The sequence below is a fragment of the Suncus etruscus genome, chromosome 2 (genome assembly GCF_024139225.1).
Source record: "Suncus etruscus isolate mSunEtr1 chromosome 2, mSunEtr1.pri.cur, whole genome shotgun sequence".
NCBI classification, from domain to species: Eukaryota; Metazoa; Chordata; class Mammalia; order Eulipotyphla; family Soricidae; genus Suncus; species Suncus etruscus.
In genome coordinates this window covers 137,604,647-138,121,299 of record NC_064849.1, presented here as the reverse complement: position 1 = coordinate 138,121,299, position 516,653 = coordinate 137,604,647, and the positions used below count along the sequence as shown (strand labels likewise).

The window sequence follows — 516,653 nt, the reverse complement described above, 5'->3', positions numbered from 1 at the left end:
AATTAGGACTCATAGGCCTGGACAGATGAAAGAGGCATGCAGAACTTTTATGAAGAGAGAGATGGCAGGACAGAGCAGAGTTCTTGTCCACATGCATGTAACTAGAAACAATGGAAGCTGAGATGTCAGAAGTCTAGTGACATATAGAGGACAGGATTGTTACCCAAATACATGTGGTCATGGCCAGAGATTTGAAAGTTGGGACAGACATCAGGAAATCACTGGAGTACAGTCTTAAATAAGCCCAGCAACAAGATTTCAGATTAGGAAAGTTTACACTGAATAGGAAAGAAATTACGGGCAACAACAAATCTTTGTACACTGAAGGTGACCAGATGGTGAGGACAAGACTTTGAACATGGGTCAGAGTGATATCACAGCAGGTAGGGCATTTGTCTGGCATGTGGCTGACCTGGGTTTAATCCCTGGCATCACATATGGTCCCCAAGCATTACCAGGAATAATTCCTGAGTGCAGATTTAGGGGTATCCCCTGAGCATCACTTCAGACACACACAAAAACAAAGGACTCAGGACAAGATACACCAAACCAGGCAGTGAGAAACTGAATAAATACTCTGTGAGTGAAAGAAGAGGCCTAAATATTGGGGAGGGGCCCAATTTACCTACAAGAACTGTACAATAAACTCTAACTTCTTAACCTTCTGGGTTTTATATGCAGATCTTTCATACAATTCTCAGTAATCCACTAGAGAAGAAAAATCCACTTTCAAATTATCAGTGGGAGTGCAGTTTTCATAAAGTTAGTGGAAGAGATTTTGAGTCTATAGGAGGTTGCAATTCCTTAGGAAAAAAAATTTCATTCAATGCAACATAAGCCTAACCAAATGAAAGCAAAACCAAACAAAGTATGCCTGTGATCATTGACTTGTGTCCAAAGCACTGTGAGCTGATTGTCATGGCTTTGTAGAGCATATATTCTAGAGATAACTCCTGAGCACTACCAGGTGTGCCACCTCCCCAAATATATCAAGTTATTTGGGAAGCGAGGGTCTTTCTTCAGTGCAAATACCCCATCACCTAAATATACTGCTCCTATTACAATAATTGTTTTTAAAGACAATGTTACACAACATCTTCTAAAGTTCCCATCCCATTTATTATTTATCTGAAGGCTCCTGTGGTGTTTTGACTGAGTAAGTTTGCAAATCTGAAAGAATTTCAGAGCCCAACTCAGATGATAATGTTCTTGAGTTGGTTATTATAAAAATCTTCATATTTGAGGAAAATTGTCAACTACAATAATGATGTTAAGAGCTTTAATTAAGATTTGAGATTATTTCATGAACAATCTATAAAATTCCTAAATTGTACAAAAATGTTGCAGATGTAGCTTGCATAAACATTATCTTTCTTTTTTTAATTAAAATATTTATTTAAGGACCATGATTACAAACAAGTTTGTAGTTGGGTTTCAGTCATTAAAAAAGACAATCCCCTTCACCAGTGAAACCTTCCCACCACCGATAATCCATCTCCTCTCCTTTGAGACAGACATTCTATTTCTCTCACTTACTGCCATTATCATGATAGTTGTTTTCTCTAGCTGTGCTCACCAATCTTTGTGGTAAGCTTCATATCATGGGCTGGTCCTTTCAAAACTCATCTCTATTGTCTATGGGTATTATCACCATACAATCTTTTATTTTTCTTAAATCCCACAGATGAGTGAAATTATTCTGTGACAATCTTTCTCCCTCTGACTCGTTACACTCAGCATAATAATTTCCATGTCCATCCATGTATAAAAAAATTCCAAGACTTTATTTTTCCTGACATCTGCATAGTATTCCATTGTATCAATGTACAAAAGTTTCTTTAACCACTCTTCTGTTGTTGGGCATCTGTATTATTTACAGATTCTGGCTGTTATAAATAGCACTGCAATGAACATAGGCATGCAGAGGGCATTTTTGTATTGTGTTTTTGTGTTCCTAGGGTATATCCTTAGGAGTGGTATTGCTGGTTCATATGGGAGCTCAATTTCCAGTTTTTTGAGGATTCGTCATATTGTTTTCCATAAAGGCTGGACTAGAGTGAATTCTCACGAGCATTGAATGAGAGTTTCTTTCTCCCCACATCCCCCCCCAGCACTAATTATTCTTGTTCTTTGTGATGTGTGCCAGTCTCTGTAGTGTGAGATGGTACCTCTTTGTTGTTTTGATTTGTATCTACCTGATGATTAGTGATGAATACAAAGGCCACCCACTGAATGGGAAAAACTATTCACCCAATACCCATCAGATAAAGGGCTAACATCTAAGATATACAAGGTACTGACAGAACTTAGCAGAAAAAAAGCATCTAACCCTATTAATAAATAGGGAGAAGAAATGAACAGACATTTCCTCAAAGAAGAAACACAGATGGCCAAAAGGCACATAGATATTATCTTTCTTAAGAAAAAGCATGCCCCTTTTTCTCTTTCTTTTTTGGGGGGTTGGGTAACAGCCAGTGGCACTCAGGGGTTACTACTGGCTCTGCACCCAGAAATCACTCCTGACAGGTTAGGGGGACCATTTGGGATACTGGGGATTGACCTGAGTCCATCCCTCTTGCAAAGCAAACACCCTACGCTGTGCTATAGCTCAGCCCCATAACCTTTCTTTTCTAATGAGGGAATATGTTTAAAATTGTCAACAAGGGCCAGAGCGATAACACAGTAGTAGGACATTTGCCTTGCACGTGGCCAACCCAGGATAAACCCAGGTTTGATTCCTGTCATTCCATATGGTCCTCAGAACCTGCCAGGAGGAATTTCTGAGCACAGAGCCATGAGTAACCCCTGAGCACCACCAGGTGTGATCCCAAAACCCAAAAGCTAGAATAGAATAAAATAGTCAACTAGTAAGAGGGATTCCAGGAATTAGATACAGTGTAGTGGGAGATAGAGCCTTTTAAGTTTATGGTCTTGGATTCAATTCTTAGCACTGCACTAAAAGAGAAAAAAGTGGGTGGGGGGGGATTGGGACATGTAGAATAAAAATATTTTATATGAATATTAAGAGGTCTGGGCAGGCAGGGTGTTAGTCTTGTGTGTGGCCAACTCATACTCAGCACCCCATTATGGTCCCCTGAGCCATTCAAGCCATTCAAGCCATTCAATTCCTAATAGCAGGGGCGGGAGAAATAGCATGGAGGTAAGGCGTTTGCCTCACATGCAGAGGTCAGCGGTTCAAATCCCAGCATCCCGAGCCTGCCAGGAGTGATTTCTGAGTGTAGACCCAGGAGTAACCACTGAGCGCTGCCAGGTGTGACCCAAAAACCAAAAAAAAAAAAAAAAAAAATCCTAATTGCAGAAACAAGGCTCACTCTGGAACACCACCCAATAGGTTCCCTCTTCTCCCCAAAAGAAATGGATGGCAAATTTTAATTTGCCAATAAAAAAACTGTAAAACTGTAAAAAAATAAGTTGGGGTCTTAGGATAACTCATAATGAAAGCTCCTGCTCTTTAGCATTGAAGTCAGAGAAGTCAAGAGTTTAATTCTTAGCATTGCTTCACATGACTGAATGTGATTCCCCAATTCTACAATTTGGGGACTCAGTATTTTTGAGTGTTGTGCTCAATACTCCCCAGCTAGCACCACAACCAAGAGGGCGATCAAAGAAACTCGTTGTGTACAACTTTCTTTCAATCTTTACAACAATACAACTAAAAGGAAAGGAAGTTTAAGAAAATTTAGTACTATTGAACATGCTATTAAATGACAAAGTGGGTTTTGTTTTAATATTCAAAATTATCCTACAAACTACCTATGAGCATTTTACTAACAAGAAAACAAAGACTCGGGCCTGAAGAGATAGCACAGCGGCGTTTGCCTTGCAAGCAGCCGATCCAGGACCAAAGGTGGTTGGTTCGAATCCCAGTGTCCCATATGGTCCCCCGTGCCTGCCAGGAGCTATTTCCTAGCAGACAGCCAGGAGTAACCCCTGAGCAGCGCTGGGTGTGACCCAAAAACCAAAAAAAAAAAAAAAAAAAAAGAAAAGAAAAGAAAACAAAGACTCATACAGGTTATGTAATTTGCATAAAGTTCTGTAATCACCGGATAGGAGAGCTAAGATTTAAAATGTTCTCCAGGGGCTGGAGCAATTGTACAGTGTGTAGGGTATTTGCCTTGCATGTGACCAACCCAAGTTTGGTCCTCAGAATCCTATATGATACTTTGAACACTGCCAGAAGTAATATCTGAGTGTAAATCCAGGAGCAGCCCCTAAGCATTGTCAGGTGCCACTCAAACCCCTCATCTTCCAACAAAAGTGTTTTCCAGGAGTTATTTCTTTTTTATAATTGATATAATTCCTCTTTGTTCTCTTGTAAAATTTAGCTTGCTCTTGCCTCCTATCCCTTCCCTCAACACTGGACACACACATTTTAAGCTAGATATTGGATTTTAGCTTTGGGGAAATGTAGGCTAGTATAAAAAATAACTTCTATTTAATTATTGTATCAACAACTCAATTTAACTTTGACCTTTACCTCTAAATCCTTCCTTTTTCTCCAACTCCCATCAACTTTATTGACACAGAGTAGTGTCCTAACTTATTTTTTCTAGTCTTGTACATTTCTGCCCTATTAGATTATGTTTCATTTCATCAATCTGTGGGTCATTTCATCAATCAATTGATTATGCAGCATTATCTACCTGTCTTTGACAGGAATTGTTTTCTGTTGTTGGGAGAGTAGTTTTGTAGTAGAAGCTCTAAAGCTTTAATGGTGAAGAGAAGTATTAACTTTCAATTCTGATTCTAGCATTTCTTAACAGCATAAGTTGTAGAAATTAAACTTCCCATAATCTCTATTTCTTTAAAGTAAAAAAAAATTCATACCTACCTTAAGTGTTCTGACAGATTTGACTAGTTGGCATCTCCAGGCACCTGTCAAGTGTTCAATAAAGAATAAATTTATTTAGGCAAATAGAGAGATAGTACAAAGGTTAAGGGTCTTGCCTAGCATGCAATGTAACCACAATTCCAGTTCAAAGTTCCCTGAGCACAGAGCCAGAAAAGGCCCCTGAGCATCACCAGGCATGCCTTCATTAAATAAAGCAACAACAATATAACAAGATTTATTTATAGTATAGTTGGTTTCCTCAAATATTACTTCATCTCAATATTGTGTAGTTAGATTCTCGGTGTATGCATAGTTTGCTCAAAAACATTTCCTCTTTCTGATATGCCACATAAGTGCAACTTTTATAAGTAAATGTCAGATTGGAAGGTAAAGACTTTATTCTATGGTAATGATTGGGGTGAACTGCCACCTATAAAATATGCTTGTAAGAATCAAATCCCCACTTGACTGTTTCTTACTCATAACCAGTTGGCTTTGTTTATTTTTCAACCCCATCCAATGATGCTCAAGTAGTATTCCCAGCTCTGTGCTTGGAGATCACTCCCAGCATTGCATAGGGGAGGGTGCACATGAAGCTGGGTGAAGTTTACAGATCTTCTTCATGTAAAGGACGTGTTCCAGTATGTTGGCCCTCTCTCTCTGACCCAAAAAACAGGTGGTTTCTATTCATACATTCTTTCCTAGAATCTTGAAGCTTTCCACCAGTATACTCCTCTGTTTGTAGGTAAGGATCCTGATTTAAATTGGTGCACAGACTCAAAGTCATATTTGCCTTTACGGGTAAGGAAATGAATTGAATTTTAGACAAAGTGCCAAGAACCTGAGTATAAAATGCACTGAACTAGGGGCCGGCGTGATAGCACAGCGGCAGGGCTTTTGGCTTGCATGTGGCTGATCCAGGATGGACCTTGGTTCCATCCCCAGTGTCCCATATAGTCCCTTAAGCCAGTTGCAATTTCTGAGTGCATAGCCAGGAGTAACCCTGAGTGTCACCCAGTGTGGCCCCAAAACAAAAACAAAAAAACACACACTGAACTCAGACAAATGACAAGTGTTTCCACATTGTTTGTTGGTAAATTGAGTTTTAGAACAGAAGACTTCTTTCAGGATCAGCCAGATTTTCTTCCCTAAAATCAGTGGACAAGACCAGTATCCTTGCCTATCACAGCTTGGTCATATACACTCATATATATGATATTATAATGACCAATAATGTGTGGTCCAATATTATATGTGTTGACATATAATTCACATCACATGAAACAACCATCTTAATATGTGCAATTTGATGTTTATTAATATATTCTCCAACTGATATAACCCTTATTATAACACTATTACTAATGTTTCCTTTTCTAAATACCTATACCTAATGGCAAAAAATGTCTGTGTGATTATCTACTTACCTGTACATAAATTGCTGGCACAAAATATTTCAGAATTCTGATTGCAGTATTTTTCTCTCCAAATAATTTCAGTTTGCATATTAAAGTGAACAATTCATATAAAATAGAAGCATATTTCTTTTTGTTTCAATGTTTTTAAACCTTCATCACTGTAAGAAATGACTGTGAAGTATGTAGATCATATATTTATTTCTTCCCTCATGACATACTATGTTTCTTCATGGGTATATATAGAATATATTACGAAAATATCTTTCCAAAGGTTAACACTGAAGTCCCCAAACTTTATTGTTTACTATCATCTTTTCTAATCGAATAGAGGTAGAAGTATTAATAGTCATATTTCTCCTTGTTTCAGTGATTCCACTCACAAGTGGGAAAAGCTAACTCCTTTTTACTTTGCCCATTTAACTTTTCAAATATGATGCTTTCTTCAGTGATAGGCCTGTGGCACTGTTTTATTTTATTTTTATATAGTCACAATGAAATTAGTAATTTATTCATGATTGGATTTCAGCCATGCAATATTTCAATACCAATCCCTTCATAGTGTACACTTCCCTTTACCATTACTTATATCCCCATTTGTGTGACACTATTTTTATTATTTTTAGAAAACATCAACAAATATATATCAACATTTGTACACATTTTCAGTACTGTGAACCAGTAGTATCCATGTAGAATTTTTTTCCACTCTTAATCAAAATTGATCTTATTAGTACAGTTTCAGATAGAGGAAACCATAAGCTGTTCAGATACAAAAAACACAGCCAGGTTAAGCAAATGCCATCATTTTGGCACCAAAATCTTTTCTGTATTATCAATATGAAGCTGGTTACACTTCTTGAAAATGTTATTAAACAAAAATGTCTAAAAGATTTTATAGAGTAATGTACAGCTTTATTACTAATTTCTTCAAACAATGACAAATATTGTGAAGAAGGATGAAAGCTATTGCAGTTGGACAGTTCTAGAGATACCATTGCTATCTATATTGGAGGAAATAAGACCCCGTTTTACATTCATTGTACATCCTTTGCTTCTTTAGGGTTTGTTGATCATCTATGATCTAATAAAACTTTCTGGTTAAGGACTTTTTGGTTAAGAAGTTCATAATATAATAGAAGATTCGATGCAGTTTCATAAGATATAGTAAGAGTCAAATTCCATTACAATGCAATTGAAGGAATATTGAGATTATCTTATTTAACTAGAATTTCATTGCATTGAATATACTTAAAAGCAGGTATTGACTAAGGCCAAGGCATTTTTGTTTAATAATAGTGAAGTTTTCTTTATGATGGTATTTATTATAAGGGGATCTGAACTGTAATATAATATAATTATAATCATAAATATAATTATGAGTATGTAAGTGCTGAGGGAATAGAGTAGAGGAGATTAATTAGAGACAGGTGGTTCTATGACTCCTCCAAGGGCTTCTGATGGATTCAGGAGGAGATAGTGGTTCTCTCTAGACTTCTTTTCTGTTCCCATGGCACTTTGAAGTGTAGGGTCTTCTTATTCTCATTCAAGTCAGAAGGGTCTGCTACCAGCTTGAAAACAATCTTGCTTTGTTACTAAATATTGCAAGAAAGTACTATATATTACTAAAAATACATTCTCCACTTCCTTGAGAAACTTATGTTCTGAGAACATTGATGATAGAAGTCTTGTTTTGTTCTGTTCCTTTCTTTTTGTATTTTGGGGCCACACCTGGCAGCACTCTCCTTTCAGGCTCCGGGAACCATGCAGGATACTGAAGATGGAACCTGGGTTGGCCCAGAGCCTGGGTTGGTCTCAATGTTGCCACGTGCAAGGCAAACAAATGCCCTACTCCTGTGCTATGGCTCTGACCCCTGATGATGGAAGTCTTTGAAAAAACAGTCTTAGTTCTAAAAAAAAAATAGTGCAGGAGATATGGTACTTGCTTTGAATGCAGTTGCTTTGACCAGACACTGGTTTGGGGGGGTTTGTTTTGTTTTGGGGCCACACCCAGTGGTGCTCAGGGGATTACTCCTGACTCTGTGCTCAGAAATCTCTCTTGACAAGCTCAGGGTACCATATGGGATGCTGGGAGTTGAACCGGGGTCTGTCTCAAGTTGGTCGCATGCAAGATCAAGGCAAATTCCCTACCACTGTGTTATCGTGTGTGTGTGTGTGTGTGTGTGTGTGTGTGTGTGTGTGTGTGTGTGTGTGTGTGTGTAGGGAGAGAGGGAAAGAGGGAGAGAGAAAGAGGGGATGCAGAGCGATAGAACAGCGATAAGGTGTTTGCTTTGCACACAACAGACCTCCTTCAGACCCAGGTTCGATCCCTAGTAGTATCTCATAATTTCCGGGAGCCTGCCAAGAACACCAAGTTTTTGAGCACAGAGCCAGGAGTAACCCCTGATCTCTGCCAGGTGTGGCCCCAAATGCCTCAAAAAAGAGGGGGAGAGGAGACAGATAGAGAAATGAAATGACATGTAGAGGAAGGGGTTCAACCCCCAAGTCCCATGCTACTGAGGTAAGCATGCTTCATGCTGGATCCCTTAGGTTATGAAAGTGCAGAGGTGCTGCCAGCAGTCATAGGACGGAGCACTATTGCCACTTGCCTCTGGCTGGTCATGCATGAGGTGACTTCCATTAGAGGAGGAATGTATCCGCTTCACATCTTTTTCCCTTCCCACACACCTACGCATTTCACAGCCTTGCCTGTTTGTTACAAGACTCCCCTAATATTGAGCAATGGGTGAAGTGCCGACTATACGATTTGTTTTATAGTAAGTTACTCCAATGGATATAAATATTTTGACCATCACCCACACTAAAAGCTATTTAACAAAATAACTTGGGAAAATAAAGGTAGCATTTAGATTTTTCTGGGTAGTCTTAGCACTCTAGCTTTAGGGTACTTATGGACGCAATGGCAATGAAAGTTTCTGCCTGACTTCACTAGACTTCTCTAAGTCTTGGGTTCATGTCAATGCAACCGTCTCTGCTGAATGGCCATTAGTAAGACATGCGTGCAAAATTAGTCAAAACCCAAGTTAAACCAAAGGAGAAATACATGATATTCTTACTCTAAAGAGGATATAACTGTGTCTTGTGCTGACTGTCAACAGTCTTTCCCATCTAAACTAAGTCATTACTAACTTACTCTGCAAACCCCAAACAGTCGCTGAATACTGGACCCTTCTGTATCCCTCATTTGTCCCCCTTTAAACATAAATGAAAAGACTAACTTTGCAGAAGACTTTTTTTTTTTAATGACTTGTTTTCAGCTGAGTGGGAAATAATTTTCCAGGAACAAAGAAAAAACTTTTTTTAAGGCCAACTTCTAGCCAGGGTTGATTTTTTTTTTTTACATCAATACCAAATTGTAGTCTGTTGCCATATAGGGTTAGAAATTAGCAGTCAAGCAAAAGTGAAGTTCCAAGAATCTGTGTTGTTAAAGTGCCAGCAGCAAAAGGTAGTTTGTCATGTTTCTAAACCACCGGCAAGCTGGGGGCAGGCTGAAGCAGGCAGCCGGGAAAACCTGAGGCAGGATGTAACAGAGCCCACAGTTCAAAGTAGGAGGGAAGGGTAACTTGCCTAGGATGTCTTAACACACTCTTTCTTAAACCTTTCTCAGACTGGGGTGGACCAAGGGCCACCCCATAACAGCAAATATTTCTTAAACTGTGGTGGACCAAGGGCTTCCCATAACAACATGCGAGGGAGAGAAAGGGGGAAAAAGAGTTAAAGAACCAGGTTGTGATTATTTGGATTATATAGAGTAATCAACAATCAGCTCTTTAAAGAACATTTCAGCCAGATCTTTCAGCCCTGGCTCTCAGCACGAACTCCATCTAGAAGGAGAGTCTTAGCAGCTCTGCTGTCTCTAGAGAAGGAAGTTGCTTGCTGTAGCTCCAGCTCCTTCAGGAAGACAGACAGTGTTTCACCCGAAGGTGTATGTGTGATTACACAAACCTTCATTTGGTCATTTTTTAGGTGTTTTAATAATGCTGATGCAAAATAAGAGTAAAATTACAGGTGCCAGTTCCCAGTGTAGAATGCTGATAAACAACTAACCATTTTGCAGTGGCTGGTCACATCTGGAGCCTTTTGGGATGCAAAAGTACTGGAAGGATTATTGCAAAACTTAAAGACACTTTTACTGCCATTACTTTGTTTTTAACCTAAATTAGTGAAGTTATTTTTTTTTTTTTGAGGGTTGAGGAGGGAGTGCTTTTTTAGAGTCATCATGCTCATATTATAATCGTACTTACTTAAATGCTTAATCAAATAGAAAAATAGAAAAAGGGGTTAAGTTTAGAGTACTTGCTTGACAACTTTTCTAAATTGACCTTAAATAGGCAGAGGCTGGTACAAAACTATGGCTTGGTGGATTGTGGTTTGTGAATTTTGGTATGCAATCAAGTTTCTCAATTCAAATAACCTGCTTAAACTTGATTTGTCATTGTTGGTACCTCTCTTACAATGTTGAATTGGCATGTAATACGCAAGGTATAAGAATAATAAGATACACAGAAGTGTATTGTTCTTATTCTTTTGAGAGTTTTGGTTTGCAGTAGCCATAAAAGAACATTAATATAAGACTCTAATGTATTAGAGTATGGCTCATAGTCTGGTCCATTTTAAATAAAGTTCTTTTTTTTAGAATAGAAATATCTCTCAGTATTTTATATTCACTTTAAGATTATTTGGGCCTGGCAACAATACAAGACATGGATGGATGGAGAGAGACTGGGTCCTACCATTTTTGAAAAGTATTCTGTGAATCTTGCATATTTTCCATCAAGCTATCTGAAGAATAATTATTCATTGAGGGAGCTAACTACTGATTCTCTTGTTCTCTCTCTCTCTCTCTCTCTCTCTCTCTCTCTCTCTCTCTCTCTCTCTCTCTCTCTCTCTCTCTCTCCCCCTTGAAAGCGTGTGTGCTGAATTTTAGGCTGACTTCTAGAAGATTATTTGCTCTGTCTGTCACGTAAGAGATGAGACAGTTAATGAATACACATGTTTTCCTTATAGTGTTTTGTGGACTAACAGGGCTGGAGATGTCTGAAATGATTTGGTTCATCCTCCAGAAATCATTTCCTGTGATATTATGTAGTCCATATCTCACAGGGTTTCCTTGTCAAGAATATTTCTTCTTTAAGTGAAATAATAACTTACGGTGCTTAATAGATTTTATTACTGAACACTGAAACAGTGTGCCCCGAATGTGAAGCATCTAGCTCTCCTCATACAAATGAGCAGATACCAGCTAGGACATGTATTATCATCAGATGTCATTGTGTTGAGAAAGTATTTGTTGACTAAACTACACGTATTAGAATTAAAGAAGGCCTGAATGGTATTCTCATCAATTCCAGAGTTTTGGTTTTGATTTTTTTGGGGGGGGGCCTAAAATCTGATTTTAAACCCTATATATGTTCCTTTTGATGGGGAGATAGAAGAGGTTGGGTCATGCCCAGAAATGCCCAGTGCATACACCTGGCTCTATGCTTAAGGATCAGTTAGCACTGATCAAGGAACTACATGTGATGTGGGGATGGAACTCAGGACTACCATGTAGGGACAAGAACCCAACTTGTCATAGTATCTTTCTAGCCCATATGTTCCTCATTTGATAATTTTGGGTTTTGTTGTCGCTGTTGTTGTTTTTTGTTTTTTGGGGGGCCACATCTGGTTATGCACAGGGGTTACTCCTGGCTATGCATTCAGAAATCACTCCTGGCTTTGGGGGACGATATGGGACACTGGGAATCAAATTGCGATCAGTCCTGGGTCATCCATGTACAAGGCAAATGCCCTACAGCTGTGGTATCGCTCTAGCTTCTTGGTGTTGTTTTTAATATTTATGAGCTTTTTCGAATTCTATTTGAAATTTTTTAAACCATTTTTATTGATTCCTATGCTGTTAAATATACTTTTCAGGCAAACAACATTCAAACTCCATACCTATCATCAGAGTGCCCATTTCTCTTCACCAGCATCCTGAGGGTCCCTCCCAGTTATCCCTCACCCCCAACCCATGGAGACACAGTTCTGAAGAAAACATCTCTAGTTCCTTTTGTATGGTTTAGGTTTTGGATCACATTCTGTGGTGCTCAAGGATTATTTTTAGCAGGCTGAGGACACCATATGGGATGCTGGAGAAAGAACCTGGATTGGCAGGGCAAGGCAAACTCTCTAAGAGTCCTATCCATTGTACTATCTCTCTAACCCACATTATCAGTTCTGATGCATATTTTTTTCTTATTTTGTTTTTCTGTTTTGTTTTCTGGGCCACACTAAATAATGCTCACAAGTTACTCGTGGCTTTGCACTCAGGAATTACTTTTGGTAGTGCTCAGGGACCATATGGAATACTGGGTCTCAAATCCAAATCACCAAGTGCAAGGCAAGTGCCCCAACCACTAAGCTAGCTCTCTAGTCCCTATATATATGTATACATTGATAATAATAATATAAAACCTTTCTGGTTGACTTGGTCAAGATGTCAAAATGTTTTTTTCTTTCAAGCTTCCATTCCTTGCTTATTAATCTGTAGTGGCATTGTGTGGCTTGCTGTAAAAAAAATAAATGGGATTCACATGGTGAGCAGGGGAAAGCAGGTAGCCCTCTTTCCATAAATTGTGTGGATAAATAAATTTATTCCTATAACATTCTGAAAGGGAAATATTATCATTTTCAATCTATAACTGAGAAAACAGTACAAGACAGGTTAAATAATGTCACCAAATTCACAACCTCATACTGAGTGAAGTCAGAATTTCCCTCTAGAGCTAAATCTAAATTTCTTGTTATTTAAAAAATACTGTGCTGCCTTCTTTAGAGTATGAATTCTCTCCTTCACTTGGTGAGGACCCAAGAGAGCAAGTTCAGTTGAGAAGAAATGCATAATATTGTTGAAGTACATTTTAGAAACAAATAAGTGGTATTTGTGCTTCAAAATATACTATTTTGAATATTCTATAGTTTAATTGCATTTCATAGTTGAAAAAACCTATCTAGAAAGAATTTCATCTTGATAGTTGTAAGAGATAGTTGCTTAACTTTTGCTTTTAGTACAATAAAATCTATAGTGTTTTACATAATGACAGCTTCAGTTGTAGTATTATGTTCTAACTTAAGTTTAACTCATTCCCAGGAAGAGAAATTCACCCAAGGGGAGTTCATTGTGAGAATAAAATGAGCCATCTTCTGGTCATTCTAGGAAAAAATTCAATGTACAGTTCATGGACTGGATGAAGAACGACTAGACTTATAAGGAACTGACTTATTTTTCCCCTTTACCATTCCTTCCAATTGCTATTGCTTTACTCTACATCAATTCCTTTCTGCATAATTCTCTGCCTACTTTAAGTGAAGCAAACATTTCAACTGCACCTTCAATAAAAATGTGTATATGACTATCACTTATAGTCTAGTTTATTTTCCTATAAGCTCCTTTAATGCATATATATTTATTTCCATTTACACTTAAATGAACTATAACAAACTGGTCAAATGAGTTAGTGAATGTCAGCCCAAGAACTAAAGAACAAAACTTAGATTTTTTTTTCATTATACTAGACTTCTTTGTCCATGCAAATAGACACAATTTATGGAAAATCTACAGTTTGATTTACATTTAGCATTCATAAATAAATTTTTTAATTTGAAACCACAGTGGATTTAAGCTTTCCTTCATAGTAGCACTCTTTTGTATTGTAACTAATAATCAGTACCACTCTCCACGAGAAAGTTGTGAATGCATTTTCTTACAAGGGTATAGCACAAATTTGTAGGAATTATGTTTATCATGAAAAGATTAAGGCAAATAGGTTGTTTTGACCGCAGGGTAATTGTATTTGCTTTGTACAATAATTGACTAGCCCTTTAAAATATCATGTGACAACTCTGTGCCCTGGAACATTTTGATTAAGGGAGGCATTAGCTCCATGAAAGGAGGAATGTTCAGAAGGACATTCTATAAATTGCATGGAGACAGAGCTGGAGTGATGGTACAGTGGTTTCTGTGTTTGCTTTGCATGTGGCTGACCTGTGTTCTCTCCTTGGCATCCAAATAGTTCCTGGAACACCATCAGGAGTAATTCCTTAATACAGAGCCAGAAGTGACCCCCTAAGCATCCCCGAGTATGCTTCAAAAACCCATAAATAAATAAAAGTAATAAAAATAAAGTGCATAGAGAAGGGCCCAGCGAGATAGTAGTGAGGTTAAGGTAATTGTCGAGCATTTGACCATTTTGGATTCAAATTCCTAGCACCCCATATGATCCCTTGAGCATGGCCAAGAATCACTTCTGAGCACACAGCAAAGACTAGTCCCTGTACACCTTTGGGTGCCCCCCTCAAAAGGGAAAAAAATGCACAGAGACAGAAGTCTTCGGTCAGGACTACTCCTGGACACATCATACTTGTGTGTGTGTGTGTGTGTGTGTGTGTGTGTGTGTGAGAGAGAGAGAGAGAGAGAGAGAGAGAGAGAGAGAGAGAGAGAGAGAGAGAAAGAGAGAGAGAGAGAGTTCTAAGACTAAAACCAAAATTTTAAAAGGAAAAAAGTAATGAAAATTCTTGGAGTAACCTTTTTGCCCAGAAATAAACCAATTTCTCTGTTTTAAATTGTTGTTTTTTTTCTTAAATTAAAAAGAAATGGAAACCTTTTGAAAATGTAAGAAATTCACTCCCATCTTCAAAGAAAAAACAGTCCAATATAATGGAGAAATTGAAGTGCATCAAAACAAAATTTTTCTTTATTTTATTCCTAAAGGATATATCTGCTGGCAATGACCACAACAGCAAGAAATGACTGGCAATTTTTCATGTAAGAACATTACAAATTCCTGCATTGCTTTGAATGTCTAGAAAAGTTTCCAGAAATGGACTTCAGTGCTTACACAGTTAACATTCAAATATCAAAGAATTCAGCAAAATAGAAACTGTTTAAATATTAAACATCAAATTTTCCTTCTTTCAAAGGACTAATAACTTAGTAATAAAAATTGTCTTTGAATCTTGCTACCCCAAGGTCTCAGTCAGGCAGTGGATTTTAAATAAAAATTAGCAAGCAGATCCTATTTAAGCAAAATTAACAGCTGAGTAAAAAGGAATGAATGAGTAGCCTGCCCCAAACTCACCTTGACAAGACAACAGTCCATATCCTTAACACCATCAACTCCTCTCTGTGGAAGCTGCCTACATAGAGAAACTACCCAATTCCAAGGCTGTTGGGAAACTGCTTTTGCACAGAAGGGAGGCACTAATCAGTCTCTCCTACAACTGCTGACCTAGCCCTTAGCTCTAAAAGAACAAACATGTAGCAGAGAACCAGATGGTGGTCAAGGAATTTAGGAGAAAAAAACAATGAAGGAGGAAGTTCTGAGTTCAAAAATAATGGACCACCCCAACAATCAAATTCCCTTCTTTTCTATAAGGATAAGAAACTGTTTCATTAATACATTCTTAAAATAACTCAACCCTGTGGAACAAAAGACAGAGAAGAAGGTGATTTGCTAAGGCTGTTCCTGGAGAGGAAGTTGAACTTGAGTATCAGGTCCCAAATGGTACTTCTTACTTGGCCAAAGAGAGAAGGTAGGTTTGAGACAAAATTAGCAGAAGGAATCATGATGTGGAAGGAGTGAAGATTTGGGGAACATCAACACGTTTTTCCTGTTCTTTTGTACCTTTGAAAAATAATGTTACTGCATAGTTCTTGAGAATACTCAGAAAGAATTATAGAATTTTGAAACTGAGGCTTTCTAGGCTAATCACATTACAAAGGAAAGGAAGAGTCAGGAAGATGTTACAGTATTCCCAAATTCCCAACTTATTCAAAAAATAGGAGCAGAGAGTTGAACAAATTAAAGTCAAATTCTCTGTCATCACAGATCAGTGCTTTTGGGGTTCCAACAAAATTTTCCATATTCCTAAAGCCACAACAGCTATAGGATTATATTGGAACACTTTTATTTCAATAAATAGGTTGATATGGGATCTTTTGAGAATGCTAAACAAAAATCTGGTTTTTATAAGTAATGACTTTATGGGAAATATGACTCCTAGCAATTAACCTATGAAGTACATTTTTGGCTTTGCAAATGATGAGACAGTTGGGTCCCTGCTGGATGTCAGGAATCTTTTTCCAGATATTGTCACCAATGGGTTAGATATTACACAGAATAAATTAACATTTGAACTGGTGCATTTCTAAAGTTAACACAAGAAATCCAGAAAAAATTTGTGCAGCATTTTAGACAGTGCCCTTGCTTCCAAAGCACTCACATCATTTCCTTCATTTATTTGATGCATGCATAAAAAACCATAATGACAAGGAATCAAGGAAGAAGTGGATTGACTGGAGCCATTTGCACATTAAAAACTGTCTTGAAAGCTTTGGACAGTGTCTCATGTTTTCTTCTCTAAAAGAATGAGTAAGTCACTGTAGAAGCAATCACTTCTTTTTTAAAAACATGTCAAATATTTATTTAATTCATAAGAGAGCAACTGATATGTTGCTTGGATTCAATGAAGAATTTACAATAGGGGCAAAGAAAATATGTTGAAACAAATTTTAAAACAAATACAAAACAAGAAAGATAAGCTTATGTTTACTGGCAAATAATTTCATTATCCAGACATTTTCTATTTTCAGCATATATCCATCAATTTTATCAATGTAGAATTAGAAAGTAGGTTAAAGGCAGTAAAAAGGAAGATCCCATGGAATCGCATTACCAAAGTGAGATCTCATGAAATCCTGTAATCTAGAATATGTCAAATGTGTATATGCATTATGTTCAACTAAAGATACCCCATAATTATCAGTTCCATTACGATTTTGTATTAAAAACTCTTTTCATAGTTTCCCAATAATTCACATTTTATAGATGATAAAACTGAATAGAAGGAGGTAATAACTTCACCTGGATATTTCTGGGATAGAACTTGACTGGGAAGCAGGTTCTAATTCCAGGAACATTTATTTGTTTTCACTTCTGGGGCAGTAGTTCTCACCTGGGGATGACTGAGTGAGTCTCAAAAGGTATTTGGTAATATGTGGAGAAATCTATGGTAGTCACAATTGTGGAATGCTTCTGGCTTCTTCTTCTGCCTGTTAAACCACATACGATATTTTGGACTTAGCCCACAACAACAAAATTCTTTTTTGAAAAACATCTGTTCTTAAAAGATAATATTTATTTTCTCTGGACATATGTAAGTTACAATGAACTGAGATCTACATACTCATATCACTTGGTGAAAAGCAAAATTTTTTTTCTGGTTCACCTATTTAATAATTTTCCATTAGCAAGTAAATCATTAAAGAATTGAAAGAGCAAGAGCAAATGGTAAAATACAGTAAGAATTTGTGGTAATTGGCACAGTCCAAACATTGACTAATAACATCACAGTAGTATTTATTCATCTTTCCCACAGGCAGTGATTAGTGGGTAGGGGGTCATGCCAGGCAAAGCATTCAATTGGCAATGCTATTATGAATCTTACCTGCATTTGGAAATAGTGGCAAATCAGAAGTATGTATTTCACTTTAATGTAAAATAGGTTTAGTTCTAGTGCATCCTTCACTGTTTTTTGTTAGTACTCACTTGGTGCTAGATGTAATTTTGAGTGTTAAGAATATATGGGGCCAGAGAGATAGCATGGAGGTAAGGCGTTTGCCTTTCATGCAGAAGGTCATTGGTTCGAATCCCAGCATCCTATATGGTCCCCTGTGCCTGCCAGGGGAGATTTCTGAGCCTAGGGCCAGGAGTAACCTCTGAGCGCTGCCGAGTGTGACCCAAAACCCAACCCCCCCAAAAAAAAGAATATATATAGCGAGGTCTGTGAGCGTGTATAGGAAATAAATTTATATATAGTTGATTATAATGCAAAATAGATCCATTCCTATCTAATTTATCTGGAACTTGGTGAGGGGGGAAACTTGGGCTTCACCTGATGATGCTCAATTGTTGCCTCTATTATGTTGCTCAAGGGTTTGCAGAACTCCCAGCAATGTTTGAAGAACTACATGGTGCCAGGAATCAAACCCAAAGCTCCTACATGTAATGTGTGCTTTGTGCTACTTGGACCATATGGTATGCTGGGGATCAAACCCAGATTAGCTGTGTGCAAGACAAGTGCTCTATTTACTGTACTATCACTTAAGCCCCCTGTGCACATATTTTTTTTAAATATTCCCTTAGATAACATTTATAACTGGAATTTATAAATCATAGAGTAAAACAACTATATGATTCTATGAGAGATAACATACCATTTTTCAGAATCATTGTAGCTATCACTAGTAATTGGTTAGAATTGCTGTTATTCTGGTTTTTTGTTTCTTTGGGGTTTTTTTTTGGCCACACCCAGTGATGCTCAGGTGTTACTCCTGGCTATGTACTCAGAAATCTCTCCTGGCTTGGCAGAACATATGGGACGTCAGGGGACTGAACTGCAGTCCATCCTAGGTCAGCGCGTGCAAGGCAGATGCCCTACCGCCTGCGCTACAGCTCTGGCCCCATGGGGTTGCTGTTATTCTATTGTGTTATCAATATTGGACATTGCCAGTCTTGAAAATTTTAAATAATTGTCCATAGTGGATGTGTGGTGGTACATAGATGATTTATATTTGATGGTTGATAACATACTTAATGTATACATATTGATTACATATTCTTTTGTGACATTTCCAGTCTTTTGTTCATATTTTAGTTTGTTTGTCTTCCTAAGTTGTATAAGTATCTTAAGTGTTTTAGATATTTTTGCCAAAGATATATGTTAATATTTTATCTCATAATCTATAGTGCTAATTTTTCCATAACAGTATCTTTGATGAGCAATGATTTATTAAGGTAAAAAAAAAAAACTCAATATCATCTCATATGATTAGTGCTTTTTTTCTGTACAGTCTAAGAAATCTTTGTTTATGTATAATCAGGATTTTCTACTACATATCTTAAGAGCTTTACACTTTTCACTTTTGCATTTAAGTCCCAAATGCGTCTTGAATTAAATTTAGTAATTTTTTTTTTTTTTTTAGTTTTTGGGCCACACCAGGTGATGCTCTGGGGTTGCTCCTGGCTTGAAGGATCATATGGGACGCTGAGGGATCGAACCATGGTCCATCCCAGATCAGCACGTTCAAAGCAGATGCCCTACCACTTGCACCCCAAGTTTTTTTTTTTTCCGTTTTTGGGCCACACCCAGCAGTGCTGGGCGGGGGTGGGGTGGGGTTACTCCTAGCTATCTGCTCAGAAATAGCTCCTGGCAGGCACAAGGGACCATATGGACGCTGGGATTCAAACCAACCACCTTAGGTCCTAGGTTGGCTGCTTGCAAGGCAAACGCTGCTGTGCTATCTCTCCGGCCCCAAGTTTGGTATTTTTGATAGAAGATATAAATAATTTCTTTCTTCCTTTATTTCACTTATGGATTTCCAATTGTCCTAGAATATTCCTAGACAAAACCATTCTTTCAATTCCATTGGATTTTTTGGAACCATTGTTGAAAATCATCTAACCCTATCCATTTGAATTTTTCTGGACATCTCTACTGTGTTTCTTTGATTTATCTGTCTATTATTTTATCAATACTACTCTGTTATGATTATCAGACTTTTAGATCATTTAGAACCAAACTATGTCTTCCAATATGTTTTTCCATCTTCAAATTGTTCTGAGTAATTTAAACCCTTGGCTTTGTTATTCAATATATTTCTTAGAAGCAGTTTATCAATTTTTACAAAAATGCTCCGACAGTATTTTGACTGGAGTTTCATTGAATCTATAGAACATTTGAGGATAATTGACACCTTGACAAAATTGAGTGTATGAGCCAGTTTTTCTTGATTTATGTGGCTTTTTTCCCCCTATCCAATCTTTCGGCAGTTCGGTGTTGTTGTTGTTGTTGTTGTTGTTGTTTTAGCACAGAAGCCTTGCACTTTTTAAAATTTTTTAATTTATTTAAACACCATGGTTACAAGTTTGTTCATAATACAGTTGGGTGTTTTTCTTTTCACAATTACAAAGTTGTTCATGATTGAATTTCAGTCATACAACACCTTTCCCCGGTTCACATTTCCTGTCATCAATGTTCCCAGTTTCCCTCCTGCTTCCTTTTGCCTGCCCCTGGGACAGACATTCTCTCTCTCTCTCTCTCTCTCTCTCTCTCTCTCTCTCTCTCTCTCTCTCTCTCTCTCTCTCTCTCTCTCTCTCTCTCTCTCTCTCTCTCTCCCTTTTCCTTTTAGATACTGTGATTTATACTATTGGGTTTTTTTTGGTTTTTTTTTTGGTTTTTGGGCCACACCCGGCGGTGCTCAGGGGTTACTCCTGGCTGTCTGCTCAGAAATAGCTCCTGGCAGGCAGGCACGGGGGACCATATGGGACATCGGGATTCGAACCAACCACCTTTGGTCCTGTAACGGTTGCTTGCAAGGCAAATACCGCTGTGCTGTCTCTCCGGGCCCAATTTATACTGTTGTTAATGAGAGGGTACCATGCCTATCACTTTATCTCCTTTTAATAACTATTTCTTGTCCAGAGTGATCATTTCCAACTATAATTGTCATAGTAGTCCCTTCTCTGCCCTAACTGCAACCTCCCACTCTTTGTGACAAGTTTTCTACCATGGACTGGTCCTTCTCTCTATCGTCTCTGGAAATTACACTCATACTATCTTTTTTTTTTTATATTCCACAAATGACTGAGATTATTTTATATCTAGCCCTTTCTTTCTGACTCATTCCACTCACCATAATACCCTCCTTACCCATCCATGTATAAACAAATTTCATGACTTAATTTTTCCTAATAGCTCTGTAGCAGTCCATGATGTAGATATACCACAGTTTCTTTATCAAGCCTTTATCTAGCTTTGCACTTTTAAAAATTATAACAGCACTAAATATTTACATTGTTTTGAGTAGTATTATAAATTTCCTTTTCTATTTTTAACTTTATTTAAACACCGTGGTTACAAGGTTGTTCATAACAGTCTTTCCACAGATAAAGTTGTGCATGATTGAGTTACAGTCATACAACACAGAACCTTCATCAATGCACCCTCCCTCCCTCCTTCCTTCCCTTCCTCCCTTCCTCCCTTCTTCCCTTCCTTTCTTCCTTCCTCCCTCCCTTCTTCCCTCCCTCCTTCCCTTCCTTCCTTAGCAGTGCCCAAAGTTTACTCACAACTCTGTGCTCAGAGGTCACTCCTCGTGGTGTTTTAGATTGAACTCTGAATAATTACATGCAAGACAAGCACTCTACCTGTTGTACTTTCTCTCTGACCCTTAAGTTCTGTATTTAATCTGTTTTCTCATGGTGAAAATGTAAAAATACATATTTTTCACCATGAGAAGATAGAGAGGAAACTCTTGGTTATAGTCCAGCAACACAGAGATAAATTATTATTAGCACATTAACATTAGTCATACATTCAATAATCTCGTTCAGGGGCTGGAGAAATAGAACAGCAGGTAGAGTGTTTGCCTTGCACACAGCCGACCTGGGTTCGACCTCCAGGATCCCATATGGTTCCCTGAGCTTGCCAGGAACAATTTCTGAGTGTAGAGCCAAGAGTATGCCCTGAAAGCCACCAGGTATGGCCACCCAAAAAATAACAAAAAATATTGTTATATGCATATTTAAAAATTACAATTGGCAAGTCTGACCTTTCAAAGCAAAAGTTAAACCAACACCAGTAAAACTCAAGAAGTATTGAACTGAAACCTGAGACCTAGGACTGTCTTTTTAAAAATCCATATATAGGGTTGGAGAAATAGCACAGTGGTGGGACGTTTGCCTTGCATGCAGACAGTCTGGGATGAAGCAGGATATGATCCCTTGCATCTCATATGGTCCCCTGAGCCTGCCAGGAGTGATTTCTGAGTGCAGAGCCAGGAGTAACCCCTGAGCACTGTTGTGTATACCCAAAACCAAAAACAAACAAAAAATCCTTATATATACATTCATAGTTTATACACCAGAACATTATTTAAACATCGTGTTTAAAATAACATATTTTAGGGCAGGAGAGAGAGCACAGTGGTAAGGCATGAGGCTGACCTAGGATGTGCGGGTTTGATTCCCAGCATTCCATATGGTCCCCTAGCCTGCCAGGAGCAATTTCTGAGTGCAGAGCCAAGAGTAACCCCTGAACACTGACGGGTGTGACCCAGACCCACCCCCCAAAAAAAAACCATTTTAAACACACAAATAAATGCAAATCAAATGAGTAACAAACATCACACCTACTTTTATGGTTCTGGAATTGACCCCAGCGCCTTACACATTTAAAGAATATTGTGCCCCTCTTCTGAGCCACATCCCTGTCCCAAAACTAAATCTACTTAACCTATAATGACTCTTAACGCTCTTATCTGATTTTATTTCTTGGGGGGAGCAAAGGATTATCTGGTGATTTTCAGAGGTTACTCCTGGCTTTGCACTCAGGGATCACTCCTGGGAAGCTGGGAATCAAACTCAGGTCAGCTGTGTGCAAACAATTGCTGTGCTATTGCTCCAGCCCTAAGCTTATTTCTAAACCCTCATATGTAAGAATTATCTCTACATATTTATTCCTGTAAACTTTGAGGTTCTTAAAACTTAAAGAGACACATATAATAAAGCAAGGATTCAAACCTGTAAAGAAGTCTTAACAGAAGGTTGGATAGGGGTTCCTATGTGTGACCCTCAGGTCAGATGGGCTCTGGCAGTAGAATTTAGTAGCAGCAACTTTGTATGCATATTCATCATTCCCAAAGTAATTCTCTAAGGTTCAATGTCAGGCACATGCTGTCCAAGAAATATGTCCCTGGGGCCGGAGAGATAGCATGGAGGTAAGGCATTTGCCTTTCATGCAGGAGGTCATCGGTTCGAATCCCGGTGTCCCATATGGTCCTTCAGGAGCAATTTCTGAGCCTGGAGCCAGGTTAACCCCTGAGCACTGCCGGGTGTGACCCCAAAAACAAAACAAAACAAAACACACACACACACACAAAAAGAAATATGTCCCTGTATCTAAAAGTAAATTTAAAAAATAATTTAAGTACTTACCTCTCAAACACTGTCCTGTCAATACATACATCACAGAACTGTTATATTTGCTCCCTTTTTCTTTTCCTTCGCTTCATTCCCTTCCCCAAATTATGTAAAACTTTTTTCCAACCATCATCCACACACATTCATTCTGCATTTCACACCTGCATCCCCCATGTTGTACATTTCCTGAGTCCAGACGAATATCTTGGCGACAGCAGACCTATCTGAGTGGACAGGCAAGAGGAAACGCAGGGAAGGCCTCTCAGTAACTTCTACCACTTTGCTGAAGCAGAAAGAAAGAAGTTTCCTAATTCAGAAAGAGCTTGAGTCTCAGAAGACCTTTGAGAAGTCCAGAAGGCTGGAGAAAGACAAACCATTGATAAGAATGGATTTTTTATTCTTTGAGTGTATAAAGATAATAGGTTCGTAATGAAAGCACTCTAGAGACAGGTCATTTTCAGGAAACTTCATGTTGGTATTTTTTGTGCCCTCATTATTAAGTTACCCTTCAGATTGCTCAGTTTTGTGCAGAAGGGACTTCTGTTGGTATTCTGAGTGGGGGAGGATGGGGGCAGGGAGCAACAGATGAGAGGAAGCAGCTCCAGAACAAAACAAGGAAGCCCACACCTTGGCCATCAACACTGTGTTGATCTCTTCATTTGATACTTGTTTTTAGTTTCGCTTTCTTTTAATTATGATCTTTTTCATGTCTGACCAGCACCAGTCTTCTGGTTTGTTAGTTAATTTGAAGGATAACAGCATATTGCTATTAGAGTGGCTCCTCAGGTCAGAGGGTATTGCAAAGAGCAGATTGTTAATTAAATAGTAATGTTTTATGAATTTGGAAGTGATTCTTAACGTTAAGAGTTATTAGTTACCTTGAAATTGTTTTTTTTTTCATCAGTATATAAAATCAGGACATAATTAGCAAGCTGCCCTCCAAAAAACAGCTAACATCATGCTCAGTCCAAAAGGAGCAGCTTTGCTGACGAGGCACTGACATAGTTAAGAGAAACCATGAATCACGGAAGGCCAGGGAAATGGTGCTGCCCAGCTCACATTCAGAAGCAGCATAATTTATGAAGCACTGAGGACAGTGGGAGGTAGGCTGTCAGAAATGCTAAGTTCTCTGTGGAATTATTACATTCCCTTTGAAAGATTCGATGTCATTGAAACGAGGTAATCTGGGGAAGCTTGGAGGTTCTATGCAATTGGGAAAAGTGCAAAGATACTTGAAAATGAAGCCAAATTTCTTCAGCCCTTTTCCCACTGGAAATCAGACCCAAGGTCTTAAGAAAACAGACTTTCTTTTCAAGTTCCAGGAGGAAATACTGCAAGAAAGATGCCCATGGCACTTGGAAACTTCCACCAAGACCAGGGGTTGTCTGAGTCACAGAAAATACACTGACTCTGCCTTTAAGATCTATGTTTTCACAGGGACTGCACTCAGAAGACTCCACATGCCAGGACTTCTGTGTGTCTTCCACTGGAATGCTGGGGGCTCTGGGCAGGACAGTTAGCCATAGGCCCCCTGGGCTGACCACTTAGCCCGGGGACTGAGATTCCCCCCCCCCCCCACGCCAGACTGGTCTTCAGGGTGAAGCCTGGTAAATCAGGCCCTGGGGGTGAGGATTGGGGAAACAAACTCCTGTCATATGCATACTGGACCCCATTCAGGGGTTCTTTTCTTACTAGTATTTATTTTCAAAAGCGCAGGGGCGCAAATGCACCCGCACGACATACATACTTTTTAACTTCACCCCCAAAATGTTCTTAATTCTTTATTGTTTCTAGGGGGAAAAAATTAAATGCCCTAGATTTGGAGGATAACATTCAAATAGGTCTCAAAAATCAGTGTATATGTAGACATGACTTCCTATACAGTGGTCCTCGCTGACTGCCAAGCCTAATCCATAAACAAGTCATCTGTACAATGTATATAGCCCCTCTGATATATTGCCACCTCCACACCAGAGCCCCTTCTACTCCCTCATCTCCCAATCCGGATTTGTTATCTTCCCCTTAATTAACCCGCTTTACCCTCAGTTCTTAACTTGTTAGGCACCAAGGCCGACCTCCTGCCCCAACAGATTTTGCCCTTTCGCACACCCCTACAAAGCTCATTTTTACTCCTTAACTCTCTCACCCCCAACCATCAGTACCCCACATTTACTCTTTTTAACTTCAGTACTGCACAGTCCTAATCACAGACCAAAGTCGTGCATTGGATTTAACAACCCCCAAACTATTTCGAAAGACATAAAATGGACACATATGTCTTTTGAATATTTTATGTGTATTTTCTTTGACAGCTATAACTCTTACTAAGTATTCTTTTACAGTGACTATTCTACCCACGTTTTATCTTTTCTTCTCTTTGTGAGCTGTTAAATAAGGAATTTTTGGTGAAAGAGTCCCTCAGTTTAATGCTTATGATTGAACCATGTCATGGGGATTGTTGGACTTGTTCTTATGGCCCCCATATGCACCAATAACGCCACGTGGCATTGTTCCTTGTTTGCATAGGCACATTAAAATGGGAAAATACTATACATACAAATAATTTCTTATCTAATAGAGATTGGAATACACCAATCCTGTAGTGCAATGGGACCTTACACCCTGAACATTGATATAATGACCAGGCACAGGCCTCAGAAGAATGGGCATCCTCCATTCACCCCTGAACCATGGAAGCTATCTACAAAATATCCAAGGTTTTTTTATAGCAACATCTGGAAGCAATCCTCTACCAGGGAAGACCCTACCACTGCTCTGACATCGACCTGCTCAAAAGAGACTCCCCTTAACACTAAGAAGATTTGACAACAACAAAGACCTGCTTACAGGACAAGGCTCTCTGCATTGCCCTTTAATTGTAAGGTGAAATGAGAGGATGCTCCACACCGTCCTGACTGCAATGTAGGATATGCAGATTCTAGGATCTTTAATACAGAAACATGATACCAACAACAGAGACTGTGTGAAAAATAAAAGTGCAATGGCACTACAGACAATGACTTGGATTGGACAAACTAGTTTGCCTGGAGCCTAGAGTTGGTCTTATGACAGGAAATTTCAGGGGTAGGGTCTCCTTGTATTTAGGCCAAGGCTTTTCCTTTCCATGTCCCTCATATTTTGGTGGGCCTATGCAAACAATAATTGCCACTCTAACACCGTTTTTACTGTGCTCCTTTGACTCTAATCCTTAATAAAAACAACCCACTTAAACTTTTGAGGTTAACTTAAACTAATATGCATGTGCATGGAAATGTAAAAAAGTACTTTGCCTTTAATGTTTAAGGAGTTAGATAAGTTTTATGGCTTTAGATTGCTTCGTGTGCTGCTAAGAAATATTATGTATTACAATCTGGGGACTTGTGGGACAAAGTAATTGTACATGGGTTCTGTTTTATTTTTCTTAATGTTCTTTGGCTGAAAGTTCTAAGTTCAGATATCAGCAAGAGAATTTCTTCGAATTCTGTTTATGGGTGATTGTCCTTCCACTGTAACTTCACCTTGTCCTCTTTCTTTGCATCTTTGTTCTCATAATTAAAAATAAAAAAATCTATGTTTTCTTTAGCCTTCAAATTTTTCAATTTTAAAAATCAGATATGATCTTTAGGTGTAAGGGAAAGAGCATCTAAACATAGCAATATGTACTAATGACAAGAAGGTATCAGTTATTACATTTATTTTTATAATAATTTCTAACATTTCTAAGTCATCTGATGCTTGCTAAATACTAAAGACAATGTTGTGTTTTTGCAAAGATTATTCTACTTATTCTTATCATCATTCAAGATGAATAAACTGAGGTTGGGTGAGGCCAAGCAACTTGCTAAGAGCATACAGTATCTCATATTCCAGTTTTGATCTAATAAAAGGATGGAAATGACTAAATCTACTTGACATTTTGAAATAGAATATGATTCACCTTGAAGAAGAACACCCTGAATTTTGGCATAGCAGACTTGCTATTTCTTTTTGTTAGAACATTTTTATATAATACTGATCTGGTCCATAATGGTTCCATGTCATGTGCTATCTGAGTATAAATTAAATTGCTTTGCCAATAATACTTCAGTAGGACTTGAAGTAGGACAGTACGGAGGGTAGGGCACTGGTTTTGCACACAGATGGCCCAGGTTGGATTCCTCATCCCACATGGTTTCCCAAGCACCATCAGTAACATTAGAGCATTGCTTGGTGTGGTCCAAAAAACAAACAAACAAACAAACAAACAAAATAATGATTCAGTAGAATATTCTCTCAATGAGAGAAAAACTTGATTTAATTTTCGAAAGTTGTAACTAGAAAATACTTTATATCTTTTTACCCCAAATTACTCAGACACTCAGCTTTTTTTGGGGGGGGGCACACATAATGACAGTCAGGGGTTATTCCTGTCTATGCACTCAGAAATTGCTTCTGGCTTGGGGGACTATATGGGATACCAGGGGATAGAACAGTGGTCCGTCCCAGGTTAGCTCATGCAAGGCAAACACCCTACCACTTGCACCACTGCTCCAGCCTCAACACTCAGCTTTTTTTTTAATTAATTTTTTTTTTTTTTGGTTTTTGGGCCACACCCGGCGGTACTCAGGGGTTACTCCTGGCTGTCTGCTCAGAAATAGCTCCTGGCAGGCACGGGGGACCATATGGGACACCAGGATTCGAACCAATAACCTTTGGTCCTGGATTGGCTGCTTGCAAGGCAAACGCTGCTGTGCTATCTCTCTGGGCCCTTAAATTAATTTTTATTTTTAATTATGAGAACAATGATGCAAAGAGGACAAGGTAAAGTTATAGTGAAAGGACAATCACCCATAAACAGAGTTCTCAGAAGAAATTCCCTTGCTGACGCCTAAATATTGAACTTACAGTAAAAGAACATTAGGAAAAATAAGGCAGAACCCATGTAAATTACTTTGTCCACAAGTCCCCAGATTGTAGTACATTATTACATTTCTTAGCAGTACACTCAGCTTTTAAAAAAATTTTTATTGAGACCATTGTGAATTACATACACATCCTTCATAGTTGTATTTCAGCATATAGTTGTATATAGTATATAATTGTATATAATATATAGTTGTATAGTGACAGTGAATTAAAGCCATTCCCACCATCAGTGTTGACCTGCCTCCAGCAGAGTTCCCAGCATGCATCCCATGCCTCTACCCTTAGTCCTTGGTCTACTGGTGTAACAGATCCATTTTGTTTTAGTTTTTCATAATTTGGGTCTTTTTATTCTATTGTTGTTGACATTGGCTTGGGTATTTAGTTCTGACCATTTTCCCCCACCCAATGCACCTGAGACCACTTGGCTTCTGGGCCCCATCCACTTTAAAAAATTTTTTTTTAAATTTTATTGAGACCAATGTAAATTAAAAGTCTATCACTGTTATATTTAAGGTACATAGTGACAGTGAATAAGGGCAATTCCCACCACCAGGGTTAACCTTCCTCCACCCCTGTTCCCAGCATGCTTCCCTTACCTCCACCCTTAGCCCCCTGCCAGCATAACAGGTCCCTTTTGTGTATAACTTGTTGTAGTTTAGTTCTCTTGATTCTATTATTGTTGACTTTGGGTTGGATATTTAGATCTGATCATTTTTTATTTCCACTCAATGTTCATGGGGCTGTTTGCCTCTGGTACCATCATCCACTTTTATTTTCTTAATTTATGAGGCAGAACAAGATTGCTGTGGACGGACTGCGTCCACAGGCAAGACCTAAGTGGGGTCCGTAAATCCTCCCTGGGAATAAACGGGAACACGAAACGGACGAATATGAAATATGAAATAATACCACATGCAGTATGTGTGGGGTCAATACATCTCTGGCAGGAGTGTGACAAATTTAATCTTCAGGAAAGGAAGTATATAAAGGGAGAAAGAGGCAGTCATATTGTGAAAGGAATGCAATGCACACTGTTTGATTTTAGAACAAATACACATAGCTTTAGGTGGTTTGTAACCTTAGAATAGAATAGGTTTCAGTTAGGAGTTAGAGTTTTATCCTCTAAATTCTTAAATATCAAAGAAGTTCCTGGCCCTAGGTGTCATTGCTGATGTAAATTAAGGGATAGCAGGAATCCTGGTTTATTCCTGATAACAAATATTCTTAACCTGAGGGAAATAGTATTCTAGCTGGGAGCTAAGACTCACTTCCTATGATCTGGTAATAGAAAAAGAATAACAGTAAAGAAAGGGGTATAGAATATACCTAGTAAAATAGCCTAATTCTACACTGACCAAACCTGTTTGTAAGCAGGTATTCAAAGTGACAGGGAGAGTCCCCAAGGCAGAAATCACATGCTTTGATGCTCAAAGGCAGGGAGAGAAGACCATTGTCTTGAAGATGCTATGTTTTGACTTGGCCTTTGGAAGCAAATAGGCTGACAGAAAGAGAGGTAGCTGGCTGGGCTTTGAGTTGCAAATATACTAAGCTAGCAGGGAACTTTTTGCAGCTTGCTTTGGTACTGAAATTCCTTTAATGACTGCAGGATAGCTAAGGCTGAATTTCTGTAGTAGCAAAAGAGACAAAATCAAATAAATAAAAGTAAAGAGATATATAATGTCACAGCCATGTCAGAAATATAGCCAGTAATCCACACAAGGGTCAATGACTTCTCCAACGGGCCTTCTGGCAGATAATTCTTGGAAGGAAAATTAGGCACTGCACCAAGAAAGCCAAAAGCCACGTCTGGTGCGTGCTTCCTTTTGCGGGTAGTGACACAAGATGATTCATGTTCTATGGTTCTGTTGAAGAAAAAAAAAAAAAAGAAAATAGAAAAGAAAGAGGAATTAAAGCAGGGAGGAGCCCCTGTCAAGAGGCCATGAATTTAATATAAGAAAAAAAAAGGGGGAGAGAAAGGGGGACTAGTGTGGCAAGTTTTTTTGTTTTTGTTTTCTTTTTTTTTTTTTTTTTTTTTGCATAGGTACAGTAAGTATTGGTAAAATTAGAAAGGAAATTCCTTTGACCTAAGAAATACATGGTTTCTCCACTCTTGAAGTGTACCATCATGGGATTGATTGTACATGGAATTGATAGAACAGGCTCTGGCCATGTTCATTATAAATACAGGGGTCTATTTATGTTGCCTGAGAATGTTCTGCTCAGTTGTGGTTGTCAAAGTCAGTCGTCTATAATTATAGATCTTGGTTTTTGCACAGGTCCTAGGATGAGGTCTAGGATAGAGTCATTAGAGTCCAGAAGTTCTGCTCAGTCACAGTTCATTCTTCTATATTTAGTGATTTTGGGTTTTGCACAGATCAAAGGATGGAGTGTCTTCTGATTTCATCTCACAGGTGATGGGGGGGGCAACGTACCTCAGGTCAAGTCGTTGCTGTTTCCTCGTCATCAGGATGTCATATGTACATATACTTGTACAAGTTGGTGCCAGAGCTATATTAGAGACTTCCCAGGGAAGAGTTTGATTTCTGGTGCTGTTTTGAGGAACTATGCTGGCTTTAAGGGATCTAGGTTTGGGGTTGGATATTGATGTCAGTCACGTGAGGTCTAAGTTGAGTTCCCATGACAAATGTTCAGGGTGGGAGGTGTTCCTGTATTATAAGCTTTATGGGTTCTTGTTTCTAGTAGATAAGAGCTTGATTCTTTACATACAATTTCCCCATTTTAGTGTGCCTATGCAAAAAGGTACAATGCCACAGTTGGTGCATTAGGGTATAAAAATGTCAGGTCATATAGTTTCTGTGTCCTGGTTTTGACCTGAGCTTTTATCCCAAGCAAGACTTTTCTTCAGGAATTTGTACTCAGCAGAACCAGACCAAACAAAATATAAAATAAAATAAATATATAAATAAATAAAAATTAAAAAAAGAATCAACTTAGACCTCAGGTGATTAGATACCATTCATCCAGCCTTGAACCCTGGATCCCAGACATAGAAACGGCACAGCTCTTCACAACAGCTGCAAGAAACAAACTCCATCTGGGACAGCCTTAATACTGCAGGGTCAACAACAAGGGCCTGCTCTAACATGATATCCCGACAATGAGGAAAATGTGAACAACTTGACCTTAGAGCAGTTTAGCCTACCTTACCAGCTAACGACAAGACAAAACCAGAAGACGTGGCACCCTTTGGTAGGTCCAAAAAGCCAAGATCGTGATTTACAGATGACTGGCTGCTAGAACCACGACCAGACTATATACATCTTGGGACCAATAAAAAAAGCCCTAGTCTAGGGCTTGAGCTAAGACCTGCACAATTAGCATGATCCCCAGTTCCAAAGGTCCGGCAGAGACAATTGTAACGGAAAGGGGATTCTGGAAGCACAAAGAAAGACGCTATTCTAGATGCCATCCTAGGTTCAGTGCAAAGACCAAGACCACCAACCATAGAAGATGGATTAAAATGGCACTGAGGTAACAGAACCTCTAGATTCACAAAGACTGACTTCACCATAAGTCCTACCTCAGGATCTGTACAGATACTGAGACCTCTAAACACAAAGCTCTGATTGTATCACCCTGGACAGAGCAGAAGTCTTCCACACACCAAAAAAAAAAAAAAAAAAAAAAAACACCACCGGGAGAGTAACGATCCTGAGCAAAGAGCTGATCCCATGACAATATACTCCAAGGACGGAGAAACCCCATATCGCATAGGGCAAGGGAATTCCTTTTCGAATAACCCCAATATTTACTGTGCCAGGGCAGGAGGGAAAAAAACAAAAATACAAAAAACACAAAACCTTGGACATTTTATATATATATCTTACCTTCATTTATTATCGTTATTATTATTTTTATTTACCTAGCTATTTTGGTCGATTTCTCTGTTTGGATGTGATTATTGAAATTGTTGTCCCCAATTATTCTTATTTTTTTTCTCTCTTCCTTTCTCTTCTTTCGTTTTGTGCTACGCCATGTTTCTTATTTCAAGACCACGGCGTGTTTTTTTTTTCTTATTTTTTTCTATTATTATTTTTAATCTGTTTTTTGTGGTGCCTATCGATATAACCGGAGTCCTCACTGGATATTTGACACTTCTTTTGGTACTGGTGGAGTGTTTCACCTTCTTGTTCTCATTCACTTCCCAAATTGATGATGAGAACCTCTAGAAGGATTCTACCCATTTTCGGGGTATTAGACCCTTACCCCAGTGTATTTACTTTCTCTTTTTCAGGCAAAACCACGTAACTTGAACTAGCTAGCCCTGCCCCCACTTACAGGGGGAAATAAGGGAGGCAGCAAGACCAAACTGATGCAAGACTACTAAGTAGTAGGTTAGATACAGAGGGGACCATATATTCTAGCCGCCCTGAGGGGGAGGGAAGAGGAAATGGGAGGTAGGACAAAAACGGAGGGTTAGGGAGGACAATTAGGGGATGGGAAGCCCCCCTGATTTTGTGTAAATATGTACCTAAAATATTGTCAACAATATGTAAGCCACTATGATCAAAATAAAAATTATATTAAAAAAAAAAAGAAAAGGGATGTTTGTCTACACATGTTTTTCTCTAATGTTTATTATAAGTGGGCATGAGTTTGTATGAAGTGGACTCCTGTATGCTTGCCTAATCTATTAAACAAGCCATGCCTGTATTGTATATAGCCCCTCTGATACATTATTCCTCCTATTATACATTGTCCTTCTATCCTCTCACGCCCTCAATCCTGATACGTTATCTCTCCCTATTTAACCCTCTTTACCCTCAGTTCTTAACTCACTAGGAACCAAGACTATCCTCCTGCACCAACAAGACGTCATTCATCTCCCATCTGAGTCCCACATCCCTCGCCCTGGCAAGAAGCTGCAACCACCACTCTAGCTGATTCATTGTATGCGACCCTTTTTCTCACACAACCCCCAACATGGACTAGAGCATGTTACTGTATTCACCCAGAAAGACCCACCAGATCGAGGCCACACCTGATCCCTTACTGCTGCAAACCATTTCTTAGACTCAATAAGACCATGGTGTGGGACGAAAATGTGCCCTGAATCTCATCCACCCCACACCCTCACACTATCTTTTTGTTTTGTTTTGTTTTGTTTTGGGGCCACACCCGGTGGTGCTCAGGGGTTGCCCCTGGCTCTGCACTCAGAAATCATTCCTGGCAGACCATATGGGGCACACAAGGAATTGAATCCGGGTCCATCCTGGGTCAGCCCCTTGCAAAGCAAATGCCTTACTGCTGTGCTATCTTTCTGGCCCCTATCTCAAAAAACTTAATGATGATATCTATATTTTCTTTGTATGTTTAATTTCTTAATAGTTATACCTCTTAGTGTGTCTATTTTTAAATGTAAAGGTAGCCTATCTCATCTACTTTTTTTCTTTTTTTCTCAATTTTTAAAAAATCGTAGAAATATGAGGTAAAACAAAGTGATTCATATTCCACAGTTTTATGAAAAGGCGGGTGCCCATATCTAGAAAGTAGAAATAAAATAAAAATGGGGGGGGGCAGAGAGATAGCATGGAGGTAGGGTGTTTTCCTTGCATGCAGAAAAATGATGGCTCGAATCCTGGCATCCGATATGGTCCCCTGAGCCTGCCAGGAGCAGTTTCTGAGCATAGATCAGGAGTAACCCCTGAGAGCTGCTAGGTGTGACCCCCCAAAAAAAATAAAGGGGGGGACAGATGTGGCAGGTTGTTTTTTTGGTTTGGGGGTTCTTTTTGTTTTTGTTTTGGGGTTTGTTTGTTTTGCATAGGCAGGTAAACATTGGGGACATTAGAAAGGAAATACTCATGGCCTAAAAAATAAAAAAGACATGGTATCTCTACCCATGAAACATGCTGTCATAAGACTGACTACAGGCTCCGAATGTGCTAATAGTCCAACTCTAACATCTTTCTTCATGGTCCCAAGAAAAATTCTATTCAGTTGTGGTTGTCTTAGTCAGACACTCAGCTTTAACACTTGGATCATGATGAGATCTATTTGAAAAGGTTCTATTATTTTCTGTCAGGCAGCCATTTTTTTTTTTGACTGTCCAATGTGCCCACTATCCATTTCCATGGGGATAGGTAGTCCTGATTCTAAGGTATCTGTAAGAAAACTTATAACATTTCCATAGTGATAACAGATGAGAACCTTTTCCCAAGTCCAATAGGGTGATAATTCACCAAAACAAGTGCATATAATTTGTTTTTCTAGATAGCAATCGAAAGGTCCAGAGTAACTTGATAGATTGAAGAAATCTTTCACTCCTTACTTCTTGCATCAGGTAGTGACCTGGTCAGAAAATGGATTTCCAGAAACACAAATGGCTGCAGAGTAATTTTAGCAACAGTTTAGTTGAACCTTTGAAGTAAACAATGTAATTTCCTGGGTGCAGAGTGATAGGACTTTAAAATGAACCATCAACCCCATAGGCAAGCTTAGTACAGCAAGCAGGCCTGCTTTCTAGGCTCCTATTTAAGCTGTTCTTTTCTGAATCAAATATCAGAAATAAGCCTTTCCCATTTATGTGTGATACCAGAATAAATAGAGGTCCCTCACAAGGGAAGCCTTGAGACTCAGCTCAATTCAACAGATGGTTATGGAGACGTGGTACAGCATTGTAGAAAGAGAGCAGGCTTTGGGTCCAGCAGAACTGGATTCAAATCCTAGCTTTAGTTGTGGAGTCCCCGAGAGAATTACTTATCTGCTTTAAAGCTCTTTCTTCACGTGGAAATTAAAGACAATAATGCCTCCATTGGCAGAGAGTCTTAAGGATTAGTAATAATATATATGTAATCTGGACCCTTATGCCCCTATCTTGGAAAAGAAACAGAAACTAGAAAGCAGGTAGAGGTAAATCATATCCTTTACTTGGATTTCTCAGGGCACAACAAAGGCAGTCCTGTTTGTGGTCTACAACAGCATTCCCTAAAATAACCCCCCTGCAAATCTCTCCCAAGCCTTGCCTTTCGAGGCCTATCTGTTCTTTCTCTCCTCATACTTCCTACCTCATTAGTTTTGTTTCTCTCTCGCCCATTCAGTTATAAGTCACAAATATACAGGGAGGGATGGAGCAAAAGCCTGATTCCCCTCAGAGGAACAGAAGCCAGGAAGGGTGTGGCCAGGGCTGTGAGCACATACTGGGATAAATTTGCTCTGTCATGTACGTATCACACTTCTGTGAGTGCCTGAAACTTAGTAGATACTCAATAAAATAGTTTGTGGTTAATAATGTGCCAGATACCTACCTTTTGAACATGGGAGTTACAATAAAGCAGTTAGATAGATCCTTTTCAAGGAGTTTGCAGTGCAGAAGTTATTCTTAAATTAAGGCATTTGTTTTAAGCAGCTGCATCATCACTAAAACAATGAGAGTGAGCTCAGTCATTTCCATCAGATATCTTAGGCACAGTAAAATCCTCTATATAGCACAAATGACCGATTAAAATGTTGGTTGCATTCCAGAGACTAATTTCAAAATGGCCATGCATTTCTTCAAATAAAAACCAACAAGAAAATGATGCACACAAAACCAACTTATTTTAGATATTTAGATATGCTTTCCTCATTTTATATTAAACAACAAAGGCTCTGTATAAGGCATATGATTATTGAACTTATATAAATTGATCCATGTACATAATTTATATACTTATATTTTGTCAATGATGTCATTCTTAGACATTCTTAATTAGAATGATTAACACAGGTATTTGCTTTCTTAAATTTGCTACTTTTCTCTTTTACAGGTACTATTTTATTCTAGCTCTAAATGGTTTTGGAGTCAGAAACCAACAACTTATTAACTGTATTGTGTAACAAATAATTAAACTGCTACTATGCCTACAGTTGTAGCATGGGTTAAATGAGGTTAAATTCAATAATATGTACCTACAAGATTATTGTTAAAAATTACATGAAATCATTCATCTTTAGTACCTACCAGAGTCTGGTACACTGTGCCAACATTAACAAATGGTTATTATTATTGCTGTTATTAGATTATTGTTTATTATTGCTAATATATCTATTTGTTATAGGAGCCCAACTGTATTAGGTGAAAACAGGAAATCACTTTATATTTAAGTTTCATAACCTTCAAACGCTTTCTGGCTTATCTTCCTTTCCTGCCCCTGAATAATGTCTCAGACAGATGTTATATACTTTTCTGTTCCTTTAGCATATTAGATAATATTGTTGGGTTTCTTTATTTTTTCAGAATTAAAAATATATATAGTCCAATCTAATTAAAAATTTTTTATTTCTTATTCAGTTTGTCTTCTCTCCACCAGTTCTGACCTATCCAGGAAGTCATCAGATGGGTAGAGGAAGTTAGGCCATGTCTGTTGATTGATGGTTTGTGCTCTGCTACTTTCTTTGTCAACTACTTCTGGCTCCCTCAGGTAGGAGCAATATCTGAGGTAACAAGGACTAGGGGTGATGGTAGCTGCAGCTCCTTCTATTTTACTCAATTTTCTCTTAATATTCATGTGTCCTTGGACCTAGCAACTGTCCAAAACTGGCCTTTTTTACATGGAGCACTATTGTGGGTTTTTCTGGGACTCTTGCCTCTCTAGCTCCTCTCTGTCAAGAAAGTCAACTATTTAACTATTTTCTTTGCTCTCTCAAGAAATTGCTGAGCTCTCTCTCTCTCTCTCTCTCTCTCTCTCTCTCTCTCTCTCTCTCTCATACACACACACACACACACACACACACACACACACACCTAGACTTATAGGAAATTCAGCACCCTTTTCCTGTCAGATTCTGGAAGGACAGGCTTTCGCCTTGATGTTCTCTTTGTCACTGCCCATCTTCTGAAGAGAGCCAGACATCAGCCTCCCTCTTTCCCTTTACTCCACAGAATAAGTACACTGAAAGGAGAGACAAACCATAGCATTTTGCTAAATCCACTCACATCCTAGTCTCTTCTCAGTGACTCACTAGCTTCTCTGACAAAGGATGGTAACCTCACAGAATGGACAAAGACCAGTCAGCAAGTCCTGCATAAATGTGTTTAGCAACTGTCTTTAGAATGTGTGGATTCCTACAGCCTATTGTCCTCAGCTCTGGTGTTTCGGAGGCGGAAACCCTGAGACAACAGGAAAAGTCTCATCTAGCATCCTGTTACATTTTTATTATGCCTAAACTTTTACAACGGTCTCTTAATTGGTTTTCCTGCTGCCTATTGCCCCCTATTTTATTCCACCCCAGACCTAATGTCAGATTAATCTTTCTTTAAAAACACGGATACTTGTCATATTTCTCTTTTGGTCTTTCCCTGTGACTTTCACAGTTTGGCAGTCGGCCCAACAGCCCTTTCAAAAAATTTTTTAAAAGACTCAAGGTCCCCAAATTGATTGTAATCTCCACAGATTAAGCCAAATATCACAGTAGTAGAATTTCTAAGAGTCCCCAAACCCCTGTGACACTGGTTTGCTTATTATATCAAGTAAACTTCCCAGACTACAAACATAAACTCCACTAATTCAATGAAGTATTTGCAGTGTTATCAGAAGTCCCTGAGGTACTAGGAAGTATGTCTTCAATATACAATTCAAGCTTCATCGTCTCATCAAAATCCTCTAAGTTTTTGGAGTGCTCCATGGATTGAACATTACCCAGCTCACTTTAGAACTGATATCTCCAAGTGCCTGTGCTGCCGATTAAGAAACTACAAAGTGTGGCTTCTAGAGAACTAGAATTTTATTGAGATATTTATGTTCATTTCGTTATAACATTGGTTTAGAGGAGTGTGAATATTTATGTTTGGGGAACATAATGTTACAAAACCATATCCACAACCTAGGTGTCTATGAGACCCTTCCAGTCCTCCCCTTCGATGACCCCATGGTAACCTTAGTTTTGTTGACAAAGTCTAAGAATTTGGTTTCATTGACCATTGTCTACTTCCTTGCTTATTTTGACTTACGTCACTTAGACTGACCCCCTCTAGTTGTATTCATATTGTAGCTAAGCAAGATTTCAACCTTTCTTACTTCTTTCTTGGGGGGGAGGGGTAGATGGATTGTACCCAATTTGGTGTTCAGGGACCCTGTGGTGCTGGAAAACCGACCCAGGAATGTCACATGCAAAACCTGTGCTCTATCCCTTTGAATTAGTTCCTTGACTAACTCTCTAAGGCCCCAAAGTTGCATTTTATCCTCACTAAATTTTTATCTTTTATTCAGCTCTAAGGAAAGATGACATTTACAGCTAGGGAACTACCTCATATGACTAGAGCACTTGTTTTGCATGTGAGAGGCCCAGGTTTGGTCCATGGTTCTCTAAAAGTATCACCAGGAGTAACCCTGACCACTTCCATTGCCCCCTCCTACAAAAGGGGAAAAAGACAATAAATTGACTTTCTTTTTTTTCTTTTTTTCTTTTTTTTTTTTGGTTTTTGGGTCACAACCGGCAGCGCTCAGGGGTTACTCCTGACTCTGCGCTCAGAAATTGCTCCTGGAAGGCTCGGGGACCATATGGGACGCCAGGATTAGAACCACTGTCCTTCTGCATGCAAAGCAAACACCCTACCTCCATGCTATCTCTCCAGCCCCTAACTTTCCTTTTTATTTTTTAAATTTTGGGGCCATACCTAAGCAGTGCTTAGTAGGGTTTATTACTGGCTCTGCACTGAGGAATTTCTTCTGATTTTGTTCGGGGACCATATGTGATAATGGGGAACAAACCTGAGTCAGATGTATGTAAGGCAATTGCCTACCTGCTGTGCTATCCTCCAGCTCCTGACTTTCTTTTTATATACCTAGTAAAAGAGTAGGGGAGAGAGAGGCTAAACCTTGCCCAAACCAGATTATTTGAGGCACAATAACCAATACCAAGGACCAGAGAGATAGCACAGCGATAGGGCATTTGCCTTGCATAAGGCCAACCCCAGGCAGACCTGGGTTTGATTCCCAGCATTTCATATGGTCCCCTGAGCCTGCCAGGAGTGATTTCTGAGCGAAGAGCCAGGAGTAATCCATGATCATTGCCAGGTGTGGCCCCAAAACAAACAAACACAAAAGAAAGAATCAACACCTAGATCTCCTGATTCCTACAGTTAGGCTGATTTTAACATCTCAGGTTAAAGTAAGCCTGTTAATTTAATTTCTTTGCAAATGGCTCTTCAGTTAGTCCCCGCATTACAAAAAAAGTTGCCCAACAGAATATTAGAACTTTAGACTATCCTTTCTAAAATTGGTATCAAAGTCTTCTCTAATATTACATAGAGAGAAGAAATTACTACTTTTATTCTTTTGTTTGTCTGTTTGTTTTTGGGCCACACCCAGTGACATTCAGGAGTTACTCCTGGCTATGCGCTCAGAAATCGCTCCTGGCTTGGGGGACCATATGGGACACTGGGTGATCAAACTACGGTCTGTCCTAGGTCAGCACGTGCAAGGCAAGTGCTCTACCACTTGCGCCACCACTCCAGCCCCAAATTATTACTTTTAAAAAAAACTGAAAAAAGACTGCTTATACAAAATTTGTCTGCAAAGATGCTGATGAATCTTTCTGGTAATGAAAGGAAAGGACTAGGACATATCCTGAATGGGAAAGACTCAGACAAAACAAGCCAAATTGCTTTAAATAATAAAGTAACAGGAATTTTCCATTTCCAGTGAGGATTGGGAGGGAGGTATTTTGGCAGGATCAGAGCTTGGAGTAGAGAGAAAAAAAGGAGTGGGGGTGGGGATGAAGGGAAGGTTCCTAGAGAATGGGCAAGTAAGCCAAGCCTGGAAGAAAAAAACTAAAAAGAAACTTTTTGTGACCCCAAATTTCAGAAACAAAATTTCATATTAAGTGCTTTTCTATACTGTATCTGTGTGATTACCCTCTGGTTTCAGAAATTTTTAATATATTCTTGTTAGACACAATAATAAATTTTGGAGTGTATAAAACTATCACCCCTAGGTAGCTGTGGAAAGCAGAATAATGTCCTGTCTGTGCCAAAATCTAGAGGGTCCTAGTTTCAGGACCCTATGAAGTGTTAAGAAGGTGGCTAACCTGTAGATAGGGAAAAAGTCGTTCTAGTGGTTCAGCTAGGCACAAATGTGGAGAAGAGACAGACAGACAGACAGACAGACAGACAGACAGGCAGGCAGGCAGGCAGGCAGGCAGGCAGGCAGGCAGGCAGGCAGACAAGAGGGCATAGAAATCAGGTGGGAAGTCCCTTAGAGATCACCACTGCCTTAGAAGCTGGAAGAGCCCAGAAGTAGGAGTGGGCTCTTGAAGCTGGTAAAAGAATGAAAGCATTTCCCCCCTCTCCTCAAGACTCTAGAATGCAGCGTCGCTTACTCTTACTTTTTGCACAAAGTGATTCCTTACTTTGAGCTTCTAACCTACAGATGTGCAAGATAACCCACTGCTGTTGTTTTAAGCCTCTAAGTCTAAAGCTTTAGCAGAGTTTTAGAGCAACAGTAGAAAACTAATATAGTTACTTAATTGAGTTATGATAAGACTCTTAACATGTATTTCATCCCACCTGTTTCCCAGTCCTGCTCTCCGGATTAACCCAGTGAATGTGCAGAGCTGGTCCTAGGATTTCAAAAGATTTCCAAAATGTTCAGGCCTGGACATCTACATGCTAGTTGTCACAAAGTGCTACAATAGGATCAAAACATTGGCTTATTTCCTGAATTATTTCCACCTGATTTCTGGTAGCATAAATCCATATGCAGGCTGCCCATCTTTGTGGCTCTTACTTTCTCTACTATCATTTCTCTTTCTTTTTTTTTTTTTTGGGGGGGGGTCCATACCCAGCAGTGCTCAGGGGTTACTCCTAGCTGTACGTTCAGAAGTCAATCCTGGCAGGCTCGGGGGACCATATATCATTTCTCTTTCTAAGTCCTGCTTTACTTACACTCTGTTGGGCTATTGGTACCCCAGGTCTACTCCTCTCTTTTAGTTGGTGCTGGTATGTCACTTGGAAAACACCAACTCTCCTTCCTGCTCTTCAGACTTGACAATAATCTCCTTGTTCTTTATATCCTAATTCAAACATCACCAAATTCCCGAAGTCTCGGCCCAGGTTTGCCCACTTCAGACTGTCATTCAAAACTCATTTGTGGCACTCTGTATTCATGGTCTTGCTTGACCATTTGAGAATCCCTAGAGCTTTCTTAAAATTATTATCACTAGAGGCTTCCCAAGGGCTTGAAAATGTGTTGTTCTCTGACATTCTTTACAATGCCAAGCCCAATGCTTCCCACATCACAGATTATTCGTACAAGTTTGTCAAATGGTGTCATGAAAACATTTTTTGTCTAAACAATTGATTTATATGCTTTTGATTTTGTTTTGTTTGAGGTGTACACTCAGTAACTCCCAGAGTTTACTCCTGGCTCTGTGGCTCAGGGTTTATTCCTAGAGGTATTCAGAGAACCTTATGTAGCACTGGGGATCGAATTGTGTCAATCACATGCAAAGCAATATCTCTTAACCTTGCACTATTTCTCCAGCCCTAAGAGATTTATTTAAAGTGAAGCCCATTGTAGTTAACACTTTAACTACATATATACCTCTTCTTTTCATTTTTATTTTTTCTAGTGCAACACTCTACATATATACCTCTTTTCATTTTTATTGTTTCTAGTGCTATGATTTATTGCTCAGAAAGGAATAAGTAGATAAGACAAATATACATATGCTAGTGTACCTTGTATCATTTTGGTATTTATTTGTTGTCTTTCCATGGTCTTGAATAGTGACCTTTTCATCCACAAAGTGTCCCAGTATAAATGATACATCGGATTGGCATCTGACTATTTGAGGACATATTTGAGGGTATAAAGGCGGTCTCTCACTTTCATCTTCTCCTGAGAAGACAACTAGAAACAAGTGGCTTCTTAAAGTCCATGCCAAAGCATTTGTTCTCTTTGTGTTCCTTTTTATAGCTGCCATTAATGCTTAGGCCCACCTCTCCTCTCAGCCACATCTCTACTTCCTACTGCTATTACAGTCTAAAGATATGTCTACATTAACAGGAATAATAATGAATAAATCAGGAAAAATCTTTACATTAGCTGTGTTCTCTTTCCTGTTACCCTCTTGTGCCCTCAGTGTCATCATACTGTTCTCATTTCAAGTGTTCTCAATTTCATTTCTGTTCTTTATTCTTCTGGACTTTATCCTTCAATGTCTGACTTCTCTTTGTATATCTCAATACCTATTGCCAGTGTTAACCCGAGACTGATGTCATCAGTGTCTATTTTACATTCAGAATAATCCCCCATCTCAAATTGTAACTTCACATATTTCCCTGTAGCAATCGTTTCCATAACATGTTTTGGCAAACTCAAGTTTTGGGTGTTAATATCTGTTATGGAGTAAAAGGGTTTCAAAGTCAAGGAAGGTTGATGAATTCTCAATGGAACAATTTTAAGCAGTTTTCTTTCCTGCAGAATTTCTTAAAGTCTTTAATATGCAAATGTACATTGTGAATCTCTGAGTGGGATATATGATATGTTGTTTTCCAAACTTATTTGACCTTGGGATTTTTTTTCCCTTGGAACTTTCTTTAGGGAATATTGTTATATGAAACACATTTTATCTTAAAGAAACATACTAAGCTTTTGTGGGATATGACTTGGTTCTTGTGAATTGATGGGAAACATAAGCATTAGGTTCTAATCAAACAGTGCATTGTCCCAATTCTGCCACTGTGTTATTGGAACACATCTGGCTGTGAAGTAGTAAACTACATGGAAGACCTTTTCAATAACCATGTGAGTGATCAGAGAGCCAGAGGCAAATGCTCAAAGGATCAAATAAATAGCTAGTCTCAAATAAGCTATCTAGTAATATATTCCTGAGCAACTTTCAGCATCTTTTGCCCTTAATTTCTTCTTATAAAATAGAGATTAATAATTTTAAAGTAAAAATAAATAATAGCTGCTTAATATACCTCCGGAGATTTTAAGGGATCTCTTAATGAGATGGTGGGACATGTTTAGAAAACATTAAAAATTTTTATATGTATAAAAAATTTTACTTTTCCAATTCATTTTTTTTCTTTTGCTTTTTGGGCCATACCTGGTGATGCCTTACCTCCATGCTATCTCTCCGGCCCTTGAACATTACTAGTAAATCAAAAGTTGACAGAATCTGATGGAATTTTCCACAATTGCATTGTTCCTAAACAAATCAGTCCACCTTTGACATGTATAATGATGACCTATCTTATCTTGATTAACCATGTTATTAAATGCCAGGTGCTTATTTCCCTCTTTGATTCCCTCTTCCTCTCGGTCATTGCACTATTCCTCCACCAGAGAAGAGAACTAAAAAGAGAAATAAGGGAAATAAAATTTATAAATTATCCCTTATTATTAGTGTTGGAGAAAACCGTTTTGGTGAGAGCACTTTTGAAACTCAAATATACTTCGAAGGTATTCTATGAATTTGCATCTTCATACCTATTTCAAAATAAAAAACACTTGGAAATGGAACCAGAGCGGTGGCGTATGCAGTAGGGTAGCATGCTTTGCAAGTGCTGACCTAGGATGGACTGCAGTTAGATCCCCTGGCATCCCATATGGTCCCCCCAGCCTGCCAGGAGTGATTTCTGAGCATAGAGCCAGGAGTAGCCCCTGGGCACTGCCGGGTGTGTCCCCCCCCCCAAAAAAAAAACAAAAAAAAAACAAAAAAAAGCCTAGTAATGTTCAGGCATTGAGAAAACCAAGGCAAAGGCCTTAATCTTTGCATTAGCATGATCCAAAGCATGCATGCCTCTTAGGATTTGTCAAAGCCCTATTTTATCAGCCGAGGTTACTCAGATGTTTCACTCCATATTAGAGAATACACATCTCTGTTATCCTTTCATATGATAGGACAGCATGTCATTGGGTCATGGGCAATAGCAACAAGGTTCTGCTTATTTGTCCTCTTTGTTCATCAGCTTCTTTGGTTGAGGATCTAACTTAGATGAGTAGATCTCTGAGTAATCAATTGGTGTCATTTTTCTGAAAGAGTTAGCTATGTTAAGCCTTAACTAGCTATTCAGCTCAATTTCTGGTGCTAATTAATTCTAAAACAGAACCTAGCAAAAGTAGATATGCTATGATGAAATTACATTTTAGGGGAGCCTGAGCAATAGCACAACAGTAGGGCATTTACCTTGCACGTGGCTGACCCAGGTTCAATCTCCAGCATCCTGTATGGACCCCCGAGCCTGCCAGAAGTGATTTTGAGTGCAGAGCCATGAGTAACCCCTGAGCGCCACCAGATGTGGTTCAAAAACAAAACAAAACTGAATTGCATTTTAAGAATATCTTCAAATCAAACACTAGTATCTTCATTGTTTCTTAACTTTCATGATAGAAGTCATGAACGATTCTAGGAAGGTGAATTACACATTTAGTGGCTACTTGGAGAAAGGGAATTTCTTTGCAGAAAAAAATAAAGAAAAAAATTGCATTTTAAGAATATCTTCAAATCAAACACTAGTATCTTCATTGTTTCTTAACTTTCATGATAGAAGTCATGAACGATTCTAGGAAGGTGAATTACACATAAGGTTTAGTGGCTACTTGGAGAAAGGGAATTTCTTTGCAGAAAAAAATAAATTAGTGTTTAATATAAAATATTGTCTTGTTTTGTTTTAAGGTTACACCTGACAAAACTCAGGAGCTACTTGTAGCTATGTGCTCACGGCTCACTCTGGGTGGTCTTTGAGCTCTTGGCTCTGCCATATCTAAGGCAAATATCTTATTCACTAGACTATCTCTCTGGTCCCCAATAATTGTTTTAATTCATCTACTTTTTTTCTTAACATAAGGTGTGTTTTGGACATTTCTTTAATTTTTTTCACTCTTACCATTGGATTCAAACAGTTTATGCGGGACGCTTTCCAAATTGTCCTATTTACGTAATCTTTGTGATCTTCCTCTTTAAACAAAGGATCTCAAAACATATTCTATAAATTCGTCAATTCATCTGAAAACATCATGAACCAATTGTTTGTCATTTTGTAGGCAGAGTGACTTGTTTTCCCCTCAGTGACTCAGTCTAAAAAATTATAACAGTTCCTTTCATTTCCCTCCTTCAGGTTCTACTTTTACCATTGAGAACATACCTCCAGTCCTAGGCATTAGACTCAATTTTTCAAAAGTTAATTAATTAACATTCCTTATTGTGATTGGAGGGGTGGGAGTAGGGGGGGAATGTAAATAAAACAGAAACAAGACAAAGAAGAGTTGAAGGGAACAGGTTCAAAGCTGAAGGGTGTGGAAGGGTGTGCCTCAGGAACGCACGCATCCCTACACGCAAGCACACGCAGGGAGGAGTGAGTAGTAAAAGGAATTTAAATGGCTTTTTCATGAAATCTGATCCGGAGTGGAACAAAGAGAACGCTAAAGCTTTTGCATATGCCACTTTCTGTTTAAAGGAGGAGACATCAATTCCACTCCTCCTTCCTCTGGTGTTGCTTGAACACAAAAAGAATGATTGAAATTGAACTTTATAAATCAAGATGTCAACAAATATACAAGCACCAGTCTAGTTACAAGAGACTGTAGTTTTTAGAGAATAAAACTAACCTTGTTTCTTTCTTCTTTATATATTCTTTGAAGCTTTACAAAGAACACATTGTTTATTCTTGTGTAAAAACATGGAAAGAAGCTTTCTGTCAGGTACTCTATTTTATTTATTTAGTTGTTTCATAATTTAATTATAATGTTCCCCTCTGTTTAATAATTAGCAATATGCTTAGTAATAAGCATCAAAGCCCTGTTCTTTTCCCCACCATGTGTCAATTCAGTTTCCAAACGGTTATGGAGCCAGGCTGTGCCTGTGTAGGTGAGCTGTCTTTCCTGGGCCCTGGCAATGTGCCCTATACATAGTTGAGGGTCAGCCCTGGAGAAAGGCCCAGTTAGAGGCCTAGGCAGGGACTTCCTGCCATCTGGAACAGTCTGGAGAGAAGAGACAGATGTCAGCAAGAAGAGCTCAAGTGATTCCTCTTCAAATCCACCTGGATTGCCACTATTTCCCCCCATTTTTCCAACTGGGCAATTGAACCGTCATTGCGGGTAATTGAGTGCACTATTTTTCAGCTCTGTCCTTGGCTGCATTTCAGGCTTAGCTTTTGTGGTCACTTAGCACCCCTTGAAAGACCCTTGATATGTTTGAGGAACTCCCCTGAGCCCGGATCCGGCATCCCTCAATACAAGTAACCTCCAGTGTATTTTCCCAGCGTCTCTAGAATTAGGACTGATTTCTGATTGAAGCTCAGCTAGCAGACATACTCATAGGAGAAATTGTTTTGGAAGAGAACAATAAGAGGAAGGAGTGCCTCACAGAATTCCTTTTCTGGCAAAAGTGGCAGTGGAGGTTGCTGGCTTTGGGGAAGGACAGTGGAGGTTCCGGGCTCCTGTGATGAAGGGTTGTGATGAAGGGGGAAGGGCTGTATGGTCTTCCTGTGGCAGTTACAACAGAAGCCAAGTCTAAAGTCAAAATTTCTTTACAGCAACACAAAACCTAAAGCTAGCCTAAGCAGTGGTTACTAATTAGGCACATCTATTTTGAAAACCAAATCATTAAACTTGATGTGTTGGAATATTTTTTTACATTATTAAGATGAAACTGATTTTTCTTTTTATTTTGGAGAGGTATACACCAGAGCTGCTCAGAGACTACTCTTTTTTTTTTTGTTTTGATTTTTTTATTCTACTTTTTTTAATTTTTTTATTTTGAATTATGAGAACAAAAGATGCAAAGAAAGAGTACAGGCTAAAGTTACAGTGGAAGGACAATCAGCCAATAACATAATTTCAGAAGAAGTCCCCTTGCTGATATCTTAACTCTTAAACTTTCAGCCAAAGAACGTTCAGATAAATAAAACATGAATCCATGTACAATTACTTTGTCCCCTCAAGTCCCCAGATTGTAGCACCATTGTAATATTTCTCTAACAGCACACAAGGCAATCTAAAGCCCATAAAACTTATGTAACTCCTTAAACATCTAGAGGCATAGTCATTTTTTAACAATTTCCACTGTACATGCATATTAGCTATAAGTTTTTTTTTTTTAGGTCTGTAAGAGGATTTATTCTAAATTGTAAGTTTCTTTTTTTTTTTCTTTATCCTTTATTTAAACACCGTGATTACAAACATGATTATAGTTGTATGATTACAGTCATGTAAAGAGCACCCCCCTTCACCCGGTTGCAAACATTCCCCACCACCCAATTTCCCCAGATCTCCCTCCCTCCCCACCCCCCCTACACCTGTACTCGAGACAGGCTTTCTACTTCCCTCATTCATTCAATTGTTATGATAGTTTTCAGTGTAGTCCATCTCAGAGACTACTCATTACCTCTGTGCTCAGGGTACTATGGGGTGTGGGATACTGGGCTTCAGGAGTCCAGCATGGAATCAACCTGTTGAATTTTCTGGTCCCAAGACTGATAATTGTTTCTTTTTCATAAAATAATATAGTTGATCACAAATGAGCTTAAAAAGCCAAGTGTGTGAGGGAGACATGCCATGACAGTGAACCTTCAGATATCTTGGGGGCTAAGTCTGGGATCTAACATTCTTACTCTGGATTTTTATTTGCTCATTTTTGAATTTTCTTTCTCCCTTTTTAGCCTCCCTTTATATGTCACTTTCCTCTCACATGAGAATTATTGCTTTAGTATAATTTTCTGTTGTTGTTGGCCACACCTAGTGGTACTCAGGAGATCTGTGCTCCTGGGTCTGTGCACAGAGGTTCACACCCTGGGATGCTTAGAGGACTATATCTGTGCTGGGATTTAAATCATTGCTATAGCTACCGCCAAATGCAAATAAGTGCCTTAACCTTTGTACTATCTCTTTAGTCCAAATCTGATTTTTCTTAGGACTGAATGGATCCAGGTGATTGGCACAGCATGACATCTCTAGGCAGGTAGGAATGCAGAATCTCCTAAGCTTGGGGAGGAGTTACAATAGAATTGTAATAAACCTTCTTGTGAAAGAGTAGAAAACTCTATTCAAATCAGTGAACAGTGACTTGTTGAAACAAATCCCATTTTGTTATTTTCCAACTTATTTGTACAATTTAAAACACATCTCTTTTTTTTTTTTTTTTTTTTTTTTTTTGGTTTTTGGGTCACACCCGGCAGTGCTCAGGGGTTACTCCTGGCTCTATGCTCAGAAATCGCTCCTGGCAGGCACGGGGGACCATATGGGACGCCGGGATTTGAACCACGGACCTTCTGCATGAAAGGCAAACACCTTACCTCCATGCTATCTCTCCGGCCCCTAAAACACATCTCTTAACAATAGTCATGGATTATTGACATTATGGAAGTAATTGCTTACCTAGATTTCAAGATAGGATTGGAGAATATTAGTCCTTTCTTAAGAAGATTTTATACTTTTCAGGGGAAAACATCCTTGTCAAATATTTTCTCAGCCAGAATAACAAACTACAATGACATTATTGTAATATTGTAAATTTATGGGCTCTAAATCAATGACTTTTAACCATAGAGATAAATCCTGGAGGATGAGGAATTTATGAATTCATGTGGGACACTAAGTTACAGAAATCACAATTAAAGGTCTTTCCTCTTTTTCTGTCCCTTGCTCTTCCATGATGTTAAAAAAGACTGATATCTGGGCCCAGAGAGATAGCACAGCGGCATTTGCCTTGCAAGCAGCCAATCCAGAACCAAAGGTGGTTGGTTCGAATCCCAGTGGTCCATATGATCCCCTGTGCCTGCCAGGAGCTATTTCTACGCAGACAGCCAGGAGTAACCCCTGAGTACCGCCGGGTGTGGCCCAAAAACCAAAAAAAAAAAAAAAAAAGACTGATATTCTAAATTTAGTGAGCTATTTTTTAGTCATTCTACTGGATTTTAAACTAATCTGCCTGTCATCCTGCCTTATTTCATAATTTCTACATTATGATAGTCCTAATGCAAGAATTGTTTGATTATTAGTGACTTAAGTAAAGAGAATTGAAATGTGGCTGTAAATGTCACTCAGGTGAGGATATAACTGACTAAATATAAAAGCAAGTCAAAGGATCTGGAGCAATCATACAGCTATTAGGGTACTTTCCTAGCACATGGCTGACCCAGGTTCAATCCTGGACATCCCATGATGTCCCATGAACACTGCCAGGAGTGACCCCTGAGTGTAGAGCTAGGAGTGAGCCCTAAACACTGCTGGATTAGCCCAATAACAAAAAGAGAGAGAGAGAGAGAGAGAGAGAGAGAGAGAGAGAGAGAGAGAGAGAGAGAGAGAGAGCCGAGAGAGCCTCAGTTTTCTCCTACATTATAAGATGGCTCCAGAGTAAGTTCTTTCTTTCTTTCTTTCTTTTTTTCTTTACCACATCTATCAGTGCTTAAGAGTTACTTCTGGCTCTTAACTCAGGAATTACTTCCAGTATGCTCAGGGGACCACATGGGATGCTAAGGATTGAACCAACTCTATAGCACTTTCTAGTCTTCTGTTTGTCTGAGACAATGTAATACTTCGAGTGGTTTATAAATTCTGTGATTTTTTTTATTTATTTATTTATTTTTAATTTATTTAAACACCTTAATTACATACATGATTGTGTTTGGGTTTCAGTCATGTAAAGAACACCACCCATCACCAGTGCAACATTCCCATCACCAATGTCCCAAGTCTCCCTCCTCCCTACCCGACCGCCGCCTGTACTCTAGACAGGCTCTCCATTTTCCTCATACATTCTCGTTATTAGGACAGTTCAAAATGTAGTTATTTCCCTAACTAAACTCATCACTATTTGTGGTGAGCTTCCTGAGGTGAGCTGGAACTTCCAGCTCTTTTCTCTTTTGTGTCTGAAAATTATTATTACAAGGGTGTCTTTCATTTTTCTTAAAACCCATAGATGAGTGAGACCATTCTGCGTTTTTCTCTCTCTCTCTGACTTATTTCACTCAGCATAATAGATTCCGTGTACATCCATGTATAGGAAAATTTCATGACTTCATCTCTCCTGACAGCTGCATAATATTCCATTGTGTATATGTACCACAGTTTCTTTAGCCATTCGTCTGTTGAAGGCATCTTGGTTGTTTCCAGAGTCTTGCTATGGTAAATAGTGCTGCAATGAATATAGGCTGTAAGGAAGGGGTTTTTGTATTGTATTTTTTGTGTTCCTAGGGTATAATTCCTAGGAGTGGTATAGCTGGATCGTATGGGAGCTCGATTTCCAGTTTTTGGAGGAATCTCCATATCGCTTTCCATAAAGGTTGAACTAGACGGCATTCCCACCAGCAGTGGATAAGAGTTCCTTTCTCTCCACATAAATTCTGTGATTTTCAACATGTGTATATAAGGGCAAGAAAGAAAAGTATTTGCATCAACGTTGATTTCTTCTGCTTTTTTTCAGTGCAAACTTTTTTTGTTTGTTTGTTTTTGGGGTCACACCTGGCAGCTATCAGGGGTTATTTCTGGCTCTATGCTCAGAAATGACTCCTGGTAGGCTTAGGGGACCATATAGGATGTGGGGATTTGAACCACCGTCTTGCTGCATGCAAGGCAAACACCCCTAACCTTCATGCTATTCTCCCAGCCCAGCAAACTGGTATCTTAAGAATAAACTATTTGAGTCCCAAAAACGAAGGCCAGACAGACGGACAGAACGGTCTTCTTTATGATTCAGAAGAGCCAATGTTAAGCCCAGATCAGTGTTCTGTGAGGGAAAGCCAAAGCAACAGGCAAAGGGCTGGGATCTTTCCAGCCATACCCAGTTGGGTTCTACCCAGCCCCCCACTCAAGTACCAAGAAACAGAGACAGACAGAAAGACTAGCAGTGGGGTCATCTTTGATTCAGAAGAGCCATTTTCATTCCAGGTCAGTGTACCCCAAGCAAAGCATGGCTGCTTCATTTTGCTCTGTGGCCACACATTTCTCTAGTCAATGAGTCAAACAACAGCACATAAAAACCACCACCAAACTGCAAAGGTCACAATGAGAAAGTAACACATGATTCCACCACATTTAAAGAACAAAGATAGTAGTTTGAAGACTCCAATAAATCTGTCATCTGTATACTCTCTCTGATAAATGTTTTAGACAGGAAGTGTTGAGGATGTTCAAGAAACTCAAATAAATCATGCAATGGAAAGCCAATTAGACTCAAGAGAATATAAAAGTAGAAATGAGAAAACTTTATTTATGTTTTCTTGGTTTTTGGGTCACACCCGTCTGTGCTCAGGGGTTACTCCTGGCTCTGCACTCAGAAATAGCTCCTGGCAGGCATCAGGGACCATATGGAATGCCAGAATTTGAACCACCATCTGTCCTGAATTAGCTGCGTGCAAGGCAAATGCCCTACCACCATGCTATCTCTTTGTCTTCAAGAATAGAATTGAGGGCCTGGAGGATAGCACAGCGGTGTTTGCCTTGCAAGCAACCGATCCAGGACCAAAGGTGGTTGGTTCGAATCTTGGTGCCCCATATGGTCCCCCGTGCCTGCCAGGAGCTATTTCTGAGCAGACAGCCAGGAGTAACCCCTGAGCACCGCTGGGTGTGCCCCCCCCAAAAAAAAATGAATAGAATTGAGAAAACTTTAAACAGAAATGAAAGAATCGAAAAACCTCAGTAGACAAAATGAAAAACTCACTGGAAGGTCTCACTAGCAGAGTAACAATTGCAGAGGATTGAATCAATGAGCTTAAAGATGAGTTGCGTAATAGCTCCAGACAACAGCAGAACATGAAAAAGAGATTAAGATAAGCAAACAAAAGATGGGGGAGAAATCCTCAAAGTAAGTGAGCTGACAACAATAGACATTTGTGATAAATTCAACAGAAACAATAGAAAAGTCATTGGGGTCACAGAGAGCTAGGAAGAAAATCCTTATGAAGAGTAACAAAGACATCATTGCTGAGAAGTTCCCAGAGCTAAAGAATGCATGCACCCTCAGTCTGCACACCCAAACAGATTCCAGCTAAAAGAGACCTAAATAAAAGTAAGCCAAGGCACATCCGAGTCACAATGATAAAAACCATAGATGTATATTGAATTCTGAAAGGAGTAAGATCAAAAATGAAAAATAAATACAAAAGCGCATCCTTAGGTTTATAGCAGATTTATCACAAAACTGATAACAGTGGTGGGATATAGTGAAAAAAATCAATGAAATGAATGCTTCACCAAGAATACTTCACCCAGGTAGATTCTCATTTAGATTTGATGGAAGAATACAGAGCTTCAAGGATAAACAAGAGCTTAGGCATGTTCCAGACTCAAAACCAACTTTTAAAAAGAACTGAAGGGTTATTTTAAAGGCAAGACAAATTCCACAAACGTACAAAACTTCTACAAAAGATGGCATAAAATTACATGACAAAACGTCTCAGTGTCAATAGACTAACTGCACCAATGAAGAAACACAAAGTAGCAAAATGGCTCAAAAAATTGAATCCAACATTTTGCTGCCCTACAAGAAACACATTTGTATTGTCAGAGAAAACACAAACTCAAAGTCTGAGGTTGGGAAAAATTCCTTCAAGCAAACAACTCTCTTAAAAAAAGTAGGGAGGCCATACTAATATCAGACAGCAGAATTCAGGTTTCAAAAGTTTAAAAGAGGAGGCCAGAGTGATAGCATAGTGGGTAGGGAATTTGTCTTGAACGTGGCCGACCTAGGTTTGATCTCTGGCATCCCATATCTCTTGGCATCTCCCAAGCACCACCAGGAGTAATTTCTGAGTTCAAAGCCAGGAGTAATCCCTGAGTGCTGCTAAGTGTGTCTCCCTCCTGACCCCCCAAAAAAACCCCACAAAAATGTTTTTAATAGAGATAGACAGTAATTTCTTAATATTCAATATATATATACATCAAGAAGAAATCATAATCCTAAACATATATGCACTAAATGAAGAACCAGCAAAATATTTAAAAAAAAAAAAACCACGAATAGGCTTGAAGATAAACATTAGTAGCAACACAGTAGCAGTTGGAGACTTTAGCACCACTCTATCACTTCTTGAGAAACCAGGTTAAAACTCAACAAGGATATACCAGCTTTCATGGAAGAAATGTAAGAGAAGGGCTTAGTATAGATATATAGATATAGATAGATATGATAGGTATAGATATAAGTATAGGTATATAAAATAGCTTTTAAACATGCAAAAGGTCTTGCACATGGGGCATTTTTCAAAATAAGCTACATGCTGTACACAAAAATACACCTTCATAAAATTAAGAGGATAGAAATTATATCAACTCAAATAATGATGCACTGAAAAGAAGTGAATTACAAACAGAAATGGAGAAACAACTTTAATACCTGGAAATTAAACAGCTCAATAATGAACAACCAGTGGGTCAGAGATGAAATCAAAAGATTCCTGAAAACAACTGAGAATGAAAACACAAATGATCAGAATTTGTGAGACACAGAAAAAGGATTATTATTAAAAGAAAAAGTTGTAGCTTTTCAAGCACTCATCAGGAAGGAAGGGTCTATGAAAATAACTTAATTACACAGATTTAAAAATTGGAAAATGAGGGCCGGAGAGACAGCATAGTGGTAGGGCATTGGCCTTGCCCGCAACTGATTCGAACAGAATATGGTTCAAATTCTGGCATCCCATATGGTCCCTCGTGCCTGCCAGGAGCAACTTCTGAACACAGAGTCAGGAGTTATCCCTGAGAGCTGCTGAATGTGACCCCAAAAAGAAGGAAGAGGAGGAGGAGGAGGAGAGGAGGAGGAGGAGAAGAAGGAGAAGGAGAAGGAGGAGAAGAAGAAGAAGAAGAAGAAGAGGAGGAGGAGGAGAAGAAGGAGAAGGAGGAGAAGAAGAAGAAGAAGAAGGAGGAGGAGGAGAAGAAGGAGAAGGAGAAGGAGGAGAAGAAGAAGAAGAAGAAGAAGAAGAAGAAGAAGAAGAAGAAGAAGAAGAAGAAGAAGAAAAAGAAGAAGAAGAAGAAAAAGAAGAAGAAGAAGAAGAAGAAGAAGAAGAAGAAGAAGAAGAAGAAGAAGAAGAAGAAGAAGAAGAAGAAGAAGAAATTGGAAAATGACCAACAAAATTAGCAGAAATCAGGCAGTAGGAAGGAAATAATAAAACCTATAATAGAAATTAATGAACTAGAGGGGCTGGACCTGAAGAGATAGCACAGTGGTATGGTGTTTGCCTTGCAAATGGCCGACTTAGGATTAATGGTGGTTCAAATCCTGGCATCCCATATGGTCCCCCATGCCTGTCAGGAGCGATTTCTGAGTAGAGATCCAGGTGTAACCCCTAAGTGCTGCCACTGGGTGTGGCTCCGAGAGAGAGAGAGAGAGAGAGAGAGAGAGAGAGAGAGAGAGAGAGAGAGAGAGAGAGAGAGAGAGAGAGAGAGAAAGAAAGAAATTAAAAAGATCAATGAAAGCAAGAGTTAATTCTTTGAAAAATACACAAAATTGATAAAGATTAGCAAGTCTGACAAAGAAAGAGAGCTAATACAACAAATTAGAAAGGAAAGGGGGGTGCCACTACAGATACTACAGAAATTCAAGGGTAATGAGAGATGAATTTGAAAGTTTTTATGCTACAAAGAGAGAGAACCTAGAATAAGTGGATAAATTCTTAAACTTCTATTACCTTCAAGATTGAACCAAGATGAACAGACCTATCACTATCAAAGAAATTAAAATAATAATCAAAGACTTCCCAAAAACAAAAGCCGAAGGCCAGACAGATTAGTGAATTCTTTCATAACTGTAAAAAGGGTCTACTGCCAATCCTTTCCAAGCTTTTCCAGAAAATTGAAAAACAAACACTTCCAGACAGTTTTTATGAAGCTAATATCACCCTTATACCAAAAGCAGAAAGAGACACCACAAAAAAGATAATTGCAAGCCAATATCCGTGAGGAACATAGGTGCAAAGGTTCTCAATGAAATACTTGCTAATAGAATCCAGCAATCCAACAAAAAGTTCATACACCATGACCAAGTAGGATTTACCTCAGAAATGCAAGGATGATTTAACATACACAAGGCAATCAATATAATATACTATATTGATAAAAGAAAAAATAAAAATCATATGATCATAACATTTATGCAGAGAAAGCATTTAAGCATTTGATAATATCTAGTACCCATTAATGCTGAAAACTCTCAAGAAGATGGGAATCGAAGGAACTTTTTTCAATCTATTCAAAACCACTTATATTCATTATAGTACTGGAAGTACTTGCCATAAAAATTAGGCAAGAAAAATATCAAGGGTATCCAGGAGGAAAGGCAGAATTTAAGATCTCACTGTTTGTGGTTGGCATGATACCATATTTAGAAAATCCTAAAGATTCTACAAAAAAGCTTCGAGAAACAATAGATTTGTAAAGTGCCAGACTACAAAATTAATATAATAATCCATCTTTTCTATATGTAATTAATGAGAGAAGGAAGAGATATTTTTTTAAAAATTCCCATTCACAATTGTGTCTAAGAAAATCAAATACCTTGGAATCAACTTAAATAAAGAGGTGCAAGATCTAAACAAAAAAAACTATAAAACATTGCTTCAAGAAATACTAGAGGACACAAGGAAATGGAAACACATCACCTACCCCTGAATTGGGAGGACTGACATAATTAAAATGGCATATATCTCAACACACTATAAAATGCAGGGGCCGGGGGAGCACAATTAGTAGAGCTTTTACCTTGCATTTGACTGGCCTGGGTTTGATCCTCAGCATCTCATATGGTCCTCTAAGACTGCCGGGAATGATTACCGAGATCAGAGCCAGGAGTAACCTCTGAGCACTGCCAATAGAAACAAATAAACAAAAGAATACCCATGCCATTTTACAAAGAAATAGATCAAACACTGCAGAAATTCATATACACAAATAGCTAAAGCAATCTTTGGGAAAAACAAGATGGGGTAGCATCACTTCCCCCAACTTCAAACTGTACTATAAAGCAGTAGTCATTAAAACAACATGTTATTAGAATAAAGATAGGCTCTCATATCAATGGAATAGTATTGAATGTCCTGAGACTGACCCTCAGGTATATATATGCATATATATGTATGTATGTGTATATATATATGTGTGTGTGTGATTAATTAATCTTTGGTACAGGGGCAAGAAATATAAAGTGGAGCAAGGATAGCCTCTTCAACAAATAATGTTGGGAAAAATGGTCAAGTAGATAAAAAATCATGAACTTAAGTCTCTCTTTAAAGCAATGCACAAAAGCCCAATCAAAATGGATTAAAGACCTTGATATCAGGCCTGAAACCATAAGATACTTAAAGGAAATAATAGATAGGATAGAATACTCCATGACTTTGAAGTTAAAGGCATGTTTAATGATGAGACATCACTAAACAAGCTAGTGGAAGCAAAGAGAAACAAATGGGACTACATTAAACAAAGAAGCTCATGTACCTCAAAGGAAAACAGTGACTAGAATACCAATACCGCCCATAAAATGGGAGAAACTATTCACCCAATACCCATCTGATAAGGGTTTAATATCTAAGACATATAAGGCACTGATAGAACTTAACAAGAAAAAAGCATCTAATCCTATCCAAAAACGGGAAGAAAAATATACAAATGGCCAAAGGGCACATAAAAAATGTTCCACATCATTAATCATCAGGGAGATGGAAATCAAAACTAAGTGAGATAGCATCTCACATCAGAAAGACTAGCACACATCACAAAGAAAGAAAAAAAAAACAGCCAGTGCTGGCACATATGTGGGGAGAAGGGACTGCTGGTGGGAATGACAACTGGTCCGACCATTTTGGGAAATAAAAAGCTCCAGTTTGCACTGGTGAAGGATGTTATATACTATGTAACTGATATTCAGTTACGAACAATTTTGTAACTGTGAAAAGGAAAAACAATTGTATTATGAACAAGTTTGTAAAAGAAATACGCCAGTATTTAAATAAACCCTAACCCTAACCTGGCAACACATATAGTCCCCCAAACTCCACTTGAAGTGATATTTGAGCCCAGAAATCCTGTGCACCACCAGATGTGATCTCTCCCCCATGATTCTCACATCAAATTCCATTTTGAAATATTTTTCATCACCATCCTAGAATTTCTATTTTTCCAGAAACAACACTTTTGAGGGGAGGAGTTTTATTCTTTGTTCTGCTTTAGGAGGCCACACCAGGGGTACCCAGGGGATACTCCTGGCTCTAAAGTAGATATATATATATATATATATATATATATATATATATATATATATATATATATATATATATATATATACCACAGCCCTAGCTTTTCATTTTCAGGCCACATCTTCTCTGTCCTCTCCTTTCCATTCCCTCATTGCACTGATCTGGAGTCCTTCTTTTATCAATATTCACTTCTATCCTTTATAATTCCACCAATTTCTTTTCTCTGTCTCTCTCTCTCTCATAGCTCATAGTACTTTTTTTTTCTAAATTGCACATCGATCAGGTCATTCTTTCCTTGAAATATTTCAGTGGCTTCCCAAAGCTATTCAAGGATTGAAACATCCAATCTTTTTCTTGATACTCGTACAACACTCTTCAGAAATAAACCTCTGTGTACTCTTCACTTTATTTCACCAACTGACTCCCAGATACCCAATTAATGCAAATTCCCTGTAGTTTCTAGAATGTGCATTATCTTTCTTTACCCCATTGCTTTTGTTCAGATTGCTTTTTTTGAAATGCTCTTGACTATTTTTCTAATAAAGATATTTACTTATTTAGGGATTTTTAATAGTTTTTTGGCTATACCTGTTGGTTACTCCCAGTTCTGTGTTTGAGGATCACTCTTGGCCATTGGGTGGCCAGGTGGTGCTGGGGATAGAACCCTGGCCTCCATAAACCAAACACACTGTAGATATATGCAGCCCATTAGCTCAATCATCCCATGAGCTCATTCAGTCCATAGAATTGAGTCCCCACAATGTTTTTGGCTTTTTTTTTTATCTTAAGGTAAGTCTTTTTTTGTCAAGGCTCCACTAAAGTACAAAAGAAGCTCTAGATAATGGCATTCATTTTTGCCCCCAGAGTGCTAGGTACCAACAACATCTTTCATAACACTTATAAGACTATATTAAACATACAAAACTTTTTTATGCCTTTCTAGATCATGAGCACCTCAAAGAAAGAAATTTTATTTCTACACATTCAAACTTTAGCATTGTGCCCACTTTATGATAAAGTCAGTATTGTTTTATACTTACTTTAAACTTCTTGATGAAAGCTACCACTTTTAACAAATTTCTTGTTTGCATTGCCTTAAATGCTTAGAAAAATACTGAATTTTGTACTCTTCAACAGTACACACTTTGTTGTTCAATAACTGTTTTCTGACTGGCCGGTGAGGTGGCGCTAGAGGTAAGGGTCTGCCTTGCAAGTGCTAGCCAAGGAAGGACCGTGGTTTGATCCCCTGGCATCCCATATGGTCCCCCCAAGCCAGGGCAATTTCTGAGCGCTTAGCAAGGAGTAAGCCCTGAGCATCAAACGGGTGTGGCCCAAAACACCAAAAAATGTTTTCTGAATGGATCGTTATATTATTTTTTAAAGACATCAGTTTTGCCTCCACAAATACTTAAAGATTCCAATTACCAAGAACAGTTTTGAAAAACATTTTATGTATTGATTGACCAGTAGAAGTGTCTGAAGATGTTTTTGCTTTACCCCAGAGCAGTAGCCTAAATCATGAGCTACAAGCTAATAGTAGTCACTGGAGAATGGCTCTGTTTGTTTGCTTAGACCGTTTGTGATATTAGCTATGCAAATACATATTTTGATTGTTCATTTGGGAAAAGAGTATTACTTGATGACTTCTTAAAGTATATGTAGGCTTATTATGAGGAGGAGGATAACTAATTTTTTCCCATTCTATTGCTGATTCAATGAGGGAAAGCACTTACTTATGTTGTATCAATACTTAAAGATAAGAGAGAATGTCTTCCCTAGAATTCAAGGACATTGGGAAACATCTTTGAAGTAGTGACTTGAAGATACCAGCATTCTCATATTCATCACAAATCTGTGAAACTGAAAATTATTCTGTCATATTGACCACATACCACCAATGAAGAAGCTGTTGGATTTGACATCTCTAGTTGCTACCAGAGAATAAGAGAAAACAGATGCATGTGATGAAGGCAAGACATCAGCTCATTGCTAAGCCATCACAGTGATGACATCTCTACCCTTGTATCTCATTGAGAGACAAGGCATGGGGAAAGTTCAGTTCAAGTAAAAGGCAATTTATAAGTTATATTGTTACACCAAACGTGCTGTGCACATGCTCAGCCTATTGGCTCAATCACCTAATAAACTATACTACTGTTTTTAAATACTTACATTTTTGCCTCCATACATACACAAGATTCCCAATTACTAAAAGCAGTTTTGAAAAACATTTTAAGTGGGGCCGGAGAGATAGCATGGAGGTAAGGCGTTTGCCTTTCATGCAGGAGGTCATCGGTTCGAATCCCGGCGCCCCATATGGTCCCCTGTGCCTGCCAGGAGCAATTTCTGAGCCTGGAGCCAGGAATAACCCCTGAGCACTGCCAGGTGTGACCCAAAAACCAAAAAAAAAAAAAAAAAAAAGAAAAACATTTTAAGTGCTGATTGACCAGTAGAAAAATCTGAAGATGTTTTTGCTTAAATAATTCTGATGCACTGAAGGATCTGGGTACCAATGGGTCAGATTGGATGAAAATCTGAGGAGAGAGAGAGAGAGAGAAAGTTATCCTATAAGCAGTGAGGAAAAGGTTTTTGAAACAAGAGAGTGACATGATGAAAGCTTATTACTAAATCTTAATCTGCTGACTGTGTGCTACTGTTTCCTTATTGTCAGCAAGATTAAGCTACTTGGAACTCGAAGCAAGTTAGATCTGTGATGATAGAAAAGAGAAGGATATATTCTCCCTCTCATGTCCTGTACACCAAATTTCTGCTAAATTGGTTTAGATGTCAAAACAATAAATTGGAATAAGAAGCACATTTTAAAAATTGAAGGTGTATTCTATCCAATTGTTCCTAAAAATACAAGCCTGGAGAGACTGTAGGGAGAGTACAGAAAGGAAGAGATTCTATGTTCAAAAATATACGAAAGTTGATTATTTATGGGTGATTACTTTAGAGACATCCATCAATTCATTCATCTATCCATCCATTCATCCATCAATCCATACATTCATCCATCTAGTGATTACTTGGTCATCTATAGTGCTATGTTTAAAAGTTTATAAAATGATTGTCATGCAGTATTTGGAATATTAATGGGTAACTGGTCATGTTACATTGGGATTAATGTAAAACCACTGTCCCTAAGAAGTATACAAGTCAACAGATAAACTCATACCAAAAACATTTTAGATAAAGGCATGTGATTATAAATAAAACAACACCAGAATGAACAGTGACTGAGAATGGAGGAGTAAGCTCTTGGGAAATTGCTCTCAGAGAAAACTTAGCTGTTGAAATGTCACTCCAGCAGACTTCAGAATGAGAAAAGGTTAGGTATACACAGAACAGAGAGAAGGATGGTCCAGGCAGAGGAAATAGTCAGGGCAAAGGCCTTGAGGATAGAAGTTGGAGAAAGAGGCAGTGAAAACTATGAGCCTTTGCCTCTTGCCATGTTCAGTATATATCTGAAATACTTCCTCTTCAACTTCTATGCAAGTGAAATATTTTAACAGTGAACAATTTAAGTACTTGGATTATCAACTTTGTTTTTAATAACCAATTAAGATTTTTCCATGTGAAAAAGTATATTGAAAATTCATTTGTGCATTAATTGTCAAAATAGAACCCCCTGTTAAGGTCAAAGATAACAAAGACAAAATCAAAGATGAAGTGTTTCAGATCACCTTGCAGGAAGAGAGCATAGGATGGGATGAAAGGCTAAAAATCATGTACTATTTATTAATTTAATAAATCTGTCTTGATGTCAATGTAATCGAATGTTGTCACAAAATAATGGTCTCATGCTGTACATTATTGGTGAGGCAAAGCTCTGATGTTTATTTTCAAGACACGAGACATTGATCCTTCACTAATAGAATATTACAAGTTTATTTCTATTATGCTAAGTAACCAAAGTTGATTTCATTGTTTGCTTTGATTGATGCTGATGCTGTCAGAGTTCAGAGTGGTCTGGGGCTTTTAGGCCAAAAAGATGAGATTATACATATATCTATATCTATATATGTATTTATTTTTCTTAATTGTGTATCCTTGGGTGTTATTTTAATATACAATCAAAGAAAAAAAGTTTCAGAATACTTAGTGTCTGGGTGATTTCTTCTGATACCTCGGGGATTGGGTCTCTTTGGCAGATGATTATGCTCCCCCGAGACCAAGACTCTAGAGCCAAACCATAAATGAGTGATCTAGGCCCCACCCAACTAGAAAGACAACAGGAAAAGGGAAGAGAGGAAAAACAGCTAAAACAATAGAAGGAGGAAGTGAAGCCAAAAAATAAGAGAAGGAAAAGTAGCAGTCAACTATAATGATCCAAGAGGAAAGGAAAGCCAAATGGGAAATGCAATGACTTAGATGCCAGGGGACAGTTTTAAGCCATTTCCAGAAGTGGAACAATAATTCACAATGATCCAGTGATGGAACGTGTTGCAGTATGTCAAATCCCCACTTGCTTTTCTTTCTTTCTTTCTGTCTTTCTTTCTGTCTTTCTCTCTCTCTTTCTTTCTTTCTTTCTTTCTTTCTTTCTTTCTTTCTTTCTTTCTTTCTTTCTTTCTTTCTTTCTTTCTTTCTTTCTTTCTTTCTTTCTTTCTTTCTTTCTTTCTTTCTTTCTTTCTTTCTTCTTTCTTTTTCTTTCTTTCTTTCTTTCTTTCTTTTCTTTCTTTCTTTCTTTCTTTCTTTCTTTCTTTCCTTTCTTTCTTTCTTTCTTTCTTTCTTTCTTTCTTTCTTTCTTTCTTTCTTTCTTTCTTTCTTTCTTTCTTTCCTTTCTTTCTTTCTTTCTTTCTTTCTTTCTTTCTTTCTTTCTTTCTTTCTTTTTTCTTTCTTCTTTCTTCTTTCTTTCTTTCTTTCTTTCTTTCTTTCTTTCTTTCTTTCTTTCTTTCTTTCTTTCTTTCTTTCTTTCTTTCTTTTTCTTTCTTCTTTCTTTCTTTCTTTCTTTCGTTCTTTCTTTCTTCCTTTCTCTCTTTCTCTCTTCCTTCCTTTCTTTCTCTCTTTCTTTCTTTCTTTCTTTCTTTCTTTCTTTCTTTCTTTCTTTCTTTCTTCTTTCTTTCTTTCTTTCTTTCTTCTTTCTTTCTTTCTTTTCTCTCTTTCTCTTTCTTTCTCTCTCGTTCTCTCTTTCTTTCTCTTCTTTCTTTCTCTCTCTCTTTCTCTCTCTCTCTTTCTCTCTTTCTCTCTCTCTTTCTTGCTTCTTTCTTCTTTCTTTCTTTTCTCTCTTTCTCTTTCTGTCTCTCTTTCTCTCTTTCTCTCTTTCTTTCTTTCTTTCTTTCTTTCTTTCTTTCTTTCTTTCTTTCTTTCTTTCTTTCTTTCTTTCTTTCTTTCTTTCTTTCCTTCCTTCCTTCCTTCCTTCCTTCCTTCCTTCCTTCCTTCTTTCTTTCTTTCTTTCTTTCTTTCTTTCTTTCTTTCTTTCTTTCTTTCCTCTTTCTTTCTTTCTTTTCTTTTTTTTTTGTTTGTTTTTTGGGCCACACCTGGTTCTGCACTAAGAAATTATTCCTGGTAGACTCAGGGGACTATGTGGGATTGAACCTGGGTCAACCATGATGTAGAAGGCAAATGTCCAACCCACTGTGCTCTTGCTCCGGCCTGAAATTCTCATTTTCTTAAGCAGAATGCTGAGAGAAAGGGTGAGAGGGAGAGAGAGAGAAAGGGTGAGAAGGAAAGAAGGAGAGAACTAAAATGCTTGCCCCAGACGTAGGAGGGGGTGGAAGTTGAAAGGAAAACTGGGGACTTTGGTGGTGGGAAATGTGCACTGGTGAAGGGGTGGTATACATTCTATGACTAAAATTTAATCATGAATTATTTTGTTAATAAATAAAATAAAATAATTTTAAGTAAGTTTTCTTTCTTTTTTTTTTTTTTTTTTTTTTTTTTTTTTTGGGTCACACTCAGCAGTGCTCAGAGGTTCCTCCTGGCTCTATGCTCAGAAATTGCCCCTGGCAGGCACGGGGGACCATACAGGATGCCGGGATTCAAACCACAGTCCTTCTGCATGAAAGGCAAATGCCTTACCTCCGTGCTATCTCTCCGGCCCCCAATAATTTTATTTTAAAATAAATAAAATAATTTAATAAATTATTAAATAAAATAATTTAAATAAAAACAAATAAATTAATTTTAAATTAAAAATTTAAATAAATTTTAACAATTAACTTGTTTTTGAGGTTTTCACACATATCTGTTAAATGTGACTGAAAGGGGAATGAGCAAGATAAAGATTGGCAACATAGGGACTGACCTATTTAAACCAGAATAAGGAGAATTTTATTTCTAAATATCAAAAGAGTAATTTTGATACCAAATCAAGTCTCTTTATAGCCTATGGGAAGACAAAGAATTCATTTGATAATAGTCAAAATGGAAGGAAATGAGTTATTTGATATAGGACAAGACTGAAGAAAAATAGGTGTGATTTGCTGTTTCTGCTTTAGCCTAATGGGGGTTTAGTTGTTCATTACTGTTTACAGTAGTGAAGCAAGATCCTATAAACTACGCTTGAGTGGACTCACCTGTATTTGATCTACTGGGATGCTTACCCTTCTAGCATCACAATACATAAAAGAAGGGATGATATGGGACAATGTTGGTTGGAAGATTTTGGGGAGGGGGGAGAAAAATTAGCCAATTGTTGCCAGCTAGTAAAATTGTATGCAAAATTCGTGAATAATAATATTAACTTTTATAATTGTGAAGAACAAACAGGGCTGAAACCAGAGCGATAGCACACCAATGAGGCAAAGTTTTCCTTGCATGCGGCCAACCCGGGACCAACCCTGGTTTGATTCCCAGCATCCCATAGGGTCCCCTGAACCTGCCAGGAGCAATTTTTGAGTACAGAGTCAGAAGTAACCCCTGAGCACCACCGGTGTGGCCCCAAAATAAACAAACAAAATAAATAGATGAACACTAAAAATTTGTGAAGAACACTATGATGCATTCTGTGTAGAACAGAGACAGGTTTAGCCCATAATAAGCAACTGATGAATGTAAGTGTTGCTAATACTTAAAAGTTTATGGCATGAGGTTGGAGTGAAAACACAGAAGGGAGGGTGTTAATATTGCATGAAACTGGGTATGGCCCTAAACAAAACAAACAAACAAAAGTCTATACTATAGACCAGGGGTCTCCAACTCGTGGCTCGTGGGCCATTTGCGGCCCTCCGTACAACATTTTGTGGCCCATGGCCAGCCTTCAAATATCGCAGTATTCATGATTATTCACTTACCAAATAATCGCAATAAAAATTGCATTAGTAAGAAAAAAATCGCATTAAACATTCACATATCCCGAGCAGTTCCGTTCGGGGTATGCAAATGTTTAATGCAAATTTTTGCGATTTTTTTTTACTAATGCGATTTTTTATTGCGAATATTCGGTAAGTGAATAATCGCGAATACTTTGTGCCTAGTGCAGATGTCATTTCCACTGCTCCTGCCCTCTGTCCCTTGCATTATCAGAGGCCTAAGGCCTTGCATTATCAGAGAAGGGAGAGAAGTTTATTACAGAACTAGATTTTGTCATACCTTTATCATGACTTCATCAAAGCCTGCGGTGAAGAGAAAGATTGATGACAAGCACAGACAATTTCAGGAATAGTGGGAGATGCAGTATTTTTTTTGTTGAGCACAGGGGCATCTCCACATGTCTTATTTGCTCAGAGAAAGTTCAAGTGCGCAAGGAATACAACTTGAAATGCCATTATTTAACTAAACATGCTGAGGAATGTGCAAAATATCAAGGAAATGAGAGAGCCAAGCGGGTTGCCAGTCTTAAAGCATGTCTAATGAAGCAACAAGATTTCTTCAAGAAAGCAACCAAAGAGAATGTTGCATCAGTTGAAGCTAGTTACATGGTTAGTGAGATGATTGCTAAGGCAGGGAAACCATTCACAGAAGGAGAGTTTGTTAAAAAATGCATGTTTCAGGCTGCAAATATTATCTGTCCGGAAAAGAAAGGTCAGTTTAGCAAAATCAGCCTTTCTGCCAACACTGTGGCAGAGTGCATTTCTGACATATCAAGTGACATTTATCATCAATTGTGTGAGAAAGCCAAATGTTTTGATGCATACTCAGTTGCTCTTGATGAGGGCACAGATATAACAGACACTGCACAGCTCACAATTAATGTCCGTGGTGTTGATTGCAATTTTGAATTGACAGAGGAGCTGCTCACAATAATTCCAATGCATGACCAGACCACCGCTAATGAGATATTTTGGCATCTGTGTGATGCCATTGAGAATGCAGGTTTGCCATGGAAGAGGTTTGTTGGAATAATAACTGATGGAGCGCCATCGATGACAGGGAGGAAAAATGGACTGGTGGCACTTGTTCAAAAAACACTTGAAGAGGATGATGTAGAGAAGGACATTGCTCTTCACTGCATTATTCATCAGCAGGCCCTTTGCAGTAAATGCCTGCCGTGTGACAATGTGATGTCTGTTGTTGTGAAATGCATCAACCAAATGAGATCGAGGGGCTTAAAGCACAGGAGGTTCTATGTTTTTTTAGAGGAAGTGGAGTCAGAATATGGAGATGTGCTCTATTTCACCGAGGTATGTTGGCTCAGCAGGGGAAATGTCCTGAAAAGATTTTTTGAGTTGAGAGAAGAAGTGAAAGCCTTCATGAAGAAGGATGGGATTGCTGTTTCTGAGTTGAGTGATCACAAATGGCTCATGGACTTAGCTTTTCTTGTTGACATCACACATAAGCTGAATGTACTAAACAAGATGCTATAAGGCCTGGGGCAGCTTATAAGTGCTGCCTATGACAACGTGAGAGCATTCTCCACAAAACTTGTATTATGGAAATCCCAGCTCTCTCAGACAAACCTTTGCCATTTCCCAGCATGCAAGGAACTTGTGGATGCAGGCATACCATTCAGTGGTGAGAAATATGTTGATGCTATTTTTAAGCTAGAGAAGGAATTTGATCACAGATTTGCAGACTTTAAAAAGCACAGAGCCACTTTCCAAATTTTTGTGGACCCCTTTTCCTTTGTTGTGCAAGATGCCCCTCCTGTGCTTCAAATGGAGCTCATTGACCTGCAATGCAACTTTGATCTCAAAGCCAAGTTCAGGGAGATTAGTGGAAAAGCAGACATGCATGGGCAATTTTTGAGAGAATTGCCCCCCAGCTTCCCTAAGCTTTCCCAAATGTTCAAGCACACCATGTGCCTTTTTGGGAGCACGTATTTGTGTGAAAAGTTATTCTCCACATTGAACTTCAATAAGTCAAAGTACAGGTCTAGACTTAATGATGACCATCTTCAAGCCATACTGAGGGTCTCAACTGCTTCCTCTCTAAAGTCAAATATTGTTCAGATTTGTGAGAAGAAGCATTGTCAAGTCTCTGGCTGCAAGGAATAGGCAAAAGATGCCATGTTCAGAAGAACAGTTCATGATCTGTACTCAATGTTTTATTCATGTTCAGAAGAAATAATTAAAACTGTTAACAATGACGTTTGAGGACTTTTTTTTTTTATGAAATCCCTTATGTGGCCCTGCCTCACCCCGACTTTGCCTCCTGTGGCCCCCAGGTAAATTGAGTTTAAGACCCCTGCTATAGACTATATAATCTATAGTCTATAGTATATATATATATGTATATATACATATATATATATAGTCTATATAGAGAGAGATTCTATAGCATAGTTATAAAAACTAAACTTCTTGCATATGTGAACTTTATAACATTGCCAATAGCCACATTTTATTGATGAAAATAGCAGTTTCATGTATGTCAATTTAAATGTCTTTGTTTCTCTCACATTTTTTTCTCTTTTTGCCATGGGCTAAGGGGATGGGATGAATGGGAGGGGTAAACTAGGAACACAAAGGATGGTATGGTGTGAGTGGCCATCTCTCTCTTTTGGGGAGATCTTTCAGAAATTGAACTCAGGGTCTTATTCATGGAAAAAATGCTCCCTGTGCCTTATATTGCACCTGACATTGATTGGGAACTGAGATGAGAGTCAATTTTGTTGTCCCAATTCTTCCCATACCACCTCACAGCCCTTTAGGGAACTCTAGATCTTTAGAAAATTTCTGAGATAGGCATACACCTTCTTGTTCCACAAAAGATAAATGGTCTGTTAAAAAACAGAAAACACCTGCAATTACAAAGCAGCACTTGTATCTCTGAAAAAGACCCAATAATCAAGGTAAGGAAGGCAGCAATATAGGAATGTTGGGATACAGGGACAACTCTTCTAAGACAGGAAGTGCTATAACTTGGCTCTTCCTTAACTACCCTTTCCCATGGACTATCTACATCTGTGGCTAGAGTGAGTTATGAGCCTGCCTCCCTTCTAGAGATCAATGACCTTAAAATCTCTAGAATGCCAGAATCAACTGACATAGGTCCTCTAAAGTCTCTAATTTTTGGACAACCTCAACACCAGACTTTGGAGATTTTTGTTTCTTTGTCTGTTTTTGGTTTAAAGGCCATACCTAGTGGTACTCAGGATTTATCCTTGGCTCTGGGCTCAGGTATTACTTCTGATGGTACTCACTCATGAGATCATATAGGATGCCTAGATTGTGCACAATCTGTCTGGACCTTTAGCACTAGACTTTGTACCAAAAAAGGAATATCTGAGAGGTCTGTATCCTTGATCTAAACTCTCCACTACACAGAGAAGGGTGTAATGTCTTAAATAGAGTCTTGTCTTAAACAGAGATTTAACAGAGTTTTAGGTTAAAAACATACTTTTAATCCCATGTTCTTTAACTACTTCCAGTAAGTAAGATATGAGAGCAGTATAATTTGCTGTATTCCCTTTTTAGCCCTTCTAGGTTGAGAGGCTCCATTTATGTTGGAAGATCATGGAAAGTCAAGTTAGTATGTGCTTTTTCTTTCTCTCTCTGTTTCCAGTCCCAACAGAAGGAAATTACATTGTTTGGAGCAGTGGTCCTCAAACTATGACCCGCGGGCCACATATTGTATTTGTATCTGTTTTGTTTCTTCATTGCAAAATAAGATGTATGCAGTGTGCATAAGAATTCGTTCATAAGTTTTGTTTTTACTATAGTCAGACCCTCCAATGGTCTGAGGGACAGTGAACTGGCCCCCTGTTTAAAAAGTTTGAGGACCCCTGGAACTTTAGAGTGTGGCACAACCTCCCCCTTGAGACTGTGGCCTTTGGCAACTGTAAGAGTAAAAAGACATGATACTGGCATAATGTTACTAGGTGAAGAACTATTGTAAGAATGTAGGAACGCACTAAAGAAAATATAGTAATAGTTTTGAATGAAGAACACTCTTTGGCACACTTCTGATTACATAACTTTCAACATTTAATGACAAAAACCCAGCCAGTGAACACTGCAACACTTGGAATTTGTTTTGCAAAATGTGCTAACATGTGCAAAATTGCCAGACACAGAAGCTCTGGTTTTTCATTTTTCTTTATCTTCAGCTTGCATGTACTTCTTTGGGGTATCAGAATTATTTTTATTTTTTTATGACAAATTACTAAATTCAGAATTATTGATGGTTCTAATCAGATGAGGCACTTTAAGAGATGGAACCAATTGACCTTTCAGTTGTGCAGTTTTCCCCTAATCTATGGTACGTTTTTTTTTATGAAGAAGTAAGTTGGGAATTAAAAAAACCTGTGGTAATAGGTTAAGAAAACAGATCAATAGTTGAGAGAACTGAAGGTCATGCCTGATATGCCCAAGACCTGGGGTATGATGCCTGGCATTGGATAACCCCCAGAAGAGATGGCTAGGGGACCCCAAAACCCGTTTTCCAAAAAGAAACAGCCTGAGATGAACTAATATTAAACCAGTAATATGATGTCAAACAATGTTAATTTGAGGTCTCATTTCATTTATTATTTAGTATAAGAGACCACATTGCTCTTGATTTCATTTTTAGGTAGGTTTGTGTGAACTCTTTATTAATCTGAGCATGCTGTGTGTTCTGTCTGGGAGTGAAATTTCTTGCAAAGTTTGAGTGACAAACATCTCAGAGCTTGCTCACATTCCTCTGTGGAATAGTCACTTCTGAGAGAAAGAGGTGCGGCTTCGTGGTCTGGGAACAGGACTGTCAGCCAGGAACACACAGTTCTCATCCTGGAACAAGTTCTATTTTCTTTATGGACTAACATTAATTAAAAATAATCTTTCTAGGACTCAGTTTACCCAGTTTAAAAAGCTGAGTAGAAAAGTCCAATTAATGAGGTGTATGTTGAGTATTAATGAATTAATTAATTTGAAGTGAAAAGTGAAAAACAAATAAGGAGACATTCTTTTTTTTCTTTTTTAAAAATAAACCACTTATATAAAAAATAAATACTAGAACAGTTTTGTTCTTTGGAGAAAATTATCTCAAAACGAGGAAAATCTTTTAATATTTCAATAGTTTATTGTAATTCTTCTAGAATAGTACTTCTCAAACTCATAATTATTGTCTAATTAACAAAAAGCTAGTCTTTTTGTGCTATGTCTTAAAAGAAATTCCATATGCTAAAATTCCATATGCTAAGATTATTAATCTTAATGCTTCAGAAAAAAATTAGGACCAATGAAAAGTAAAGTCAGTCTAGAGCAGGGACAGGGGCATAACTGCCTGTTCCAAAGTGATAAATATTTCCAAGAATAAGATGAAAGTTCCAGAAAGAGAAAATAGTGCATAGGTGTCCTAACAAAATGGGGAAGGGGCAAGTCCTAATGATCAGTTAATTATAACATATTATATCTGAATAAAGCTTTTTCTTTTTTTTTTTTTTCAAAGTCTAAATTCTGCATTCTGGTAGCTCAGCTGGCTACCTTTCTCCAAATTCAGTCCTTGAAATGAATCAGCATCAGAATGAGGTTAAAAAAATGTCTTAAAAATGTATATGTATTGTGATTCTTTATACTAGGAAGCTTGAAATATCCTATCTCTTCCCTCTTTTCTGAAATAAAAACAGACAAAACAATGGATCTTTAATTCTGTGTCTAGGATCTCAAATTTGGCTCTGAATATGTGTTTCAAATCTCATTAATTACAATATTGGCCCCATGAGAAATAGTTGCTGATGCAAAGAACACTCTTTGTACTCAAAATAATTTGAACAAGGGCAAAGAAACATTTTATTTACATGTGTAAACATTAAGAGGAAAGTAAAACAGAGATAGTTCAGGTAGTCGCTGAGATGCTTTAATGATACTTGACGTGCTTACTTAAGCTTTAAGGTTACCATGTATTGGATTAGTTAAATTTTTACTTTGTGTATTTGTTGGATGATAATATGCTTGAAAAGGTAACTCTGACATTAACTTGGCAAGTTCTGAACTAAGACCTTTTAGCATTTTATTTTTTCCCAAATACTAAGACTAAATTCCATACCCCACTGTGCAGATCTATAATTTATTTATGCTGCAAATATCAGAAAATATGGTATTATCCAAAGGTGACAAATCTGGGTAAAAACCAATAAAATAAATAACAGCAGTAGAGAGCAGAAAAAGACTCTTGATTTCTTTGTTCATTTTTCTCTCATTTTAGGAAACAGCAAATTAAACCATAGTTATTTGTAGTCTTGTAATTTAAGAAAACATGTGGTTATATATTTTCATCCTATTAACATATTCATTGGCTCAATAATAGAAAGTAAAGTCTCCTATGAAGGTGTCTTAGTGATTTACATAGAGACAGTCATGTACTATGACCATGAGTTAAAACTCTTGCTTTGAGAGATAAGAGTAATATTCATAGTTGACTTTAAAGGGATATTGACATTATGGATAGAAAGTACAAGGCTGGAGAGATAGCACAGCGGCGTTTGCCTTGCAGCCGACCCAGGACCTAAGGTGGTTGGTTCGAATCCAGGCGTCACATATGGTCCCCGGTGCCTGCCAGAAGCTATTTCTGAGCAGATAGCCAGGAGTAATTCCTGAGCACCGCTGGGTGTGGCCCAAAAAAACAAAACAAACAAACAAAAAAGTACAAGGGTATGGCTTGTAAGGATAAGCCTTGTACATAGCTTACCCTTGGTTTGATTCTTTGAACTGCATATGGTTTTCTGAGGAGTACTGCCAGGAGTGATTCCTGAGCACAGAGCCAATTGTGAGCCCTGAGTTCAGTAAGGTCTGCCTCCATCCTCCATCCCACAAGAAAGATATGGAAGAGAAAAGCAATTCTGGTTACATATAAGGATCACTTGGAATGTACTAAAATACAGATACAAGATTCCCTCTCCACAGTTTCTGCTTTAGTGGGGGGAGGGGTCCCAGCTACTGTATTTTAAAACAAACACACCAACCAAAAAAACTAACAAAAAGCAAATTCTCCTAAGGCAAGTTTAATAGGCTCATTTTGATTCACAGTTGATAGTCCAACATCAGTATCAGTTTGACTTTGATGTTTTAATTTTAATGGTTTGATTAACGAATTTTTTAATTTTAGAGAGTGGGAGAGCAATGTTCATTGAGTCAATGCTATAACATCAAGCTTAAATTTTAATCTTTTTTTTTTTTTCTGAGCTAATAAGTGACTCAGTATAAGAAGTAGTTGTTACCTCCAGTTGGCCGTGTGATCTCCTGGGTAAACAACTGATACTCTACAGACTGTTTTTCACTTTTAGTATGGTACTCAATAAATTGCATGGATTATACAATACTATATTATAAAAATATTTTTCACATTATTTTTATTAAACTGATAAGAACAGATACTACACTTAATCTTAACTAAGAGGCCGAGAAGCAATCTTTTTCAGGTTATTTTATTCATGTTTCATATTAGATGACTTTACCCAGCTGTAGGCAAATGTAGTGTTTAAGCACATATAGGCCAGGCTAAGTTTTGACATTCATTAGATTAAATACAACAAATTCATTTTGACTTAAGATATTTCCATGGGCCAGAGAAATAGCGAAGTGGTAGAGTGTTTGTTTGCCTTGCAAGCGGCTGACCCAGGACTGTCCTGGTTTCAATCTTGGGTGTCCCATATGGTCCTGAGCGAGGAGGGATTTCTGAGTGCATAGCCAGGAGTAACCCCTGAGTTTCACCGGGTGTGGCCCAAAAACCAAAAAAAAAAAAAAAATCCTACAATTAAAAAAATTCCAGTTGGGTCAGAGGGATCATAGCAGGGTTCAAACACTTGCCTTGCATGTGGCTTATTTTGGTTTGATCCCAGCACCATGCCAGAGTGACTTCCAAGCACTGAATCCAGAATAGATCCCTGGCCATCATGGAAGATGGCTTTAAATCCTGATCCCTTTAAATAAATATTAAACAAAAACTTAAAAGGAAAAATTATTTTTTTGACAAAAGAGACAAAGCCAATTCTTAGTTTTTTAATGAAATATTTTCTTTTTTTCTAGGTGTAGTCAAGGGAGAAGGACAAGTGGCTGGCAGAGTTGCCCCTTGACAAAGTTCTGAGAGCAGCATTTTATAAAGAGTGTTCTATGGATGGTAGTCTTGAGAAGCAGATGATTTTCTGGGCTAAAGCAATGGAAATACAGGTGAGTAAACAGCAGATACATAATATTAACCTTGAAAATAGGATCTGTAAACAAAGGCAGCCTTCAACGTATCTTGAACAGTTTGACTAAAAGTCCATGAAACAACCGCTCACCCTCACTCTTCCCAGTTCTTTACAGTAAAGAGCACCCTGTCCAGACACCAAATCTTTTTAAGTCATTAGAAGCAGAAAGAAGGATTTTAAGTTAGGAATGACAATGATGTCTCTTCTCAAAATTATTCAACTAAAAATGATGTGATTAGAAAAAAGTTCTTTAGACTCCTCTATTGATTGGATAACGGAAAGTACGTTTTTATCTTCTTATCATCATGTCAGGCCTCCATTGTTATCTTCATTTGCTACCATATACTGGCAGCTTTATTTAATCCTGTTTCTTTCTTTCTTCCCTGGACTTTTTTTTTTTTCACTTTCTTTTTCATTTTCCTCAACACCGCTATAGCAAGTCCTTCTTTTTATTTTTTTTTTTATTTCCCCAGGTTTTGATTTATGTATGGTTGCCAACCCCTTTTCTGATTCTCATTTTTGCTAAATGCCCTTCTTTAACCTTCTGTTGATGTTTTATTCCTATCACTTGCTGTCAATGCCCACACAGCCCATTTCTTTCCATGCCATCTAGCGCTCGTATCTCCATATGCATTTTTATGATCCTACTTCTAAAATCTTCAACCTCTGTATAGAGGAATAGAAAAGAGCTTTCCCTAGGTGAACCCCATTTCCTCTCCCTCCCCTAGGAGTTGCAAACCTATTCACTTTTTCCTGATAGAACCCAACAATGGATCCCCTACCTATCCTCCCTTTCTTTCCCTGTCATTCTCTCTTTGATCCCCATCTCTTCCTTCCCTCTAACCCCCTTAATCTCCACAAGAGCATGGATGGGAGTAGAAGGGCATAGGAGGATAATGTGTGTGTCTCCAAACTTTCCTGCGTGGACTGAGATGGTTTTCTCCACTTTGGACCAATTTTGACAAATTCTGGGCCAGTCCTCGAAGTCGGGCACAGAGCAGCCCATCTTAGGTGAGCGCCTGTGGCCTGTGGTAGTGAATGAAAGACAAGGACAGGGATGTCCTTCAAGGATGTCCTTTGAGGGGGGGGGGCCCTTCCACTCCAGAGGGCAACACGGTGGGGGGGGGAGGAGCCCTCAGTGACCCTGAAAGGCTGCAAACCAGGCCTGGTGCGGACGCCTGGGGCCCTTCTCCTCAGCCTATCTATGGATGGCACAGTGACAGGGCTGCGACAGGGGGTGGGAGTAAAAGGGCACAGGAGGAAAAAAAAATGTGTGTCCCCCCCAAACTTTCCTGCCTGGTCTGAGATGGTTTTGTCCACTTTGAGCCAATTTTGACAAATTCTGGGCCAATCCTCGAACCCGGGCACAGATCTGCCCACCTTAGGTGGGTGCCTGGGGCCTGTGGCAGTGAATGAGCGACAAGGACAGGACAGGGGTGTCCTTCCAGGATGTCCTCTGGGGGGCCCCTTCCATTCCCGAGGGCAAGGAGGGGCGCCCTCAGTGACCCTGAATGGCTGCAAACCAGGCCGGGTTGGACGCCTGGGGCCCTTCCTCGCAGCCTATCTATCCAGGGCCTGGCGCAGCGGGCTCGAGGGGTGACGGGGCTGCGACAGGGGGTGGTGGGCAGGCCCGGGCCCCAGGGCGTCCTTCCTCCTGAGGGGCATGCAGGCTGCGGCCTTGGGGGGCAAGCGGCGCCAGGGCCTGAGGCCCAGCCGGCCAGCCAGCCAGTGTCCTCAGGAGGGCCAGGCGGGCGCGTCGAGTCCTTCCCGGGCGCGCGGCCCCGGAGGTCGAGGCAACGGGCGCGAGTCCCTCGTCAGGCGGCCCTGAGGGAGCGGGAGCGGGAGCCGGGAGGAGGTCCCAGGCGGGGGTCCCAGGCGCGCGAGGGGGCGGCTGGGGGCGTCCTCCCTCCACCGAGGACGCCCGGGGGGCCGCGGGGTCCGGCCTGTCTGTGCGACTCAGCGGGCGGGCGCCCCGAAGTCTGGGGCACCGCCTGGGCCCGGGCTCCCGCTCCGGCTCCGGGCCGCGCGAGCGGAGTCCAGGCCGCGCTTTCCCGCCCTCCCGCCGCCTGCTCTCCAGTGAGGAGCCGAGCGCGGGCGGCGCGGGGGGCGGCGCGGCGGCTGGCGAGAAGAGCCAGTTGTTTAAAATCCTTCTAGAGCAGTTTCTAATTCCCCGCTTGCGCCGGGGTTCGGAGGGGGAGGGGGAGCGAGCGGGCGGACGCGGGAGGAGGGAGGAGAGAGGAGAGCCGCCGGTGAGGGACGAAGGGAGGGCGGGCGGGCGGGAGGGAGGGAGGAGGGAGGAGACTGCCTCTCCGGCTGGAGCCGCCGCCGCGCGCTTCGGCGGGCCGGAGGGGAGGGGTGAGGAGGCCCGTCGATCAAGCGCGTTGCCCGGGCGACGGGGGCGGGGCCCGCGCGCGCGGCGGCCAATGGCGGGGGTGGCTGCGTGGGTCGCCATGGGGACGGGGCTGTTCCCGGGGAGGCTGTGATGGGTTGACAGGTGCGTGACAGTGGGAGCTGCTCTCGGCACAAGCATGTACGGCAAAGGCAAGAGTAACAGCAGCGCCGTCCCGTCCGACAGCCAGGCCCGGGAGAAGTAAGTGTCTCTCTCTCTCTCTCGCTCGCTCGCTCGCTCGCTCTCTGCGCTGGCTCGCCCACCCTCCGCCTTCACACGCGCAAACACGCACGCACTCGGAGACACACACACACATACACACACACACACACACACGGACGGCGTGCACCCCGGGACAGAGAAGCACGCCCGGGGCGGGTGGGCTGCAGGGGAGTTGGGGTGCGCGAGGCGTGGTGTGTGTGTGTGTGTGTGTGTGTGTGTGTGTGCGTGTGTGTGTGGTGCGGGATGCGATGGTTGTTTTATTTTTTTCCTGGAGGTGCTCGCACGCTCCTGCGGGTGGTGGGCGGCTGTTGGGGGGCTGCAGCGGGTGCAAAGGGATCGAGAGTGTTTTTGGGGGGCTGGTGGCGGCGATGCAAACTTGTTTTGGGTCACGGAGGGAGAATGAACGGCGGGTTCAACTAAGTAACTTTCGCAGCCGCGGGTGCGGGGCTTTTTGGGGGGAGCCTTTTCCCGGGGGGTCGCGGGGAAGGTGCGAGGCGGCGGCTGCGCGGCTGCGGCGCAAACCAGGGGGCGTCTGGTTGGGGAGGATCGGGGGGTCGTGCTGGCCGCCGGGGCGCGCCCGCTCGGGGGGCGCTGCAGGCGGAGGAGGAGGGAGGCTCGGGCTTCGGGGTTCGGGGGCCCGATCGCGCCGGGCGAGGCGAGGCGAGGGCGGCGGGCGGGCGCGCGGCGGGCGGAAGGGCGCGGAGCGGCCGAGCGGGGCCCCGCGGGGCGCGGAGACGCGCGCCCGGGCGCGGAGGGTGTGTGTGTGTCTGTGTGTTTGTGTGTGTGTGTGCGGGCGTGGGCCGGGTGGGCGTCGGGGTTTGCCTGCCCGCCCTAGAGGAGGGGGTTCAGTGCTCCGAACCTCGGGGCTGGCGGGCGCCCCGGGCGTGCTGAAGTTTGGGGAGTCTGAGCCCCGAGTTCCCGGGGAGGAAAAGTGTCTGTGGAGCCGGCTGGCGTCTGTGCTGCGCGAGCAAGCCGCCCCAACTCGGAGGCTTGCGGCGGCTGGAGAACTTTTTTTGGGAGGAGGGGGAAGTTTTTTTGGGGGGTCGAGGTTGCAGGGGTGGCGGGGTGGGCGATCCCACCCGGTGCGGCGGTGGTCGCGGGGCGCGGGGTGGGGAGGGCACGGTGGTCCGCAGGGGGGGATCTGTGTGGACTGGGGGGCTGGGAGTTGTTTTGTCGGGGTGTGGGGTGGGAATACAGGGGATACAGGTGGGAACTTCGGTGGGAGCCTTCAAGGCGGCTTGGGGAGCAAAGCCAGCGCCTGGCACCCGGTGCCACCCTCAAGGCACTCTGCGAGGCAGGCAGCAGGGCTGTTCACAGGCTGTGCTGTTCTGGTTGGGTAAGGATTTTGGGGGTGACTCAAAATGCGGGGGGATAGTGGCTGATCCCCGAGGACGAGCCCCTCTTTCCCGTAGAGCAGCAGATCTCTGGGTCCCCAGTAGCCGCCGCTACTCCAAGGGCGCGGCGATTCCTTGTCATTGCCTGGCCCAGGGTTCAGACCCGGAGAAAGTCTCAGAGAGCATCTCTTGCAAAGCCACTTGGGCTTGCTTAGGTTACCTTGCTCCCAGAAATGGCTGTATTAATAATAATAAAGAAAACCTCGGTGCTGATGACCGATCTTTCCTTGCTTTAGGCGGTTCAGTCATCACCCCCAAAGTTTCTTATGCCCCAGGGATGGGAATGTTTCCTCATCTTCGCGTTGGCAGCAACGACTCAAGTCCCTTGGGATTTGGGGGATGGCAGGCCTTGATGGAGCAAAACAAAACAAAAAAATGAACGCAGACACTGTTTGTTTTTTGTTTCTCTTGTTTTCTTTTTTTTACCTCCCGAGGTATTTGGTTAAGGAGTTACTGCAGGCACCCCCTTGCTTTTGACCAGGAGTCTGTAGAAGACTAAAGCATTGGAGTCTGGTTAAAGGCATTGCAGTTACTGGAATGCAAGTTTAGAAATCAGTGTTAATGGTGTGCATTACTCATTTGGTTATATTATATCTGATAAAATAACATTCGAGGAAGGATGTTTTAATGATTATGGAATTTGCATTTTAGATGGGGAGTGACCGGATTAACATGTAATGTGGCATCAGTCTTAATGTATTTGAGGAGTGGTTACTTTTGGGAATTCAAGTAACTTTATTTTGGATTTTAGTAAAACTCATGAATGCCTGAAGCTAGCTAGTCTGCTAGTCTTGATAACTTTGTAAGAATTCTTTTTTTTTTTTTTTTTTTTTAGTAGTGAGGAAGTTGATTCTGCTGTGTCTGTGTTCCCTTCTAGTTTCAAATGTGAGATTCTGTCCTCTGAATAAATAAGCCCACTTTTCCCTGTCATTTCTCTCAAACTGGACACCAAATAATATCTACTCATGAAAGCAAAGTGGTGAGCGTTCTGCTAGATGGTGCTATTTGATTTAAATATATTTCTTCCATTCATTATAATTGGCATCAGGAATCCTGGATTGGCTTGCTTGCCTTAGGAACTAAATATAGGTGAAGTGGCCACTTTTGGAGAATTGACAATGACTGTTCTGGGTTAATTGTTATTGCCTCAATTTCTCGGTGAGTGGTGTTTCAACCTAAGACAAACATTGAGACAGGCTCTATTTTATAGACTAAATGTAGGATGGGAGAGTTGATTTTTTAGTTTTCTTCCCATTATGCTTCCTTGAGACTTTGATGGCTCTGTTTTATATTACTAGCTCCTGAAGACAGAAATTAAGAAGTTGTCTTTAAAAATAAGTGTTTTCATATTTAAAGAAAAATTAATGCTGACAGACTTTGAAAGGTACTTGGGTGAAGAATTATCTTTTTGTAATTAGAACTGGTCTTATGTTAAAAAACACAAAAATTATTTGGTTTTCAGTTAATGTATAAATGCTTAGTTTGAAGAATTGTGAAAATGAGTCATAATATGAACAATAGCATGATTTTATAATCAATAAAAATTGTTTCCTAATGTGCTCGTAGTCGATATCTGGCTGTATTGCTTTGCCTTTTTCTTTCACTAAAACGTTGTTGCTATATGGAACATTTAAAATTAATTTGCTAGTTTTATAGTTTCTATAATTTCAGTATTTTCAAACAACAAATTGGCCATTCAGATTATTTTTCTTGTTAGATAACTCAAGCAGAGCATATCTATACAAAGGGTTTGGTAAAGCTTTTATTATGGAGGGAGTGATTAATAATTATTGAAGAGAGGTAGATTATTTGTGTAAAAATTGGAATCATTCCTCTTGTAGCAGGGTTTTCTTTCTAACCTGGTTACAATTGTAATTAAGTAACTGTAATTGGTTGTTTATGTCTGGCTTCATCTAAAATGCAAGTTTCTTGAGCGTAAAGAAGATACTTTTAATTTCTTCTTTGTGGCATCCTTGACACAATGCATAGTGCCTCCAAGTGCCAAAGTACCAACTTGTTGAATAAATGGAAACGTTAGATTCAAAAGACATTTTTTTCTATGTGGGAAAACTTTTTCAGTGGCCTTAAAAAAATTAAGGAATTTAGGGCCCGGAGAGATAGCACAGCGGTGTTTGCCTTGCAAGCAGCTGATCCAGGACCAAAGGTGGTTGGTTCGAATCCCGGTGTCCCAAATGGTCCCCTGTGCCTGCCAGGAGCTATTTCTGAGCAGACAGCCAGGAGTAACCCCTGAGCACTGCCGGGTGTGGCCCAAAAAACAAACAAACAAACAAAAAATAAGGACTTTAGAAGAAGTTTGAATCACACGTTCTCTTAGTTGTATTTCAAAAATATCAAAATAGCAATAAACCTATTGATTATTCTCTGTGCCAGTCTCTGTGTGAACTTTATTTTTCGAAAATCTTCCAACATTTCTAAAAAAATGGTCATTTTTTTTATCATTCATTAAAGAAACAAGAAGATGAATATTGATTAGTTAAGTTACTCAAACAGGGATTACTCCTACTGTGTTCAAACACAGATTATTTTTAACGTTAGAGCCTAGGGTGTTGCTGAAGAACATTTTCTTTCAGTATACTGGATTGCCTTCTTGATCTAAAATAGATGCTACAGATTCAAGGAACATCATTGCATAATCAGATCAAATAGATTTGAATTTGAAGTTTATTCAGATATGCTATTATATCAATTGCTTATAATTCTGATGCTTTTTTACCCTGTGTTTTGAGAGACTATGGTATGGTGTGGGGGAAGGCATAGCATTTATAGGGTCGGAATTATAGTTTCATTACATTTTTTTCTCCCTGGAATTCTGATTACTTAATTTTTAAAACAATGTATTGTAGTTGTGAATAAATGTTATAACAAATTATGCAGGAGTATAATTCCTGTAAATATCTGATTAATTATTATTATTATTTGTTTGTTTTGGGGGGGGTCACACCCGATGTTGCTCAGGGGTTATTCCTGGCTCTGAGCTCAGAAATCGCTCCTAGAAAGTTCGGGAACCATATGTGATGCCAGGAATCGAAACGGGTGTGTCCTGGGTCAGCCACATGCAAGGCAAAAGCCCTATCGTTGTGCTATCTCTTCTGGCCCCTGATTAGTTAATTTTTATTCAACTATTTTATCTTTTAAAATTATGCAATAACAAAGATGAATATAATAAGGCACAGTAGAACATGATATATATATTATGTCATATATATAACATATGTATACAATATATTGTATATTACAGATATATATTGTATATATGTTATGTATATTAATTATATATTGTATATATGTTATATGTATTGTATATATGTATATATATATATATACATACACTAAATAGTGAAAAAATCGGTAAGGTAGGCAGGAACCACAGAAAACAAATCGTCTAATTTGAGATTCTGAAAAATAACGTTGCCTTTTAACTCATTGCTCCTTTAGCTGAAAATACTATGAAATAATGTTTAATCATCCTCCTCCCATTTTAAAAATTAATGTCACCATTCTGAAAAATGATTCAACAATCTCCTTTTCATTGCTCCCCTTTCTTTGGGTGATGGGGCCACCTCCTCATCTGGTGAATCTAACCACATACAAGTGTGACCCTTAACTCCTATGCTATTTCTCCAACTCCTCTTTTCTTGTATTTTGGAAGACAGAAGTTAAGACAGATGAAGTAATAGAATTCAGAAAGTAAATTGAAGAACAGTTACTATATCAGGTTTTCTGAAACTTTCTATAACATTGAATTATATTTGACGTTCCCCTTCTTAATCTCCTGAAATATTAAACAGCTTGCATCTGGTATGTTAGCTACTAGAAATTTTCTTTTGACTTTTCCAATAGAAGTATGAACAAAATGAATTTTTTTGTTTTTGTTTTTTGGGTCACACCAGGCAGTGGTCAGGGGTTACTCCTGGCTCTATGTTCAGAAATCTCTCCTGACAGGCTTGGGAAATCATATGGGATACCGGGATTCGATATAATGATTATCCAGAGTTTGTGTTGATTCTCAAAAATAGCTTTAATATTGTCATTATTTTTGAAGCTGTGAAAATAAAAGAAAAAAAGAAAAGGTTTGTTTTCACACTTTATAGTCAGTTTGTTATACAATATCACTTTAGTATGAGAAAATTACATTTCAGGGGTTGGTGTGATAAGTACAGTGGGTACCTTGCCTTGCACACAACTGATCTGGGTTTGATCCCTGGCATCTAATATGGTCCTCTGAGTACTACCAGGATTAATTAATTCCTGGGTGCAGAACTGGGAGTAATTCCTGAACATTATCACCAGGTATAACCCAAAAACAAAACAAAACAAAAAATTACATTTAAGTTGCTTTATAGTAGTGGACAAAATGTTTCTCACATCTTCAGTTACAAGCAGAAAATACTCTTGTTTATTTTTAATTTAAAACATCGCTTGGGGGAGGCAGTAATTCTGGCAGTCATTGGATAAGGTCCCCCAAAAAAGCACACTGCTGTTGTGAATATATAATTTTAAAGTAACTGTAGTTTTACTTTAGAATACACGGGAATATCCTCTGCTTTTGTGTATTGCTTTGACATTGGGTGAGAGTGATATAATATTTACGTTAGTAGTATGTTGTTAGTAGCATAAGACTTTATAAGCCTTCTAAGGTATAACTTTTATTAATAACTTTTTTTTTTTGGATTTTGGGCCATACCCGGCGGTGCTCAGGGGTTTCTCCTGGCTGTCTGCTCAGAAATAGCTCCTGGCAGGCATGGGGGACCATATGGGACACCGGGATTCGAACCAACCACCTTTGGTCCTGGATCAGCTGCTTGCAAGGCAAACGCCACTGTGCTCTCTGGGCCCTAATAACTTTTTCAAAGGAAAAACTTTACATGTGAGCAGTAAAATAAGACACATTATTTAACACCTAGGGAGTTCCTAGAATAAAATATTTAAACATTTTTTGATTTTTAGGTCTTGTTCTTTCAAGCTTATGTTCTCCCTTGAACATATACATTTCCCCCACCATTTCATGTTTCTCTAAAATATTTTCAATAAAAACTATTTTTACTTTATCAAAAATAATTTAGATTTTAACTGCTTGTTAATGGTACTGGAGATGCATTTAACAATAATTAAACCTTCATATATGAGCTCTTTTTTTTTTTTTGCCACATCTGACTATACTTGGGGTTTAGGTTTACTCTTGACTCTGGTTCCTGTCTGGGGATCATATGTGGTGCTGGAAATGAACTTGGGTTGACTGTATGTAAGGCAAAATGTCTTACTCTATATTTTCTCTCTAGCCTCATATGTTGGTGGTTGTGCCATTATTTACACATACAGAAATACAAAGCTATACTTCTGGAAATCTTAAAGTTTTGTAAACCATTGACAAATTAATAAAAATTTTTAAAATACTAAAATTTGCACCGTATTTTGTGTATTTCTATGTATATCACCAAGTCCTGTAAGATTTTGGTATCAAGGTGTATAACTTAACATGACTAAGGCTATAAGGGGTTTTGTTTGTTTTACTATGGCTCACATATATTATAGAGTGATTTAAAGGGTGTCTATCAAGGTTTAAGTTTTGACTCATGACATGTGAAAAGTAGTAGAGGTTATTCTTATCTTCCCCAAATTGTATTTTATACACTGTGAAAGGACATTAAGAAGTGGATAAAAAGTGATCCACTTAGGGAAGAATAGAGTTTTTCCAGGTAATATAATAGACCTGCAAAATAACCAAGTTTATGGTTGATACTAGTGGGAACTGGTCATTATTATTATCAAAGTAAGTAAGAGTTAAATTATTTCACAGAGTGGAACAAAGAATTTTTTTTTTAATATTGACAGAACCAAAGTTTATCTAGAACTCAGAAGAGCCTGGACAGTTCCAGGGCAGTGAAGGAATGAATCACTGTTCTTTGTTCTTTGAAAGAGAAACTTCAGTTGATGTCCCTTCTTAGTAACGACAAAACTATGGTCATATTTTACTTGAACAGTTTTGATTCTATTTTATCTAGAATACTAAACAGCTTTCCAACACTAATGAGCCATGATAATATTTTAAATCATAATCCACCTGGAGTGAACTTGAACCAGTGACCTGTCAGTATCCTGTTTTTGATCTTCTGTATTAATTTTCCTTTTCATGGCACATCAAACAATTCAACACAGAAAAAAATATAGAGGATGAAGTATATCACTTTATTCTTTTTATATACAGAATTTTTATAATTGTCACCATTATTATTTTAATGACTACTATATTTTTCATTATAATTAACATTATGTAGGTCATATAAAATACTGATGAAATATTTTTAAGGTAAGGATACTAAAAGAAACTTATGTGTGGCTTGATATGAGTGAAGAGAGAGGCTGATAACAAATACTCAGCTGAAATAGGTTTGATATCATTACTTTTCATTTCAGGTGATGGTTTGATATTTGCCTTGATTATCCTTTTATTTATCTACTTTCTATTTGGGGGAAAGAATCAAAAGATACTTTGTTGATGGAAGAAAGCCAGGTAAATGAATTACTCTATTTAGGTGATTTTATTCAAATAGAAATTAAATGAATTCTATAAAATGGCACAATCCTAATTACTATATACCCAGCCTGTGGAGTTTTGACATAGAAAGTGATCTAACAGCATTGTTATTATTAAAGTGTTTTATTGATGTTTGGGACTTTACTTGCATTGTCTTATTTAATCCCCTCAAGAATCTAGTGGACTGTAGGTACTATTTTCTGTTAATGTTATAGAAGGAACAAAAGCTTAACAATGTATCATGCTTTTGGCTGCAGGAATCAAAACAGGAGATAGAAAATGGCTTAATTGATCAGGGTTTAAAAATAAATCTCACATAACAGGATGTTTGAGAGAAGTAGTTTCAGAGTTGTTTTAGTGAATCAAGAATATCATGATTTCTGGAGGAGCCATTCTGCCATCCTAGTTTCCCTTCTTCTATGCAACTTCTCTGCATCAGGTTTTTAGTGTCTTTTTCTACACAACCACGAATAAAGACAAGAACATCAAGATTTTTTCAAGATTTTTTTTTTATCTCAGAAATCAGGAAGGAAAAAACTTTTTTTTTTTGTAAATTACTTAGAAGATATTTTCCTCCGCCATATAGGCAAGAACTGTAGTATGTCCCCTAAACCAATAACTAGCAAAGGAAATGGGTACCATAATTGAACCAAATCAGTCACCATTCATCTTCTAAGCTGCCGATGTTGTTCTCTGATGTCTGAACAATATTTAAATCCCCCGTCTTGACAGCTGGCATGTTTCATCCCCAATAAGTAAACAGAACTGGGGTTCTTGAGGCTGGAGGATAGTACAACAGAGAGGGTGTTTGTCTTGCACTCATCCAATCTGGGCTTAATCCCTGGCATTCCAAATGGTCCCCAAGCCTGCCAGTTGTATTTTCTGAGTGCAGAGCTGGGAGTACATCTTCTTTGCCAAAGAAGTGCCTCTGGGTGTAATTCCCAAAACCAAACAACAACAACAACAACAACAACAACAACAACAACAGAAGATGGGGTTCTTTGGCAAAGAAGATGTATCTTTAGGTTATAGAGACAGTAAAATGGGGCCCTGCTTTCAAGGAACTTACTTTCAAGTTTGGAGGAGGAATACATAATAATAAACAAAAAAATCAATAAAGTAAGCAATTTCAGGTAGTCATAAGTGCAATGGAAATAATAAAGTAGTGTAATGTAGCAGAGTGACAAGGAAGCTAGAGTAGATAAAGGTTAGTCTGAAAGGTTAGTTTTGAGAAGGTGACATTTAAGCAAAAACCTCTCCTGAGTAATACTGAAACAGTCACTGCTGGGTTGGGGTCAGAACATTTCAGATAGGTCTGAATGATCACTGAGGAAAACTCTCAGCATTAGCGCAGTTATTGAGGAATGTGTTAACTAAGTCAAATTTGGAATAAGAAACTGTTCTGGAGTCTTTTGTTCTTTACTGAGGAATTGGGTGTGATGGTTCTAATTTATCTGTTTTCTTTTTTAAGATAATAGGATTAGAGTCCCTTTATTCTCTCAGACCTCAGCGATATCGCTGAAGGACATTGACACATAGAACTTTTTTTTTTTTTTTTTTGGTTTTTTTTTGGGCCACACCCGGCGGTGCTCAGGGGTTACTCCTGGCTGTCTGCTCAGAAATAGCTCCTGGCAGGCAAGGGGGACCATATGGGACACCGGGATTCGAACCAACCACCTTTGGTCCTGGATCGGCTGCTTGCAAGGCAAACACCGCTATGCTATCTCTCCGAGCCCTATACATAGAACTTTTATACATAGAACTTTTATAATGTTGATGAGGGAAATAGAATTTATTGAATTCTTAAAGTTTGTTGGTTAACAAATTTCTTACAAACTTCTCCGATCTGATTAGACTATCTTACTCTCCCTTCTCGTAGTAACCTTTACTTTTTATTTTTTACATTTATCATATATTAGTCAACTGTGTGATAAGTTTACTGACTCATATGCCAATTAGATGGGAAGTTCTCTAAGGTTAAGAACTATCCTACTCATCAATGTATTCTTTAGTATAATCCTTGGAACTGTAATCAGCTATTTTTACACTAAATACATTGTGGCTGTAGTCTATTTTAAATCTATCCCTAAAATACTACAGCTCATTTCTCCAACCAATATTTTAAATATTTTATATGAGGATTAATATGTAATTTCTAAAGAACTTTTTGTAATAGTCAATAATAATTCTAATTTCAGGACTACAGAAGGCTTACCTTCTGGTATGACTGTGAAATATATGTATATTTTATTGAGAATTTTTATTAAAATAATATCCTTTTGTTTCAACAAATTTAATAATAGAATTGTATTTGATAATTTTGGAGCATTTAAAATATCATTTATTTATTTAAATGTCACCACAATTTTGTGAGGAAGATGATAATTTCCATGAATTATTAGGATTCATAAATGAAAATTAACTTATCAGCTAAGTCATATAGAAAATATGTGGCAGAATTGAGCTATATAGAGATTTTATTTTTTGGGTTCCATAGTTGGAATATTTTATTTTATTACACTAGAATTGCCTTTTTAAAAATGAGGGATTCACCTATCTTTTAAGAAGGTTTAGACATGGATTTGACTCAATAGAGAATTGTTGATTATATTTTATTATAAATTATATACTATAGATTATATAGACTCAAAAAAGAATTATAGATTATATTCTATTATAGATTATGGTTATGTTAGTACTTTCTTTAAATAAAATAAAATTTTATTATATTTATTTATTTTATTTATTGTCTTTATTTATTAAAGACAGTCTCATACAGAATCTAAATTTGAAAATATTCTACCATAAGTAAAATTTGGTTTCTGCTTAAAGTTCTTATGCTTTTGCTATATACTTTATTGGTTTAGGATTTGTGGGAGTTTGACTTAACCTAATTTTGGTCTCTTAACTCTTCTCTATGTCCTTTACCATTACCAATTAGCTTTATTTTTCAAAGTTAGATATGTTTGGAAAAGGGAAACATTATTTGTTTACTTATTTTTAGTTGTGCATTTTACTAAATAGGAAGGAAAAGTTATTTTTAAATTTTTTTGATTTTTTTTGGGTCACACCTGGTGTTACTTATTGCTTACTCCTGTTTCTGTATGTGCTAAGGGATCACTTCTGGAAGTGCTCAGAAGACCATTTGGGGTGCCAGAGATTGAACTCAGGTCAGCCATGTGCGAGGCAAATACCCCACCCACTATACTATTATTCTGGCCCTAGGAAAAGCTTTTTGATATAGACAATTGAACATTTTTGTTTACTTATTTATTTTTGTTTAGTGGGCACACCTGGCAGTATTCAGGGGTCATTCTTTGTGGTGCTTGGGGGACCATAAGCTGTGCCTGGGATTGAATCTTCCCTACTGTATTTACCTACTGATTTCTCCGACCTGGTTTATTTTATTGTATTTTATTTTTTGACATTGGGAGGATGTGTTGATTCAAGATGCAGTCATGCTCCTGGTTTATATTTTTACTGTAGTAATATGATAATATTATAAGTTATTATGATAACATATTAATGTAACATACAGTATAGTATAGATTATATACCTATTACACATATTATATAATTTATTATAGTATAATATAATATAAATATATCATTTTGTCCATTTTCAGATATTTGTTTCAGTGGAACTAATTCTGTTTGCATTGTCTGTGCAACCATCACCACCATCTATATTTTCATTTTCCAAATTGAAACTCTACTTAAAGTTGTTAAAAGCTCCCTACTTTGCCTACCCCCGCAATCACTGTTTTCTGTTTCAGTGAATTTGACAATTTAAGGTACCTTGTAAAAGTGAAATCATATAGTATTTGCCTTTCTGTTTTGGGCTTATTTTCTTTTTTCTATTTTGGTGTGGGTGCACACTCAGTGATACTCAGAGGCTACTCCTATCTTTGTACGTTTGGGGTGTGTGCGCGTGTGGAAGGGAAGGTCACTTCTGGTAGTGCTTGGAGAAATATGGGATTTGAATCCAGAGATTTAACTTAAGTCTGCTGATGTAAATGGTATATATGGCCTCCAAACTTGTTGAGCGATCTCTAACCCTTTCTGGCTTTTTACTCACTAATCTCTCCATCATATTCACAAAGTAGGTATAATCTCTGGTTTTTATAGGGAAACTGGGTTTCAGTCAAATTACATGCCTTGTTCAAGACCAAGTAAGTTATGTAGTGTGAATTCAAAGTCAAATTTTTAATGTTTAAATGTTTAATTACATTTACTTTAATGTATTTTACACATTAACATGGGAAGACTAATGGAAATTGTAGGGATGAAAAGAGGGAGAGAAATGCTTGCTGGTGATTTTCACATATATCCACCATTTTAAATTGGGGTGGTAAATAATAAGGAAAAGAGTGTTTAAGGAAATATTAGAAACTATTCACACCTGTCAAAATAAAGGTAGGCAGAATTGGAGATTGAGGGCTGGAAAGAGAGTAGAGAGCAAGGCAAGCTTCTCCATCAAGGCGGGAGCTTGCCTTGCATGTAGCGGACACCATTTAAATTCCTAGCATTGAGTGGGTGTGTTCTAGAATGCTACAAATGGCTATAAATTCTGTAATTATTATCTCAGATCTAATAACCTGGAAGATTCCAGTTATGAGTTTAGGTTAAATTTTCAGATAGAGCTGTTTTTCTGTCTTTGTCTATTTATAGCCAACATTATCTGGCCTGTTATTTTTCTAGGTAAATTTTGGAGTAAAAAACAAATAGAGTAAAAAAAAAAATGTAATCATTTGAATAAAGACTTCCCTAATTTCTTTATTTATTGTCTCGTCCAGCCTGGTTTGGCCTGTTATTTTTGTTTTTGAGCTATAATACCTAAAATGATCCAAGTGGTCCAGGAGCAATAGTACAAGCATATTGAATAATTAAATAGTCACCTCTGTAGTACAACTATCAAAAAGAAGAAACAATTACTTTGCTTCAGTTTTTTATAATATCAGGTATTATTTGTCATTTTTAATTGGATTATAATCAAGATGATTAAGCTTTTTCAGTTACTTAAACAATAGCTATTATTAGGAGGCTATTAAAGGCATTTCAAATAAGCATTAAAAATCCTGAATTAAACAGAATGACTGATATTGTTAGTCCTTCATTTAGAAACATTGTAATAAAGACATTTGAGTGAGGTTTTTTTTTTAATTCAAATAATACATTACACGCATAATTATGTATGTGTATATATATCAGGTGTAGTATTCAGTTAGGAATTTATCTTTGAAAATGACTTAATCATTTTGAATTCAAGGTGATACTCAGTCAATTATCAAGTAAGTTGTATTTTTAAATGTAGAGCCAAAAATTTAGGCTATAGGAAAGTTTTTACTGGAAGATGAAAGAGTGTTGATGCTTTTCTGTTAGATGAATGTATCATTAACAAGAGCATCCATAATATAGCATCATATAGCAAGCACTGGTAGGATTACTGCTGATAGTTGACAAAATATTTCTGTTTGTATTAGTCTGATCTCAAACAGGATGGTTCCTTTAGAAGGAAAAGTAAATAGAATTTAATGAAAATATGTACTGAATTTAAACCAAAAAGAGAGGTGCAAGAGTATTTAGTGATTAGCACTAAGAGGAAATTTATCTCCCTCTCCCTATCCATATCACCCAAACACATACCTCTAGGACTGAGGGGAAAAGGAGAGTCCATTAGATCTGGTTTTTGCAGAAAGACCAAGCAGCCACTCAAACCCCTGGGCATCAGAGGCTGGGGGCCCAGCACAGGAAATCTTTTTTATTTTCCTCTCAGCAGTAAAACTTTCTTTCTGTAGAACCCAGAGGGTAAGGGATGTGTCTTTTAGAGTTCAACCTCCCATGTCATAGCAAGCAGGAAGGATATAGAGTAAACCTGTCATGTTTACTATCCAAAGAGACTATGCAGGTCAATGTTTAAGCTTTAATTAAGCAAAAACCAGAAACATGTTTCTCAGTTCTTTGTAGAGTATAAGCTAAGAAAATAGAACTTCATAAAAGTTGAGAATTTTTTTTTTGTCAAAATAACTTTTAGAATTAGTTTTTTTTTTTTTTGATTTTTGGTTTTTGGGTCACACCCGGCAGTGCTCAGGGGTTACTCCTGGCTGTCTGCTCAGAAATAGCTCCTGGCAGGCACGGGGGACCATATGGGACACCGGGATTCGAACCAACCACCTTTGGTCCGGGATTGGCTGCTTGCAAGACAAACACCACTGTGCTATCTCTCCAGGCCCTTATAATTAGTTTTTAAGAACTATTGTGAGACTGGAAATATGTCACAATCAACTAAGAGTATGTTTTGCACGGTTCAATCCTTGACATCACATGGTCTCCACAATACCATGTGTTGGATGATGAAGCTCCAAGTGAGAATAGACTCTGAACATTGTTGGATATAGTCAAAAAACAAAAACACAAATAAGCAAACAAAAACCCCATTGAAACAGTATGAACATTTCTTGAACTAAAAATAGAACTACCATATGATACTGCAGTTCCACTCCTAGTTGTCTATTCAAAAAGCAGCAACATCAACAAAACACTAATTCAAATAGGTAAGTGCACATTCATGTTCATTTCAATGCTATTTATAGTAACCAGATGATCAGGAAACAACCCAAGTGCTCAGTATTAAATGAATAATCAAAGCTGAAGTTAAAGTGGCTGGAGCCATCATATAGTGGATAGGGTGCTTGTCTCTCATGCAGTTTATCTTGGTTCAATCCCTGGGATATGGTTCCAATATGGTCCCCCGAGCACCACCTGGAGTAATTTTTGAGCATTGTGGGAGCATTTGGCCTGTCCCAAAAAAGATGATGTTAAAGCATTTAACATAATAGAATTCTATTCTATATGAGCTATATGAAAAAAAAAATGAAGTCTTGTTATTTATAACAATTGGAATGGAGGGGATATGGTAAGCTTAATAAGTTAGAGGAGAAGACAAATATTGGGTTATCTGATTCCTTTATGAAATCTTACTCTATAGAAGTAAAGCTAGGAAACCAAGTTTAGTGAAAACAAATCCTTGGACTTAATTGCAGAACTGAGGTTACCAGAATTAGGGAGAGAGGGCTTTAACTATCCAGAGACTTATGGTGTAAGGATATTGATGCTTTGGGGATAGGTGTAGGATGAATATGTATTTTGAAGAGATGTGAAATTATACTCCTAAAACATGTTTTCCTATAAACTAATATTACCTCAATAAATAACGATAGCCTGTTAAATTATTTTATGGTCATACCCATTTATATACATCTTGTAAAGTGGGGATTGTATTCTATCGGCCTTTTGTTGTCTCCTCATTCCTTTATTCATTTGGAGAATGCATGTCATCCTCTGTTGAGACCTGATTCAAATCTGAATTACACAGCAGACTCTGTCACTATGCTATCCAATTCAGATGGGTCTGGTTCAGTGATTACAGCCTTGAAGAGGCACTCGAATGGGTAGACAGTATGTGCTATGAGAGTTCCTAAAAGGGCAACGTATCTAGCAAGCTTCTGGCTCTGAGAGTGTTAGACGAGAGAATTCTAAAAAAGATGTTTATTAAAAGACAAATAAATGTTAGCCAATTGGTGTAGGTGGCAAGTATATAGAGTATTCTAGGAGAAAGCATGTACAGAAATGCTGATGTTTCAGTATGGAATATTTGGTGAAGTGAAGAAAATCGTTGGTACTGGATGTGTTGATTGTAGCCAATTAGTCTGGCAAGTTAAACAGGAACTATTTCAAGAATGACAGTTTAACTTGGAAGATAAGCAGTTTTAAGCAGAAAAATGACATCATCTGAAGTGCATTTGTGAAGAATCCTAGAAGTGGTATGGAGGGTGGAGTAAAGAGATGGGTCCATAAATAGGAACTATTTAATAAGTAAGCAGCTATGACAGTGCATCATTTTCATACACTCCTGGGAATGCAATAGATGTCTTAGTATATAGAATAGACATGATCTGGTGGCTTAAATATAAAAATTTAACACTTTTTAGATGGTAATTGTGTGTAGGTATTTCAGTTATAGGCCTTGGAAGCATAGAAAGATCAGTTAGATGTAAAGAGGAAGATAGTGGCTTCAGTTTTTAGTGCCATTTAGTCTTAGAGACAATCACTTTGGGAGGAAATTGGATATGTTTTTGAGTTGGGGAAATGGAGAATTGAGAAAGAATTGGAATTATAAGTACTGAAAATATAAGTATCTTGTCAACTTGTTTTTAAATGCTTTTTTGAATCTTCAGGACTAGCATGAAGTGAACATTTCAATGATGAGTGAGAAATGACTGGAACAATAAAATATACTCAACTGTCTATTGTACTACCAATCAGCAGGCTATTAGTATTTAGAGCAAAAGTTTGATGGAAGTGTTTACAAATTTCATTGTGGGGGAGATAGGAGGAAGGGCATTGGTGGTGGGAATGTTGCACTGATGAAGGGGAGTGTTCTGTTTATGACTGAAAACTAACTATAATCATGCTTGTAATCATGGTGCTTAAAGATTTTATTTAAAAAATTCACTGTGCAGATATAAAATGCTAATACAGAAGTGGTTGTAAATTATATTACCTCAATAAAATAGGTTAAAAAAAACTCAAAGACATGGTAAAGGAGCAACAAATGGCCAACAGGCAGCAGAACTAGAGATTTCATCTACAAAACTGAATATATCTGGTGGCAGGGCGGAATAGGAGAGGTCTCTGAGACAGTAATGGAGGGAAGGCACTCTGGGTGGCAGGTGATGGGCTGAAAAGTTGTGTGTGAAAATCTTATTATGAACAGTACTGCAAATCACAGTACTGTAATAATAATGAGGGCTGGGAAACAATGCGTATGATTTATTTTTCTTTGAATTTAAATTGATCATCTTTTCAAACATCTCTACGTTGTTAGGGCATAAATAAATACATAAATTGTTACATTGCCTTAATATTATGGAACCTTTATGTATTTATTTTAATCTGAAGAAATAAAGAAGTTGAAATTTAGGAAAAAATGTCTTTCTTGGTTAACAAACTATATAAAAATTTCTATTTTTTAAATCAGAAGAGAAACAGGAAAACTGAGTAAAGTTGTATTCTTAGTGAACATGTGTATTCTCTTTTGGGGGTACTAGAGATAGCACATGTGTCAAGGGTACATGTGCAGAACCTTAGTTGAACCTGACACTGCAGAGACCCCTTCCACTGCTGGGTGTAGCCCTCAAGGTCCCTGTGGTGTTGGGCACCATAAGGCTTCCATATTGAACTGTGTTTGCTAGGAATTACTGAAGTTGCCCCCTTAGTTCCTTGAGCACTGTTATGGAAGGCCTTAAATAAATAAATAAATAAATAAATAAATAAATAAATAAATAAATAAATAAATAAATGACAACTGAAGAAAACGTGTACTTTTTTGGTTTCTATTTCTGAACTTTTTTGGTTTCTATTTCTGGGTAATACTGAGAATTGTTTGAGTTACTTTAAGCAGAATGCTAGGCCCACGTAGCTTCAGGCATTGAACATTGGGGCTACTGCATTGTAAAGAATGCACTGTAGCTCAGTGAGCCATCTCCCTGTCCCCAAAAATACTTTTTATTCTTTAATAACAGTAGAAAAAATTGGGGGGGGGAGTTTTTGGGTGCTCAGGAGTTACTCCTGGCTCCGTGCTCAGAAATCAATCCTGGTAGGCTTGGGGGACCACATGGGTTGCCGAGAATGGAACCGAGGTCTGTCAGGGTTGGCACGTGCAAGGCAAACACTCTACCGCTGTGCTATCCCTTCAGCCCTGAAGTAGAAAAAATTTTATATACATATAGGTAAAATGAAAGTAGCTCTATGACCTACCTATATTATACATGAATGTATATTTTTTATTATTATTAATAAGAAAATTGATATCAAAACATCTTGACTTTTAGATAGAAAAGGGACAAGGAATAAAACATTAATTACATTTGTAAGAAGTTATCATTTCTAAATTCCAAGGAAACCTGTCCTCAAAAGCAAAAGTTTAAACAAAAGGTTTAAAATAATTTGCTTCATTCCCTCATGGATTACCCTTAGGATATCCCGCTCTCTGCCCATTCCTTACTTGACAGTGAGGACCTGAGCATGAGCAAGTCTGGCCCACCATGACTACAGAGGAAAGAGGGGGCTGAGGGTGAAGGGAATGAGTCATTAATACTTTGGGAGGATTCTTGAAGTGAAAGAGACTAGAATCCTTTCTAGAAACTGAAGGTTGAATAATGTGTGTGTTTCGGGTTTGGGGGTGAGGGGTAGGAAGACTACAGAGATAAGCAATCACTAATTCTTGAAAGCCAGACTAAGAATGGAGGACAGTTTCAAGCAAGGAAGTAATTTCCTTTCAGAATTTACTTTCTACCATCTTGAAAATAGAAAATAAGTAATCTAGATGTCAAAAAATACTGATTTCATTTTACTTGGATATCATAAAGCACACAGATTGATATTTTAATTATTTGTAATAGGCAACATTTTAGCTCAGAGGAAAGCAAATGATATAAATAAATGATATCAAATATAGTTTTTTCAAAATGTGTTTTGTATAATGCAATAAAATATGCAGCATTTTTCTTTCATAGTATAGAGGACTAAACCCAAGAACTTATGAATGAGTCACAGGCCTGCCCCACAAATTATTTATTTTGTTTATTTTTATATTGTTTTGTTTTGGGGTCATATCATGTGCCTAGGACTAACCACTGACTCTGTGCTCAAATATTCTTGGCTGGGACCATATATACTGCAGGTATAAAATTCTCCTTACCTCTTTTACTATCTGTTTAGACCTCATTAATTTTTTGCAAGTGAGTATCTACTTTGTCCAGTACCATTCTTAACTCTTGCCCTTGTCGTGCTAGATAGTGCTCCAGGGATTCTGAAACGTTTTGGTTTGAACCCTGGCTCTCACATGAAAAGCGGAAGGCATCTCGCTGGTTACTCAGTACCATTTTCTAGAAACTTTTTTCTTCTGTGCTTTAACTTTAAGCAAAACATATTTGTGATACAGTGTAAACATTTTTTTTCTGGTCTCTATTAAGTATATTTCTGGATAACTGCAACATTTATGTATTAAAATATTTTGGCCTTTCCTTTGATAGGGCAGATAATAGCTTCAAATCTTTAATTGACATTAAATGAGCTTGATAAAATCTTTATGTATCATTAGAGGATTTGGGTCATTTTCATTTGCTGAAAAGACTATAATATCTAATAAGTCATTTAGAACATTTTAAAAATTTAAATCTTCTGGGGCTGGGCGGTGGCGCAAGAGGTAAGGTGCCTGCCTTGCCTGCGCTAGCCTTGGACGGACCGCGGTTCGATCCCCTGGCGTCCCATATGGTCCCCTAAGCCAGGAGCAACTTCTGAGCGCATAGCCAGGAGTAACCCCTGAGCGTTACCGGGTGTGGCCCAAAAACCAAAAAAAAAAAAAAAAAAAAAAAAAAAATTTTAAGGGGCCGGGAAGGTGGCGCTAGAGGTAAGGTGTCTGCCTTACAAGCGCTAGCCAAGGAACGGACCGTGGTTCCATCCCCCGGCGTCCCATATGGTCCCCCCAAGCCAGGGGCGATTTCTGAGCACATAGCCAGGAGTAACCCCTGAGCATCAAACGGGTGTGGCCCAAAAACAAACAAACAAAAAAAAAAACAAAAAAAAAAACAAAAAAACCCCAAAAATTTAAATCTTCTGAAGTTATTTAAGTTAGAATATCTTCTAATATAAAAGTATTTTCTAAAGGGCCTGAGTGAGAGCTACACAATGGGTAGGGCATTTGCCGTGCACATGGCTGGCCTGGGTTTTATCCCTGGCATCCCATAGGTCCCTGAGCATGCCAGGAGTGATTTCTGAGCACAGAGTGAGGAGAGTAAACTCTGAGCACTGGGTGTATCACCCAAAAAGTATTTTCTAAGAATTCTTTATTTATAATAGTGAGAGAATTGCTCATTTAACTTTTTGACAGGTAGAAATAAGATATTTATTGTTTATGTTTATGTTCTTTTATTTTTTGTCTAAAATGCCAAGTGGTCACTTATCCAGCAATAATGAATGCACTGACTACTTAAAGTAACTGAAGGAGTGAGGTCTCTTTATAAAATATATTTATTAGAAAGGGTGAAAAAGACCAGTGGAGCTATATCAAACTTAAGTCTTACCTTTAGTGATGATTTCTTATGTAGGAACTCAAAGTAAATAAGTTCCAAAGGACCATTAGCACCACATAAAAGTAAGAATGAGCATTGCTTACTTGACTTTTATTTATTTATTTGCATATGTAATTTATTGTACTTGTAAAAAGGGAAGTTCTTATAAAAAGCATCAAAACAGGAAAACAAGCAAATCACCATTTCTTCTGGTAGGTTATAATTCAGTTTAGTTTGAAGAATTAAATTTGAGAGATAGCAATTAATCTTGATGAAGAGTGATAAAAATTGATCATGTGAATGCAAAGCAGTTTGACTTAAAACATTAAAAACATATTTACTAAATGTTAAGAGTAAATTCACACTCCATTGGTTTTACTATTACTATATATGTTAGATTCCAGGCTGTCAATTATTGTTACAGTAAGTATTTATTTAACATGCCCCATGTCTTGAAATCTGAGACTTCAGCTTTCAAATAATGAAGCAAAATTAACTTGAGAATTAAAGTTTTTATGGTATATTTCTGATCACAAAAACATCAAATTTCTAAATTTTGACCTAGCTATTAAGCAACAGTTTGTATTCATTCATTCATTCATTCTCCAACACCCCTCTGCCTAATTTTAGCACAGGATCTGACATGGTGGGAATACATGTGAAACCAGTTTTGGACAAGATGTCTATGTGCAGTCACATGTGTACCCACACTCACTCAAATGGTGCCAATTTAAGCATACAGTGAACTTCAGCATTTTGGCTGTGATGGGGAGGAATTGCAGTAACTATATATGAAGAGAACATGCCAACTCTTCATTGACAGTAGCCTTAACCAATTTTTTCTTAACATTGTAATGAAATAACACTGAAATAAGACATTACACGAAGAGCTATTGTGCTTTTTGTCATAAAGACGATTTTTAATATAGACTTGTATTGAAGTTTTTGTCCATATTATGGATTATAAATTACTATCGCATGTTAAATAGAATCACACATTTAATATTTATATGTTTATTTATTTATTTTTGTCATACCTGGTAGTGCTCAGTAGCATCCCTTAGCTACCTCCTCAATGGCTACCCCCATGTTCAGGAATCATTCCTAGCAGTGCTTAGGGGTATCATAGGAAGTACCAGGAACCACACTTGAATCATGCAAGCAAATGCCTTAGCCTCTGTACCATCTCTTTGAGCAAATCAGTTTTTATATTTAGAAATTGAGAATAAGGGCCTGGAGAAATAGCACAGCGGTGTTTGCCTTGCAAGCAGCTGATCCAGAACCTAAGGTGGTTAGTTCGAATCCCGGTGTCCCATATGGTCCTCCGTGCCTACCAGGAGCTATTTCTGAGCAGACAGCCAGGAGTAACCCCTGAGCACCGCCGGGTGTGACCCAAAACCAAAAACCAAAAACCAAAAAACCAACAACAAAAAGAAATTGAAAATAAGGGGTGGGAAATTTGCCTTGCATGTAGCAGACCCAGGAGGGACCCAGTTTGATTCTTGGCATGCCATATGGTTCCCTAGCCTGCCAGGGGCTATTTCTGAGTGCAGAGCCTGGAGTAACCCCTGAGCAACACTGGGTGTGGCCCCCAAAACCAATAATAAATAACATAAAAAAAGAAATTGAGAATAAAAAATTAAGAAAAACGTTTGAGTCCAATTACTTAATGCCATGTGCCATTAATATTTTCATACTTTTGTTAATAAATATACATTATGGTTCTGTTGTTTTCTACTTTTGTTGTACCATTTTAAGGTACATCTTATCTATATAGTAGATGATATTAGAGATAATTTTGGGAACGAGTGATAGCATAGTGGTAGGGCATTTGCCTTGCATGCAGATGATCTGGGACGGAGTAGAGTTCGATCCATGGCATGCCATATGATCCCCTGAGCCTGCTGGAGCAATTTCTGATTGCAGAGCCAGGATTAACCCCTGAACAACATGTGGCATAAAAAACAACAAAAAAAGATAATTTTAATTTGACTTAAAGTAATCAAAGACTGTCCTTTGGAACCAGTTTTAATTCCAGTGTTTTAATGCCCTACATTATTAAAACTACTTTTATAACTATTTTTGATGGCAGTAATTCTACTTTGTGGGAAAAATAGTTATTATTTTGTGTATTTCTTGTCATCTGAAAAAACATGGAGTTAATATAATTTCTTAATAAAATATAGCATGCATAGTTTTTATATACACACATACATACGGACGGACTTTCTAGCTATGTTTGGGTCACTGGAGCCACTCTTATGTTTAGTGTATCAGGTTCAGGTTGGTGATACGGGGCTAGTCAGGTCCCCCAAAGTACTGGCTGTCACCAGAGCTATACCTTTGGCAGTTCTGGTGAGCCATGAGGTGCCTGGGATCAACCTTGGGTCTCACTCAGGCCTTACCCTTTGAACTATCTACCTGATCTTTATAATACTCCTCAGCTGACTTCACTCATTATCTTGTAGTCTGAGTAAGGTAGATGATGATATGTGTAGACAAAGAACCTAAAAGAAAAGCACAGGGCCATATATTTCTGAATTTTGGTCCATATCTGAACCCAGTTTTCTCATTGATTAGTTTCTAATGGGTATAAGTGTTTCTCTCTCTTCTCTCTCGGGTCTGGAACTATACCTGTCTTGCACCTGGGGACCCAGGTTTGGTCCCCAGCATCCCAGATGATCCCCTGAATACTGCCAGGAATAATTCCTGTGTTCGGAGCCAGAATTAACCCTGCATGTCACTGGATATGGCTCCAAAATCCTATCTCTCACCCCCCTCAAAAGTTCTAGAGATACTTCACAAAAATATAAATATACTTAATACTACTTGAACTGTATATTTAAAAATGATTGGTGGTTAATTTAAATTTTTCTTCAATAAGAAATTTTAGAAATGATCTTATTTTTCTTTAAAATATGAATTTTTGGTGAGGATAGTGGGATATAAATTATTTATTATTTTGGTTTATATCTATCCAAAATGAAACTACTGATATTTTACAACTTAGGAGGAAACTGGGTTTCTATTTAAATTTGGACTGAACTATTAAAATCATTTTCTTTCCCTACTTCAGATTGGAGTTTTTTTAAAATACTAGCAATGATGAAAAACTAAAAGAAAGAAAAATTATGGTAATAGGAAATAAATATTTAAGGTGCTTACTCTTTAGTAAGAATTACCTTTCAATAGAGAGAAAATTCATGTAAAATTGATTAATTTTAGAATTCTAAATATACTCTTGACTATGTAAAATTTCTTTAACTCTGGTAGTGGGATTGCTGTTGCAACATTATATGTCAAAAATTCAACTATGAATAATTTTGTAAATCATAATACCTAAATATTTAACAAAAATTAAAACAAAAATCTATAGTTACATTGTAGCTGGTTTTTCAGTAACGGTAGTAAAAAACACTTGTTTTAAAATAGTAAAATCTGTGTATATGATGAGTTCCTTTTTTTTTATGATATCTATTATTTGTGATGCCTTTTTGAGTAACCAGAATCGAAACATATCATCTCACCTAAAAAAAAAGCCACCAATCACTGGAAACAACTTCTGTGTTTCTATCATGTCTTTCTAGATTTACTTTTTGTATTTTTTGGGGGAATCACACCTGGCAGCACTCAGGGGTTACTCCTGACTCTAAGCTCAGAAATTGCTCCTGGCAGGCTTGGGGGACCATATGGGATGCTAGGATTTGAACCATAGTCCTTCTGCAATCAAGACAAATACCCGACCTCCATGCTATCTCTCAAGCACTACTTTTTGTATTTTTATGTACTAAACTTGTTATGCTTTATTTTTCTTAATAAAAAAGTGATTGATAGTATTGAATCATATCTTTAGAATTTAAATGAAAGATCGTCTCTTTTACCATTATTGTTGTCTATTTGTTTAAGAGTAAGTGTAGAGAGTCGTTAATAATATTCATTAGGGGCCGGAGAGATAGCATGGAGGTAAGGCGTTTGCCTTTCATGCAGGAAGTCATCGGTTCGAATCCCGGCGTACCATATGGTCCCCCGTGCCTGCCAGGAGCAATTTCTGAGCCTGGAGCCAGGAATAACCCTGAACACTGCCGGGTGTGACCCAAAAACCACACACACACACACACACACACACACACACACACAAATAATATTCATTAGTTCATCTTTGGACTGTATTTGGTCTTTTACTATCTAATTTATACTCATTCATTCTTTCATTATTTATGCCTACCTATTTCTATTCACTATTTATACAACTTCCTGCTCTACACAAAACTATTAAGTCTTTTTTGGTTATTTCTCTCTATCTTTATTTGATCTCTGTTTTTCACTGTTACCTTGAAGACTGTACAAATTTATATTGCCTTCTTGAGAACCCCTGTCTACAAAATAGTTTTAACTTTTGAAAGAGAACTTTAAGATAGGCTAGTTCCATCGGACTGTTTAAGGGCAGATATAATATAAATGTGTTAATTTATAAAATGTAATTTTTAGCAATTTGTATTAAGAAATCTAGGAGTGTAGATTTTTTTACTCTTTTAAAATCATCGACTTTTTTTATATTTATAAGCAACTAAACTATAAACTGTATTTTCCATTAAGCACCAAATTTAGAGAAAGAGAGATAGATAGAATCTAGGCCAATCCTAATTTCATGCCTGGACTTGCATGATCCCTTGAGCACAGTACGGTATGGCCCAGACCCCCCCACACACACACCACCATCAAAAGCACCAAATTTATTATTTTTTTTTCAGTTGGCTTTAGCATTGTATAAAATCCTAAATACAATAGGTATTGAGTGAGTGTGTTGAGTTTCTTTGATATGACATCTGCCAGTCGGCAAATTGGCCTGGCTATTTTCAAAAATTAATTATGCTTGAGTCTTTAATATTTCAATATGATTTGGACATCAGTCAAGCAACCAGAATTTATTATAAAAGATAAAAATGATGTAGCTTTGTTTTGCAATCTAGTTGATCCCCTTCCCATATTCACCACCTTTCTCTTATTCTACTAGTGTACATGGTACACATGTCAGGCATCATCTACATCTTAACAAAGCAGAGGTTGATACTGAAAAACTAGGACCAAAATGTTTAGATTTTAGGCTGCTGTTCTAGATCGATGTTTCATATTCTTTTTTAAAAAAGAACTGAAGAGATATAATAAGAAATGATTTCATTGTATTGTTGCTGCATTATTTATGTTTTTGCATACTGGAATACAAGAGGTGTTTTTTTAAGTGCCACCTACTCTTTTTAACAAAATTCTGAAAATTGTTATATTCTATAATGTTGCTGCTTTGATTTTGGTTTGTAAGCTTTAAGTCAACTTTGTCAATGTTTATAACACAAAACAATGAAAAGAGTTTACTTTATAAAATCCTTGTGTACTTATATTTTTATCTTTTTATGTTACTCCCTATTTAGAGTGAAATTCAAACTCCTTATTCCTTAGTTCTTGCTGTTGATCTGGATCCTTATCTAATTCTCTAGACTCATCCCTTGATATTTTCCTTCACTCATAGTCTCCACTGATTTCCTATAGATCTTGATATAATAGTTAAAAACTATATATATATATATATATATTTCAGGACTTTGTACATGTTTTCCCTCTATTAGAAGTCCTCTTCCAGTTATTTTCCATGACTGACTTTTTTTTTTAATCTAATTCATTTCTAAAAATTTTTTGTGCCACACCAATGATGCTCAGGGATTACTCCTGGCTATGTGCTCAGAAATTGCTACTGGCTTGGGGGACCATATGGGATGCCGGGGATGGAACCGCGGTTCATCCTAGGCGAGCGCTTGCAAGGCAGATGTCTTACCTCTAGCGCCATTGCCCTTGTCCCAAATCTAATATATTTCTGAGACCCTCTCTGACTCCCTATCTAAAGTAGATTCTCTATGACAGAAGGGATGGCCCAAATCTGAGTGCATATTTTATGGCCTGTAGTGGCTTCCCAGTTGTTTGTTTTGGGGCCACATCCAGCAGATGCTTAGGGGCTAAAAGTTCTTTTATTTATTCATGGCACTTAGATGGTTTTCCTAGTTTGACTACTTGTGCTAATGATACAGAGAATATGGATGGGGCTACAGATATTACGTTGAGCATTTGCTTTCATTTCCTTTGAATTTATGGATGATATGGTGTGGTCTGTTTTTAATTTTTCAAGGAACCACTAAACTAGTTTCCTAATGGCTGCTCCAATATACATTCCCATGAACAGAATATAGGGTTATCTTTTCTCTCCATCCTTGCTAAAACATTTACCTTTTTTGGCAAAAGAAATTCTATTAGTGGTTTGGAGTTACATTTCCCTAGTAGTCAATATTTGAACTCTATTTCATGTGCCTTTTGGCCATTTATTCTGTCCATTAAGTTATATGGGGAGGAGGGCACATCTAATGGTGCTACAGGTTTGCTCCTTGTAGGTAATGCTGGAATTGATGAGGAGTGTACTTCATAGTACTAGGAATCAAAACAGGACTTCCACATGCAAAGCATATATTCTAGTTTTTGAGCCATCTTCCCGAACCCCAGCCCATTTTAAGTTGAATTGTTTCTATTGAGCATATATGTTGTTTTGTATATTATTAACCCCTTATCATATATGACTTATAAATATTGTCTCCAGTATAGGAGATCACCTTTTCATTTTGTTGATTGTTTCTTTTGGTAAGAAGAAATTTCTAGTCTGATGGAATCCCACTTCTTTCTCCATGCTCAGAAATTGCTCCTGGCAGGCACAGGGGACCATATGGGATGCTGGGATTTGAACCGATGACCTCTTGCATGAAAGGCAAACGCTTTACCTCCATGCTATCTCTCCAGCCCCTTTATTTTTATTTTTAAGCCACTTTGGTACCCAGGGTTTACTCCTCGCTCTGTGTTTAGGGATGATTTTTGGCGGGAGTGTTTGAGAGACCATTTGCAGTGCTAGGAATTGAACTGAGGTCAGTCATAAGCAAAGCAAGTACCTAACCCCACCCTTGGACTATCTCTCTAGCCTTTACTCGCTAACTTTTGCTTTTCTAAGGCTTTGTATTAAATTTTGGGAAAAAATATATTGCTGTCAGTACTGATGTTAGAAGCCACATATTTTTTCTATGATAGTGTGCTTTTAAGTCTTACATACCAAATCTTCATTTTGAATTGAAATCTATATGTGGTATAAGATGGGGTCTAGTTTATTTTTTTGTCCTGTGTCTCCAGTTTTCCCAGTATTATTTATTGAGACTATCCTTTTTTCATAATATAATTTGGCCTCTTCATAAATTCATAAAGTAAACTATATGAATTTATTTCTGTGATGTGTTTTTAATAATTATACTGATCTGGGGGCCGGAGAGATAGCATGGAAGTAGGGCTTTTGTCTTTCATGCAGAAGGTCATTGGTTCAAATCCTGGCATCCCATAAGGTCTCCCGTGCCTGCCAGGAGTGATTTCTGAGCGTGGAGCCAGGAGTAACAACTGAGCACTACCGGGTGTGGACCCTCCCCCCCAATAATTATACTGATCTGGCCTCTGATTTTATGCCAACACCAAACAGTTTTGGTCACTATAGTTTGGTAATAGAGCTTGAAATTAAAAAGCATGAAATGTAACCAATTTTTTTCTTAAGAAAAAACCTGCTTTAGGGGCAGGTTTAAAAAAAAAGACTATTGCTTTGACTATCAAATCTTTATGGTTTTATGAAAATTTTAGTGGTTTTAAAAAGTTCTATGAAAAATGTTATTGAAATTTTGATAAGGATGCATTGATACTGTAAGTTGGTTTTTAAGCATGTTATGGGCATTTTAACAATATTATTTTACCCAATCTATGAATTTGGAATATCTTTCTATTTATTTATCTTCAGTTCTGTTCAACAATATCTTTTAGTTTTCAGAGTACCTATCTGTCACCTCCATGGTCAAGTTTACTCTGATGTACTTAGACTATTTGATGATATTATAATTGGGATTTTAAAATTCTTTGTAATTGTGTATGAATAATTTTTATATATTAGTTGTATATCTTTTAGCTTTACTGAATTGATGTTTACTGAATCAGTAAATGTTGAATGGATTATCAAGAGGTATTAAATTTACCATTATCTGAGAAAAATTGCTATGTCCATATATTTGATGAGTGTCACTATAAAAATGATTTTGCTTGAGGACATAAAAGTTGGCATGGTTAGATGCTTTTGAGACTAGTTGAAGGATAGTACAATGGGTAAGGTGTTTGCCTGGCTTGTGGCTAACCAAAATTTAATCCCCAGCATCCCAGTTGGTCCCCTGGCTACTACCAGGACTGATTTCTAGACACTACCAGGAGGAATCCGTGAGCAGTGCTGGATGTGACCCCCAAACCAAATCCCAAACCAAAACAAGAACAAAAAAATTGGTGCAGTTGGAGCCATGATTTAAAGAATGCTTTACCAGTTTCTTTACATGCAATTTTTTTGGGTCACACCTAGTGGTGCACAGGGGTTACTTCTGGGCTCTGCACTTAGACCATTCGAGGAGACAATCTGAGATGCTGGGGATTGGACTCAGATCATTCACATGCAAAGCAGATACCCTACTCATTGTACTATTGTCCTGTTTTTTTTTTTTTTAACATGTAATTTCTTTAATACCCATAACAACTTTGTGAAGTTAATTGACACATAAAGCTTCTTAGTGACAGAACTGAAATTTGAACCAAGGTTTATGTGTAACTAAAGTCACTATCACTCTATTTTGCTACTCTCTAAATTAGTTTCACTCTACTTTTCTGTTTCCTAAATTAATGCTTAAGTTGTCTGGAAAAATCGCTTCTGATGAACACTTTTATTTCCCAATGATGTTGGATAAATGAGGTGTTACTGTAATAGGTGCTAATTGAATGGTGTAGAGAGTAAGCGAAAAGAAATTAAAGAAAGAAAAGGTGTGTGCTGAAGTCATCAGGAAAGCTTCTTTAAGTAGCTATGGGACATGAGTTTAAAAGTGTTCTGAACACTGTACCTTCTAGGACATATAGGATACAAGTAAATATAAAAGAGAGGAGTCTAGGGCCCAAAGAGATAGCACAGCGGTGTTTGCCTTGCAAGCAGCTGATCCCGGACCAAAGGTGGTTGGTTCGAATCCCGGTGTCCCATATGGTCCCTCGTGCCTGCCAGGAGCTATTTCTGAGCTGATAGCCAGGAATAACCCCTGAGCACCGCCGGGTGTGGCCCAAAAACAAAAAAAAAAAAAAAAAGAGAGAGTAGTCTAGGAGATAATATGAAAAATTTGATGAGGATGATTGGGGAGGGTATAGAGGCATATAATCTAGAGAATTGCTTTATTTTGTCTTTGCTCTGTGGTTTTTAAGAGTAGTCTCATTATGGGACAAAGTAATATTTTATAAAGTCCATTACAGTAATAGTATTCACATTTTTAATTAGAATTGTGCAGCAGTAGTAGAATAGGGAATAAGAACAGTAGTTCTTACCTTGGGCTTGAATTATATTTCTTTTACAAGCTGATTTGTGAAATTTAGAATGTAGTAACTTCACATACTGTCCTCTACTCATTCTCCCTGTGAAATGGAAGTTGAATGATTGACCTTCCACCCAATCTTGGTGAACCAGATTCACTGGGTTTAATATGGCTGAGGTGGAGCAGGAATATCTCCTCCTCCCAGGTCAAATTTAAATACCTCTTCTGTAATCCCAAAACCCTTAATATTTGCTTATGTTTTCTTCCCTGATGTTAAGTGAAACATGTTTAATTAACTTGTATTTCTTATTTATATTTTATTTTATATTTATTTCTATATTTAATTAACTTTTATTTTTCTGTTTCCTATATCAATGCTTGAGTAGTCTGGAAATTTTGCTTAGATAATAGGTAATACCACGTTTGGCAAGTAAAAAGCTCTTCTCTTGCTTTATTTAATTTAAAATTGTTCATATTTATCTTCAATTATGATTTTTCTTAATTATATAGGTATTTGATATTTTGGGAAATGTTTAAGTTTAAATATATGTATAATGTATAATGTTTTATATATGTATTTATATTTTGCATAAACAGTATTCTGCAATACATCTTTTTTATTCAACACTTTTATGATAGAAGTTTTCAAGCGGATACAAATGAGGTGATAATTTTGTAGCAAAACCCTATGATGAGAATTGATGCTTTGTTACTAGGAGCAGTTACTAACCCATTACAAACCTTGCTAAATAAATATTTCTAACACCTCAGTCTTTGGAGTTAGAATCCCTACAGTCTTCCCTCAACAAATTATATCATTTCATAGCAAGTCTAACTTTTCTTTTATTGTTATACAAGAATGATTATTTTTTTTTGGGTCACACCCGGCAGTGCTCAGGGGTTATTCTGGCTCCAGGCTCAGAAATTGCTCCTGGCAGGCACTGGGGACCATATGGGACCCCGGGATTCAAACCGATGACCTCCTGCATGAAAGGCAAATGCCTTACCTCCATGCTATCTCTCCGGGCCCACAAGAAGATTTTTATTGAAACTTATTTAGAAAGATGTGAGGAAAGGGAGGAAATTGTATTCAAGAGAATACATGTTTTTCCAAGGAGGAAATAAGCAAACAAAGAAACAGAGAACCAGGAGAACAAGGGCTTAAAGAACAAGCCTAAAACATTTTTTTCTTTATTTCAATGCTCATTGCTTAAATATAGGGGCTATCTGTTTGAACCTGTGAATATATAAACTTGTAACTGCTTCAGGTTTTTTATAATTTGTGTGCCACATCTTATACCTCAGGTTTGATAATAGTCATCTGGATTGCCTGTATCTATCTGCCTATGACTGCAAACATCACTTAGATTTTCCTGATCATACACAAACTCTTAAGGACTTTTGAAGGAACTCTTAACTTCCAGAGTAAGAACTCTGGTTCATAGATTATAAACACACATAATTTCACCATGTGCTGTAAACTTGCTTTCCAGAATGCTAATATCACATTATACTCTTTCTAGTTATAAATAAGAGGATTAGTATTTTTCTCTCCAATATTATCATTTATCGGTCTTCTCTTACATTATTCTTGAGGTGGTCTGATGTTCATAAAACAATATATCATTACTTAAATGATTACTTCTCTATTTCAGAGCTTTTAAACAAAATATGTCCTGTTAGGCTTGCAGTTTTGTCTTTAGTTAATATTCAATTATCTTCTAATGTTTATTTTATTTACTCAAAAATTGAAAGACCATCTCATGCATTAGAAACAAGTTGATGTTTTGTTGTTGTTTTTGTTTTGGGCTACACCCATTGACACTCAGGGGTTGCTCCTGGCTATGCGCTCAGAAGTCGCTTCTGGCTTGGGGGGTACTATATGGGATGCTGGGGGATCGAACTGCAGTCTGTCCTAGGCTAGCGCTTTCAAGGAAGATGCCTTACCTCTAGCACCATCGCTCCAGCCCCAGGAACAAGTTAATGTTAAACAGATGAATATAGTTTCTAATTCTAAGGGTATCATTGTATAGTAGAGATACAAATAAAGAAACTACTACTGACTAACAATTTTTCATTTTTCTAATTATTTGTGAGGTTGGCTATCATTGTGTGTGCCTATTTATTATATTGAGCTTCCAATTTAAGCATAACTATTACTACTTACTATAGTAAGATAGCTATTGCTACAGCCCAACTGAATCTGTTATTTCCTTTGTCAGCTGACTCACTTTATTTAGGTCTTGCCTAATATCATACCCCCTCTTTTTCCTTGGTCATCCTATCTAAAAGAGTATAATCATCACATTCTTTGCTCTGCTTTTTTGATAGTATATGCCACAACAAACATGTATTAATTTATTATTTATTTCTTTTGCTCAGATATTTTATTTAAGGATCCGTTTTGTATATATCTGTCTCTAGCATTTAAATGTATATACTTAATATGATAATATTGACAGTCAAATAATCAATATTGATCATTGATAATATATAATCTATATTTAACATAGACTACATTATCATATATTAGTAATGTAACAATATGATAATATAATGTATTATATATAATAGAGTATATAGCTGTAATATGATAATTGATAATAATTTCTAATATAAGTAATAATATCAACAATTATATGGAAATAAGTATTTTCTTAGTGAATTAGTGTGAATTGACTGTTAGAGTAGTTTGTTAATTTTCCTATCTCAATAAGAGTTGATGAATATTTAGACATGAAGACTCCTTGATTTTAGGCATTGTCATATAATTTGTTACTTTTGTCTTTGGAGTCTTTCTGTGATAAGATATCCTTAGTGCTCAAATGATTAAATTGTTTCATTCTAACACATATGTCTACACATTTTATTTTGTGTTATTCTGGTCTAAAAACATCCTTTTCATTCTCTCATTACAAATCTTCCTATATTTACTTCCATTTGCTTTATAATTTTATATTTATATTTGGGTTTTGAACTTCTCAGGAATTTACCTCTCTCTAGATATGATGAGGTATGGAGTTTGATATATTTTTCCTCCTGTAGAACAGAAGCACTGTTTATTTTTCTTGCTGGTTTCTAGCCCAATCTTACCACATACAATTTTTAAAATTTTTTCATTGACCTGGTGTCTATTTTAATTTTTATTAATTTTTTCTCATGTCTGTATCATTACATATAGACACATATATTTCTATATATTGTTATCTATATATCGGACCTAAACTTATTTAGGTACTAAAGTCTAATGAGAAATGTACTCCCTATTTTTAAAAATGGACTTAGCATTCACCCTAGCAACAAATACAATCAAGTAGCTTATCTAAAAAACGTAAAGTAATGTAAAAACTGTATAAATAAATATAAAAAACTGTATAAATTACTATAATAAAACTGATCTCTTACTATATGAATGTGAGTAAAGTAATATTAATATCAGTATATGAGTTATTAGTAATATGAATTAATATTATAAAGGTACCAATTTTTCCTAATCTATATATTTAGTGCAACTAATAACAGTTGAGCAAGATTTTTGTAAAACTCAACAATTATTCAAAATTAGTTTTGATGATTTTTTCAAATATCTATCAATTATTTTAAATAAATATATACTTTCATTACCTTTTAGTCTGTTTTAATGACTGGTTTTTGCATTTGCATAGATAGGCAGTTGATCTGAGACAGCAGAGAAGAGGGAGAGAGTAACAGTGATAAGAGTTTTGTTTAGTGATGATAGCAGTTGTGTTAGAAGCAAGTAGTACTATCTTCAGAGGAGCATAGAGAAGATAGAAGAAATAAAAGTGTGGGATTGTTGGATAAATACTCTTTCAACTTGAGAAAAATGAATGTAGTAAGAACAGAAGATAAACAGCTACTTATAAAATTCCTCATATAGTGCCTTCTCTAAGTCATTCTAAAGACATGTACCGTGATGATGGTTGTAGTCTGTATAAAACTGTATAGAATAATTCACAGTTTATGATATGACATCTGAGGTATATATGCATGAAATGTTGCTCAGTTATTGTCATTTATAAGTATTGATGGCCCAAGTAGACAGGAAGATTTGTAAATATATTCCTGATATTATATTTAAGGTGTCTGGAAAATGCGTTTTAGACAGTTTAATTGAAAACTGGGAATTATGCCTATACTTGGGTTAATGCTTTATTTGAGAAAGAAAAACTTCTTGCTAACTCTGAATAACTTCTGGCATCCACTGTTATACATACCCTCAGTTTACAGAGTCTGTATCTCATGTAAACTCTAAACTGCTCTGTCTATACCTTGCATACCAATAATTGGGTATAATCATGATCTGAGCATAAAGTCCTCTGACTTTGAAAGGACTACAATTAGAAGATGTCATTATATACTGCTATATTTTTTTTTGGTTTTTTTTTTTTTTTTGGTCACATCCTGTGACCCTCAGGAGTTACTCCTGGCTATGCGCTCAGAAATCACTCTTGGCTTGGGGGACCATATGAAATGCCAGGGGATTGAACCGTGATCCATCCTAGGTTATCTGCATGCAAGGCAAATGTTCTACCACTGCGCCACTGCTCCAGCTCCATATACTGCAATTTTTGATAATTATTTTCTATGTTTATACCTAACTGATCATTATGAAATTTTCTCTTCCAGAAAACCAAAATATTTCTCAAGACAGATCACTATGTATATATGATAATATGCAACAATTTGAGAAATTCTATAATCTTAAACAAGGTTTTAACTCATTTGTAGCCAGTATAGAAACTTTCTGTTATTCAGGATAACCCCTTTTCTTTAAGTGACTGAACACTGAAAGATAAGTTTGTTTATTTTATTAAATTAGAAAAATTTAAAAATTCCCTATTTTTATACTATGTTTTATACACATAATTAAAAATGAATACACATAGTGTTATTAGAAAGATACTAAAAGAATGTCATGAATTTTTACAAAAAATTTGACCCTTGCTAGAAAACTCGGGAAAGTGATCATTCGACCTGAACATTTAAAAATATGTGAAATGCAGTTATCTTGATATTATAATGATGCATGTACACTGGAATACAGGTGTTCACAGTCCATTCTGTTATAGTGGGCTTTTATGTATATTTACAGTGTTGAAACCTACTTTGTAGATTTATCTTATTATATCACAGGTTGAGGGTACAAAAGTTTTTTTTTTTTTTTTAAATATGGAACGCTTCACGAATTTGCGTGTCATTCTTGCGCAGGGGCCATGCTAATCTTCTCTGTATCGTTCCAATTTTAGTATATGTGCTGCCGAAGCGAGCACGAGGGTACAAAAGTTTAAAGAAATGAGATTCTAGTTTAGAGCTGTAATTAGTGACTAGCATTGTTTCCTCATTGCTACAATCTTAAGATATATAGTTACTAACTTCTGATTGCTGCCATTAGAATTAAGATTACTTCTTCAAGAATAATGCCTATTCTGCTTCTATATCACAATTATTATTCAGTTTCTTCTAGTTTTTAATATTTAATTTCCAACATGAGTTAGGCCAGCTAATAAACGTAACTTGATTTGTTTTATTTTCTATCACTCTTTGGTAATATTAGAAAATTCTAGCTAATTACAAAAGAGTTGGCATTTAGTATTTGTGCAGTAAATATTTTGAATGTATGCTTTAATTTGTCAGCAGTGTAGAGAACTCAGGGCTAGAAAAGCTTTTTCCCTCTGTGTAGACCCTAGCTTTAAATCAGGGTAGACATGGATCTGGGTAGGATTAGAGCCTCAGGGAGTCTAAAAGCACTATTAAAGAAGTGATATTCATGGAATAAAATCATTTTGCTGCCCCAATTGTCCTTTATGTAGAGGAGTGGGCGGCACTGAGAATTGATTCCAGAGCACATGCAAGCCAAGTGCTTTTCTATTGAGACAGTCCTTGCCCACCACAACCTCCACTTTTTTTGTGTTTTATCAGTGAGTCTGGTAATGTTTTATTTTGTTTTCATTAAGGACTTTGATCCCTATAATGAAGTCAGACAAAATGTTTCAGGAAACAAAAATACCCTAACTATCTGTGATCTATTGAAGATTTTGATTCTTTGCCTTGCCTACTGATTGAGTTGGAAGGGTTCTCTGGATATTAAGAAAGATACTAGGGAATATTTTTAGTTCTGTGGTTCTCCAACTTTGTTCTAGTAGGATTAAATAGATGACATATTATGAAGCATAGGGATTAAATTACTGTGTTCTATTGCTGTGACTAACCCCATCGTGTGGAAATTTTAATATTTTTTGTGGTATCCATCCAAATCTGATTAGTAACTGGCAGAATATAGGTTTCCTACTGTGAGTTTTCATAAAATCCCTGAAAATGGTATTAAGCTGGTTGATAAATTCCACTTGAGGATGAAGAACTGAGCTTGCCCGTGCAGCTGTTTCATTTTTCACTCATTTAGTTTTTATTCATTCAGTCTAAGGAACCACCCCTGAGTAATTCTGGGCCCCCTAGGGGCCACTACTGGTCATGCTTAACTGGACAAGTGGGCCTGATAGTTCTAGTGCTGGAGCTAATGATATGTTACCACCAGGGTCCATGTTGGAAATTGAACTCAGGTCCTCATACATTCCTGTTATGTCTTCTAATCACTTGAGCTATCCCCTTGGCTCGTTAATTTGTTTTATATTTTGTTTTGGGGCCTCCCAGGTGGTCCTCAAGGGAACCTAGGATTCCATTAGTGATTAGTGAGTGACCAAGCCCTCAGTTTAATACAAGGGTCTCTGGATGTGATATTGCTCAGGCTCTGTGATGCAAGTGAAACTGTAAGTCTTCAGAGCTACCCCTACACCCCTACAGATGTTCTGGGGATCATTTGGTGCTGAGAATCAAACCTGGGTCATGAACATGTTGCTGTTCTGTCTCCTGTGCTTTTGAAAACAGTACAGCAAAGAGAAAACCTCTCGTCGTCACCAATTGTATTTGATGTGCATTTTAAACAGACATCATAGTTTTACTTTTATTTATACTTTGGTTTTTGGGCCATACCCAGTGATTCTTAGGGACTACACCCTGAAAAGATAGCATCAGTCCCTGAAGCTATCTCTCTAACCTCTAGTTTCACTGTTACATGGATTAAAAGGGCAATGTATAAATAATATAATAGGGCAGTACTTTGAATAGTTTGCCAGTGAATACGTCTTATTCGTTAAAAATTTTATTTAGAGATTTTATTTCTCTATAGCTAAATATTTTGTTTATTAGTGGCTAAACCCAAGTTGTGAATTCTAAGAGTGCATGGCTATAGAATCGAATTTTGTTCAGAAGTTTAGATGTGGGGTGGGGGTTGGTATTTATCACCTCAGCCACTCTTACTTTCTTCTAGATAAACACTAGTGCCTGTGGTCTTTGTAATCCTGAGGCATTGTGCCTTTGGTCCTTTTGCTGAAAATGTATGCAAATAACTGAGCAGTAGCTCACAGTCTAGCTTGAAAAGTTTTCATCTGCCTCTTACTACCTGAAGCTTTAGTGTTCTGACTGATTCGGTCAGTTGTGCTGCTTCGGAGGCTATGTCAGATTGACGCCATTTGAAAGGAGATGAATGAAACAGGAAGACCATTTGAGGTGACATAAGGCAGTAACCAATATTTGTGGTCTAGACCTTAGTGCTTCAAGGAGGCAGAAAGTTTAGGAAAATTCAGGAGTTGAAAAAGGACACTGTTGGCACAGTTGATGAAAGAACAGCAATCTAGATGTGCCCAGAAATGCAGTCTGAAGTGTATGAATCATATTAAAAAATTTTTCCATAGTATATGATAATCTGACTTCTTAAAGCCAAGCTGGTTGGATCTACTGCCCCTCCCAGGTCTGCTTAATTCCTAGAGTTAGCCAGATTCCTAGAGATTGCTCCTTCTGAATGTGCCTTTCATATGCAAACCAACCTTGTGGGATCTCTTACTCATCTTTATTGTTTCTTTCCCAGTTTCAGCCTAGAAGACTGGTGGAAATCCCTGCAGACAAGGTGGAAATTCCTAACCCCAGAGCCTTGCTGACATTATTTAGAATAATATAGTATTAGTATTGTCCTCCTGGCTGCTCTCTTTGCCTTTTTGAGAAAACCCGCCTCAGGGCCTGTGCTCATCCTTTCCCAGCTTCTTTGGCCTCCTGACTGGTCTGGTGCTTCTATCTGTGGCAGAGTCCTCCATCTTATCTGTCATCTTAGTGTACCCAAGATAAACAACTCCTGGGGAAATTTAAAACATTGTAGCAGGAGAGTTGCACTAGTGAAGGGTGTGTGTGTGTGTGCATTTTATGGCTGAAACCCAATTATGAACATGTTTGTAACCATGGTGCTAAAATAAATAAATTATTATTAAAAAAATCTCCCAAATTACAGACCCAGCTTCCTCCTGGAATTACCGTGACCAAATTTGGCTCAGTTGCCACCCCAGCCCTTGGTTAAAATGTGTAAAAAAGCTCTTGACACCTGTGGTGTCTACAATTATTATTGGTGACGATCTGTTTTAATTCTTTTCTTTGTACCTTTCCATCCCCTTGTGAGAGTTGAGGAGTAAGTGGAGGACATCACTTTGGAGAAAAGTAACTGACCCTGCTGGACAAAAATAGACATTTGCTCCTCCTTCTTTGGAATCAGCCTAAGTTCTTGGAAATGGGAGTTGGTGTGGTGGAAATGGAGGAGATTGTCAGCGATACCTCTTGAAGAAGAAGAGTTGGGTTTTACCCACTCAAGAGGGAGTCTACCAATAGCCCCTAAGTGCTGCAGAAGGTACTTCACTACCTCTGCTAAGGAGCCTGAAACAACCCCTGGACTTCAGCAGCAGTAATTTAACTTTGTATTCTGTTCTAAAACCTGTGGTGACCTGTGTGGTTAATATAAATAAGGATGTTTCACAAGATGCTGGAGGAATAAACAAGTACATATTTAATGAAAAGCAAAGTGAATGACACTGTTAAAAATATATTACTGCTTTGGGGGCTGGAGTGGTGGCACAGAGTGCTAAGGCATCTGCCTTGCCAGTGCGTGCCTTGGGTGGTCTGTGGTTTGATCCCCTGGCATCCCATATGGTCCCCCAAGCCAAGAGTGATTTCTGAGCGCCTAGCCAGGGGTAACCTGGGTGTGGCCCCCAAAACCAATATATATATGCATATATTCCTGCCTTTATTCATAATATACAATAGGAAAAATGGAGACGCATTAAATTAGCAATAGACTTATTTGCTATGGCATTGTTTGTAGTTACTTATTAGTGGAAAACCCAAGGCAGTGCATTTCTTACATACATTCCTCTAAGAATTTTATCTCATTGAACAATGACAGGTTGACATATTTTCCTTTTCTTACATGATACTTCTGAGAATATCTGAACATAAAATGTATATTATCAGTTGTTTTAATGAATTTAACTACTAAAGGGCATCAGCTCAAAGTTCCTCAGTGAATCCTTCTTCCTCCACTAGTTTCTAATTTCCAACAATTCAGTTATTTTTCTTTGAATATGGGGAATTTTTTTTCCTAAGATTTCTCACTAGAGAAACCTGCATTCAGCAGGAGAATAATATGTGAATGCTGCTTGAGGGCCAGACTGAGTTTCCTACACTGCTTTTCCTGTTTTCAAAATTTACCATGGTTATCTTTTTTCCTTTCAATTTATATGTAGGGTTTTTTTTTTTTTTTTTGCTTTTTACTGTCTTTTACTATTTATTTTAGTCAGCCCTTTCGAATTCTGTGCCATTCAATGGCTTATTATTCATACTTTGTCACTATGAAAAAACTGATAGTTGCACTATCCCCCACCCCCGTTTTATTTAAATTCCTCAAGATTTATTTCCTTGTTCATAATGTGCCACTATAAGCTTATCTTGTTTTCTTGCCTTTTTCAAAAATGTAATATTATTTACTTAATGTCTGTGGAAGGTGTGAAAGTATTATCAGAACCAAGTATTTACAAATGAATGATGGGAACCACATTCTCATCCAGAGCATCCAGAGGCTTATATAAAAGAGTTTACTCTTCAGTGATTGATTTAGATACTTTTAGGTAAACTTTGTGGATGGCTTGGTTGTGGGTTTATATCTTATGGTTGAAGAGACAATATACTTGAAGATGATTCTATTTTTGGTAATATGTAGAATAAATGCTAAATGAAGATTTAAGTAGGATCATGGAACATAGTTGGTTGGGTACCAAAAAATGGAGCAGTAAAAATAAAGTGAAAAGTCATGAAATGATAAGTTGAATTTGGTGAGGGAAATGGCTTTTCATATACTGTGCTTGATTAAAATGGTTATGAAAGAAGTGGGTGGTAATTTTCAGTAGCTGAGATACCATATATTTGATCCCAATGGTCTGTGAATTGCTAAGAGAAAACTTAGTAGGTCTGGGCTTTGGTTTTACTCAATTAAAAGTAGCAGTTTACCATTTTGTAGATGCTGTAGAAAACATCAGATTAGGAGCTTACATATTGTCTTTACTTTGTCAGGTGCTGAGCTACCAGCTTTGAACACTGTTTCCTGACAGCTTGTATTACCATGGGATCCCAACATAAAGCAGAAAATGACACATTCTTTTATTAAAATGCTGTCTGTCTTGTGTATATGTGCTGCCCATCTCCAAAGGGCATTGTTTTTAATAGAACAAAATGAGCACCTTGATGATTTCCTTTAGGATGAATAAGAGATAAGGAATTGAAGGTGGAGAAGAGGCAGAGGAAACAGTGTGTGTTCAGGCCCCAAGGCAAGAGCATCCACATATGTTCAAAAAACTGAAAGTCTGAGTGGTGGGAACTGACTGAACCAGAATGGTGTGAAATGAGGCTAAAGAAGTTGGCAAGGCCTATATTGTGTAGGGACATGCAGGCAGAAAACATTTTGAAATTTATTTTAAAACAACAGTGAGTTATATTAAAAGATTTTTAAGTAGAGTGCTATATGAGGTTAGATTTGATTATTAGAGAACCGTTTTGTTTTTTGCATGCAGAATGCTTTGCAAGAAACGTAAGTAGAAATTCGGAGCTCATTTGGAATTCTAGGCTGATTATAATGATAGCCTGGGTTAGATCATGGTGGAGATGTTGGAAATATTATATTTAAAATACAGAATTAAGGGGCTGGATTGATAGTACAGTGGTAGGGCAATGGCCTTGCACACAGATGGCCAGGATGGGTTCAATCCCTGGCATCCCATATGGTTCCCGAGCCTGTCAGGAGTGATTTCTGAGTGCAGAGGCAGGAGTAACCCCTGAGTGCCACTGGATGTGGCCCAAAAAACAAAACAAAAGACAGAATTAATAGGACTCTTTCAATTGTCATTTACCCCAGTATTGTGATTGAAGTCACTCTGAGTGATGAAAGAAAATGAAGGATGAAATCCTGAAAAATGCCAGTGCTGAAGGGTTGGGAAGAAGGTTTTCACATGGTAGAGATGGGAAGGAAATGAGGGAAAAAGGCATAAATAGAGGGTAAAAGATTGAGAGGAGAAATTTAAGTATCTATGCAAAGTAAATAGAAATATGGCTTCACATGTGAAGATGGAAGATAAGGTAGAGTATTATGATGTATTTAAACACTGTTTAAGGATATCTGGAAATGTTAATTGAAGTAAATTAGGAAATTTACATATTCAGCATGAGCTCATTTGATTAAAAATCTACATACAAGAATGTTTATTAAGTAAAATTATTCAAAGGCAGTTCAGTAAAATATTAACAATATCTGGCTGACAAATTTATCTGAGCATATACTTATTATAATTAGTATTTCTAAATATTATGACTCAACTTTACCAATCTTTTTTATGTATTTTATCAGAGAAGTAAGCATTGTTTAAGGAGTGCCTAATAGTTCTGTGAGGCTTGCAAAGGAAAACTGCATTGTCTACTATTTTTTTAATCCTATTTCCTGTTACGTAGGGATAGATACTTCAACTGCCATAGTCAGTCTTTTGCAGTTTACGATGAAATCTCCAATAAAATATGTAAAATATGTATTGCTGCTGATGGTGGTGGAGGTCTCCAGATGACTTATGTGAAGTGGGAAGGAGAAATCTGCAGCTTTGAGGACTGTAGGCCTCTCTCTGGCAAGAAAAACCAAGTCAATCCTAGACCATACCCAGCCAGGTCTTTTGGGTCCACAGCCTTCCCTCACTGAAAAAAATTTCAAGGGGTTGGGGCAAGATAAGTGAATTAAGAACAGGTTTTATTTGGAGGTACTAAGGAAGGGGAGGGAGAGGATAAGAAAGAGAGAGTAAGGAGTAAGGTGATCAGGAGGGAGGTGGAGAGCATTTCTAGGTTATGCTGCATTTCTACCGAATGCTGGCACCACCATCCAGCATTTGGAAAGTACATATCTCAAAAGGGGAGACGTGGGCAACGTGTGCTCAAGTACATGTACATAGGCAGCACAAGTGCTCTACTCCTTTGTTCCCAGTTGACTTTTATAGGGTTTCTCCCTATCTGTCCCACCTGGGGCTTTCTACCTGGTCTAGAGTCCAGTTGCTAGGATGGTTGCCAGGAGGAAGGGCTGAGGTAATGGATATTCCTTTGATATTCTTCTTTGATATTCCTATCCTGGCTTTTCTTCCTACTGGAGCTCCTCTCAGTGGGGGGTCCAGTCGTGTCTGCGTCTGCGGTGGCGCCAGGTAAAACACTTATCAATGAAAAAGTAATTCCTCCAAACCTTGGTGTCTCTTGGTTTTATTAGATCTCAAGAATTAATTGCCCTGGGGGATGGGGTCTCCCTACCTGCAGCTTCAAATCCCCCCCCCCAGGAGATCTCACCACCTTTAAAATCTTTTTTTTTGTTTGTTTTTTTGTTTTTTGGGGGCCACACCCGGCGATGCTCAGGGGTTACTCCAGGCTGTCTGCTCAGAAATAGCTCCTGGCAGGCACGGGGGACCATATGGGACACCGGGATTCGAACCAACCACCTTAGGTCCTGCTGCTTGCAAGGCAAACACCGCGGTGCTATCTCTCCTGGCCCACCACCTTTAAAATCTTTTAAGGGGAAAATGGGTAAAGGCCAGCCAGTCTTCTGTAATTTATTCATGCTGTGAAAGGACTGTGGACCCTGACTGCTTCATGCCTAAATTTTTAGATTCTATCTATTGTCTTACCATAATGCCAGATAAGAATTATCCACAGCGTGGCCACATTTCTTGCTTCTTTTGTCCTCCTATTGTAGTTACTATACTTTTTATTAAAAACAGTATTTATTGCTTACATTATAAATGTGCTTCATAGTTCCATCATATTGTATAATTTTAGGGTTTCTGATTAAAAGCTACTACTAACTTGTACAATTTTTTTGAAATACATTTATTTGTTAGAAATAAGTTTGATTTTTTACGTATTCATCATAAACTTAATCTCTTGACCTTATTGTTGTTTAGATATTCTTTTCATTATTTCATTTAATTTCATAGTCTTGACATTACAGCTTTTCAACTACTCTACTCTTATCTGTTCTAATCTAAACTGGTGACAGTCCTGTGGTCTGTTACATAGTTGTGCTAGGCCTCTTGTCTTCCTTATCCTAAAGTTTCCTGTTTCTTGCATGTGTTATACCTCGTAAACTAATTATACCCTCTTTGTTGGATCTTCCTTTTGCTGGAACACATTCTCTTGCAGAAATCTGGGCAGTTTTAGAGTTACTTCGTTGATTTCCTTCCCTCAATTCATTCTCATTCCCTCTTTCTCTCTCACTACTATCTCTATATATTTTTGGGTGGAAGATATAGGAACTTGGACTGGTCCTCTAATTATTGACAATCATTTTTCAAATCTTTCTTATTTTACTTTTATAAATAAATATTTTTATAAAATTCTACTATTACTGAACGTCTTGCTTTAAAAAAGATAACATTTTGTTCTTGTTTTATGGGTCTTCAAATTCTTTAATTCCTTGGAGGTTGTTGATGATAGTTTTTGGAAATTCTTTCTTTATATTTTATTCATTTCAACCAAGTTTCTCTTTTGTTTGTTTTGATTTCTGTTTTTTTTTTTGTTTATAGAATTTTCTCAAATGTGTGTGAGTCCTTGACTAATCTGTTTATTAAATATTCTAAACAGTTAATTAAATTTTCTAAAAGGGCCAGAAAAAGTGCTTGCTTTGCAATGCAGCTGATCTGGTTCATTTCTGGCATCCCCTATTATCCCTGGAACCCTACCTGGAATGGTCCCTGACCACAGAATCAGGAATAAGCCCTGGACACTGTTGTGTGTTACTCCCCGTCACCTCCCACCAAAATATCTCTAAAAAGTTGACCAGAAGTTTGAAAGTCTTGTGAAAATTTTAGATTTCTTTGGTTATCTCTCTCTCTTTCTCTTTTTCTCTCTCCCCCTTTTTCTCTCCCTCTCTTTTTCTCTCTCTCCCTCTCTCTTTCTCTCTCTTTCTCCCTCACTTTTCTCTCTGTCTCTGTCTTTTTCTCTCTCTCTCCCTCCCTCCCTTCCTCTCTTAGGTGTTTTTCCTAGGGCACACAAGACTGTAAGATATAAAGCTGAAACCAAACTGTGGAAGCAGCATATAAATGTTGTTAGTATCTTTATTTTATTTTAAAATGTGACATATGTGCTTTAAATTTTTCTTATGCCCTACTTAGTTATAATCAGATTATTAAAAAATATTTCTAGAGACTAAATCAGTTCCTGGATTCTGTAGAGATTCTGTATATTCACTTCAATGGAGTGAGAAAGAGAAGGGATTTGGGAACTTGATAGATTTCCAACAGATATTTGACCAATCCTCTTGTTTATAATCCTTCTTCCTGCTTATAGAGGTGCCTGGTACAATCACTTTTTCTTTGGGAGGTTCTGTCATACAAATTGAGTTGTTGTTCCTGTTTTCTTGCTTAGTATTTAGATTTCTAGGACATGAAAAAGTCATTTGTATATTTTTGTTATTGTCTAGTAGACTTACTTTAAACCTCTTTCACCTTTTAAATCCTCTTTCATCTTTATTTGAGGTCATTTTGGTGAAAAACTCTGTAAGTGTGAATTTAGCGTTCTACTTTTTTTTTGGGTGGGGGATACACCCGGTGATGCTCAAGGGTTACTCTTGGCTTTGCACTCAGAAATCACTCCTGGCTTGGGGGACCACATGAGATGCCAGGGGATCTAACTGTGGTCCATCCTAGGCTAGTGCAGGCAAGGCAGAGACACCTTACCACTCTGTGCCACTGCTCTGGCCCCTCTACTTTTTTTTTTTTTTTCAAATAATGAACCAGATTTATTGTCCTGTAGTAAAAATAAGGATAGCTGTGTACATACTAAGTATCAGGCACTAAAGTCTTTTTTGTGTTTTTTGTTTTTGAGCCACGCTTGGCGGCACTCAGGTTACTCCTGGCTCTGTGCTCAAAATCACTTCAAGCAGGCTCAGGGAAACCTATGGGATTCTGGGGATCGAACCTGGGCCTGTCCTGGGTTGGCTGCATGCATGGCAAATACCTTAATGCTATGCTATTGCTCTGACCCTAAAGTCTCCCTTTTTACATTGATACTTTTAAATTTCACATCAGTGTTATACTGAGGGAAGTGAGGCATAGGATGATTTTATAATGTGGACATAGTATAGGTAGAAGAGTTTAATTTGAACTAGATACTCTGGCTATAGAACTACCCTCTATTTTTGGTAATTGGGGTCTAGGGTTTACCTCTTTCTGCCTGCTGGAGCCACCCACACTTGTATTTACAGTGTTAGGGAGTGAACTGTGAGCCTCACACTGCATGGCTCAGTCTCCACCACTTTTCCTGGAATTAATTTTTTGTTTTTGGGTCACACTTCGTGGCGCTCAGGGGTTATTCCTGGCTCCACGCTCAGAAATCACTCCTGGCAGTCTTGGGGGACCATATGGGATGCTGGGATTCGAACCACCATTCATCCCGGATCTGCTGCATGCAAGGCAAACGCCCTACCGCTGTGCTAGCTGTCTGGCCCTGGAATGCACTTTATTAACTAGAGTACTGTACTACATGTGTCTTTTTGATGTTATTTCTTTTGTTAATATCAAAGATTTACATTTTTTTATTAGGCAGGATGATAAATTTAAGTTGTCTCCTATAATTTATATATTTCATCAGGCATTATTCATAACAGTTTCTGGATTTTAAAAAATGTTATTTTATGTTGATAATTTATTTGAAGATAAATTGCTTTTTATGTTTGATTTTTCAGGCATGAAAGCCTATCCTCTACTGGTTTTCTTATACAATGGTTTTATTTTTGATGACCTGACACAATAGTTTTGTTTCTGATTTATTGAATCATTGTTTCTGATGTCTCAATGTATATCTCCAGCATGATTATTGTTGCTGTTATTCAAGGATTTTGGGCACCATAGCAAACTACAGGAAAATGTCTCCTTTCAGATTTCAAATTTATTTCCAGGGATTGAACCCAGGTCTTCATTCATCGATGAATTTTAATGCAGGAGATCTACTTACCACTCTATCATTTGTAACTTGCTGGAGTCTTATAGATTATTTTAAAGGGCCTAACCCACACTTTGGTGTATTTTCAACTGACAATTTATTGAGCAGAATCGATAGAGTAGTTGACATTCATGCTTTAAAAACATTGAAAGGGTTTTTGTTTGTTTCTTTTGTTTTGGTAGTTGGAAGAAAAATACTCTTAAAGACATGAGCATTATTTAATCTTTTCCTGCACAAAGACATGAATGACCAACTACTTTTTACAATTAAACTTACATTGCTTTAGGTTTTCTATCCTCTTATCTATTTCAATTCATGCCTAAAATGTAGGAATCAATTTTGTTGTTTTTAATGCAATTAAGAGGACCTTAAGACAGACATAATCACATTGAAATCTACATACAATTTTAAAAATTATTGTTTTTAATTTATAAATTACTTTATTAAAAGTAAAAACATTATAAATTGTGTTGACATGTCTTATTGTTTCAGAACAATACAGGTTGGCATATAAATCAGTGTAGGATGACAGTCTTAAAAGAGTTGAGATTTTCATGACCTATTCCGGCGTATGGTCCAGGGACTCCAAACTCTATGGCTGATACTCTGGCTTTTGTAGGGTGTGGTCTTAGCTGCCAGACCTTCCAGAAGTACAAGAATGTGGAGGTGGGAAGGGTGGGGAGGAGGGTACCCCACTCACTTCTAAAAGTCCTTGTGATGTCAGCCCAAGTATCAGAATACCTGGAATTTTGGTCAGATTGGTGTTTGCAGAGAACCATAGATGAGTGGTGAAAGGTTGACTGTGGGTGATGAGTATGAGTGATGATGGATTTAGCAGTTAAGGGCCTTGGCTTACTCTCTCCTCCTGAGATTGCCAGCTTTCAGCTGCATGGCCAGTGTACCCAGAATTTTTCACAGCTTGTTTTACATCTCTTTCGAAAATAGATTGAGTTTATGAGTTGGCCAGATCCAGACATGGCAACCAAAATATACATATAATTTTTTTGCATGATGCTTTTAGAATACATTTATTTTGATGTGTTGAAGATGCTAAAAAATAATTATTTTTATTGAAGTCCTGAATTAGATATGTTTTTACTTGGTTTATGGAATGCATTCTTGTTACCATGACTCTAATGCCTTTCCTCCTGCCAACTTAACAGTTTCCTATGTTAAAACATAGCTCTCTCGATTTTCTAAAAGAATGTATTATTTATTTCTGTTCACTTTTATAAGAGTGATCTTTGGGATCCCTTTAGCATTTAATATATAATTGTGGCAAATGTTTTGTTTCTATGGAAATGTGTGTTTCAGTTTCCTGTTTGCATTTTTTCAGTTTAAAATGAGAGATTGTCTTTTAATTCAGGTATTCTTTGATTCTTGGGGTTTTTCTCTGTTTATTAGCTCCTTGTATTATACTTTGACTCTTTGAAATGATTTTCGGTGGAAATTATTCCATAGAAAATTTTGATTTTTATAATCATATAGTCTTTATCATATCATTAAAAATTCATCTTCTGGCCAGTTTAATCAAAAGTAATACTAGCCAATTCTGGTCTTTATCACTTGGTTCTTATTTGGGAATCATTTAGAAAGTAAAACTGATGTATGATGGAAAGGCCTATTCAAATTAGAGCACACCACCAAAGAAGTATTGCCTTTCTGAAGAAGCCATATTTTCTTTCCAATTATGAGCTGGACAGTTTTTATTCAGTATATAATTTGCCTTATGTTTTCTATTAGAGTTAAACCAAAGGTATCACTGCAAAATTCACATAACCTTGTCTATTTATAATAGTTGGAATCCAGTTGATTAAGCATTTTGGGGGGAACCTTGCAAGCAGTACTCTGAAGACCTGGGGTTTGTTCTTGACAGAGGTCACTAATCCAGATGATAGCCTAATGCAAGGACTCTGGGATGCAGTGGCTCTCTGACACTGTGGTGCCATGATTCTAGAGCTACTGGAGCCACTTCTGCCATACTAGTGGTACTTGAGTGACCATGTGGTGCTGGGGATAGAACTGGTTTCAGACAAATAAAATGTGGGCATCTTAATCTCTATTTTTGCAGTCCTCAAATAGATTAAAATTAAATTTTGTAGTTCTGAGGATCGAACCGAAGGCCTTACACATTGCAGGTATTGATCTACCATTGAGTCACATCTCTATTCCATTGATATTTATTGTTTTTTTTTTTTGTTTTGGGACACACCCTGAGTTCATTTAAGCTCATGGGACTTCTCATGACCATATCTTGAGGCTCACTCCTGACATTGCTGGGGTGACCATGTGGGGCTGGAAATTGAACTCTGGCCTCCTGCATTCAATGCATTCAAAGCATGTGCTCTAGCTCATTGAGTTATCTCTCTTTTTTTTAAACAATGGATCATATTGAAATTGAGTTTTTTGTTTTGTTTTGTTTTGTTTTGTTTTTTGGGCCACACCCGGCGGTGCTCAGGGGTTACTCCTGGCTGTCTGCTCAGAAATAGCTCCTGGCAGGCACGGGGGACCATATGGGAACACCGGGATTTGAACCAACCACCTTTGGTCCTGGATCGGCTGCTTACAAGGCAAATGACGCTGTGCTATCTCTCCGGGCCCGAAAAATTTTCTTTATTTTAGGTAATCTCTGGTGGTATTGTGGGTTACTCACATAACAGTGCTCAGGAGTTACTCCTAATGGTACTTGGCAGACCATGTAGTACTGGCATTTGAACTCAGATCTTGGTGTGCAATGTATGTTCTCTAGCCCTTTGAGCTATCTTCCTGGCTCTGAATTTATTTTATTTTATTTTTTTGTTTTGTTTTGTTTTGTTTTTTGGGACACACCCAGAGATGGTCAGGGGTTACTCCTTGCTGTGCACTCAGAAATTGCTCCTGGCTTGGGGGGCCATGTGGGATGCTGGGGCATCTAACTGTGGTCCTTCCTAGATTAGTGCACACACAAGGCAACACCCTACTGCTTGTGCCACTGCTCCGGCCAGTGGCTCTGAATTTTAAATAGAAATTCTTATATAGATATTGTTTAATATAATTTTAAGGGCAAAAATTTATGTCAAACAGTTAAAGATTACAGATTCTTTAGAAGAGCCCACTTTTTCCTTTCTAAATTTATGATTAAATTTTAAATTTTTAGAAAAGTATTAGACATAAATAAGCCAGGCTTCTAAGGTTTTTCTTACTGTCTCTTCAGCATTCTTTCATATATTTCTATTTCTTTTTTTCTGTTTTGTTTTTGGGCCACACCCAGTGATGCTCAGGTGTTACTCCTGGCTATGTGCTCAGAAATCGCTCCTGGCTTTGTGGACCATATGGGCTGCCAGGGGATTGAAACATGATCTAGACTAGTGTAAGCAAGGTAGAGATGCCTTACCGCTTGCACCACTGCTCCAGCCCATATTTCTATTTCTTATGAGAATTGTGCTTAGATTAAGATTTGCTACTTTATTATAATTTGTGATTAAGATGTTATTAAGGAATTTCTAGAAACACATGTCATTATGGAGAAAATGAAATATGCTAGACATTTGAAAGATAAATGATACTAGGTATTTATTTGCTTAACTGTTTTATAAAAGAGAAAGTAGTAAGTGGGAATGAGAAAAACTGAAACAAACACTGAAATGAAATCAGGAGACAAAAATGGGAACATTAACCTGCATAGCTACAGTTAATTATGTATTATTTGCTTCTCTTTTCATTAATTTATTTTACTTGTCCTTTTGTCATTCCCATCCAGAAAATAGGAACCATTACTTCTGCCTTTGTAGCTTTTAGACCTTAATAGTGTCAACTCAATTATCCATCAAGAGATTATCTGCTTTGTGTTTTAGCTTTTGCAAACAGAGCTTTCAAGTTCATATTGACATAAGTAAACAAAAAGAGCAATAAAGACTTTTTGAGTCATTTCACGATTTCATACTTACTTTACACTCCTGTGTCTCCTAGATTTTAGATCAAACTATTCATAGTCAACCTTTAACTGAGATTCAAAATGAATAAATTGTTTCACATATATTTTTCTTTTAAAAATACAATTTACAAGAAAAGTGTTTTTTTTTTCTTTTTTAAGTACATTAATTTGTCTTTAAGTTGACTTATTCCTTGTATCTACAAGTTATCTTTGATTGAAGTAAAGATGTGTTAGGGTATATGTGTGTATATATATATATATGTATATATATATATATATATATATATATAGACTATATCTGAATCACTGATACTTAGCTGACTATGGAAAATTCTTAGCTAGCAAAGAAATTTTACTTGGAATATACTGCCTTAAATGATCAATTTAGAAAAGAAGGGAATATTATTTTAGGACTTCATGAGTTTTTTTTTTGTTTGTTTGTTTGTTTGTTTTGTTTTTTGATTTTTGGGTCACACCTGGCAGCACTCTGGTTACTCCTGGCTCTGTGCTCAGAAGTTGCTCCTGTCAGGCTTGGGGGACCATACAGGATGCTGGTACTCGTACCACTGTCCTTCTGCATGCAAGGCAAATGCCCTGCCTCCATGCTCTCTCTCCAGCCCTGGGAATATTATTTTAGAAAGATGTTTTTAGTGTGATTGAAATGGGTTAGTTTCTGTAAATAAAAAAATTCAGGGAAAAAAAACCCTAACTTTAATTATAATTCTTTTTCTCAGCACAAAAGGATGATAAAATAAATGTAGCAAATATAAAGAAACAGTTTTAATTTAAACCTGACCAAGAGGACATCTGAGAGATGGAGTTCTCTCTCCAATCTGAAGCAATGATTAGTAGAATCAAGGAGGAATATTGAACAGTTTTTTAATTAATTCCTGCAAGTGTTGCTCTATGTTTTGTTTAAAATATTACCAACTCCAGAAAATTAACCATAAATCTATTTAAATGTAGGTAAATATGCTCTGTTGTACTTTATGTACAATTGTAATATCTAATATGAATACTCAACTTCTATTTCCTTTGTTATTGTAGAAGTTCCTTAAAATCAGGGTTGATGGTTTTGATCTGCATATCTTTGAGATTTAATCTAGTTTCTGGATAGTGGAGATAATGGATAGTAAACATATGTTATATGAATTAAGCATTAAAAAAACTATTAGTCTTCTGATTTGGGTGACTTTTTAGTTGCTTCATTTTTAAAAAGTTATTTCTATTCAGTATGATGTTCTTAACATTCTTAATGTATTTTATTTAGTTTTTGATTCAACACTGAAGTCATTTAGTCACATTTATGACTACATATGTCCCACATAAATGTGGGACTCACATACTTTTAGAGAAAGAAAATAACAAAGAAAATAGACAAAAAATCTTTGCAATTTTTTCTTAACTAAAGATCAGGAATAATAAATGAATTTTAAATGTTTGGTTATGTTTTTTATTTGCTTAATACTTGGAACTCTTCATTACTTTTTTTTCTTTGTTTTTTGGGTCACACCTGGCGGCGTCTCTCAGGGGTTACTTCTGGCTCTATGCTCAGAAATTGCTCCTGGCAGGCTCAGGGGACCTTATGGAATGCTGGGATTCGAACCACCATCCTTTTGCATGCAAGGCAAATGCCTTACCTCCATGCTATCTCTCTGACCCTTCTTCATTACTTTTATGGGGGAGGGTAGTGGTGTGAAGAGATAGTATAAGAATGGCATGTAGCTGACGTGAGTTTTGATTCAAAGTATCCCATATGGTCCCCCAATCACCACCAGGAGTGACACTTGAGTGCAAAGCCAATAGTTGTTAATCCAGAGCACCCCCACCACCAAGAGAAGGAACCTGATAACTTTCTTTGTTCTTTTTTGGTTTTGGATCACACCTAGTAGTGCTCAGGGCTTATTCCTAGTTCATCACTCAAGGATCACTCCTGACAGGCTCCAGGACCATATGGACTGTAGGAGATCAAATTTGAATCAGCCATATGCAAGGCAATCACTCTACCTTCAGCTCTATTGTTTAGAAACTTTTATGTACATTACTGAGTCCTGTTCCTTACAGTACAGTAAGAGCATTTTTTCCTTCTTTCCTTTCAAGGAAATTTCTACTTTCTTCCTAAGAAAATTGAGGCAGAGATTTGTGCCAAATATTACTAACTGAAGTCTAGAAAATTTGAATTTCTAGTCAAGTGCTAATTTGCATATATATATATATATATATATAAAACCTTGCAGAAAATTTTATTGTTTTTTTTTAATTGTTATGCATTCATTTTCTAGGCCTTCTCTACCAATGTCACAAAGCTTTGGTGGCAAACAACAGAAATTATCTCATAGTTCTTGAATCTTGAATCTCCATGCTGGGCAGGATTGGGTGATTTCTAAGGGCCGAGACTCTTGTTTTCTCTCAGAGTCTCTTCACATCATTGTCCTTTGCCCAAATCCTCTTTTCATAAGGACACCAGTCAGTGTGGATTAGGTATCCACACTACTCCACATGCCCTTATTTTATCTAATGACAATAAACTTGTTCTTCCAAAAGGTCACATTCTGAGGTTTTAGGGACTAGAATTTCAGTAAACATGTATTATTTTAGCATCGGGAGGGAAGGTCACTAATCCATAGAGTTTTTTTTTTTTAGTTAAAAAAATAACCCAGCAACCTCACTAGTGTTACAAATGTCCCCCCCCTCAATAAATTAGTTAAAACTCCTTTGATCCTTGCTCAGGTTGACCTTAGCTGAGATTATTTTAATAACAATGCAATGCAGTTTAGACAGAACCATCCTTGTTCTGGCTCTTAGGACCATGGTTACCTAATGATTGGTTTGTAAAAATGCCCATATTAACATTTTATTTCCCTGGAATTTTCTTAAGCTAGACTGCACAAAGTGAACTGAGATCTAAGATCTCTTGGGGCTAATTCCGTGACGAAATCCCTCTGTCACTTCATATTGCAGCTGTTCTCTTGCACAGCTAAATGGCTCTGCTTCCCTTGAGGACTTAGGCAGATGATAGAAGAGTCTTGGAAGGAAAGTTTAGGTTAATCAGATTATTAGCCTAACTAGTTTTTCTTTCCTTTTTATTTAGTTATTTATTTTAGTGTCAGGGCTACATCGGCAGTGTTTAGGGTTAGGGTTACTCCTAGTTTTGTGCTCAGGAATCTACTCCTTGAGGGCTTGGGGACCATCTGAGGAATCAAGGATCAAACCTGGGTCAACCACATGATAGGAAGCCCCCTACCCACTGTACTATTGCTCCAGCCCTAATTTTCTTCTCCAAAAGATTATTCAATATTAACAACTGGTGAAAAGACTTCTTATACAGTAAAATTTAATGGGGACAAGGAACTAATTACTGTTATTTAGATTTAATCTAGACTAACTAGAACTCAAGTAACTGGTCTATTCAGTTTCCCTCTGTATCATGCTGTCAAAGGAGAAATATATCACACACAAAAGAGTTAACTCCATTCTGGGTAAACATATATTTAATCATATCACAACTTATGTGTATTATCATCATCATTCTAAGGGCCAGTGATAATTATTGAAAATCTGTAATTTTGAGGTAATGCAGAGTTTTTTTTTTTTTTTTTTTTTTACAGATAGGCAGCTTTTTTGTTGTTGTTGGTTTTGTTTTGGGGTCACACCTGGTAATGGTCAGGGGTTACTCCTGGCTCTGCACTCAGGAATTACTCCTGGCAATGCTCAAAGGACCATATAAGATGCTGAAGATCGAATCCAGCTTGGATGTATACAAGGCAAGTGAAGCTGTACTAGTACTCTGGCCCCTACATATAGGCTGACTCTTTAAATACTACAACTAAAGTGAACAACTCTATTTTAGTTATTTTGTATATTGGGCCCCATCTGGTGGTGTATATTCAGCCCATTGAGCTCTGGCTCCAACAAGCATATTTTCAGCACATTGTCTTTTTTATTTTTTTTTAACATGGGCTCTAATACAATACAGGAGATTACCTTGGGTTCTTGTTTTAAAATAATTTGTACGCTTACTGAAGGCTTACTGCATGATTATAATAAACAGAAATAATAGCTTGCTTTCAGAAAGCAAGAAAGGTTAATGGAAAGTTGTCAGATGTGAAATGTTGAGTTTTGGTATAAGATAGAAAGTTGTTTCTAAAGAAATCGCTCCTGGCTTGGGGGACCATATGGGACACCGGGGGACCATATGGGACACCGGGAGACGTGGTCTGTCCTGGGTCAGCCACATGCAAGGCAAATGCCCTGCCGCTGCGCCATCTCTCTGGCCTGATCCTTTTGTCTTTTTTTTGTTTGAATTGGTTTTTATTGTAGGAGCCCCTCATAATGATATTTTTTGCTAGTTTTGAATTGGGTTTCATATGGTCTCAGAATAATTGGTTAGGGTCTTTCTTATAAAAGGCATTACCTCTTCTGAGGTTCTTATCTAAAATTTCATGTTTTATATGTACATTAATAAAAGAATGCTAGAAGCACCAAGCACAAGCTGTTCAGATACATTGGCACTTTGTATTCACATCTGTGGTATGGCTGGTGGGATGGATATGTAAATAAATGAAAGAAAAACATAATATTTTAAAATTTATATATATATACATTATAGAATGTATTATTTTATGTATATTATACTTCGATCTACATATCAAATAGTATAATGTTTTGGATGGTTTGGTTAAGAGCTTTGCAAGATGTGTGCCATGTGAATGCTCCATAAACAGGTTTCCATCAGAGGCCAGGGTTGTGGCTCAGTAGTTGAGTACTTGCCCAGAATTGTGAAGCCATTGGTTCTATCCCAGCATCCAAAAAAAGAAAAAAAAATTCTTGTTCTCAAGATTGTCACCGTGACCCTATCTGTATCATGACAGGCATTCTAGTTATTTCCCTAACCACTTCCATCACTCTTTGTGGTGGGAATGTTGCACTGGTGAAGGGTGGGGGAGTTATTCTGTTTATGACTGAAACCCAACTACGGAGATGCTTGTAATCATGGTGCTTAAATAAAGTTGCATGTTAAAAAAAAAAGATTGTCACCATGAATTCACTTTGGGTTGAACATTGTATAGGTCTTATTCCTTGTCAAGGTTTGATGTCTGTTATCATATGGTCCCTCAGCACAACAGGGAGAGCCCTTGAGAATAGACTATGAAAATAGCCTTAACCATCTCCAAGTGTGTGCCACAACCCCAGGTGAAAAACAACTGGGTGTAATCTCAAGCAAGAATAGCCTTTGAGCACTGTTAGATGTAGTCACAAACAAAAAGATTTCTATAACCATATAGATTTGGAAATGTAACATGTCATATTTATGTGAAAAATATGTTTTTTATCTTTTCTTTTTTTCTTTTTGGCTTTTGGGCTATAACTGGTAGTGCTTAGGAATTACTTTTGGCTCTGAGCTCAGGAATCATTCCTGGTGGGGCGTTAGGGGACTATATAGAATTCCAGGGAATCAAACCTGGGTCAGCCACCAGTAAGGCTGTACTATAACTCCATTCCATGTCAAGAAATTCTTAATATAGAATGACACACTAAAAGTTCTGAGTTGTCTAGCAGCAAAAAACCCAAAAAACCAAAAACCCCAAGAGCAACAAAAAACAACTCTTTAAATATTCCAGCATTTACAAAACAAAGGATACTTTGTAATTTTTAATTTAATTTTTTTTTGTTTTTGTTTTTGGGCCACATTCAGTAATCTCAGGTTTTACACTCAGGAATTAGACTTAGTGATGCTCAGGAGACCTTATGGGATACCAAAGGATCAAACCCAGTTAGCCCTGTGCAAAGCAAGTGACCTACCCATTGTACTATCACTTGAATGATTGGTCTATTTGTGAGCCGAAGCACATTATAAATTATACAGTAATTTCTTTGTGTTTATTTGATTTCTACTCAAGAGAATTACTTTATATATAGTCAACAAAGCACAGAGTTAAATTTTTTTTTAACATTTTCTGATGGTGATGTGCCTTGTGATTTTTTTTTTTTATGAAAAAAGTGTGCCTTTGCACAAAAAGGTTGAAAAACACTATTCTAGAATGCCTTTTTAACCCCTAAATTGTGTGTGTGATAAATATGGAATTGGTACTTATGGTTTTGGGTTTTATTTGGCAGAGGGGGCCTACTAAGACTGTGGGGTCCCCACTAGAAATTCTTAACCAACTGGACTTATGGTGTAATATAAGGATCTGATGATATGATGATGCTTTGGTCCTGCAGTGCCAGAAATACCCAGGCTATCCAGGTGATGCTGGAAGTTTTTAAGGCTACAGTCTATTGATCAGAGATCATTTTGTGCCAGGAATCAGTACCATAACATTTGTGCTATCAACCTTCTGGCTCCAAAATTGCATTTTATGTAATATAATTGATGGAACTGAACAGATAGTGGTGTGGAGGGGAAGTGGTAGCTGGTGGGGATCTTCATAAGACTTATAGGTAACTGGGAAAGCATTTGTATGGTTACAGTTTTTACATGAGTTGGTAATATGGAGTGTGAAAGCCTGTCATACCCTTAACAAATTGCATTCGCACCATCATTAATTAAATGCATATTTGAAGAACTGAGAACAGAAAACAAAGGGCACCAGATGATTAAGAAGGAGAACTCCCAACCTTCCACCTCATTGCTTAGGTAACACAAATGCTGGAGTTGCTCTGGGACAACACGAATCATATGACCATTCCACATGGCTCACCTGCTTGGCTTTTTGCCTGGCTTGGGTGTTCACTCACTGCCTTCGTTCCTAGTTTTCTTGTCACCCGTGGAAAGAATTAAAGCAGCAGAAAAGTGCCATATCCAGGAATTCTTGTCATATATTCATTTAAGATAGCAAATATTTTCAGCTTGTCTCAGTATAACTATTATATAAGAACACATCATCAATGTAATGAGAAAAAGATTGCACAGCTTCTCAGTGGGTACAAGGGAAAACTTGGTTCCAAATTCAGCATCTATGGATTAAGGATATTATTTAAGATAAAGTAAAAGATAATTTGAAAAAGATTTTATTAGCATCCTTTTAATTTTTTTTTTTTTTTTTTTTGGAGAGGACAATCAACTCAGTGTTTTCTATTACTAGGAAAGTAGGCACAAAGATTTAAACTAAAAACAATTAAGTGAAAGAGGAATTGAATTTAAGTAATTGAGCAATTGAATTAAAACAATTATGTTGACTTTTTCCCTGGAAATGTGTATCGTGTTTCCCTTTGGGCTTCCTCATATACCTCCTACAACACGGTCAATGTGGAATTTTCTGTATTCATTGGAGAGGTGCTGGGACTCTTGCTCCGATCCTGCTCTTTGGGGAGACCCTCCTTGTAGTTACATATGTGCTCTATCATGACTGGCACATATGTTTTGTCACGGCTTAATATCTTCAAAATGAGTGTTTTCAAAGCTCACTTTCAAATCTAATTTTGAAATTTCTATTGTTATTTAATTAATTTTAAAATGCTATGTAAACATTGAAGATTTTTATAATTTAATGGGCAAACTGCTTTACTGTTTAATCCTTAATTAAATATTGAACCACTTAAATAAAGTAGCCACCACACAAAGAACGCTGAATAAGATGAATTTGGAAATAAAAAGGCAGGGGGAGAAAAAAAATTCCTCATTAAAATGATCTGCCTTTCTATTGTAGTAAATAATGAGTACTGTAAATAAACACTGGTTTCCTCTCAGTTATTCAAGTTTGCTGCCTTAAGATTGTAACCATATATGGGAAATCAAGAGTTCTTTTATGTTAAGGCAGTTGAATTTGGAACTTTCATGGCAGTGTTGCACTGAACAGATGATCGCTTAGCTGATTCTTGATGAGTAAATAATCCTGTCCATCTGTATGTAGTAAAATGACTGAAAAATGTAGTGAACCTGTTGCATTGGCATTTACATTGCATGATACTGGTTGCCTCTATCCTGGGCTTTAGACAAAAAATAAAAAACAAACTTATGCTCAAACATCTGTGTGAAAGTGTAATGATTGGCATAGAGTACTGTAGCCATCCATGGTATTGTTGCACTCCAGAACTTTTTGGCATAGAGTTTCAAACACTTTGTTTTTAAAATTCCTATTTTGGATTTTTTATTTCTTTGCTTTTTATTGCTTTGCCTGAGATGGGATTGAGCAGTAGGAAGAATCTCTCCCTGTAGTTTTTGTCTTATTTTGAACACCATGCACCTATCTTTATTACTAAAACAATCAGTTGACATCTTTTAATGTATGTCTTATTAGTTGTTATGACTTTTTCTAAAACCATCTCTATTAATGTGATAGTGAAATTTCAGTCATCTGTGAAAACAATAATTACTATGTAATTTGATATTCTAGGATAAAAGGGCTCTGAGTTCAGATTAAGTTTAAGGAACGAGATCCACTTTATGTTTTTAAGGATGATGTACCTCTTTGATCAAAGACTGTGAAAAGTTACTGAAATGAATTATTAGGCCTACTCCTGAGTTTCTTCAAATCAGTTTACTATCTTAGTGATTTTGTAATCTAATGGGTTTGTTTAGGTAAGACTAAAATGAAAGAGCTCATGAAGTTATTTTTTTATTTGAGACATCTTTAGGGGAATAATTGCACATAATAGATGTTTAATAAAAAAAATGAACTTTTGTAGTTAAAGGATAGTGAAATCCAAGGTTTTGGGAATTAGGGTGGCCTCTGGTAGTGTTTAGTATATCCTTAGAATCTTTTTATTTTAATAGATTCAGGAAATATTTTCCCTAAATTGTCCCTGTGAGTTTCTCATGCATGGAGATGAGAAGAAGGAACTCAGGAAGCCTGGAATTCTGATGCCTTCTTTCCCAGCAAACTGTGACAGAACTTCAGAATGCTTTTCCCCTTGCATTCTTATATATAAGGGTATTTTTTCTTTGTCCTTATGGCTGTAGTTGCTGCTGGAATGGAAATACTAAGACAATTTACCACTAGGTTATTTTTCTATTTTACTTGATAGGTGTATTTGCCCCCTTAAGTACTTTTGGAACGGGAATCCATCATATCTTCTTTTTTTTTTTTTTTTTTTTTGGTTTTTCAGCCATACCCGGTGGTGCTCAGGGGTTACTCCTGGCTATCTGCTCAGAAATAGCTCCTGGCAGGCATGGGGAACCATATGGGACGCCGGGATTTGAACCAACCACCTTAGGTCCTGGGTTGGCTGCTTGCAAGCAAATACCGCTGTGCTATCTCTCCAGTCCCCATCATATCTTCTTAATGTGGACAAATATATTTATCAATATATACAAAATATTTACCACAATAGTAATGGGGTTAATGTTTCAACCATAATGTGGCAGACATTCTGCTGTACTTTGTGACCAGGAATTGTCTTTTCAAGTCCAAAAGGTATGTATTGAGTAGTTTAATTTTGCAAATAATGTCTTGTCTCTAATAAATTTATGTTGTTTTGTTGTAATTCTTTCTCTACATTGCTTGTAATTCATTTTCAAATATAGTTTTAAGGTCTTTGGGATTTAATAGAGTGAAGTAGAGAGAAATCCTACTTATTTCTCTTCTTAAATTTACTCTTGTAAGAACACGTGCACATTTTTATATTTTACTGAACCATTGGATTAATTTTTATAGATTTCTATTTTATATGGATCTTATTAGAAGTAACAGTGTTACAGAAAGATGTCCGCTGAAGACCAAGAAATTAATCTGCTTATTTCCATTTTTTTCATTGCTCTCATTTCTGGAAGTTAGTCAGGCATAGCCATGGCTGTGGCAGTTGTTGCTAGAATAGGATAATTGATGTGTTGGAAAGCTGGGGATACTGAGCTAATATTTAAGTTCCCTTTTAGGCTACCATCTTGGGAAAAACTATGACACCAGAGTGTGTCCCAGGAATTCTTAATACTTTTTAGTGGAGTTCTGTGTAATGAGAAATATAGATACCCAGAAATGTTGTGTTCATTTGAGTGTTCACTAGCAAATACTACATTTAACGGTGCACTTAGAAATTATTTGTCTAAACTGTTGCAATATTTTTCCTATTTTTATCTTGGAATTTGGCAGTTTTAAATGAATACTTTAAAATGTGTCACACTATAATGGGAATGATTAGTGGTTAGCTACTAAATAGATGCCAATGAATTGTCAAAGCATGTAAACCTATTAAAATAATTTCCTTTGACACATTTTAAGAAATTTAAATTATGTACTACTGTTTCTTTTGCTTTCCTAAACTTATTCTTGGAAAACTAAAGTTGAAAGTTTTATAACCTACCTATTGGTAGGTACCTAATGGGCTATTTCATTTTAATATAAATTACAGTATAGAATTTGGTCTGAATTTGACAAAAGTCAAATGAATGCCACTGTCTATTCTCTTTGCTATCTGTCCATTTTTTTTATTGTAGCAACTAATTATTTATGAAAAATGAGATTTTTTTTATAGTCACTATTTTACCTTTTTTGTTTGCTTGTGTCTGGGCCACACAGGCAATGCTCAAGAGTTACTCCTGGCTATACACTTAGGTATTACCCCTGATGGGCTTGGCAACCATGTAGGATGCTGGGGATCAACCCCAGGTTGGCCTTGTGTAAGACAAGGACTCTACTAGCTGAACTATGGTTCTACCCCATTACTTTTTGATTTGAGTTCAGTTTTGTCACTTTTGAAATTTGTCTGAATTGAGAAATGTAAAAATAAGTTGAATTTGGCGGGGGAGTACTTATCAAATACTTGTAGTGTACATAGTATTTCTACTGCATTAGGCCACCAACATTTTTGCTTATACCTAATATTAAGAAGTTTATATGTAAGAAGCGTATATGCTATATGTATTTCCTTATTCATATTATTTCTGATTGTTTTAAATATTTGCATAAATTTTAGTTATTAATATAAATATTTGCATGCATTTCCCATTATATTTAATTTTGTAGGATATTTTTTAAAAATAATAAATATGGATTAGCAAGGTTAGTACAATATATTAGCGGGATAGGACAAGTCATGTGCCTTGCATGCTACCTACCTGGGTTTGATCCCTGGCATTTGAGATGGTCCCCTGAGTTCTTTTAAGTATGCTTCCTGAAGACAAAATCAGAATCAAGCCCTGAGCACCACTGGTTATGCCCACAAGCAAACAAACAAAATGAAAAGAAATTGAATATAAAATTTGCTGGGGTATAAAAAGCAGTATGAAATATAATGCTTATTTTCTAAAAGATATAGTGGTTCCTCAGGCACCGAGCCCCTGAGCTAAGCCATATGTGGCCTAAAAATCAAAACCCAAAACTAACAAAACCAGAAACCATATGAAAGAAAATTTGCTACAAGAACAAAAGCTTATTTGAAAAATAAACTGTGTCCCTTCTAGTCAAAACAAAGGTAGAATTTCTACTAGTAAGAATTGCATCTAAAAGAAAATGTTATTTCTTTGTGGATTAAAAACATGGAATGTTGACATCATTTGTAACTACATTCTTAAATTTTATTTCCAATGTAGAAGGTAAACTAACAAACAAGGTGGTTCTTTGTTTATGTTTGTTTGTTTTTTTTTTGTTTTTGGGCCACACCCGATGATGCTCAGGGGTTACTCCTGGCTATGTGCTCAGAAATCACTTGTGGCTTGGGGGACCATACGGGATACTAGGGGATCGAATAGGGGTCTGTCCTAGGCTAGTGCAGGCAAGGCCACTGTGCCACTGCTCTGGCCCCTAAAAACCAAAGTTTTAAAGATTAAGCTAGAATAATTTCTCTTAATCAGTTTTTGTAGTTATCTATTTTATATTTCCTATGTGATTATTGGTTTTCTAATTTTGTCTGTACTGTAAAAATACAGCTCCAGAATAAGAACTATTTTCAAAAAACTCTTTAAGTATGTAGATTGTAGATCCATTTTTCTTAGATTTTGCAGTGGGTTTTAATTCTTAAAGTTGGTTTATATTTAATATGTTTAATAGTAAAAATTTGTTACAAGTAGTACATGCTTATCGCTGTTGATTATTTATAACATTTTCCTTTGATCATTACCTACAACTAAAGATAGATTGAAGATTGATTTAACTACAAATGTAAAACCTGCTGTTATGAACTTTGGATAAGGATAATCATTTTAGCTTGCTGGTATTGGTGACAATAAAGGCTCAAGAGAAGGAGTTTCCAGGGTGAGGGATAGGGATTTAAATAATCCAAATAATATAGAGTATTTAATTATAGATAGAAGAAAACCTTTTTTATTCTGAAGTTAGTTTAATGAATATAACTTAAGAAAGATTCAGCCCTTAAATTAATCACCTTTTAAATGTGGGTTATTTCATATTTCTAAGTAGTGGTTGGTTTTCTGATAGAGTATATTTTATGCAAGAACAATCTCAGAACAAGGAGATCTATATTATTAAAAATACTTTTCTGTGTACTTATAAATTGATTTTTTAAATTTTGTTTATAGGTGACAGCTGGCTGCATTCAGAACTTACTCTTGGCTCTGTGCTTGGGGTCACTTCTGGTGGTGTTAGGGATTAGACTAGAGCAGGGGTAGAGAACAGGATTTTTACTCTGACTCAAAATGGCAAAATGCAATATGTGTTTAATATATTGTTCAAATTATATACTTTTGTGTGAGTGTTTGTCTTTTTGACAGGTCACTGCGTGGTGTGGCTCTCTGACTCTCACAGTTTAAATTTTTGGCTCTTTGTGTCAAACTTGTTTGCCACCCCTGAACCAGAGGGAGTATCTGCCACCATAAAATATAGTAAGGCAAGCACCCTACTCGCTGTATTGTCTCTCTGGCTTTTGAAGTTGATTTTAAATGTTTAAGTACACTCTTTTCTATAGTTGGCTTATATTTATGAAGTGAGGAACCATACAAATATGAAAACAGCCTTAATTTCATATATATTTTATGTAGTATTTGCAATATTAATTTGGTTTACATTAAATATATTCAACAGATCTCCATTTGATTGAACTACAACTGGGATTTATTTTCATTTCATCTGTAATGCATACATATTTCAGCTTGATGATTGTTTTTGATGATGTTTAATGGGACTGACACTGAAAAATGTGGCTCTTTGTTTTAAAGCATTTACTGGTTGAGTGAAATAGTGAGATGTTCTGGATTCAATTAAAATAAGAAACTTGAATATATTAAGTTAACTACATAGTGTGTTTGCTTTGATTTCTGACTCTGGAACCCTCTAAACTTTTGAAAAAATTTTGGGAAAAATGACAGCCCTTCTCCAGTATGTTCTGAAGAGCACTAATAAAGGGATTTAAAAGAAGAATTAATATGGGATTGGCTTTTTGTTTTTGTTTGTTTGTTTTTGTTTTGGGTCACACCTGGCAGTGCTCAGGGGTTACTTCTGGCACTGTACTCAGAAGTTGCTCCTGGCAAGCATGGGGGACCATATTGGATGCCAGGATTCAAACCACCATCCATTTGAATCGGCTTCGAGCAAAGCAAACGCCCTACCACTGTGCTGTCTCTCTGGCCCGACTTTTTTCTTTCTTTCTTTCTTTCTTTTTTTTTTTTTTTTTGAAGGGGAGAGGAAAGTGGTGGTATCTGTGCACTGTTTCTAAACAAATAATTTGATTATGTTAGCTAGCAGGTTAAGGACAATCTGTACTTTGTAATGCACAGAGTAAGTAAAAGTAATCTAAAACTTGCAACAGAATTCTGTATTGCTTCTATACCTGTAATTGTGTTGACTATGCATGTGGAAACTTGTCTTTGCAGTAAAGTAGTATTCTCTTTCCACAAAGTGGTGAAACAATCTGTGTGTCTCATCTTAGAATTAGTCTACCTACAAATTCTCCAAAGAGTCACAGGTAAATCTTCCCTAGCTCTTTGGATAGACAGTTAAAAAATTACTAAACTTTGGGGTAATAGTATTCGTTTTACAGCAAAATTACAGAAATAGATTTATATGAAGTACAAAGAGTTCCTACATTATCCCAAAAGTGTACAACTTTACCAAAGTAGTACACCTGACACGGTGCAAGAGATTACATTGCCACATAATTCAGGCAAAGCCTGTAGTATATACATTAGGGCTTGCTGTTGGTCTCTTACAAATTTTTAACAAATGTGTAATGACATATATTTACTATAATTAGGTATCATATAGAGATTTACTGCCTTAAAAATCTTTCATATTCTGCCTTTTCATTTCTCTTAGCAATCACTGATCCATTCACTTTTTTTCACTATAGTGTTACATTTCCATGAGAGCTGGAATTATATGCTGTGTAACTTTTCTAGATTTTGTTTTCTTAGTAAGATGCATTGAAGATAATTTCATAGCTTTTGTTGTTGTTAGTTGTGGGAACCACAACTGATGGTACTCAGAGGCCACCAGGGCCATTCCAAATGATGGGTAGCATATATTTTCTTTCTTTGGAAGGGGTGCACCCCTGGACTTGCTCCTAGATGTTTACTGAGAGATCTACTCTTGGCTTAGGAGACTATAGGGGTGCCAGGAATTGAACCCAAGATGCATGCAAAGCACACACCCTACCTACCCTTATTCTATTGCTCTGATTTGGATTTTTTCTTTTTCTTATTACAGGCAGGCCACAGTTTAATCATTTGCTTACAAAGAACATATTCATTGCTTTCAATTATTGTCAATTATTGATAACATTTATTGTTAACATTTATTATTGTAACCTACATCCACATGTAGGTTATTATATAGATATAAACTTTTATGTACTTTATATAACTACCAAGGTATATAACTTCATGATTTAGTTATATTTAGCTTTTGTAAGATACTGACTTTTTTTTTAGTGGATGATTATTTTTAAGTTGGAAATATTATGTTCTTAATATAATTAATTTTTTGACATGAATCAGTGTTGGATTTTGTCAAATATATTTTCTCCATTAATTTATGTGACCCATATGATTTTCTCCTTTAGCTTGTTGATTAAATTGATTACATTAACTGATGGTTGAGTATTGAACTGGGCTTGTATATTGAGATAAATCTCACTTCATTATGGTATATAATTCATCAGATAGATTGTAGAGTTTAATTTGCTAATCTGTTGCATATCTTTGCATACATATTCATGAGAAACTGATTTTCCACTTTCTCCCTTGTAATATTTTGGTTTTTGTCTGTACCAGCGTAATACTGTCTTAATTAAGGAGTTAAAAGTATTTTTTTTTGTTTGTTTTTGGGCCACACCCGTTTTGACGCTTAGGGGTTACTCCTGGCTATGCGCTCAGAAATCGCCCCTGGCTTGGGGGGACCATATGGGACGCCGGGGGATCGAACCACGGTCGCGATCTTTCCTTGGCTAGCGCTTGCAAGGCAGACACCTTACCTCTAGCGCCACCTTCCCGGCCCCAAAAGTATTTTTATAGCTTCTATCTTCTAAGAATTGTGGACAATCAGTTTGGTTTCTTCCTTAAATGTTTGGTATTTTTAAACAGTGAGCCCATTTATTATTTTCTGATTGGTAAAATGATTAATTATTCACTTTTTAATGTAGCATTTTCTTTTTGTATGAATTTCAACTAATTGTATTTTTTTGAGGAATTGGTCCATTTCTTTAGGGCTATCATGTTGTAGCTTAGATTTGTTCATACATAGTATTCTTTTATCATTTTTTTTTTTGGTTTTTTTTTTTTTGGGCCACACCCTGTGACGCTCAGGGGTTACTCCTGGCTATGCGCTCAGAAGTTGCTCCTGGCTTCTTGGGGGACCATATGGGACGCCGGGGGATCGAACCGCGGTCCGTCCTAGGCTAGCGCAGGCAAGGCAGGCACCTTACCTCCAGCGCCACCGCCCGGCCCTCTTTTATCATTTTTTAAATATCTGCAGGATTGTAGTGATGCCAACCTCTTTTTTTTGTTAGTAATCTGTGTCTTTTTTATAGTTAACCTGGCTATAGATTTCTCAATTTTATTGATGGTTTTTTTTTTTTTTTTTTTTTTTTTTTGGTTTTTGGGCCACACCCGGTAATGCTCAGGGGTTACTCCTGGCTATGCGCTCAGAAGTTGCTCCTGGCTTGGGGGACCATATGGGACACCGGGGGATCGAACCGCGGTCCGTCCAAGGCTAGCGCTGGCAAGGCAGGCACCTTACCTTTAGCGCCACCACCCGGCCCCTTTATTGATGTTTTTATTAGTATCAATTTTGGTTTTGATTGAACTCAACTCAATTGGGGCATTGAGTTATCTTTCTAGTCTACTTTTAGTGGCTTTAACTGAATATTTTATATGACTATATTTTCTTTTATTTTTTTTTAGCATATCAGTGTTTCACTTTTTTTTTGGATAGTGTTTGGTCATTTTGCAAATGCAATATACGTTTACAGCTAAACCTATTTTCAAATAACACTAGACCACTTCATAGGAAGTATGGTTGCTGTTTAAAATAAAACATTACTAATTCATTTCTACCATATCTTAACATTCATTTCTTCCATTCATTTATCTGTATACAGGCTACATAAAACACATTGTTGCCATTATTATTTTGGACAATTTGTTTTATAGTAGATTAATAATGAATTAGGAAAATGAAAGTTTTATGTCCAGTGTTCTTCCTTTCATTAAGTTGATATAAGATTTTGATATTATTTTCTATCTCACTTAAGAACTCCTTTAAAGACATTTTTTTTTGCAAAGCAAGTCTTTTAATGACACATTTCCTTAATTTTTTTTTTTTTTGGTGAGAGTACATCTTTATTTCTTCTTCAGTTTTGAAGGATAATTTCATGAGATATAGAACTCGGGCATTTCTTGTTTTGCATTTTATGATTTTTTGATGAGAAGTCAGATGTTACTTATTCTCTCTCTGTTGTTAATGTGTTAATTTTTCTCCAACATCTTTATCACTGATGTGTTAATTTCCTCTGAAAACACTTTGATTTTTTTACCAAGTTTGAATGTGATATTTTGGTATATGCTACTCGGTGTTCTCTGAGCTTGCTGGATCAAAAGTTTGATGTCTAACATAATTTCAGGAAAATTTCAGTCTTCATTGCATTAGCTATTGCTTCTATTTCTTTTTCTTATTTCCTGATATTACCATTTGTATATGTTAACTTTTTATAGTTACCCCATAATCATTGAATGTTATATATATTTTTTCCCAATCTTTATTCTCTTTTCTCTTCACAGTTTGGGCTACTGTTGAGGTAGATATCCAGCTTACTTATTATAATATAAAAGACACCTCATTTCTGTTACAGTACATTTTTATCTTCTGTACTTCTTACTGCAGAATTTTCATGTTATGACCTTTTGCATATTGTCTTTTTTCATTAATGGCCTCATATAATTTCATAACTCTTGTTAAATCAGGTCTAGATCTGATGCTTGTTCAATCTCTTTAAATGATTTTTTTCTTTTTTGTATGCCATATGATTTCTTATTCAAAGGTGGAATGTGAATTTGCATAAGTAAAAAGAACTTTAGAAAAGAAGCCTTTAGTAATAGTAAGTAATAGTAAGATATAAGGCATGGGGAAATGTTCTATCCTCTTGTTAGGTCACAGTCTTTTAATGATCCTATACCTCTGGACTGTAAACTTCCTTAGTGCTTTCCATTAATTTTTTATACCCTTCAGCAGGACACTCCCCTCAGAGGAGGTTTGAGTTTTATATTTTCTTTCTCAAAGAAGACTGAAACTGCTTGGAGCTGGGTATATCACTTAGCAAAGTCAGTTAGACTTTGGTAAAACTTCAGCAGTTTAGGTTCTGTTTTCTTTTAAGGGAATGTACTTTTAAGAAGACTAGAATTTTTAATAATACTTCAAAATGGCTGTATTCCCCATGTATACATTAGGACAATTTTCTTTGATAAAAACCTCCTGTAAGAATCAATTTGGGACATTGGTGATGAGAATGTTGCACTGGTGAAGGAAGGTGTTCTTTGCATGACTGAAATCCAACTACAATCAAATTTGTAATCAAACTGTTTAAATAAAGATATACAAAATAAAAAAAAGAATCAATTTGGGGGCTGGAGCAGTGGCACTAGAGGTAAGGCATCTGCCTTGCAAGTGCTAGCCTAGGACGGACCTTGGTTTGATTCCCCTGCGTCCCATATAGTCCCCCCAAGCCAGGAGCGATTTCTGAGCTCATAGCCAGGAGTACCTCCTGAGCATTAACAGGTATGGCCCAAAAACAAACAAAAAACAAACAATAATAAAAAGTATTAATTTGGGCCCCTGGAGATAAACATCATGATAATTGAACCTAATGATAGGATTCTCCTGGAATTTTAATTTCTCATACTTGTATACATAGAGCCTCTAGCAGTTGTTGTTGATTATAGTTTGGGTTTTCCTACTGGTTGCTATGGTCCTCTTACCTGGGTTTCTGCCCCTGATAGTTGTTTCTTGGATTGATCTGTCTGCTTGTCCCTTTGGTTTGTGGGGGTGGGGACAGGACAGTGGTTGTTCTGTGGAATGATCTCCCTTATGGATCTAAGAACAGTGGTATGTTTTTTCAGTACATTCAGTTTTTATTTTATTTATTTTATTTATTTTTTAGTACATTCAGTTTTTAACTGGTTAGAATGGAGTAACTTCCAGATGGAAACCGGAAGTCAAATAGGCAACATTATATGCTTGTAGTCACCTTTATTTTATAAATAATTTCTAGTCATTGTTAGAGAAGTAAAGAGATTGGATTACTAGGTAAAAAGATAATAGACTTGAAGGTTTGTATACTCAGATTAAATCAAAATTAAGAGTCAGGTGACTCTTAAAAACTTATACTTTACCCTACTTATTAAATAAGTTTTAAAATATTCATGCATATTGAATTTTTGTAGAGTAGATAGATATAAGGATCAATATTTACTTTTTCCCTTTTCTATTTTATTCTTTCTATATCTTCTCCCTCCCTCCCTCTTCTTTCTTTCTTTCTTTTCTTTCTCTTTCTTTCTTTCTTTCTTTCTTTCTTTCTTTCTTTCTTTCTTTCTTTCTTTCTTTCTTTCTTTCTTTCTTTCTTTCTTTCTTTCTTTCTTTCTTTCTTTCTTTCTTTCTTTCTTTCTTTCTTTCTTCTCTTCCTCTTCTTCCTTTCTTCTTCTTCCTTCTTCTCTTCCTTCTTTCTTCCTTTCCTCCCTCCTTCCCTCCCTCCCTCCCTCCCTCCCTCCCTCCTTCCTTCCTTCCTTCCTTCCTTCCTTCCTTCCTTCCTTCCTCCTTCCTTCCTTCCTTCTTCCTTCCTTTCCTTCCTCCTTCCTTCCTTCCTTCCTTCCTTCCTTCCTTCCTTCCTTCCTTCCTCCCTTCCTCCCTTCCTCCCTCCCTCCCTCCCTTCCCTCCCTCCTCCTCCCCTCCCTCCTCCCTCCCTCCCTCCCTCCCTCCCTTCCTTCCTTCCTTTCCTTCCTTTCCTTCCTTTCCTTCCTTCCTTTCTTTTCTTCTTTCGATTTTGGGTTATACCCGGGAGCACTCAGGGGTTACTCCTGGCTCTGTGCTGAGAAATCACTCCTGGCATGCTCAGGGGATTTGAACCACCATCCGTCCTGGATCTGCTGCATGCAAGGTAAATGCCCTACCTCTGTGCTATCTTTCCAGCCCTCTTTTTATTTTTTCTTCTTTCTTTCAACTCCTACCAGGTATCATAGATGTGCTAAGGAAGCAGAGATGAAAATTTTTTCCAGTTTCACATTCTGAAAAATTAAAATATGTGAAACACTTAAATACTATACTCTCTGGTAATTATTTGCTTAGCTTCTTTAAAAAAAGGTGCAGTGACAGTGATGGTACAGAAAGAGGGAAAGGAAATTTAAGAGGAGGAGATGGTGGTGAGGAAAGGTTTTATAGTAAAGAAAAATTGGATTAGATGCTTAGAGGAGGAACTGGTTTCCAGTTCAACAGGAAGGAATAATTTCACATAGTGGCATTGTGCAAAGGTGAGTAGCTATGAAACAATACTACCCATTCATGGAACTGTTACGTTTCTTTTCCATATGAGTGTGCTAGTTGATCTGCTATTGGTAAAATTGTAGTAAAGGCAATTGCCAAAGCTGAGCAGGCCATCTTTCTCATGTTTTGGTTTCTGGTATTTACCCTACCTGTCAGAGGGTCAACTGAAGACTAGGGAAACAAGGAGATAAATGCTTTCTCCCGCTCACACCCCCCCCCCCAGATAAATGCTTTCTAATGATGTTTTTATTTAACTCTCTAGAGATAGGAGAATAGGAGAAAGGAAAGGTGAGCTATAACACTATTATAATAATTGGGAAGGTGACAGTGATGACATATGCTTGACTGGTATAGAGTATTTCATGAGTGACTTTATCAAGCAGAGGTAAAAGATTGAGGATAGTCATAGTTTTGCTTCAGGTAGCTGAATGAATATGTGATATTAATTAAAGAGGAAGTGAGGCAAATATTATATATCTAAGATATGTACACATATGTGCTATATATTTGGATATATATGATACATATATATGGTATATATATATATATTTTGGTATATATGTCCAATAAGTAGTAGAATAAATCTAGAGCTTTTATCAAATTGAGGTGGAGGTAGAGGTTTGTCAGTAGAAATACCTACAGTTTGCTGTTGACAGGTACAGGTTTGAGGAAAAAGTAATAATCAAGAAGAGGACCATGGAATAATCATAAGGAATGCCAATATTTTAGATTAGATGGAAGAAGAAAAGCTTGCAGAAGAAACAGGAACGAATTAAGATGAAACAGAATGATTAAAGAATAGTTTGATGTGTTAAATTGAGAGAATTATTATCAGAATCACTCTATAAAAACAAAGGCAGGGATTACACAATGACTACTTATTTTATTCTTTAGGACGAGCAGTTTGACAATGTAGAGTTGTATTATGGAAGGACTAGAGGGTAAGCCTGATTTAGTATGTATACTAGATCAGAATTAAGTTATATAAACAGGAGACCCTAAAAAATGTAGTAAAATGATCAACATTTGTTTTTATTACTATTTTTTGGAGAGTCATACCTGGGCATTGCTCAGGGGTTGCTCCTGGCTCTACGCTCAGAAATCACCCCTGGCAGGCTCGGGGGACCACATGGGATGCTGGGATTTGAACCTTACCTCCAAGCTATCTTTCTGGTCCCAACATTTGTTTTTAAATAAATGAAGTCTGCAGTTTGAGAACTTAAGTTTGAAACAATAGTTTTTTGAAGTTGGGAGGAGATATATGCTATTTTGGATTAAAATTTTAATATTTTATTTGGAGGGGAAACAGTTAACAATTCAAGGTGGTCTTATCCTCATCTCCAAGGTGGGCACGTTATTTTATTTTATTTTGGTTTTGAGAAACATTTGGCAGTGCTCAGGGGTTACTTTTTGGCTCTGCACTCCTAGTGGACTTGGGGAACCATTATGGGGTGGTAGGGATCAAGCCTAGGTCAGTCACATACAAGGCCCTAATCCACTGTGCTATCACTCTGACCCCTAAGATGGAAATTCTATTTTATCCACTATTATAGGCATATGCACTGTACAAAATGAAAGCATGATAAAGGAATATTGCATGTGTTAATTTTTAGTTGGGGAATAGTATGTCCAACTATTTTGTTTTTTAAAAAGGGGAGAGATCATGGAGACAACTAACAGTATTTGCTACAAAGAGTATTTGCTACAAAGAAATTTAAAATTTAGATGTGTGTGTGTGTTTGCATAAAATGTAAATAAAGGTCATTTAAGCTCTCTAATTTGGTAAATTTGCACTTTTGGAGTTTGCATGTAGTACTTTGTCGGAGGTGTGGGCATACCCAGAGATGCTCAGAGGTTACTCCTGGCTCTGCACTCAGAAATTGCTCCTGGCAGGCTTGGGGGAACTATATAGGATGCTAGGGATCAAACCTGGATCAGTCGCAGGCAAGGCAAATGCCCTACCCACTGTGCTATTACTATTAAATATTATGTATTTATTTTAGCCTTTACTGTGGATAATCAGAAGGGAAAACTTAAAACAGAACAAATTTTTCACCTGAATTGCTTCGATTTGTAAACCTTTCTGCTATCAGAAACATTTAATTTTACAGATATTTTTTTACAGTCAATTAAAGAAGGCAGACCTTTTCTAAGATATTTTACCTACATTCTATAAATTATATTTTGATATGCTAAGAAAACAATGAAATGGCATAGTAATCTGATTTAGCACCATGAACCTATTTTAACACATTTTATGTTTAGCTGACTTTATAATCGTCAATATTAGTGTAATTTATCCTCTTCAACAGTTTTGGAATAAAAAGCATGATTTCTAATTATAGGGTACATTAGGTTAAAAGGATTAATCTAATGCAAGATATAGCAATTGTCTACTATTTGAAAAGCTAACATGCAGGGGAGAATTTGGAGAGAGTAAATGTGTTTGGAAATGGCATATTCTTTAGATGGAAGTTTATGGTGATATCTCACTTTACATTTACTGATTGGGCATTCTGCTTGCACCGAATTAAGCATACTTAATATAAGTAGTTAAATGATCTTCGACTACTAGGGACAACATTTTTTTCAGTGGGTAAAAATAAATGTCTTATATTTTTAGTTTGAAACCTTAGAACATTAGTTTATATTGGAACCATATATACTTTAAAGAGTCTTCTTTTTCATTTACTCTTTAGTTTGGGTCATGCTTGGGTCCCACAGACCACTCCTGAAGACTCGTAGCTGGTAGTACAGACCTGATTGCGATGCGCCAACCAGTGATTCTTTGTTGTTTGGACATGATACTGGGAATCGCCATCCTAGCAGTGCTTAGGGGCTGATGCGTTGTGTCCACAGATCGCATTTGAGAGCTCCTGAATGTATATTTTAGGCTGTAGCCCTTTAAGCTATACCCCTGGGTCCTAATATTCTTTTTTATTTCTGCCCTAATATTTCTTCTTAATGTTTGATTATAGTGTTGAGATTGTGTTCATAGTTGCCTTTACTTGCTTTGACAGACAAGCGTGCTACTTCCCTGTCTTTCACTAGTTTTCACAATAGTAGTTTATGGATAATACATCTATGGAATATACGTAGTAATGATGTTTTGTAGTGTTTTTCTAGACACTGTGGACTGATCTGTAAGGATTATATGTCTAACTAGCTATTCTCAATTCTTCTATGATTGTTTTGAACACCAATAAATTACTCTAAGCCCTTTCTCGATAATAATTTTATGCCATGCGTTTGGGAAGTATTTTAAAGGTCATCTGTTTCAAACCTCTGTTTGGTGAGTGAAAGCTCCTATGGTATCTTCAACTTTTACCTCTTTAATTTTTCAGAGATTGAACACACATTTTTCCAACCACAAAATGATTACTTCCACAACATAATGTTTTTGTGTAGCTATAATGATTATTATAAAGGTCTTTGACATATTGATTTGTATTTTGTCTTACCACTTTAAGCCATTGGTATTAGTTCATTCTCTTTATCTGTATGGAGTGAAACAGACTTTCTAAGAACAGTCAACCTATTATTTGAGCCTTCTTTTCAGCTATATATTACTGACACTTCTAAACCTTGCTCATGATTTACCTTAAGAAAAACAATGGGGTTGGGAAGGCTAGCGTGATAGCACAATGAGTAGGGCATTTGCTTTGCATGTGGCCAACCTGGGGGTTTGATCCACAGCATGCCATATGGTCTCCTGGGCCTTCTAAAAGTAATTTTTTTTGTTTTGTTTTTGGTCACACCCGGCAGCGTTCAGGAGTTACTCCTGGATCTGCACTCAAAAGTCGCTCCTGGCAGGCTCAAGGGACCATATGGGATGTCAAAGATTGAACTGGAGTCCATCCTGTGTTGGCCACGTGCAAAGCAAATGCCTCCTGTTGTGCTATTACTCCGGCCCCCATCTGAGTGTAATGCCTGAGGCGTGGCCCCAAAACAAACAAAAACAAAACAAAAATAAAGCTCTTGCACTCACCTTTTTAGTACTATTACCTTTCCTTTTCTAGTTCTAAATTGCCTTTTAGGATAAAATTAACTCTTTGGCATGGTAGTAAAATACTACTGATATGTTTTAAATTTACATGAACTAGACCCTATTTTTAAGTGGGCTGTTGATTAATTATTCTTGTTTGTTCTGTCTACTTTTTTTGTATGTTTATTTTGTTTTGGGGTTTGGAGCCACGCCCACTGATGCTCAGTACTTACTCCTAGCTGTTTTCAGGGATTACTCCTAGCAGTGCTAAGAGGAATATATGTGATGCTGAGGTTTGATCCAGGGTTGATGGTGGATAAGCAAGCACATTACCTTCTGTATACTCTCCTTCCTGTTCCACGGTTTTTGTTTTAATTCAAAAACGGAATTTTACATTTATTTCTGTTAAGTTTATATTTTAATCCAATATTTAAGATTGCACATTCCTCTTGAATACTAATTTGAAATTCTAATATTAGTTATCACCTTAGCTTTATTTTCAAATTTGATGATATTCATTCTGTGGTTTCTTATCTAAAATTAAGTAATTACATTGATTGTTTCCATCTGGACTTAGACAATTAACTATCCCAGCTCACTTTCTTTTCACTATTTAAGCATCCATTGGCGCATAGCATTCCTAGTGCAAAGAATGGATATTTGAAGATTTACTTAGTAGATATTCGTGTTGTATTGGAACATGTTTATCTCCCCTCACCTGTTTTTAACTTTTTTTTCTTTTTTCTTATTTTTTGGTTTTTGGGTCACACCAGGCTGCACTCAGGGGTTACTTCTGCCTCTGTGCTCAGAAATTGCTCCTGGCAGGCTTGGGGGACCTTATGGGATGCCAGGATTCGAATCACCGTCCTTCTGCATGCAAGGCAAATGCCTTACCTCCATGCTATGTCTTCGGCCGCTGTTTTTAACTTTTATCTGATCACTTTGACTTGTTATGTAGGGGTGTATTTTAAAAAAGCTTTTTAGATTCAGATTAACCAATAACTCAGGATAATTTTAAATCAAGATTTAAAAATTATTGATTCTACTTTCTGATATTTAAAAGTGTCAACTTTCTATAGTTTTGGGGGTACAAAATAAATTTATGTATTCTAAAACTTTCCATGGTAATTTGAGTTTTAATTACAAAATGCCATTGGGAATGCCATCTATATGAACCTTTCTTTTCAATTATAAGTGCACACAATAGAGTTATTTTAATATATGTCAAAAGTTAATTAAAAGAGAACTATGTAAAGACAACCTTAATAAAATAAAAGGTCACTCACTTCAAGCTGATACTAAATAATCAGTGATTTCTCTCTCTCTGTCTCTCTCTCTGTCTCTCTCTCTCTCTTACTGTCTCTCTCTTTTGGTGGTATTGGTATTGGTATTGGTCATACCTGCCAGTATGGAGGGTGCTCCAGGCTTGATGTTCAGCATTATCTGGTTGTTCCCCAGCTAATGCTTAAGGTACCATGAAGTGCTCCCATGTCCAAAGCATGTGTTCCAATCCTTTGAAACATCTTTCTAGACTCAGTAATTTATTTTTATAAATGAAAGTATATTATAAGTATAAATATACTATGTAAGTTGCTATTTTTTCTGTTTCATATTGTGTAATAACAGCAAACTTTCTGTTGAATATTTTTTTTTGTTTTTGGGCCACACCCAGCGGTGCTCAGGGGTTGTTACTCTTGGCTGTCTGCTCAGAAATAGCTCCTGGCAGGCACGGGGGACCATATGGGATACCGGGATTCGAACCAATCACCTTCGGTCCTGGATTGGCTGCTTGCAAGGCAAACGCTGCTGTGCTATTTCTCCAGGCCCTCTGTTGAATATTGATATGTAAAAATCTATCTCAGTAATAGAGAATGCTATGAAACCATTTTATTACTTTCAGGTACACAGGCATGTGTGCAATCCTTGTCACTCCCAAGTCCTGCCAAGAGTGATCCTCTAAGCTCAGAGCCTGGAATAAAGCACTCTTTGGTGTAGCCCAACCTCCCAACCCAAAAACCACAAAAACAACCCTTTATTTCTGCTTATCCATATCTCTTAACATCTAGTTATAGTAGAATTTGTTTTCTTCTTTCCTTTTTCCTCCTTTCTTTTCTTTTCTTTTCCTTTTTTTTTTTTTGTTTTGTTTTGTTTTTGTTTGCTACTTGGACCATACCTGGCAGTGCTCAGGACTTGTCTACATACTATCTCTCAGTCCCAACCTACTGTCATTGCTTCTGTCAGATAAAGTCCTTTTGTAAGTCTTCCCTGGCCTCTTCCTATTTTGAATTGTTTGTTTTTATTACTCGCATGCCTAGCATAGTCTACTTTGTTTTCATATACTTCTTATTTTTATACTTTATTTTCAATGCTTTGTTTAATGCCACTAACAACTCTGAAAATTACTTGAGGGCAAGATTTGTATCTCCATGTTGTTTTTTCTTAGACTTAGAAATTTCCTTGTAGGAAATTGCTAATTGGATGGTGATCATCATGGATGAGCTACAAGTGTTTATAGTTTTTCAGGATGTTTGAAAATAGTTTTTGTTTCTGACATTAGATATCTTTATGCTACTAAGTTGTTAAATAAACATTTTCTGTGAACATACACTCTCTAGCCATCTTGTCCCAAGTTCTCTATCCTAAACTAATATCATAGTTGGTTTTCAGTCTTTTACATAAAATTGATGTGTAAGAGTTATTTAGTCAAAAAAAAAAAAAAAAAAAAAGAGTTAGTAGGTGGTGAAACAAGTGACCTGAAAGTCAAAAACTGTAAATGTCAAACTACTATAGATGAGTATTATGAAGTAGATTAAACTCGGGGAAAAACTGATTTTGAAGATTATATGGAACTTTAAATAAATATTTAAATAATATTAAACAATATAAACATGGGGCTGGAGCCATAGCATAGTGCATAGGCTTTTTGCCTTGCACACTTCCGACCTGGGTTTGATCCTCAGCAAGACTAATGGTCTCCCAGCACTTCCAGGAAGGATCTATGAGGACAGGGCCAAGAGTTAGTCCTGAGTATTGCCTAGTGTGGTCCCAAACCAACAAAAAAATTAGCACACACCAAAATCCTCAAAAATATAGAGGGAAATAATTACTCTATTTTGTCCTGAGTTTCCCCTCAATTACCTGCTCCTTTCTTACTTATAAATGTTTCTGGATTCTCGTGTTTCTATGTAGTTTTCTGGAGTTTTCTTTCCTATCTACTAGTGTTCTAAGGAGTACAGATTGTGGACATTTTAGGACTACGAGAAAACCTCTTTAAGAATTCTCCTAGGGATGGGGGGAACAGAGAGATAGCATGGAAGTAGGGTGTTTGCCTTGCATGCAGAAGGAAAGTGATTCGAATCCCGGCATCCCATATGGTCCCCCGAGCCTGCCAGGAGTGATTTCTGAGCGTGGATCCAGGAGTAACCCCTGCTGGGTGTGACCAAAAAACCAAAAAAAAAAAAAAAAAAAAAAAAAGAAATTCTTTTAGGAATAATAGAAAATAGATGACAAGTACCAGCCTCATTTAATGTTGCATCTAATTATAGATGCCTAAATTTGATAGGAATAACATGAGTTTAACTGAAGACATGGGTTTAATTATTCAAAATAAAGTCTTGTTGAATATGGGCTTTAACCCTGGAGAAATAAGAAATAGGTGGGAGGACCTGAAGCAAGAGTACAGCTGATAGGGTGCATGCTTTACATGCAGTCAACCCAAGTTTGATTTCCAGCACCTCATAATATCCCCTGAGCACCACCAGTAGAGATAGATTCCTTAGAACAGAGTCAGGAGTAAGTTCTGAGCACTGCTGTTTGTGGTCCAGAAATCTAATAAATAAACTTTTCACTTACTTTTCATGTGTTTTTGAGGAAAATTTTACATTTAGGTAATAATTGACAATATGCTTGGGGAAGTAGATACAAACATGACTTAGTTTTAAAGTATTTTTTCTTATAGCACATTTGCAAAACAGAGCAATATAGAAAGGAAGTTAGCTCGATTATGCATTGTTGTCACTTATATATTTTTTTTTTATTAAAGGGGTTCCCAAACAATGCTAGGACCATTCCCAGTGATAGTTGGTGAAACTGGCTTGAAAGTTCAAGTTCAAAGTTTGAAAGGTGATGCTGTTTGGATGTGGTGGTGTTGGAGGCCACCAGAGCCATGTATGACAGTGCTCAGTGAACCTAAGTTTTCAGGGATGAATTCAGTGGTTGGGAATGCAAGACTTACTCCCAGCCTTGTATTTACTGAAAACAAAACAAAACAAAACAAAAAAACAACAACTTAAAAATAGAAGAATGACTTTAGATTCATAGAAAATTGAACAGAAGTTAGAAATTTTCTATATGCCACCCAGCGTTAGCTCTCCTATTATTCATACATACTCCAGTGCGGTGTGAATAATGTTGTATTTGTTGTATCTAAATTTATTGCAACTAAAATTTATTATTACCCAAACATCACCATTCTGTTGTATAACTTTGGACTTGGATAAAAGTTTGCAGGTATTCACAATTTATAGCATCATATAAATTATTTTTAACCTCTAAACCTCTTCTATTCTGGTTTTTTTTTTTTTGCTGCTTATAAACATTTTTATTTTTCTACCTCTACCCATTAAATTTTTTAAAACTTTATTGATTGATTGATTGATTGATTAGTTTTTGGGCCACAGCTCATGGATTCACCCTGAGAAATCGCCCCTGGCAGACTCGGGAACCATGTGGGATGCTGGGAATCAAACCAGGTCCCTCATGTTGACTGCATGCATGGCAAATGCCCTACCACTGAGATAGATACTGGAGAGATAGCAGCCCCAAACTCATTAAATTTTTTTTGATTGAGATTCTGTGGTTTACAGGACCATTAATATTATTTTCTCCTGCACATAATTCCTATGCCACATCCATCACCTATAAATTATATTTATTATAATTAAACTTTATCATCCAAACATCACCAGTTACATTAGTATTACTCTTCTGTTGTACAGTCTATTAAATTGGATAAATGTATGCATGTACTCTTCATTTATAACATCATATAAAATACTTTGGGTCTGGAGCGATAGTATAGTGGGTAGGGCATTTGCCTTATACAAGTATGACCCTGGTTGGATTCTTGGCATCTCATATAGTCCCCACACACAAACAAAAGTAATTATTATTTTTTTTTTTTTGGCTTTTGGGTCATACCTGGCTGCGCTCAGGAGTTATTCCTGGTTCCATGCTCAGAAATTGATCCTGGCAGGCTCAGGGGACCATATGGAATGCTGGGATTCGAACCAATGACCTTCTTCATGAAAGGCAAATGCCTTACCTCCATGCTATCTCTCTGGCCCCAAAAGTAATTCTTGGTAGCAGAGACAGCAGTAACCCAAGAGCACTGCTGGGTTTCTCCTCCAAAGCAACCCCCAAAGTAATTATTAAATTTAGAACAATTTTTTAAAAAGGTTTTTAACCCTTAAATATTTTCTACTATCTTTTCTTTTCTTCCTTTATCAACCCATAACAGTTACTAATCTTTTATATCCTAGTTATGACCATTCTAGAATATCATGCAGTTAGAATCATGTCATTTGACATTGGTTTCTGTCATTCAATATGTATCTTTTTTTTCTTTTTCTTTTTTTTTAGTTTTTGGGTCTCACCCGGCAGTGCTCAGGGGTTACTCTTGGTTCTATTCTCAGAAATTGCCCCTGGTAGGCACAGGGGACCATATAGGATGCTGGGATTCAAACCACCGTCCTTCTGCATGAAAGGCAAACACCTTAACTCCATGTTAATCAATCTGGCCCCATTCAATATGTATTTAAGGGCATTTTTTGTCTTTTTATGGCTTTTTAAAAAATATATATATATATTGTGGTCTAGATTTACCACAGGTTATACATTCACCCATGGAAGAAATTTTTACCTTGCTTGCAATTTTGGCAACTATGGAAAGAGTTCCTATAAAAATCATACATGGGGGTTTTATGTGGACATAAGCTTTCAGTTCTTTTTGTTGGGAGGGGGTGGCCTGACTGTTCTTTGGGCTTACTCCTGATTCTGTTCAGAAATCACTCCTAATGATGCTCAAGCTGTCGGGAATTGAACAGGAATCAACTGAAGGCCTTACTCCCTATAGGGCCTATACCATATCTTCAGTCCTAAACTCTCAATTTCTTTAGGTGAAAACCAAGAATCAATAGGGCAAAATTACCATATTACCCGGTGTATAAGATGACTGGGCGTATAAGACTACCCCTTACTTTTCCTTTTAAAATATAGGGTTTGGGCTATATTAGCCATATAAGACTACCTCTCTTTTAACGCACACCAAATGGAAATTAAAAACCATAAGAGAAAAAGAGTAGAACCCTCAAAGGTTAACAGTAACAGTATATGTTTAATAAAGCTAGACTTTGGAGTGCCAACAATCATTTTTCATTTTTCATTTGTGTTATTTTTAATTGTGATCTACATTAAGAGCTGGGAGAGGTGGTTCCCCCAAAAGCAGCTTGCTGGGGTGCAGTGATTAAGAGGACAGCTAAAGGAAGACAGAATGCCTCCTCTGTATCCCATAAAAGCTGAACAGAGGACTGAGCACTGGAAAGTCGCATACCTGTTGGCTGGATGAGATGCGGCACTCAGTAACTCAGCTCCTTTGTGAGCCCTGAAAGATGAATCAGGACAAGCAGAGGACTGAGTAATGATGCCTGGCAGCTGGATGGGATGTGGTGGTAAGAGGTGTGCGAATCACTGGTCCCTGAAGCTGGAGTAAGTTTCAGCATGCTGTATACTGGTGTATAGGATGACCTCTGACGACTGTTTTTTGATTTTTGGGTCCCACCAGGCAGTGCTCAGGGGTTACTCCTGACTTCATGCTCAGAAATCGCTCCTGGCAGGTTCGGGGGACCATATAGGATGCCGGGATTCAAACCAATGGCCTTCTGCATGAAAGGCAAATGCCTTATCTCCATTCTATCTCTCCGGCCTGACCTCTGACTTTTAAGAAGTTTTTCATGGGTTAAAAAGGTGTCTTATATCCCAGAAAATATGGTGTGTTTGGCTTTTATGACACTGTCAAATTGTCTTCCAAAGTCACTATTTTGCTTTCCTACCAGAAAAGAAGACTGTTTAACAATCACTTCCTTGCCATAATTGAATGTTGCTGATTTTTATTGTAATTACATTTTAACATTCTATATACTTAGATTCTTGCATGGACACACCATATATACTTGAGTTATATACTTGGCCGACCCGAGTATAAGCCGATTCCCCTAATATTACCCTAAAAACTGGGAAAACTTAGTGACTCGAATATAAACCGAGGTAGAAACTGCAGCAGCCACTGGTAAACTTCAAAAATAAAATTATATACCCAAACAATTACAATAATTGAGGAATCAGTAGGTTAAATGTTTTTCAATATTTATTGCTAGAGAAAAACTATAAACTAGCAACAATAACTTTAAAACTTAAAAGTGCAGAAAACCGTAGCTTAACAGGTAATCAAGCTAAATCACAAAAGTTAAAATCCTTCAAAACTGGATTCCTCTTCCTCCTCATCTGTACATCCAAACAGAGCTTCAGCTGTATCTGATGTGAGGGTATCAGCATAGACATTGTCATCATCACTGAGTTCGCAGATGTTATCACTGCTGCCATTCTCATACAAAGCGCAGAATATTGCGGGTTAAATAGTTCCGTGGCATCTGGCTCAGTTGAGCCGCCTACCTCTTCAGCTCAGCCACGACTTGTGGACTGAGCTGAAGCACCGCCCCCTCCAGCAGACGGCAGAAGATGATGCATTTGGTGCACACACACTGAATCAAATAACCTGTATGACCTGAGTATTAGCTGAGTTCGGGCTTTTCGGCACAAAGTTTTTGCTGGAAGAACTTGGCTTATACTTCAGTATATAGATATTTAAGTAAATGTGATTTAGTAAGTTCCATAGTATTAAATACATAGCTCCTTTAAAAATATAATACTTTATAATTAAAATCCTCTATAAACCTCATATATTCCTTTTAGATTACATTCTAGGGTTAGAATTGTACTTTCAAAAGTGTATATGTACATTTGTTTAAAGTTTTAAACTTCTTATTAAGGTCACTTTTGATATAACTATTATAGCTTTGGGAAATAATTGACAAATATAGCATTTTGACTTTAAATAATATGTATAAATATTGAAAACCTTGAATCAATATAAAGTTTAATGAAACAAATTATTCATTAAAGGCACCAAATTTAAATAAACATTCTAAGACTACGATAAAAGATTTTTATGTCCTTTCACTGAGGTTAGTGAAGTTAGACCTTACTAGCTATTTTTCTAGTAGAAGTCTTTTTGTGATTGAGGAAAGGACATTTAAGTAATTCACATTGTTAAAAATAACTTCAGTTGAATAACAATTATGTACAATTAACTGTTCATGAGTTATAGTATAAATTTAGCAGTTCATTTTAAATGTAAGAACAAACTTTTTCCATTACATTTATGTTCTTTTTTTTTAAAAAAATGCCTTGGGTGAAGATAATTTAGTTGTATTCTGTGTTATAACTTAATCTCTCTAACATTGCTTAAGAATATTTGGTTAAAGTTATTGCACTTTTGATATTTGTACTTGAATGCATGGAGAAATATGAAATTTGTTGTAAAGTGGTAAACGAAAAGTTACTTTATCTTCTTCCTTTAGTGTGAATCTGTTTGATGCATTATTTGTTTATTTGTATTTAACTCTTAGGAAACTTCTATCAATGGTAGTTGTCTTGATACCTATCTGGTCTTCATAGAACAAAATAGTGCTTTTCTCAAACTGGAAAAAGTAACTCATTACCATTTATAGTATTATTCTTTCTGGTGGGGAAAGTTATGTCACATTGGCTCTAAATATAACTACAAGTTTCCTTTGATAAAATAACTGTTGGATATTTACTGTCAGTTACATTTTAATTTTAAATAACCACACCCATACCATTATTCATCTCATTTTAAAAATTAGAGATAAAACCTTTAAAAACTAAATTCTTCCAAAGCACAAAAATGCTTAGTTATGGTAACCAAATATATAATTTATTATTTATTATTGTTTAATTCTTAGTGCTCTCTGTACAGGATACTGATTAAAAGAATTCTAGTCATGTGGCCACATCATTAATCAACTTAAGTTACAACTTGATACCAAGTTGATATCAACTATTAACCTTATCAACCTGGTATCACCTTATTTTTGAAATTTATCTTTACTGAAAGCTAAATTTTCTAGCCCAGTTAAGCTGGAAACACATTGTTAAATGCTTGGTTTGGACTGTTATAGTTGTCCACTATTTTAGATTAATTGACCCTTCATCTAGAATTAATTTAGTCTTATCTCTCAGTGATTTCTGGGTCTCTATTGAATGTTCCTGGTGTTCATTGAGGTCTTCCTCTTCAGTGGATTTTCTAGTTTTATGTGACTGGTGGTTCTTTAGGCCTGGCCTAGTGGAGTTCACTTTCAGATGTGCAAAGGAACCCCTTTGTAGATTTTTGAAGCTTATTCTCTCTGTAGCTCCCTCTTTTCTGACACTTTGCCCATAAATTCCAGCTGTGTTAATCTCCCCCAAAATAGATCTCTTGATTTCCTCAACTAAAGAGACCACTGTCCTATATTTGGGTTTCCGGAACATGCCTTGAGGCAGAATAGTAGGGTGATGATAGGACTCAGTTAGTTCCCTTTTCTTATGTATTGTTTTACCTGCTCTGCTTGTTTGTTGTTCTTTAATGAAGCAATTTCATCTATTGTATCCAATTTTCTAGTTGTTAATAAGCAAGAAATCAAGTTCATAGTTATTTTTTTTCTTTTTGTCATGACATAAGTGCAAGTCTCGTGTCTTATGTTATTTTGTTGTTAAAACATTGGAATAATATATGGAAAGACTTCCAAAGTTAGTTAACAGGTATTAAAAATGGAACTACTGTTTTAAATATATATAAAGGAGAGTATACCCTATTATAGGATAACAGAGAAAATAAAAATTATAGGTTAATTTATGAAAATGAAGATTGTATGAGAAAATATGAAATGTAGTTTGCAAACTGGATTAAAGTAGATAGCTATATTTTTATTTAATATTGCTAAGAAGATTGAATGGAAAATTTTGCTAAATTATATGTATAATTACTCTTTTATAAATGGTTTATTTAGTTCTAAAATTTTATATATATATATATATAAACTTCCTAAAATTAATAGTACTCATTTTAATTATTTACCTGCCTTTCTGTGTAAGGTAAGTTGATCTTATTTTAAAAAATAATTATTGGGCCCAGAGAGACAGCACAGCGGAGTTTGCCTTGCAAGCAGCCGATCCAGGACCAAAGGTGGTTGGTTCGAATCCCAGTGTCCCATATGGTCCCCTGTGCCTGCCAGGAGCTATTTCTGAGCAGAGAGCCAGGAGTAACCCCTGAACACCGCCGGGTGTGCCCCCCCCCCCAAAAAATTAATAATTTGGGTGGGGGAGTTTGGGCCACATTCAGTTCTGTTCAAGGCTGACTTCTTGCTTTGGAATCAGGAAGCACTCCTGATATGGTTCAGGGAAACATGTGGTGCCTTACCACCGTACCATCTGTTACACCCTGTAGTTCTTATATTTAAGTACATATAATCACTTGATTCTAAATCTATAATCTTAGAATTTCTTATATAATAGCAACTATTCAATAAAATATCAAAATAACATTTTTATGCCCAACTGTCTATCTAATTGTTAAATCTTTTTTTTTTTTTTTTTGGTTTTTGGTTTTTGGGCCACACCCGTCGTTGCTCAGGGGTTACTCCTGGCTGTCTGCTCAAAAATAGCTCCTGGCAAACACGGGACCATATGGGACACCAGGATTTGAACCAACCACCTTTGGGTCCTGGATTGGCTGCTTGCAAGGCAAATGCCGCTGTGCTATCTCTCCGGGCCCTAATTGTTAAATCTTTCATTTCTGCTTCAGTCTCTCTTTTTAGTTTTGAAGAATAGCAAATCTAGCTATGCTTAGGCTTACTCTAGGTTCTGTGCTCTGAGCTCACTCCTGGGGCTGCTCAGGCTACCATAATGAAGTGCTAGGCTAGGGGAATGAACCTAGATTGGGGTACATGTAATTAAGTATCTTATTCACTGTACTATTTTTCCAATTCTGATCTGGTCTGTCTTAACTGATGCAGTTATCCGTGCAGTACAACATTTGATTTCCTGTTAGTACCTCATATATATATATATATGCATTCCAATTAAATTTCCAAAACTTATAGTGAGAATCATAAAAGAATAGATATTTTAAATCTGGTTACATAGACAGTTTTTGACACTAAATCTGTATTTAGCCTCACTGTTAATGAAGAACTTTAAGGAGACCATGTTAGAAACATTTCTAATTCTTTACACCCTTGTTAGCACAAGGTTGGTTGTAAGCTTGGCTGAAAATTTGATCAGGCTGATCAAGTTTCAGTGCTAACAACTACTTAGAGTCCCATGACATGTGTTTTCTCACTGGTTGCCAGGTACTCCTTGTTACTCATTAAGTAACTGTGATCCAGCTGACTATTGGCATTTTATCACAGAAGAGTCAAATTTGTATTGTACAGTGTTATATGTTCTTTTTTATCACTAGAATTCTATCATGGCTCTGGAAAAAGAGCTCTTTTTTTTAGATCCACCATGGCTTTAAAAGAACATTTGGAGAACTGAATCTATTAAAAAATATTCTGTATCTGAGGATTTTTTTTGGGCTTTGATATTGAAACTTAGGGATAAAAAGAAGGGGAATACATTTTGGGTGCATTGTTTGGAAACATATTATCAATGAAAAATTGTGGCAGATACATCTTTATTTACAATAGAGACCTCCTTTTTCTAACATCACTTGTTTGGATTTTGGATCACATCTGGTAGTGCTAGGGACTGGTGCAGTTTTTCAGTAGTTGTTCCCTGTGCACTGGAGACTATGTTGTGCTGGGAATTGAACCTGGGCCTCCTGCAAACAGAGGACATCCACGAGCCCCTGGAGCAGATTATCTCCTAGCCTGCTAACACCTTTTTATTGTTTAGTCCCAATTTTTGATTTACTTCTAAGAAACCTGAGGAGAAAGGGAGGTTATTTATTATCTTATGATGATTCATTTTATTAGGAATGATAAAAATTGAAACAAAAATATATCATCAATATACTGTGAAATAAACTTACATGTATTTATTTAAAACATTATTTGTAGAGAGAGATCAGGAATCAATGTGATGAAATAAACTTCTAATAACTATGCTTTCAAATGGTCTTTTATTGAGAGCTTGAGGCTTATATGAACTGAGAGGATGATAATATTTTAAAAGTAGCTGTCTAATGGAATTCCTTATGTATCTCCTTGGTATGCCTTAATAGAAAATATAAAATAATTTTATAAGTGCCTTGTTTTCTTTTCAAAGAGAGTCATTCATTCATAAAATATGTAATTAGTACTCACTATTTTGGTGCTGGATGTATAGAGATAAGCATGACACAGTGCATTATATTAATGTCAAGTGAAATTAGGAGCAGCTTTTAAATTAGTATCTTCTCATTTTTTCCTCTCCCTCCTTGTCCATATAGTAAATAAATCAACAGAATTTAAAAATTACATGTGGGAATTGGTTAATTCAAAGGATGTGTGCGTACTTGATTTTTCCCCTCCTTTTCCTTGCTAAATGTAAGAAAATGCTAGTTGAATTCATTTTCCTGATTGGCTATTAGGATTAAGGCTTCTTTTTCTTGTTACTCAATTTTAATATTACATTTTTTTGAATATCAAAGGAATATTTTGCAAAATATAGCTAACAGACAATAGGTAGATCTAAATGTGAAAAGAAGATCAAGAATATTATGGCCAGGTTGACATCATGAGCATTAATTAGGAGTTGTTTTTTACTATAGACACTCTTTCTAATGAATTCAAGCATAGTTTATTATTTTTTCTCACGTGAAAAAAGTGAGGCAAAATAAAATAGTATCACACTTGGCATACATTATAACACATCCCTGAAAATGTATAAAAATTAAATAATATAACCAGCATGTATAATGTGAAGGATCCTGTCGAAAAAAATTCAGAAGTCTTTTCTGTAATGTTTAATGTATAATGCCATATTTACTTTAAATGTTCTACAAATTTGGATTTTAAAAATTGGGCTAATTTTATTAATCGATCTGTGAAATAATGAGCTTTTTCATATTGATGAAACACATGTAGATATTAGCATAAGTTGGGATTTAACTGATCTATAGCCATTATCTCTTACTTAAGTGTAGTTTGGATAGTCATTCTTCATCTTTTACTTATGTATAGCTGGAAAATTTGTTTGCAAATTAACAGTGCTGTCCTACAAACCTTCTACTTGTGTGCCTTATTTGTCATTTTGAACCATTTCTTTTAAAGTGGTGCATTTAATCTGAAATTAGTTGCTTGAATATAACAATTGAGTGAAGTCAGGTCTTTACTCTTTTCCAAAATGTAAAGTTCATTGTTTGAAGAATTTGATATAATTAGACTATAATGACAGTATTTGTTCTAGAAACCTTATTAAATATGTGATTTAGTCTCATACTGTTTGTTAGTACCTGTTGGCTTTCATTCATGTGATGGTAAATATCTAAGTGCTTATTATGTTTGGCAATTCTCAAAGATAAATTGAAAATATTTTTGTTGACTTAATAGTGGCATCTTTTTAAATTATAAAGCTATAAATAAAAATCAGATGTTTATTTATATAGAATATTGAAATGATGAATCATAAACAATGACAAACCTTTGGTCTTGTGTTGTGTATATAAACATTTTATGGGATTATTATGTTACTGACCCTACCCTGATCGGTGATTGTGCCCTACCTTAGGGTGTGACCTGGCATTCTGCCCCCACCCCTAGGGTGGTACCTGATTCTGCTTCCACCATTGGGTGGTACCTGATCCCACCATTGGGTGGTACCTGATTCTGGGCGATAAAAACAAGGGTCTGTGGAAGGTGGGGGGGGCTTTTTGGCTGGAACGAATGTTGAGGTTTTGGGCTTCAGTCTTGTCCTCCGAATAAAGCTGATATTTTCACAAGCCTGACTGTCTGCTAGCCTTTTATCCGCCGTTTCATCTCAGAACCGCTGGCTAAACAGGGTGGCAGATGCGTGCTCCGAGTTGGAGGGGAAAGACCTCATCCTCCATCCCTTCATCAGTCAACCCTATCAAGGGCTGACTTGCAACAGTCTTGGATTACAAAACTGATTAATTGTGAGAAGAGAATTAGAAGAAAGAGGCAGACTAGAGATGACAAAAGGACAATGATAGAGGGTCATGGTCACTTTTGTGATGGTACATGACTTTGTATATTAATACATAATATACATATACTGTAACACTATTGTAACAGTGTCACTTACTATGTTTACATAGACTTTGGTTAAAAATCTTCGTGCATTAAACTTTTCTACATTAGGATAATTCCTTTAGATTAGATTCCCAGTAATATAATTTTGTATCAAAGTGTGTGAAATTTCTTTTGGAAAATTTTGATCTATACTTATTGCCAATTTCTTTCTTGAAGAAATATACTAATGTACTAATATTGGTATGTTTAAGTAACACTTTATTATGTACTTAAGTCAAACTTTTTATTCCATTATTATTTATATATCAAGTTTTTGATTCTTAGCAATTTATTTCACAGTTTAAAATTAGTTGTGAAGATTGTTATTGTATCTACCCATTTCTTTATTAATGACTTAGTGTTTTCCCCAAATTAGTTATTTCTGTATTTAAAAGGTAAAGCTTTCTAGAGCAGCAGAGTTAGCACAGTTGCGTTGCATGTGGCTAAATTCAGTAGGCCCTAGCACCCTATTTGGTTTCTCAGTCACTCTCAAGAATGATCTCTGAGTACAGAGCCAGGAGTAAATCCTGAATAATTCTGTGTGTAGACCTGCACACCTCCAGGATACCTCCACTACCTCCAAATAATGTAAGAAATAAAGATATCTAAACTGCCTCTCAAATTCTTCTTCCAACCCTCTCTCATCTTGTCCCTCTTCCTCCCCTACAATCAAAATTAAGGCCAAAAAGAAATTTGTGGAAAAAATATTGTTGGAAAATATATTAGAGGTTTAATATTTTTTGTGAAGTCAGTATAAACAGTGCAAAGTTTAGTCTTTTACTGAAGGCACAAAGCTCTACCATTATGGCTGTTAATTAGATGACATTGCTATAATAAGAATTGTCCTCAGGCCTTCTTTTGGAAGGAGGTAAGTGGATGCTTGGATCTACTCTAAGTAGGTCATACTGATTTTACTGCTTAATTTAGTTCTTCTGCCCCATGCTAGTTGGTCTTTATTTGTCACCTTGAGTTTCTACAAATAGCATTAATTATATTTTTTAATTATTTTCCCCATGTACACTATATTACTTTTTATTTTACCATTGAATGGTCAATATTTTGTTAAACATCTTCAAGATTTATTTTTCTATCTCATGCATATTATAACTTCTATTTTTTATTGTGATTATGCTTTTCTTGCTTTGTTTTACTTTTTAAATGTAAATGTAGACACTTAAGTTTCTCTCTCTCTTTTTTTTTTGATAATATATTTAAGCACCATGATTACAAACATGTTTGTAGTTGGGTTTCACAAAAAGAACACCCCTTTCACCAGTATAACATTCTCACCATCACTGCCCCCCATCTCACTCCTCCCCCACCCCCTGCCTCCTATACTCGAGACAGGCATTCTACTTCTCTCCCTCAATAACATTCTCATGATAGTTGTTAGTGTAGTTATTTCTTTAACTGCACTCACCACTGTTTGTGGTGAGCTTCATATCATGAACGAGTCCTTCAGGCCCTCATCTCTGTCTCTTAATATTATTACAATAATGCTTTTATTTTTATTAAAACCCATAGATGAGTGAGACTATTCTGTTTCTATCTCTCTCCCTGACTTATTTCACTCAACATAGTAGTTTCCACGTCCATCCATGTATAGGAGAATTTCACGACTTTATTTTTTCTGACAACTGCATAGTATTCCATTGTGTATATGTACCAGAGTTTCTTTAGCCATTCATCTGTTGAAGGGCATCTTAGTTGTTTCCAGATTCTGGCTATTGTAAATAGCTCTGCAATGAATATAGGTCTGCAGAAAGCATTTTTTTTATTGCTTTTATGTTCCTAGGACATATCCCTAGGAGTGGTATAGCTGGATCACATGGTTGCTCAATTTCCAGTTTTTTGAGGAATCTCTATATTGTTTTCCATAAAGGCTAGATTAGTTGGTATTCCCACCAGCAGCGAATGAGAGTTCCTTTCTCATTGCAAAGAAACTCCCACATCCTAGTCATACATCATATTTATTATTCATTCACCTTTCATTGGATCACTAGGTTGCTGTTTTGTGTGTTATAATTTTCAAGATCTAATTCTAAATAGTTTAGATTTATGATTGCTTCTATAGCAAAGTTTTAAATAATTTTACTATTTTCTTCTTTCCTTCATTTAATTCTGGGGGGCATGGTAGGGATCAAACTCAGACCTTCTTGCATGTGTGCCATGTCATTAACTACTAAGCTATATCTCTGGCTCCTCATTCCTTTTAAGAAGATGTTAGATTCACCTGGGAAATAATTTTAACAGGAAAAAGTAATGCAGTTAAGGTATGTTTTTCTTATCCTAAGCTCCCAATCCCTAGGTAAATAACTCTGCAGTAAAAGGAAATGTTTGAATACACATAATTCTTCCACGATGAGCTACCTATGGAGTGATGCATAATGCTTCTGAATGTGGAAAAATATGAACACTCTCTGTGTAGAGTTGTTGGGAATATAAATAGAAGCTAGTGCATACATTAGCTTTTTAATTTACTCATTTACCTTTACTTTGTCATATTATTTTCCTAAAAATTGTACCATTTATTCTTTCCTATTATACTCCTATAATCATGAAATGTTATAATGGTTTAGACCCTTTGGGAAATTCACTGATGAAATTCAGAATCAGAATACTTTTATGACTAGGAGTTTGAATATTTTTCCTTAGTATTTTCACTTTGACTTCTAATTTTCATATCCTGTTAGTTATTTAAGAGTTAACGTCTTCATATTCTGGCATATCATTTTATCAATGATAAAGAAAATACGTTGTATTTACAAATATATATTATGTATATTATTATTTTATTTTTCTGTTAACTGTGTTCCATACTTTCTGAATCCACTATTGCTTTTAAATTTCATTTAAATGTTTTAGAGGACAGTCAGAACTTTAAATTTTACTATAAATATTTGCTTTTATGGTTTTGAGTAACAGCTGGTGGTTCTCAGAGCTTACTCTGGCTCTTTACTCAGAGATTATTCCTGGTGAGGCTTAAGGGGCCATAATAGTGCCAAGGATTGAACTGGGTTTTCCCAGCAAATGTCCTATCCTACTATATCTCTGACCCTACTTTTCCAGTTTTATTTGTCTTTATGTTCTTGTAATTATGTACTTTTTAGATAATGAAAACTCATTGTTGTTAGATTCCTTTGTAAAATGAAGTATTAAGTGGTATATCCCCCTATTCTTTATTATTGTGTGTGAGACCTTCTAAGGTGGGTGATGCTTTTTGGGGTTAGCATGTAGTATCTGGGATCAAACTAGGGTTAGATAAATGCAGAGCATGTACCCAAACCCTGTAACATTCCCCTAATCCTTTTAAACTTTAAAAAAAATTTAGATCTTTTTTTAAAAAGGTCAGTAGACATTTTAAAAGGACTGTTGATCTCTCTACATGAATTCATATCTATAATAAATTAGAAGATTTATTATAGATTTTGGATTTATGAAGACTAGTTGAAAGAGACTTGACTGGGAACTGGAAACTGATAAATTTGGAAATGTAAATTTTTACCATTGTTCCATTATTGGTTAATTTTTCTATTTTACTTCGTGTGATACCTGAGTGCATCTTGAGTATTTTGTGAGCATTGCTGGTTAAGTTTTGGCTCTTCTGTTTTTCCCTTTTTTTTTTTTTGTTTTTTGGGCCACACCCAGCGTTGCTCAGGGGTTACTCCTGGCTGTCTGCTCAGAAATAGCTCCTCGCAGGCACAGGGGACCATATGGGACACCGGGATTCGAACCAATCACCTTTGGTCCTGGATCGGCTGCTTGCAAGGCAAACACCGCTGTGCTATCTCTCCGGGCCCCTGTTTTCCCCATTTTAACATCTACTGTGTTTACACTTGGAAACCTAAAGATGTTACCACATGTGGAATAAGTGTTGCAAATATATATACACACACATACACATATATATATACAGTTTGTATGGTTTTGTCTCCTCTGCAATTGTCATTCCTGACTTTGTCAGTTTAATCAATGATAATGAGTTGAAAATCAACATGAAATCAAAATAATTTAAATGTATTTAACATTTAATCATTGATTATTTTCCTGCCCACTCTCATTGCATATTATAGTTGGTAATGAAATGCTACTCAGCTTGCTTTTAAGAGTATAAGGAGAGGTGCTCCTTGTAAGATGCTTCAAAAGCTCCAGTTAAGCAATTTGAAACAGCTTTTTCCCATCTATTCAATGCTTCTTTCCATATTTTTAATTTTAGAATCATTGTCCTAAATACAGAGATTGGCAATTTTATTTTAAGTTATACTTATAAAAATGTGTCCTTTTCGTTCTTAAATTAATTCAGGCAAACATAGAGGAAATATATTATCCTCTTAATATTAGAAAGAAAACAAATAAGTGATTTGTTTACTTCTGGGGATTGGATGATGGTGAAATGACCAGGCTAGAATAACAGTTGTGCTTTGGCCTTAACTTTTCTGGATTTGTTCTAATTGCTACAGGTCCAATATGTAAAGCCTTAGCTTTACTCTGTACCTCTTACTTCTACTGCTAGCTCCATGGAACATATTTATTATTCAGCAATGGTCTAAGAGTGGATTTTTTGTCTAGCTTCTACTAGTCATTGGGTTCTAGATCCTCATATCTCTTAAATCTCAATGTATTCTCTGAGCTGATGTTTCTTCTCAGAAGAACTATATAGTAGGGCAGGAAATTTTGAAGCGTTATGGTATATCCAGGAAAACATATAAATATTCCTCTTTTCTAAGGTTTTGATAATCAGAGTGAGTCATCTTATAGGGTTGGAAAATGTGTAGGGTGTGTGGAATATATGTACTTACAGAATGTAATAAGAATCACCACAAAGATTGGTTGGTTGGTTTGCACTACAGAAATATTCCAAATTTTGTATCTAATATATTCATTTTGTAGATGAAATGCACATATTCAGGGAGAAACTTCTATACAAAGCAGAATGTTGTAACTCTTAAGTGTTAGGGTAAAAAATTAGTTGAGGGGCCAGAGAGATAGCATGAAAGTGTAGGGCATTTGCCTTGCATGCAGAAGGACGGTGGTTCAAATCTTAGTATCGTATATGGTCCCCCCAGCCTGCCAGTAGCGATTTCTGAGTGTAGAGCGAGGAGTAACCCCTGAGTGCTGCCGCTTGTTTTCCAAAAACCAAAAAAAAAAAAAAAAATTAGTTGAGAATCAACAATCTGGGAAGTGTCCTTCAATTTGAAGAGGTTGGGAGATGGTGATAAACTATATCTACAAGTGACTTTATAAACTGCCTACTTTGTCTTGATGCTTAGTAACTACAGAGTAATTCTCAGATTAAGTGTTTGGGAGTTTTTAAATGGGGAAAAATTGGACAGAATGACCAAATATGTACAAGTTTAGTCTTTTCATGAAAAATGCATGATACATTTATGTGAAAAAAAAATACTCATTTTTGCAAATGTCCTTAATCTGTAACAATCAAAATGTCCTTAATCTCTAACAATCAAAAATTCAGTTGGCAGGAGAAGTGATGTAGCTTTACAGAATTGTGGTTATTGTTACATTGTTTTGTTTACTATAAACCTGGCTCAATATTGGTAAATATAGTATAGCAGAAACTGAACTGTTGTGAGCCATCTGGGCAGCAGTCCAAGATATCATTAAAAATACTGCTTCAGACTAATTTGAGTTTATGAATAATATTTTGTTAACAGCTCAACTGAAATTTAACCACATGGTGCAACTTAAAAATTCTGAGCTCACAAAGTAATGAAAGTAATATAAGTGTACATGGAATACTTAATAGTCTGTTTTGAGTGATGCATTTCTTTTCTTAACATCTGTGTTAGTACCCAAATGCTTAATATGATCTGATAGCTTTACTATTTACTTAAATGCTACAGTTTGCTGTTAATGTGAATGTCTCATAAACTAAAATATTATAAATAAAGAAAGGGGAAAAACAAAACCAGAAACATAACAAATAAAGCCAGGCCAATCTCAACTCGGTCTGTGGTTTTGTGACACGAAGTTCCTCAGAATAAAAGCATTTGTAGTGCACAATGGACAGCCCTACTTGTCCTACTCCTGCTTGCTGATCCACATCTGCTGAAGGTGGATTTAGCATTGAAATATAAAGAATGGGAGGTTTCTAAAGTAATTAAGGTGGATGGACAGTCAACTTCTTTTGTCCTATGGAAGTACATATATCTAGAGTTTATGTTAACAGTTATCAGGAAAAAAATGAAGGATGTAGTTGTTTGAAACATCCAGTAAATAAATTGATCTTCCTGATAAAGGTAGTCAGAACTTCAATAAGCAATTATTAGTGTTAAGTTATAAATAATTGATTATATAGGCATAACATAGGTAATGAGGTTATGATTAATGAAACGACTGGAGACTGATTATTTATCTTGGTGTTTATTGCCAAATGCTTATTCATTTTTTTCTTTGTGTATAATTTTAACTAGTTTAAGTGGCTTCTGAACATATAGCTAAAAATTCTTTTAGGAGGGCTAGATTTTTTTGTCATTATGTAAAATATTTTTGTCATGAAAAGGTGAATGTGCTGTTAAAAGTGTGAATTTAATATACCTTGTCTTAATAAGTATTTTATTCATCTTCCAGGTTAGCACTCTACGTATATGAATATCTGCTCCATGTAGGAGCTCAGAAATCGGCCCAAACATTTTTATCAGAGGTATGTATTATATTTTCCGCTTTGTATTTTAGTACTTTATGTATTTAAAAAATAAACTAGTAATTATTATAAAAATGATTACATTTTATCTAGGAAGTGGCCAGTTACACATATAGTATTTGTAGACTTTACGAATATTTTTAGTATCCCCAATGTAATTTCTATGCCAGTTTCTTCCTACTCAGTTTTCTAGCCATTTTCCAGTTAGAAATGAAAACTAATGTTCTTGACAGAAGTAATTAAGAAAGTAAATTTTATTTTAAAATAAAATAAATAATGCCAGATCTCTAATTCTAATAGTATATTATTTTAGTATTATCACAGTTTTGGACAATGTGGAATTTTTGTTTTATTGCTAATGGTGAACTGGTGACTAAATTTTAATAAATTTATTTCAAATAATAGTTTTGCTTTTTCTCCTTCTACAGTTTTTGTACTTTGAGTTGGTGCTTTCATGTAATGTTTTTTTTTTCTTCTCTAATATACAATAATGAGGAAGTTGCCGTAAGAAGATAGTTTTCTGTTACATGCCAAGCATATATGTCAAGATGATTTGCATATATTACCTACAATTTTTATAAGAAAAATTTAAGGCACATTTATTGTTTTTATTTTTTTCATGGGAACAACAGATTTCAGAGTTTATATTACAAAACTGGCTATTAGTCACACCGTGTAGTTTCAGAACTAGAAAGGAAACATTCATTGCAAAGCCCCCAGTTTTCCCTTTATATCTGCTGGACAGTGTGGTATCCTCTAACTATATGTGATTTTGAGCTTTTGAAGTATAATCAGCTCATCTGAGAAGTGTTATAGTGATGTTCTCATTGGTGTTTGAAGATTTAGTGTGAACAACAAAAAATTTAAATTTTTTGTAATAAAATTTAAAACCATATTGAAATGATAATTTTATATATAATAAATATAATAGAATTTACTTTTAACATATATGGTTTCTAAAATTTCTTAAAATTATTTATCACCTCTCATGTGTGCCCTCTGTTCATATCTCTGTGGGACAGCATTGCTTGAAAGTTTGTAGTGTTCAGTGTTCTCGTTTCCTACCTCCTAATCTGGGACATAATAGGCAACCCCTTAATCTAAATGACCTACTTGAGAAATACCTTGGGATGCCAGGGATTGAACCAGGGCCAGGAACGTGCAAGTCAAGAACCTTTTCTACTGTACTATTTTTCTTTCTTTCTGGAAAATGGATATGCAACATTTTCTAGGACTGTTTGTTAGAAATAAAATAAAAGTTTTAGAAAATATGAACCCAGGTTTTGGTAAGAGTTTGTTATGATTTAACTTTTTTTGACTGCAATTAGGTATATAAACTGAATGCTTCATTGATTGACCAGTGTGATTTGTTCAATTTCATAAAGAATTAGTTTAGGGCTGGAAATAGTTGAATGATCCTAGCACATACTTTGCATGTGGGAAGCCTGGGTTTGATCCCTGGTATCACATGATCCCATTAGCACTGCCAAGAACTAGGAGTAGCATATAAGCAGTGTAGAGTGTAAATAACCAAGTAAATATATCCAAATAAAAATAAATAGAATGGAGAAAATAAACTATTTCTGACTTGAGAGATGAGTTTATATGATTTCCTAAATCTGCTTTCTAGCTAGCCAAAATCTCAGTGGCACTATAAGAAGACATTTTTATTATCAGAATGAATAATATAGGGTTAGTTAAAAAGGGGAATGGTTAAGTTCACTGAAGTTTAAGTTTACTATAATATGAAAGGTAAGTTAGATTTACTTGAACTTACATGGGTACATTTCCAAAGCACTTTATGGTGTAATAAGCTAGCAAGAATATTTTATTTATATGTAAGTTCTTGAACACAAAGTAATACTCTATGTTTTGTGGATGCATTTTTAAGAACTTAAAACTGCACTAAAAAAGTCGATAGGAATATTTATGTCAGACTAGTTGTTTCTAGGAGTGGGGATTTTATAGTTGTTGATTTTTCTTTTACTGTTTTGGAACCATACTTGGTAGCGCTCAGGGGCTACTTTTAGCTGTGTATTCAGGTGTCATCCCCTAGTGTGCTTGGGATACTATATATGGTGCTAGAAACTAGATTCAGTTGACTTCATATAAAGCAAGTAAGTGTCTTATTTCCTTGTGCAATCTCCTGGTCTGGGAATGGAGATTTTAAAGGGATTTTCATCTTAAAAAAATGAAAGCCTGTTGATTTATGGTTGGCCAATGCTGAGGACATTTGAAGTTCTACCAGGGGTCTTCAAACTATGGCCCACGGGCCACATATTGTATTTATTCCCATTTTGTTTCTTCACTTCTAAATAAGATATATGCAGTATGCATAGAAATTTGTTCATGGGCCCTGAGAGATAACACAGTGGCGTTTGCCTTGCAAGTAGCCCATCCAGGACCAAAGGTGGTTGGTTCGAATCCTGGTGTCCCATATGGTCCCCCCTGCCTGCCAGGAGCTATTACTGAGCAGACAGTCAGGAGTAATCCCTGAGCACTGCCGGGTGTGGCCCAAAAACCAAAAAAAAAAAATAAAAAAAGAAATTTGTTCATAATTTTTGTTTTTACTATAATCTGGCCCTCCAACTGTCTGAAGGACAGTGAACTGGCCCCCTGTTTGGACCCCTGTAATAATTTCAGCCATATTTCATTCGTTTGCTATTCCTCACTTACACAGTGATGTTTTACAGTATTAACTGGTTATGCTTTAATTTTCATAACCCATGGCTTCTTTTGCTTGGGTCATACTCTGTCTAAATTTTCACCCTTTCTATTTGACTAGCTTGTAATTAGACTTTTGTTACTATGATAGAAGCTTTGATTATTTTCTTGGCGAAGGAACTTTTGATGATTATTAAGTAAAAGAGTAATAATAGCTTATGATATGCTTTCTGGTGTTAACTAAGACAGTATGCCTTCTTCCTATGGCAGTAATGGAAGGAAAATATTACTTATTTTAGAACTTTGTTCCTTAGATATTTCACTTAGTTTCACAGGGTCATATGAAAATTTAATCTTGCTTATTCTAGAATGGACTTTTTTTGGGGGGAGGGTTGTGTTTTGGGTCACACTTGGCAGCACTCAGGGTTTATTCCTGGCTCTGTGCTCAGAAATCGCTCCTTGTAGGCACAGGGGACCATATGGGAGGCTGGGATTTGAACTAACTTCTGTCCTGGGTCAGTAGCTTGCAAGGCAAATGCTCTACTGCTCTGCTATCTCTCCAACCCTAGAATGGCTTAAGTATTTTAAGTAGTACAGTACCACCTTATTCAATTTCTTTTTTGTCTATTCCCAGATATATATTTTTGCTGATTCATGAATATTATACAAGGAACTTAAAAAGTCGAGGACATGTATATATTTGGGTTGGGTATTGTGGTGAAAATGAAGTGATTGAAGTAGCATCAGTTACTCAGATATTCATAAGCCTCTTCCTGTTTAATTGTAGTAGAATACTTCTAATGCTGGCTCTCCCTATTAGGATGTATAAAAACATAGATAACTGTGATGTTAATGATCTAGAATTTATTGTGCATCTTTTTCATCTGTATGGGTTTATTCTTCTGGGCAAAGTTGTAATAAGGTAGAAATGGAACTCAGAGCATTACCTGAACAAGTATGGCATGATTCAACAATCCTCTCAAGTATTTGCACTTAACATTTCTATTAATGTACTTGGCCTCAACCAGGACTACTCAGTAGCTCTTGTCAGAATAGTAGGACACTATTACCGAGTTAATTCCTGAGTTCAGAGTCAGGAGTGACAATGAACATAGCCAGGGGTGTTCCAAAAATGAGAGAAACAGAGAGAGACAGAGAGACCAAGAGAAACAAAGAGAGAGACAGGGACAGACAGAGCACATTGGACTAAGTAGAAATAGAAACAACATTTTTTTTGTTTAGTTGTGTTAAATAGCTCATTGTTTTTTCTTATTTGTAATAGATTTTTAAAATACTACGTACAACCTAAATATAGTTCATACGGCTTTTCATTTATTTTCCCAAAGGGGAAAATTAAATATTCTTTAAAAATAATTTCAATCTAGAGCTCTTTCTGTGCTTTATTTTATAGTATCATTCAGTATTTAACAATTGTAGGCAGAATGATAAGAAACTTGCAATTCTCTATTAATTTTTGTTACTTTACATTCAGTAGAAGCTGTTCTTTTCCTGTTTTTATTGTTTCATTATGCAAAGATAATTTCTGCTCATTCCTGAAATTTTGCTTGATATTCATGCCTCACAATGAAGCTTTGTGGTCTTAACAAATAAAATTGAGAATGAGAATGTGACAGTAATTTAGATTTTTTCCCTCACTAAAATTGTTACATTGTTTATACTATATTAGCTTCTCTTATTTGCCACAGATTAGGCAGAAATAGACGTTTATAGGGGCTGGAGAGCTAGCATGGAGGTAGGGCATTTGCCTTGCATGCAGAAGGACAGTGGTTCAAATCCCGACATCCCGTATGTTCCCCCGAGCCTGCCAAGAGCGATTTCTGAGTGTAGAGCCAGGAGGAACCCCTGAGCACTGCCGGTGTGACCCCAAAACAAATAAACAAAAACGTTTAGGAATATCTAACTGATTGCTATATGAGATATTATAGGAATGGGGACTGAAGAGATAGTACATATAGTAAGGTGCTTGTCTTGTATGTGGCTGGCCCTGGTATGATATCTGGCAGGCATATGGTCTCCTGAACACTATTAGTAATAATACCTGAGCACAGAGCCCTGAGCATAGCTTAGTGAGGCCCCAAACCTAAAAACAAACAGATTTTTTTTAGAAGTGTGAAGTTCTAGAATAACATAGCTTCCAAAATTCTGGATTGACTTTATAATTTATTTACATGATAGATAAAATTTAATAAAATTTATAACCTGTTTCTGAATTTTAGTTTTGAAAACTATACACAGTAATAGAACATTGGCTCTGGAGCCAAACTTTCTGGGTTCAACATGCATTCTATCTACATCTACTTTCCTATTGTTTTATTAAAACAAAAAATAATTTTAATAATATTTAAAATTGATAAATAGAAAAATTTAAATAATATCATAAGTCTTCATAAATATTATTTGAAAGATTCTCCATGAATTCATTATGTGTTTTTATCCTTTAGAGTACACATGAATGTTTCAAATGTATGCCACTTGGGTGATCCACAATTTTCCTATGTAGTGGGACTAGAATCTCTAATATTTAGGCTATCTTACATCCTCTGATATATTTAGCTTTATAATAAGTATCAGTAGGAGGCCTAGAATTTTCTTTGTTTCTTTTCTTTTCTTTTCTACTCTTATTTTCTCTTTTTATTCTTTTCTTTTTATTTTGGGGCCACAACCAGTGATGCACAGGGGTTACTTCTGGCTCAGAGCTCAGGAATTATGCCTGGCAATAGTGAGGGTGTGAGGATGAAGATCGGGACGTATGGGATGGCTGGTATTGAAGTTGGGTTGATCCCTTGCAAGGCTTTAACAAAACTTTTATTTAATGAATACTTTATATAATTTTAGAAATGATCCTCCCCTCTCCCCAATAGGTGGTTGCTACTGATGTAGCCTGTAGTTCCTTCACTTCTCTCCTTTACCTCCTTTTTGATATCCTAATAGTGTCTCCTGATAATAGCAGGACTTAATAGGAAACCAACAATTTAGACATCCAGAAAAGGCAATTTTCAATATCTCAGCACTAAGTATAGAACGGAGTGTCAAAGACAGTATAGGTAGGTGACAGAAAGACGGTAGCGTAAGAGTAACATGTCTTGCTAAAAGAAATAATCATTAAACATTAAATGTGTTGGGGCTGGAGCAATGATGCAGCGGTAGGGCATTTGCTTTGCACAAACCACAATTTGATCCCTGGCATTTCCATATGGTCCCCTAAGCCAGGAGTGATTTCTGAACGCATAGCCAGGAGTAATTCCTCAGCATTACTGAGTCTGCCCCCCCCAAATGTGTATATGTTTTATTATGTTCACAATATATGTATCAGTTTTATTTGTTCATACAAATGCTTTTATTTCTTATTAAACTAAAGCTGATGCATAGAAGTATTTAATGTTTAGGTATAATCATAATTTGATACTTTAAAAAATTCATTTTATTTTATTGAAACCACTGTGATTTACAAAGTCCTTCATAGTTGGGTTTCACATGTACAGTGAATCAGGGCCAATCCCACCACCAGTGTTGACCTCCCTCTACCATGTTCTCAGAGTGTATGCCAACCACCACCCTTTACCCCTACCCTGCCAGTATTACAGGCCCATTTATCATAATTTGATACTTTTATGCATTATAAGATTATCTGGAATTTATAGTATCTGTCCCCATAGTTAACAGTTTTGTTCAGTTGTGATGAGGAATTTTAAGATCTGTTTTCTCAATCACTTTCACATATTATACATCTTTTATATTGTATTATTGATGTGATTTCTGTTCTATGTTTTATAGCCCATGACTTAAAATAGGAAGTTGGTGCCTTTTGAGCTCCAAATCTATTTTTCCCTAATACAGTTTGTTTTAAGCACTCTTCTATTGTTTAAGTTTATTTTAGTTGTTTGATTGCAAAACTAATTTTATATTGGTTTATGAATATTAAAGTTAAATTTTAAGGTTGTAGGTTCATTTTTGGTTTTTGGGCCAGACCCGGTGACGCTTGGGGGTTACTCCTGGCTCTGCACTCAGAATACTCTCCTGGCTTGGGGGACCATATGGGAAACTGGGGGATTGAACCAAGGTCCTTCTTAGGCTAGTGGTGCAAGGCAGATACCTTACTGCTTGAGCTACTGCTCAAGCCCCAGGTTGTAGGATATTTTATATTACAAAATGTTCCGCAGTAAATTTCACTAATGCTCTATTGTTGAACAGCTAGTTTTCCAGTTTTCACAGTTACAATGCTTCAGTGAGAATTGTTTTACATAAATATACCTACAACATGAGCATTTGTGATTTAAAATTACTATTTATAAACTTAGCATGGTTACCACTCCAATATACCTTTTATACATGATTCAATGTTTGGTTTAAATTTATGTAGAAAGGATGAGAATTATTCCATGGCTTAAATCTTAAATGTGACATCTGACAGTAGAATTAGTCTAGGGACTTATATGTAGGGTAGTCAAGATAACTTTCAGCTGGTTAATAATGAAAAGAAGAAATAATTAAGCATCTAGAACTAGGGAATATGTATTAACACTGACCTGATGAAAGTAGGGAAAATAAAATAAAGAGAAAGAAATTGCATACATTCATCAAGTACTAAATAAGCCTGAAGTCCATGAAACTAGTAGAAAAAAATAGCCTCTTTAGAGGTAGCAGAGGAATTATTTCTATACAAATTTTGACTTTTAAAGGTATGTTCTGGCAATTCCTCAACCCCATCAATATTTTTGGTTTGCTTGTTTTTTTTTTGTTTTTTTTGTTTTTTTTTTTTTTTGTTTGTTTTTTGGTTTTTGGGCCACACCCGGCGGTGCTCAGGGGTTACTCCTGGCCGTCTGCTCAGAAATAGCTCCTGGCAGGCACGGGGGACCATATGGGACACCGGGATTCGAACCAACCACCTTTGGTCCTGGATCGGCTGCTTGCAAGGCAAACGCCGCTGTGCTATCCCTCCGGGCCCTTGCTTGTTTTTTGTATATTTTCTGTTTTGGGCCACACCAGGAGGTGCTTAGGTTTACTCCTGGCTCTGCTCAAGGCAACTCCTGGCAGGCTCAGGGGAACCATCAGGGGTGCCAGGGATTAAACTCAGGTCAACCAATTCCCCATCCGTATGCTATTGATCTGGTCCCAGCCCCTCACTTTTTAATACTTGTTTGCTATTAAAGAACACTGGGCCTTGCACACTGCAGACCCAGGTTTGATCTCTGGTACCCCTTTGTAGTACACCAATTCCATCAGTGATTTCTGAGTGCAGAGCTAGAAGTAAAACATGAGCACCTCTGGGTCTGGCCCAGAAGAAACCAGAAAATCCAAAATTGAGACATTAACTGCATAGATAATTATATTTTTAAAGAGAAAATATTCTTTTACTTATTTTCTGCAAGAAAAGTATTGGTGTGGTTCTTTATTTTGTATACACTTAAGTTAAACATGTATTTTTGCGCTTTTAAAACAAAAAATGCCTTATACTCTGTATAATTTAAACTTCTACTAAATTTCTGACTTAAAAACTATTCAACATGATCCTCTTTCTGTGTAGTTTTATCTCTAATTTTTAGTAATTGTACACTGTTCTAAGCTATTATATAGCTTAGAATATTGTGTTTTAAATATTGTGTACTCACTATTTATAATTTTTTTCATGTTTTTTTGTTTGTTTTTGTTTTGTTTTTGGGCTGCACCTGGCAGTGCTCAGGGGTTACTCCTAGCTCTGCGCTCAGAAATCGCTCCTTGTATGCTTGAGGGGACCTTATGGGATGCCGGAAATCGAACCCGGGTCTGTCCTGGATCGGCCACATACAAAGCAAATGCCCTACTGCTTTGCCATTTCTCCAGCCCTCTTTATCTTTGTTTTAACTGTGCTGCAATGAGTAAGCCTTACTTTTCTAAAATCTGAGCTCTATTTTTCCTAGTGATATCTTCTACTTTCTGTAAAAAAGTAATTCTTAGAGTAGAAATTAGATTGTGGAAAAAAACATGCACTATGTATTCATATATAGTGCCATTTTGGGGGGGCAATACTTAAAATATGTATTATTACTCATTTGGTAATAAGGATTAATTTTGTGTTAACTTCAGTATGACAGACGAAAGTGCTAGTGGCTTTGGCCACAAATTTGCAATTTCATAAAAGAAAGACAAATTCTAATCATTCTGTAATACAAAATATTATAAGAATGAAACAGATGATTGATGTGAAGCACTTTGAGTTTCTCTAAGAATAATAAGATATAATCCAATTTAAAATACAAATGCACTACTTTCAGACTTTATTTCATTAATGGCCCTATCAAATATAAACTATCTAGCTACTTCCTAAAGTACTCCCATCACCTGAAATAACTGAGGTCTGGTTATGGAAGTATAGGAAGGAGACTGCTTAGTAATTGCTGTGATAAAGTGGGATGCAATAGATAATGAATATAATTTACCTCTGATGTCTGGTATTGGGACTGATTCATGCCATCAGCTCTTCCCTAAGACCTCACACATTCCCAAAGACCTCATGCATTCCTCTTATTTTAATTCCTTTAAAATTATCTCCTTTATTTCACAACCATATCATGTAAAGTTAAGCTGAACTAAGTGAATTTTGGGATGCTACTTTAAATAAATTTGGTCACATTGTTAGGTCATATGGTCACATTGTTAAGATGATTTTAGAGATTAGGAATTTTAGTGTTTGGGGACACATTTGGGAAATTCCATTCTTATATCCTTTCAAGAAGAACAACTTTAACAACTTAAACACTTTAAATATAACAAATATAATGCTAATGTCAACACCAGTTTAAAACTCTTATTTTATGGAAGACATGTGACTTCTTATTCCTACCAAATAAGGAGCTTATTAAAAAATGAAATTCCTAAATCATAATTTAGAACCTGTGCATATTAAGTCCAATCTTTTAACAAACTTCTAAGTAATAACTGACTTATACTGTTTTTAATACTGGTATTTCAGTGTACCTTAAGATCCTAAAATATTGTTTTGAAATTCTGGCATATAAAAAGTAAATTCACGGGCCCGGAGAGATAGCACAGCGGCTTTTGCCTTGCAAACAGCCGATCCAGGACCAAAGGTGGTTGGTTCGAATCCTTTCTGAGCAGACAGCTAGGAGTAACCCCTAAGCACCGCTGAGTGTGGCCCAAAAAACAAAACAAAACAAAACAAAACAAAAAAAGTAAATTCAGAATAATAAAGTGGGCCCTTTCATAGAGTATGGAAAATAAGTAACTTGTAAAACTTGAATAAAGGAAAAAATAAGTAAAATTTGATATCTGATCTTATTTTTCACTGAGAAAATGTTGCTTTGTAATGTGTTAGAAAAATGAGCTATTATAAAGTAATTTTAATATCTCTTTTATTTGTTTTAGATAAGATGGGAAAAAAACATCACTTTGGGGGAACCACCAGGATTCTTACATTCTTGGTGGTGGTAAGTATTTTTTATTCCATTTTTACTAACTAAGGTGTTGCACTTCAGTAAGCCCACACTGTCTTTGTAATTTCATCTTTCTCTTTTATATATCTTCATTTTCTGAAATTACCTTTTTGTAAGTAGCATTTAAAAAATGATGATTCTCAAAACCAAATGTCATTTAACTTATACAAAATCCTATTCAGTCATGGTGGAATCCGGTCTGTTATATGACCTCTTGCTTCAGTTATAAAGTAATTCTGCTTAGTCAATTGGGGTATGTGACAAAATGCAACAGACTAGAGAGCTCAAAAAATGATTTGAACTGGAGAGATAGTATAGGGGGAAAGGCATTTGACTTTGAGCAGCTGAACTCCAGTTCCATCCTGGCACCATATATGAACCCCTAAGCACAGAATCAGGAGTAAGCCCTGAGCACCTTGGGTGTTCTCCACTCTTCCCAAGAACAGTTCATTTTTTCACCATTTTAGAAGTCTAATATAAGCAGTCAGTATTAATCTGTTTCTGGTGAGAGGTCTTTTTCTGGTCTCTTTTGTAGGTGACTAATTTCTGATTGTGTTCTCCATAGCAGTTTACACACTTCTTTCTAATATCTCTTCTTCTTGAGGCAATAATCTAAACATAGCAGCTCCATTCTCAAGACTTCTTTTAAATTTCAGACTAAAAATATGAATAGCTCAAGATAAGTAATTCTTAGGAGATTCAGAAGAGAGTTCATTAGGAACACACAAAAAAGCTTGTTTAAATGATGTTGAAGGATCTCTGAAACAATATTAAAGGTATACAAGCTTATAAATTTTACTGTGATGCAAGTATACCTCCCTTCCACTTCTTCCCCTTCCTTTCCCTTCTCTTGTCTTCCCTTCCCATCTTTTCCTCCCCTTCCATTCCCTCACCAACCCTCCCCTTCTATTCCTCCCCTTTTTTTCTTCCTTTCCCCTCCCCTTCCCTTACTCTTCTTTCCCTTTTCTCTTCCCTCTTTTCTTTTCCGTATTAGAGTTCCCAGTCATTGCCTCATCTCTTAACATTTTATTTAAAAGAAAAATCAGAATATTCCTTCTAGTGTGATATGCCTTATTTCTTTGGAACATTATTTAATGCTCATTATCTTTGAAATCTCTCTTGAAAACATGCATTTCTAGAAGTCCCATGATGAATGGAACCACACTCAGTCAGTTGTGGTTGTGGGTTTCCCTTGTTTGTCTCACACATGAAAGGCAGGAGCAGGTGCAGCCCCTGGATTCAGAGTTGTTCCTGTATTTGAAAAACGGTTCCTTTTAGTTCAGCTTCATCATTGGGCTGTCTTCCTAGTTGTGATAAGGCTGCTCTTTTAGAATATGGGACATTCTAAAAGTCAAGTTTTCTTTCACATAGTATACGTTTATATCTAGATATGAACTGTAAATATGTAGTCGATCACTGTCTGAAAAATGTCTCTTCACCTGTTGACAATCATTTTGGATGATTCCAAATAGCTTAACACAATGGCATAAAGAACTTTTTCAGAAGTCTAGAATTGCCTAATCACTGTTTGCACGGTAACTTGCTGGCACTTTTTATGGTAGTACATGGAATGCATGTGTGAAAAATGATTAGTAGAAAGTCTTGGAATGGTTGATCCTATGTTCACAGAATGACAAGAAGCTGGAGTCAGATAAATTGTGTGTGCAACATTAATAAGTGATAGAATTAAAGGTTAGAGACAAAAGCAATAGACAGGTTATGAAATCCTAATATATATATATATATATATATATATATATATATATATATATATATATATATATATATATATATATAAAGATTTTAGACTGCAACACAAGTTGTTTTTGTTTTTGTTTTGGGGTACACCCAGCAGTGCTCGGGTTGGTTACACCTGACTGCTTTCAGAAGTGACTCTTGGCAAGCTTCAGGGACCATATGGGCTGCATGGGATCAAACTAGGTCAACTGCATGCAAGGCAAATATCCTATCTGCTGTACTATCGCTCCAAATTCCCCCCCCCCTTTTTTTTACAAGGTGCATCATGATAAAGATTAAATGAAAGAGTTATTGGGGCTGGAGAGATAGCATGGAGGTAGGGCATTTGCCTTGCATGCAGAAGGATGGTGGTTCGAATCCTGGCATCCCCTATGGTCCCCTGAGCCTTTCAGGAGCAATTTCTGAGCATAGAGCCAGGAGTAACCCCTGAGTGCTGCCGGGTGTGACCCAAAACCAAAATAAAATAAAATAGTTATCATGGCATGATAGTATTGTCAGGATTAACAACTAAAGGGCCCTACTACTTGTATTTTTTAAACAGAATAGGTTTGAGCTTTTATATAATAAAGTTAGAAAGAGTAGAAACAGTTGAAGATGTATGAAAGAAAATATATGGGTAGACATACATGAATCCTGGAGAGAAAGTGATTATTTTTGTTTTGTTTTGTTTTGTTTTGTTTTAGGGCTATACCTAGCAGTACTTAGAACTACTTTGGGGTCTGCACTCAGGAATTACCGCTAGTGGTGCTTGGTGTTTGGAATTTATATGCTATGATGAGTGTCAAATGTGGGTTGGAGGTATGCAAGGCAAATACCCTGTCCTCCATATTATCTCTTTGGCTCCAGGCAGATTAATTTTATTTTAATATAGAAAAGAGAATAGTATTTGATTTTACTTTACTTAGGGCAACTCATTTATCTTTTAATTCTGATGTGACTTTCTATATAATTTCCTTTTCTTTACCCAGTTTACAGTATGCTCAGAGCTGTATTATTTTCATGCATCTCATATTAAACATCTTTACCTGGATCAAATCCCTTTCAAAACTTTCTTTTCCTTCACCCAATTTTTCATAAAGATTCTCAGTTCTACTATTAGTTTCAGAAATAGAAATGCTGAAGTTTCTTTCATTGTTCTTTTTTGTGTAATCTTAAAACATATACTTTAAAAAGCTTCCTGACAAAATATTAAAAGAAGAAATGCTGTCACAATTTCTATTTAATCTCATTTCTTCTTTTATTTTAATTTCAGGAGCTCCAGAAGTAGTGGACAAGAGCCTCCCCCAACGATATCACAGCTGGGCCATGCAGTATAGTGTTTGGGTCCAGTGATATCTGGTGGTGTGCCTGGGCATCCAGGACTATACCCTATAGTAGTTGGAAGTGAGGAACCAGGCAATAACAGGGATCATATTCAGGCTCTTTGCATTCATACTGATCCATCTGCCTGGCCTTGCTATTTTTTTATATACATAAATTGCTCTCTAAAATGTCTCTGGGCCTTTGTGTGTATATTCTGAACTTAAAATTATATGGAATTGCATAGAAAATAAGCTAATAGCCAAGACTATTCCACAAAATTCAACTTTATCTGGCAATTGGAAGTAAAATTTTGTAGTACTGTAATCATTTTAGAGTGTAATAAGTGGTATCAGGGATAGCTAAGAATTACCAAAACCCATATGAAAACAATAGTATTGGAATTAGTTATCTGGATCACTTAAATAGTATCATGCTTATTATTGGCAAACTGGTCCTTATTCATCTGTTATGTGATCAGTGTAATAGGAGTGTTTTGTTACTAAATATATATTTGATTAGGACTTCATAGAAATATTGGGCTATAATGACAACAGCTTGGATAGGAGGAGTTTAATCACATTGAGATGGGAATGAGAGAGAAAACGAGATCAGAGGTAGTCACACTATCAGGAAAAGGAGAAACATTTCTGAGAGAATAGAAAAGGGATGTGAAATCCAGGGAGAAATTTAGTAGAGAGAAGGCATTGTAAAAAACTGATGAAATCTTCTACTAAATAGTAAAAATTAGAAAATAAATTGAGGTGAAATTTATTCATTTAACAGGAAAAAACATTTTTTTTCCTATTTGTGCTAGTTCTGGGAAATTTTTGTAGAACGTCATTATTGCCATTTTACTTTATTGAATTTTGTGGTGGTGATGGTGGTGGTGGGTGTATAAAGTTCCTCAACAGTGCTTGAGGACCATGGTCAGTATCAGTGATACTCAGCTCAGCACTTCAATACTGTTCAGGTCCAATGCAACTGAGGACCACCACAGACACAACAGCAGTGCTTATGTGCCACCAGACTATATGTGAAGGTGTTAGGATGTGGGGGCATTTGGTTCCAGGAATTAGCTTTGAGGTTTTGTGATATAAAGCATGTCTCTAGCACTTTAAGCCATTTCTGGCATCTATAGACCACTACTTGTAGAATACTCAGGAAATGGGTAGGAGGTCTAGGGTTCAGGTCAGCTAACAAGGTGCTTGTCTTATCTGGGATATGTAACTGCCACACACTATGGCAGCTGCAGAGACTATCAGAATGTAGGATCTTGCCCATACTCAAAATGATGCTTAATATTGTACTCACAGAATGGCATCAATAATATAATAATCAAAGTTATTACATTAAAGTTAAATATATTAAATACAATATTTAAAATTTAAAGGATTAAATAATATGTTTAGTATATGATGTTTGTATCTAACACATGTTAAATTTTCTTGATATTTTAAAATTATGAATTTATGACTCAGCCACAGGTATTGTGAGCATTTTGTGTAGCTGACCATTTGTGGGTGGGGTTTGGGGATTCCCTGCTATGTTCAGGGATCACTCCTACTGATCCTAGCCACTCCTAGTGGGCTCCAGGAATCATATAATGTATCAGGGATCAACTCTGGTTAGTGCATCTTACACACTGTACTAACTTCCTGGCCCAAATATTGGACAAAATTTAATGACTGCATTTTTAAGACATATAAGCATACGAATTTGTGTACATATAAATTCTGAGATAATGAGGATGGACATAAATTTTTCATTAAAAACCCTCCTTATTCTTATGAATTGTTTCCTTCAATGTGAAGTTTCCTTCAATAGGAAATAACAATTTATTTATAAAATATTCTTGAGTCAATCAAAACTATGTTAGTCCCTTAGTTATTAATGTTTAAATTGGTAATAAATGGCCTTCTCTTTTAATTTTAATTTTTCGATTATTCTAAATCTAGTCAGTGACATAAAGGTTATATAATTATGTTACCATCCTATCTTCTGGGGCACATCTGGCTTTTTATTTACTTTGTAGGTTTCTCTGACAGCCATTTTTGCTTTCTGGGCTCCCTTGAGATACTGACAGTTAGCTAAGTCATTTCAGCTCATCTTCTTACACAGAAGAAAAAAACAGTGTTTGGAAAGAAAGTCTCAGTGGGGGTGTCCTAGATTTCCCTTTCATTTATGTTGAAAAATTTTAACAATAATAATAGATGACAAAATAATATACATTTTATTGTTTTGCAAGGTTTGTTTTTTTATGAATTCTTTGTCTTTTACCTTTTTAAAATACTGCATTTTTATTTGTTTTTCTTTAGAAGTTAAGAGACTGCAAACCTAGAGTATCTTTTTGTCATGATGAGTCCATCACATTTCAAGAATAATATTTTGGTTTTAAGTTCAATAAATGTAGGGATTAAAGGAATTCAAAAGTTCCTTTACAAAAGGGTCTTGGATTATAGAAAAAGGAAGTTTTGGGCCAGAGAGATAGCATGGAGGTAAGGCGTTTGCCTTTCATGCAGAAGGTTATTGGTTCGAATCCCAGCATCCCACATGGTCCCCCGAGCTTGCCAGGAGCAATTTCTGAGTGTGGAGCCAGGAGTAACCCCTGAGCGCTGCCGGGTGTGACCCAAAAACCAAAAAAAAAAAAAAAAGTTATATTGTCTGGAGATCCAGAACTTTCTGGGACTCAAGGAATTCATTTAATATATCATCAGAAGAGTTTACTAAAGTGCATCAGTTAATTTCTTCAACTAAAATCAAATCATGTATTGCTATAAACTTTCCTACTAAAAAAGCATGGTCCTTCCTCTTTGTGAGAGATATGCCCACATTTTCATAGGACAAATGTTACATTGTCATTCTATCAGCCCATAGCATAAACTTTTGCCAAGAGGATTTGTAAAATCTTTTTTTTTTTTTTTTTTTGGATTTGTAAAATCTTAATAGGAGAGTAATATAGAATTTCTAGGTGAACATACTCTTGGGAACTATAATTTATCCTACGACTCATAATTTGAAATGGAATTGCAATTTTCGAGTAAACTCATGCTAGTTTCTGGATCCAGAGTTATTACATAGGACCCATGGATTATATTTCTGTGTGTCATATATGATAGCATACTGCATAGATTAGGGACTTACTACAAGATGGAAATATCATTAGAAGAAAATAGAAGCTTTAATTTTAATATCTAAAGGCTTTATAGAGGTCTTCTGGTTATACGCTCATTTTCTAAATTGTAAAATAAGAGTATATAAATTAATTGATCTGTCTGCTATGCCACAAGCTAATATTGAGTCATTTGCAGAATGTGGACAGAAATCATGTGTCTTGATCATAGTGCAACATTTTTGTTGCTGTTGTGATGCAGTGAATATTAAAATGATACTGTACACATGGATTGAGTTTTATAACTTTGATAAGAGCATGTAAATGCACGTGCCATCTATGAAGCTTATAACACATGAATATCATAGCACTTTGAATTTATTGTTTTGCTTTATGAGTTAAATTTTACAAAATACATCTTATTAATTTAATTATGAATCTTGCTTCATGCATCATTTTTTTTAAATTGGAGAGTTATCATATTTTTATGTGTATTCTTTATTGTTACTGTCTCAAACCTTTCTTATGATCTTATGTGTATGGTCTTTAAAATGATGGATTAAGAATAATACATATACAGAAAAGAATATTAAATTATCCTTGGCACTATGAGATGGTGCCTACAACAAGTCTGACCATGGCTTTTTCCTAGTTTGCTTATGTGAGAAATACACATAACAAAATTTCATTCTTCTTAAAAACCTTCACCACTTTAAGTCTAATTCAATATTGTAAGTACATTTATAATGTTGTGCATCCATACCTACTACCCATATAATTCTTTCCATCCTGCAAAATGGTAGATCTATAATCATTGACCAGTATGTTAAACATTTGCCCTTCCTACTCAAAGACAACCAACATTTTTTTTTGTTTAATTTTGTGTACTCTAAGCACCCTGTATAGTAGAATCACAACAATATTTTACTGAAGATATTTTGATATCTATTTTAAAAACTATTGGGATTTATTTTGTGATCTAACATATCTTGGAACATGTCTTGTGTGCTCTTGAGAATAATGTTGGGAACAATTTTTTATATATTACCAAATTAGTTTATTATATTGTATACATTGTCTATTCTTTTTTGCTTATCTTCTGTGTGGTTTTTCATCTATTATTGAGAGCGAAGTATTAATAATTTCTCTTTTTAATAAATATAAAGCTATGTATTCTTCCCTTGGGTAAATTTCTTTAAAGCATATATTTAATTACATTTATTGAAAGAGATTATGTATAGAAGAGACTTCAAGAATAGTATTGACATAAGCTGTTTGTCTTGCATGATACTGACCAGGGTTCTACCCAAATGATCACCCCTATATGGTCTTCTGAACACCCCTGGAGTGATCTCTGAGTTCAAAGCTAGGCTTAAGCCCTGAGCAGCACTGAGTATATTTTCCTTATTCTCCAATAAAAAAGAGCGACATATTGGAAATGTTCAATTTTCAGAAATTTCGTAATTTCTGACTTTATTAACTTACTTTATTATTCCTAATTGCAATCTTGTAATATATTAATTTCTTGTTAATACTTCATTAAGATAAAATTAGAGCTAAACAATATTGTCATTTAATCTTTTTATAAAATGTCACTATATTTGTAAATAATCATTTGCATTATATATTTAGTAAATTACTATTCCATCAGACAATTAATTTTTACAAAATAATTTTATCAGTTTTTCTTAAAAGTTGTACTAGATTAATTTTCAGAGCAGATTTTATGGTATTTACTGTAAAAACAGGGAATTAAAAAAGATATAAAGATAAATGTCATATTATTACATACAAGTATCTATTGTGCTATCATCATTTAAAGATAAGTACTATAAAGTTTTGGTTTTAAAACCATTGCTTATTTAAAAAATAGGATATGTTTAATGGCAATATACTGTAATTCATGACAATTGAGCCAAAGGAAAACATTTAGATGTTTTCCTATACAATTATAGTTCTTATACTTAATTTATTAGTATTTAAAATTTTTTATTTTATTTTTCCCCAGCCTAAATTTTTTTCCCCAGCCTAAATTTTCCCCTAAATTTTTTTAAAGGCACATGGGAAGATGAAATAGAGCTTTTAACTGCTCTTAATTCTCTCAAAGGGACTGAAATGTACTTAAAAAGATTTTTTTTTTTGCCTTTTTGGGTGTACTTTTTTCTTATTGTAGAAATTTAAAAGGAAATAATTGGAAGTACTTAGTATTTCATATTTTTCACTTCCAAGGTAAACATTTAATTTACTTATGTTATAAAACACCTAGAATGCTTTCTCCTAAGGGGAAAGTTGAAATGAAATTTCAATGATCGATACAAAGGTGACAGATTTGCTAGGTTTTATTCTACTATTAGCTATACTCTCAGAATAATTGTTGTCCCTTAATAATATGTATTTATTTTAACTTGTATGCTACCTAATTTTAGTTTTAATATTAAGTTTATTATAGGTCTGTCACCTTGCTTATTCATGTAATTTAATTTTCCCAACATTTGATTTTTTAAAAGAAAAAGATATATTTCAGATATGTTCAATTCTAAAAATCTACTTTCACCCCTAGATTATGTTTCAAGAGTGGAAACATACAATAAAAATAAAATTTTTCCACCCCCCCCACATATATATATATATATTGATTTTTTGACGTCCTTATTTTGATGTAGATATTGAACTTGATGTCTCTTTTTATTTTATATTATTTTATCTTATCTTTCTCTTTCTTTTTGCACTCTGGCATGATTCGAATTCAGAACCAAGACTATAGTGTGATGCTTCTCTTTATTGCTGTAAGGCTCACTGGATATTTAATTTGACATTTATTTTTGTATTGCTATGGTGTTTCAATTACCTTTTTCAAGTCCTCTCTTAAACTGAGGCTGATAGCCACTAGAAGGACTCTGCCCATTTTCAGCATATTTTTATTATTTTTTTTAAATTTTTTTGCTTAATATTTACCTCATTCTATTGCTTTTCTTTTCCTCAAACAAAACCACATAACTCGATTTATCTAGCTTAGCCTCTCAGATAAAGGGAGAAACAAGGGAGGGCACCAGGACCAAACAGATGTATGATCACTGATAGTAAGCTAGACAAAGAGGAGACCACCTACTCTAGCAGCCCGGAGTATGATGGTGGGGGATATGAGTTGCAGGTAGGGAAGGGAGAAGGGGGGAGGACAAATTTGGTGGTGGGTATTCCCCTGATTCAATGTTAATATGTACCTAAAATACTAATGTAAAAGATAAGTAAGCCACTATGATCAAAATAAAAATTAAAAAAAATTACAATTTCATTTACAGTGTAATTGTTTTGCCTATCACCAAAAGTCTTGATATGTGTTTTCTTTATCTTTAGTCACTTGCTCATTGCTAAGTTCATAGATTAAATGATGTCCAGAGCCATTTATTTAATCAACATAATTCATCAGTCAATCAGTAAATAGGCTCATAAGTGGACAACAAAATTATTTTGAATAAAAGTAACAAATCACTTTATTGATTAAATCATGATATTACTTAACTTTCTTCAAGAGAAAGTTATAAAAATACTTTATCTCAATCCTATGCTTAATTAATGTAAGTAATTTGGAGTGGAGTGAATTATATTTAAAAATAATTCTCTCTAGGAAAATATTATATTAACACCAATATAATGTAATTATTAAATTATTGTATAGAAATTCTTGCCTGAATTTTCAAAGAAACATTGTCTTTGAGGAAAAAACATACTTTATGAAAGAATGAAATGTCTTTTACTTATGAAATTGTGAGCTCTTATTTGGCTTTTTAAAATATTATATTGTTTTCTTTAATGTTGCCATAATTTTTTTTAGTGTATTTTGGGATCTCTACTGTGCAGCTCCAGAAAGACGGGAAACATGTGAACATTCAAGTGAAGCAAAAGCCTTTCATGATTATGTAAGTTAACCTTTTATTTTGCTGAGTTATATTGTCAGTCTTCTATCTGTTGCTCTGGAAAAAAATATACCATATTGTTTTTTCCTTTGTTAAGAAATTGTTTGCATTTTTTCTCTCTTTCTTTCTCTCCCTCTTTCCTCACTTGTACATTCCTTTCTTTTTTGCCTCTCAACACTCCTATGAAAAATAGACCTGAAACCTCAAAAGTGGAATATAAGAGGCATTTGGGTTTTGTGAAGAGGCTTAGAATAAGAAAATAATCCTAAATGTAAGATACTTAGGTTATTTCTTTAATCCATCTAATTTATATTTTAGAATTACACAAATTAAGTATTCTTTATTTCTCAAAGATATCATAAAAATTATGTACACAAGTTTTGTTTTATACATAGTAGTTTAAAATCATATATAAATGATATGTTGTCCATTTGCAGTTTTGAGTTACTTATCATATGGCTAAATTTACTGAATTTATTTTCACAGATAACATTTATTATAAATTTAAAGATATGAGAGAAAAATATCCTGCACAAACATGAAATGAATTTTAATCATTTTAAGGAAGATCATGTTTGAGGTTTCTCTGTGGCTAAGAAATATATATTGAGTTTTTTTTTTAAAAAAAAAGATCTGCAATTTAGAGGTTTGAGGGTATTAAGTAGTAAGTTGAAGTCAAGGAAAACTATCTTCAGGGTCAATTGCATTTAAGAACCAGAAGACAGTATTAGAAAGGGACTAAGAAAAACTATTCACAAAACTGACCATAAAAGGCCAGATTGAGTTTGGGTTGGAGGAAATCAAGTTTGCTTGGTTTAGAGAAAGTGGAATTGGGACTGAAGCCTGAGGAAATATCTAATAGTAAGTACCTAAAACTTAACCAAAGGGATTCTTATTTAGTTGGTATAAAGAAGGCATCATTCCGTGTAAATAGACTTAAAAGCCCGAACCAGGTCTCCAAAGGGAAAAAAGACTGTTTTTTCCAAAGGAAATACTTCAGCTTTAGACAGAAGAGTGGAAATTAGCCAGAAGACTTACAGCCATGAAAAGTAGCACAAAGAAGAGTTTGCAGACTTATGAGAAGTCAGAATGTTGGGCTTTTGGCAGTGACTGTGTAATACTTTAAAAGTGTACTAAACTGATTAAAGTGAGAAGGTTTGTGATTACCTCATCTGATATTGATTGTACTCATAAAGTTTGCTATGTACTAAACAATAGCTCTTGGGGACAAGGTGAATGAAAGTGGTGCTACTATATATAAAGAAAATGTAGAGAAAAGGCAGATAAGGAAGGGTCCAAGACATGGTATTTATTGAGCAATCTTGTTTTCCTTTTTCACCCTAGGGTCATGGTAGAAAGTTAAAACAGAGACTCAACCTTGAAAGATGTAGAGTCTGGCTGTGGAGTAGAATGCCCCATCCTAATCTATTCCCTATTTCTAACTTTAAAGACATGCTTAGATATAGCCTTAAAAATACCCAATTATTTCAACAGCTAGATGGCATGAGGTAGTATCAGTGTTGTAAATTGATATTTTGAGAAGTTAATTACTTTAAATATACATTTTATATACAGATGCACTGTACTGAGAATCTCTTCCTTAGAAGCATTAGGTTAAGTTGTTATTGTTGTCATATCTATTGCTACCACCAACATCATCATCACCATCATAATTTCATAAAATACCACCATGTAAAATCAGCCTACTTAAATATATCAAGAGTTTTTAAAAAGCATCGATGAGATATAATTAGAATAAATTTTGAAGGAAGACAAACACCTTACCTAATGTAATGTGTCATAAAGAGACAATACTTTGGAATAAAATTAGTATTTAGATTTTAAATTTATTATGAATATTTCATTAACTAGTATGATTATCTATTAAATATTAGTATAATGGGATTTGATTTATTCTCATCTGGTATTTTTTTAGGGGCATACCTGCAGTCCTAGGGAGTATAGCTAAGGCATAGCTGATGTGTCACTCTGTGTCTCAGGGCCTCAGATATACGAGGCATTGCTTTGGAGTCACTTTTTCTTAAATGAATGCACTCATTTATTTATTTTTATTTATTTTTTTTTGCTTCTGTTGGCGGGGGGGGGGGCATACTCGTAGCACTCAGGGGTTGCTCTTGGCTCTGCACTCAAAAATTGCTCCTGGCGGTGGTGCAGCATTAGGGTGGTTGCCTTGCACGCGGCTGACCTAGGATGGACCGTGGTTCTATCTTCCAGTGTCCCATATGGTCGACCAAGCCAGGAGCGATTTCTGAGCGCATAGCCAGGAGTAACCCCTTAGCATCACCGGGTGTGGTCCCTCCCCCCCCCAAAAAAAAAAAAAAAAAGAAAATTGCGCCTGGCAATCTGGGGGACCATATGGGATGCCGGGGATTAAACCTGGGTCAGTCCTGGGTTGGCTGCATGCAAGGCAAATGCCCTACCCACCGTACTATAGGGCCAGTTCTGTTAAATTAATTTATACATAGTGGTAGTGCGTCTCCAATATTTTAATTGAATGGTTGACTTTCTAGAAAGAAGTAGAGAATTGTTCCTATATGTTATGATGTTTTCATTTAAAAGGTCATCAACTTGAATAAATAAAAATGACCACTAATTTAATTTATTGCTTTAGTTTTTTAAAAATAATGTTTATTAATTTAATTTATGGCATTTGTTTTATTTTCTACATTAGTGTGCTTTTATTTTACAGTGAAATCACAGTAATGATTTTATTTTCTTTTGGTTTTTGGGCCACACCTGGTAGTATTCAGGACTTACTCCTGGCTCTGTGCTCAAAAATCACTAAGGCTAAGGAAACCATATGGGTGAAAGGGGATTGAACTCATGTCAGCTGTGTGCAAGGCAAGTGACCTACCTACTATACTATAATTATGACCCCATTAATGATTTTTAATATGGGTTTGATAGGTATATTTTCTGCGATAAGAGTACAGTTGATTTAATTTTTCTAATTTTATTTACTTCTAAAATATTTAGGAAAAGTAAATATATATATACATATAAAACTTAATATACCATGATTATGTTTAGTTCTCTAAGGAATTAAAAATCCTAAATTGTCATAAAACAAAGATAGAGCCAAAATTTATTACTACTTTAGCATGATAGTAATGAAACTACATTATTATAATGAGTTTTTGAGAATAGAGAATTAGATTCATTCTTCCCTAGAGCCTGTCAAATAATAGATATTCAATAAATATTAACGAAATGTGACTGTCATTACAGTTTGAAATCTGGATCTATTTTTTGAGGGGTGAGCTATACTTGGTGACACTCAGAGGTTACTCCTGGCTATGCACTCAGAAATTACTCCTGTCTTGGGGAACCATATGGGACACTGGGGATTAAACCCAGCTCTGTCATGTGTTAGCCGTGTACAAGGCAAATGCCATATCACTGTGCAGTCACTCCAGCCCTATGAAATATGGATCATTTTAATTCTGTTTCACATCATCTTGATTATTCAGGTAAAGTTAAGGACTTGCATTGTAATTGTTATAAGATGTCTTAATTTTTGTATTTGTGATTAAGACAGTGCACATCTAAAAGGCTTAATATATAGGTTTGTAGCAATGGGATACATTTTAAAATGTTGCATAAAAATGAAAATAATTAAAGAATATATATGTCATGAAGGCTTTTTTACATATAGTCATATATTATTTAGAACAATATAAACTATATCAGTTAGGTAGATTATTTGCTATAATTCTGTAACATCTTTTGTGTACTTCCCTACTGCCTCAACTTTGTTTACTTTTTTTTTTTTTTTTTTGCAATATGATGTTTTCTGTAACAGTTTACAAGCTCTCACATGAATATATTTTTCAACTCTTGTGCCTGATATGGTACTTGATGTGAGATGCAACTCTTTGGTTTCTATGTAAATTAATGACTAAATAAAATAATGCATGTCATTATTATTTAACTATATTATTTCTGGAAGGTCACTTACTACTACATCTATTGACTTTATATTTCAAAACAAATCTAAGTAAACTGGGAAAGAGCTAACACATGACTTGAGGGAGTTAGCAGAGGCTATCTTGGGAGCTCTACATTAAGGAATGTACAATGAACAAAATAGATAGTCTCTGTTCTCATGGGCTTCCCATAAAATGAGACCTTACCCAAGAAGTTTGACGTATCAGGGAGCAAAATAATGTAGTGATATAGTGCAGTTTTATAATGTGATTCAGTATTTTCACATCTGTAAGAATAGAAGGAAGGAGTGGAAAAAGACATATAACCTTTGATATATGTTTAGATTTTGGTTTAAATAGGCATAAACAGTAAATGCATAAAAATGCACTCATTGGGCTACAGCTTTCTCAAGCAATATGCATAGACTGGAGTTACTAATAAAGTAGAAACAAAGTCACATTTAAATTTTATTTTTTTTTAAATTATTTTGGGAATGCTCTCAAGCAGTGTTTAGGCAGCTCTCAGTTATTCTCAGCCATTATGGCCAGCAGGTCAGTGTGAGGAACAGAGGCTGATGTGCTTCTCAGGCCCTTGTAGGGTTGTCAGGGAACTGAAGCCCAGTAGAGCAACAAAGGATAGGGATCTCCAGACTGACTGCATTCAGTGATGCTTAGAGAATAATGTTGTGAGTCAGTTGTATGCAAGACATTAACCTCTCTACTATCAGACTTTATATAATAATAAAATGTTCCTCAGGTTATAGACAGTTGATCACCAACAGGCAAGGATCTAACCCATTTGTGTGTGTGTGTGTGTGTGTGTGTGTGTGTGTGTGTGTGTGTGTGTGATTCTTACCCAGATAAACTGTTTCTATTTTTGTTTTCATTTCTTTAGAATACAGTTTAAAATTCTTTGCTTCCTTTAAGTTTTAAAACAACTTTATATCTTATGTAGAGTAAGGTAGTTGTTTATTTTGTTTTGTTTTTGTGTGAGTTGTGTTGGTTTGAAGGTATATATTACTTACTTTATCTGTGGTGTGTATTAATGTTTCTATTTTCATCTAGTCATTGGGCTTTAAAATGATTTCTAGGTGGCTTCTGAGTATTGCTAATAATTGTATCTCTTTTCTATTTCTTTTGATCCTGAGATTTCCTGTAGCGTTTGTTTTATCAGTCATTCAGTAGAAAATGTGAGAAAAAGAAAGAAAATTATATGAAATGCATAAAGAAATAATGAAGAAACAAACAGGATAAGAATGATTTTATTTCATATTTATCTTGCTGTGAAAGTTATAGATTTAGATTTGTATTGTAAAGGAATTTTATCATAAAACCTTTTCTTACTGATATATATTTATTTTTATGAAAATACAATTTCTAATGTACAAGATGAGTATGAAAATATCCTTATGTACTTCCTGGAATTATATTAGTAATAGTATTATAAATTTAAGAAAAGGGAGATGCTTTATAGAGATGCTCTATAAAATAGCATGAATTTCTACTTATTATTAATGATATGAAATTCATAAAATCAAGTCATATAAAATAGAATTATTTCAAAGACTTTAAAATAAAAAGTATGGGGGCCGGAGAGATAGCATGGAGGTAGAGCGTTTGCCTTGCATGCAGAAGGATGGTGGTTTATATCCTGGCATCCCATATGGTCCCCTATGCCTGCCAAGAGCGATTTCTGAGCGTAGAGCCAGGAGTAACCCCTGAGTGCTGCTAGGTGTGACCCAAAAACCAAAAAAAAAAAAAAAAAAAAAAAAAGGTATGTCTAGATATCATAGATTTATAGAGTTCTGCTTTGATACCTCTTTACTTTTTATGTATTATACTTCAGATAAAATAATTTTATTTTAGATAACTTAGAAAATGCCCTTTGTTTCAACTATGGTTGAAATAAAGCAGAAAAAAAATACCATCTACATTTTTTTTTGTTTGTTTTGGTTTTTGGGCCACACCCGGCGGTGCTCAGGGGTTACTCCTGGCTGTCTGCTCAGAAATAGCTCCTGGCAGGCACAGGGGACCATATGGGACACCGGGATTCGAACCAACCACCTTTGGTCCTGGATTGGCTGCGTGCAAGGCAGATGCCGCTGTGCTATCTCTCCGGGCCCGCATCTACATTTTTCAATTTGCTGTTTTATTTTGGCGAGGATTGCCACTCAGATGAAAGGTTCATGTGTCTTTTTAAAATAAATAAATAAATAAATAAATAAGTACCTCACAATTTTATATTGTCTTTGACATCAGATATATTAGGAGCTTAAGCAATAGATACTTAGTCAAAAATAATGGGTAGAACTATAACGATGTGACATTATCATATAGAAAAAATGATTGGTAAATTTTCAGACTTTATGAAATGCACATTAGTTTGATTGTATTTACTATAGATGTTAAAGTTTTTTTGAATATTAAAATTTGGCCTTGATTGTTGATTTTAAGACCACTTTTACATTTATAATGCAAGAAACTATTTTAGTTACTCTTGGGAGATATGTATTAGCTGTCCTCAAAGCTCAGATAACTAACTTTTGAATCTTTGAACTCTTTAAGTGAAAGTTTCAAAATTAAAAGAAATTACATATTTGTATGGTGGACATAAGATTTTTATTACTAAGGTCAAACTAATTTTAAATTGTGATATATTGTTAAAATACACATTTTAAGACTAAAATACAATTGCTAACAGTGGTATGCAGAATTACCACTTTTTAAAAGATTAAAAACAGGAAATAATGTTTTAAACAATGAATCTAAGGAAACGGATAGGAACTAAGAAGGGAAAGGATTAAAGGCAATCACTATAAAATAGCTATTCTATAGTTCTTGGGATAAGTGGGAAGCACTTGGATTAGGGTATGGAAATTGAAAATATGAAATAAAAATAATGTATAAAATAATTATGAGCTTTTCTATTTGTAAATATTGATAGAGGAAGAAACACTAAAATACTTTTTAGTTTATATGACTAATATAATAAAACTTGTTATAACATATGCAAACATATGATGTTGGGAAGAAAGGTCATATAGGAAGTAGATTCAGTGGAATTGGGTTAATCTATGAGGGAATAAGGGTTAAAATAAGAAGTAAGGCCTAGAGATAGAAATTTGGAGAAAATCAGAGAGTGATAGATAGGGTGTGCTTTATATTAAGGCAAAGGAAAAAATACATTATATTGAGAGGCGAATACTTAACACATTAACTGTATTGACTTATTTTCAGTAAATTTCCTGAATTTGTTCACTATTTGAGAATCTTTCCAACTTGAACTGAGTATGCTAGGGCAACTAATAAAATTTTGTTTGGCGTTAATGTACTGCCTTGCATTCCTAAGATATTTAAAAGTTGTTTATGGTTTTTTAAAGCAAGACTTAAGACTCCCAGCTCTTGAATGATGTATAAATTATTTCTATAGGTCACAGTTTCATTTTAGAAAGCAGCCATGTATTGTACAGGGGTAGAAGAAGTAGACTCAAATTTAGGAGAAAAACTAGTGAACATAAATGATCCTTAGTTTCTGTAAGAAATATTTGAAATTTAGATTAATAGGTGAAAATTTTTAATATATGACCCTTCTTTTTTTCATTGCAGCTTTGTTTTAACAATAATGTATTTAAATTTCTGTTACGAGTTATGTAAAATCCCTTATACCTTTGAGAAGGCAAGCATATATAAAGATTAAAAGCATGCCACGCTCAATGACTAGACACTTGTACTTAGTTGATCCACACCTGATAGTTTATGAAACAATATACATTAAGGAGGCAGACACTTTCTAAAGGAAATGGCCTTACATCCATTGGAATGTTAGATGTCCATAAAAGATCTGGTCATCATTGAGTGATATAAAATATATTAATTTTAAAGCACTAGAGACTGGGGCTGGAGTAATAGCATAGAGGGTAGATTGATTGCCTTGCATAGCACAGACCTGACTTTGATCCTTGGCATTCCATGTTTCCCTGAGCACTGTTGCATATGGCTCTCCAAAATAAATTAAATAAGTAAATAAAAAGCACTTGAAACACTCTGTTAGAGCGTGGTGTTGGAAAATGTATGAAGTACAAACAGCACTATAAATCAGTGCCTAAAATAAAAAAAAAAGCACTCAATGCTTGATATGTGATAAACTATAAAAAGAAAGAAAAGAATGTCAGTATTTCATCCTATTATTTTCTCTTCTTTTTTGAGCTATACCCAGTGGTGCTTAGATCTTAGTTCTGGTTATGTGCTCAGAATCAGCCTTGATGTGCTTGGGGGGCCATATGAGGTGTCAGGGATAGAACCTTGGTCAGCAGCATGGAAGGCAAACATCCTGGCCCCTGTGTATCACTCTAGCCCCTTCCCCTCTTTTTAATGTAAAATTATTATGTTTTAAAATAAGTGATATCTTTTTTTGATGAATTGTGGCTATGATAAATATATGTTAATGGTATTTAATCATATTTATTGAGGTAGTGTGCTCAAGAATTTAATATAATACATTTTTATGTGAACTATAATTTATTTTGAGTAATAATATGCATGCTTGGGGCCAGAGAGATAGCATGGAGGTAAGGCGTTTGCCTTTCATACAGAAGGTCATCAGTTCAAATCCCGGCACCCATATTGTCCCCCAAACCTGCCAGGAGTGATTTCAGAACATAGAGAGCCAGGAGTAACCCCTGAGTGCTACCGGGTATGACCCAAAAACCAAAAAAAAAAAAAAAAAGCATGCTTGTTATTTATAAGGTTCAAATTTTATTGTTTAAACTGTTTAGTGACAATAAACAATTCAGACAGTCAGAGCTTTATTTATCTCAGGTTTATTATATATTAAATATATATTTATTATTTGCTATAAGTTTATTATGCTTTCAAAATGCAATAGAATTATATGTTTAATAAAAACAGACTAAGAACTTGGTTTTAATTATCATAAAAATTGAACTCAAGATATAATAATTGTCATACTTAAGCCTTATGTTTGGAATATTTGAGAATATTTTAGAATTATTTTACTAGTTTTTATTATACATAGTTACTGCTACGTTAGAATTGTCATTAGTTGAAGCCTAACAAAATTTCCCTTGACCCGAATCCATCTTTTCATGGGTGGATCATTGTGGCTTCTTAAATTTTCTAAAGGTGGTGACAACAGTATTTTTCATCCTATGTTTTTTTTGTGGTGTGACTTTGCTAGTTTCCCATCAAAAGTTGGAGTCCAATTTCTTTTCCCTTGAATCTACAATGACCTTAATGACTTGTTTGTGATCAATAATGTGGTGGGAATGAGGCTATGTGACTTCTGAGGCTAGGTCAGGTCAGAAGAAATCTTGCAGCTTCTCTGATCTTTTGGAATACTTGTTCTTCTACTTTTTATTTCCAGGATGCTCTTACATTGTGGTTCCATACTGTGAGATGTTGAATTCCAAGGTCATGGTCTCTCAGCCTTCAAAGTTATCTATCTGAGTTTATCAGTCTTTTTGCAAGGAAGCCCCATGGATGTTTGAGTTTTCGCAACTAGGTCCAGATATCATGGAATTTGCAGAGACAATCATTCCATCTTTCCATAATTTATTTGTCCAAATTTCCAATGAAAGTATACAGAGCATAACAAAAACAGTTTAATTTTCTCCTTGTTGGATATGTATTAATAGCTAATTAGGTCTAAATTAATTTCTGAAATTAGGGTTAACAAAAAGCCTTATGTGCTATTAAACAAAACCTAAAAGTTCTTGTGACCATCTGGCTGGTAAAAACTATTCATAAAATTTAGTTCCCACCCTGTTCTTAACTCCTGCCAGATTGACTTTTATTACAGCATTAGGTCACCATACATTTTGTCAAAAAGGAATGTATTAAATATAAGGTCATTTTTACTATAGTCTATGAATATTTTCAATGGTTGACTTTTCTAAACTTAGAATTTATGTTAATAAAATAAACTACAATTATATTGATAGTGGCTACTTTAATTTAGATTACAATTATTCTACCACTCTACAGAGATGGTTTAAGATACATGTTATAAGTCCTTCATTTGGGGTGGGGTGGGAGGAGGGAGATTTGGGACACTGGTGATGGGAATGTTGCACTGATGAAGCGGGTGTTCTTTACATGATTGAAACCCAACTGCAATCATATTTGTAATCAAGGTGTTTAAATAAAGATGTTAACAAGAAAAGTTCTTTGTACTTGGTTACATTGTATAGGAGCTCTCTAAACAAAAATAAAATCATCGAATGATTTCAATAAAATAAAGAAGTATAATAGAATATTATGGAGTCACTATTGTATAGATAGATTGTGCAATAGTGTAATGGCTTTGGGTATGTATTTTTAAAATGTTTACCCTAAACAGTGATAATTTAATTCTGTTTTGTTCAATGTATTCATTCAAAGGTAACCAAGTATGATGAGATTTAAGAAAAGCATTTCTAAAGAAATGTCTTTCTGTGCTACTTTAATATCTATTCAACCATACTATTTTGTAGCTATGATGGGAAAAGATAGGCAAAGTAATTTGTAAAAAAAATTCTTGTTCCCTTTTTTTAAAGTTTTTGTCTTTGTCTTGGTGCCATAACTAGCTGTCATTTGGGATCTGCTTCCAGAGATCGGTGCTAGCACATAGTCCCTGGCAGATCTCAGAGACCATGGGTTGCTGGGATGAATTTAGGTCTTCTGTATGCAAACATGAACTCAATCTATTTGAGTCCCTTAAAAATGTTATTACAAATTACTTATGGGTGTTTCCTCTCTTCTATTTGGTTTCTTTCATATATTCAGAGATATCTTTGAATATTTTTCTATTTTGATTTTTTTCTGGCAATGCTAGAAGTATTGTGGAACATTGATTTTATTTTTATTCTCTAATAAAAATACTTGTAACCTTTAATATGTAGTTCTTTAGTATATAAGGGATTCATTATTTGTGAATCACAAATGGAAACATGTAGAGGTTACACTTGCCATAATCCAACCCCAGGTGAACAAGTTTGAAGCAGGGGTGTCGCAAGATCAGACTTAAAGGAAAAAAGCATGGGGTCGGGATTTCCTGCCTACAGAACCAAGCTGCCATCTCTCTGTACTGTCTTCAATATGACAGACTCAATCCACCTGTGTGTGGGAGGGCCAATAGTTAACAGACATGAAAGTACCTATCTAATTCGAATCAAGCCTATAGAGCCTATGGAGGTCTTTACATCTCATCAAAGGGTGAGTGGAGAAGAGGAAGCTAGGACAGTCTCTGATTTTGTGTGTGCTCTGTGTGTTTAGCCACAGAAATACATAAAAACTATTATTATCTGATTTTTCTTTTAACCCACCTATATCCTCTCTTGTTTTAAAAGATCTTAGTTCATCTTAGTCCTCCTTTTGTTTTTTTGAATTTGCTGTTCCAAATCTGCATACTTAAGAGCTAGAAATAGAATAGAGTTCCAGTACAGAAAGAGCTCTCTCTCTAAACAAAAATAATATTATCGAATGGTTTCAATAAAATAAAATAAGAAAAATAATAGAATATTATGGAATCACTTGGATGCTGAGCCTGCATCCAATATGTGAGAAGGCTTCTAGAAGATAAGGAAGAAGCATTTTCTTTCCCTGTCTTCTTCCTCTACCTCTCCATAATATCAACAGATTGTGACTGTTGTTAACTATTTCTAAGCAAGATTGCTCCAAGGATCCCTGTGACTAGACAATACAAATGTAATATATAGGTCCGGAGTGATAACACAGCGGTAAGGCATTTGCTTTGCACGCAACCAACACAGGACAGACAGCGGTTCAAATCCCAGCATCCCATATGCCCCCCACAGCCTGCCAGGGGCAATTTCTGAGCACAGAGTCAGGAGTAACCTCTGAGCACCTCTGGGTGTGACCCATTCCCTATCAATGCAATATATATTTGGTTTAGGGATCACACGTGGCAATGCTTAGTTCTTACCCCCAGCTCTGAGCTCAGGGATCACTCCTGGTAGGACTCAGAAAAACTTATGTGGTGCCAGAGATTGAACTTGGATTTGTGAATTGTAAGACTAGTACCTTACACCCTACATCATCATTTCTCTAACCCCTAAAATGTAGTATTTCTAAAAATCCCTGTAAAAAGTTCTTTTTGGTCTAAAAATTACATTTGTTTTGTGGTAAAGATGTTTGAAGACTAAGAAAGGAAGAAACTTGCTCATTGGGATTCTGAAGACAGTAAGAAATAAATAACTAGAGGCTGGAGTTATAGCACAGTGGTAGGGTGTTTGCCTTGCATACTGCTGACCTGGGACAGACCCTGCTTCCATCTCCGGCATCCCATATGGTCCCCTGAGCCTACCAGGAATGATTTCTGAGTTCAGAGCCAGGAGTAATCCCTGAGAGACCCTGTGTGTGACAAAGAAAAGAAAAGGAGAAGAGAGGAGAGGGGTGGGAAAGTGAGGAGAGGGGAGGATAGGAAAGGCAGAAGAAGGAAGGAAAAAGAAGAGAAAGAAAGAGAAAGGAAAGAAAAAGGAAGGAAGAAGGAAGAGAGATAAAGAGAAAGGAAATTAAGTAACTGTATTTGCCATAAAATTGATAATGAGATAAGGGCATCATGAGATTCCAATTCTTCAGACAAGAGGTTGGCATTCATCCTTCCCTCCCTTCAAACAATTACTTTCAGGTTACAAGCATTCTTTTGGTTTGATATACTCAATTGCCAGTACCATTATGGGGAGTTTTCGTTTGTTGTTTGTTTAGATTATTTAAGATTATTACTGTGTTCAGAAGAGTAAATAGTTCTTGTTGTCTCCAATTATTGCTTGGCCCCCTCCTTCACTTATCTGGAAAACAAATGAAGTCAGTCTCTGCATTTATGTGGGAAAGGTATTATCGTTTTTTTTTTTTAATGATTAAGAATAAAAATAGGGTCTGGTCCAGAGGGAAGCATCTTTAATTTTAGTATATTATAGTCTAGAAATAGCCAAAGAATTAAAATTTAAAGCATTTTTAAAAATCTATGGCTGGAACCAAAGATGTGAAGAATAATGCTGAGCTGAGAAAAGACTAGTTGGCAGGGACTGGATCAGACAGGATTTTGAAGATTCAGATAAGGAATTTTTGAGTTTCCAGAAGCATAATATGACCAGATCTGTGTTTGTACAAAATCACATATCAATGTTTCCATAATTGGAAAAGCAACACTAGTGGAAGGTATATAAAACACTACACTGCTTTCTGTGTATAACAAAATTATTCCCCCAATAATGTGTAAATTAATCTTTTAATACATTCTTGGGTTCTTTGATGGATTGTAGGAGAATAGTATTGTCTTTGTTTGCAAATTGTCTGTTATCATTGACATCTGTATGAAAATTATGTATTATGATAGCTGTTTTGTAGTTCCTATTATTCTTTCTTCACTGATTTCTTCAGTTTTTTGTTTGTCTTTTAAATTAATTTTTGCTTTGTTTTGTTGTTTGGACTTTTTTTTTATCCAAAACTCAGTGCTCAGGGATTATTCCTAGTTGTACTCAGGAAACCATGCAGTGCTGGTGATCTATTGAATCAAGTCAATTGCTTGCAAGGCTTGACTCTTACACTCTTGTACTCTTGTACTATTCAAATCAAGATTTGATTTTATGTGGAGTTTGACTATGATTTGTTTAAGTCTGCTTTTATTGTGCTTATTTTTCTTTTTAGCAAGTTGAATCTACATGTTGTCTTTGATTAATTTTGAAAAGTTATGAGTGCTTATGACTAAAATATTTTACCTACCACTCTAAATGGTATATTAGACCCTTTGATATGCTCTCAAATGAACTGTTCTCTTTTTTTTTTTTTTTTGTTTTGGTTTTTGGGCCACACCCAGTAACGCTCAGGGGTTACTCCTGGCTATGCGCTCAGAAGTTGCTCCTGGCTTGGGGGACCATATGGGACACCAGGGGATCGAACCGTGGTCCGTCCAAGGCTAGCGCAGGCAAGGCAGGCACCTTACCTTTAGCGCCACCGCCCGGCCCCCCTCTTTTTTTATTGTAATTTCTTTTTCTTTGTGTTATATTTGACTACATTTTATTAACTTATTTTAAGATTCATTGATGTTTTCCTCCCTGTATGAGTTTATTGACAATTTGTTCAAGGCAGCCACATATTTTTCTTGTTACTGTGCTTTTATATTTCTAACACTTCAATTTGATTCTTTTTCCTAGTTTGTCTTCCTACTAAAATTTCCCATTTGTTCATACTGGTGGTCTACCTTTCCACTATTGCCTTTAATATATTAATTACAAATATTTTAAATTTCCCATAGATAATATCAGAATTTGTAGTATTAGTGTTTTTATTTATCAATTGAGAGTGTCACTTGCCTTCATTCGTCTCTAGCTATTGTATACCTCTTCTTTTTCTACTTTAATTTGTATAAACATCAAAAAAGTTAATGTACTGGGGGGGACGGACATGTGCACACATGTACACATGAGCACACACCTTCACTGGTGGTTAGATACAAAGGCCTAATGATGTCACTTTCATGGACTTTGTGACTTCATGGACTCACTGGGCCATACCCAGATGTACTCAAGGGGCCATCAAGGCTGCACTGGCTGATGCAGGGGAACCATGTGGTGCTGGGAATTGAACCTGATCAGTGCCTGTGCTCCCAACCATTGTACTCCCTGGCTCTAGGGATTGGGTTTTCAATGTGTTCATTGAGTTGCTATCACCATAGGCTTGGAATTTATGTAGCATTACTTTGTGTTTAGGAAGGAAACTGATTTGCTCTAATGATTTACTCAAGATTTGATCTGACTGACTGCAGCTCCTTTTCATTTTGGGGCAGAGGGCACATCTAGTGGTACTCAGGGATTACTTCAAGGAGCTCTCCTACTGGGTTTAGGGAATTATATGCATGTAAGGGATTGAATCTGAATCTATGCCCTGTGCAAAGCAAGTGCCCTGACCACTGTCCTGATCACTGCCCAGATCTCTCTGACCTCTGAATCTTTTACTTACTTTTGGGCCTTTGAGAAACCCCTTTTCACTAGAGCTCTTCTCTAATTCTCTTGCTCTTTAAAGCTTACCCATATGGTATTATAGGACCAGGGTATCATCCGTTGCTACTTTGCTTGAGCCTCAGTGACAGGTGGATGTTGTTTCAGAGTATCATGGTGTTACAGTGACAGGGCTTAGGGTTGAGGGAATTGTTTCTGTTATTTACTCAGTGAAAATAATGCAATACCTATGCCAGTAGAGCTACTAGAATATTTATTTTCCTTCAGTAGTTTAAAGTGGTTTGTTATTTTTGAGTTGTCTAAGAAAATTTTATATTAAGGATGAGGGGTCTGGTGGGACCTTTGTTTTTTTCTAGTTTTAATTTTCTGCTACAGTAGCTGTTTCACCTCTACTTCAGGCCTGCTACCCAAGAGAGGCTCTCCCTAGTCTTTTTGCTTTTCACCAGTTTTTCTTAGGAGTACTTTGAGGTGTATGGAATAGAGTCTCTGAGCAGAGGAGCAATCTCTTGATCTTTCTGGCTCCCTGAATTCTTCTCAGGCTAGCTCACACTCGGCCTTTCACTATTTTATAGAAAGCGTGACAAGTTATAAATAAATAACTGGTATTCCATCAGGTAGCTGCTTTAGGTAATCAGGTAGCCTTGTCTGGTACTCGTTGATTTACACATTTCACCTGAAAGTTCCACAATTCTCACTTCTATTTTCTTTCTGCTATTTGAGGCCAGGGGTGTGGCAACCCCAAGTTATGCTCAGGACTTATTTCTAACTCAGTTTTCAGGGATCACTCCTAGCAAAACTCGGGAATATATGGGATGTTGGGGATTGAACCTGGGTACTGGCAAGCATGCTGTCTACTGTACTATTTCTCTGGCCCTCCTGACAATATTTTTTTAAATCTCTGGTAGAGCCTGGTATTTTTTCTTTTCAACATTTCCTTTACCACTCAAAATACATCTTTAAGACAAATTCTGAGAGAAGGAACTCATACATTGATGGAGAAAGGAGCTTGCGTTTTTTTGAAACAATGTAATCATTTTTAAGACAAATTTTTCTCATAAGATATATAAATTCCTATCATATTATATATATTTATTGTGAGCAATGTGAATTACAAGTTTTTCACAGTTATACTTAAGGTACATAGTGACAGTAAATTAGGGCCATTTCCACCATCAGTGTTGTCCTCCCACCACCCCTGTTCCCAGCATGCATCCCATACCTCCTCCTTTTATCCCCTGGACAGCTAGTGTAACAGGTCCTTTTGTATATAACTTGTTGCAGATCTTGATTCTGTTGTCGTTGATTTTGGATTTGGTATTTAGACCTGATCATTATTTATTTTCACACAATGCTCATGTGACTGTCTAGGGTTTTACTTTTTTTTTTTTTTTTTTGTGGCTTTTGGATCACACCCAGCAGTGCTCAGGGGTTATTCCTGGCTCCAGGCTCAGAAATTGCTCCTGGCAGGCACGGGGGACCATATGGGGTGCCGGGATTCAAACTGATGACCTCCTGCATGAAAGGCAAATGCCTTTCCTCCATGCTATCTCTCCGACCCCAGGGTTTTACATTTTAAGGAAGTAGATCAATCTGATCCTGAGGTCTGCTCCTCTTTTAGTGGTTGTATGGGGACCAAGCACTAACAAAAAACCCAATTATGCTCATAGACTGTTGAGCCCTCCTGGTCATACTCAGGGACTATGGGTGCTGGGGTCCAAATCCAGTCCATCACAAATGAATAGCATATGTTCTGATACTTGAAAACTTCCCTACTTAAAGACTTGAATTGCTTTTTTGTTTGTAACTTGGACTACTCTGATTCTTTACTTTTCATATAATTCTTTTTTCTTTTGTTGTTATAGTTTTTGTATCAGTTCTTTGATTTTTTAAGGTTAAATATTAGGCAATTATGATATATTTTTCACTCATTAATTTGTGAAAAGAATATATACAGTTGTGTTATCCAGGATTCGAATACCTTTTCTTTTTTTTCTTTCTTTTTTGGGTCACACCCAGCAGTGCTCAGGGATTACTCCTGGCTCTACACTCAGAAATTGCTCCTTGCAGGCTTGGGGGATCATATGGGATGCCGGGATTTGAAACACTATCCTTCTGCATGCAAGGCAAATGCCTTACCTCCATGCTATCTCTCCAGCCCCTCAAATACTTTCTTAACCTTAAAAACACAAAAACAAAAAACAAAGAACTGATTCAAAAACTATAACAACAAAAGAAAAAAAGAATTGTATGAAAAGTAAAGAATCAGAGTAGTCCAGGTTAAAACAAAAAAGCAATTCAAGTCTTTAAGTAGGGAAGGTTCAGAGCACATTATATTAATAGGTACTGGCAAAAATTTAGAGTATTTTCTAATTATTTAAAATATAAATTATTGTATGGTGCTTAAATAAAGATATTATCTAAAATTAAATATAACATTGTAAGAATTATTGGGAATTTGATGAAACATTAAATATTTTAGAACAAATACATTAATAGTTCACTGATCATTAAAAAGAACACATATTAGTGAATACTTTATGCTTTCTCTGATTTATACTTTACTCTTTGGGTTTTTGGTGATACATAAAAACACTCAAAGTTTTTAGATAAGACGTAACTGTGTTATCTACTATAGCCACATCTTTTTCAAACTAATTTTATAGCACAGGGATTGATGAAATATGAATACTTACTTAAGAATTCAAGAATGGCATTTATTTTTCTGTATATTAACACCAATTGGATGGAAAAATGGCATTTGAAGAAACTGAATTTGAAACAGGATCCAGAAAATAATTTCTGGTAGAAATTTCTGGAATGACAGGGCATTTGGTAGGTAAATATCAATAAAAATTCTACATTCTACTTAATTAGCCAAGAATATGTTTTATATTAAAATATTAAAAGAAAATGATCTGTAAAGATACCTTTACTTTAAATTTTAGTAATCAATTTTTTCACATTATTTTTATCATTTTATTTGTATGCTCTATATGTCTTCTCTAAATGAAAGACTTACATTATAAGGGGAATTATACTGTGTGTTGGAAATTTATGACAAAAAATGAGTACAAGTCAATGACAACAGAGCAAGATACCCCATCTACAACAAGCTATACACAAAGGTGACCTGTTACATTAGCAGTCCAGGGGCAATGGGAAGAGTTAAGGAATATATGCTGGGAATAGGGGTGGAGGAAGGACAACATTGGTGGTGGGAATGGCTCTAATTCACTGCTACTATGTACCTTAAATATAACTGTGAAAGACTTGTAATTGACATTGGTCATAATAAAAATTATTTAAAAAAATGAGTGCATATGCATAAGGTTTAATATGAACTATTTTCAAAAGAATGTTTTTTTAAAGTAGATACTGAACTGTTTAAGAATAGTGAGAGATCTCATCTTTATACTATAAATATTAAGTGTAATTTTATTGGCATGAAGAAAACAGAGCTATTTTATTTATAGTAATTCTTTGAAATTCTGAAAGGAAGAAATAATAGCAGCTATTAGCTCTCAACCCCAAACAAAGAAGAATACTTGTCTTGTGAAAACGGTCTTTCCTAGGAAAAACAACCAGAGCTTTGACTTAATACTTAAACAAACTGAGCTTATATACCAAGGGAAAAGCTATTTACTTTGAGACTCGGTTTATTAAGAACCTCTTCATAAACTGGATAAACCCGAAAGGCCTTGCTAAGAAAGAACTTGGATATCAATGATAAGTTTCTATGTTTTTAATCTAGTAAGCTTTAAATATACATTCTGAATTTAAACAATTTTAGTTAAGGTCATAGTTAGAATTATTAGATAGAATAAAGTTTCAGTTAATAAAACCTTTTATTTTGAAGCACTTATAGAACTACCGAATGCTCTGGATTGTAGTTTTCTACACACATCCTTGCTTAAGAGGAGTTGGTGAAATGGGAAATATTAAGGAGATAGGGAATAGAGTCTCTGTCATGAGAGCAAGACTATTACTCTTGAGATTTTCTGTAAAATATAAAATATACTTTATCTCCTAGACTCATAAGTTTAAAAACAATCTTTGTACTATGTTCAATTTTAGGCAGCAGGAAGCTCTAAGTGATAGATTTTCCCAGCAGAAACATTTTCCTCTTTTCTGTAGGGTGAAATAATCAATTTCTCTCTTATTGTTTTAAAAGGCTGAAATTGAATTTTTCAACTTAGTCAAGTTACACTTGTTTTTATTGGATCTTCCTGCTATGTTCTGAAGGTTCCTATTAATATCATATAACCTCTCCAAAACTGTAAGGCATAAACCTAACAGACTTTTTGAACTGAAAGTGAGTTTTTGCATCATCTGGTCAAAGTAAAAGGTAAACTTGGTTTAAAACGTGTTATGGCTTTCAGGTGTACAGTTTCCCACCTCAGCAATTGTCAGCCACCAATTCTTCTGGCTCCATCCACCCAAACAGTACTCGCTACCTGTTCCAGTCCCACTTCCTGCTCTGATAACCATCTCTGTTGAGTCTAAGGGTTTATTTGTTTTGGTCTTGTTTGTGTGTTTTATTTCTTTATATTTCATAAACGAGTGTCCCCATTGAGTATTATTTTTCTTCTTATGACTCATTTTACCTTTTATTTTTTAAGGGAGCACACCTGGCACCAGACCATTAATGTAGCTAATGAAATTAGAATAGAGGTCTGCATATTTGATATAGAAAAATATGTGTTTCTTCAAAAAAAAAAAAAAACCCAAAAAGAAAAATACGTGTTTCTGCTTAACTTTCTCCTAAATTATGTAGTAGGTTAAAGAGAAAAGAGAATATTTTGTATTTGGCCTATATATGTTTATTTGTAGATCTGAGATATTAAGTGGTCTGAAGATAGTCTGTACTGAAGATTACCTTAAATCATGTTATACCTTAAAACATAGAGTAGAAAGATAATGGCGCAATGAACACTATAAAAATCAGCATTTGGTGTTAACATATAGTTTTATTGTGTCTGTGCTTTCTATTAACAAGGCATTTTTTCTTCCTCACCTAAACATATGTTTTTAAAGAACAATTCCAGTTAAAAAGTTTTGTTTGGGGGTGAGTAGAGTGATAGTACAGCGAGTAGGGTGTTTGCCTTGCACATGTCAACTCAGGTTTGAGCCCCAGTACCCCATAAGGGAAGAGCACCCTTTTCCCTTAATTCCCCAAGGGGTGATTCCTGACTTTGAATAGATATGTACCCTATGTATTTTAACTGGTATGAGTCTGTACTAATATTTCTATATTATTATTATTATTATATGCAATATATTTTTCTTTCATCCAGAATCAATCAAACAGGATGACATAATAATTCTAATACAAAGCAGGACAAATAAATAGTAAACATTGGGGGAGATGAATATCCATTATGAGACTAGATACAATAATGCTTTTTTTTCTCCAACCCAAAAATAAAATTTATAGTTTGAAATTGTAACTAATTTAGATACTCATAGATCTATGATTTTGCATTTGAATATTTTTTGGTTGTCAAATTATTTACCTTTTCTCTCTGCAAACCTGAGGGTGCAGTAGTTTATATTTACCTACTCAGTAAATGTTCATTAGTTTGAGTTGAATTTGTCTTTAATTATAGCTCATCTGCCACTGCTTCCCTGTTATACCAGGAGTGTGACCTAACATACGATCTTCATTGTTTTAGAATATTTACTGTGATTTTTGATTCTGTATCTACTAGTACACTCTCCTTTTTTCCTTTGAATAGGTTTTTTTTTCTAATTGCTGTACAGTTAAATGAATTTCCTTGGGAAATAAAAACAGTAATAAATCCTTCCTGTGACTATAATTTAGTAGGAATACTTTTTATTATTCAGAAAAGCCTGCTTTTCCAACCATATGCTACTCCTCAAGATTTCAAATTGAAAACCAAAATGTAGTAATAAGCTTTGTTTGTTTTATAGAACCTTTATGCAAGGCTTGTTGAAATGATAAGCTTTCTTAATACTTTAAATGTTATTTATAGAACATTAGCTCTTTAACTGAGGGACTATAAAGGCGAATAAATTGGAAACTGAAGCTTTAAGAGTTAAAGTGATAGATAAGGGGAGGGATGGTATAATCCTGTAGAAGGACTTTAATAGTATTGTAAACTGACACTTCAGTTAAAAAATGTTTAACCATTTTTAAATAAAAATTATTATTACTAGATTTTTTTGTGAATATGATAGCGCAAACTTGGTGTATTTGTAATGCATTCTTATGAATTTAATGACCATATGTTTTAATTAATTTGAAAACTGTTGCTGGCAGTTGGTCAGGACAGGAGCTGGCAAAGCTCTTCACCAGGTAGTATCAAGGGGCTGTTTGACAGCTCCCTTCCTTATTATAAAAGCCTTTATGTGATTACATGAGTATTTGCTGAGAGGCCGGGTGATGTTTTCATTGTGAGCTACTTGATGCTATATGGTACAACCATTACTTTTATCAAAAGAATATTTATACTTCTGTTTCAATAGTGAATGATGTCAGAAGTAACTCATAGGAAAATTAAAATGTCAAACAGCTGTATCTAGCAATGCTCCTACAGTGCTAAGTATTGGACTTGGGGACTCTGTAAATCAGGCATTTATTCCAGCCTTTTTTGGTTTGTTTGTTTTTTTTGGTGTTTGTTTGTTTGGTGTTGGGGTCACAACTAGCAATTCTCAGGGGTTATTCCTGTCTCTGCACTCAGATATTATGCCTGGAGGCGCTCAGGGTATCAAATGGGATGCCAGGGATTGAACCCAGGTTGGTCTAGTGCCAGGCAAATTATCTCTCTGCCTTTACTGTCTCTGGCCCCTGTTTCAGTGTTTTGAAATACCCAAATCCCCAATCCTCTTGCAATTTTTTCTTTCAGTCTTCATATATTTTTAATAGTGTTCTCGTAAACATAGATATCTTAACTGTGTTGTATGTGAAAAATAATAGAAATAACTTGACAGTGATATTAAATTTTTTTAGCTAAGTCTAGGGTACTAGCAATTTAGGATCATTATATAGTAGACGTAGACAAGTGATTGGGATGATTGAAAACAGACTCTGTCTCCTCTAATAAATAGGTGATTAGCCTATTTCTGAAATCATATTTATTCCATTGGTATAACCTTTTATTAAATTCCCAACTCAAACCAGACTACATTCTTTATTGTAGATTATTATTGTTAATTTTCATGTTCAAAACTGTAACTGTACTTTTCTTCACACTTATGTGCAAAATATAGTTTTAATGCATTATTAATCTCTCAAATATTACTATATTTTGAAAGATACTTTATTTTAAAATACAGAACTATTACTGTATTAATACATATTTCCAAGATGAAATTGTAATAGCCAAGATGAAAGTTAACATATGACAAAATTAAAATTTGAATATCAATATCTGCACACCAGTCTTTATCAGTGCTTGTTACTGTAAACATGACACTTGAAACCATGAGAGTACAAACTGAAATTTTAATTTATACATTTGGGAATATCAGTGTTCCTGATAAGTCTTTTAATTTTCTTATTTTTATATGAGCTTAAAGCCATTTCATATGCTTACAGGGGTTCCCAACTCTTCATTCATACAACCTTTACATATCTGTTATTTTTGTAGGACCTTCATCAAAAACACAGACTGACAGCTCTTCTTAAGTAGTAAGATCAAAACAAGTAAAAATGATCTGAAAATATAAGAGCTATTCACAAATAATATTCATAATTTGATGAAAAAAATCTCAAAAATAATCAATGCTGGGCTGGAGCAATAGCACAGCGGTAGGGCGCTTGCCTTGCACGCAGCTGATCCAGGACGGACCTTGGTTCAATTCTCGTATCCCATATGGTCCCCCAAGCCAGGAGCGATTTCTGAGCATATAGCCAGCAGTACTCCTGAGTGTCACAAGGTGTGCCCCCCAAAGGAAAGCAAAAACAAACAAACAAACAAACAAATAAATAAATCACCACTCTTTCTAGGACCTGAGAACCCTTTGGGCATAGTTTATATTTTTAGTCCTTAGAATCAGTCTCAACATCCCCATTCTCATTTTCTGTTTTATATGCTCTAGTGCCAAACTGAACTAGCTTGACTCAGTAGTTTACACAGTAGCCAGTATATGTTGAGTATTCCTGCTTCCTTGAAAATTTAAGAAGTGCCCTGGTACTGTGTATGGAATGCAGAATTAGCTCCTTATCTTTGGGGGCCCTAAGTCTGAAAATACTTCTTAATCACCAGATTCTGGGATTTTTTTTTTTTTTTCAGAAAACATGTCTTCACTTTCTAGATAAGAATCCAAGCTTATACGTTTTGATAAGATGTCCATCTTCAATAGCGTTATTGTTAAAGAATTAAGTGCTGAGACACCTAAAAGGATACTTTTGAAGATGTTGTGGTAATCTCAGTCTCCATTGCTTTTTGGGGGAAGATTAGGGGTTTATACCATACCAGCAAAGCTCAGGAGTTACTCTGACTTTGCACACAGGAGTCTTTTCTGGCCATGTTTGGGGAAGCTATATGAGTTGGGATGGAAATTAGGTTGGCTGCATGCAAGGTAAACTCCCTACTTGTATTATGACTCAGGTCCCTCCAATGCATTTTTAGGCTCTGTCCTTCATATTTGACTTCATGTTGCTTGAATGCAGCAGTGCTAGAGGCCACAGGGCCACCTTGTGGTGCACAGGGATCATGCCATGCTGGAATCAAACCTGGGGCCTCAGCATGCCAGGATTGTATTCTTATACTGTCTCCAATTCGTTTATTTTTATATCTGTCTCAGATTTATGAGCAATAGAGCTTCTCTGTTCAATCCATATTGTTGGGCATACATTCAGGTAGATGCAAATTTTATGTTAACAATTAAAAGTTGACCTCTTGTGGCATCTTGATTTATTAGAAAACTGTGGAAAGAGGCTGTAAATGTAGCTATTTTGCTTGTTTTCTTAAAACAGGAATTGTAGGTTTAGCTGCCAAGTCACAGAGATGGCAGGTATGAATACAGGACATACATTACATTTTTATCCTGAAATTTTATCCTGAAATCCTGAAGTTCTGTGACATAATCTCTCAGGATGACACTGTCTTGCTTGAATTGCATTTTAGATTTCAGAAAATGAGGCACATTAAACATGGAAAAGGGCAGAAGTCAGATTTCTAGATAGGACTGCTTTTGGACAAGTCTCTTTGTCCAGAAGTATGAAGGTGTTCCTAAGTAAGTCTTACATAATCTCCAAAACACTGTTTCATTTCCAAAATACATGAATCCTATCATTCACCTAAAGCTTTGCTATTATTCTTTACATAAACAGGAAATTACTGTGGCAACTTATTTGTAAATTTGTAAATATAATGTAAATAAGCTACCTTCTAAATGACCATTTAAATCTTTTCTCTGTATTTGTCCATAGAGCCATAATGTTTACTGACATGTCTTCCTGTGCTGTGGTCCTTAATTGGGAAGTACTTCTTAGAAGAGAATTATAGTCTTCAAATGGGATAATTCCATGGTTTAAAAGTTGCCACAAAGGAATTCACTGGCATTAGAACAAAACCAGATTTATTCCTCAATACTTGTCCCTGAGGTTCTAAAATGTTACTATAAATGCAGAACATTCCTATAGTTACAGAGATTTATTTTCAGGTTAATTAGTTACTCAGTGTTTTCCTGGAAAGTTCATATGCTTTAGAATGTACTGTGGACTGGGCCATCAGAAAGATATGAGAAGCAGAATGCCCTGTTCATTAAATGTCTGGTGTGATAAAAGACTTGTAGGTGATTTATGATTTCTTGGATCTTTTAAATTTAAAATAATTATTTTAAACATTCATTAATATGCAAATGTTCTGTTTCATTGAGATAGCAGAGTTAGAAAACCCAAGAGGGAACAGAAGTTTTTTTTGAATTTGATGTATTGCCATAATTATTTTGAAATTTTCATATTTTTCTAAAATATTTTTAATGGCAAAATTCTTAAAATTGTAATTCCTTTTAGTTTGTCAGTATTTTAATATTTAAAAATATGACACATTCCGTATATAGAACTTACTCATCATACTAAGAATATTTTGAGTTTACTTTTAGTAACTATATAGACTAAAAAGGAAGCCTTTTATCTAAGTAAATGTATGTATTTAAATTTTAGAAAGCACTTTTTCTCTTTCTCTTATTTATTTCTTTAAATAAAACTGTTTTACTTTAAAAATAATCAACCCAAAGAAACAGGTTTTGTCAAAGAAACTAAAATTAAATTGAAAAATAAAATGTGTAAACTAAGAGAATAAACTGCAAGATATAAATATTTGTAGGTAAAATAAACATTTATATAGGGATTTGTTAGAATGTTAAATATAATATTCTTGTGTTGTAAGAGAAATAATTCTATTTGAATTTCTTTTTGTTATTTTTAGTTCCTACTGGATCCTTTAAAAGAATGTTGATTATAGTAGAATGATACAAAATATTTTCCCCTGCACTCCTCCTATTCCCAAGGCAATATAAATCTGTCGCATCAAAAACACCTAAGAGAAAAATATCAGGATTTATATTTAAAACCTACACGTCAATGTTTCAGTGCTTGTTTTGTGGCAGAAAGTAAGCAGATTTTTGTCTTTGGTATAACTGGACTAGAGAAATTTAAAAAAAAAAAACAGTGTCATATAAAAGGGAGTGGAACTATGTATTTTTTTTTCCTAGAGTAGGATAAAAAAAGATCCTTAAGAATAAGTCTCTAGAATATCTTTATCAAACTGAAGCAGCTGCTGTGTAGAAATATGTCATATAGTAATGAGTTTGAGAAAAGAAACAAGTGATTGTTGTCTTCATGAACTTTTTAGCACTAGCGTGCTTCAACAATGCGAAGGACAAAAATTTTCTACAAGACAAAATTTGATTTGCTCTAAACTGTCACCTTAAGTATTTAAGAACCACCTAGTGGTTATGTCAGGCAATGGAAGTATACAATATAGTAAAATGTATTGGGTAATTTCATTAGGAAAGGGGGGTTGACCTAAAATCCTAATTCATTATGACTTTAGGATTTTGAGAGCTTCTAAGAATACACTGAGCAACTTTAATTATGGGCACAGTAATAGTTATCAATAACTAGAATATTTACCTTTATGTTGTCTATGGATTACCCCACATGATCTGAATCTATTGATGTGGATATAATTCCAAACTCCCCTTTTCATCAGCTATAATTTGTCAGTTATAATTTATGTTCTATAACCATACACAGCATCCCTGATTATTTGGGGGTCTAAGAATTTAGAACATTTTTCTCAACTTACTTTTCTGATGTATGTGATATTGTTATATATTATTTCTCATTTAATTGTTTGAATTATTAAAAATAAATTTGGCTAGGTATTATTGCTCAAAGATATTTTGCACTAAATGAAGTAGTTTTTTATTATAATTTGCCATATTTTATAAAAGAGAAGATTATCAAAATTGTTTCTCTCACTATTGAGAGGTAAGATAGTGGCTTTCAGGTCTTATTCCTGGCTTTGTGCTCAGGAATTACTCCTGCATGAACCTGAGGGACTACACAGAGAGTTGGGTATTGACCTAAGTGGACCACATGCAAAGCAAGTGACCGACTCTTTGAACTGTTTCTATAGTCCCTAAATTTCCTTCATTTTAAAGAACTTTGGCATTATTCATGTCATATTTTATATAGTATTTCTAATATCAATTATAGAATAAATGTTTGAGATAACTATAGGTAATTCTCTTTATTATATGTGTATGTAAACATTTGTATATATACATACACACATGAAATCTTTAGCTATATTATATAAAATTGCACATCTTATACACATACTTAATTTGTTTTTTTTGTTTGTTTTTGGCCACACCTGGTTGTACTCAGGGATTACTTTCGACTGGACTAAGGGGACCATATGGGGTGCTGGGGATTGAACCTGGACTGGCTGTGTGGAAGACACTATCACTATCCTAACCACTGTACTATCTTCTATTATATATTATTATATATCTCCTATTATATTATATATTGTATTATATAAATATATAATTTATATGTTAATATACATACACACTTGAATTAATTATATATATCTGTAATGTCATCACAATAATGAATGCAATAAACAAATCATCATCTTCAAAAAATTACTGTTTCTTTTTGATGATAAGAACATTGTAATTTTAATGGGAAAAGAGGCTCTTTAAATAGCTTTGGAAGTTAGCTAACTTTAACAATATTAAGTCTTTTAGAAATATTTTGTTATTTGTCTGTTTATCAGTGTGTTATAGTTTTAATATAAAAAGAAGTATTCACATTTGTTCTATGTATATTATTCTTTATATTTCTATTATAAATAGTTATTAGGTTTTCTAGGAAATTTAGTTAATTGGTGGTATATTGAAATGTGTTTTATTATATATTGAGTTTATGTTGGTATAGCAGAAATACTGGTTTGCTTGAAATTTTACTGAATCTTATTCTTAATTCTAAAAGTGTTTTGGTGGAATTGTTAGGAGTGACTATAAGATCATGTATGTCATCTGCAAACAAATACTTTTTTGTTTGTTCTGCTTAGACTCATATGACATATATTACTTTTTCTTGTTTACTTTTTCTGACGAGGATTTTGAATGTTATATTAACTATAAATGGGGGACAAGATGTCTGTTTTGTTCCCAGCTTTATTGTTTTTTAGGTAGTTTAGGTAGTTAGTCCTTCACCTTAGAATATGTTTGCTATGTGATTGTTATACATGATCTTTTTTATATTGAAGAACATTCCTTCTCTCCTTTATTGCATCATCAAAGTGTATGTTGCATTTTATGAAATGCTTTTCGGCATCTATTCAGACCATCATGTTTTTTTATTAAATTTAAACATTATGGTTACAGAGTTGTTCATAATACATTTATTTCACAGAAAATGTTGTTCGTGATTGAGTTATAGTTATACAATGTACAACAAGCTTCATCTGTGCACATTTCCCACCACCAGTATCCTTAGTTTCCCTCTCATCTTCCCTTCCATCATATATATATATATATATTGGTTTTTGGGTTACACCTATTAACGCTCAGGCGTTACTCTTGGCTGTGTGCTCAGAAATTGCTCCTCGCTTGAAGGACCACATAGGACGCTGGGGTAGCAAACCAAGCTTCGTCCTAGGCTAGCACAGGCAAGGCAGACATCTTACTTCTTGCACCACTGCTCCAGTCCCACCATCATATTATTTTTATTCTTCATTATGTTAATGTGTTATAGCAAGATTACTGATTTGCCTGTGTTAAATTATACCATTTTACCCTGGAGCAATGGACCTTGTTTCTGGTATATAATTTTTTTGTGTGAGTGCTGTTTAATTTTGTTTGCTATTATTTTGAAGTTTTTTTGTGCCCATGTTTATCAGGGATAATGGCCTGTGATTTTTCTTTTTTTGTGATAATTTCTGTGACTTTAGATAATACTGGCCTTGAAAAATTAGTTTGAAAGTGTTCACTTTTCAATTTTTGGGAAAGTTTGACAAGGATTAGCATTAATTCTTCTGTAAATATTTAGTGGAACACACCAATGAGGCCATCTGGTCTTGGACCTTATTGAGAATGTTTAATTACTGAGGCTCAATCCCTTTACTAAGTGGCGATCTGTACAGGTTTTCTATTTCTTTATTTTTTGTTCTTGGTAGGTTTTGTAAAACACTAGTTTTTACTTTAATTGACCTTAATAACATTTTCTTATCAATCTCTAGTCGTAATATTTATTACTTCCTTTCTTCTGCTAATTATGGACTTAAGTTTATTTTTTAACTTCCTGGAGATATAGTTTTAGATTGTTTAAGATGATTCTTTTTCCTTATTTTTGCATTTATGATAATATTCACTTCTATAACTATTTTGCAGCATTCCATAAGTGTTGACATGTGTTATTTTTGTTTGTTTCAAATGCTTTAAATTTTTTTCCTCCAATTCTTCATGTTTTGGGAGTGTTTTATTTAATTTTCATATATTACTAACTTTGCTTTGTTAGAGTTGCTCTTTCTTTTAGGCACTGTGGTTTGTAATACTGTTAATGATAGGATTTTTATGCATAAAAGGGTCCAGCACCACACCCTTTATCATAGTGTCCACTTCCCTCCATTGTCCTAGTGTTGTCACTCACTTTTTCCTGCAACCTAAGCATCCTTTGAAGTTCATTTCTCAGTTTCTATTTTCTTTGGGAATTTGTTATTTCATTACACTGTTTCTTTATAGTCCACATTTGAAAGAACATTCTGTATCTGTCTTTATACTTCTGTTTGTTGTTGTTATTTTGGAAATTAGTTCATACCCATTGATACTCAGTGCTTACTTCGGCTCTGCACTTATGCATTACTCCTGATATATATCATATACATATATGTATATATAGCTTCATATATATCCACATTGTGTCACTTAGAGCATCATTCGGGATGCCAGGGATCAAACCCAGGTCAGGCATGTACAAGGCAAACACCCTACCCACTGTACCATCACTTTAGCCCGTCTCTCCTTCTGATTAACTTCACTTACCATGATACTCTCTAGATCCAGTTATGTATAATAGATTATGTGGTTCCTCCTTCCTTCCTTCCTTCCTTCCTTCCTTCCTTCCTTCCTTCCTTCCTTCCTTCCTTCCTTCCTTCCTTCCTTCCTTCCTTCCTTCCTTCCTTCCTTCCTTCCTTCCTTCCTTTAATATAACTATTTTTCTTTTGATACTTTCTGTATTTCTTATTGAAACTTAGAAAGATGTGAGGGGAGAAAAAGGGAGAAGTTCAAGAGTTCAAGCTTTTTCAAGAGTAAATACAGGCTTCTAGTGGGAATAAGAAAGCAAAGAAACATAAACAAGCAAGGTACATGTTAAAAGGAGAATATGGGCTGAAAGAGCAAGTTATTTAATCTTTTTCTTATAAGCAGAGTAGTATTCATTGTGTAAATATACTATAGTTCCTTTATCTAGTCATCTGTTCTTGGACACTTGAATTGTATCATTGTGAATAATGCTGCAGTGACCATAAAAGCACAAATCTTTTTTTTTTTTTCTGAAGAGTCTTGGGGCCCTTTGGAATAGTTGCTAGACCATATGAAAGCTCAATTTATATTTTTTTTTGAAAATTTTACATGTTGCCTTTCAAAAATGTTAGATCATTCAGAATACATTTCCACAAACAGTGGATAATTGTGATCCCCCCCACACACATTCACAACATTGGTTAGATTTTTTTTCCTTTGTGATATATGAGGTGATATTTCATTGTTGTTTTGATGTACACTTCTCTGATAATAAATAATATGTGTGTCTTCTTTGAGGATATTATATTTATTCCCCCCATTTTTTGTTGCAGCTGACTTTTATTTTTTAAGTTTTGCAGATGCTTTATATGCCTGGGTTTTAATCCTTTGTCTCATGAGTGGTGTGCAAATACTTCCTCTTACTTTATAAAGTATCTTTTTTTCTGGTCATTCTTTTAAAGTACAGAATTTTTTGGTGTGATGTAGTTTCACTTATTTATATTTGCTTTCATTTGTTTGGCCAGTGATATTGAATCATTGAAGATACTTCTGGATTTGGAATCAGGAAGGGTTCTTCCTATGTTTTCCTCAACATAATTTATATATTCAGGTCAATGCTTTAAAGATTTAGTTATTAGACTTGAGTCCATGAAACACAAAGATAATATATTATTGGACTTAGATCTCCGAGATAGATTTAGAGAGTCAATTCTACTAGCAAGAGTTAAAAAAGCAGGAATAATCAAATAGACAACATTATATTAAAAAGTATTCAGAGGCTTCAGTGATAATTTATTGGGACAGAGCACATGCTTTGCTTGCAGAAGGCCCAGCTTCTATCTCTGCCAACATTTAAGGATCCTTGAACATTGCCAGGAGCAAACCCCTGAACAAAAACTGGAACAATCCCCTGAGTACTGCTCTGTGGCTCCAACCCTTCCTCTAAAAATAAATAGTGCCCCTCAAACCTTGAAATAAATAGTTAACATAAAAATTACCCATAGAATGAAAGAAGCTATCACTAAAACAAAAATGCAACTTAGCAATTGAGAGAATATTTTTTATATCACACCTCTAGTAAAGGTCACTCCCAAACTGTAAAGAAATCATTCAACTCAACAACAAAATAAAAGCAGGTCAGTAAAAAGTGGTCAGAAGATATGAACAGACATGGCTCCAATGAAAACATATATTTGGCCAAAAAAACACATGAAGGAAACGCATATCAAATCACAATCAGATATCACCTCATACTGGTGAGAATGGGATGTCAAAAAGATAGGAAACAAACGTTGATGAGAATATGGAGAAAAGTAAAGTCTGATCTACTATTGGTGAGGTTGTAATGTGGTACAGACACTATGAAAAAAAATGGTATGGAGATTCCTTAGTAAAACCTGAAAATGAAAATATCAAATTTTCCTTCAGTACCTTTCCTTTATCTTTATCAGAAGAATATGAAAACATTAATTTGAAGGAATATTTGTACCTCTTTGTTGTAGGACCATTAATACTATTTCTATAACCTGGAATGAACCTGAATATCTTCTTATAATTGACTGGATAAAGAAACAATTATGTTTTAGTATATTCTGTTTAAGAAAAGATGAAAATATTTTTGAGGACAAAATGAATGGAACTTATATGACTATGCTAAGTGAAATAAGTCAGGAAATCAAGACAATTCCTGGATGGTTTACTTATAGATGGAATATAAATAACTAAATAAAATGAACAGGCATGCCTGAGACAAAATTTTCATAAATGGTGAAAACTGTCATGGTTGCTAGATGGAAATAGAGAGAAAGAAAGGATGACTAGCGTAGTTAATTTGAGAGTTAGAGGATCATAGAATTTTTGTGGTGGGAGCAGTGAGTCTTTGAAACTAAACTATAAACTAAAATTCTATTGTATCTTTAAATAGTAATTATTGAAATACAAAAACTTACTTTTGTCATTTTGTTAAGTGCCTTCTGTTTTGTCATTACTATGCTTGGTCTTAGCCAAAAGGCCAAGAAGATATTGTTTTGCTATTTCTTTGTTCTTGTCTTGCCATCTTCCTTTGTAATGTGTTGAGTTTTAGCAGTGGTAAAATTTGATCCTGTGTACTTTATAATCTATTTATATTAGAGGTTTTTGTGTTTTTAAATTATTTTATGGTAAAAAAATTATTTTGTGGCTACAACAGTGCTCAGGAGCCTGTTTGAGGTTTGTGCTTGATGTGGTGTGGTGCTAGGGATCAAACTTGGGCTTTCTGACTGCAAAGCTTGTTAAGCCTATTGGACTATCACTCTAGCCATAGAGGTTTCTTTGTTTTTTTTTTCTAGTCTGGTCATTTATTCTGTATGTCAGTTTTACAATTTGTTTTATCCTTTATATGGTTTTCTTTTGTGTGCATTCTTATTTTGTTCATGTATCATTTTTCTGACGTCATATAGGTGTCTATTTTATAGTTTACTGATCTTCAAGATGATTGTTTTGTCAAGTAATTCATAGATCTCTGATTTGTGGTATTATATTTGATACCTATTTTTCTCCTTTTGTAGCTTTAGATTTTTCTTTTACAAGTTTTGCTTTGGTGCCTGCACATTTGTAGAAAACTACTCTTCCAATCTAAGCAGATTGGCTTTGGCAAGAAGGAATTCACCAATCATGTAGAAGTTTGGGAGCCTCTCACATCTCTTTGAATACATATGAATATTCTACTCTTTTTCTCAGCCTCCTGGGAAGAATTCTCATTATGGTTTACCTTCTCACACTCCAGAACTATTCTTCATACTTCCTAGGAAAGTGCATTGAGTGTAGGGGCTTATACATTTCATTTCTTTTATGTTGCTTCCTCCTGAAAAAGTCTCAGAATTGTGTGCCAGTTTCACACATCTTTGTCAGCTACTAATATTTGTCTGAACAGTGCAGAATCTAGCGAGGTACATATCAAGTCTGGTTGGTATAATCTATGCTATCTGCTGAGAATCCCAAGGACAGAGGGAGCACATCCCAGTTGTTAAGTTTAGATGTCAAATGCTACCATACATCCAACCTCTGGGAATCTAACTGGTTGCTATAAACTATCTACTCTCTTGGTCCTAGCTGCTCTGAAGTTTTCTAACTATGTTAGGGTTTTAGTCCTCTGAATAAGGCCAATTAGGAGAGTTCTCTTAAACAGTATGTACCCTGAAAGCTGTGGACCATGGTGAACTGTAATTATCTTTTCCACCATGATAGATATCAGTACACAAGGAATCTTTCTCAGATCTAATCTGTCCTGACTTGGGGTAAGCCATAGTTAAGTAAAACTGCTGTAGCCATTTCAGTGCAATTCTTGGATTTTTCTAGATTACTGCATCTTCTTAATTGACATTATAGCATATGGGTTCTCATAATAGCATTCTTGTCTGCTGAACCCAGTCTTTATATAATTCTAACTGAAAATTGAGAAATCATCAGGGAGATGCAAATCAAAACAACGATGAGATACCACCTCACACCACAGAGAATGGCACACATCACAAAGAATGAGAATAAACAGTGTTGGCGGGGATGTGGAGAGAAAGGAACTCTTATCCACTGCTGGTGGGAATGCCGTCTAGTTCAACCTTTATGGAAAGCGATATGGAGATTCCTCCAAAAACTGGAAATCGAGCTCCCATACGATCCAGCTATACCACTCCTAGGAATATACTCTAGGAACACAAAAATACAATACAAAAATCCCTTCCTTACACCTATATTCATTGCAGCACTATTTACCATAGCAAGACTCTGGAAACAACCAAGATGCCCTTCAACAGACGAATGGCTGAAGAAACTGTGGTACATATACACAATGGAATATTATGCAGCTGTCAGGAGAGATGAAGTCATGAAATTTTCCTATACATGGATGTACACGGAATCTATTATGCTGAGTGAAATAAGTCAGAGAGAGAGAGAGAGAGAGAGAGAGAGAGAGAGAGAGAAACGCAGAATGGTCTCACTCATCTATGGGTTTTAAGAAAAATGAAAGACATTCTTGCAATAATAATTTTCAGACACAAAGGAGAAAAGAGCTGGAAGTTCCAGCTCACCTCAGGAAGCTCACCACAAAGAGTGATGAGTTTAGTTAGAGAAATAACTACATTTTGAACTGTCCTAATAATGAGAATGTATGAGGGAAATGGCGATCCTGTTTAGAGTACAGGCAGGGGTCGGGTGGGGAGGTGGGAGACTTGGGACATTGGTGATGGGAATGTTGCACTGGTGATGGGTGGTGTTCTTTACATGACTGAACCCCAAACACAATCATGTATGTAATCAAGATGTTTAAATAAAAAAAAATAAAAAAAAAAAAGAGAAATCTCTAAAGTTAGGAACATAGTATAAGACATTTACTCCATCCAGTCCTCTGTTAGACAATAGACATTTAAATGGAAGAGTAAATTGTTAATCCATCGCTAATTTATAAGGTGCTTCTTGTCAAATCAAAAGTTTTTAACACTTTGGGTCACTAGAGCCTCATCTTAAAATAAGATTTAAACTAACCAGTTAACAGTGATAAGGCGGAAATTAAAGACTCAAGCTCTAGTTTTTTCTAACTGCTTTATGCTGCCATGATTATTATCATAAAAAGCTTTAATTTTGTGTCACTTTGAATTTAGGCTATGATGTCAAACTGTGCTAAAAAAATTCTCCAGTGGCTGGAACTATTCAGCAACAGCTGTTGCTCTACCTGCAAGAGGATTTTTAAAATAAACCTGCCAGTCAAAATATCCTTATATGCTGTTTAAATTATTACTATCGTAGTTGCTGGTTATGTATATAATGGTTGAGTCTAGTTGTGGGAATTGTTTTTAGCTACTACTAATTTAAATCTATGGAATAAAGTTGATTTGGGATGATGGTTTCCACTACAAAGACTTAGAATTGAAGAATAGTTAGATGTTAGAGAAGCTAATAAATTGTTATGTTCTATATTTGTTCTGTATGTTCTGTATTTCTAACATTGTGAAGGCACAGAGAATTTCTTATATTTATATTATAAACATATATAATTTCCAAGAGTTTAAGTAAAGGTGGTTATTCCGTCGTCGTCCCCCCACACCCCTATCACTTGTCTACTTGATTAAACTGATTCATTAAGCAAAATGTATCTGAGTATAAAGATTGTGATTGAAATAAAACTTGAGGGACTCTTAGGATGTGGGGAGGATATCTTCACTATGTTCTTCTTACACTCTATTTTTAATGCATAGACATCTCCACCAAAAAGTGGAGAATTTTGTTGTATGTAATTTTAAAATTCAATTTTAATTTAATTTAAATTAATTTAAAATTCAAAAGAATTAAAATAACAGTCATCCTTTCTTTGTTATCCATGAACACAGAACCAGCAGTAAGGCCTGAGCAGAGCTATATGGGGTCCCAAAACAAGAAAATAAGTATGAAACAAAACACTTTTATAATAGAATAATATGCACAAATTATTTATGTATTTTGGCATTCTAGAAACTTTGTGGGATCTTTGAGGAATTAAATTTTTACCATAGGGGCCAGCGAGGTGGCACTAGAGGTAAGGTGTCAGCCTTGCAAGCGCTAGCCAAGGAAGGACCGAGGTTCGATCCCCTGGCGTCCCATATGGTCCCCCCAAGCCAGGGGCAATTTCTGAGCACTTAGCCAGGAGTAACCCCTGAGCATCAAACAGGTGTGGCTCAAAAAAACAAAACAAAAAAAAATTTTTTTTACCATAAAAAATTTGGTTCAATAGTCTTATATTGGGGCTGAAGCAGTGGTGCAAGCAGTAAAGTGTCTGCCTTGCCCACGCTAGCCTAGGACAGGTTGCGGTTCGATCCTCCAGGGACCCATATGGTCCCCCAAGCCAGGAGCAATTTCTGAGCACATAGCCAGGAGTACCCCCTGAGCATCACTGGGTGTGGCCCAAAAAGAAAAAAAAAAAAGAACTTTTTTCTCAGAGCAGATTCAATGGTCACAGAAAAAAAACTTGCAGGCAAATGTTCTTACATCCCAGTCACACCAAAAACAAAAGCCAACGAACAAGACAAAAAAAATAGTCTCATATTTTAAGTTATTTAAGAAATGAGTTTATTAGATATATAATTAAAATATTTTAGTCACCATGATTTACAATTTTACAATACTGTCAATTATATGCTTAGTATATACAATGTTCTAATACCACACTCCTCCACAGTATCTATTTCCTTATACCATTATCTTATTATTACAGATTTAAATATAGATTTTACCTATATGTTTAAATATTATTTATGAAATTATAATATAACAATATGTAATGATATGTTACAATATACTATAGATTATAATAAAAATATAATGGAATTTTACAAAATTATAATAAAATTATTTTTTAGTGAAGTATTCTTGCCTGGATTTTTAAAGAGAGGCTTATTTTCATATCAAGATATTTGCTGCATTTTTGGATTCTTTGGGCAGGGAGAAATGTACTTCTCAAAATTTTTTGAAGATAGATTCTTAGGAAAAATAGAAAAGTTAGTAAATTGCTTTTACCATATAGTAATCAATTACATATGGACAGCAACACAGACATCAGAGACATAGCACACACTATACTGTGTATATTTTATTATTTTGGAAGCTTATTTTGATTGTATAGGGGTGGGAATCAGAAATCAATTATTTTCAGGTGCCCAGTACTGCTTTTAAAATGTTAAATAGAGAACACAGAAGTATAAGTATGTAGTATTGTCGACCTTTGGCAGCAACTAGCTACATATTTCCACATGTAATTTGTTTAAACTGAAAAGATCTGTTGAGATAGGGTGATATTTGACATTAGAAAAAGCACAAACTAAGAATCAGATTTTGAAAACAAGGACTTGTCAATGATTTACCTGTCCTTAAGTCCCACCTTTTCTCAGTGTGACAATTTATAATCTTATATAGAACCTTGTCTAGATGATGACTCCAACCTTAATTCCTTATGCCTTTTACTAAAGAATTCATTATTGTCTGTATGAGTTTGCTTAACTTGATTTATAAGCATGTGCGCACGTGTCTGTGTGTGTGTGTGTGTGTGTGTGTAGGTGTGCAGGTGTGTAGGCTTTTGGAGTTTTTCTTTACTTTTTAGAACTTTTGTTTGTAGGCCATACTTAGATGTGGTCTGAGTTCACTTAGGACTATGTACATCTGACCATGAGTAATTTTGACAGAGCCTGATGGGTAAGCTTTTTTTGGGCTGATTAGCTTTATACTGGAGTTCTTAGGTATCACAAAACCTGTAAAGGTTGTAGAAAGTGACTAAGGGCAGAATATAAAATGAAATGTGTTTGATAGCTATATATTATTTTAAGAAAAAGGAATTTGGGGAGCAGATGATGGGAGGGAAATTGGTGGTGTGAAATTAGCCCTAGATGAAGGGCAGTGTCCGTGAAAATTGTATGAATGACTGAAACTCAACTATCAGCAACTTTTAAATTCAGTATTTCATGATGATTCAATAAAGAAAAAAATACAAAGAAATTTTATGATAAGGATGCACAAATTTGGGGGGGGGTGGGGAAGGGGATACTCAACAATGTTCAGGGCTTACTCTTGGCTCTGTTCTCAAATGTTACTCCAGGCAGTGCTCAGGAGACCATATGGGATGCCAGGGATCAAACCCATGTCTACTGCATGCAATGCAAGTATATTACTCTGGCCCCAGGGATTCATAAATCGGATTAAAAACAAAAAGACAACCCTGAAAGTAAAAAGCTGTCCTTTACCACGTATCAGTAGGATCTAGCCTTTTTTGTTTCTTTTTATGATGTTAGTAACTGAACTCCAAAGTACCTCTGACATGGAAGGCCCATATTCTACTACTGTGTTCCTTTCCCCAACTCTTTATTTCTCATTACCCACTGATTATCTAGGCAGATACATCAGATGTATTATTCTCTCTATCTCTCTGCCTCTCTCTGTCTTTGTCCCTTCTCTTCCTTCCCACTCCCATATATCCACCACATCTTTGTCTTTCTCCTTGTACTCCTCAACTTTTTCTTCCTCCCTCCCTCCCTCCCACCCTTCCTCCCTCACTCACTCCTTCCTATGCTTACTATTATTCACACTCCTATTAGTCTGTGTATTTGGGTACTTCCCTGTCATTGTATTCTTAGCCAGTTTCTTGTTGTTTATACTTGAGACTATTTCATCTGACTGGCTAAACAAATTCCATCACTTGTTCTAAGCAGACCTTTTCATGTCTGTCTGCCTCATAGATCACTGATTAGCCTTGAAACTGTCCACCTCTGAGACAGTAACTACTCACTGATAATAGCAGATCAATGGTGTATTCCCCAATTGTAGATAATGTGGATTTTCTTAAAAGTTTGAGAAGCAGTCAGCTTACATTTACAAATCTGGTATTTTTGGACACCTTGGACCTTTCAGGAATGGGTGGTGGTAGTGGAATAAGGAGTAAGAAAAGAATGGAATTTTTATAGACTATTTAGAAGGCAGATGAGGCACTAAGTGTTCTGTCATTCTTATTTAATCAGTCAAGGTAATTTAAGTGACATTCTTAATTTAATTGAGTAGCACAAATAGGATTTGAAGTTAGACCTGTTATTGATTGTTCCCCAAAGTGACTTTTAGCCCCAAATACACAAAAGTCTCTTACTACTTTCATTAAATATTAGTTATATATATATCATCTTCTATGTGCATATATATTTTTAGTTCAAGTACATATGTATTTAACTTGTAGATGATTTAGTATATAAATAGAAGGAATGCATGCTCTATTCTTTTTCTTTCTTTTTTTTGGGGGGCAGGGTCACATGTGGCAGTGCGCAGGGCTTACTTCTGGCTCTGTGTTCAGGGATCATTCCTAGCATCCCATTCGGAGAACCATATGGGGCACTAGGAATCATAGCTTGGGTGCCCACATGAAAGGTAAGCACTCTCCTCACACTGTCCTACAAGTATGGTCTCATACTCTATTCTTCCTACATATACAATAGGTTCTTTCAAGGGTGTCTCCAAGATGATAGTCAGATGTTCTGAGGAGTCTACTAGGGATTCTTGGCCAACTGAGCTGTTGGTTCAATGCAATACAGTTTGAATCCTACAGTGCCAGAGATACCTGAGCCACCATGGCATTGCTCAGTTCCACACTTTCTTTTATTTTGGACCTCCAGGATTGTGCACTGCAATACTCAGGGGACTATACGATATTGGGAATTTAACCTAAGTTGGGCAGATGCTACTCCAGACCTCATTTACAATAGTTTCCTAGATATTAATTTTATTAATTTAAATGTACTTCTGCCTACTAAATGATAATCTTACTGCCACCTTATAGTAATAAAATTCTGAACAGCATCTAGGATTCATTGAAATTTGAGATCATGGTTTTCAACCTTTATTCATAATTAGATAAATTAATACTATTATTTCCTGGTAATAGTTTTTGTTTATACATAATTTACATATAGTAACTTATACTCTTTTGGTGCACAGTACAAGTTTTAACAAATGCAGAGAAGGATGTAACCACCACCAAATAATGGTATTGGATGATTAGGTTACCTAGGAAGATTTTTAAGTAGTCCTTTGTAGTTAAAAACCTCTCCTCATGTCCTCTTACTAGACCCATTTATTCCATTTTTGGTCCCTCTAGTTTTTCCTGTTTAGGCTGTCATAAGAATGGAGTCATAGGGCTGGAGAGATAGCACAGCGGTGTTTGCCTTGCAAGCAGCCAATCCAGGACCTAAGGTGGTTGGTTCGAATCTCGGTGTCCCATATAGTCCCCCATGCCTGCCAGGAGCTATTTCTGAGCAGATATTGAGGAGTAACCCCTGAGCACCACCAGTTGTGGCCCAAAAACAAACAAAACAATGGAGTCATACAGTAGCTTTTTGAATCTGAGTTGATCATTAATAAAATGTTTAGATTAATACATGATGTTGCTTTGTCTAGTGGCCTGCTCTTTTTATTGTTAATAGTATTTGAGTTTTTTATTTATTTAAACATCTTGATTACAAATATGATTGTGATTAGGTTTCAGTCATGTAAAGGACACCCCCTTTCACCAGTGCAACATTCCCATCACCAATGTCCCAAATCTCCCTTTATCCCACCCCACCCCCACCTGTACTCTAGACAGGCTTTCCAGTTTCCTCATTCATTCACATGATTATGGTAGCTCTCAGTGTAGTTATTTCTATTACTGCACTCACCACTCTTTGTGGTGAGCTTCATGAAGTGAGCTGGAAGTTCCAGCTCTCCTCTCATTGTCTCTGAGGATTGTTACAAAAATGACTTTTATTTTTCTTAAACCCATAGATAAGTGAGACTATTCTGCATCTCTCTCTCTCCCTCTGACTTATTTCACTCAGCATGATAGATTCAATGTACATCCATGTATAGGAAAATTTCATGACTTCATCTCTCTTGACAGCTGCATAATATTCCATTGTATATATATATATATATATATATATATACCACAGTTTGTTTAGCCATTTGTCTATTGAACGGCATCTTGGTTGTTTCCAGAGCCTGGCTATTGTAAATAGTGCTGCAATAAATATAGGTGTGAGGAAGGGGTTTTTGTATTGTATTCTTGTGTTCTGTTAATAGTATTTAATATCTAATTAATATACTATTTATTAAATACTGATTTTCTAACTTATTAAACTCATTTTAATTTTTGTTTCTTTTTGCTTTGTTTTTGTTGTTTTTGTTTTGGGGCCACACCTAGCGGTCCTTAGGGGTTATTTATGGCTCTGCATTCAGAAATTACAACTGGCAGGCCTAAGGGAACATATGGGATGCTGAAGATCAAACTTGAGTGGCCTCTTGCAAGGCAAGCACTCTACCTAATGTGGTAACACACTGGCCCCCAGTTTTGTTGCTTTTTAATCTTTTTCATTTACATGTAAACAATGACATCTCTTTGAGATACAAAAATTATGGGTTTCTTTCCTTATTTATGAGCTTCTTATGAACCGAGATGGTCAGTCTTACACTTTATATCATATGGTTAAGGAATTCGTATGATTATTTTGCATTTTACTATCTGGTGTTTTCCTTGTCAGTAATTTGGTATTAGGAACCAGCATTTAATCTCATAAAATGCCGTATTTTTTGTATAGTTAGGTTATATTGTTTAAAAAACATAGGTTAATATGTCTTATAGTCCTCTCTGTTGACAGGATTTGAAAGAACATATGTTTTACTTTCTATAGGTGCTATGATACATTATAAAAATGAATAAAACTTTTTGCTAGAATTGGACTTCTTTTTTACACTGCTTAGTCACTCTTATATAAGTATCAAAAGGTCTAAGCATTTTAATCATGTTCAAGACTACCTTCATATTTTATGTGATTTTTTAAAAGGAGTTCTGACATTGCTTTAGTGAGTTCTCAAGACCTTAAAAATGAATCTTTAATTCAAGCAGATTATGATGAATGAGAGACATTTACAGTGTACAATCGCTATCAAGATGCAATTCTACTCTGTAGTGCTTTATCGATTTCTTTCCTTCCACATTGCCACAACTCAGAATCTCTTCTCAGTAATTTAGGGCCACTAAAAACAAAGTGCAGTTTATTCTACACTTCTACCCTATCTACAAATTTTCTTATGGCATTCATAAAAAAAGTTTTATCTCGTAATTGTTTTTATTAGTATTTGTGAATTCCTTGTCTAGACTAGGGGTTATTCAGTAGAATTGAATCATTTTAGGATTGAAATATATAAATATAAGAAAATTAGGGGATTAGAAAATTGTATTGCAATGCTTTTATAAATAAAAGGACAGGATATCAGATATAATATTCACTGTATGGGAAGGAAGATGTTTAATGTCTAATGAGGTCATTAGAATAAGTCTTTATTTCTTTTTCTATTATCTGATTCTTCAGAGAAAAGAATATTCTTGGGAGGATTTATCAGGTTTATATTATTTGGTATATGATTTTACTTTGCCACTTTTAAGCATTTCTGATTTCGGTGAATTGCAAACCAGTTTCTGAATTTCAGAGGAAGATTCCTAAAACAATAGGAGAAAAAATTTTACTCCCATGATGGAGTCCAACTTGTGTGAGATATTTGCTGTGCCACTGAATCTCAGCCCATTATTCACCCAGTAGGAAATTATTATTATTATTATTATTATTATTATTATCATCATCATCATCATCATCATTAGGTTTTGGGTCACAGACAGTGGTGCTCAGGAATCACTCATGGTTTTGTGCCAAAGGACCATATTGGCTGCATGCAAGGCAAGTGGCTTACCTTCTGTATTGTATCACAGGACTTGTAGAAAATCTTTTTTTGTTATTTTGTCTTAATTTGAGGTCACATCTGATTGCATTCAGGGTTCACTCCTGGCTTTGTGATCAGAAATTACTCCTGGCCAGCTCAGGGAACTGTATGGGATGCTGGGGATCAAATCTGGATCAGTGGTGTTCAAGGCAAACATGCAACCTCTCTGTGCTATGGTAGTCTGAGGAATGGTATTTAAAATTCATATAATTTCTTAAAGACATTCTTCTACTCTAATTATTATCACTTATTGGAAACATAACATAATTCAGTCTGATAAAATATACCTAACAAAATCTCAGACTTCTTAGTTTTTCCAATGCTGCTTCTCTATGTATAAGGTATAGAGAGCTGCTGGAGCGGGAATGGTAATGTTCTGTGCAGAGTAGCTAGCACAGAGTAAAAGTAAAAGAAAGTGAGAAGTACCTCAAAACAGACAGTAAAGATCTTCCACAAGACAAGTTTGTCCACTATTATCTCTTCTATTCAAAGTACTAGTAGAAGTACTTGCTATAGCAGTTAGGCAAGAAAAAGATAACAAGGACATCCAGATAGGAAAAGAAGTTCCGTTTGTGGATGATATGATATACTAGGGTTTTAGAAAACCCTAAAGACTCTGTATAGTAAAGTGGCAGGCTATAAAATTAATACACAAAGATTCATGGCTTTTTTATATACAAATAATGAAAGATATTTAAAAAACAATCCCATTTATAGCTGTGCTTCAGAAAATTAGATACCTTGGAATAAGTTTAACTGAATCTATACAAAGATATATGTATAAAGAAAACTAAAAATAACTGCTTTAATAATAAAAGTGGACACAGGAAATCAAAACACATTCCCTGCTCATGTTTTTGGGAGGATTAACAAAATATTAAAATAGCAATACTTCTCATAACATTCTACAGATTTAATGCGATCCCTTTAAGGATACTCATGACCTTTTCTTAAAAGAAATAAATCAAACACTGCAGAAATTCATATGGAACAATAAATGTCCATGAATAGCTAAAGGAATCCTTGGAAAAAAGTATATGGGAAGCATCATTTCCCCCAAATTTAAACTGTACTATAAATCAGGAGTAATTAGAGCAACATGGTATTGGAATAAAAACAGACTCTCAAGTCAGTGGAATAGACTTGAATATTCTGACACTGACCCTCAGGTATATGATCAATAAATCTTTGATAAAGGGGCAAGAAATACAAAGTGGAGCAAGAAAAAACCTCTTAACAAGTGATATTGGGAAAATTGGTCAACTACTTGCAAAAAAAAAGTGAACTCAAACATATTTTTAACATCATGCACAAAAGTAAAATCAAAATGAATTAAAGATCTTGATATCAGACCTGAAACCATAAGGTACATAGAGGAAAACATAGGTAGAATACTTCTGACATTGAAGCTAAATGAATCTTCAAGGTTAAAACACCACTGGACAAGTAATTGGAAGCACAGATAAACAAATGGGACTACATTAAACTAAGAAGTTTCTGAAGATCAAAGGAAATGGTAACCAGGATATAATAACTGCCCATGAATTGGGAGAAATTATTCACCCAGAATCCATCTGATAAGGTTTGATACCTAAGATATATAAGGCCTGGTAGAGCTTAACAGGAAAAAAATTCTAACCCCATCAAAAAATGGGGAGAAAAATGAACAGAAACTTCCTCGAAGAAGAAATACATATGGCCAAAAGGCCATTGAAAAAAATGGGAAAAATGCTCCACATGGCGAAAATTCTACTATAATTAGTCACCAAGGAAATGCAACTTGAAAGAATTTTCCCAAGTGTTAGAAATATAAAATGTGCTACATGTGAACTTAATATTGGGGCCAAAGCGGTGGTGCAAGCTGTAGGGTGTTTGCCTTGTATGCGCTGACCTAGGATGGACCACGGTTTGATCCCCCTGGCGTCCTATGTGATCCCCAAGCCAGGAGAAATTTCTGAGCGCATAGCCAGGAGTAACCCCTGAGCATCACCAGGTGTGGTCCAAAAAGCAAAAACAACAAAAAAAGAAATTAATAGAGCAAAATATGGAGAAAGAACTGTATAAAGAGAAGACAATGAGATAAGCCGTTTCAATAAATATGAGATGCTTTTTTTTTTTTTTTTTTTTTTTTAGGGAAAGTACAAAGGGTGCTATAGAAGTCCATGTCAGAAAGAATTCAAATTCTTTTTTCGTTGGGTGGTAAGAAGGCTCCCAATCTGTGATTAAGTTACAAGATTTTTTGGTTTTTGTTCCTTATTTCCAAAGTGATAGATTTTCACATATATTTAATGGAGATGTGTAACTTTTTGTAACTTGTAATACTGCTTTATTAATGTTTAATAAATTGGTGAGTAACAAGTTAGTGATATATTTTTAATTGAAATCTAATTGTCATTTAGCTATAAGTAAAATCTAAATTTATTATAGAGAATAATGGCTTTTTTCATAAGCAGTCAAAATTATGCCTTTTCAAAAGGTGGGCATCTTTTATTTGGGGAAAATAAGTCAGATATTATAGAAAATAATTTTCACTGAAGTATGTCATTAACCAGATGAGATTTGAAGTGTTTTTATTATGGTATTGCATTTCAACATCTGCACTATGGCACTATCCAGATGCTCACTATAAAGTTAAATGGATCTTGACAAGTATTAAGTTGATTTCAGTGACTATACTATGTGAAATCATTGAAATGGAAGCCAAACCAGTTTTTTTTTTTTACTAATCTCTTCTCTAAATTTAACATATTTTAATTTAAATTATCACTGTGAAAGATATTTATTTTGTTTATGAGGATTAAGTTATTTGTTGAGCAACATCAAAATTGAACAACAAAAAAAAGCAAATGAGCTTTCTCCAAATTTTCTTTGAAACAGTAGCAAGTCATCTTTTGATTCATTAGTTGTAACTAAGATATATAATAGAACCTGGTTTATTTTTTATTTTTATATTTTTGGGCCAAGCTCAGTAAAGCTCAGGGCTTACTCCTGGCTCTGCACTTAGGGATCACACCTAGCAGGGTTTAGGGTATCATAAGGATTGAACCCAGGCTAACTGTATACAAAAGCAAGCACCCTACCTGCTGTACTATTGCTCTGGCCCTTGAAACCTTGTGTAAAAACAGAATTTATGCCAAAAGAAATAAACCTCAGAATAATAAAATATGTGGGTATTTATATTATGTTTTATAAAATTTGACTTGTGACAAATGAGAGGCTCATAAATAAATAAAATTCACTTATAATAAAACACATACACAGATGTGTGTATGAATGTGTGTATAATTGCATCCATCTATCCTGCCGACTAATAAGACAACAATGACAAAAAGGAATGATTTTTAACTAAAAGTTTTCTGTAAGTATACGTAAAAAAATACCTGTTAATGAATCTCATTATGTTGTGGAATGATTTTAAAGGAAATGGTGGAAGTCACACTGCTTTTAAACATTGTTCTGAAAATAAACAATATTGTTGGGAGCAGACTTCCCTGGCCATACATGTGTAAAATGTCCTAATAGATCTTATCCATTTCTGACATTTATTATTAAAGTTGATTTTAATCATAATGTAGACCGGAATCTCTTTTTGTTGCTTATCAAGCTGCCCCCCTTTTTAAATTAATGTGTTTCTCATTTATTCAGGAAGTCTCTAATGGCTTTTGGGGGAGGGGAAACTTATTAACTTCCTTCCTGAGTGATGTGGTGTTTTTATTTCTTGTTGAAATTGTGATCTCAGCCAAAAAACCAGTGGTGGAAGGAAGAAATAAGAAAAGAAGGGGAGGGGCCGGAGAGAAAGCATGGAGGTAGGGTGTTTGCCTTGCATGCGGAAGGACAGTGGTTCGAATCCCAGCATCCCAAATGGTCCCCTGAGCCTGCCAGGAGCAATTTCTGAGCATAGAGCCAGGAGTGGCCCCTGAGCGCTGCTGGGTGTGACCCAAAAAAACAAAAAAAGAAAAAAGAAAAAAAAAGAAGGGGAGGGATTAGAGCAATAGCACAGCAGTAGGGTGTTTGCCTTGCAAGCTGCCTACCCAGAACAGACCCTGGTTCGATCCCCTTCCAGGAGTGATTTCTGAGCACAGAGCCAGGAGTAACCTCTGAGCACTGCTGGGTGTGGCTCAAGAACTAAAAACCAAAAAAAAAAAAAAAAAGAGAGAGAGAGAGAGAGAGAGAGAGATAGAGAGAGAGAGAGAGAGAGAGAGAGAGAGAGAGAGAGAAGAAAAGAGCGGATGAGAGGGAGAAGTGACATAGAAAAAAATTAAAAAAAAAACTTAACAATGGGGAAAAGTTTAACAAAATAAACTTACATTAAGTTCTTAATAATTTACTTATATGAAAATATATTGTAAAACATTCTACTAAAAGATATTTTTGGTGATGATATTAATTTTACCAAATTTCTAAGTAATTGAAACAAAAAATTGCTCTAGTTACATTTTTATTTCATGAATTTTTATTTGAAGGTGGAAAGTAGCTAGTCATCTCATAATAACTAAGTTTTCTTGAATAGTATATTTGTTAATGTTATTACTAAAAAAAAAAGCATGCTGTCAAAATCTGGGATTGAGGCATAAATGGAAGGGCAGTGAATGGTAAAGTGTAGGAAAATACATAAAAATCTTCTTGGAGTTTAGCTCACTAAAAATACATATTTGATCATTTTTATTTATTTATTTATTTATTTTTTGGTTTTTGGGCCACACCCGTTTGACGCTCAGGGGTTACTCCTGGCTATGTGCTCAGAAATCGCCCCTGGCTTGGGGGGACCATATGGGACGCCGGGGGATCGAACCGCGGTCCTTCCTTGGCTAGAGCTTGCAAGGCAGACACCTTACCTCCAGCGCCACCTACCCGGCCCCATATTTGATCATTTTTATAGCAAAAACTATAGGGCATAAAATGCAACCAAATTTTATGTAATAGGGCTTTACAACTAATAGAAGAAAGAGATCCTTTGGGGAGATGAATTATAAAAAGCCTGACAAACACTATTCTGAGTATTAAAGAGACACTTTCTGTGGCCAGAGAGAAAGTACAAGGATTAAGGTACTTGCTTTGCACACTGCCAACGTCCATTAGATCCCTGGTACATCCAGGAAAATACCTCAGCACAGAGCCAGGAAGGAATAAGCCTTGACTGTAGGCAGTGTGGTCCCACAGATCCCTTGACCCAAACCAGAAATTGAAGTGGCACTTTTTGTAATCTACCCTAGAGTTTTGAAAGGGGATTTTGAGTCATTTCTCTACATCATTGTATTGAATCATTCCTCTACATCATTGTAATGTATTCCTTTCTTCCTTTGTAAAAGATCACAAAATATCTAATCTATTTTCATGATGTTTCTTTCACTTTTTTCCTACAAGAACTGAAGACAATGTCAAGTATATTTGGGAGGGTCTCCTCTTCTCCTTTCTAAAATATGCCTGCCTAAAAGATTCTTACAATTTTAGGGTGAACCTCTCAAACTTTATGGTTTATGTCAATGTACAAGTTGTCTTAGAGAAAATAAAACATAAGAGATAAAAAAGTTAGGAGAGTCCTGAGCAAAGGGCAATATATACATATACACACAGTTTATATATATATATATATATATATACATATATACACACATATATATTCTATGCACATTTCATCATGATTCTGTTTGACCTTACAATGTATTAGTAAACAATGTAGAATCAGTGTTGCTATTAATCATATAACAGAATTTAAGTGTTTCACCCAAGGCCACAAAGGAAGTGGGTGTTAGGGTTAGAGTGAAGATTCATACTTTCTTGTCTGGTTCTCAGCAGCAATGCAGTTTTATTATCATTTCTTTCTTGAACTCCTACTGGGCTCATAGTCTTCCTCCTGGCAGTTTGTATCCTTTATCAGAAATTGGCCTATTTTTAGTGCTGTTTTTTCAAGTGAGGAAATAATGTTGCATGCTGTGTTTTGTACACTGCTGTGAAAAATGAAGAAAATGTTTATAAATTCTGAACCTACTTATATTTCCATGTTCTTTATAATTACTAGAAGTCTATCATCATTGGATGAAACTTAAACTACTCCAAACTATTTTATGCTATTACAACCTCTCTAATAGGCAGCCTTTAAATAATTTTCTATAAATATTTTATTTGGTTTGTTTATATAGATATTTGCTTTCTTCATATATTTTCTGATTATAATATTTAGTTTAATTTGTATCGTAAAAATGTATACTCTGGGGATTGGAACAATAGCACAGCAGGTAGGGCATTTGCTTTGCACGTGGCTGATCCAATTTCAATCCCTGGCATCACATATGGTTCTCTGAGCCTGCTAGGATTAATTTTTGAGCACCAGCCTGGAGTAACTCCTGTGCATTGCCGGGTGTGGCATCCCTCAAAAAACAATCTGTATATGTGCTATGTAAAAAAAACAACTGAGTCATTGAGTGAAAAGTTGTGCTAATAGCATGTTTACTGCACATATTTTTATATCTCCCAGTACAAGAATGAACACAAGTAGTTACAATTCAGGAACTTACTTTGCTGATGTTAGTAGCTTTTTGCTATAAGACAAAATAAATCTAGACATTTTCCTTAATCTTAAATGAGTACAACTGGAAAAGGAATAAAATAGAAATGTGAGGCTGGAAGAGTAGTATAGTGGATAGAGCCTTTACTACACCACACACACACACACACACACACACACACACACACACACACACACACACACACACACACACACACACACACACACACACACACACACACACACACACACACACACCACAATTGACCTGGCTTTGATTCCCAACATCCCATATGGGCACACACACACACCACACAATTGACCTGGCTTTGATTCCCAACATCTCATAGGATCGGTCACACACACACACACACACACACACACACACACACACACACACACACACACACACACACCCCACGCACAATTGACCTGGCTTTGATTCCCAACATCTCATATGGTCCCCTGACCATTTCTTAGAATTTCTAAGTGCATAGTGAGCATCTCTATATGTGGCCCAAATCCCTACCCCAGAAACTAGAAAGGGTTACAAAGCCAGGCTTGCATCTCTAAAAGTTTTAAAAATTTGAGTATAATGCAATTACAAAAATGAATATGGTCTAATACTGGAAAGAACTTAGATACATATTTACTCATGGTCTTTTTTTCTTATTATGAAACCATGATATTCTACTTGACAATGTAATAACATAATATAGAAGAAAAAAATCTTCGAGTCTAGTTATAATTAACTTTTTTTTAATAATTTGGGAAGCCCTCCCACTCATTACTTGGGAGTCTGAAGGGCCCTTTCCCTATAGACTTAATCAAATAGATCAACATTTCAGTGGTAAGACTTGAGAGTGTGGTACAACTTAGGCTACCTGCAGGGCCACCCTGGTAATTCTTAAGAGCTCCACTGCTATACCTACCTGGGTGATGTTTGGGAGATGAGGTGTTCCTGGGGATGAATCCTTGTACTACTTTCTTGGCCCCAAACTGTTTTAATGCTTTTGAAAGAGACTGATTCCTAGTTAATTTTACTAATCACATGAGCTTTCCAACCCCCTGCCTTTAGGGAGCTCAGATCTAGCTTGCTAAATTATTCTACAGTTCCATGAAATACAATCAAGATTCCAAGTCCTGAAGTTATGTATTGATGTACTTAATAGAGATTTATTGACCAGATTTGCCTTATGTATGAGAATGAAACTGTTCAATTCGGCTCAGTTAAAATCAAGTAAGAGTTATTTTGAACTTATTGGGCTATTTGTGCAAATTCAAAATACAGAGTAAATAGGGGTTACTGTGATTTTTTTTTCCCTCCTGTTTTGTTTTTGGTTTACAACCAACAGTGCTCAGGGCTTACTTGTGTCTCTTAGGGGTCTTTCTTGTTGTGCTCAAGGGACCAGATGGTTTGCTGGGCATAGAACCTGAGTCAATTGCATGCAATAAAAATAACTTACCTGCTGTACTATCTTTCTGGCCCCATTTATGATCTTTTTCTATTAGTTTTAAAAAATAATCTTTAACTTTGCTTTTTATTTTCTATTCAGTAAAAAATATATATATATTTGTAAAAATAATTATGGCAACTACATAGCTATTGTTATAAAGTATTGAATTAGGTTTTATTAGTGCATATGTGATTATAAGATTTTATTGTAATCTTTAAAGAATTTTTAACTTGGTGGTACAATTTAACACCAGAAAATACTGGAATTAAAACATAGTATTAGAAGCTTTTAAATATCAGAGAAAAATATAAGTAAGTGCTAATTTATATTTAAGTATGAGAACAAATCAGTCCATCAGCTTGTAGAAGTATTTAAAACATGTTACCTTATATCTTTGATTTAGAAATCAATATGTATTTAAGATGGAGATGAGAGGAAGAGAGTAAGGACATATAACAGAAAAGGAAAAGGAGTATAGAATCCTCAAAAAGATTGCTGTCTAAGAAAAAAGGTTCCTAACAGAAACCCAACTGGCCTTAAATTATCATGATTAAATTCTATTAAATTATAGAGTACTTAAAAAGTATGTTTCCATTTTAACAGCCAATCAATAAATATTCAGTAAAATCAATACTATTAATTACAATTGAAGTGATATAAATGAATCATCCACTTATTCTTTCAATAGATACTGCCATTTTGTTCTGACAATATTAGATCACACTATCAAATATTTCTGTCATACATTTTTGTCCATATTTAAAAGATTTACTTCAGAACCTTAAAATTAATAAGATGCAGTCTAAACGTTTTTTGATCTACTGTTTGTTTTATTTAGTCAAGATTTATTCTTTTCTCTAGAAACCCAAACTATAAGAATAATTATTTTGCTTAAAATTTTCTACTAATTGTTACTTTAGTAGACTCTCAGATCATTCTTTGTCAATGAATTTGAGAAAATGTATATATTCAGATTCTAAAGAATATATCAACATGGCCACTTTTTTGTTCGAAGATTGGCATTAGGTAGCAGGTAGATTTCCTTTGAAAAGTAATTTTTATAAAAGTAGTAGATCAATAAATCTGCTGATTTTTTTATTCTCCAGTAGCCTAGCCAACAGTTTCCATGGATTCATAATATTTTACTAAAATCAATGAAGAGAAATAGAAGTGACACTTGTTCTAAGAAAAATAAGGCCTTTTTAAAAATAGACTAGCAGTTGATCTTTGAACATATATGAAGAGTTCTTCTAATAAGAATTTTATTCTTTAGTTCCTCAAAGGCCTGTTATAATAAAGGTAAAATAAGCTTAAAAAGAACTCAAGCTCTTAAGATTAGGTACTGAGAAAATATCCATACAGTATATGGTAGTAGCAAACTTTTCCCAATTAATTCTCATAATTTTTTTAAAAAGACTTTCAAATTTTACCTAAAATTTACTTCTTTACCATAACACTTTAAACTATAGAAAATAGATGTATGGTTTGATTGGGCTAATATAGAATAATTATTAATTATTCTATTAATAAATTAACATTAATAAGTACTAGTTACTAATTCGTGTACAGTATAAAGAACAGAAATGCTAAATTAGAACTAACTTGAAAAATGTAATTTTGCCACATTGTATTATGTGATCTGAACAGTTAAATGACATATTTACACCATAACTTTTTCATTCATAAAGTGGAAAAGAGTGTTATTATCAGCTAATTTAGTGATTAAGTGAGATCATATACTCTGTGCAATGCTTCATAACTCAGTAGATATTTAATAAGTGGCAGTCATTGTTCTTGCTTTTAACAAGGCTAACATGGTTTATACTTAAACATTCCCTTTAAAACTGTTATAGACAAAAGGAAGTGAAGGAAATTGCATTGGTCAGGCCACTAGCAGTAGAGTATACATAAATGTTTAGGAGCAAATTTTCAAGACAAAGATATTAAGATACTCTCTGCTTTTCTTACAAGTCACTTTCCTCTTCCTGCCACCTCTGTGAACACCATTGATATATCAGAACTGAAGATTTTGTATTGGCACGTTCCTCTCCTCAATTATCTTTCTTTGCATGATACTAGTGTTATTTTAACACTTGTATTAAGTGGTCCAACTTTGCCTATAAAATCATAAGCTGTGTCTTACGGTTATACATTACAGAGTATATCACAGCTTATATAGATTAAGTATCATAAATGAATTTCCTGATTCTAAGTTATTTCATGTACTGTGCCTGTGAGTATAGCATACTGCTTGGTTTTATTAGTAAGCACAACTGAATAGTCATGCTCAGAAAACCATATAAATGACAGTGGTCCCAGTTTAGCTGAGGTGTTGAATAGCCTATATCATCTTGGTTTTATAGTAAGCTCTATATTTGTAACATTTGCCAAGTCACAAAATTGCCTAGCAATGCATTTCTCAGAGCCTATCATCATCATTAATCTATGTGTGACTATAATTACCTTTCCAACCTTATTCACAAACTTGATTATTTCTAACTATATTTAATATTATTGCCACTGATTTTTTTACTATTCATTAAAATACTTCTGTATTAATTAAGATGGACTAATAATAAATCTAATCTGAAGTGTTAGTGCTTTCAACAGAATAGAACTTTCTTCTCATTTATGTCAGTCTACTAGAGATGAGACTGTCAGATAAATATATAGTCTAGCCAGGAGGAGAGATAGCATCCTGCATTTGAGCAGTTAAGAAAAACAACTTGTTTTTGCCTGTATCATTTTTCCCACAGGCATATAGCTTAGTGCTAAACTCATGGCATGTGATTTCTCCAGAGTGAGAAAGGGATAACCAGTGAATTAATGTTCATAATCCTTACCTGTGTGGTACACTGTTTCTGTCATACAGTGTATAGGTAACTATTAACAGGCTCCTGTGTGTGCCCAAAATATTCCAAGAGGTACAGATGAAAATTACGTAAGTGTGCCGCAGCACAAAACTGCACCCAACTGCTAGAATGGGGAAAGTGGGTCCAAGGAAAGAAACCTAAGGGCTAGAGTGATAATCCAGTGAGCAGGACACTTGCCTATCATGTGGCCCACCCTAGTTTGATCTGCAGAATCCTATATGATCTCCGAAGCACTGCCATGAGAAATTTCTGAAAGCAGAGCTAGGAGTAGTAACCCCTGAGCATCACTAAGTATGACAACCCCCAAAAGAAGGCAAAAAGGGGGGGCATAAAAATCAAAGTTAGAAAGGGGTCCACGATTGAAAAAAACAGATGAGAATTATTGATCTATCAGGGGTCCTCAAACTTTTTAAACAGGGGGCCAGTTCACTGTCCCTCAGACCATTGGAGGGTCTGACTATAGTAAAAACAAAACTTATGAACGAGTTCTTATGCACACTGCATATATCTTATTTTGCAATGAAGAAACAAAACAGATACAAATACAATATGTGGCCCGTGGGCCATAGTTTGAGGACTACTGATAGAGAGAGGCCTTCATGATGGAGTAGAGTAGATTAGGAGAGCAGCATAGATTCCCAGCAAGTCTTTAAATGAGCAAGGTTCATTTTAATGCCTCCTCTGAAAGAAAGAAGAAAAGGGTATAAAAGGACAAGATTCCTGCTGACTGTGTTTTGGATTCCCATCAGGAAGGCTGTCCACAATGTAGGTGGGGGATCTCACCCATGCATCTGTATTGACTCATGGGCATCCGAAGTACATCTCCTGCAAATGCACATCTCCCTGAGGTTTTTTAAAAAACCCCAGGGCAGAGATAGTTTCTAGAAGTCAAGGAGCACTGGCAGAAAGCAGGCAACCTGTTAAACAAGGGAAGAACCTTGAACTGTAGTCTAGCCTTATGTGAAAAGACAAGGGAGCCTATCAACAGATAACATGGTGTCTTGTAGGACCCAATTATGAATACATGCAAGTTTCAAATATCTGCCACCAGAGGGAGCAAGAGATGTGAAACATTTAGTAGCCAGAGATCAAGCACAGAAGGTAGTTTCATCTTTTTTTTTGTTTTGTTTTGTTTTGTTTTGTTTTGTTTTGTTTTGTTTTGTTTTTGGGCCACACCCAGCGGTGCTCAGGGGTCACTCCTGGCTGTCTGCTCAGAAATAGCTCCTGGCAGGCACGGGGACCATATGGGACACCGGGATTTGAACCAACCACCTTTGGTGCTGGATCGGCTGCTTGCAAGGCAAACGCCGCTGTGCTATCTCTCCGGGCCCGGTAGTTTCATCTTGACAGAAACAAATAAAAATGGAAGATGACCTCCCATACAGTCAACTTCAATATGATCTCTAATATTGTTGCACATTGACTTTAAATATTAAAGGATAGTTCTATCAAAACCCATGATAGATACTATAATCATTTGACATATATGATATAAAAGGGTAGAATTTTATATTAAAGCTTAATAGTAATTAGGGAATAAAGTATAGAATTTTACATATAGCTAACATTAATTTGTGATAAATAATATTTTATTTATGAAATGTTGTACATAGTTCACTTAAATAGAAAGCCAAAACTTTGTTAGACTCACAAAACACAGACAACGATAAAACACAAGCACAGAAAACCACCAGTTCATAAAGGGGCATATGAAGGCATAAAAAACATTAAGATTATAATAGTAACCCGGAGAGATAGCACAGTGGCGTTTCCCTTGCAAGCGGCCGATCCAGGACCAAAGGTGGTTGGTTCGAATCCCAGTGTCTCATATGGTCCCCCGTGCTTGCCAGGAGCTATTTCTGAGCAGACAGCCAGGAGTAACCCCTGAGCACCGTTGGGTGTGGCCCAAAAACCAAAAAAAAAAAAAAAAAGATTATAATAGTAAGGCTCTAATATCAATAATTATTCTAAATGTAAACAGATTAAATTCTCCAATGTAAACACACATTTTAGCTATATTTCTAAAAACTTAACAACGGGCTGGAAGCACAGTGCAGGAGTTAAAGCACTTGCCTTGCACATAGCCAACCCAGTTTATCTTTGGCACCAAATATGGTTCCCTGTACATAGCCATGTGTGGTACAGTAACACACACCCCCAACAAAACATAAAGCAAACAAAACAAAATAACCATAAAAATCCTCAACTTTAAGAAAACACATAGCTCAAACTAAAGGTATAGAAAAGCTTTTTCTATGTATGTGGAAACCAAAAGACAGCTTTAACAGCTTTACTTATATTAGACAAAATAGACACTAAGCCAAAATGTTTAACAGGAGACAAGAGCTTCATGAGGCAATCTTATCAAGGAACCCTCATAATCATAAATTTGTACACATCTAAAATCAGAACAGCTAACTAATATTAACACACTGATGTTAGCACTGCAGTTTGTGTTCATTAAGCTACATCTAATTGTGAATAACTAATAGTTCATACCAGTGTCAATGTATTAAGAAAACACTAACAGATTTGGAAAGAAACTAGATAGCAGTACAATAAGAGTATTCTCTCAGCAATTAATATATTATCCAAATAGAAAATTAGCAAGGAAACTAGCAATCCATATTTAAGGCTAAGTGGACCTAACAGTTATATAGAATAACTTTCCACCCAATAAACACATTCTTCTTAAATCCAAAGGGATCTCTCTAAAACAGTGGTCCTCAAACTATGGCCCGCAGGCCACATATTGTATTTGTTCCTGTTTTGTTTCTTCACTTCAAAATAAGATAAATGCAGTGTGCATAAAAATTTGTTCATTTTTTTTTTATCTATAGTCCAGTCTTCCAACAGTCTGAGGGACAGTGAACTGGTCCCCTGTTTAAAAAGTTATAGGACCCCTGCTCTAAAAGATAGATCTTTTAATATGTCACAAAGTATGTTCATTTTTTTTCATGCATCAAATAGACAATGTCTACTAATTGTGGTATCAAGCATGTTAAATGGAAATTTTATATGACATTTTAAATTAAATTGAAATTACATATAGATATATATGAGCTTCCAGATTAACTGTAAATAGAACTATTTTCTATTTTGAAAGGACCGTCTCCACATATGTTTTTCTTCAAATAAGTTGTGATGATGGTCTGTTTTATTCCTCAAATATAATATCTCCTGCTTCTAATAGTGATGTGCGACCTTTCAAGATGTCTGCATATCATTTGTGGACTAGTTGCAGAAGAGACTAATTCATATGAGGAGTAGCTGCTAGATTTCAACAACATAGTTTACTTTCCATTTACCTACCTCAGTGTGAAGAGAAATACAGTGCCATATTACTAACCATTAGATTAGTAACTGTTAAGATAGTTCATTGTGAAAAAAAATGTGTGCTTTGAATTTGTGAATCACTAAGTTTGCTCTCCCACTCCATATCCCTTGACCACCTATTAGAGCTCTACTAGTCCTCAAACATTACTTTGTGTGGTCTTGGTGACCTTTAATTACTGCCAAGATGGGCACCATTAGTTCTGCATCATCAGGCCAAGTATTGTCATGAGTGGTCCCCAAGCCCCTAAGGATAACCGAGAATGCCCTTCCACACAAAATTTTTTAGTTAACTAACTTTTAGGTGTTGATCACAGAAATTCTATAATACTTTTATTTTTTAAACATGGTTATATAAGATTATAATAAAGATATTAATTATACCATTTCTTTGGAGAAATGTGACAAATGAAATTTAAATACTTAAAAGTTTTTATTTGAAAATGATAGGAAATCTTTCCTAGAATAACTATTAAATTCTAGAGTAATGCAATTTCTGAAAAGAATATAGAATTTCCTGTCAGAATTTAACACATAATTTTTTTATGTTTTTAAAAATTTAGGCAGTTTTCTAAATCTTAGTGGGAAACAAAATCTCACAGTTGCCTTAATTTTTGTTTTGTGTGTATCATCTTAGAATCATTCTTCTATAACTTCTCTAGTCTTCCCCTTTAGACTTTACTATAGGCCTAAAGATATGTTCTAGGCCAAAATTTCAAGTACTTCCAATATTGTAGCTCATGTAGCAACCAATTTATTTTTGACAGGTAATCTTGGTAATCTCCATTTTTCAAATGAAAATTTCCTAAAACAGTGTTCTAGACTTTTTAAAATTTTTTTCACTTATTCTAAACCTTCTAAACCTTTCTGGTTTGGTTCATTGAAATTCTGTGGGAGCCTATGACTTACAGATTTTTTTCATAGCACTAGAGAATTATCATATTTGTTTATATAACTGTCAGTGATCATGTCTTTAATACGGCCTTTGCCATATTTGATTAATAAGTCAAAGATCCTTCAGCCTCATTGATTTCAGTGAGAGCAAAACACTCAAACAATTATAATAAGGTATACTTTACACTCTGCTGAGTAATCTGGTTTTCTCTTGTTGGAAATGAGGCTTTTTGTTCTGAAATAATCACGTGAAGATGTGATACAAGTACATTTGTGCTTGAAAAAGATCACTGTTGACAGCCTAAAAACATAAGTCTGAGAAGAAAGAAACATGAGAGAAATAGTATTGTTTATCATTTTCTTTTAAAAGTTGATGAAAGACTTGATTATGACAACAGTAATGGATTAAGGTTAGAAAAAAGATACCCAGACATTTATTATCCAGCCTATTCTATTCATCCATGCCACAGTTGTGTTTTCCCAGTGGATTGTCAAACACCTACTTTTGTATATCAAACGAAAATTAATGATAGCTGTAATAGCTAATATTTATTGACTCCATTATAGAAAATATCACTTCTAATTGCATCTCATGTGAAGTTATTCACTTATTTTACTCTGTTTTCTCTGTGTCCTCTCTTCCTCTTCTCCTCTCTCTCCATATCCTCTCTTCCTTTTCTCCTCTCTCTCTCTCTCTCTCTCTCTCTCTCTCTCTCTCTCTCTCTCTCTCTCTCTTTCTCTTTCCAAATAAGTATCAATGCATATCACTTTACATCCTTTTTGGCACTACTTTCTTGACTAGAATGATTATTTCCAACAATCATTGTCAGAGTGTTTCTATCTCTGTCCTAACTGCACTATCCCTCCCCCTACTCTGAGACAAGGCTTCCTACCATAGACCAGTTCTTTTTACCTTTGTCTCTATTGTTTGGGGGAATTATTACCATACTATATATGTTTACTTTTTCTAAAATAACCCACAATGAGTGGGATCATTCTATGTCTGTCCATTACCCTCTGATTCATTTAACTCTGCCTAATACTCTTCATCCATGTAATAAAAGCAAATTTCATGACTTTATTTTTCCTAAAAGCTGGGTAGTATTTCATTGTGTAGATGTATCATAGTGTCTTTATCTACTCATCTGTTCACGGGCACTTGTGTTGTTTCCAAATTCTGACTATTGTGAATAATGCTAAATGAACATAGGAGTGCAAATGCTTTTTCTGTGTTGTTTTTTTGGGGGCTCATAGGGTAAATTCCCTGGAGAGGTATTCTTGGGTCATATAGGAACTCAATTCTAATTTTCTGAAGAATGTTCATATTGTTTAGAAAAACAAAAAACAAAACCGGAACCAGTCACATTCCCACCAGCAGTGAATGAAAGTCCCTTTTTCTGAATTTGTGTCAGTACTAGTTGGCTTTGTTCTGAGAAAGGAATTGTGCACATGGTTTCAGTAACTAACCATGTTCTATGTTTAAAAACAAAAATAATGCTGTTGTCCAAAATCAAAACTGTTTTTCCCTCTCTTCTCCTCTAATTACTTTCATTTTTACATATCACTATTTCTTCTATATATTATTTAAGAATAAACTCAGAACCTCATATATGTTAAATATGTACTCTATCATTAAGCCACACGCCTGCCCAAATCTTAGACTATTTTAAACAGTGTCTGTGCTGTTTTCCCTCATTTCTTTTCTTCTCTTATAGTTAGTAAAATAGAAGTGTTATCATGTTACTGACTTGTTTCATTTTCTTGTGTTGTTCTAGTCTTTTTCTTTCTCTTTCTTTCTTTCTTTCTTTCTTTCTTTCTTTTTCTTTCTTTCTTTCTTTCTTTCTTTCTTTCTTTCTTTCTCTCTCTCTCTTTTTCTTTCTTTCTTCCTTTCTTTCTTTCTTCCTTTTTCTTTCTTTCTTTCTTTCTTTCTTTCTTTCTTTCTTTCTTTCTTTCTTTCTTTCTTTCTTTCTTTCTTTCTTTCTTTCTTTCTTTCTTTCTTTCTTTCTTTCTTTCTTTCTTCCTTCCTTCCTTCCTTCCTTCCTTCCTTCCTTCCTTCCTTCCTTCCTTCCTTCTTCTTTCTTTCTTCTTTCCTTTCTTTCTTCCTTCCTTTCTTCTTTTCTCTTCTCTCTTTTCTTTTCTTTCTTATCCTGGTGGTCCCAAATCTGGTATGATTACTTTTTAAGAAATAACACTCCTTTCTATTATATTCTTTTCAGCTTCAGCTTAACCAAGGCTGTCTTTTCTGAAGTGAACCTTAGTTGTCAGTTGTTTTTTCCTTACTGTTATACTATTCTACTTCTTATTAAACTGTGTTATGACTTAGCTTGACCCTTTGTAGTATACCAATCCTATGTATAGCAGAGAAGTAGGAATACTTTGAGATTACCTTACCCTCCTGCATCATAGTTAGTAAAGTAGAGTGTGAGAAAAACTTGGTACTGATTAATCCTAGTGATAAATAACCAAATTTTCTACAAACATATAAAGACTATGTCAAACTTATAGAGCCAGTGAGGTATACCCGATTTATAATAACTTTTTCCTTAACCTGAATGGTATTTGTTTCATTCACAGATTTTTTGTTTTTGTTTTCCATTTCAATGCAGTTTTAGAGGTTAGAAAGTAATACCATGTGTTTATTTCCTCATAGCTATGATTTTGCAATCGATATTATACTTTATTTTATATATATTATTTTGCAGCATTAAAAAGTAGTCTCACTTTTAAAGTTTTACAGTAAACTTGGTCTCACACTATATCGTCAAGTACAGATTTGATATAAAAATAAAATAAACATAGGGTCAGAGAGATAGCATGGAGGTAGGACATTTGCCTTGCATGCAGAATGACAGTGGTTGGAATCCAGGCATCCCATCTGGTCCCCCTAGCCTGACAGGAGCGATTTCTGAGCATAGAGCCAGGAGTAACCCATGAGTGCTGCTGGATATGACCCAAAAAAACAAACAAACAAACAAAAAAAAGGAAAGAAACAAGAAATTAACAAAATAAATACATTTATAAATTTCAAATGGAGCAACAGTAAAAAACAGTAAAATCTGTTTATTACAGGGTAAATTCCAGACATTGAATAATACACACCTGTATAAAGGGCTCAAGCCTTTTATCAATGTTCTCAGAGTCCCTCCCATGGCACCACCCTTTCCCTGCCTTAGCCTGCTATCTTGTCTATTTTTATTATTGTCTAAACAATTTTGTTATTTTATATATTTAGAAATAAGGTATTTAGCTTTGAAAAGTATGTAGTTTTGAAATGTTTTATTAGCTTCCAATTTAATTGGATTAAATTGCATATAATCATGTTCTACATATATACACATTTTATATATAAATATTCCTTTTATGAATTTATGACTTAATTGTGAACTATCTATGAATTGTATTTCTGGGCCTGAAAGACAATACAGGGGTTAAAATGTGTGCCTTGTGTGCATCTGACCTTAGTTCAATCCCTGGCACCACCTGGTTTCTGAACCACCACAAGGTGCAGTTGTAGCCCACTCCCCCCACTACTGCACCCCTCAGCATGGCCTAGCTGATCCCTGCACTACACAGCTTAAGCAGCACTGTATTCTAAGGTCCTCGCAATGAAATGCTGGCCAGTTAGTTGAGAATTGCCAAAGATACCCTTAGGCCTCCTATGTCTATTTTAAATGTATATTTTATTTCCCCCAAAATGTATATTTCTATTTGTAGGTATCAGGTTATAAGTTGTAATTAAATTCAGCTAGTTAATTGTGACCCAATTTAATTTTTAGTATGTATGTTGATATTAACATTTCAGAGACATATCTCCTTACAATTGTGAATTTGTTTCTTTGTACTTTTTTCAGTTTTACTATCCGTATCTTAAATTTATTCTTTGACTTATATTAAGAATTATTACATTTGCTCACAAATTGTTCTGTTTATTATGAAATAGACTCTCTTTGTATCTTCTGAAGCTTTATCACCTTACTTTGTTTAACAAAATTTCACATCTCTTATAGTTCCATAATAATCAGTGTGATTTTTCAGCAAAAGAATTGATTATTCTACAACTGCAATTTCAAAATAGTGTTAAAATCAAGCTAACTTAATTACTGTATTGATAGGTACCCATACTTTAAAACTTGATCATGATCTTGAAAGTGAATTATATAATCATTTTACAATAGTCAAATTACTATTCTTATGGAATGATACTAAAAAATAAGTTGACATTTCATATAAAGTAGTTCTATTGAGTTATGTTCACTTTCTATGGTGATTGCTGACACAAATCTTATATAAGTTTTCCCACTTCACTATCTATAAAACTATCCAAGCCTATTTAGAAAATAGTACAGCAGATAGATGTTTGTTATACTGATTTCTGTCAATTTGCCTTCTAGGAACTTGAAATACTTTTTGACAAAATAGTACAAGTTACTTTATATTTAGGTGTTAACTCTATAAATGATATAAATTTGTTTTATCCAGGAAAAGTGTCATAATAATAGAATAAATTTAATTTTTGTCAATATTACTGCTACAGGCCAGACATGATAAATGATTTGTTTATGAAGAAAGACAACATGGACCTAACACTTGATAGCTAAATATATTCACACTGAACATCAAAAATCTCAATTTAGTTGGTTCTATGGTTAAGTTTATCCAAAAATCACAGAAGTCATAATGACCTAATTACTGTTGGCTGATAGAAGTATTATTGTATAATTATATACCTAAGGTAGTGATCAGTTCTTTTTTCATTCTATAATACAAGAAAAAGAGAAAGAAAGCTCTTAAATGGAAAGAGATAAGTCTTAATGATAAAATACTCTTATATCTCAAGAAACTAGAGTAGAACCACAAAAGGAACCCAAAATAAATAGAAGGGAGAAAAATAATAAAAATCAGAATTGAAAGAAGTATACAGAAATCAAGAAAACAATACAAAAGGGAGATTGCTGGAGTGATAGCACAGTGGGGGTGGGGCATTTGCCTTGCATGTGGACAACCCGAAACAGTCCCCAGCATCCCATATGGTCCCCCGAGTCTGCCAGGAGCAATTTCAGGAGTAACACCCGAGCACCACTGGTAGCCTAGTTCCCCTATCCCAAATACGAAAGGTGATAACTAGGAACTATTATAGAATTAGTAAACAGGGGATAGAGTTATACTACAGCAGGTAGAGTCCTTGCCTTATACACTGCAGACCTTGGTTCAATTTCTAGAACCCTATATTCTAACCCAATTCCTACCAGGAGTAATCTCAGAGGACAGAACCAGGAATTAACCTTGAGCACTACTACCAGTGACCCACAAAATAATAATTAAAAATATCAAGAAAATAATATAAAAGGTTGGTATTTTAAAGCATATTATAAGAAAATGCATATTCTTGTATTAAAGATAACAAAGCCATAGCCAGACTCATGAAGGAAAAAGAAAAGGGAAAAATAATAAGCCAAATCATAAATTAAAGGTAAGAAGTTAAGATATCCAGAAATGCAAAAAATGAAGAGATTTCTGTAAACAACTCTATTCCACTAACATTGAGAACCTAGAAGAAATGAATGGATTTTTAGAAACTTTCGATCTTTCAAGAAGACTGAATCAGGAGGAAATAGAAAACCAGAGCAGACTAATTACTAGTATGGAAATTGAAACAGTAATCAATTGTCTTCCCCAAAATAAAATCCAGACATATTTATTAGTGAATTCTACCAAACCTTCAAATTGAACCTGTTACCCATCTTTTTCAAGGTCATCATTAAAAAAAAAAAGTCAAAGAAATATGATTCCTACCTAATAGCTTCTATTAGGGCAACTTTACTCTTATATGAAAACCAGGCAGAGCTTAAACTTTTTTTTATTTGTATAAAATGTTTATAATAAGCAGTTCAAGGGAAATAAAATAGAATATAGGTTATGGGAACATGAGATAAAGAGAATGAGGAATCATTAATTGATATCAATTAAGAATAATTTCTACAGATCTTATAAGGTAAATTAAATTCCAGAAAAACAAAAATGTCCTCATATTTCGAAAGAGCATTTTAGTACTTTTAGTAATCTTTCTTTAATATTTGAAGCCATAAAGTTTTAGAAGTAGTACAGATGATTGTACAATATATATTTTTTTAATTTTTTATTTTTAATTATGAGAACAAAGATGCAAAGAAAGAGGACAAGGTAAAGTTACAGTGGAAGGACAATCACCCATAACATAATTCTCAGAAGTCCCCTTGCTAATATCTTAACTTTGAAATTTCAGCCAAAGAACATTAAGATAAATAAGACAGAATCCATGTACAATTACTTTGTCCCTCAAGTCCCCAGATTGTAACACATTATAATATTTCTTAAAAGCACACAAGGCAATCTAAAGCCATAAAACTTACGTAACTCCTTAAACATTACAGGCATAGTATTTTTTTACATTTCCATGTACGTGCATATTAGCTTAAGTTAACCTCAAATTTTAAGTGGGTTCTTTTTAAGGATTAGAGTCAAAGGAGCACAGTAAAAATGGTGTTAGAGTGGCAATTGTTGTTTGCATATGAGCTTATACTTTTAAAAAAGTTAAATTACAGATCAGTATTCCTGAAGAACATAAATAGTTAAATATTTTTAGCAAAGATCCTAAACACAAACTTAGCAAATTGGATTCAATAATATGTCAAAGGGATCATACTCTTATTATCAAGTGGGATTTATTCCAGTATCATAATGGCCAAATATACATAAATCACCACATCAACAAAAGAACAATTTAAAATCTTTTTTGTTTTGTTTTGTTTTGGGGCCACACCCGGCAGTGCTCAGGGGTTACTCCTGGCTGTCTACTCAGAAATAGCTCCTGGCAGGCACGGGGGACCATATGGGACACCGGGATTCGAACCAACCACCTTTGGTCCTGGATCGGCTGCTTGCAAGGCAAACACTGCTGTGCTATCTCTCCAGGCCCTTAAAATCTTTTTTGTTTGTTTGTTTTCTTTTCTGTTTTTTTTGGCCACACCCAGTGACGCTCAGGGGTTACTCCTGTCTATGTGCTCAGAAATTGTTCCTGCCTTGAGGGACCATACCGTGGTCCGCCCTAGGTCAGCCATGTGCAAGGAAAAAGCATGACTGCTGCCCTATCACTCTGGCTCCTAGAACAATTAAAAATCTGGTGATGGGAATGTTGTACTGGTGAAGGGTGTTCTTTGCATGACTGAAACCCAACTACAATCATATTTGTAATCAAACTGTTTAAGTAAAGATATAAAAAATCTTAAAAAAAATCTTTTGACAAGATTAAACATCTTTTATAATTAAAAAAAAGAACAAAACCCTCTTACCAAATTATTGGTTGAAGGAATTTAGCCTCAAGATAAGACACCATACATAATAACCCATGGTTAATATACTCAATGATAAAAACTAAAAGCTTTTCTTCTAAGGTCAGGCAAAAGGCAAGGACTCCCACGTTCACTATTACTCAACAAAATATTGGGAGTCCTAATCACAGAAATTGGGCACAAAAAAAAAGATATTAAAATGGTTCAAATTGGAAAAGAAATCAAAATTTCACTATTTGCAGATGACATGAACTTAGAAAATTCTAAAGACAACTTATATAACTTCAGATAAATGAAGAGCTAGTCCAATGGGTTGAATGCTTCATTTGCATACAGGAGCCAGGGCTTGACCATCTCTAGTATTCCTTGGTACCTTAGGCACAATCTGGAGCAACCTCTGAGCATATTCCTGGGAGATCCTTGAGCACCACCAGGTGTGGCCAAATCCCAACCCCATTTCCATCAAATATTTAGAAGCAGTAAGTTTGTACAGTAAAATAGCAGTCTACAAATTATTGTACACAAAGTATTGGTATCTGTAAGTAAAGCACAAGAAGATTAGAAAATAAATTAAAAAACTAATTTGGGGGGAAGCAGTAGGGATAGCACAGAGGTAGGACGTTTGCCTTGCAAGCAGCCAATCCAGGATGGACAGTAGTTCGAATCCCAGCATCCCATATGGTCCCCTGAACCTTCCAGGAGTGATTTTCTGAACAGAGACAGGAGTAACTCCTGAATGTTGTCAGGTGTGACCCAAAAACGAAAATATAAAAATTTTGTGTCCATAAACTTTAAATACCAATGAATTAATTTAGACATCACATTCTAGGCATCAAATCATAGTAAAGTCTTAAACATTGAATATTATAAAGCAGTCACTACTAAATAGGGGGGAAAAAAACCAAAAAAGTGAAAAAAATCCAATGGGTTTCAAGAAATTAACATTTTTTAAAAATTACCATACTATCCAAATCAAACAGATTCATTGCCATCCTTTTCTAATTCCCATGATATTCTTGAAGAACATAGCACAAATACTGGTAAAATTTGTTTGAGGTCCTGGGGTCATAGATTCTCTGAATAAGGAATAAACTGACCTTAAACTGTATATAGAATTATAGTAATCAAAACATGATGGTACTGGAGTAAAAAGAGAAACTCAGACTAATGGAATGAAATTGAGAACCCAGAAATAAATTCTTAGATGTATGGATATTAACTTATGTGACTTTAACCTCTTCAACAAATGGTATAGAGAAAATTGCTTAGTCACATTCTAAGAATGAAACTAGATCACTACTTATACTATTCACTAAAGTTAATTTAAAAAAAAGACTTTGAAATTAGAGCTAAATTTATAAAGTACTTTAAGGATTAATAACATATTGATTTTAGGGGCCAGAATGGTGGTGCACGGGGTAGGGTGTTTGCCTTGCATGTGCTAACCTAGGACCGACTAGTTTGATCCCCTAGCATTCCATATAGTTCCCCCAAGCCAGGAGCGATTTCTGAGCACATAGCCAGAAGTAATCCCTTAGCGTCAGCAGGTGTGGTCCAAAGCAAAAAAAAAAAGCATACAGATTTTAAAATACAGAATATATAATATAAAATACAAAGAATAGTAATTTTAGAGTAGTCTTAAATAATGCTACTTTATTCACTAAAAAAAAAGGCAAAATAAATAAATGGTAATACATCATGGCAAAAGAAACATGACATATTTTCAAGGTAGGAGATATCCCTGTATTGTAAACAACTATGAGTTCCTATCTCTAGTAGATAAGAGCTCTTTTTTTATATGTAAGATTTCCCCTTTATTTAGTGTGCCTTTGCAGGGGGAAGTGGTGCTACATTATATTGTCCGTGTATTTGGGGGTGGACAGAGGGGATAACAGAAACAGGTCACATACCCAAAAACGATAAAAAAAAAAGGAAATAAAAATGTATGTGCTCACAAATATATATGTAGGACAGACATTTAAAAAAATTAATTAATTAAAAAAAAGAAATAAAATGAGTTAGCGAAGTTTTTAAAGTACCAAAGTGGTGCAAAAGACTACCTTACATTTGGGGGAGAGCAGGTAAAGAGGTGGTGTTTTACAGGTCTTATGCCTATGTTGGAAGTACAGTTTTTCCCATTGTCTTTTGGGTTTTTCTTGTGGTGTGTGGGTTCCCAGGCATCTTCCTATCACACCCCCTGACCTTCTTCAGATTGGTAAAAATTTGCCTCTTTTTATCACCAACTCTTTATTCAAGTTTTAGCAAATATTCTATAACCCTCAAGAGTCTGCCTTCTTTCTCTTTCTCACACTCATAATATTGGGAAATAAATATAAGTCTAATTGTGTGTTTCTCCCTCCAAATTATAAAGTCCAAGGTCTCCTTGGTACAGTATCAAATATGAATCAGATACAAATATTTTTGGTTTAAAAAAGTATACTAATGAATAATAATTATGAAGTTAAAAAGATTTTAAAATATACTAGACTCAAACATCTTAATGATGCCATTTCAAAACATCATTTTTGTAATTGAATCAAAACCATTTTATATGAAATCTGTCATATTAAAATTTTTAATTCAAGATATTTTTATCTTGCCTAATTATCCAGTTTTTAAGAAACTATCAGATGAATTTACCTGCTTCCAATAAAGCAAATGAGCTGCTTAAAGAAAAATATTTTTTCTTCAAAAGATAAAAAGAAGTCTGGAGAACATAATGCAGCGGATAAGGCATTTGCCTTGTATGAGGAAGACCCAGATTTAGATTTGATTCTAGCATCCCATATGGTCCTGGAAGCATCACCAAAAGTGATTACTGAGCACAGAGTCAAGAATACTCCTCAAGCATCGCTGAGTGTGACCTCAAATTCACACCCCAGAAAGATATAAGAGAATATGATACAATTTCTGAAAGTAGGTAGTTCTCCCCAAAAAAGGAGCCCCAGTTTTTTGGGAGGTGGCCTCCCTAGTAATGCTCAGGGAAACTGAGAGTCAGTATTCAGCCAGTTGAACCAGTTGGTTTAATACCCAGCAATGCTCTGGTGCACCCAGACTCCACCCAGATGAACTTGGAGACTCCAGGGCTACATGCAGGAATCATGGGGGTAACAGGTATTAAATGCAGGACTTTAGCCAAGCAGGGATGTTTCTTTTTTTTATTGTTAAATTATCTTTATTTAAACACTTTGATTACAAATATGATTGTAGTTGTATGATTACAGTCATGCAAAGAACACCGCCATTCACCAGTGCAACATTCCCACCACCAATTTCCCAGATTTTCCTTCTCCCCACCTCACCCACACCTGTACTCGAGTCAGACTTTCTACTTCCCTCATTCATTCACAGTTAAGCTATCTCTTTGGCCCAAATTCCAAAGGTATTGAGGAGGAAACTCCAGAGCCTATACACCTTTGTAATATAAAATCTGATTAATTTTTCATCACTAATTAGTTTTAGTTAATAGCTTTTCTTTGATGAATATCTTAAGATTTTATATCATGAGTGCTAGTGATTACTAAAGAGTCCTGCACTTAAAGATTAGGAAAATATGGGGAATGGAGGATGTTTGAAGGGGATTTGACCACTGTTCTATGATTTTTTTTTTTTCAATTTTAAAGCAAATCTCAAGCATCACTTTATTTTTCTTTGCTTCACTGCTTGAATGAAGCCAGATTTCTTGGGACTGGAGAGAAAGCACAGACTCTTGGTTTTGCATGAGGTTAACCTTGGTTCTTTCCCTGGCTCCACATGGTGCCCTGAGCATCACAAGGAGTGACTTCCCAAACACAGAACCAGAAATAATCCAAGCACTGCTGGTGTGGTCCCAAAGCCTCCCCCGCTTTTTAAATAAAAACAGACTGTTCTATGCCAGTTATTTGCTGAACTTCTTTGTTTATAGAATTTTTATGTGTATTATCTTAAGAATCTTTGTTATGATATTAATTTTTTAAATTTATTTACTTCGATTTACAAATCTGTTGATGAGTTTCAGACTTTCATCATCAGTGCTCCAACTCCAAATCCACAATTATTTCAGCCTTTCTTCACCAATGAACCAAGGTTCCTTTTGCTGCCAACTCTGCCTTTTTAGCAAACTCTTCTTTTTTTTGTTTATTTTTAAAATGTCACTTATGATAATTTGGGTCATATATTATGACTTAGTGTCAATTGACTCATGGTTTTGATGTATATGGTGTGTTACAACGTTTCTTAGAATTTCTTTACTAAGATATTGCACAGGTATAAGGATATCCATTAATCTGTTTGTGTTCATCTATATGTTAATACATAATAATAATTTGTTTTGCCTTGTGGCAGCAACCAAATATTTCTAAGTCCAATGGCAGAATTAAATAGTACCATACTTTATACTAATACAAAAATATTTAGAAACCTGTTCAGTGGCTCAGTACCAAGATGTTTCTAGTTTGGCTAAATGTAAATAAATATTTTGATTTTATTATTTTTATCTTGTACATTTTATAGTCCATTTGTTATATCACTAATACTAACACTTAAAAGACTAAACAAGAGTGTTTACACACATTAATATTTAGGGTTTTTTTTGGGGGGGGGCATACCTGGCTATACTCAGAGGTTACTCCCGGAAATCTCTCTTAGCAGGCTCAGAGCATCATATGGGATGCCGGAGATCAAACCCGGGTCTGTCCTGGGTCAGCCATGTGTTAGGCAAACACTCTGCCACTGTGCTATCACTCTAGTCCCTGAGTTCAGTTATAATTTAAAAAACAATTTTGTATTTGAGGTGAATCAAAGATCATTCAAAATGGAAGCCTTATTTTTGTTTTATGGAATTCATACCAAAAACATTTTTCTATAATTTTTAATTTGTTTAACTATTATATATTTTGCTTAAGCATATTTTAAATATTCTTCAAGTGGAAAAGTTTGGGGGAAAATTTTAATGTGAAATACATGTATTTTTAAGTCAGTGCTAGTTAAATGGACCATGATATGCTTAAAGATGTTTGCCTTACATGAGGCCAGCTCTGGTTCTTTCCCTGGTTCCAGGCAAGGACCTTAAATACTATTTAAATAATTATATCTAAGTGGAAAACCCAGAAATACTGACTTTAAACTTATTTCTTTGAAGAAGAACAAGTTTAAAGAAAAAAAGATTTTTCAGAGACAGAAAACTTTTTTTACGTAAACTTTTCTTCTGACTCATAAAAATTATGACTTTTTACATGGTGCATATACAATCATTTCCTTCTTCCTGGAAAAATCAAACACACAAACAAATTTTACAATGATTCATGCTGTTAGTACAGAGTTGTGCCTTCATTACTATAATCTATGATAATATACTTTTTTTTTAAGTTCATCTTGGATTGTAGGACAATCATTTTATAAAGACCCAATAAGCATTTCAGAGATCTCCCAGCCAATTGCTGAGAGAAAGTCAAGGCACGTTAGAAGATCTACCTTGGAGATCCTGGAGATTTCTAGCAGACAACAGGCAGAGGTGTGTAGAAATGGTTAGGATAGTAGAGAATAATAATGCAAACGCTCTGCAGAAGATGTAGCAAGAAAATGTGAGAAGTGGTTTAAGCAGTTAAACATGATTATCAAAGGAATCTAACTACAAATAGGACTCAGCGATAGAAACAAAAATCCTATGGCAGGGCACACTCCATAGAATTGAGGTGGAGGTGTGCAGAAGAGCCTAGTAGAATGCTTTACTCTAGTGACTAGTCTCTCAGACATTGAATGGTAGTTGGTAACTGAGACTGGAAGTCAGTAAAAAGAGAACTGAACCTTTTTTTGCCCAGGATTGAGGCCAGATCCTAGTTACTTTGATTCAGTGTACAAGATCAAACTCATTGTCATGATGATGAGCCCTAACCTTTGGTTTCAGTTGTCTTCATTATTTGTCATACACTAGGAACAAGCATGAATAAAGTCTTAATAAAACTGATCAAATTCTCAGTTAACAGTTAAGGAGACATTCTGTTGTAAATAAGAAGTCAGAGGTCTGACACAACTAAATGAGATACTGTGTAAGATTTCTTCCCATTCTTTGCCTCCCCGCTGTTAACTGTAGAAGGAAAAACAATCTGATAGGCCTATGGCATGATACAAGGCCACAAAGAGCTGTGCAATCAAGAAAATCAGAGCTAATCTTTCATAAATCTAGAAGTTATTCTTATTTTTATCAGAAAGCTGTTTTACTAAAAATGATAGTATCAGCTGTTACATACTGTGCTGTTGGGCAAGTACAGTAACCTCTACAGAATCCATAGAGTTCCCTTGTTCTCAGATGCCACAGGAAAACCTCCTTTAAAATAAAACTTACTATTTTAAAAATGTATTTAGACAATGAAATTTACATAATGGTTTATGAAGGGCTGTCAGACACACACTATTCCTATCTCCAAACCACTATCCCAGGTCCCCATCCCTCCACAGCTTACTTTAGATTCCTTCCCACTCCTCACTCAAGGATCATAGTTACATTTTTAAGTTTAATTATAACTTGGGACTCATATTTATAGTAGTGTTGTAGTTAATGGTTTATTTTTTATTTATTTTTATTTTCTTTTTAAAATATCTTTATGTAAACACCTTGATTATAGACATGATTGTAGTTGGGTTTCAGTCATCTGAAGAACATCCCCTTTCACCTGTGAGTATTTCCAATCACCAATGCCTCCAGAAATATCCCAAAACTGAGTCTCTTCATCATAAAGGGGCCCATAGCTTATGATCCTTATGATCCTTCTGTTTGCCCCACCCTTCATGTTCCTCTTTCCATGGCATTGCTATTGTGATCTAGAGCTTTAATTTTAAATTGCTGTTATAACATAATGACACAAAATTAGCCATTTAAATTATAGCTTATCATAAATCTGGGTTTACTGGACTTATTAATCTATTCCAAGACCTTACAGACAGAAATCAAGGTGCAGCCTTGCTGGTACCCTGCTTTTATTCTTATCAGTCGCTCTGGAAGAATTCTCCTTTAGCTCTGTATGCTGTTGGTAGAATTCAGTTTCTTATGTTGCTGAAGTTAGCCAGAGGCTGCTCTCAGCTTCTCTGAACTCCACATCTTAGGGGCCTGAGGTTTGGGTATCTCTTGGGTGCTATCTTTTCAAATACAGATGAAGTAGAGAGAGTTGTGCTCTTCCCCTTCAAGGCCTGGAATTATTGAATTTCTCTTAAAATACCTGTAAGAATGATAAACATGGCTAGACTAAATAAGTAGAAACTTTGCAATTTTCATATTAAATTAAATAGTGCTGAATAGGTCATATTTGAGGTAAGAAAAAAAGGAAAACCTAAGGCAGTGTCCAGAATCTTTAACAGTTATATCTTATGGGGGAGCATATAGTTTCAGTATTTCTTACATCTTTTTTACAAAACATTACTTTCAGTAGTAGTAGCTCCTTTTCTTCTGATGGCTCTCATATTTCTTATAGACAAGCAATCATTGCATTCTTTCTTCAGCATGGCCAACATCAGTTGGAATAGATAACTGACTCTTTGATACTTTTATGCCTCTAGGTACTCATAAACTACCAATTCTTTAATTTTTTGGTTTTTTTTTTTTTTGCTTTTAATCCTGTTTCTGAGTTTATGACTCTTTTGGAAGCCCAAAGGGTTGAATACTATTCTCTATATAATTATGATTCGTGAAAGCAACACTTTTTAATATTTAAAAACATAAAAAACATTTTAAAAAGTAGCACAGCCGATATCAATTTGGTTCTCTAGACTTTAGGAAACTGATGGTGTGAATAGGGATAGAGTATATGGTGCTAAAAACGGACTTGTGTAAGCAATGCATATGTCCAGAAATGATGTGTTGTGCATTACTTCTGCTACCCAGTTTGCCAAAATGGAAAAATTAAGCCTTAATAATTTAGAATAATAAAATGTAATACTTTATTCTATTGAAACATGTTTAAGGCAGAAATACCTGCATTTTGTTTAGCTTTAATTTTAGGAATTATGGTTATCTGAAGATAGATAATACTTTATAGCTATTGACAAAATTGGTGTCCTGGTATAACTTTTTGTTTGTTTGTTTTGGGGCTACACTTGATGGCTCTCAGGGAATTCTCCTGGCTTATTGCTCAGGAGGCCATGCGGTCCCAGGTATTGAATTGAGGCCTCCTGCATGCAAAATTGCATGTAATCCAGCTGATTAAACTATCATTCCAACCCCTTGAATATTTAACTTTTTAAGCATTTTATCTATAATTGCTTTATGTATGCGTAGTATTTGTTTAAAAATTAGTTATATCCTTCTTCATAGTTTATTTTATGTACCACCTATATGTTTGTTTTTAGGCATTTAGTGTAGTATTAGTGTACTCAATTCAATAGTTGACATATTTCATGAAATATTGCATATAGGTCCTTATATTTTCCAAATAATGCCATTTGTGACTATCTTAATGGTTTGATATGTAAACTATATGCATATCTACATAACCTATATAGATGAATTACAATTTATTGTATTATTCTGAGCTTTTCTGTTTATTTTTATATTTCTTACTATAAATCTGTGAAAATTGATATATTTCATGCTTAATTTTCCTCATAGCATATGATTTGTCTTTGGATAGTATCTTAAAATAGTAATTAGTCTAAACTTATTTATTTGTTTAGTATATGATATCTGTACATGAAAAGAGATTTCTAGAAGGAGACCAGTTTCCCATGAAACCCAAATGACTTACGAAAACCCAATTCTGACATATTTCAGCAGTTATCAGTGATATAATCAGATTTTACTTAGTTGCTAATAACATTTGCAAAGAATTACCCTTTTAAACTTTACTGAGTCTTTAATGGAAAAGATTTCATTCCAACTATTTTAACATTAGAAAAACATAACTCAAAAATGAAAATTGAAATGGTTCACATCATTCTAAACAGATAATTTAGATAGCAAAACCTAACATAAGTAATAACTTGATATGTTGGTGAATTTAAGTATCAGGAAATCATACTTTCAGATCTTTGTATGAGAAAAACAGATTACATTCCAGGAATGTAATAAAACAAAAGTCAATATAGTATCAGAATTTTCTGAAACATTATAGGGGTCCCCAAACTACAGCCTGCAGGCCGCATGTGGCCCACCAAGGACATTTATCAGGCTCACCAGGTGTTTTTGCTGCCGCTGCCTGTCCTGCTTAGTAGCCAACTTGTCCCAGGCATAGTGTGAATGTGTGAAATGTAAGCCACACTCTTTGACTTCCTTCCTTCTCTTTGTCTCTCAACTCCTCCTCTCACTCTTGGTCAGAAGTTCTCAAACTATGACCCACAGGCCACAATTGTTCATAGTTTTCTTTTAAATTATAGTCTGGCTCTCCAATGATCTGAGGGACAGTGAACTGGCCCCTGTTTAAAAATTTGAGGGCCCCTGCATTAGCCAATGGGGCTATTTACAGTTTTGCTGCTGATAGTAACTACATATTTATTACAATAAATAATCACGATTTATTTATATGCTATTATTACTATATATGTGTGTGTGTATATATGCTTGTTTGGGGGACCACACCCATCTTCATTTATGCTCAAGGCTCACTACTGACTCTGTACTCATATTATTCCTACTGTGCTTGAGAGATGGTATGGGATACCAGAATGGAACCTTGGTAGGCCATGTACAAGGCAAGCATCCTACCCTCTGTACTATCACTATATGGGTCACCATATATAAGAATTTTGAATGTAATATTCATATGTCATTTAGTCAACTAAACAATGTATAAAAATTAGACTTAAGCATGTGACTCAGTGGTAGACTGCCTGTCTTGCATACCAAAGGCCACAGGTTTGATTGGTGGCACCATCCCACATAATCCTGCTTTTGCCAGTATTGCCTTTACATGCAACCTCAGAACATCACAACCAAACATGTAAAATTCTATCCAACAATACAGCAAAGTAGATTGCATCATTAAGAACAAAAGGGAAGGGCATAGGGGAAATAAAATTCCAAAGGAGTGATCTTAAAAAAAGCTGACAAATAAAACTAGATAAAATTGGAGATATTTTTAAACGCTAAAAGTAAATGCTTATTTTCAGTGCTGAAAATGGTTATGGTCATAAATTTTTACTGAAAGGGAAATCTGAACAAAAAGTTTACATTTAACATTCCACACATTTATAACAAGTAATAGGAAATGGGAGGACGAGATAGAATAATAAGATAAATTTAACTTTCTTACTCAGTGGGATATAAACCATTTGTATTTAGTATCTTTATGTTTTATGATAAAGAAGAATTTATCTTTAAAGGGCTATTTACTCAACACATATTAGAGGACTTTCTTACTAACATATGAAATCTTTAAATTATAACAAAGTTTAAAAATAAATGGGTGTGAGAGGCTTTAACATATGAACACAAAGGGAAAGCTGAGCTTATAATATTAATTTTAAACAAAATAGATTCAAGGTTGTGATTAAACTTGAAAAACAAAGTCACTTTTAATAAAGGATGGAAGCCGCAATAAAGATATATAGAGGTTATCAAAACAATGAAATAGAATGAAAATATGTCAGGCAAATATTGATAGAAGCACAAGGAGAAATGGTTAAACAACAGTTGTAGGGCATTATATATATTTAAAATAGCAAAGGGACAAAATAGACGTTGTGAAGATACTAGATAGATAAAAATTAAATCAAGAGCATGGAAATTTATTGTGTGTGCAAAAATTGAACAGTAATCATTAGACCACAAAATATTTTTCAAAATTCTTAATTTTATAAAATTGTAAGTTACATATTATATAGACACAATTAGGAAGGCTTCATAATAAAAGTCAGTGATTCCCTACCCTGCTTCTTCCTATTTATCCCTTTCTTTAATTCTTAAAATTTAAAATAATTTTAATGATATAGTCATTTTAGTTTCTAGCTTCATAATTTTACATAAATTTAAAATACCTTTACTATTCTACTCTATATATACTTTTTGTCTTGATTTTCTCCTTGTATAATTTGACAGCTGGTTTCTAGCATCCTTAGTAAAATAAAACAATTAGTTAATGTGCTAAATTCAATAAATGTTGACAAATTATCTTTAGTAATAAATTGATTAATTACATCCTAATTTTATTTTGAACAAAATTTTAATATGTCTGTTATTTTTAAACTTCCAAATAAAAGTATATCTTTTTTTCTTAAATCTGGAGCTACTATAGATAATAATGTAGGTTAAAATAGGAACTCTTGTAAGGTTTTCACTTTATATTTTATTTAGAATTAGAAAATCTTAATAGCGATTTCTTTAAATTCAGAAGTCAAAACTTAGAGAATTAAAAATATTATATTCAGTTATCCATAATATTTTAAAGAAATGGAAAAGTGGGAAATGATGTTAATATATTATATTATAAATTACATATGTTATATATTACATATATTATGCATTATATATTTTTGTACACCCCAGGAGATAAAAAAAGAAAAAGGTATATATTGACTTTTTTTGTTTGGCTTTTGGGCCACATTCTAGCACCATAAACTCTTTGCTCTCTTTTTCTGTTAGTCAGAGCCCATCAGAATAACACATACCTAAACAACAGAAGACAACAGACTTCTTATGGATATTCAGGTCATGATATAAAATCATGTCAGGAGTTGGAAATCAATTCGTGTAAGATTTTATTGTTCAGGGTCCAGAGAGATAGAACTGTGTGGGTAAAGTGCTTGCCTTGCATGTAGCTGATCCTAAGCATTCCATATGATCCCCTGAGTCCACCAGGAGAGATCCCTGAGTGCAGACCAGAAATAAACCCTGAGCACTGCCAGGTGTAGCCCAGAAACAAAAAAGTGACAAAATGCTCACATTTCATCATTGATACTCAAGAAACTTTGAAGTCCTTTTGTTTTACACACAGTTCTAATCCTCTAAATTTGTTTCACAGTAACCTTAAATTTCAACACATGGATAATTTATATTGCAAGGATAATTTAAATTAGCAAGGTAGGCAGTTTGAGAACTAAACTCTTAATTTAGAATGTTTAATTTAACATATCTGATTATTATTATTATTTTAGTGTTAATTACCAGTCTTTTGTTAATGATCAACAATCTGAACTGAATGGTCCCCTAAATTTGACTACACATAGTACAATAAAGGGGGGGAATTATTGATGCCTTGTCAATGAAATCCAGAAGAATGGATAGATAATTTAATTCCAAAAATGAGTCCATAAAGTAAAGTTTTAAAATGGGTGAGATTAGTTATAAAAATGCCACAGTTACTACTATTCTGTTCACTTTGTCTTGTGTTCTTGACTTAGGGCTAGAAATTACTATCACACCAAAGAAACAAATCATGGAGCTGGACATTATAGAACATCCAGATATACAGCTTTGTATTTAAGAGACTTATTTTTATGCCCAACATGTGATTAAGAAGGAAAATTTTATCATCAAATTCTTGTGCACTGTAATCATTCAAGCTATAAGAATTTGGTACATCTTGAAATGTAGAAAAGGCAAGTTTAGCCAAGGTGGAACAGCAATTTAAATCAGTAAGTGTGGGGCCAGAGAAACCATACAAGGCAAAGCACAAGCCCTCAGCACTTGTGACTGAGCACTGCAGTGGCCCAGCTGGCAACATGGACTCCAGGCTCTTGTGCTTAATGGAGGTCCAGTTGACTGGGAATCTCTGGGAACAGCTCCTTGACCTCCAGGGCACTATTTAGAAATCACCTCTCCCAAGCGGGGAAAAATAATTGTTAATATGCATTTTGGTTGAAATGAATAATTTGAAGTCATATATTTGTTGTTTTGTTTTGTTTTGGGGCCACACCTGGTGACACTCTGGGGTTACTCCTGGCTATGCGCTCAGAAATCACTCCTGGCTTGGAGGACCATATGGGATGCTAGGGGATCTAACCACAATCCGTCCTAGGTCGGCCACATAGAAGGCAAATGCCCTACTGCTTTGCCACTGCTCTGGCCCCAAGAAGTCATACATTTTTTAAATTAAAGCTTGACTTAAAACTTATTTTTATTGTTGTTTAGGTAACATGTTTAAATGTCTAGTGCTTATTTTTATTAACATGGATGTCCTTAGGAGCTTCCCCCATTGTCCTTAAGGCACCTCTAGTTCACCTCTCCTTTTCTTCAACTTTTTTCTTCCATTACTTGATTTTTGTTTGTTTGTTTGGGGACTACACCCAATAACACTTGGGAGTTACTCCTGGCTATGTGCTCAGAAATTGCTCCTGGCTTGGGGGACTATCTGGGATGCCAGAAATTGAACCCAGGTTCGTCTGGGTCAGCCGTGTGCAAGGCAAATGCCCTACCTTTGTGTTATCACTCCAGACCTTTGATACTTGATCATCTGAGTTTTGAGATTCAAGGCCATGGGTGTCCGTGTATGACAGATGAGTAAACTGATCTGATTTTTATCCTTGCTTAAATTTTCATTTAAATAATTTAATTAACTTTTAAATAGTAGCTGAAACCCCTTAGAAAGCATGTAATAATGAACAACTGTGAAGATAAACTGGCATATCACCTACCTTTACATAATGTAATACTCATGTTCAGTAAAGAAAACATATTAATAAAGGAACCAGTGGTGACCCACATCTTTATCTATTGAATTTTAGCTAAAGCTGATGAACAATTTGCTCTTTAGGTAGGCAAGTGCTTCTTATATATACATTTCAGGAAGCTTGGAGAAAGAGAGAGACAGAGATAGAGTGAGTGAGAGAGAGACAGAGAGAGAGTTACAGCATCTTTGAACTGTACTTGGAGTTTCAGTAATTACTTGAATTCTTCTTTTGTTTTTGTAAAGTGAGTACGTGGTTTACAAACTTACCTCTTTTTTACATATTTTTATTGCAAAACCATGTTCTATTTTGCAATTAATTAAAACAGTGGTCACATATTTTCTCTAGCTGTTAGTACTAACAACGTGTTCCACATGACAGTAATGACTACCATGGGACTGTAGATTAAGTCTTTCTTCCTAGACTGACTATAATCATATATATTTAAACTAAAGTGGTATAAATGTTTGTTGGTAAATTGTCCTTTTACGTTAACATTGTATATTAAAATTTTATACAAGCTTTGTGAAAAAGAAGGAAAGCAATTTTCATTTCAGTTGTAAAAACATGTTGGTATATAATATGAAAGAACAATGTCAGAAATGGTAGGTATCCATTAATGTGAACTAAAAATATTGCATATTTTAATAATATGTAAAAGATTAATTCCTCATTAATATTTAATTGTTTTATTTATCATTTTATATTTGTGTGACTTATCAAGCATTCCAATTTTGGTAATTTAAAGAAAACAGCATTTAGCTAGCAAACCACATTTAAGTTTAGAAAATACTAAAATCATTGACCTTAATTTTATACAGAATAAACATTGTTGGGTTTTGATCAATTTATGTATTAGGAGATATATTTCAAAAAATACAGAGTTCATGTATTTTAATGGAATATTAATGCAGTAATGACTATCCTGATCATAGTGAGGATAATATAGCAAATATAAGTTCTTCTTTTAGTAAAATATAGCAAATATTAAGTTCTTCTTTTAGTAAAATTGTTCTAAGTTCTGACAGAATCTACCTCCAATGCAGTTCAAATCCTTTTTTCATTATTCTTAGTATCTGTAGAATAAAATCCAGTGTTATATTATAGTTGTATTGCTCTGATATGTGAGAATTAAATTGAAAACCTTGATTACATACTCTAACTGAATATTTTTCTAACTCCTATTTTATGAACCTTACAATTCCATGAAGTAATGTACAAGTAGATTTTGATTATTTTATCTGATTTTTAAACAATTTATTTGATACTAATCTATAAATCTAAATCCTTCCTTTTATTCATTCTTCAATTCTTTCCTCTTCATATCATGTTTTTACTATCTGTTACATTTTAGATGCCCATTTCAGAAAGTGAATAATATGAGTATGGCTATCTATGGACAGAGAATGAATTATACTTCCTTAAGACACAGAAAAGCCTAATCTAAAAAAGATTCCAACTCTTACAACAACCACCATTTTCAAAATTATTGTCTTTATATTTATTTAATCATTATTATGCTGCCATTTCAGATTCCTTTGCCTTAAAATAAAGCATTTACCTAAACTTTCACCATAATCATAATTTTATTTGTCTTATAGATATACAATTTGATTAAACAGTCTCACTTAAACCTCTGAAACTTAAAAGAACTTTAAAAAGACCTCTTTAACTAAAGAGCCAGTCATAATTACCAAACTACATATTGTATTTCAGCTTATCTCTGGTGTGGGAAAAATTACCAGTATTTGTTCCTGGTCTTGAAAGCTTCCCTTCCTACAGTCTATTATCATTAGTTTTTGGTTTTTGTGCCTTCTCTGTAATGATATAGGTTTGTTTCTCCTTTATTCTTTGCAGAGTGCTGCAGCAGCTCCCAGTCCAGTGCTAGGAAACATTCCCCCAGGAGATGGCATGCCAGTAGGTCCTGTACCTCCAGGGTTCTTTCAGGTACTCAGAAACTCTGATTAGGAATGTTAAGGCATAGGAACTCCTTATGGTTTCTGGATATGATTTTAAGTTAAATATATGAAAGATAATAAGACTTAATTCTTAACATAATGCTGTACAACCAATTCTTGATTATTGAGATTGATTACTGAGACTCTCATTAGTCTTTCCCTCCTATGTTGTATATGTTGTCAAGTTTTATTCATTTGTTTTTGCCATTTTATTGTTAAATAAGAAATAATGGGGCCGGAGTGATGGTGCAACCGGTAGGGCGTTTACCTTGCCAGCATGTGACCTTGGATGAACTGTGGTTCAATCCCCCGGCGTCCCATATGGTCCCCCAAGCCAGGAGCGATTTCTGAGTGCATAGCCAGGAGTAACCCCTGAGCGTCTCCAGGTGTGACCAAAAATAAAAAAAAAAAAGAAAAGAAATAGAAATAGAAACATTCCCACCCCCATCTCAGCATCTCCAGGTGTGGCCCAAAAACAAAACAATAAAACAAGAAATAGAAACATTTGAAATGGATATAGATTAGTTCTTTTAATTTTTTTTATTCACACTGCCAATGTCCCCCTCAGTCCTTTTAATTAATTAGGTAAAGGTTTGGTGGGAGAAGAGGTTCTGAAATGAGATGGATTTTAAGTATCTAGGTTTTCTATATTCCCACAAAATAAAGATAATCAAGATTTGGCTGTCCTTTGAAAATATGGCTAAATCACAACTTTTTTAATTTATAAAGATTTATAAACTATATAAAATATTTTGAGTATCATCTTTGTGACTTTTAATCTGGAATTTTAATCAATATAACATTCAAAATTAAATTAAAACAAAGATGTTACTATTTTAAAACTTAAATGAGAGCCTTTATTTTATAAATAATTATAATGCTATTAGAATTTAACTTGTCACTTTTTAATTTTATGGTATCCTTGCTTTACATTTTATTGTTTTCTTACCAATGGCAACATAAATTCTGAAAATATTTTTATACCCATGGATAAATTTAGGAGGAATTTAGAAATAGAGTCAAGAAACAGAGTTTAAGAAATAGAGTTGGGGAATAAAAGAGAAAGAGAGTTGATAGGCATAATCAAAATAAATTAATTATGTTAGATTGTAAACGAATTAGATTAGGTACTGAAATGCCTAACTTGTCATTTCAATGTTTCATATTTTCAAGTCCTTGCTAATGGGTGTTTGTTAATCTATACCATTAGTAAAGTGCACCAGTATAGTTATAAATGTGAAGATAGAAAAATGAGAAGAAAATGTCCAAAGGTAGCAACTGAATTAAAGATTATATTTACAACCTTGCATCAGCTGTGAAATGTCAGGTTCTCAAGGACATTATTAAGTGAACCTATTTGTCAGTCATTTTCTTTCAATACCATTCAAAAAGTTTTTTAGAGTTCATAGTCTATCTTGGAGTCGCTTTTCTATATTCTTATAACGTTGTAACTTTTGATTACTAAATCTTATTTTTGATAAAATAGTAATAAATGGGATTGGAGTGATAGGATAGCAAGTAGGGTGCTTGGTTTGCATGCAGCCCAAGTTCTATCCTCAGCACCATAAACAGTCCCCTTAGCACCATCAGGTGTGGCCCCAAAAGAAAAAGAAATAATAAGAGCTAATAATAATTAACTGCTTTCTGTATGCTAAACTTTGTTCTAGATGCTTTATATGTAAACTCTTAATCTACAATAATAGGAGGTGTGAATCATATCCCCATAGTACAGATTAAGTAAACAAACATTGATAAATAAAATGTCAGGAAATAACAAATGGTATTTAAATCAAGACATTGATCTTTAATTACTTAGTGTATTTTTTAAAGTTCACAGTTGTTCATTACTCAGGAAAAATTTCTAGATTATTTTATTTTTTCTTTATATTTATATCTCTTTTGCCAAAGTTATATTGGAGCTAGGGAGTAAATCAAAAAAAATTATCTATTTACAAAGGTTAGTGTAAATTAAGTGGCCCTTCTTTAAAGAATGTGTTAGGATGGAATTTAAGTATTGCTGAGAGTTAAACAGAAATGTATAAAAACATGCATTTTCATATTTTATGGCATGAACCATGTTCCCGTGTCTTTTACCTGAGTCTTGGTGAGAAATGTAAAAACAGATAGCTTATTTAATTTGATAAATATTTTATTACTATTAGATATCAGGCATGTTGGTAGGCCTCTAAAATAGTACATATACTAAGATTTATGATCTTGCCAACAAGACATAAAAATACAAAATAGAAATAAACAATGCTAATACAGTGTGAGATATGTATTAGATAGTGAAGTTCTTTCATGACCTAATAGAAAGCAATTCAATTTAAACTAGAATGAAAGACAGCTTGAAAAAATATTTCCAGGGATTTCAGTAGAGAAATGATATTTCAGAATGTAATAAAAAGTGTGGAGGCACCAATATATGTAGAGGTGTTCAGAATAATACATACCCAAAGCATAGGAAGGGTAAATAGGAGTTCCTGGAGATGACATTGGAGAGATGAGCATATTCACATATAGCATCATGTCAAGAACTTCAAGCTTCAGTAAAATTGCAGGAGCTGTCAGAAATCTTTAGGTAGGATAAAGATCAAAATCTGAATTTTAAAATAGACTCAGACTTTGTCGGGCACCTTTGATATACTAAAGCCCTGCCATCATAAAACAAAGCAAAACAAAACAAAAAAAAGCCTTACTATATGACGAATTAGAGACTACAAAGGCAATTAGAGTATAGAAAGAAAATGACCATATTAAATTAGTAGAATGTACTCAGAGCAAATCAGGCCATTGAATCCAATCTTAAGAGGGACATTGTCAGGAAAACTTTATCAAAATAGAAACTGAAACCCAAACTGGCTGCTATGTTAAGAATTAGGCAAAGATATAATTCCAGGAAGAGGGGAAAATGTTCAAAGATGCAGAGAATATAGAAAAAATTTTAATTCATTATGGTGTGTACTTAACTGACAGGTTAGTTTCTGGTAGTAAGGCTCTGGGAAGGGCTGACTCTACAAGGTTAACTTGGTGCCAGGGAGAATGCAAGAGATAAGGTATGTAGTTGTCTTGCATGTTGTGGACCCTAGTTTAATAACCTCCTACACAAATAATCCCGCAAGCGCCACCGGGGGTCACTCCTGAGCACAGAGGCAGAAGTAGCTGCTAGACCCTGAGCCAATTGAGTAACCCAAACTATGCTTTCATAAATAGCATAAAAAATGGTCTGGGGACTAGAGAAATAGTACAGTGGGTAAGACACTTGTTTTTACATGCAGGGAAGGACGAGAAGGAGGGACGGTGAGAGAGAGAGAGGGATGGGATGTTGCATGATTCTGCCAATAATACTTGTCAAAAATACTTGGGGAAAAGTATAGCTGTTTAGAAGTAGGATTAGACAATCATAATTAATGTTCAAACACCAGTTTCTAAATCAGTTCCAGAGAAATACTGCCCTCCAAGTTATTTAAATCTAGAGGAACTCTGAAAGGCTATAATTTTAGAGTTCATAGACTCTGTTGACCAAGATCAGGCATAATTCTGATTAGTTCATTCAGTGCAAGGCAGGAGAGATTGGAAACAACTGGAAAGAAGCTAGATTTCCTTTGGTTTGGAGGCTTAGATGACTGATTGGGATGGATTCAGAATATCTCGAAAGCCTGAAAGAAGCACCTCAGAATTTAGAGGATCTTTGGTTCAAAGCAAACATGTGCTAAACACTTTCTCCAGTCTTAGTTTGGTCTCAGCTAGTTAAGTCCTAGAAGGTGGCTGTCACCCATTTCCTTTGACCTTTAGAGGATGAGAATAATTTGAAATCACAATTCTTGTGTTGAAATGCAAGGCTTATTTGGGGGGCAGCTGAAAAGGGACCAGACTGGGTAAAACGTGAATTTATTAGAATTGTAATGAATAAGTAATGTAAAGAAGAATTTGTAATTCACATATAAAGCACTGGTTTTAACTATTTCTAAGCTCTATATAGCATATGATTAATCTGTAAAAAGCACATTAGCACAGTTCTATGAGATAAGCATTTGCTGTTTACATTGCAAAACAAACCCTCTCTTTTTCATTGTCAATATAGACTAAAATATAGTGTGAATTTCTAAAAACTGCATTTGAATAATTATAAATTAAACTATAAAATAATTATAAATACACCATGCATTTATTAAGTACATCCTAGAGGACTAGATTCATGATTTTCTTCTATGATAGATGTTAATATCATTCATACTTAAATTTTTACACTTTTACTTTAATGGAACTGCTTCTGTTGTTGAGTAGACCATTAAATAAGATCAGTGAAAAAAGTTGGGCATGCAAAAGGAGGAAACAATTTGTACAGTAAAACCATTTCTTAAAGTAAGAAATATATTCATTTACTTGGAATGCTATCCATGGAATAATTTTTATACAGAGTCCGATAAGTTCTTAAAGCGACTTAGTATGATAGAAGTAAAGGACTTCAGGGCTGTTTTCTTACTTTGGAAAGTCTTGTTACTGTAGTCAGAGGGATGACAATAGAAGTAGTAAATACCTTAACTATATTTTGGAAGTTTTAGTAGAAGAAAAGACAATATTGTGGTGTAGTACCAAGTCTGTACTCTTTTATAATTCTGTGCTAAAGTACTCAAAACTTACACTGTAGGGACTGGAGAGATAGTACCAGGGTAAGGTGCTTGCCTTCCACATAGCCAGCCCTGGTTTGATCCAGCCACTGTAAATGGCCTCTTAAAAGTTCCTCCCGGTTTAGTCCCTGAGCACAGAGCCAGAACTCACTCTTGAGCATGATTACGTGAGTCACTCTTCAAAGAAGCTTCATTGTAGACTAATAATTTGGAATTGTGTTAAAAAAATCAATCTTATATGCAGTTATTCTCATATTCATAGAAAAAAGACAGGCAAAGTTTGATTCCTGTGATTGAAATAGAAAATAAGCAGAGGTATTCTCTTATAATAGAGTTCTTCTCACTCACATATAATAAAGTGCAAAAAAATATTTCTGTGATTTAAAAAATTAAGCTTTTAATTATGTCCTAATGAATATGTATAATTTTATGAATTTCAGGATATAACAAAAATCTATTCTTATGAATTTAGTTGGACTTATGCTGAATTTACAGTACATTAAAGGAACAGACCTTTCTTATTACAATAAAAAATGCTGAGGGCAGAGAAATATTTGTTTATTCCACTATTCTCTTTGCTATAAGAAAGCTTCTATGGGAAAAAATGGATCTAATTTTTATCACTTTTCTAAACATATTTATATAAAAGCACAATATGATCTTTTTAATAGGTTTCAATCTTTGTATTTTAACTTACATGAGCTATACTTGTAAATAGTTATAATATATCCCTGTAGAATTTTATTCATTTTCTCCGTTATGTTTATTGTAGTCTAGTCCCTGAATCTTAACATTTTCCTAACTAAAACTGTTGAAAACTAAGAATATATTGATGTTAAGTTGTGAATTTAAGGCATGATTGGGAATAAGATCCTAAATACTTTTTGCAGATAAAGTATACCAAGTAATTTAGTTAGCGACTAAAGTAATCGTCCATATTTTAAAATTGAATTGATGGAAACTCTGATACTGTGGGAAATAATATTGCCGCAAGTTTGTAAGTCACATCTGCAGGCCTAATGTCAGGAATGGTAAAGCTACTTTGCCATCTAGTGGTGGTTTGCAGGTGTCTGTTGAAGGAATATTTCCTGGAGGTTCTATTTTTAGCAAGACTGCAAGTTGACCTAATGCTTTGACATAATAATAACACAATAATAAGAAATCTTTTCTTTTCTCCATGTGATTGTTCTTGATGAGAAAAATTTCAATATAAAAACTCTTAAAGAGAACTAAAATAAATTAAAAATGATAAAAATATATTTGATCTAACCCTTGAAACTGAAAAGAAATATTGAAAAGAAATGTTCTTGAATCCTGGTTAAATGTTTCTAGAGGTATTCACTTAATTTTTATCTGAAAATTAACCCTACATTTTGATTGTTCCTTTGTAGCTAAGTATATTTACCTCCTCTGCAATTTCTGTTCAGACTTTGAGAATTTAGCAGTTGATTACCACCAGCACCAGTTTTACATTATTATTTATACGTTCTGTTAACTAGTGTATATACTTCTTTAGTTCCCTTCTCTTATCCATCCTTGTGTTGTCTTTAATTCCCAGTGATTTGCTTTCCTCTTATCCTTCCTGACATGTCCATTTCAGCACTTAGTTTGTAAACCAGGAGAAAACCTCTGCTCCTATCTCCAGAAGTTGTAGCTAATAATCTTTGATTTTACATAATGAGCAATGGAGTCGTATAAAATTTCCGAATTTAAATAAATAGCTGGCTGAAATTTCAGGTGGAATTCACATTAAAAAATCTAACATTAATGAGCACATATATGAGGTTTAAAATTTCATGTGTTAAAATTTGTATTTCTTAGCACTAAATAGTCTAGAACGTAGAGTGTAGATAGGAAAGCTTGTTAATTTATCATAGTTTAAGAAACAAGAATAATTCTCTTAAAAATGTAATTTTGACTCTCCTAAAGAAAAATATTCTGAATGTTACAAATAGAACAAGTCTTTTGTCTAACGTAAAGATAAAAACAGTTTAAAAAATAAAGGTTCCTTACAGATACTGGCTTTGATAATTCATTCTTTCTGGTGACTGTAGTTAATAGTTTCTGGCCTCAACTATTAGAATAAATTAAAACCGCTCAGCTTGAGTAACTAAATAAGCTATTTTTTTTTAAATGCAGTTTCAGAAACTGAAACCCCTGCATCAGTGACAAGTTGGACAGAAAGCAAAAGTGAATGTCTGGTGTTAGAATCTTTACTTAGTTTTTTTCAGTTGGAATGGAATGAACGATTTCCTGTTTTAAAAAAATGAACTTTTGGGTTGTTTGTCAAAATTAGTATTTAGAAAGCAGTAAACTTGGCCATCCTAGATCAATGTAGGGTTTCCCTTTCATTGTCAAGCTGCTTCTGCGAGCTAAACGTATCAAAATATTTTGATAGCCGTATCTATGATACAAGCTTATCTATTTTTCTGGTAATTTGAAATTTAAAATTTTCACTTACAGTTATTTTACTGAGAATTTTTTCCTAGAGTGCTTTCTCAATTTATTAGAACCTTTTGGAGAAATAATGAGCATCAAGTTACAAATATGCAGAGGAAATTTATAACAGTTAACATTTTAAATTTTAAGTTAATTATAGTGTGGAGCAGTAATATAGCAGATAGGGTGCTTATCTTGCACTTAGAAAGTCCAGATTTAATTTCACAAACCTGCCGGGATCCCTAAAACTGTATTCACGAGTCAACGCTGGGTACCACCAGGTGTGACCCCCAAACCATAATAATAATAATTATAATAATAATAATAAAGTTATCTACAGTAACAAAAACAAACACTATAACTCTAGGGTGATAAAATCAAAGAATACATTATGAAATATATCACAAAATTCCATTGAATAGATTTGTCTTAAAATTCATTCTGCTTATTAAAAACTAGCTTAACATTAGCTAGTATTCAGACATTATGTAATATATTCTATTGAAGGGATCAACAAACTTTACTGATATAAAGCCAGATAATATATTCGGATTTAAAGGTTGTTATTTTTATAAATTCACAGTCATTGTATTAAATAGCAAGTATGCAAGTTGTTTTAGTAATATTTTTGTGTAAAAATAAGTGGTGGGCTAGATATAGCCCATGTACCAGAAACTTACTCATATTCTATATGAATATGGTCATTGGATTGCCTTAAAATAATCCAAAGAGAGAGGGCCTAGGAAATAGCTTAAAAATTGAGCAAATGCTTTGCATATAAGAACCCCAAGTTTGATTCCTGATGCAGATATGGCCCAAAACAACAAGAAAAAGCAATAACTGAGTAAGAACTAAGTACAGTGTTTCTCCTGTTACAGTCTCTGCAGTGTAGGTATGAGAGGGTCTTTGGAGTCCTCTAATTCCTAGTGTATCATGACAGGGTACAGGGAAGAAATCTTGATGTTATTTTGCTTTGTTTTTAATAGATGAGTCTTCCAAGCTAAAAATTGAGAACCACTGCCTAAGATTGCTGATGTTATTCAGCAACAAATATGTATTGCCTCTCCCACCCCCTCCCACACACACACATGCTAGAGTTATTACAGTGTGACCAAGATAAATAAATTCCTTGCCCACACAGAACTTAGTGTCTACTAAAAGAAACAGTCAGTAAACAACATAATTATTTTTAAATGTAGGACATGTTAGCAGCGAGGGAGAAAAATGAAAAAAATGCTGCATATAGTTTAAACTTGTAGTAGATTGAATCGTGACTTCCGCATGAAACAAGGAGGTCATTGGCTTTTCCTAAAGGTGGTACTATTTGCATGATGAGGGTGAAAATCACCATCTAAATGTGGAATCAGGGTAAACTAGGAAGAGAAAAATGGGAGGCACTGTATATATCAAACTCTTTTTAACAGTTTGCTTCTAAAGTAAAAAAGTAGAGAATGAGGTATAGCAAGAGGAAAAGTGGGGAATATTAAAGGAAGTCTGCTAACAGTGACATACTGGCATTAGAAAGTGCTCACAACTTCCTAGAAAAAAATGAAGGCATCCTTGTTGTCATTTTTTGGAGGACAGTATAAGCTATTGACAATCATCCATTCTATTCAGCAGTCAAGTAGAACTATGAACATAAGATATAATGCCAGGAAATAGAGAATTCTGAATGAGCTGCACATGTGCTCACAGTAAGGTGTTCATAAAGAAGAATAAAATTGTATTAATTACTTAGAATGTCTTCCTACAAATGTAAATGCATCCTGTTTTAACATTTTTATATTCTATAAGAGCTCACTGATATGATATATACTTTTAATTACAGAAAATATTTCTTACTTACATTTGTCATAAAATTTGTATACATGGGTGTCTAACAGTGGTGGGCAACCTTTTTTTTCAACTGAGCCAAATCTCACCAAAACCACAATTGAAATTTATTTTGAGAGACACACAGAGCGCACACTGACAGAGGCTAGGAGCAGAGTCCTGACTCCTGGAGCGGCCACCCGGCACACAGAAGAGCCTCATTAAAAAATGTAGAGAGTCACATGTGGTCAAGAGCTGTGGCTTGCCAACTACTGGTCTAAGACATGTCTCAAAATACAAATTTTTAAGCTGGGGATGGAGAAAATGTTCTATGCAAATTGAATCCTTTCATCTTGATTTTAAAACTTTTGTCATTATTCAAATTAGCAAATCACTTTCAAAACACACTATTTTGTCGGTACATCAAAAACTTTTGTAAAATTCCCTTGTAGAAATACTGTATATTCGAGGCCTAAGTTGAGTGAGTTTAGATACAAATTTCAATGTTTATAATAAGTAACTAGTTGAATATGAAGGCACCATTTTATTTCTAAAGAAAAATAAAATATATGTAATGTCATTTCTATCAAATGACCAAATCCACAAGCCAGTTATTTTTCTAACATACGTTTTTTTTATAGTTGCATGAAATTTTGAAAGGACTACAAATTAATCAATAGGAACTTTCTTTGGGTTTCAAAATAACATGAATTAGAACGGAGTAGGATGTTTATTGTAATAGTCCATGTAGGTAAACTAAAGTACCAATTTCCTATATTCTCATCTGGAACAAGTCTACATGAATATAAAATGAGAGGGAGAAGAGAGGGGAATACTTTACATTCTACAGTGAAAAGTCGTGAATAGTTTTAAATTTTCATTTTAGTTCCTATTTTTATGGAGCCATCCTGATAACTTTATACTAAATTATAAACCTCAAGTTTTATTTCAACCCCATAGCATTATTTTGTAATACATAAATGTGATTTAACTTGTTATGGTTTCAGTTGGTTGGGGAAGACAGGACAGAAGAAGTTTCAGATTATATAGGATGCTAGTCACTTGTTTCACAGACACAAAAGCAGTGTGTGAATATAAATGAACACAATTCATATTATTAAAGTTTATGTATTCAAACTGTTATGGTTATTAACAAGTAGGTAGTACAGTCCCCATTCACAATGCACAAGCCCATTCCACACATTTATATCTAATATAAGGTGATGAACGCTGGAGAAATAGTCGTCTTGTAAATGAGCAATTCTGATGATAAAGCTAAATCATATCAAACAAATCAGCCGGCTTATCACTCTGTGTTGAATAGTATTAACCTTGCCAAAATAACATCTAGGAAGTTGGATCTGTTAATTCTTCACAGCTATTCCATAGGAGTTATTTTAATTAAGTGTTGATGATAGTAGAATGCCTCAATGTATGGAAGATAAACTACATGTTTATGCTTATCAGAAGAATATGCTAGCACAAATGTGTCATTTTGTGAGCTAAATTAGCTCACTACTAGTTGGAATTAAAATGTGTTAATCAAGAGGATCTCATCCAGTGGTTTATCAGTAATATCTGATGTAGATTTTTATGAAAAACAAAAAGAAACCAAATTAAGTTATAAATTATAAAATGACTGATGAAATTTGCCTGATGTATGATTTATGTTTTATTACTTTTCCATAGAAAACTCATAAAGTTTCTCATGAAATTATAAAAATTAAAAGTAGGGGGGGCCGGAGAGATAGCATGGAGGTAAGGTGTTTGCCTTTCATGCAGGAGGTCATCGGTTCGAATCCCGGCGTCCCATATGGTCCCCCGTGCCTGCCAGGAGCAATTTCTGAGTCTGGAGCCAGGAATAACCCCTGAGCACTGCCGGGTGTGACCCAAAAACCAAAAAAAAAAATTAAAAGTAGGGGTTTGAGAGATCACTCAAGAGCACAAGCATGATCTAATCCCCTGGCTCAGTCCTTGGCACTTCATGGTCCTCTGAGAGCGATCTTCGACCTTATGGTTCAAAGTGAAAGCCTGAACACTGGAACTTCAGGCCTACAAAGCCAGGCTGAGTATCCCTGAAAGTGGCCTTCAGGCTCCCAGATTATTGGGGCATCCCCCTAATACTAAAGTTATGTGAGCATTCCTACAATAATGGGTGGCCATAATGATATACAGAAGTCAAACAGTAATGATTCTTCTATGTGATATTCTTCATTGTTACTCACTATTGACAGCATATGACTTCAAGAAAGTGAACACATTTAAGAAAAAGAAAATATGGAATAGTAAAGAATAGAAATATGTATAGAAAAATCATAGACAGAAAAAAATCATTTGAAAAATCAACACAGAATGAATAAAAATGAAAATCTGAACTTTGTTACTTTCTTAGGAATATATAAATAAATAACAATGTGCGTTATTTATCAATTTCTAAAATTATATGTGGGATTAAGGAGATAGCTCAAATTGCAGATGCAAGGCCGAAGTGTGAGGGTAACTGGATCTTGGCCTAGAGACCTTCAGGCACTGGATATGGCCCTGCAGACCTCAGCACTACATTACAGGTTGAGCATTAAATAGGAAAGCCCAGTTGGTATCACCAGGGTGGATTAGGAATCCCATAAGGATTTCTTGCAGGCCCATCTTCCAAAATAAAATATGTATTTTTTGAACTTTTTACCTTAAGAAATCATAGAATAATGTCATGCAACTGTGTTTTCTGTAGCTATGTAAACAATACATAAAAATATCATTAATTCTATCTAGAGTCATGTTGCATAGGATCAAGTAAGTAATTATGTATTTATCTTTACACCATTAGATGAATATTTGAAGACAGCACATATTTGTGTGTGTGTGTGTGTGTGTGTGTGTGTGTGTGTGTGTGTGTGTGTGTGTGTGTGTGTGTGTGTGTGTGTGTGTGTGTTTTGGGTCACACCCGGCAGTGCTCAGGGATTATTTCTTGATCCAGGCTCAGAAATCGCTCCTGGCAGGCACAGGGGACCATATGGGACACCGGGATTCGAACCAATGACCTCCTGCATGAAAGGCAAATGCCTTACCTCTATGCTATCTCTCCGGCCCCATATTTTTTCAAGCTGTATATATAACTTTATACCTTGTGTTTTTGCCTTAAAGTTTATAAAGATGAACTACTTTTTGGCAAATAACAACTTTCCATCAGAAAAAGATTTTTAACCAGATAGTTATGTGCTATAGACCATAATTTCTCAACCACAGGTGAAAATCATGTCAGTGGTTATGAGGTGAGCACAGCATTAGACAACAAATAAGTGGGGGACAGTCAGAAAAAGGTTACAACATACTGCGCATGGTATCATAGTATTTAGAAGGCTGAATAATTAATCTTACTCAAATGCCAAATTTTTTCTTCATGGAAAGAAAATATATAGGCTAAACAATTTTCTGAGATCTGAGGATTATAGTCTTATAACTATATTTTAGTCTAAAAGGACCAGGGTCCCTGTATAAACATGGCATTAAATGAGGAATGAACTTTAAATTACTAATAATTCATGTGGCTGATCTGTGTAGTAGAGAAAAAAAATCACTAAGTCCCCACATTTCCCTCACAAAGTGTATATATTAAACTGATATTGACATATTCGTATAACAAAGGATTGTTACCAAATTACTATTCTGTAATATGACTTAAGTCTCATCTTGGATACCCTAGAAGTAGTAAGAAACAATAGAAAGTAATGGAAGAGAATACATCAGGGGCCAGAGTGATAGCATAGCAAGGAAGACGTTTGCCTTGCATGCAGCTGAGCCAGTTTTGATCCTCAGCATCCATATGGCAACCCTAAGCCTATCAGGAGTAATTTCTGAGTGCAGAGCCAGAAATAACCTCTGAGAACCACCAGTTGTGGTCCTAAAACAACCAAAAAAAAAAAAAAAGTTCAGTGAGACTGGGGCCAGAGAAATAGTACAGAAGGTAAGGCAAGGCACGTAACTTGTATGCAGTGGATCCCAGTTTAGCTCCCAGCACAGCATGGGGCGCAACCCTGGAGGCCACGAAGAACCACATATTAGTCATGAGCCTGGAGGCCACTGAGTACCACTGGGGTGTCCACGTTTATCCTATACCATAGCACCCAGACAGCACTGAGTCCTTGACCTCGGGCCCTCACATAGAACTGACACCTGCTTGACAAGATTGCTGGGAGAGGTCAGAAACTCAACACTTTGGGAGCCCCTAACCCAAATTCATAGATGCTTCAAACTTCATTAATCCTATATAACTGGGAACCAGAGACATAGCATGGAGGTGGGGCATTTGCCTTTCATGCAGAAGGACAGTGGTTTGAATCCCAACATCCCATATGGTCCCCTGAGCCTGCCAGAGGCGATTTCTGAGCATAGAGTAATCCCTGAGGAGTAACCCCCTCAGGAGTAACCCCTGAGCGCTGCTGGGTGTGACCCAAAAACTAAAAAAACAAATAAATAAATAAATAAAATAAAAACCTATATAACTGTCCATTTTCAAAACAAATGCATAATTCTACTTCAGAGTTCTAAATTTTCAGCTGTGTAAACAATTCTAAATGTTTTTCTACCATAAATTTGTTGATGCTATTGTTCTTCAATTTGTTCTAAATTGTACTTAGATAGAATATAGAAAATGCCTAAATGATAGGCATTTTAAAGAAACCTTTAAGAATGATTTCAAGTTTTATTTATTAGTTTGTTCTGAGAGACAGGGTTTTAAGTTTCTAAAACATTGTTGAAATACTTTTAATGCTAGAAGGTGATTCATATATCACTACATCAGTTTTAAGGATTCTAAGAAATACCAGTTTCATTTTGTAGATTAATTACCTTGACATGAAGAAAATTACAAGCTTTGGTATGACTTTTTGTGCTTTCCTCGGAAATGGGGTTCCTTCTTCTTTAGGCACATATTAAATTGCAGTGTCCTAAATCCTCTATGATCACAGTAGGAATGAAGTTCAAAAGATGTAGAGGGAAAGGAGCCCAGAGATTCTTTAAAGAGGAAGTGACATTTAAACTGGCCCTTAGAGGAATAATAGAATTTTACTTGGCAGAGAAAAGAGAGGAGCGAGTCATTTCCAAGAAATGGAGACTATGTTGGTGTTGGTAAATAATATTATGTTTTTAAAAACTATTGAAAATATTATAAAACATAAAGGAAGTTAATATTTGATCAGTGTGAAATTTAAGATATACAATATGATCATTTTATATATGTATTTTGTGAAATAAAAATCTTTTGCTTTCTGCCATCTAAAAAGATGTTGAAAATTAATTGCAAATTCACATGTATAAATATCACATGTATTTTTGTTCTATAAACATTATCAACAACACTCTAAATTATATTTTTAATAATTGTAATTTTAAAATATACTGTAGGCTTCTAAAATGTCCAGAACTTTAAAATGTCATAAATGCTCATTTTTCCAATTAAAAAGGTGATGTTTTGTATATGTTATGTGCGTATTATGTGTATATATATTTTTTGTTTTTTATTTTATTTTATTTATTTTTTTATTTAAACACCTTGATTACATACATGATTGTGTTTGGGTTTCAGTAATAAAAGGAACACCACCCATCACCAGTGCAACATTCCCATCACCCATGTCCCAAATCTCCCTCCTCCCCACCCGACCCCCGCCTGTACTCTAAACAGGCTCTGCATTTCCCTCATACATTCTCAATATTAGGACAGTTCAAAATGTAGACATTCTTGCAATAATAAATTTCAGACACAAAAGAGAAAAGAACTGGAAGTTCCAGCTCACCTCAGGAAGCACACCACAAAGAGTGATGAGTTTAGTTAGAGAAATAACTATATATATTATTTTTAAAGAAGTTAGGTGTTAGGCGCTTCTTATCACCTGTAATGTTAGTACTGGTAAATTGTAAAATAATTTTATTGGGAGAATGGGTCTAAGATAATCAGAGAAAAAAAGTAAGACTTAATAATCAGTTTTTAGATACATTTAGGAAAGAAAACTGTATCCCTCTAATTCTTTAAGAATTGAGATAAAATACTAAAGGCTTATGAAAGATTATATAAGATGGAAATTACTACTTTCCACTAAGAGAAAAGGAAAAAAAAAAAGGAAAATCTCTTTTAGAAAAGCAGATGTTTAAAATTCCATGAATAATTCTTGATGTAATGGCAAATAACAATTCTTTACATTTTAATGACATTCATCCTGAAATAAATTATGATTCTAAATTATATGATCTTCTCCCTAATAAACTAGTTGGAAGAAATGAACTGGACACTTAATTTGCATTTCTAATAGAGTTTCTTTCTTCCTTTCAATCACCAATACTTCTTGATATTTCTGACTTTGTTCTTGTTTTTATTTTTTTCCGCTTTGAGTTGTTAGTTTTGTTCAGACAGATAAGTGAAACACGTAGTAAGAATAATTTAGATCTTTAAGTTTAGTTTCTATGTGCCAGAATACTGTGCTCCTCAATTTATCTTATATTTTTAAAAGCTAATTCTGTTTTCTTGGGGTTTTTTTGTTTGTTTGTTTGTTTGTTTGTTTTTTGTTTTTTTGGCGGAGAGGTTTGTGGTTCACACCCAGCTTGACTCAGGACTTACTCCTGGATCTGAAACTCAGACATCACTCCTGGAGGGCTAGAGGGAGCCATATGGGAATCTGGGGATCGAATTTTGATCTATTGCATGCAAGGCAAACTCTCTTTCTACTGTATTGCTATTGTACTTGGGCCCCTAAGAAAAATTAATTCTGAGTTTTGTATAATTGAACTTTTTAACATCACCACCTTGATTTTAGTCATTCTTAGTAAGACATGTTATTTACAGGAGGAATTATGTAATATGATTTCTCAGGCCAGGCATCAGATTGAAGAATATTCTTTGCATTTTTATTGATATTTGCCATTTGGTGCAGAGAATATTTTATTTGTTCTAGATTAGTGAACTTATACAGAAACAATCTTTTTTCCCAGAAAATAGTTTCTCCTGTTGATTACAAAGTTGTGAACCTTGAAAATTCTACAAGAAAGGTGGTACTCTTTTATCTGCTTGGTTCACTGATGAATTCAACCAGCCCAAAACAGTGTCTTTGTAGGGGGTTAGTAAATATTAGTTGAAAGAACAGATGCCTGGCATTCATTTTTTCTTTGACCTGAAAAAGAGTTTCATTGTCGGTCAAGCTATATTTTTTACTAGAATTCTCTTTATTTTAGAAAGCCGGGGACCAAGTTTCTCAAGATTATTGATGATGATGCTTTACATCTTAGGCCTACTATCTTCCCCAGTTCAAATATTACATGTATATTTTCTGATCTTTGTATTTAAAGAGTAGTGGAAATAACACAGATTCATTGTTTCTCCCCCCCCCCCCACACACACACACACTAAAGCGATTTTAGGGATCATGTACTACAACTCCCTCACTCTGAGGTTAAGAATAAAATAAACTCTAAAAAGTTAGTAGCTCAGAGTTCATTTGCAAATTAGTGAGCTGATAAAATTAAATTTTAGGTCTCTACTTTATAGTCAGATGTTTTTTCCATACACATTCTAAATAACTTTTTCAAGAGAAATTGTTAATAAATATTTATTTTATCTATTACACTTTTTACATAAATATTTTGGTACCGTCGATAGCTTTTTGTTTGTTTGTGGAGGAGGGCATATTGCTTAGGAATTACTCCTGATTTTGTACTCAGGAATCACTACAGGTAGTGCTTAGAGACCTATGGGATGCCAGGGTTTGAACTCAGATTGTCCACATACCATGCAAGTGCCTTAACTGCTGAACTATTTCTCCAACTCCCAAAATGTTTTTTAAAATAGTGTCCAAAATATAAAGAGTATATATATTTTCATAGCAAAGGACTTTTGTTTTTTGGGGTTTTTTTTTACATTTTTCAGATATGCATTTTAAATACCTATACATTTTCTTTCTTTTTTTTTTTTTTAAATTATGAGAACAAAGATGCAAAGAAAGAGGACAAGGTAAAGTTACAGTGGAAGGACAATCACCCATAACATAATTCTCAGAAGTCCCCTTGCTGATAACTTTGAAATTTCAGCCAAAGAACATTAAGATAAATAAGACAGAATCCATGTACAATTACTTAGCAAAGGACTTTTGAAGAACTTGTTCTTATCAGCTTTTTATTACACAGAAAACTGATGTCTGTCAGTATAATAATTTATATTATTAACTGTTGATCTTTTATACTTTTTAATATTTTGAATTTTATTTGAAAGCAAGCTCACTGCTAAATACTCAAGTACCATTTTTAGTATAGAACTTTCTCAGTTACTAGTATACACACTTCTGGTAACATTGCTTTGTCTATATAGGCTGATAAATAGGGCCATTGAGGACACAGGTGATGTTTAACTAATTGCTAATTTAAGAAAATGATCAATCTTAATATTCAGATTTTATGTTAAAATAGCATTAATTTAATATTTAAAGTGCTTTTGATCATAGCAAGATTTCTTTTTAAATAAGAATTGATTTAAATTCAAATGAATAAAACAAAAATTTAAAAAAAGAATATATTTAAATCTAAATTACATATTTTCTAATTTTGCTTTAATTTAATAGAAATCTATTAGAATTTATATTTTAAATACAGAAATTTGGGGGGGGGATTGAAAAATCCCACCAAAACATATATTTGAGTTTTTTGAAGACATGTAAGAGGATAGAAACAACTAAAGAGAGACCTATCCCTGCCTTATTCTGTAGGACATGCAAGCTCCCAGCTACATGAATTGCTTCTTCCTTTTTCAGTCGTTCCTCAGGGGACTTTGCAGTCAGATAAGGGAGTACCTCAATTCCATTAAAATTCACAATGCCATCGATCTGAGAACAAGAATTCTCTTTTCAAACTGTCCATTCAATTAACACTATAATATCATTTTACATTTAGATGAACATGCAAATCTCAATTGCTCCATTTTAGGGAGGCATATATCAGTGTTTATCTCAATATATAGAATTTAGTAATTCATTTAATATACTTTCTATTTTTATGCATTTCCAAGTAAACTTATTATAGACAGGAATTGCCTCTGACCTATTTTTATCTGTCCACATTTTAAAAACTAATTTAATAACTGGATTAGTGAAGATGGCATAAAGCACCATGTTGAAAAGACAACAACTTCAATATCAATGACACTGTTTAGTTAAGATTTCTTAAATAGTTCTAAATGTTTAAAGATGGCTTCATGTTTAAGAAATTATGTAATTATGAAAATAGCATAAAACATATGACTAGTATAATAAACCCTCCAAAGACTTTATGAGGAAAGATTATATAACAAAAAATTTTAGAATATTAGGCTTTTTATTTTTCAAATGCTGTTTCTAAAATCTTGTTGGAAAGTATATGTAGCCATGAACTTTAGATATGATTTTTAAGAATGTTATAGAAAATGTTATAAATTTTGAATTATAAATATGGAAGATTTTTTTTGTCCATGCCCATTGGTGTTTGGGGAGGCATGTGGTGTCAGGGATTAAATTCTTATCCAGCATATAAAACTTGTGCTCAACCCATTGAACTCTCAAGCTTATAATGTAATTCTGTGAAGATTTGATCAATCTTTGTTAATTTAATTTTGATTTATACTAATTTTTATATTTTAATAATATTTAATAGTATTCAAGCCTTGAAGTTGAAAAGTTGCATACATTACATATGTGAAATCTTACACTTAATAGACAATACATTATTTTACCTTTAAATAGAAGTATTTGTTACTAAAAATTTAAATTTAATACTAAAAATTTAAATAATACATGTAACAAGAATTTGGTACCAGAATCTAAGGGATCTAAATATTCTCCTACTCAACAGTGGATAATTGTAAATGATACTTTTAGTGTTAGTTCTGCTTTAGGGCACACCTAGTGACGTTCAGGGCTTACTCCTGGCTCTGCAATCAGGAATTGATCTTGGCTTACTTGGGGGAACTAAATGAGGGGGCTGGAGATTGAACTTGGGTTAACCACCTGCGAAACAAATGTACTACCTGCTATACTATCATTCTGGCCCCTTATAGGTGTTTTTTGTTTTTGTTTTTTGTATTTGAACTGACATGTTCAATACATCTTAGTAGACTCTGACTCATCTAACAAATTAAATTGATTTGAGTTTTAATATAATAACATTTCACCTTGCTTAAAATATATAGTTAATCATTTTCTAGGCTCAAAATGTGCAAAGAAATTTGTATAATCAGTTTTAAATTACAACAAACCCTTTAATGAATGAAAGTTAAAGGACTTATAGCCATAAAGCACCCTTCATAAATAAATTCTGTGGAGCCAGAACAATAGTCCACTGGATAGGGAACTTGCTTTGTATGTAGCAAACCTGAGTTCGATCCCTGGCCTCTACAGACGGTCCCACGCCCGACATTGGTGAGCTCTGAACACAGAGCAAGGAGCAAACCCTGCCTGAACACCACCAGATACAAAAACTAAATAAAATAACTTTAAAAAAAAAAGAAATTTCAAAATTTTAAAAAGAAATAAAACATGAAACAAGAAAACTGATCATTTATAAAATATTAAAAGAAATTGATATGGAGCTGGAGACTAGCACAGAAGTTAAGATGCTTGCCTTGCATACAGTCAATCTGTATTTGATCCCCAGTACCCGATATACTCCCCTGAGCCCTGCCAGGAGTACTTCCTGAGCACACAGCCAGGAGTAACCCCTAAGTATTACCAGCTGTGTCACAAAAAAAAAAAAGAAAAAAGAAAATTGATAAACTGTTTAACTTGGTGAAAAGTATATAACCTGTGTCTAATATGCATAATGATATGGCTAGATAGTACTCCTATTTCTAAATCTCTAGTGAGATTCATTGTCTACAATTTCTTAATTTGCCAATTAGATATTATCCTAAATAACAGAAAATGTTTCTATGGTCACTTTACTGATCTTTGATATTTTCCCACTTACTTTGGAAAAATTAATAGATATTGTACAAAAGTAAAATATAGAATATTAACTTTTCTTAAAAGATTTTATCTACAGAAATATTCCACACAGAGAAGTAAATGGATTTGTGTTTTGCGTAATTCTTACATTTAAACACTAGTTTATACCTGGATTTACATGATGCTGTTTTCTTGTTTTGTTTTTGTTTGTTTTACTTTAATAGCCTTTTATGTCACCTCGGTACCCTGGAGGTCCAAGGCCCCCTTTGAGGATACCTAATCAGGTAAGAGAAATGTGTCACAAATATTTTTATATTATAAAAATACTAAACTCTCCTTTATTCCCTTTAATGCTACTTCTAGTGTTATATAACCTCAAATCTTCATATAACCTTTCTATATTTAGTAAAGTTGTGCATTCTTCCACTAAGCATAGCTCATAGGTGACTACTTTTGCAAATAAAGTTGTATTGGATCAAAGCCATGCTCTCTGCTTTATTGTTCCGACTATTTTACTGCTAATAGTATGAGTGGTCATGACAGGACACTGTGGGATGTAACACTAAGTAGTTACTCTTTGCGTCTTTGCAGAAAAATCTTAGCTACCTTTGCAGGAATCTAACATCTTCTTAAAATTAATTTTTAAATATATATAATTTGGGCATTTATATATAAATATATAATTTTGTTATTTAAAATATCTTAAGACAGGAAAATCCTATTAACATACTTTATATAATTATAGTTATTGTGACAAATAATTTTAGGTTTTCCAGATTATAAAGGCATATTATTCATATAATCTGCTCTTAGAAGTGTAAAAATAAATTATTTGGTGTGAGGAAGGGCCATACTCAGTGGTACTCAGAAGCCACTCGTATGCAGTGCTTGAGGGACCATGCAGTGCTGGACTCGAACTCAGGATTCCCCTACGTTCAAAGCATTCAGTCCAGTTCACTGAACTATCTGTACAACCCACTATAAATAAATATTTTACAATAAGTGTTCTAATTTCTTATACCAATGAGAAATCTAAGTTTTCATATGCTTTGGCTCAAAATCTATCAATATCACAAATACTTCTTTCTTAATATAAAACACTCTTTACTCACAAGGAATTCATAGTTGTGTTTCAGGATACAGGTGATATGCATGTATATATATGCAAATCAATTAAATTTTGTTATAATAATGTTATTTGCATAAAATAGTATTTTTGAAATATAAGATACAATCTTTTATTGTGCTAATGATTCTGTTACAATTTACACTTCCATTCTGACCAAAAATAGAATAAGAAATCCTAAAGTTTTAGCCACAATACTGCTTCTCTCTTCTCGTGTATACTTTAGTCAGTGGCTTGAAATGTCCCACTTATTGATGTTTTGTGCTTCTCACACACAGCTGGGAACATCATCACCCACTTGCACTCCTAGGGAAGAGCTTTCAGCTGATCACAGTGCTGTATCCTCTCATGGTTACTGTGCTGGCATGTATCACATTAGCAGCCATGAGAGTTTTCACCAACAATCTGTATAAAACCATCCTAGGTTCCAGAGCTATAGGAATGATAAATGAAAAATTAAGAGAGATAGAAGTGGGGATATAAAATCATAAATCTAGATTAGTAGAAAGTTTTTAAGAATACATATAAAATGTTAGTTAAGAGTTATGATATAAATTCTTTTTCTTCAGAATGTTCAAGTATTTACCATTCCCCCCTTTTTGGGGGCTATAGATTCACAAGTACTCACTGAACCTGGCTCTGTGATCAGGAATTTGTCTTGGTTGGGCTTGGGGAAAACTATATAGGGTTCCAAGAGTTGCCTGGGTTGGCCACGTGAAAGCAAATGCCTTACTTACTGTACTTTTCCTTCCATCCATACTCTGGACATAGTTTAAACAATTATATTCTTTGGGATGGCCCTTATTCTGTCCCATACTCACCTATATATAAGTAGACATTACTAATTCAAACATTTTTTTAAACATAGAATCTTAAATTTATACTACTCGAAATTCTGTTCTGAGCAAATGAATCACATAGATATAGTACATAATATACATTATATGCTTTATATACTCATACTATATACTCTATGCATATAAACTGCAGATTATATTTTTTTTGTTTTTTGTTTTTGTTTTTGTTTTTGTTTTTTTGGGCCACACCCTGCAACGCTCAGGGGTTACTCCTGGCTATGTGCTCAGAAGTTGCTCCTGGCTTGGGGGACCATATGGGACACCGGGGGATCGAACTGCGGTCTGTCCAAGGCTAGCGCAGGCAAGGCAGGCACCTTACCTTTAGCGCCACCGCCCGGCCCCTTATATTTTAATGTGTACATTATTACAGTATAATATATAGTAATAAAAGCCTTGTTTTAGGAAAGTTTTAACCTTTTATGAGAATGACCTTTTCAAGAAATAAATATGATTCTTCAGCTTCTTTCATTATGTTATTATTAAAGAAAATTGAAAAATAAACTAATTTTGGTGATTAGATGGAAAATTCGATATAAAATGTAAATATGGTAATTAACTCAACCATTTATATTTATAAGTTAATATTGTATTGTCTTATTGATAGAATAAAAAGTGAAATATTGATCTTCCTAATAGTATACCTTACTAGATCCTTTTGAATACAGTCCTTTCCCAAATAGACACTAAGTTTACATTTCTAATTATTAGACTATAGATATTGAGCTTTCCTGATATAGTTTTTATTAGTTCTGAACTAAATCTACACTACCTTAGATTTTTTGTGTATTAACAAAAGTGGATTTTGAAAATATGTTATAATATCAAAAGATAAAGTTGGTGATAATCTCTAAAATGGTTAAATGAAAATACAAAAATATTAAGTATAGAAAAGAATAAATAGTAAAAACCAGACATAAAACACATCAATTAAGTGAGAAAGTATCTTTGACTGCACAAATTTACAGTGTAGTCAAATTTTCAGTATGGGTCATAGATATTGAAGTAGCTGTAAAATAGGGCAGAGCAAGGACCTAAGTGATGACACAGCAGGTCGGGCATTTGCCTTGCACATGGCTGATCCAGAATTGATCCTGGGCATCCCATATGGTTCCCCATACTTTCCAGGATTAGTAATTTCTGAGCTCAGAGATAGGAGTAAAGCCTGAGTACTGCCAGGTATGTTTTTCCTCAAAAAAACAAACAAACACAATAGGGCAGAGCAGATGGGGTTTTGTGTGTGTGTCTGTGTGTGTATGTGTGTGTGTGTGTGTGTGTGTGGTTGGTGTTCTGTTTTATTTTGTTTGTGGGTTATTTTGTGAGGATTTGTATGTGAGTGTTTGTTTTGTTGTTGTATTTTACTGTTTTGGTTTGGGGCCACACACAGTGATGCACAGGAATTACTTCTGGCTCTGTGCTGTCCTCAGAGGACCATATGTTATGTCAAGGATCAAACCTGGGTCTGCTGTATTCAAGACAAATGTTCTTCCCGCTGTGCTATTGCTCCAGTCTCCAGGATGTTTATTTTATCATAAAGTGCTTAAACAGAAAAATTTAATGTTTATTGAACACTATACTGAAGAAACTGAGGCAGGAATATAAATAGCAATTATTGATAAAACATATTTATCATCTATTGTCGAATGTAAAAAATAAAGGCAAAATTGCTTTCCCTATTCATTTGCCTCTAGCATACATTTTTCTGAAAGATCTAAGAATCATATCCTGAGGCTTGCACAGAAGATAGGGCATTTGCCTTGCACACAGCTGGTCTGGGTTTGATCCCCAGCATCCTACGTGGTCCCCCAAGCACAGCCTGGAATGTCCTCTGAGCTCAGAGCCAAGAGTAACCCTGGAGCACTGCCAGGTTTTCTCCTCAAAACAAAACAAAAAAAAAGAATCTTACCTTTTACTTCATGTAGGATTATGAGGGAATACCCCACCCCCTGTATGTTCAAAGTTTATATTGAGCAGATATTTCACATGTCACTAGAGAATAACTATTATGGAAAATAATGAGCATTTGAATAAGAAAAATAAAATTTTGGCATGCTTACTAATGGCTGTAAATAATTTTCTGTATTCTAATATAACTAAGGTACCTTTTATAAAGAAACTACATACTTTCTCATCTTTGCATGTTTTCTTATTTGTGCTTTTGACAAGTAACTTTCTACCTTGTAAATAAAAGTGTTATATGTAGAAATTGAATTGTAGAGGCTAGAGCAATATAACAGTTTGTAGGGTATTTGCCTTGCACACAGCCAACTTGGATTCAAACCTCAGTATCCCATATGGTACCCCCAGTATGCCAGGAATAATTTCTGAGCACAGAGTTAGGAGTAAACACTGAATGCCCAAACACCCCTCCCAAAAGATTGAATATTTATATCAATATAAAAATATAAGATAAAGATTTTAATTTTATCTAACCTTAAAAATGAAATATTTTACCTATTATATGTAGTTTAGTGCTGAAAACATAAAGTAGCTTTATTTATTACTTTATGTTTTTACTGATTCAAAAATTTCCTTTTCTATTACTGATAAAAACTTAGGGGAATTTCTTATTCTTTGTTTACTGTTAAATAATAATTACATTATAAACAAATTACTTAAAAGCTAATGGAAAGCAATTATCTTCTTATGATCTCAACTTGTGAGTATATCCCGATTTGTGAGATATAAACCTATCTTTTCTAGGTATTTCAACTGTTTGTATATTACAAATGAAATTAATCAATTTCATTTATCTGGGAGAAAAATCCTTCCCCTCAAATTTTATATGGTGATTGTTATGCCACCTTATTCAATTTAATTATAGATATATGGAACTTTCTAGTACAATATTTTTACAAAAACCTATAGCCTTCTGCTGAACATATAGTTTTATAGCAATTTTGGAACAAAAATTAATTTTGAACATATGACAATACAAAAATATTTCATATACCTTATTGAAAACTTAACAGAACTATACAAATGCTCCCTCAGAATTATTCAACAAACAATTTTTTTTTTTTTTTTTTTTTTTTTTTTTTATAATTTTTTATTATGAATTATGATAACAAAAGATGCAAAGAAAGAGGATAAGGTAAAGTTACAGTGGAAGGACAATCACCCATAACATAACTATCAGAAGAAGTCCCCTTGCTGATATCTTAACTTTGAATTTTCACCAAAGAAAGTTAAGATAAATAAAACAATCCATGTGCAATTACTTTTTCCCTCAAGTCCCCAGATTGTAGCACATTATATTTCTTAACAGCACACAAGGCAATCTAAAGCCATCAAACTTACGTAACTCCTTAAACATTAGAGGCATAGTGTTTTTTACATTTCCATGTACATGTATATTAGCTTAAGTTAACCTCAAATTTTAAGTGGGTGTGTTTTAAGGATTAGAGTCAAAGGAGCACAGTAAAAACGGTGTTAGAGTGGCAATTGTTGTTTGCATCGGCCCACCAAAATATGAGAGGCATGGAAAGGAATAGCCTTGGCCTAAATACAAAGAGATCCTACCCCTGAAGTTTCCTGGCATAAGACCAGCTCTAGGCCTCAGGAAAGTTATCGTTCGCTCCAAGACATTGTCCGTAGCGCCAACACACTTATCACACAGTCTCTGTTGTTGGTCTCATGTTTCTGTATTAAAGATTCTGGAATCTGCATGTCCTACATTGAAGTCATGATAAGGAGTGCCTTCTCGTTTCACCTCACCATGAAAGGGGAATGCAGGAAGCCCTGTCCTATAAGCAGGTTGTTGTTGTTGTTAAGTCTTCTCAGTGTTAAAGGAAGTCTCTTTTGAGCAGGACGATGTCTGAGCAGTGGTAGGGTCTTCCGTGGTAGAGGATTGCTTCCAGGTGATGTTATAGACAAACCTCACCATAAAGGGGCAATACAGCAAGCCCTGTCCAGTAAACAGGTCATTGTTCTTGTTGTTTTCTCAGTGTTAAGGGATGTCTCTTTTGAGTAGATCGATGTCAGAGCAGCTGTAGGGTCGTCCCTGGTACAGGAATGCCTCCGGGTGATGTTATATACAACCTTGGATGTTTTGTAAATGTCTTCTGTAGATCAAGGGGTAAATGGAGAATGCCCATTCTTCTGAGGCCTGTGCCAGGTCTTTATGTCAATGTTCAGGGTGTAAGGTCTCATTGTACTACAAGATTTGTGTGTTCCCATTTCTATTAGATAAGAACTTATTGGTATGTATAGTATTTTCCCATGTCAGTGTGCCTACGCAAACAAGATATAAAGCCACGTGGTGCTATCAGATCTATGGGGGCATAAGAACATTTCCAACAAGACCCATGACTTGGTTCAAACATAAGTATTAAACTGAGGGATTCTTTCACACCAAATTCCATATTGAGCAGTTCACAAAGAGAAGATAAAAAAAAAATGGGGGGGGATCATCACTGTATAAGAAAGTATTTAGCAAAAGTTATAGCCGTCAAAGAAAACACCCATAAAATGTTGAAAAGATATGTGTCCTTTTTATGCCTTTTAAAATAGTTGTGTGGGTGTTAACTCTAGGGCACCACTTTGGTCTGTGAATTAGGACTCAAGAGTACTTAAGTTAGAAAGGGTAAAAAAGGAGTAATGATGATAGGAGTTAAAGAAGTTAAAGAGAAATATGAACTTATGAAGGGGTATGCAAAAGGGCAGAGTACAAAATGGATATTCTGCATACATAAAAACATAATTCAATGATAGTGAGTACTATTAATGTTTCTTGTGACAGTACTATTAATGTTTCTTGTGCGCGCGGGGGCAATAGCCCCCGCGCGATTTTGAAAATGTAGACTGGACAGAGATTACCAGTGCCAGCCAAACCTCCTCCTGCCTGACTCCCGGCTCCCAGGAAGGAGAGATCCTTCAAGAAGCTGGGAGAACAGAAGTTCAGAGCCCCACCCAGACCCTCCCTAAGGAGCCGCATGGATAGTGGGGGAAGGCCTAGGGTCCTTCAAGCTCCACCAAGGGACCCAACTCACCAGCTTGCCCAGGGGTGTGGCCCGGGGAAGCCCTGGAGATCTGGAGCAAGGCGGTAGAGGGGTGCTGGGGTTACCCAAATCCCGCACCCCCCCTAGGCCTGGCCAAGCAGGCCTCTGGCATGGCGTGGGCCTGCCAAACCTCCTCCTGCCTGACTCCCGGCTCCCAGGAAGGAGAGATCCTTCAAGAAGCTGGGAGAACAGAAGTTCAGAGCCCCACCCAGACCCTCCCTAAGGAGCCGCATGGATAGTGGGGGAAGGCCTAGGGTCCTTCAAGCTCCACCAAGGGACCCAACTCACCGGCTTGCCCAGGGGTGTGGCCCGGGGAAGCCCTGGAGATCTGGAGCAAGGCGGCAGAGGGGTGCTGGGGTTACCCAAATCCCGCACCCCCCCTAGGCCTGGACAAGCAGGCCTCTGGCATGGCGTGGGCCTGCCAAACCTCCTCCTGCCTGACTCCCGGCTCCCAGGAAGGAGAGATCCTTCAAGAAGCTGGGAGAACAGAAGTTCAGAGCCCCACCCAGACCCTCCCTAAGGAGCCGCATGGATAGTGGGGGAAGGCCTAGGGTCCTTCAAGCTCCACCAAGGGACCCAACTCACCGGCTTGCCCAGGGGTGTGGCCCGGGGAAGCCCTGGAGATCTGGAGCAAGGCAGCAGAGGGGTGCTGGGGTTACCCAAATCCCGCACCCCCCCTAGGCCTGGCCAAGCAGGCCTCTGGCATGGCGTGGGCCTGCCAAACCTCCTCCTGCCTGACTCCCGGCTCCCAGGAAGGAGAGATCCTTCAAGAAGCTGGGAGAACAGAAGTTCAGAGCCCCACCCAGACCCTCCCTAAGGAGCCGCATGGATAGTGGGGGAAGGCCTAGGGTCCTTCAAGCTCCACCAAGGGACCCAACTCACCAGCTTGCCCAGGGGTGTGGCCCGGGGAAGCCCTGGAGATCTGGAGCAAGGCGGCAGAGGGGTGCTGGGGTTACCCAAATCCCGCACCCCCCCTAGGCCTGGCCAAGCAGGCCTCTGGCATGGCGTGGGCCTGCCAAACCTCCTCCTGCCTGACTCCCGGCTCCCAGGAAGGAGAGATCCTTCAAGAAGCTGGGAGAACAGAAGTTCAGAGCCCCACCCAGACCCTCCCTAAGGAGCCGCATGGATAGTGGGGGAAGGCCTAGGGTCCTTCAAGCTCCACCAAGGGACCCAACTCACCGGCTTGCCCAGGGGTGTGGCTCGGGGAAGCCCTGGAGATCTGGAGCAAGGCGGCAGAGGGGTGCTGGGGTTACCCAAATCCCGCACCCCCCCTAGGCCTGGCCAAGCAGGCCTCTGGCATGGCGTGGGCCTGCCAAACCTCCTCCTGCCTGACTCCCGGCTCCCAGGAAGGAGAGATCCTTCAAGAAGCTGGGAGAACAGAAGTTCAGAGCCCCACCCAGACCCTCCCTAAGGAGCCGCATGGATAGTGGGGGAAGGCCTAGGGTCCTTCAAGCTCCACCAAGGGACCCAACTCACCGGCTTGCCCAGGGGTGTGGCCCGGGGAAGCCCTGGAGATCTGGAGCAAGGCAGCAGAGGGGTGCTGGGGTTACCCAAATCCCGCACCCCCCCTAGGCCTGGCCAAGCAGGCCTCTGGCATGGCGTGGGCCTGCCAAACCTCCTCCTGCCTGACTCCCGGCTCCCAGGAAGGAGAGATCCTTCAAGAAGCTGGGAGAACAGAAGTTCAGAGCCCCACCCAGACCCTCCCTAAGGAGCCGCATGGATAGTGGGGGAAGGCCTAGGGTCCTTCAAGCTCCACCAAGGGACCCAACTCACCGGCTTGCCCAGGGGTGTGGCCCGGGGAAGCCCTGGAGATCTGGAGCAAGGCGGCAGAGGGGTGCTGGGGTTACCCAAATCCCGCACCCCCCCTAGGCCTGGCCAAGCAGGCCTCTGGCATGGCGTGGGCCTGCCAAACCTCCTCCTGCCTGACTCCCGGCTCCCAGGAAGGAGAGATCCTTCAAGAAGCTGGGAGAACAGAAGTTCAGAGCCCCACCCAGACCCTCCCTAAGGAGCCGCATGGATAGTGGGGGAAGGCCTAGGGTCCTTCAAGCTCCACCAAGGGACCCAACTCACCAGCTTGCCCAGGGGTGTGGCCCGGGGAAGCCCTGGAGATCTGGAGCAAGGCGGCAGAGGGGTGCTGGGGTTACCCAAATCCCGCACCCCCCCTAGGCCTGGCCAAGCAGGCCTCTGGCATGGCGTGGGCCTGCCAAACCTCCTCCTGCCTGACTCCCGGCTCCCAGGAAGGAGAGATCCTTCAAGAAGCTGGGAGAACAGAAGTTCAGAGCCCCACCCAGACCCTCCCTAAGGAGCCGCATGGATAGTGGGGGAAGGCCTAGGGTCCTTCAAGCTCCACCAAGGGACCCAACTCACCGGCTTGCCCAGGGGTGTGGCCCGGGGAAGCCCTGGAGATCTGGAGCAAGGCGGCAGAGGGGTGCTGGGGTTACCCAAATCCCGCACCCCCCCTAGGCCTGGCCAAGCAGGCCTCTGGCATGGCGTGGGCCTGCCAAACCTCCTCCTGCCTGACTCCCGGCTCCCAGGAAGGAGAGATCCTTCAAGAAGCTGGGAGAACAGAAGTTCAGAGCCCCACCCAGACCCTCCCTAAGGAGCCGCATGGATAGTGGGGGAAGGCCTAGGGTCCTTCAAGCTCCACCAAGGGACCCAACTCACCGGCTTGCCCAGGGGTGTGGCCCGGGGAAGCCCTGGAGATCTGGAGCAAGGCAGCAGAGGGGTGCTGGGGTTACCCAAATCCCGCACCCCCCCTAGGCCTGGCCAAGCAGGCCTCTGGCATGGCGTGGGCCTGCCAAACCTCCTCCTGCCTGACTCCCGGCTCCCAGGAAGGAGAGATCCTTCAAGAAGCTGGGAGAACAGAAGTTCAGAGCCCCACCCAGACCCTCCCTAAGGAGCCGCATGGATAGTGGGGGAAGGCCTAGGGTCCTTCAAGCTCCACCAAGGGACCCAACTCACCGGCTTGCCCAGGGGTGTGGCCCGGGGAAGCCCTGGAGATCTGGAGCAAGGCGGCAGAGGGGTGCTGGGGTTACCCAAATCCCGCACCCCCCTTAGGCCTGGCCAAGCAGGCCTCTGGCATGGCGTGGGCCTGCCAAACCTCCTCCTGCCTGACTCCCGGCTCCCAGGAAGGAGAGATCCTTCAAGAAGCTGGGAGAACAGAAGTTCAGAGCCCCACCCAGACCCTCCCTAAGGAGCCGCATGGATAGTGGGGGAAGGCCTAGGGTCCTTCAAGCTCCACCAAGGGACCCAACTCACCAGCTTGCCCAGGGGTGTGGCCCGGGGAAGCCCTGGAGATCTGGAGCAAGGCGGTAGAGGGGTGCTGGGGTTACCCAAATCCCGCACCCCCCCTAGGCCTGGCCAAGCAGGCCTCTGGCATGGCGTGGGCCTGCCAAACCTCCTCCTGCCTGACTCCCGGCTCCCAGGAAGGAGAGATCCTTCAAGAAGCTGGGAGAACAGAAGTTCAGAGCCCCACCCAGACCCTCCCTAAGGAGCCGCATGGATAGTGGGGGAAGGCCTAGGGTCCTTCAAGCTCCACCAAGGGACCCAACTCACCGGCTTGCCCAGGGGTGTGGCCCGGGGAAGCCCTGGAGATCTGGAGCAAGGCGGCAGAGGGGTGCTGGGGTTACCCAAATCCCGCACCCCCCCTAGGCCTGGACAAGCAGGCCTCTGGCATGGCGTGGGCCTGCCAAACCTCCTCCTGCCTGACTCCAACAAACAATTTTTTGATTATTTTATGCATGGCACCATTCTAGATATGGAGAAGCATCAGTGCCAGTCCTTGCTATGGAGGTGGCATTCTGTTGTAGCAGCCATCATTAGTACTTTATGGGTGAAGAAAATGTCATCTGCATTCTCAGGACAGTAGTTTTAGTACTCAGGGCATCTTTGAATACTTGTGATGGAACAACTGGGAAACTTTATTTTTAACTTTATTAATTTTAATGAAAATATTCATATGTGACCAAAGGGTTCAAAAAGTAGTTACAGTGTTTGAAATAAGGTAAAAAGAAACATAAAATGGTAAGCTTCACTTTGGAGACAGACATCTTCCTTTACTGAATGTAGCCTTTCTTCGTATTTAATATGTTTAATCAACATGATTTGGGGGGGGAGTTACACCTAGTGATGCTCAGGAGTTGCTGGTTTACTAGAAATTGAACCTGAACTTCCTGTATGTAAAGCATGTGCTCCAACAATTTGAGCCATTTCTCCAGCCTAACATTACTTGTTGTTTTTATTGTTGTTGTTTTTGGGTCACACGCGGCAGCACTCAGGGGTTACTCCTGGCTCTACGCTCAGAAATCACTCCTGGCAGGCTTTGGGGGGACCATATGGGATGCCGAGATTCGAACCACCATTCTTTTGCATGCAAGGCAAATGCACTACCTTCATGCTATCTCTCCAGCCCCCTGACATTACTTTTAACAGAAAAATACTATTGATAGCGTTGTTGAGCAACCTCAGTTGTGTCAAGAGTCTTAGTTCCACTGCATAGAAATATGTTAGTTTGAGCAAGTCACTTAACCTCTCTTGCCTAGGTTTTATTGTCACTAAATGAAAATGGTCTCGGATATTATAAATCTCCTTCCAGTTTTAAATTTTCTTAATTATATGGTACTCCATATCATTGAGGGGGTTATTTAAAAAAATGTATAGATTCAAATTGTCAACTGAATTTTATCATGATTACATTGTTAAAATCATTGTTTTCAACATCAGTGAAAATTTATATTCTATTTAGTTTAAAGTGCAATGATGCAAGGAAGTATACACCAGAATCATAGTCTACCTTTGGAATTAAAGGATTGGTGTGGGAGAGTGGTTGAGACACACCCATTGGTACTTAGAACTAGTGCAGCTCTGCATTCGGATTACTTTGGCAGTGCTCAGGGGTCTGTGTGGTACTGGGGATCAAACTTTTGGGATCAGCTGAATACAAAGCTAGTGCTTTAATTCTTTATTATTATTATCCTTTATCCACTGTCTCTCCAGCCTCTGTGAACTAAACCCTTTAATGAAGCAAAAAATACTTCATTTAATTGTTTCTGTTTTAATAATATTTTTATATTAAGCCCTAAAATATAAACTTTGTCTTTTAGAACCTTTAAAGTATATTGCTCTTATCTCATACACTGACTCTGCTACCTATTGACAAATTAACATATCATATATGTTAACCTCATTTTTCTCATAAAAATAATTAATAACAGTCTCAGGATTTTAACATTAAGTGAATAAATGTAAAGCATTTAGCTAACTTCTTGGTACAATTGCACTGGTCACAAGTACATATTATTGTTCATTTTCTTATTCAAGCTTCACTTTACTACACTTCAGGTGAGATAATTAGTCTTTAATCTAGATAGAAAGATCCTAAGATAGAAGCAGAAATAAGTAGAAAGTTCATTTTCTTATAAGTGGAGACTACTCATGTATAAAACTGGGTAAGTTTGTTCCTGTGTGGGGCGCAGGGGCTTCAAAGCCAAAATTAGAATCACTATATGCAGAAAAAAACCAAAAACAGATCTAAAAGATGAATTCAGATCCAGATCAACTCATTTTAAGAAACAAAGTTTGCCATCGTGTGAGAATTGTCCAAAGATAAACTGGATTAAACCAGTGGAAGTTTTTCATACTCGATTAAAGATGACATGTCAGAGAATTAGAGGTCCTTGTAAAGAGAGCCCATGTACCTTATCACCATCATCTAGAAACCCTTAATGAGAGTTGGTTTAGGGATTAGGCAATACATACTTAGCAGTATAGTCTTTTGCTAGTTGTGGGCCACACCTAACAGTGCCCAGGGTTACTTATGACTCTGCGCTATTAAGTACTTCCATGATTAGTGTTATTTTCTCTGTCAAAGTGAAGATCTTTGTTCTGGTTTAAGGACACACCCAGGACTGCTCAGGGGTTACTCCTGGTTGAGATTCAGTAATTACTCCTAGTGGTGACTGGGAGACCAACTGGGGGATCAAACCCAGTCACCCATGTGCAAGGCAAATACATTACCAACTATATGATTATTTTAGTCTCACAAAGTGAAGACTTTTTTTTAGAATACTAAGAGTATATATCAAAATTTATGATCAAACAAATCTGAATTTAATATCAACAATACAACATGTACATTTTTCTGGTAATAAAGGTTGAAACAAAACAATAATTATGCAATTTATGATACCCAAAATCATAATATGGACATTCCAGAATTTATAAAAATAACTTAAAGGTTAGTGAGTTATTTTAAAAGATAAATACTAATCACTAAAAAGTCAAATTTTGATAATGACATTCATTTTGAAAGACAATATACTCTGATCAATATTTTTAAAGATATATATTTAGTAATTAATAGAAACAGACTCATTGATTGTTCTGATATTCAAAGATCAAGAAGAAAAATAAATCATGAGCAGAGAGAGTACAGCAAGTAAGACACTACCCTTGTCTAGGGGTTTGATTCCAGTACCACATGTGGTCCACTAAGCACTGCTAGGGAGTAGCAGAGTGCAGAGTCAGTAATAAGCTCTGAGCACATACAGTGTGGATCAAAAAGAAAAAGTAAAACTTTCAGGAACATTGTTTCCAGTGTAGTGCTCTTCTCGTCAAAGAGATTTAGAAATTCAGAATCGAAACCCAGAGTTTAAAAGTATAACCAGAGGGGGAGATATACTGCAGTAAGTAAATGCTTGTCTTATCTGACCCAGGTTTCATCCCAGTCACTCCATATGACCCCTAGATTGCCACCAAGTGTGATCCCTGTATGTAGAGCTAGGAATAAGCCCTACACATTACCAGGTGTGGCTCCAAAACCAAAACAAATAAGCTAAAAACTCTAATGGAACTGATGATGTGGCTCAGCAGTAAATACTTGCCTTGCAGGTGGCCCTGGGTGTGATATGGCATTACAACAAAAATTGCAAATAATAAACCCTTAAGTACTTGGATAAAATAAAGAACTTCAACATATGATTGAAAATATTGTTGATTATTTTTCAGTCTTCCTTTTTAGTCTTCCTCCTAATTTACTTCTTATGACTTTTTGACAGGTGTTAACCACTTCTTTTTTCATAAAACTCATGTTTTCTAAAATGTTGGTGCAGCCCCCTTTCTAATTTCATATGTATTCAGTTTTTGTTACCTTTTCTATTTCTTCTTGGTATTTTAACATAAATATATATTTTATTGTTCTAATCTTGTGTCTCGTTGAAGTCAATTCCAGTCTATGACTTCACCTCTGATAATTCCTGAATATGTCTATTTTGAGACCCTGTTCTATTTATTTGTTCAATAAATATTTATTACTTTGAGTCAGTAGGCACAGATGAGTTTACACTCTCTTAGAGCTTACTATGTAGATAAAGAAAAGAAAACAAGCCACGATAATATTTAAGTTCTCTGAAAACAAAGTACAAAATTCTATAAAAGCCCTTACCATCTCTGAATGTTAAAATGCTCAGAAAGGTGCAGGAAGAATCACACAGAGGTAGCAGAAAGAAGAAATAACCATTGTGGCTGGGAGATTGGATATTCTAAGCAAATAAATACATTGACTCAGAATACCAGTAAAAGATATTGAAGATAATGAAAATAAGGTTTCTTGTTATAGGATAAAATATATTAACAGAAAAGAAGAAAATGAAAAGTACTTCAGAAGTTTTAGATTGGAATTCCAATTCTAGTTCAACACCAACACTGACTTGGTGTTGAAATGTGTGACTTTATGGTATGTGTATTACCATAGATCCCCACACAGAGATAGCCATAGATTTATTTTTATGGACATATACACAATACAAATTTTTGTATTCATCCTCTATTGATAGCGTCTGAAAGTAATGGAACACACTGAGGTTGAATACCTTAATCAAGACTTTCTTTGAAAGAAAGTCTTTCTTAGAAAGAAACTTAAGGCTCTTAGAATAAAGGTCTATTTCTGAAGTATGCCAGCAAAAAATGTATGAGATGGACCTGGAGCCAGTAATAAAATGCTGAAAATATAAAAGAGGCATGCCAGAAAAATCAACTGTAGAATCTACCCACTAGCCAAATCTTGAATACCTATAATGTTATAATGACTATAAACCACTGAATAAATAGGATCTGAAAAATCTTTACTTGAGTAATGAAATATTAAATAGTAAACTTAAAAATAAGAGACCATCTACTTTCACTGAAATATAAAAGATCAAGTGTAGAAAAGAATTATCACTGTATGATATGTCCATTTAGTAACTATTAACAGTAGTTAGGGGTTATCTGTGGATGCTAATTGATTAATAACGTGTTGATGAAGTATGGAATACCTGGAAAAGGACTAATTAATCTCAGATGAGCTCTAGTACTAAATGTAGTCATTACAAAGGGGAAGATACTAGTCTTATGGTAAAAACCAACACATTCAGAAAACTTAATATCACCAATAGCAATAAACATCACCACCCAACTTTATGTATTCTTTAGTATTATATATGGAGTATACCACTATTTCTCCAGTATTCCTTTTGAGGATAAAGAAACTATGCATGTGTCAAGGATAAATATCAGATTATTGTCCTATAGAATTTAGAACTTTCTCTCTAAAGCTATTGAAGACAGGATAGAAAATAACTAAAATATTAGTCCTTGGAAAAGTATATAGATGTGACAACTAAATGCAACATGTGTTCTGTGAGATTCCAATCCAAGAAGGAGAAAGAAAACATTATTGATACAAATGGCAAAATTTTTTTGTTTGTTTTTTGTTTTTAGTTTTTTTTGGCATGGTGGATAGCTTTGTGTCAGTGCTAAAGCTGAAATATGACCTTGTGATTATGTAGAGTAACTAGTTTAAGAAAACTATACTCTAGTTGATAGGAGTGATGAGACAAATGTCTGCAGAGAGAGGGGGGAGAGGGAGGGAGAGAGGAGCAGACTGGCATGATGCAGAAAAAAAGGTAAATGGCAGATAAGGCATACAGTGTTAGCAACAGTTAACAATCACTGTCAGGGTATATGGGAACCCTTTGTATGTTAATGCAATTTTTCTCTGTTTTTAATAATGAAAGAAAGGAAAGGAAAAAGAAAGAAACAGAAAGGAAAATTAACCAACAAGGATAATTTAAGACTGTGTTTATATGTAAGAATTTGTTAGGAAGTGATCCTTAGATTTAGATATAAAATATGTAAGGATGTGGACAACATCTTTTGAAGAGAGATCATTACTATTATTATTTTCATTTGGCCAACTGTGAGATTTCTTCTGTGACTCAGAATATCAGTCAGCTAACCTCAAGAAATAGGTTGGAAAGATAAGTAGGTAACAGGTCATTCAGCAGGAATTCAATTCATATATATTAATTGTAAAAAAGAAAGCAGTTTTATACACCCTAAGGAATAGCACCTTTCAATGGGATTCCAAGTTTTAAAAAATCAAGAAAAATTAGGATTTGGATATATAAACCCTTTACTATCAAATTTTTAATGATTTTTAAGGATTAACTTAATAAAATTTTTAGTTAAAGTAATGTGTGGAAATTCTCAACTACTTATGTCTATCTGTGTACAGACTTTGTAGAATTTAAAATTACTTACAGTGTAACACTTCTATATAACATAAACCCTGTCTGTTAATTTCCATCTCTTACTGCTCCAGGTGTCTTTCGCCTGCAGTTAAATTATTCAAACTTAGTTTCTTAGGAAAATGCGACTACCAAAAATTCCATTGGCCTCTAGACATTATAGTTCTACTATAATCCCAAATAAGTGAAATCTGTAGTTTAAAAGAGCTTATATTTTAAAATAAGTTACTTCAGTAACTTATTAAACTAATAAGTTAATTAAATTAAATTTTAAAGCAAATAGAACAATTCCTGACTAGGGTTTTATCTTCTCAAACACATATATTTTTGCTCAAAATTTGGTAAAACATAATTCTTTTAAGAATTAGCAATTTATGGGGCCAGGGTGGTAGGGCATTTGCCTTGCATGCAGCCAACCTAGGATGGACCATGATTCAATCCCCAGCATCCCATATGGTCCCCCAAGCCAGGAGAGATTTCTGAGCATATAGCCAGGAGTAACCCCTAACTGTGTCACTGGGTGTAGCCCAAAAAACAAACAAAAAAAAATTAGGAACTTAAGCTTTGAGTCAGTGATCAACCTATAAAATATTTTCAGTGAACTCTAAGGAATACTGTGAAGTCTGAAATACATTCTGCAATCATAAGGATATTAAGACAATTGTTAAGTTACTTATTTTCTAAGTATTTACAATATTTTATCTTATTCTGTTTGACTAAATATGCTAGGCACTTGGAGGTGTCCCAGGAAGTCAGCCATTACTTCCCAGTGGAATGGACCCTACCCGACAACAAGGTGACTACTTTAAAGTCAAAAGTATTATTGATGTTTAGATTCTCAATGAAAAATAAAAAATATTTTAAGAAAAATCATTTGTATAAACTTTCCATAATTGTGCAAACTGGACTGTTGCAGGTAACATGTCCGTGTTAGATTTTCATCGAACAATTATGCATTATTGTGAAGGCAGTCACATAAGAAGCAGGATAATTAAATATCAAAAATTCTTTCCTGCCATTTTTAACAAGTTGGCATTCAAGTGACTATCATTTATGCTTTTTTTCTCCCTTATTCATGTAGAGAAGTTAGTTCACCTGAAAACTGAGCAGATAGAAAGAGGGTGGGAAACTAGTAACTTGATTAATTTAGCAGGTCCTTTGCTAGAGTTATTAAAGTACCATAGATGTGTATATCTCTATTGTGCTGTTTGAAGGAAAGATGCAAATGGTGTGAGATATATAATTTAATGCAGAGTAGGAAGAAAATTTTAATCTCCAGATATTAGTGAGAATGTGGGTTGGAAACAGAAACATGGCCATGGCAGACAAGATCAGATGAAACGAGTAGCTCAGACCCTTTGTAAATAAGAAATCATAATACCAAATATAGAGGCAGCTGCTACTTCTGGATGAGGCCCTCATGTGCATTACATTGCTAACATCTTCTTATCCTTTTATTTTTATTTTTAGGACATCCAAATATGGGTGGGCCAATGCAGAGAATGACTCCTCCAAGAGGAATGGTGCCCTTAGGACCACAGGTAAATAATCAGAGCAGAAAGCTAAATGCTGAGTCTTTTGTCTTTGTCCTGTATTTAAAGCATCTTAGTTGTTGACTTTTAAAATGTGAGCTAAAGTATAATATAACATAGTTCTAGGCCTGAAAAAACATAATATCTGTGACTTCTCCAAAGTTAATGCAATAGGCCATACTTCTTTTTCTTTTTTTTAAGTATAGCAGATTTTATTTGGAGATATTGGGGAAAGGGCGGGAGAGGAAAAGAAAGAGAGTGAGTAACATTCTCAAGAGAGAGCCTAGGGTTCTCCAAAGGCAGAGAGAGCCCTGGTAAACAAACAGCATGGAAATAGGAAAGTATACATCTCAAGAAGGGAGAGGGAGGGGAAAATGCTCGGGCACTATGTACCCAGGCAACACATGTGCCAAAGGCCATGCTTTAACAGGATCTATTATATGGTTTTTATTTATTTGAGAAAAAACACTGCCCAGAAATGCCTAAGTATTATAAAAGATGTCTATTATTCTTTTGCTATCACAAAAAAATATAGAAATTGTAATAAAAATAATTACTAGATTAAATAGGTGATCAAAAATTAAGGAGGATAAGCAACATAAAACATTCATTCATGCTTTTAAATCCAATCAACAATTTACTATATAGAACCTTATTTACCTTCGGACATGGTTATTACAATCACAATAACCCTAATTCTTTTAACTTTATATAAATGAACATTGAAATGAAACATGATATCAAGCATAGAACGATAAGCTTAGATCAAAGTTAGCCAATTTTTAATTAAAAGTTCTGGTTGTGTACACTGAGACTGAAACATTCATGTTATTGGCATTTGTTAAGCTTATAGTATATGTTGGCTAAAAATAAATTCTGTGTGTCTGTTGGAAAACTACATGGCACAGAAAATTTTCAAATACCATATTTGAAAGAAATGAATCAGAAGTACAAAACATAATATTTCTTACTCATATAACATAGGTTCGAATGTTATAAGCCAAAATAGCTGTATAACCTATTTATAAGCTTGATAATTTTAAGAATTTGTTTTATGATCTGTTTATAAAAAATTAAATTAGTATTTTGTTTGATTGAAGGAGTTAGAGAATTGAGAATCTAACACAAATAATGTGATTTACTTAGTTTACTAACTCAAATACTAACTATATTATAGAATAAAGCATATCTAACAAAAATTTTCTGAGCTGCCGCATTTTATGAGGAAGAAAACCACTATAAAAATATACACAACCGGGCTGGAGTGCTATTACAGAGAGTAGAGTGTTTGCCTTGAACGCAGTTGACCCAGGTTCAATCCCTAGTATCCTATATGGTCCCCTAAGCCTGCCAGGATTAATATCTGAGTGCAAAACCAGGTGTAACCTCTGAATGCCACCAGGTGTGCCCCAAAAACAAAAAGGAAAAAAATATATATACCATAAAACATCCTCAAAGTCATTAAAAATGAATTTCAATCAAAATTAGTTCATTTCTATTTTTTTTAAAAATATCATAAAACTTTGATTTGATATTAAAAATATTTTATTTCTACCCTCTTCTGATCCTATTTTGAGGGACCAAACATTAGAGTCTGGTATTAGTCAGTTGTGAAGATACAACTACTTGCATAAGCTATAGAAACAGCTGTAAGAACATCACTTGAAAATGGAGAAAGTAGGGGCCGGGTAGGTGGCGCTGGAGGTAAGGTGTCTGCCTTGCAAGCGCTAGCCAAGGAAGGACCACGGTTCGATCCCCCGGCGTCCCATATGGTCCCCCCAAGCCAGGGGCGATTTCTGAGCACATAGCCAGGAGTAACCCCTGAGCGTCAAACGGGTGTGGCCCAAAAACCAAAAAAAAAAAAAAAAAGAAAATGGAGAAAGTAAAAGCTTAAATATCTGGGCCCGGAGAGATAGCACAGCAGCATTTGCCTTGCAAGCAGCCGATCCAGGACCAAAGGTGGTTAGTTCGAATTCCGGTGTCCCATATGGTGTCCTGTGCCTGCCAGGAGCTATTTCTGAGCAGACAGCCAGGAGTCACCTCTGAGCAACGCCGGGTGTGACCCAAAAAAAAAAAAAAAAAAAAAGCTTAAATATCTATGTATTTGTGTTTTATGTTACAAGTAGTTAAAATACAAAGAAAACATTTATGGTGAATAATCACTTAATTTTTTTTTACCATTTAGGTTAGCTTTTTCCTTGCTAGTTTTGTTTATAATTTGAGATAAATAAATTGTTTTAGTCTGAGTCTGCCTCAGAAAACAGAAATACCAATAACAACTTTTAAACTTTTTTTTCATTTCCTTGTATCATCTTTTATTTCTTGAACTTTTGAACTTTTAAAAATCACTACTAAATATAAGGTATTACAGGAAATTTTATATAACTATAATTTACTTAAATAAAAATAGACATTATTAATATAAATGTGAAATAAAATTATTTGGTATTTTTAGTTTCTATTTGTTGAGAGAGTGGACCATAGCCAGAAGTGCTAAGGGACAATTCTTGGCTCTAAGGCTCAGTTCCTGTGTTCAGGAATGATCCCTTGCATTACTCAGGGGTCCATATATAGTGCTTGGAATTTACCCAGGCTTGTTGGCATGTGTGGCAAGTGCCTTTCCTCCTATATGTACTGTCTCTTTATGTCAATAAAATCATTTGGAAAGGGAAGATTCTTTTGAAACATTTTATCACCTAGCACATAAAACATGCATTATAAGATATCTAATAAACATTAGCTGTTTCTTGTAAGATAATAAAAAAGCAACTCCTAAAAAGTATTTAATCACATAGATGCTACCCAAAAGCATAATGCATTTTTTAGTTGAATTATAGAATGTCCCTGGTATATTATCTCTAGCTAAATGTGCAAACAAAGTACTTATCTCACATTTCATCACAGATAAAAGCTCAGTGTGAAGAGGGAAAGTAGTTATCTATTGAGTGTATTGCTAGATAAATATCTATAATCAACTTACTCAATATGTTGAGTTAGGTAAAGTGTACATCTAGAATATAAGCATGATTAATGGTTAGAGGAATGAAGAAACAAAATTTTATTTCAGGGGCTGGTGTAATAATAGTTCAAGTTATTTGCTTGTCTTTTATGCAGCAGACCTGGGCCCAATCTCCGGCACTCCATATGGGTCCCTTGAACCCACCTGAAGTAATTAATTCCTGAGTGCATAGCCAGAAGTTAGCTCTGAACACAATCATGTGTGACCCAAAAATAATAAAAAATTTCTGTTCCAAACCTTGGCATATTTTTCAATCATTAATTTATATTAAACCTAAATTTTTGATTAGATAAAGCAAATTTATCTAATCAAGAAAAAAGGCAAATTTAATCAAGAAAAGCAAATTTATCTAATCAAGAAAAAATATCTTATATAGTATTTTAAATTATACTTCTACTTGTTTTTGGAATAAGATACTTAGCTTGTTCTTACATGCAGTGGAGACCTTATGATTAGTAGAAAAACAACTACCAACACTAAGCTACTAGTTCTAGTTCTGTTAGATTCACATACAAATAGAAATTTATCAATAATAGGATAATAATAGGATTTCCAAATCAAGTACAAGATCGAGAAGTCTTGATATGAAAAATATGTTAAATTATCTGTGACAAGAAAGAAAATCGATTCTGTGTTCAAATTTAAGTCAGAGCAGCATTTGGATCAATATAGGGAAGAACTTTCTAGAAATAAAACTTTCCAATAAAGTATAAACTTTATAACTTTCCAGAATCTAAACAGCCCTTTTGTCAGGATCATTGCATTGGAGGGAGATTAAACCAGATGGAATTGTATAGCTGCTATTGGCTTTAAAATTCAGGGATTCTAATTTAGCTGTTCCCATTCTGCCTTTGTGAATACTACTTAGAAAGTCAGTTGCTATTTTACTGTTTTTATTTTGCTTCAATTTTTTTTTGCACATGAAAATATTTTGCAAATTTACGAAAGTTTCAGTTAGTGACTTCTTACTCATTTTCTGTACACCTAAGTATTGTGGTACTTGACCTCTAATTTCAAATGGCAAGACAATCGAACTCTGACCATTGGTTATTTATTGTTTAGCAAGAGATGCAGATACATAAAGAGCTGTTATGCAGCAGGGGGAAAAAACTATGAAGGACTGATGTATACTCACACCAAGAGGTCTTTACTTAATCCAGAAAAAAAGTCTGTTAGGGGTGCTGATGAGAAGAGGACTCATTTAGTCCTTTAAAGGTAGTGATTAAAAAATTTGCAGCTACAATTTTTGTTTGCCTACTATTATGCTTTAGTACCAGTATAGTGCATGTTAGGTGTTTAATATTACTTAATTGTTATAAGTTTATAAGAGAGATGTTATTATTGCCTATAGATGAGGAAATAGGTTGAATAGAGCATTGGGAGAACCATAAACAGATGTAAAAAGAAAAAGAGGAAATCGGACGATGGCAACAGAGATTTAAGCCAATGTTCTGTGTCAAGAACTATAAGGAAAACATAACATTTTCTTTGATAAAATAAAACACAGAGCTTCTAAGCCTAAAATAGAAGAGGAAACTCCCTGGGAAGCATTTCTATTATAGTTTACCATTTCATTTTTGTTCCCAAAGACTATCTTCTCAGGATCTCCTTCCCGTAACTGCTTTTGCTACCACCATGCTTAAAAGCTGCTACCCTTTAAACCAATAACCTGAAGGCTGGAGTAGAAACAGTTCCAATAATTTGGAAATTTTGAACACAAATTTTGAACATTAAAAAAAGATTTTTGAAGGCAAATGACAATAATAAGAAAAACAAATAACTAGTTAATATATTCTGTGGTTATTCTATTGAGTTAATAGATCTCTCGTGAAATATTTCCTTGTTATCTTAGCATACTATGCAGAAAGGAAAACCAGATGAGTTAACCTGAATATAAATGTGTAGTGTGTGGGGTTATTTTTTGTACATCATTAAATATACAAACTGGAGGCGAGTAGAGTTGAGAGGAAGGTAAGAAGGCAAGAATTCTAAGAAATAGGGCAGGAAATATAGGCTATATGTTGCTATATAGCTTACCATAGAGATCCATTCAAAGGAGTGTAAATTTTATTCAGTAGAGAATGTGGGTTGTCATGACTTTTATGTGGTATAAGAGGACTGCATTATAGGAACAGTTCTGGAGACAGTGCAAAATAAAGATTGGAAGGGGAAAGAGAATGTCAGAGAAATCATTTAACATGATTCAGTGACCTCCTATGTAGACAAAGAATCAGTGACATGAAAGAGAGTACCATTGCAAGAGTTGTTTCATAGGTAGATTCAGTTGGCTTTGGTAACTGACCTGATCAGGGGTTTGAAAGAAAACAAAAGCCTACTCAGGCTAATGGAAAGGGAATGGCAAAACACTGAAGAAGGCAGATACAAAAGACAGCAATAAGAAAATGCTGATCTTTTAGATGTGTTGCATATGAAGTGATATCTAGACAAAAATTTCACCTGAGATTCAACATGCCTAGGAGTTATCTAGCTTAAGAGAGAAATCAAGGGCCTAGAGAGATAGCACAGTGGTGTTTGCCTTGCAAGCAGCCAATCCAGGACCAAAGGTGGTTGGTTCAAATCCTGGTGTCCCATATGGTCCCCTGTGCCTGCCAGGAGCTATTTCTGAGCAGACAGCCAGGAGTAACCCCTGAGCACCGCTGGGTGTGGCCCAAAAACCAAAAAAAAAAAAAAAAAGAGAGAGAGAGAGAGAGAGAGAGATCAAAACAAAAGATTTGAGATTCCACACAAATTAGTTGTTGAATTAACAGTAGCAGATAGATTATCCATTAATGTATACCATGGAAAAGAAGGAAATGACTATTACTTGGAGAATAACAGCATTTAAAAAGTTGGTGAAATTAAAGTATTCAGAAAAGGAAATTGGGCAGCCATAAAAGTTGGAGGAATGGCAGTGTCAGAGCAAAGTAAATAAACTGACAATAAGAGCAATGGTAATTCAGAGAGAAACTGGTGTGGTGTGGAGTAGCTAGTTTAATCATGGTGAAGTTAGAAGAGGAATTAAATCTTTAGCAGATCACCTTCAGACAGGTATGCCAATAATCAGTTATTGTGAATTATTTACAAAAGATTCATATCTTAGAAATTAAAATGTCAACTGGAAGGAAATCAGGCAAGAAAACCAAGCATGAAAGTAGTCTATAGTGCCAAAATTAACAAGAAATGTTAAAATTGTTATTTGACCCTTATGGGAAAAAAAAGTAAGTTAATATTATGTTTATGGTAAAACATTAGTGTCTTTATCCTATGAATAGACATGATAGATATTGATAGAAGTTAACCAAGTCACATAATTTATGAATATGAATATTTGGTTATACTTTAGTTTATATATATTTTATGCAATTGAATATCGATATATTTCTTAGTGGTTATTTTGTCATGGTTATTCTCAAATTTCTTATATTGGGTTCTCCCATTTGGGTTTTCTCAGACTTAAATGCTCTTGCTCTGACAATTTCAAATGTAATGGCTTAAAGAAAAAGATTTTTTGGGGTTATATGAAATGTTCTATTTGAAAACATTCCCTGCTAACCAGATATTAGGAAAATGATAAAAATATGTTGGTATTAACATTGCTATGCTATAATAATTTAATTGGTAAGATGTTCCATCCATCTTACCATTTACATAATTTTTAAAAGGTACAAACCAAAGTATTTGTTAAAAGTAAGTGACAGTTCAAGAGTGGACCCGTCAGAAAATGAATTGCACAGGCCTTATCCAATCAGCAGTTACACAGGGAAATCATTAACCTGCTCTCCTTTCTTTCCCCCCTCCTCTTTGGTTTTGTTTTTTTGTTTTGTGGTAGTCTGACCCTTGGTTATCATTACAGAACTATGGAGGTGCAATGAGACCCCCACTGAATGCTTTAGGTGGCCCTGGAATGCCTGGAATGAACATGTAAGCAAAATATCATATTATCCTGTTCAGTTAACATTTTTTTCTGTCTTATAAAGTGACACTCATTTATAACACAGTGAGTTCTGGTATAAATGCACTGACTCTAAACTAATGTTTGCTTCATTTTCACAACATACTCTGTTTTTCTTCCTTTCCTTGTAATCTTTAATTTCTTTCTTTCTTTCTCATGTTTAACTATCATTAAAATAAATATTTAACAAATAAGCATTTAATGGCATCTATCCAAAAATATGAAGAATAATAACATAAGAAATAATGCTTAATTATATGAAAGTAAATAACTGAATATAGTTTCAACTTTAATGTTATTCCTTAAAATTGAGCTTTTAATTTACAAAAAATATATGGACCTTTGTTGGTATTTTTTAACCCAAGAAAAATTATCTTTCTGGCATTACATATGTAAAATAATGTATCTTCATATAAGATAAATTAAAATTCAAGGCACACATAGATAACAGTTCATTGTTGGAGGGTATTTGTTTATTTGTATTTACTGATCAAATCAAAAGTGAAAAAATTTTTTATTTTTAATGTAAAGGCCTCTCATGCCCCCAAAATATAGGTTATTTCTGCCAACCAATATAATTCAGTTTGTTAAAGAATTTTTGTTTTATTTTCTTCAACTTTCCTTCAAGGGTCTATATAAATCCAGTGCTTATTAGTGATTTATTCAAAATAATGAATGTATTCATTGGTCATCAGTCATCTCTATTATCTAATCTATTATCCAAAAATCCTTGTTCTGGTTGCTCACATATGAAATTAAAGAACTCCAACATCATTTAAGATGTACTATTAAGAAATAACCTCTTGATGTACTTAGGTTTGGGGGTTATTTTTTAAGTTTCTAAAATGGCTTTCATGGAAAGCAATTTTACCTAAAATAGAAAATAGGTTAATAGATGGGTACCAGCAAAACTTAAAACTAACAGAGCAGGGGGGAAAATAGGTCATATTTTCCTATCTTTCATTATTAAGGTAAAAATGATAGACATGAAATCTGACTTTTCCTAAATTCCTCAAAGATATAGTCTTTGTTAATAGCTGCTACAGAAAGGAGTAGATAATACTTTGTGCTTAAGTTAAAAGTTGAAATTTTTTTCAATAGACTTTGCATGTATACTCATATATATATTTATATGTGTATATATTACTTATGTGCCTGAAATTTTGTCTTAAAAATTTCTGACTTTAAGTGCTTTGGAGGCCAGAGAGGTAATATAAGTGGTAAAGCACTTGCCTTGCACACGGTTACCCCAATTTTGATCCCCAGCAACCATATGGTCCCCTGAGCACTGCTACAAATGATTCCTGTGTATAGAGCCATCCACGACCTCTGATTATTACTGGGTATGTCCCCAAACCAGAAAGAATAATAAAATCAATAAATGCAATAGCTTTTGGAAAGTGGAAAATAAATAAAAATAAATATAATGCAATAGCTTTAACATTCAGATGTAAGGGTGTTCAAAAATATATATTGAATACACTGATCAACCTAAAATAATCATTAAGTATTAGAACTATTACTATCATTTTTATATAATCCTTAATTATTAATAGCTCTATGAACATTAGGTCAACCTTTACAACCTCTACAAAGAAAAATTCTATTTATATAATCAATGAGAGACTCAATAGTTTGTATTTACTTATGTTAAAGTAAATACATATGGTCACACTTAATTACCTACTCCATGGAGACTGAAAAATAGGAATGATGTTTTTCAGATAATTATTTTTGTTGCTGTTTGCATTTGGGTTTCTCATTTAAAGTACCCAGCCACTTATAAACATTTTTATTACACAGTATTTTATAATTTATTCCATTAATTCAGTTCTGATTCTTCCGAATTCTTTAAGCATCACAAACAGAAATATTTTGTAACTATCTTTTATTGAAGGTCTTACATTTCCTATAAATTAAAATTATTTTAAGGACAATCAAAATTGTCTATATATTTACATTTATAAACATTTCACTTGAGGAAAGTTCTAAAGTATGGAAGATGTGCTAGGAGATTAATTGATACCATTTATACAGAACAGAAGTGATTTTAGAAGGACATTAAGAATAAAAATTAGGACTGGAGAGAGCACAGTGGTGTGGCGTTTGCTTTGCATACAACCAACCAGGATGGATGGTGGTTTGAATCCCAGCGACCCATATGATCCCCCAAGCCTATCAGGAGCAATTTCTGAACTCAGAGCCAGGTGTAACTCCAGAGCGCTGCCAAGTGTGACCCAAAAACCAAATATAAATATAAATATATATATATATATATATATATATATATATATTACCATTGTAAAGTCTGTTATGGCAGACAAGTATTTATAAATGTTATTTTTGGTTTTCTTCACTAATTTATATTAGCAACTTACAGACTGAAGAAAAGGGAATTAAAGTCAACTTACACTAAGCCATATATCTAACAGTCTAAAATACTGTATATTGAAGCTAAAAAGGACCTCCTAGGAATTATTTCTAGATGATTTTTCTTTGCTTGTGATTCTTCCTGTTTCCCTATTTGGAACGGAATTCTGATAATTTTGTTAATTAAAAAATATTGGTCACCACAAAGGAAAATATTATTTCATCTTTTCATGCTATAGACAAGAAGTATCTGAAACTTATTTGGCCTACTATTCCCTTCTTAAAAAAGAAAATAATAATAACCCTATCCCCAACCCAGAAATCTGCCTTTTTTTAGGCCAATAAAAAGAAAGGTCCTTAATCACACCAAGGATCCAGATACCTCCTTTGAGAAGCTACCATTATCCTGGATCCAGTTTCTCCTTTGAGAAACACTGTTAGACTCTCAAAAATTATACATGGTCATTTAAAATCAAAGGGGAATATTCTATATTTATACATAGAATATATATTAGAATATATATTATATATTGGAATATATTATATCTAGACCTTTATCTTTAGAAATAAAAGCTTAATATTGTTTTAAATAGAATTCATAAATTACATATACAATGAATATTTTCCATTGTGTTATAATTATTTTTAAAGAAAACAATTTCTAAAAATCTAAAATACATTTTAACAAATTTTCAAAGAATTTAGGATTCATCATTAATTCTTATTTTAACTTTGTATAACAAAGTATTTTATGGAAACTAAGAGGAACAAGAATTTCCAATGTCTTTGTTATATGTCACATCCCAAAGATCTGCCAAATCTGTATAATCATTGTCTCGAAATGACTGAAATACAGAAGAAAGTAGAATTTTTCTCTGTGGTACTTATGGTTGTTTGATCTCATCGTTTTCAGAAACACTTACAAAAAAGTCAACTTATTTTCAAATTCTTATTTTTACATTTCTCTGAAGGTAACATGATTTTAATTCAAGCTAAACTTTGTAGAAATATCCATTCAGAGTAATATCTGCATTATTGTTTATCGCTTTTCAAATAAAGTAGCAATTAAAATGATTTACTGATTTTAGTTGTTTTTCCAATTGTGTTCCAATCAGGCTTCTCATTAGTATAATACTCTCTTATTTTAGTATTAGTTATGAAACTTAAAATATTTTCAACAAAAATGATGATGATGGAGGAAATTTATTTTATTTATATAAATGATTAATACTTTGCTGATTAATGAGTTCTACGTGTAAAACATTGTATGCTGAATTTACCTTAGAATTTGCCAACAGTCAAAATGCATTTAAGGGGCTGGAGCAATAGCGCAGCGGTAGGGCATTTGCCTTGCACATGGCTGACCCAGGACGGACTTGGTTTGATCCTTGGCATCCCATATGGTCCCCCAAGCCAGGAGCGATTTCTGAGCACATAGCCAGAAGTAACCCCTTAGCATCACCAGGTGTGGCTCAAACACACACAAAAGCAAAACAAAAAAAATATATTTAAGTTGTTACTTATAATAGAATTTACTTTATTGCTAATTATTTAAATAAAAATATTTAACAATTAAGTTAGCATGTATATTAAAATATTTGAAAACAAAATATATTCAGTACATCTTATTTATAAAGTTATTTGTTACACATAAATTCACAAAATTAAAAATTATGAGATTTTTATCATTATATAGAAACTTGCCGTTATTTGGATATAGTTTTGTTTTTTATTAAACTATTGTTCAGTTTATTTGCTGTTTAACATCAAATACATCAAATAAATGTTTTATACTCATTAGGAGTATACTTCTTATATTTTACTTTTGTTTCTTCTCATTGCAACATTAAATTATATCTAGAAAATCATCTTTCTAAATGTTCCATTACTTATTTATAAATCCATTACGATTTAGGGCAACAATTTTCAGAGACAACTCAGATGCCCTTCACCTTCTCCCTATGCTCAATGTTTTGACCAACGTTTCTCTGACATTTTTTCCCTATCTATTTCTAAGGTAGAAATGGGGGAAATGTCTCTTACTAGGGCCAGAGAAATAGCACAGCAGTAGGGCATTTGCCTGGCTTGCAGCCAATGGGGACAGGCCTGGGGTCAATTCCTTACATTCTATATGGTCCCTTAAACCTGTCAGGGACGATTTCTGAGTGCAGGAATAGCCCCTGAGCACCACCAGGTGTGGCCAAAACAAAACAAAAAAGTCCCTTACTTACGCCTTCATGAAACCCACCAACACAATTTTCATGTCCTTCTTTCGAATTCCCAAAACAAAACTAAATATTTCTAGACATGTGTGATATTGCTAACTTGAAACAGCCACTGTTTAACATTTACCACTTTAAAGTTCTTAAACTAGTGTTTAAGATACCTAGCATATTAATATACAATTATGATTTTAATTAAAGCTTTTCAATGTCATTTAATGGGTTAGAGGAAAAAGAAAAATGGAGTAACCCTAGTTACAAAAGATTGGCTGCCTCAAATTTACTTTTCATTAGACAGAATTTACTCAAGTATACTTAATAACAAAACATGAGCAAATGATACAGTCTTTTACCTAATTAAACATTAATTTTATCCTAACCACTCTATCTTCTTTTAAACTATTGGAAATAAAACATTTCCTTCTACTTTAAAAGAAAGGAATATGTTGATATATATTGACATTTCCCAAGATTCACTTAGATCACACTATAGAGCTATGGTTATAAAAACAAAAAAGTAATTTTGATGTTTATATTAATTAATATTAATAATTTATAATTAATGCCTTTCTCAAAATAATGACTTATATACATATATTACTGCTATAATGATCAGCAGTTTTAATAGATATTCTAATAACTGAAATAGTAAAATAAATATGGATTGGGGCTGCAGAGATAGTACAGCAGGTAGAGCATTTTCCTTGCTCCTGGCCAATCCAGGTTTGATCTGCACCATTCCATATGATTCTCCAAGTACCACCCGGAGTAATTTCTGAGCACAATCAGGAATAAACACTGAGCATCACTAGGTGTACACCCCCAAGTCAAAATAAAGTAAAACAAATTTGGGCTTACTGAATGTTTAATTTCTATAGAAAACTTTTTTATGGAATTCATTTTTAAAGTTTAAACATTATAAAAGTAAGCTAATAAGAGCAATATCAATATTGAATTCAATATGGCAATAAATGTTATTTTTGCTTATGAAATATTTAAAGCATCAATTAACATTTCAGTTATCACATTTATTGTCTTATAGGGGTCCAGGTGGTGGTAGACCTTGGCCAAATCCAACAAATGCCAATTCAGTGAGTATGCATATATTTTACATCTTTATTATTAATTCAGTATAGAAATAATAAAATATCTTGCTGTTAATTGCCCTGAATAACCTTTTAAATGAAGTAATTATTCAATGATCTTTATGTATATTTTTAAATAGGCATATTTTTTAATTGTTACTCTTTCACTTCAAGGTCTAAGGTAACTGTGCGTTCTATGTAGATTAATGACTCAAAAATTAAGGTAGTAATCATTAGGTGTGATTTAAATGTACCACTTGTGTACACTAAACCTAGCATAAAACATATCTAGCATGAAATAATTTGATCTTCTTAAATATATGTGATATTCACTAAGTTGCCAGGTAGGGTGAATCTCTATCATAGTTCTTATGATCATATTTGCTGTACAAATTAAACCTGGTTTGCTCTTTCTCTGCTTTAGGAACCAAATGCATGGTGCATTTCATTTATGGGGTTAAATTGCCATTCTTATACATCCATTTATACAACTGTCCTCCTGAGAATTTTCTTTACATGTTTCATGGCAGTGGTTTGACTACTATAAATGTTTTCTCTGTTGTCCTTAAAAGAATTCTATAACAGATAAGTCTGCTGTGTACATTTGTGTATTGTATGTGTTTTGTACAAACATACAAAGTTCCTTGGTCAAAGATGTTGGTAAGGAGCTATAATATATTTTGTTTCACTTGTAAGTCTAGAAGTACCTGCCCCACTAGGGATGCCTTTTGTTAACATACACAGAGATTCCTTCATTGACTGGGAATAGTCTTTAAGACTAAGTCAATTTGAAACTGACCCAATGGTTAAGGTTAATGAAAAGCTTCAAGAAAATTTTAAGTGAAGTAAGCGTGATGTTCATGTGTGTTTGGGGGACAGGAACTAGCATGAGGCAGAAAAGGTAAGATAGGAAGAATCATCCTAAATTTATTGCTATTCTAAAGTACAAATCACTTTATTTTCAATTAAATAACTATTCCTCTTTAGATAGTAAAAACTCCTGTTATCTGATGCAAGTTTATTTACTAAGTAAATAAAGTGTAAGTATTTGAGACAGAGAACATGATGATATTGCTTCAATTTTGATGATCAGTACATTGATCTCAAAACTTCTCTGAGACAGTGTTTTGCCAGATTATGTATAATGTGAATGTCTCTTTCTTCTCTTAGTGTGCTTATACACTTTTAAAGGATTTGCCTTTCTATATGCTTCTTGCTATATGCCTTTTAAGATTTCATTATGTTCAAGATTTCACTTTAAATAGCATCTGGCTAACGGCTCAAAATCCACTTCCTTCCATTCCCTATAAAATACCCATAAAATGCAGAAAAAGCTGTTACTGTAACTCTGAAAAATCACAGTTTTCCTATTGCCAGAATCTGGAAAGAATTTCTATTATCTGCATGCCTGATGACTGGATTAAAAAGCTTAATCTTTGGTCTACTTTAATTATGTAAGTCATCCACTTAGAATTAAAAAGACTCTTCTTCCCTTCCTCCCTGTCAGCTATTCAGCTACCCTTTTAGAGCCCATAGTGGTGTAAGAGGGCAGGTTTTTTTTTTTTCACTTACTGCCCACCCTTTTATACATTCATCAGGAGACTGTAACCCAAAAGATACTCTAGAATGGAGGCAGGATATAACATGGAAGATGGTACACTGAACTGAGAGAGTTCTGCATATGGTGATTTTTTATTTCTTTAGGTAGTCCACTCGATCAAGTTTCTTATAGCTTCACATTGTGCATAGGAAAAAATAATATGTCAGGTGTACGTACGGCTTTGTGTTATTTTAGAACTTGAAAAATGCTAGAATTTAATGTAAAAATTATGCACAAACTGCTATATTTAGTGGCCAGTTTAAAATGGGCATTTGGCCAGCAAGTACTGTTAAAGTTGAAAGCAAATCCTTCTCATAATATATATCACATGTAAATACATCTTCCCTCACTCCAAAAAGACATGGGGAAAAGAAGTAGGGGAATGCCTCTTTTTCTCTTTAGAAAGAGATGGGGCAGGGTCATCATCTGTGCACACAGAGGAAACACATCCTTTCAAAAATGATTGTGATAACAAGAAAAATCATAGAAAGTTGACGTTTCCCTCACAAAAGCCTATGGGTCATATAAAACAAAGGAAAAAGTATGAGTGAGGGATTCCTTCTAAATAACATTATTTACATTGTTATATTGATTAGATTATAATAGTATGCTCATTTATATTATTTTGAATTCTAAGTAATATAAACTTGTGGTGGGGCATGAGAGATAGCACAGCAGTAGGACGTTTGCCTTGCACACAGCCGATCCAGGGTGGACCTTGGTTCAAATCCCAACATTCCATATGTTCCCCTGTGCCTGCTAGGTGTGATTTCTGAGCAGAGTTAGGAGTAACCCCTGAGTGCTGCCGGGTGTGACCCCAAAACAAAATAAAACAAAAAATATAATGAACGTCTAGTACATATTTGAAATGGAAAATAACCTTTTATATTAGTACAGTGAATTTCTGATTTCTTTGTTAATATATTCAAGTAGTTATTTTACTTTATTTTCAAAATGATTATGTACCCTTTTTAATCTTTATTTGAAATAGCTTCATATTACAGAAAAGAGTTATTGTACCTAGATTCCTAAATATTTGAGCTTATGATTTTCCATCTCTGTTTAATTTTTCCCCTAAGCTGTTTGCATTTATGTTGCAGACTTAATGATCCTTTTCTCCCAGTACTTCAGTATGTGTTTCTTAACATCATCTTTCATAACCACAATCCAGGATCAAAATAACAAAATTACCATTGAAAAATGTTAATTTCTAATATATGGACTTCAAAGAGATTTAACAATTGTTCAAACAATGTATTTATATTATTTTATTGAAACCATTGCAATTTACAAAAGTCCTTCATAGTTGGGTTTCAGACCTGTGCCAACTTCCCCCCACCACTGTTTCTCAAGTGCATCTTATACGCAACCGTGACCCCCCAGCCTGCCAGTATAACAGGCCCATTTGAAGTTTAGATTGTTTGTTTGGGTTTCTTGGTTCTACTGTTGTTGCCTTTAGCTTGGATATTTAGTTCTGTCCTTTTATTATTAAAAAAAAATTTAGTTCACTTGGATAACAGGATAAAAACCTGGTTCATTGGTACTTTTCTGGTTCCTTTCATCTGGAATAATTCCTTTTATATTTGTAGCTGAATATAAGCCAGTTGTTCTGGTGAATGTCCAATAGTTTAGGTTTGTCTGATACCTTTTTATCCTATAATGCAAAATAAACATTTTGGCCAGAATACTACAGAAGTGCGTTTGTCTTTTCTTAGCAGCATTTTAGGAAATTGATAATGGTGATTTGCCCCATTACTTGTGATGTTAACTTTCATCACTTAGTTAAGGTGGTACTTGTCATCTTCTCCATTATGACTTACCATTTTCTTTTTGCAGTTAAAAACTTATGGAGACATTCTTTGAAACATCAGTAAATAATCTCTTCTTTCTCATATGCTTTCATATGGTTTTCTGACATACATTGAAGATTTTTGCCCAGATTTCTCTTCCTACTATGCTGATTCACAAATATTTTTACTACTTTTCTGATCATGTTTTATTCTCCATTTATCAATTGACTATCTACTATAACCAAAGTTTCTCTTTTATCCATTCATATATGTCAGATATACTATGGATTCTTATTTTAATCAATATGCTTTTCACACTAAAGTCATTCCGGATTTGGCCTATAGTAACCTCTTGAAGCTGGATAATTTATCCTTTTGATTCCTATTTCTCATGGATTATTTTGAATTTATAATATATTTTCTTAGACTTAGGTCAGAAAATGGCCATTTTTAGAGAGCATAGTTTCTTAAACTGAATAGTAGAGTTTAGAATTCATCAAAGACTTCTAAAACTTCAATCAACAGATATAAATGCACGTATGTATGTATATATGTATGCATACACTCAACCCTATTGCTATATCTATATACATTAAAACTATGGTTGCATATCAGTGCTTCATTTTTTTTGCTTCTGTTCCAGTGCTTCATTTTTTTGATAGTAGGCCCCATGATTTACAAAATTGTTAATAGCAAGGCTTCAAGCTTACCATCGTGCTAACTTTCCAGTTTTAATTCAGAACCAAAGTTTATGCTAGATTTCCACCTTACTATGTTTATAACTTACTCCTGTGAAAGTCAGAAATGTGCCACAATGTATTTCATTTGTGTAATCTCTATATAATCACATTTTTGCATTATGACTTTTTTTGGGGGGGGGGGCCACACCCGGCAGTGCTCAGGGGTTACTCCTGGCTGTCTGCTCAGAAATAGCTCCTGGCAGGCATGGGGGACCATATGGGACACCGGGATTCAAACCAACCACCTTTGGTCCTGGATCGGCTGCTTGCAAGGCAAACGCTGCTGTGCTATCTCTCCAGGCCCGCATTATGACTTTTGATCACAAAATGCTTTTGACATTTTGGCAGCAGGAAAAACATATTAAGGATAAATCATGTGTTAATTCAGATTAAAGAATGATTTTCCCTTTAATTTTCTTTGCTTTGAAAAGCATTATAGTATTCGCCTCTGATTCTGTTTTGAAAGTTTATTTTTAAATTAACCAACTAGTTTTCTTTTTTATGTTTTTTTTGGGGGGGAAATATGAGTTTGGATTTAATTCTATATGAAGTTCTAATAACAAGGTAATAAACCTTTATTTCATTGAAAATAATTATTGTCTGGAGATACTTTTTATGTAAGGTACAGAAAATCAACCAAACAGAACTTATATTGTAGGTGAATATTACTTGATTATATGTATATATAAATAATATTATATCATTTATTTTTTCAACCCCCCCATATCACTTATTTTTAATATTGTTCTTATTTGCATCAGAAGTTTAAAGGCTTTATGTGGACAAGACTCAAAAATAAGCTCAGTTTAGATATTTCTAGCCATCCTCTTCAGTCTAACTTACTCTACTTTTAAAAGGTATTTTCTCCTGAATTTCTTCTCATTACATTCTCTACACATGTTTCCTCTGGTAATTTATTCTAGTTGAGACTTCTTTAAATATCATTTTAACTCACACTAATTCTACTCTAATCCTAGATTAAATATTGTGGCCAGCATGAAAGAGAAATTTATTGTTGAAACTGTATCTCTAGTTCAATACACTCAAGTTCTAGACTTACACTTCTAAATGCCTGTCAATCAGTTCTACTTCAAAATCTCATAGAGAGCCTTTAGAATCAGCATGTCAAGGCCAGGAATGCAGCTCAGCTCAAGCAGGGTATTTGCTTTGTTTATATGAAGCTCTGGCTTTTTTATACTTAGTGCTGACCAGAGTGATAGTACAATGTAAAGTACACTTGCCATTTTCACAGCCTACCCAAGTTTGAACTGGCACTACATATAGTTCCCCGAACCCAGCCAGGATCCCTGAGAACAAAGCCAGGAGTAAGCTCTGAGCACCTCTGGGCATGTATGGTCCGCAAAGAAAACAAATTTAATATGTCAGACACCCATATTTTCTCCTCTCCCTGAATTTCTTATATTCTCTCTCTCTCTCTCTCTCTCTCTCTCTCTCTCTCTCTCTCTCTCTCTCTCTCTCTCTCTCTCTCTCTCTGTCTCATTCTCTCTCTCTATCTCATTTTCTCTCTCTCTCTCTGTCTCATTCTCTCTCTCTATCTCATTCTCTCTCTCTCTCTCTCTCTCTCTCTCTCTTTGGTTTTTGGGTCACACCCATCAGTGCTCAGAGGTTACTCCTGGCTCTGTGCTCAGAAATCACTCCTGGTGGGCGGGTTCTGGGGACTATATGGTATGCCAGGATTTGAACCATCATCCATCTGCATGCAAGGCAGGTGCCCTACCACTGTACTATCTCTCTGGCCCCCCTTTTTTATTTTTATTTTTTTTTTGTTTTGGGGCCATACCTAATGTACTCAGGGTTATTCCTGGCTCTGCACTCAGAAATCACTCCTGGAAGGCTCGGGAGACCATATGAAATCCTGGAGATCGAATCCAATTCCATCCCTGGTCAGCAGCATGCAAGGAAAATGCCCTACTGCTGTGCTAGCTCTCCAGCCCCATGAATTTCTTATATTCTAATGACTAAATAACACCATCATACAAAGTTGGAAGCATTGGGTGTATCAGAGCTGCTTATTACTCTTTGACATCCAGTTTGATACCAAGCCCTACTATGTCTTTGTGAAATCTTCAAGTTCTCTTCTTTCTACTTACCTTAATCAGCTCTAGATAAAACACTCTCCACAATTGCCTAGACTTTATCCAAGTCTTGTATTCATCTTTTATGTGCCTCCAGTTACCTTACTAGACTGTGAATTCTAATATATCTCTAAAACCGATGAATTAGATTATTAGAGTGGGAATAGGGAAAAAGGAAAGGCAATTTAGTAGGAAACTAATAAGGAAGTAATGGGTCTATATCAGTAGGAACTTAGTAAAAGTGGAAGAGTTATATTGGCATACAGAATATTTGGGGAGAGTCAAAGGAGTAACAACTGTCAGCAAAATAGTAGTCATCATTTAGATGTCTGTAAAGAGCTCTTCAGGAGATGGTGACACTGATGAATTGAAGAGGGAGAATTTATAAAGAAAAGACAGTCAGTGAAGTGTAAATTCCACAGATCTTAAGGGTAAATAGACTTTATTTTGAATTCGCTTAAGAACAGTTGTAGGCAACAGTGAAAGGCAGAACATGAGCCAGGTACAGAAATTATCATGGGGATGAAAATTAGTGTCGAGACAAATTGATGATTTGATGAAGGCACACACATATGTTTAAAATAATAAGCAAAAAAAATCCATAATTAGTTTATATCCAATTGACAGTAGGTTATGGGTTAAAGAGACCCAAAAGTAAGATTATATTCAATCACCAGTTAGAGTTAATATTTATTGCCAGAGGGAACTCAGTATGCACAGTGGTTAGTCATTCTGTTCCCATGGGATACCAGGATCTCTGGTAGTGACCACTTATGTGTTCAGTTGCCCAGGGGCCTCAGCAGCAGGGGCCTCAGAGATGTTGGATTTTTGTGCTCAAGAAAAACAGAATTCTCCGATTGCTTCTTATTAAAAGCAAAGGAATATCTTAACTGTTGAACTTCCTCAGCTTATCTTAAGATTTCACATTATTTTTATGCTTAATAATATGGAAACCATAGGGGGTTAAGGAATAATTTTGATACAAGCACTCCTTTCATTAGTCTTATGGTCCTTTACTGGCTATTAACTCTGTGAATGGGTTTTTCCCAGAACGTTCAAAAAATACTATTCGGGAATATATACACATATATATGTATACACACACACACACACACACACACACACACACTCATGCAAGTGAGTTTGTGGCCATTTGTGTAATAAAAGAAAATTTGGGAGTTTAATTTTCACTACTAATATCTACACTCAGGAACTTGTTTTGAAATACGTGTTTTCCGGTTTTCAATTTCTAAATTATTATAAAAAGCATTGTGTTAATTCCTTCTAATACCAATGAGAGAACTTGAGTTAAAGGGAAAGAAGGTATTTGTTATATACATATCTGATACCCATAAGTCAGTAGCCTCTGGAGATATGCTTCAGCAATTTTTTTAATATTTTATTTTCCAGTAGCTAATTAGAAAGGAAAAAATAAAAGTACAATCTACCTGTCAAAAATGGACCCATATTATTGCATGAAGATATAGTCTTACACCTATTTTTTGCAGAAAAATGCCTCCCAGGAGGGCATATCAATTAGAAGCTTTATTTATAAAGGCTAGCAATTTGAAAACTTCTGGTTACTGTCTTTTAGCTGCACAAATATATTTATGATTATATAATGAGTTGTTACTATACATGGATACACTCAACCATTGTATTTAAAGTTTTAATTCTGTCTAAATTTCTTGCGTAAAATCCTCTTTCATGAAAACTCAAATATTGTACTGATTGATTTTTCTAAGCACTCAGATGTTTCTTTATCCTTTACCATCCTTTGTGATACATTTTAAAACCTGATAAAAGAAAACTGATTCATTTTAGATCAGTTTCCATACTGCCACATGAATCAAAACATGTATTTTTGTCCTGTTCATGTTCCAGATACCATACTCCTCAGCATCTCCTGGGAATTATGTAGTAAGTACATTTGGGTTTGTTTGCTCATAAGAATTGATGTTACATTTTATTTGGGCAATAAAATGGCTGTCCAGATGTTAAGAAGAGCCCCTGTGTATTGGCCAAGAAGTGAACATCTGATTTGTATTGAGTTGTTTCATCTGCCATCCTCAGTGCATATGTTGATGTTCATTAGTGAAACAGTTATCAATCTGGCCCAAATTGCCCTGGGTACTGTGTTTTACTTCAGCATATGTTTCTGTAAAACCAGTACAATACACTTTGTCCAATCATGAAGAAAACCATCCCCAGTTACACAATGACATGCTTGAATTTGCCATTCTCCAAGAGAATAATCTTACTCCTTCCCACCCCACTCTCCACACATAAAGTCTAAGAAGACATTAAACTTTCTTCCAATCAGAGAGAATCCGATATTGGGAGAGGGGAAATTTATTTTTATTCTTAAAGTTAAAAATGCCTTTCTTCTATTTAGTAAGCACTAAATTTTCCTAATAATCAATATAGACCTACAGTCAAATTTATCAGGCTGTATATGAGCCCTTGAACTTAAAAATTGAACTATTAGTATATTATAATCCTTGCTACAGTTTAAGGTCCTCATAGAGGATAATTTGGTTATTATTTTTAGAAGGTTATTTTTAAATGTTAAATCTGGGTAAAATGATTAAAAGGAATATCTTTTCTGAAGAAAGTTTTGAGGTGATAACTAACTTGAATAGGAAAAATATAATTCTTTAAAAAATCTCAATGTACATATGGTCCTTCACAAAAATAATCTTTATAAACATGGTGGGAAAAATCCACATTGCCTTGAATCTGTATATTTAATACTCACTGTTCCCTCAATCTTTGTGATCTAATTTTTGAACTTATTAAGAAATTACTTCACATTTTACAATGAAGCAAAATTAAAATTACAGTGGATACAAAATTTTTACTAAGATCATTTAAGAATAAACCCAATAGCCTCTTGAAATTAAAGGTTTTTATTTGTAATGAAATTGAGTTTTTATATTAATTTCAGATACATATGTTTCTTGAAATAGTGGGCTATGTCTATAGAGGCATACTCAGATGAAGTGAAAATTCATGGGGCCAGGCGGTGGCGCAAGAGGTAAGGTGCCTGCCTTGCCTGCGCTAGCCTTGGACGGACCGCGGTTCGATCCCCCGGTGTCCCATATGGTCCCCCAAGCCAGGAGCAACTTCTGAGCGCATAGCCAGGAGTAACCCCTGAGCGTCAACGGATGTGGCCCAAAAACCAAAAAAAAAAAAAAAAAAGAAAATTCAACTACTTGGGGTTTTTTTTTACATCCAAAAAATTCTAAGATTCATTTGATTATATCCAAAAATTCTAAGATGCATTGCTTAAATTGTTCACTCTGCTTATCAGAAGTCATTGGATTAACTTTAGAATAATCTTGTTTCCATTTCAAATTACTTGTGTAGCTGCAACCTTAGTAGCCCATAGCATTGGTCATTGTTGTCTCTTTCTCTGACTGATATGATAGTGAAATACAGTGCTCCAGAATTATTGCATTTGATATGATAGAAAAAAGTAGTATCAATGAAATTTGAATCTATGAATATCTTTTTACTTTTAGTTTCCTATAAAAAACATTGGTATAAAGTATAAGAAAATTATATTAAGCTAAATCATAAATACACATGAATTATTTCCTTTTTATGGATTTGTAAAGACCCATTAAATGTTTTCTCCTTAACCTCACTATATTTGATGATTTATGATTATGTCAAAAATAATAAATTAGTGTTATAGGCTTATTATTTTTGAAAATATATCAAAAAATCAGCATATTTAATGCTAAATTATACTTTGCCTAATATTGAAGTAATTGTGCATTCAATAAAGTGTGCAGAAAATGTATCCTCTTACTTTTAGATTGTATCATAAAAATAAGTATAATTTCTTTTGTTTTTCTTATATTGTGTAATGAAATGTCATTTTTTACTGAAATTTTATGTAATTATTTAGGGTCCTCCAGGAGGTGGAGGGCCACCAGGAACCCCCATCATGCCCAGTCCAGCAGGTATTGTGATTGAACTAGCCATGTGGGCACTTGATTTTTAAAATAAAAACATAAAATATAGAAGTTGCACTTATGAAAGTAAATAGTAGTCATTATCTCTTTGATAGAATTCTTAAAGAAGTAGTAAGTAGAAATCGTCTTTTTAGATAACTGTTGTCCAATTACTGAAAGCATTTACAAATTCTTATTGAGTGGGTAAGAGCTTTAAACAGAATGTGTATTACCCAATAGTTTGACTGTAAAATAATCCTTAAGACTATGATCCAAATCTTACATCTTAGAAATATTACGCATAAGTAATACATGAAATAAATAGATTCATTAGTCTTAATGTAGCACTTAAAAACCATCAGCTTACTAAAATAAATGTAGATCTGGTTCTAGTATTATTTACTTTTCACATCTGAATTAGCTAATAAATCTACTATAGAAGAGGATTTTTGTTAATATTCAAACACAAAACTCAAATTCCATACTTTAATAATCACAAATTTGAGTCATTAACTTAAAAGCAGATTTATCATTTTTATTTTTTAAATTTTAATATAATGTGTCATGTCTTAAGGATTCTCATAGAGGGGTTTTGTAGAGTACAGCTCTCATAAAAAGTACTCTGGCACCAAGGTTCAGAAGTGATGAAAAACTTTATACCATTTAGGTGAAAGAAACTGCAGCTAGCAGACAATTGCTGGTTTAATCCACAGCACTCTATATGGTCCCCAAGCCCTGCAGAGAGTAATTCCTTTGCACAGAGCCTAGGTTTAAGCCCTATGCACTGTTAGGCAGAGCCCAAATCCCACCCCCCAATAATATTTTCAAACCATTTGACACTTTAATAATACTACTAGAAATAATTAGATATATCATCCAAGATTTCTGTAGGAAAGTATGCATTTGTTATAGTCAGTAGTAAATAGGTAGACAAACTTCATGCCAATGAAATTTTAGTGAAATTATTACTATTTAAATGAATATGATGGAACATATGTATCTATTAAATTATTATCAAAGAGTTTAATAGCATGGACTTACTAAAATTCTAAATTTTGTACAATATAATCACTATTTTGAAATTTATATTATTTTGAAATCTAGAAAATGGAAAACAAAGAATTTATCTGAACTTAATTAGAAATGAAATGCAAGACAGATTTTTTTTTAAATTAGTTTTTATGATGCACTGTTAAATTTGGTATAATTTTTTGAAGTCAAAGATATATGAAAGCTTGAAATTAAACTCATTGATCATATTAATAAAGTATATTTTTGTTTCAAGTATATATATATAACTTAAAAAGAACAAGTTTGATAATATAAAATTCTATTTATTTAATTTAATCTTTGGAAATATATATATATTTATATATATATATATATTATTCCTTGCTGCTCAGAGCATTTTCATTGAAAATGAAACAGATAAAATGCATGAATTGGGGCCCAGAGAGATAGCACAGTGGTGTTTGCCTTGCAAGCAGCCGATCCAAGACCAAAGGTGGTTGGTTCGAATCCCGGTGTCCCATATGGTCCCCCGTGCCTGCCAGGAGCTATTACTGAGCAGACAGCCAGGAATAACCCCTGAGCACTGCCGGGTGTGGCCCAAAAACCAAAAAAAAAAAAAAAAAAAGTATGAATTGAACATGCATTTGTATTATTTTACAGTTCTAATTAATGAAGGTAGAATATTAGTACTTCCTCAAATATTTGGAGTTAACACTAGAATTTAAAGTTAAGATTTCAGATGATCCCCTTTTCCTTCCAAAATTAGACATTGCAAAACAGAGTTATCTTCTTACCTTTCCTATACCCTAGAGATGCCCTAGTTCTGTCTGTCACTGCTGGCAGTACTCAGTAGAGCACATGGAATGCTGGAGATTCAACCCAAGTTTGATCAAGTGTCTCTCCAGCCTCCTTCAGACTCATTTATGTATTCACCCAGTATCATTGCCATTCCTCTAATATAAAGCCAGAATCTTCCTTAAAGTAGGTATATGGTATGTGGCAAGGTAGAGAGTAAGATAGCTCAAGTCATGCCTAACATACCCATAACCCTGCATTTAGTCCCTTGCACTAAAGAAAAAATAGGTATTAGAAGTTTTTATAAATTTTTTCTGTATGTAAAAACAAAATTACCAAAAAATGCCAGTCTAATTTCTCTCAATATTTTTTTCAGATTATATTCTTTATTTGCCTAAAAAATTATTTACATAGTCAAAATACTTTGCCCTTTTTCCTTTCAAATTAATTACTGAGATTACAAAGAATGTTTCAAAAGCAACCAAGACTCACACAAGATTAAAATGAGGTCTCTTTTTCTTTTTTTTTTTTTTTTTTTTTTTTTGGTTTTTGGGCCACACCTGGCGTTGCTCATACATAGGTTACTCCTGGCTGTCTGCTCAGAAATAACTCCTGGCAGGCACAGGGGACCATATGGGACACCGGGATTTGAACCAACCACCTTAGGTCCTGGATCAGGGGACCATATGGGGCGCCGGGATTCGAACCGATGACCTCCTGCATGAAAGGCAAACGCCTTACCTCCATGCTATCTCTCCGGCCCCTTGAGGTCTCTTTTCTATTAATTTTTTATAACCTAGTTGAATGCAGGAGGGAAGAATAAGCGAAAATAAAATATTAAATGTAATGTAAAATTAATTAATTAATGGAATTAAGAGCACATGCACTTGGAAATACGGGGGAGATTAAGGAAGAAGTGGCATTGGCTAGTGGCCTTGTATAGGAGTAAATTCTAAACAGATGGGAAAAGATGTTTAGAGAAAAAGGACATGAAAATATGAAGGTGGGGAAGGTTGATAATATGTAAGAAAGAAGGAGCTTGAGTTAACGGAAGTGTTTCTGTAGAATGTAAAATTAGGGAGGTCACACAAAAGTAGATTAAGACTTGTTCAGTATAGTCAATAACCTGAAATAATTCAACATTTTCAATAATATGATGTAATAATCCAGAGGCAAAGTCATTTAGATTCATTAGATTCATGAATCACTTAGTTTACAAACAACTAACTGACATCTAACCTACGCTATAGGGAGCACATGTTTTTAAAAAGCATGTAATTAACCATAGGAAAATAAAAAGTAATTGTCCATCTCTTACTGTATGGTTTTGCCCTGAGACGGTAATTTAACTTCTAAATACAATCAAATTTTGTATTGATTATAATATTTTTATTCTTTTAAAATAATGTTCCATTTAACCTTAAAAAAATAAAAACACTTTATGCCCCAAAATAGGCCTATTCACATTATATCTTTTAACTTTTGTATACTTGTGGAAAGTATATTTTATAATAAATAATTCTGAAATGTTAAATATCATGATTTTATGTATTATATATTATTACTATATATTGTAAAATACTTTATTATACTTCAAATATACTTTGAAATAAATACTTTATATTTCAAAATGTTTATATTTAATTGAAATTAAAACTAGGTACAAAATGTAAAATTAACTTGTATAGAATTATTAATTATAGATTAATGTTATTACTATGAAGTGTTACATATATTGGGGTCAGAAAGAGCACAAACGTTAAGCACAAACATTATTTGCCTTGCACACTGCTTATCCTGGCTCAAATCCTTCATAGCATCATGTATGATCTCCAAGCTCCTCCAGGAGTGACCTCTAAGCACAGAGCCAAGAGTAAGCCATGAGCACTGCCAGGTGTGGTCCAAATCTAACCCCACCAAAAGTTACATGCATTTTATATAAATTCCCTCTAAAGTTACTTTCATTGCAATGAATCATAAATGAGTGAAACAAATCATACCTTTTTATAAAAAGTTCTTAAGAAAGTGACCTTATATCGTGCAAAATTTTTTATTATAATTCTTTATTATTATTCTAATTCCTTTTCCTTATAAATAAACCAAATAATCTATCAACATAAATTTTAACTAAATTTTTAATTGATGTATAAGAAACTTGGGAAAATAGTAAAATTTTAAAAGTGATTAAATTAAAATGTTTAGTTTTATATATATATATATATATATATATATATATATATATATATATATATATTGCTTAGCAATTCCAATCTGTACTTCTTTCTTTTTTTTTCCAATCTGTGTTTTGTTTGTTTGGTTTGGTTTTAATTTGGGCTTTGTTTTGGGGCCACACCTGGAAGTGCTCAGGGATTCCTCCTGGCTCTACACTCAGGAATCACTCCTGGAGGTTCTTTGGGGACCATCTGAAATGCTGGGGATTGAAACCAGTTCAGCTGCATTTGAAGCAAAGCACCTTGCCCACTGTATATTATGTCTTTGGCCCCCCAAATCTTTGTTTTTTAAAGGAATAAATCTTCACTCTAATTTTTAGTCTTTTAAAATAATGCTCCATTTAATCTTAATCATTCATATGTAGAGTACTAATAGGTAAAAATATTCCAGTTTTACATTTTAATCATTTGAATGAGAAAATGGCATATTTATTTGTGAAAATTAGTACTGATTGTCTCAAATTCTAAAACTATTAATATGTTTATTATCTGTTATTAGTAATAGATGATCTTCCATTATTACTTTTTGATTACTTGGGAATCAATCATAAAGGAAATTATTCATTTCTATTTTATTTCAGATTCAACCAATTCTGGAGACAATATGTACACTTTAATGAATGCAGTACCTCCTGGACCTAACAGGCCTAATGTAAGTATAATATTTTTAAAGGTTTTCTGTTTGTTTGATTTTGGGTTTTGGGTCACACCCAGCAGCGCTAGGGGTTACTCCTGGCTCTACGCTCAGAAATCACTCCTGGCAGGCTCGGGGAACCATATAGGATGCCAGAATTCAAACCAACGTCCTTCTGCATGCAAGGCAAACACCCTACCTCCATATTATCTCTCCGGCCCAATGTTTTTAAAGTTTTTAAATGTATTTGAAGACTTGAACTCTAAATATGTTTTATTTTTTAATATATTTATTTAAGCACCAAGATTACAAACATGTTTGTAGTTGGGCTAGATAAATTTTAATATTTGTCTTTTATTTATGACTATTATTTTTTTTATTTTTTTTTTTTTTTTTGGTTTTGGGCCACACCTGGCGGTGCTCAGAGGTTACTCCTGGCTGTCTGCTCAGAAATAGCTCCTGGCACGGGGGACCATATGGGACACCGGGATTCGAACCAACCACCTTTGGTCCTGGATCGGCAGCTTGCAAGGCAAACGCCGCTGTGCTATCTCTCCGGGCCCTTTTATGACTATTATTTAAAAAAATCAAATTCTGTCTTGGGTTGAGAAAGCATATAGCTTATTAACAAATATTTCATAACAATATAATCAATTAGAAAAGTTTATATATAGTCATATTTTATTTTAAATTAATGACTCAAAAATTACATCATTAATATGCTATTTTTATTTCCACTTATTTTTTATTGTGGTCACATTTGTATTCTGATTATTTTGGAAATAAATTAGGAAGTTGAATTTACCATGCTTTTTTGATTTGGAACTCTGAAATACAGATTTTTTTATTTTATCTGAAATTCGAAATATGGAACTGACCAGTTGTACAACTTAGATATTCTACAACAGAACATAAACACTGTAGGCAGAGGACACAGGTTCAATCCCCAGATCTACTTAGTCCCCATGCACTGCAGACAGGTTGTGGCCCAAAATCAAATGAACGAAAAAAGAATTTGGGTGTTCTTATTGCAGTGTGTAAAAATAATTTTTAACTAAATCGTGTTGGATCATCATATTTAGATATGATGTATAAAATTGTTAAAAATACTGCTAATGGGGGCCGGAGCAGAGCAGCGTTTGCCTTGCAAGCAGCCAACCCAGGACCTACGGTGGTTGGTTTGAATTCCGGAATCCCATATGGTCCCCATACCAGCCAGGAGCTATTTCTAAGCAGACAGCCAAGAGCACCAGCGGGTGTGGCCAAAAACCAAAACCAAAAACAAACAAACAAACAAACAAAAAAACTGCTAAAGAAGATATATGCATGTATGTATCTAAATACAGAGCAGCTCAAAGTAAAGAAAAATTAGAAGACATATAAAGAGTTTAAGTATACCAAAATATAGAAATAAAACAATTATTTTAATTGAACCTCCAATAGTAAAAACAACAAAAAGAAAATTTAAATCTGTCCAGCATAGTGCTAGTAAAATTGAACATGTTATCAGTGTAAAATATACATGAGTTTGGAGACTTACTATAAAAAAGATATAAAACGTATAGGGCTGGAACGATAGTACAGAAGTTAGGGCATTTGCCTTGCACAAGGCCAAACTGGATTCAATCCCCAGCATACCATCTAGCTTCCCAAGCCCGCCAGTAGTGATTCCTGAGTGCAGACCCAGAAAACAACTCCTGACTACCTCCAGTTGTGGCCCAAAACAAAACAATTTACAACAAAAAGATACAAAATGTCTGAAAAAATTGGGGCCGGAGCAGTGGTACAAGCGGTAAGGCATCTATCTGCCCAGTCCATGCTAGCCTAGGATGGGCCTCGTTCCATCACCCGGCATCCCATATGGTCCCCCAATCCAGGAGCGATTTCTAAGTGCATAGCCAGGAGTAACCCCTGAACGTCACCAGGTGTGCCCCCCCAAAAAAGTAAAATGTTTAAAAAATTTATATTGGTAATATGTCAGAATACAGTATTAAGTATATAGAATAGATATGATATAGTTTAAATTTTAACCTGTTTACTTTAACTTTTTTAAACATGCCTGTTAGGAAATACATATTTATTAATTCATATTTTTGTGGCTTGCATATTATTTCTATTATGCAACACTCATTTATCACTGTTCTCTTTATATGATTAAATAAATAGTTTTAGGAAATAAACAACTTCTTACCAGTGATATCTAAAAGATATTTATGTCACTAAAATATTAAAGAATATTAAACATGATAGTGAGCAATGTTCATTTTAAAAATGCAGAGAAATATAGAAATAGCACTTCATAGTGCAATTGCATTTCTTAAAACTTGATATTTGAAAGAAAGCGAGTAAGGGAGGAAAACCAAGAGCTTATGGTACTGAAGACATTTTCGTGAGCAACTAAGTTGATACCATCCAAGTATGTTCCATTCCTGTTTTATAATTTGATACAAAGATAAGAGATCCAAGGAAAGTAAAAAAAGATAAACAATCTTCTACCAGTGGTCTATATGCAAATGCCTTTGGAAAGTTAAACCTGCAGTTTTGTGTGCTTCGAGTACAAGCCAGTAGACTTGGTGTGTTTTATAACACTATGAGAACCTGGTAAAAAAAACAAATGAAGTGAATTCACAAACTGCTTTCCTAATTGACTAATTGACATCAGTTTCCCAGCCCACACCTAAATTGTATTTTTTTATCAACACTGAATAACAGTTTAATCCAAAGGTAATTTATTTGGCCTGACATATGAAGCAAGCATATTCCAAGTTGTTTATTAGAAAACAATTCATATGTTTTAGGTAACAAAGGTTCAGGCAATAAAATTGGCCTTTTCCTTGGAAACTATAAGCATGTGGTTTGTGTACTCAGGGATGTTTCCTCACAACCATCTTATTTCCACAGTGTTGGTGGTTTTACAGATTGTCTGCTGAGTGCATGACCCCTCAAAAAAATAAATTTACATGATTAGAACCATCATTGCCACATTTTCACACACATATTTCATTCATTATTCTTTAATATGCAACATAAAATTCATACTTTAGACATGAGGAATTTTCACAGCAAGTGTTTTCAGTAGGCAACCTTGACTGTAAACATAAAATAATTATAGATAATTATTGACTTCAAATTGGAGTCTGGGTTTCCTCCAAAGTATTTGAGGTGAATTACTAAGTGAGCAGTCCAGGCCCTCCACTGTGGCACATATATTCAGACCTACTTTTATAACATTTTATTAAAAACAAAATAATTTGACTCCTTTAAAAAGAAGTGACATATTACTGCTGTAAAATGCCTGCCATCATTGAACTGACATGCTTGAGACTACCAAAAAGAATTTGCTGTATTCAGCTCTCTTTAAGGAACTAAATGTATTTAAGCTATGCAATGAAATTATTTATTATTCTCACTTGAACAGAGTGTAGTTTGTCTTGTTTAAAAAAAAAGTAAATGTTGAATCATTCTTACTATCAAGTTAATATCTTCAGCAACTTAAGAATCCTCTCTGGGCCATGGAGTTAGCGTGGGTGGGCACTCATGCTTTCCATGTAGGAGATGTAGGCTTTCTGACACCAGAGATTACTCAAAGCACCACCAGACTGACCCCTAAAGAGGGCACCAGAAGTAGCCCCAAATGTCACCAAAAATAGTCCCCCAAAACACACACTCACACAGAGAATAACCTGTAACCAAAAGTCTGTGTATAGAGTTGAAGAGAATGCTATCCTCCTACACATTTTAAAGTGTATCTGCTTTCTAGTTTAGAATATCTAAAGAAAAAATAGGATATGGATGAGAAATAACCCAAAGACACAAAAAGAATATGGAAAGAGGGAAGAAGGGCAATTCAGGTAGAGAATCTACAGAACTAGAGAAAAAGATCAGGGGAAAATAACTTCATAATTTGAAAATAAATTGTTGATATATAATGGAAAGATTTTGTAACTTGGAGCTAATTGTTTTCAATGTGATCATAATTATTTTCTTTATTTTTCAGTTTCCAATGGGCCCTGGGTCTGATGGGCCCATGGGGGGATTAGGAGGAATGGAATCACATCACATGAATGGCTCTTTAGGTAAGAACATTCTAAAATAATTGGATTTTCATTTCAGTCCAATACATTGTATTGGCTTATGACGATAAGATCATTTGAAACTCAGAAATGGAAACATTTATCTCACCTAGCTAATATTCATAAGTATTTTACTTTACCCAAAGAGATCTTTATGCTTTGGGTATGTAGGTATCCTCTCTACCTCACCAGGAGGGAGAATTTGGAGTGGCCTTCCCTGCCCATTGTTTTAGTATCCAAAGAGCAATAGGCATAGCCTCAAAGGAACCACAATCTCTGCAAGTATTTCTAAGCTTTGATGTAGATTTTGACCTTGTTTCCTTTAAAATTAGGATAATCATGTTCTGAACAATCTTAACTGATTTTTCTTAAAGAAGAAACTGCCCCCACAATGCCCATGTTCCTGGTAAAACTGATTTCAAGTATTGTGTCTGATTATTTAGATTTAGAACATACTTTATAAATGATCCCTTCTTGTCAAGTAAAACCAAAGATATGCAAGGTGAACAAATTTTGTTGTATTATTTAATAAAAGAGAATTTGCCAAAGAGCATGATATATGCTTGATTTTCATTGATATGGTTTATTGAACTTTTAGTTTGTTGTTTTCTATAATAAATACTATATATTTTGAAAACAAAATTACATATATACATTCAATATTTAATGTTTCGATGCTTGCTTATAAAAGCATATTAATAAGCCCTAACTCTGGCTGCTGACTACAATACTATTTTTAGTTGAAATAGTTCAAAATAAGATAATATTGTACAAAAATGTGATAATCTTTGTGACCTAATATCAAATTCTATTAGATAAAAATCAATATTAGTTGTGCATTGATCCTAAAATCAAAGTAAAAGTGTAGTACTATATATTAAAGAATTTGGGGGAACCAAGTGATAGTACAGAGAGGGTAAGGCTTTTTATGCACACAGCTGGCCTGGGTTCAAGCCCAACACCCCATATGGTCCCCCAAGCTTACCAAGAGTGATCCCTTAACACAGAGCCAAGAAGTCCTGTGCACAGTAATCTATGGTCTCAAAACAACAAGACAGTAAAAAAAATTACAAATAGAGAATCATGAGTATTTACACTGCCAAATTTATATAATTATTTTTAATAATTTGATTTTGGTTATTATATTAAAACAAGGTTCAGAGTATTATCAAGTATTTTCACCATGTCCATTTTATTTTTATCATATCAAGAAGTATTATTTTAGGGGCGAGAGTACAGTTATCTGAGTGCCTGCTTTGCATGCAGGATATCTGGGTTTGATCCCTGTATTACATGGCTCCTCAGACATTCAGAAGTAACCCTAATACACCAAAAACAAAACACAGAAAGTGTAATTTCAGAAAATGTATTTTGATTTCTCCTTATATGTATTATACAGATCATATATACAATACATATATATGTATTTTATAGACATATATTATATACATATATAATACATATAAGCAGAAAGTAAGAATTTGAGTTTAATAGGCTATATGTGATCACTAATATTTTATTTCATATATAACACTTTCAAGCTATAAACAGTGGTTTTCATCACTGCCATTACAAAATATAGACTTGGGAACTAAAGATCCAACTCTTTCCTGCATATGCCATCATTGTGATAATTAATCACCATATAATAGATACAAAGGAAAAATATTTTACTAAAATTATTTATTTTAAACACCCTGGTTACTGATAGTTGAGTTTAAGAATATAATCTTTAAATACCAATTCCAATGTGAAATTCCTTCTACCAATGTTTTCATATTTCATCCCCACCTCCATCAACCCTCCCCCACCTACAGTTTTGACAAGCACTCCACAAAATTCTAGAGATTGCAGCTAAGTTTTGGATATATAGTTTCAGTATAACTGAAACTCACTGTTAGCCTGTTACTTGCCTTACTTAATCCGCTTCCTTCCTCTCTAGATTTCTTTCTTTCTTTCTCTGTTTCCATTCTCCCTAAACTCTGGAGTCAAGAATGATCTAGGCATCCCCACTTTACTACATTACATTTCTTCATCCACTTATTTATACTACAGATAAGTGAGATCCTCCTGCATTTGTCCTTTTTCTGGCTTACTTCACTCTATATTTACTTATATTAAAGGAGTATTGAACTTATAAATAAAATTCATTCTAATTTCTTTCCTGTTTTGTTTCAGGCTCAGGAGATATGGACAGTATTTCCAAGGTGAGTAATATATATTCTGTAGTGTTATTTTGTTGGTGGATGTAAGGGACAATACCTGGCTATGTTCAGGTGTTCAGGGTTCATGCCTGGTCAGGCTGGGAACAAAATGGGGAGCAGGGGATCAAATCCAGGTCAGTTAGTATAGGCCAAGCACCTTGCCCATCGAATGTGTCTCTGAAACCCATCTGCATTTTATTTCCTTTAGACCTGTCATTAATATTACCAGCTTTTCTATGCATTTTATTTTAAGACTTTGAAAGATGAAAGTCATTAAAACACAGATATAATTAGTTATGAAATATGAATATATATAATCTGTGAAGTCTGAATCAAGTCCAGAAAAGTTTAATTGGTATTTATGGCATTATATGTAGATTACCTGGCTGGTTTGACCTCATGAATTCTACATGCACATCAGATGTTTGATAAGGAACGAACAGGAAATTTTTTCATTTCTAAAAACAGTTAAATGTTTACAATGGGCTCTAGATTATTTCTGAACAAAAAGGGAGAAATTAGGTAAATTCAAATTTCAAAATTTGTCTCCAACACCCCACAACCACTGCAATTGTCAGCTCATTGGTCAGCTCCATAGACTCTTTTTATTCTTAAAGGAAATAATAAACCTAGCTGGAAATATCATGGATACACTGGCCTCCAAGCTGAAAATTGGGGGCACACTCAGGAAGAAGAGTTGGGTCAAGCCCCCACCCTGTTTAAACCTTGGCAGCTGCACCTATAAACAACAATTGCTGCCATGCCAATGACCCAACTTCACCATTTTACCACTTATCTCTGCAGAGACATCTAATTAACCAAATCTGCAGGTATACCAATATTTGGGATAGGGTCTTCTCAGAATGAATGCAGGCAGCCTCCTCCAACCCATTCCTACTTCTGGAAGCCCTGGCAGCCACAGATACATTCCAAAGCCACCTATATCAGCCACAAAACTTGGAATTTCTGGAGCAGGTAGCCACATACATGGTCATGTGACACATCCAACTTGTTTAATACTGACACCCTATAGGAATGTCATAGTTGATGTCAGAGTAGCATAGAAATCACCTAAGGTTAACAAACAAAACCAATAACACAGAATGATAAACTAGCAACAACTAGCTTAGTAATAGCTTCAGAAAATGACTTAATAACTCCAGTGTTTTTCAATAATTCCGTTGTCACTTGTTAACAAGCAGTATAAGTAAATTATTTCATGCCTGTCAAGTGGGCAGACTCGGGTACGTAAGAATTTGGGACAGTGGTGGAGAGAATGTGGTAGAAATTAGAGTTGAAATGTGAAATGCCCGAAACAAATGTATTATGTTAATGATAATATTTATTATAATAAAACATTTACTATAAGTAGTTTATATTAAAATAACTTAATAAAAATGTAAATGTATTACTCTAAGCCAGTGTTTAAATATAAAATAAACCTTAAAGCCTTTCTCCAAACTAAAGGGGGCAAACGGACCTCAAAGAAAGTCACCTAATTAGGAATTGAGAGGCCGGTGCGAGAATAGGGGGCCAACCAGTAAGACAAGGGGTTACAGGAAGGAAACAAGGTCAAAGGGGGCTATGACTGGAAGAGCTGAGCAACAGTGTTTGCATTAGAGCCTTCTTTTGAGGGTGCATCTATTAAAAATCAGATGGCCCTGATTGTATTGTCTATCTCAGGTACATAACAATGGATGCTACCAGAATTTTGTGATCACCAATTTAATTTCTAATGTTATTTTGAGAAGCATAGTGTTGTATCTAGAGATAATTCTTTATTACACATAGTATGGATCAGATTGCATACTACCATCATTCTAAAATTTCCAATAACAATTCATAGCCTTCAACCTTAGATAGATGTAAAATACTTAATAAGATAGTACTTTGTAATGTATATTTAAAATTTTGAAAATAGATTCATACTGACAAGCTAAACACCATCTTCTAATCTTCCCTCATGTCAGATTTATTGGTCTTCCTTTGTGCTTATTTTTCTCCATTTCTATTTCTGGAGATAAGTTTTCCCAGCACTATTCTTAATGTTGATAGCATTCCCATGTCTGCTGCTTATTCTCTGAACATTAATTGACCACCCAACATGTACTTTGGGGTACTGAGTGTTGCCTTGAGCACTCTGGGGAGATAAAAAACAAAGTCTTCTTTAAACACTAGCATAATCTCTGTCCTCAAGTGGTTTATATTTGGGCAGGAGTCCTCATATTCAGTAAACATTAAGTGCCAAAGTATTACGCTGGACTCAGAAAAATCCCAGGATAAACAAAATATAGTCTCTGCCCTCAAAGAGCTCAGTATAACTGAGGAGACCAAACAAATACAAATAAGGAAAATTTTTTTACAAAGTTCAGATATATATAACTTAAGAACCATCACCAAGTAGTAAACATGCCATTTAGATATGGAATAGAAATTTCGCCTCCTCTTTCTAACCAAAGAATGATTTCAGTATTTTATGCCAAGATATGTACATTTTTTACTATATTCATTTTCCCTATCTTCCTTTTCCAACATTTTTCATTATCTCCCCAAAAAAGCTTTCCTTTTCTTGTTTCTTGGATTCATTCCTTCTCATTCTATTTTTCTAGTCATTCTCTTTGTGAATCAAAAGACTCTTTAAGACATTGTTGTTTCTTATTAGTTTTGCCCAAAATTTCTCTGAAATCTCCAACTGTATCTTCTCAGTTCTCCAGTAAAACCTGTACTTTGTCAAGTTCCAGTACTGCATAATAATATTATGCTTAGTTTTCTTTTCTTTTTTTCTTTTTGGCAGGGTGGGAATTGGTCTACACCTGGTGGTGTTCAGAGCTTTCTCTTGACTGCATTTAGGGACATCTGGTAGACTTTGAGAGCCATATGTGGTGCTGTAGATTGAACCTGATTGGCCAGATACAAAGCAAGCACCAAACCTACTGTACTATAATTCCAGCCCCTTGTTTCTTTTTAAATAACTATTTGCTAGTACTATCCTAGTTCTTTATATACGTTTTAGGTAAATATACTTGCATTCTTTTTATTGTTAAGGTAAATAATAGAAACTAAATTAAATATAAGTTACATTAATTATAAGTGTGACAAAAAGTTAGTTTCTCTTAAGTTTAGTTTTCTTTGCTGTAAAATAAAGATTATCCCATCGTATTTCATTCCCTGTCTTCTTAACAATGTAAGCTGAAAGCTATGCAGCACTATACATATTCCTCCTGATTAATTATATTATTTTTGGTGATCAAGACTAGAAACACACTGACAGCAATCAATTTGAAAAAATAATATCAGTGGCAAAATGAGCTCAAAGCCTCCAATAAAGGTACTAAATTATTTCTTGCTCACTTCAGAATTACCCAGTAAAATTCCTATGCATCTTTTTCAAAATTCAAGATCCATCTTTAATTTATAATTTTTTAGTAAAATGTAGCATTGCTTTTATCCACTTTTGCAAATATGAAATCACCCCTTTAACCAATGAAACTGTTTTCCTTTGGAGTTATTTAGAGGCTTATATGAAGAGGAGCATATGATTTATTTGTTAAAAGGAAATAACCTGAATTAATTCTGTACTTTGCATTAAAATACTTATCATTTATATTTTATTTTGAAGAAAAATATATAAGAGAAAGTAAGATCTCATAGACTCATAGGAGTCTTTTCAGCCTAAAGCTTTCTGATCTCAAGAACCTTGGATCCCAGTTAACAATCCTGTGGTATTCACAGGAAAATTGTCAACAGATAAATATCAGATGTGTGGACTGAGTTCTAGGTCTGTTGTATACCCTAACCTTGCCAGAACCACAACTTTACTTACTTCTAAGGTTTTATTTATTCTAGAATAGGAGGAGGAAGAGGTTGGCAGAGTCAAAACAGCTCAAAAAGACTCATTGACTTCCTTAGAAAAATCAATTCCTTAGAAAAACCAACTTCTAAGGAGATGGTATTATAATAGTGTAAATACTTTACTCTTCTTATAGGCAGAGCTAAAATTTCTCCAAGTATTTACTTTTTTTTATTTTAATTTTGATCATATTGGCTTACATATCTTTCACAGTAGTATTTTAGGTACATATTAACATAGAATCAGGGGAATACCCATCACCAAATTTGTCCTCCCCCCATTCCCGTTCCCTTCCTGCAACCCATATCCCCTACCATCTCCCCCCGGGCTGCTAGAGTAGGTGGTCCCCTCTTTGTCTAGATTACTATTAGTGATCATATATCTGTTTGGTCCTGGTACCCTCCCTTGTTTCCCCCTCAATTTGAGAGGCGGAACTAGATAATTTGAGTTATGTTGTTTTGTTTGAAGGAAAGAAAAGCAGTAGAATGGGGTAAAAAAATAAGAAAAAATAAAAAAATAAAATAAATAGAATAAGGGGTGGAAAAAATAAATAAAATAAGTTGCAGATTGGCAGAGTCCTTCTAGAGGCTTTCAACCTTAGTTTGAGAGAGGACTGGAAAAAGGTAATTGAAATACCACAACAATACAGAAGAAATATCAAATTAAATATCCAGTGAGCACTACAGCAATAAAGACAAGCACCACACAATAGTCTCGGTTCTATGCAGGGGGGAAAAAAGGGCACAAAATAATCATTTTTCCACATATATATTTATTGATTGATTGATTTTTTGAAGTATTTACTTTTTTTTAAATAATATTTTTTCTTTTTTCAATATAATTTTTATTTTGATCATAGTGGCTTACATATTGTTGACAATATTTTAGGTACATATTTACATAAAATCAGGGGGGATTCCCATCACCAAATTGTCCTCCCTACACCTCCGTTTTTGTTTTACCTCCCATATCCTCTTCCTTCACCCCCAGGGTTGCTAGAATATGTGGTCTCCTCTGTATCTAGCCTACTACTTAGTAGTCTTGCACCTGTTTGGTCCTGGTGCCTCCCTTATTTCCCCCTCTAACTGGGGGGGGGGGGGGCAGGACTAGCTAGTTCAAGTTACGTGGTTTTGTTTGAAGGAGAGAAAAGTAATAAACTGGGGTAAAAGTCTAATACACCAAAAATAAGCGGAAATCTTCTATAGGCTCTCATCATCGGTTTGAGAAACAAAGGAGAGAAAAAAGGTGAAACATTCCACCAGTACAAAAAGAAGTGTCAAATGTCCAGTGAGGACTCCAACAATAACGATAAGCACCAAAAAAACACACACACACAAAACAGAAACAAAACAAAACAAACAAACAAAAACGCCAGAAGTATTTACTTTTTAATAGCAGTTTTGAAATGTTTTGGCTGATTTTTAAAGAGGGGTGGAAGGGACAGCTACTTAGCAATTAAGAGATGAGATGAATTGCAAATCTCATATGTATGCTTCTCATACATGATGCCGTGAATTCAATCTCTGGCATCACAAAAAAAAGATATATAAAAATGAAACATAACAGAAATTCAGCAGAGACTGAACACCACCAACTGAATCCAAGATATTCATGTACTTCTATCAATGTGTTATACAAGAATGGAGAGGACTTATTTCATATATTTATAAATTACATAAAAGCTGCAACTTCCATGTATATCCTAAATACATATATACACATATTTTATCCCAACTTCTTTATTGCATGAAATGACATTCTTTTATTTTAACTTTTTTTCTAGAAATTTTACATATTTTTATATTTATAAAAATGACTTTTATTTTTAATTTCATTTAGACACCATGGTTTACAAAGTTGTTTGTAATACAGTTCATTTAAGAGTTCAATATTCTAACACCAATCCTACTATTGGGTGGGTATGACCTTCCCTCCACCATTTTCCCAATGTACCTGAGTTTTGTTAGCTTAGCACCTCTGCAGAGATTGGTCATAAAGCAGTAAAGTTGGCCAATTGTATGGTGGTGACTTTAGAACTTAGGTGCAGCTGCTGGGACTTTGTCAAAGCAGGAACTTGGTCATCCCCCAACCTCTCCACTCCTCCTGAGGGTGCCCTAGAGTTTTTAGTCTAAAGATCCATGTACATGTGAGTTTCACCAGGTCGGTTTGCATCTTTCCTGAGATTAGTTGTGAAGCTGAGCTTTTGTTTATATGGCAGTGGTTGTGAGATGACAATCCTTTTTATTTTGTTTTGTTTTAGTCACCATGATTTAAGATTTTATAATACTATCAACAGTAGGGTTTTATGTATACAACATTCTAACACCAACCCCCCACCAGATGTTCATTTCCTTCTACAATTGTCTCAGGAACCTCTTTCCCCCCACCATGCTCACTACCATGGTAAACTCAGTTCTGTAGACCAATTTTTAGAGTCTTCACTTCAGGCCATTTTTCATTCCCTTCTTTATATCCTACATATGAGAGAGATCATTCTGTGTGTGTCCCTCCTTCTGACTGACTTCACTATTATAATAGTCTCCAAATTCATTCTACATAGTGGCAGATTGTATAATTTTTGTCTTTTCTTATAGTTGAGTAACATTCCATTGTTTTTTTTTTTACACCACAATTTTTTATTCTGTCATCTATTCTTGGACACGTGGTTGTTTCCAGATTTGGCTTTTGTGGATAATGCTGCACTGAATATAGGAGTGCAAATGTCTTTTTGAATAGAATTTTTGGGAATTTTGGGATAGGCACCCAGAAGCAGAAATGTTGGGTTATATACTTAGTTTTTGAGAAGTGTCTGTACTATTTTCCAAAAAAGGTTGAATGAACTGACAGAATCTGCCTCCTTCAAGGAATTTATAGATTTGGGGAGAAACTTTATAATATTTATATCAATGTAATGATAGTTTGGGGCTATTAACTTTATAATACCTATTTTCAAAAAAATTCATTAATAATAAATAATTAGTAGGCTATAAAACTGTTAAATTTGGGGACCTGAGTGGTGGTGCAGCGATAGGGAGTTTGCCTTGCACAAGCTAACCTACGACTGACCGCAGTTTGATCCCCTTTGGTCCCCCAAGCCAGAAGCAATTTCTGAGCGAATAGCCAGGAGTAACCTCTGAGCATCAATGGGTGTGGCCCAAAAACAAAAAAGTCCTGTTAAATTTTGCTTAGATGGCTTTTAAGAAACCAAGTTTTGCATATTTTAGCATGCTTCATATCTGGGAAACTAATAAATACTTTACAGAGAAAAAATTTGCCCAAAAAGTAAAATCATCTTTATGCCAGTAAACAATAGTTCCCCAACTGTTGAGATTCACTGGCAAAACCAGCTCCTATGAACTTCAGAGGAACCTGGTTCTCAGATCTTCCCTGTGGGTTGCATAGCAGGACAAGATACAGACTGTATTTCCACTACTAGACTCTGCTCTGCAGTTCAACAATATTCTAAAAGCAAACACATCTGGGAATAACTCATTCATGAAAACAATTTTATTACATAATTTAGACTTAGTTGAATCCAAAAAATCTAAAATCTAAAAAAACTAAAACTTACACCCCCCCCAATTTTATATTGCAATAAAATGTAGTGTTAAGAGAAAAAAATTCTAAAATTTTTATTTCATTTGAAATCAAGAAAAAATGTTCACCTTAGTGTTTATTTGTATAGACTAAATGTTTGAACTTCAATAGTGTCCTTCTATCACAGTTGCCCTGCTGGTGAGCAGGCCTGCATGCCAGTGCCAAAGGACCTAACACAATTGAAGTTGCACAACAAGAATGTAATAGCAAGTCCTCATAGGATATAAAGCAGTGTGGGGCTAACTCAATGTTTGATGGATGAATATTAGCCATTTTTCTTAAATATTTACTTACTCTTAAAGTCATGACAGGAAAAGATTACAAAGTTATTTTTCCTTATAGACTTTCTTTTCCTTTGAAAGTACACTTTGGATTCTCAAGTCTAAATGTATTTCTTTTTATTAAGTAAAGCTGTTGATTATCTCACTCCCTTTTTACCTTAAAATTCATATTAAAATATATATATATACATATTCTAGAATACTGTGTAAACCATATGTAAAATCTGAGGAAAATGTTTATTAAAAAGTGCCCTGTTAAATTGATAAATTAAAAAAATATTGCCAAAGAAAGTCATTGTTCTATCAGGACTAATAGATGGGTTTAGTCTCTTTATCATGGCCCTGCTGGGCACATTTTTAAACTCTCCAGAGTTCTAGGAACTCTATAAACTAGGGGTGGAAAATGGAATAAGTATTGATTCTGCAACTAAGAAAACAGTTGTATTGGGTTACTTGGTGGTTTTCATTTGTTTGTTAATTTTCACTTGACGAAAACATTAGTACTTGTCAAGGTGCTGAAAGTGAACTGAATTACATGGTAAAAATCTAGGATTAAGATTACAGGTGGACTTTGTCCCCCAAAAAATGCTGCAATAGATTCCATTTCTAAAATAGTACAATGTAAGAAATGAAAATCTTCAACATCTTTTTTTTCTAAATCTTCTTTACAGAATTCTCCCAATAACATGAGCCTGAGTAATCAACCTGGCACTCCAAGGGATGATGGTGAAATGGGGGGAAATTTCTTAAATCCTTTCCAGAGTGAGAGTGTAAGTATATGTTACTGTATGCAGATTTTGTTTACAAATCTTTTCTACTGCAGCACAGTCATTATTTTGCTATTAAACTTGAGTCCAGTAGCTTAATCTTCTGAATATTAGAAAGATTTTAATGTTTAGATAATTTCACTTCAACATTTTACTCTTCAATTCTATGTACACTCTTGCAAAAACAAAAATTATAAAGCTTATTTTCTTCGAAACTACAAACACTACAGAGGAACACTGAAGTGGGTTCCGTATTTGGTAATTTGCACCAATTTTTTAAAAATAATCTTTAAGCACCATGATTGCAACCATGATTGTAATTTGTACCAATTTTGTGTTACTAATTTTTTTCATGTCCCTTAAAAACCAGATCTGTACTCACTGCTGTCCTTAAGATTCATAAACTTGTCTGCCAAGTGTCCATACCTCAGGTCCCAGATCTCATTAGACTGAAGACTAATATTGGTGGTTGTTAACCTGTTGTTTACATTGAGCCGGAGCAGGATACCCAAGTTTTGTATTGAATGTGGAATCCCTATAGAGTTCTAGAACCTGTGTACAGTTCCTTTACTTGTAAACATAGAGGAAGATAGAAGCAAAAAATACACAATAAAATGTGTTTGTTCATTGGACAACAATTATTATCACATATATGAATCAAAATATTATGGCGGGCACTACAGAACAATATGGTTTTATTTTCCCCTTGGAGACTTATTGTATCATAGCATGTTTTTTAAATCAATGTTCACACGAGAGAATCTTTTTGAAAAAAGTTTCTCAGAACCCTCCCTAGACCTCGTGAATCAGAACTTCTCAAGTGGAGGGCCGGCCTGGCTTTATGGTGAGGAAACTAAGGTACTATTGCTAAGGCATGCATGTTACTCTCAGCCACACTGTGATAAAGCATAAAGGATTTCAGGCTGCAACTGAATTTCATCTTCTTAGCACATGGCCCCCACATATGTAATGCTGTCATTAAGATGTACTGAGAAAGATATATCAAACTATTAGAATAAGAAAATGACCCTTGAGGGCCTGGAGAGATAGCACAGCGGCGTTTGCCTTGCAAGCAGCCGATCCAGGACCAAAGGTGGTTGGTTCGAATCCCGGTGTCCCATATGTTCCCCCGTGCCTGCCAGGAGCTATTTCTGAGCAGACAGCCAGGAGTAAGCCCTGAGCACCACCGGGTGTGGCCCAAAAAACAAAAAAAAAAAAAAGAAAAAAGAAAATGACCCTTGAAAGAAGAGAAAGCAAATAAGACTTCAGACATGTGATTATAAAAGGGGAAAAAGGTGGTCAGAACGTACAAACTCCAGTTCTAAGATAAATAAACACTAGGGACATAATCACAATATAATGGCTGCAGTTAACACTGCTGGGTGACGTGTAGTGAAGTTGGGAGAGCAAATCCTCAGAGATATCATCGAAAAGAGATTTTCCCCCTTTTTTCTTTTGTATGATACCTATATGAGAAGATGGCTGTTAGTTAAACCTATTGTGGTAATAATTTCACAGTCTATGTAAATCAAACATTCATGCTGTGTGCCTTTAAGCAGACACAGTATGTCATTGTTTCTCAATAATACAGAAATTTTTCTGAAAAAGAAAGCTCTTCATGGAGAACAAGGTGGTAGCTCTAATAGGAATTTTCAAACATCTTTGTGCAGCTTAAACACCAACCTCATCCTTTCTCCTCAAGTAGGAGATGCACAAGCTTTTAAAAAGAGATGGGGGAAAAAGTCAAGTCCTTTTGTGGTTGTATGCACAGGAAAGAGCAGCTGGAGAGGGGCTTCTCCCAGCCCTGAGACCGGCCCAACCTCACCACCCCAAAGCCCAGGAGAAGGCTCAGACTGCTGTGTGACAAAAGCCCCCTATAACTTTCCCCTCCCCTTCTCTTGTCCCCACCAGAAAAGTCCCAAAAGGAAAAAAAAAAATAATTGGATGATGTTAATACGCTGTAGCAGCCCCAGGGTGTGGTGAGGGGGGCACCCCTGGAAGCAAGTCCACACAAGCTGCTCTGGCCTTTTGTCATCTAGCCAAGGGGTCTGCCTTGCTTTGAATGATGTCATTGTTATCTGTGGCTTTTTCTATCACACCACATCCCGGTTTTATTTAGACCTCTGTAAAAGATCAAGAAATGAGAGGAGAGAGAAGACAAAAGGGATTCAGTGCTGACAAATGTTAAGTCTCAAAGTAAAGGGCCTGGGTAGGTCCAGTAAGTTCACATCACTATAATCAGAAAAAAGAACTATAGAGTAAATTCAAGAAGGGAACATTTTCTAATGAGGAAATATGATGCCACATATATGTTAACTCCAAAAAGCACATACTTTTTGAGCTGTCTCTCTTTAGAGGCTGTGTTCGTCTTGAAGTTAAACCACAGGAGACTGAGGGAGGGGAGAAAACATGTACTGAGCACCTTTCATGTACAAGACACTAACTGAGTCACTCCATATATGTGACTTCCTTTAATTGATAGAAATACAAACCTGCCCGACATGAAGCCATAGACCTTGCAAGGACAACATACTTGTCACTGGAAAGTGTGAATCAAAAAAGATTTCTCTGTTCAGTCTCTTATCTTGATTTGTGGGAATTATTTTCCCCAAATTGTAAACAAGGCCTTTATTTCAAGAAACAAAAATGCCCCCTAGTGTTCAAATCCTATAAAATATTTGTTTTGAAAATAACAGATTATAAACAGGCTTAAGGCAGACATGTTTCTTAGGCATCTCAAGTAAACAGTCTTAGTTCGTGAAATAATGTAGCAGAAAGTTTTCTCCTTGAATTACATTGAATTAATTTCAGTTGAGTAATGGTGTTAGAATCATTAAATAAAATAGGAATTATAAACATATAGATAATATCATCTCATCTGACCCTACTGCCTATTGTTCTGTTATTAATGAAATTAAAATACCCAGCTTTTAGTCCTTTCAGCACTCAATTTATTTCCTACTATTTCAATTCAAAGTGCTGCATTATGCTTTTTTTTAAGTAAGGCCAAAGTGGACAGGGTTCTTGCTTTGTACACAGCCGACCAGGGTTCAATCCCCAGCACCATTTATGGTTGGTTCCTTGAGTCACCACAGTAGTGATTCCTGAATGCAGAGCCAAGATTAAACAGAACACTGCTGGGTATGTCTCCAAAATTTTTTTAATGAAAAGAAAATAATGATGTTTAGAAAGAGAATGAGATTGGAAAGATTCTTTTTTTGTTTGTTTGGTTTTGGGGCCACACCCTGTGATGATCAGGGATTACTCCTGGCTATGCTCTCAGAAATCACTCCTGGCTTGGAGGACCATATAGGACACAGGGGATCGAACCCAGGTCCATGTTGAGTCAGCCGTGTGCAAGGCAAACACACTACCACTGTGCTGTCGCTCCAGCCCCTAAAGATATTCTTGAGGTATATAAAAAGGAGATTGGGCACATTGGAGATTTAATGCCTATCATCTTTGCTGGAGCCCTAGGTTGCGAATGGGATAGAATAGGGAAGAAAAGCACAAATTCTCTAGTTTATATCAAGGCAAGCTATCTCAAAATATAGTTTACATTAAAAAATGGTAAAATGTTAGTATATATTTTAAAGTGTACTCAGATTTACCTTTTTTTTCCTTTCTGCTAAGCTCTGCAGTAATACTGTCAGCCACTTTGTACGAGTCATTTTATCATCTGATCGAAGAGAACCAGACTTACAGAATAGTCTCAGACAGGGCAACTTGATCTCACCTCATTTTGGCACAAACATTACAATATGTCATCACATATTGATGTAGCAGTACAACAGAAACATCACAGTGTGGTCTCAGGGTAGTACACCATGAATATTTTATGTCTTTAAATCCGATACCGCATTTAACACCTACTCTTCCTTTACTTCTGGAAAACTGTAAGCTAGTCTCTTTTTTGAAGAATCGTAATCTATCGCAAAATTTTTTGTTTACTTGTACATTATCTGAGTTCTTCTAGATATTTTTTTTGTGATTTCCCTTAATTCAACTTAGTTGAACAGTTTTATTTAAAACAGCAGTTCTCTGTGTTGGTGCAAATAGCATATTGTTTGTATGGACACTTGGGCATAAATATAGTCTATTTTATTGTACAAGTACACTTAGATCACTGTAAGCTAAACTTTATGAGATGTGTGCCAACCTTTCTAAGTTGGATCTCTTTCTGAGTCTAATCTCAAGTTTCTTTCTTGTTAAGCCTTACTTTTCAGATTTATCTTGCTCTTAAATTCTCAACGAGTTTGTAAAGTTTTCTTCTTTTCATTGACTTACATGTAATCTTACTTACATTGTAATTATAAGTTAAAAATCTTATTTGCAAATATTGGAACAATCAACAAATGTTCTTTATAATAGATTAAGTGATACCCACATACATACATACATACATCTCTTTTACTATAAAATGACAATTGTAATAATTTAACTATCCCCTATGTCTCTTGATTTATGAATTAACTAAAAGTTTTCATAAAAAATTATTAAAAAATAATTTTAAATCTCATTACTCAGGGAGTGTATTATATGAAATGGTCCTTGTAATTTATTTTGTCTTATCTCCAGGATATTTCCTTTGAAACATTTTTTTATGTAGACACTGTTATTCACAAAACTTTTAATAACGAAGTTTTAGAATTCAATGATCTGACACCAAACCCACTATCAGTGTCAGTGACAGTCTCCCTTCACCAAGTTTTCCTTCCTCTTCCCCCTCATTCTTAGCAGACTCATTTTCTTTAATATTTACTTATTATATGTGACAGTAGAGTTGACTCTTATAGTTCCTTGTATATCAAAGGTGAATGCACTTACTTTGCATCACTAAAATATCTAAGACCTTTGAACAATGAAATCCTTTCTTATATGGCATTTAGGTTGTTGGCACAGTACATTCTGTGTCTTAAAATAATTGGTAATCTAGCTACTGACTTTACTCTTCCTCTTCATAAGGCATAATCCTTTATCAGCATGTTAAATCCATTGCGGTTGAAGAGGCACCATCAATGATTCCCAGGGTTTCACATGGTACCAGAGATTAAACCCAAGCCTTTCTAGTGCAAAAAACTGTATCTGCAGCCCAAAAGGAATACCTTTTCTACGCTAGTCCTTAAAGATCTTTATCTTACCAATAAATAAATTAAAAATAAAAAGATGCTTTACATTTATGTTTTAATACCAGTGCTGGAAAATTATTCCTGGAAGCACACTGGAAACCATGTGGTGCCAGGGATCCAACCTGGGGCTCAAAGTACAAAGCTTTGTCTCAGAGTTTTGAACTAACTAACTCTCTCTCTCTCTCTTTCTCTCTCTCTCTCCTCTCTCTCTCTTTCTCTCTCTCTTTCTCTCTCTCTCTTTCTCTCTCTCTCTCTTTCTCTTTCACATATTGCATTTTGATCTGAAACACTCTTCTTCTGGAGACTCAGACTATTTTTGAATTGGAGGTTCCCTTCCCATATATCTAGATGTGCTTTTCAAAAGAATCCACCTAGTACAAGGGAACATTGAAGTGACATTACATTCTAATATCCCACAGCACTCCCATCATTTCATGTGGTTAGTAGCTATCATGTTGGGCCCCAGATTGTAGACTGTTTCTGTCCTCTGGAGCAGGTCTGTCACTCAGCACTTTCCTGATGTAGTCTGTTCCTCAGGATGAGGAGGGCAGATTGATCTCATCACGAAAATTTTCTTGTTAGTCTTAAAATCATTCTGAGACCACATTTCCAAAGTTTTACCATCTTGTCTCTTACCTGTTGTCAGCTTCATCAAACTGACATGTAACATGTGGAAGTGATGTTCATACTTCCTCCCCAGCTGACTGAATTGAAGTAAAGCCACCCTTTCTGCACCTGTGCCCCAAGGCCTTTCCTCACTGGCCCATGACTCAGCACTTAGAACCAAGGGGATAGTACCAGTAATTTTCATCCTTTCTATCCCATCAGCCACAGAGCAGACAGAGGTTGAAGACCACTGTGCTGTAATTTGACCTTTAAATTCCTTAAATGCTTAAAGATCTGCTGAAGGAAATCTGGGAATTTAAAATTTTGTTTTTGTTCTTTTTTCCCATTTACTTTCTATGGTTAGTCTAATGTTTACTTAGCATTTCTGTATATTCAATCCATATCTGGCTTTATGGTTTTCCGTTTTTTCCTCCTCAAACCCACCTAAAAATAGAAAAAATAGAAACTGCTATTAAACTGCCATTTCATAGGTGAGGCAACTTAAGCCTTGGGTAGGGGCTTAGGGAAAGAGGTGCAGATAAACACCCTCAATTCCACAGCAAAGACTGTCCCGTCCTGCTCTATTTCTTTATTACTCCAGGTTGGACCAAAGTTTTTCAGTTACAAGTACTCACAAAACCAGAACCTGGTGGGTGATGACATGGTTGAAAATGACCTAGAACTCCAGGGAAAGAATGGAATGAATTTCTTACTTTTAGAGGAAAGAGTGAATTCAGGATAGGTCAACTCTATAGAAATTTACTGTCAATCTTTTCTGAAGTAAAAAAGTTATGTATGGAAAAGTGTAAGATATTAGAATATACAGTTACTACTGTTTACATAGAAGTTAGTGCCTATAAAAGGACTGCTGTTAAAATGTGGTTCTTCTCTCTTTCTAGTACTCCCCAAGCATGACAATGAGTGTGTGAGCCATTACCAAGTCTCCTCATGAAAACCACAGTGAGTCAGCCCTTCACAGAACTCCTCCGGAAGAAAATTATTCATCACAGTGTACAGTTATATGAAGGAATCTCAGTTACACCAAACCAACCTTTTTATTTCCTGCTCTCTCCCCTATTTTGTGAAGAAAGCGGGTCCAAACGTGATTCAAACAACTGTACGGAGCGGCATATTAGAATTGCCCTAAACTGAACTGCAAATAATTATCTGTGTATGTATAAGTGTGGGGCAGACAGTATATTGTATGTATGTATGTTAATGAACATATGCCATGCATATACTGACCCACAGGACATTGTAAAATATTTCCACATGACATCTTAAGTAGAAGTAAGTAGGGACTTTTATTCCATCCTTTTTTTCACGTTTACATTTTAATTATTAAAGTTGCTCCTGCCCCTCCCTGAACTATTTTGTGCTGTGTATATCACTGCTTTATATAAGTTATTTTTTAAGGTGAACTCAGATGTTATGGTTTTGTAAATGTCTGCAATCATGGATAGGAATAAAATCGCTTATTTGAGAGCTTTCATTAAATTGGTCTGATGCAAGTTATCCTGTGAATCACGAAGTATACTATCTCAGAAAAAAGGAAAGTGTGTCTTCATTTTTATGTCAAATCAAACAGTTTCTATCTTCAATGAAAAGTTTTCTTGTACTTGTTATTTAGAAGAAAGTAATTTCAAATCCACAAAAGCTTAACACAGTGAATTTCTGCAATAACTGTTATGGAGGTTTTGTCCTAGATAATATATCAGATCACTTATTAGTCCCAATTTCTTCAATCACAGCAATAAAATGACAGGGTCATCATTTGTAGTAATGTATCTTCTCTTTGACATAATACTGTACAGAAGGGAAAAATTCACTCACATTTGTCACTTCTCACTTGGAAGACTAACACTAAATTTTGAAGAATATACTAATGTATAAATGGCATCTGGTTTTTATTTAGATATCCAGTGAAAACTTCCACAGAGGTTTTGAAAAGAAGATACACTCAACTGATTGGGACCTTCAACACAAAGTGTTTATTTACCATTCTAGGGTTCACTGGGTGCTGCTTTTTTCTCTCCAGGTGTCATGCTAGCAGCAACACTGGTGATCATTCCTAGTTCTTTCTAGATACACCTGCTGTGATTCCAACATGCAGGACTTTTATTTAGAGGAAAATCATCTATAGTAATTTTGTGTTATCTAGTCATTAACCTCAGCAACCTAAATCTACATTATTTCATTATTAGGATAAAAAGCAAATGTTAAGAGCAAATGTTTCTTTAGGGGAGCAACACCTGGATGTACACAGGTGTATGGTCTATGCTCAAGTGTCACTCCTAATGTTGCCTATGGAACTGAATATGCAGTGTCAGTGACTGAATCCAGGTTGATCACAAGCAAGCCAGCACTTGATTCCTGTACCACCTCTCTATTCTCCAAGAAACTTTTGACAAGACACTTTCATTATTAAGTAACTAGCTTTGGATTCTTCTGGGTCTCTGTAGTTTTTATTTTAATTATACATACATACACTGAAATCATGAAAGAAAGGTGTGGGGTTGGAGAGAAAAATGAACAAATCGAGGGCTTGACTCACATGCAAAAAGCTTCAGTTTGATCTCCAGTTCTGCAATATTCTTGGGAGTGAGAGCTGGATGAAATAGGACCCCCAAATCAAAACATAAAGGAAAAGGAAAACATTTTGTAAATACGAAGACTTACATTTTAGACTTGTGAAATCCTTTCTGTTAAAATAGTGACACAATTGGGGTGGGAACAGTAGTAGGTAGGATGCTTGTCTTGCGTGCAGCCAATGTGGGTTCTATTCCTGGCACTCCATATGGCTCCCTTAGCACCTCTAGGAGTAATTCTTGAGTGCAGAGGCATGAATAGCCCCTGAGCACAACCAGATATGACCAAAAAATTATGACAATTAACCACCAACAAATATTAATTCCATACTCAAACTGCAAACACTGAAAATTATGGTTTAATTTTAGGTAAGAGAAATCTTTCTATAGACTTAAGATCATAAAGTGAAATTTTGGCAATATATTTTCTCTCAAAACCAGAATTATTTGTACCTTTGAAAATAAGAATTTTTTTTCTTACATATAACAGCAATGCTGGGCAGAACTGCTGAGGTGGAAAGAAAAGGATGCAGGATTAAATTTATGTTCCATGTTAAATTCCAATCAAACAAGTTACCATTAATCACATATAGCATAGGAACCAAGAAGTGCACACTGGATAACAATTTCAAGCTTTAAGCTCCAAATTCTTAACCAAAAAATTTCAAAGTAAGAGGTCTTTTTTGTTAGACCTTATTAGCCTGAAAATTCTTTTGATATGCAAAAGATATAACTTTACCAAGAATAATTTTGCTTTGATTTGGGTCTACAACCAGCAATGTTCAAGGGTAATTACTGGCTCTGTATTTAGAAATTACTCTTAGAGATGCTCAGGGTACCATATGAGTGCTGAGGGTTGAACCAGGTTTAGCCGTGTGCAAGGCAAATGCCCCCTCCCCATTGTACTATTGCTCCAGCCCCTAACAAGAATAATTTAAATTTCTTTTTTTATGAAAACTGTAAACTTTGACCACCATGTGATTAAGGTTAGCTTAAAATGGCTGTAATTTCCAGGCATTTTGTTCACTGTTTTCTTCATTGTTATAGATGATTAATTGGTTTCCTTTCTAAGAGGTATTTTTTATTGCCACAAGAAATTATGATTATGATTTTACTTGCTTGCTCTATTGTGGGAAGTAATAGTGGAATACAAATGAGCATAATAAGTTTCATTTCTAACCTACTTGGTTAAAAATGTCAAATTTGATGTTTTTCAAGGTTTAGAAATAAACCCATCATAAGTATATTTATCTCTTAAAGTCCAGATTAAAAATTGCTTTCATGATTTCTGAAATCATTAAAAATAAAATTTTAGAATAAAACCATATTCAAGGAATCATAAAATAAGTAAACATAATTTTAATTTCAAACAATTTTCTAGTGAACAAATTAAAGGAGAGTGTTTTATTGATTTATTTTTATTCAAGTTTTGAATCATTTAAACCTCTCTCCTCATGCAAAAAGATAATTGAACTTTTTCATCTCCTGACTCCCATCTTCACTCATATATTTGTATTGGACTTGATACCCTTCTATTCCTGAGTTATTTTTACACATTTCACCTCATCAAACTAGTATTGGCAATCTTGCCAGTATCAACTATGTTAAATATACCTTTATAAAATGTGAATATAATTGGTTAAAATGTTAACTTTGATTACTCTGCACTCTGCCAACTTGCTACAGGTGAGAGACATGCCAATATCTTGGTAAAATATATATGTTGTTACTTTCTTTGAGCAACGTTGTTTATAGCAATGAAAGCTAGGGAATGCCTTGATCTGCCAATGCCCCACACATTTGATGGATGACTATTCATGCTGTTATGAGAGCCCCAGACTAAAATTCAATGTTAATGTACAGTAACTACATAACTAAAACTCTGAGGTTCAACTGCTCTATTTCTCAAAGATGAACAAATCACTGAACTCTAGGAATTTCCCCCCAGGAATAAAATAAACATTTATTTCTATTTTTACGGTTTCCTACATTAGCCGAACTCCATTGCATTTCATAGAAGATTTGATTGGCACTCTTCCTGTCATTATGAAAGCTATAAATGAAAATTAATTCATGGGTGGACATGAAAAAGCTGGCCATGTCTCCACACTTGCTTTTACCACAGATTTTTAGAAATGTCAGGAGAGTATTCAGAACTGCTGCCTTGGCAAAATTTACCTGTCTTTAATAATCTCATGCTCAGATTGACTTCTTTTAGGGTTTTGTCCATGCTCCCCTCCCAATCCTGAGACCCTTCAGGACTGTGAGCTAGAGAGATAGTACAGGGGGTAGGGTATATATAGGTTTGATCCTGGGTACCCGATATGATCCAAGCCCAACCATGAGTGATTTCTGAGCACAGAGCCAGGATTAAACTCAGAGGACAGTGAGGTGTGACACAAACCCCACCCACTACTACTCAAAATGAAATAACAAATGTATAAGGTTTACATTTTTGACACTTACACTTTTCATCTCATATAGTAATACACTAATAGTTTTTCTGGGGAAAAGTATTTACAATATCCTTTCTGGGTTGTCACTTTCATTAGAAAACAGGGTCACGGGGCCGGAGAGATAGCATGGAGGTAAGGCGTTTGCCTCTCATGCAGGAGGTCATCGGTTCGAATCCCGGCGTCCCATATATGGTCCTCCCGTGCCTGCCAGGAGCAATTTCTGAGCCTGGAGCCAGGAATAACCCCTGAGCACTGCCGGGTGTGACCCAAAAACCACAAAAAAAAAAAAAAAAAAAAAGAAAACAGGGTCACAAATAATGACTTTGAATGACATTATACTAGTTTGACACTTGTCCTCACTTTATTTTAATATTTTATGTTTAATTTTTCCTTAAAAACTCTTGAGGGCCAGAGCAATAGCACAGTGGGCAGAGCATTTGCCTTATATTTGGCCAACCCAGGTTCAATCCCCAGCATTCAATATTGTCACTGAACCTGCCAGGAATAATGTCTGAGAGCAGAGCCAAAAGTAACTCCTGAGCACCACCGGATATGTCCCCAAACAAAAAAAAAAAAAAAAAAAAGTCTATTGGATATAAACAGCCTGTAAATGGATATAATAAAAGGAAAATAAATGGATATAATAAAAGGAAAAGTCCTATTCAAAGGTGAAGGTAGGGGAGATACGTACATTTGCCAATAGTAGCTTTTCTAGGACTGAAGCAATAGTGCAGTAAATAGCACATTTGCCTTGCTCACAGCTGACCCACGTTCAATTCCTGACACCATAGATAGTCCCCTACACCTACCAGGAGTGATTTCTGGTCACAAAGCTAGAAGTGGCCCCAGTCTCCAAAAAGGTGGACTTTTTCTTTTTATAATGGCCTTGTTAGTCAGTTTCTTGTTTGCTATGAGGAAAGAATCAGAGTTGGATTAAAACAGTGGTATTTAATTATGGGCGTGGATAAAGGTTCCCTAGATTTCTGAACCACAAGCGTAGTATATTCTGAAAAAGCTGGCTAACTTGTTAATACACTTCCTTTCTGCACACTGAATGTCTATGTGCACATCTGTGTGTTGGTAGTATAGTTTTCTAACAAAAAACTCCTACTGTGATTTGTTATGTAATAACAATTAGTAAACAGACTTCTAGTTGCCTTTTATTCCAATGGGAAAACTGATAGTTGATAAACTGATTTGGGAGGGAAAGAGTAATACAACACGTAGAAGATGAATTCACATACCTCTTGGATGGAAGAAGGAATATAGTACATAGAAGATGAATTCACATACCCCTTGTTTAGACTACATATACTCTGTTTATAATGTCTCTGCAACTAAAGGTAAGAGCAGATATCAGTCACTTCACTGATATTACCAGAAATAGCACAATCATTATATTTTTATGTAAACATTTGTTTACAATAAATTGAACTGAGATGATGTTTGACAAATGTGTGGACTGTATCCATAAATTCAACGTATTGAAAAAGATAACCAGCCTTGTGACTGAAAAAAATTTGGGTTCTTTTTAGTTACTTTCCTAAATTATATTCCACAGAGCAATTCTCAATCGAATGTTTCCTAAGGAGAACTTCCTGTTACGTTCCACCTGTTAGTATAATTGGCTGTTTCTAAATAGAAAAAAATTACTTTCTATAAGCAATTTAATATGAATATTTTTGCAATCTACATCTCTAAAACTAAAACTACTGCATTAAAATTATAATATTTAACTGGAAAAAATATGAATAAAATTAGTTTGTCTCCTCCACTCTCCACTTTTACTGTCCTTAAAATAAAATTTGACATTTTTGATTAACCCAGTTATTAACAACGTTATTCTATGTTTATAAAAAATACTTAACATTTTTAAATGAGCTTAACTAATAAAACAGTAAAGGTGAATGTCAAAAACCCCAGTCAAAAATAAAAATAAAAAGAATCCCACTTTCCCTTTTACATTACCTTAGAACATTGCTACAAAGTGAAATTTGGACCCACATGATACAAATGTTGTGAATTAAATTTTCATTGTGTCTTGGTTTAAATTGCCCAGTAGGATGTAATTCACCATTGGTTTGTTAGAAAACAATACTTCAGTTAACATATATTAAAAACATCTACTTTAAATTAGCAATGTCTTTTAAATTATATGACTTTCTATCAGATCACATTTTGGATCTTTACACATTTTTACATCAAGACAAAAACCTAGTAAAAACTATATGTTAGAATAATGGGACCAGAGCAGTGGCGCAAGTGGTAAGACATCTGCCCACCTGCACTAGCCTAGGACAAACCGTGGTTAGATCCCTCGGCATCCCATATTGTCCCCCAAGCCAGGAGCGATTTCTGAGTGCATAACCAGGAGTAACCCCTGAGAATCACTGGGTGTGGCTCAAAAACCAAAATAAATAAATTTTAAACATGCTGTTGTTTAAATTATGGTATATAGCAGTCTTTATAAATTTAATGATTTACTAATCATAGCAGCCACTCTTATCTTTAAAATTTAATATTTTTTATTTAAACAACTTTATAACATACATGATTGTGTTTGGGTTTCAGTCATGTAAAGAACACCACCCATCACCAGTGCAACATTCCCATCACCCAAGTCCCAAATCTCCCTCCTCCCCACCCAACCCCCGCCTGTACTCTAAACAGGCTCTACATTTCCCTCATACATTCTCAATATTAGGACAGTTCAAAATGTAGTTATTTCTCTAACTAAACTCATCACTCTTTGTGGTGAGCTTCCTGAGGTGAGCTGGAACTTCCAGCTCTTTTCTCTTTTGTGTCTGAAATTTATTATTGCAAGAATGTCTTTCATTTTTCTTAAAACCCATAGGTGAGTGAGACCATTCTGCATCTTTCTCTCTCTCTCTGACTTATTTCACTCAGCATAATAGATTCCATGTACATCCATGTATAGGAAAATTTCATGACCATCTCTCCTGACAGCTGCATAATATTCTATTGTGTATATGTACCACAGTTTCTTTAGCCATTCATCTGTTGAAGGGTATCTTGGCTGTTTCCAGAGTCTTGCTATGGTAAATAGTGCTGAAATGAATATAGGTGTAAGGAAGGGATTTTTGTATTGTATTTTTGTGTTCCTAGGGTATATTCCTAGGAGTGGTATAGCTGAGTCATATGTATGGGAGCTCGATTTCCAGGTTTTGGAGGAATCTTCATATTGCTTTCCATAAAGGTTGAACTAGACAGCATTCCCACCAGCAGTGGATAAGAGTTCCTTTCTCTCCACATCCCCACTAACACTGCTTGTTCTCATTCTTTGTGATGTGTGCCAATCTCTGGGGTGTTAGGTGGTACCGCATAGTTGTTTAGATTTGCATCTCCCTGATGATTAGTGATGTGGAGCATTTTTTCATGTGTCTTTTGGCCGTTTGAATTTCTTCTTTGTCAAAGTGTCTGTCCATTTCTTCTCCCCATTTTTTGATGGGATTAGATGTTTTTTTCTTGTAAATTTCTGACAGTGCCTTGTATATTTTGGAGATTAGCCCCTTGTCTGATAGGTATTGGGTGAATAGTTTCTCCCACTCAGTGGAGGGCTCTTGTATCCTGGGCACTATTTCTTTTGAGGTGCAGAAGCTCTCAGTTTAATATATTCCCATCTGTTAATCTCTGCTTTCACTTGCTTGGAGAGTGCAGTTTCCTCTTTGAAGATGCATTTAGTATCAATGTCCTGGAGTGTTTTACCTACGTGTTTTCTTTTTTTTTTTTTTTTTTTTTTTTTTATTTAAACACCTTGATTACATACATGATTGTGTTTGGGTTTCAGTCATAAAAGGAACACCACCCATCACCAGTGCAACATTCCCATCACCCAAGTCCCAAATCACCCTCCTCCCCACCCAACCCCCGCCTGTACCCTAAACAGGCTCTACATTTCCCTCATACATTCTCAATATTAGGACAGTTCAAAATGTAGTTATTTCTCTAACTAAACTCATCACTCTTTGTGGTGAGCTTCCTGAGGTGAGCTGGAACTTCCAGCTCTTTTCTCTTTTGTGTCTGAAAATTATTATTACAAGGGTGTCTTTCATTTTTCTTAAAACCCATAGATGAGTGAGACCATTCTGCGTTTTTCTCTCTCTCTCTGACTTATTTCACTCAGCATAATAGATTCCATGTACATCCATGTATAGGAAAATTTCATGACTTCATCTCTCCTGACAGCTGCATAATATTCCATTGTGTATATGTACCACAGTTTCTTTAGCCATTCATCTGTTGAAGGGCATCTTGGTTGTTTCCAGAGTCTTGCTATGGTAAATAGAGCTGCAATGAATATAGGTGTAAGGAAGGGGTTTTTGTATTGTATTTTTGTGTTCCTAGGGTATATTCCTAGGAGTGGTATAGCTGGATCGTATGGGAGCTCGATTTCCAGTTTTTGGAGGAATCTCCATATCGCTTTCCATAAAGGTTGAACTAGACAGCATTCCCACCAGCAGTGGATAAGAGTTCCTTTCTCTCCACATCCCCGCCAACACTGTTTATTCTCATTCTTTGTGATGTGTGCCATTCTCTGGGGTGTGAGGTGGTATCTCATCGTTGTTTTGATTTGCATCTCCCTGATGATTAGTGATGTGGAACATTTTTTCATGTGTCTTTTGGCCATGCGTATTTCTTCTTTGTCAAAGTGTCTGTTCATTTCTTCTCCCCATTTTTTGATGGGGTTAGATGTTTTTTTCTTGTAAAGTTCTGTCAGTGCCTTGTATATTTTGGAGATTAGCCCCTTATCTGATGGGTATTGGGTGAATAGTTTCTCCCACTCAGTGGGTGGCTCTTGTATCCTGGGCACTATTTCCTTTGAGGTGCAGAAGCTTCTCAGCTTAATATATTCCCATCTGTTAATCTCTGCTTTCACTTGCTTGGAGAGTGCAGTTTCCTCCTTGAAGATGCCTGTAATGTCCTGTAGTGTTTTGCCTATGTGCTGTTCTATATATCTTATGGTTTTGGGGCTGATATCGAGGTCTTTAATCCATTTGGATTTTACCTTTGTACATGATGTTAGCTGGGGGTCTAAGTTTAATTTTTTGCAAGTGGCTATCCAATTGTGCCAACACCACTTGTTGAAGAGGCTTTCCCTGCTCCATTTAGGATTTCCTGCTCCTTTATCAAAAATTAGATGGTTGTATCTCTGGGGAACATTTTCTGAGTATTCAAGCCTATTCCACTGATCTGAGGACCTATCCTTATTCCAATACCATGCTGTTTTGATAACTGTTGCTTTGTAGTACAGTTTAAAGTTGGGAAAAGTAATTCCTCCCATATTCTTTTTCCCAATGATTGCTTTAGCTATTCGAGGGTGTTTATTGTTCCAAATGAATTTCAAAAGTGTCTGATCCACTTCTTTGAAGAATGTCATGGGTATCTTTAGAGGGATGGCATTAAATCTGTATAATGCCTTGGGGAGTATTGACATTTTGATGATGTTAATCCTGCCAATCCATGAGCAGGGTATGTGTTTCCATTTCCGTGTGTCCTCTCTTATTTCTTGGAGCAGAGTTTTATAGTTTTCTTTGTATAGGTCCTTCACATATTTAGTCAAGTTGATTCCAAGATATTTGAGTTTGTGTGGTACTATTGTGAATGGGGTTGTTTTCTTAATGTCCATTTCTTCTTTATTACTGTTGGTGTATAGAAAGGCCATTGATTTTTGTGTGTTAATTTTGTAGCCTGCCACCTTGCTATATGAGTCTATTGTTTCTAGAAGCTTTTTGATAGAGTCTTTAGGGTTTTCTAAGTAGAGTATCATGTCATCTGCAAACAGTGAGAGCTTGACTTCTTCCTTTCCTATCTGGATTCCCTTGATATCCTTTTCTTGCCTAATCGCTATAGCAAGTACTTCCAGTGCTATGTTGAATAGGAGTGGTGAGAGAGGACAGCCTTGTCTTGTGCCAGAATTTAGAGGGAAGGCTTTCAGTTTTTCTCCATTGAGGATAATATTTGCCACTGGCTTGTGGTAGATGGCCTTCACTATATTGAGAAAGGTTCCCTCCATTCCCATCTTGCTGAGAGTTTTGATCAAGAATGGGTGTTGGACCTTATCAAATGCTTTCTCTGCATCTATTGATATGATCATGTGGTTTTTATTTTTCTTGTTATTGATGTTGTGTATTATGTTGATAGATTTACGGATGTTAAACCAGCCTTGCATTCCTGGGATGAAACCTACTTGATCGTAGTGGATGATCTTCTTAACGAGGCATTGAATCCTATTTGCCAGGATTTTGTTGAGGATCTTTGCATCTGCATTCATCAGTGATATTGGTCTGTAATTTTCTTTTTTGGTAGCGTCTCTGTCTGGTTTAGGTATCAAGGTGATGTTGGCTTCATAAAAGCTATTTGGAAGTGTTTCTGTTTGTTCAATTTCATGAAAGAGTCTTGCCAAGATTGGCAGTAGTTCCTCTTGGAAAGTTTGATAGAATTCATTAGTGAATCCATCTGGACCTGGGCTTTTGTTTTTCGGCAGACATTTGATTACTGTTTTAATTTCATCAATGGTGATGGGGGTGTTTAGATATGCTACATCCTCTTCCTTCAACCGTGGAAGATTATAAGAGTCCAAGAATTTATCCATTTCTTCCAGGTTCTCATTTTTAGTGGCGTAGAGTTTTTCAAAGTAGTTTCTGATTACCCTTTGAATCTCTGTCATATCAGTAGTGATCTCTCCTTTTTCATTCCTGATACGAGTTATCAAGTTTCTCTCTCTCTCTTTCTTTGTTAGGTTTGCCAGTGGTCTATCAATCTTGTTTATTTTTTCAAAGAACCAACTTCTGCTTTCGTTGATCTTTCGGATTGTTTTTTGAGTTTCCACTTCGTTGATTTCTGCTCTCAGCTTTGTTATTTCCTTCTGTCTTCCTGTTCTTGGGTCCTTTTGTTGAGCATTTTCTAGTTCTATTAGCTGTGTCATTAAGCTACTCAGGTAAGCTCCTTCTTCCTTCCTGATGTGTGCTTGCAAAGCTATAAATTTTCCTCTCAGTACTGCTTTTGCTGTGTCCCATAAGTTCTGAGAGTTTGTGTCTTTATTGTCATTTGTTTCCAGGAACCTTTTTATTTCCTCCTTGATTTCATCTCGGACCCACTGGTTATTGAGCATGAGGCTGTTTAATTTCCAGGTGTTAAAGTGTTTCTTCTGAGTCCCTTTGGAGTTCACAAATAATTTCAGAGCCTTGTGGTCAGCGAAGGTAGTCTGCAAAATTTCTATCCTCTTGATCTTATGGAGGTATGTTTTATGTGCCAGCATGTAGTCTATCCTGGAGAATGTCCCATGTACATTGGAGAAGAATGTGTATCCAGGTTTCTGGGGATGGAGTGTCCTATATATATCCACTAGGCCTCTTTCTTCCATTTCTCTCCTCAGGTCTAGTATATTCTTGTTGGGTTTCAGTCTGGTTGACCTGTCCAGTGTTGACAAAGCCGTGTTTAGGTCCCCCACAATTATTGTGTTGTTGTTGATATTATTTTTCAGATTTGTCAGCAGTTGTATTAAATATTTTGCTGGCCCCTCATTCGGTGCATATATGTTTAGGAGAGTGAATTCTTCCTGCTCTACGTACCCCTTGATTAATATAAAATGTCCGTCTTTGTCCCTTACAACCTTCCTGAGTATAAAGTTTGCATTATCTGATATTAGTATGGCCACTCCAGCTTTTTTATGGGTGTTGTTTGCTTGGATAACTTTTCTCCAGCCTTTTATTTTGAGTCTATGTTTGTTCTGACTATTCAGGTGCGTTTCTTGTAGGCAGCAGAAGGTTGGATTGAGTTTTTTGATCCATTTAGCCACTCTGTGTCTCTTAACTGGTGCATTTAGTCCATTGACGTTGAGAGAAAGAATTGTCCTGGGATTTAATGCCATCTTTATTTCAAAATTTGGTGTGTCTTTTGGGTAGTCTTGTCTTAGATTAGGTCTTTCAGTTTTTCTCTTAAGACTGGTTTTGTGTCTGTGAAGTTTCTGAGCTGTTTTTTGTCTGTGAAACCATGTATTCTTCCATCAAACCGGAAAGTGAGTTTTGCTGGGTATAGTATTCTAGGTGAAGCATTCATTTCATTCAGTCTTGTCACAATATCCCACCACTGCTTTCTGGCATTGAGCGTTTCTGGTGACAGGTCTGCTGTAAATCTCAGGGAAGCTTGCTTGAACATGATTTCCCCTTTTGATCTTGTTGTTTTCAGAATTCTGTCTCTATCTGTGGGATTTGTCATTGTGACTAGGATGTGTCTTGGGGTGGTTTTTCTGGGGTCTCTTTTGGTTGGTACTCTTCGGGCATGCAGGATTTGATCACATATATTCTTTAGCTCTGGAAGTTTCTCTTTAATGATGTTCTTGACCATTGATTCTTCCTGGAAATTTTCTTCCTGGGTCTCTGGGACTCCAATGATTCTTAAGTTGTTTCTGTTGATCTTATCATAGACTTCTATTTTCGTCTGTTCCCATTCTTTGACTAATTTTTCCATTGTCTGCTCATTTGCTTTAAGTTTTTTGTCCAATCTCTCCTGCTGTATGGAATTGTTATGTATCTCATCTTCCACAGCACCAAGTCTATTCTCAGCTTCTGATACCCTGTCCCAGAGCTTATCCATTTTGTCATTCACTTCGTTTACTGAGTTTTTTAGGCCTGTTAGTTGACATGTTATTTCAGTTTGGAGTTTTGTCATTTCTGCCTTCATATTTTCTTGGTTCTTATTAGTGTTCTGTTCAACTCGATCCATGGTTTCTTGGAGTCTGTTGAGCACCTTCCATATTGCTAGTCTAAAGTCCTTATCTGAGAGGTTGATTAGTTGTTCAGTCATTATCTGGTCCTCAGAATTGTCATCTTCATTCTCTATGTCTGATGCTGGCCTGCGCTGTTTCCCCATTGTCACATTTGTATTGTGGGTTTTTCTACGTGTTGTAGTGGTATTCATTGTCTATATGATGTAGGCAGCACACTCCTCTGGCTCCTCCCTTTCTGGATGGGCTGACTTGCCTCTAAGGGAGGGGAGTCCTCCGTGGATGAAGCCTCACACTGGGTCAAATCTTAGGCCCGAGCATGTAACAGAGAAGACAGTCCAGAGAGAAATGTTTGCTTCTGTGATATAGCGCCGTTCTTAGTGTGATTTTTCCTTCTTGTTGCTATGGAGTTCTTTCCTTAGAAAGAGTGCACGGCCGCGTAGCGAAGCGGGGCGGCCGTGCTCCTCTGAGCCTCTTTTTGCCCCACTCGCAAGAGTTTCACGCAAGAGGACAGTAGACAGACATAGACAGGTCACACTCACAGTCTTTCACAGCTGAGCCCCACTGGGCCGGTGTACTTTCGCGGATTTTCCCCGCCTCACGTGTTTTCTTATGTATCTTATGATTTTGGGTCTGATATCGAGGTCTTTCATCCATTTGGATTTAACCTTCATACATGATGTTAGCTGGGGGGGTCTAAGTTCAATTTTTTGCAAGTGGCTAGCCAGTTGTGCCGACACCATTTGTTGAAGAGGCTTTCTTTGCTTCTTTTAGGATTTCTTACTCCTTTATCAAAAATTAGGTGATTGTATGTCTGGGGAACATTCTCTGAGTATTCAAGCCTATTCCACTGATCTGAGGGCCTGTCTTTATTCCAATACCATGCTGTTTTGATAACTATTGCTTTGTAGTACAGTTTAAAGTTGGGGAAAGTAATTCCTTCCATATTCTTTTTTACAATAATTACTTTAGCTATTCTAGGGTGTTTATTGTTCCAAATGAATTTCAAAAGTGCCTGAGCCACTTCTTTGAAGAATGTCATGGGTATCTTTAGAGGGATCATATTAAATCTGTACAATGCTTTGGGGAGTATTGCTATTTTAATTATGTTAATCCTTCCAATCCATGAGCAGGCTATGTGTTTCCATTTCTGCGTGGTCTCTCTTATTTTTTGGAGCAGAGTTTGATAGTTTTTTTTGTATAGGTCCTTCACATTTTTAGTCAAGTTGATTCCAAGATATTTGAGTTTGTGTGGCACTATTGTGAATGGGGTTGTTTTCTTAATGTCTATTTCTTCCTTATTACTATTGGTGTTTAGAAAGGCCATTGGTTTTTGTGTGTTAATTTTGTAGCCTGCCACCTTGCTATATGAGTCTATTGTTTCTAGAAGTTTTTTCGTAGAGACTTTAGGGTTTTCTAGGTAGAGTATCATGTCATCTGCAAACAGTGAGAGCTTGACTTCTTTCTTTCCTATCTGGATTACCTTGATATCTTTTTCTTGCCTAATGGCTAAAGCAAGTACTTCCAGTGCTATGTTGAATAGGAGTGGTGAGAGAGGACAGCCTTGTCTTGTGCCAGAATTTAGAGGAAAGGCTTTCAGTTTTTCTCCATTGAGGACAATATTTGCCTCTGGCTTGTGGTAGATGACCTTAACTAGATTGAGAAAGGTTCCTTCCATTCCCATCTTGCTGAGAGTTTTGATCAAGAATGGGTGTTGGACCTTATCAAATGCTTTCTCTGCATCGATTGATATGATCATGTGATTTCTATTTTTCTTGTTGTTGATGTTGTGTATTATGTTGATAGATTTATGGATGAAAAACCAGCCTTGCATTTCTGGGATGAAACCTACTTGATTGTAGTGGATGATCTTCTTAATGAGGCATTGAATCCTATTTGCCAGGATTTTGTTGAGGACCTTTGCGTCTGTATTCATCAGCGATATTTGTCTGTAATTTTCTTTTTTGGTAGTATCTCTGTTTGGTTTAGGTATCAAGGTGATGTTGGCTTCATAAAAGCTATTTGGAAGTGTTCCTGTTTTTTCGATTTCATGAAAGAGTTTTGCCAGGATTGGTAGAGGTTACTCTCGAAAGGTTTGAAAGAATTCATTAGTAAATTTTTCTGGGCCTGGACTTTTGGTTTTGGGCAGACATTTGATTACTGTCTTAATTTCCTCAATAGTGATGGGGGTGTTTAGATATGCTACATCCTCTTCATTCAACCGTGGAATGTTATAAGAGTCCAAAAATTTATCGATTTCTTCCAGGTTTTCATTTTTAGTGGCATAAAGTTTCTCAAAGTAGTTTCTCATTACCCTTTGGATCTCTACCATATCAGTAGTGATCTCTCCTTTTTTTATTCCTAATACGAGTTATCAAGTTTCTCTCTCTCTATTAGTTTTGCCAGTGGTCTATCAATCTTGTTTATTTTTTCAAAGAACCAACTTCTGCTTTCGTTGATCTTTCGGATTGTTTTTTGGGTTTCCACTTCTTTGATTTCTGCTCTCAGTTTTGTTATTTCCTTCTGTCTCCCTATTTTTGGGTCCTTTTGTTGAGCACTTTCTAGTTCTATTAGCTGTGTCATTAAGCTATTCATGTATACCCCTTCTTCTTTTCTGAGGTGTGCTTGCAAAGCTATAAATTTTCCTCTCAGGACCGCTTTTGCTGTGTCCCATAGGTTCTGACAGTTTGTGTCTCCATTGTCATTTGTTTCTAGGAAGGTTTTGATTTCCTCTTTGATTTTATCTTGGACCCACTGTTTATTCAGTATTAGGCTGTTTAACTTCCAGGTATTAAAGTTTTTCTTCTGTGTCCCTTTGTAGTTCACATATAATTTCAGGGCCTTGTGGTCAGCGAAGGTAGCCTGCAAAATTTCTATCCTCTTGATATTATGGAGGTATGTTTTATGTGCTAGCATGTAGTCTATCCTGGAGAGTGTCCCATGTACATTAGAGAAGAATGTGTATCCAGGCTTCTGGGGTTGGAGTGTCCTGTATATATCTACTAGGCCTCTTTCTTCCATTTCTCTCCTCAGGTATAGTATATTCTTGTTGGGTTTCAGTCTGGTTGACCTGTCAAGTGTTGACAACGCTGTGTTGAGGTCTCCCACAATTATTGTGTTGTTATTGATATTATTTTTCAGATTTGTCAACAATTTTATTAAATATTTTGCTGGCCCTTCATTCGGTGCATATATGTTTAGGAGAGTGATTTCTTCCTGCTGTACATATCCCTTGATTAATACAAAATGTCCATCTTTGTTCCTTACAACTTTCCTAAGTATAAAGTTTGCATCATCTGATATTAGTATGGCCACTCCAGCTTTTTTATGGGTGTTGTTTGCTTGGATGATTTTCCTCCAGCCTTTTATTTTGAGTCTATGTTTGTTCTGACTATTCAGGTGCTTTTCTTGTAGGCAGCAGAAGGTCGGATTTTTTGATCCATTTAGCCACTCTGTGTCTCTTAACTGGTGCATTTAGTCCATTGACATTGAGGGAAACAATTGTCCTGGGAGTTAGTGCCATCTTTATATCGAAGTTTGGTGTATCTGTTGGTCAGTCTTGTCTTAAAGTAGGCCGTTCAGTTTTTCTTTTAAGAATGGTTTTGAGTCTGTAAAGTTTCTGAGCTGTTGTTTGTCTGTGAAACCATGTATTCTTCTGTCAAACCAGAAAGTGAGTTTTGCTGGGTGCAGTATTCTAGGCGAAGCATTTATTTCATTGAGTTTTGTCACTATGTCCCACCACTGCCTTCTGGCCTTGAGTATTTCCGGTGACAGGTCTGCAGTAAATCTCAAGGATTTTCTTTTGAATGTAATTTCTCTTTTTGATTGTGCTGCTTTCAGAATTCTGTCTCTATCTATGGGATTCATCATTATGACTAGGATGTGTCTTGGAGTGGTTTTTCGGGGTCTCTTAGTTGGTACTCTTCGGGCATGCAGGATTTGATCACATGTATTCATTAGCTCTGGTAGTTTCTCTTTAATGATGTTCTTGACCATTGATTCTTCCTGGAGATTTCCTTCCTGGGTTTCTGGGACTCCAATGATTCTTAAGTTGTGTCTGTTGAGCTTATCATAGACTTCTATTTTCATCTGTTCTCATTCTTTGAGTAATTTTTCCATTGTTTGATCATTTTCTTTAAGGCTTTTTTCCAATTTCTTCTGCTGTATGGAATTGTTATTCATCTCATCTTCCAGTGTACTAATTTTATTCTCAGCTGCTGTTAACCCGTGGGAAAGCTCAACCATGTTTTTCTTCAATTCATCTACTGAGTTTTTCAGACCTGTTATTTGACCTGAAATTTCAGTTTGGAGTTTTCTGATTTCTATCTTCATATTCTCTTGATTCTTATTAGTGTTCTCTTCTATACTTTCTTTGAGTTCTTTGAACATCTTCCATATTGCGACTCTAAATTCCTTATCTGAGGGACTGACTAGTTGGTTGGCCCTGTTCAAGTCATCAGAGTTGCCATCATCATTCTCTATGTCTGGTGCTGGCCTGCGTTTTTCCCCCATTGTCACACTTGTATTGTGGGTTTTTCTACGTGCTGTGCTTGTATTCATTGGCTAAATGATGTGCACGGCCAGGAAGCGAAGCGGAGCGGCCATGCTCCTCTGGCTCCACCCTTTCTGGGCTTGTAAACTCACCTTCACGAAGACTCCAGGGAAGGCGAGCCATCCTCAGATGAGCCACACACAGGATGAAATCAGGCCTAAAATGGAGCACAGCACAGAAGATAGGCAGATAGGGGTGCTGGCATCCAAGTTCCAGCAGAGTTCAGTGACTTCCCCTTTCTGGGCCTGTAAGCTTGCCTCCAGGGAAGGCTCCAGGGAAGGCAAGTCATCTGCAGATGAGCCACACACAGGATGAAATCAAAATTTAATATTTTTACCACACATAATATGTTGCCTATAATGTCTTCCTTTAAAAACAGTATTATTTATAAGGTTTTTGATAAGTACATACTTATGTATAAATATGATTTTAATCTGGAGTAAGTTAGTAATCAACTATTTTTAATTCAATGATGGCCAACAGGTACCTGCCACATTTTGTATATGTTTATGTGAGTGCATTTTTACATTTAATATCATGTTGGTATATCATTTCATTTTTACATGAACACTTAAGTTATTCATGTAATTGGAAAAGTTTCCATACAGGTGTACATAAAACATTCATAATATGGCACATGGTCTCACACTTAACTTTTAAAATGCCACTTTACACTTCTAATTTGTACTCTTTCATCTCTAGACTTTGTTACTTATGGAATAAGTAAAATAATTCAGTAAAGCATACATGCTTTCTGAATGGTAAATCAAAACATAACAATAGTACATACCTATGTGTCTAATATATTTAAACATGCCTTCATAAAAACGAGAAATCTTGGCTGGAGTCTTGGCTGGAAACGGTCCAAAGGTTAAGGCACTTGCTTGCACGTAGTTGTGGTCACAACCCTCGCCCAATATAAGGCACCATATAAGTCAAGTCCCTGAGCAGAGAACGAAGAGTAGCCCTCCTCTAAAAAATATTTTGAGGCTTCTCTCTTAGCCTCTGTCCTTATGAGTGAAGGGTGTATGGAGATGCCTTGATGGGGGGAGGATAAGTCTTGCATTACATAATTAAGGATGGGGCTGGATGGCGGTGGATGGCGATGGATTTCTTTCTGCCATCCCAGGCCACGTGGCTCCGCATCCCCATTTAGCCAGCGGGTTCCAGGCCCAGGTAATCGGCGTAATCACTCACTCACAGGCAGGCGTCAGGAAGCAACAACTTTATTTATGCCCTATCCACCACATGTGTGTGGCCTACTCATAACCTTTCAAGCATTCAGCCATTCTTGGCTAGCCCTGCGTCTTAACTCACTTTAACCATCTTCTGGGCCAAAGGAAACGGCCAAAAGGGGCCGAATTCCCTTGGTTCCAGCCTTATCTAACTTTTCCAAGACCCCTCCCAGGAATGGGAGGGTCTTGCAGGTAAGGTTACACCTAATATTCAGTTCCCAAGACCCCTCCCAGAAATGGGTGGGTCTCAGGTACACTACAGATAAGTTTTTGAAGAATAAGGAAAATGGACTTTCTTTCTTGTGCGGTTCTGGAGGGGAAAAAAAGAAAAAACCTGAATTTTTGAAAATAGAAAGTAATAAATAAAAGGTTGACATCTTATTCCAAATAGGAATATACATGACATGAGAATCAGAGCAATTATACAGATAATTTAAACAAAACTGCTTTTTGATTATTAATCTCTCTGATGAGTCACACAAATAGATCATTTAGTTCATTGAGAACATTTGCCCAGATAAAAATTCTAAAGGAGACTGAGAACTTTACAGGTCAGTATAGGAGTTAGTATAGAAGGAAAATTTAAAATTGAGATTGAGAATTTATCCAAGTTAAGAGAGAAAGAGCTCAGTACATTGAGTGCATGTTGTACATGTGGGAGGATCCTTCAGTCCCCATGGTCTCACGAGGACAAAGCTGGAAGGAATCTGAGAGAATTTTTGAGTATGACCAAAAAATTCTTCAGCTACCAATGAAAATATATGATATTTTTTAATAAACTCTTACATACTGCAAATTATTGCAACTTCTGGTACTATTGTTTTTATCTAAATGCAGCCTGCTAGTTGGTGATGCAACACCTTTGTTTCTAATGATTAACAGAAAACTCTGAGTTTCTTACTGGGAAGATGCCTAATGAGCTCAGGTTATCACCAGTAACCTGTCAAGATGTACTGGTGTTTTGAAAAAAAAAAAAGGAGGTACCAAGGTAAATGACTTTACACATGAAACAGGCATATTTCAGAAAATTACTCAAGCTATTTATAAAAATGATTATTAGTTGTAGTACCATCATGAAGATTCAGGAGAAAAGAATAAATTAAAGCCACCAAGATTTATTTTATTTCACCTCAACGCCTATGAATGACAGAAACATGTTCCAAATGAAGAAAAAGTATTCCATACCAAGCCCAAACTGTAAGCATAATCAAGCAGCCTTATAGTTTTGTGGCCTCTTAACAAGGCTAAACAATGAAGTAAAAAAAATTCCAGATATGATTTATATTTAAATTGGTGATAAATACAATGTCATTTCTTGAAACTCTAGAGTCCATAGACATTGTACACTTAAATGTTTAGTTGTGTCATTCAGTTTTCAGAGGTTCTCCTACAGTGTATTTTCTTGACCATAAATGCATCTAGCAGTGGACAATGAGTTCAGATTTTTCTCACAAAACTCTGTTTTTGCCACTATAGCACCTAAGTCTTAATGGCAATGGAAGAAATTCTTTTTTTTTTCTTGCCTGTATTTTCTTTTTTTTTTTTAATTTATTTAAACACCTTAATTACATACATGATTGTGTTTGGGTTTCAGTCATGTAAAGAACACCACCCATCACCAGTGCAACATTCCCATCACCAATGTCCCAAGTCTCCCTTCTCCCCACCCGTCCCCCGCCTGTACTCTAGACAGGCTCTCCATTTTCCTCATACATTCTCGTTATTAGGACAGTTCAAAATGTAGTTATTTCCCTAACTAAACTCATCACTCTTTGTGGTGAGCTTCCTGAGGTGAGCTGGAACTTCCACCTCTTTTCTCTTTTGTGTCTGAAAATTATTATTACAAGGGTGTCTTTCATTTTTCTTAAAACCCATAGATGAGTGAGACCATTCTGCGTTTTTCTCTCTCTCTGGAAGAAATTCTGGATATCTACTCAGTCATATGAAAATAAATCTGCTTTTAAAAGTGCATGTAATTGCAATTATAGATATATTAATTAGTATAGGCTAATAAAATTGAATTTTACTTATGTGGATATTGTTTTGAGTAAGATTAGTTAAAATTTTAATCAAATGTATTTCCTATATAATCTCTGCTGTTCATTGTCTTTTATTAGGCATCTCTCACAACCAGAGATTTCACAGGTCCTGAAGAGAGTTTCAAACATGCTTGAATGGAAAACATGTGTTAGTCATTGAAATTTTATTTATATTAACTTTGAGAATTCTGAATGCTATTACAATAAGCAGTTATAAGCCAGGTTTTTACAAATTTATTTCATCATAGAGAATCATCTCTGGCCCAATAACTAATTTTTAATGTTGAGTTTTCATGCTTAAATTTTAATTATTGCTAAAGATGCCATGTAAAGAGTCATCACAGTCATCTCAGGCTCTTATTAAAAATAGTAATCTTGAGGGGAAACTTCTTCTACGCCTGTCTGCCTGTGCTTCTGAACCCCCGAAGGTTTCCTCAGAGGCCTATGGAGCACACCCCCAAAAAACTGCATTTTGAAGCTGCTGAGTAAGTACATTCTGGCTGCGGGGGTCGCTGTCCAGTAAGCTGTGCCTTTGTTCACTCTGAGGACTGTCAACTAGAAGTAGCAGAAGAGTGCGGCCGCTTCGCTTCGCGGCCGCACTCTTTCTAACCAATGAACCCCACCACAACACGCAAGAAAAACCACACTACCAGCGTGACAATGGGGAAACCTTGCAGGCAAACACCATCCACAGAGAATGAAGACGAAAGCTCGGATGACCTAATAAATTCCACCTGATTAACCTTTCAGATAAGGAGTTTAGAATAGAAATATGGAATATGTTCGTAGAACTCAAAAAGAGCATAGATCGATCTAAAGAGAACACAAAGACAGAAATCAGAAAACTCCAAACTGAAATATCAGATCTGAAAGACACGGTTGCTCAACTGAAAACCTCAATGGATAGCCTCGCCAACAGGGTATCAGCAGCTGAGGAGAGAATCGGAGTACTGGAAGATGTGATGCAGAAAAACTCAACACAACAGATGAAATTGGAAAAGAACCTTAAGACAAAAGAACAGGCAATGGAAAAAGTACTCAAGGCATGCCAACAGATGAAAATAGAAGTCTTTGATAAACTCAACAGAAACAACATAAGAATCATTGGAGTCCCAGAAACCCAGGAAGGAGATCTCCTGGAAGAATCAACTGTCAAAGGCATCATCAAAGAGATATTCCCAGAGTTAAAGACTACATGCAATCAAATCCTGCATGCCCGAAGAGTACCAGCTAAAAGAGACCCAAAGAAAAACACCCCAAGACATATCCTCGTTACAATGACAAATCCCATAGATAGGGATAGAATACTGAAAGCAGCAAGATCAAAAAGGGAAATTACATTCAAAGGAGGATCCCTAAGACTTACAGCAGACATGTCACAAGAAACTCTTAAGGCCAGAAGACAGTGGTGGGATATTGTGACAAGACTGAATGAAATAAATGCCTCACCAAGAATACTTCACCCAGCCCGATTCACATTCAGGTTTGAAGGAAGAATACACAGCTTCATGGACAAACAACAGCTCAGAGACTTCACAGATGATAAACCAGCCTTAAAGGAAAAACTGACAGGTCTCCTCTAAGACAAGAGAGACCAACAAACACAGCAAACTTATCTACAAAGATGACATTAAATCCTATGACAATCATCTCCCTCAATGTCAATAGACTAAATTCACCATCAAAAGACACAGAGTGGCAAAATGGGTCAAAAAGATGAATCCAACCTTCTGCTGCCTACAAGAAATACATCTGAATAGTCAGAACAAACATAGACTCAAAATCAAAGGCTGGAGGAAAATCATCCAAGCAAACAACACCCTCAAAAAAGCTGGGGTGGCCATATTAATATCTGATGACACCAACTTTATACTCAGAAAAGTGGTAAGGGACAAAGATGGACACTATGTTCTAATCAAGGGATATGTGCAACAGGAGAAATCAGACTATTAAACATATATGCACCCAATGAGAGACCAGCAAATTATCTAATACAATTACTGACAAATCTGAAAGAAGAAATCAATAATAACGCAATCATTGTGGGAGACCTCAACACGACCCTATCAACACTTGATAGTTCAACCAGACTGAAACCCAACAAAAACATAATAGCCCTGAAAAGAGTTATGGAAGAAAGAGGGCTAGTAGATATATACAGGACACTCCATCCCAAAAAACCTGGATACACATTCTTTTCCAATGTATATGGGTCATTCTCCAGAATAGACTACATGCTGACACATAAAACATGCCTCCATAAAATCAAGAGGATAGAAATCTTGCAGGCTACCTTTGCTGATCACAAGGCTCTGAAATTAGATGTGAACTACAAAGCCACAAAAAAGAAAAACTTTAACAATTGGAAATTAAACACCCTGCTACAGAACAACCAGTGGGTCCGAGATGAAATCAAAAAGGAAATCAAAACTTTTCTGGAAACAAATGATAATGAAGACACAAACTGCCAGAATCTATGGGACACAGCAAAAGTGGTCCTGAGAGGAAAATTTATAGCTCTACAAGCACACATCAGGAAGGAAGAAGGAGCATACCTGAATAACTTAATGATGCAGCTCAAAAAATTAGAAAATGACCAACCAAAGGAACCAAAAATAGGGAGACAGAAGGAAATAACAAAGCTGAAAGCAGAACTCAATGAAGTGGAAAACCAAAAAGCAATCCGAAAGATCAATGAAAGCAGAAGCTGATTCTTTGAAAAAATAAACAAGATTGATAGACCATTGGCAAAACTCACAAAGAAAGAGAGAGAGTAATTTGATAACCCGTATTAGAAATGAAAATGGGGAGATCACGACAGAAATTGCAGAGATCCAAAAGGCAATCAGAGACTACTTTGAGAAACTTTATGCTACTAAACATGAGAACCTAGAAGAAATGGAAAAATTCTTGGACACATAACCTTCCACATTTAAGTAAGGAGGATGTAGCATATCTAAACACCCCCATCACTACTGAGGAAATTGAAACTGTAATTAAACATCTGCCCAAAAAGAAAAGCCCAGCCCAGATTATTTTCCTAATGAATTTTTTCAAATCTTTCCAGATGAGCTACTACCAATCCTAGCCAAGCTCTTCCATGAAATTGAAAAAAATGGGAATACTCCCAAACAGCTTTTATGAAGCCAACATTACCTTGATACCAAAACCAGACCGAGACGCTGCCAAAAAAGAAAATTACAGACCAATATTCCTGATGAATGCTGATGCAAAGATCTTCAACAAAATCCTGGGAAATAGGATCCAATGCATCATCAAGAAGATCATACACTACGACCAAGTAGGTTTCATCCCAGGAATGCAAGGGTGGTTTAACATCCATAAATCTATCAACATTATACACAACATCAACATAAAGAAAAATAAAAATCACGTGATCATATCAATAGATGCAGAGAAAGCATTTGATAAGGTCCAACACCCATTCTTGATCAAAACTCTCAGCAAGATGGGAATGGAAGGAACTTTTCTCAATCTAGTTGAAGCCATCTACCACAAGCCAATGGCAAATATTATCCTCAATGGAGAAAAACTAAAAGCCTTTCCTCTAAATTCTGGTACAAGACAAGGCTGTCCTCTCTCACCACTCCTCTTCAACATAGTACTGGAAGTTCTTGCTATAGCGATCAGGCAAGAAAAAGATATCAAGGTAATCCAGATAGGAAAGGAAGAAGTCAAGCTCTCATGGTTTGCTGATAACATGATACTCTACTTAGAAAACCCTAAAGACTCTACCAAAAAGCTTCTAGAAACAGTAGATTCATATAGCAAGGTGGCAGGCTACAAAATCAACCTACAGAAATCAATGGCCTTTTTATACACCAATAATGATAGGGAAGAGATGGAAGTTAGGAAGACAATCCCATTCACAATAGTGCCACACAAACTCAAATATCTTGGAATCAACTTGACTAAAAATGTGAAGGACCGGGGCCGGAGAGATAGCATGGAGGTAAGGCATTTGCCTTTCATGCAGAAGGTCATCTGTTCGAATCCCGGCATCCCATATGGTCCCCCGTGCCTGCCAGGAGCAATTTCTGAGCATGGAGCCAGGAGTAACCCCTGAGCACTGCCGGGTGTGACCCAAAACCAAAAAAAAAAAAAAAAAAAAGTGAAGGACCTATACAAAGAAAACTATAAAGCCCTGCTCCAAGAAATAAGAGAGGACACACGGAAATGGAAACACATACCCTGCTCATAGATTGGCAGGATTAACCTCATTAAAATGGCAATACTCCCCTAAGCATTATACAGATTGAATGCAATCCCCTTAAAAATACCCATGACATTTTTCAAAGAAGTGGATCAAACACTTATGAAGTTCATCTGGAACAATAAACACCCTCGAATAGCTAAAGCACTCCTAGGGAAAAGGAAAATGGGAGGCATTACTTTCCCCAACTTTAAACTGTACTACAAAGCAATAGTTATAAAAACAGCATGGTATTGGAATAAAGACAGACCCTCAGATCAGTGGAATAGGCTTGAGTTCTCAGAGAACGTTCCCCAGACATACAATTACCTAATTTTTGATAAAGGAGCAAGAAATCCTAAGTGGAGCAGGGAAAATCTCTTCAACAAGTGGTGCTGGCAGAACTGGTTAGCCACTTGCAAAAAAAGTGAACATAGACCCCCAGTTAACATCATGTACGAAGGTAAAATCCAAATGGATTAAAGACCTTGATATCAGACCGGATACCATAAAGTATATAGAACAACATGTCGGTAAAACACTCCATGACATTGAGACTAAAGGCATCTTCAAGGAGGAAACTGCACTTTCCAAACAAGTGGAAGCAGAGATCAACAGATGGGAATACATTAAACTGAGAAGCTTCTGCACCTCAAAAGAAATAGTGCCCAGGATACAAGAGTCACCCACCGAGTGGGAGAAACTATTCACCCAACACCCTTCAAATAAGGGGCTAATATCCAAAATATACAGGGCACTGACAGAACTTTAGAAGAAAAAACATCTAATCCCATAAAAATTGGGAGAAGAAATGAACAGACACTTTGATAAAAAAGAAATACAAATGGCCAAAAGGCACATCATCACTAATCATCAGGGAGATGCAAATCAAAACAACAATGAGATACCACCTCACACCTCAGAGATTGGCGTACATCACAAAGAATGAGAACAATCAGTGCTGACGGGGATGTGGAGAGAAAGGAACTCTTATCCACTGCTGGTGGGAATGCCGTCTAGTACAGCTTCTATGGAAAGCAATATGGAGATTCCTTCAAAATCTGGAAATTGAGCTCCCATTCGACCCAGCTATTCCACTCCTAAGGATATAACCTAAGAACACAAGAATACAATACATAAACCCCTTCCTCACATCTATATTTATTGCAGCACTATTCACAATAGCCAGGCTCTCGAAACAACCAAGATGCCCTTCAACAGACAAATGGCTAAAGAAACTGTGGTACATATACACAATGGAATATTATGCAGCCATCAGGAGAGATGAAGTCATGAAATTTTCCTATACATCGATGTACATGGAATCTATCATGCTTAGTGAAATAAGTCAAAGGAAGAGAGAGAGAGAGAGAGAGAGAGAGAGAGAGAGAGAGAGAGAGAGAGAGAGAGATACAGAATAGTCTCACTCATCTATGGGTTTTAAGAAAAATAAAAGTCATTTTTGTAACAATCCTCAGAGACAATGAGAGGAGGTCTGGAACATCAGCTCACTCTATGAAGCTCACCACAAAGAGTGGTGAGTACAGCTATAGAAATAACTACACAGAGAACTACCATAATTAAGTGAATGAATGAGGGAACTGGAAAGCCTGTTTGGAGTTCAGGTGGGGGTGGGGTGGGATGGAGGGAGATTTGGGACTTTGGTGTTGGGAATGTTGCACTGGTGAAAGGGGTGTTCTTTACATGACTGAAACCTAATCACAATCATTTATGTAATCAAGATGTTCAAATAAAGAATAAAAAAATAAAAATAGTAATCTTGAGGCCGGAGAGATAGCATGGAGGTAAGGCGTTTGCCTTTCATGCAAAGGTCGGTGGTTTGAATCCCAGCATCCCATATGGTCCCCTGAGCCTGCCAGAAGCAATTTCTGAGCATAGAGCCAGGAGTAACCCCTGAGCACTGCCAGGTGTGACCCCCCCCAAAAAAAAAAACAACAACCAAAAAAAAAGTAATCTTGCTAGAAGATTGTCCAGTGAAGTTCATGTTTTGGGATCAAGTCTTCATGATCCAAATCTGTATAACTGTACATCATGAGTAGTTCTGAAGTAAATCTTAAATCATCTCAGAGGAGGAAGTCAAATGCATCGTGAACTAGCACCTGTGGACTGACACCTGTCCTGCATATGGATCCACTGACTGACATAACCAAGGCAAGAGGCCCATGGTTTTCAAACTTTCTTCACCTCCAGATCTATCTGTGAACTGGTTTTTGATGACCATCAATATATAGTGACTACATAGAGTCTCTTTATTTCATTTCTATGTTGAATTAAAACCTCATTAGTTTGGAAAAAATTTAGTACATACATCAATTTCTAGAAAATTTTTCACAATGTATCTAAGCAAAGAAGAAGCATGTATATATATAAAGATAAGTAATATCAACATATTTTTAAGTAACCAAATATTTTGTTTAGTTCTGGCTATATAAAGTTCAGAAAGTATGAAATATGGAAAATATGTGTTTCCTATTTAAAATAAAATACAATTATGATTTATTTGGGCTATCATTTCATATTTACTAAGACTCAAGCTCTAGTACTGAGCATCAATAAATGGAGAGATGGTTTAGCAGTGCTTGCAACCTAGGATCTTGTTCAATTCTCAGCATTTCATGGTCCCCAAGACTGCCAGGAGTGATCCTAAACACAGAGCTGAGAATAACCTCCCTTCCAGGATAACCAGGAGTTGCCCAAGAACACCCTGACAAAACGTTGGAGATTCTGGTCATCTCACTCAAATGTTAAAGTGGCACATAAAATGTATAAACCCATCTAACTGAAGGGATGTGGAAGTAGGCAAATGATTAAATTAGGCATCTTTACCTCTGGAGTGGCACAGACTGATGCCTTTACTGCTAGAAATTTGGCAACAATTAAGATAAGTGTATAAACCTCATCTTGATAACTTGATAGCAACTGCCACATAAACTTTAGAAATTAAGATACATAGCATTAACTCACCTCGTTTGAGGTGTTCTTTCTGCTTACGATTAACATATATACAAGAGGTTCTGAAACTTAATTTTTCCTTTTTTTAGGGAAAATAATCACTCACCAGCCCCTCAAAATCTACCTTCTTTAAATGAACAAAGCGACCCCATTTGCATCTGAGACTACTACAGATGCCCTGGACTGTACTAGTGCTCTGCCTAAGAGAGTGCTATCAGCCACATTGGGACAATAAACTATATACACTTTATATTATGGATTCTTTTGTGATTCTGTGAGCCAAAAGGAAACTACATTATTCCAACTGTTTTCACAATTGAGCCACACCTCTTCATGTAGTCCCACAAACACCACCAGGGAGTGATCCCTGAACACAGAATCTATGTCCAGTATTGCCTACTGGATCCCAAAACAAAACAAATATAAAACTTCAATTATATTTCTGGTTATATCCACCAAAATATGTATAACTGCAACTATTTAAATAATTATTTGTTTAAGCATTTAGATTCCAAAGTAATTTGGCCTTCAAATTAGTGTATCAGTACAAAGATTTATATTTTTTGTTTGTTTTTGTTTTTGACTTTGGGTCACACCCAGCAGTGCTCACAGGTGCTATTGGCTCTGCACTCAGAATCATGCCAGGAACTGAACCCTGGTTGTTCATGTACAAGGCAAGCCCCTACACTCTACTATCTCTCCAGCCTTTATTATTATTTTTGAAATTCAAACTCCTTAAGTGTTTCTTTCTTTAAGAGATTAAATTTTTATTTTATTATTTACATAAGTAAAGATTTTTAAAATTATTCTATCATTTGAATATGTGTGTGCTCAGAATATGTTTAAAGTCCAAAACTTTCCTTAGTTATTTTGTATACATTTTTATTTTCAGTGATTGTATTAAGAGTATATTGAAAATGTTTTCAGATTTTTAATTATCAGATAGGCTAGAGACATTAAATTAAACTTGTTTCTAGGGATGTTTGCACGTAAAAGGGTTTCAGCCCATAATAACTTTGTCTGCAAAAGGGGAAAGACCATTTAAGTTTCTGTTTAGGTGAGCTTTCTTCTCCCACAAGAGCACTGAAATGTGAAGTTATCTCTGTGAAGTTTCCTTTAACCTTAATCTTTCAGAAGAGGAATTTTACTGCAAAGGAAACTTTACCAGGTGGCTCCTCTGTCTTTCTTTGAAAGAACTCCATTTGCTTACCTGACTTGAGCACTATGCCAAGTTCCTGTAGGTAAAAGTTGAACAGCCTCTGCCTACCACTTAAGGTCTCATTTTTCAAGCCACATTTAAGCAACTTCGAAAGGAAAATAAAAAATTTGTTTTTCCTTTTATAATAGAATGCACAGAAAAATAGCCTTATAGGCCAGCGATGAAATTTGGCATCCACTCATGCATTATTTTGCTTCAATAAAATATGATTTGCTCAGTAAGAAAGTCACTGTGGACAGAACTGCATTAAATCCTGTCTCTCTCCATTTTTATCTCTCTCTATATCTCTGACCTTTGTATTTAAATTCAGTTTTGTATTGAACCATATTTTTGGAATTGTCCTAGAGTTACTGTATATAATTGAAGTTAGTTGGAAATAATCTTTAAAATTATTCTTTTTTTTTTTTTTTTTGGTTTTTGGGCCACACCTGGTAACGCTCAGGGGTTACTCCTGGCTATGTGCTCAGAAGTTGATCCTGGCTTGGGGGACCATATGGGACAACGGGGAATCAAACCGCGGTCCGTCCAAGGCTAGCGCAGGCAAGGCAGGCACCTTACCTTTAGCGCCACCGCCCGGCCCCTAAAATTATTCTTATAAAAATTAAATTATATTATTTTGATCTCTAATATATGGAATATAAAATATAAAGAAATATTGTAGAATTAATAAATGCGCAAAAGCAACAGAACTGGTTTTCTGTTTGGAGGTGGAAGATTTTGAAAAAATGGTAAATTAGTAAACTATGGTACTTAAAATTTTAAAGGGTCCAAAATGATAACACAGTGTGTAGTAAAGCATTTGCCAAAGCCGAAAAAAATCATAATAAAATAAAATTTTAGAAAAAGAAAAAAACTGAGACATTTTGGGGCTTTCCCGGGCTTGCTTCAACCTGGGAACTTTGATCTTCTCTGGCATTCATCCCCTGATGGCTTGCCTCGGCTGAGGTGAGTGTTTGGGGGCCGGAGTTGCGGATAAAGCTGACACTGCTGGCCCCCTTAAGCCCACCTATAAGGGGTAGAAGCAGAGGAGCACTCCACCTAGCCAATGAGTACCACCACAACACGTAGAAAAACCCACAGCGTAAGTGTGACAATGGGGAAACTACGCAGACCAACTTCAGCCATAGAGAATAAAGATGGAAACTCTGATGACCCAACAATGGCCAACTACCTAAGCAGTCTTTCAGAAATGGAGTTTAGAGAAGAAATATGGAGGTTGTTCACAGAAATCAAAGAAAGTATAAATCGGAACACTAATAAAAATCAAGAAAATATGAAGATAGAAATCAGAAAACTCCAAACTGAAATATCAGGTCAAATAACAGGTCTGAAAAACTCAGTAGACGAATTGAAGAACATAATGGATGAGCTTTCCAACAGGTTAAAAGCAGCTGAGGATAGAATTAGTGCTCTAGAAGACGAGATGCATAACAACTTTACACAGCAGAAGAGATTGGAAAAAAGCCTTAAATCAAAGGATCAGACAATGGAAAAGTTACTCAAAGAATATGAGCAGATGAAAATAGAAGTCTTTGATAAGCTCAGCAGAAACAACTTTAGAATCATTGGAGTCCCAGAGATCCAAGAAGAAAATCTCCAGGAAGAATCAATGGTCAAGAACATCATCACAGAGAAACTACCAGAGCTAAAGAAAACATGTGACCAAATCCTGCATGCCCAAAGAGTACCAGCTAAAAAAGACCCCAGGAAAAACACCCCAAGACACTTCAGTCACCATGATGAAACCCACAGATAGAGATAGAATACTGCAAGCAGCAAGATCGAAAAGGGAAATTACATTCCAGGGAGCATCCTTGAAATTTACAGCAGACCTGTCACCAGAAACACTCAAGGCCAGAAGGCAGTGGTGGGATATAGTGGCAACACTCAATGAAATAAATGCTTCACCAAGAGTACTGCACCCAGCAAAACTCACTTTCAGATTTGAAGGATGTATACATGGCTTCACAGATAAACAACAGCTCAAAAACTTTGCAGACTCAAAACCAGCTTTAAAAGAAAAACTGAAAGATCTATTCTAAAGACAAGACAGAGCAAAAAACACACCAAACTTCTACACAAAGATGGCAATAAATCCCATGACAATTATTTCTCTCAATGTCAATGGACTAAATGCACCCGTTAAGAGGCACAGAGGGATGGCCCGGAGAGATAGCACAGCGGTGTTTGCCTTGCAAGCAGCCGATCCAGGACCAAAGGTGGTTGGTTCGAATCCCGATGTCCCATATGGTCCCCCGTGCCTGCCAGGAGCTATTTCTGAGCAGACAGCCAGGAGTAACCCCTGAGCACTGCTGGGTGTGGCCCAAAAACCAAAAAAAAAAGAGGCACAGAGGGGCAAAATGGATCAAAAAACTCAAGCCAACCTTCTGCTGCTTACAAGAAACACACCTGAATAGTCAGAATAAACATAGACTCAAAATCAAAGGCTGGAGGAAAATCATTCAAGCAAACAACACCCTTAAAAAAGCGGGGTGGCCATACTAATATCAGATGACACAAACTTTATACTCAGAAAAGTTGTAAGGTGTAGCATATGAAAAAGTTTCCATAAGATGATTCTTGGAATTGTATATAAAAGTGTTTCCTTAGGATTGTTCTGTGACTTTTGCCCCACCTAACCCTTCCAGGTGGGGCGCTGTGGAGTTGGGAATAAATAGCTGGAGGGACAGGAGTTAGGGGTCCTTCTGTGAAAAGCTGCTGGCTGCAGGAGGATTCTTTGGCTCTCCTTGCCCGATCTTTTAAACCCTATCGTTCTGGTCTGTGTGGATTATTATTTGCTGTGGATAAATATTTCCAAGGTCTTCCCCCGAAAGGGGACAAGGGGGTGGGAAGTAATTTCTCATTCTGGGGACTGTTCTTGGATTCACAAATACCCAGCAAAGTTAACAGCGAAGAACCACTGCAGTAAGGGACAAAGATGGATATTATGTACTAATCAAGGGATTTGTAGAGCAAGAAGAAATCACTCTCCTAAATATATATGCACCCAATGAGGAACCAGCAAAGTATTTAATACAATTGTTGACAAATCTGAAGAAGGATATCAATAATAACACAATAATTGTGGGAGACCTCAACACAGGCTTGTCAACACTTGATAGGTCAACCAAATGGAAACCCAACAAAAATATACTACACCTGAAAAGAGAAATGGAAGAAAGAGGCCTAGTAGATATATATAGGGCACTCCATCCTCAGAAACCTGGATACACATTCTTTTCCAATGTACATGGGTCATTCTCCAGGATAAACCATGTGCTGGCACATAAAACATACCTCCATAAAATCAAAAAGATAGAAATTTTGCAGGCTACCTTTGCTGACCACAAGGCTCTAAAGTTAGATGTGAACTGCAAAGGGACACAGAAGAAAAAATTTAACACCTGGAAGTTAAACAGCCCCATACTGAATAACCAGTGGGTTTGAGATGAAATCAAGGAGGAAATCAAAAAGTTCCTGGAAACAAATGACAATAAAGACACAAACTATCACAACTTATGGGACACAGCAAAAGCAATACTGAGAGGAAAATTTATAGCTTTGCAAGCACACATCAGGAAGGAAGAAGGAGCTTACCTGAGTAGCTTAATGACACAGCTAATAGAACTAGAAAGTGCTCAACAAAAGGACCCAAAAATAGGGAGACAGAAGGAAATAACAAAACTGAGAGCAGAAATCAACAAAGTGGAAACCCAAAAAACAATCCGAAAGATCAACGAAAGCAGAAGTTTGTTCTTTGAAAAAAAAATAAACAAGATTGATAGACCATTGGCAAAACTCACAAAGCAAAAGAAAGAGAGAAACTTGATAACGCGTATTAGAAATGAAAAGGGGGAAATCACTACAGATACTGCAAATATTCAAAGGGTATTCAGAGAATACTTTGAGAAACTCTATGCCACTAAATATGAGAACCTGGACGAAATGGATAAATTTTTGAACTCATATAACCTTCCACGGTTGAATAAAGAAGATGTAGCATATCTAAACACCCCCATCACTATTGAGGAAATTAAAACTGTAACCAAAAATTTGCCCAAAAATAAAAGCCCAGGCCCTGATGGATTCACGAATGTATTCTTTCAAAACTTTCAAGAGGAACTACTGCCAATCCTGGCCAGGCTCTTTTATGAAATCGAAAAAACAGGAATACTTCCAAATAGCTTTTATGAAGCCAACATCACCTTAATACCAAAACCTGATAGAAATGCTGCCAAAAAAAAAAAATTACAGACCAATATCCCTGATGAACACAGATGCAAAGATCCTCAACAAAATCCTGGTGAACAGGATCCAGTGCCTCATCAAGAAGATCATTCACTTTGATCAAGTAGGTTTCATCCCAGAAATGCAAGGCTGGTTTAACATCCATAAATCTATCAACATAATACACAACATAAACAACAAGAAAAAGAAAAATCACATGGTCATATCAATAGACGCAGAAAAAGCATTTGATATGGTTCAACACCCATTCTTGATGAATATCAGCAAGATAGGAAAAAAAGGAACCTTTCTCAATATAGTTAAAGCCATCTACCAGAAGCCAGTGGCAAATATCCTCAATAGAGAAAAACTAAAAGCCTTCCCTCTAAATTCTGGTACAAGACAAGGCTGTCCTCTCTTACCACTCCTATTCAACATAGTACTGAAAGTACTTGCTATAGCGATTAGGCAAGAAAAAGATATCAAGGGAATCCAGATAGAAAAGGAAAAAGTCAAGCTCTCACTGTTTGCAGATGACATGATACTCTACTTAGAAAACCCTAAAGACTCTACCAAAAAGCTTCTAGAAATAATAGATTCATATAGCAAAGTGGCAGGCTACAAAATTAACACACAAAAACAATGGCCTTTTTATATACTAATAATGATAGGGAAGAAATGGACATGAAGAGAAAAATCCCATTCACATTAGTTCCACACAAACTCAAATATCTTGGAGTCAACCTGACTAAATATGTGAAGGATCTATACAAAGAAATCTACAAAACACTGCTCCAAGAAATAAGAGAGGACACGCGGAAATGGAAACACATACCTTGCTCATGGATTGGCAGGATCAACATCATTAAAATGGCAATACTTCCAAAAGCATTGTACAGATTTAACACGATTTCTCTGGAGATACCCATGACATTCTTCAAAAAAGTGGATCAAATACTTCTGAAATTCATCTGGAACAATAAACAACCTCGAATAGCTAAAGCACTCCTTGGGAAAAGGAATATGGGAGGCATTACTTTCCCCAATTTTAAGCTGTATTACAAAGCAATAGTTATAAAAACAGCATGGTATTGGAATAAAGACAGACCCTCAGATCAGTGGAATAGGTTTGCGTACTCAGAGAAGGTTCCTCAGACATATAACCACCTAGTTTTTGAGAAAGGAGTAAGAAATCCTAAATGGAGCAAGGAAAGCCTATTCAACAAGTGGTGTTGGCACAACTGGTTAGCCACTTGCAAAAAAGCGAACTCAGACCCCCAGCTAACACCATGTACAAAGGTAAAATCCAAATGGATTAAAGACCTTGATATCAGATCTGAAACTATAAGGTATATAGAACAACATGTAGGTAAAACACTCCAGGACATTGAGACTAAAGGCATCTTTAAGGAGGAGACAGCACTTTCCAAACAAGTGGAAGCAGAGATAAACAGATGGGACTATATTAAACTGAGAAGCTTCTGCATCTCAAAGGAAATAGTGCCCAGAATACAAAGGCCACCCACTGAGTGGGAGAAATTATTCACCCAATCTTCATCATATAAAGGGCTAATATCCAAAATTTACAAGGTACTGACAGAACTATACAAGAAAAAAACAACTAACCCCATCAAAAACTGGGGAGAAGAAATGAACAGACACTTTGAAATAGAAGAAAGGCAAATGGCCAAAAGGCACATGAAAAGATGCTCAACATCACTAATCGTCAGGGAGATGCAAATCAAAACTACTATGAGGTACCACCTCACGCCACTGAGATTGGCACACATCACAAAAAAGGAAAACAAGCAGTGCTGGCGGGGATGTGGAGAGAAAGGAACTCTTTTTCACTGCTGGTGGGAATGCCATCTAGTACAATCTTTATGGAAAGCGATATAGAGATTACTTCTCAAACTGGAAATTGAGCTTCCATACAATCCAGCTATACCACTCCTAGGAATATACCTGAGGAACACAAAAATACAATACAAAAATCCCTTCCTTACTCCTATATTCATTGCAGCACTATTTACAATAACCAGACTCTGGAAACAACCAGATTCAACAGATGAGTGGCTAAAGAAACTGTGGTACATATACACAATGGAATACTATGCAGCCGTCAGGAGAGATGAAGTCATGGAATTTTCCTATACATGGATGTACGTGGAATCTATTATGCTGAGTGAAGTAAGTCAGAGGGAGAGAGATAGACGCAGAATGGTTTCACTCATCTATGGGCTTTAAGAAAAATGAAAGACATTTTTAACAGTATCTCAGAGACAAGAGAGATGAGGGCTGGTAGGTGCAGCTCATGACATGAGGCTCATCACATAGAGTGGTGAGGCAGTTGGAGAGATGAGTACACTGAAGACTATCATAACAATGTGAATGAATGAGGGAAATAGAAAGCCTGCCTCGAGTGCAGGTGTGGGGGGGTGGGGATGGGGGAGATCTGGGAGATTGGTGGTGGGAATGTTGCACTGGTGAAGGGGGGTGTTCTTTGCATGACTGTAATCATACAACTATAATCATGTTTGTAAACACGGTGTTTAAATAAAAATAATTATATATAAAAAAAGAAAAAGAAAAAACTTATTTTTATATTCACTATTATCTAGATGAAATTCAAAATATAAAAAAGAATGTAATCATAGAAATATTAAAATAATATAAATATAGACTATTATACAATATTGTGCTTATTTTATGAAATTTGAATTATTACACTAATAGTGTATGTACATATATGTCTATATATGTGTAATATAATGTAATAATATAGCATAACACTACAATGTACTAATCAATTCACTTTAAGTCTATGTTTTCTTTATACAGTTGAAGTGAGTTTTGGTTTTTGGGCTTTTTTTTTGTTTTGGAGCCACACCCGGTAGTGCTTAGGGTTTATTACTACTGGTTCTGTGCTCAGAAAACATGAATGGCAGGCTTGGGGGAGCATATAGAATGCTGGGGATAAAACCCAGTACTCAAAACAAACAAGAATCAACAGGATGTTTTTTTATTCTGCGGAATTTTATAAAACCTTTACCTAAGATTATAATTAAGCATTTATCAGTTACCACTGTAATCTATAGTTGCCAATTTAACTTTATAATATAGGTATACCAATAACACAGTTGTATTATTATAATTATAATAGGTGTAAGTGTAATAAGTATAATTTGTATTATTGTTATTGTAATAGGCATACAAAAACCATTGTGTTTTATTTTAAAACAAGATGGTTTCTAGAAAAAAAAACATGGCAGAATAGGTTTCATAAGAAAAAGAGCCCTTTAAAACAAGATCAGAAACAAGTGATAGAGTTCATGAACTTGCACCAGATTAACAGAGGCTAGCAGATCAATTTTAGCATCAGCATTATTTAAAGGTGGGAGGCCCAAAGTCCAGAGTGTTGGTAAACTAGGGAGAAGGTGATTGGGACCTTGGCAGAGTAGAAAACTATGGCAGTACAAATTGCAGAGTAAGCAGGTGAAGGGACCAGACAGTGGGGACACTCATCTCCTGGACTTCAATGAGCAACTTTGTCTAAAACTAGCTTCTAGACTGGAATCAACTCCTGCAATGATAGTGGCCAGAGAGTGGCAGGCTGAGTACCTTTTCTCTCCCACAACTGCTGATTCAGAAGAGTGAGCCCAGTGATAAAGCAAAAGAACCTAAAGAAATCTGACTTGCCGTTGGTGCCCTGCAAACACAAAGCACATAGGACATGTGGTCCAAGTAGAGAAAAGGCCAGGACTTTGTCCACAAGTTTTCAGTAAGCTGTTTCACAGAATAGTGAAGATCAAATGACTATGTCGATCTAAGTCCAAGGACCTTGTTAAAAGTTCCAGCAATTTTCCCATTTTAATGCGTATACAAACAAGTTCTTATCTAATAGAGATGGGAACACAAATTTGGTAATGTAATTAGGCCTTTTATCCTGAACATTGGCATAATGATTTGGCTCAGGCCTCAGAAGAATGGGCATCGCCCACACACACCTGAACTATGGAAACAACCACAATTGTCTTTAACATTCCCAGGATCCAAGCCTCTACCAGAGAAGACCTACCACTGCTTTGGCATTGACTGACTCCAAAGAGTACTCCCAACACCCAGGTGACTCAGCAACAGTCTGCATGCAGAGCAGATCGCTCTGCATTTAATGATATGCTGAAACTAGAGGATGCTCCACATCAGCCTGACATCAACGAAAGATATGCACAGAATCCAGAGTCTTTAAATATAAAAGTCTGATAGCAACTATAGCTAAAGTGTGAAAAAGTTTCACTGGGACCTTAAGAATGACTGGAGTTGGATAGACTGGTATGCCTGGAACCCAGAGTCTGTCTTATGCCAATAAACTTCTGGGGTGAGGCCTTTTTGTAATCAGGTCAAGGATTTTTTTTCCCATTTTCTCCATTTTTTCTGGACCTATGCAAACATTGGCGATTGCCACTATCACACCTTTACTATATTTTTTTACTCTAAGGAAAATAATACAACTTACTGAACTTAAAAACAAATTACTGTAGTAGAATACCTGTCTTGAAAACAGGCAGGGGATGGGAAGGGGGGAGGGGGTAATGTTGCACTGGTGAAGGGGGGTGTCCTGGTTATGACTGTAACCCAAATATGATCATGTTACTTAAATAAAAAATATATTTAATAATAAAAAAAAGTTCCAGCAATTTTAGCAATTATAGCATGCCAGAGAACCGTATCTTCAGAGTAAAGCTTCTGCTGAGACAATCTCTTCAGGAATTCAGTAGGCTCCTTCACAAAAGAAGGGAATGTCTGGAACTGGGTGCTGTGAAAGCAGCTAGGTATACCCATACCGCTTTAGTCATCCAAAAAGTAAGTCACCAAAAGCAGCTGATGGACAACTGGATATTAGAGGAGAGAAATGGGGCCTGTGAATATTGAGCTCAGATAGACAACTGACTCTACTCTAGGGTCAGCAAGGTATTATATAACCCTCCCAGAGAAATTTGACCAATAACCCCAGAATACTAAAGGCCTAAAAAAAACAAAAAACAAAAACAAAAACAAAAACAAAAGGTTTCTCCAGAGCTAGATCCACAGCTTATCCTCTGAAAAACAAAAACAAAAAATCCTAAGGTGGGGGTGAGTAGTTAAGCCTCGTATCAGAATGAAAGAGAAAGAAAATCCCTTCTATATTTATCTTTTAAAGAAACAGAAATGGGGGCAGAAGCAATAGCACAACAGATAGGGCTTTTGCTTGCAAGTGACTGATCAGGTCATCCCATATGGTTCCTCAAGCCTGGCAGAAGTAATTTCTGAGTGCGAAACCAGGAGTAACCCCTGGGCATGCTGGGTGTGTCCTAAAAACAAACAAACAAACATAGAGCAAAAGAAATTCTTCAAAGAAATTTGACATTAAAAATATTGAAACAGAAATGCTGAATGTAAAAAATAAAACATGATTTAAAAAAAACTTCCAGGAAAAGCATTCCAAATAGACTTAATCTTAGAAGAAAGATAAAGAAACAAAAATAAATTTCCAGTACAATTTAAATGGGAGAGGAAAGAAAAAAAATTTATATTGATTTTATTTATTTGGAATTGGGGTGGTAGGTTGGAGGTCACACCACGAGGCTCTGGGCTATTCCTGGCTCTGTTTACCCTGACAGTAATCAGGACCATATCAGGTCATACACATGCTTAAGTTAAGCACTTTAAGGCAAGCACCTTAACCCCTATTTCTGACCTGAAAAGTTAGCTACTTAAAATTGGAGGCCAAGACCTGAAAGAAAGCTCAATGGATTGGTCACATGTTTTATGTACTGGAGGCCTGGATTTACTCATTTATGCTGTATGGTTTCCCAGAACTGTCAGGCGTGGTGAAGGGCAAGCCAGGAATAGCCTGAGAGCACTATCTGTTGTGGCCCCCAACTCAAAAACAAATTAAAAAGTAAATAAAAATAAAAAATAAAAAAATAAATAAAAAAATAAAATAAATAAAAAAAATAAATAAAAAATAAATAAAATAAAAAATAAATAAAAAAAAATAAAAAATAAAAAAATAAAAAAATAAAAATAAAAATAAAAAAAAATTAAAAAAAAATAGCACAATCATTTCGATGGAACATATATGTCTTGCATGTGAGGATCCCAGAGTTGATTCCTAGTTCTACATGGTTCTATTGGGCACCGCTGGGTGCGCCCTACTGATCGTAAGTACCAGCAAGTTTGCCCTTTGTCATCCCTGTACACAGCTTGGGAGGCAAAATAAAGAAAACAATGAAGAACAAACCATTGAGAATACTCAGACCCTGTAAACAGATTAAAAAGGAATTATGTTTGGGATAGATGATGATCAGAGCGAGAGAAAGAAACAAAGACAATTCAAAGAAATACTAACATAATTTTTCAAACCTAAGGAAGGAAATAGCCATGGAGTTTAGAAATTTGACAAACACCAACATATCTTACTCCCAAAATATTGTTATCTATTATTAAATTATCCAAATTCAATGTTAAATAAAACTGCTAGGAGGTTCTGAGGAGAGGGGAATAGCTAACATACAAAAAAAATAAAATAAAATCTGATAATTATCAGATTTTTATCAGGTTTCTAGGCAGAAACTTTACAGGCTAATAGAGAGTGAAATGGCAATTCACAATCCTAAAGAATAAAAATTCCAGCGAAGAAAACTCCACCCTGAAAAATGATTTTTCAGATATGATGGGAAAATTTAAAGTCTTCTCCAGATAAACAAAAGCTACCACCACCAAACCCGCACTGCATGAATGTTGAGAAGGCCAGAGAGAAAGCATAGAAGGTAAGGCACTTGCTTATATGCACCCAAATTGGTTCAATCCCCTGTATTGCATTTGGTCCCTAGAGCACCATCATAAAGTTTTCTGAGTAAAGAAGTAGGTATAAACCCTGAATACTCCTGGGTCTAGGTGTGTTCCAAAAAGAAATGTTGAAAAGACTATGTTCACAGGGAACAAAAGAACACAAAATGTTAAGCATGGTGATAAACAGTAACACAGTATAAAAAAAACATAAGTTAGAATACAATGAGATAACAACAAAACCTCAAAGGAGAGGAAGAACAGGACAAAATCTATTTAATTTAAAGATGAATCGATACTTGCATTAAAAAAAGAATATCTTAGATACAGAAAGAAGGATACAATCCCCATGGTAACCATGAATTTAAAATCTGGGGCAGAGATGCTTTTAAAAAAGGAAGAAATTGAATTATCAGGGAGAATCAAATAATACAAATAGAATCTCATGGAAAACAAATATAAAGCAATCAAAATACAAGATAGAATGGTAATAATTAAGCTGCATATGTCAATGATGAGGCTAAATTGTAATAGTCTAATCTCAACAATAAAAAGATGACACAAAAAGGCTGTATAAATTTTTAGAAAAAAGGAAAACTGAATCAATCTGTGTACACAATTGAGTCGAGGTTGAGGCAGACATTAGGGTCTTTGGAGAGGGAGATGGGTACACTAGCAAATGATGTAGTGTTGGAATTGTGTGCATGAGAAGTCATCATTAACTGTATTGTAAATCACAGAAACTCAATCAATAAAAAATGTTTTAAAAATACAGAACTTATCTCTATATACAAGACACTCATATCAGATTTAAAGACAAGCACCAGCTACTAGTGAAAACTGTAGTGAAGTATTTCAACCTATAAGAGAAATGTCAGAAAAACTGTTATAACATCCAAATAAAATTGACATTCTGCTAAAAACATAAAAACCAACAGGAAAAATAAACACTATATACTGAATGTATTATTATAATGCCATTAATATCTCAGCACTTAATATAGGATTACCTAAATAATGTAAAACATCTATTAAAAGACGTAAGTGGTAATAATAGAATATTAGGGAATTGCAACACTCCATTTATATCAGAGAGATGTTCTGCTCAGAAAAGTTAACAATGAAATATTGGTCTTAAATGAAAAAAAAAAGTTCAGATAGACAGCCATATTCATAAATTTCCTTCCCTAAAATACAGTCATATTTACAGAAGAAAAAGATAGGGTGGGAGGAAAAGGGAAAAGGATTATTTCGATAGATTGTGGCATTACAACTGTGATAGTGGGTGCATAGCACACACTTATAAAGGTGTGAGCTGTCCTCTCCACAAACACAATGTTAAAGCATGGGACAGGAGTGGTAAATCAATAACAATTTGGGGGGGTTGTTTCTATTTAGATAGAACACAGACCTGAAGTGTTCAGAGATTACTCCGGTTGGTTTCTTGAGGATCAATCCTAGTTGTTCTCAGAAAGACTGCAAGGTACTAGAATAAAAAGCCGATTCTCAGACTTATGGGCTTTACCTGAAAGTTCTCAGACAGATCTCTTTTTTTTCTCTATCTTGTGTTTGTTTGTTTGTTTGTTTTGTTTTATTTTTGGGCCACACTCAGTGACGCTCAGGGGTTACTCCTGGCTATGCGCTCAGAAATCGCTCCCGGCTTGGGGGAACCATATGAGACTCCAGGAGATCAAACCATGGTCCATCCTACCCTATCACGCACAAGGCAGACACCTTACCGCTTGCACCACTGCTCCTGGCTTGGGGGAACCATATGAGACTCCTGGGGATCAAACCATGGTCCATCCTAGGCTATCACGCGCAAGGCAGACACCTTACTGCTTGCACCACTGCTCCGGCCCCTCACACAGATCTCTTATGACAAAAAAGCTAAGAGCTTCTTAGGGTCAGAGCAATAATACAGCAATTTGGGCACTTGCTTTGCATAAGACTAATCTGAATTCAGTCTTTGGCACCTCATATGTACCCCAAACCTACTAAAAGTGATCCCTTAATGCATAGCCAGGAGTGAGCCCTGAGCACCACTTGGTGTCGGGGAAAAAGAAAAAAAAGAGAGACAGAAGCTAAGACCTTCTTCCATAAAGTGGAGGAAGAAATGCCTCTTAACCAAATAGTGCTGGGAAAATTAGCTATCCAAGTGTAAAGAATGAAATTAAACCACTACTCAGATTATATACAAGAGGTAATTTAATATGGATTTAAGACCTTTATTTTAGGCCTATAGATTTTAGAAACACATTGAAGGGAAATATAGATTGAACTTTTTATCTCAGAGGTATCTAGACTCTATTGGCAAAGAAAGTAAAAGCAAAAACAACTCTAACTACCTCTCTCATCTTTAGGCCTTTGCCTTCCAGGTGAAAAAACAAGGTTGTTTCTAGCACAGAGGCTAAGGCTCACTAGAAGACTAAAATCTAATCCTTGGAAGCTTTTCCTTCCTACCCCTACCAACCATTTTATGGTTCTTTCACCTGGTCCAGCTTCCTTTTTGGTTACCAAGAAAAAGCTCAGTCTACCAATAAGGTTATGATGCTTACTGGAATAGACAGAACAGGCACCAGGCATCAAGCATCAAGCATCAGCACCAGATGTGGCAGGAATATTGGAATTACCAGACCAAAAATTAGCAACAAATTTGATTAATATATGAAATGCTCTCATGGGTAAAACAGACAACATGCACAAACAGATGGGTGATGTAAGCGTAGAGATGGAAATCCTACTAAAGTACTAAGATCTTTATTAATATTACAAGATTGGATTATATTAAAAATTAAAATTCAAAAAAAACAATCAACAAGAAATAGATGAAATACTAGAATTTTTAAACACACACATACACACACACACACACACACACACACACACAGAATAAAGTCCTTTGAAGACATTGTCAAATTGTCAGAGCACAAAATCAAAGTGAGAATGACTTTCCTTCCATTGCTTCTTAGGCTAGTACAACATTAGTTTTGAAAAACTGAGGAGAAATTTTAACATACCAAAGGAGTCTGTCTTCATGAGCAAGATGTCATCTATTGGTGGCCAGAGCATAGCACAACAGGTAGGACATGTGTCTTGCATTTGGCTGACCTGGGTTCAATCCCTGACATTGCATATGGTCCCCCGAGCCTACCAATTTTTCTGAGCACAGAATTTCTGAGCACAGAGCCAGGAATAATCCCTGAGTGTCACTGGGTGTAGCCTAAAAACAAAAACAAAAGATATTGTCCATTTATACAATCAGCTATGTAACTTGTCAATACTCTCCTATGTTCAAAAAGGGAGAATTGTCAAAAAGATACTACAGTGGATGAGCTGCTTGCCGTGCAAGTGGCCAACCCAGGATTTATCCTCACTATCCCATATGATTCCTCAAGCTTGTAAGGAGTGCTTGCTGAGTGAAAAACCAGGAGTTACCCTTGAGCACTGCCAGGTATGGCCCAAAAAGGGGAGAGGGGATAAAGATAGTACAAGTGGTAAAGTATTTGCCTTTCATGTGGCTGATCCTGGTTCAATCCCCAGCACCAAATATGGTCCCTGTGCACTGGCAGGGTCACCCATGAGCTCAAAGTCAGAAACAAATAACCTTTGAGCAAAAATTACTGTAATCCAATCACCCCACTCTAATAAAATAAATAATAAAATAAAAACTACCATTCTCTAGAGATTTACTGTAGAATAAAATAGATCAGTCAAGAAATAACACTATGACTTAGAATATATATCTTCCCACCACTTCATGGGAGGGAGAGACCCTCAGAGCAATGAGAACCTTCTCTAATATTCTTTCTTTTTCCTATATTACCCTCCGCTACATAAAAAATGATATCAATCAACTTTGATGTGATACATCTTCTCTACATCTCTATATGAATATATATATGAATAATATATATGAATATATATATGAATAATATACCCAGATTAGCAATTACAGGAACAGTAAAGGGATAGAACACTGTAGTGTGTGCCAGAAATATTTTAGTTGCATTTATAAGGTAAGCAAACTCAAATGGTACTAGAATAAAAATTTTCATGTAATTTAAATTTCCAGAATATGGTGGTTTTATACAGCAGCTCAACCACATTACCAAGGATTTACCTTTCCATATTCCATTTTAATCAGAGCTTAATTTTATTTTGTGATATATGTCTTTCAGTGTGTTTAAACATTTTGAAAACATAATTCCCTCCCCAGTATCATCGTTATTGAAATAAAGATACAACTATCTTACCACCACCACCTTTTCTTTTCCCTAGTCCCAGGGTAGTGAACAATTGATGAGGTAGATGCTCTCAAAGCATTGACTCTTATTTGTTGTTGTTGTTGTTGTTGTTGTTTACTTGCTTAGGGGCCATATCCAGTGGTGCTCAAGGTTTACTGCTGGCTCTGAATTCAGAAGTCATTTCTGGCAGGGCAAGCGCATTACTATCAGTACCATTGCTTCAGCCCAACTTCTTGATCAAGTTTCTCATGAATAGGAGGAAAAGGTCAAGGTGATATCAGTAATAAGCAGTATTTGTTGCTTTTCCCAAGCAAAGCAAAGACTTCACTCTTGCTCAGGATCAGAGCTGCATCTCCATATTTAGCCAGGTTAGATTCTCCAAAGTCTTCCTCTATACTTAGGATATAGAGGTCCCTCTGACAAAGTAAAGGTGCTTTTCTCAAATTTGCCTATCAGATATGAGCCTTCACTCTCTATGTCCCCACAGTGTTGTGCACTGGTTTTTATTTTTATTTTTGTGTACTTTGTGATATGCCCTTATGTTGCACTCTGATCAACCATTTGTGCCCCCCACCTGGATAAAAATTTCCTGAGAATAGAGACCTATTACCTGAGAATTTGAGGCCTCAGCCACAAATCTCATTAACTAGTACACATTTAAAATAATCTGTGTTGAAGGAGTGAACTGGAAAATCAATCTCTTTGGATACATGCTTATATTACAAATTTCTAAAATTTAAAACATATCAAGCACAGATTATCAAACTTGCAGAAAAAAATGTTTGTCAGCTGTTTAAGAAGCTGCTACCTATTCTATGAGGCTCTATGCACCTGTTTGTACTAATCTGTTTCCATCCTTGCAATTTAACTTGGAAGTTTCTTCAGAGCAAATTGATGTTTCTCTAAGACAGGGGTTTCAAACTCAATTTACCTGGGGGCCGCAGGATGCAAAGTCGGGGTGAGGCAGGGCCGCATAAAGGATTTCACTTACCGAACATTCACAATAAAAAATCGCATTAGTAAGAAAAAAATCGCATTAAACATTTGCATACCCCTAATGGAACTGCTTGAGGTATGTGAATGTTTAATGCGATTTTTTTCTTACTAATGCGGTTTTTATTGCGATTATTCGGTAAGCGAATAATCGCAAATACTGCGATATTTGAGGGCCGGCCGCGGGCCACAAAATGTTGTACAGAGAGCCGCAAACGGCCCGCGGGCCGCGAGTTTGAGACCCCTGTTCTAAGAGGAGACAAATGACATCCATTTAGGCACCAGGCAAGGCTTTGATGTTTAGGTATATACATGTCTCTTCCTAAACTAATAAAATATTGCTAGTTTTGGGTTGACTTTAGACCCCAACACCTCTTTCTCTTGCTGAACTCCAATGCTAAGATGGTGAATAGAAATATGTGGTCTGGAAAAGTGCAGTGTTCTCCCCTGAGAGCCTGTGCACATAAATCTTCACAGAAAACAAATCAGTGCACAGGGAATAGGCAAGACTACAGTGCAGTGAGCAGGATTCTTTCTTTCTCAGGATGCACAGAGCAGGGACTGGGCATTAGAGCAAGGCATCAGAGCAAGGAAAAGCTAAACAAACAGAACAACCTTTCTCCTGCTCTGGCCTTACTCTTACCTTACCCTGGCCTTACTTTACTCTTACCCTCCCTGGCCCTTGTCTCACTGAGCCTTAATTGCTTAAGTAGCAGTGCTAAAATCAGACTGGCCCTAAGAGGATATCTAGACTGGGTATCTGTGGAGGTGAGGACAGAATTTCTCACATTAAGAGTAGCTGAGAATGGAGGTCCGGAGGGCAGGGAAATGGGTATATAAAAAGGATCTTACTGAATAAGGCAGTCTACTAAGGACCTCACAAGCTGGGTTTCTATCTTTAAGAAAATGGAATTGGACAGTCGTATGAACATTGAGTAGAAATAAAAAAAGATCAAACTTAAACAACCAACCCCAAAGTCAACGACAACATAATCAATAGCCAATCTTCTGAAACAAGCTATACACAAAGGGGACCAGTTCTACTAGTAGTCGGGGGGGGGGGGGGGCATAGGAGGGGTATGCTGGTCATGGGAATACCTCTGACTCAATGTCACCATGTACCTTAAATATTACTATGAAAGAATTGTAATTCATGTTCATGTAGGTCACAATAAAAATTATTTTAAAAATTGGAGTTGAAAATATGAGGGAGGGGGAATATGTTGAAGGTCACAGTGGTGAATGGGAATTGCCTATATTCACCTGAATTTTTTTTCTTAGAGAGAAACCAAATCACCACAAACAAGATGACCTAACACCACAACATCTATTGTCTTCTATTTCTCAGAGCCAAAAGGAGGAAGTCAGGTGTCAGCAGGGAAAACACTGTTCAATGACTCTAAGAGAGAATTCGTCCCACCTCCTCAGTGTTTAGGTGGCATCACACGTTCCTTTGCTTTTGAATACATGACTCCGATCTGTCTCTTGTTCTTCATTTCATCCCATGAGTGTCAACCTTACAAGGATACAAGTGATTGTATCTGAACCCTTCTGAAATAATCCAGCACTGTTTTGATATCTCAGCTTTAATTTTTTCCTGTGAAATAAGATTATACTCATACATTCTTGTGACTAAAATATGGACATTTTTTTCTCTTTTTGGGTCACACCTGGTGACACTCAGGGGTTATTCCTGGCTATGCACTCAGAAATCACTCCTGGGTTGGGGGACCATATTGGATGCCGGGGGATCGAACTATAGTCTATCGTACGTTAGCACAGACAAGGCAAATGCTCTACCGCTTGCCACCACTCCAGCCACTCTTTTCCTTTCTTTTCTTCTTTTGATATGGACATTTTTTTTTTTTTTTTTTGGTTTTTGGGCCACACCCTGTGACGCTCAGGGGTTACTCCTGGCTATGCGCTCAGAAGTTGCTCCTGGCTTCTTGGGGGACCATATGGGACGCCGGGGGATCGAACCGTGGTCCGTCCTAGGCTAGCGCAGGCAAGGCAGGCACCTTACCTTCAGCGCCACCGCCCGGCCCGATATGGACATTTTTTGAGGGGATTATCATTCCACTCACTACAGAGAGATCACATGCACATCTGTGCACACACACCTATATACATACTAAACACACACATGTCCTCATTTCCTACAGTGAGGGCTGAGAAACATTGACATAATATTTCATAACAAGCATCCCACACACCTAGCTCTAGACTTCTAAATAAAGTTTTCTATGACATGGAAACAATTTTGGAGTATAGAAGGAGTCTAGATTAACTGATTCTCTAGGGAAAGAATATCTAAAGGACATAGAAGCCTGATTCCAGGGGCTCACTCTTTCCCAACTGGGGATAATTTGAGCATCAAAATGGATGATAATAATAGAGGATAGCCCAGTGAATAAAAGAGAAATCTATAACTCCATAGAGTTATTGATAAATAAGTCAAAATAATGATGAATGATATATAATTTCAAAGTACCTCCACATAAGATCTTGTAATGATAACTGGAAAATTTTCAAAAGAAAAACCTGGGGACACATTTTAATCAAATGCCAAAATAAATATTACCCAAAATGAGACTGATTAAAATTATACAACACCTGAAAAAACACATGAAGAATAGGAATCACTTTCCTATATACTGGCTCAGAGAGGCATAACTTTAATCTAGTTAGTTCAGTATAGTTCCTATACTGAAAATCACCCTACAAAATAATTAAACTGTAAATTATTTCTTCAAAAATGGCAAAATCACAGATCAAAGGATTTTGCATCTTCTGATTTCACCTTATTGTTAGGTAGTGAGGTAATCAACCTGCTCTTAGACCTAGTTGTTGACATTTTCTCATCATCAGGATGTCACATCGAAACTGGCACATATTGGTGTCTGTGCAGTATTAAGAATGTCCCAGAGGGAGTTTGGTTTCTGGAGCTTGTTGTGTATGTAAATATTTTAGGGGATTATTATGTTACTGACCCTACCCTGATCGGTGGTTGTGCCCTACCCTAGGGTGTGACCTGGCATTCTGCCCCCACCCTAGGGTATTACCTGATTCTGCTTCCACCATTGGGTGGTATCTGATCCCACCATTGAGTGATACCTGATTCTGGGGGATAAAAACAAGGGTCTGTGGAAGGCGAGGGGCTTTTGGTTTGAATCACTTTGAATTCTGAACATCCAGATGCGCCCTGCAAAGAAGCAGCGGCCAAGACGATCTGCAGACAGCTATGATCAGCAGAGAACGTGCATCCTGCAGCAAAAAAGCAGCGAAAAACTCCTAATCAGGCCAGAAATGGAAACACGTGCGATTCAGCTCAGATCTGCTCAGGTAAAACAGCGGCGTGGAAGCGGCTTTTTGCAGCGAGCCTGAGACCCTCCCTCCAGATCAGGAGAATGAGACGGCTCAAGTTAACCCAGCTGAAACCCCATGGAAGAAAGCCACGTGGAGACATCAGCGTGGAAGAAGACCAGCGTCTGGACTAATGGTTTTTAGGTGAAGGGATTAAGTGGGTAGCCACATATTTTACACATAGTTGGTGATGGGATACGTTTTAGTTAGTGGTGTAAAAAATTAGTTAAAAAAGGGGAGAAATAACAGTAAAGCCCAAATGAACAATCTAATTTAAAAACCGCCGCATTTAACTTTGCTTCAGGTGTATCTCTTAAGTCAGGTTCTTGCCAATTTAAATGTTTTATTGTTTTCCATAGTTGATATTTTCAATTGCAAAATGTTTTACTGTGTATTTTATGTATTAGTCTGTTTTCAAAATGTATGTTCTGTATTTATGCTTCGGGGAACAAAAAGTTCCCCAAAGTAGTTTAAAGGTATAGGAACAAAAAGAAGTTCCAGAATAGTGCTTGGTAGAAAGCATTGAAAAAATTTTAAGTTACAGGTGTATGTTATATTTTGCAGAAATGCTATATTTTTGAAAATGGCTAGTATGTTAATTTTCACTTTATTACGTTGTTGCTATGTAAATATTACCCACCTTTGGCTAAAAGCAGAATCAGGTACTACACTAGGGTGGGGCAGAATGCCAGGTCACACCCTAGGGTAGGGCACAATCACAGATCAGGGTAGGGTCAGTAACATAATAATCCCTTAAAATATTTACATACGGGCCCGGAGAGATAGCACAGTGGCGTAGCACAGCGGCGTTTGCCTTGCAAGCATCCGATCCAGGATCAAAGGTGGTTGGTTCGAATCCCGGTGTCCCATATGGTCCCCCGTGCCTGCCAGGAGATAATTTCTGAGCAGACAGCCAGGAGTAACCCCTGAGCACCGCCGGGTGTGGCCCAAAAACCAAAAAAAAAAAAAAAAAAAAAATATTTACATACACAACAGAGCTATTGCAGAGAACCTTGTCAGATCTATGTCTGAGATCTAGGGTTAAGGTTGGACAATCGCTGTCTAATCACATGGAGTCTAAGTTAGGACCACATGACATATGTTCAAGTTGGGAGGCGCCCCTGTATTGTAAAATGTATGAGTTCTTATCTCTAGTATATAAGAGCTTGTTTCTATATCGCTAACTACAGAAGACTGACTGTGACAACCATGACTGGGCAGAACTTATCCTGGGACCAATAGAAAAGACCCTAGTCTAGGCTTTGGCCTACAACCTGTACAACAATCAAGATCTCTAATCCCAGAGGTCTAGCTGAGACAGCTGCAACTGAGCAGAACTTCTGCTAGGAACGGTACAAAACCAAGACTGATTAAAAGTATACTGTTGGAACAGAACTTCTAGAAATGTAAAGATTTCACTCTAGTCTCCATCCTATGACCTGTGCAAATCCTGAGATCTCTAGTTACTGAGGCCTGATTTTTTCATCCACAACTGAGCGGAAAGTTTCCAGACAGCACAAAAGGACCTAGGGAAGAGAAAAAGAGCATGTATGGAGCCTATCGTTATTCCCATGACAGTATGCTTCAAGGGTGGAGAAACCCCTTATCTCTTAGGCCAAGGGAATTCCCTTTTTTTTTTTTTTTTTGGTTTTTGGGTCACACCAGCGGTGCTCAGAGGTTACTCCTGGCTGTCTGCTCAGAAATAGTTCCTGGCAGGCACGGGGGACCATATGGGACACCGGGATTCGAACCAACCACCTTAGGTCCTGGATCGGCTGCTTGCAAGGCAAACACCGCTGTGCTATCTCTCCAGGCCCAGGAATTCCCTTTTTAATGTCCCCAATATTTTCTGTGCCTATACAAACAAATGAAAAAGGAACAAATTAATTTTTTTGTTATTGTTGTTGTCTTTTCTTTTTTGTGTGCTTTGTTTTGTTTTTATTTCATGACCGTGGTTATTGTTTGGTCATTGTCTTTATTGTTGTGGTGCTTTCAGGTCCTTTTGTTTGATTTCTTTTTTTGGTATGGTTTTTGTTTTTCTTCCTTTTCCCCTTTCTTCTCTTAAATTGATATTTATAGCTTCTAGAAGAACTCCTCCCATTTCTTTCTTGTTTGATTTTTACCCTCCCTTTTTTTCTTTCTTTTTACTTTCCTCCAAACAGAACCACATAACTTGAACTATCTTGTTCTGCCTCACAAATTGAGGGGGAAATAACGGAGGGTACCAAGACCAAACAAATGTATGAACATTAAGTAGAAATATAAAATGATCATACTTAACCACCAAATTCAATGCCAACAACAACAGCAACAGAATCGAAACCCATTCTACAACAAGCTAGACACAGAGGGAACCACTTATACTAGCAGCCTGGGGGTCAAAGGAGCGGGATATGGGATGCATGCTGAGAACAGGGGTGGAGGGAGGACAACACTGGTGGTGGGAATGCCCTGATTCAATGTCACTATGTACCTAAAATATTACTGTGAAAGATTTGTAATTCACTTTGGTCAAAATAAAAATTATTTACATAAAAAATGGCAAAATCATGAAAGTTTAAAAGAAAGAACTGAAGAACTGTTACAAAGTGAAAAAAACTAACAAGTCATGACAATAGAATAGAATACAAAGTATATCGGGACAGTTAGTAAAACATCAATGGATAATAGGACTAGTGATAATCATGTTAATGTGAACTTTCTTATTTTCATAATGATTATGGTAAAGCAAGAAGATGATAGAAATTTACATAAATGTATTTGCAGCATCTAGTTGGGCAACGTAAAAGGTTCAGAAAATAAAAATGGGACAATAAGTTATTTGATGGAACTTCTAATATTTCTGCAAGTTGGTGGCTATTTTAAAAACTTGCACAAATCATCATGAATTTTTAGTTTAGTACATAAATTATCAATAATAAATATAAATTCAAGGACTGCCCTAGTCAAGGGCTATTCCTACTTTACTCATAAGCCATTGTCCAGTGCACAGAACAGCCTTTGGAACATAGTATACTCCATAAAAGAGAGAAAAGAAAAGAAAGGAAGGATGCAAAGAAAGAAGAAAGAAAGAAAGAAAGAAAGAAAGAAAGAAAGAAAGAAAGAAAGAAAGAAAGAAAGAAAGAAAGAAAGAAAGAAAGAAAGAAAGAAAGAAAGAAGAAGAAGAAAAAAGAGGAAAGATAGAAAGAAAAAGAAAGAAAAAGGAGAGGAGGAGAGAAGTAGCAGCATAGATTGAAGTTTTCTGATTAAATTCTCTTCTCATTTTTATTCTCATTCTCTTTCTCATTCTTCTCATTTTCTTTCTCATTCCAATAGTGAAATTATGATCCCAGTGGTCAGCTTCTGGCCTAACAACAACCAGACTATCAGGTTTGCATCACATGTTCGACTTCCTCCTAACAATTGTGTGATCTCAAGTAAATTGCTTCTGTTTTCTCAGCTGTAAAATGAGAATTAAAATAATAATTGCATTTCATTGAACTGTATGGTGTGTTGTAAGAATTTACAGAATTAAACTGGATTGACTGGATTTCTCAACTCTCAAAGGTAACAACTATTTGCTGGTTTGAAAAGATAAAGTATACTCAATAGTATATATCATGATTGTATTTCATACTTTTGTTTTCTAGTTGCAAAATTCCAAAGCAGAAAAAGGATTCTCATTTTATTAAAAAAAAATAAACAACCTAATGAGACAGTGATATATTCCCAGCTCTCACTCAAGAGGGGAGTCCAATTCAGACATAAGCACATTTCTCTGAGCCTAGACCATAGTTTTTTCTTCCTGTATCACTAATTCCTCTAATGATTTCGTTTCAGGGTCACACTTGGCAGTGCTCAGAGATTATACCTGGTTCTGTGCTCAGGTGTCAGTCCTGGCAATGTTCAGGACCTATATACCTATTCAATTCCTATCCAGGTATTGAACCAGAATTGAACGCCTGCAAGGGGGCATGCCTTACTCCTTGTATCTCTCTAGCCATGCTTTAGTGATTTAAAAACACCTTGTATTAAACTGATGTAGGTGTGGGAAGATTATAACAAAGTTCTACTCATTTCATGACATATAACCAACCATGTTACTTTATGGGTTCTAAGAAGCTTCCAGATGATGCCAATGTTGTTTGTCTATTACACTCCTTTATTTATTTATTTTTGGGTTTTGGGCCACACCCAGTGACGCTCAGGGATTACTCCTGGCTTTGTGCTCAGAAATCACTTCTGGCTCAAGGGAACATATGGGACTCTGGGAGATCAAGCTATAGTCCATCTTGGGTCAGTCTCATGCAAAGCAAATGCCCTATGGCTGCACCATTGCTTCTGTCCCTGACTATTACCCTCTTTAGTCCCTTTACAAGTGTTTTCTGCATCTTCCTCCCAGAGACTGCATACTCTCACATTTTGTCAGAAAATCTGATCCAGAAGTCCCCTTTTTTCCTCCCTTCCTATTTACTCCTAATTCTATTTTCTCAAAGCCCCATCACTATTTTTGTTACCCATTGTATTTTCCCTCATTTCCAGAATAAAATGCATTCCTTTCCATTCTGACATTCTAAGGATGTTTTTATTCTAGGGAAAATAAAACTTCCCATGCTCTTCTCAATTAGCTTTTCTACTCACATTCATGACCTTTTCAAGACAGGCTAGCTTTGCAGTTGACTCATTCTCAAAAGATGGTCGAAACAGAAATAAAAAGTGGAAGCTTTTTTGTCAAGTATAATAGCAAAAATTTTTGTTAGCTAAATGAGACAACAAATATTTATTCATGCAGATGACATTTTCATTGTGAAAAGTGAGCCACCACCCCCAAAAATATGAATGATTTTAGGTAGAGACAATTGTCAGTCATGGTGGTGCATTCTTTTTGTTTGTTTGTTTGGATTTTTGTTTTGTTTTTTTTTTTTTTTTTTTTTTTTTGGCCACAACCGTTTGATGCTCAGGGATTACTCCTGGCTAATTGCTCAGAAATTGCCCCTGGCTTGTGGGGGACCATATGGGATGCTGGGGGATCGAACTGCGGACCTTCCTTGGCTAGCGCTTGCAAGGCAGACACCTTACCTCTAGCGCCACCTCACCAGCCCCCATGGTGGTGCATTCTTATAGTACAAGAAACTACTAAGGTTGAAGCTGAAGGATCAGATAAGTTTTGCTAAGTCAAAAACCATGCTGGGAAATGAAATATTTTGAATTGGGGGCGATGCCTACATTGCCCAGACAACATCTAAGTAACTAGTTCTTTTGTGTGTTTTAGTTTTTAGATCACACTCAGCAGTGCTCAAGGCTTACTCTTGCCTCAGCCTTCAAGAATCATTCCTGGTGAGCTTGGAGATCATCTGAGTTGGTGGGGGAAACCCAGATCAGCCCATCACCTGAGACAGATGGGACAAAGTAACTCGGACAGTAGTAGCTAATGTCCTAACCAACTTGTGCTCTGTCTCTTCTAATGATCAGTACTGCCCAGGAGCATCCAGGCATCTTTATAAAGACTATCAAGGTGGGCTTTCCCCCTGGACCTTTGTCCAACCTCCTTTACCTGAGATTTACTTGGCTTCCTTGGAGGCAGAAGCGCCTTCTTAGATTTTGCTCTCTGGTTCTATTGCTCCATTCCTGGGGCCATAATTCGGGCACCTCGATTTGAACTCCCTCCCCTTCTCCACCCTCGGGGCAGACGAGCCGGACACCAGATTCGCTAGCGGGCAGGCGGTGGCTGGGGTGCCCTTTGGAGCAGGGGCGGGCTCTGGTGGAACCTAGGAGCTGGTGTGGCCCCGAGGCTCCGCTCGCAATCGGACAAGGGCCATGGAGCAGCCGGCGCCCGGCGAGGTGCACATGAGCCAGGCCATCCAGCCGGCGCATGCCGACCCGCGCGGAGAGCTGAACGCGGGGCAGCTGCTCAAGTGGATCGACGCCACCGCCTGCCTGGCGGGTAGGGACGGGGAGTACAGGGTGACAGCGTCAGGGAGCCCGGGTAGAAGGGGAGATGTCGGAGTGCGGGTGGAGAGGAGTCCCGGACGGTGCGCAGAGCTGGGGTGCGGGTCTGTGAGCTGGAGGCAGGCTCGGATGTGGGAGTGCAGGGTCTTCGAGACACCCTTCCTTCCTCCCCGATGGCCCAGGTCGGAGAAACGTAGCTTCTGCCCTGTCCCGGGTGGTGGCAGCTCCTGGGCGTAGAGGAGTGGAGCCCTTAGGGTATTTGGGGGGCCAAGAAGGAATGGGGTGATTGTGAAAGCGGCCGCTGGCTAAACACAAGAAATACCCAAGGTTTGGGTCTAGGAATTGTTCTCTTCGTTCATAAATGGGGTCCCAGGAGACTTTTTGTTGATGGGATTTATCCACACATGCAAAATTTTACAAGTCTATTCTCCTCAAATGAACGAATTTAGTTGGCTCAAACTTCTGATTAACATAGTTTTGTTGAAGAAATAAAAGCGATTGTCAAGAATAACAAAAGTGCATTTTAAGGCATGATATTTTTTGCAAGTCTCTGTAGTGTCTGTTTTCTAGGATTACTCCCTTCTTATATCTGCTTCTACTTCCATTTTACTGGACTACCATACATACTCATGTGAGGTCTCTGCTCAGAATCTTTGCACCAGCTTTTCTTTCTTACAATTTATATTTCCTCTTCATTGCATTACAACTCAGCTTAATCTTCTTGTCCGCGCACTTTTTTCCTGGCCACCTGTTGACACTCGCATTCTTTCATACACAATGCCCTTTCCACCTCCTCATAGGATTTAGGCACAATCTAATGATTTTGCTGGGTTCTCTTTGCTTTCTTTTTATTTCTTGCTGATCAATTACTACATAAATTAAGAGAGTTCTCCAGTACTTAGAAGGACTTCCTGATTATATGAGTGGATAGATAGAGGAATACATAGATGAATGGGTGGATCCAGAATTTGATTTCGAAAAGAGCTGGCATTACATAAAGCACTTACAATTACAATAGCCTTACGTAACTATATAAACAAGAGCCTTACTATCACCTTAGTATCTCTCCAGCTCCCAGTTGTACATCTTATTTGAAAAAAAACTTTAATTTGTTTTATTTGGCTTTGAATCACACTTGGCCATGCTCAATGCTGGGGAGAAAAGCCCAGCCTCCAGGATGTGAAGCATCCTGTACTCCAGCCCTTTGAGCTCTCTTCCAAATACAGGAAATGGTACGTTTTAATGTGAAATGTTTGAGTAAATATTAGAAACACAAGGAATTTTAAGGAGGGCCAGTTCATAAGTTTTTTGTGCCAAAGGCCCAAGTTCAATCCCTGAAACTATACTGTTGTCCAAGCACCAAACTGTGAGCCCTCCTTGCCCCAGCAGATAATAAAGATCATGTATCTAAGAACTCTTACATTACAAAGGAAAATTGTAAAACTCAGATGGTTTTGGAACACTTGCTCAATACGTGTTGAATTTCTAATCCCAGCCATGAAAAACCACCTGCAAATTCAGTCATATATCTGATTGCCAATCTGGTTGTTTGTTTTCTGTTTGTTTGATAGGCCCTGCTTGATTTCTGTCTTAACAGTTTTTACTAAGAGTTGAGGTCGGTTATAATAACATAATAATGAAAACATGAATACAAAATTAACTCATATGTAGGAGAAACCAGTTATATGAAATCTTGGAAGCTGCTAATAATAATGATGCTTATCGCCAAGGCAACTGAATATATTATGAGATATTGAAGTGACTCTCAGAGTTCCTTCACTTACTCTTCTGTCCTGTATTGAAAAGACAGCACTCTTAAAATTACTTTGAAATGTGTACGTTTTACAGAAGACCATAGAGGGCCCGGAGAGATAGCATGGAGGTAAAGGTGTTTGCCTTTCATGCAGGAGGTCATCAGTTCGAATCCCAGTGTCCCATATGGTCCCCCCGTGCCTGCCAGGAGCAATTTCTGAGCATGGAGCCAGGAATAACCCCTGAGCGCTGCCGGGTGTGACCAAAAACCACAAAAAAAAAAAAAAAAAGAAGACCATAGAATGATTCCAATTGGTACCAGTTCCTCTGAAACTTAACTGTTAAATACTAAGAATGTGATAATAAAGAACCCTTTATGATAGAAATGTTTGGAAGCATGGACCATGCCTGTGTCAAACTCTCCATGATAAGAGGCAAGACACAAGCAAGGGCATTATTTAGCCTAAATATAAGTGAGTCTGTGGCAAAGAAATGCACCCTCAGCGTGCTTTATAGACCTAATAGAAAAGTTGGTCATTCCAGCATTTTTCCATCAAGAGATCTTATTGAGCAACTCAATAACAGCCAGGTTTTTATGACAAATGGTGATCTCAGCCATGGCTGTAAGGCACTGCTAACCTCCAAAGAATGTAGTCTGGATATTTAAAGAAAGATTAAGTACATGCACTATCACTTTGACATTCTGTCTCATTTCTGCCAGTAGCCCCATTATTCTTCCATTCTCTTATGCCTTGGGGTTTGATGCTATTGCGAAGTCATCTTCTACACTCTATAATCATTTCATATTTTAAAATATCCTAGACTCACTCCTATTATGTTTGTAAAACTTTTCCAGGTTGCATGCTGAGAAATAGCAACTGGCTTTCCCAAATGTGCAAGTTGTATTCATTGACATAGGTTCAATTCCGGGCATCCCATGTGTTTGACCAAAATCACTAGAATGATTATTGAATTCAGAGTCAAGAGTAAGCACTGAGCATCACTGGATGTGACAATAAAAAATTTAAAAAAAGAGAATCTTTGGGTGTTGCATTAAATAATTAACGATGGTGGTGGATGATGAAGGATGGATGGAGGGATTTTTCTCCGTCATTCCAGGCCACGTGGCTTCGCAACCCCCATTCAGCTGGCGGGTCCTAGGTTTAGGTGAATGGCGGAACGGCAGAATCAAACTCATCCAGAGACAGGCATCAGGAAGTATCAGCTTTATTCATACCCTATCCACCACAAGTGTGGCCTGTATCATAACCTTTCAAGCACTCAGCCATTCTTATCTAGCCCTGCATCTTAACTCCTGTCAGCCATCTTCCCTTTGACCTCCATGCTGGCCAAAGACCAAAAGGCCAAAAGGCTAATCCCCTGGGTCAAAGGCCTTATATAACCTTTCAAGACCACTCCCCGGAATGGGAGGGTTTCAGGTAGGTACACCTAAATCCAGGGTGGAGTTACATCTGGGCATTTCATCCTTGAAACCTTTATCTAACAAGCATCCCTTTCCACATCATCAATTTATGGCCTAAGTCTTGAATTGGTTCAAACACAACCAGTCCATTATCACTCCACCCACTGCTAACACGTTGAGCAAATTTCCACATAATCTTTAGAACAATTTCTAAATTGGTTCTTTGTAGTGGCTCCACTGCTGTAATCCAATCCCAGGTAAATGGATCTGAAGCAGGAGTTAAGAAAAATAAGACAAACTTAAGGGAGAAAAGCAGGGGTGGCAAACATGCGACTCTCAAGCTGCATGTGGCTCCCAGCCAAAATGAATGCGGCTCTTTGCCTCTTATGTGTTTAATATATTATTGTTAAAATTATATTTTTTTGTGTGAGTGTCTGTTTTGGCAGGTCACTGCGTGGTGTGGCTCTCTGACTCTCACAGTTTAAAATTTTGGCTCTTTGTGTCAAACTTATTCACCACCCCTGGAGAAAAGCATGGGATCAGTCTTGAGAAATGAGAGACTCTGACTATCCTCCCCATATGAATTTTATGTACCAAACTCAATCTACCTGGAGGAGGAAGTCAACATAGTTAACAGACAAAGGTACTTTTTTAATCAAGCCTAGGAGGGTCTCTAATCAAGCCTAGGTGGGTCTTTAGATCTTAAAAGGGGTGAGTGAAAACAAGAGGAAGTTAGTCTCTGATTTGGGGAAAGTAGGATGTTGTTCTTTGGTTTAGCTACAGTTCTTTTCCTATTGAGTGTTTTTTTTTAGTAGTTTAAGTAATATAGTTAGAATAGTACTTAAGTTTATAGTATTAATGTATTTACACCTCACCAAAGTGTCCATGACCCTACACTGTCCTTATGTCTCCTCTTTTCTGATCTTCATACAGAGCCCCCTTACACTCATTTCCCCATTCTTACTAATTTGTGAGGATTTTTAAAATCAGAATTAGTCTTGGTCACTGCTTCCCTAAGGGTTCCTGTTTCAGCAAATTTATTATCCCCTACAAGAGTAATTTGGGGGTAATTCTATAGATAACAACTTCAAATGCTGAAAAAAAAATTAAACTTTGAAGCCTAAAGCAGAAGGGATTCCATTTTGTCAAACCAATGTTAAATTTCCATTTAAGGTTAAAAAGGCTAAGTTTCATTTAAGTGCTAAATTTCTACCCCAACAATAATGACGCAGACTCCAAGGCCCTATAAACCACAATATACCACCCTAGACATCTAGCCATAAACGGACATGATGAAACACCCTAGAAATACCCTAGACCACAGCCAATCAAATTAAAGGTCAAAACTTCCTGCATATAGCTCTACATAATCTGGTTTGTGAGCCCCAGAAGAGGTTGCCTCTTGCGAAAGTTGGCCCTAATTGGTCAGTTTGTAGCTTTTGGTTGACAAAGTAAAGCTTTGCTTTGCTTTATTTTACTTGTGTGGTCTCGTCCTTTGACTCTGGACCCTAACAATTTTGAAGCTTGTCCAGAATTGAATGACAAAGACCAGGTCACCAATATAGCTACCAAGGTCTCACAGATACTCTGAGACCTCCTCAAGGTAGGTGAAGGCCTAACGGTAAAGGAGCTCTGGGTGTGGCCCAAAGGGGAAAAAAAAATTGGATGCAGAATCACCACCCATCCCCCTGGCTGGAGGTAGTGTGGAGATTCCCAACTCTTCCCTAGGGTTGTGGCAGGAGCCTGGAGGTTTGCAGCAAGAGCTGAAAGGTTTAGAGGAATCCTAGGGGTCAGAGCAGGAGCTGCGAGGTTGAAAGGACTTCCATTGACTAGTTGTTCTGGAGAAGGTCAAAGGTTGCTTACAGGAGCTGCAAGATTTGGGGGGGAAAACATAGGTAGCTGCGTCCATACATTCCCTCATCTCTTCTGGGTACCCAGGGTGTTGTCATTATCTCTCTTCTTTTGTATCATCTTGATTAGGACTACGAGTCAGGGGAACTCTAAGAAAAATGCCACCCCCTTGTAATTGATGGAATTTGGTTTGAGCTCAGCAAGCTTTTGTGCTTGTAGTTGAGTCTTGTGTTTGTCTTTGCTGTATTGTTTAATCTACAAATCTGGAACCAGGCAAAGAGTGGAATGGGAGGGTCTCAGGAAACACCAGATAATCTCAACTGGCCGACAGGAGCTCAATTTATTGTGGATACATCTGTCTTTCTTGATCTACCTCAGCTGCCCTCCTGCCATTCTTAGGTGAGAGCAGAGGAACACCTATCAAGCTTATTTGCATTTGTATGGAGAAAGGGGAAGTGAGAAGGGCAAAATGCAGGAAAGAAGTGCAATGACCCAGGGAAGTCATCCCCAATTCTGCCTTTGAAAGATCCCTGCCCCCAAGGGCTTAAAGCCTTTCCTCTAAGATCTAGCAAAAGACAATGTTGCCCACTCTCATTATTTTTATTAACTATAGCACTGGATGTACTTGCCATAGCAATTAGGAAAAGATATCAAGGACATTCACATAGGAATAGGAAGAAGTCAAATTTTCTCTATTTAGAAAATCTAAAAGACTCTACAAAAATACTTCTATAACTAAGAGTAAAGTTGCAGACTGCAAGATTAATATACACAAAATCTATGGCTTTTCTCAACCTAAGTGCTGAAAATAAATGAGTAGATAAAGAAACTGTGGTACATCAACACAATGGGAAAAAATGAAGTCCTGAAATTTGCTAAATACATGGATGGATATAGAATTTTATACTGAAATGAATCAGTGGGAGAGGGATAGAAATAGATTGATCACACACATTTGTGAGTGATATAAAAATATAGTATGGTAACAATATCCAGAGACAATAGAGATGAGAAGGACCAGTCCATGGAAGAAATCTTGCCACAAATAGTAAGGGAATTGCAGATAGAGAAGGGTTATGCCAATGATAGTTCGAAATGATCACTCTGGACAAGAACTGGGTGCAAAAAGGAGATAAAGTGATATGCATGATGTGCTTTCAGTAACAATATTGCAAACCTCTGTTGAAAAGGAGAGAGAGAGAGACAGAGAGAGGAAAAATATCTGTCCCAGAAACAGGTGAAAGGGAGGGCAGGAGGGAACTGGGGATGGTGCATTGGTGAAGAGTGTTTTACTTTGTATTACTGAAACTTGATCATGAACAACTTTGTAATCATGAAAAAATCAACTGTATTATGAACAAGCTTGTAACTATGACGTTTAAATAAAGTAATTTAAAATAACATTAACAGGACCAGAGAGATATAGTACTTTGGATAAAGTACATTCCTTTCACAGCTGACCTGACTTCAACCTCCACAATAGATAATGTCACCTCAACGCCATTAGGAATTATCCCTAAATACAAAGCCAGGAGTAAGCACTGAGCAATGTCAGATGTGGACCCCAAACAAAAACAAAGCATAAAACAACAGTATAAGAAATCAAACATAATTTTGATTAATTGGACAACTTAATGTTCTTCAAATTTTATTGCAAATCCAAGGTCAATTTTATAACATTTTTATATATACCTATACAAGAGTACAAGCAAAGACCCTTGTTCTTTTATTTCATTTTATTTTATTTTATTTTTGGTTTTTGGGCCATACCTGGTGACGCTCAAGGGTTACTCCTGGCTCTGCGCTCAGAAATCTCTCCTGTCTTGGGGGACCATATGGGATGCCTGGGATCGAACTGAGATCCATCCTGGATACGCCCTACCACTGTGCTATTGCTCTGCCCCCAAGATAAATTGTTCTAATGGAAATAAATCCTCTTTCTGTTGAGTCAAAGTTTTATAGTTTAAATAAATGTTTAATGGATTCTAAGTCAAAGTTTAAGTTTAAATAAATGTTTGGTTCAAAGTAAAAAAATCATAATATAAGATTAACATGTCTATAATTGGAAGGAAATATTGGTAGGACACATTGTTTGGAAAAGTCATGTAAGAGGCTATTATAGTAATTCTAGAACAAGATGATGGCAATTAGATGATTATAATGGCCCTGAGAAACTGATGAAGTGATGGATGTGATGTTAGAATCAACCATACATAAAAAGTATGATTAACATGGGCCAGAGTTATAGTACAGCAGGTAGAGTACTTGTGTTAGTCATGGCCAATCTAAGTTTAATACCCAGCAGCCCATGTAGGGAAAAGATCTATAGTTTTTCTATATACAAATAATGAAAAAGAAGGGAGAGATATTTAAAAGTTCATTGACAGTTGTGCCTCAGAAAATTAAGTACCTCAGAATCAACTTAATGAAAGAGGTGAAAGACCTACACAAAGAAAACTACAAAAAACTGCTTTAAGAAATAAGAGGGGGCCGGGCGGTGGCGCTAGAGATAAGGTGCCTGCCTCGCCTGTGCTAGCCTTGGATGGACCGCGGTTTGATCCCCCAGTGTCCCATATGGTCCCCCATATGAGCGCATAGCCAGGTGTAACCCTTGAGCGTCACCGGGTGTGGCCCAAAAACCAGAAGAAAAAAGAAAAAAAAAAAAGAAAAGAAATAAGAGGACAAAAGTAAATGCTAATACACTCCCTGCTCATATATTGGGAGAAGTAACAGTATTAAAATGGCAATACTTTCCAAAGCATTTTACAAATTCAGTGCAGTCTTTTTAAGGAGAGCCACAGCTTATTTCAAAGAAATAGATCAAACACTCTTGAAATTAATATGGAACAACATGAAGCTTTTCTTCCATGAATAGCTAAAGAAATCCTTGGAAAGAAGAGAGGTATCACTTTCCTCCAACTTCAAATTATATTCTAAAGTGGTAGTAATGGAAAAAAGCATATATTGTAATAAAGACAGACCCTCAGATTAATGGAATAAACTTGAATATTTTGAGACAAATTTTCAGGTATATGATCAATTAATCTTTGATAAAAGAGCAAAAAATATAAAGTGGAGCAAGAAAAGCCTCTTCAGGAAGTGGTGATGAGATTATCAACAAGGTAAAAAATGAACCTGGACCTCTGTTTAATGCCGTAGAGGGAAACATAGGCAGAACTCTGAAGAGTTATAAAAATGAACTCTCTAAAGAGAAAGGCATCTTCAAGGTTGAAACACCATCAAATAATCAAATGGAAGCAAAGATAAGTAAATGGTACTATATTAAACTAGGAAACATTTGGACCTCTAAGGAAATGGTAACCAGGATACAAAAACTGCTCACAGATTGGGAGAAACTATTCACCAAATTCTCATCTGATAAGTGTCTAATATCCAAAGGCACATAAAAATGCTTCAGATAATTAATCATCAGGGAGAGGTAAATCAAAACAACAAGATATCATTCTCACAGAGATTGTCACACATCAAACAGAACAAGAACAATCTGTGCTAGTGCTGAAGTGGAAGGAAAGGGACTCTACTGGTGGGAATGTCAACTGGTCCAGCCTTTTTGAAAAACAATATGGACATTCCCCAAAAAACTATAAGTTGAACTACAAATTTGACCTAGAAACCTAGGAATGTGCCCTAGGGTCCCAAAAACACAATGCAAAAAAAAAAAGGCATCTGAACCTATGTTTATTGTAACTCCTACTCAGTAGCCTGAATCTGGAAACAACTCAAGTGTCCAAGACAGATATGCATGTTACCCCTTCAGTTCCACAGTGTTTGACAAGGAGGAGGGAAAGAAAGACTAAGAAAAAAAAAAAAGCAAAATGTCTGCCATAGAGGCAGACAGGAGGAAGGGCAGAGGAGTGGGAGGGAAGTACACGGGGTACATTGTTAACAGAAAATACACTAGTGAAGTGATAGGTGTTGGACATTTTATGGCTAAAACTCATCCATTAACAACTTTGTAACTATCTCACAGTTATTCTATTTAAAAAATTATTATAAAAATGTTCCAAAATGGGCAAGAGTGATAGTTAAGCAAGTAACACACTGGCCTTGCACATGAATGTCCCAGATTCAATCTTCAATATACCATATGGTCCCTCAGGTACTTCCAGGAGTAATTCCTGAGCACCATAAACTATGGCCCAAAACCAAAGATCAAAAACAACAAAAATGTTTATTTTTATTATCCCAAAGTGAACAAATTTTTATATTATATAATGCAAAGGCTACTATTAAAATACTTGTCAACAAATTTATATATGGAACATAAAAATAACTATTATCCTCCCTAATATCTCATAATTCTACTCAATACCCTCCTTCATATATTTAATGGTGAGTGTGACAATAACAATAAATATTGACAAGATGCCTATGTATAGCCATTTTTATTTCTCTAATGCTCAGGAAAGTTCCTCTCTGACTGAAAATATAATCTCAAGGTCTTCCTTACTGTACAATGTTTATACTAGGTAAGTGATTTAAATATACTCAGCTACTATAATGAAATAACATGAATACAGGTTTGAGGCCTTTGTTTTTAAAACAAAAGAATAGTAGTGATTAAAAATATTAAAGTTGGCACCAATTAAAATTGCTATTTAAATATCTAGATATTCTAGTGGTGGCAGTAAATTTCAGTCTAAGATAAAACTTTGAAGAAGGTACAGAAATTTCTATACAGTAAAAATATAACATAGAGCAAAGTAAGTGTTATTGATATGACCCCTCCAAAACTATCAGTATAGTTCTCCTACAGCCTACAAGAGTATGCTACTAGGAAAAAATAGTCAAGTTTTATTTATGTTCCTGTATGTTGAAATATTAAAATGTAACTACTAACACAGCACATTTCCCTCTATTTTGCCAGCTGAGAAGCATGCTGGGTTTTCCTGTGTTACAGCCTCTGTTGATGATATACAGTTTGAACAAACAGCTAAGTATGTGAAATTATTGTCATACTTTCCTTCTGGGTTTTGGGGTATTTGCAACATATGCTTGTGGTAATAAGCTGATAAATAAATTCATAAATAAATTTGAAGACTTTGATACAATGCTAACAAATATAAATTATGTCAGCATATGTTATAAATTATTGTTATCATATCAGGAACTACTATTAGTATTTTTAGGTATATTAACACTTTAAATATAAATTCAGTCTTGATTTTGCTGAAACATAGATGCATTCTGGTATACAGTATAGCAGAAATCCTACAAGCTGAATCTTTTTTTGTTTTGTTTTGTTTTGGGGTCACACCAGGTGACACTCAGGGGTTACTTCTGGCTATGTACTCAGAATTGCTCCTGACTCAGTGGACCATATGGGACACCAGGTGTTGAACCAGGTCTGCCCTCAGTCAGCCACATGCAATGCAAATGCCCTACCGCTGTGCTATCACTGCAGCCCCTACAAGCTGAATCTTAATGGTTCCTTCCTCTACTAGAAGAATGATTAATGATAACAAATACCTCTACAATAACAAACTTCATTATAAGGTTGTTGGGGAAATACTAACTCATCTAGCAGAGGGTAAAAGTAAAAAATCATTATATGTATGAGAGTACATTTGTACTTTAACATCACTCAAAGCAGAAAGATTTAGGACAGATATGCATTTCAAATTTACACAATAGTAGAGAGAAAACTGAAAAGACTGTACAGGAGGCAAGGCTCTTGTCTTATGGTAGCTACAACTGTGCCCCTGGTTCCTCAGCACTACCTAAGAGCTGCCAGGACTCAATTCCTGAGCACAGAACCAAGAATAACCTCTATGTACCTCCAGGTGTGGTCCAACCTTAGTTCCTTCCCAATAAAATAGAATAAGTTTTTTTAAGTGAAGAGAAATATACTGAGTATTCACAAAGGACTATCACCTACCTACAATAATCAACACAAGGCACTTTTGTTTTATCAATATCCCTGGATTATTTTGAAGTTCATACAGCATCTTAAATATTATATTTTATATATATGTTTATATACATATCTATGTTAAGAAATCTTTGTCTGAAATGAGATGTGCTAGGATTACTGAGATCATTTTCTTTTTTAAACTAGAGTTGGACAAGTCATAACCATAAAAGCAAAGGTTACTAGAGCGTTCAGCACAAGCATGGAGGTAAGAGGTTGCCTGTGACATTTCTGTTCAGTGGTAATCGTCACTTCATTGTTACAGAGGGCAGAGGGAAAATGTGGAGTTAAAGAGATTCTAAATTTCAGAAGTTCTTTAAGTCCCTAATAAGGCTCCCAGGTAAATAGTAGGAGCCAATGTCAACCAGCTGAATGGGACACAAGCACAATATGTTTACATAGAATGAATCACAGAAAGTAAACATGCAAAAAGAGCTCTCACTGTCTTGTAAAAGATTCTTGAAAGAAATGAGATTTATTTCTCAATAATTCTATAATTCTACAACTTTTCCAGTTCACTTTTTTCCCACCCACCTGCCCTATGGAAATAGAATCTTTTTTTTTTTTTTTTTTTGGTTTTTGGGTCATACCTGGCTGCGCTCAGGGCTTACTCCTGGCTCTATGCTGAGAGATCGCTCCTGGCAGGCTCGGGGGACCATATGGGATGCCAGGATTCGAACCCCCATCCTTCTGCATGCAAGGTAAACATCCTACCTCCAGGTTATCTCTCCGGCCCTGGAAATAGAATCCCTAATTCAGCAAATTTGAAAAGCAGAGTAGGGGCCCGGAGAGATAGCACAGCGGTGTTTGCCTTGCAAGCAGCCGATCCAGGACCAAAGGTGGTTGGTTCGAATCCCGGTGTCCCATATGGTCCCCCGTGCCTGCCAGGAGCTATTTCTGAGCTGACAGCCAGGAGTTACCCCTGAGCAATGCCGGGTGTGGCCCAAAAAAATAGAAAAAAGAAAGAAAGAAAAGCAGAGTAGCTAGAGTGCATTAAGAGCTAATGGTTTACAAAATTACTCTCTCCTGCACCTATTCGTTCTTCTTTTCTTACTATTTTTGTGAAAATAAATTCTCAGAGGCTTTGAGCATCCCAACTGAAGATAAAATAGCAGGAAGAAGTTACTGGATCTATTGCAAATTTTAGCTTGCTCAGTAGTCGTTCTTCAATTTCAGGGCACAAAATGTCTTTGCAGAGATTCGTGTTCCTTGCCAAGTATTCTCATTAAGCCCTACAGGCTAATGTTTAATCTCAATTCTGGGGTGACAGAAAAACTTACTATGATAACCAGATTATATTTTATTGTTTACCTACTTTCATATTTTTCAAATTTTTATGGCAAATATATAACATTCTATCATCAGAAGAGGTGCTTTCCCCAGAATTAAAGATTTTTTCTTTTCTTTTCTTCTTCTTCCTCTTCTTCTCTTCCTCTTTTTCTTCTTCCTCCTCCACTTCCTCTTCTTCCTCTTGTTCTCTTCTTCCTCTTCCTCTTCCTCCTTCCCTTATTTCTTCTTCTTCTTCTTCTTCTTCTTCTTCTTCTTCTTCTTCTTCTTCTTCTTCTTCTTCTTCTTCTTCTTCTTCTTCTTCTTCTTCTTCTTCTTCTTCTTCTTCTTCTTGATTCTTCTTCTTCTGGTTTTGCACCACACCTATTGACACTCAGGGGTTACTCCTGGCTATGCATTCAGAAATCGCTTCTGGCTTGGGGGGCCATATGGGACACAGAGGATTGAACCGAAGTCTGTCCTGGGTTAGCTGCGTACAAGGCAAGCTGTGCTATCTCTCCAGTACCAAGAATTAAGGAATTTCATAAATAATAAAAAAAAAACATTGTAGGTAAAAAGCAAATCAAACTTTTGGTTTTATTTAAAAAATCTGATGAAGTGCATAATTCTGAATGTTGTGATCTCATCTGTGATCTACGTTCCTGGCTATTTATTTTCCTTTTCATTTTAGATCAGCATCAAAGTCACAGTTCGGGACATGTTCTCTAGCACTGAGAAACTTGTCAGTGTGGCCTTTTCTACATTTGTAGTCAAGCCAGTTGGAAGAGAAAAGGTAAATTTTCTATCTGAATATTTTCATCTTGGATGTATCTCAGGGGCATGTTACTAATTGCATTTAAGTGACTATGGAAAACCAAACATTTCCAGTTACTGTGAGATTGGATTTTCCAAGATTTTTATTCACCATGACTTAAAACAAATGTTATCCTTCTGTAGTAATTTACATCATAAAATCAAGAATTTTAAAGAATAGGATATAGAGTGTGTTTGTGAAAGAGGAAAAAACAAAAACAAAGACAAAAATATTGTGTTGTAAATGATCTGAAGGTCATCTTGGCTTCTCAGCAGTTTAGTTATTTGGTGTGTATAACTCAAAATTGCATCAAAATAATATTTTAAGCAAAATTTAGCAAACAGTTGCATGTTCTGGTCCAATCATTTTTTCCATATATAAAATAATTAATTGGGCCAGAGCAATAGTAGTGCATTTACTTTGCACACGGCCAACCCGAGTTGGATTCCCAGCCTCTGATATGGTCCCCTATGCCTGTCAGGAGTAACTTCTGAGTGCAGAGCCAGGAGTAACCCCTGGGCACCATTGGGTGTACCACAAACAAACAAAAAATTTAGGTTGTTGAGTTACTAAAATTTATAAATACCCTTATGATGGTGGCTAGGGGAGTGAGGTTTAAAAAAAAAACAATCTTTAAAAATAATTCCTTGGCCTGGCTGTGCCTCAAGTGAGCTTATCTGACCATGGGCCCAGACTGACTCATTCAGAATTATCTGGAAAACCCTGCTATACTTTTTAGGTATTCGTTTTTTAGAGACAAGATGCCTTGGGGAAAAGCCCCATTTAGTCCAATCATTTAGGATGGCTGTGTTTGGGCCACACCTACTGAGTTCAGAACTTACTCAGTAAGTCAGAACTTACTCTCTGACTTCTCAGAGATGCTCCTGACAAAGAACTCATTTCATCACTTGTTCTTAGGTACCCACTCAAAAAAAAGACACAGGTTGGCATTTTCTTCTCCAGCTTTAAATTTTTCTCTCCTGACACTATTTTATTCTATTGCACAAGTTCTGAAATATAGTAGCCACACTTTAGTTCAACCCAATGACTATCTTCCCAAAGTATTTTTGAGAAATCAGGTGTTCTGTGATGCTGCCAACATTGTTGGACATAGATGCCCTTTAACATAAGGCATTATTCACAGACTCACTTTCTAGTGTGTGTAAATCTTGTTTCATAGCACAACATAAAAATAATCCATGGTGTAGTTTGAAATGAAAAGCCTACTTGGGTTCTGTCTGTTCTCCAGGACAAAATGCGCAATGATTAACTAGATTGAGTTCAACTACTAGAAAAACCAAATTATTAAAAGATTCACAAGACATTCTAGGAAATGCTATTGCTTGGCCTTACAGCTAAAGGAAATGTTACAACTGGAAAGAAAGTATAGGAAAACTTGGGAAATGTTCCAGACACAGTTCTTTTTGATCACTGACAATAAAATTTATCTATATCTGTGCATCAGAGTCAAGGCATATGCTTTCCATGTAGCAGATATGGCACTGGTCATACCACTAACACAAAACTACAAAAACAATTCAGAGTGCAAGTTATTATAAGTCAATATGTTCCTAAACAAATTATATAAGATAGTCTAAGAGACTTTTGACTTTAAGCAGCATATAACATATAGATCATTATTTATTTCAACCCTATCTTGGCTGAGAGTCAGCAGCAGTATTTTTCTGTCCTGGAAGTGAGCAGGGCGCTACCCTAGTCCAGCTACACGCTACCTCTCTTATTTACACACAAAGGTCAGTAAGCAGGCTTCTAAGGCAGAATTGAGGTCTTGAGTTCTGCATATTTACAGGTTTCTGGAGGTTGGTTAAAGCTTTATTTTGACATATAGATTCTTTTTGTTGCCTTATTTGATAATATTTTCACGATGGTATTGAAATTTCCATATTGGAACTGTTGTGGTACCTGATAGTTTTCCCTGGGCCATCTATATTGCCTCTCTTTGACATCTTAATTTTTTTTTTTTTTTTGGTGCACCGTTCCTGGAGGTACTGCAATACCAGGTCGATGCGTGGAATGGACGGAGCAAGCTCCTATTCCAGTTTCTAGTGCCAAAAATCTATTTAATGTATTGTCGGATAGACGACGTATCAGATATTAAACTGATAAGAACAGATACTACACTTGATCTTAGCCAAAAGGCCAAGAAGCGATGACATCTTAATTTTTAAAAAATAGAAAACATTTCTGCATCAAACTTTAGTAGACTCTAAGTCTCTCTCTTCATTCTTTAATTTGAAGGAGTTTATGTATTGTAGCTGCCTTGAAAATTTAGGGAAAATTAATATTTGGATGAATACTTTAAAGCTTATATATATTGGTATGAAGAAATGATTAAAGCTATAATGATATTTTTAAATGTTTTAAGAAAAACAATTTAGTCAAAAGAATATGTATGAAAACACTCAAAGCACTATTTGCTTTGAGTTGAAAATCAATGTAGCATATCATTTGTTTTTTGCAAAATTCATGTTGTGCTTTTATAATTTAACAAAGAATAAAAGATAAATGCTTTCCTTTCTCTAGATTCATTTAAAACCAGTCACACTTATAACTAAACAAGATCACATGGAACATAATCTGGCTTCTGAGAGAAGGAAAGTTCGACTACAACATGAAGATACTTTCAGAAACTTGATGAAGGAACATAACAAGTTTGATGGTCAGTACATCTGTGTATAGAAACTTTTACCTTTTAACTAGTATTAGAGAAGGGGCCCTTTCTGAGATCACATTTAGTTTCATTTATTTTAATAACTATTTATAATTGAGTCCTAGCATGCTAGATATCTTTTCAGGCAAAATAGTGGCAGAAAAGGAAGGAGCTGGCTACAGAAAATTAACTGCTGATGCATTTTTCACCACATAATCATCAGAATTATGTGCCAAATATTTTTTGGAAAAAATAAGATGTGACCCTTATGTTAATCTACTTTTTAAAAACTGTGCTTTATTGCCTAAATATTTATTTGCACTAGAAAAACAAGCTCAAGATGCACAGAAAACTTGTGAAAATACCTTAAAATTGAATTGCCCAAATCAACACACATAATTTTGAGGCAGTGACAGTTTAGCAGACATTTCTTTTCTTAAACAATTTTTGTGACTATTTATGCACTATAGTTTAAATATCCCACTTGAGAAAAATATATTACAGATTTGGAAATTACAGACTTACAATTTTTAATATTGTAAAGCAAGATGGCTTTCAGAAATACACTGGCAGTGCATATACACTGCAAATCTAAACTTGAAATTCACAGGACAAGAAGGCACAAAGAGACAAATGTGCATTTGATTAATTTACCTTTTAAGCAGCAAGACAAGCAGAATTATATTAGATGATGATGATGATGATGATGATGATGATGATGATGATGATGAAGAAATGATAAACTGAGTTTGGGGTTGAGAAGAAAACTGGTGCAACAATTATGGGTGGAGCATGGTACTTAAAATTATTTTAAATGGGAGGGAGACTGAAGAGATTCTTTAGGGATTAAGGAGCTTGGGGCTGGAGAAATAGCATGAAGGTAGGGCATTTGTCTTTCATGCAGAAGGACTGTGGTTCAAGTCCTAGCATTCCACATGGTCCCCCAAATATGCCAGGAGTGATTTCTGAGCGTAGAAATAGGAGTAACCCCTGAGCACTGCTGGGTGTGACCCACTCCCCCCCCAAAAAAGGAGCTTGTCTTACATATGGAAAACCCCAGTTCATTCATCTCAGTGTTCAGTTCTGGGAGCCCCTGAGCAATAATGGGGTGGTCTGGGTAATCTCAGGCACTACAGGGACAGAGCAACACCACAATAAGTCCACATATATAAATTAACATAATCATATGATTTTTATCTTTCCTTTAACTGATGTGATATATAAGACTGATTCAGTCCTGAATACTCAATAGAATATTCAAGTCTATTCCATTGATCTGAGAATCTGTCTTTACTCCAATGCCATATTGTTTTAATGACTATTGCTTAATAGTACATTTTAAAGTTGGAGCTAGTGAAGCAATTGATCTTCTTTTTTTTCCTAAGGACTACTTTAGCTATTCATAGGAGTGTATAGTTCTGAATGAATTTCAGGATTATTTGATCCACGTCTTTGAAAAATGTCTTGGTTATCATTAGAGGGATTGCATTAAATCTGTACAATGCTTTGGGAAGTATTGCCATTTTAATTATGTTAATCCTTTCAATCTATAAGCAGGATATATGTCTCCATTTTCTTGTGTCCTCTTTTATTTCTTGAGCAGTGTTTTGTTGTTTTCTTTGTATAAGACTTTCACCGCTTTAGTTGACTTCAAAGTACATGATTTTCTGTGTCATAATCTTCAGTATACACACATTTTAAGAAATAAAACACAAAGCATTGTGCAGGAACAAGTAAAATTCTGTAGGAGGTTTGACAAAGCAAACAATTTTTTCTAAACATAAGGAATATATACTAATTAAAATTTTAAAATCGGGGCTGGAGAGATAGCATGGAGGTAAGGCGTTTGCCTTTCATGCAAGAGGTCATCGGTTCGAATCCCAGCATCCCATATGGTCCCTCGTGCCTGCCAGGAGCAATTTCTGAGCATGGAGCCAGGAGTAACCCCTGAGCACTGCCGGGTGTGACCCAAAACCACAAAAAAAAAAAAATTTAAAATCAATGAATGAATTAAAAGTAGCATATAAGACTGGGAATTGGAAGGAAGAATTGAAGTAGTTATTTAGAATGCAGGTGAATATGCAAGAAAAAGGAAAAACTTATGAAACATTGGGAAATATAAAATAGAACAATAATTTTAACGTGCATCTACTCAAAATTTTAGGTGTGGATATATAGATAATCGGAGAAAACTAACATTTGAAATAAATGACCTCTCATTAATAGTTAATAAATTGTAATATATATAAAAATAGATACTCCCATGTCACCTTAGCAATTGCTACATTTTCAATCTTTTTTTTATTTTTTTTTATTTTGAATTATGAGAACAAAAGATGCAAAGAAAGAGGACAAGGTAAAGTTACAGTGGAAGGACAATCACCCATAACATAATTCTCAGAAGAAGTCCCCTTGCTGATATCTTAACTTTGAACTTTCAGCCAAAGAACGTTAAGATAAATAAAACAGAATCCATGTACAATTACTTTGTCCCTCAAGTCCCCAGATTGTAGCACATTATAATATTTCTTAACAGCACACAAGGCAATCTAAAGCCATAAAACTTATGTAACTCCTTAAACATTAGAGGCATAGTATTTTTTACATTTCCATGTACATGCATATTAGCTTAAGTTAACCTCAAATTTTAACATTTTCAATCTTATAGTACAGAAAGTCATCTGTCAGAATGTTCTTCTGCCCACTCATCCCAGGTGCATCATCCGAGGGCAGGGAAAGATTTATGTAGCTAAATATTCATACTCCAGACTCCCCACCCCACCTCTGCCAATGTTCCCCATTCCAGGCAGTTGGCCAGGAAGTTGCCTGTCCTGATGTCCATCTCTCTGCCTTCTCAGTCCAAAACCACTCAGATGCTAGCACATCTGTGTTAAGACATTTCAATTTATATATTCTATTTTCTGGAGGTAGGACCTAGTACTTCTTTCTGAGTAAATAGCAGGGTGTTTGTTTTTGTTTTAACATACTCAAATAACCCTGAAAGGTTAGGAATATAATCTGAAGGCAGATGTATTTATAGACACCTTTCATATAATCAATACAATAAATCACATTCTTAAATAACAGGGAAACTGAGTCCCCATCATTTCAACCTATAAAATCCAAAGAATATGGGGAAACTATGGAGGTCAACTGCAATTGCAGTTAGGGAGAGAAATCTAGGCATATCTTCAAACACAACAACCTGAGCCTGTTCTATGAGGGCCTAAAATCAACATTTACTACTTTAGCAACAGAAATATAAGAAGCATTTGCCAGAGAAATTAAGCAATCACTAGATGAGAACCAACTCAAAGAAGAACTCTTTCAGATAATGAGACCATCCATACAAATGGAATTGAAGGAACTAAAGAGCACATTAGCAAGCCATAGTAACCGAATAACACAGGAGGAAAACAATATAGATGAACTTGTAGACAAATTACAAGTTGGCTTGATAAATAGTCCAAAAAGAAAAGAGGATGGAAAAACTATAAGGTACTTATAGAACAAAGTCAAGAGAAATAATCTCTTAATTATAGGAATGCCATAAGGAAAGAAGAAAAGGGAAGGGAAAGAACAAGTGGCAGGAAAGATATTAGCAGAGAGCTTCTCCACTCACTGAGAAAAGATAGCTGCACAAATAAAAGAAGCAAAAAGAGTGCCAAGCAAAATATACATAAACAGGACAACACTAAAAAAATATAGCAAACAAAATAAGAACTAGAGAGAGAGAGAGAGAGGGAAAGAGAAAGATGTATTTCTCAAAGCATTAAGGGATAATTATAACCTTAAATATACAGGAAAAATATAAGAATCACACCAAGTCTCCCATATCAAACTGTCCAGGAAAGAAGAGTGGACGACATATTCAAATTACTCAATAAAAGAAATTTTCAACTTAGAGTTCACTACCTAGCAAGCCTTTCATTTATATGGAAGAGAAGAATAAATATGTTCTCAGGCAAAAAAGAACTTTCAACATTCACACTAAGAAAATTGACTCTAAATTAACTACTCAAAGATCAATTATATAAACCAAATACCCAATTGTAACAGCAATAACCATATACAATATAGGTGGCACAACACAACAGCCCTTTCTGTTAATAGTTTCTTTGAATGCCAATGAACTAAAATTCTCCCAGCAAAAGGCACAGAATAGAGGGTTGGGTCAGAAAACAAAGCCCAACCATTTGCCACTTAAAGGAAATGCCTAACATCTCAGAATAGACAAATGCTTAGAGTAAAATGACAGAAAACAATTATATATAAGCCTCTTGAAAGCAAAAGACAGCCATATTTATATCAGACTAAATTGCATTCAGCCTCTAGAAAGTTATTAGAGACAAGGATAGACACTACTTATTGATCAGGAGTTGGCTATTCTGGGTCTTTTATGATTCCACACAACCTTTATAACTGACTGTTTTAAGGTCTTGAAGACAGAGCCTTTCATCTGCCAAAAGCTAAATACACAGTCTTCTCAAGTGCACATGGAACATTCTCTAAGATAGATTACATTCACTTAGATCACGGAAGTCTAACTCACAAAAATTCACAAATATAAGAATCATACCAACTGTCCTATCAGACTACAATAACACAAAGATAGAGATTGATTATAAAAAGATGCGGAAAAATACCAACAACTGAATAGCACTCTGCTTAATAACAACTTGATCAAAGAGGAAATCAAGGAAGAAAAGAAAAAAATTCCTTGATATTAATGATGATGAATAAACAAATTACCAAAATCTATGGAATACAGCAAAAGCAGTAACTAGGGGGAAACTCATAGTGATACAGGCCTACATAGGGAAAGAATAAAAAGATAAAATCAACAACCTAAAGGCATACCTTAAATAACTGTAAGAACAAAAACAAAGTAACTCAAACACAAGTTGAAGAACTACCTCTATTTGCAGATGACATGATGATATACATTAATGACCCTAAGGAGTCCACAACAAAGCTCTTAGAAACAATAAACCAATACAACAAAGTTTGGTTGACTACAAACCACAGTCCATCCTAGGCTAATGCGCACAAGGCAAACACCTTATCGCTTGGGCCACCGGTCCAACCCCACTCTTCAGTATTTGTTAATCAAAAAAATGCAAATTATAGCCAATATATGATACTGCTTCACAAGAACAAAGCGAGAAAAAAATGAAGAGTTAGCAACACCATTTAAGTGAAAATGGAGAACAGTGGGAACTCTCATAAATAGCAGATCAAAGTGCAATCATTTTTCATCTAAAATATTGTTGCTAGTAAGAACTTTAAATATGGAATACATAAGTCTATTCATTAATTCAATCCATAAATATTTACTGAGGTACCAAATAAATGACTATATTATTATTTAAAGATTGCTGTCATATTCAAAGGAGCTTAGCACTGAGGATCTGAGTTAATCAAAGATCACACAAATAAACATTATAAGATTTTTACAGTGCAAGGATGCCTAACAAGGGCTTATGATAGTGGGAATTAGTTGTGGAAGACATAGGAGACTTTTCTGAGGAAATTATGGATGAAAAAATAGAGAGAATAGAAGTTGAGGGACTAGGAATATAGTACAGGGATTAGGCCCTTGCTTTGCCTTCTGCTCAACCCAGTTTTATCTCTGGCATTCCATATAGTCACTAAGCACTGACAAGAGTCACTCCTGAGCCAGGAAGAGCCCCTCACCACTGCTGGGTGTGGCCCTCAATAAGACCAAGTTAAAAAAATTAAATGATGAAAGAGGATAGAAATTTGGTAGAGAAGTTGTAATGGAGGTAAGTTAAATTGCTACTGTTTGAAGAAATGGAGGACCCTGGACATATGCTCTCCTGTTGAGCAATAGTAGCAAGAACTGGATTGGGGGGGAAATACAGTGGCACTTAAACAAAAGCAGAGTTTGATTGAGAGAAACTGTGATGTGGATAGCAGAGATGCTATCAGACTAGCTGAGCTAGAGAAGTCGGCATGGGCCAAACAGAGAAGGAAGAAATTGTAGAACATGGAAATCTGGGCTTTCATAATGTAACAATAGGAAATTACTGATATATTTTTAAACAGAGACTGAAAGAACCTCTAAAAGAATAGACCATCTGGGTCTGAGAGATAGCATGAAGGTAGGGCGTTTGCCTTACATGCAGAAGGACGGTGGTTCAAATCCCGGCATCCCATATGGTCCTTGAGCCTGCCAGGAGTGATATCTGAACATAGAGCCAGGAGTAACCCCTGAGAGCCAGGTGTAACCCCAAAACCAAAAAAAAAAAAAAAAAGATTATCCATGAAATTTAAATCTAAAACTTCCACTAGGAACTGGGGTCAAACATCCCAGTCTTCATACTTCTGAGCTCACTTAAATGGAACACCAAGCATCAAGAATATTCCAGCACCAACAATAGCTGGGCTTACTGAGGTCTCCTACTCTGTACACTCAGCTCAATCCTCGGACAGGGCAACCAGAGTAGTGCTCCAGATTTCTAAGTTCTTGCCCACCTCTTCTCACAACAGCACAGCATGTGGTGATTTGGTGATTTACTAAGTCTAGCTGGTGATTTACTTGATAATGAAGGAAACATAATTGAAAACATTTTACTGCTTTGCAGCCAGAGATGATTTTCCCATTGTTGCAAGTAAAAACCTATTTGTCAGTAAATGAAGCAAATATGATTCAAAAGGAATAAAAGGATGCTGGAAGTACAGTGAATTATGTCTTTTATGTTTATGACTACATTCATTATAAAACAGGAGCCACAAAGCCAAGTTCCCATTCTGAAGTCTAGAGTATGATAAACTATCCCTGACTCTATGTTTGTTTCTGGTTTTGATTTTTAGTTACGTTTTTTTTATTTTATTTATTTTTGTTTTTTTTTTTTAATCACACCAAGCCATGCTCAGAGGTTACTCCTAGCTCTGCACTCAGGAATAACTCCTGGCAGTGCATGAGGGACCATATAAAATGCCAGAGAGGTTGACCACATGAAAGGCAAGTGCCTTAATCTCTGTATCATCTCTCTAGCCACTGGGTCTGTAATCTAAATGATTCCTTTCCCCAATAACTATATTATGTTGTAATTTAAACATATAAATATTCTATGTTCCAAACATATAACTTGAAAGTTTTGAGACATACTTATTTGTACATGCAACTATCACAATTGGTATAAAGACATAGCTAATTTCATTCTGCCCCATCCCACCTGTTCTTTCTCCACCCAGTTTCTTTACATATAGTTGTCATTTTAAATACCTAAAACACATTTAGCCAGAGTTAAAAAATTATTGTACCCTGAAAGCTATAATAAAATATTGAAAGAAATGTATGAAAATTTAAAAAAAGCCTATGCTCATGAATTGGAAGAAATAACAGTTTTGAAATTACTATCTTGTCTAACAATAGTTTGAATGCAATCCTCTTAAAAATTCTAATGGCATTACTCAAAGAGAGAGAACAAAAAGTCATGAATTGTACTTGTAAATTTACAAAAGATCCAAAATAATAAGAACTGTCCTAAGAAAGCCCAAAAAATAACTAACAAAAACTAACTTTAAACTTTACACCAAAGCGATAGTAATCAAAAAGAGCATGGGAGTGGATAAAAGTAGACACACAGATCAATGGAACAGAATTGAGAATACAGAAATAAGTCCATACATAAATGGAAAACTAACATAATAAAGTCAAGGACATACAGTAGAGAGAATCAGAGTGATAGCATATTGGGCAGGACTTGTTTTGCTTGAAGCTAATGCAAGTTTGATCCCAGAAACCCATATAGTTTCCCAAACATTACCAGGAGTAATTCCTGTGTGCAAAGACAGGAGTAGTACATGAGCATCATGAGAGGGTGGCATGAAAACATACAAAAACATACAATGGAGAAAGGAAAGCCTCATGTAAATGGTCTTCAGAAAATTGGACAGCACCATGAAAAAGAAAGACCAACTATCACACACAATTTCATTTTAAAATCGATTAAAGATTTGAATGTAATATCTTAAACTTTAAAATATTGAATAAAAGTACAAGTGAAATCCATCTTGATATTAACATTAGAAATGAGCTGGAAGAAGCTGGGAAGATAACTCAAAGGGATGGATCACATGCACTGCTGCGAGAAACCTGGGTTGAATCCTGGCACTGCATGGTCCCAAGTAACCCCCCCCCAAACCAATTTAGGAATATCTCTAAGCATTTCTGGGTGTGGCCTCAAGCTTAATAATAATAAAGATAATGGTAAAGATAATAATAACAGTCCCTAGGACTGTACTCCAGTGGCATTGGAAACAAGAGTAAAATTACAAATGCACATCAAATTAAAATGCTTCCACACAGTGAAAGAAACTTGCATCAAAAATATTAAAGAAAATAGCTAGTAGACACTTGAAAAAGATTATTAGCATCTCTTATTACTAATAAAATGAAAGTCAATACGACAATATCACCTCACACTTATTAGAATGGCTAATAGTATCCAATAGACTAAAAATGTTGTAGATGATATGGCAAACAGGGAAGCCTTGTACGCTCTTGGTAGTGACGTAAATTGGATCTGTCATTAGGAAAAAAGCAGCATGGACAATCCTCAAAACATACTGAACTCTGTATTTTACAATTCAATAATCCCAGTTCTGATGATTTATGCCAAGAATACAAAGATGCAAATACAAAAAAAATCAAAATATATATGCACCCTAAGTTTATGTGGCAGCATTGTTAGAGATAGCCCAGAGTTAGAAGCAACCTAAGCCCCTATTGGTGGATAAAGAAAACATGATCTGGGGCCCGAGAGATAGCACAGTGGTGGGGCGTTTGCCTTGCAAGCAGTTGACCCCGGACAACATTGGTTCGAATCTCGGCATCCCATATGGTCCCGCAGGCCTGCCAGGAGCAATTTCGGAGCTCAGAGCCTGAGCACTGCTGGATGTGGCCCAAAAGCCAAAAAGAAAAAAAAAAGAAAACATGATCTATGCATACAATGAATGTTTCTCAGCTATTACAATAAAGGTAAAATTCGGCCACGAACTTAGAGAGTATATTCTGTCTTGCTTAGTATGGTAAGACAGATGGAATAAGACAAATATAAAATTTCATATGTGGTAAAGAACAAATCAAATAAATGGAGTAAATAAAACAAAAACAAATTTTCTGGCTATAAGATATGTTAGTAATTATCATAAGAAAAGAGAGTAGGAAATTCTGAAAAAAGGAGTCAGCTATATGCAGAATCACAGAATTGAATTTCTATAGGCAGACTTATACATATACACAGATGTTGACTTGTAACAATGCATCCCTGAAACACACAATATTACTTTAATAAAATATTTTAGGTGATATTTACTATGTAATGGTCTAATAAAAAGTAAATAAATTAAAATTTCTTTTGATAAAATTTTCAGTTGATTTGTAAGAATTATTGAATGACTGGAACATAATCAATATAATAAAAGTCCTTTCTGATTCCTTCTCCAATTCATTGTAGATAGCTATCATTCAGAAAAAAAAAATTACAGAAAAACTACTTCCTTACAAGTCTCAATCTCCACCACTTCTCAGGGAATCAACCCAAATCAGATCTCTCTCTACCACTGAGCTATATACTTAATCTTTTTTTTTTTTAATAAAATCTTCATTTAAGCACCATGATTACAAGCATGATTGTAGTTGGATTTTAGTCATAAACAGAACAGCTCTCTTCACCAGTGCAACATTGCCACTTTTCTTGTAAGATTTAAGTCTTAAGAAAAATCAAACTTTTCTTAAAAACACTGTGAGTAGAGGGGCCAGAGCGGTGGTACAAGCAGTAAGGTATCTGCCTTGCCCACACTAGCTAGGGGGAGACTACAATTCAATTCCATGACGTCCTATATGGTCCACCAAGCCAGGAGCGATTTCTTTTTTTTTTTTGTTTTGTTTTTTGGGCCACACCGGTAACGCTCAGGGGTTACTCCTGGCTATGCACTCAGAAGTTGCTCCTGGCTTGGGGGACCTTATGGGACGCCGGGGGATCGAACCGCAGTCCGTCCAAGGCTAGCACAGGCAAGGCAGGCACCTTACCTCTAGCGCCACCGCCCGGCCCCCAGGAGCGATTTCTAAGCTCATTGGCAAGAATAACCCCTGAGCGTCACCGGGTGTGGCCCCAAAATCAAAGCAAACAAACAAAAACAAAAAAGCACTGTGAGTAGAATCTGTTGCTACAAAGGAAAAAATGTAGTCCCAGTTTCTCAATTAACCCAATCATTTCTAATGTTTATTTTTCAGATCACATTTATGAGGAAACAGAAAGAATGGTTTCCACAAGGGACACCTCTGTTCAGAGCATTGAACTTGTTCTCCCACCACATGCAAACCATCATGGAAATACATTTGGAGGCCAAATTATGGCTTGGATGGAGGCAGTGGCTGCTATTTCTGCTAGGTTCTTAGTTTTGACCTTTGACATGTAATGTTGGAACTAGTGGGAAGGTAGAGGGAGTCTAGACTATTATTGGGCTCATCAAAAAGATAGATGATGACATGTAGCTCTTTATCAAAATGAGAAAACAACAAGTTTCTGTTTACCTTAAGATTGATCTGCCTGGGCCCGGAGAGATAGCACAGCAGCATTTGCCTTGCAAGCTGCTGATCCAGGACCAAAGGTGGTTGGTTCGAATCCCGGTGTCCCATATGGTTCCCCGTGCCTGCCAGGAGCTATTTCTGAGCAGACAGCCAGGAGTAACCCCTGAGCACTGCCGGGTGTGGCCCAAAAACCAAAAAAAAAACAAAAACAAAAACAAAAACAAAAAAACAACAAAGATTGATCTGCCTTCAGTTTGATAGAGCATGTTTAAGTTCTTGGTCTGAAAACTCAAACAAAATGACAATTCCAAAGCTGTATTTTGAATTATGAGTGTTGATCTTGTATCACTGCAACTTATTATAATATTATGACAAAGTAGATGCAAAAGAGATAGAATTTTAAAAATGAGTCGATTTGCAAGGTTTTTAAAGGTGACTTACAATTAGATCTGCCTTTCAAAGGAATCAGAATGACTGTGGCCAATGGAATACCTAAAAATCAGAAAGAAGAATTGAAAGAAATTTTTTTACAGAGGCCACTGTCAGGGATGTGGAGCTGAGGGATAAGTGTTCTGCTAGACCCAGCATTGTGGTGCTTATGCAAACTATGCTGGAGGCCAACATGGGCACACTTAGTAGCACACACACACAGGGTTTGAAGTGGCACTTTACACATGCCAGGCTCCTGCTCCATCCCCTAAAATCTTAACCCCATTTTCCTTGGAGCACTGTTAAATGTTCTCAAAAAAGAAGGTTGGTCGACTTTTTTACTCTGGAAACACCTAAGATAAATGAGCACTACGTAGAGGACTAAGTCCTCTCTCATGAAAGATTTCAGTATCTGCCCTTGTGACAGTTTTCATAATTACTGAAAATTGTCACGGCTTTATTTTCCCAAACTTAAAAGAAATTTTATGATTAACATCGATAATGACTATAATTAGAAAACTGTAGTCATCCTTCCTATAATTTTTGCACAAGTAAGAGAGCTTGTTTTTAAAATGAGGTTGTCATTCTTAATGACAACGAAGTGTTGGCACTGGTTCTCTTGTAAAGCTAACAATATAATTAAGTGTGGCAGAGTCGGTTCACTTATCGTTGGTACAATTCTTTAAAGAATGATTGAGTGACTAGAGTCGGTTTCAAACAAGTAGAAAATAATGAAAGTAACTTCCTGAAATTACATAGTCTTTATAAATATTTGAAATTTTGCACACAAAAAGACTATAAAATGTGCACCTTGTAGTCTTTAGATTTGGGTCATTAATACAAGAAATTTTTCAGTGGGGGAAAGAAATATTAATCTTGATATGTGGATGAATGTCCTTAACTGTGAAACTAAGGAACTCACCATGCCACTGCACTGTATGCCACGATTTCCTGTGACAGCAGCCATGAGCTGTCAGGATGAATATAAATCTTAAATTTGAACAAAAGATATTACTTTATTTTTAGTATCTTGTTAAAGACCCCATAGCTTAAGGACATGAGTCCAAATTAGCTGCTGGTAGCATACAGAGCCACTCAATATAAACATGTACTACATCCTTAATTTAAAAAGATGTCACCGTAGTGAAAACTTTTATGCATGTATTTTTTTTAAGTGTCTCTTTTAAAGCTGATACTGGTGAATGAATTGGTATTGAAACATACACCTGAAATCTAATAATAAATAACAGTAATATCATGGTGGCTAAAAAACAAACAAACAAACAAAAAAAAACAAAAAAACAACTGATGTCTCTTTAGAAAGTTGAGGATTTCTCTGTTATATTCACTAAAGAAACAGTTCCTGCAAGTATTGGGGGAGATGATTATTTTCTTCTCTCTCTTTGCTTTTATTTCATCAGCCACCTTTGTCGGGCACATCCTTTTCTAAAGTCCGTGGACATGTTTAAGTTTCGAGGACCATCCACAGTGGGAGATCGGCTTGTCTTCAACGCAATTGTCAACAATACATTCCAGACCTGGTAAAGCATGTCCAGTGCTTTAGGGAATTCAGACCTGCTCACTCTCTTGGTTTTATTTCAACCTGCAGGCTTATAGAGAAACTACCTTAAAATAATCCGTTTTCTTTTCTTTTCTTTCTTTTTTCCCCCCAATATCTTACTCAGTCTTCCATACACACAATATCTTAACTCTTTGTTCTACTTCAGGACCCTTTGATCCTTTTACCCTAGGTAATTGGATGAACAGTTTTTGTCTTCTAAAGGAACACACCAGCTGATTAAAAGGGTATGAAATGGTCATATTTATGAACTCCTTTCAGACTCAGGAGTTTTGGCGATTTCATGGTCAATCCATTTTCACTGTGGACCTGTCATTTATCAACAATAAGTCTAAACACATTTCCCAGTTATTTTTATTACACTGGATACACAATAAAGAGATTTAACTTAGTAACTTCTTTTAAGTAAAAATAAAATCTGCATTTTCAATCTCATGGCAGTGATTGATTCTAATTGCAGAATGATTATTTTTAAAGGAGCAAACTTGACTTTGGCACAACTGACTCCTACCTCCCCATGACCAGATTGTGTTCATGAATTTCTATGCTGTCTTGATTCTTCTCACTATCAAGTGGGAAAGGCAGCAGACAGACCTTAGGGCTTATACAAGGGCAACATCATCCTAAAGAAATTGGATGTTGCCAGTCATGTAGATGTGTGGGTGACACAAGAGAAACTTAGGGCTCTCCATTTCTTCCTCCCTAGAAGGGGTGGTGGCAGTGGGTAGAGGAGGCAGAACATGCTCTGGTGCCTTCTGCCCACTGCCCTGTATTGCCTTTCACAGTGTTGAAGTGGGGGTGCGCGTGGAGGCCTTTGACTGTCAGGAGTGGTCCGAAGGCCGGGGCCGGCATATTAACAGTGCTTTTCTTATTTACAATGCTATCGATCACAAGCAAGAACTGGTCAAGTTTCCACGAATTAAACCCATTTCAAAGGTCAGTTGTGTGTAGTTCAGTAACCACACCTTTTGGGGGGGTTAATAAGGTGGGTTCCAAACTCTACTCCAAATCTTCACACCAGCAACCACCACCATGATCCCCCTTGGTTTTTCTTCTTTGCGGTGTAAACTTTTACTTCCAAACCACTGTAATAATTTGTTGGAATGGTGGAAGCCTTTAATTAAGATTTAATTCTTTATTTAATTGTATTTATTTTATTTTTTCAACTTTATGTATTTGGGGATTGTCTCTAGAGATCTTCATAGGGCTAATCCTAGCTTGCATTTGCTGCGGACATGCTGCATCCCTAAGCAAGGCCTTAGTGGGGTCCGTAAATCTTCACTGGCAGAAAGCAGGAGTAGGAGGCGGACGGATATGAAATATGAAATAATGATACCACACGCATTATGTGTGGGGTCAACACATTTCTGGCAGAAGTGCGACAAATTTAATCTTTAGGCAAGGGAGTATATAAAGGGAAAAGAGGCAGTCATAACATGAAAGAAATGCAACATACATTGTTTGATTTTAGAACAAATACACGTAGCTTTAGGTGTTTTGTAACCTTAGAATACAATAGGTTTCAGTTAGGAGTTAGAGGATAAAAGGAAGGCTAATGTCTTACATATCAAAGAAGTTCCTGGCCCTAGGTGTCATTGCTGATGTAAATTAAGGGATAGCAGGAATCCGGGTTTACTCCTGATAACAAATATTCTTAACCTGAGGGAAATAGTATTCTAGCTAGGTGCTAAGACCCACTTCCTATGATCTGGTAATAGAAAGATATAACACTAAAGAAAGAGGTACATAATTATACCTAGTACATAATTATACCTAGTAAAATAGCCTAATTCTACACTGACCAAACCTGTTTGTAAGCAGGTACTCAAAGTGACAGGAAAAGTCCCTGAGGCAGAAATAATTCTGCTGTTGTGCTCAAAGGCAGGGAGAGAAGACCATTGTCTTGAAGATGCTATGTTTTGACTTGGCTTTAGGGAGTAAAAAGGCTGACAGAAAGAGAGGTAGCTGGCTGGACTTTGAGTTTCAAATATACTAAGCCAGCAAGGAACTTCTAGCAATTTTCTTTGGTACTGAAATTCCTTTAATGACTGCAGGATAGCTAAGGCCAAATTTTTGTAGTATAGCAGAAACGAATTAAAGGGAAAATGTTAAGTCACTACCATGTAAGAAGTATGACAGAAATATTGCCAGTGATCCACGCAAGGATCAATGATTGAGTTCTCCAACGGGCCTTCTGGCAGATATTTCTTGGGAGGAAAATTAGGCACTGCACCAGAAAACCCAAAAGCCACGTCTGGTGCGTGTTTCCTTAATAAATGGAGACATACCTTTGCGGGTAGTGACATGCATTCAAGGGACACTCCTAGCTGTGCTGAGGAGACCATATATGGGGTTGGAATCCAACCAAACTGGTTGCATGCAAGGCAAGTACCTTACCTCCTGTACCATCTCTCTAACTCTTCATATATCATTCTTGTTGGATTACATGCTCCTGTGGGTCGCTGTCCTTTGCTGGGTAGCACTTCTGATTATTCTTCCACTTCCCACCAAGCTGCCCCAAATGCAGTGCAATTCTATCTTTTCTTTGTCTGAAGTCCTGTTGCCAGTTTTCATCTTTCCTAAAATTACTCATGTGACTTTAGGTTTGATTTTGGTATGCCATCACAACTTTAGAAAACAAAGATTCCCAAGAACTACCTGTGTTTGATAGTGGTCCCAAATGTCACCAGTACAAGCCTATTGCTACTGAGGAATAGGGTACTTTAGGCAGTATTTAGGGAGACGTGTAGTGAGAGAAGTACCAGTAGTAGTTCCTGGACTCCCTAGACACTGCCTAAAACCCCTATACCCCAGCAACAACAATATCAAAAGAAAGAATGAGCAACTGGAGTGATAGTACAGTCAGTGGGTCATTTACACTTTGCATGTGGCAAATCAACAAAAATAATTCCTGATCATAGAGCCGAAGTAACCTCTGAGCACCATTGGGTGGGGAAGGAAGGAAGAAAGGAAGGAAAGGAGGAAAGAAGGAAAGAAGGAAAAGAGGAAGGAAAGAAAGGAGGAAGGGAGGAAGAAAGGGAGGAAGGGAGGGAGAAAGGGAGGAAGGGAGGGAGAAAGGGAGGAAGGGAGGGAGAAAGGGAGGAAGGGAGGGAAGGAGGAGGGAGGGAGAGAGGGAGGGAGGAAAGAAGGAAAAAGGGAGGGAGGGGAGAGGGAGGAGAAGATGGAAGGAGGGAAGAAGGGAGGAACAGAGGGAGGGAGGGGAGAGGGAGGAGAAGATGGAAGGAGGGAAGGAGGGAGGAACAGAGGGAGGGAGGAAGGAATTATAAAATTGTTTATTTGTACACCTGTCATTAAAGGGGATGGTTCATGCATCAATACCAAGACACAGTTAATATCTTCTGCTAACTTAGGAGAAATTCGAGAATTTTGTTAGTAGAATATTACTATTTTGTTTATTTCATTTCATATTTTTATTAAAGGATGATTTTAGACGGTATCATGGAGCTATTGCACGCAAGAGAATTCGTCTCGGCAGGTAAGAGACACAGGTGCATATATTTCCTGGGTCTCCTCTCCCATAACATGATGAAAGATGTATCTGGAGAGGGTTATGAGATGGAAACTATTGTTCCTGATTGGTCAGCCCCTAAAACCAGCTTTCAGTTGTTGATTTCAATTCAAGCAAGTGGCACAGTTAATATGGGGTGGTTAATGAAAACCATTATTTAACATTTCTCCTTTTTTTTCCAGAAAATATATGATTTCCTATAAAGAAGAAGTTCAACTTTGTGAACAATGGGATATAAGCAACAAGGTGATGGCCTTCTGTAAATATCCTACCAATAAAAGGATTATAAGGCTAGAGAGATAATACAGTAGGTAGGACACTTGTTTTGCATGTAGCAAACTTGGGTTTGATCTCTAACACCATGTATGCTCTCCTGAACAAGCCAGGAGTTTTCTGAGAGCAGAATCAAGAGTAATCTGATCACCACTGGGTCTGGCCCCAAAACAAAGAAACAAATAAAAAGAAATTTCCCTTATTTAACTGATGGAGGTTGTATTTATATAGGTAGAAGAGTAGGTGAATATACCAACTAATTGTTTTAAAATTAGATAAAACCATGCTACTGGTAACTGTTTATCTAACAGTTGTTTCATTTATTTGGATTCTTATACAGATCAGAGACACAAGGTGCTCCACCACCAAATTCATTCAAGCAGCAAATGACATGGAACCCTAATTATCTTACCATGTGTTTTACTCAATGGCTTGCCCACAAACTCACATTTTATAGCACTACAGCAAAGTACTAGTCCCTTTAATATTTTTTACCATAAAGTGAAAAGTGAAACCCAAATTTACTTAAAAACAGGTTGATTACAAATCAGTCTTGTTTGTTACTCGGACGTCACTGTCCTGGATTCATTTTTCTTTGTTTGAATTTGAAGACATTACCTGTAGCTTGATGCTAAGATCAAGACTATCACATTGGCTCGAAGCAGAATACATTTACAAAGCAGAAAATATTTCATCATGATCCTTTACAATGAACTCACATGTCTTAAAAATCATGTCTTTTAGCTCTCCCTGAGAGATAGCAATGTGGAGGCTCTCAAAAACCTGGCGGCCAAGAGTGGTTGGGAGATTAACAGTGCTGTGGAAAAGGTAGGAGGTGGTCAGGTACATGCGCAATCCTCTGCCCTTCACAAATAAAAACTGCTGTGTGCTGGTGGTGGTCCTGCTTCTGCTGCTGCTTTTTGAGAAGGTAAAAAAAATCTTTCTGGGAAAATCTTTCTTAGAGTCAAGTCTCTTTCCAGTCTTGCCTCTCCCCCATATTATATGGTTTGGGGGTACTTCAGATCAACCCTGAATATTCCTACCTCTAAGTTTATTTCCTATATTCTACCTTTCCTTCTCCTCTCTATTCTCTAAAGTCTACCAGGTTTTTGAGATCCAAGGCAAAATCTTCTTTATAAAGCACTCCTATCATCCCAGACTGAAGGAACTTCTCCCAATATCCACTTATTTAATAATTTTTCTTTTTTTCTTCCTTTCTTCCTTCCCTCTTTCCTTCCTTTCTACATTCCCTCCTTCCATCCTATCTTCTTTTTCCTTCCTTCCTTCCTCCCTTCCTTCCTTCCTCCCTCCTTCCCTCCCTCCCTCCTTCCCTCCCTCCCTCCTTCCCTCCCTCCCTCCCTCCCTTCCTTCCTTCCTTCCTTCCTTCCTTCCTTCCTTCCTTCCTTCCTTCCTTCCTTCCTTCCTTCCTTCCTTCCTTCCTTCCTTCCTTCCTTCCTTCCTTCCTTCCTTCCTTCCTTCCTTCCTTCCTTCTTTCCTTCCTTCCTTCCTTCCATCCTACCCTCCTTTTTTTCCCTTTCATTAATTTTTAGACCACTCCCAGCAGTATTCAAGAACTACTTCTGGCTCAGTGCTCAGAGTTCATTCCTAGCAGTGACTGGGGAAGTGTGCAGTTCCAGGGATCAAACCTCAACATACAATACACACACTAACCTTTTGAGATATCTCCATAGTTTCAGCAATTTCCTTAAATGAAATTTGTTGATTAGTCATGCCCTATATTTGTGACATTTCTTCCAGGGCTCTGATGAAGCAATATTTAAGTCTTACATAATAATTGACTTATTTTACACTTGGTGATTTACCCTACCTAGATTTTGAGTTTTAAAAGCCTTGTCTTGACACCTTTGTATCTCTGTTAGCATCATTTGCAGTGTCTTGCATGTCACTAAATTTAAATAAATGTGTGTCATTTGAGTTTGACCTAATTTTAGCAGTATGAGAAACCCTTTGATGCCCATGTATACTGTAAACTCACAGAGGGCTGTTTTGCTCACCACTATAATCCCATAACAGAGCAGTGTTCACCCCGAGCAGAAGCTTAGAAATGCCAATTCTTTGCCTGTGTTCACTTTTCAGTATGTCCTGCCTTTCAGCACTAATGAAGTAGTAGCCTTAAAATTGGATCACTTTAAATTTTGGCTTTCCTAGGACAGTCCCATTAGTCCTATCATAGTTATCAACAGTGCCTTGGAATTTCAGTTTCAACGATTCATTGTGTTTCCATTTACCCCAATAACAAATTTTCATCCAAGCATCTTTGGAGGGCCTCTGGGCTTCACTAATTTTCCACTACCTCAACCTCCTCTTTGCTTTTTATCATTTTGCTTTTTATCATTTTGAAATCTTTCTGGGTCTTCCTTCTTCCTCTGAAAGTTAACTTTATCTCTGTTCACTTCAGTGATGTCAAAACACAGGCTCAAATTTACAATGATTTATTTCTTTCTATCCCTCCTAAAAGACATTAGAATATGTTTCCTTTAACTAACATAAAATTTGTTTCTTGCATCATTGCTGGTGTTTGGGTATACATGAACAGTGTCCACGTTCGTTACAGATGGAATTTAACCTGGGGTCTTCTAAGCATGAAAGAGAGCTGTTTATGTAAATAATTTGTTCACCAAGCAAAAAGTCAATTTTTCTAAAATAGTAGGGTGTAAAGTGAGCCTTTATCCTAATACAAAATATAGAACAGGTGTTGAGACACCTTCCTTCATGCAGCCAACCCCATTTTTACCCCTAGCACTGCATGGTTCCCAGAGCATCACCAGAGGTGGCCCTGGAGGATTCAGAGCACTACTGGTATAACTGAAGTACTTCCCCATTCTGCATCACCTAAGCAGCACATGATTCTTGGGCCCTCACCTTGGATCACTGGTTCTGTTGGCCAAGAATTGCCATTGTGGCCTCACTTGAAAGCCAAAATAAATTTCAACTAAAATTTAAAAGGTGAGATATTGTACAATAGGTAAGGTAGTCAATCAAGCTTTCATCCCTGGAATCCTATGTAATATCCTGAATCTTGGCAGAAATGATCTTTGAGTGTAGAGCCAGGAGGAAGTCCTGAGTACACCTAGCTATGCCCCTCACCAAAATCAGGGGATATCATAATCAAAGATGATATCATTATATATTTTTAAATTAAATGCTAAAGTTGACCAACACCAACTCCTTTTATTCTTCTGCTTTATCTGCTTAGTATGGATCTCACTGTTTTGAGTCCTCACAGCAGAGCAATAAGGACTTTCAGTGAGCTTACCTTCAGGGAAGGATCAAGTGCCATTCGTGTGCTGAGTGCAGCATTGGGCACTGAATCCATAGAAGTCTCTGTAGGGCCAAAATTCAATGGTGACTCCTTAATTTGAGGTCTGCCTGGGATGCAGGAGGCTTGTAGCTTCCTAGAAAAGTGCTCAATTAGTTTTCAAGGGCTAATCCTATAGTACCATAATGGAAATTGTTTAAACATGAATGCATATATTGCAAGTTTGAACACTGGAAGTCTAAGATTGAAGTGTTAGCAGTATCCATTACTTGCGGGGCAGGGGCGAATGGTGTTGGTGGATTTTCTGTTCCAGATATGTCCCCACTTATGGTGGCTTGCCAAAAAACTTTGACATTCCTTGGTTTGTAGATACATCACCCAATCTCCAACTTTTTAATCTTTAGGCTACTTGCAGTTCATGTTGGTGACCAAAATCACCTTTCTAATTTTTCAAATCTCATTTTTATAAATATATAATTATATCATGCTAGATGAGAGATCTTAATCTCAATAATTCCATCTACAATGCATCAATTCCAGATAAAGTTGTTGCACACTAAGTGACTAGAGTCTAGGGCTTCGATGAATTTTGGAGGGTATAGAATTCCATTTTGAATAAGTGCTAAGCCCCCAACTGCTTTCTACACCCTACTCCTTCACCAACTATCCCAATACCAAATTCGGATAGAGGAATTTAGCTCACCTTCTCTAATATTACAAAGCCTTGAAGGCTGATTTAGAGCCATCAAACTTCAAGGTGAAATAGAAGTAACCTCCTTCTATTTACACCATGGAACCTCCTTCTGCAGCTTCAGTAGGGGCAGAACTGGGCACATCCATGCTACCCTGAGACCCAATAGCCACTTGAAACCCCACTCCTTGTCTTCAGTTTGATTAGTGCTTATAACTGAGCTGTTGGCTCTGGCTGAAGTCAGTCTTGTCTCTAAGATCAATTAGAAAGAGAAGCTAGTATAGGAAAACAGTTCATCCTTCCTACACCGCTTTTAATTTCACATTTCTTCCTTCACTTCTTAAAGATATTTTTGCTTAAAGGTTTTCTCCCTCACAGCTTGATTTTTCCATCTGCTTGATTCCTGTATTGAAGTCTTAACCCTGTGTGTGTTTGTCTTCTCACAGCTTGTTGCCATGGGAATGATTATAAAATGGCAAATTGCAACACTAACTCAAAACAGCCTGAAAGAGATGGAAAATGGGAAGGATAGGAATGTGCTCATTGCTGAACACAGAGGTCTGATTATTGGCAGGAAAGGGAGAGTTTAGAGTAACACGGGATGCATTCCTGTTTAAGTATATGTCAAATGGGTCCCCAAGTCATCAGACCACTTCTGATACAAGGAATAAGCCTTAGAAACCCCGCAGCGGGTCTCCCCAAGGATGAGCTCTAGTGATTCACAAACAAATGAATATTTAGTGCTGAACAAATAATGTGCTTTGGGGGCTTATCCCGAGAGGCTGAGGCTGTGAGCTTGCTGACTGGCTCCCTTGGGACCTCCTGAAATTATGCCTGCCATCCTGGGAAAATGCTCCTGAGGACAGCCTCCACTTCTTGGTACTGGAGAGAGAGGAGTCCTGGATGGACCTAGTAGTTTGGAAATTTCTTTGGCTGGTCCAGGCAAAAAACAGAGGAATTTCACAGAGTTAACGAGAGGAGAGGCTTGAGTTCTTTATTTTCCTCTAAGTAAGTCCCTGTTGCTTAAGAGCAACATTTCTCAATTGTGGGTCAGTTAGCCCAGCTGTGGCCCCCAGGTTATTCAAAAAGGATCACAGTGAAAGTAGCATCACTGCGCGGGGGGTGGGGGGGGGGTGGGGGGGGTGGGGTGGGGGGGGAGAATCCAGAGCAATAGTACAGTGGGTAGGGTGTTTGCCTTGCATACAATTGACCTGGGTTCAATTACTGACATCCCATGAGCACCTCCAGGAATAATTCCTGAATGCAGAGCCAGGAGAAATCCCTGAGCACTTCCAGGTATAGCCTAAAAACAAAACCAAACAAAAAAGAAAATAACATTAATTAGGTGCCATTGCAGAGAACAATGATAAATGATAGGGATAATGATAGGACAGGGTGACCACAGGAATTAAGCAAATTTGGGTGGGGGGGCATTTCCAAAAACATGTTTGAGTAACACTGGTATAGGGGACATGGGAGTGGGACCTCCTGATCAATCTAGTTGTGTGCAGATTTGAAGTATGGCTGTCATTCTTTGGCTTTGTCATTACTCAGATACCAAGATACCTTAGCTAGTACAGTCTACTTATAACTATGTATGCATATTGGTGGGGTTTGTGGTAAAAAAAATACATGTATTTTTCTTATAATTTTTCGTTACTTGTTGTAATCATTTAGATAAAAATATATACTCTGGAAGAGCCTGATACTTTATGTGTTTGGGTTGAAAAGCATGTGGAAAGACCAGCACACACAGCCTATCATCTCTTGTCTGACTTTACCAAGAGGCCTCTGTGGGATCTCCACTACACGTAAGTAAAATTTAAATTATAAATTTATTTGTTTTGAGGTTTGGGGCCATACTCAGTGGTGCTTAGAGCTTATTCCTATCTCTATGCTCAGAGATCACTGTCTTCGAGACTAAGGGGGACTACAAGGGTTCCAGGGGGATCAAACCAGGATCAGCACAAGGCAGTTTTCTACATGCTGTACTGTCAATCTGGCCCCTCAACTACATATTAAATATCTTCTTAACCAACCATGACATCCTATTAAAATGTCCTTTAGTTCATCTCAATTATCTGGCAGAGGACTCATTTTTTTAATTCAGGAAATTTTTGAAAGTTTGATCTACACAGAAAATAGCTTTGGATGCCATGGGGACCAAACAAAAATATCCTTTATATATTCTCTAGATTGAGCCAACAGATTGAGTTGATAGATTACCCACATTTATCATAATCCTACCAGTCACTCAAATTTGAGAGTATCCCCTTTCAACATGAGAGAACTTCTGAAATTTGCCAAGAGTGTATAAGCCTCAAAGGGATGATCCAGAAAAGAATTCTTTCAGGTTCACATTCTTTTGCACTCTATAAAAGACAATACCATTGCCCTTGAGAAGTAAATTTCAAATTGCCCTTCCTACTTTCCTCTCCAGATACGTAGCTGGTCCTTCATTGTTTAGGAAGCCTAACTCTATGGAGAAGCTAAAAGAGGAAGCCATTTCTTACTGCCATGATGTCTGATCAAGATCCACTCCAGAAAGTCTTTATCTCTTCTGTTAGCTGCCTCCTTCCCCCACTCTCCCTTCTTGCCTAGAATTCAGAGATATGTACTTTGTCAACGACACTAACAGGAAGTAATTGTATTCACCCTACTCCTATCCCATTTCATTCTAAGTCACAGATCCTAGACTACAGCAGCATCAAAGGCTTCATGAACACTTTGCTGAAAGGGCAGGAACATTGCAATTGGCTTCCTATTTTATGCTTGATTTTTTACTTATCATCTTGATGAAGTAGAAGTTCATGTTTTTAAAAATGTCTAAATAGCATTATGATTAACGCTACATAGTAAATGATTTATTATCACTAAAGTTAAACATCTCAAGGGTCAAGAGTGCTATCTGCTTAGACACCAGTATGATACATGCTGGTTAATGCTCTCATAAAAAGCCACTCTAAGAGAAGACGAATCACTTCATGGTTTCTTGCATCATGTTTGTAAGTTCTCTGTAAGTGCAAAGTTTTTAAAAATAACTATGTCTAAGCATCCATGTTCTTTTCCAATATTTCTTCTACTATTTTCTATTACCTGACATTTCAACCACCTTGAATTCATGGAGGGATGAACGAATGACATGAGTCTAAATCAACTTACTTTTCTTGTGCACCTACTATATTTCAGGTTCTGTGTTTTCATTTACTTTTTATAATAACCCAATGGATATTATTATCTAACTCTTGTAAATAAAATTTTTTATTTAACTAGCCTAACAGATTCTGAAGAACTCCAAAGTTAGTGGTCTCTTCAATAAATCATTTTTCTTTACATTTTTGGATTGTCTATATAATTAAATCATTAGGCTTCAAAGAGGCTGGAGAGATAGCAAGGAGGTAAGGTGTTTGCCTTTCATGCAGAAGGTCATCAGTTCGAATCCTGGCATCCCATATGGTCCCCCGAGCCTGCCAGGAGTGATTTCTAAGCATGGAGCCAGGAGTAACCCCTGAGCACTGCCGGGTGTGACCCCCCCCAAAAAAAAACCCCAAAAACTCATTAGGCTTCAAAATATTTTTTATCTAGAGAAAAATAATTTGTAGAAAACCATTAAATGTTAGTCTCTGAAGTGTTGAGAGCAGTGACTTGAATATAGAATCAGATGCCTCCATTCTCTTTATCATATATATAATAATATGAATATATGAATATATAATATATATTACATAACATAAATATATAAATAATATATAATATTTTTTCTTGACAAAGCAGTCTTTTTAAAGTCAGTTTAAGAAATATTTGGGGGCCAGAGAGATAGCACAGTGGTAAGGCGTTCTCCTTGCAAGTGGAAGGATGGTGGTTCGAATTCCAGCATCCCATATGGTCCAGAAGCGATTTCTGAGTGTAGAGCCAGGAGTAACCCCTGAGCGCTGCCGGGTGTGACCCAAAAACCAAAAAAGAAAAAAAAAAAGAAATAATGCTGTGGGACTGAAGAGCTAGCACAGCGATAGGGTGTTTGCCTTGAACGCAGCCAATCCAGGATGGACGGTGGTTCGAATCCTGGCATCTTATATCTCATATGGTCCCCTATGTCTGCCAGGAGCGATTTCTGAGCATAGAGCTAGAGTAACCCCTGAGCGCCACCAGTGTGACTCAAAAACCAAAAAATAAAAAATAAATAATGATGGAATGATTAGGGTGATAGAACAGCAGGTACTTCGTGCTTTGGATGAAGTCAACCCTGTTCAAACCTTTGCATCTCAAATGTTCCTACCTGGAGTGATTCCTGACCGAAGAGCCAGAATTAATCCCTAGGTATTTCTGGGTGTGCCCATCCCCGCAAACAAAGAAATGATGCTGGAGAGCTGGAGTCATATACTGGGTAGGATATTTGTCTTAAACACAGCTGACCTGAGCTCTATCCATTCCAATGCATCCCATATGATCCCTTGACCCTGCCAGGAGTACAAGGTGCTAAGTAGAAGTAGAAGTTCAAGTCCAGGATGCCAAGTTAGGAGTAAGTTCTAAGCACTTCTGGTGTGGCCCAAAGGTCATAAATACATAAATACATAAATAAATAAATATTGGGACCGGAGAGATAGCATGGAGGTAAGGCATTTGCCTTTCATGCAGAAGGTTGATGGTTCAAATCCCGACATCCCATATGGTCCCCTGAGTCTGCCAGGAGTGATTTCTGAGCATAGAGCCAGGAGTAACCCCTGAGCGCTGCTAGGTGTGACCCAAAAACGAAAATAAATAAATAAATAAATCTTAAAAATAAACAAAAGAGGAGCCTGAGAGATAGCATAGCAGTAGGGTGTTCGCCTTGCACACAGCCAATCCAGGATTGATGGTGATTTGAATTCTGGCATCCCATATGGTACCCTATGCCTGCCAGGGGCGATTTCTGAGCACAGAGCCAGGAGTAACCCCTGAGCACAGCCAGGTGTGACCCAAAAAACAAAATAAATAAATACAAAATAATAAACAAAATAAATTATGCTGGATGGTAGTTATGTGAGCAGAAGTTAAATGTCTACATCAAAAATGAACTTATATGAAACAAATTAGTTGAATGTCTCTAATAGCAGCTAGAAAAGTACAGCCTTTCATTGTTCTATTTACATAGGTCCTGTGAGATCATAGACTCAGTAAGTGATGATGATCAGCTATATTATATCACCTGTCCTAGAGTGAATGAAGGCAAACCCAAGGACTTGGTGGTACTTGTATCCCTAAGAAGGCCAATCAAAGATGAGTAAGTATGTGTAATTTAAGGATCAGAGAAATGTTTATAGTATAGAATAGAATAAAAAAAATAAGGATTTTAAGTGTTGTTTAAGTGTTGAAGTTTCTCTTCTTAAGTGATGTACATTTGAAATATTTTTATATTTATAAAGGCTCTTTAGTTATCATTTAAAAACAATTAGCATCTATCTATTAAATGCTGTTCACGTGCAAAGCACCCTACAATCCTTATATAGTTCCTTTTCTTTTTTCTCTATGCAGATGTAAAACTGATATTTAGAAAACTCTTAAAGCAGACCATTAGTAGTAAACATGCAGCTAAAAGCAAGCATCAATAATTAGGGAACTGGAGAGATGATAGTACAGAGGTTAGGGCATTTGCCTGGCATTATGCTGACCTGGGTTTGATCCCTAGCATCCCATATGGTTCACTAGCACCTCAAGGAATGATTCTCAAGTACAGAGCCAGAGTAACTCCTGATCATCACCAAATGCGGCCCAAAGCTAAATAAATAAATAGTATAGAATTTATAAACCTTTATGCTAAGCATTCAAAATGGCCAGTTATCAGCTAGGACTGTGAATAGGAGTGGCTGTCCATAGCTTTGCTATGGGCATTGTACTTTTCAGTGCATGATCTCTAAGTTCAAAGGAATAGTATCCCAAGAGTTCAAATTCAAAGATGTAAGTGAAAGCTGCTGAGACAGATCAGGGTTACAAATGGAACTGGCCAGCATTATCTCTATGTCCAAGCCATCCTATATACGTAATCACACATATATATGAATATTAATACACATGGAGATTCAATATAGAACCATTTATCATGGCAAGACATATGAGAAATAAACTAAAGCTTCATTTCATAAATTATAGTAGAGCCATACTACAGAATACTCTGCCGTCATTTAAAAGTATGCCAAACACTAATACATAAATTTTCCCAGTTGTCAAATTGTAGACAAGTATTAATTCAATGATTATGTTTCCAGAAAAATATATATCTTTATACATAAATGTATAGAGAGGTCCAGAGAGATACATAACAAAATGTTAGCATTGGTCATCCTCGCATGAGATTAAATTATGATTAGGGTGAATTAAAGGATTTCTGTTCTTCAGTCTATTGATAAAACATTCTTCAAAACAATGTATATTATGAAATTTTAAAAGAAAAAAAGAGGATTGACATTGAAACACATGAGGGCAAAAAAAACAATTTGGGGATTGGCTCCAGCATTGTGGATTTATGTAAATTATATGTAATTCTTCGGGAACAAAGACTGAAGGTCTTTATTTGGAATAGCTCATACTTTGATGTAGGTATAGGATCTTTTTAATGATCACTAATCTTATCTGTAACTCCATAATTTCATTTCTATTGATACACATTAAATTTCACTAATTGTAGTAGCTTACTTTCTTCATTTTATAAATTTTTTTTAAATTTTATTGAATACTTTCTACATTTTTTGCAAGAACTTAGAATGAGTTATTTTCTCTTTTAGCAATGCTTTCATCGTTGCAGTGAAGTCAGTTATTCTGCCATCAGTTCCACCCTCTCCACAATACATCAGAAGTGAAATCATATGTGCTGGATTCCTCATCCATGCTACTGGTAGCAATTCATGCATTGTAAGTTCAATGAAACATCTTCAGATTAATTTGCTCCCACTGGTAGAGAGACTCTGCACATTAATTTGCTCCCATGAGTATAAACAAATATTTTGTTCCAATTTTCTAATCAATGTAATTCTGTAATGTGTTTCCACAACAAGGGGATTGTAAGGTCATTCTTTCCATCCCATTGTAGAAGGTCCCCTGAAGATCAGGATAATAATCTACCCTTCATTAATAAAAGTCATATTCCTGCTTGAAAAAGTTGTAAGTTAATAAGAAATTAAAATGTTGTGCTTTCTTTTGGAAACAGGTTTCTTACTTTAACCGGATTTCTGATAGCATCTTTCCTTACTTTGCTGGAAATCTTGGTGGCTGGTCAAGGTCCATTGAAGAGACAGCGGCCTCCTGCATACAATTCATAGAGACTACTACCAGTGATGGGATATGAACACTTTATGTAATAATATTTTATTACCTGTGATTTGATTACCCACTTTTCCACCCAAGTATGTTTAGCCCTTACATTTGTCAAATTTGGGATCTACAATAACATAATCAACCTAAGCAAAATTGGAGATTTTTAAAACAAAGGGTATCTTAAGTTAAACATTGACAATTTATGGTAAGAATAAAAGAGCTTAAAATATGTTTTAGACTATCTATTATTTGTACTCTCCCTGGGATATAGGCACCAGAAATTTGCTCATGTGCAATACTGCATGTTCTATAAAATAGTAGATTTCGATTTGATTTAAATCATCATAAACTTTCCTTAGACTAGAGATAAAACATGTTCTGTTTTATATCTTATTTTTAGAAAAGATAAGCTGGCTGGTTGATGAATACTGTGGGATTGTTCGATGTACAGCAGGTACCTGTGTGACAGAAGCATCTGACAAGATGTATTACATGTTTTAGAGAGCTTTAAATTAGGAAGACATTAAAACATAATGGAATCCAATCCATTTTAATAATAGGAGCTACTTTACTAGTGTCATTTAACATATATTCAAGGTGGCTGACCAATTTTGTGTCTATTGCTATATATACACATACAAACTATCTGAAAAATGTGATATTACAGAGAACAAGAATATTAACTGTGATCTTCCTTCATAATCATTACATTGGCACTTTATTCCCTAGACTTTGACATTCATTATTCTACTCCGATTGTGATTTGTCTTGACTCATAAGACAAGCCAGCATATGTCAAGTTAGCCTCCTCTCCAAGACAATTTTTAAAATGTGATGGACTTCTCCATTGGTGTTCAGAGCACTCATAGGTAGTAGGTACATCCTGCTGTTAGTTTATTAAACTGTACACTTCCCTTCTTCCCTTTCTACTCCCTTTTCTATCCACATAACCAGGATAGATCTGATGGGATTATTTTTATTATTCAGTATCATCGGGTTTTCTTATACATGAATTTTGGGAGAAAAGTGATATTTTAAAAAACAATTAAGAAAGATACAGGTACTGGGACTGAAGTGAGAGCAAAGTAGGTAGGGCATTTGTCTAACAAAGAGCCTGCCTGGGTTCGATCCTTGGCATCTTATATGGTCCTCAGAGTCTGCCAGAAGTAATTTCTGAATGCAGAGACAAGAGTAACCCCTGAGCACTGCCCAGTGCAGCCAAAATAATTAAGAAAAAAATAAAAGAGAGAGAAAAGTGCTGGGAAAGAGAGAGAGGCATTGGAAACAGTTGTTGGATTTTCTTTGATAGGCAAGCTTAACTTCACAGAGATATTTTTGAACAAAATACTGAAGGCAAAGCAAGATTGAGCCACAAGGATCTCTAAATGTAGAAAGTTTTCTACAAAGAACAAGTAACTGTAAAGTCTCCAAGATGGGAATGTTTCTGGCACACTTTAGGAAAACCGGAGAGATTAGGATAAAGTGACAGCTGAGAAACCAGATACCTGAAAAACCAGAGAGATTAGGATAGAGTGGGAGATAATTTAAAGCAGTTGAATTAAAGGCAATGTGGGAACTCCATGGATCTCTTGGGGACCCAGACTTTAAGTAAATAGAATTGTTCCAAGGGTAAGCAGATAAACTAGTTCATCAGCACTCACCTCAAGCTCCCTGGAGACAAAGGACGAAGAAAAATAAAATGCAGTCCTGATTATTTTTTCCTTTCTGTACCCAAGTATATTAAGGAACATTCAAGGTTTCTTGATGGTTTCTTACCTCTTGATGGTAAGGGTTTTTTTCACTTGCTTCTAAGAGAACCAAAATCTTTTTGATTAAGTAAGGAAGCTCATTGCTCTGAATTCTTCTTGGTTTTAATGCAACAGAGTTTGTGGTTTGTATTCAGTTTTCCTATCATCTTTTAAAGAAAGTAGTCTAGAGAGAAAATGTGAACATGGATAAGAAGATTATAGTTTGCCCTTATATTCAAACACTTCAAGGAAATGATGAACTATTTTAATTTTAAAAATCTAAAGAAACTAGAGTATTTTTATGTACTGCCCCATGATTTTAATCACCTGTCTTATTGCATGTCTCAGAAATAACTTTGAAAAGTGGTGTTAAAAATATATGATGAGAAAAAATATATATATGATGAGGGGCGAAGAGATAATATAGTACTAAGGTCATTTGCTTGTATGCAGCCAACTGGGTTTGATTATGGCCAGGAGTGATCCCTGAGCAAGAGCCAGGAGTAAACCTTGAGCATTACCTAGTGCGCCCCCAATAAAAACACCTCCCAAATATCATATGTTATCTGCAAAGGAATGTATCTGTAAAGGAATTTTTGTGTTTCTAAATATTCAATTATAAAATTCAATTATAAATTTTCTCATGATTTATTTCAGCCATGTAATTATTGGGACAGTTTATTACACAGACTTGTAGGGACCTACCACATTACAAGACAGCCACTTCATCTTCTGAGTCTAGCTAGTTTCTTAGGTGACTTTAGTGTAACTTTGTACTCTCCTAGCAGAGTGTTTCTATTGGTTGTCTCTTGATATACAGTATGTAACATGCTCAGAGGATTGGGCTCGAAGTTCCCACACTGTGTTTGAATTCACAATCCCATAGCAGAGGGGAAAGCAGCATAAATATGTTGATCCTTACGCTTCTAGCTGTGCCAAGAATATTATGACATTTGACTCTAAATCAAGAGTTCTGTGCCATCTTCCAACATACATGAGACAGTAACAAGCTAAATCCATTAGCCAATAGGAATCTCAAATCCTTTTTTGTTTTGTTTTGTTGGTTTTTTTTTTTTTTGCATTTTGGGCCACAACTGGTGACGATCAGAGGTTATTCCTAGCTATGCGCTCAGAAATCACTCCTGGCTTGGGGGACCATATCAGACATGGGGGTGGGGAGCGAACCACGGTCTGTCCTAGGTTAGCGTGTGAAAGCAAATGCCCTACTGTTTGTGCCACCACTTTGGCCCCTCAAACCCTTTGTGAAGTGAACATGATATCCACTACAACAAGGAAAATCCTTAACCTCAGATCTTTTGGGATTCTTGACACTAACCTACTACTAGATTCAAAATCCAGAAATATGCCAGGTTACTATTTGTAAGTATGAAATATTACACAAAAAATGACCAAAATGATACTACTTCTCATTGTCATTTTTTAAAAGTTTATTTAAACACCATGGTTACAGAACTGTTCATAGTTGGGTTTCAAAGAACATAAACCACCTTCACCGGTGCAATTTTCCTACCAATGTCCCCCATTTCGCTCACCCACCCCAGCCCCTGCCTCTCTCTCTGCTTCTCTCTCACACACTCTTATCATTGCCGTGGTAGTTGTCATTACAGTTAATGCTCACTGCACTCACCACTCTTTGTGGCAAGCTTTATATCATGGGCTGATCCTCCTGGCACTCATCTTAATTATATCTGAATATTATTGCCATTCTTTTATTTTTTTTATATCTTGTAGATGAGACTATTCTGTCTATCCCTCTCCTTCTGGTTCATATCACTCAGCATAAGTCTCCATCCCCATCCATGTACAGGCAAATTTCATGACTTAATTTTTCCCAACAACTGTATACATTCAATTGTGTAGATGTACGACAGCTTCTTTAGCCACTCATCTGTTGTTGGGTTACCTGAATAGTTTCCAGATTCTGGCTGTGATAAATAGTGCTGTGATGAACATAGGAATGCAGAGGGCATTTTTTGTACTGGTGTGTGTGTGTGTGTGTGTGTGTGTGTGTGTGTGTGTGTTCCTAGGGTATATCCCTAGAAGTAGTATTACTGCATCATATAGGAGTTCTATTTCCAATTTTTTGAGGAATTTCCATATTGTTTTCCAGAAAGACTGGATTAGATGTAACTCATTCTCATTTATCTTTTACGGACATTTGAAAATAGATTAGAAAATAATAATAATTTTGTCATTTTCCACAGAGCACTATCCCTTTCCATATTTTCCCTTCTTTCTTCACCTAGTTTTGATTCTATGACCTTTTTCCTTTTCAAACTTCCTAAATCTTCTACCATTCACATCAACTACATACTTAAAAATTACATTACTGAGAAAATACAATTAGGCAGAAATTTTACCATTTTTCCCACCTATGCACTTTCCATATCTGTCATCTATTATAATGAATGACACATCGCTAGCCATAGCAAAGGATAATTTCACTAAACTTCTCCATGACTGCCTTATTTTAATTTTTTCCTTTGCTTCAGGAATTTCTTTAACTATACTAGTTTCTTCTCATAGTTTCTATTACTTCTGACCTTAAAATCAAATAATGTAAAATAACACTTCTGATTCCATTTTCTGAGCCTACTACAAGTAATCTGTATTCCATTTATCTATGAGTTTAGTCTTTATATCCTTATTTCACGCATCATATAAAACTTCCATCTACATTACTTCACAAAGACCTCTTTTATCAGGGTCTCTGGCCTCCATATTACTAAAATTCTTCTTAACTTGGTTTCTGACTAAATTTCAAAAAATTTTCCTTCTATTGCAATTTTTATACACTTGCTTCTCTGATATCAGAGTAAGATTTTCCCCTACATAACCAATCACACTTCCAAAGCTTCTTGTGGATCTTTCTCTTCACTTCTAAACCAGTCTGCAAGGTGGTTTTTTTGTTTTAGTTTTATGCACTATGGCTTATAGTATTGTTGCTGATATGGTTTTAATACATCTTTTACCAACTTTCAGCATCTCCTCCTCCTGGTTGAGCACTTCCCTCTACCACAGTTGCTGTGGGTGGTGGTGGGAGGGAGGACACAACATGGGTCACCTGGATGAAACCTGGGTCAACAGTGTACAAGGCAAAGTGTACCTGCTGTACTATCTTTTTGGCCATGTAACATCTTTTTTAAAAAAAGTTTAATCTGAACAAATATAAAAAAAAAATCCAAGGGAGGAGACTAACACTCCTGCATTAGAAGCTTGTACAAAAAAAAAAAAAAAAAAAAAAAACCAAACAACCCTTTACTTAGCCTGCAGCTGACAGGTTTTAGACTCTATAGACTAGAGCCTTTGCTCTTAATAGGACAGGTGAACTCAATCTGGTGTTTGGAGTGAATGACTAAGGCAGCGTTACTATCCTTTCCCAGCTGCATGACATGTGCAGTTCCTACTGAATGACACTCATTTCCTTAAATTCTGGGATGCTGAGCAGTATTCTGTCATGTTTTCTTCTCTTGTTGAAAAGAAAAGAACAGCTCCTATTAAGCTAGAACTGTTGAGTTGTGCAGACATTAAAACAGAGAAAAGTGTTTCTTTTCTTATTTGGTAAATATTTTGCTTTTGAAGCATCAGTGACTAATCACAGCTGCTTCCCTCAGTTACAAATGTTGCCAATCAGGTAAAATTCCAAATGAAATACACAATCCACTAGATATTGCATTATACAGTACAATGGAGTCTTGAGCCCCTGTGAAATATATGTATTAAGTATGCATGCATTCAGCAAATCAAACAAAGAAGCTAATGGGTTTCTGATTAGTGTTCTATTATGGAGATGCTTGCAGCTCACCCTGACTCATCTTAAACATGACCAAATGGTATTAAAGTTTGATGAACAATCTGCTAAGTGCCATCCTTCTGGTTAAATACCTCAAACTAAACTTTGGTTAGATTCACTCTCAAAAAATAAGGGCAAAGAAAAAGCTTTAATTCAGTTGAGATATTCTTTTATCTCTATTCTTGTTTCACTTGATTCATAAAACAGCCTGTTCCCTAAGGGATTTACAAGGTCATTAATGGGCAATGGCAAATTCTACTCAGAAATTTGTATTTGGAAAAACAACCAAATAGCAAATGAGCTTTTATTCAACATTTACATTTATAAATAAATTTGTAATAATAAACTGATACTTTGAACAAGGAAAATATATGCAAAAATTCATTTTCTCAAAGACTCATTCCAACTGCAAAGGAATTACCCTTAGTTATTACCCTTAATTGTAGTTCATAAAAATGCATAATTGTTTTTAATAAAAGCTGAAAGTTACAATCTGCTATATAACCACATGATTACAACTAAGTTCTTGCTGATGAAAGATACTCTTTCAGACAATCCAAGATTGGATTCTACCTTGACCGTAGTTGTTGGAGGACGGAACTCAGAAAATTGATCACAGACACACCAAACTGGCAGTTATGAAACCTGCCTCCTCGAAGCCCAGATCCAACTTACAAAGTAAACCTAGTTCAGAATGAAACAATGAAGTAATGACTGACAAGAGGAACAGCGCTTATCAAAAGTTAACAACTTTAGGTGTCTTTGTTTTAGGTTTCTGTAGTTTGGGCACATCCAACAGTTCCTCAGAGTCAGCACTCATTCCCTTTGCCCAGCGACCAACTGTGATCCTTCTCTCTGTAAAGGAATACACAAGTGAAAATGTAAGAATGACCGTCAAACATATATCTAGATTGATACTGGCTTAGCAAGAGAACTAGCTTTGATACGGATAATCACAAGGAGGGAAGATTTCATCACTAAAAAGTGAGCAATTCCATAATTGATTATAACCCTTGATTTCAGAGTACCACAGGCAATTTCTCATCCCAATTAGAGAAATGCGGTAACTACTTTGCAATGCACAAATTGATGAGAAAGCTCTCTCATTCTTTCCCAGAGTTCATCATTAGAGAGTCAATGAATTCCAAGAGTCTGTAAACAGCAAGACTTATGAAGCATCAATTCTAAATGCACAAGATTCCACCTGTGAAATTATACAACATCTGCTTGTCAGTCTTGTCATTTGGGAAGTGGCAATCCTCCCAGGAGGGAGAATTCAAATTCCACTTCATCATTTCAATCTTGTTGCCTACAACGTAGTAAAGACTATCTTTTTCTAGACAAGCATGTAAACAAGAACTCTTGGTTTTTCATATTTAAATGTTAGGGGAAAGTAAGAATACGTAAATTTATTTCAGAAGCACCATGACAAAGCAAAATACAACTTTTTTATTTTAGTGTTTCTGAACGTGTGTGTGTGTGTGTGTGTGTGTGTGTGTGTGTGTGTGTGTGTGTGTGTGTGTGTGTACATGCTTTTTTTCATGGAACACTACTTGGCAGTCCTATCTTTTTTTTTTCTTTTTTTTTTGTTCTTGAGCCACAACCAGCGATGCTCAGAGCTCATTCCTTGCTCTATACTCAGGAAATCACTCCTGGTAGAGTGCAGGATTTCATATGGAGTGCAGGGATTGAGTCTCAGTTAGCAACCTGCAAGGCCTTATTTGCTGTACTACCTCTCTGGCCCTATTATTGCTTTCTTTCATTTAGAATTATCATCATTCTAACACAGGTAAGAAAATGTAGTCACCGACTCTACTTCCTCCATATGTGCCAAAAGTATAATGATCATTTCTGAAGCTTCTTTTTTAAGGCACAATCTCTTAGAGAACAGTAGATTAGACTAAAGAGTAATCTGTTTATGTAGATTTTGATAATTTAGAGTGTAATTTCAGTAGGCAGGAAATATTACTGAAAAGACGCAGTGTACTTCACATATTCTGGAAGTTTTAGCAATCATACCTGAATTCTTCTGGTACAAAGTATATATAAGGATAATCAATCATTGGACGGGGAAAATTATTTTCATTTTTATTTTTTCTTTGTGAATCAATATTTTTCTTCAGTTAACAGAATTAGGTCTATACTTAAATACATTATTTAGATAATGTAACTGCTTATGACTAAGACACTTTATAAAATCAGAGTAACCTATGACTTATGACTTACTGGTCACTCTTCTCCCCACCTGAGAACAGCAGCTAATACTTATCACTACTGTATCTAGTGCCAACAGTGATACGTAAGTCATGAATGTAATAGGAAATAAAACTGCTTTAAAATCAGTAGAACCTCAAAGACATGAATAACAAGATGCAATAGATAGCAGAGGAATCCTAAACCAATCCTTTTACACAGAAGCCCAAAAATCTTACCTGAATTCTTATTTTCAGGACAATCTTTCTGAAAATGTTTCACAGAGCCACAAAGTTTGCAGCCACCACCTATTGAAAGAAGGAAATCAATGAAAATTTCATATACTTACATAGGACTTTTAGTACCTTATTTAATTCGACCACCTTGTCAACTGGAAAAGTAGTTGGAGCCAGGAACATGGGTAGATGTCACCACTCCTATTAAGAAGTCCATTCTCTCTCCCCTTCCACCTCACAGAGCAAAGTCTTCTTTCCCTATCAGTCATGTTATGTAACCAGCTTCAAAAATTCAAAATGCAAGGGATTACTGAGTGATTTCCAAGCTCATATTTTATTATTGTACAGTGGAACATGACACCTGTTTTTTAATTCTCATAACTCTTCCAGGTAAATAATGTAATTCATCAAATTTAAGACCAGACTGACTATAAGATGTATTATTATTTTACAAACTTCTTTGAAAAAAAGATCACTAATTCAATGGTATTCACCAAAGACAGAATGGTTCTGAGCTTAGAGATATTGTCAAATAAGCATACATCTCAGGATCAACGAAATATACTTCCAATTCTAAATACACTAATTTCATTTTATAGATAACAGATGAATAAACTTGGTCAAAGTTTCACAGCTAGTGAGCAGTGGAGCTGGACTATAGATAACTCTTGCATGACAATGACAAAGCAATGCTTTCCCACCTACTTCTCCAAGGAAACCCAAGCTATGAACACAAGAGGTGTCTAGAACCCAAAGATACCAGACATCTCATTAATAAATAATTCAGATGAACAGATGACAGTTTCCTTCTTAAATTTAATCTTAAATATCACAAACTTTTTTGTGAAGATCTCAAGACACTGAGTCAAAGATCAGAATTATATGTCAGACAGGGAATATTTCAGAAGCTGAAATCACAAATACTGAATAGTATATACCAGTCTTTCTACCCAAAATGGTATGTTATGCTGAGATTAAATTCACAACACTCTATTTAAAATTTTAAATACAATTAGTTTGAGATACAATCTATTTGTTATGCTGTTAATTTTTTTTGTAAATACACTCTTAAAGATGTTGAAGTGGGCCCGGAGAGATAGCACAGTGGCATTTGCCTTGCAATCAGCCGATCCAGGACCTAAGGTGGTTGGTTCGAATCCCGGTGTCCCATATGGTCCCCCGTGCCTGCCAGGAGCTATTTCTGAGCAGACAGCCAGAAGTAACCACTGAGCACCGCCGCCGGGTGTGGCCCAAAAGCCAAAAAAAAAAAAAAAAAAAAGATGTTGAAGCATCAAATGTCTGAAATGTACTTTTTTTCTGATTTGGTTAAGATATCAAATCTTGTTATACAGACCAGAACACAGAATAGCACTAGATAAAAATAATGAAATTCTCAAGATTTGCTGCTTAATGGGGCCGGTGAGGTGGCGCTAGAGGTAAGGTGTCTGCCTTGCAAGCACTAGCCAAGGAAGGACCGTGGTTCGATCCCCGGGCATCCCATATGGTCCCCCCAAGCCAGGGGCAATTTCTGAGCAAGTAGCCAGGAGTAATCCCTGAGCATCAAACGGGTGTGAACCAAAAAAAAAAAAAAAAAAAAAAGATTTGCTGCTTAAGAATTTATTCAAGAATGGTTTACAGGGATCTCAAACTCAATTTACCTGGGGGCCGCAGGAGGCAAAGTCGGGGTGATCCTTGAGTGCAAAGTCAGTAGTAAACCTTGAACATTGGGGGGTGTGACCCAAACAACTAAAACAAAACAAAACAAAAAAGATTCCTCTAGGGCAAGGCCACAAAATGTTGTACAGAGGGCCGCGAATGGCCCGAGGGCTGCGAGTTTGAGACTCCTGGTTTAAGAGATCAATTTAAAACACAACTTGTCTAGTAACTCCCTTTCTCCTTGCAAACTCCCTTCCCTTGTTTTTTTTTTTTTTTGGGGGGGGGGGCAAAATCCCAGTTGTGCTTAGGGCTTTCTCCTGGCTCTGCACTCATAGGCCACTACTGTCTTGCAGGGGTTGGGGGCCCATATGTGATGTTAGAGATCAAACCTAAATTGGTGTGTGCAAGGCCAGTGTCAAACCCACTGTACCATCTCTCTAGCCCAACTCACCATTTTTGACTCAGGAAAGTAAGGTGAAGGTACTCACCATCAGCATAAAGTCCTTTGGGATTATCAGGACAAGATTTAGACAGGTGCCCCATTTCCCCACAAACAAAACATTTTGCAAAAGGAAATTCACCTGTAAGAAATAAGGGATGGTTGATTATTAGCCTGAATTGGTTATATGTATTACAAATACGTGTTAACAAATATTACAAATATAGATATAAAATATTACAAATATTATAATATTACAAAAATTACAAATACAATAGAAAACTTATTTATTGTTTTGGTTTAGGGACCACACCTAACAATGCTCAGGATTTACTTCTTGCTCTACATTCAAGAATCATTCCTGGCGGGGATCTCAGGGGATGATGCATGGTGCTCAGAATCAAGCCTGGGTCAGTTATGTGCCTTATCCACTGTACTATAACTCCAGCCTGAAAATGTATTTACCTTAACACAACTTAAAATTTAATCTCATGGGATTCCAAAATATTAAGTAGCTGGGGCTACAGGGTGCTCAAGCGATCAGGAGTATATGAATTGCAGATTCAGGATATGAGTTCAACTACTACATACCCCCAGTAGTGAGTTCAACTACTTCTCACCCCCACCCAGAACACCTAAAAGACACCAGCCACGCTGGACAAACAACACTGAATCACGGGCCTGGACAATGAACTATCCAACACAGTTGGCAAGTATTGCTTCAAGTGGTCACAGGATTCCCCTAAATTCTACCTACTATTTGGGTAGTCCCCCAAAAAAGAGAGCTAAATTTAAATGACATATTTATAACAAATTCTGTCAACCACAAAAATAGAAACAGTCAATACTTATGGGCCACTTTCCCAGTAACCAGACCGAACACACAAAACTTACCTAGAGCTGGGTCTACTTTCGCTTTGCACTTGGTTATTTCATGCTCTGTGGACCCACACCGGTAACATATTCCAGTTCCCATATCATGATTCTCAAGGGCAGCTGGGCAATCTGCAACCCCATGGCCAGGTTTTCTACAATGAAAGCATACCTAAAAAGAAAAATAAGTGTATTTCCACAAGGCAAACCTATACTGGCCTTATCAATTCTTATTATCAAAAAACTTTAAAACACCTGTCATTTATTTATTTGCCTGGATATCACTTTGTTATCTATATAAAAAATAAGGTGTTTCACGCATTGCTAAACAATAAGCTTCCATAAGAGAGTCGTATATCTAGCCTTCGAAAATTCAGTATTCAGGCAATATTCTTGATCCAGTACAGTATCAGAATTGAACCCAGGTCAGCCAGATGCAAAGTAAGTGCCTTACCCACTGTATTACTGCTCTGGCCCTTGAATCATACTTTGAGAGGACGGACCACATTTGGCAGTGCTCAGGGTCCAATGAAGTCTCAAGGATCAAACTAAACCTGCACATGCAAGTATGCCCTCAGCCCACTGAACTATCTCTCTAGCCCTCAAATCATATTTATAAGCATAAGAGAAGTCAAAGAATTCATACCAAAAGTATATTGTTGTTATATGTCTTTAATATTCAGAAAGATAAGTTCTACTTTTTAGGCTATATCCATATTTATAAAATATAATGTATTAAAAATAATGGTTTGTCTGTCTTACCTATTACCTATAATTTGGGAGATATTTTTTCTGAATGAGAGCTTCAGCATAACCAAAGAGGCTATTTAAACTATTTTATCTAATCTGGAAAGATACAATTATTTCTTGATTAATGACTAGCTCATCATTTTATTTTTATCCTTTCAAAATAAGCCCAAAATTTTTATTTATTTTTATTTTTTTTTTGGTTTTTGGGCCACACCCTGTGACGCTCAGGGGTTACTCCTGGCTATGCGCTCAGAAGTTGCTCCTGGCTTCTTGGGGGACCATATGGGACGCCGGGGGATCGAACCGCGGTCCATCCTAGGCTAGCGCAGGCAAGGCAGGCACCTTACCTCCAGCGCCACCGCCCGGCCCCAGCCCAAAATTTTTAAAAATCAAGTTAATAGTACAATGAGTAGGGAGCATGCAGCCAACATGGGTTCAATCCCTGGTATCTCATTAGGTCCCCTGAATACCGAACACATAGCCAGGAGTAAGCTCTAAGCATCGCTGGGGGTGGCGCAAAAAAGGAGAAAAAAAATCAAGTTTAAATACACAAAGTAAAACATGTATTTGAAAGTAGGTTCTTTCTTTTTCCCTTGTTTAATAACATACTAAACAAGAATTAAGTTCCTTTACTCTGCAGAAACTTTTACATTTAAAGAGCTGGTTCTAACACAAAATGTGTATTTATTCTACAAGTACAGAAAAAACTACTGCTGAAAAACGGATCACCACCATTGGAAGACTTGGGTTCTTTTAAAATCAAGATGGCCTTGAGTAACCTGACAATTAAAACCTAATTTTAGGGACTGGGGATGTGGCTTAACTGATCGTGCACAGTGCTAGAGGCCCTGAATTCAGTCATCCTTTCCCCCAATTCCATTCCCATACTTCCCTCCCAGGCCCTCACACCACTTTCTACTGCCTACTCCCAACACCACTGACTTGCCACCTTCACCAAGACCACATGTAGCCTCAGGGCAAGAAAATACCCTGATTTCCAAATACAAATTTCTTAAATAAAAATTTAAAACATTTAAAAAAACACACACAAATTTCTTGAATAGCACTTAAATTGAATGTGTATGTACATGGAAAACTATTGGTAAACTTCAAAATCTTAATACATTTTTTTAAATAAAAAGAGAATTAGCTGAAGATAAGTGACACAAGCTATATGTTATTTTTCAAATTTGTTAATATAAAACACTTCTTTAAGAAAAAGCCTTTGATAGAGAAGAAAAATGTCTGCCACATAAGGCAGTGGGGAGGGTGGGAGGAAATGAGGGACACTGGTGGCAGGAAATATGCACTAGAGAAGGATGCTGTACAGTAGCTATATGACTGAAACTCAATCATAAACAACTTTGTAACTGAAAAAAAACTATTATGAATAACTTGCAAACCATGATTTTAAAAAATGTTTTAAAAATTAAAAAAAAAAGCCGTTGCCTCTTAATTATAACACAAACCTTTCTTCATAGGGTTATATAACATTCTTTTTCAAATACTCTGCAATTCAAATTGCTATTTGTGTGAATGAAATTATTTCAACTTGAATGAAATTTAAATTAGATTAACCTATTTTAAGTTGTAATTTAAACAAAACTGTCCAAATCTAAACAAATGATATCCTTTCTATTATATTTTTTCCTTTTTAAAAATATATTTTTACAAGTCACCAATAAGTTGCAGTTATTCATGAGTGAGTTTCAAGCATACAATGGTTCAATACCAGTGTCCACTTCCCTCCACCAATCCCCATCATTTCCCTCCCACCCATAGTCTACCTATAAGAGGAATACTTTATATTTATATTTTATACTTTATAAAATGCTTTATATTTTATACTTCATAAATATTTTATATTTATAAAATGCATTAAATATTAATATTTATTAAATTTTTATACTTTATAAAACATTTTGCACTATGGTCTACACTACAATTTACAGTTGCTGATACGGCTTCATACATAGCTCTTAACCACCTTTCAGCACCACCTCCTCTTCCTGGTTGATCACTTTCCTCTACCATAGTGTCTGCACCATAGTTGTTGCCCATCCTATCCCCATTCTACCCCCCAGCCCCTGCACATGTGAAAGATCATTCTGTGTCAGTCTCTCTCCCACTAACTTCACTCAGCACTATTCTATCTTATCTACAAATAATGTTTTCTCATATAACCTCTAAAAAGTAATCTTAAAAATATATATCTGGGGACCAGAGAGATGGCATGGAGGTAGGGCATTACCTAAAACAACAAGCAGCCTCTACTAAAAGACATTTGAGAATATAAGGTTCTAATCATAAAAGGCCACACACATTCTGGTGGAAGCAATGGCCTTACCATGGCATTTTTCTTTGCTGCTTGCCTTTTTAATCGTCTTCCTTCCCGACGATTATCTTTCTTTAAAGCAATTGCTATTTCTTCCCTTACTTCTTGACTGTCTGTTGCTATCTTCTCCCCATTGTGAACCATCTGTGAGTTCTGTCTTAGGTACTCCATGAATCCATTCACATCTTCATTTAAGTACTCCTTTTTCTTTTTGTTCTTTTTGTGTTTTGCATGGGGTGCATCCTTTTTAAGAGACAGCTTATTGACTTCACGTTGCTGATGCTTTCGTAAGTTCTGGCTTTTTCCCTCATAGGAGGAGCCTTTCTTCAAGTCCTCCCAGGATGTTGCAGAGAAAGGTCTCTTGTTTTGGGTCGTGGTAACTCGTGCCCACCTAGTCATGGTCTCAACGGAAGTACTTACTAATCTTTAAGACAAATATGGTTGATAAACACCACTAAAAAACAAATAAAAGTTACATGCTAAATCACATGTCTATGATAGTTATGATTAGACATTTTCTTAAACTCACTTAGGTGTATCTATTTAATAACATCCTGCAGAGACATATCTATAAGCAAATCTAGCTCTTACCAATGAAAACAAAACATACAAATACAAGTGCAAGCTTGCTTCAAGTTGGGAAACAATTCCCTGAGAACAAAAATTTAAATTTTGCCAAAATATACAGCATTACAGTGAACCAAGGGATTTGGTCTATATTCTTCAGTTTTCCAGTCCTTTATTTCCATGTCTCTGGCCTTCTGGGAGAAAATGGATCAAGTTGCCTTGGCTAGGGTTTGCCACTACAACGCAAACCATGTACCAAACTAATGAGTGAGTTTATAGAAATCTTATACTTTGAAGAATATTCTTACAACACTCCCAGACAGGTCAAGTATACATATATATATATACACATATACTTATATATTATAATATATAATTATATGCCATATAATTATATATTTATTTTTATTCAAATATAAATATATATCAATATTTAATGTTTAATAATAGTCAACATATTATAATATAATAAATGTTTAATATGAAAGTTTAAATATTAAAATATGTATTTATATATAAAAATACTACAGTGCTGTTATAAAGAGATGTGGGGACCGGAAGTGGCGGAAGAGGGAAGTTAAGCGAATCAAGTCTGGCCGGTGACAGGGGGGAGTTTCCCCTCAGTGACAAGGTATGAGCAGCAGCGCCCGATGGGCCCCTGCGCCCGCGCTCCAGCGGCCTCGCATCCCGCAATCCAACCCCATCTGGCACCAGGGGGGCCTCGGGATCCAGCAGCCAATCCCTCCGCCCTCTCGAAGAACCAGAGAAACCCCAGGGGGCTCAAGTTCCTCCGCTCCACGCAGCTTCTTACCAGGAAGTAGCCTCCAGAGCAGCGGAGTTTGCCGGCCAGAGAAACCCAGGCTGGGCGCTAGCGGCAGGAAGTGCGTCGATCCGAGATGACGTCACTTCCGTCCATCAGGAGCGGCTGCCGCGGGCCAGCGGAAGTTTCATGCTCATATATATACGGTGCTAGGGGCCCTTTCAAAGTCTGCAAATGGGGCTGGTTTTTCTTTATGGAGCCCAGGTCATGGGATGTGCTGTTTTGAACGTGGGACCCCAGTAAAGAGAATTCCTCAATCTGGGATGTCTAGAATTTATAATTTACTGATGGTTTGGAGGGTAAATGAGATGAGGGTCTTGAAGAGGTTTCCCCGAGAAGGTGATCTTAGAATTGAAGTTTGAGGGGCCGGAGAGATAGCATGGAGGTAAGGCATTTGCCTTTCATGCAGGAGGTCATCGGTTCGAATCCCGGCGCCCCATACGGTCCCCCGTGCCTGCCAGGAGCTATTTCTGAGCAGACAGCCAGGAGTAACCCCTGAGCACTGCCGGGTGTGACCCAAAAACCACACACACACACACACACACACACACACACACACACACACACACACAAAAGAATTGAAGTTTGAAAAAAAAATTAAAATCAAGTGAAATTACTTGTAGAAGGTGTTGAGGGCAGAGGGAATGAATCTCAGCGCTTTAGATTTTAGGACTTCCAGTGGCGAAAAGGGAACCATGGAACGTCGTTGTGGTTGGTGGGAATGTAATCACATTTGGTGATTCTCCAAAATAATAATAATAATAATAATAATAATAATAATAATAATAATAATAATAATAATAATAATAATAATAATAATACAAGTGCCATATATTTGAGCAATTCCCCTCTGTTTGTGTAGCCAGAGAATATGGAAAATATGAATCAGGAAAAGTGGAGGAGATTGCACAGAGGGTACAGCTTTGCCTTGCAACTTGTCAACCCCATTTTCATCTTGGGTACCATATATGGACCCCTGAGTACTGCCAGGAGTGATCCTTGAGCACCACAAGCTGTATCCAGAAAAACTAAAGAAAAGTAAAAGAACACTGCCTTTCCTCTGTTTATAATAGCCAAGATATGGGAACAATCTTAGTGCACATGGAAGGATGAAAGATCAAGATTTGGCAAATATTACATATATATTCTTCAGAGCAATACTCTCGTCTAAGCAGCTCAGCCTCAGAACCCTTCCCAGACAGCTATACCACCAGATGGGGAAGCAGAAAAATTGACACAGTCATTTAGTTCACAACATTTTCATACCATCCCCATGCTTGAACATTTTTACTCCTTAAATATCTGTACTTTTTAAATCTGTATTACCACCACCTTTATGCCAGGTTGCATCATGTCTCACCTGAGTTATTGGCAGCCTACTTCTCTGACATTACCTTACAAAATCTCCCCACTCCCTTGAGCTCCGTGCACAAGTGTCTTTTTGAAACTTCTCAGTGCTACATGTACCCCACTACCTCTGGACTTTTGCATATGCTATTTTGTATAGCAGGGATTTTTTGTTTTCAGATTTGTGATTGAATATTATTTATTGAATACTTGCTGGATGGCATGTTAGTGCTCAACATTTTCATTAGTTTCATGAAGAATAAGAACTTTGCGATTCTTCTTGAGGCAAGTGATTTGACTAAGAGGGAAGATGAAGCCATTCACTTCATCTAGCAAGCCTATTATTTTCCAACAACATGAGCTTACTTTTTATTTCTGTCACAATTAAGGTGCACAGGTTTCTTGTTTTGGATAATAACAATCTAGTACTTTGTAAATAGAACCGTTACATACATCAAGAAACCAAACACATTTATGTGACTCACTTTATTGAGATTTTTGCTTCATTACAGTTTGGTCTAGAACCAAACTTAGATCTGAGACATTGCTCTATTATGTTTTGGCACACTAGGTATTATTGTAGTAGAAGTTTTAAAAAATCCCAAGCTCTTAAAGTAGTTTTTCTAAAAGATGCATGAAAGTGCTCTTCATACTATAATATTCTTTGAACTTCAGGTTCAAAGGAAAAACTTTGTAGAAGCCAGGTATTTGCACATAACATACCACCGCTAGAGGGTGCATTCAACTAAAACTTGTCTTTCAAGCATCATGCTGAATTTTAAGTCGTAGAAGGGAAAGTACATCCAAAAAAGCTTAGTGATCAGTAAATTGCTCATAAAAATATTTGGGGGGCAGGGAGATAGCATGGAGGTAATGTGTTTGCCTTGCATGCAGAAGGACAGTGGTTTGAATCCCGACATCCCATATGGTCCCCCAGCCTGCCAGGAGCAATTTCTGAGGGTAGAGCCAGGAGTAACCTCTGAGCGCTGCCAGGTGCGACCCCCCCAAAAGAGTTGGAATTCAGAGGAAAATATTACTACCTTTACTAAGGGCTTTCACTGACCAAGAAAGTACTGTATACAGAATGCTTGACACTCATTACTCGATCATTCTACCCAGTAGCCTGAATGAATGGAAATAGAAGCTATTGTTTTCTTCATTTTATTTATTTATTTATTATACTAGGGGGCCACACCTGGTAGAATTTGAGATTGTGATGTTCATGGGGTCAATAAAGCTAGGGACTGAATCCAGAAACTCACTTGAAAGACAGATACTTCCTCACTAGATCCTCATAACTGTTTCAATTTTCTGTCGGTCTGTCTTTTGGGGGAGTTATTTGGGAGTCACATCCAGCTTTCCTTCAGAATTATTCCTGCCTCTATGCTCAGGTATCACTTCTGGCAGTGCTCAGGGGATCCTAAATAGTGCCAGGGATTGAATCATGGTCATTTGTGTTTAAGGCAAGTGCCCTACCCTCTATACTATTTTTCTGGATTCTGAGATCCTAAATTTCTTAGAAAAATTAAGTAATTTCTAAAAGTTGCTTTAATGTTCTTTCAGTAAGGCCATGGGCTATAGATGAGAGATTTTTTTTTGGTGGGATGATGGTGCTCCAAAGTGGTGTTGAGGTCAGCTGAGGCCCCTCCCAGGGAGTCTTCGTTGATGACAGGGGCACAATGCAAAGGCCCTAATATGTGATGCATGGAGGGACACAATCAGCTGTGCTTGTAGACCTCCAAGGTTTTAGCTGGCAATGCTTGGGGAACCAGATAGTGCCGTACACTGAAATTAGGATATCCACATGCAAAACATAAGCTTTAAACTTTGTGATATCTCTCCAGTCTCCCTTTTTCTTTTTTTTTAATATATATTATTTTATCTCATGTTCTTTAATAAGACTTGATTTTATTAAAATTTAACACAATTTGGGCTAAAGCAATAGCATAGCAGTTGGGCATTTGCCTTGCATGCAGCTGACCCAGGATGGACCTGGGTTCAATCCCTGGCATCCTGTATGGCTCCCCTCGCCAGGAGCGATTTCTGAGCGCATAGCCAGCATCACCGGGTGTGGCCCAAAAACCAAAAAAAAAAAAAAAAAGACTTTACTTTAAGGAGTTTTGTGATTATCAGTCTGGAGGCAGCACATGAAAATTTCTAATTATATGTAGATACATTAAAAATACATTGTTTACAAATGTTCTTTTTTGACAGGTTTGAAAATAAAATGTCAGAAAAAAAAGTCAGATGATCATCATAGGGTAGACCTTGTTACTGACATTTTTTATTTTAATTTTTAAGACCTTTAATATCTTTCATTACAGCAGTTTTTTATTACTGATACAGAGATAGTTCTCTTCCCTTTTACTTTTTCATTTGCATTTTTGGATTTATCTTTCAATAACAAAGTTACAAGAAATAATTGCTTTATTTAGATGCAAAATAAATGGAATCTTAAGTGTCAAACAGGAGAATCTTCAGTGGAATCTGCTTGCAGTTGCCAAGTAATGCAGATTGAATTAATACAAAGTATCTTCTATTAAAAAAAAACAACAAATAAATCAAGCATTAAAATTTTTTCTTTTTAGCATAAGGAAGAATAGCATTGGAAATACTAATCACAAATTAATGTGGCCTTCAATTAATCTCAACCTCCTCTGATATGTATTTAAATTGGAGTTCCAAATTTTGCTTTTTAGGGATTAGTATTGAATGCATCAAAGAAATGCTCACATCTAAATTACAAGTTGGTTAGATCTGCCAGTTCTCTTTTCTGAAGTGAGTCCATTCTCCCTACCTCGTGACAAGTGAGGAAGTGCTCCCTGACCTGAGAAACAATAGGAGATATGTAGATACAAATGGAATTCTAGAATATTCCATTTGGTTGTTGAGGGGAAAAATATTTATTTGAACTCTGCTGTTTGATGTGTCTAGTGAAACTCAAGCTAGATAAACATTATCAGAGGTTGGATCTCCCAGAAACTGTCTGAGGATGTCATAATAGATTTGTAAACCAGTAAGTATAGGCAGTATGGGAAAATATAATACTGATCATACAACACATAGACAAATATATTCTTCTTGGTAAATTCTGGAAAACTTTAGAAAGGAATTTGTTGGAGATAACTGAAAAGGGGCTAGCGTGGTGATGAGCAGGAGTTAGTAAAATAATAAATGCTTGATCTAAACATAACTCTTCAATAAGCTGAAATGTCTTGTGTAATAAAAGGTAAATACAAACAACATAGAGAGTAAAGGCAGAGGATTTACAATTTATTATATAGATACATAGTGAAAATAACCAGGTGTTTAGCGATTTAGAGATTATTACAAGAAATAACCTACCTAAAATCTCTTGAGAAGGTAACATGCATACCTGCATATTTCATACATGTATACTTACATGTACTATCTTTCATGCAACAGATACATGCACAGGGGTTCGACCTCCAGCACCCTATAGGGTGACCCCTGAGTGCAGAGTCAGGAGTAATATTTTAAGTTTTGCCATGTGTGACTACAAAAAAACCCAAATATCTGGGGAAAATATAACTAATGACTGGGGCCAAGGGGGTAAGGACAAATGCACAAAGCCCTGAGTTTAATCTCTAGCATTGCATAGTTCTCTAAGCTCTGTTTTGGACACACACACACCCCCATCCCATACACACCAAATTAATGGTTTAAGATAAGCTTACTTAAGAGAACTACATAAGGAAAAAGAAACCCTTCAACGTGTATGTCATAGCAAATATATAATAATGGGAAAAGGGTTCCCACTATTTTAAGAAATTATTTATGGACCAGAAAAATATATATTCTTATGATTCTATAAAAACTATTCAATTATAATTTGTACTCCACAGTACAGTGGAGCAGTCTAGTGAAGACGCATATGCCAATAATTCCCCCAGGAGTACAGGGATAAGGACAAGTGTGGAGTCAAGCCCTGTTGCACCCAAGGCAATTCAATATAGAAATTACTAGTATATTTTTTAATCAAGTCTTAGCTATTTGGGGCATACTTAGGTATTTAGTGTTTCTTTGAGCAGGAGAGCAAAACAGAGGGACTTTTTAAAAGAACCAATCTTTATATAGTCTTCGATCTGTGTGTTTCCTGAAATAAGTATTTACTTTAATAAGCATGCTAGTGGAGGGATGGAACCATAGTACCAGGTAGGGCACTTGCCTTATATGTAGCTAACCTGGGTCTGATTCGGAGACCACATATGCTCCCTCAAGCCTCAGTAGAAGTGATTTCTGAGTGCAGAGGCAGGAGTAGGCCCTGCACAATGCCAGGTATAACCCCCAAACAAAACAAACAAAAGAAGAATTGCTGTTTGCAGACACCAGTTATTTAAAAAAATACAATAATAACTGTGTATTAAGCATCTTCTACTTTTAATCTTCCCAAACAGTTGAGAATGTTAATATTCATCCTATGCTAATATTCATGAGTAGAAATACACATTTAATTTAGTTTGGGGACAGTTAAAATATAGAAAACTAACACTGAATTTGTCAAAATTGGACCCAAGATTCAAACTAATTGCTCCCCAGTTCAAAAGCACTTTTCTTTTCTTTTCTTTTCTTTTTTTTTTTTTACTAATTCTTGCCCATCATCTCCCTTACCCCTCTCTCTTCAATCTCTAACAAATTCCTTTGTGAAGTGATGGAAAAGCCATGCCACCTTTTCCTGGATACTTAAGATTTAATTCTATTGAGGCTAATATTAAGATACACATTGATACCTAGAAAATACTTGTTTTTCCACCCTAATTTTATATTCTACTGCACCTCAGTAAAGATTTGTGCGAAGCTAGTTTAACACCCCCTGCCCCAATGATAAATATATTCCTTAAAAATTAAAACTAAACAAACAAACAAAAAAAAAAAGCAGGCACCTGATATGGCACTGAAAGTGCTAGCAGCTTTAGAGGATAAAAAAAAACTCAGCAGTATAATAAAAAAATTTGGAATCTCAGAACAATTGTGCAGTTCATATTTAAGTGAAAAACGGGGTGGCAAAAGACATAACTTGATTTGTTTTAATTAAGCTAAACCAATCAACCATTTAAGTGAATGTTGAAGAGTTGTGCCAGAGAGTCTATTCAATATAATGTATTAGTTAAAACCAACTTTTTTACCTGTCTACCAGAGATGTGATTGCACTGTCAACCAAATTGTTGTCAACTGAATAAAATGCATGAAAGACTTTAAAACCAACCCTCTTTTACTCATTAGACACTTCTAGTGCCTCATTAATTTTAATGGTATAATCTAGTTCTGATTGAAGTGCACCTGAATGTAGTTAGTGCCTCATCAGAACTGATGAGTTCCAAGTAATTCAGGCCATGTCTGTAGATTGATCACAAATTCTGTGCCTTTATTTACATTTACTCTGGCATATGGGCTGTGTTTTAAGCAGCATACTTTTTATAATCTAGGAACCTCCAGTCTTTCATTTTAGCCACACCTATATTGTTTAGAGACTTCTTCAAGCTGCTTGTATATAAACAAATGAGACTTACACAAACAAAAACAATGCATTGGAGGTACCAAAACATTTCATTTCTTAGATTTTTAGATGGAATTTCAGATAGCCTACATAAGTCAAATGTATTTTTTGAAATGTAGAGACTTTGAAGCATATGATAAAAAAAAACAGGGGCTGGTAGTTGAAGAAATAATAGACTGGGTAAGGCACTTGCCTTGCACATAGTAAACTGGGGTTCAACTTCCAGAACTTCAGATGGTCCTCTGACTCCTTCCTTTCAAGAACAATTTCTGTGCTCAGAGGCAGAAGTAGGCCCTGAACATAGCCAATAAACTAAATAAAAGTAAATGACATCAATTCATTACATTTTCATTATAAGTTTCTTAAAAATCCACAACTGAACAGCAAGTTTCCTGGCACTTGGGGTATGAAAATGAGCATGTAAGGAGCCTATGGTTATTGCCATGACAGTATGCTTTAAGAGTGGAGAAACCCTGTCTCTCTTAAGCCAAGGGAATTCTCTTTCTAATTTCCCCAATATTTACTGTGCCTATGCAAAAAAAAAAAAAAAAAGAAGAAAAAAAGAAGCACAAAACCTTGCCACACCAACCCTCCTTTCTTTTATCTTTTTTTCTTTATTTTCTTTTTTCTTTTGTTCTTGTGGTTATTGTTTGGTTGTTGTATTTGTTGCTGTGGTGCTTTTTTGTAGTTGCTGGGTTTGTTTTTTAGTTTGATTTTGTTTCTTTTTTTGTTTTGTTTGTTGTTGTTTGTTTTTTTGTGGGATTTTTTTGTTTCTCTGTTATGTTTTTCTTTTTTTTCTCTTTTTTCGTTTAAATTGATATTTATAACCTCTAGACAGACTCCTCCTGGTTTTGTTTTCTTTGTTTGTCCTTTCTTTTATTCTTTTTATTAATATTTTATTTAAACACATTGATTACAAATATAATTACAAATATGATTGTAATTGGGTTTCAGTCATGTAAAGAACACTCTCCTTCACCAGTGCAACATTCCCATCACCCAAATCTCCCTCCTTCCCAGCCCCATTCCCACCCCCCCTGTACTCAAGACAGGGTTTCTATTTCCCTCATTCATTCACATTGTTATGATAGTTGTCAGTGTAGTTATTTCTCTAGCTGCTCTCACCACTCTGTGGTGAGCTTCATATCGTGAGCTGGCCATTCCAGTCCCCCTCTCTTTGTCTCTGAGAATTATTGCAAAAATGTCTTTTATATTTACTTGAATCATCTTGTTTTGCCTCATAAATTGAGAGGGATAAAATGGATGGTACCAGGACCAAACAACCGAATGAACATTGAGTAGAAATAAGAAATGATCAGACTTAAACACCAAAACCAAAGCAAAGACAACAGAATCAATACCCAATCTACAACAACCTATACACAGAGGGGACTAGCAGTTATACTTTGCAGGGGGGCAACGTGGTGGGATGCTGGGAACAGGGGTAGAGGGAGGAAAACACTGATAATGGGAATACCCCTGATTCAATGTCACTATGTACCTTAAATATTACTGTGAAAGATTCGTAATTCACGTTGGTCACAATAAAAATTATTTTAAAATAAAGGTTTTTATTTGGGGGGCCATACCCTGTGACGCTCAGGTGATACTCCTGGCTATGCGCTCAGAAATCGCTCCTGGCTCAGGAAACCATATGGGACACCAGGGATCGAAATAAGGTCCATCCTGTATCGGCTTCATGCAAGCAAACGCCCTATCACCCTACCGCCTATCACTCTGTCCCCTAAAAATAGTTTTTAAGAAAAATCTCCTTTTAAGGATTCCATAAATTCCTCAAACTAAATTTATTCATTGTAAAAGACACATTTTACTTACCTAATAAATACATAATTGTGGTGCAATCTCTAAATCCTTTATTTTGACATGGAATTTTCACTATAAATAACTTGTTGAACACCTAAACCTAATTGTCATCAAAACAAGTGAAATTAAAAAGCATTTTTTTTGAAGAATGCAACAAACCAAGTTCCTACAGCACATTATATTGTTGCATCATTTAGTGATGGATCTGTTTTCTGAGAAATTCATGGTTGGGTAATTTAGACAGTATGTGAAGTAGCATAGAACTTAATCATGCAAATCTCTGCGGCATACATTGCTGACCATACATATAGGCTATATAATATAGCCTGTTGGACCACCAGGGTATTTGTATATGTGGTCTTTAATTTACTGAAATAACTTTTTTAAAAATTTGTCCACACCTGGCAGCACTCAATGGTTACTCCTGGCTCTGCACATAGAAATTACTCCTGGCATGCTCAGAGTACCACATGGGATGCTGGGGATCAAATCTGGGTTGGCTGTGTGCAAGGCAAAGGCCCAGCCAGTTGTGATGTTACTCCATCCCCCCAAATACCTTTTAAGTGACACTTAATGTACATTTAATTCCAATTCAAAATTGAACACAGAAGAAGGAAAATATAACATGTGAAAAGATAATTGAGTTATATTGAAGTGACTCAAATTATAAGCAAGATTAGTTATTTCAACCTTGTTCAATAAATATGAACTAGCTAGCCCTGCCCCTACTTAGAGGGGGAAATAAAGGAGGCATCAAGACCAAACTGATGCAAGACTACTAAGTAGTAGGTTAGAGACAGAGGGGACCACATATTCTAGCCACCCTGGGGGTGAGGGAAGTAGACTAGACTTTAGTAAAATGGGAGGTAGGACAAAAACGGAGGTGTAGGGAGGACAATTTGGGGATGGGAATCCCCCCTGATCTTATGTAAATATGTACCTAAAATATTATTGTCAACAATATGTAAGCCACTATGATCAAAATAAAAATTATATTAAAAAAATTAAAGGAAAAATACAAACATGAAAAAAAAAATAAAAAAATAAAAAAAATAAAAAAAAATAAGTCATATTCCAATGAGAAGATAGACATCTGGAAAAGTGTTAAAGAAAATAATTAAGTGAAAATATAAAAATATCCAATAAAAATGTATTGATGATCTCAGAAGCAGAATGAAAGAGGGAAAATATTGAGCTTAAGATATATCAATAAAAATCTTCCAATATGGGATAAATAAAATTTTTGAATAAAATTAAGAGGGAGAAGTTTTTTAAATAAAGGACACTCAAGGTCCTACTGAACAACAACTAGGGACCAAAATACTGCTAATTGAATCTATGAGGAGAAAGAAGGAGCTAAAATAAATTTAAGTAATGATAGAAAAGACTTCCTAGATGTGGTAATAAACAAAAATTTGTATTTCTGAGTGCAGAGCTAGGGGTAACCCCTGAGCGCCACCTCCAGGTGTAGCCCAAAAGCAAAAAACAAAAAATCTGAAGTCAATGAAAAAGAAATATTTAAAGAACTAAAAGAGGGAAAGAATTTAATGTTGAATGAACCAGGGTATTAGGTCTACATGTTTCAAAAGATTAATTTTATTCCATTGATAAAGTCAGTTTAGTGAGGTCACAATTGCATTTTTTTCATTTAAAGATAATAGACTTATCTAGAATAGAAAAATATCAAGTACCTACTAAATAGTAAGGATAAATGAAAATGAAATTTAAGAGGGTTCATAGTCACTTGCACACTCATATGTATAATCTGGGTTCTAATTTAAAATATATTTCTCCATAAATAACAGTATAAGAGTATAATTTACTGTCTTGTACATTTAATCAATGTAAAAATTTGTATAGCAGAAAGTATCTACTTCTTATAATGGAAACCAAATGGAAACTACCTTCTGTTAAATAATTTGCCTTTGGTCATATAATTGGTTAGTGGTTCATTGTGAATTTAAAGTGAACACTTTGACATCCATCCAACTTTGGGGGTCCTGCTTTCAAAACATGCTCTACTGACTTATGACCGGAGACATGATAGTCAATTTCTCATAGATGGACATGTTCTGATAGCCCAGAAATCAGGAAGAGAAACTCTTGTTTTTCTTCCCCATTAAAAAATAAGTATTTCAGTCATCAAAGCAACTCTAGCTGCATTCTGTTTCAGATGCAAGAAATATAGTAGAGAGAATTATGCTCTGTCCACAAATTGCTTAATGAATATTTATTGAATTTTATTTATTTTTTATTTACTAGACTTTAGTAAACAGGGACTATTTACATGTATGACTACTTTAGTTAAAACATGACATTCTAGGAGGCCGGAGGAGTGGCACAGCAGTAGGGAGTTTGCCTTGCAAGTGGCTAACTTAGGACGGACCATATGATCCCGTAAGCCAGGAGCAATTTCTGAGTGCATAGCCAGGAGTAACCCCTGAGTGTCACAGGTGTACCCCCCCAAAATAAAACCCAAAATATCACATTCTAATTAAATTTTATTCAATAGTTAAAATTTTGTCACTTTCAAATCATTTATCTCTCATATAGAAAAGCTCTTATTTTCACTGTAATATAGCTAATGTGCAGATTTTTCTAGCAAAGTTATAACCTATCACTTCTGCAAGTAGCATCATATCATTAGTATGATATGATCTCTCCTTAGCAAAGGAGAGTTTTCTATTCAAGTTAAGGACTTACATAACCTGAAATTTTCTGAAGAGCTGTCAGTGAAGGATATTTGATGAATATGGAGGATTTTAGCAAAAATTGAGGTGTGAGATTGAGTATGAATTCACTGTAGACTTGGTTTAAATTATTGTCTTGTTATTAATATTTTATTCTCAAACAGTCAAGTCATAAAAAAAAGAGTCAAGTCATTTGCAAGTACATTCTTAGTAACAAAATAAAGGTCATACAGATCCCACAAAAATAAGAATTTCAGATGTAAACAATTTAAAGATTAAGTACTGATAGTCTATGGACAAATCAATACAAGTCTGAGTGTGGTTACTGAGTAGCACCAAAGACTAAAGATAAGAAATTAATTAAGTCAAAATGCAGCTCCCCAAAAGGAGAAAGATGTTATCTGAACTCTCTGTACCTGAGATACTTAATTAATTTTTGTTATGAATTATGTTAATTATGTTGCTTGAAGTATCATGATGTGAACTCTAATGCTCATTTTTCTTTTATATCAGTAGTCATATATTCTTGTTTTTTAGTTGTTTTCTAACTTTTCTTATGCCTCTATTTTGTCTCTTCAGCCCACTTACACTTTTGTTTCTTTGCATGAATTTGCTTTATTTCTTAAGATCTCCAGAAATAAGATCTATTGATTTGCCCTAACAAATATTCAAATTATTTTAATGTCATAAACGGGGTTTTTTTTTGTTATTCTTTCCATGAACATTTACACAGACCTCAGAAGTTCAGTATATGCAAAATAAATTGAGGAAATTCAAGATGAAGTCAGAATTTAATGTCATAGGTGTGAATTGGGACTTGTACTCAAACATTATGGCTGTAGTTACAATATGCTTAGCCATAAATAACACCAAAATCATTGATCCTTTTCTCCTTTTTCTTAGTATGTCAATTACTGCCTGAGTTTTTTTTTATCTCTCTTTTTTTACATAGTTACCAAATAAATATCCTCTCTTCATCTTCTCCATTCAAAGTATTTAGCCAGCTCCCTAAATTACACCAGGCATGGTTTTCTCCTTTAAATGTTACCATGGAAGCTAGAGATAGTACAGTGGATAGTGATCTTGCATACTCCTGACCCAGGTTTGATCTGGGCATCCCATATGATCCCAAGCATTGCCAGGAGTGATTCTGAGTGCTAAACTCATCACTGATGGGTATGGCTCCAAAACCAAAATAAATAAATGTCTACCATGTCAATTTGTCACCCAAAAGTTAGTGTGGTATCAATCAAATAGCATTGATTCTTTCTACAATTTTATTCCCCTTCAATGTGGAAAAAAAGATGCTGAAATAATAATTAGTTTAATTGTACCATCTATAATGTTCACATACTCAGAGAATGTAGTCTTTCTTCATCCCTGTTATTCAAATTAACAATATTTGTCTTTTGTATATGGCACAATTTCATAATTTGTTACATAAGAATTCTTTTTCTTCTACCTCTTGTATCATGCTTCTTCAAATCATTACAAGATGAAAGGAAAAGAATAACAAGATTTATATGTAGAATCTGGAAGCTAAGGAAAGGAATTCAGCTACTAAACCCATTTTTTGTACTTTGGACATCAAAGTTTGAATTGTCTTTTTGAAAGGCTGAATATACAGACGTAATACATCTCTAAAAATAGGGCTCCGACTCTACAGTAACCAGTGTGGAAGCTAAACCACAATCTCTTTGTTTGGGCAGAGATTGGCCTTGGCCAGTGACAGCCATTGCTCTTTGTTTTTGTCCCACTTTCAAATCAGAACCAAGTGGAGATAATCAAATATGTCCTCCAAATCATTTACGTAGTATCCAGGGTTCCTGTGCCAATTTCCTGTTGTGCCAATATCTGTTGTGTTTGCCATACCAAGTAATTCAGACAGCAGCAGAGTGTCTGGGAAATCATCATAACTCAAACTGTATTCTGATGCCTTGAAAAAAAGTGAAAAGATACCTTCTTAGGTCTAATTTGCTAGCACAGTGTTTAGAATCCAAGGAAACTATTCAGCTGCTCACCAATTTATTACAAAAGGTAAAACTCAGAAATAACCAAATGGAGATAGGCAAAGGTCAAAAGTGTGCAGGAAAGAAAGAGTCCTATCCTCTCTCCGGTGGGCCATTCCCACATGTTTTTATATGTTCATCACCCAAGCTTCTTTTTGTATTGTATGGAGGCTTCATTACACAGTAATGATTGATGATTGACTGTTGGCATTTTTATTTAATCTCCTACTTCTTTCTCCTTCCCATGGGGTGGTCTGAAAGTTCTAAGCTTCTAAAAATTTACTAGATTGTCCAGAGCCACTAGCCCTTTTGCTTATGTACTTGCACAACTCATGATTAACAAGAATGGACATGTTTTTCACTTTCAATACTCAGGAAATCCCAAGGCTTTGGGGAGATGTGAGATAAGAACTATGGATAAAGACTTACGTGATAAACATGTAATCTGAACAAAGACACTGATAAAACTAACATTTTAAAGAGCACTGTGTACAACTCTAGAAACTCCCCATTGATCTACACTGGAGATTATTATAAGAAATACTTATATTTCTTATAAATATAAGCACAATATGGCACAGGGGCTGCCTCCAATGTTTCCATGACTACAATCCCTTTAAGCATTCCTGACAACCACACTCCATATATTTTTTAGCCATAAGGTTCTCTTAAGCCTACCTTTGAGTTTCTGACAAATTCAAGTGATGACTCTTATAATAGTAAGCCCTGAGTAAATAGCTTCTCTCATTTGTTTAGTCTTGATTTCATATTTTCAAGATTAATTAATCTTTTCTTGGTCTATTTGACAGAAAATTGATTTTATTAGATCCTTTTTTCTAATGGAATTTTTTTTGGTAGGGAGGCACACACAGCTGTGCTCGGGGCTTATTCTTATTCTATGCTTTGAGAATTTTTGGGTGGCAGGGATAAAAACCAGGTAAGTGGCATGCAAGAGAGAAACCTTACTTGCTATACTACCTCTCTGGCCCCAACATAGGAATTTGTTAAATCATCGACTATAATAGCATATAGATCAGAATTTTCCAAAGTAGATAATACCATTCCCAGGGGGTGCTGGAATTATCCAGGTGCAATAGAAGAGGAGGGGCCTTTCTGTTGTTCACTAAATGAAAGCTAATTTCCTGAGATGTGGAGTAATTTTTTTCTGAAAAAAGGGTCTATAGCTATAGATATAGATATGGGGAACCTCTGATCTAAATCTACGGAGGAGTTTCCATATTTGCACCCAAGTGTTCTTTAAAATATTAGTTTTATCATTGCCTTAAAATAATTTTAACTCCTGCTACCTTTTGAAGAGGCGTCAGGATGTTTTGGGTAATACCCAGTGGTGCTCAGGGGATATTCCTGGAATTTGGTGCCAGGGATAGAACTGTTATCAGTTGCATGTAAAACAAACATTTCACCTCCTATATTATCTCTGTGACCCTGCCTCCTGCTACTGTAGTTGATATTCTTGGTAGCATCAAAGAAATCAGGAAAATCAAAGATAATAAGGAGAGTTTTATTTATAATATTAGTTCCTATAAGTTTACAATGTTTTCATTCTACAAAAACTCTCAGAGTAGTATGTCTGTTATACCAGCAGACAGATTACTTATAAACTGGGAAAAAGAAAGTTCACTTCTTGCCAAACTGAGGAAGAGGTGGTGGCACTTTAATATCCTGACCTCTTTCCAGCTTCTTCTCACAATCCACCAGGTAGTTGACTCCATCGATGACTATCTGAACAAGCTCCACCTTTGACAGTGAAAGAGATAATTAGTTTGTACAGAAGTTCCCGGAAAGATATTAATCAATAGGAACAAAACTGGAACAAATGAGGCAGCTGGAGTGAGGATAGCAGGTAATGCATTTGCCTTGCAAATAGCAAGCCAGGATTTGATCCCTGGTATCCCATATGGTCCCCCAAGCATCACCAGGAGTATTGAGTCCTGAGTGCAGTATCAGGAGTAATCTCTAAGCATCACCAGTGTGGCCCAAGAACTTTTTAAAAAAAAGGAACAAATGAGAAACTGTAATATTAGTGGGTATTATTACAACTTCTTCTTTCTCATTATTGCTCTAGTTCTTAAAAGAGAAGTGGTATGAGATGGTTATTGTTGTATGATGGTCATTGATAGAGATGAAAAGTAGAGAATGGGAAAACTCTGAGTACTTTAGTTAAAAATACTACTCTCTGCAAATGAATTTTAATAAATTAAACAATTAGTTAGCAATTTGACTCACTTTTCCCTAGAAAATCATGTCCCCCCCAAAGAAAACCCAAAATGTGTCTCAAAAGGTAAAACTATATAGTGATATCCTTGTATTATTCTTTGGCTAAATGGCAGTGTTGACATATTAAAACATTGTTATCTTAGCAGTGAAACTATACTATTGTTCAGATTTTTTTTTATGTCCTGGATATATTTTTGAAAAATTGTTTGAGATCAATAAAGGAAACTGTGGATCAAATTAAGTCAACTTTTAAGAATTCCTGCTTTTAAAAATGTGTTAAAACTTTGGTTTACAAATCCTGATTCTTCTTAAACTAGAGCCTTTTCTGGTTTCTCTTCCAAAAGATTAGTAGAACCAAGTTATTGACTAAAGAGACCAGATTAAGATAGTAAGTAGTTTACTTTCAGAAAACATTGAGGTGATATAGTTTAAGAATACTAATGTCATAAGAGAGGGCCAGAAAGCTAGCTATTTCTAATGAAAGAAACAGTATTATCACCTGTCCAATTGCCCCAAACCCCTCTATTGATAAGGATGCAGTTAGACTGGCATCTCATTGACTGCCAATTGACTGTTATTGACTGTAATCTTATTGACTCTCAATTGAGTAGTTCTTTTTTTTTTTTTTTTTTTTTGGTTTTTGGGTCACACCCGGTGGTGCTCAGGGGTTACTCCTGGCTGTCTGCTCAGAAGTAGCTCCTGGCAGGCACGGGGGACCATATGGGACACCAGAATTCGAACCAACCACCTTTGGTCCTGGATCGGCTGCTTGCAAGGCAAACACCGCTGTGCTATCTCTCCGGGCCCAAGTAGTTCTTTCTTGTATAAATCTGCAGGAAGAAATCTGCTTAGAAGCAAGGAATTCCTATTCTAGAAATAGATCTAAATGATCATAGTAGTAATAATAGATATATACAGAGAAGCTCAGAGTCAAGGAGACATATAGTAAATAATCAAATATAAAAAAATAAAAACATCAGGGCTGGAGAGATAGTACAGTGGGTAAGGTGCTTGCTTTGCTTGCAGCTGATCTAGGTTTTATCTCTGGCACCACATAGAATATCCAAGCCCCATCAGGAATGACACCTGAGTACAGAGCCAGGAGTAAACCCTGAGCTCTGTTGGGTGTGGTCCCCAAACAAACAAAAAGTAAAAAATAGCACAAAACTATGGGCCAGAGCAATAGTACAGTGGGTAGGGCATTTACCTTGTACATGCCCATTTTGATTTAACTCCTGACATACCATTATGGTTCCCCAAGCCCACCGGGAGTGATTCCTGAGTGCAGGAATGAGTCCTGCTGGATGTGGCTCCAACCAACAATAACAAAAATTCACAAAACCAAGTGATTAGAAAAATATTAACTCTAAAAAAAAATTTTCCAGAAACTATCAAGTACCTATAAATGCCAACTTGGCCTTCAGGTGAAGGAAATTTGTAGTCATGAGAAAATTCCACTATTTTTCTATCTTCAAAGGAAGAGCCCACACATTTTCTGACTTCCTGGGATAAAATCCTACCCTTCTTTAGCTGAAATAGCTCTTGTACCTGCAGATTGCTCAGGGAAAGGCCCATTGTGGATTCCTTACCTTGCCTATATTTCTTGGCTTACAGTGGTGACTTTTTTTTTTTTTTTGGTTTTTGGGTCACACCCGGCAGCGCTCAGGGGGTTACTCCTGGCTCTATGCTCAGAAATCACCCCTGGCAGGCACAGGGGACCATATGGGATGCCGGGATTCAAACTGCTGTCCTTCTGCATGAAAGGCAAACACCTTACCTTCATGCTATCTCTCTGGCCCCTACAGTGGTGACTTTTATGCAGTTATTTTCATGGAGAGATATAATAGTTAATGTGTCAGGTATCACTTAAAAAGATCGCAGTTAGCAATAGACCATTTGTGTGATGGAAGTTCAAGAATACTACAATATAACTTATAACCTGAATGAGTGGTAGGTCATACCCATAGTTTGATTGCATTCCCCAACATTTAGCTCATGTTGAGATCTCCTAACAATGTCTTTTTCAGTGGCACCTTCCTATGAGACAACCTAAAACTGCATGGCAGCATGATGGGACTCAGGATTCATTGGGGTTAGGCCTGTTTCTCTACTTCCTCTTCCTTGTAAGAGAAAAGTTTGCAAAGTGACATGCATATTACCTCAGACCTCCCAATGCGATCTATGTTTGAAATGTCATACACATCAGCCACCGCTGCAGTGTCCACACCACCTGTACCACGTTTCTGGAGTCGCAGGTTCTCTAGGATCTTAGAAAAGCGAGGATCCTGGGACAAGGAATAATAGGTACTAAATTCACCAGCACTGACACCTAGACTTAAAAGTGATAGCTCAGAAATCCTAAGACTTACTTTTGCTTAAGAATACATTTATAGTGCACCAGGACACAGCCTTACACATCTTAAAACAGATCCTAAAGTAGGTATTGCTTTTACACCCATGTCGAACAGGACATGAACTCTGAGGAATAGACTTGCCCCAAGTCCAACAACCAGAAAGTAGCAAAGCTATTATTTACTTCTATTCTGCTTTTTTTTTTTCTCACCCAGATGCCAGTGCTGGTGAGTTTATTTATCTGTGCAATAGCTGTGTTTGGTATCATTAAAACAATGAAGTTAGATCATAGGAAAGAATTTTTTTGGCATTGTAATTTTTAATATAATTTTTATTTTGATCATAGTGGCTTACATATTGTTGACAATAATATTTTAGGTACATATTTACATAAAATCAGGGGGGATTCACATCACCAGTTTGTCCTCCCTACACCTCCGTTTTTGTCTTACCTCCCATATCCTCTTCCCTCACCCCCAGGGCTGCTAGAATATGTGGTCCCCTCTGTACCTAGCCTACTACTTAGTAGTCTTGCACCTGTTTGGTCCTGGTGCCTCCCTTATTTCCCCCTCTAACTGGGAGGCAGGACTAGCTAGTTCAAGTTACGTGGTTTTGTTTGAAGAAGAGAAAAGTAATAAACTGGGGTAAAAGTCTAATATGCTGAAAATAAGCAGAATTCTTCTAGAGACTCGTCATCGATTTGAGAGACGAAGGAGAAAAAGAAGGTGAAACACTCTACCACTACAAAAAGAAGTGTCAAATATCCAGTGAGGACTCCAACAATAACAATAAGCACCACAAAAAACAAAACAAAACAAAAAAAAAACTTGCCATGGTCTTGAGAGAAGAAACATGGCAGAGCACGTAAAGAAAGAAAAGAAAAGAAGAGAAAAAAATAAGTATAATTGGGGCAACAACTTCAATAACCATACCAAAACAAAGAAATCGACCAAAAATAGATAGGTAAATAAAAAAATAATAATAGTACATGAAGATAAAAAAATAATATATAAAAAATAAACAATGGTTTGTGCTTTTTGCTTTTTTTTTTCCCCTCCTGCCCTGGTACAGTAAATATTGGGGTCATTCAAAAAGGAATTCACTTGGCCTAAGAGATATGGGGTTTCTCCGCCCGTGGAGTATATTGTCATGGGATCAACCATAGACTCTGTTCAGAATTGGCATTGTAATTTTGAAAAATATTTCAGAGCTTTTTTTTCCTTCAGGAAAGGAAGCACGCTCTCCAAAATTATTTGTAAAGTGTTAGGAATAGTCAGATAGTCAAAGGTTAAGATGCTTGCCCTGAATTATGTTCTCAGTTGATCACAGGCACTACATTGGGTCCCTTGAGCACTGTCTGAGGTCACTCCTGAGCACAGAGTCAGGAGTAGTCCCTGAGCATGATTGGGTGTTGCCCAACTCCTCTAAATAAATAAAAATAAGTAAATACATAATTTTTGAGTCCAGAGAGATAGTACAGGGGTTAAGATTCTTGCCTTGCATGTGGCAAACCTCAGTTCAACACGAGCACTATATATGGTCCCTCAAGCATAATTGGAGGTCACTCCTGAGCGCAGAGCCAGGAAGTGTCCCATGATCCAGCTTGTAAGAAGGGCCAAAGCCATGCAGACGTGCTCAAGGAAAGATGAAGGCACAAGTCTGAGAGAAGCTCTGCACTAGAAGAGATCAGGGAGAGGAAGGAAAATACAGGCAACAGAGCCAAGTAGCCCACTTACCTATCTGAATTTGTTACATGATTGAGAATTAAACATTCTTGTTCTCAAAGACCCACCCCTTTTCCTAACATTTGACCTTATCTGATACAAATGTCTTGTGAGGCCAACTATGCCATTCTCGTTATTTTCTATTATAGTGAAGGAAGAAGACAAGCATTTCATCCCTCCACACTTGAGCTGAAATACATGGAACCCTATAGGGCTGCTGCCTATAGAACATTACCTTGCTGAGCTTTGGGATCTTAACATGGACACCAGCCCGCAGTCCTGTGCCCAAGTTAGAAGGGCAGGTCAGAATATATCCGAGGCGCTCATTCCACATGAACTCCCAGCCTCGTTCTTTGATTAGTCGTTCTACCTAAAATTAAATGAGAGTTTCATAAATAAGATTAAATAAATAAAGTAAATATTCGTAAAAATCTATTTTTCAACACATCCCACATACATGTGTTATGTTTGCCACAGATAAAATGTAGGTATATTTGCAGTACTTCTTTAATTAAAAAGATATCACAGATTATTATAATTAAATTAAATTATATGAACCACGGAAATCATTGAGTACAGAACCTAGCTCATACTAAACAGTCCAAAAATGTCAGTTGATGTTATTTTTTACAGGATAGTAAATTAAGAAGAGATAGGAATTCTCTAATCAGGCTACTGATGAAAATAGTCATATTCCCTGACCACGCTTTAGGGTTCAAATAGCTAAAAGCAGTTAAAGAAACCAGAAAATAATTATCAATAAATTTTTCCTCCATGTCATTTTGAATTGGGAAGGAAGTATAAGCTCTTACTAAGAACAAAAAAAATATCACCTTGATTTTGAACACTGACTTGATAGTCCCATACTCAAAAACCATCTAAACCCCTATAAAAAGTCAGCTTTGTCCTTGAAGTCATGATAGCATCTTCTTCCAAGAGTAAAACATATAGACATTTATTTTAATAGCCATATAGAAATCTCTGATCATCTCTTACTTCTTTAAGTCCACGGCAGAATCGCTCAAATACTCTCTTCATGTTGCCTCCTTTTTCCATAGAGATTACCCTGGTGTGGTCTTCCTCATTTATCCAGATGAGAAATGTCTTGTCATAGTTATGCCTAATGATGAAAGCAATGTAGTATTGGGTGTTAATTACATTTATTTCAACACTGAAATTTTTCTACCTGTTGCTTAATTACTTTTTTCACTTTCCTCATTCCCTACATAGCCTTAATTTCTTGATTGTGTCTGGTCTTGTACTGAAAAATAATATTACCTTGACAAAAAAAAGGAATATAATTCTTATACTTTTATCCAACAAGAATGCTATCATCCTCTCAGAACAGGATAGCAATAACTCAGCTACGACTACCTTTGACTGGTAAACTGACAAGAATAATTTTTTGTTCATCGTTTTTGCTTTTTATTGGGTCACACCTGGCAATGTTCAGGGCTTACTTTTTGGCTCTATGCTCAGCGATTACTACTGGCAGTAATCATAGGTTCATCATTGTCAAGCATGAACTAACCAGAGTGATTCCCAGGGCTGGGGATCCAACTGGGTCAACTATCCGCAAGGCAAGTGCCTTAAGTCCTATATTATTGCTTCAGCCCACTAAAATGAGTATTTTTACCTCCAACAGATTCAGCCAAAATTTTGTGGTGCTTAAGAAATAAATTTTTACCCATAGCACTAGGTGTTTTGGGTGAAGTGATTCCACATTTTGCTATATAGATTCTATCTTCCCACGCCCACTGAGCAGCTTCTTATGAGATCTTTTATCTCTACTCCTTCAGGTAGTATCAGGATAGCCTACCAAGGACGCTAAGGATTGTTGGTCAAGATAAAATGTGTACACTTGATATCCATTCTTCCAAGGGGTTGTGCTTATATCCTCAATATTTACCCTTCATTTCCTGCTCTCTTAATACATGAACCAGATTCTGTGAGGTCAAATAATATGAAGCTATTTTTTCTTTTACTACAGATTTTTTTTATCTCATGCATAATTCGTGCAAACCAGCAAATATTCCCACACATCTTAGACTCAGCAACACTATAAGGCATCAAACACATACACTCACACACCATTTCTGAATACTCTCTCCTCTCTGAGTTCAAGCTGAGCATGCTGTCAAGAGCAGTCACAGCAATTCCAGGTTAGGACAAGCAGGTGATCTAAAGGAGATCCTCTGCACACATTGCAAATGTGAAAACATTATGTTCATACCAGATTCCCCGGGCATCTGGCCAGTCACGGGCCATCCCAGCACAAGTTAGTAAAGGGGATACTGGCTTATCAAACAGAAAGTGGTCCTGCAGGCCAAAGCAAAAAGGAGAAAGTGATGAGACCAGACAATGGTGAATGCCAGGTGACCAATTTACAGCTCAAAATATAGCTGGCATTTCATTGGCCAGTTGTTGGTTCACAATTTAAAACTTACAAAGATCAGCCCTGGTTTCTTTGTATTTGTTTGTTTACAATTTGGTTTCACCCCAAACAGAGATTTTTCCTACTTATCTTGTTTTGCATGTCTCAAGCATACCCAGTCAGGATTAGCTCAGTATTGGCCCCTTGTCCTTACTTTTCCACCTAGGGGTCATCTATGTACTTAATAAAAACTGCAGTTCTGGCACACACTTGATGAAGCAGAAAGCTACTTAACCACATGTGATTCACCCTCTAAACTTGGTTTGGATTATTTCTTGTGACAACCTCTGCTTCCAGACCCATTTCCCCAGGGTGGAATAGTATGAGTGGAGCCTTTATAGCCAGTTCTCAGTATTGAGTACCCATCATACCAGTAAACCTTTACTATTATAAGAACACTAATATTCAGTTGCTAAAACTCCAGAGATTGAACCGTAATTACTATGGGTGAAGCCTGGACATTGGTATTTTTTAAAATGTATAGCCAATGTATAACCAAGGAGAAAAATGCTGCATAAACCAGATGAAAATGGCCATGAAGAGTGTGTCCTCTACAAATGCCAGCACTCAGCAAAGGAATAGTGGCTAGTGAGAGGTTATTATCTAGATGTAATGATCTAGAAAAAAATGGAATTTAGTTCACTGCAACATGGATAGAATTGGATAACATATAGTTAAAACAAGTCAGAGGAAGGAGAAATACTAAATGATCTCAGTCATCTGTGGTATAAGGAACAACAAAATAGGGGAATAAATAGTAGAGAATAATAAATAGTAAACATTTTGCCTTGGATTACAAATCTCAAATTACCCAGCAGTGGGGAGAGAAGAGCGGGGGAGGGGGGAGGGTGGTGATTGAAGATAGGACAAGAAATGACAAAAGGACAGTGATGGAGAGTTTTAGACACTTTGGTGGTGATGAAGGGGCAGTAACTTTTATAAATATCAAAAACATTAACCTGATAATAACCATGTTACATAAATTATAATAAAAATTAAAGAATAATTTCTACAAGGTCACATTAATTTAATGCTGATTGTGTCAGACTCATTGCTACATATTTTTTATTATCTCACAACCACACTAGACATGTGTATTCATTCTAGTTTTATAGGTAATGAGAATGGAGATTCAGAAAGATAAAATAGCCCGTTCAGTGTCACATAGCTAGGAAATGGCAGAACCCAGATTCAGATCTTGATTTGTCAGACTTATAGGTCTGTGCCTTTAACCACCAACATACAAGGCAGGGTCAAGAAACTGACATGACAAGTCAGCCAAAACTTGTGCCCCACAGTGAGAGTCTCCCTGTGTACACTATGTCCATGTTAAATCTAATTATAATGAAATTTTAAAAATCAAGGGAAAACAGGGAGGGAAGTCTAACTATGGTCTCTAAGAAGAGATTTGACTACCAATACCCAGGAAAGTGTGTCCCTTAAAGTGGAAAACAGAAATGGATATTTTGGGGAAGGAGGCTTGTCTTTACCCAAGGGTAAGACAGTGGCCCACTTGCCAGCTGCTTTAGCTGTGCTCTGTGTAGATTGAGTCTACATCAGTACAGAAAGTAGCTGTGGATACACAGGAGGAGGAATCCCAGATATTGTTCCAATGCGAGTTGGGTCAAATCTATTTGCAATTTCTAAACTGATCTAGCTCCTGGAACTTCCAAGTGTGGACATGAGACCCTCCTCCAGGTACAAGGCAGGCTTTCTTCACCCAAATACCCTCATTTATGACCACCAAGGAGCACCTCTATTTATTCCACCCATTGATGACAGACCATTTTACTTTGGACTCCTGCTGCAGATTTCAGCTAGTTCCACGAACTGGCCTAACTTTTTAAGGCCTTATTTTTACTCTGAACAGGTATAAGTCTCTGCCTGACCAGGGCAGGGGCTGAGCTACTGGAGAGGTCACAATGCACAGTCAGAAATCTCAACGTAGCCCCAACGCAACCATTCCTGGTGATTCAAGGGCCCCACTCACATCGATGAGTCTCTGCTGATCGTGTTCCGTCATCTCTGACAACCTGTAGTAGCGGCCGGCCAGGTCCCCTTTGAGGCCCTCCAAGGCCGTGATGGCCACATTCTCCACCTCCCGGCGCTCAGCGCGGGAGCAGGCAGGCGGCAGGCTCAGCCCACGGATGCTGCGCCCGGTGCGCACCCGAGATGATAGCACGTAGCGCTCATCAAACAGACCGTGGGTGATCTGCGGGCCAGAGAGCAGGGCCACGGTGGTTAGCATGAGCCCATGTGCCTGCCTCTGGCGTGGTGGGCAAGGCATAGGGGGTTCTCACCCACCACTCTGCAGTGAGCTCTGCACTGGACCCTCAGGCCCTAGGCACACAACCCACATGCTGGACACATTCTGGAATTTGGATGGGCAAGGGATAAAGAGCCTTAGAAAGTAGTTAAGACCCAGCAGAGAGACAGTCTACAAGGTAGGGTATTTCCCTTGCACACTGAGGAGCTGATTGGATATTCGGCATTCCAGTGATTTCTGAATGCAGATCCAGGAGTAACCCCTGAACATTGGCTGGTATGTGTCCCTCCCTTCCAAAATAAGACAGAAACAAAGACAAGGTACTTGGCCCAGCGCCTCTAGGAGTTACCACCCCCCCCCAACTGATTCCAGGATACATGAGGGATGGCTGAGGCTATTAGGAAGAGCCACAGAGCAAATAGTTGGCACTTTGGTGGTGGTGAAGGTGCAGTAACTTTGCACATCAATAGTATAAACTATACCACTATTATAAACAAGTTACCCAAAGTATAACAAAAATAAAGTATAGTAAAATAAAGTAATGGGATGGAATCCATTAAGAATGGAATCACTGTGCTGGAGAGATAGTTCAAAGGACTGGAGCACAAGCCTTGCACCTGGGAGACCCAGGTTTGAACCTGGTACCTCCTGTATGCACCACCTATGAGGATACCCAAGAACTTGGAGGTATGACCCAGGAGACAAAACAAAACAAAACATATAGATCTACTTTACAACTACTGACAACAAACACTATTCTGATGGTATTTACCAGGATTTTATAGAGGAGGGCAGGACCAAAGAGATTAGTATAGTGGGAAGGGCCCTTGCCTTGTATTTGGCCAACCCTCATTCCATCTCCCATGCTCCAAAGCCCCTCCCCACAAAACCACCAGCAGTGATTCCTGAGACCAGTGCCCAAGAGATAGCCTTGAGAACAGTAGGGTATAATCCCAAAACTAAAAAAAAATTTTTTTATTAAAATTAATTAAAATTAAAAGGGGTGGAGAGGTAATATAGCAGGTAAGGTGTTGATCCTGCTTAGCTTGGTTCAATTCCTTTGTACTTCATATGTTTCCTGAGCAGTCAGGATTCTCTTCTGAGCACAGGGCCAGGAACAGCCCCTGAGCAGTGCAGGATATAGCCCCTCTTTCAGGAAACAGTGAAAGACTTCAGGGCTTTCCTTTCTTTTCACTGGCTCTCTACTCATTTTGGGATTCAGTGGGCTTTACAGGAAGTAGAGAAAACCCAGCCTACCTTGGATGCATCCAGATCTGTGGGGTGCTTCATAACCTTGGGATCATAGCCATTGTGCCTTGCCTTGATGACAGGGTCAAAAAGGTCAGCAAATACCTGGGGTGGGGGAGAGAAAGCAGCAGTTTACTTTGTGATGGATTTTTCAAGCTTCTTTGGGGACAGTGCCCAAAATGTTCACCTACTTCCCTGTCCGTTTTTGCCTGAAAAATCAAAGCTGAATTTCTCTTTTGAGATTCTTGGTGCCATGCAGAAAATAGGTATCAATTTGTAGAAAACAATCACAGGCGATACCAAAAAAATTCTCCAGGAGGATCCTGCCCCTGGTCAAGGATAGGGCTGCACAGGAAGGAACCCCAGTCTTGATTGTCCAAGAGTGCCCCCCCCCCCCCATTGACAACTGCAACCAAAGAGCAGAAAGATGCTAGACCGGACAAAGATCAGATAGGTTAGAAAGATCACCAGGTCCACCTCTCCTTAGGAAAAAACTGCCCTGTTGCCTTTTCTTTGCTGTAGTAAGGCTAAAGCAGAGCCTGAGAACCCAGACCCTGACCCCTGACCCACTTGTTCCAGATAGAGGAGACTGTGCTCCATATAGTCTCCATATAGAACCTATTCCAACCTCTAGTCTCTGCTCTTCACCCCATCTACACATCCCCATGATTTTTCTCTGACATTTTCTGTACATGCAATATATATTCTTTATATGGTCCTCATTTGTACAAGCTCTTGGCTCTTCTTCATGAATTTGTATGACTTTCCAAAAAAATCTACTGAAATATGCATAAGCCGTAGCATCACTGTTTACTACTCCCTTACTCCCTTGCCCCAGAGGAGCAGAGAATGCTGGTGTGGAAAGTACTTGATGTCACAGCTTCTCTATTAGAGGCTTACTGAGGAGGCACAGGCTGGCTCCACAGAGGAGTGGAGGTCCTGAGCCCCAGACCAGCCCCATCCTCTGGTGCTAAGAGTTTTACCTCATAGGACTCCTCATCACCAGCCACCATGCCCACGGTCTTGATGAAGGGGTGGCCAGGGTTGTCCACTCCAGTCTGGATGCACTGATCCAGGGTGTAGCCATTAGGTGTCATCTTGTTGCGGAGTTTGGCGTAGATAGATGGGGTGAGGCACTCGGCCATACAGTTGTTGTGCTTGCGCAGGTCAGGGTAATCTGCGCTGTATGGGGAGAGGGTTTCAGTGAGTGATCTGGAGGGAGGGACTGCGGTGGGTTTTGCGCTCACCTACCTCCACCAGGCTCTCTTCAGCCATTGGGTACAGTTTAGGAATAGCAGGCTAGGATTCCTGCCTAAAAATCAGGATGAAAGCAGCTAAATTTCTTTACTTTTAGGTAGGGGGTGTATTTGAGCCACACCCAGCAATGCTCAAAGGCCACTTCTGGCTCTGTGTTCAGCTCTTGGCTCTTCTTCATGAATTTGTATGACTTTCCAGAAAGACTCACTGGAATATGTATAAGCGGTGGCATCGCTGTTTACTACTCCCTTGTCCAGGAGAAACAGAGAATGCTGGTGTGGGAAGCACTGTGATATCCCAGCTTCTCTATTGGAGGCTTACTCAGGAGGTATATGCTGGTTCCACAGAGAGGAGGTCCTGAGCCCCAGAGCAACCCCATCTTCTGGAGCTAAGAGTTTTACTTCATAGGACTCCTTGTCACCAGCCATCGTGCCCACGATCTTAGAAGGTTCAGGGCAGGGGTGGCGAACAAGTTCGACACAAAGAGCCAAAATTTTAAACTGTGAGAGTCAGAGAGCCACACCACGCAGTGACCTGCCCAAACAGACAAACACTCACACAAAAGCATATAATTTTAACAATAATCTATTAAACACATATTGCATTTTGCCATTTTGAGTGAGGGTCAAAATCCTGCAGTGATGGTGAGGGTGTGCTGTGTCCTCCGCACTAAGAACTAACGGCAAGATGTGACCCAACCTGTGCCACACGGGTCCTCCCGCTCGCTGGTCCGTGCAGCTGTTTTCAAGGGATGGGAGATGGGACTTTGTGCTCGGAGATCTCTCCTCAGAGGTCCCTCCTCAGAAGCAGCAGAACAAAATCCAAACTTGGCAAAGAGCCACAGTATACAAAATCATGATTAGAGGCAAAGAGCCGCGTTCATTTTGGCTGGGAGCCGCATGCGGCTGGAGAGCCGCGTGTTTGCCACCCCTGGTTCAGGGCATCATAGGTAGTCCCAGGGATCCAACCAGGGACTGCCACACGCAGCACCATAACCCCTGTGTTATCTGTCTGGACCCCAGAGTAAAAAAAAAGTATGCTATCTAACCTTAAGACTCATTTTGGAAGGGAAAGGAGAGATAGGATATGCCTAGCAGTATTCAGGCTTTACACCTGTCTCTATATCTAAGGATCTTTCTTGGAGCTCAGCAGACCATATGTGATGCTATGTACAATGATGCAGGGATATAGTACAGGTGCTACATATAATGCTCTGGGGATAGTACAGCAGGTAAAGCCTTTGCCTTGTATACAGGTGTTAAATCTCTCGCATCCCCTATAGGCCACTGAGTCCCACCAGAGCACAGCCCATGTAGACAAAAAACAAACAAATGAAAAACAAAAACAAAAAAGGCAAGCACCTTACCCTCTGTACGATCTCTCTGTCCCTGGACTTTTTTTTTTAGTTTCCCGTTTTGATAGAAAAAGGAAGTGAGTAGTACTACCTAAAAGAGCTACTGGCACAGGGGCCCCTGAAAATACCTGACAAGCTGAACTCATTAGAAAGAACATTGAAGTCATAGGCAGTTTCTCTTTGACTCCCACCCAAACCCAGAAGTCTTGGTACAACAGCTAATTTGGGTCTTTGAGGTCACTGGGAGAGGCCCAGCACCCTGAAATGGTACCCCCTTCCTCTATTTGCGCTCGGTCTGGGATGCAGTTTCTAGGATCCCAAATACTTAGTCAAGAATGCAGTGTCCAACTAGTGAAATGGATGCAAAGTGAATCTTTGCTGGAATAACAGAAGGAAATAAACCAACTGAATATTGTCTTACTCTGGGCCACATATTGGTTGAAGCATAAGGAATTGAAGACCACTGATGACTTAAATCCAGGTAATCTCACTTCAGAACTTCTTGAGGCATGGAGTGGCTGCTAGGAATTTTTCAGAGTCTCTTACTTCAGAAAGAGCCAGGAAATAATTCTGTGCAATCTTGCAGACTTGCTTTAGCAATTTGAACTCCTTAAGGTCAGTTGTCTAAACCCCTTCAAATGAGCTCTCTGAACTGCTGCAAACCAACCATCTAAACTCCTGCAACTCCAGCTCTGTGAATTCCTTCTATGTGTATTTTAAATTCCTCGGAAAGCTTTCCAGGGCCAATGTCCATGTTCATTACAATCTCTGGCCCCCCTCCTACCTTGCTACCCATCCTCCCCAACTTGCCATCTGCCATGTCCTTCTAAGATGCTATTTAAAATAAAAGTACAACATTACATGCTCTAGAGGCATTGGTCCCTGGATCTGCACTTCATCATGTGTGATCTTAGGCACTATTGAATTTTTCTAAGTTTCTGTTTGATATCTTTTAGATACAAAGGGATACTAAGAAGGGTAAATTTGGAGTACCTAGTTTCTTCATTTTAAGTAATAGAGTAAGTAATAGTGTCCCTAAATAAACTTCACTCTTAAAACAAGCACTGTGTAAAATGCTTAACACACAAAGTGTTTAACAGACATTAGCTGACAATATAATATTATTACTACTCAATTGGCCAAATATTTGGGCAGAACTAATGCTACAAATGCTAATAAAACCATATAGGGTGCCTGGAATTACCTTACCCCCATATTATCTATCTCTCCAACTTCCTAGATTTACTTTTATTTATTTTATATTCCACTTAAAATATTTGTCCTCTACTGTCTAATTTAGCATCTTGCTTCCTTATTCATTCATGTTTTTGTAAATGGAAAGCTTTTCTAAGAACTGGAGAGTATAGGACATGACATTGCACCGCAGCCCAAATTTAATCCCCAGCATTCCATATGGCTCCTCATGTGCCACCAGGAGTAATCTTGAGTGCAGAGCCAGAAGTAATTCCTGAGCATTGAAGGATGTGGTCACAAAACAAAAAAGCTTTTCTTACCTTTTTATGGTTGAATAATACTTGTATGTGTAATGTATGTGTGTTAAAGAGGTATATACATATACATACATATATGTGTATATACATATAATATATATATATATATATATATATATATATATATATATATATTCACACACATAGGGGAGAGAGATCCCCTCCACCCCAAAGTTATTTTTAAAAGGCTGAGAGAACTTACCTTGGCGGGAACATCTTTGACTGCTCCCGGGTCTCAGCACGTACCTTCTGCCGGTTAACCACATATCCAGTGGTTAGGGCACTCGTGCCCAAGGTAGCGAACAGCAGAGAAGCATTGCGGCCAGTTAGCAACTTAGAGAAGGCACTGGTCATCCTTTCTCTTGGATGAGTGTCTAGACAGCAGAGAAATTACATTAGACAGTCTTTTGGAAAGTCTTGAATGACAACACAGGACAAGCAAGCAAGAGAGGGAGAAGCAGTTGCAGTTCTATTTTAGTTCCCATGTCCTCACCTCACATGGGATAATCTGGCAACACTTAAAGATTGTGAAGGTCAAATTACTTGAACTTCAAACCATTTTTCCTCCCGGTAATATGACAGAGGAAAACATTAATTAGGACAGAATTTCTACTCCTGAAGCTTGGATAAACCAGGTACTTGTTTGAATAAAGTACTTGATACTTATTTGATACCTATCACAGCATCACCTCTAGCTAAAGTCCACAAGGAAAGGTTGCTGGGCTTGTAAGAGGTAGAAGAAATCTTTGAGGATCACTAGCCAAAATCTTTTCAGTCAGAGACCGAAAATGGATTGGTGGGGAGACAATCATCTGTATCAGGACCTTTTAAAGGGGGCTGAAGAGGTTCAAATTAAGCAGATTTTCCTCCCTGGCTCTTAGCAGAAGCAGATTCAAGCCTTCAGGAGAAGGTATCTCAGCTGAGGTTGTTTCCTACCAATTAAGATCAGTAGGAAATAAACTTTCAGTCAAAGATCATGAACAGGAGTCAATAGAACAGGGGTGGTGAACAAGTTCGACACGAAGAGCCAAAATTTTAAACTGTGAGAGTCAGAGAGCCACACCACGCAGTGACCTGCCAAAACAGACAAACACTCACACAAAAGCATCTAATTTTAACAATAATATATTAAACATATTGCATTTTGCCATTTTGAGTGAGGGTCAAAATCCTGCAGTGATGGTGAGGGTGTGCTGCGTCCTCCACACTCAGAACTAATGGCAAGATGTGACCCAACATGTGACACACGGGTCCCCCCCACCTCACTGGCCCGTGCAGTTGTTTCCGAGGGATGGGAGACGGGATGAACGTGGCCTGGGGGCGGGACTCTCTCCTCAGAGGTCCCTCCCTCCTCAGAAGCAGCAGAACAAAATCCAAACTTGGCAAAGAGCCACAGTATACAAAATAATGATAAGAGGCAAAGAGCCGCATTCATTTTGGCTGGGAACCACATGCGGCTCGAGAGCTGCGTGTTCGCCACCCCTGCAATAGAAGAACTGGTCCATATCTAGATTTCCAATGACTGAAGATAGTATAAATTGTCAGGTAAGATATAGATTAGCTCTATGTGAAATGTTTAATCAGTGTTAGCATCACATGCATGAGCAAGCAAAGAGATTAAATGTGACCCAAAAATGTGAAAAATTCATATCAAACTACTAGATACAACACAGACTGAATAAATAAAAATATATTCCTTAAAAATTGCCCACAAATAGGGGCCAGAGCAGTGGCACATGTGGTTGGACATTTGCCTTACATATGCTAACCTAGGATGGACTGAGGTTCGATCCCCCGATTCCCCTGGGGCCCATAAACCTCTAAGCCAGGGGCAATTTCTGAGCACATAATCAGGAATAACTCCTGAGCGTCACCAGTGTGGTCCAAAAACAAACAAACAAAACTAAAAAACAAAAAAATATTACCCACAAATTAAAAAATGATAGTATGGTATATCTAGAGACAATAGAGATGTGGTCTACAAGGAGCAGTCCATGGTAGGAAGCTTGGCACAAATAGCCTGGGGTACTACTGTTAGGGACAGAGAAGGGTCCCCACTATGACAATGAATAGACAAAGATCCTCTGAACAAGAGAACTAGGTGTGCTGAAAGGAGATAATGAGATATGCATGATATCCCTTCAACAATATACTGCAAACCACTGTTATCTAAAAGAAATTTAAAAAGGAGAAGAGAGACCAGGTGGTAGGGAGTTGGCATTGCACACAGCTGACCCAGGACAGATCCCCAGCATCCAATATAGTCCTCTGAGGCCAGGAGTGATTTCTGAGAGCAGAAACAAACAAACAAACAAAAAAGTGAGAGAGAGAGAGAGAGAGAGAGAGAGAGAGAGAGAGAGAGAGAGAGAGAGAGAGAGGGAGAGAGAGAGAAGAAACATGTCTGCTAGAGGTAGGCGGGGGAAGGTGGGAGAAAGACTGAAGACACTGATGATTGGTGGTGGAAAATGAGCACTCTTTAAGGGTGTTTACATTGTCTGACTAAAACTCAGTGATGAAAAACTTTGTAACTGTTAGAAAAAGCTCTGTATTACAACCTTGTAACCATGGTGTTTAAATAAGGTCATTAGGGGCCAGAGCGATGGCACAGCAGTAGGGCATTTGCTTTGCACGGGGCTGACCCAGGATGAACTGTGGTTTGATCCCCTAGCATCCCATATGGTCCCTAGAGCCAGGAGCAATTTCTAAGCGCATAGCTAGGAGTAACCCCTGAGTTTCACCAGGTGTGCCTGCCCAAAAAATAAATAAATAAGGTCATCAATGAATGTTAAATAAAGTAATTTTTTAAACTATTGATTGATTGATTTCTGGGTCATACCCGGTGATGCTCAGGAGTTATTTCTAGATCTGTGCTCAGTAATTTGCCCTGGCAGGCTGGGGACCATATGAGATGCCAAAAATCAAACCGGGTCCCTCCAGAGTCAACTGCATGCAAGGCAAACCACAGGCAAAGCACCACTGTGCTATCACTCCAGTCCCGATAATTTTTAAATATTTAAAAAATTGAAAGAATAAAAAGAAGTTACACCTAATTTGGAAAAATCTGAGGAAATTTAAAGATTATGAGGGTCAAATTGCTTGAATTCATACCATTTAAAAGAGAAATTAAAAAAAAAAGGAACTATAACAAAAATCAGGAAGGAAAGTAGGGTGGGTATCCTTGGGCAGCCTGCTGACAACTAGAGGTCTTTTCTTCTCCATAGATGGGATTCACAACACTAATGTTTACAATCCCATCACATGCATATTTGAGTGTCTGGAAATAATACTATTCATTAACTCAGACATCTCATGTGGCACTGAGCTCTGTCCTAAGACTCAGGCTTGGACCTTTCTTTTTTTATATATAATTTTAATTTAAATTTTAATTATAGTGGCTTACATATCGTTCACAGTAATATTCCAGGTACATATTTACATTGAATCAGGGGAATTCCCACCATCGAATTGTCCTCCCACAACCGCTCCCAGCCTGCCTCCCACCGCCCAGGGGCTGCTAGAATGCGTGGTCCCTTCTGTGTCTAGTTTATTACTTAGTGGTCTTATAGCTGTTTGGTCTTGGTGCCTCCATTACTGTCCCCTCTAATTGGGAGGCGGGACAAGAAAGTTCAAGTTATGTGGTTTTGTTTGAGGAAGAGAAAGGAAATATAATGGGGTAAAAATCGACTATGCTGACTATGGGCAAAGTCATTCTAGAGGCTCTCATCCTTGGTTTGAGGGAGGAAGGGGAAAAGAAGAAGGTAAAACACCACAACAGTTCAAAAAGAGGAATCAAATAAGATATCCAGTGAGCACTGCAGCAATAAAAATATGCACCACATAGTTGCCATGGTCTTGAGATAGAAATATGACAAGGCGCAAAGAGGAAGAAGAGAAAAGAAGAAAGACAAAGTAAATATATAATTAAGAAAATGGACAACTACTTCAATATCTACCCCAAAACAAAGAAATCGACTAAAACTAGATAGAAAAATAATAATAAATAAAAAAAATTATTTAGTGTTTTTTGTCCCCCCCCCCCCCCCGCATAGGCACAGTAAATATTGGGGTCATCCGAAACAGGAATCCCCTTGGTCTAAGAGATACAGGGTTTCTCTATCCTTGGAATATATTATCATGGGATTATCTATAGACTCCTTTCATGTTCATTTACTCTCCCCTTGATGTTTTTGTGCTGTATGGAAGACTTCTGCTCCATCTGGATCTAGATCTAGATCTAGAGGTCTCCGTCTGTGCACAGGTCAAGGAGTGGAACTTATGATGAAGACTTTCTTTGTGATTTTAGAAGTTCTGTTTCCTCGATGTCATTTTAAACTGTCTTCTGTGGTTAGTGGTCTTGAATACTACTCGATCTCCAACATGTGCCAGTTCTAATATGATATCCTGACAACGAGGAAATTGGGAACAAAGGGACATAAGAACAGGTTATCCTACCTTACCAACTAATGATAAAACAAAATCGGAAGACTTACCACACTATGGGCTGTGCAAAAGCCAAGAACGTGATCTACAGATGACTGGCTGATAGAACCATGACCAGGCAGTATGTATTCTGGGACCAACAAGAAAGCCCTAGTCTAGGGTTTGGTCTACGTCCTGCATAACAATCATGACCTCCAATTCCAGAGTCCTGACTGAGGCAACTGTAACTGAATGGGTCTTCTGAAAACATAACAAAAGACGATATCCCAGACTCCATCCGAGTTTCAGTGCAAGGGCCAGGCTTGGACCTTTCAATCCCTCTTCCCACTCCTCTGCTTCAATGCCCTTAAAGACCTAGCAGAAACTCAAAGTTGAGATGAAGAATTCCTGCTTCCTTGAATGCAGAATTCCTTCTCCAAGAATGAACACAGACCATAGATCAGCTTGGGTATGAGACTGAAAAAAAGCATTGCACTGAGCAGGTTGTCACAGGGAATGGCTAGGACACACTACACAAAGACCCTAAGTAAGAGAGAAACAGTAAAATGCCTTCCCCGAAGACAGTAGGGTAGGAAAGGTAATAGGAGGGAAACTGGGGATATTGGTAGCAGAAAATATACACTCTATGACTGAAACTCAATCATGATCAATTTTGTATCCATGGTGCTTAAATAAAATAATTATAAAAAAAATTAAAAAACTCTGTGGAGAACAACAACAAAACCAAGATGACTAGGAGAGAGGATAAAAACTCAGAGGCAACTTCTGTTTCTGGGACGAAAGCTTCTTCTGCTTCTGGACAGGCTGCAAGCCTGTAGCTAGAGAGTTTTGCAAGCAGTGAAAGTATCTCACTCTCTCTCATATGCATCTTGCAGAAATCATGAGTCTATTGGTCAATGTTTCTTGTTGCTGGAATCCAGCTTTTCTTTTGATGCATGATGAGCAGTTAGAAAAATGGAGAGCTTCTGAACCCAGCCCTGCTCCACTAGGATTCTTATAGCAGTGAATACCAGTGGCTGGGAGGTGGACAAAAACTGACTTCTTGGTGTCTTTATTGCCTAAAGATCCTTTCAACCCACAGGCTCAGCTCTCTGGCTGTTCTCACATCCACCACTGTGCCCATACAGTAGGATCTATTATCCAAAATGGGTCTCAGCAAGTCTTAGGTCAATTAGGACCTTGAATGGGCTTCCACTTTCAGCTAAAAGCATGGGATTCACTGATTAGATGACACAGAATGTATAAGAAAACAAAAACTCTATGATCCTGGTCAGCCATAATTGGTTATTTTCTCTTTAAGGGTGAGGACTTCAGTTATCCGATGCCCAACCTCTTGTAATTGCCACTAGATGGCAGTTGGCCCACGGGTACGTAAAACCTCGAACTGAAGTGCTAAGGGATCTTGGAGTCTCTAGACAGCCACCTCTGCACCACCAGACACCAGATTGCTTCTGGAGGGTGGCAACTGCTCTCTGTACTTTTCTTACTAGCATTGCTAGCACCAACCTCTAAAAAAGATTTCACTCAATTCTGACCCTTGCTGAGGCCTGCTGTGGCTTTCCACCTTAGTAAAGTAAAACACACACACACACACACACACACACACACACACACACACACACACATACACACACACACATTTATTTAGTACCTACCCAATGCAATAACCCTGCCAAGTATTCATTATATTGTGCCCGGGGAAACTGAGGCTCAAAAAAGGTGACTTGAGTAGCATTAGGTATTAGGCCCAGCATAGTCAGACTAGTTTTTATTCTTGACTTTTCAGTCCTCATTGCAGATTAAACTGTCCCTCATTCTTTCTCATCATCCTTTACTGATCTGTACTGACCAGTAAAGGAGAGTGTCATGAAACCCTGCCCAAGACCACAGAAATTGGCTCCACTTACCATATTGAAAGACAGCGTCATTTTCTCAGAGTATGCAACTTCCCCTGTTCTAGAACATGATAGATCTGATATTTTTTTCTTGTTCTGAAATTTCTGCTCAAGTTGCTTGGACTCCAGGGCTACCTTCACCCACTCCACATTGACAGCAGTACCCATTATGCCTACAATTATCTAAGAAAAAGCAGGGCCAGTCTCTCTGAGGAGATGAGGCCCTGAATTGTTTTCTTACCTTTTCTCTCCCACCTTCTATGCAGAAGGATGGATTACAAGGGTGAGGAGGAAAGGGACCTCTATTTCTCAGTCCATAGATGTTACGTGCCTCAGTTTCCCAAACCTGGAATATCTCATCCTAATTTGAAATGCATTATTCATCACATCAGGGATAGTCTGGCAGAATTTCAAAGCTCCAAACTGTGATTTCTAGATGAGTTGCAAGAGTTAGTCAAAGCAATGATACTGCGTTTAACTCCATTAAAAAAAAAAATAAGGTCCACCATTCTGAGTCATTTTGCAGACTGTTCAAGAACTGAATCTGTCTAAAGCAGGTTTACTGAGAATCAATGTGGTGGTCTAGGGTTTTGTCTGGTTCTGTGACATCCTACAATGTGGGGCCTTGAGAACTATCACTGCATTAACGTTGGTTGCCCTGAATATCCTCGATAGAGACATTCAGGCTGCCTTTCTGCTAGCTCAGAGTTATTTTTGGTCCTGTCATGCATGGCGTCATGAGTCTGAGCTCTTTGGGCCTGAAGGGCAGCTACAGACCAAGAGGATAGACCACATGTCAGCTTTTCATCCAGAAAGAGTCACCCCAAAAGAGAGAATGTCCTTGGGGTTGGCTCAGCTCCACAGGACACTCTGCACAAATTCCCATGATCAGTCTCTGAGGCCAATGGCAAAGGCTGCCCTCTCCCAGTTGGAAGAGAAAGAACAGCTCGTGTTACTTGACCACCGTAGGATTTACTGTCACCTACAAGGCCTCCCTGGGCATCTCTGCTCTGTTCAGTGAGTAGAAAGTCATAGGCAGGAAATGTTTACCATTTCTACAAAATAGAGGCCTTTCCTGGAATTCTTAGATAAAAACACAGGACCGTGACCAGACTTCTCTTCTAAGTATAAATGGTTTTCCAGAAAAACAGGAAGTTAGGAGTCACTGAAATTATATAAAGGAGAGGGTAATGTTCCTTCCTTGCTCCAAAGGATTTGGGGCCAAAAAGATAGTACAGGGAGGGGTGAAGGTACATTACCTTGCATGTGGTTAACCCTAGCTTGATACCACCACCATATTTATATCACTGCCAGGAAAAGCTCCTGAGCACCATGAGTTGTAGCCGCAAAACAACATTAAGCAGAAATATTTTATGAGAGCCTGTGGAACCTGAGTCTTTTGCTGAAATAGTGCTTTCACAACAGAAGGAACAATAGTTGAGGGTCTTTGGAAAAGGGACCTAAGAAAGCAGAAGAGGACATGGAGTACTCAAACACTAGCAAAGCCCAGGTTTGGCAGTGATTCTGTTGTTCTCCATGGTCCTCCCTTTTGAGAGCACACCAAGGACACGCTAGTTCAGAAAGACCCTGAAAGAGAGGTCTGGACAGGAGCTGCATCTCTGGTCTGGAAACATGACACTGGTTAGTGCAGCAAATTCTTATCCTGAAGGCATTAGCTGCCACCTCACATGATTCTAGCTGATTGGCGGGTAAAGGGATGTCTCCACAGAGCCAGGGTAACTTGTAAGAGAAGGAAACAGCCAGGGTGAACTAAAGGGTTTGTTCTTGTTTTAGCAAATGCCACTCATCACATCTACCAGAACATTCTAAGGCAGAATAGTATGGGGCTGATGAAGAAAGCCAGACAAGAGTCAATCTTGTTCGAGCTGAAATATGTTGAGGCTAAAGCAGCCACATGTTTGTTTGTTTGTTTGTTTATCTGGGGAATCACACCCAGTGATACTCAGCGGTTACTCCTGGCTCTGCAGTAAGGAATTATACCTGCTGGTGCTGGGGGAATGGTATGGGATGTCAGGGATCTAACTAGGATTGGCCTCAACCCTAGTTGAGTAGGGCAAGGCAAATGCCCTTCTCACTCTAGGGTTCAAGCCCCTAATGCTTCCACATTTTTAACTCAGGAGGAAACCATTATTTGGTTCATTGTTAATATGTTAATAATTTTAAAAATAAACTTCTTGAAATTATTTTTTTCTTTTTTAAGTTTTGTGTGTTTTAGAGCCTCTAGAAATTATATTAATTTAATTAATAATGTTAATATTCATTAGTTTGAATCAATTAATTACTATTAATTAGTTTGAATTGGGTCCAACTGCCCGCCCCATTAGTTATCCACTCCTTTGGAGGGCCACAAAATATTCCCTTTTCGGCTAGTTCTTCCTACGTCTCTGATTGACACCTCTTTTTCATGACGTTGAAAGAAGTTCTCAGAAAGGAATAGTTTCTCTTTTTCATTTACAAATCCCTATCTCTCCCACCCTGTACCCCACAAAGCTCCCTGTTGTCTAATTTTTTTTTCTATCAAGAAAAAAAAATCCAATTCTGAGGCCTGAGAAATAGAGTAAAGGGCAAGGCAGTGGGGGTGTTATTCCTGGAACCCCATATAGTCCCACCAGGAGTGCTCCAGCATGACCAAGTAACCCCAAAATCAAAAGAAGAAAAATAAAATCCCGGTTCTCATGCATTGCATTTTAATAAAAGTGCCTCATAAGGTCAATCTGCTTTTGCATTGCAGGGACCACTAGAGGCAAATAACTTTGGGGAGTTACTCCTTCAGGGACAGTTCCCCTTGAGGATTGTCCTCGACGTAGTTCTGCCCCACAACTCTGCAACCTCGGCTCACCAGGCCCCTCACAGTGGCTCTAGTAACGTCCCGGTTTGAAAGGGAAACCCCGAGTTTCGGGGTCTCACTGACCTTGGAGCCGGAGTCTCGCGCGTCCCGCCGCAAGCACGCCAGCCAGCCAAGAAGTGCCGGGGGACCTGCCAGCCCCGGCTACAAAAAGCTCCAGGGCGGGGCCTGCGCAGTCGCAGCCAATGCCGCCTTAGCCGGCTGGGAGGACCTGCTGCCCACGCTGTGCCCTTGAAGAGCGGCCCAGCCACTTCTGTCAGTAGGCGCTGGGTCTTTCTAGCTCTTGTTCTTTCTCCGTTTTGGTTTCATCTCACAAGACTCTGGGAGCTCTTGGGTTTGCAGCCAGTGCACTGGCTGCCCGCCCAGACTGCAGGACCTGAGCTCCTTTGGGAAGGACTAGCTAGAAAAGTGGTCCGTTGCCTTTTATTTTATTTATTTTATTTTATTTTATTTTGTCCTTTTTTTCCTTTTTCTTCTTTTCCTTTCCTTCTTTCCTTTCCTTTCCTCCCCTCCCTCCTTTCCTTTCCTTTCCTTTCTTCCTTTCCTTTATTTCCTTCTTTTCCTTTCCTTCCTTTCCTTTCCTTTCCTTTCCTTCCCTTTTTCCTTTTTCCTTTCTTTCCTTTCCTTTCCTTTCCTTTCCTTTCCTTCCCCTTTCCTTTTCTTTCCTTCCTTTCCTTCCCTTTTTCCTTTTTCCTTTCTTTTCCTTTCCTTCCCTTTCCCTTTTCCTTTCCTTTCCTTCCCTTCCCTTTTCCTTTTCTTTCCTTTCCTTTCCTTCCCTTTCCTTCCCTTCCCTTTCTTTTTCCTTTTTCCTTCCTTTTCTCTTCCTTCCTTTCCCTTTCCTTTCCTTTCCTTCCTTCCTTTTCCTTTCCTTTCCTTCTTCTTCCCTTTTTTTCTTTCCTTTCCTTTCCTTTCCTTTCCTTTCCTTTCCTTTCCTTTCCTTTCCTTTCCTTTCCTTTCCTTTCCTTTCCTTTCCTTTCCTTTCCTTTCCTTTTCCCTTTCCTCTCCTCTCCTCTCCTTTCCTTCCTTCCTTTCTTTTTCTTTCCTCCCCCCCCCATTTCTTTTCTTTCCTTTTCAATTTTGGGCCACACCCAGCAGTCCTCAGAGCTTATTCTTGGCTCATTAGTCAGGGATCACTCCTAGAGGACTTAGGGAACCATATGGGATGCAGAGGATCAAACCCAGGTGGGCCATATGCAAATCAAATACCCTATCTGATCTGCTGTACTATCACTCCAGGCCTTGTTCCATTTACTTTTTCATAAGAATTGTCTCTGGAGCCCTAGTTAGGCCAAGGGACTGATCCCCAGTACCCCCAGGACCCTCGACCTTTCCCTACTGACATCTAAGAGGAAAACATGTAAAGCACCCTCATACAAATTGTCGTCTCTCAGGCTCCAGCTCAGAAGAAACCTGGAGAGCACTTCCAATTTGTTTGGGGTCTGGACTGACAGACAATCAAATCACATTTATTTTCTAGAGTATGGTTGTTGAACAATCTCTTTCTGCCCACATTGGATTAATACACCATAACCCAGAAGACCTGGCAGAGCATATCACTGCTTAAAAATATCTCCTTGGAACATCTACCACAAACCGGAAAGGTTGGCTGTAAATAGCAATGACCCACCAGGACTTTGGACTCTAGCCTGGCCAGTTCAGAGGAACTGCCCGGGGCCTCTGGTGATGGTCACATAGATGCCCAGCTTCTACAGTCAAATGGGCACAATCATCTAGCTGCCACTTCTTCCTAAGGACCCAAACCTCCTTCTCAGAGGGACTGAACTAGCCAGGGGTGGAGTACAGGAGTAATTCCTCTCCTAAGGTAATTTTCTTTTAGAATTTCCAAATTCTTCAAATGTGACCCCAAGCAAAAATATGTATTTCCCCTCTGCAGGGAGTTAGTGACTGGAAAAGAGCGTGAAGAGAGAGAGAGAGAGAGAGAGAGAGAGAGAGAGAGAGAGAGAGAGAGAGAGAGAGTGTGTGTGAGTGTCTATATATTTTCCTGATTTAGAGGTAGTTGTATGGGTTTAAAAACTCTTCAAGGTGTACACTTAAAATTCATGTTTTATTGGTCATGTGTCAGTTTTTATATGTACTATCATTATGACCTAACTCATAGAATCCAAATGCTACAAAGTGATACTTAACACTTTCTATGTATGATATTACTCAGTTATTTCTGTTATTTCATTAAAAACAATTGTACATTAGGACCAACTGAACCAATTTGGTGATCCTATAGGGAGTAAGAGTTCACTGTTTTTGTTGTTGTTGTTATTATTATTATTAGTTTTATGGGCCACACTCGGTGACGCTCAGGGGTTAATCCTGGCTATGCGCTTAGAAATTGCTCTGGCTTGGGGGACCATATGGGGCTCGGGGGGGATAGAACCGCCAGAGGGATCCAACCACAGACCAGGTGATCAAAGTGAGGTCTGTACTGGGTCAGCCCCATGCAAGGCCTACTGCTACGTTACTGCTCCGGCCCCTCCCTATTTGTATTCTTTTTTGTTTTTGTTTTTGCTTTTTGAGCCACACCCGGTGATACTCAGGGTTACTCCTGGCTCTGCACTCAGAAATTGCTCCTGGCTTGAGGATCCATATGGGATGCCAGGGTATCCAACCGTGGTCTGTCATAGTTAGTGTATGCAGAGCAAACGCCCTACTGCTTGAGCCACCGCTCCAGCCCCATCCCTGTTTGTATTCTAATGACAATAGGACTGTCTTTGGTTGAATAGGCAGTGAACCTGAGAGGAGGTGTGGGCTGACTCTCCAGATATGGGTGGGGCTCTGAGAGGGGAGTTTAGGCTTGTTTCTCTTGTAAATAGCTTTTTTGCACATCACTATTTCAAGTTAGTTTAAGCACCAGGTAAAGTGAATCTCATGATCCTGAAAATCCAGTCTTTAGGTGCAGAAAATTATGAGGCTTTTTGCAGACATATATTACAGAGTTTGAAGAATATGTGGGAATATATAGGGAAAGAACATGGGATAAAGGAGCTTGTTTTGCATGGTTCCACCTCTGGCACTGTATGGTTTCTAGAATGACAGGAGTAATCTCCAGCACAGCCTAGTGTGGCCCCCAAATTATACATACAAAATAAAAAGTAGTTATAGTATGAGTCCCTGCTTTCCCCTACTCCTTACTAATGGACATTTACCTCTGCATTCCTAAAAACACATTTTACATTCTCCCTCATTATTTTTATAATGTATTTGTGTTAGATCAGAAGAAAAATCAGGGCGTTGTTGAGAAAAATGGAAGACATTTTTTTCTCTGGGGGCATAGGGAAGTGGTGGTTAGACATTGCCAAGCTTATTATAGGGGTGGTGTGACAAGGCTAGCAACTTCAATAAGGGACTGAAAGCAGAAGGTATGAATTTCAGAATGCTCCACAAGCCTGTTATTTGCCATTTATTCCTTTCTCATTGTTACCCACTCCTGTGAGATCCCGGATTTCAATCTATCTTAAAGATCAGTTCTGTGGGAATGTGAACAGAAATGAAGTCAGCACCTGCCATGTCACTGCTTCATACAAGGAAATCTCAAGCTGTGTTTCACTCTCTTCTCCATTCTTCAATTTGGCCAGTACCTGAATGTAGCAAGGGCTACATTTGAACTGACAGATAAGGATAATGACTGGAAGATGACCATAGTGAAAAGAACTGGGCTTCTATAACAGTATCAGCCTCTTTGCCCAAATTTCGAAGTGGCCAAGGCAGCCCAGGGATGAGGAGTAGTCTGGCCTATTCTCCCATCAGTTTTTTTGTAGAGACAGATGCAGCACCATATCTTCACTAAAATTCTAGGAGAATCCCACCTACTTGACAAACGGTAATGTTGTTTTAAATTATCCCATATAACAATTGCTCACAGGGGCCAAAGAGTGCTGGGCATTTGCCTTGTATATCACCTAGTCCATTGGTACTCCAAACCCTACCAGGAGTGATTCTTGAGCACAGAGTGAGGAGTAAACCCTGAGCATAGCTGTGTGTGGCCCAAAGCAAAACAAACCAACCAATTGATTGTAGTAATTCTGGGTACAGAGAAGAATCTTACTTTATAGATAACTTTCATCCCAGAATATTTAGGAGTTCAATCATGATCAAGAATCAGTGCTGGTCAAATCAGGCCTTTTCCTCACTGTATTTTTATTATTGTTTTTTTTTTTTTTTTCATCTTCAAAACCTGTTTAAGCTGGGGTTGGCTATTGGAAGAACAGGATTCTTTGAGAGGTAATTATTTCTATGTGTCTGAAAGTAATCAAACTCAGACTCTAAAAAGAGAGATGTCTCTAATATTTTCTTGAGTTCTATGCAGTTTTTCTATTTTAGTGTCTGCAACCAAAGTTTTCCCATCCTAAACTTGTGAAGTATAGGCAGAGCTAAAAGAGTCCATTGCTATGAAGAAGACAAGGGAGAAGAATGTGAGGAGTCAGAGAGACTACTGCAAGGTCAGAGAATTCAAGAAAGGCAAAGTTTATTTTGCATAATGGCGTAACCCACATAAGTGTGAAAGCACAGCACTGGGCATTCTACCAGGACCACAAAGGCCAGCAGGCTGGCAAAGTAACCCAGATACAAATGATCTGCTTCTGGAATAATAAAGGGCTGTCCATCTTTGTCACACACATAAATGCATGAATGCATGCACACACGTAGACTCGCACAAACATACAACACATACTAATAACAAAGAAATAGGTATAAATCCTCAGCAGAACAGAAGTGGATTACCTCACATTTGGACAGCAAAATATACAGTGTGATCCATTTTACTTTACTGACATGCCTGAAGGAAATAGAATAGAACATGTTGTTCACTCCCTTTATAGGTGAGGCCCATCAGTGAGACTCAGAGAAATGTTGGCACCACTTTACTGTTACCCACTGTGGAGATATAGCTCAGGATGGAGGTTTGTTTTTTTTTTTTTTTCCACAACTGCTTTCTCAGGAGAAACTTAGTGTTTGGTGCAAGAGACAGTATCCAATATGACTAAATAGGAGTACTTTCCTTGAGCAGTTATGGTCATGCACCATCAACCCTAATGTAAATGTTATATGCCCAAAATGAATGATTTTCAGAAAAAAATGCTTATGTTAAAAATGGTTGTTTCTCCATTTTGCACTGTCCTGCCCTAATTTCTAGTCACTAAGAGATATAAAAAAATGACTGATTAGATTTTATTGATTTGAGTCTTATTATGAAGATTCACAGAGGGGCAATAATAATTAGATCATTATTTAAACTTCTAATGAACTGTCTTACTCAAGTAAATAGGAATTTTATTCATTTATTCCTTTTGTTTTGTTTTGTTTTGGGGGGCTACACCCGGTGCTGCTCAGGGGTTACTCCTGGCTATGCACTCAGAAATCGCTCCTGGCTTAGGGGACCATATGGGACTCCTGGGAATCAAACCGTGGTCCTAGACTGGCGCGGGCAAAACAGATGCCTTATGGCTTGTGCCACTGCTCCGGTCTCTCATGTATTCCTTCTGTCACTATTAACCTGATGTTTCTAACCACAAATTATATGGTATCTTAGATCACATTTTTCACAGTGATAAAAAACTGACATTACAGGCTGATTGAAAAATAATTTAAAAAAAGAATCTATACCTAACATGAAGAGAAAAAATGGGGTTGGAGAGGGTGGTAAATAGAATCAAAATAAAATGAAATGTGAAACAAAGTACTTTGTTTAAAATAAACTTTTATTTTATCGGGAATAAAATATTGCAATACTCTTTTCAGTTAAGGATTCAAACACAACTCATTACTTCTGGTCTCACATTTTATCTCACAGACTACTGTATGGATCCATCCTCTCAAACACTTATCAAATTAATGGATTTTGCTTATTCGAGTTAGTATTTATAGGTTTAATTTATTTTTAAGTCGTATTTTAAAATAATCAAAATCAAACAAACAGTAACAGGGATCTCATTTAAGAGCCACTTAAAAATACTGTAACAGTAACTTAAAATTTTTTTCTTTAAATTCCTTCAGAGAAACGCTAAGGAAAAGTGAGTACTTACCATTTCATGCCTGAATCTGTCACACACATCATGGTGGCTTAAGTAAAAGATTTGTCCCTTTAGCAAAATGGGTTGTCTAAGTTTAGTGCCATTGATTATTCAAAGGCATTTCCTAATAGTCCCAAAATAATTTCATTGATAGTACAAGATGTGGGTATTCGTCGAAAGCATGAAATTGGATTTTACTTCTGATTTTAAGGCTAATTTGCAATAAGATAAGTATTTGCTTCTTGGCTTTTAGAGGCTAACCTCACAGCTACTTTTAGAAATGGGGTTCAGATAATAGAATCTAGGCAGATACAGCCAGGGGCACACACTTCAACCATCCACACTAAGCTGGTATGGCAGAAGAGCATGAGTGCTACCATGATCAGAAGACACACTGAAAATTGCTCTCGGAGACTTTTAAATGCAATTATATAGAAGTTTTATTTGTTTGTCTGCTTAAGTTCATTCCTGCTCCTTCTTGCCCAGAAAAAGTGCACAAATATCACCAAGCAAACATCCTCAAGTTTTCTTTCTTGTAACTGGGGTTCCAGACTGCAGATGCTAGAAAGGAGGAGGGGCTGATAACTCACCACAAAACTAAAGGTCAGCCTGGTCTCCATAGCACCCAAGGAAGACTTGTGGGGTGGGGTGGGACACTTGCTTCCATTTTTTTAATGAGAAATAAGCATGAAATTATTGTCACTAGCTGAGGGAAATCTGCCTTCCAAAAAAATGAGCAGCATATGGTCATTTTTCGAGTTCCTATTTTTTTCTAAGAATGGCTGCAACACCC

The 516,653-nt window shown here is 36.5% G+C and overlaps 4 protein-coding genes, 2 non-coding genes and 1 pseudogene across 11 annotated transcripts; 2 read left to right on the top strand and 5 right to left on the bottom strand.

Annotated features, from left to right (window-relative positions):
- Positions 1-71,887: 71,887 nt before the first annotated feature.
- LOC126002936 (uncharacterized) lies at positions 71,888-72,058 on the bottom strand (annotated as a pseudogene).
- A 3,213-nt stretch (positions 72,059-75,271) lies between these two features.
- SSBP2 (single stranded DNA binding protein 2) lies at positions 75,272-357,976 on the top strand. Of its 6 annotated transcripts, none has more exons than XM_049766135.1 (17): positions 75,275-75,428; positions 170,137-170,209; positions 180,257-180,318; positions 190,326-190,410; positions 270,453-270,542; positions 290,612-290,671; positions 307,663-307,729; positions 308,404-308,474; positions 315,338-315,405; positions 321,071-321,119; positions 329,224-329,259; positions 331,256-331,310; positions 335,920-335,990; positions 339,970-340,048; positions 342,224-342,252; positions 350,649-350,747; positions 357,379-357,976. In XM_049766135.1, the coding sequence occupies exons 1-17, from the start codon at positions 75,367-75,369 to the stop codon at positions 357,406-357,408; spliced, it is 1,086 nt and encodes a 361-aa protein (XP_049622092.1). In that variant the 5' UTR covers positions 75,275-75,366; the 3' UTR covers positions 357,409-357,976. The 6 variants fall into 6 exon arrangements, with proteins under 6 accessions (XP_049622108.1, XP_049622101.1, XP_049622122.1 ...); XM_049766127.1 differs by having other exon boundaries at positions 315,314-315,405; XM_049766151.1 differs by lacking the exon at positions 290,612-290,671 and having other exon boundaries at positions 75,272-75,428.
- On the bottom strand, positions 110,167-110,273 carry LOC126003098 (U6 spliceosomal RNA). The gene has a single exon (XR_007493640.1). It is a non-coding gene; the product is annotated as a U6 spliceosomal RNA (small nuclear RNA).
- Positions 357,977-411,954: 53,978 nt separating the features above from the next.
- ACOT12 (acyl-CoA thioesterase 12) lies at positions 411,955-455,494 on the top strand. The gene is given in 15 exon segments (XM_049769089.1): positions 411,955-412,084; positions 422,004-422,073; positions 423,195-423,255; positions 425,005-425,106; positions 427,672-427,807; positions 438,066-438,222; positions 440,213-440,332; positions 441,156-441,306; positions 443,811-443,866; positions 444,082-444,145; positions 444,917-445,000; positions 449,821-449,954; positions 453,275-453,403; positions 454,902-455,028; positions 455,324-455,494. Coding segments are annotated over 15 exon segments (1,689 nt in total). The 5' UTR covers positions 411,955-411,957.
- Positions 427,112-427,299, bottom strand: LOC126002907 (U2 spliceosomal RNA). The gene has a single exon (XR_007493505.1). It is a non-coding gene; the product is annotated as a U2 spliceosomal RNA (small nuclear RNA).
- Positions 455,495-461,678: 6,184 nt separating the features above from the next.
- On the bottom strand, positions 461,679-470,907 carry ZCCHC9 (zinc finger CCHC-type containing 9). Its single transcript, XM_049766300.1, has 6 exons — positions 470,853-470,907; positions 469,487-469,928; positions 466,411-466,561; positions 465,566-465,658; positions 463,425-463,493; positions 461,679-461,847 (listed from the first exon to the last, which is right to left on the bottom strand). The coding sequence occupies exons 2-6, from the start codon at positions 469,871-469,873 to the stop codon at positions 461,729-461,731; spliced, it is 819 nt and encodes a 272-aa protein (XP_049622257.1). The 5' UTR covers positions 469,874-469,928; positions 470,853-470,907; the 3' UTR covers positions 461,679-461,728.
- Positions 470,908-485,750: 14,843 nt separating this feature from the next.
- On the bottom strand, positions 485,751-509,934 carry CKMT2 (creatine kinase, mitochondrial 2). Its single transcript, XM_049766538.1, has 10 exons — positions 509,901-509,934; positions 500,836-501,007; positions 497,495-497,693; positions 496,521-496,616; positions 494,988-495,209; positions 492,797-492,882; positions 491,560-491,683; positions 490,799-490,933; positions 488,647-488,772; positions 485,751-486,007 (listed from the first exon to the last, which is right to left on the bottom strand). The coding sequence occupies exons 2-10, from the start codon at positions 500,985-500,987 to the stop codon at positions 485,888-485,890; spliced, it is 1,260 nt and encodes a 419-aa protein (XP_049622495.1). The 5' UTR covers positions 500,988-501,007; positions 509,901-509,934; the 3' UTR covers positions 485,751-485,887.
- Between the last annotated feature and the right edge of the window lie 6,719 nt (positions 509,935-516,653).

What these genes read in the sequence shown, in the direction of transcription:
- SSBP2 (XM_049766127.1), top strand. Translation starts at nt 75,367, where the DNA reads ATGTACGGCAAAGGCAAGAGTAACAGCAGCGCCGTCCCGTCCGACAGC. An exon ending in GACAGCCAGGCCCGGGAGAA is followed by an intron (nt 75,429 to 170,136) that starts GTAAGTGTCTCT and finishes TTCATCTTCCAG; the next exon opens with GTTAGCACTCTACGTATATG. An exon ending in CATCATGCCCAGTCCAGCAG is followed by an intron (nt 331,311 to 335,919) that starts GTATTGTGATTG and finishes ATTTTATTTCAG; the next exon opens with ATTCAACCAATTCTGGAGAC.
- ZCCHC9 (XM_049766300.1), bottom strand. Translation starts at nt 469,873, where the DNA reads ATGACTAGGTGGGCACGAGTTACCACGACCCAAAACAAGAGACCTTTC. An exon ending in CAGCAAAGAAAAATGCCATG is followed by an intron (nt 466,562 to 469,486) that starts GTAAGGCCATTG and finishes TTTTCTTTTTAG; the next exon opens with GTATGCTTTCATTGTAGAAA. An exon ending in GAAAGTAGACCCAGCTCTAG is followed by an intron (nt 465,659 to 466,410) that starts GTAAGTTTTGTG and finishes TATTTCTTACAG; the next exon opens with GTGAATTTCCTTTTGCAAAA.
- CKMT2 (XM_049766538.1), bottom strand. Translation starts at nt 500,987, where the DNA reads ATGACCAGTGCCTTCTCTAAGTTGCTAACTGGCCGCAATGCTTCTCTG. An exon ending in TCAAAGATGTTCCCGCCAAG is followed by an intron (nt 497,694 to 500,835) that starts GTAAGTTCTCTC and finishes CTCCCCATACAG; the next exon opens with CGCAGATTACCCTGACCTGC. An exon ending in CCAGATGCCCGGGGAATCTG is followed by an intron (nt 491,684 to 492,796) that starts GTATGAACATAA and finishes TTTCATCATTAG; the next exon opens with GCATAACTATGACAAGACAT.